Source organism: Hyperolius riggenbachi, chromosome 1 (assembly GCF_040937935.1).
Source record: "Hyperolius riggenbachi isolate aHypRig1 chromosome 1, aHypRig1.pri, whole genome shotgun sequence".
Taxonomy (NCBI): Eukaryota; Metazoa; Chordata; class Amphibia; order Anura; family Hyperoliidae; genus Hyperolius; species Hyperolius riggenbachi.
Window position 1 is genome coordinate 210,867,983 of NC_090646.1, and position 576,716 is coordinate 211,444,698.

General features: G+C 43.0%; 1 protein-coding gene across 1 annotated transcript; it reads right to left on the reverse strand.

The window, feature by feature from the left end:
- Positions 1 to 134,828: 134,828 nt before the first annotated feature.
- Positions 134,829 to 440,761, reverse strand: FAT4 (FAT atypical cadherin 4). Its single transcript, XM_068280038.1, has 17 exons — positions 434,886 to 440,761; positions 239,351 to 239,482; positions 230,097 to 230,358; positions 229,489 to 229,839; positions 218,756 to 219,678; positions 215,140 to 215,314; positions 193,709 to 193,889; positions 192,514 to 192,761; positions 187,363 to 191,706; positions 179,787 to 179,891; positions 170,279 to 170,586; positions 161,373 to 161,458; positions 158,310 to 158,489; positions 156,020 to 156,144; positions 152,936 to 153,147; positions 141,512 to 141,773; positions 134,829 to 138,122 (listed from the first exon to the last, which is right to left on the reverse strand). Exons 1-17 carry the CDS (start codon positions 440,013 to 440,015, stop codon positions 136,264 to 136,266), a joined length of 14,883 nt encoding a protein of 4,960 aa, XP_068136139.1. The 5' UTR covers positions 440,016 to 440,761; the 3' UTR covers positions 134,829 to 136,263.
- Positions 440,762 to 576,716: the final 135,955 nt, after the last annotated feature.

A 576,716-nucleotide genomic window follows, 5' to 3' on the forward strand; every position in this document is an offset into this window, starting at 1 on the left:
CCCCATATTCCATCAGGTGCTCTCATATGCCCCGATATTCCACCAGGTGCTCTCATATGCCCCGATATTCCACCAGGTGCTCTCATATGCCCCCATATTCCATCAAGTGCTCTCATATGCCCCCATATTCCACCAGGTGCTCTCATTACCCCAAATATTCCATCAGGTGCTCTCATTACCCCCATATTCCATCAGGTGCTCTCATATGCCCCCATATTCCACCAGGTGCTCTCATATGCCCCCATATTCCATCAGGTGCTCTCATTACCCCACATATTCCATCAGGTGCTCTCATTACCCCCATATTCCATCAGGTGCTCTAATATGCCCCCATATTCCATCAGGTGCTCTCATTACCCCCATATTCCATCAGGTGCTCTCATATGCCCCCATATTCCACCAGGTGCTCTCATATGCCCCCATATTCCACCAGGTGCTCTCATATGCCCCATATTCCACCAGGTGCTCTCATATGCCCCATATTCCACCAGGTGCTCTAATATGCCCCATATTCCATCAGGTGCTCTCATTACCCCACATATTCCATCAGGTGCTCTCATTACCCCCATATTCCATCAGGTGCTCTAATATGCCCCCATATTCCATCAGGTGCTCTCATTACCCCCATATTCCATCAGGTGCTCTCATATGCCCCCATATTCCACCAGGTGCTCTCATATGCCCCATATTCCACCAGGTGCTCTCATTACCCCCATATTCCATCAGGTGCTCTCATATGCCCCCATATTCCATCAGGTGCTCTCATATGCCCCATATTCCATCAGGTGCTCTAATATGCCCCCATATTCCATCAGGTGCTCTCATATGCCCCGATATTCCACCAGGTGCTCTCATATGCCCCCATATTCCATCAGGTGCTCTCATATGCCCCCATATTCCATCAGGTGCTCTCATATGCCCCCATATTCCACCAGGTGCTCTCATATGCCCCATATTCCACCAGGTGCTCTAATATGCCCCATATTCCATCAGGTGCTCTCATTACCCCCATATTCCACCAGGTGCTCTCATATGCCCCATATTCCATCAGGTGATCTCATATGCCCCATATTCCGTCAGGTGCTCTCATTACCCCACATATTCCATCAGGTGCTCTCATTACCCCACATATTCCATCAGGTGCTCTCATTACCCCACATATTCCATCAGGTGCTCTCATATGCCCCACATATTCCATCAGGTGCTCTCATACCCTCTCATCGCCATCCATTTTATTACAATCAGAAAACAGTTGTGTGGAAACTGGTGTATTCAATGTACCGGGGGGCAAGGACAGTGTCCCAAAAACAGTGACCTTAGTTCATGTAGAGACATTCTGCTATCCAGCAATACATGTACTGCCACATGATGTAAAACAGTCTCCAGCCTCTTCTCTCACCAGGCTGAAAGCTGTCAGCAAAGTTCAGTGTTACCACTATGATGCATGGATACTCTCTCTGAATGATTTATGGATATCCACACATCATAGTTTTAACACTAAACTTTGTTGACAGCTTTTAGCCTGGTGAGACTGGAGACTGTTTTACAGTGTGTGACAATACATGTATAGCAGAACGTCTCTATTACAGTCTCTGGGCATCTTTATCATTTTATGGGCATCGACATCCGGCTCATTAGATAACACTATACGGTACCTGTTATAAAAATCAGCTACTGCCCGTACACGTACACTCGTACAGCAATGCTGAATGACTCGTACAGCAATGCTGAATGACGTAGGGGTGGGCGGAGATCTACTTCTGCCCATCACGCTAGTAGGGCATCCAGCGGTGGGCGGAGTTTCAGCGATGACTAGTGCTGGGCGTGGATCTTCTGTACTTCTGCCGGCCAATCAGAAGATCCCTCTTCAGCGCGAATCTTACTGCTGGGAGGTCCGGACCAGGCATGGTGGCGGGAAAGACCGATGGATCACAGCTGTGGCGGCGGGGACATACCGTAGATGAAAGTGACTGCGGCGGCAGGGACATAGATGAAAGTGGCTGCGGCGGGAAAGACCGAGGAGCTGGATGGGATTACAGCCGGGCTGTGGCAGCGGGGAAATAGACGAAAGTGCCCTGTGGCGGGAAAGACCGTTGAGTGGATTGCCGCATTTAGTGTTAGATGGGCTGAGTGGACATCGGATCAGAGGTATGCCTGCAGGGGGACACAGAAAAAGGTAAGATTGCCTCATAGGCTTTGCGGGACACAGTAAAGTTGATTGGCGCCGGAGGTGAAGGGGTTACTGCTAGCGCCGGGCAGAGCAGGGCCAGGGACACCAGGCATGTAGCAGTGGCTGCAGCGGACAATAGAAAGACCGCGCAGACCCGATCTAATGAGAAACATTTTTTTTTTCAGCATGTGTTCAGGCTACATTTGGACCATAAGACGCAGGGACTTTTTATCCCCACTTTTGGGGGAGGAAAAGTGCGTCTTATGGTCCGAAAAATACGGTACAATAATCAATCACTAATCAGAAGGAAATAGAGTGTGTGTGTACAAGACTGTGAGTGCACACACGCAGGAGCTAGTAGCCTTAGCCTTAGCCTATGAACAGTGACAGTGAGTGTCCTAGCCTAACTACAATACTAAATACAGAATCAATCAGTAGTAAAGGACAGCAGCAGAAATACTGGTATAGATGAGAGAAATATACTAACAGAGGACAGGAGAGAACAGCTGCCCACACAGGCAGGCCCTGAGGCCTAAAGCTGTGTAAGCCTGCAGCAGCTGTGTCTCTGTCTATGTAACACAAAAGCTACTAACTAAAATACAATGTCTATCTAACTAACAACAATATAGGTGTATATAGGAGGTGTATGTGAGCAAAAACGCTAGGTAAATGAACACAATAGAGCTCTTGCTAAGCCAAAGCACAAAGGAGCAACTCTCTCTCTGTACAAGTCTCAGGCAAGCACGGAGAAACCTAACATGGCGGCCGCTATTTATAGGGTAGGGGCTGGCCAGGGTCCCCCTCTGTGATTGGCTGCCGTCAGAGGGCCTGGGAGCCCTCTGATTGGCTCTAAGGACATCAATCTGGGCTATGACGCTATTCGAGCTCGGTACCGAGCTCGAATAGCGCCGTTTTGCTCGAATAGCTCGAATAGTAAATGGGCTATTCGAGTGTACTCGAATACCCCATTCGAATAGCTCTAGCTATTCGGAGTTCGAATACCGAGCTCGAATAGCTGAGAAAGAGCTCGAATATTCGAGCTACTCGAATATTCGAGCTCTGCTGAGCACCACTGATTGCTCGCTCATACAACCTACCACCTAAATGAATTTTGGCTCCTTTTCTTGTCACTAATACAGCTTTCTTTTGGGGCTATTTGATTGCTCCTGCGATTTTTACTTTTTATTATATTCATCAAAAAAGACATGAATTTTGGCAAAAAAATGATTTTTTTAACTTTCTGTGCTGACATTTTTCAAATAAAGTAAAATTTCTGTATACATGCAGCGCGAAAAATGTGGACAAACATGTTTTTGATAAAAAAAAAACCCATTCAGTGTATATTTATTGGTTTGGGTAAAAGTTATAGCGTTTACAAACTATGGTGCAAAAAGTGAATTTTCCCATTTTCAAGCATCTCTGACTTTTCTGACCCCCTGTCATGATTCATGAGGGGCTAGAATTCCAGGATAGTATAAATACCCCCCAAATGACCCCATTTTGGAAAGAAGACATCCCAAAGTATTCACTGAGAGGCATAGTGAGTTCATAGAAGATATTATTTTTTGTCACAAGTAAGCGGAAAATGACACTTTGTGAGGAAAAAAAAAAAAAAAAAAAAGTTTCCATTTCTTCTAACTTGCGACAAAAAAAAATGAAATCTGCCACGGACTCACCATGCCCCTCTCTGAATACCTTGAAGGGTCTACTTTCCAAAATGGGGTCATTTGTGGGGTGTGTTTACTGTCCTGACATTTTGGGGGGTGCTAAATTGTAAGCACCCCTGTAAAGCCTAAAGGTGCTCATTGGACTTTGGACCCCTTAGCGCAGTTAGGCTGCAAAAAAGTGCCACACATGTGGTATTGACGTACTCAGGAGAAGTAGTATAATGTGTTTTGGGGTGTATTTTTACACATACCCATGCTGGGTGGGAGAAATATCTCTGTAAATGACAATTTGTTAATTTTTTTTACACACAATTGTCCATTTACAGAGATATTTCTCCCACTCAGCATGGGTATGTGTAAAAATACACCACAAAACACATTATACTACTTCTCCTGAGTACGGCGATACCACATGTGTTGCACTTTTTTGCACCCTAACTGCGCTAAAGGGCCCAAAGTCCAATGAGTACCTTTAGGATTTCACAGGTCATTTTGAGAAATTTCGTTTCAAGACTACTCCTCACGGTTTAGGGCCCCTAAAATGCCAGGGCAGTATAGGAACCCCACAAATGACCCCATTTTAGAAAGAAGACACCCCAAGGAATTCCGTTAGGAGTATGGTGAGTTCATAGAAGATTTTATTTTTTGTCAAAAGTTAGCGGAAAATGACACTTTGTGAAAAAACACAATTAAAATCAATTTCCGCTAACTTTTGACAAAAAACAAAATCTTCTATGAACTCACCATACTCCTAACGGAATACCTTGGGGTGTCTTCTTTCTAAAATGGGGTCATTTGTGGGGTTCCTATACTGCCCTGGCATTTTAGGGGCCCTAAACCGTGAGGAGTAGTCTTGAAACGAAATTTCTCAAAATGACCTGTGAAATCCTAAAGGTACTCATTGGACTTTGGGCCCTTTAGCGCAGTTAGGGTGCAAAAAAGTGCCACACATGTGGTATCGCCATACTCGGGAGAAGTAGTACAATGTGTTTTGGGGTGTATTTTTACACATACCCATGCTGGGTGGGAGAAATACCTCTGTAAATGGACAATTGTGTGTAAAAAAATCAAAAGATTGTCATTTACAGAGGTATTTCTCCCACCCAGCATGGGTATGTGTAAAAATACACCCCAAAACACATTGTACTACTTCTCCCGAGTACGGCGATACCACATGTGTGGCACTTTTTTGCACCCTAACTGCACTAAGGGGCCCAAAGTCCAATGAGTACCTTTAGGATTTCACAGGTCATTTTTGTTTCAAGACTACTCCTCACGGTTTAGGGCCCCTAAAATGCCAGGGCAGTATAGGAACCCCACTAATGACCCCATTTTAGAAAGAAGACACCCCAAGGTATTCTGTTAGGAGTATGGTGAGTTCATAGAAGATTTTTTTTTTTAGTCACAAGTTAGCGGAAATTGATTTTAATAGTTTTTTTTCACAAAGTGTCATTTTCCGCTAACTTGTGACAAAAAAAAAAATCTTCTATGAACTCACCATACTCCGTACGGAATACCTTTGGGTGTCTTCTTTCTAGAATGGGGTCATTTGTGGGGTTCCTATACTGCCCTGGCATTTTAGGGGCCCTAAACCGTGAGGAGTAGTCTTGAAACTAAATGTCGCAAAATGACCTGTGAAATCCTAAAGGTACTCATTGGACTTTGGGCCCCTTAGCGTACTTAGGGTGTAAAAAAGTGCCACACATGTGGTACCGCCGTACTCAGGAGAAGTAGTATAATGCGTTTTGGGGTGTATTTTTACACATACCCATGCTAAGTGGGAGAAATATCTCTGTAAATGACAATTGTTTGATTTTTTTACACACAATTGTCCATTTACATAGAAATTTCTCCCACCCAGCATGGGTATGTGTAAAAATACACCCCAAAACACATTATACTACTTTTCCTGAGTACGGCGGTACCACATGTGTGACACTTTTTTGCAGCCTAGGTGCGCTAAGGGGCCCAACGTCCTATTCACAGGTCATTTTGAAGCATTTGTTTTCTAGACTACTCCTCGCGGTTTAGGGCCCCTAAAATGCCAGGGCAGTATAGGAACCCCACAAGTGACCCCATTTTAGAAAGAAGACACCCCAAGGTATTCCGTTAGGTGTATGGCGAGTTCATAGAAGATTTTATTTTTTGTCACAAGTTAGTGAAAAATGACACTTTGTGAAAAAAAAACAATAAAAATTAATTTCCGCTAACTTTTGACAAAAAATAAAATCTTCTATGAACTCGTCATACACCTAACAGAATACCTTGGGGTGTCTTTTTTTCTAAAATGGGGTCACTTGTGGGGTTCCTATACCGCCCTGGCATTTTACAGGCCCAAAACCGTGAGTAGTCTGGAAACCAAATGTCTCAAAATGACTGTTCAGGGGTATAAGCATCTGCAAATTTTGATGACAGGTGGTCTATGAGGGGCCGAATTTTGTGGAACCGGTCATAAGCAGGGTGGCCTTTTAGATGACAGGTTGTATTGGGCCTGATCTGATGGATAGGAGTGCTAGGGGGTGACAGGAGGTGATTGATGGGTGTCTCAGGGGGTGGTTAGAGGGGAAAATAGATGCAATCAATGCACTGGGGAGGTGATCGGAAGGGGGTCTGAGGGGGATCTGAGGGTTTGGCCGAGTGATCAGGAGCCCACACGGGGCAAATTGGGGCCTGATCTGATGGGTAGGTGTGCTAGGGGGTGACAGGAGGTGATTGATGGGTGTCTCAAGGTGTGATTAGAGGGGGGAATAGATGCAAGCAATGCACTGGCGAAGTGATCAGGGCTGGGGTCTGAGGGCATTCTGAGGGTGTGGGCGGGTGATTGAGTGCCCTAGGGGCAGATAGGGGTCTAATCTGATAGGTAGCAGTGACAGGGGGTGATTGATGGGTAATTAGTGGGTGTTTAGGGTAGAGAATAGATGGAAACACTGCGCTTGGGTGGTGATCTGATGTCGGATCTGCGGGCGATCTATTGGTGTGGGTGGGTGATCAGTTTGCCCGCAAGGGGCAGGTTAGGGGCTGATTGATGGGTGGCAGTGACAGCGGGTGATTGATGGGTGGCAGTGACAGGGGGTGATTGATGGGTGGCAGTGACAGGGGGTGATTGATGGGTGATTGATAGGTGATTGACAGGTAATCAGTGGGTTATTACAGGGGAGAACAGATGTAAATATTGCACTGGCGAATTGATAAGGGGGGGTCTGAGAGCAATCTGAGCGTGTAGGCGGGCGATTGGGTGCCCGCAAGGGGCAGATTAGGGTCTGATCTGATGGGTAACAGTGACAGGTGGTGATAGGGGGTGATTGATGGGTGATTGATGGGTAATTAGTGGGTGTTTAGAGGAGAGAATAGATGGAAACACTGCGCTTGGGTGGTGATCTGATGTCGGATCTGCGGGCGATCTATTGGTGTGGGTGGGTGATCAGTTTGCCCGCAAGGGGCAGGTTAGGGGCTGATTGTTGGATGGCAGTGACAGGGGGTGATTGATGGGTGATAGGTGATTGGCAGGTGATTGACAGGTGATCAGTGGGTTATTACAGGGAAGGACAGATGTAAATATTGCACTGGCGAATTGATAAGGGGGGGTCTGAGGGCAATCTGAGCGTGTAGGCGGGTGATTGGGTGCCCGCAAGGGGCAGATTAGGGTCTGATCTGATAGGTAACAGTGACAGGTGGTGATAGGGAGTGATTGATGGGTGATTGATGGGTAATTAGTGGGTGTTTAGAGGAGAGAATAGATGTAAACGCTGCGCTTGGGTGGTGATCTGATGTCGGATCTGCGGGCGATCTATTGGTGTGGGTGGGTGATCAGATTGCCCGCAAGGGGCAGGTTAGGGGCTGATTGTTGGGTGGCAGTGACAGCGGGTGATTGATGGGTGGCAGTGACAGGGGGTGATTGATGGGTGGCAGTGACAGGGGGTGATTGATGGGTGATTGATAGGTGATTGACAGGTAATCAGTGGGTTATTACAGGGGAGAACAGATGTAAATATTGCACTGGCGAATTGATAAGGGGGGGGTCTGAGAGCAATCTGAGCGTGTAGGCGGGCGATTGGGTGCCCGCAAGGGGCAGATTAGGGTCTGATCTGATGGGTAACAGTGACAGGTGGTGATAGGGGGTGATTGATGGGTGATTGATGGGTAATTAGTGGGTGTTTAGAGGAGAGAATAGATGGAAACACTGTGCTTGGGTGGTGATCTGATGTCGGATCTGCGGGCGATCTATTGGTGTGGGTGGGTGATCAGATTGCCCGCAAGGGGCAGGTTAGGGGCTGATTGTTGGGTGGCAGTGACAGGGGGTGATTGATGGGTGATAGGTGATTGGCAGGTGATTGACAGGTGATCAGTGGGTTATTACAGGGAAGAACAGATGTAATTAATGCACTGGTGAATTGATAAGGGGGGGGGTCAGAGGGCAATCTGAGCGTGTGGGCGGGTGATTGGGTGCCCGCAAGGGGCAGATTAGGGTCTGATCTGATAGGTAAAAGTGACAGGTGGTGATAGGGGGTGATTGATGGGTGATTGATGGGTAATTAGTGGGTGTTTAGAGGAGAGAATAGATGTAAACAATGGATTTGGGAGGTGATCTGATGTCGGATCTGCGGGCGATCTATTGGTGTGGGATGGTGATCAGATTGCCCGCAAGGGGCAGGTTAGGGGCTGATTGATGGGTGGCAGTGACAGGGGGTGATTGACGGGTGATTGACGGGTGATTGATGGGTGATTGACAGGTGATGGACAGGTGATTGACAGGTGATCAGGGGGGATAGATGCATACAGTACATGGGGGGGGGTCGGGGGGGGGGGTCTGTGGAGAATCTGAGGGGTGGGGGGGTGATCAGGAGGGAGCGGGGGGCAGGGGGGGGAATAAAAAAAAAATAGCGTTGACAGATAGTGACAGGGAGTGATTGATGGGTGATTAGGGGGGTGATTGGGTGCAAACAGGGGTCTGGGGGGTGGGCAGGGGGGGGGTCTGATGGGTGCTGTGGGCGATCTGGGGCAGGGGGGGGGAAATCAGTGTGCTTGGTGCAGACTAGGGAGGCTGCAGCCTGCCCTGGTGGTCCCTCGGACATTGGGACCACCAGGGCAGGAGGCAGCCTGTATAATACACTTTGTAAACATTACAAAGTGTATTATACACTTTGTATGCGGCGATCGTCGGGTTAACATCCCGTGTTGCGGCGGGTGAGCGGCGCCAGGCGGAGGCGGAGGATCGCGTCACGGATGACGCGATCGCTCCGCCCATGCCCATACAAGGACCGCCGCCAATTGTCAATACGGCGGTCCTTGCGGCGTCCACTTCCCGGCCGCCAATTGTATATACGGCGGTCGGGAAGTGGTTAATGCCTCTGTTTGTACTTTTTGACCTGTAAGAGTGTTTTCCAATATAATTGTCTTGTTTCTTCTTTGTTGGGTTTGAATCCACCTTTTGTTAACTGCCTGATATGACCTAGAAAAAAATTGCCACCTAATACAAGGCCAGATTTGCCAAATCACTTCTGTTCTCCAGTATTCATCTTTGAAAAAGCATGAATAAATTGTGTTCTATGCAACATTTATTTTTTACAAATACTCTAAACAAATCAAATCTTCATTGTATTTTATAAAAAAACTAACCTACTTGTCAAAAACCTAAGCTGGCCTAATGGAAAACAAAATAAAAAATTAACTGAACAAGCAAAAAAAGTTAATGTATAGTCGCCTTCCTTTCAGCCTGACGTCTCAGCATTGCATCTTTTCATGACTACCGTACTCTTTCCATAACGGCCTTTTTGTTTTACAGCGAATAGTGGAGACTATTAAAGACATCCAATAATAATATGAATATCTGTTATCCTTGAATGCTAAATCCATCCATGCATACATCTGTGTCCATGTGAGTCTTTGCATGTCTAATTAATCTACAGTACTGACAGTTTTAATAGTTAATTGTGCATGTAAGGAAAGAGATCTGCCTGTGTGGTCTTTAAGCCTTTTACTATTTATAACCTTGTCAGAACCAGTTAGCTCCATATGTGTTTAAAGTATTTGATAAATTAATCATCAATGTAAATATTATGCTAACTCTTCTAGGCTCCCCTACTCAGCTTTCCAAAGCATGATCATATTTTCGTATAGTAGACTGGACTGGCACGTCTCCTAAGCCATCAGTAAATATCCCCAAGGGTTAACTGTTTTAATGGAAAGGGGCAGATCACAGCCAAACACTGAATGTAATGCTTTTAAACCAGCTGGTAAGAGTATAACTTAATATTTTTTGGAAATAGATATTTTGTAACTCCAAAAATAGTCCAAGGCAGTATTGTGGGTGGCAGTTGTAGGGTACAGCTTTGTGAAAAGTATAGGCTGGTGTAACTGAATCTCACCTGTAGCTGGGATTTTAGTATGTTGCCTCCAATTCAAACACTTAGTAAAGGGAACACACTGGACTGTCAGAGAAAAATATATTAGCATTCACAGGAAATGGTATTACAGGTGTAAAGCATAACTGACAAGAATAAAATGAATGAAAGGAAAATGACAAAAAAAAGAAGAAAAAGAAAAATCCCTACAACTGTCTTTATAATACAATGTGGCAACTCTTATACTTATTTATTTATTTATTGTATTTATAAAGCGCCAACATTTTACGCAGTGCTGGACATTAGTTTAGGTTACAGACAATATTTAAGGGTGACATAGAGCAATATGACAATACAGGAATACAAGAAAACCAGATCACACAGCACAGTATGAGTACCAGGTAATGCTTAGTCAGTCACTGGATGGAGCATGAAGATTAGGCAAGTTAGGTTCACTCAGATGCATAGCATCTGTGCACAGTAATGGAGGTGCATGATCAGGTAGGACACAAAAGGAGGAGGACCCTGCCCAAAGGCTTACAATCTAGAGGGAGAGGTAAGGACACGAACGGTAGAGGACCAGAGTTCAGCTGTGGGTTTAGAGCACTTGTGAGGGGTAGTAGGCCAGAGTGAATAGGTGAGTTTTGAGGGCTTTCTTGAAGATGTTGAAGGAGGGAGCTGCCCTAATGGGTGGAGGTAGGGAGTTCCATAGTGCTGGAGCAGCTCTTGAGAAGTCCTGGAGGCGTGCATGGGACTGGGTGATGCGGGGGGGGGGGCGGTTAGGTGAAGTTCATTGGAAGAGTGAGCAGCTAGGTGTGTACCTCTGAGTAAGATCGGAAATGTAGGTTGGACAGGTTTTATGGACAGATTTGTAGGTCAGACACAGTATCTTGAATCTGATTCTGGACTGGATAGGAAGCCAGTGAAGGGATTCTAGGAGAGGATCTGCCGTGGTGGAGCGATGGGAGCAGTGGATAATTCTGGATGCCGCATTAATGCTGGACTGCAGTGGGGCTGTTCGGGTCATAGGGAGACCAGACAGCAGGGCATTGCAGTAGTCAAGGCGGGTAATTATGAGGGCATGGATGAGGAGTTTAGTGGTGGCAGAGGTCAGGAAAGGGCGAATCTTACAGATGGTACAAAGGTGGAAGTAGCAGGACTTTGTGAGGTTTTGGATGTGGGAAGTGAAGGAGAGTGCGGAGTCCAGGGTGACACCCAGACAGCGGGCTTGAGGGGTAGGGCGAATGGTAGTGTGGTTAACAGTGACATGCACACCTGGGAGGTTCGTGGATGGCATAAAGAAAGAGTTTTGTCCATATCTATGTCATGCAAAAGAAAAGTTTCCCTTCTTAAAATGGAAGGTATTTGCTATAATTCAGGTTGCAGTGAGCACATGATGTCTCCCACGATGCATCACTGCTGAATATGCAAATTATCCCTTGCTGACACATCATTGCATTCCAGATGTTTTGGAGGTGTGGCTATTTTACAGGGAAAACAAGGGATAATTTGCATATTCAGCAGTGATGCATCGTGTGAGACATCATATGCTCACTCCTACCTGACTTAATGCAAATACCTTCTGTTTTAAGAATGCAAACTTTTGTTTTGCTTAACATTTTAGTAAGAGGGCTTTTTGGTACTTTGTATCCCCTTACACACTCCAATGAGTTCTGGTTCACCATGAGCTAGCTGGGTTGAGAGCCACATTAATTCATGTCATGCATTAATGAGGATCAAGCTCATCTGAAACTGTATGTATGTTGGATTATTGTGGCTCTGTACAATTAACAAGCTGACACATCATTGCATTACAGTGGTTCTGGAGGTGTGGCTATCTTACAGGGACACCAAGGAATAATTTGCATATTCAGCAGTGATGCATTGTGGGAGACATCATATGCTCACTCCAACCTAAATTATTGTATATACCTTCTTTTTTAAGAAGGCAAACTTTTGTTTTGCTTAACATTTGACATGGCTTTTTGGCCCTTTGCAGCATGACTTGCATAGTTTAGAATGTGCTTTAAGAGGTCATGTTTCTTTACTTTTCCAGATCCCGCACAGGTTTGCTAATTAGTTCTATGTTAAAATTACAATTAGTATTTTACATGCATGTTGGAAATTTTGTTGTACATTAGTTGTTAGCATAGTGCTTACTTACCACTTAGCTCAGATTGAAATATACAGTACATAAGTGAACCAGTGACCGTTCAAAAATCGAATTCCTTTTGGTAAATACAAAATAGTTATAGTCGCTGAAAGGCAGAGATACTGTAGAGAGCTGATGAAGTTGCATGGAGGTCACCCAAAATTCCCGCCCCAGGCTCTATAAACTGCTTGCTATTAGGTGCCAAAGGCCCATTTTAAACTATAGTGGTGATATATATATATATATATGGATTTATGTAGCCCTGATCTACTGCACTATTTTAGCAATTAATGACAGAGGAATCTCACATGAACAGCCTGACACTGTTTTAAGACAATTTTTTCTATTCTATCTAGCTCAAAAAGAGGTCACTGTGACCCAAAGTCGTTTCTTCTCTCAGGGAATTTCTCAAGGGGGCAATAACTTATTATAATACAGAATCATTTCTTGCAAGATAGTTATATTTACAAAACAAGGGAAAAGCAAGAATGTGTTTAAGTTCTATGGATATACGAAAATGTAAAAATAAGCATTTAAAACATTAAAGATATCTGTGTAGTTAATAATTTAGTGGGTCAGGATGAGCCTGTGAAATTTAAAAAAAATCGTTATCACCACATAAATTAAAATTTCTTTAAAGAAAACAGTTGCAAAACTAAGAATTGTTTGCAAATGTATTACATTTTCTCATGTATTATACTATTTATATAAAAATTCAGTATATTTTCAATGATTAAAATATAAATTAGATTGCAAGCTTTTCCAAGGGCCAGTTAGTGCTGTGAAAGTCTGAGCTATATAAATCCTACTAATATAATAAATGGGAAAGTTCGGATGTTTGGATGTTTGGATGTTTGGATGTTTGGATGTTTGTTACTCGATCACGCAAAAACGGCTGAACGGATTTGAATGAAATTTGGTACACACATAGTACATTACCTGGAATAAAGTATAGGATACTTTTTATTCCCATAACCAAAAAGAGACAAATACAAATTTCACTGGAAAATGTAAACTGCAGACATTCTTACACTGTTACACTGGAGGTGTGTTTAGCTTCTAAGGGTAGAATGGTTAATTTGCATATATTCAGCAGTGATGCACTGGGAGACATCTCAAGCTCACTCCAACCTGAATTATCGCAATTTTTTTCTGTTTTAAGAAAGCAAACTTTTGTTTTTCTTAACATCTTAGTAAGGGGGCTTTTAGGACTATTGTAGTCCCTTACACACTCTAATGAGTTCTGGGTCACCATGAGCTTGCTGGTTAGTCTGTATCTCTCGGTGTTAGAAGCCCTACTGCATAGAGCCAAATTAATCCATGCCATGCACTGATGAGGATCAAACAATCCAAAACAGTCTGTATGCATGTTGGATTATTTTGGCTCTGTACAAATTTACAAGCTGACACATCATTGCATTCCAGTGGTTCTTAAAGTGTGTTTAGCTTCTAAGGGTAACAATGGTTAATTTGCATATATTCAGCAGTGATGCACAGTGAGACATCTCAAGCTCACTCCAACCTGGATAATTGCAAATTCTTTCTGTGTTAAGAAAGCACACTTTTGTTTTTCTTACACTGTTAATGGTAGGGTTTTCAAACTTTGCACAGTTGGTCGATTTTCAAGGGGAATATTTCTGCCATTCTTGCACTGTTAATGGCACAAGCCTCAAACCTGGTATAGTTGATCATTGGGTGACTGGGGCTCAATTTTAGAAAGGGGGTGGAGCCACAAATAGACAATCAGATTTGTTTCATTTCAATGCAAATTATTGTTGCCAAACACCGCAAAGCTCACAAACTTGGTAATTGAGTAATTGATTAATTGTGTGTTAGGGTTAGGAAAGTGGGCACAGCCAACACCAGCCAAATACATAAGCGGGCAACGCAGAGTCATAAGTGGGCGGAGACAAATACAAATTTTACTGGGAAAATGTAAACAGCAGCCATTCTTACACTGTTAATGGTAGGGTTCTCAAACTTTGCACAGTTGGTTACTGGGTGACTGGGATTAATATTCATAAAAGTGGGTGGAGCCTACATAAAAAAACAATCAAAAATTACCTATTGATTTTTCAGGGGAATATTTCATTGCTGCCATTCTTGCACTGTTAATGGCACAAGATTTAAACCTGGTACGGTTGATCATTGCGTGACTGGGGTTTAAATTTATATAAGGGGGTGGAGCCCCAAACAGCTAATCTGAATTTGTTTCATTTTAATGCAGGTTATTGATGCCAAAGACCGCAAAGCTCACAAACTTAGTCATTGAGTAATTGTGTGTTAGAGTTAGGGTTAGGAAAAGTGGGCGCAGCCAACACCAGCCAAATACATAACCGGGCAATGCCAAGTCATCAGTGGGCGGAGACAAACACAAATTTCACTGGGAAAATGTAAACTGCAGCCATTCTTACACTATTAATTGTAGGGTTCTAAAACTTTGCACAGTTGGTCACTGGGTGACTGGGATTAATATTCAGAAAAGTGGGTGGAGCCTACAAAAAACAATCACAATTCACCTATTGATTTTCAAGGCAAATATTTAATTGCTGCCATTTTTGCACTGTTAATGGCACAAGCCTCAAATCTGGTACAGTTGATCATTGGGTGACTGGGGTTAAATATTTAGAAAAGGGGTGGGGCCACAAACAGCGAATCAGATGTGTTTCATTTCAATGAAAATTATTCATGCCAAAGACCACAAATCTCATAAACTTGGTCATTGACTATTGACAATTGTGTGTTAGGGTTAGAAAACTTAGCCACAGCCAACAGCAGCCAAATACATACCCAGGAAACATTAGGACATCAGTGGGTGGAGAAAAATACAAATTTCACTGCTAGAATGTAAACAGAAATTTGGCACACACATAGTACATTACCTGGAATAAAGTATAGGATACTTTTTATTCCCATAACCAAAAAGGAGGCGGAGACAAATACAAATTTCACTGGAAAATGTAAACTGCAGCCATTCTTACACTGTTACACTGGAGGTGTGTTTAGCTTCTAAGGGCACAATGGTTAATTTGCATATATTCAGCAGTGATGCCCTTGGGAGACATCTCAAGCTCACTCCAACCTGAATTATCGCACATTCTTTCTGTTTTAAGAAAGCAAACTTTTGTTTTTCTTAACATCTTAGTAAGGGGGCTTTTAGGACCATTGTAGTCCCTTACACACTCCAATGAGTTCTGGGTCACCATGAGCTTGCTGGTTAGTCTGTACCTCTCGGTGTTACAAGCCCTACTGCATAGAGCCAAATTAATCCATGCCATGCACTGATGAGAATCAAACAATCCAAAACAGTCTGTATGTATGTTGGATTATTATGGCTCTATACAAATTAACAAAACTAGCCAACCCATGGCGTAGCATACGCCGCATAAGAGGGTAGAGGGCAGGAAGGGGGTATTGGGCACAGCGGCAGGGAGGGGGGTTGAACCCCCCTCTACTTGGTCCCCCATGTGCACTCCCCCTTCAGCTTAAGCTCAGCAGGAACCCCCTCCTCACCTGGGTCCCCCATGTGCACTCCCCCTTCAGCTTAAGCTCAGCAGGAAGCCCCCCCCCCCACACCTGGGTCCCCCATGTGCGCTCCCCCTCCTGCTTAAGCATAGTAGCAGCCGCCACTATTAGTAAGAGGCAGCGGGCGGGGATGACTCACCTCTTCCGTGTTCCATCGTGCTTTCCACTGTTGTCACTTCCTGCAATGCCGCACACTGTATTGGTGTAATTTGCCTTTTTAAAACAGAAGGTAATCTGCAACATTTCAGCTATAAGTGAACATTTGTGGTTACTCACAATGCACTGCTACTAAATATGCAAATTACCCATTTTCCCCCTTGGTAAGCCAAGCAAGCATCCAGAGCTGCTGGTGTATAGCAAGCATATAGCTTTAAATTTTACATAGTCATATCAAACCCACATGTAGACAGCCTGTTTCAGACTTTTGGCCCTCATCTGTACATGGCAAGAATTGATATGGCTGTATGAGATAGGGCTTGGACCAGTACAACAGAGTAACCAAGCAGCTCAGGGTGACCCAAACCACTCAGAATGTATAGGTGGACAAAAGGGACCAAAAAGACCTTCTACTGAAAAGATCAAAGCTTGGTGTAATTTTCCTTCTTAAAACAGAAGAAAATCTGCAATAATTCAGCTATAAGTGAACATTTGTGATTACTCACAATGCACCACTACTGCATATGCAAATTTTTCTTTTCATCCTTAGTAAGTCAAGCAAGCCTATAGCTTTAAGTTTTACACAGTCATATCAAACCCACATGTGACAACCTATTTTAGACATTTGGTCCTCATCAGCACATAGCAGGAATTGATAAGGCTGTATAAGATAGGGCTTGGACCAATACAACAGAGTAACCAAGCAGCTCAGGGTGACCCAAACTACTAAGAATGTATAGGAGGACAAAAGAGACCAAAAAGCACTCCTACTAAAAAAAGCAAAGCTTGGTGTAATTTTCCTTCTTAAAACAGAAGAAAATCTGCAATAATTCAGCTATAAGTGAACATTTGTGGTTACCCACAATGCACTGCTACTAAATATGCAATTTACCCATTTCCCCCCTTGGTAAGCAAAGCAAGCATCCAGAGCCACTGGTGTATAGCAAGCATATAGCTTTACATTTTACACAGTCATATCAAACCCACATGTAGACAGCCTGTTTCAGACTTTTGGTCCTCATCTGTACATGGCAAGGATTGATATGGCTGTATGAGATAGGGCTTGGACCAGTACAACAGATTAACCAAGCAGCTCAGGTTGACCCAAACCACTCGGAATGTAAAGGTGAATAAAAGGGACCAAAAAGACCTTCTACTAAAAAAAGCAAAGCTTGGTGTAATTTGCCTTCTTAAAACAGAAGAAGATCTGCAATAATACAGCTATAAGTGAACATTTGTGATTACCCACAATGCACCACTACTAAATATGCAAATTATTCATTTTATCCTTGGCCAGTCAAGCACGCCTATAGCTTTAAGTTTTACACAGTCATATCAAACCCACATGTGACAACCTATTTCAAACATTTGGTCCTCTCCAGTATATAGGAGGAATTGATAAGGCTGTATGAGACAGGGCTTGGACCAGTACAACAGAGTAACCAAGCAGCTCAGGGTGACCCAAACTACTAAGAATGTATAGGAGGATAAAAGAGACCAAAAACCCCTCCTACTAAAAAAAGCAAAGCTTGCCTTGGTGTAATTTTCCTTCTTAAAACAGAAGCAAATCTGCAATAATTCAGCTATAAGTGAACATTTGTGGTTACCCACAATGCTCTGCTACTGAATACGCAAATTATCCCTCTTTGCCCTTGGTTTGATATGACACTACTTCTTCTTCTTGCTTGGACCAGCCCCTTCTTCTTGCTTGGACCGGCCCTGGGGGCAGGGTGCTACGTCTTCTTCTTGCTTGGACCGGCCCTGGGGGCAGGGCGCTACTTCTTCTTGCTTGAAGGTTGAGGCACTTACTCTATTATATATATAGAAGATAGATGATACATCATTGTATTCCAGCAGTTCTGGAGGTGTGTTTAGCTTTTAAGGGTAACAATGGTTAATTTGCATATATTCAACAGTGATGCACTGGGCAACATTTTAAGTTCACTCCAACCTGAATTATCGCAAACTTTTTCTGTTTTAAGAAAGCAAAGTTTGTTTTTCTTACACTGTCAATGGCAGGGTTCTTAAACTTTGCACAGTTGGTGACTGGGATTAATATTCAGAAAAGTGGGTGGAGCCTACAAAAGCTAAACAAAATTCACCTATTCATTTTCAAAGGAGTGGAGCCACAGCCAATTAGATTTATTTCATTTCAATGCCAATTATTGATGCCAAAGACCGCAAAGCTCACAAACTAGGTCATCCTTGAGTAATTGTGTGTTAGGATTAGAAAAAGTGGGCAGAGCTAACATTAGACAATTACATACCCGGGCAACGCCGGGCGACCAGCTAGTACACAATAATAACATGGCATAAATACTCAATAATAATATGGCACAACATGAGATAAAATTGAGATTGTTTCTCACTGTGGGTGATGCAGATGACTGCAATCAGTGATGTAGCAATAGCTCCTACAACCCCAATGACTGCAGGGGGTGCTTGGAGGCGCACAGGGCCCCGTCTATGCAGCTAGTGCCACTTATATAATTGCTAGTGGACCTGTGCACTTTAAAATTTCCCTAAAAAGTTGACCGAAAAGAACAAATAAAAATATTTTTTTTTCAATTCTTAATATTAGAATTAAAACACATAAATACCCACTGAATTTAATCAAGCAGACAATAGGCCAAATTCACAAAAATTTGGTAAAGCTTCAATATGCATGGAGTTCATAGCAATTTTACAGTTACTTATGCTGGCAGCGCATTGTGCAAATAGCGCAATCTATATTACCTAAGTAATGTGAGCAATGTTAGAGTAATGGATGCAACACAAGTAGCGTAATGTGCATTACCTTAGCAATACTTTTGTTACCTTACAGGCTGCGCTAATTGCACAACACATAGTATATTATCAGCGTAAGTTACTAAAATTGCCATATGCACCTTGTGTATGGCAATTTTACTGAACTTTTGTGGATATGGGCACAAACAGGATCCCGTAAAATTGTTCTAAATTGATTAAAAATCCTATACTGTTTGGTGGTAGGAGTTTTCAGCTTTAACCTGGGTCTTGCCATACCATGGTGAATGGGATAAATTAAAGGATAGTGAATTAGTGGATGTCCTATTAACCATATACATGCACACACTTGCAAAAAGAAATATTTTTTAAAACCTTCATTGACATTTCTTTCAAAACAGGTAGATCCTTTCATGATCCTTTCTGTTAGATTCTCATGTTCATGAACTTTTGGAAACAGGGTAAGAAATCTGTGCTGAGTCACTGGAACATGAAGGCCTGGCGAGGGAGGGTATAACCTTCGTAAATCAAGTCCAATAGGAGTATCATACATGACAGGGTATGAGCATTTGTACTTATTATTTAGAGGTAAAACTCTGCTGAACTATGGCTAATAATGAAAATGTCTGGATCCATCCAAGGTAAATGATAACTGTGTAAAACAGATGATTAATATCTATTTCTACTTAAGATGTTGGAGTTTCATGGGAGATTTATTGAAGTTACTGTAACAAACCTTGATCTAATAAAACATCACTGCCAACATAAATACAGAATACTATAAACATGCGTTAGACTTTTTATTTTATTAGTAATACAATTTGGCAATAAAACAGACACTACATAGGAGTAGGCTATCACATCCAGTGTATTTGTATCATTAAAAAGAAATAAAGACAGCGGTATCCAGCCACAGCTGAGAAAAAAGGGCATTAAAGTTAGAGTGAAGGATTGAAAATCCTTGAGTTGCAGTGAGCAATGTGTATGCACACTTTGAAGTGTGGGAGGCCATAACTCCTATATTCAGTCTTAAGGCTACAGGAATGAATATATAAAAACGGGCTCCCAGAAAAGCATTGGCTATTCTACTGTTCCAGTGCAAATGACGAATGTAAAATATTGATAATAGATACTGATATTGTATTACAGCTAAACATAACCCTATTCTTACACTTAACCCTCCCTCTACCGATGCCTAACCATAACCATTTAAGCCTTTTGAACGTATAGTATACGTCCAAAAGGCCGCATGTGCGCTCCCGCGGCCAATCGCGCGCACGCAAGTGTGTTTTGGGCCGCGGTTCGTTAACTCAGGGGTCAATGAATCGGGACATGGTGCCCGATCATTGATCCCTTTCCCCGGCAGAAAAAGCGATGGATTCTCTCGGAAGCCTTGCTCCGTCTGCCTCTAACCCCCCCCCCCCCCCCCCCACGTCCCTCTAAGCATACATGTTGCGCTTAGAGTGACGAAATGTAAACAAACTCATGGTTGCCATCTTGTGGCCAAATAGTAAAACTACATCTACATGTTAAAAAATAAATAAACACATATTTACATTAAAAAAAATACTATTTACATCCCACCCTCGCAAAAATACCCAAATAAAATGTTAAATAAGAAAAACAAAACAACCAAAAACATTACAATAAAAAAAGTAAATATTTACCTAAGGGTCTAAACTTTTTTAACTATCCTTGTAAAGATGAAGTATTTATATATTTTTTTTAATTATAAGCTTGTAGATAGTGATGGATGTAAAACGGAAAAAATGCATTTTTATTTCCAATTAAAATATTGTTGCCATACATTGAGATAGGGACATAATTTCAATGGTGTAATACCCAGGAGTATTAGGCAAATGCAATATGTGGGTTTTAATTATGGACGCATGTATTATTTTAAAACTATTATGGCCGAAAACTGAGAAATAATGCATTTTTTCAGTTTTTTTTCTTATTCTTCCTGTTTAAAATGCATTTACAGTAAAGTAGCTCTCAGCAAAATGTACCACCCAAAGAAAGCCTAATTGGTGGCGGAAAAACAAGATATAGATCAGTTCAATGTGATAAGTAGTGATAAAGTTATAGGTGAATGAATGGGAGGTGAAAATTGCTCAGATGCATAAAGTGAAACACGACTGAGGGCTGAAGTGGTTAAAAAGAAACCGTGACCAAGAATTCAACTTCATCACAATCAGTAGCTGATACCCCCTTTCCAATGAGAAGTATTTTCCTTTCCGCAAATAGATCAACAGGGGGGCTCTGTATGGCTGATATTGTGGTGAAACCCCTCCCACAGCGTGATGTCAGCACCAGGGTGCTGACATCACACTGTGGGAGCCTTGTTGCATTGTGGGAAATAACAGCTGTTTCCAACTACCAAAAATGCATCATTCATATCTTTCCACAAACATCATCTGCCAGAGGTAAAGATGTCACTATGTAATAAATGTCAGAATGTAATCAGGGAGAGGAAATATTTTACAATAGGCAAACACTGATTACGGTACTCATTTATAAATAATTATTGTAAAAATTAAGCACTTTTTTCATTATGTTATTTTCACTGTAGCTCTTCTTTAAGCATTTCCCCCATGTCTAACCTTAACCATCCCCCCACATGGCTACATTACCACCACTACAAAAATGATTACTGACAGTCATAGCACCAGGGAGTCAACCAGAATACACCCCAATCCCACAGGTGTGTACAGTCAGAAGCAAAGAGTAGAAAAAGCTGGGTCTCCATCTGGATTTTACAATATTAGCTTAATTTATTATTGGTAATATAGCCACAAAAAGCACAAAGATTTGGCACACAGGCCTTTGTCAAATGCTAACACACTCACAAAACTGACATCATTATACAACTTTTTTACATAAACACACCCACTAAGGGGCAGGCACAACCTTAAGAGTAACATTTTAAATAGCCATCCATCATCAATCATAGAATACATCTTAAATTAAAGTCTTCCTTCAAACCGTCTGGCATAAGAGTGCTCAGTCTGTCTAACCAACAGCTTTCTCTTCTCAATAAGGAGGTTTTGTTATCCATTCCTTCACTTGCTGATACTTTGCCCAATACACACCATCGTAGGTCGCTGACTGTATGATTGCATTAAAAAAAAATGGTGACCTATGGTGGAATCAAATTTCTTCTTCTTTATTTCCCTTATTTCAACATCTGCCTGATTTTTCTCATAGAGCCTCATGTTACTACAATGCTCATTTAATCAAGTTCGAACATCCCTTGAGGTCTGGCCCACATAACCCAACCCGCAGGGGCACTTCAAAAAGTAGTCATACAAGAAAAATGTCCTTTAATCTTTATCTTATCGCCCCTCATGGGGTGGATAACATGGTCCCCTCTGAGAATGCTCAAACAGTTTTGACATACCTTAATACCCCCCCATGGCTAACCTTAACCACACTTCCCACGGCTAACCTTAACTGCACTCCTTCTGTCAATCTGAAAGAAAAAAATGCAAATGTTTTGCCTCTGCCATAGGTGTCTATTGAAACAGCAACTATGTGAGGAAATTTGGGCACCTGAGGAGCCCAATAAATATGGCGTTCTGGCAGCATTGCAAAATATGGCTAAAAATAGCGGGTGCCCATATTTTCCCCAAAGCCGTTATTTCAATGGGCACTTCTTGCAGGGCCCAAACCTTCTCCAAACCGCAGCTGTTTAATTTGTTTGTGTGGTGGCTGTTGACCATACATTGTTATTTTCCACATTGGGTCAACCTCATTCTTTATAACTCCCCCCCCCCCCCCCACACACACACACACACACACACACACACACTGCCTGACCTAACCTTTTTTGATATGTTTGCAGATTGATTGGCAAGCTCATGGTAAAGCAGATCTCCTAGAAGTGTGTAAGGGGCTAAAAAGGACCAAAAAGTCCACTTGCTTAAACTTTTATGCAAAACCGAAAATTGCCTTCTTAAAACAGAAGGCATTTATTTGTATTCAGGTTGAAAAGAGCATTAGGTACCAACAAGGCATCACTGCTGAATTTGCAAATCATCAGATGAGGATCAACTAGTCCGAAACTGTCTGTATGCATGTTGGATTATTGTGGCTCTGTAATATTAACAAGCTGACACATCATTGCATTCCAGCAGTTCGAGAGGTGTGTTTAGCTTTCAGGGACAACAAAGGGGTGATCTGCATATTCAGGAGCGATGCATTGTGGGACACCTCATATACTTAGTCCAATCTGGATAATCGCAAATACCTTCTGTTTTAAGATTTTTTTAAAAATATGTTTGCCATTAACTAGAATCTTGTCATTTCAATCATCCTCCCTGTCTAACCTTAATAACTTCACTTACTGAATGATACTTCCTAAATGACTTCTAACTCTAATTAAAAAATTAACCTTTCCTTACCTTATTTTCTGACCCTAATTTTTGCTATGGATGCCTAACTTTGACCTCTCTTTACTCATCATCAATCTTCTTACTAGCTTCAGTACTTGCATCCAGTTCATCATCATTCCTCATTTCAGCTTTGGCACCTAATCCATGGCAGAATCACCAATAATGTCCTGTAGCTGAGCATAGACCTAGGAATGGGAGTAAGATGGAAGGTAAGTACAATTACTTTCTCAACATATTTGGTATAGAATAATAGGGTAGACTCAACTGAATACATTTTCTTCTGCAGAGGATCAGCATCACTCCTGGTGAGTATCTTTTTAATTTCTGAAGGGTGAAGGACAACTCGAACTCAAGGAATTTTGTAATTAAATCCTAAGGATCCAACACCCAAGCATAAGCAAAGCAACTTGGTATATGCAGTCCAATATATTGAGGAATGCAAATATTTTGTACATTAAGGAGGGATTGTCGGCCACAAAATTAAATTCTATTTACCCACTGCTCTGTGTTCATTATGCAGCCTGCAACATAACACTGCATTGCAAGAATTCCAATCTAGTCATAAATGTTTCTGCTGTAATAAATCTTGTCTGTCATCCTGGTTCTATTTGGTATATTGTCAATGGGAATGAAGCTTGTCATCACCCCTCCCACATTCCTGCTCCTCACTGATTGGCTGAGGGCAGCTCAGTGTGAAGCTAGTGTTGAAATCTGATCTTGCTCAGGAAATGGCATCAGAATTAGCTTCAGTCAGAGGGAATCCAAATAGAAAATGCCTTCAACAGACATCTCAAATTGTGGATAGTACAATACAAAAGGGACTTTTGCCATTAACGTACAGTGCTGTTTAGTTATGTTTGCCTAGACACTTTGGAGACAGCCCACACTTTCTGCCAGGGTCATAAAAAATTAACATCTGCAGAATAGTGTAAAGGTACGTACACGCATGCAACTTAATGCACGACCAACAGACCAACCATACAACTTGTTGTTTGCATGACCATTAGGTCACATGCATTGACCAACTAAAAAACTAACTAATTTAAATACTGCACGTGCAGCATACCCTTCATTCAAAAAACAAGTTGTTCAAACAACTTGTACACACATGGCCAACCTGCCCGATATTTGGTCAGTAGATCTGTTGGTTGGATCGAGCAAACTGCTTATTAACAGTTGGTTGTCTAGTCATTTATTTCCTGTACATACACACCTAACCTATCATCCAACAGAGAAGTTGGAGCGATAGTTGGGCAGATGGTCTGCATGTGTGTACAAGCCTTAAAGAGACTCAGAAGCGAGTCTCAATTCTCTTTTAACCTATATTAATGTTAAGCCCCATAAGCACAGCTAAACTGCCACTATCCCGCGGCAAAACGAGGGGTTAATACCCCCCAAATCCCCTCACCTGTGTCGGTGAAGCTACAGCCATAAGCTCTGCCTCAAGCGCGTCAATCCCCGCTGATCGCCGCCTCTCCCCCACTCCTCTCATCTGCCTTCACAGTGACGGGCGGAGGAGAGGCAAAAATCTGCGCGGCGATTGACGCGCATGGAGACAGAGCTACAGCTCATAGCTCTGTCTCCAGGAAGAGCAAAATCCACGACCAAGAAAGTCGTGGATTTTGCTGGGGGGATTTGGGGGGTATTAACCCCTTGTTTTGCCATGGGATAGCAGCGGTTTAGCTGTGCTTATGGGGCTTAACATTAATACAGGTTAGAAAAGAGAATTGAGACTCGCTTCAGAGTCTCTTTAAATTAGCTCTATTGTTAGCTGAAGTGAATTATTTGCACTCATAAAATATATAGGAATTCCCTTCGCTCATGAGATCTGAAGAAGTTACCTCTGTAGGAGTGATGAAACATCTTGTGGAACGAAAAAGCTACTTTATTATACTCTGGATAAATCCTGCACCGGATAAATGAGAACCTTCACAATACAAGTGTTACTGTATTTTTTTAAGTCAGGCAAAGTACAGACATTTCTATTGGCTTTCATTCTATTTAGACAAAGTATTTACAGACATAATATAAATAAACCATTTGTTATTTTTCAACCATGAAATGTCCATTGGAGATATTCCTGCTTAAATAAAATGGTATATTAGTTAAGAAGAGTATTTTCTACTGGATGATTAATATGCTAAAAATAATGTACTGGTTTTAAAAACAGAGGAAATGCAATCAGTTGCTGTATTTCTATGAATATTTATTTTTAAGAATAACATTGATGATAAGCTTTTAGAAAGGACTGGGATTTGGACTTCAGAAATGTCAAGGTACTATGCTGCTGTTAATGTCTAGAGAACTTGGATAGTCAATGAACCATACTGCAGCATGAGTAGAGCATAATAATTAAAGGACCACTGTCAAAAAAAATCTTAAAATGTAAAATAAATGTAAACAGATACAAATAAGAAGTATGTTTCTTCCAGAGTAACATGAGCCATAAATTACTTTTCTCCTATGTTGCTGCCACTTCCAGTAGATAGTAGAAATCTGACATTACCAACAGGTTTTGGGCTAGTCCATCTCTCCAAAGGTAATTCTTAGCATGGCCTTTATTCTTTATAAAGACACCCCATGAAAAGGATTTATACAAAGGTGCTGGCCAGCCTCCCTGCTCACCCTATACTTTTTTGGCAGTTGGATAGAGCAACTGCCATTCACTAAGTGCTTTTGAAAATAAAGAAAACCATGAGAACTCATGAGGAGATAGGCTAGTCCAAAACCTATTGGTTCTGTCAGATTTCTACTACTTACTGTAATTGACAGCAACAGAGGAGTAAACTAATTTATGGCTCATTTTACTCTGGAAGAAATTTGATTTTTATCTGTATATGTTTATACTGTGTATATATTTTAAATGTTAACATTTTCAAGAGTGGTCCTTTAAGCTAACAATAGTTAAGTCATTTAACAAATTAAGCACTTTTTTGCAACAAGTGTTCCTTCCTTGACATAATTTTCTTGTACCATTTAGTTGGATGGCATTAGGTTTTACGTGGGAACTAAGATAGTGCCAACTCATTATGGGTTTACGACTGACTTGGAAAACTCATCTGATCCCAATAAAATATTTACACCTAATAAAGCTAATAGGATGCTTGTAGCATTTTCCAATAATTAAAACAAGGAAATCTGTGGCAATGAGCAAGTATCCACTCATCGTTGCATAAAGCTGGTCCTTCTGCTCTCGGCAAATGCCTCTTAACTTGTGTCTGGGTCATGTTTCTGCTTCAGTGTGAGACTTACCTGGGTGCAATAAAGTGAGTTACCGTGTTTCTTCATGAATCTTGATGGTGACTAAGTGGTGGCAAAAATAACAGATTTATTTGTCTGCAGGGTCACACTGCAATGTTTTAGCAGAAATAAGATTAACACTTAATAATATGGCTGTGCCAAACATGTCACCACAACAAGCGAAGGAGAAGTACAGCTGGAGGGGCCAGTTAATTCACATGTCCCGGACTAAGTGAGTGTTAGCAATTTCCTTAGTAGATTTTTTTTTACTCAACTGCTTGTAATAATCCCACGCACTGCAGGTGTAATAAGGAAAAAAAATAGGAAACCACTGGAACCAATCAGGTAGAAAAAAATACTGCTACTTCACAAAAACCATGCCAGCAGTTCTGTTTAATTAATGGTGCCCACTAATGAAACAGCTTCCCAAACGATCGACCATCCAATTAAAAACGATCATTCAGGGTTACCAATGGAGGAGAAAATTATAAGCAATCTGATCAGACCAAAAGAATTGTTCAGATATTTGGACGGATAGAATGCCAGTTTCTCGTCAATCGGCACTATTACTGGCACCTGATTGATCGTTCCGGAGATTGTATAGTTAGGTAACGTAAAGAGACTCTGTAACAAAAATTGCATCCTGTTTTTTATCATCCTACAAGTTCCAAAAGCTATTCTAATGTGTTCTGGCTTACTGCAGCACGTTCTACTATCACCATCTCTGTAATAAATCAACTTATCTCTCTCTTGTCAGACTTGTCAGCCTGTGTCTGGAAGGCTGCCAAGTTCTTCAGTGTTGTGGTTCTGTGATGCATCTCCCCCCTCCAGGCCTCTCTCTGCACACTGCCTGTGTGTTATTTAGATTATGGCAGGTTCTCTCTGCTCTATTATCTTTTACAAGCTGGATAAATCCTCCTCTGAGCTGGCTGGGCTTTCACATACTGAGGAATTACATACAGGCAGAGCTGTCTGCACTCTGCAGGAAGAAACAGCCTGACACTTCAGTGGAAGATAGCTGCAGGGGGAAAGAAACACACAAATGATCTCTTGAGATTAAAAAGGAAGGGTGTATACAGCCTGCTTGTGTATGGATGTATTTTCTATGTGTGGACATACTGTACATCAACCTACTTCCTGTTTTGGTGGCCATTTTGTTTGTTTATAAACAAACTTTTTAAAACTGTTTTTAACCACTTTTAATGCGGCGAGGAGGGACGAAATTGTGACAGAGGGTAATAGGAGATGTCCCCTAACGCACTGGTATGTTTACTTTTGTGCGATTTTAACAATACAGATTCTCTTTAACTCTTAGTATTCTCAAGCATGTGACCATGACCAATATAGATTACGACTGCCATCTACTGGAACTGATATCCCCATTAGGGGACCTTTGAGGAAGCGGTTCTCCTCAGCATACAGTATGTCCAATTCTGAAGCGAAAAGAAAGTAAGTGTATTTAAGCTAAAATTTAGACCGACAACTAAATAAACCATCAAGATGTGAAATGTCTTATCGACACAAAAGGTTTTTGATTTTGTTCAGCCATTCTTGTAATTCAGTTAAGTGAGAAACACAGCAGCATGTCCATCTCGAAACTTCCCCTTCCTTGTACCTTCTACTGTGAATTTAAAAGCATACAGTGGGATTGGGCAACCTTGTTAATCATCATGATTTTCCTGTGTAAATCATTGCTTGTTCCGATAAAAAATGTCAGTTAAATATATCATATAGCAGACACACAAGGTGATATTTGAGAAGTGAAATTAAGTTTATTGGATTTACAAAGAGTGTGCAATAATTGTTTAAATTAAATTAGGCAGGTGCATAAATTTGTCATTTTATTGATTCCAAAACCTTTGGTAAGCTCAGTGACCCCTGACCTACATACACAGGTGAATCTAATTATGAGAAAGAGTATTTAAGGGGGTCAATTGTAAGTTTCCCTGCTCTTTTAATTTTCTCTGAAGAATAGCAACATGGTGGTCTCAAAACAACTCTCAAATGACCTGAAGACAAAGATTGTTCACCATCATGGTTTAGGGGAAGGATACAGAAAGCTGTCTCAGAGATTTCAGTTGTCTGATTCCACAGTTAGTAACATATTGAGGAAATGGAAGACCACAGGCTCAGTTCAAGTTAAGGTTCAAAGTGGCAGACCAAGAAAAATCTCGGATAAACAGAAGTTGTATGGAGTTGTATGAAGTTGACACTGAAACAGAACCAGTTAATTCTACTCACTATTATTATTTATTGAATGCTTCTAGGCGTGCTTCTAGCTCCTAGCACACTTGATACAAGAGAAAGCTTGATCTAGTGTTATTGTCTGGGGTCAATAAGGATTCTGCAGCTCCCCGCATTAGTATGTGTAATGGAATTTAGTTGGAATGATCTGTAGATTACCGTAATAGCTTTAAAAAAAGAAGTTAGAATAGGTAAATAGAAAATAGTCAATAGCCAAAAGTCTACTCTTCCAGAGTCAATTTTACATTAGACTAGAACTCACAAAATTCATGAATTGTAGGTCAATCCTGATAAACACAAGATTAAAAAATAACTTTATAAACAGTGTTTGTTTAGAGTTCAACTTGAATTTACTGACTTTCTGAACATATTCTGAATCTGGCATATAACATTCAGGTTTTATATAAGATACTTAGCAAAGAAGTAGCTTACTGTACAGCTGAAGCAAGCTTTTCACATTGCACTTAATTTAATAAACTAACCCAAAATTGCATTCCTTTTTAGTTTAAACTGATCTCATGTTGTTGGTTTTGGCAGTTAGAGGATTAGTTTACATTATAAATACAAATAACATTAGCCAACATCAACATGGTTAGTCCAATGTATTTTAACACAAAACAAAAGTAACTCTTCAGAGTTTTGTAGGCTTGATCTTGTACACAAATATTTGTACACTGTTCTCTGGTCACTGAGTACTCTAATGCACAACTTAAAATTCATTCTTTGAAAACTTCAACTGGGAGCACACTAGACAGTGCAGAACACCGTGCATTTTCTTCACTGTGCATTTTTAATTTCTTTGATGTGTTTTTGTTTGCGTTTGCGATTGCATTTCACAAGTGCATTTTCATGCATTTTTGATGCGTTTTGTGTGTGCATTTTTAATAATTCACCTATGTTTTTGAAAATTATGCAGCAAGTTGTGCTTTTTCAAAAGCGCACAGTGTAAAATGCACATATATGAGCTTTTATACGTGGCCCATAAACTTGCTTTAGCCGCAAAAGCGATAGCGTTCCAGCCTAGTGTGTTCCCTGCCTGAGGCTATCAGCAGTCAAAAGAAGTGTGCATGAATGCATGAAGATAGTTGAATTAAAAGAAAAGTCTTCTGCTTTTCTATTAATATAAAAAATAATACATTTTGTCCTATCTCTGTGACATTAACAATAAATAGTGTTTTTAGGTTCATAATGGCATAGGATTTAAGGACATGGCACATGGGCAAGAACAGAGGTATGTTGCTTTCCATACTACAGCAATTAATCAAATCAAGTGTTATTTAAACATTTAACTATTTACTTAGTTAAGTGCTATATGCCCTATGGTAATGGAATCTACTTAATAGTTTGATAACAAGAATGTTCCCTTACCTGATTTACAGTTCAGTTCCTTCATTGGAATATTGTTTCTAATTAAAACAGAGACTGATTTAGTATACAGCAATGGTAACAAGGCAGACTCAAAGTAAAAAGGAAACCGCCTTTATATAATTGTTGTAATAACAAGAATAAACCACATAAAAGCTTTTTTTAAAATGTTACTAAAATGAAATATTTACAGCTTCTGAGAAACATTGGGTTATATTCATAAAACACCACCAGTATAACTGCCATATACAGGCAGCACTTAGTAATTTTACCAGTACTTATGCAAGTAGAGTGCATTGCCCAAATAGTACAACCTGTTTTGTTTACACAATGTGACTGCTGCTAGTATAACACACATTATTTACATGGCATATTGCACGTTATATTAGCAATGCATGCTTTGTATACATAACGAGGGTTGCTTTCTTTGTGCAACATGCACTACATCACTTGCGTATATACCGAGATATTGCTTTGCCTGTGTACGTGGTTCATTACAAAAAAAAATTACAAAAAAAGTCAAGCGGTCAACATTTTCTGGGGACAAGCAGATAAATCAGTCTGTCTCTCAGCTCCCCCTGCCAGAGCAGGGACAAGGTCTTCCAGCACCCAAGGCTGAGACACCAAAGTGCGCCCCTCCATCCCTCCCACCTCAGCTGTCACACACGGATTGTTATTAGACTAAGAGGGCCTCAGGGCCCACAATCTCCCCAACACCTTAATATCTAGTTATCTGGCTTGCAGACACTGCTATGTATCCCCTTTTCTTATTTCTTTCTGCTTCATACACAATTAGGAATGACAGCTGAATGAATTGTGCGCCCCCTCCTACACTGCGCCCTGAGGCTGGAGCCTCTTCAGCCTATGCCTCGGCCTGGCCCTGCCCCCTGCCTGTCCTTAGTACCCTTTAATATAAAACACTTTTAGCAGGCCAGACCAAATTTTTTTTGTACAGGTTCTGCATGCCCCAACATCTAGCCCATCCTAAGGTGCCGATACATAGTACAATTTTTATTTTTTTTTTATTAGATAATTTCATTCGATTATTCCGTTAGATCGAATAAAACGATTTTTCCAACATGGCCAATCACATTTTTATTGAGAAAAACAGGATAGTCGTTCCTTTTTCTTGATAGAAAAAAAAAAGATTCTTTTCAACTTCCATTCAATTTGATAAATTTGGTCGAATAAACAGGAAAATCGAATGTTTTTATTGTACCGTGTATGGGCACCATTAGGCTGAACTTAAGAACTTACAGTAGCTAAACAATCTTTTCAAAGTATTATTAATCTGTTGGCCCTTACACTGAATATCTAAGGGTGGCCATACACTGTACAATGAAGATGGCATACTTATTAACCACTTAAGGACCACAGTCTTTTCGCCCCTTAAGGACCAGAGCCTTTTTTTCCATTCAGACTACTGCAAATTTAAAGGATTATTGCTCGGTCATACAACCTACCATCTAAATTAATTTTACCTCCTTTTATTGCCACTAATACAGCTTTCTTTTGATGCTATTTGATTGCTGCTGCGATTTTTAGTTTTTACTATATTCATCAAAAAAGACATGAATTTTGTCAAAAAAATGATTTTTTTTTTTTACTTTCTGTGATAAAATATGTCAAATAAAGTTAAATTTCTGTATACATTTTTGTCCATTGTGCTACATGTCTTTGATTAAAAAAAACAATCAGTGTATATTTATTGGTTTAGGTAAAAGTTATAGCGTTTAGAAACTATGGTGCCAAAAGTGAATTTTCCCATTTTGAAGTATCTCTGACTTTTCTGAGCACCTGTTATGTTTCATGAGGTGCTAGAATTCCAGGATAGTATAAATACCCCCCCAAATGACCCCATTTTGGAAAGAAGACATCCCAAAGTATTCACTAAGAGGCATGGTGAGTTCATAAAAGATTTTTTTTTTTGGCACAAGTTAGCGGAAAATGACACTTTGTGACACCAAAAAAAAAAAGTTTCCATTTCTGCTAACTTGTGACAAAAAAAATGAAATCTGACACGGACTCACCATGCCCCTCTCTGAATACTTCGAAGTGTCTACTTTCCAAAATTGGGTCATTTGTGGGGTGTGTTTACTGTCCTGGCATTTTGGGTGGTGCTAAATTGTAAGCACCCCTGTAAAGCCTAAGGTGCTCATTGGGCTTTGGGCCCCTTAGCGCAGTTAGGATGCAAAAAAGTGCCACACATGTGGTATTGCCGTCCTCAGGAGAAGTAGTATAATGTGTTTTTGGGTGTATTTTTTTCACATACCTATGCTGGGTGGGAGAAATCTCACTGTAAATGACATTTTTTGATTTTTTTTACACACAATTGTCTATTTACAGAGAGATTTCTCCTACCCAGCATGGGTATGTGTAAAAATACACCCCAAAACACATTATACTACTTCTCCTGAGTACGGCGATACCACATGTGTGGCACTTTTTTGCACCCTAACTGCGCTAAGGGGCCCAAAGTCCAATGAGTACGTTTAGGATTTCACGGGTCATTTTGAGACATTTGGTTTCAAGACTACACCTCACGGTTTAGGGCTCCTAAAATGCCAGGGCAGTATAGGAAGCCCACAAGTGACCCCATTTTAGAAAGGAGACACCCCAAGGTATTCTGTTAGGAGTATGGTGAGTTCATAGAAGATTTTTTTTTTGTCACAGGTTAGTGGAAATAGATTTTTTGTTTTTTTCACAAAGTGTCATTTTACACTAACTTGTGAAAAAAATAAAATCTTCTATGAACTCATCATACTCCTAACAGAATACCTTGCGGTGTCTTCTTTCTAAAATGGGGTCTCTTGTGGGGTTCCTATAGAGCCCTGGCATTTTATGGGCCATTAACCGTGAGGAGTAGTCTTGAAACCAAATGCCTCAAAATGACCTGTGAATAGGATGTTGGGCCACTTAGCGCACCTAGGCTGCAAAAAAGTGTCACACATGTGGTATCGCCGTACTCAGGAGAAGTAGTACGGGGTCATTTGTGGGGTTCCTATACTGCTCTGGCATTTTGGGGGCCCTAAACCGTGAGGAGTAGTCTTGAAACCAAATGTCTCAAAATGACCTGTGAAATCCTAAAGGTACTCATTGGACTTTGGGCCCCTTAGTGCAGTTAGGGTACAAAAAAGTGCCACACATGTGGTACCGCCGTACTCAAGAGAAGTATTATAATGTGTTTTGTGGTGTATTTTTACATATATCCATGCTGTGTGGGAGAAATATCTCTGTAAATGACAATTTTTTGATTTTTTTACACACAATTGTCCATTTACAGAGATATTTCTCCCACCCAACATGGGTATGTGTAAAAATACACCCCAAAACACATTATACTACTTCTCCTGAGTACAGCGATACCACATGTGTGGCACTTTTTTGCACCCTAACTGCGCTAAGGTGCCCAACGTCCTATGTGTACCTTTAGGATTTCACAGGTCATTTTGGTATCGCCATACTCAGGAGAAGTAGTATAATGTGTTTTAGGGTGTATTTTTACACATACCCATGCTGGGTGGGAGAAATATCTCTGTAAATGGACAATTGTGTGTAAAAAAAATAAAATAAATTGTCATTTACAGCGATATTTCTCCCACCCAGCATGGGTATGTGTAAAAATACACTCCAAAACACATTATACTACTTCTCCTGAGTACGGCGATACCACATGTGTGACACTTTTTTGCAGCCTAGGTGCGCTAAGTGGCCCAACATCCTATTCACAGGTCATTTTGAGGCATTTGGTTTCAAGACTACTCCTCACGGTTAATGGCCCATAAAATGCCAGGGCTCTATAGGAACCCCACAAGAGACCCCATTTTAGAAAGAAGACACCCCAAGGTATTCTGTTAGGTGTATGGTGAGGTCATAGAAGATTTTATTTTTTGTCACAAGTTAGTGGAAAATGCCACTTTGTGAAAAAAACAATAAAAATCAATTTCCGCTAACTTGTGACAAAAAATAAAATCTTCTATGAACTCGTCATACACCTAACAGAATACTTTGAGGTGTCTTCTTTCTAAAATGGGGTCACTCAGCAGTTCCTATACTGCCCTGGCATTTTAGGGGCCCAAAACCGTGAGGAGTAGTCTGGAAACCAAATGCCTCAAAATGACTGTTCAGGGGTATAAGCATCTGCAAATTTTGATGACAAATGGTCTATGAGGGGGCAAATTTTGTGGAACCAGTCATAAGCAGGCCTCTTAGATGACAGGTTGTATTGGCACTGAAGTGCAGGAAGCGCAGGATGTTCTCAAATCGTGACCTGGACATGGCAGCAGAGAACATGGGCATGTATTGGGTGCGTAGACCAATAAGACCGCAATTCTTTCTTTTTGACTAGACCCATGTTAAGGAGAAGGCCCCAAATATGTTAAGTTCAGAAACTTGGAGTGGCTTCCACCGAAAAGGCTGGGCATAGTAGCTTCTTGGATTGGCGGTTGCGTATTTTGTGGCATAATGGTTGGTCTCAGCCACAATTCAGTAGTACCAGCAGTGATCAGAAAAAAAAATTCTGTCACTGCGATGGGGTGGGTGTGGGTTTGGCCGGGTGATCAGAAGCCCGCAGGGAGCAGATTAGGACCTGATCTGATGGGTAGTAGTGACGGGGGAGACGGGGTAATTGATGGGTGATCAGTAGGTGATTACAGGGGAGAATATATGCAAGCAATGCACTGGCGAGTTGATCAGAGGGGATCTGGGGGCTATCTGAGGGTGTGGACGGGTGTTTGGGTGCCCACAGGGGGCAGTTTAGGGTCTGATCTGATGGGTAGCAGTGACAGGTGGTGACAGGGGGTGACGGGGTGATTGATAGGTGATCAGGGTGTGATTAGAGGGGAGAATAGATGCAAGCAATGCACTGGCGAGGTGATTAGGGCTGGGGTCTGAGGGCATTCTGAGGGGGTGGGTGGGTGATTGGGTGCCCTAGGGGCAGATTAGGGTGTGATCTGATTGGTAGCAGTGACAGGTGGTGACAGGGGGTAATTTATGGGTGATTGATGGGTGATCAGTGAGTGATTAGAGGGGAGAACAGATGTAAATATTGCACTGGGGAGGTGATAAGGGGTGGTCTAAGGGCAATCTGAGGGTGTGGGAGGGTGTTTGGGTGCCCATAGGGGGCAGTTTAGGGTCTGATCTGATGGGTAGCAGTGACAGGTGGTGACAGGGGGTGACGGGGTGATTGATAGGTGATCAGGGTGTGATTAGAGGGGAGAATAGATGCAAGCAATGCACTGGCGAGGTGATTAGGGCTGGGGTCTGAGGGCGTTCTGAGGGTGTGGGTGGGTGATTGGGTGCCCAAGGGACAGATTAGGGTGTGATCTGATGGGTAGCAGTGACAGGTGGTGACAGGGGGTGATTGATCTGTGATCAGTGAGTGATTAGAGGGGAGAACAGATGTAAATATTGAACTGGGGAGGTAATAAGGGGTGGTCTAAGGGCAATCTGAAGGGGTGGGCGAGTGTTCGGGTGCCCGCAGGGGGCAGTTTAGGGTCTGATCTGATGGGTAGCAGTGACAGGTGGTGACTAGTGTTGGGCGAACAGTGTTCGCCACTGTTCGGGTTCTGCAGAACATCACCCTGTTCGGGTGATGTTCGAGTTCGGCCGAACACCTGATGGTGTTCGGCCAAACTGTTCGGCCATATGGCCGAACTAAGAGCGCATGGCCGAACGTTACCCGAACGTTCGGCTAGCGCTGTGATTGGCCGAACGGGTCACGTGTAGTGTTGGGCGAACATCTAGATGTTCGGGTTCGGGCCGAACATGGCCGCGATGTTCGGGTGTTCGAGCCGAACTCCGAACATAATGGAAGTCAATGGGGACCCGAACTTTCGTGCTTTGTAAAGCCTCCTTACATGCTACATACCCCAAATTTACAGGGTATGTGCACATTGGGAGTGGGTACAAGAGGAAAAACAATTTAGCAAAAAGAGCGTATAGTTTTTGAGAAAATCGATTTTAAAGTTTCAAAGGGAAAACTGTCTTTTAAATGCGGGAAATGTCTGTTTTCTTTGCACAGGTAACATGCTTTTTGTCGGCATGCAGTCATAAATGTAATACATATAAGAGGTTCCAGGAAAAGGGACCGGTAACGCTAACCCAGCAGCAGCACACGTGATGGAACAGGAGGAGGGTGGCGCAGGAGGAGAAGGCCACGCTTTGAGACACAACAACCCAGGCCTTGCATGAGGACAAGAAGCGTGCGGATAGCAATTTGCATTTTGTCGCCATGCAGTCATAAATGTAATACAGATGAGAGGTTCAATAAACAGGGACCGGAAACGCTAACCCATCACAGATGTTCATTGTTCATGTTACTTGGTTGGGGTCCGGGAGTGTTGCGTAGTCGTTTCCAATCCAGGATTGATTCATTTTAATTTGAGTCAGACGGTCTGCATTTTCTGTGGAGAGGCGGATACGCCGATCTGTGACGATGGTTTGCAGAGATGTAGGGAACCCATCTTTGGAGCCCAAGTCTAACAATATGTCTTCTACCTGCATGAGACATTTCGTGAGATTCAGACGTTGCTAACGGCCATTGCTGCGATTTATGTACGTCAGACTCGCCACCATTGAAATTGCCCAAATAAACAGGTTTTTGTGACCCTAGGCTATGACCTCTTCGGCCTAGGGGCCCGAAACTCACCAGTCATGTTCCCCCTAAGGGTCCCTACAATGCTAGAAAATTTGCCACTGCTGAGCAATTGCCCTTTGAAAAGATGTGAGATTTTGGAAAGTGAAATAGGGAGGCAATGAAAGCCTATGGGGGATTTTACCAATTTTGGACCCCTGTAACTCTGGTTTGCAGAGATGTAGGGACCCCATCTTTGGAATCCAAGTCTTACAATATGTCTTCTACCTGCATGAGACATTTCGTGAAATTCAGACGTTGCTAACGGCCATGGCTGAGATTTATGTACGTCAGCATCACTACCATTGAAATTGCCCAAATAAACAGGTTTTTGTGACCCTAGGCTATGACCTCTTTGGCCTAGGACTGCATTGAACGTGACCCACGCATTGTGCGCATTCTGGACAACACCAATTACTGGGTTTATACCCTTCTGGATCCACGGTACAAACACAATGTTCCAAAACTGCTTGAAGAAAGAGTCAGACAGGTCAAAATGGAAGAATACCAGCAGGCCCTTGTGGAGACTTTAGAGAGGATATTGACATCCTCCCCCTCCTCTAGCCAGTTGTACGCAGACAGACTGACTTCCGCAAACCCAGGACGACCAGGAGGGCAGCAAACAACACAAGCCGCAGCTAGTGCCCAAAAGGGAATGGTATCGGCAGTGTCCTTGGAGTGGGAAAATTTTCTGACACCCATGCAGCAGTACACAGAACAGCAAGCGTGCAGATCCACCTCCAACACCGATCGCCTGGAGAAGATGGTCAAGGACTAGATGTCAGATGGCATAGCTGTGTTGAACAATCCATCTGCACCCTTCAACTATTGGGTATCGAAGCTAGACACCTGGCACAAACTGGCAATGTACGCAATAGAGGTGCTGGCTTGCCCGGCAGCCAGCGTTATGTCGGAACGCTGTTTCAGTGCTGCCGGAGGCATCGTCACAGATCGGCGTATCCACCTCTCCACAGAAAATGCAGACCGTCTGACTCAAATTAAAATGAATCAATCCTGGATTGGAAACGACTACGCAACCCTCCCGGACCCCAACCAAGTAACATGAACAATGAACATCTGTGATGGGTTAGCGTTTCCGGTCCCTGTTTATTGAACCTCTCATCTGTATTACATTTATGACTGCATGGCGACAAAATGCAAATTGCTATCCGCACGCTTCTTGTCCTCATGCAAGGCCTGGGTTGTTGTGTCTCAAAGCGTGGCCTTCTCCTCCTGCGCCACCCTCCTCCTGTTCCATCACGTGTGCTGCTGCTGGGTTAGCGTTACCGGTCCCTGTTCCTGGAACCTCTTATATGTATTACATTTATGACTGCATGCCGACAAAAAGCATGTTACCTGTGCAAAGAAAACAGACATTTCCCGCATTTAAAAGACAGTTTTCCCTTTGAAACTTTAAAATCGATTTTCTCAAAAACTATAAGCTCTTTTTGCTATTTTTTTCCCTCTTGTACCCACTCCCAAGGTGCACATACCCTGCAAATTTGGGGTATGTAGCATGTAAGGAAGCTTTACGAAGCACGAAAGTTCGGGTCCCCATTGACTTCCATTATGTTCGGAGTTCGGGTCGAACACCCGAACATCGCGGCGATGTTCGGCGAACGTTCGCGAACCCGAACATCTAGGTGTTCGCCCAACACTAGTGGTGACAGGAGGTGACGGGGGGATTGATAGGTGATCAGGGTGTGATTAGAGGGGAGAATAGATGCAAGCAATGCACTGACGAGGTGATTAGGGCTGGGGTCTGAGGGCGTAGGTGGGTGATTGGGTGCCCAAGGGGCAAATAGGGGTCTGATCTGATGGGTAGCAGTGACAGGTGGTAACAGATGTAAACAGTGCAGTTTGGAGGTGATCTGAGGGTGGGTCTGCAGGTGATCTGATGGTCTGGGTGGGTGATCAGATGCCCGTAAGAGGCAGGTTAGGGTCTGATCTGATGGGTGGCAGTGACAGGTGGTGACAGGGGGTGATTGATGGGTGATTGACAGGTGATCAGCATGTGATTACAGGGGAGAATAGATGTATACAGTACACAGGGGGAGGTGTGGGGGGGGGGGCTGGGGAGGATCTGAGGGGTGGGGGGTGACCGGGAGCCCCCAGGGGGCAGTTTAGGACCTAATAAAAAAATAACGTTGACAGATAGTGACAGGGAGTGATTGTTGGGTGATTAGGGGGTGTTTGGGTGCAAACTGTGGTCAGAGGGGGTCTGATGGGTGCTGTGGGTGATCAGGGGGCAGGGGGTGCCAGATCAGTGTAGGTGTGTGCTCACTATGTGAGCTGCAGCCTGCCCTGTTGTTCCCTCGATCACTGGGACCACCAGGGCAGGAGGCAGCTTGTATAATACGCCTTGTATCCATTACAAAGCGTATTAAATGCTTTCTATGCAGTGATCGAGGGGTTAATAACCCGCCGGCGCTTCTGAACGGCCGGCGGGTTACTGCACCAGGTGGGCGGAGCCTATTACCGGCGGCCGGTCGCATCACCAGTGACGCGATCGTCGCATAACCACGCCCCCCGCTGGTCAGCCAATCGGCTGACAGCGGTCCTTTAGGCCCAGACATTGCGTCCGCCCATCGGCTGTGGGCGGACGCTATGTGGTAAAGGTGCCCATACATGGTACACTTTTTCATTTTTTATCAATTAGATAATATAGTTCTTTTATTCTGTTAGATCGAATATAAAGATTTTTCCAACATGTCTGATCAGATTTTTATACAAAAAAATGGGAAAATCAAATGTTTTTATTGTACTGTGTGGGTACCATTAACCACCATGGACAAATCATACCAGTGGTGTTACCAGACCAGCTGGCTGCAACCTGAAAAATCCTTGTTATGCCTCTGTTAAACATCCTTGGCTATTGGATGTATGACTGCTCTCTTCGTCTGCCATGGGTAGCAGAGCTGGAACAGGTAGATGAGGCATCCCTGCTGCCGTCAGAAAAAGTTTTAAATAAACACTGCCTTTTACAGATACATTCTGACTTCCATCTTGCTGGCCCCAATGGCCTTATGCTGGGAATACACGGTTCGTTTCTGTTGTACGTTTCTGCTCTCGATCGTTTTTGCCACTCGATTCTGCAGTCGATTCTCTTATCTTACGCTCGTTTTTCTTATCTTTTTCCATTCACTTCTATCAGAAAACGAGTGACCAAATAATCAAAAGGGAGATTGGACATGTAGGAAATTATCTATTGAACCATCTAATCAGCTAAAAAGCGAACCGTGTATTCCCAGTGGATCCAAGAGAGAGTCTTCTACAACGAGAGCAGAGCAGTCTCCTACAAAATTGTTTGCGTATTCTTTTTAGATGACCCCAAGACATTGATGCATCTCACAAGAAGAAGCAACTTGTATGGATATACCCTTTTTAAAATAAACCAGCTGAGTAAATTATTGGAAATGTCAGGAATCTTCCACAACCTAGGACTTTGTTGTACAGCAATTTCATTGGTCATAGATGGAGAATGGGTAAGGAATATAAGCAAGGCAGATGTATAGGAAAAAAGGAGGTTCACAAATGGATTATGTTCTAAAGCCCCATCTACACGATACAATTCTTTGTGCGTTTAGATTACGATTCTATTTACGATCCGATTAAATCCGACATGTCCGATCGGAATTCGAGTCGATTTGCCATTGGTTTGCAATGGCAAATTGAATTGAATCTAATCAAATGCCTTGACTAGATTCAATTCAAGTGCTTTAGTCTTGCAAAACTCGTGCATAACAAGATACCAGATCTTAAAATGAGCTGTAGAAAGATTATTTTGGTTAAAGGTGGGAGACAACTGTAAATATTCAGTTTTACAGTACTGCCATTCTGACATGCTTATAATGTGGATCTTAGTGTCTCTAGTATTAGTCCTTTCCTAGCATTAACCTTCTGGTGCAAATTGGTTAACATAGTTTGAGAGATCCAGGAGCATGGTCATACTTTTAGTATTTGCAAAATCAATGTTGCCATTCCTTACTACCAAGCATGTATTGTGGCGCCAGTTCTTATAAATTATCTGCCTGAACAACAAAAGACCAATTACTGACTATGATGGTAGCAGTAGTAGTAGTAGTAGTAGTATCATGTTAGCCATAAGTACAAATATGAAAATATGATGACAGAAAACTGAAAAGCACAAGCAATGGATGTACTGTACAGCCAACATTCTAATGTATTTGCCCTAAAATATAAAATAAAACAAACATATCTCATATATAAACATTTCCTCTCATTATAAATACTATCCCAACTATCTGTACTCCCTTTTATTTTTAGCAGGTCAAATGGAGTTTATTCAAGAAGACACCTGCAGAAGGGACCACCACTGAATCAGGTAAAAATAGCACTGGACGTGCGCCGTTAAAAATGGCAGTGCCATAGGTGGCAATAGTGAAAGCTCCACTACATGGCTTGCTCCCTCCCCCCCTTCCTGCACATCCATGCAGCTCTGCCCTTTCCCTTAAATGCAAATATGTGCAGACTTCCTCCCTCAGGTTTGCCCAATCAGACACAGCAAGGGAGTTAAGTGGATCTGGGAGGGGATCACATGGGCAGAATAAGCTCCACCCCAACAAACTAAGCTCTGCCTCCAACGGACATGAGAGAGGAGTAGAGCAGTTGAGCGCATTTGAGAGGTAAGCTCTCTCTCTCTCTCTACCTATCTAAGTTATGTACCTTTAAAGAACTCTTGTACTCCTCAGCCTACCTCACTCCCTCCCCCGCAGAAGCAATATAGTTTTCCTTTAAGGAAATAAAAGCAAGTGCAGCATCCAACCTAGTTACATGGCACAATCAGATGTCTTTATAAGCCCTTTAGCAGCATAGATTATAATCAAGCTAGCCTTTGGGCTTTTAGTTCAGCAAACTAGAGAAGTCATGTTAGCCTGCATCCTTTGGGATCAGTTCCACTCCTGATGATGCTTTTCTGTATACTGTAACATATTTCCCTGCACATAGCAGATTACAGCTGAAGGGTGCTTTAGAGGATAAATAAACCACGCTGTTAGCTTAAATGGTGCTTCGTACACTAAAACAGGCAATTCTTTAGAGCTTGAAAGCACCTTTGTAAATACAAATGCATTATAAAAAAAAGTATCCTTTCAGAGAAAGAAATGTACAACACACACAGAGCAAGCAGCCAAGCACACACCATGCACTGCCAGGAAAGAGTTGAACTGCACAGTTACACTCTTAGGTCTTGTTCACACAAGCATCAGGACCAGGTGTTGCATTTCAATGAAGCCAGACTAGCGCTGGAGCCCAATATGGGAAGTGAATAGACTTGTTCATGTACCGTAAGTGTTCAAGAGGAGCACTTGTTAGGCTTGGCTTCATACAATGTGACCCACAACCTCTGAATGGCTGTTATTATTATTATTACACATCTATATATTCTGCCAGCTCTCTTTCCACATCTATTTCTTTTTCAGAAAGCATCTAACACAAGCCACAACATTGCAAGGAATATTTGGACATACAGTAACTGCAACAAAGTGTTTAAAATGATCCTTTCCCATATATTAAAAAAAAACCCAAAAAACTATGACAATGACAAACAAATGTATTTTGCCACGTTATATTCTGAGGATGAAACATATAATTTTAATTGGAATATACCGTATTTTTTTATTCAGTACAGCTATAGTTAAACAGAATACCTTAAGTTCCTTTCACATGGGAAACTTAAAGAGACTCTGTAACATTAAAAACATCCCCTGGGGGGTACTCACCTCGGGTGGGGGAAGCCTCCGGATCCTAATGAGGCTTCCCACGCCGTCCTCTGTCCCACGGGGGTCTCTCCGCAGCCCTCCGAACAGCCGGCGACTGTGCCGACTGTCATTTCAATATTTACCTTTGCTGGCTCCAGCGGGGGCGCTGTGGCGGCTTTCCATTCCGAACTACACGGAAATACCCGATCTCATTCGGGTCCGCTCTACTGCGCAGGCGCAGGAGACTTGCGCCTGCGCAGTAGAGCGGACCCGACGGCGATCGGGTATTTCCGTGTAGTTCGGAATGGAAAGCCGTCAGAGCGCCTGCGCAGGAGCCAGGAAGGTAAATAATGACGTCACCGCTGCCCGGACTCCACGGAGGGCTGCAGCGAGACCCCTGACGGATGGAGGACGGCGTGGGAAGCCTCATTAGGATCCGGAGGCTTCCCCCACCCGAGGTGAGTACCCCCCAGGGGATATTTTTATGTTACAGTTCCTCTTTAAAGAGGAAATGTAACCAAGGCTTGAATTTCATCCCAATCAGTAGCTGATACCTCCTTTCCCATGAGAAATCTTTACCTTTTCTCAAATTGCTCATCAGGGGGATCTGTATGGCTGATATTGTGGTGAAACCCCTCCCACAGTGTGATGTCAGTACCTAGGTGCTGACAGTTTCCTGCCTGTGAACCTTGTTGCATTGTGGGAAATAACAACTGTTTCCAGCTGCCAAGCAACCAGTATTTCCCTCTGTACAAATGTATATCTATAACAAAAACCTTTTAGCCTATTGCAGTGTTAGTGGGTATAGTTATAAATAATGGCAGTTGGTGCTGTCTAGTTTTTTTCTTGTCTGCCAGCAGTAAAGATGATGATGTGCAGACTTATTATGGATCAAACAAAATGAGCAAATTACATGGCGAATATCAATCATTTCTTGATTTCACTTCTATTTTTTAACTTCTCCTTTGCAATGTATTGGTTTATTTTTTTCCCCTTTTCACTAAAGTCCCTCATTAAGGCAGTAAAGGGTTGATTCCCTAACCAATGGTAAAACTGATGCGTGCAGAAAAATATTTTACTAGTGCTTATATTAACAGAGTAGTGCACATTGCGCTATTAGTGCAACTTGTGATACATGGGTAGCACTTACATTGCTACGGTAACACGATGCTACTTACAAGTGCCAGCCATGTACCACAGGTCTCACAAATGGCACAACCTGTGCTACTTTAATGGCATAAGTAAAGGTGAAATCGTCTTGCCCTGTCTGCTTTTACCGTAGGTTAGTGAACCAACCACAAAGACACCTAAAACATTATTGATGTAGTTAATTGCATTTTTTCTGTAAAGTCACGGTTCTATGTGTTTTACCAGTTGGAGGTTATTAAGTAGGATAAGGCTAACTGCATAGGACAAAATAGGGGTCACAAGGATTTATGTAATTTTTCTAGGTCAATCAAAAAAAGTGCTAGTTATGGGCATGGTGTGAAAGGGGAAGCAGTTTAAGTCAAAGCAGTGCTTCTACTTCCAACCAACATTTATGGATAATTGGACACTCTAATAATGTGTGTAGTATTGTCGGTGCAGTTTCTAGGCTAAAATGCACCCAGGGTGAGGGTGTAAAAATTGCGCCCCCCTCCCTCTGCGGAGCCAGGTATAGGTGCCCGCAGTATAGGTTAGCCAGGTCTACTTGCACTCAGTATAGGTGCTCCCAGTATAGGTAGCCAGGAATAGGTACCCCAGTATAGGTAGCCAGCTATAGGTCCCCCCAGTATAGGTAGCCAGGCATAGGTAAGCCAGTATAGTTGCCCCCAGTATAGGTTAGCCAGGTAGGTGCCTCCGGTATAGGTAGCCAGTATAGTTTCCCCCAGAATAGGTTAGATAGGCAGGCACCCCGGTATAAGGTAGGTGCCCCCAGTACAGGTTAGCTAGGTGGATGCCTCTAATATAGGTAGCCAGAATAGTTGCCCCAGCATAGGTTAGATAGGTAGGTGCCCCCAGTATAGGTTAGTTATGTAGGTACCCCCAATATAGTTAGATCTGTGCGGCAAGCATGGTTCATGCAGTAACATGCTGCAGCCTTTATGTCGGCATTGCGACGATTTGGGTATTTCCGTTGTGCCACATTGCATTTCATGAACTGTCCAAGTCTCCATAGACTTGCATTGCCCTTGCGGCAAGAAAGAGTACCGTGGTGCGACAGAGTGTGCCAGTGAACTAAGGGCCTGTAGGAAATAAACATGGCCGCCTCCATATCTGTCTCAGTCCAGGTGTGCTTTTTTAGTGATCGGATTGCCTTTTTTTTAGGTTTGCAGGGCTCTCTACAAAATAAGAAAACATTGGTTGTTGTGGGGCACAGAGACAGTTCATTTATAGATTACTTTGTTCCCTTGTTAATATCTGTCTGCCTTGTCTATATGACACACTATACAGTGCTAGACATACACTGTCCCTCCTCATCTTATGGAAAGCTGCTGATGCTAAATGTGATTGATGGGCCCATATCTGAAATCACAAGTGAAGAATTATAAACTGAAGTAAATTATTCCTTAGAATGTATAACTGTACAAGCCCAGGAACTAAATCTGGATGTTTGCATCTTTCTACTGGGACCCATTATTTCTGCCTCGCTCTAGTTTGCCATTTCTGTTAATTACTCTGTCTACATTAAACATCATTAATTCATTTTCCACAACTTACAAAATATTAGACTTGCGTGCAAATCATAATTTTTAAGAAGACATTTTTAAATGCTGAATTCCCTTCAGCTTACGACCGCAATGACATCAGTGCATTGTAAGTTTGGGAATAGTGTTTCATTAGGTCAGGAATTATAAGTCTTGGCTCTCTGCATATTGTTCTTCAGCTCTGGCATTGCCCAACTCAAATGATAAATGTGCTTCTGTTCAGCTTTTTGACATCTTGATGTGCACATGATTTTCACACCCACAAAGACTGTCAGCCATGCTTATGGAAGAGATAAGGATCAGTGCTGATAAAATCTGCATGCCAGCAGTTCACCGCCTTTGCATTGAGTTGAATGATTCACTACAGATGAGAGTTCAGAGGAGAATTTGTTACGCTTTGAACCACATAAAGTTAAAGCAATCTTGAAGTGGATTGCTGCAGCCTGACAATTAGTGTTGGGCGAACAGTGTTCGCCACTGTTCGGGTTCTGCAGAACATCACCTTGTTCGGGTGATGTTCGGGTTCGGCCGAACACCTGATGGTGTTCGGCCAAACTGTTCGGCCATATGGCCGAACTAAGAGCGCATGGCCGAACGTTACCCGAACGTTCGGCTAGCGCTGTGATTGGCCTAACGGGTCACGTGTAGTGTTGGGCGAACATCTAGATGTTCGGGTTCGGGCCGAACATGGCCGAACTCCGAACATAATGGAAGTCAATGGGGACCCGAACTTTCGTGCTTTGTAAAGCCTCCTTACATGCTACATACCCCAAATTTACAGGGTATGTGCACCTTGGGAGTGGGTACAAGAGGAAAAAATTTTTTTGCAAAAAGAGCTTATAGTTTTTGAGAAAATCGATTTTAAAGTTTCAAAGGGAAAACTGTCTTTTAAATGCGGGAAATGTCTGTTTTCTTTGCACAGGTAACATGCTTTTTGTCGGCATGCAGTCATAAATGTAATACATATAAGAGGTTCCAGGAAAAGGGACCGGTAACGCTAACCCAGCAGCAGCACACGTGATGGAACAAGAGGAGGGTGGCGCAGGAGGAGAAGGCCACGCTTTGAGACACAACAACCCAGGCCTTGCATGAGGACAAGAAGCGTGCGGATAGCAATTTGCATTTTGTCGCCATGCAGTCATAAATGTAATACAGATGAGAGGTTCAATAAACAGGGACCGGAAACGCTAACCCATCACAGATGTTCATTGTTCATGTTACTTGGTTGGGGTCCGGGAGTGGTGCGTAGTCGTTTCCAATCCAGGATTGATTCATTTTAATTTGAGTCAGACGGTCTGCATTTTCTGTGGAGAGGCGGATACGCCGCCGATCTGTGACGATGCCTCCGGCAGCACTGAAACAGCGTTCCGACATAACGCTGGCTGCCGGGCAAGCCAGCACCTCTATTGCGTACATTGCCAGTTTGTGCCAGGTGTCTAGCTTCGATACCCAATAGTTGAAGGGTGCAGATGGATTGTTCAACACAGCTACGCCATCTGACATGTAGTCCTTGACCATCTTCTCCAGGCGATCGGTGTTGGAGGTGGATCTGCACGCTTGCTGTTCTGTGTGCTGCTGCATGGGTATCAGAAAATTTTCCCACTCCAAGGACACTGCCGATACCATTCCCTTTTGGGTACTAGCTGCGGCTTGTGTTGTTTGCTGCCCTCCTGGTCGTCCTGGGTTTGCGGAAGTCAGTCTGTCGGCGTACAACTGGCTAGAGGAGGGGGAGGATGTCAATCTCCTCTCTAAAGTCTCCACAAGGGCCTGCTGGTATTCTTCCATTTTGACCTGTCTGGCTCTTTCTTCAAGCAGTTTTGGAACATTGTGTTTGTACCGTGGATCCAGAAGGGTATAAACCCAGTAATTGGTGTTGTCCAGAATGCGCACAATGCGTGGGTCGCGTTCAATGCAGTCCTAGGCCGAAGAGGTCATAGCCTAGGGTCACAAAACCTGTTTATTGGGCAATTTCAATGGTGGCGAGTCTGACGTACATAAATCGCAGCAATGGCCGTTAGCAACGTCTGAATCTCACGAAATGTCTCATGCAGGTAGAAGACATATTGTTAGACTTGGGCTCCAAAGATGGGTTCCCTACATCTCTGCAAACCAGAGTTACAGGGCTCCAAATTTGGTAAAATCCCCCATAGGCTTTCATTGGGCCTCCTATTTACCGTTCCAAAATCTCACATCTTTTCAAAGGGCAATTACTCAGCAGTGGCAAATTTTCTAGCATTGTAGGGACCCTTAGGTGGAACATGACTGGTGAGTTTCGGGCCCCTAGGCCGAAGAGGTCATAGCCTAGGGTCACAAAAACCTGTTTATTGGGGCTATTTCAATGGTAGTGATGGTGACGTACATAAATCGCAGCAATGGCCGTTAGCAAAGTCTGAATCTCACGAAATGTCTCATGCAGGTAGAAGACATATTGTTAGACTTGGATTCCAAAGATGGGGTCCCTACATCTCTGCAAACCAGAGTTACAGGGGTCCAAAATTGGTAAAATCCCCATTTCGTGAGATTCAGACTTTGCTAACGGCCATTGCTGCGATTTATGAACGTCACCATCACTACCATTGAAATAGCCCCAATAAACAGGTTTTTGTGACCCTAGGCTATGACCTCTTCGGCCTAGGGGCCCGAAACTCACCAGTCATGTTCCCCCTAAGGGTCCCTACAATGCTAGAAAATTTGCCACTGCTGAGTAATTGCCCTTTGAAAAGATGTGAGATTTTGGAAAGTGAAATAGGGAGGCAATGAAAGCCTATGGGGGATTTTACCAATTTTGGACCCCTGTAACTCTGGTTTGCAGAGATGTAGGGACCCCATCTTTGGAATCCAAGTCTTACAATATGTCTTCTACCTGTATGAGACATTTCGTGAAATTCAGACGTTGCTAACGGCCATGGCTGAGATTTATGTACGTCAGCATCACTACCATTGAAATTGCCCAAATAAACAGGTTTTTGTGACCCTAGGCTATGACCTCTTTGGCCTAGGACTGCATTGAACGTGACCCACGCATTGTGCGCATTCTGGACAACACCAATTACTGGGTTTATACCCTTCTGGATCCACGGTACAAACACAATGTTCCAAAACTGCTTGAAGAAAGAGTCAGACAGGTCAAAATGGAAGAATACCAGCAGGCCCTTGTGGAGACTTTAGAGAGGATATTGACATCCTCCCCCTCCTCTAGCCAGTTGTACGCAGACAGACTGACTTCCGCAAACCCAGGACGACCAGGAGGGCAGCAAACAACACAAGCCGCAGCTAGTGCCCAAAAGGGAATGGTATCGGCAGTGTCCTTGGAGTGGGAAAATTTTCTGACACCCATGCAGCAGCACACAGAACAGCAAGCGTGCAGATCCACCTCCAACACCGATCGCCTGGAGAAGATGGTCAAGGACTACATGTCAGATGGCGTAGCTGTGTTGAACAATCCATCTGCACCCTTCAACTATTGGGTATCGAAGCTAGACACCTGGCACAAACTGGCAATGTACGCAATAGAGGTGCTGGCTTGCCCGGCAGCCAGCGTTATGTCGGAACGCTGTTTCAGTGCTGCCGGAGGCATCGTCACAGATCGGCGTATCCACCTCTCCACAGAAAATGCAGACCGTCTGACTCAAATTAAAAGGAATCAATCCTGGATTGGAAACGACTACGCAACCCTCCCGGACCCCAACCAAGTAACATGAACAATGAACATCTGTGATGGGTTAGCGTTTCCGGTCCCTGTTTATTGAACCTCTCATCTGTATTACATTTATGACTGCATGGCGACAAAATGCAAATTGCTATCCGCACGCTTCTTGTCCTCATGCAAGGCCTGGGTTGTTGTGTCTCAAAGCGTGGCCTTCTCCTCCTGCGCCACCCTCCTCCTGTTCCATCACGTGTGCTGCTGCTGGGTTAGCGTTACCGGTCCCTGTTCCTGGAACCTCTTATATGTATTACATTTATGACTGCATGCCGACAAAAAGCATGTTACCTGTGCAAAGAAAACAGACATTTCCCGCATTTAAAAGACAGTTTTCCCTTTGAAACTTTAAAATCGATTTTCTCAAAAACTATAAGCTCTTTTTGCTATTTTTTTCCCTCTTGTACCCACTCCCAAGGTGCACATACCCTGCAAATTTGGGGTATGTAGCATGTAAGGAAGCTTTACGAAGCACGAAAGTTCGGGTCCCCATTGACTTCCATTATGTTCGGAGTTCGGGTCGAACACCCGAACATCGCGGCGATGTTCGGCGAACGTTCGCGAACCCGAACATCTAGGTGTTCGCCCAACACTAGTGGTGACAGGAGGTGACGGGGGGATTGATAGGTGATCAGGGTGTGATTAGAGGGGAGAATAGATGCAAGCAATGCACTGGCGAGGTGATTAGGGCTGGGGTCTGAGGGCGTGGGTGGGTGATTGGGTGCCCAAGGGGCAAATAGGGGTCTGATCTGATGGGTAGCAGTGACAGGTGGTGACAGGGGGTGATTGATGGGTGATCAGTGGGTGATTAGATGGGATAACAGATGTAAACAGTGCAGTTTGGAGGTGATCTGAGGGTGGGTCTGCAGGTGATCTGATGGTGTGGGTGGGTGATCTGATGGTGTGGGTGGGTGATCAGATGCCCGTAAGAGGCAGGTTAGGGTCTGATCTGATGGGTGGCAGTGACAGGTGGTGACAGGGGGTGATTGATGGGTGATTGACAGGTGATCAGCATGTGATTACAGGGGAGAATAGATGTATACAGTACACAGGGGGAGGTCTGGGGGGGGGCTGGGGAGGATCTGAGGGGTGGGGGGGTGACCGGGAGCCCCCAGGGGGCAGTTTAGGACCTAATAAAAAAATAACGTTGACAGATAGTGACAGGGAGTGATTGTTGGGTGATTAGGGGGGTGTTTGGGTGCAAACTGTGGTCAGAGGGGGTCTGATGGGTGCTGTGGGTGATCAGGGGGCAGGGGGTGCCAGATCAGTGTAGGTGTGTGCTCACTATGTGAGCTGCAGCCTGCCCTGTTGTTCCCTCGATCACTGGGACCACCAGGGCAGGAGGCAGCTTGTATAATACGCCTTGTATCCATTACAAAGCGTATTAAATGCTTTCTATGCAGCGATCGAGGGGTTAATAACCCGCCGTCGCTTCTGAACGGCCGGCGGGTTACTGCACCAGGTGGGCGGAGCCTATTACCGGCGGCCGGTCGCATCACCAGTGACGCGATCGTCGCATAACCACGCCCCCCGCTGGTCAGCCAATCGGCTGACAGCGGTCCTTTAGGCCCAGACATTGCGTCCGCCCATCGGCTGTGGGCGGACGCTATGTGGTAAAGGTGCCCATACATGGTACACTTTTTCATTTTTTATCAATTAGATAATATAGTTCTTTTATTCTGTTAGATCGAATATAAAGATTTTTCCAACATGTCTGATCAGATTTTTATACAAAAAAATGGGAAAATCAAATGTTTTTATTGTACTGTGTGGGTACCATTAACCACCATGGACAAATCATACCAGTGGTGTTACCAGACCAGCTGGCTGCAACCTGAAAAATCCTTGTTATGCCTCTGTTAAACATCCTTGGCTATTGGATGTATGACTGCTCTCTTCGTCTGCCATGGGTAGCAGAGCTGGAACAGGTAGATGAGGCATCCCTGCTGCCGTCAGAAAAAGTTTTAAATAAACACTGCCTTTTACAGATACATTCTGACTTCCATCTTGCTGGCCCCAATGGCCTTATGCTGGGAATACACGGTTCGTTTCTGTTGTACGTTTCTGCTCTCGATCGTTTTTGCCACTCGATTCTGCAGTCGATTCTCTTATCTTACGCTCGTTTTTCTTATCTTTTTCCATTCACTTCTATCAGAAAACGAGTGACCAAATAATCAAAAGGGAGATTGGACATGTAGGAAATTATCTATTGAACCATCTAATCAGCTAAAAAGCGAACCGTGTATTCCCAGTGGATCCAAGAGAGAGTCTTCTACAACGAGAGCAGAGCAGTCTCCTACAAAATTGTTTGCGTATTCTTTTTAGATGACCCCAAGACATTGATGCATCTCACAAGAAGAAGCAACTTGTATGGATATACCCTTTTTAAAATAAATCAGCTGAGTAAATTATTGGAAATGTCAGGAATCTTCCACAACCTAGGACTTTGTTGTACAGCAATTTCATTGGTCATAGATGGAGAATGGGTAAGGAATATAAGCAAGGCAGATGTATAGGAAAAAAGGAGGTTTACAAATGGATTATGTTCTAAAGCCCCATCTACACGATACGATTCTTTGTGCGTTTAGATTACGATTCTATTTACGATCCGATTAAATCCGACATGTCCGATCGGAATTCGAGTCGATTTGCCATTGGTTTGCAATGGCAAATTGAATTGAATCTAATCAAATGCCTTGACTAGATTCAATTCAAGTGCTTTAGTCTTGCAAAACTCGTGCATAACAAGATACCAGATCTTAAAATGAGCTGTAGAAAGATTATTTTGGTTAAAGGTGGGAGACAACTGTAAATATTCAGTTTTACAGTACTGCCATTCTGACATGCTTATAATGTGGATCTTAGTGTCTCTAGTATTAGTCCTTTCCTAGCATTAACCTTCTGGTGCAAATTGGTTAACATGGTTTGAGAGATCCAGGAGCATGGTCATACTTTTAGTATTTGCAAAATCAATGTTGCCATTCCTTACTACCAAGCATGTATTGTGGCGCCAGTTCTTATAAATTATCTGCCTGAACAACAAAAGACCAATTACTGACTATGATGGTAGCAGTAGTAGTAGTAGTAGTAGTAGTATCATGTTAGCCATAAGTACAAATATGAAAATATGATGACAGAAAACTGAAAAGCACAAGCAATGGATGTACTGTACAGCCAACATTCTAATGTATTTGCCCTAAAATATAAAATAAAACAAACATATCTCATATATAAACATTTCCTCTCATTATAAATACTATCCCAACTATCTGTACTCCCTTTTATTTTTAGCAGGTCAAATGGAGTTTATTCAAGAAGACACCTGCAGAAGGGACCACCACTGAATCAGGTAAAAATAGCACTGGACGTGCGCCGTTAAAAATGGCAGTGCCATAGGTGGCAATAGTGAAAGCTCCACTACATGGCTTGCTCCCTCCCCCCCTTCCTGCACATCCATGCAGCTCTGCCCTTTCCCTTAAATGCAAATATGTGCAGACTTCCTCCCTCAGGTTTGCCCAATCAGACACAGCAAGGGAGTTAAGTGGATCTGGGAGGGGATCACATGAGCAGAATAAGTTCCACCCCAACAAACTAAGCTCTGCCTCCAACGGACATGAGAGAGGAGTAGAGCAGTTGAGCGCATTTGAGAGGTAAGCTCTCTCTCTCTCTCTCTCTCTACCTATCTAAGTTATGTACCTTTAAAGAACTCTTGTACTCCTCAGCCTACCTCACTCCCTCCCCCGCAGAAGCAATATAGTTTTCCTTTAAGGAAATAAAAGCAAGTGCAGCATCCAACCTAGTTACATGGCACAATCAGATGTCTTTATAAGCCCTTTAGCAGCATAGATTATAATCAAGCTAGCCTTTGGGCTTTTAGTTCAGCAAACTAGAGAAGTCATGTTAGCCTGCATCCTTTGGGATCAGTTCCACTCCTGATGATGCTTTTCTGTATACTGTAACATATTTCCCTGCACATAGCAGATTACAGCTGAAGGGTGCTTTAGAGGATAAATAAACCACGCTGTTAGCTTAAATGGTGCTTCGTACACTAAAACAGGCAATTCTTTAGAGCTTGAAAGCACCTTTGTAAATACAAATGCATTATAAAAAAAGTATCCTTTCAGAGAAAGAAATGTACAACACACACAGTGCAAGCAGCCAAGCACACACCATGCACTGCCAGGAAAGAGTTGAACTGCACAGTTACACTCTTAGGTCTTGTTCACACAAGCATCAGGACCAGGTGTTGCATTTCAATGAAGCCAGACTAGCGCTGGAGCCCAATATGGGAAGTGAATAGACTTGTTCATGTACCGTAAGTGTTCAAGAGGAGCACTTGTTAGGCTTGGCTTCATACAATGTGACCCACAACCTCTGAATGGCTGTTATTATTATTATTACACATCTATATATTCTGCCAGCTCTCTTTCCACATCTATTTCTTTTTCAGAAAGCATCTAACACAAGCTACAACATTGCAAGGAATATTTGGACATACAGTAACTGCAACAAAGTGTTTAAAATGATCCTTTCCCATATATTAAAAAAAAACAAAAAAAACTATGACAATGACAAACAAATGTATTTTGCCACGTTATATTCTGAGGATGAAACATATAATTTTAATTGGAATATACCGTATTTTTTTTATTCAGTACAGCTATAGTTAAACCTTAGGTTCCTTTCACATGGGAAACTTAAAGAGGAAATGTAACCAAGGCTTGAACTTCATCCCAATCAGTAGCTGATACCTCCTTTCCCATGAGAAATCTTTACCTTTTCTCAAATTGATCATCAGGGGGATCTGTATGGCTGATATTGTGGTGAAACCCCATCAACAGTGTGATGTCAGGACCTTGGTCCTGACAGTTTCCTGCCTGTGAACCTTGTTGCATTGTGGGAAATAACAACTGTTTCCAGCTGCCAAGCAACCAGTATTTCCCTCTGTACAAATGTATATCTATAACACAAACCTTTTAGCCTATTGCAGTGTTAGTGGGTGTAGTTATAAATATTGGCAGTTGGTGCTGTCTAGTTTTTTTCTTGTCTGCCAGCAGTAAAGATGATGATGTGCAGACTTATTATGGATCAAACAAAATGAGCAAATTACATGGCGAATATCAATCATTTCTTGATTTCGCTTCTATTTTTTAACTTCTCCTTTGCAATGTATTGGTTTATTTTTTTCCCCTTTTCACTAAAGTCCCTCATTAAGGCAGTAAAGGGTTGATTCCCTAACCAATGGTAAAACTGATGCGTGTAGAAAAATATTTTACTAGTGCTTATATTAACAGAGTAGTGCACATTGCGCTATTAGTGCAACTTGTGATACATGGGTAACACTTACATTGCTATGGTAACACGATGCTACTTACAAGTGCCAGCCATGTACCACAGGTCTCACAAATGGCACAACCTGCGCTACTTTAATGGCATAAGTAAAGGTAAAATCGTCTTGCCCTGTCTGCTTTTACCGTAGGTTAGTGAACCAACCACAAAGACACCTAAAACATTATTGATGTAGTTAATTGCATTTTTTCTGTAAAGTCACGGTTCTATGTGTTTTACCAGTTGGAGGTTATTAAGTAGGATAAGGCTAACTGCATAGGACAAAATAGGGGTCACAAGGATTTATGTAATTTTTCTAGGTCAATCAAAAAAAGTGCTAGTTATGGGCATGGTGTGAAATGGGAAGCAGTTTAAGTCAAAGCAGTGCTTCTACTTCCAACCAACATTTATGGATGATTGGACACTCCAATAATGTGTGTAGTATTGTCGGTGCAGTTTCTAGGCTAAAATGCACCCAGGGTGACGGTGTAAAAATTGCGCCCCCCTCCCTCTGCGGAGCCAGGTATAGGTGCCCGCAGTATAGGTTAGCCAGGTCTATTTGCACTCAGTATAGGTGCTCCCAGTATAGGTAGTCAGGAATAGGTACCCCAGTATAGGTAGCCAGCTATAGGTCCCCCCAGTATAGGTAGCCAGGCATAGGTAAGCCAGTATAGTTGCCCCCAGTATAGGTTAGCCAGGTAGGTGCCTCCAGTACAGGTAGCCAGTATAGTTGCCCCCAGAATAGGTTAGATAGGCAGGCACCCCGGTATAAAGTAGGTGCCCCCAGTACAGGTTAGCTAGGTGGGTGCCTCTAATATAGGTAGCCAGAATAGTTGCCCCAGCATAGGTTAGATAGGTAGGTGCCCCCAGTATAGGTTAGTTATGTAGGTACCCCCAATATAGTTAGATCTGTGCGGCAAGCATGGTTCATGCAGTAACATGCTGCAGCCTTTATGTCGGCATTGCGACGATTTGGGTATTTCCGTTGTGCCACATTGCATTTCATGAACTGTCCAAGTCTCCATAGACTTGCATCGCCCTTGCGGCAAGAAAGAGTACCGTGGTGCGACAGAGTGTGCCAGTGAACTAAGGGCCTGTAGGAAATAAACATGGCCGCCTCCATATCTGTCTCAGTCCAGGTGTGCTTTTTTAGTGATCGGATTGCCTTTTTTTTAGGTTTGCAGGGCTCTCTACAAAATAAGAAAACATTGGTTGTTGTGGGGCACAGAGACAGTTCATTTATAGATTACTTTGTTCCCTTGTTAATATCTGTCTGCCTTGTCTATATGACACACTATACAGTGCTAGACATACACTGTCCCTCCTCATCTTATGGAAAGCTGCTGATGCTAAATGTGATTGATGGGCCCATATCTGAAATCACAAGTGAAGAATTATAAACTGAAGTAAATTATTCCTTAGAATGTATAACTGTACAAGCCCAGGAACTAAATCTGGATGTTTGCATCTTTCTACTGGGACCCATTATTTCTGCCTCGCTCTAGTTTGCCATTTCTGTTAATTACTCTGTCTACATTAAACATCATTAATTCATTTTCCACAACTTACAAAATATTAGACTTGCGTGCAAATCATAATTTTTAAGAAGACATTTTTAAATGCTGAATTCCCTTCAGCTTACGACCGCAATGACATCAGTGCATTGTAAGTTTGGGAATAGTGTTTCATTAGGTCAGGAATTATAAGTCTTGGCTCTCTGCATATTGTTCTTCAGCTCTGGCATTGCCCAACTCAAATGATAAATGTGCTTCTGTTCAGCTTTTTGACATCTTGATGTGCACATGATTTTCACACCCACAAAGACTGTCAGCCATGCTTATGGAAGAGATAAGGATCAGTGCTGATAAAATCTGCATGCCAGCAGTTCACTGCATTTGCATTGAGTTGAATGATTCACTACAGATGAGAGTTCAGAGGAGAATTTGTTACGCTTTGAACTACATAAAGTTAAAGCAATCTTGAAGTGGATTGCTGCAGCCTGACAATCCGGCCTGCATTGTCATTTTCCCAAAGCAGAGGTCTCAGGAGTCAAGTGTGATCCCAGAGACAGCTGTATAGTCCAATATGGAAAGCCAATACTGTTATTTATCCTGCCCTTTGCTCCATTATTCGCTGCTCTCCGCAACTCACTACCAGGGCATTCCATGTGAGGATTTCACAAAAAGCAGCACTGAGCTGCTGTACTATGGAGAGATGCAGTGACACCAACAAAAGCACTTTTGTTGAATCAGTTGAAAAAAATATCATATTCAGGTAAGGTTTTCAAGCCTCTTGTGACTATGTTCCCCTAACTTTACCCTGACAGTGCTATCTACCCATGAGCATGAAAATGGTACATGATCAGTGCCTAACATGGCCAGTCCTGCAACCTGGGATTTTATGTCTGTGGGTATCAAGCTACCTGACCCAGAAAGAAGGTCAGCATTGCTTCTACTGAGGACTTCCATTCACAGAGGGTTATTATTGCAGCTCAAAGGGACAAAAGTGAAAAGTTCACACTGATGGAGGCGGAGAGCCAATTGTGATGAAAAGAACTGAATTGACTTCTTTCTCTTTTAGAGAAGGAGAAAAGGAAAGTTACTTATCTGAAAACTGCAATAATAGAGAAGAAGGGGGGAAAAAGCTCACTGATCCCGCTAGAGTCATCAAGCAGTCAGCAAAAAGATGTCCTTTAAAATCTGCCTGTAAAACAGCCATACAGCAATGTGAGCTGTAGCATCCTTCATGTTTTGCTTCTTCTAAGACTATAACCATGGGAAATAGCACATTTTGATCACTTACATTAGCATAGAGTAAAACTAATTCTGAAGTTATTTTGGCTTGCCAAAAAAGCCTGAGAAAGGGAATTCCATTACATCAATGTGACCCACAATGGACTCAATGGACTGGAAGAAAACTTTAACCACTATACTTGCTTCAGTCACCGTATCCTGACTCAGATGTTCGGCATTTCATTTACACCAGTAGTACAGCTGAATGCAGGCTATTTCTTGTAATAATGCCAATAATTGCATGTCTTTGTTCACTTCAAGTAGTATGTCCATTTATCTGTCTCTTGGTCTATCTATCTATCTATCTATCTATCTATCTATCTATCTATCTATCTATCTATCTATCTATCTACCCACTCATCTGTCCGTCCATCAGTCTTTCTGTCTGTCTGTCTAGCTAGCTACCAAATCTATCTATCTATCTATCTATCTATCTATCTATCTATCTATCTATCTATCTATCTATCTATCTATCTATCTAGCTAGCTAGCTAGCTATGAGGCTATTTTAAAGGGATACTGTAGGGGGGTCGGGGGAAAATGAGTTGAATTTACCTGGGGCTTCTAACTGTCCCCCGCAGACATTCTGTGCCCGCGCAGCCACTCAACGATGCTCCGGCCCCGCCTCCAGTTCACTTCTGGAATTTCAGACTTTAAAGTCTGAAAACCACTGCGCCTGCGTTGCCATGTCCTCGATCCCGCTGATGTCACCAGGAGTGTATAGCACAAGCCCAGTATGGTCTGTGCCTGCGCAGTACACTCCTGGTGACATCAGCGGGATCGAGCACATGGCCACGCAGGCGCAGTGGTTTTCAGACTTTAAAGTCTGAAATTCCAGAAGTGAACTGGAGGCGGGGCCGGAGCATCGGTGAGTGGCTGCGCGGGCACAGGATGTCTGCGGGGGACCATTAGAAGCCACGGGTAAGATCAACTCATTTTCCCCTGACCCCCCTACAGTATCCCTTTAAGTAATAATACCAATATTTGAATGTCTGTGCTCATTTTAAGTATCATGTCCATTTATCTGTCTCTTGGTCTATCTATCTATCTATCTATCTATCTACCCACTCATCCGTCCGTCCGTCAGTCTGTCTTTCTGTCTGTCTGTCTAGCGAGCTACCAAATCTATCTATCTATCTATCTATCTATCTATCTATCTATTTATCTACTATCTGTATGCAGATGACACCCAGATCTACCTCCACACCCCTGACATATCTACCCACTCATCCGTCCATCCGTCAGTCTGTCTTTCTGTCTGTCTATCTATCTAGCTATGAGGCTATTTTAATAATACCAATATTTGAATGTCTGAGCTCATTTCAAGTATCATGTCCATTTATCTGTCTCTTGGTCTATCTATCTATCTATCTATCTATCTATCTATCTATCTATCTATCTATCTATCTATCTATCTACCCACTCATCTGTCCATCCATCAGTCTGTCTTTCTGTCTGTCTGTCTAGCTAGCTACCAAATCTATCTATCTATCTATCTATCTATCTATCTATCTATCTATCTATCTATCTATCTATCTATCTATCTATCTATCTATCTATCTATCTATCTATCTATCTATCTATCCATCCATCCATCCATCCATCCATCCATCCATCCATCTATCTATCTATCTATCTATCTATCTATCTATCTATCTATCTAGCTATCTAGCTATGAGGCTATTTTAAGTAATAATACCAATATTTGAATGTCTGTGCTCATTTTAAGTATCATGTCCATTTATCTGTCTCTTGGTCTATCTATCTATCTATCTATCTATCTATCTATCTATCTATCTATCTACCCACTCATCCGTCCGTCCGTCAGTCTGTCTTTATGTCTGTCTGTCTAGCGAGCTACCAAATCTATCTATCTATCTATCTATCTATCTATCTATCTATCTATCTATCTATCTATCTATTTATCTACTATCTGTATGCAGATGACACCCAGATCTACCTCCACACCCCTGACATATCCACCACTACCATGGACAAGGTCTCCTCCTGTCTATCAGCCATCTCCTCCTGGATGTCCGCTAGGTTCCTGAAACTAAACCTAGACAAAACGGAATTTATGATCTTCCCACCCTGGACATTCATAAACCTCCCAGATGTGCATGTCACTGTTAACCACACTACCATTCACCCTACCTCTCAAGCCCGCTGTCTGGGTGTCACCCTGGACTCCACACTCTCCTTCACTCCAAACATCCAAAACCTCACAAAGTCCTGCAACTTCCACCTACGTAACATCTGTAAGATTTGCCCTTTCCTGACCTCTGCCACCACCAAACTCCTCATCCATGCCCTCATAATTTCCCGCCTTGACTACTGCAATGCCCTGCTGTCTGGCCTCCCTATGACCCGAACAGCCCCACTGCAGTCCATCATGAATGCAGCAGCCAGAATTATCCACTGCTCCCATCGCTCCACCATGGCGGATCCCCTCCTTGAATCCCTCCACTGGCTTCCTATCCAGTCCAGAATCAGATTCAAGATACTGTGTCTGACCTACAAATCTGTCCATAAAACCTGTCCAACCTACATTTCCGATCTTACTCAGAGGTACACACCTAGCCGCTCACTCCGCTCTTCCAATGAACTTCGCCTAACCGCCCCTCGCATCACCCAGTCCCATGCATGCCTCCAGGACTTCTCATGAGCTGCTCCAACACTATGGAACTCCCTACCTCCACCCATTAGGGCAGCCCCCTCCTTCAACATCTTCAAGAAAGCCCTCAAAACTCACCTTTTCACTCTGGCTTACTACCCCTCACAAGTGCTCTAAACCCACAGCTGAACTCTGGTCTCCTACCTCTCGTGTCCCTACCTCTCCCTTTAGATTGTAAGCCTTTGGGCAGGGTCCTCCTCCTTTTGTGTCCAACCTGATCATGCACCTCCATTACTGTGAACCCATGCTAGGCATCTGAGTGAACCTAACTTGCCTAATCTCCATGCTCCCATCCAGTGACTGACTAAGCATTACCTTGTACTCATACTGTGCTGCATGATCTGGTCTTTCTTGTATTCAGGTATTGTCATTTTGCTGTATGTCACCCCTAAATATTGTATGTATCCCTATTTATTGTCCAGCGCTGCGTAATATGTTGGCGCTTTATAAATACAATAAATAAATAAATAATAAATAAATCTACCTATCTATCTATCTCAGCATCAGCAAGTCAAATACAGCTTCAACAGTTTATTGGAAAAACAGCCGAATCACACGTAATACTTTGGAGCAGATGTTCATTTTCCCAAAGAGCCCCATTTTGATATACTGTATATTGCTAAAGTATATTTAACTGTCATCGTGGCTCCAGCAAGTCTATTATCAGTCTATCAAGTACAATTCAACTTTTTCTTTCCTAATTTCTGCTTTCTGACCCACACTATACCAGAATAATATTAAAGGTGGTCATACACTTTTGATTTTCTATAATTATTTTAATAAGATTTTGATCTATTAGGTTATTATATCAAAACTATCATACACCTATCAATTTTCAAAGCAATCAACCTGAGTTTTCCAACACATCCGATCAGATTTTTACCCCAAAAACCTGCATTTATATTGATTGGAAAAAAAGATTATTTACGATTTTTTTCTCTATTTGATCATTTTATGGTAAACTATATGGTAAAATTGAACAACTTGATTGTACCATGTATGAGCACCTTAGGAATTATCTGACATAAAATTCACAGCACAACATTGTGCTGCTAATTGAAAGCTCAAGCTTTGTCCTAAGGCTCACTGCACACTGCAAATTTGATTTGCGATTCCGATTCAGCTTTTCAAAATCCGATTCCGATTTTCCCTGAATGCTATCAACAGAAAAACGCAGAGAAAACGCAGCATGCAGTAACGATTAAATCGGAATCGCATGTAAAAAACGATTAAAAATCAGAATTGGAATCGCATACAGTGTGCAGGGAGCGGTTTTTACAGCTTCCCTTATACAGTAGAAATGTAAAGCCGATAAAAGCTTCCATGTGAATTAGTATATTATAGTATTTGGGCTTAGATACTACAGGGTTGAGTAACCAAATCATGGTAGATTATTTAGTATTTATATAGCACCGACATCATCCGCAGTGCTGTACAGACTATATAGTCTTATAGTCTTGTCACTAACCATCCCTCAGAGGGGCCCACAATCTAATCCCTACCATAGTCATATGTCTATGTATGTATCATGTAGTGTATGTATCGTAGTCTAGGACCAATTTAGGGCGAAGCCAATTAACTTATCTGTATGTTTTAGGATGTGGGAGGTAAACGGAGTTCCTGGAGGAAACCTTTGCAGACACGGGGAGAATGTACAAACTCTGTGCAGATAGTGCCCTGGCTGGGATTTGAACCAAGGACCCAGTGCTACAAGGTAAGAGCGCTAACCACTATGCCATCGTGCTATGTGTGTATAATATGTGTGTATAGTATGTGTGTATAATACAAATGTGTGTGTATAAAATAAATACATATATTTCTGCATATAAAGGGGTAAAACATGAGACAAAGGGCTTGATTCACAAAGCCGTGATAACTCTTATCACGGTCGCACATGTTACGTTTTTTGCGCACCCGTGCAAATTTGTGCGTAAAATCACAGTCGTTTTTGCGGGAAAATTAGCGTTTTCGCGCAAAAAAGGCCACGATTTCACACGCAAATTTGCATTTGCACGCAAGAAAATGGCACACACTAAACGCTAGCACGTCCGTGGTAACTGGCTTTGTGAATCAAGCCCAAGGTCTGTCAATGCTAGGGACCTATTGACAGTGGGGGCATTCAGCTGATTTCCAGAAAAGTGACATTATTTCTGCACGTATTTATAACAGTGGGAGCAAACAAACAAAAAACAAATGTTTCATCTTGTTGTAGTGAATGCCAAATGCAACAGAGAGGTACAGTGGTGCTCATCCAAATGCCATGTAGGCCAGTTTACTGTAGAGTGCCACCTTATAAAAGAGTGGCATCTGGCTGCACTGAAAGTCTATGGCCTACTACATTTTGTAGAAAGTAACAGTCACTCCTGGTGATTAATTGCAATGCTACATTAAAGTCAATGGAGCCGCGGCTCACCAGTTTAAAGGGACCCTGAGCAGTACCCTATAATCAAAAATTTCCCTTACCTGGGGCTTCCTCCAGCCCACCGTAGGCGTCCTCTGGGCTCCTGTCCATGTTCCTCCAGCGGATCCGTTACCCGAGCCGGGAGGTGGGCCGGCTCTTCCTGGTTCCTGACGCTCCACGTCATCACAGCGGCCGGTGTGACAGTCCTGCGCATGCGTGGTTTAGAGTTTAAAAACTACGCATGCTCAGGACTGTCACGCCGGCCGCCGCGATGACATGTAGCGGCCGGCATGATGACGCGGAGCATCAGGAACCAGGATGAGTTGGCCCGACACCAAGCCCAGAATGTCACAGGTAACGGATCCATCAGAGGGACATGGACAGGAGCCAGGAGAACGCCAAGGGACCTCGCAGCCTGTGGTGGGCTGGAGGAAGCCCCAGGTAAGTGACATTTTTGATTATAGGGTACTGCTCAGGGTCCCTTTAAGTGAATTATTGATTGCCTTTGACCAAAACATGATCACCCTTTAAATAACATGGCATTGCAAAAGTGGTGATCACATTTTAATATGTGGCGAGCAAAAAAAGTGTTTGTTTTTTTACCTTAGGTGTTTTGTAAATAACCCCAAAAGTGTTCTTTCCCTGAATGACATACCTATGCTACAGCTTCACTTGTTAAACCCACCATGGACTGCATTTAGTACATGAAACATTAGAACAGATAAACACATGGGGCTTGATTCACTAAAGCGTGATAACTGCTATCACAGCATTTATCACGTGATAACTGCTATCACGGCAGTTATTACGCGCTCTGCTGTGCGCAGAAGTTTACACGCGAACAGCATTAGTTCATGTGATAAACGCAGGTTATCGTGCGATCATGGGCGCCATTCACGTGAAACGCGCACGTGCCAACATCTGTTTATTGGGCTTGCTTCACTAAACCGTGATAACTCATATCACGGCCGCACTAGCGTTTTCATGCGTGTTTTTGCACGATCGCAAATTTTCTCATGCAATTGTGGGCAAAAACGCACGCGGTTATCACAGTTTAGTGAAAAACATAGGTAGAATTTAGTTAGTGTTAGGTCCCCTCCCATGGAGGAAAGACTTCTTCGACAGTGGGAGGGACGAGTACCTAACAAATTGCAAATTGTTAGTGGAAACTAACATCCTCCAAGTGGTAGACAGGTCATGTGTATGCTCATTGTGTATTTGAATCCCATGAGTGGGGTGTGCACTTTTTTGCAGGTAAGCACTCATCTGTTTTTAAGTAGCGCTGTTCATTTCTTTGCTATGTTTGATTGATTTATTTCTGGTCAGCTGCTCCCACTTAATAGTTTTCCTTTGGTGTATATGCAGAGCCTCTGTTTGGGTTCAAGGTGCGTTTGCAGTTTCTGGGGGGGCTCAGCGCATCTCTGAGCTGAGGCCATTCAGAGGCGGCCTGGTGATGTGCTGACCCCACTTTTTTTGCGCAATTCTCAATTTTACTGGTAGCGCGCCCAGGCTATGCATATGCATAGGTAGAATTTAGTTAGTGTTAGGTCCCCTCCCATGGAGGAAAGACTTCTTTGACAGTGGGAGGGACAAGTACCTAACAAATTGCAAATTGTTAGTGGAAACTAACATCCTCCAAGTGGTAGACAGGTCATGTGTATGCTCATTGTGTATTTGAATCCCATGAGTGGGGTGTGCACTTTTTTGCAGGTAAGCACTCATCTGTTTTTAAGTAGCGCTGTTCATTTCTTTGCTATCACAGTTTAGTGAATCAAGCCCATTCCTCCAGCCCACCGTAGGTGTCCTCTGGGTTCCTGTCCATGTCCCTCCCCGGATCCGATACCGGCGACACCCGAGCCGGGTATCGGGCCGGCTCTTCCTGGTTCCTGACGCTCCGCGTCATCACAGTGGCTGGTGTGACAGTCCTGCACATGCGTGGTTTAGAGTTTAAAAACCATGCATGCGCAGGACTGTCACACCAACACTAGCCAAATACATACCCAGGCAATGCTGGGCCATAAGCTAGTTTCCTATCATTTTATAATGAATTTTATACTACACTGAACAGCAGAGGCGGGACAAGGTCCTCCAGCACCCAAGGCTGAGACACCAAAGTGCGCCCCTCCATCCCTCCCAACCCAGCTGTCACACACTGATTGCTATTAGACTAAGAGGTGCCACAGGGCCCACAACCTCCCCAACACCTTAATATCTAGTTATCTGGCTTGCAGTCACTGCCATGTATCCCCTTTTCTTATTTCTTTCTGCTTCAAACACAATTAGGAATGACAGCTGAATGAATTGTGCGCCCCCTTCCTACACTGCGCCCTGAGGCTGGAGCCTCTCCAGCCTATGCCTCGGCCCGGCCCTGCTGAACAGTACAAATTTAGCCACAGAAAATGTTGGATTTAAATTTCTTCAGACTTCTGCTAAAATCTGGGGCTTGGTCCACAGTGCTCAGTTGCATAAAGCATGCATTATAATGAGTGTGGACTGAAATGGAGACTGGTAATAGACATTAATAAAAAGTGTGCATGCAGCGAGTTAGAATAATGCCAGCACTGTAAACAGCCCCATGGAGTTGTATGGGCAGTGAGTTGATTTGCTAAATTATTCTGCAACTGAACTGAGCACTGTGAACTAGACCTGAGAGGTTATTGAGCTGTGCATGACACTACCCAGGTAATCAGTCAAGATCATTAGGGTCATTAAGATGTTGCCTGATCTACAGCCCATGTGATAATGTCTGGTTTGATTTAGTGAGCCATTGGCCTGGAACTAGTCTGCAGCCGTGATAGGCAAACATCTTGCGCACCTGATGATTAAACATTTGGCATTTGTTATGCAGTGTGGATTGGCAGGCAAACAGTGAATCCGCAATTGTAAATTCAGAGACACGTGACTTCCTGAGCCCCTAAGTCTCAACATGAATGTGGGTTTGTGAACCCGTTTACCACAGCAATCCACCAGCCCAGGTCTGCAGATGTTCTGATTTTGATGACAGCATGCTTCTGGTACATTGACTTTTTAAATTGGAATACAAATCATACAGTTCCCATATTTGCTTTTGTGCACAAGTAATATTGTCCTTTTACAAAGTACAGTTTATCTGCTCTGAAAGCTGCCATTGTAGTTTATTAATAGCTGCTATAATTATATATTACAATCTATTACAAAGCTAGTGAGCTTTTCTGAACTGTGCACATGCTTGAAGCAGAGAGAGCTCCTAAGAATGTAACAACAGAGGTATGTAAACAACAGATAATGTTATCACCTTTGGATGCGGATCATAAGCTGAAGGAGCTTTCCACTGCAAAACAAAGTCCTATGTTTAACTGTGTGAATGCTTTTCTACTACAATTGTTTTGTGGTAGTAGGTTTAAAGCTGTAAGTTTCAGACCACTTAAAGTAGTGAAATCCTAGGATGGACTTAATAACCAACTTATAACACAGCTCTGTACAATACATAAGATTACAGATAATGATAACAGGGGTGACCGACAACAAAATTCAGGTAATAAGTAAAAAGGTACACAACACAATACAGGTAATAATACAGTGCTTGATCATACACCGTGTAGTAGTCAGTAGAATGCACAAATAAAGTATGATACACAGAGAGAGAGGGCCCTGCCAAAGGCTTGAGGTGGGTCAATGAATTATAGTATATCAGAGTAAACACATTCTCAAAATAGTAAGGCAAGCAACATTCCTCTAACTACAGATCTCCTCTGAAGACCTCTGTAGACATCCACATATTTATTATTGCCTTTTCTGAACCATCCAAAATCTCCATGTCTCTGCTTTTAAAACAAAATATTTAGGTAAAAGAATAAAGCTGTGTTCACCAAATGGGGCTTTCTCATCTAGATGACACCAGATGGTTCTAATAAGGGTCATTGCTGCTCATTTATTATAACCTGAAATGATCTGCTTGGTTTCCATAGCTTAGCTTTGCACCTTTCACTGTATGGAAAGATGTCTAGTGACATGCTTGCACTAATATATTCTTTCCTGCCAGAACCGTTTAGCAGCTCGCTCATACTGGCTCCATCGTCTACTAGCACCCTACAGGAATAACACTAGCAGGAGACCTTCCCAGAGTCCACCTTTCAGCTGCTCTTCAGAAACCGGAAGAAATCTGTATTGACACAACAGGCTAAACAGTTTGGCATTTTAAAATCAAAGATGACAAGCCTTAACCGGATGCCAAAAGCATGTTTCATTTTGAACAGAAACTGTTGTGAAAGATCACTAGACCATCAATTTTTAATGCTGCCTAGTGTAAAGGAAAGGAAAGTTCAGCTCACGTCCACTTCCTACTAAATAGGTCAGATTATGGGGAAAGCAATTATTGCCTCTGCTATAGGTGGAACAGAGCCGTACATGGTATGCTGAAAAAGCCACTAAAAACCAAAATACTATTTATTTACATATTAAATAGTGTTTTCGCAAAAGTCTAGAGCAGTCTGCCCAGACTGTATTATGATATTATTTTATATGCAATTATTGAAAGGATTTATTATTGGAGACTGTTTTTGCTGCCAGTGGAATAAGTCATGAGCAAACCGTAACCAAACACAAGGTCCCTCTGTTAATAATCACTCTTAATGCCGCTGCGCATTCTTAAACTACTAATGCATTAATTGTGCATTATCCACTTCATTAGAGATCTGGGACATGTGGATGGATTTCTATTTTTTAAGAAAGACACTTTAAATGTATCAATGCAGTGCTGCTGTCAGAAGATATTGGATTTAGAATACCCTCATAGTATTTTGGGCCATATTCACAAAAGCTCAGTAGAGTTTCTGTGCATGTAGAGCAATACTACTGTTACCTACTCTTACAAGGTAGTGCACATCGTGCAATTAGCAAGATTCCTGATACCTAGGCAATGCGAGCGTTGCTAGGGAAGAATACATTACACTACTTGCAAAAAATGCATTACTCTAACAATACTTGCATTTCCTAGGTAACGAGGGTGGCACTAATTGGGCAATGCATGATACCTTGCCAATGTAAAAATGTGCACAACAATCTAATGCATATTTTTATTAGTTTGAGAAATCTGATCGACTTTCCCATCTCTTAAGATGTAGATGATGAGTCGTTTTGACTCAGAATCTCCATGGTATTAATTAGAGTGTGACCAGATCTACATCAAAGTAAGAATGTGTGATATCCAGTCTCCAGTAAAGTTTATTTACTGCTCAATACAGAGCCCCCTGTCACACAGATCATAAACGAAACAAGCTCCAGGATAATGTGGGTTCAGACATCTCAGTGTTCTCCTCACAAATAACGGTATGCTGGTGTTTCATGCAAAATATGTTTTTTATTCTCAAAGCGTGTTTTATTTTTACATGTATTATATATATTGGTGGACCCCAACAATGGTTTTAAAGCCCCGTAAAAGTTTGCAGTAGCACCGCTGGCTGGGATTGTGCAGCAGAACGAGGCAAAGCTACAATACAGTTAAATGTTGCTTTGTACCTCTGGGCTCATCCCACATCTTTAGAATCCCTGCTATGTAAACCGGTGACACAATGAGAACACCACAGCTGGTTGCCAGTACATCTGGACTTCTGGGCTTCAGCATCAGGCTGGAAATGCTGAACAATCAGAGCTGGAATTCTTATTCCATCAATAGTTTATGTAGCGGTGATGTAAAGATAAAAAGGTGGTAATCACATATGGGGCTTGATTCACTAACCGGCGCTAAGCCGGTTAGTGTGCCTTATCACTTAGTGGGCACAAACTACAGCGCTAACCTTATCTGAGATTACTGTGCCTTATCTGAGGTTAGTGTGCCTTATCTGAGGTTATTGTGCCTTATCTGAGGTTGTGTGCCTTGTCTGCAGTGTGCGATGTAGCTTTGTGCATCTTTTAGTGTGCACAAAGCTATTTAGTGTGCACAAAGCTACTTAAGAGGCACTAAATTCAGATAAGGCACACTAACTCAGATAAAGCACACTAACCTCAGATAAGGCACACTAACCGGCTTAGCGCCGGAAAACGCTTTTTTACTCCAGCGCTAACACTTAGTGCCGGTTAGTGAATCAGGCCCATGGAGTTAAAATGAATAAATCAACCATGTTCCAGGAGGCTTATTTGCCTCCAGTATCTATACATATTAATGGTAAGGAGTTAGTGTAATTTTCACTGTATTCTATTTAGGTCACTATTTGTGAACTATAAAGGGGTCTTAATACTCCACTGGAGTCACGTACGAGTTATTTTACAATGCAAATTGCAAACCCAGTTGCAAATGCAATGCGATTTTTTGAGTAATTGTGCTTTGCGTTTTAATTTGGGTAGTGAGAATCATAGGTAAAATGTAACATGCACAATGTTTCAGTTCGTGAAAAAACGCAGCATAATTGCAACACAAAATTTATATTTGAAACAGTGTGTGCTTGTTTTTTTTACAAATCGCACTCAATCAGAATTGCATCCCAACACAAATCGATGGCTATGGAAGTGCAATCATACATCTACAAAAAACAGACAACCATGGCTTGTCACAATGAACACTACACTGACTTATGTCCAATGTAATATGATCGCTTTATTTGGGATGTGTCCCACAAATGAAAACAATTAAAACCGGGGAGGCAAATGATCAGACAATGCAACTGGAGAAATAGTCCAAATATATAGTGCCTATATAAGACAACCTGATAATGGCTAGTTCTCTGAAGTAGCACAGTGTGCGGAATGCGTAACAGCGCAGTAAGCGAGTCGGATAGTCGGGGGCGGCACATCCCGCACATCCCTGGGTAAGTATGTACTGGCATTTCTGCTACTCAAAACCCTCATCTCTAACATTGGTATGCAGCCATATTGCAGAGTATCCAGGCGGTTTCAGAGAGTAGTACATGTCTCCTATTGACAGATTCTATATATATTAGCCATTATCAAGTTGACTTATGTACGCACTATATATTTGGACTATTTTACTAGTTGTCTAATCATTTGTCGCCCCTGTTTTAATTGTTTTTATTTGTGGGACACATCCCGAATAAAGTGATCATATTACATTGGACATTAGTCAGTGTAGCGTTTATTATGGCAAGGCATGGTTGTTTGGGTTTTGTAGATTTTCACATAAGGTCTGTTCATGCTACACAAGTAGCATATAGCAATAGTTCTGCTGCTGTAAATCCAATTCAGAGGATGGAAAAAATTTCCAGATTTTTTTTCCCATTGACTTTAAAGAGAAACTCCAACCAAGAATTGAACTTTATCCCAATCAGTAGCTGATACCCCCTTTTACATGAGAAATAGAATGATTTTCACAAACAGACCATCAGGGGGCGCTGTGTAACTGATTTTGTGCTGAAACCACTCCCACTAGAGGCTCTGAATACCGCGGTACTCCTGGCAAACTGCCACAATGTAACAATGTTCACAGACAGGAAATGGCTGTTTAGAGCTGTCTAACAGCCAGAACAGCTAGAAACAGCTACATAACATGCCCACAGTAACAATGTCACCGTGTAATACATGTCAGAATGTGAATCTGGGAGAGGAAAGATTTTACAATGAGCAAACACTGACTAAATCATTTATACATAATTATGGTAAAAATGAAGCACTTTTTTTATTACATTATTTTCACTGGAGTTCCTCTTTAAGGCCTGTTTTATAACTGAGAATAGCGTTATACCCCAATGCCAAAAAAGTGATTCACATTACAGGGTCATATGCATAGAGCCCCCCCTCCATGCTTGCATGCCCCCCACACAGCCTTCATCACCCGCTGCCCCTTGCCCAGTGATATACTCCCAGTTGGAGACAAAGTATGTCCCTGGGATTTGCCCTTCGTATTTGCATCATTCCGTGCATGCGCACTGCACGGCCGCTGCCAACAAATTCAAATTTCTTGAGTTTCCCACTGATTTACGTTCATTCTGTCTGAAGTCACAAGGAAATGCACTGTTGACTTTGCTGTGGGACGGCAGTGAATGGGAAGCTTCTGACTTGACGCAACGTGGTTAGTGTACTGGGCCCCATATACTTTCTTTGCTGTTGTGTTACCCTGCGTGCAGAAAGGGTAACCCAATGCAAAGAAAGTACCCAATTGTAAAAGGGGCCTAAAGATGTATTGATCCAGAACCATTTAAATTTTGAACGTTTTTACCTGTTTGGATGAACTTTTATGAAACCAAACAGAGGCATGTTAAAGCAAAATTAAGAAGTATCTAACGTTCTTTATTGAGTAACCATATCTGGACATTTTTCGTAACTATGCAGCTTACCAATGCTTAATATTTTACTGATTTAAACATATTTTTTTTAAAGGTCTATTTTTTTTTAGCAAAAACCTAGTAAATGAATATAATAGTTCTCTATATAATTCCTTTAACAATGGCTAAAAGCCAGTATCATTTCTCAATAAAACTGAAAGGAGCCACCACAAATGTCCTGCAGGGTATTAAAAACCAGAAGAAAAAAATAAGATTTTATGTGAAATGTCTCAAACATTTCTAAAGTCTAAAATTTAAAGTAATACGCATCCTTGCCACTTCATATTGTTTGACAATATTCTAATCTGAAGGGATTCTTTTTGTTAAGTATATTAACTGATAGATTATTTTCTTAGGACTCTCTTAGTGAGAGATCACTTTTGCTGACAGGTTTCTCATTCTGCTTAAATAATTATGTCTAGACAAAAATCAGCTGGCAGAAAAATAATTAACGCTGCACAATACTTCGTACCAAACTTCTGTAAAACAGGATTTATAGACTCCGGGTCAGATGAGCAGATTAATTGTCAAAGGTAAATGCTCAAATTGCATAATATAAACAAATGAAACATGTGGACTACTTCTACTTTTGTCCAAAGCAATCAAGAACTATTAAATTCATGTTGCAGACAAACAAAGATAACAGAAATGCAATATAGTATATTAGATATAAATACAATTTACTGAATGGCATTAACCCATTTCCGACCGCCTAACACCGATATGTGTCGGGAAGGTGGCAGCCCCACGACCACCTAATGCCAAAAGGTGTCAAGTTCTGGGGTGGGGTTTTACAGGGGATCACGCTCCCCGATATGCGCACTTCCCTGCTTGAGGGATGAAACTCCGCTCGTCATCAGTCTACCAGAAAGTGATCGCCACTAGGAGACTGTTAGATGGCGAAACCGCCCTGAACTGGTTTTGAAATACACATGCAAACATTCTTTGGAGAATGGTCCATCATTAAAGGAGGTAAAGCTATTAACAGACCTTTAAATTATGGAAAAATAAATCATTAGTTCAGGCCCCAATAACAAATGCTTAATAATGCAAACCTATGACATTTAGGCAATGATAATTTATTGTTAGAGACATTGGAGCTTATTCACTAACCAACGGTAAAATATCCATGTGCAGGCAAGTACTTGTGCCACTGACATAGCACATGGCAACATTGTTAGTGTAACGCATGTCACACAAATAGCATGATGTGCATTACATAAGTAATGCGACCACTCCCTACTTAATATGGGTCATGGTAATTGCACAACGCAGTCTTCATCAGTACAGCACTGATAACATTGCTGTGTGCTGCTTGCACACGGAGATGTTACCACTGGCTAATGAATATGCCCCATTGAGTTCTATTAACCACTTGATGGATGACCCAGCCTTTACCCCCCCGTTAAGGACCAGCGCTGATTTTGCTGATCTGTGCTGGGTGGGCTCTACAGCCCCCAGCACAGATCAAACACCAGGCAGAGCGACCAGATCGCCCCCCTTTTTTCCCCACTAGGGGGATGATGTGCTGGGGGGGTCTGATCGCTCCTGCCTGCGTGTGGCTGGCGGGGGAGGGGCACCTCAAAGCCCCCTCCACCGCAGAATACCCCTATCCCTCTCCTCCCTCCCTTCCCCGGAGATTGGAGGCTGCACAGGAACGGATCTGTCCTGTGCAGCCTCTAACAGGCTCCTGCCTGTCATGTGACAGCGATCCCCGGCCGCTGATTGGCCGGGGATCGCTGATCTGGTACAACGCTGCTACTGTTAGCAGCGTTGTACAAATGTAAACAAAGCGGATTATTTCCGCTTGTGTTTACATTTAGCCTGCGAGCCGCGATCGGCGGCCCGCAGGCTATTCACGGAGCCCCCCGCCGTGAATTGACAGGAAGCAGCCGCTCGTGCGAGCGGCTGTTTCCTGATTAATTAGCCTGCAGCCGGCGACGCAGATCTGCGTCGCTGGTCCTGCAGCTGCCGCTTTGCCGACGCGCGTTATGAGTGCGCGGTCGGCAAGTGGTTGATTAAAAAATAAATGTACCTGGAGTTATCACCATATTGTCTTGATTCAGGCAAAGACTTTATTGAAAATTCTGTAATTTTAAGCAACACGTTTCGCAGGCAATTAGCCTACCTCCTCGGGCAATTAATGGAGCAACTGGGAGGCAAACAGTACATTCTAAGGATATACAGTCATATAAAACACTAACCATGATAGTCAGTCATATACATTGTCATTGATAAGTAATAGACTCGCCATAAACTATAAAGCGTGATAATAGCTTAATAACATGCAATAACCTAGAGACACTATAAATTATACATTGTATTTGGTCAAATTCTGGTCAAAAACTACAGTCAAATTCTGTGCACAGACAGTGCATGGCAATTGTACAGGTGTTTATGCAAACAACATAACATGCATTGTGCACATAATGCAACCCATGCTGTGTGCATTATACACATGTTGCTAATATAATGCTTGTTATGTAAATAGGGTACCACTCGTTACAGAGGCAACATGTGATTTATGTACATATGAGCTGCACTATGTGTGTAATTCACATTATGCTGCTTGTGTAAACACAGTGGTAAAATTACTGTGGGCTCAGGGGCGTAGCTAGAGGGGATCAGTCTTTACGACTGCAGGGGGTCCCGAGAAGTGAGGGGGGGCCCCAACTACTACTTCACTTCCTTTGATAAAGGGGTCCATCCTTCAGATCAGGTGTTTTTGTGGCTGCACTTGTTATGGGTGTGAAAATCATGATGGCCACACTTGTTTTATGACCCTTGCAAGATGGTCCCCAGGCTGTGAGGGTCACAAGGGGTTGGTAAGTGAAAAGGTGTAAACGTTGGGGGGGGGGGGCATCACAGTTTTTTTTTCGGGCGGGGTTTCATGAATTATAGTTACTCCCCTGTGTGTGCTGTCTGTGGATCAAGTGGATTAGTGGATCAACCCCATAGATTGATTGACATCTCTTATGAGCAGGGCTGACACTCCTATACATTTATATTACCTTATTAGTTTTGCTGTTTGATGTTTTGCTACTTGCACAGTGCTGTGTGCTGCTCTATGATAGTTGATATAATAATTAAAATAATCTATCATCTCAGTCAATGACAAGCTAATTACTGTATTTTTTGGACTATAAGACTCACTTTTTCTCCCCAAAAAGTGAGGCAAAAAAGTCACTGCGTCTTATAGTCCAAATGCATGGAGTTCCTGACTTGTGAACGCCTGCCAATACGAACCTCCAACCCGCTGCAAAGTCGGGGACTTACTGTACTGTGCCCATGCAGAGGAGGACACTGGGACACAAAAGGGCATAAAGGAGGACACAAGGGGGGCACAAAGGGGCATATAGGAGGACAGAGGCAGACACAGAGGGACAGAGGAGGACACAAGGGAGACAGAGGAGGATACAAGAGGTACAAGGGGGCATGAGGTACAAAGGGGCATAATCCACAAGATGTCCCTGCATCATGAATGCACCAGGTTTAGTATATTTTTTTCCCCATGGTTTTTGTCCTGTAAACCTAGGTGCGTCTTATGGTCAGGAGCGTCTTATAGTCCGAAAAATACGGTAGCAGATTTAACAGCAGGGTGGCCTTTTATTAGTTTTTGTGTTGTGAGTTACTCAGTGCTAATGTTTGAGAGGCACACATTATAATGATGTGTGTGGATTGTATGGAAACCTGCTATGAGAGAAATATGAGGTCCGTCATTACTAAGATTCTACAAAGGCTAGCCTTTTAGCTGTTATGCCGTTCCTTTTATTATATTATCATTTTAAATTGACTTACCCTGAAAAAAAGAAAGATCTTTGCTGGTAAACACTCCAGCCCCCCCCCCCCCCCCCCCCCCCCCATTTTAAGTCGAAATGGAAATGTATTCTGGTGCAAGTATGAGCCTGAGGAGCCTTTTTGTTATACTTTGTGCAAAGTGGTCATTTCAGCTCGTTTTTAGCATGACTTACAAGACTGCCACTTTCTTTTTGCTTGGTTTAAAAGCTGCTTTGATTCCTCCAGGAGAAAAGCACAATATAAATGCTATTTGTCTTGTCAGTAACTGAGGACTCCACGGTGGAGAGTGGAGTACACTTCTGTGTCACACCATCATTGCACAACCTCTAGGTAAGTCTAGGGATTTGAGTCGGAGATACCTTTTTCATTGTACTTTGTATAACTGAACCATACTGTATTTGTTGTAAACTCAAATGAATAGACTATTTCCACTACAAGCGGATTCTGGATGCATAAAACTTACTCCAATGAATGCCTATGGGAAATCTGCATCATAAAAAATCGTGTTTAGTGGAAACAGGCCCATAGGCATTCATTGGAGTCATTGGAGTTTTTCTGCATCCAGAATCCACGTGTAGTGGAAACAGGCCCTAAGGGTGCCCATACCATTTTTACATTGATATTTGGCCATTTCAATCATAATATTTAAATTTGGCAGATATCAATGCTGTAACATGGCCACTCAAAAAAATTATTTGATCAATTTTTTTGCCAAAATTGGTCAAAAGGATCAATCGGGCATGCTGGAAAATATTGATCGCAAGAGCTTGATCGAGTCCATGTTAGTAACAGTGTTTCATTACCTGATGTCCAAGGGACCCAACAGGCCCCCAGCTGGTGTCCCTCCCAAGTAAAAATTATTAGAAATCTGTCTGCACTGCAGTGTGTGGGCAGACAATAAATCCCTCTTTGATTAGATTCGATCAGAGAGGGATCTATCCGATGGTTGATCTGGTGGTAGATTGACAAGTGTTTAGCCCCCTTCTTTTTACTTTTTTTGCATTATATTTTTACTGTACTGTCTATGAACACTCCAAACAGTCTCTGACATGACAGCACAATAATCAGAAAGATGTTTCTTTAACGAGGACATTTGGAAATTAAAGCAACAGAGCCGTAACGAGTTTAATAAAAGTGCCACCTGTACAGTTATCATAGTTTAAACATAGACAGAAAAAAATGACTATATGGGACTAGTAACATTATGAATTGGATGTGATTTAATATGGAATAGATTTACTATGTAAAGCATAAAACTGTTAGGCATACCATTTTATATAAATTTTCTGATAATAATTTACAGTATGTCAGACTTGTATTTATATAACAATCCACCCATTGGCATACGTCCTACGAACATACTGTTTTGGAAATTATGTATAGAAACTATAAAACATCTTTTTTCCACAGTACGGAAGAAAAAAAAATAACCACAAGGAAATTGCCATTCAAATTTAAAATAAAAGAATAATAAGAATTAATTGGAATGATCATGTAGGAATGTGTAAATGTAAAACAAACCTGCCAGTTCATTAAAATAGGAATAACATTCAATTTTTTTTTTCATGATAGGAATGGAAAGACTTTAGGCTTGCATGATATGTGTGCAGCACTGTTTAAATTACAAATAGTTTTGTGTACCTAATATGAAAAAAAATGTGCTTGTACTTTATACCCTGCCTTTGTTTGATAGACTGTGCAACTGATTTGATCAGTCACTTTTTCTTCAGCATGGGCTGTTGAATGAAGGCTGAAGAAAAATGCTAGAGATTTGGTCACATACAGTATTTCCAATGGATATTCTTTCTTTTACATGTTATTTTATATTTTGTCGAAAATGGTCAAGGACAACCAAGAATGGATACCAGAAATATTGTAACCAAAAACCCATCGTATGTTGATCACTATCAAGTAGTTCATTTGGGCACAGTTTCGGCCTGATAATTTGGTCGTGGCCATAGGCAGTGGTAATTTATAACCAGGATAAGTAGTAGCTATGGCGAGCACAGAGTTCCGCTATACTATAGTGGAAGTCCGGTGTAGGATAATTAGTGGCTATGGACAGAGGTTAGTGCTAGGAGTAAGTGGGACGGTTAGTGTTAGGCATAGGTAGGAGAGATACAGTCTCACTTATTGGCTCAAGGCAGTCCAGACCACCTCCAATGGCTGTCACCTGGCTCTTTAGAACTACTGCACAAGTGACTGGCAAGGAAGTGTGGGAGCATAGATCCAAGGCAGCATCTGTCACAGCGGTCACCCGGGGGCCGCGTCTACATGTGCAATACGCTTGTTTTCTTGCAGCACATTGTAAGTGCGATTCTTTTAATTTTTTCATTAAATTATTGGTTTTGGTTTTACTGCTTTTAGTTGCAGTATATTTGCATTTATAAATGGAGTAGCTTTAGAAGGCTGATGGTCGCTTCTCCCTAACACTTTCAGTCCAACCTACGGATACTTTTGAAGACGCCAGTGTGAGTGTGGGCCCAAGAGTGAGTGATGGTCTGCAATTTTGGAGGTGGAAACAGTGAGACTAAAGAGTCTGGTGGAGGTGGACTGGGCTACCTTAAGCCAGTAAGTGAGACTGTATCTCTCCATTATCTCTTAGACCGAATGCGCGGCCTGTTTAGGGACATTTATTCTTTGCATGATATACAAAAATTGTGCTAAAATTGCACATCACGTTCTTATAGAATTATTTTTATCCTAAGCACATTACTGTTTTCTTTGTGTAGCTAAAGGAGGGTGTAAGTGAGGGATAGGTATCGCTTAAGTCATAGTAGAATATCGATAAGTCTACCAATATTCTACTAACAGTAAAAGTACATAGTAGAATGTTGGAAAACTTACTAATCTTCTACTAATGTTAAAAGTAGATAGTAGAACATTCGTAAATTTACCAAGCTTTTTTTCCCTAGTATTGTACAAAGGACAAGAGGACAAGATCTACATATGGGGGGAAAGTTATTGCCATCTGTTTAACCACTTGCCGACTGCTCCACACCGATTGGCGTGAATGCGGTGGCTCCCCCAGGACCCCTTAACACCAATTTGCGTAAAGTCTTGGGAGCGTTTTTTGCAGGAGATCGCGCTGATGTTTGCATGACTCCACTCCGTCACCAGTCTTCCAGCAGCGATTGCCACTAGAAGAGTTTTAGACGATAAAACCGTTGCAGTCTATTTACAATGTACAGTGCTGCGATCTAAAGCAGCGCTGTACTGGGGACAGCCATGTCACTCGGCTGTCCACTACAGAGGATCAGGAGCGATCGGCTCTCATAGGCTGATGCCTATGACAGCCGTTCGCAGTGATTGGCTGGCGGGGGGAAGAGGGAGGGCTGGAAAAAAAACACAAATTTATTTTAAAAAACCCAAATACTTAAAAAAAAATAAACAAATGGGCAGCAGCGATCAAAGCCCACCAACAGAAAGCTCTGTTGGTGGGCAGAAAAGGGGGGAATCACTTGTGTGCTGAGTTGTATGAGCCCTTAAAGAAAACCTGAACCGAAAATTAAAAGTCAAAATAAACACACACAGGTCATACTTACCTTCCGTGTAGTATACTCCTCAATCTCTTTCTCCTCTCCCGTGTCCTGTTTGTCCACTGGGATCAAGGGAATTCTCTGTCCTCCATTTTGAAAATGGCCATTACAGCCTAAACATCTTTCTGGTCAGCACACTGTTAAACTGTAACATTGCCCACTTGAGCCATAGGGGAATATGGACATTACCGGCACATCAGTTGTCCACTCAGCTAGAACTGAAAGCAACTGATATATTTCAGTTCTGACAAAATGTTATCAGAACTGGAAGGGATCATGGTCAGAAGAAAATGGTGAGCTTCTGAGAGAAACTGATTGTAAGGTAACTATTTAATGTTCACTTGAAGTTACCTCATGTGTTTATTTTAAATAATTGTACTCAGTACAGATTCCCTTTAAAGCTGCAGTGGCCTAATTTGTAAAAAAAATAACCTGGTCATTGGGGAAGGGGGGAGGGGGCTAATGCCTGTGGCCCTTAAGTTGTTAAAAAGAGGTTCTTTACAGTAAGATTATTTAAAATATGTAATATCTTACCACAGGGACTAGCTATGGCAAATTCTATATTTGCTTTAAAAAGAGGGTTTGGGTTCTTTTCTTGTATTGAAGGACATCCATGGCTATAATTATTATGCAATTACTAGTAGGGAATTACATACAGGGAATACAGGAATGCAATTACATAGAGGGAATTTTTCCCCTTTTAAGGCTAATTGCCTAAGCCTTGCAAGGCCTCTTCCATATGAGCAGCTGGAGTCAGTGGATTTACCTCACCGCCTGTAAACTGCGCTCATGCACTGGCCAGGCACTCACTGCTATCGGTGCTGGACAGCGAAACCACAATTAGTGTTGGGCGAACAGTGTTCGCCCACTGTTCGGGTTCTGCAGAACATCACCCTGTTCGGGTGATGTTCGGGTTCGGCCGAACACCTAATGGTGTTCGGCCAAACTGTTCGGCCATATGGCCGAACTAAGAGCGCATGGCCGAACGTTACCCGAACGTTCGGCTAGCGCTGTGATTGGCCGAACGGGTCACGTGTAGTGTTGGGCGAACATCTAGATGTTCGGGTTCGGGCAGAACATGGCCGAACTCCGAACATAATGGAAGTCAATGGGGACCCGAACGTTCGTGCTTTGTAAAGCCTCCTAATATGCTACATACCCCAGGGTATGTGCACCTTGGGAGTGGGTACAAGAGGAAAAAAAAATTTAGCAAAAAGAGCTTATAGTTTTTGAGAAAATCGATTTTAAAGTTTCAAAGGGAAAACTGTCTTTTAAATGCGGGAAATGTCTGTTTTCTTTGCACAGGTAACATGCTTTTTGTCGGCATGCAGTCATAAATGTAATACATATAAGAGGTTCCAGGAAAAGGGACCGGTAACGTTAACCCAGCAGCAGCACACGTGATGGAACAGGAGGAGGGTGGCGCAGGAGGAGAAGGCCACGCTTTGAGACACAACAACCCAGGCCTTGCATGAGGACAAGAAGCGTGCGGATAGCAATTTGCATTTTGTCGCCATGCAGTCATAAATGTAATACAGATGAGAGGTTCAATAAACAGGGACCGGAAACGCTAACCCATCACAGATGTTCATTGTTCATGTTACTTGGTTGGGGTCCGGGAGTGTTGCGTAGTCGTTTCCAATCCAGGATTGATTCATTTTAATTTGAGTCAGACGGTCTGCATTTTCTGTGGAGAGGCGGATACGCCGCCGATCTGTGACGATGCCTCCGGCAGCACTGAAACAGCGTTCCGACATAACGCTGGCTGCCGGGCAAGCCAGCACCTCTATTGCGTACATTGCCAGTTTGTGCCAGGTGTCTAGCTTCGATACCCAATAGTTGAAGGGTGCAGATGGATTGTTCAACACAGCTACGCCATCTGACATGTAGTCCTTGACCATCTTCTCCAGGCGATCGGTGTTGGAGGTGGATCTGCACGCTTGCTGTTCTGTGTGCTGCTGCATGGGTGTCAGAAAATTTTCCCACTCCAAGGACACTGCCGATACCATTCCCTTTTGGGCACTAGCTGCGGCTTGTGTTGTTTGCTGCCCTCCTGGTCGTCCTGGGTTTGCGGAAGTCAGTCTGTCGGCGTACAACTGGCTAGAGGAGGGGGAGGATGTCAATCTCCTCTCTAAAGTCTCCACAAGGGCCTGCTGGTATTCTTCCATTTTGACCTGTCTGGCTCTTTCTTCAAGCAGTTTTGGAACATTGTGTTTGTACCGTGGATCCAGAAGGGTATAAACCCAGTAATTGGTGTTGTCCAGAATGCGCACAATGCGTGGGTCGCGTTCAATGCAGTCCTAGGCCGAAGAGGTCATAGCCTAGGGTCACAAAACCTGTTTATTTGGGCAATTTCAATGGTGGCGAGTCTGACGTACATAAATCGCAGCAATGGCCGTTAGCAACGTCTGAATCTCACGAAATGTCTCATGCAGGTAGAAGACATATTGTTAGACTTGGGCTCCAAAGATGGGTTCCCTACATCTCTGCAAACCAGAGTTACAGGGCTCCAAATTTGGTAAAATCCCCCATAGGCTTTCATTGGGCCTCCTATTTACAGTTCCAAAATCTCACATCTTTTCAAAGGGCAATTACTCAGCAGTGGCAAATTTTCTAGCATTGTAGGGACCCTTAGGGGGAACATGACTGGTGAGTTTCGGGCCCCTAGGCCAAAGAGGTCATAGCCTAGGGTCACAAAAACCTGTTTATTTGGGCTATTTCAATGGTAGTGATGGTGACGTACATAAATCGCAGCAATGGCCGTTAGCAAAGTCTGAATCTCACGAAATGTCTCATGCAGGTAGAAGACATATTGTTAGACTTGGATTCCAAAGATTGGGTCCCTACATCTCTGCAAACCAGAGTTACAGGGGTCCAAAATTGGTAAAATCCCCCATAGGATTTCATTGCCTCCCTATTTCACTTTCCAAAATCTCACATCTTTTCAAAGGGCAATGGCTCAGCAGTACCAAATTTTCTAGCATTGTAGGGACCCTTAGGGGGAACATGACTGGTGAGTTTCGGGCCCCTAGGCCAAAGAGGTCATAGCCTAGGGTCACAAAAACCTGTTTATTTGGGCTATTTCAATGGTAGTGATGGTGGCGTACATAAATCGCAGCAATGGCCGTTAGCAACGTCTGAATCTCACGAAATGTCTCATGCAGGTAGAAGACATATTGTTAGACTTGGATTCCAAAGATGGGGTCCCTACATCTCTGCAAACCAGAGTTACAGGGGTCCAAAATTGGTAAAATCCCCCATAGGATTTAATTGCCTCCCTATTTCACTTTCCAAAATCTCACATCTTTTCAAAGGGCAATGGCTCAGCAGTACCAAATTTTCTAGCATTGTAGGGACCCTTAGGGGGATCATGACTGGTGAGTTTTGCCACTGCTGAGCCATTGCCCTTTGAAATGGTGTGAGATTTTGGAACGGTAAATAGGAGGCCCAATGAAAGCCTATGGGGGATTTTACCAATTTTGGACCCCTGTAACTCTGGTTTGCAGAGATGTAGGGACCCCATCTTTGGAATCCAAGTCTAACAATATGTCTTCTACCTGCATGAGACATTTCGTGAGATTCAGACTTTGCTAACGGCCATGGCTGAGATTTATGTACGCCACCATCACTACCATTGAAATAGCCCAAATAAACAGGTTTTTGTGACCCTAGGCTATGACCTCTTTGGCCTAGGGGCCCGAAACTCACCAGTCATGTTCCCCCTAAGGGTCCCTACAATGCTAGAAAATTTGCCACTGCTGAGTAATTGCCCTTTGAAAAGATGTGAGATTTTGGAACTGTAAATAGGAGGCCCAATGAAAGCCTATGGGTGATTTTACCAAATTTGGAGCCCTGTAACTCTGGTTTGCAGAGATGTAGGGAACCCATCTTTGGAGCCCAAGTCTAACAATATGTCTTCTACCTGCATGAGACATTTCGTGAGATTCAGACGTTGCTAACGGCCATTGCTGCGATTTATGTACGTCAGACTCGCCACCATTGAAATTGCCCAAATAAACAGGTTTTGTGACCCTAGGCTATGACCTCTTCGGCCTAGGACTGCATTGAACGCGACCCACGCATTGTGCGCATTCTGGACAACACCAATTACTGGGTTTATACCCTTCTGGATCCACGGTACAAACACAATGTTCCAAAACTGCTTGAAGAAAGAGCCAGACAGGTCAAAATGGAAGAATACCAGCAGGCCCTTGTGGAGACTTTAGAGAGGAGATTGACATCCTCCCCCTCCTCTAGCCAGTTGTACGCCGACAGACTGACTTCCGCAAACCCAGGACGACCAGGAGGGCAGCAAACAACACAAGCCGCAGCTAGTGCCCAAAAGGGAATGGTATCGGCAGTGTCCTTGGAGTGGGAAAATTTTCTGACACCCATGCAGCAGCACACAGAACAGCAAGCGTGCAGATCCACCTCCAACACCGATCGCCTGGAGAAGATGGTCAAGGACTACATGTCAGATGGCGTAGCTGTGTTGAACAATCCATCTGCACCCTTCAACTATTGGGTATCGAAGCTAGACACCTGGCACAAACTGGCAATGTACGCAATAGAGGTGCTGGCTTGCCCGGCAGCCAGCGTTATGTCGGAACGCTGTTTCAGTGCTGCCGGAGGCATCGTCACAGATCGGCGGCGTATCCGCCTCTCCACAGAAAATGCAGACCGTCTGACTCAAATTAAAATGAATCAATCCTGGATTGGAAACGACTACGCAACACTCCCGGACCCCAACCAAGTAACATGAACAATGAACATCTGTGATGGGTTAGCGTTTCCGGTCCCTGTTTATTGAACCTCTCATCTGTATTACATTTATGACTGCATGGCGACAAAATGCAAATTGCTATCCGCACGCTTCTTGTCCTCATGCAAGGCCTGGGTTGTTGTGTCTCAAAGCGTGGCCTTCTCCTCCTGCGCCACCCTCCTCCTGTTCCATCACGTGTGCTGCTGCTGGGTTAGCGTTACCGGTCCCTTTTCCTGGAACCTCTTATATGTATTACATTTATGACTGCATGCCGACAAAAAGCATGTTACCTGTGCAAAGAAAACAGACATTTCCCGCATTTAAAAGACAGTTTTCCCTTTGAAACTTTAAAATCGATTTTCTCAAAAACTATAAGCTCTTTTTGCTAATTTTTTTTCCTCTTGTACCCACTCCCAAGGTGCACATACCCTGTAAATTTGGGGTATGTAGCATGTAAGGAGGCTTTACAAAGCACAAAAGTTCGGGTCCCCATTGACTTCCATTATGTTCGGAGTTCGGGTCGAACACCCGAACATCGCGGCCATGTTCGGCCTGTTCGGCCCGAACCCGAACATCTAGATGTTCGCCCAACACTAACCACAATGGAGTCACACCTGTGCATGGCTGCAACTGTGCTCAGACTCAACATGTCATGGTCCTCTGCTGTTGTGTAGTGCCACCATGTGTCAAGCGCTGACATGTGTGGTGTTACGATGCTGCCAATTGGCTGCATTTTAACTGATCTGAATGGCGCTCATGGGTGGCAGTTGGGAGTTTGAACTGTCTGTGTGCAGTTCACCCTCCCCTCTGAAAGAGGCCTAATGGTTTTTTGCCTTCTGGATAAACTGGGATATGTGCAATGCAGGACAATGTTTATTTTCCTCCTGGTTGAACTTGATGGACTGACATGTTTTTTTTCAAACCAAACTACGTAGCACGGGTTGTAAGCATTTTCCTAATTCATTGCTGTTTTTATACTCATTTATTGTGTGATGAAGCGGGTTGATGCCCGTGAAATGTGTTGCAACACTTTTCTGAATAAAATTTGTGGTTTTGAAAGTGACAGTTCTGTGTCTGCTTTGGGGAGGTAAGTCCACCACTGCCTCCTCCGCATATTTTCAAAGTGTTCTTATTTATATTCTTTTGGCACCTCTGTTCATTATATACAAAAAATGTGTCCACCACTGGTGGAGGGATGTTACCCTTTTCTTCCGAACTACAGAGAGCGACTTCTTAACCCTAAGTGGGGACAGGTCTAATCCCCCCCCCCCCCGCTGATACAGTGGTTACCTATAAGGTGATGATTTGTGAGTATTATCCAGAGGTGGCCTTAGAGTACGCGGGGCCTGGGGCGAGTGTCATAATGGGGGCCTAGAGATATATTCTGTGGACACACACACACACACACACACACACAGCACACACTCTGTATAGGTTAGATAGGTAGGTGCCTCCAGTGTAGGTTAGATAGATAGGTGCCCCGCAGTACAGATTAGATAGGTAGGTGCCCTGCAGGATATATTAGATAGGTAGGTGCCCTGCAGTATAGATTAGATAGGTGCCCTGCAGTATAGGTTAGATAGGTAGGTGCCCTGCAGTAAAGATTAGATAGGTAGGTGCCTCGCAGTATAGATTAGATAGGTAGCTGCCCTGCAGTACAGATTAGATAGGTAGGTGCCCTGCAGGATATATTAGATAGGTAGGTGCCCTGCAGTATAGATTAGATAGGTGCCCTGCAGTATAGGTTAGATAGGTAGGTGCCCTGCAGTAAAGATTAGATAGGTAGGTGCCTCGCAGTATAGATTAGATAGGTAGCTGCCCTGCAGTACAGATTAGATAGGTAGGTGCCCTGCAGGATATATTAGATAGGTAGGTGCCCTGCAGTATAGATTAGATAGGTGCCCTGCAGTATAGGTTAGATAGGTAGGTGCCCTGCAGTAAAGATTAGATAGGTAGGTGCCTCGCAGTATAGATTAGATAGGTAGGTGCCCTGCAGTATAGATTAGATAGGTGCCCTGCAGTATAGATTAGATAGGTAGGTGCCCTGCAGTATAGATTAGATAGGTGCCTGCAGTATAGGTTAGATAGGTAGGTGCCCTGTAGTATAGATTAGATAGGTGCCCTGCAGTATAGATTAGATAGGTAGGTGCCCTGTAGTATAGATTAGATAGGTGCCTGCAGTATAGGTTAGATAGGTAGGTGCCCTGCAGTATAGATTAGATAGGTAGGTGCCCTGCAGTATAGATTAGATAGGTGCCTGCAGTATAGGTTAGATAGGTAGGTGCCCTGCAGTATAGATTAGATAGGTGCCTGCAGTATAGGTTAGATAGGTAGGTGCCCTGCCGTATAGATTAGATAGGTGCCCTGCAGTATAGATTAGATAGGTAGGTGCCCTGCAGTATAGATTAGATAGGTGCCTGCAGTATAGGTTAGATAGGTAGGTGCCCTGCAGTATAGATTAGATAGGTGCCCTGCAGTATAGATTAGATAGGTAGGTGCCCCGCAGTAAAGATTAGATAGGTAGGTGCCCCGCAGTATAGATTAGATAGGTAGGTGCCTCCAGTGTAGGTTAGATAGATAGGTGCCCTGCAGTATAGATTAGATAGGTGCCCTGCAGTATAGATTAGATAGGTAGGTGCCTCCAGTGTAGGTTAGATAGATAGGTGCCCTGCAGTATAGATTAGATAGGTGCCCTGCAGTATAGATTAGATAGGTAGGTGCCCTGCAGTATAGATTAGATAGGTGCCTGCAGTATAGGTTAGATAGGTAGGTGCCCTGCAGTATAGATTAGATAGGTGCCTGCAGTATAGATTAGATAGATAGGTGCCCCGCAGTACAGATTAGATAGGAGCCTGCAGTATAGATTAGATAGGTAGGTGCGCCGCAGTATAGATTAGATATGTGCCTGCAATATAGATTAGATATGTGCCTGCAGTATAGATTAGATAGATAGGTGCCCTGCAGTACAGGTTAGATATGAAGGTGGCTGCAGCAGTGGGGAGGGGGCATAGTAGTTAAAACTTACGTGTCTTCCTCCGATCCTCACAGCTACCATCTATTTCCTCTCCCAGCATCTGTGTATTGGTAACAGTGCCCCCCTGTGGTGACATGCGGTCACGTCATCATAGGGGGCGCTGTTACCAATACACAGATGCTGGGAGAGGAAATAGATGGATAGATGGTAGCTGTGAGGATCGGAGGAAGACACGTGAGTTTTAACTACTATGCCCGCTCTCCCCACCTATGCAGAGGGTGCGGGGCCTCTTCAGGTGCGGGGCCTGGGGCCGGCTCTGACTCTATCATTTACCTTACACTAGACTTACTACACTATATTGGGCTCTCGGTGTCCCCATTTTTATGTAGCATGGGTTGTGATTTTTGTGCAACACACGTTACATAGCCGGCACAAGTAATGGTAACATTGCTGTGTGCTCCCTGTGCATTGCAACTTCCCAGATATTTAGTCAATATGGTCCATATCAATAATTCATTGCAGACTTTATGTTCTAATGTGCACTTTTTTTCTTTAGGTGCTCCACCTCCACCCCCAAAGCAATGTTTTTGTCCTCCTAGCAAAAAAGAAATACTAAACCCTTGAGTGTTTGGGTGCTCTGTGAGCCTCTTTGGTTTGATGTAAGGACTGAATGACCATATCAGCACTGTAGAAATAAGTAAAAATTCCAAAATACATTTTAAATGTATGTTAAACTACTTTATTACATTGGACACCCGAAGATTGCTAAGGACTCTTCATAATAAATCGCTGTGACAGTAAAACCGTGAAAGTTATTAATAGCCATACATTTATAGATCACAATAGATGATGGCAAAAAAAAAAATGAAAGAAATTTATGCTAATGCTGCAGGCTCAATTAGCTCTTTATCTAAAGCTATGTAATTGGGACCTATTGAATTTGTGACATCGCCCCGCTTTCTCTGCTGAGTGAGCTGTTTTTCACAGGATCAAAGTGCCAACCATTAAATAGACTCACTGAGCAGACATTCAGCATGCATGCACAATCTTAGGCGCTTTATTTTGGGCCTTTTCTTCCTCCGGAATGTATACTAAAGGATGATCTCATTGAAAGACTTGTCACGCCTGTATCAAGCACATTATTACGTGAAATAGTGATTTATTATTTTTTTCCCTCTGAATATGTAGTTTTATCTTGCTAGACTCATTGATTGGGCTATCACAGTCAGCAAGGCCTTTTTATAAAAGGACACACAATAGCGATTTACCAAAAAATATCTTTTTTTTTCCCCCTAAGTAACACCATTTTACAGATAGCCAGATCCCACCTTTCAAAATTACCTTTATTTATAAAAATGTGAAATCACAACATATGTGAATGCAAATAGACCTGCTCAACACTTTGGGCCTGATTCACAAAGCGGTGATAATCCAGTTATCACGCCTAAAAGACTTTAGGCGTGCTAACCTTTACACTGGCTGAGTTATTACCGCTTTGTGCTGCTGATCACGTGCAAAGTCTTGTGCGCAATGTTTTGCACGCGCAATCACGCAATTGTGCACGCAGCGCCCATAGGGTGTAATGGGCGCTGCGCGCGCACTACACTGCGCGATTGCGCACGCAAAGAATTTCGTGCGAGTTTCTTTTTATCACGCCTAAACTGAGTTTAGGCGTGATAAAGGGCTTTTCACCAGCGTGCAAACACTTTGCACTGCTTTGTGAATCAAGCCCTTTGTATAGCCCTGTACACACCAGGGGATATCTGTCGCCTGGCAGAGATTTGTACATGATCCCTTGGGTGACAGAGCACTGCTGAAGATGTGTCATCAGCTTTCAGAGTAGCAACACATCTGTTGCTATGTGTGTGAGGTGGTGGAGGGAGAATGAGCAGTGCACACTGCACAATGAAGCAGATTGGCGCAGGCAGGGAAGTGAGGAGAACAACGGATTGGGCATTGGGTATCGCTATATGCAATTAACTTTTTCTCCTGAGTTTTCTCCTGGGAGATATTTTTTCTTCTTCTGTTTGAAATAACTTTTCAGCACTTTGCAATCCAAAAAGTACCAAGTAATAGATGAAAGTACTGTCAAAATTCTTTTTATTTCAATTTTCTTGCTTGCTGGTGGCTTAAAAGGCATTTTTTGACAAAGTGTAAAAATATCACCTAGGATTAAAAGTGAATTGCATATGGGCCCTAATCCTTGACTGAGTCTTCTCCTTATCGCATGCCACAGCCAAGTTCAGACCAGCATGTGCACATAGCTTAAAGGGAAGGTTCAGGGAGAGGGTAAAAAAATAAAAATCAATATCCACTTACCTGGGGCTTCCTCCAGCCCGTGGCAGGCAGGAGGTGCCCTTGCCGCCGCTCCGCAGGCTCCCGGTGGTCTCCGGTGGCCGACCCGAACTGGCCAGGCCGGCTGCCAGGTCGGGCTCTTCTGCGCTCCAAGGCCCGGCACTTCTGCGTCCCACGCGGGCGGACATCCGCCTGCGCAGTACAGCCCGGCGGACGTCCGATGACGTCATCGCGCCCGCGTGGGACGCAGAAGTGCCGGGCCTTGGAGCGCAGAAGAGCCCGACCTGGCAGCCGGCCTGCCCAGGTCGGGTCTGCCACCGGAGACCACCGGGAGCCTGCATAGCGGCGGCGAGGGCACCTCCTACCTGCCATGGGCTGGAGGAAGCCCCAGGTAAGTGGATATTGATTTGTATTTTTTCACCTCCCTCCCTGAACCTTCCCTTTAAAGACCAACTGAGATCACCACTTTGATAACAGCAATCCTTGTAGGGAGATTCTACTAGTGAGCAGCATGGTGGTGTACTGGTTAGAACTCTCACCTTGCAGTGCTGGGTCTCCAGTTTGGATCCCAGCCAGGGCACTATCTGCACAGAGTTTGTACGTTCTCCCCGTGACTGTGTGGGTTTTCTCCCGCACCCTAAAAACATACAGGTAAGCTAATTGGCTTTCCCCTAAATTGGCCCTAGCCTACACTACATATACACTACATGATATAGACATATGACTATGGTGGGCCGGTTGAAGGGAACCTGAAGCCAGATGTGTATGGAGGCTGCCATATTTATTTCCTTTTAAGCAATATCAGTTGACTGGCATTTTTTGATGATCCTCTTCTTCTAATACTGTTAGCCAGATACCCTGAACAAGCATGCAGCAGATCAGATGTTTGTGACATTTTTGTCACATCTCACAGATTACTGCATGCTTGTTTCTGGTGTGATTCGGACACCACTACAGCCAAATAGATCAGAAGGGCTGTCAGGGAACTGGTATTGGTTGAAAGGAAATAAATATGGCAGCCTTCATATAACTCTCTCTTTAGATTCCCTTTAACCTCTTGAGGACCGCAGTGTTAAACCCCCCTAAAGACCAGGCCATTTTTCACTTAATAGGCCACTGCAGCTTTAAGGCCTCGCTGCAGGGCCGTCCAACTCAGCACGCAAGTGATTCCCCCCTCCTTTTCTCCCAACCAACAGAGCTTTCTGTTGGTGGGATCTGATTGCCCCCCAGATGTTTATTTTTTTTTATAAATACTTGTTTGATTATTTTTTAAATAAATATACCTATTTTTTTTGTAGTTTCCCCTCCCTCCCCCCACCAGCCTGTCAGCGTGATCAGTTGTCATAGGCTTCAGCCAGGCAATGTGTATTTTAAAAATAAATAAATATATCCTCACCAAGGGATCAATTTAGCCTAAAAACTGCCCTGATGTTTTGTAATAAGATATGCCCCATCTTTATCATGTTTGAAATAGGGGAGAGGGAAGGGCCTAAGCTGAATAAAAGTGAAATTCTATTGGTAGGTGAACAGAGGCGCCAGAAGGATAAAAGTACATAACATTTTTTAAAAACTTGCTGGGAGGAAGTGGTGTACTCACCTCCTTTAAAGCAGACACCAACGACTGTAAATATATAGATATACACATTTATTGAAAATACCCCAAAGATGCAACGCGTTTCGCGGGCACAGCCCACGTCTTCAGGCAATAAGCAATTCAGTTATAGCAAGCAGAGCACAAGTGAAATTCTGCTTTAATGCCCCTCTCCGGGCTATTTTATTTAATTAAAGTTGCATATCCCATCCTATTAATTATTCAACTCATCATTTTATGAGTAGTCACATGGGGTACAGACAACAATTAAACCTTAAATAATGTTTAACCCATTTCTATTACATCCATTGGTTTAGGTTAGGAGCTATGGGCCTCAGTGCAAGTTTTACATTACCCCCCACCCGCCCCCAAGCACTATATACATATATATAACACTATATATACATATATATAACAATGCATATGGTGCACCAAAACCTGCAAAGGACAACCACACTATCAGAGGTGCAAGAAAGGGGATGGGTAACAGTTTGTTAAAGGATACATCCAGGCACAATAAAAAAAACAAATTCCACTTACCTGAGTCTTCCTCCAGCCCCTGGCAGCCGTCCTGTGCCCTTCCCTCGCTGCAGCTCCGGTGGCTCCCGCTGTCCTACACTGCAGAAGCCCCTGGTCGGCTCCTTGTGTGTTCCACCGTGCAGGTTATGTGGTCTGACCAAAGTTATCAGGTCTGTATTGCGCAGGCACAGTAGTTCTGCGTCTGCACAGTACAATCCTGATGATGTTGTCCAGACCATGTGTCCCGCGCAGTGGAACGCACAAGAAGCCGACCTGGTGAGGTTTGCTTCTGCAGCGGAGGACACCAGGATCCACTGGTGCTGCGGCGAGGGCACAGTATGGCTGCCAGGGGCTGAAGGAAGCCCCAGGTAAGTGGATTTTTTTATTTTTTATTTTGCCTGGACCTTCCCTTGATTATTACTATTCAAAGCATCTAGAGAAGTGATCATTACCAGCACAGGACCAATAAAGAGCCAATACTGTGGTTGAGGGAGGGACCCTCAGGGTCGTAACCTCTGCACCCCTTATTGCTGCACCACTGATTCTATCCAAAAAAGTGGAGTCTCACTTTCAAGTCTTCTTAGCTTTGCTCAATATTTCATAGAAGATCTTGTTATTGTACAGTATTTGTGGTTATATTGACTTTAATTTCCCAGCCAAGATTGAAATTATTCAAGGACTTTTTAACAGTATTCATCGCTAGTTGACTCTTCATGCTATATGCTTTTATTTTTGTAATTATTTCGGTTATGGGAGAGTTCAGTCTAATTACCATCTCCATATTTTGCACAATGGTGGGTCAATAATAAAAATAATCTAAATTTTCTGCAGCTTATCACAGTTTCTGGAATTGACATCAGTACTCTGTGAGTCCAAAGATTATTATGATAATTGTTGTAATTTTACTGTGAAGTGATGTCTTGTAATAAAAACACATTAACTTTCCCAGCCACAAGTAGCTCTCTGCAGAAATTGAGGAAGAGGACTAAACAAAACAAACTTTTGTAGAAAAGATAGTGGCAGGCCTTGTTTCCCCTGGATCATTAATAATTTTAAGCCATATTTCATCTATCTATTATTTATTATATTGTTGATTTGTATGGCATTATCCTTTTTCTCCATAGAACAGTACAATATAATTACAAGACAGGATGCATAACACAAAGAAAGTACAACATAAGTATGAAAATCCAAAATGCTCTACATTACCAAAACAGCAAAACAATTTCAAGAAAAAATAGAGAAATAGGGCAGGGAGCCCTTCCCTTGTTAGCTTAAAATCTAAGAAGATGGAGGATAGACGCAAGGTGAGGTAGTGACCGAACTACTGGTCAGGGTGGTGCCTTAAGTAACCTTTGGGCCAATTCACTAAATACACTAAATAGTGGCAGACAGTGCATGGCAATTTTACTGGTACTAGTGTAGCCCTTTCAGGGAACAAGATGTGATGTGGTAATGTAACATTCGCTTGATAGGCGAAATTTCGCCTTGCTACTAAGGAGATTTAACACTGAACCAAATAGGCGCATAGATGGCGTATGCGAACATATAGCCGCATTCACTTGTTGATTGCCAGGCGACCATAGACACTGAGCGGCAAACCTTCCAGAAACTGCGCGAGCAGCAGCATGAAAGCAAGCAGGTGAGGTGGGCAGTGTGGAGCGAGACATAGGCTGAGGAGACAGGGTTATAACCATTTCTCCTCACAGAGCGCAGTCAGTCAGGCAGCAGTGAGCGAGGGGAGTGGAGGCCCACAGAGCAGCAGCCACAGCAGCCATCACATGAGGCAGAGAGGGGGCCCGGCAGCAGCTAACCAGACACACAGGAAAAGAGAGAGAGATTAGCCAGGTGTGACAGAAAACAAGCGACAGCTGGGAAAAGCTAAAGAGACGCCAGGCCAGATACATAGTGCAGAGAGACACTATTAATCCAGATGAGTATGAGCATTGCAACTTCATTAAGCCACAGACTGTAATCAGAGTAGTAGTCGTCAAAAAGATGAAAAGAGCAGGAATTCAGTGGTGATTGTCTGAGGAGAGTCACAGTTAAAGTGGACCCAAACTAAAAATACAAGATTTCAGAAATAAAATCTATTTTCTAAATTATAATAATAAATAGCAGCCTTTTTTCAGCTGCATGATGACAAATATAAAATATTTTACATTTATTTGAGAAACCCCTCCTTTCCTTTCATACTGCAGGCAAATAATCCGGCAAACTGGTGGAGTAGATGGTGTCCAGCAAAGAAGGAATTGCTAATGGCTGCCACCTGTATAACCCTAGTTATGCAAAGAGGAGGGTGAAAAGCATGCACTGAAATGCTCATAGGCTTGAAGGAGTGTTTATTTATCTTTGTATGTGTCAGATTGGTGGATCTAAATATTTTGTATTAAAAAAAATGTTTGGTTTGGGTCCGCTTTAAAAGCAGCGTACTGAATTGTATCCTCTGATGAAGGTGGCGTGATTATGATCTGCCTGTCTGATATATCCTTAAAGAAACAGTAACCTGTTGATGATAAACAGTTCATTTCTGCAATATAGCACTGTATTTGCCTAAGAAACAAAGACTGTGCCCAGGTTATAGCCCAGTGTTATTGAACTATGTCGCCAGAGAGTAAATGGCCTCTGTCAAACCCCTCATTTGATGTGTAAGCTCAATCGCCAGTAGTGCCTGTGATCCTGAGACATTTTGCCTGTCAGCCTGCACCAGTCCCTCAATATATACAGTGGCTTGCAAAAGTATTCGGCCCCCTTGAAGTTTTCCACATTTTGTCACATTACTGCCACAAACATGAATCAATTGTATTGAAATTCCACATGAATGACCAATACAAAGTGGTGTACACGTGAGAAGTGGAACGAAAATCATACGTGATTCCAAACATTTTTTACAAATAAATAACTGCACAGTGGGGTGGGCGTAATTATTCAGCCCCCTGAGTCCTTTGTACAACCACATTTTGCTGCAATTACAGCTGCCAGTCTTTTAGGGTATGTCTCTACCAGCTTTGCACATCTAGAGACTGAAATCCTTGCCCATTCTTCTTTGCAAAACAGCTCCAGCTCAATCAGATTAGATGGACAGTGTTTGTGAACAGCAGTTTTCAGATCTTGCCACAGATCCTCAATTGGATTTAGATCTGGACTTTGACTGGGCCATTCTAACACATGGATATGTTTTGTTTTAAACCATTCCATTGTTGACCTGGCTTTATGTTTAGGGTCGTTGTCCTGCTGGAAGGTGAACCTCTGCCCCAGTCTCAAGTCTTTTGCAGACTCCAAGAGGTTTTCTCCAAGATTGCCCTGTATTTGGCTCCATCCATCTTCCCATCAACTCTGACCAGCTTCCCTGTCCCTGCTGAAGAGAAGCCCCCCCCCCAGAGCATGATGCTGCCACCACCATATTTGACAGTGGGGATGGTGTGTTCAGAGTGATGTGCAGTGTTAGTTTTCTGCCACACATAGCGTTTTGCATTTTGGCCAAAAAGTTCTGTTTTGGTCTCATCTGACCAGATGACCAGAGCACCTTCTTCCACATATTTTCTGTGTCCCCCACAAGGCTTGTGGCAAACTGCAAACGGGACTTCTTATGCTTTTCTGTTAACAATGTGTAATGATCCGCTCAGCTGGCTGCACAGGCAGACAGCTGTTTGACCATTCCTCTAGTCTGTGGGCTGCAGGTCTCTGGAAGAGAGACCTGTCTTTCCTTTGCAAGTTTCTGATCTGCTCTGCTGCTGAGGAATTTGCATACATTGGTTATGCAAATCGCCCAGCTAATTCCTTTGTAGGCTGGCAGTATAAACAGCTATGTTTCCCAGAGTCCTTTGCTGGTCATCCTTCATGGTTTGTTGAAACACTCCTAGAGTGTCAGCCATGCTATTTCTTGTCAAAGTTATCTTAGAGTAATTCTTGGGACTGCACTAGGCAGCTTCCCTAGTGCAGTTCGATTGTTATCTGTGTTGACTGTATTGCCTCTCTGTTGCGATTGTCCTGTCACCAACGGTGGTTGTCAGGAAATCGTTCTGTCTGTCTGGTGTGCTAACCAGAGCAGCGGTCGCTACTGGTAGCCCCTTCTGTTAATCTGTCTGTCTTGTTTGGATTGCACTAGCCTCTAGCGGTAGCAGCTGTGGATCCTTCTGATCTTTGCTCTTGGAGTGTAAGCTGGAGCAGCGGTTGCTACTGGCTACCTCATCTGTCTGTCGTGTTTGGATCGCAATAGCCTCCAGCGGTAGCGGCTGTGGATCCTTCTGATCTTTGTTCTTGGAGTATAGCTGGAGCAGTGGTTGCTCCCTGCTATCTCATCTGTCTGTTGTGCTTGGATCGCACTAGCCCCTAGCGGTAGCGGCTGTGGATCCTTCTGATCTGCTTTCTTGTTCCTGAACTCGGATCACACTCGCTCTGACGGAAAGAGCAGTGGATCTTTCCTCTCATATTCCTGTTTTACGTTTGTCTGTCTTGTCTGATACGAACGCTTGCTGTAGGCTCGGTGAGGTAACTGTTAAGCAAGCGCTCACGTTCTTTGTTTCGTGTTTGTCTGTCGGTGGTTAGTTAGGCGTGCTTGTCTCTGTTGCGCTTAATGTGCAGAGATCGCGCTGTAAACGCGTTCGCTGTTGCGAATGAGTGCGGTGTTCGCGTTTAGCTAGCGTTTGTTATTTTCGTTATTTTCTCATTGTGCCTTTGCTACTCTTCTGTTCTGTTCTGCTCAGTCTTGTGTCACTTCTGGCGATCGCCTCTCTCACGATTGCGTTCATACTTTGTTTCTGCGAATGTGTGTTCACCGTCGCTGGGTGGCGACTAGATTGGGGAACACACATTTAGCCTATCTCTGTGCTCTTCTCTTTAAGGGCTATCTTGCCCTGCATTGTTGCAATTCGGACAATTCTCATCTGGCATTTGTGGCAGTGCAGAGGATTTTAATCCTCTGGACTCCACAGCTCCATCTGCCGGTGGGAATTTCCCTCTACTGGTGCTTGCACCAAAGCTGGGTACTCTCCTTCCCTACGCTTGTGGAAGACTTCCGCCGTGTCAGCGCCCTCCTTGTGCGCTTATCACGGAGATAGTTCCACAATCGTTACACAATGGCTTTCTTCTTGCCATTCTTCCATAAAGGCCAACTTTGTGCAGTGCACGACTAATAGTTGTCCTAAAGACAGATTCCCCCACGTGAGCTGTAGATCTTTGCAGCTCGTCCAGAGTCACCATGGGCCTCTTGACTGCATTTCTGATCAGCGCTCTCCTTGTTCGGCCTGTGAGTTTAGGTGGACGGCCTTGTCTTAGTAGGTTTACAGTTGTGCCATACGCCTTCCATTTCTGAATGATCGCGTGAACAGTGCTCCATGAGATGTTCAAGGCTTTGGAAATCTTTTTGTAGCCTAAGCCTGCTTTAAATTTCTAAATAACTTTATCCCTGACTTGTCTGGTGTGTTCTTTGGACTTCATGGTGTTGTTGCTCCCAATATTCTCTTAGACAACCTCTGAAGCCCTCACAGAGCAGCTGTATTTGTACTGACATTAGATTACACACAGGTGCACTCTATTTAGTCATTAGCACTCATCAGACAATGTCTATGGGCAACTGACTGCACTCAGACCAAAGGGGGCTGAATAATTACGCACACCACAACCTTACCACTGGTCAAATATGGCAAACAGTTACATATGTAGACTCGAACATTATCGTATTAATATGTTATTTACATGAATCCACTTATAAATGTATTTTTATGGACTCGTTAATGTAAAAAAATGTTAAGAGATCTTAAATGTATATAAATACAAATAAGCTCTCTTGTTTAATGAACTATTGTTATTCTTTTTGGTACTGTGTCTTTTGGACTTTTCTCAAAAATAATGCTGAACTGACAATAAAGTTGTATTATCTTTCCAAATTCCTTTTTGAAGGTCAAGACACCCTGAGCTGTGGAGCATTATTCTGAAAGAAATCACTTTGAATAATTGTTTGTCATATTTTCTTAACAGCAATGTTTGTCACATACATTAATAGTATCATACAATTACAAAAGTAAATACTAACAGAAGTTCAGAGCTATTTGTGACCACGTTGGCACCCTAGGCAAGACATCCACTGCCCCCCACCCATGCTGCACATACTCCTCACGTCCTGCCCTTGGGGCCTGCTAGATCTCTATAGTAAGTGGCCGAGAACAATGATAGTTGTCATGCCTTGGCTTGGGGCTCATCTAAACTGTCTAGCTAGCTGCTGCTCTCTCCTTCTTATAACACCTTGCTCCTCCTCAGTATTGGTAGTTTGGGGTTCAAGGTAAGAGTCAGGTGAAAGTGCCAAGGTGAAAAGGGAAGCAAGCAACAGTGGTTCATAGAGGGATAAGGTAAAGGAAATAAGTGCTAATAGGGAAAGAGTGAATTCCAAGGAAAGGGAAGATCTATAAAGGAGACTTTAAAATCTAAAAAAAGGGTGAAAAACAAAATCCACTTCTAGTGTAGTAGTTATGGTTACCAGGTAAGTAAGACATGGGCTGATTCACTAAACCTCAGCAAAATTGTCATGCAGTAGCAGCATCTGAAAGAACATAAGGGCATACAAAATTAAGACTTTCTAGGTGTGCTGTCATATGATATAAATAAGGGAATAATATAAAAGCAGACACATACCACAATAGAGTTCTTAACCAATTATATTATATTTATATAAAACATCAAATGATGAATAATAAAAATGTAATCACCAAAAGATAGAACCATCTCACAGTCTGTGGGAATACAGGATCTTCTCCAAAAAATTAGCATATTGTGATAAAGTTCATTATTTTCTGTAATGTACTGATAAACATTAGACTTTCATATACTTTAGATTCAAATACACACAACTGAAGTAGTTCAAGCCTTTTATTGTTTTAATATTGATGATTTTGGCATACAGGTCATGAAAACCCCAAATTCCTATCTCAAAAAAACAGCATATTTCATCCGACCAATAAAAGAAAAGTGTTTTTAAAACAAAAAAAGTCAACCTTCAAATAATTATGTACAGTTATGCACTCAATACTTGGTCGGGAATCCTTTTGCAGAAATGACTGCTTAATGCGGCGTGGCATGGAGGCAATCAGCCTGTGGCACTGCTCAGGTGTTATGGAGGCCCAGGATGCTTCGATAGCGGCCTTAAGCTCATCCAGAGTGTTGGGTCTTGCGTCTCTCAACTTTCTCTTCACAATATCCCACAGATTCTCTATGGGGTTCAGGTCAGGAGAGTTGGCAGGCCAATTGAGCACAGTAATACCATGGTCAGTAAACCATTTACCAGTGGTTTTGGCACTGTGAGCAGGTGCCCCGGGCTATGCAAGCCCACTCGAGTTTCGGCTGTATGCCTTCCTCCTGAGGAAGGTATACAGCCAAAACTCGAGTCGGGAGAGGAGTGTACGCGTTTTATTACGTGAAATAAACAAGCTCTGCTTCTAGTAAGTGATTCCTAAGCGCTGGCCACTCATTTCGCTACTCTCTGCACTATATGTTGCCTATCTCTTTTTTAGGCTGTCCGGTGCGATTTTATTGGCACATGGAACTACATTGCAGTGCAGCACGCACCCTACTGGCAGTTGGGCTTGACGGACTAGAAACAGGAAGTGGTAGAGCGAGCTAGCTCTTATCCCCCGCCGCTGTGATATCGGGATTACTTGAAATACAGAGATCGGGATTACAGCTAGATGTAATCTCTATTAAGGTACTGTACTGTCATCTGCTTACATCTCGAGTGGGCTTGCATAGCCCGGGGCAAGTTCCACACCCCTTTTTGCGCTGAGGTACTATACACATTGTCTGCACTTTATGCTCACGTTTATTGTACAGTATGCTCATCCATTCCTGGTGCACTCTTGTTGGGACAATATACATATAGTGTTTACTGCCACTATAGTGCTGGAGGTTTTATATGAATATCAATATTTATAAACATTTTAGATGTAAATAAATTGACATTTTTACACAACATACAATTCTTAGATTATAATTAAGCAGGCAGATTCAATTAGGCAGCATGTTGCCCCAAAACATTATACATATTTATCCCTACATTTTTATGTTAGTCATTTTAGTACCATGGATTGCTATAATGTCCCTGCGTAAAATTGTTAAATGTTGTAATTTGTTCCCTATCTATTGTGCAGTGCTGCATATTCTGTTAGTGCTTCATAAATAGTTTAATAATAAAAAAGAAAACATTATTCTGTCAAATATCACAATTAGCACTGTGTCCTTCAAAAACATTATTTGGTTGTGTGTCATTGCCAGTCAACATAATTAGGAGAGTACCCCTTAAATCCCCAAGCATAATTAGGCCTACCCCCAAAACATACTTAGGCAGAGTCCCACCCACCATCTCAACATCACAAAACTTAATTAGGCAGCGCCCCCCAATCTTTAAACATATTTAGACAGAATCTTCCTTCCAAATACCAAAATAAATAGGTAGAGTTCCCATCAGTACCAAATAATAACTAGGCAAAATCCCCTCACAGTTAGGCAATGTGCCCCAAAATCCCTGGTGTCAGTAGAAGGTAAAGGATATTTACCTGGAGTCTGGCTCTTTGTTACAGTGTTCAGTAGTGTAGCAAATCTCCTGCACCAACCATCAGGCCCTACTGTAATGAAGTTCCAGACAATGCACTGTAGCACATAACCCTCTGCAATCACCAGACTATTTAGTTCCATGGAAAGATTGGGGCACCACTGCCAAGATTTGGATTCATGCCCCAAATCTCTGCCTGTAGCATTGCAATTTACCTGTATTGTTTGCACTGGTATTCTATTTGGTATATTAGATGCCCACCGACTGAACTGGTTCTGTTTTTTGGTGACTTAACCAGTTCTCTATCCACATACACACATTTTCTCCTAGTCCCTGTATCCTCAACTTCTGCACCATGCAATTGTGGGGAATAGTGTCAAAAGTCTTTGCAAAGTCTAAGTACATTACAACTATAGCTTTCCCAAGATCTAAATGTGCATTCACCACTTCATGAAAGACCTGTCTTTAGTAAACCCATGCTATGAGCTGAAATTAGATTATTCTGTGCTATTAAATCTTGTATAGCATATCTTAGAATGCCTTCAAACAATTTACACACAACTTATGTTAAAGGGACACTTAAGACTGGAAAAAAAGAGTTTTACTCACCTGGGGCTTCTACCAGCCCCCTGCAGCTGTCCCGTGCCCACGCAGTCTCGCTTGAATCCTCCTGTCCCTGCCGGCAGCTACTTCCGGGTTCGATGACAGGCCCGACAACGCAAGTGATTCTTCGCATTCCTGGCCGCAATAGCAGTATAGAGGGTGCTATTGCATCCAGGTATGCGAAGAATCACCCGTATTCCCAGGCCTGTCAGCGAAAGTGAAAGTAGCTGCCGGTGGGGGGCAGGAGGATCCAAGCGAGACTGCGTTGGCACGGGGCAGCTGCAGGGGGCTGGTAGAAGCCACAGGCGAGTAAAACTCTTTTTTTTTGGACTTAAGTAACCCTTTAAGCTTATAGATCTGTAGTTTCCCAGTACAGATCTTTTTCTCTTCTTAAATAAGGGAAATACATCAGCTTTACATCAATCATAGGGAACTGATCCGCTTAAAAGATAATCGTAGAAAATATGGGAAAAAGTGAAGGTGAACTCAGCTTCCTTAATACTGGGGGGCAGTTGGCATTTGGTCCAGATGCTTTATCTTGATTTTTTATCTAACCATGCCTTCACACCTTCCCGTGTTATACAATTCACATTAAATGAGATTGTTTGGGAACAACCCAGGGCTGTATCGGAGACAAGCACATCACCTTGGTGAAGACAGAAGCAAAGCATGCATTTCAGCTTTGGTTTGGTCTTCCACAGTTAAGTTCCTTGACTGATCTTTTAAGAGTCCTTTATTCTCAACCTTCTTACTTTTTTGAATGTATGTATTTGTAAAACGTTTTTGGATTTACCTTTATGTCAATAGCCACTTGTTTCTCAGCTTCCAAGTTTGCAAGACTGATTACCTTTTTACAATGTTTGTTCATTCCTCATATTTATTTAATGTCCTTTAATTTAAATTTATTTAAATTAAATTTAGTTAACGTCCTCTCCTGATTTGGGGCCCCAAAGGGCACTCTTTTTACACTTAATCATGTCCAAAATGGTATTTATCCATACTGGTTTTTTTCGAAATCTAGATTTTTTTTTATTCCCAGAAGGTATATACATTTTGCAAGTCATTAACAATCTGTTGGATCACAGTCAGCAGGAACATGGCAGCCAATCAGCCTGCACTCCCTCATGGACCCACTCGCTCCCTATAAAAATGCTGCAGAGCCCGCCATGTTCCAGTCTGTCTTCGGCTAGAATAGTGAGAGGAAGGGACAGAGCTTGCTGGAGATAGGGAAAGCATTAGCTAGGCTTGTTTATTTTGATCCTCGCTGACCGATTGCTGTTTAATCACCCCAAACAGACCTTCTGAGGGCTACGTACGTCATCCTTCTGGGTTTTTTTTGTGTGTGTGTGACACTCCACGTCCCACAGGCACCCACCATTGTGCCCAGTGCCCACTACAAGCACAATAGTGCTCCAGGGCCTCTGTTATTATCACTAAATTGTGTTTGAACTGTTGCAGCATATTCTCAGTGTGAAGCGGGCATAACCCTTTCATTATCACTCTGGACATTTAAAAGCAGCCCTTTATTCCTCAAATGTAGGAATGTCCTGCGATTTCTGCCCTTTAGGGATAAAAAACCAACTCTGCGTCAACTCTGTAATTTTGGGTGGGACTTTTGGCATGGATCTCCCTCCGGCATGCCCCTATCCAGGTGTTAGACCCTTTGAAACCAGTTTTCCATCCCTTTTGTGGCCAGAAACAGTTTTTGTAGGTTTCTAAATTTGCCTGCCCATTGAAGTCTATGGAGATTCGCCTGTTCGCGAACATTTGCGGAAATTTGATTTTGAAATTTGATGTTCGTGACATATCTACTCTCCACTGGACAGCACATAACGCTTGATAAAAATCTTTCTGATGCCTGTGTGAGGTTTTTTATACCAATGTTCCTTATTTGAAGACCCTTGAAGCTTTGTGATCTGCATAGCATGCTTGTGCCTGCATTTAACACAATATTGTAAAATAAGTAGTTAAAAAAATATAATATAAAAAAAGGACTTGACTTTTAGGGCTTGTAACTCATAATATACATTGGTATTTCCTTTACCTCACTTGAACTAAAGAAGTCACTTGAAAACAAAAAGGTGTCCCGTTGACCATGATTTAGATTCATGACAACCTTCAAAGGCACATTTCCGATAGTTATTTTGTTACTGACAGTAATTAGTTTAGAAAGACAAATGAAACATTTGTGGAAAATGCTTCTGTAGCCCTTTTCTCCAGCGTGAATGTCCTATTTTCTAAATTTAGGAGGAACACCAAAACAGTGTGTGCTGCTCACGAGCTGCTGATTTTATTGGCATGTTACAGAGCATGAGGTACGACACTGATTGCCTTTTTAGTGGTTTTTATGTTGAATATCGGAAACGCCAACGTTCGGAATGTCTTGTCTCAGTAAGAACATTGGCAGTGTCAGATCTTACCACCAATCTAAAATATTTCTTAGTGCAGCAGTTTTAATGGAACAACCATTGGTTCTATTTATAGATGCATGTATAATGTTCTTGCACAGATGGCAAAACTCTAAGCACAAATTAATGATCATAATGTATTTTCTTTACTGTTGTGAAAAGAAATTATGTGTTTTGATGATATTCTGATAACTGGTAGATGCTCCTTTCCTTCTCCAAGCCTTGGCAAGGGAATGCTTGTGTTATAGGAGTCAAATACTAATGCCTTGGGTAAGGGAGGGAAGCCAACTTCCTTGGTTACCATCAAACGGCTCTGTAACTAAAGAAAACAATTCAAAGAAGTGCCCAGTCTAAAGGATTCAGCAAAGTCATAATGCTGTGTATATAAATTCCCCACTAATACAGACCATTTTCAGGGGATTAAAATAATATTGTCTTTATCAGAGGGAAAGGGCAAATAATAAACGATGCTTACATGCAAGTTTGATATATAAAAATGTAACATTTCCAGGGTGGACTGTTGAACTCCAGCAATGATGAAAATATGAACTTAATTTGATTTACTAAAAAAAAAAAAAAAAACCACAACATTTATGTGAGCAAATGCAGGTGAGTGAGATGTCACATTCATTTTCTTACAGTTTTTCCAAATGTTTAACACCTATTGCCAACCCAAGCCTGCATGTGTATGGTGATAGATCTCTTTACATTATTTGCAATATTCAGGCTTATATAAATTAGGCGGTAGGACGAGTTAAAATGAAAACATAGACTTAACAATATTGTAGTAGTCTCGGCAGCAGAAGAATATTGCACTGTATGTTTCCTATCAGTTAAAGCAAAAAGTGTTTAATTGTGGATGATAACACCTCTAGGTTCAATCAATATATTAAAAAATATAATTCTTTCAATGGAATATATGTGTATATATATATATATATATATATCTATATATCTATATATATATATATCTATATAAATATATATATATATATATATATATATATATATATATATATATATATATATATATATATATATATATATATATATATATATATATGAATATACAGTATGTGTGTGTGTCATTTTGGCCAGTAAAATACCGCATTCGGTATTTTACACTTTTTTTTCCAAATACAGTAAAGATCTTCCACATGAGGCAGAAGTTCAGTAATTTACAGCGCAAACATGCCTCAATTCACTAAGCCCTAATCAGTACGTGTCACTTACCAGGCATGTAGCAGGTCAGTGGTGAGGCAGGGAGAGCTGTATGTATGAGTCGATGTTTTCTGTCCAGTGCATCTCTGACATCCATTTAGATTATGCTGCAGCCACCAGGGGGAGCTCTTCTGCATGCCAGAATACAGATTTTCACATCTAAAGAGATGCAGAAAAACCTCAAAAAATTTCATCTTCCTCTGCTCTGTGAGAGTGAAGACCCGCCCGATACCGTCGCATCAAATCAGCATGAGAAGCAGGGCTGTGTGGTGCTCCCTATTGGCTGCCTGGCTCTCCCTAAAGGCTGTCTGTCAAGTCTACCGCACAGAGAGAGTATGAAGATTGTGAGTTACTGGCTGCTAAGAGCTGGCAAAAAATACACTTTTGCCCGGTTTACCGAATGTGGAAATCTTTGTTGTGAATTGCAATTTCTTGAAATTTCCTAAGGCATTTACTGCACAAGTCAGTAATTGACCTCACTAGTGAGTAATATTAATTTTCTGTGTAGTATAAGGTTTAGTTATTTGGAATTTGAGAACGTGATCGGTAAATCAGCTGGTTTGAGTATTAATAAATGCGGTAATGCTTAGTGAGTAAAGCCCAATATCCCTAAAGGTTTCTAATATACATTTAAAGAAGTAAACACACCAATTGATACAAAAAATCAGTGCAAAGTTAATGAAACTTACTTAAAAACACACAAGAAAAAATGCTGGTAGGAACTGTGTTATGAAGGCTACGAAGCAGCATATAGGATTTACTACAAGCAGAGGATACAAAAAAAAGTGTGCTTGAAGGGAACCTGAAGTGAGAGGGATATGGAGGCTGCCATATGTATTTCCTTTTAAGCAATACCAACTGCTTGGCTGGCCTGCTTCTAATACTTTTAGCCATAGACCATGGACAAGCATGCAGATCAGATGCTCTGACTGAATTGTGACTGGATTAGCTGCATGCTTGTTTCAGGTGTGTGATTCACCCACTTCTGTAACCAAAGAGATCAAAAGAGCTGCAATTCAACATTTCAAATAAAATAAATATGGCAGCCTCCATTTACTTCTCACTTCTCGTTCCCTTTAAAGAGACACTGAAGCAAATAAAAAATATGATATCATGAATTGGTTGTGTAGTACGGATAATTACTAGAACATTAGAAGTAAAGAAAATATTCTCATATTTTTATTTTTAGTTATATAGTGTTTTTTACAACATTGCATAATTCTCTAATATTTGCAGTTTACACACTACTCAGCATTCTAAATGATTTTGTAGAGCAGGCAAGTGAACTTTTGACCTGTCCTCTGGTGAAGAAAAAACAATACAATGCCTGACAGTAGAGATTCCAAGCTGCAGAAGACAGAACTCTCTTCAACTTTGAAAATGACTTGACGGAGCTCAATGGCTTTTTTGCATAGATAACAACTGGAGTTTCTTAACTCTTCCTGTACTGGAAAGAATATTAGACTCATGCCTGACAGTTGAGATAACAAGCTTCAGAAGACAGAACTCTCTGCAACTTTGAAAGGCGTGGAGCTCAATGGCTTTTTTGCATAAATAACTGGAGTTTCTTAACTTTTCCTGTACTGGAAAGAATATTAGACTCATATATCTGCTGCTAATGTTTTATTTCTTAGCTGTACTTCACATACCAATCATTATATCATATTTTTTTTCACTTCAGTGTCTCTTTAACTCAGGGACCAAGATAAGTAGAGAACAGACAGGAGCAGGAGAGGCGGAAATTAAGGAACAGAGAGCTCCCAGACATCCTAAACTAGTTCCATGGTACTTTAAACCGGTTTCTCAAGAAAATGAAAACATAAACTTTACAATATTTTGTAGTAGTCTCTGATCTACTTTAAACCACTTCCTCAAGAAACAGAGCACTTCCAGGTAGTGATGCTCAAATACCCCTTTTCAAAATTCGAGTTAGGTCGAATTCGAATAGTAAATTATTCGAGGTCAGTCGAATATTCGAGTCGAATAATTTTTACTATTCGATTCGACCTCGGAATTCGAGCTCACTATTCGAGTCGGTATTCGAGCTCATTATTCGAGCTGACTATTCGAAATGGCCTTAAATAGCTTCCAACACTTGTTTTGAGGGTGAATGATGCAAGAAACCTCTTTTTTTCCAAGTAACAACAGCAAGTGATTATGTGGGGATGTTCCTTTAAAAAAAAAAAGTTGAAAAGAGAAGTTGTGTCCAGAAATTTGTTCAGTACTGTATATACTTCTTCTTCTTCTTCTTTATCTTCTATATCTTCTTCTTCTTCTTCTATATCTTCTTCTTCTATATCTTCTTCTTCTATATCTTCTTCTATATCTTCTTCTTCTTTTATATTGTCTTCTTCTTCTTCTTCATCTTCTTCATCTTCTTCATCATCATCTTCTTCTTCTTCATCTTCTTTTTCTTCATCTTCTTCATCTTCTTCTTCATCTTCTTCATCTTCTTCTTCATCTTCTTCATCTTCTTCATCTTCTTCTTCTTCATCTTCTTCTTCATCTTCTTCTTCATCTTCTTCATCTTCTTCATCTTCTTCTTCTTCTTCATCTTCATCTTCTTCTTCTTCATCTTCTTCTTCTTCTTCATCATCTTCTTCTTCTTCATCTTCTTCATCTTCTTCATCTTCATCTTCTTCATCTTCTTCATCTTCTTCATCTTCTTCTTCTTCATCATCTTCATCTTCTTCTTCTTCATCTTCTTCTTCTTCATCTACTTCATCTTCTTCATCTTCATCTTCTTCATCTTCTTCATCTTCTTCATCTTCTTCTTCTTCATCTTCATCTTCATCTTCTTCTTCATCTTCTTCTTCTTCATCTTCTTAATCTTCTTCTATATCGTCTTCTTCTTCACTTTTTAAAGAAATGCAGCTATTTTTGAGCGTAACAAATAGCTGGTGGCGCACGCATGTTGGAAGCGCCATTGTATGTGCTCCCTGGCAGTGGAAACACACAGACAGCAGGAGGTAAATTCAGCAGCAGGAGGAGGAGGAGGATGAGTGTGTGGCAGCAGGCAGTCAATGAGGCAGGCAGCGTGACATAATAGCCCTGGTACCTAGCGGTGATACCAGGGCTGTAAATAAACACAGCAGGCAGGAGGTCCCAGACAGCGGTCGTGCAGCCCACATTGTGTCCAATACACAACTGGGACAACACAGTTTTCAACCCAGGCACCTCAGAAAAATTAAACCTTTTTTTTTTTTTGGTTTTTTTTGTTTTGTTTTTACAACAAATTACACAGATATAGCTATTTTTTGACGTAATAGCTGGTGGCAGAGTGGCAGCAGAAGGTAAATCTGTGTACCCTGGCAGTGGGAAACACAGACAGACAGCAGCAGCAGCAGGAGGAATGGAGGAGTAATGTGAGCAGCTATTGTTTGACGTAATAGCTGGTGGCAGAGTGGCAGCAGAAGCTAATTCTGTGTACCCTGGCAGTGGGAAACACAGACAGACAGCAGCATCAGCAGGAGGAATGGAGGAGTAGTGTGAGTGTGGCAGCAGGTAGGCAGCGTGACATAATAGCCCTGGTACCTAGCGTTGATACCAGGCCGTAAATGAACACAACAGGAGGTCCCAGACAGCGGTCGTGCAGCCCACATCGTGTCCAATACACAACTGGGACAACACAGTTTTCAACCCGGGCACCTCAGAAAAATTAAACCTTTTTTTTTTTGTGGTTTTTTTTGTTTTGTTTTTACAACAAATTACACAGATATAGCTATTTTTTGACGTAATAGCTGGTGGCAGAGTGGCAGCAGAAGGTAAATCTGTGTACCCTGGCAGTGGGAAACACAGACAGACAGCAGCAGCAGCAGGAGGAAAGGAGGAGTAATGTGAGCAGCTATTGTTTGACGTAATAGCTGGTGGCAGAGTGGCAGCAGAAGCTAATTCTGTGTACCCTGGCAGTGGGAAACACAGACAGACAGCAGCATCAGCAGGAGGAATGGAGGAGTAGTGTGAGTGTGGCAGCAGGTAGGCAGCGTGACATAATAGCCCTGGTACCTAGCGGTGATACCAGGCCGTAAATGAACACAACAGGAGGTCCCAGACAGCGGTCGTGCAGCCCACATCGTGTCCAATACACAACTGGGACAACACAGTTTTCAACCCGGGCACCTCAGAAAAATTAAACCTTTTTTTTTTTTTATGTTTTTTTGGTTTTGTTTGTAAAACAAATTACACAGATATATAGCTATTGTTTGATGTAATAGCTGGTGGCAGAGTGGCAGCAGAAGGTAAATCTGTGTACCCTGGCAGTGGGAAACACAGACAGACAGCAGAAGGGCAGTACACAGCAGCCCACTGTAGGTGTAAAATGTGTGGCTGCAGGCGACGTAATAGTCAAAGTGAACCAGGCTGGCTTAGTGAGCAGGAGCCAGGAGGTGGTAAAGGGTGGTAAGGCACATTAACGATGGTTCTTAGCCAGTTCATGTCCCCCTCTCGCCGACAACAGGGGCCAGGAACTCGCCTTCCACCCACGCCTGGTTCATCTTGAGAAACGTCAGTCTGTCCACAGACTTGTGAGACAGACGTGAGCGTTTCTCGGTGACCACACCACCAGCTGCACTGAAGCAGCGCTCGGACAGCACGCTGGAAGGGGGGCAGGACAGCACTTCCAGGGCGTACTGCGCCAGCTCGCTCCAGATCTCCAGGCGCTTGACCCAATACTCCATGGGATCAACAGGGGCATCGCTGTCAAGCCCGCTGTAGGACCCCATGTAGTCAGCCACCATGCGGGTCAGGCGCTGGTTGTGACCGGTGGAGGATGCTGCTGCATGCACCTCCTCTCTAGTCACTGCTGCCGGAGCCTCTACAGTCCTGTAGAGCTCGTGGCTGAGAGACAGCAGGTCTGTGGGGCGCTTGCTGCTGGATGCAGGCACCTGCTGCTGCCTCTGTGCTGGCTGCTGGACAGTGGGGGTGGAAGGCTGGGGGAAGGCTTCCTCCAAGCGCTCAACAAGGGCCTGCTGCAAGCTCCTTATTTGTTGCGCTGGGTCTCCTCCTGCAGGCGGCAGGAACTGGCTCAACTTCCCCTTGAGGCGTGGGTCCAACATCATGCTGATCCAGATGTCCTCCCTCTGCTTCATCTGGATCACCCTGGGGTCCCTGCGCAGGCACGTCAGCATGTGCGCTGCCATTGGGAAGAGGCGGGCCACATCTGCTGGCACATCGACGGCAGTGCTGCTGTCCTCATCCTCCTCCTCTGCCTCGTCAGCCTCATCCTCTCTCCACCCCCGCACCAACTCAGCTGCACTGTGCTGCTCCCCCTCATCAGCAGCAAGGTCAGGGACCTCCACCAAGTCCTCCTCCTTCTCCCCCTCAGAGGTGGACTGTGCAGCTGCTCGCCGCTCCTGCTGGTCCAAGGCTGCCGCTCCCTGTTCCAGCAAAGCATCGAGGGCCCTGTTCAGCAGACAAACCAGGGGCACCCACTCGCAGACCATAGCATGGTCCCTGCTCACCATGTTAGTGGCCTGCAGAAAGGGAGCCAGCACTAAGCACACCTGCTGCATGTGCCTCCAGTCATCATCGGGGACGATGGACGGGATGTTGCTGGTCTTGTCCCTTCTCTGAGCGGCGGAAACAGTGGCCAGGGCAAGGTACTGGTTGACAGCGTGCTTCTGTTCAACCAGACGCTCCAACATCGCCAGGGTGGAGTTCCAGCGAGTCGGAACGTCAAGGATCAGCCGATGGTGTGGCAGATCCAGCTCCTTTTGCACGTCTTCCAGGCTCGCACAGGCTGCAGCCGAGCGCCGGAAGTGACGCACAACGTTCCTTGCCGTTTCCAGCAGTTCGCCCATCCCCTGGTAGGTGCGCAAGAACTTTTGCACCACCAGGTTCAGCACGTGGGCAAGACAGGGGATGTGGGTCAGGTTTCCCCTGTCTATTGCGGCAACCAGATTGGCCCCATTGTCGGCCACCACCTTTCCGACTCTGAGGCCTCTGGGGGTCAGCCAAATCCTCTCCTGCTCCTGGAGTTTGGCCAACACATGGGTTGCCGTCAGCTTGGTCTTCCCAAGGCTGACCAAGTGCAGCAGCGCTTGGCAGTGGCGGGCCTTCACGCTGCTGCTGAGGCGGGGGGTTTGGCCAGGTGTGCCGGAGGATGGCAGAGGATCGGAGGAACCTGCTGCAGTTCCCCTGACCCTGCGGGGTGGCACCACCCACTGTGTTGCTGCTGCTGCTGTGCCCGCTGCTGCTCTCCCATCCTCACCCCCTTCCACCAAGCTGACCCAGTGGATAGTGAAGGACAGGTAGCGGCCTGTCCCGAAGCGGCTGCTCCAGGAGTCCATGGTGACGTGGACCCTTTCACCAACCGCGTGCTCCAGCCCTCGCTCCACATTGGCCATCACAAAGCGGTGCAGTGCAGGAATGGCCTTGCGGGCAAAGAAGTGTCTGCTGGGGAGCTGCCAGTCTGGGGCTGCGCAAGCAAGCAGCGCACGAATGTCGCTCCCCTCCTGCACGAGCGTGTACGGCAGGAGTTGGGAGCACATGGCCCGTGCCAGCAAGCCGTTCAGCTGCCGCACGCGACGGCTGCTGGGAGGCAGAGCCCTAACCACCCCCTGGAAGGACTCGTTTAAAAGGCTCTGGCGTGGCCTTTTGCTGGCACGGGAATCAGCAGACACAGCGGAGGAGGCCACTAAGGACTGGCTGCCAGAACAGGCCTCAGTGTCGGCGGCAGGAGTTGCAGAGGGGGGAGGAGCAGTGCGTTTCCGCACTCCTGCTGGTGCTGCTGGAGGAGCAGGAGGGCGGGTGGCTGCTGTTGCTGCTGCTGCTGCAGCTGAAGTCTGTGCAGTGATGGGTGTGGTGCCACTGCCAGCACCAGATGCCTTCAGCCTCTGGAACTCCTCATGCTGGTGGAAATGTTTCGCAGAAAGGTGGTTGATGAGCGAGCTGGTGCTGAACTTTAAGGGGTCTGCACCTCTGCTCAACTTCCGCTGACAGTGGTTGCAAGTGGCGTACTTGCTGTACACAGTGGGCATGGTGAAAAATCGCCAGATTGGTGACAGAAACATCCCCCTACGGCATGGAAGCGCTGCTGCCACCTGTCTCCCTGTGGTGGTTGGGGGGGGGCTTGGGTGCGGCTGGTGGTGGTACTGGCAGATGCTGCTGCTGCTGCTGCTGAGCCTGAGACACCAGCAGGCTGTGGGACCTGCCTACTGCTGCCAATGCTTGCAATGATGCGCCTCCTTGCAAGGCCCACAAGCGCATCCTCCTCCTCCTCCTCAGAGCTGCTGAGGACGACATCCCCTGGAGGTGGTGGCACCCAGTCTCTGTCTGTCACCGGGTCATCATCATCCTCCCCCTCCTGAAACATGTCCTGCTGGGATGATGACCCCCCAAACTCCTCTCCTGATGCATGGATGGGCTGCTTGACTGTCGCCACAGTCTTGCTGTCCAATCCCTCATCCCCCAAAGTGCCCATCAGCATCTCCTCCTCCAAATCGCCAACAACAGCAGACAATACCCTGATGGTGCCTGGGGTAAAAATACTGCTGAGTGACAGGTCGCCAACTTGTGACGGTGAACTGGCCTCCTCCCCAGGCCCTGCTGGGCGGCTGCTGTGAACAGGGGTGGTGGTGGTGGCGGTGGTGAGGGTGGAGGCCTCGGATGCAGAGCTGATGGCGGGCTGCTCATCCTCCGTCATGAGTTGCACCACAGTGTCTGCATGCTTTTCCTCAATGGGACGTTTCCGACCCGGCTGGAGGAAAATCGGAGCAGGTGCTACACGCTGCTGCTGCTGTGTCTCTGCAGCGTGAGTTGCAGATGCTCCTGCTGGGCGGCGCCCAAGGCGTCCACGGCCAGTGGCTATGGGAGGAATGCTAGCCACTGACGCTGCTGCTGCTGCGGAACTGTGCATGGTGGCGCGGCCGCGGCCTGCCACAATGCTGCTCCCTCTCCTCCTGATTCCCTTGCTGCCCTTCCCCTTGCCCAAACCACGCTGGCTGCCACTTCCAGACATCTTCGATGTTTTGGGCGTATAGACAAAAGTTTTTTAAAAGGGCGGGTGAAAAGTGGGGTACTTTAATGGAGTGGGTTGGTGGGTGAGGTGACTGAGTGAGTGTCCCTAGTACAGTAAGTAAGTAGTAACAGTCAGGAAGTACAACTAGCAGTTACAATAATCAGTAGTAATCACAAGTAAATTTAGTGTGTGTACACTACAGACAGTGAGTGCACGCACGCGCAAACACGCGCAGGAGCTAGCCTATGAACAGTGACTGAGTGAGTGTCCCTAGTACAGTAAGTAAGTAAGTAGTAACAGTCAGTAAGTACAACTAACTAATTACAATAATCAATCAGTTATCAGAAGGAAATAGAGTGTGTGTAGTGTGTGTACACAGACAGTGAGTGCACACACGCAGGAGCTAGTAGCCTATGAACAGTGGCTGAGTGTCCTAGACTCCTAGTACAGTAAAAGTAAGTAGTAACAGTAAGTACAACTAACTAATTACAATAATCAATCAGTTATCAGAAGGAAATAGAGTGTGTGTAGTGTGTGTACACAGACAGTGAGTGCACACACGCAGGAGCTAGTAGCCTATGAACAGTGACTGAGTGTCCTAGACTCCTAGTACAGTAAGAGTAAGTAGTAACAGTAAGTACAACTAACTAATTACAATAATCAATCAGTTATCAGAAGGAAATAGAGTGTGTGACTGTGTGTAGTGTGTGTACACAGACAGTGAGTGCACACACGCAGGAGCTAGTAGCCTATGAACAGTGACTGAGTGTCCTAGACTCCTAGTACAGTAAGAGTAAGTAGTAACAGTAAGTACAAACAACTAACTAATTACAATAATCAATCAGTTATCAGAAGGAAATAGAGTGTGTGTAGTGTGTGTACACAGACAGTGAGTGCACACACGCAGGAGCTAGTAGACTATGAACAGTGACTGAGTGTCCTAGACTCCTAGTACAGTAAGAGTAAGTAGTAACAGTAAGTACAACTAACTAATTACAATAAGCAATCAGTTATCAGAAGGAAATAGAGTGTGTGTAGTGTGTACACAGACAGTGAGTGCACACACGCAGGAGCTAGTAGCCTATGAACAGTGACTGAGTGTCCTAGACTCCTAGTACAGTAAGTAGTAACAGTAAGTACAACTAACTAATTACAATAATCAATTACAATAATCAATCAGTTATCAGAAGGAAATAGAGTGTGTGTAGTGTGTACACAGAAAGTGAGTGCACACATGCAGGAGCAGCTAGTAGCCTATGAACAGTGACAGTGAGTGTCCTAGTACAGTTACAGTATATAACTACAATACTAATACAATCAGTAGTAAAGGACAGCAGAAATACTGGTATAGAATAGAGAGAAATAAACAGAGGACAGGAGGACAGCTGCCCACACAGGCAAGGCCCTGAGGCCTAAAGCTGTAAGCCTGCAGCAGCTGGCCTGTCTCTATGTAACACAAAAGCTACTAACTAAAATACAATGTCTAACTAACTAACAACAATATAGGTGTGTATAGGAGGTGTATGTGAGCAAAAACGCTAGGTAAATGACCACAATAGAGCTCTTGCTAAGCCAAAGCACAAAGGAGCAACTCTCTCTCTGTACAAGTCTCAGGCAAGCACGGAGAAACCTAACATGGCGGCCGCTATTTATAGGGTAGGGGCTGGCCAGGGTCCCCCTCTGTGATTGGCTGCCGTCAGAGGGCCTGGGAGCCCTCTGATTGGCTCTAAGGACATCAATCTGGGCTATGACGCTATTCGAGCTCGGTACCGAGCTCGAATAGCGCCGTTTTGCTCGAATAGCTCGAATAGTGAATGGGCTATTCGAGTGTACTCGAATAGCCCATTCGAATAGCTACAGCTATTCGGAGCTCGAATACCGAGCTCGAATAGCTGGAAAAGAGCTCGAATATTCGAGCTACTCGAATATTCGAGCTCTGCTGAGCACCACTGCTCCCAGGTATTGAGTATATGAGAATTTTTCACAAGGAACCAGACAGAATATAGGCATACAATTGTGCAAGTGGCTGATTTCTGAGATCAAGTAAGTTGTCTTTTCACCAAGGCAGAGCAGATGGAAAACATTACCCTTTGCTGTCCTAAATTTGGTGCTAATGTATGCCTCCCAGAAATGAAATAAATTATTGTATCAATAGAAAAATACATTGAATGTTGAATATATATATATATATATATATATATATATATATATATATATATATATATATATATATGTGTTTGATAAATATAAATCCATGCATTTGGCTTTTGCTCGCCCCCCCATAAACAGTAATGACTGTATTTTTTTGACTATAAGACTCACTTTTTCTCCAAATGTGGGGAAAAAAGTGACTGCGTCTTATAGTCTAAATGTTCCTGGTCCCTGCCAATACGAACCTCCGACCCGCCACAAAGTTGGGGACTCTCTGTACTGTGCCCATGCAGAAAAAAACACTGGTGGTCAAATGGAGGACACAGGGGGACACAAAGGGTCATAGAGGAGGACATAAAGAGGACACAAGGAAGACACAAAGAGGAATAGAGGAGGACACAAGGGAGACACAAAGGGGCATAGAGGAGGACACAACGAGGACATAGGCGGACACATTGGGGACACACAAGGACACAAGGGGGACAGGGGATGACGCAGGGAGACACAAGAGGTAGAAGGGAGCATGAAGTACAAAGGGGGCATAATCCCCAATATGCCCCTTCCGCATGGATGCACCAGGTTTAATATATATTTTTTCCCTAAGTTTGTGTCCTCTAAACCTAGGTTCATCTTATAGTCAGGAGTGTCTTATTGTCCAAAAAATATGGTAAACTGAACCTTAACCACTTCAGCCTTCAGTCATTTTTCACCTTCTGCATCTGAGCAATTTTCACCTCCCATTCATTCACTAAATATCATTATCAATAATTATCACAATTAATTGATCTAGATCTTGTTTTTTCCGGCAATAATTAGGCTTTCTTTGGGTGGTACATTTTGCTCAGAATTATTTTTTTCTAAATGCATTTTAACGGGAATATTAAGAAAAAAGTGAAAAAAAAATCATTACTTCTCAGTTTTCAGCCATTATAGCATTAAAATAATACATGCTACCATAATAAAAATCCACATATTTTATTTGCCCATTTGTCCCGGTTATTACACAATTTAAATTATGTCCCTATCACAATGTATGGTGCCAATATTTTATTTGGAAATAAAGGTGCATATTTTCAGTTTTCAAATAACAGGTTGTAACAGAGGCGCCAAATTAGAATAAAATGGTTAAAAACCGTTTAAAAGGAGGGGGGTAGGTGGACGCCACCCTCAGGTATATATTGAACAGCCAACGAACCGTTGTAAATAAACAATTAAATTTATTACAAGATCTCCAAGTATGCAACGCGTTTCACGGGTCAACCGCCCGCTTCATCAGGCAATCAAGATTTGGAGGTACACGATGCTGTGTTAGTCTCAGAGACATACTTGGAGATCTTGTAATACATTTAATTGTTTATTTACAACGGTTCGTTGGCTGTTCAATATATACCTGAGGGTGGCGTCCACCTACCCCCCTCCTTTTAAACGGTTTTTAACCATTTTATTCTAATTTGGCGCCTCTGTTACAACCTGTTATTTGAATATCTAGTCCACCCTGGGTGGAGGGGTGTATCCCCATTTCTTCCGATCTACAGAGAGCGACTCTTATACCTGAGTGGGGTCAGGTTATAATTCTCCCCACCTGCACCGTCAGTGGTTGCCTGTGTGGTAACCCAGACTTGTGAGTATAACTTTCTCATATTTTCACAGTACATGCTTTTCTCTTGACATACTACACTATATTGGGCTCTCGGTTTTGTCACCTTTTGTATCCTTCCATATTTTCAGTTTTGTGTCCATCACTATTTACAAGCTTATAATTTAAAAATTAATTGTAATATACCCTTTTCTCACGCATATTAAAAAAGTTCAGACCCTTAGGTAACTTTTTTATTTGTAATTTTTTTTAATTAAAACATTTATTTGGGTATTTTTTGGAGTGTGGGGGTAAACAGTTCATTTTAAATGTAATAAATTGTATTTATTTTTTTTAAAATGTATATAGATGTAGTTTTACTATTTGGCCACAAGATTGCCAGAGTCAACATTTTTATTAGTCCTGTAAGCGAGCGCTCTCGCTTACAGGATGTGAATGGAGGACGGGAAACTTTTTTTATTCATTCTTTCTAATGGGAACTTAGATCACTGAATGGGTACTGTGTTCCCATTTGTTGATCTCCGGCCCGGCAGCATGGGAGTGCACGAGTGCGCAGCAGCATCAGAGCAGCCTTTTAGATGTAGCAGCTACATCCAAAAGGCAAAAATGGTTAAAGGACCACTATCACGAAATTTATAAAAAATAAAACTAAAAAAGATTTATACTGAGGAGAATGCTAGTAGAAGGGATAATGAAGGGTTAAGAATTAGTTAAAAAATAAATCAATCTGCTTTTTACACATTCATGTCAGCATGAAAGTGAGGGGAGCTTGCTGACGGAGGCTGTACTTGCGGGCTGCATGTATCTGCCTGGCTAAAATCAGGAGTTTCAATATTGTTGGGAATGAGCCCCAGACAGAGAAAAAAAGGGGAGCTCTTATTAATGTAGCAAGCCACACTTGAGCACAACACCATGCTCAGAGCAGTACCAGGTTTCTGTATAGGAGGATCAGTTTGGAAAAAGTGAAACCACAAACGAGTTGTCTGTATTCAAACTTTGAGTTTCACACTTTATTATATTCAAAAAGTATTTTTTCTTCAAAAAGGTAAAAAGATTTTTTTGTAAACAGCAATAAACATATTTTGTGGTACAGACATAAAAAAATCAATGGGCCTGATTCACAAAGCGGTGGAAAGTGTTTGCACGCCTGTGAAAACCCCTGTATCACGCCTAAACTCAGTTTAGGCGTGATAAAATGAAACTCGCGCAAAGTTTTGCGCGCGCAATCGCCCGGCGCACAGTGCAGTTCGCGCGATGTGCCCATTAAAGCCTATGGGCACTGCGCGCGGAATTGCGCGATTGCGCGCGCAAAACTTTGCGCGCGGGACTTTGTGCGCGATAAAGAGCAAAAGCGGTGCTAACTCAGCTTTGCACGGCTTATCACGCCTAAAGTCTTTTAGGCGTGATAACTGAGTTATCACCGCTTTGTGAATCGAGCCCAATGTGTTGAGCAGATCATAAACACTGTGGCCCATATGCAATTCACTTTTTCACCTAGGAGAAAACATTTCATCTTTGATTTAAAATAACTTTTTAGCACTTTACAATGAAAAAACGTATCAATAAGTAGTTAAAAAGTACTATCAAAATCAGTGGCGGCGCCAGGGGGGTGCTTGGGGGTGCTCGAGCACCCCCTAGAATTGTCCAAGCACCCCCAAAGCACCCCCTGGAGTGAACTGACTTCAGGCGTCTAAAAGACGCCAAGTCAGTTCACACACCGGCAGCACGGAGCAGCAGGCAGGGCTACGGTAAGATGGCCGCCCGGAGCCCTGTTCTGCAGACTTCGGGCGGCCATTTTCCCGTAGCCCTGCTCTCTGCATGCAGGCAGGAAGTCTCGTCGTGACGTCGGGAAGGAAGAGGATCGTGGGCGCGCGGGCGCTGCGCGCCACAATGAGGTCGGGACTCGGGACGGGAGGTCGGGAAAGAAGGTCTTCTGGCTGTAGGTGAGTAAATGGGTTTTTCTTTTCTTTTTCAGGTGATGCGGATTGTGCATATTGGGGTCATATCTGCTACGGATTGTGCATATTGGGGTCATATCTGCCACGGATTGTGCATATTGGGGTCATATCTGCCACGGATTGTGCATATTGGGGTCATATCTGCCACGGATTGTGCATATTGGGGTCATATCTGCCACGGATTGTGCATATTGGGGTCATATCTGCTACGGATTGTGCATATTGGGGTCATATCTGCTACGGATTGTGCATATTGGGGCGATATCTGCTACCGATTGTGCATGTTGGGGTCATTTCTGCTACCGATTGTGCATATTGGGGTCATTTCTGCTACCGATTGTGCATATTGGGGTCATTTCTGCTACCGATTGTGCATATTGGGGTCATTTCTGCTACCGATTGTGCATATTGGGGTCATATCTGCTACCGATTGTGCATATTGGGGTCATATCTGCTACCGATTGTGCATATTGGGGTCATATCTGCTACCGATTGTGCATATTGGGGTCATATCTGCTACCGATTGTGCATATTGGGGTCATATCTGCTACCGATTGTGCATATTGGGGTCATATCTGCTACCGATTGTGCATATTGGGGTCATATCTGCTACCGATTGTGCATATTGGGGTCATATCTGCTACCGATTGTGCATATTGGGGCCATATCTGCTACCGATTGTGCATATTGGGACCATATCTGCCACCGATTGTGCATATTGGGACCATATCTGCCACCGATTGTGCATATTGGGACCATATCTGCCACCGATTGTGCATATTGGGACCATATCTGCCACCGATTGTGCATATTGGGACCATATCTGCTACCGATTGTGCATATTGGGACCATATCTGCTACCGATTGTGCATATTGGGACCATATCTGCTACCGATTGTGCATATTGGGGCCATATCTGATAACGATTGTGCATATTGGGGCCATATCTGATAACGATTGTGCATATTGGGGTCATATCTGCTAACGATTGTGCATATTGGGGTCATATCTGCTACCGATTGTGCATATTGGGGCTATATCTGATAACGATTGTGCATATTGGGGCCATATCTGATAACGATTGTGCATATTGGGGCCATATCTGATAACGATTGTGCATATTGGGGCCATATCTGATAACGATTGTGCATATTGGGGTCATTGGACGTGTTTTTTGTTAAAATCTGCTCACATTACGTGTATTTTCTTGAGAAAACCTGCACAATTATGTGAATTTTCTGGGAAAAGGGTCACCAAAACTTGGGCCCTCTGTCTTTGCGTTGCACTTTTAAAGGGAACCCGAGGTGAGAATAATATTGAGGCTGCCATATTTATCTCCCTTTAAGCAATACCAGTTGCCTGGCTGCCGTGCTGGTCCTCTGCCTCTTATTCTTTCAACCATAGACCCTGAACAAGCATGCAGCAGGTCAGGGGTTTCTGACAATATTGTCAGAACTGACAAGATTAGCTGCATGGCTTGTTTCTGGTGTAATTCAGTTCACTACTACAGCCAAATAGATCAGCAGGGCTGCCAGGCAACTAGTATTGTTTAAAAGGAAATAAATATGGCAGCCACCATATCACTCTCACCCTGGGTTCACTTTAAATTACAGTTAGCCCCGCCCTCATCCGGTCATGACCACGCCCATTTTTTCGCCGCGGCGCGCTTCGCGCGCCGCAGGTTGTGGCCACACCCATTTTTGGCGCGGCGCGCTTCGCGCGCCGCAGGTCGTCAGCTCCCCCGGAAATTGGTCCAGCACCTGCATAGCACCCCCTAAAAAAATTTCCTGGAGCCGCCACTGATCAAAATTATTTTGAGTATTGTCTTGCTTGCTGGTGGTTTAAAAGGCATTTTATTGACAAGTTTTAAAATATCACCTGGGAGAAAACTCAGGAGGAAAAGTGAATTGCATATGGGCCTGTGTGTTTTGTTTGATGAAAAAAGAATTTCAGAAATTTTAGTTCAGGCGATGACACTAGTCCGTTTCGGGTTGTTAACCCTTCGTCAGGCCTTTACAAAGCATAAAGAATATCTTTACCAAAGAATATGTACAGTCTAAGGGATCATAAATTAATTTTTTTGTTTAGGGGTATCTGTTCCAACCAGACACAACCCGGCACCTGACTGATGGCTGGCATAGGGAGAATCAGCTGCAAACACAGTGTTTGCAGCTGATTCTCTCAACACTTTGATCTGCTCAAATATGTTTATTGCTGTTTACAAAAAAATCTTTTTACCTTTTTGAAGAAAAAAGACTTTTTGAATATAACAAAGTGTGAAACTAAAAGTTTGAATACAGACAACTGGTTTGTGGTTTCACTTTTTCCAAACTGATATTCCTATACAGAAACCTGGCTAAAATCAGGAGAAAGTTTTACAACTAGCTGAAATGCTGTTGGACAGCTAACACCCTGTAGTTCAGTCTCCCATAACCTGTCGGCAAGCTCCCATCACATTCACATTGTCATATATGTGTGTAAACGGCAGTGTGATTTATTTTTTAACTAAATCTTAACCCTTCACTATCCCTACTACTAGCACTCTTTTCAGTATAAATCTTTTTTAGATTTTTTTTTTTTATCAATTTCGCAATAGTGGTCCTTTAAGTAAAAATAAAGTAATGAGATAAATAGTTGTATCTCTCCTCCTACTCCTAAAAATGGCGTTTGGATAGACCACAGATTTATGTTATGTTAAAAAGCATAAAAAAGTATATTGAGTGTTTTGTCACATCACAAAGACAGTCTTGTCCTGTGTCTCAAAGAGCTCAAATATTTGAATTACTGATTTTTTTTTTATTAGTATCCAGCTCTCAAAAGCCCAGCTCCATACCAGGAAAGTGTTTTGGCTGTAATTCCTTATCAGTTTGGGATGTTATAGTATCACATAAAGTTCCCTTAAGGGTAATTGAATCAGGGTTATAGTATGGTCCAGCACTGATGTGATGTCTCAAGGTAGAACCATATTTGGCCAATAGAGCAATGTTGCTTGTGCATGGGCTTTTCCTCCGGGTACAAGCAGCTTCATTCAACTGGACAGGCATGCTAAGGACAAGCTCATACACGGGTAGGAGGATGCCAACAGTAGAAGTGGCTTCCCACTACTTAGGTAGGTATCAAGCTTTTAACTTTTTTTGCATTTAGAGGTTTGCTCTAAAACACAGTGGACTGATTAAGCAACACAAGCACACAAATGGACACAAGTGACCAAGAGATCAACTAATCATAATCATCTGACATCTGGTTGGTTGCTCTGAGTAACCATCTTCTCATCTTTATCTTTAAAAGTTATAATAGATAAGCAGCATAACAGATCTAATCTCAGCAAACAGGATTATAGGAGCAGACTGAGCACATCAGTGGGGGTGGATCCGATTTTTCAACAGCCCCTCTTTCCTATTCTCGAGTGTAAAAATGTGCATAAAATACCCATTCATTGCAAGCCTTTGAGACGCACTGTTCAGCAGTACAACAAAAGCTACATAAATGTTCCCATCAGAAAGTAGCCTAAAAAAAGCAATATTCAGTAAAGCATTAAGGAGCCACATGAGCAATAAAAATCATAGGAAGCTGAATCAACTAGAGAGCGTGTTCTTTGAATCTTTCCAACCATATCTTTTCTCAAACTATTCTGCACACAGTCCATGTATTTTGCCCTTACTCCAATGTGTCACAGTGCCTGCTTCACTGCCTCCCTTTTTTTCAATAAAATGTCCTTTTGTTAGCATGGGGATACATAATAAATGTGTTTCTATTGAGCTAGGTTTAGCTATTGTTTTCTATGGGTGAAAAGCATCTCTTTGAGAGGACTGTTTTACTCCTTTGGGCCCTCTGAGTCATTTAGGTCCATTTAATGGTTGAATTAATACTTACAATGTACTATTAACTAAATATTATACAAAACACAAGCACAACATTTAGGCCATAGATGTTAAGGGGAAACTAAACTTCTGGGGAGGAAAACTGATATAGAATGACTTGTGTAACACTTATATAAGTTACAATGGCAGTTTATTAAAATTACCTTTTCTCTTCCTTCTGCAGCCAGCTATTTTATAGGCATAGCAAAATGATACCAAGCTTGCCTCCTTAGAAGGGGAGTGCATCTAAGGGTAAATGAAACAAGGAGATGAGATCTCCATACCCATGGCAACAACACTGCCTCTGTTAAACAGAACAACCTCAAAGGAAAATAAATGACTTCAACTTGAACGTTTTCTTTTTGCATTTGTAGAAGACACTTCACCGCTAATCCAGGTAGTGAATCATCTTCCAGAATACAAAATGAAAAAGTCCAGCCAGATTGGCTGAGGATCCAGATAATAAACCTCTGGCATCCCCCGCTAAAATCTTCACGCTTTTTGTGAATCTTGGTGGAGGGCTGCTTCACTTCACTGCTGGGAATTGTGAGCACTAATTATATTACATTGCTGTTTGTATATTGTTTTTTGCTGCTGCCATATCTGATGGATTGTCTGTTGTGGTTCATCTGATATTAAGCAGCAAGTGTCAGTTTTTAAAAGTACAATTTTTTTTTATTTTCCCTCTAGTTTGTTTTGCAGCAGGCAATTGGCTAGGGGGAGGGACTAGCTGCAACACAGGTGTTAAATTAAACAGGAAGTGTAGGCCAAACCTCTAATCTTGGTGGAGGGCTGCTTCACTTCACTGCTGGGAATTGTGAGCACTAATTATATGACATTGCTGTTTGTATATTGTTTTTTGCTGCTGCAATATCTGGTGGATTGTCTGTTGTGGTTCATCTGATATTAAACAGCAAGTGTCAGTTTTTAAAAGTACAATTTTTTTTTCTTTTCCCTCTAGTTTGTTTTGCAGCAGGCAATTGGCTAGGGGGAGGGACTAGCTGCAACACAGGTATTTGGTCAGCTTCAGGACTCAGTACTGAGCTTGCTCAGTCTGTGGCTTGCTCACTAAGTGGCTGCGACACAAGTGGCATAGGTGTTAAAAACAGGCGTTACAACACAGGCACAAAAAGTGGTGAGAGGAAGTAGGTAAGGACTAAAAAAAAAAAAAAAATAAAAATCAATATTGCCATTTTTTGCATTGGTTAGAATGTGCTAGGCACATTGTGGTGTAGTCTTTACATTTTGAGGACTCCACCCCAACTTCACTCACTCCACCTCCACTCCTCCACCCCTCCCGCCCCTCCTCCTCCCCTCCTCCCGCCCCCTCCCCCCTTCTCCTCCCCTCACTCCCCACACTCCCCAACTTTACTTACTCTCCCTTTCCTCCTCCCCAGCTACACTCAATCTCCCGTTTCATCTTTTACCGCCACAGTTTACTTTAAATAATTTTTCCCCACACAAAAGTCATCATGTTGGACTATGCTGTACAGTGTACATCCTGCAACATGTATGCATGCCTTGATCAGCGGATTGAGGGTGTTTACTGTTGCCCTGGGTGTGTGCGTGTTGCTCAGTTAGAGGCGGAAGTCGCAGAGCTAAATAAGCATCTCGCAACACTGAGAAGCATACACAACATGAAGAAGAGCTTGGATCTCACGATCCAGACACTGGATGGAACCGTTGAAGATGAGGAGGGTGGAGTACAGCCGGACCAAGAAGCAGAGGCAGCCGCTAGTTGGGTCACAGTTAGAAGGGGTAGGGGAAAAAGTGGCAGGGAGGCTAGTTCCGAGTTGTCCCTCACTAATAAGTATGCTTGTTTGCGTAATATTGGAGAGGATGATTCAGGAGTAGCAATGCTGCAGCAGGATGTGCTCCTTAGCAACCAAGGGGCAGACTGCTGTAACGAGAAAGGGAATAGGAGTGCAGCTAAGGCTAGACAGGTACTGGTGGTAGGGGATTCAATTATTAGGCGCACAGATGGGGTAATCTGTCGAAGAAACCACGAATGCCGTACAGTCTGTTGCCTCCCGGGTGCTCGGGTTCGGCATGTAGCGGAAAGAATTGACAGATTACTGGGTGGGGCTGGGGAAGACCCGGCTGTCATGGTACACATTGGCACCAATGACAAAGTTAGTGGGAGATGGAAGGTCCTCAAAAATGATTTTCAGGTACTTGGAGATAAACTTAAAGCAAGGACCTCCAAGGTGGTGTTTTCTGAAATACTGCCAGTGCCACGTGCTACATCTGAGAGACAGAGGGAGCTTAGGGAGTTAAATAAGTGGCTGAGAAATTGGTGTAGGAAGGAAGGGTTTGGGTTCCTGGAGAACTGGGCAGACTTTGCAGTCGGCTACAGGTTCTACAGCAGGGATGGGCTGCACCTTTATGGGGAGGGTGCAGCTGCATTGGGGGAGAAGATGGCTAAACGGTTGGAGGAGATTTTAAACTAGGATCTGGGGGGAGGCGGGAGGATAAAGTCTCAATACGTAGACAAGATGAGGTAAAAAGACAGTGGGAACCTATCATTATGGAGGGTGGAGAGGGGGGTGGGGACAGTGTAAAGATTAAGGAGGTTGGTAAAAATTCAAGTAGCCAATTTCATGTAAACAAAATTGGTAAATGTGGTGGTAAAAATATAAAGTGCATGGTAACCAATGCTCGGAGCCTTGCAAATAAAATAGACGAACTAGAGTTCATTCTGAATGACAAAGGCTATGACATTGTGGGAATAACCGAGACATGGATGAATGAAAGCCATGACTGGATAGCTAATTTAAAAGGATACAATGTGTTTAGGAGGGATAGAACAGGGAAAAAAGGTGGAGGGGTTTGTCTCTTTGTTAAGAATTCTCTTACAGCTGTCCTCAACGATGAGATGGAGGAAGATTGCGAAGATGTGGAGTCCGTTTGGGTAAATATTCATGGTGGAAATAAAAGTTGCCAATTGCTTATTGGGGTATGCTACAGGCCACCTCTTATTAATGAAGCTGCAGAACTGCGATTACTACAGCAGATTGAAAAAGCTGCAGGTAAAAATGAGGTCATAATTATGGGTGACTTCAACTTTCCAGACATTGACTGGAGTATTGAGGCTACCCATTCTGGTAAAAGCAGCAGATTTCTGGCAGCACTACAGGACAATTACTTGACTCAAATGGTAACTGAACCAACTAGGGGGAATGCGTTACTGGATCTGATCATTTCTAATAGACCAGATAATGTATCAAATGTGCAGGTTCAAGAACATTTGGGAAATAGTGATCACAACATGATAACGTTTGATCTGGTGACTGATAGGCCACGGGGCAGCGGGACCACTAAAACTATGAATTTTAGAAAAGCAAAGTTCACTCAAATTAGGCAGGCACTAAGTTTGGTGAACTGGGATAATGTACTACAAGGGGAAGACACCGAAGGGAAATGGCAAGCTTTTAAACTTATACTCAATCAATACTGTAGTATGTATATCCCATATGGAAACAAAATGTCTAGGAATAAAAAAAGGCCTCTATGGATGAATAGAAAGGTTAAAGATAAAATGAAGAGGAAAAAGAATGCCTATAAGGTCTTAAAACAGGAGGGGACCGAGGCTGCACTAAGCAATTATAAGGAGTGCAATAAAAATTGTAAAAAAGAAATTAGGCAGGCAAAGATTGAAGCTGAAAAACAAATCGCTAAGGATATCAAATCTAACCCAAAAAAGTTTTACAAGTACATTAACTCTAAAAAAAGAAAGGTTGACTGTATAGGACTCCTAAAGGATGAGGATGGGAACTCAATGGTGGATGACCAAGGTAAGGCAGAGTTATTAAATGCTTTCTTTGCTTCTGTCTTCACAAAAGAAACAGCACTGTTGCAAACTACAGAGGCGGAAGAGTCTCAATCTTCTAACTGTAATATTAAATACTTAACGCAGGAAGAAGTGAAGGCAAGACTAAATAAATTAAAAATAGACAAGGCATCTGGCCCGGATGGCATGCATCCTCGGGTCCTAAGGGAATTAAGTTCAGTTATAGATAAACCCCTTTATCTTATCTTTTGTGACTCTCTTGCAACTGGCAGAGTCCCAGTGGATTGGCGTACAGCCCACGTTTTCCCATTATTTAAGAAGGGCAAAAAATCTGATCCAGGAAATTATAGACCTGTAAGTTTAACATCAGTTGTATGCAAACTATTTGAGGGGTTACTAAGAGATACTATACATGACTTCATAGTAGAAAATAATCTTATTTCTCAGCATCAACATGGGTTTACTAAAGACAGGTCCTGTTTGACTAACATGCTCAGCTTTTATGAGGTAGTGAATGCTAATATGGATATTGGGAATGCTGTAGATGTGATATACTTGGACTTTGCAAAGGCCTTCAACACTGTTCCCCACAAAAGTCTGGTGCAAAAGTTGAGGATGCAAGGACTGGGGAAGAGTCTGTGTTCATGGATAGGGAACTGGCTAATGGACAGAAAACAAAGAGTTGTGGTCAATGGATCGTACTCAAAATGGGAGACTGTTAGCAGTGGGGTCCCACAGGGGTCTGTTCTGGGTCCAGTGCTCTTCAATTTATTTATTAATGACCTAGTAGATGCAGTAGTGAGCAATGTTGCTATTTTTGCAGATGATACAAAATTGTGCAGAATCATCAACTCTCAGGAAGATAGTGTCATATTGCAACAGGATCTGGATAGGATGGCTATATGGGCACATACATGGCAGATGAAATTCAATGTTGACAAATGTAAGGTCATGCATTTTGGACGTACTAATGGTCTAGCACCATACAAAATAAATGGGATACAGTTGGGGACATCAAACTTGGAGAAGGACTTAGGAGTACTCATTGACAACAAGTTAAATAATCGTACTCAATGCCAAGCAGCTGCAGCTAAAGCTAACAAAATTTTGGGATGCATTAAAAGGGAAATAAAAACTCGAGATGCTAGCATAATATTGCCCCTGTTTAACTCTCTAGTAAGGCCACATCTGGAATATGGAATTCAGTTCTGGGCACCACATTACAAAAAAGATATTGCAGTTTTAGAGCAGGTGCAGAGACGAGCAACAAAATTAATGCGTGGGATGGAAGGTCTCACTTATCGAGAAAGTGGGTTTATTTAGTCTAGAGAAAAGACGCCTTAGAGGGGATCTAATTAACATGTATAAATACATCAGAGGGCAATATAATACCTTGGCGGATGAGCTTTTTGTCCCTAGGCCTTCTCAAAGGACTAGAGGACATGATCTGCGCATGGAGGAAAAACGTTTTAGCCATTAATTTAGGAAAGGGTTCTTTACAGTTAGAGTGATTAAGATGTGGAATGCATTGCCACAGGAAGTCGTTATGGCAAACTCTATACCTGCATTTAAAGGGGGCTTAGATGCTTTCCTTGCGTTGAAAGACATCCATGGCTACAATTACTAGGTAATGCCTATTGATGTTGATCCAGGGATTTTATCTGATTGCCATCTGGAGTCGGGAAGGAATTTTTCCCTTTAGGGGCTAATTGGACCATGCCTTGTAAGGGTTTTTTCGCCTTCCTCTGGATCAACAGGGATATGTGAGGGAGCAGGCTGGTGTTGTACTTTATACTGGTTGAACTCGATGGACGTATGTCTTTTTTCAACCAAAATAACTATGTAACTATGTAACTATGTGGTGTGTACTTCATTTCTATGGATCGGGAAAATGTACAGCTAGGAGGATGTTTGAATGCTACAATTCTACTTTACATTCCTCTGCAGCACTCCTACATATCGCTGCTTCTTATATACTGAGAGATTTAACTATGCATTATCTCAGACAGAAAGAAATCAACATAGAGAATCCTGCTGGAGTTAAAGGACCACTGTTGCAACAAATTGTAAGATTTAAAATACATGTACACACTAACAAATACGAAGTATGTTTCTTCCAAAGTAAAACAGCGAGTAACCAATCAGCTTGGGTGACCCAAAACTAGCCGGAAAGTATAGGGGACTAAAAGCCCTCCTACTAAAAAACAATGCTTAGTGTGGTCTGCATGTTGGGTTGATGTGGCTCTGTAAAATTTAAAGCTATAGGCTTGCTATCCACCAGTAGTTCTGGATGTAAGCCTGGCTTCAGGGGCATAAAGAGATAATTTGCATATTCAGCAGTGTGCATTGTGGGTAACCACAGTTATACACTTAAATCTGAATTATCGCAAGTACCTTCTGTTTTAAGAAGGCAAACCACACTTCCAAAGTAAAAATGAGCTATATATTACTTTTCTCCTATCATGTGGTTGTCACGTACAGTAGTTAGTAGAAATCTGACAGGGTTTGACTAGTCCATCTCCTTATGGGGGATTCTCAGTATATTATTTATTCTTTACTAAAGCACAGCCTGGAAAGGATCTTTTTATTTTTGTTTTCATGTATATTACATTTGTAACATTTTTCACCATAGTAGTCCATAGTGGTGCTAAAGTCCCTGGAATAGATTTAGTTGCCCTGGAGAGCCACACAAAACTAAGCAGTCCAGCAGATTAACCGTGAAATAGTTATAATTCCCTGGACTCCCAGAAATCTTTCTGACTTCAGTGTGTTTAGCCAGCACTGGCTCAGCAAAGAATAAAACCTTTGCTTTATTAAATGTTAATTAAACTGTTCTCCAAAAGAACGTACATGCAAGGATTGCAATGTGAAACGGCAGTAATACTTAAGTGATAAGCACACCACAGCAGTCATTACTGTATTATTACTGAAGTTTCGTATTGCAATCTTTGCATGTATGTTTTAAAAGAAGTTTTGATTAATCTTTAAATTAAAAAAAAAGAGATTTTTATTTGTGTTGTCCTGGAGAGAATTATTTTCCCCTTCCACTAGGGATGAACAATTCTATCTAAATCAGTTTTATAAAGTTGTTTGTGAATCTACTCCATTTCAATGAACAATTCTTCCAAGTTGAATTTATTGAAGTCTATGATGCCAACTTTTGAGGTTGATTACAAAGCCCCGATACATACTACTTTAGAGTCCTCTTTACCCATTCTCACAAAGTAATAAAAGTAACACAAAAACACACCTTACACAGTTCTACATTTTTATTATTCTTAATTGTCAATAAATACTTAGCTTTATTGATCCCACGTCAATATCCTCGAGTCTAGATCAGGCAAGGGCAAACTCGGCCCTCCGGCTGTTACGGAACTACGAGTCCCACAATGCATTTGTCTTTATGAGTCATGACTGTGGCTGTCAGACTCCTGCAATGCATTGTGGGACTTGTAGTTCCTTAACAGCTGGAGGGCCTAGTTTGCCCATGCCTGCTCTAGACCTTGATTGCAGTGCCCAGCAGCTGACTGAGCACTCATCCAGAGCACTATGCTAACAAACTGCCAGTGCAGGGAGTCTCTCACCTACAGTAATTGCAGGGTTTACTACAGCTCTGACCATACTAACCACATGCCTGTTTCAGGTATGGAATCCAGAAGCCACAGATACCAAGAAGTTCAGAAGGAAAGCCAGTCAACTGGCATCATTTAAAAGAAAACAAAAATGGGAGCTGCCATATCACTCACAAATTTAGAGTCACTTTAAGTGACACAGAGGCAATTACAAAATGTACACTGACATATCTTGTCCTCCAGGAGCTTTGAATCCCAGACATCTCAGCCCAGTTCAAAGATTTACCTACCCTTATTTCCCTTCCACTGCACTACAATAACAAGTGCGACTGAATATTTCTCCATGTGTTTGTTTCTGTCTGAATTGCCATTACTAGTTCCCGGTAGCCATCTGTTTAAATGTAGTCAGCTCAGAACTTGATGGAGATCACAGAACTGATTGACATTTTCAGATCATTTCAGGACTTTCCTTTTTACTATTAATGTATCTACTCCTTTAAGGGCCTGTTCAGACTATGCGCGTTCCTAGCCGTTTTCAGGGAACGCGTACGGGTACCAAAAACGCATAGAAACGGCTCCTAATGCTTTTGAATGGGCTAGTTCACATGTATGCGTTTAAGATGCATACGCTTCTTATCCGCATTGCTACATGCAGTTCTGTGCGTCACGCATAGAAACGGACGCAATGAAAGTCTATGGACGTGTATCAAAAACGCATACTATTGCGTTTTTAGCGTACTTTTCCCTCTGCGGTTCCCATAATTCTTTTTTTTCCCCTGGGTCACGTGTGTGTGCAAAACGCAATAGAAAACGCATTAGAACGCAAGAAAACCGCATGCGTTTTTCAACTTGCGTTTCTTTGATTTTATACGCGTTCTTCATACGCTAACAGTCTGAACAGGCCCTTAGGGTCTTCATTTTCAAAATAAATATCTTGGAACTTTGGTACACACCAAAACTGAAATACATAGCAGTAGCTACCGGCAGGTCTATTTTTGCTCTCCCTTTAGACAAGACACAGAACATTTATATTGCGCTGTTCTCCTGGTGGAATTAAAGCGCCAGAGCTGCAGACACTAGGGCGCGCTCAGTAGGCAAATGTTGTGTTAGGGAGTCTCCTTACTGAATAGGTGCTAGTATCAGTACACTGTCCCGCCGGATAAATATTCATTTTCATTGGTGTATTCAAAATGGGCCTCCATTCAAGTAGGATTACAATAAAATAAATTAAATAATGCACATGAACTGAGTAAACATAATTGAAGACACAGATCCTCAATACTATGAATATTTATGCTTCTTATCTTCCAATGTTTGCAGCGTATGTACCAGCTATCTAGTGCTCCTTGTTTTGTGACCCAACTTTCCAGAACCTTTCAAAGTGCATCCTAGTTTTCCAGTGTCCCCCACAGTATGTACCAGCTATCTAGTTCTCCTTGTTTTGTGTTCCAACTTTTCAAGACCTCCCAAAAGTGTGTCCTAGTTCTACAGTGTCCCCCACAGTATGTATTAGCCTGCCAGTGCTCCTTTCCAGAATCCCTCAAAGTGTGTCCAAGTTTTCTAGTGACACCACCCACCCCCATGAGCGCACGCGAGATTTCCAGTAGCCCCTTTCCAAAATATATACCATGTTTTCAGTTACACCAATACATGTTCCAGGTTTCCAAGACCCACCATTGTGTCCCAGCTTTCCAAGGTCCCCCAAAGCGGTATCTACTTTCTAGTATCCCTCAGAAGTGTATAAGCTGGATTCTGGGAAATTTCCCTTTTCTTCCTTCAAAAGTAGAGCTGAAGTACTGACATATGACAAATGAGTTTAGGACTCAAACATACACTGTAAATGACAAATCGGGGCTGTAGAAGTGCAAGCTATAACCAGGGAATGTTAAGCTATCCACAAAACATAATTTTATGTTAGTTTCCAACACATTGCCAGACTACGCAGTTGAACAGACGGCTCTGCTATAACTATGTTGAGTAATAAACACCAAGACCATATTTTAGGGAATAATGTGAAGGTTGGCAGGCAAACTGGATTCAGGTACATTTCGTAAGCCACACTCCAGAGCCAGCCAGGTACTTGCTATGAAGACGGAAGGCTGAAAAGGCAGAAATTCCAGAAACCTCATATAATCTATTATGACAGATGCAGGAAACTCCTAACTGACAATGGAATAATCATTTTCACATTTCTTAACATGCTCTGGTGAGTTAATGTGGTAAAAGAATGATTTATGCCTATACTTTATTGTAGTTTGCAAAGGAAATATATAGCCTGCTAATGATTTAAAAATATTTTTTAATTTTAGTGTAAAGTGTACGTGCCATATCCTAATAACAACATACTACAGATAGGGAGGCTTAGGAACATAAATATGGTGCTTGCGTTTGCAGTGAAAGCATGATTTAGGTTATACTTGAGTCTTGCTCCACTGAATATGTTACCAAAGCAGTGCTGTGAAATCAGGTTCTCTAAAGTCTAAAGGCCTGTATCCACGATTTTTCCAACGACTGGAGATTTTTGAGCAACAAACGATCATTTCTTGCAGTCTCGTGACGTGGGTACAGGAGGATGATTACAACAACGTTTGGTGATGCGTGGTGACAATGACCGTCATGGCGGATCGGATCTTTAAGATCCATGATGACTCAGCGCAAAGTACCGGGATCACTTGACTTCACGGCTGCGCCTGTTGTGTACTATTGCTTGACCTCGCGTGTTCCCGTCTGCAGGAAGATAGATCAGCGAACACTCATCGATGAGGGACGTCGCTGGGGTCCATCTTCCTGTGTCGTCAGGTAAGTATTCAGCTTAAGGCTCCGAACACACTATGTGAAATCTGTTGTGGTATGATTACTGTTATATCACACTGCAACATTACCAAAAAGCTGCACCACACCTTTACCATAGAAGTACTCCTCATTTCCAATGTAAATGCAAAACTCAACCTGTAATGCAAGTGTATACACTGTTATCCTGATGTAACCCGTCGCATTGCACCGTGCTCAATGTGATAGCCCCATAAGACTATCTTTACATTTGTGTCGTGATGCATTGATTTTGCCCGTTGCAATGCAACAGACGAAGTGTGAATGCAGAGGCGTAGCTAGAGATTATAGGGCAGAATTTTGATGGCGCCATCAGATCTAGGCAGTGTTAAGCAATGCCACCTGCCCCTACCCTATGGGATATGAGTTAACAGGGCAATGTAAATTCCTATGCAATGTATACCGCAAACAGTATATGGGTACTGAGATAAAGTCAGAGGGTGGAAATACATAGGAAAATGAATAGTGAACACATTAATTATCACTTGGGCCCCCTCTGCTCCAGAGCCCCATAGCAGTTGCTATGGCTGCTATGGCTATTGCTATGCCCCAGTGTGAAAGGACCCTAGGTGTAAAATTGCACAGTTGTTCTGAGCTGTTATGAGAACGTAAGCAACAATTGATTCTCAATTCGCGTTACAATCTATCTCTATACAGATTCTACACAACAGATTCTATAACAGTGCCTCTCACACTAAAGTAAACATGATAGTTTCCTGTGATAAAGTAAGCTGAACTGGAATGATATACTGTAAGGTACTTGCATATATTACTTGTACCTCTATTGCACTTCTAGCTATTCACCAGCACTCTCTGCTATCTCTGTGCACTGTCATTTTAACTTCAGCTCTAGTGTCCTCCTGTGTGATAGAGAATGCATGAATAGCTAAAAAGTCAGGCAACAGATAAAGGATCTCTATGGTGTTTGCATGCCATTGAGACAACATTAATATGATGCAGACAGCTTTGCTTTACCTCCCATAAAATAGAACTGTATTTGTTTCATGTTTTGTTATTACATGGGTCATAAAGTCACCTATAGGTTCCTGCAAGGATCCTTACATAGCTTTCAAGGAGGCAGGAAATTACTGGACCCGTTATTGCGCCTATTTGTAGGCACATTTTTATTTACAGGGTGGCTCTAAATTTCATACTTATACCGACAGCTTCAATGGACACATATGAGGCACCTGATAGTAATCTTTTTTTTTGCAGCGGTGTGTGTGTGTGTGTGTGTGGGGGGGGGGGGGGTTGCGGTTAAGTTTAGGCATTAGGCATGGGGGGGTCTTAAGGTTAGACGTGAAGGGTGGGTGGTTAAGTTTAGCAGTGGGAAGGAAGGATTACGGTTAGGGGTAGGGTTAAGGTTAGCTGTGTGGGGGGTTAAGGTTAGCCGTGGGGAGGTAGTTAAGGTTAGGCATCGGTAGAGGGTGGGTTTAGTGTGAGCACAGTGTGAGAATAGGTTTAGGTGTGGTAAAATATTGGTATTATTTAGCATTATTTTACTTGCCAAAATTGAGCGCTCAGATTTCCCAGAGCCTCTTTTTCATGCATGTGCTTTCAGAATCTTTGGATTCCCTTAATTTCTGGGTTCTTGCATTGGGACTGTTCTTTGTAGTTACCAGTTAATTATGCCTTTTATGTGGTTAGATCCTAGAGCCTGAGTTTTGTTTGGTATTGGGCCACTCCTGTGATGGTCAGCCTCACTTGAATAGCTCAGAAGTTTGGAAGGGGAAGTTAGTCACCAAAGTGTCAAGGTTAACTTGCAGCTTTTGGAAGAAGTCCCAATTTGAGTGTCCAAGGACTTGATAAATTGCAACAATTGGAAGATATTTATTTAAAAAAATGCATGAAGGGACCTCTAAGTGATATATGTTATAAAGCTTAAAGTGGACCCATAACTGCTATGTTCACCTTGCTGTAAGGTCCATGGTAGGTAGGTAGAGGGGGCTCTCCTTCCTTCCCTCTGGTGACATGGATGGTCTACTCCCACCTACTAAGCTCATTTACCCACCCTGGTTTTGTTGCAGAGTATAGAGTGGAAGTGCTGGCTGGCGTGTCCCTTACATGTTGGGCATGATGACATCATCACATTCATCCACTCACAGAAGTCAAGGGAAGCACCCGAAACAAGGGAGGAGCCACAGACCAGTCCTCTCACAAATAAAAGGGATGGGACTGAGTGAATTTTGGACCATAAGACTACTCTGAAGCGTGTATATGAGCGAAATGAGGTTAAAAAAGGGCAATTTATGGTCCACAGAAATTAGCTTTCAAAGGCTTTCATGAAATGATACATAACATGATGAGATAATCATGTGTATGTTAAGTCACAATCCTTTTTAGAATAAGGCTGTGTTCTTGTGTTTTTATTTTTCTCACTATTGGGATTAATGGCTGTCAGGGCTTGTTTCCATATGTGCACTTTCAGTCTCGCTTTTGGAAACGTGATCCCAGGGACATCCGAGTGTGCTTAAACTGCACTCTCTGATGTTTCTATACATGCGCTGCGATTCACCACTGAATCACAGTGTATGGCTGCCTGCATTTTGGGGTGATTGTGCCCTGTAAACCATTTATTATGATGAATGGGATCGCACACACCGCCCCCGGGGGAGCACATGCAATGCAGAGTCCCGCTGACAGACGGCTCCTGCGCTTCACTATGGAAACAAGCCCTTAGGACATACGTCCAACAAAGTGAACGACCAAATTCCACAACATGATCGACTCCACCACAAACTGTTTACATGGTTAAATTTGGATATGAAATAACTGGATTTGGATAACTTTTTTGCAGACATCAACCCAACAGACGCTGATTCCGGTGATACCTTTAAAGCAGACATCCCCCGCAGACATCCTGTGCCTGCGCAGCCACTCACCGATGCTCCGGCCCAGCCTCCAGTTCACTTCTGGAATTTCAGACTTTAAAGTCAGAAAACCACTGCGCCTGCGTTGCCCTGTCCTCGATCCCGCTGATGTCACCAGGAGCATACTGCGCAAGCCCAGTATTGTCTGTGCCTGCGCAGTATGCTCCTGGTGACGTCAGTGGGATCGAGGACATGGCAACGCAGGCACAGTGGTTCTCAGACTTTAAAGTCTGAAATTCCAAAAGTGAACCGGAGGCGGGGCCAGAGCATCGGTGAGTGGCTGCGCAGGCACAGGATGTCTGCGGGGGACCATTAGAAGCCCTGGGTAAGTTCAACTCATTTTCCCCCGACCCCCCTACAGTGTCCCTTTAATGACTAACTGTACATGGTTTATTCTCTTCGACTAACACCAGACCACACTGCAATAACTTTTTTTTTTTTACTATTGGATATGAAATACGAAAGTCCTGCTTAGGATTAGTACCATAAATACAAATATTCTTATCTTTCTTATCACAAATACTCTGGGCTTGATTCACAAAAGAGTGCTAACTGTTAGCACGGCCGTTTATGGCACGCGATCGCGAATTTTTGTGCTAAACGATAATGGTTTTCGTGCGGGAAATCGATATCGGTTTCACGCAGAAATTTGCGTTTGCGCGCGTAAACAGTTATCGTTTCGCGCAAAAATTCGTGATCGCGCGCAATACGAAAATTCGCGTGAAAACGGCCGTGCTAACAGTTAGCACTCTTTTGTGAATCAAGCCCTCTCTGTTTACCTTATGCAGGATGTAGGGAAGGAGAGGTAGAAAGCAGAAGAAAACTATGGGCTTGATTCACAAAAGAGTGCTAACTGTTAGCACGGCCATTCTTCGCGCGAATTTTCGCATTGCACGTGATCGCGAATTTTCACGTGAAACGATAACGTTTTCGTGCACAGATGCAAATTTTCGTGCTAAATCAATATCGTCTGCGCGCAAAAAATCACATTTGCATGCAAAAACGTTATCGGATCGCGCGCAATGCGAAAATTCGCGCGAGAACGGTCGTGCTAACAGTTAGCACTCTTTTGTGAATCAAGCCCCATATAGCTTAAAGGAAACCGGAGATGAATGCTTTGGCACAAAATAAACATATCCCCCAATAGATTTTACAAAATAAATACTATACCTGATATTTTCAGCGCTCTGGTGTGTCATTTTTTGTGTTTGTTTTTTTTTTTGGGTTCTTTTTTACTAAAACGCCATGCAAAACACAGATCATCAGAAAAGCCCATTATTTAGTGGGCTGTGTGCAAAATGAAATCACCATTTCAAAAAAACCTCTAATGACTAACAAATATAGATAAAAAAATGTTTTTCAATATATTCTTACATTAGCAGCTCCTCCCATCTCATCACAGCTCTCTGTGATGCTGCAAATATACAGAACAGGAAAGCAGAGCCAGAAGGGGGCAGGCTTGGGCTTGAAAAGACATCAGAGAAGACAGACTCAGCTATAATGATTCCTGAGCAAAGCCAGACTAAATGCTCAGTCGGGGATTTTATCAGGGCTGGTAACAAGCAGGCTGAGCAGTGAAAGATGAAACAGACAGCAGGGTAGGTGTTTTCTCTAATGTTCCCACTGATATATATTGTGAAATACATGAAGGTGCTTCGTCTCTGGTTCACTTTAACTTGTATGTGATTTTGTGACACGTACTGTACTTACATGCAACAAACAAGATAATGCACAACTATCCTTATAAGTACACATTTTTAAATAAATATTTTAATTTTATTATTGACATTTACAAGAAGAAAAGGCATACTGATATGTTACAATGGTATCAAAATTTGAAAAATATGAATGTTACACAAGTAACAGATTTAACAGAAAAGCATTTTCTTGCTTTCCCTGAAAGTAAGAAAACTATACAGCATAGGAAAACATCAGTATCAAAAACATAGGTCAGGTAAAAGCACTTATAAAAAAAAATTGTTTCCACAATACAAAGTATCCCAAAAGTGACGTTTTGTTCGACGTACAAATGTCTATGTCAGGGTTTCAGTAAAATCTAAAGGTCAAAAGTTTTAAGAATGTTCTCTTTTTTTGTATTTGCAAATATACTTACAAAAATAAATCTTTGCCAAAGTGGAGAATGCAGTTTTCAAATGCAGCTTCAATTCATATTTTTTTTTTATAAAAAAACAACACATTTTTAGATCATTAAACAATGTTACAAGGTGCTGTCTGTATTGACTTCATTGTAATCCCTTTCTATCGTTATGACTTTTGATGCCTCTAATCAGAGCGGCCAGATTCAGCAAAAGGTGCTGTATGCTTGTGCCTACAGGCGCCTGACGATGAAAAGGAGGCTCACTCCCCTCTTCTAGTGTCTTCCTCCTTCCCTATGCAGAGTCCCAAAGTGGAGCACAAATGAAATGAAAAGTTACTCATCAAGCTCTCAGGATTCCACTGACAATATCTTCCTTCAGTCGGGGGCACCTCTAGTTACCTAATACCTGGGAGCACCAGTAGCTACTTAGTATTAGATAGCTAGAGGTGCACTCAATATTAAGGGACACCTGTGGCTACCTACACCAGGCAGGGGAAGTAAGGGAGAAGTGACAGCAGGGTCAGCCAGCACCCCGACTTGGCAGGGGCTTGTAGGTCCATGGAGGGTGAAGTGGAGGGTGCAAGAACATTTGTGCCTATAGGCTCCTGTGATGTAAATCTGGGCTTGCCTCTAATAAATTGAACTTTGTGCCATTGTGCCATGAATATTCATAAATCACGTAACTGCAAACTCTACACATTGTCGTGTTGTGTTTTTGTTTTGTTTTTTCCCCAAATACCACATCTTCTTCTCAAACATCACTATCTCTGCAGAGAAATTATTCCAAGATTAATATACTATGCCTGGCTTACAAACATAATTGAGAAATATAATATTACAGCTACAACACTGAAAAATATCACAATGAACCGGATTAGAGAAGGATTCTACTTATCTTTGTGCATGCTGGAAATCAAGCTGTGTACATGCAAGGAAATGGAATACAGAACACAATTGCTTTAAATACATCTCTGTCCTTTCCAGCAGCAAAAACATTATTATTTTAAAGTTGTCTCCTTAAATAAAGAATGTCCACTGGCCAGTTCTTAAAATGGAGACGCTTTCTTGTAAACAAACATATAATGTTTGACTGTCATAAGTTTTACATTTTTACTTTTGCATCTTGACAATCCATGTATGTCACATTTACACATATTGTTCTGTTTCCCCATCTTTGGAAGATGTCTTAGATGTGTTTGCTCTTGGCTCTTCATTTGCATTTGCAGATACCATTTCTGGTAGGGATGCCAGATCTTTAAAAACATCTACATAATGTCCAAAACCAGGACCCCAGTTCAAGAGATTGTCCCAGTTGAAGTTGCCAGCCTGCTGGCTTAGCTTTAAGGGCAATGTGCTATCAGCAGGTAGTGTGGCTGTTGGCGACTGAGCACCAGAAGGCCCCCCTTCACCTCTACGGCCGGGATATCTCCGCGGCTTTAATCTAGCACCATAATTATCTTCATCATCTGCATCTGACTCATTAACTTGAGTCAGTTTTGGCATTCTTGATGTGTACACCATTGGTTTGTCTCTATCATACTCCATCTCAGAGCATGTAAATGACTCATGTGAATCACTGTCAGATGATGATTCAGGCGCTGGGATTCCATCTGCTGGATTCCTTACTCTTGAAAGTGGCCTCTGGCAGTCCTCTTCTGATGAGGACCTCCCATGGTCCGCACTACAAATGCTAGGATTTCTTGGTCTGGGAGTGTTAAGCCTTTCCACCTCCTCTATGGAAAGACCAACAGGGGGTCCACTTTCCATTGACATCTGCCCTATAGGTTGCTTTAGGCGACTCCCTGGTCTGGAATTATGCCCTGCCATGGTCTGAGGACTTTTGCTTCTTCTACCAAGACGGGTTGCATAATTAAAAATACCAGGCTGGCAAACATCATTATGCATTTCCAAAGATGATAAATGGAGTTCCCTAGCTGGACTGCTTCTGTAAAATGTTGATGATTTTGAAAATGGTGCAGGGCTATGACGAGACAAGGGGTTAGGCGGTGGACAGCCTGAATGGCCAAGTGTTGCCGTTCTCAATCCCTGGCTATAGGAAGGTTGGTAGGTTAAACTGCTTGCTCCCAAAGGCAGAGGAGATTGTCTGGCAAACCCAAGTGGACTGTGTCTTTGAATGGAGAATTTGGGAGTATGGCTCCGGAACTGCTTATAGTGCTGGATAATATCTGCATCAGAAGGTGCAATACTGCTGGCATTGTCAATGTCATAGTGCTCTATCTCTGTTTCGGGCATAGCCAAGGGAGCACTAGGTATTATTTCTGTGCTGTGTGGTATATCTGTCTCATCATATATCAAGTAGGGGTTTTCCCTTTCAATGATATCTGGCTTAGGGTTTCCTTCTGGCTGCTTTCTAATAGTCATGTCATCACCATAGGGTGGAATATTGTCTGGATCATCAAAAGCAACATTCTCACTTCCCTTTTTCTTCTTTTCTTTTGGTTTCTTCTCTTCTTTTGGCACTTTATTTTTCCTTCCTCTGCACTGATTACACAAAATTAAGCTAAGGACCAACAAAGCAAGAATTGTAGCACAGCTCCCAACAATAGCAGGAACAGCCCAAAGTGGTAAGGATAGATGTTCAGTGTGTGCAGTTAGGATACATACATGTCCTCCATGTAATCCACTCTTGCAAATGTTACCCTGAGGGCAAACAATACCAAGACAGGCTACAACAGTTTCACATAGCTTTCCTGAGTGTGTTTCAGGGCAAATGCAGGTAAATCCAGATTGAGGGTGAGGCTCACAGCTTCCTCCATTTTGGCAAGGGTTTGAGGAGCAGTCTCCGGGTGGAACACAAGTATAGGCATGCCACTGATTTATGCACATTAAATCTCCCCAACATGGGTTACTGGCACAGATATTAGGACCTCTGCATCCAAGTTTAGCAGATGAATCTGATTTCATTATGCTGACCATGTCATGTTTTCCAGAGAAAGGTAGAGTTTCATGGTTATACTTCAAATAGGCAATGCAGCCATCAAAACCTAAAACAGAAAAAACAAAAACACTATTATGTACTACTGCATAATAAACTAAGTTGCATTACATTTTCATGAAAAACAATGCATCTATGATGAACAATGCAGCAAGACTATGGTAGATAGATACAGGAATGTGACTCTTATACTGGTTACTTTCCATATAATTAATGATTACAATGCTATAGTCACTAAACCTGTGTATAGCATTCCACAAAACTAGGTTAGCAATCCAGCTCCCCCTTACATAATCAGGAAGCATTAGGGGGCAGTATCTACCAGTGGGGACAAACTGTAGCTAGTTCATTTGGGCACAGAGATGCAAAGTGTGTTGGGTTTTTTAGCACTGGCTGCTTTATTGTGCCATGGAGAGTTCACCTTAGGGCAGGTTTTAGGACAACTTGTTCATGTGTGCCCCCGCCCCCAAACAAAATACCTTGATTCCAAAACCTTTAGAACTAATTATTGGATCTCAAGTTGGCTTGGTAAGCTCAGTGACCCCTTACCTACATACACAGGTAAATCCAATTATGAGAAAGAGTATTTAAAGGGGTCAATTGTAAGTTTCCCTCCTCTTTTAATTTTCTCTGAAAAGTAGCAACATGGGGGACTCAAAACAACTCTCAAATGACCTAAAGACAAAGATTGTTCCCCATCATGGTTTAGGGGAAGGACAAGCACATTTGGACAAGCCAGCTTAATTTTGAAATAAGGTGCTGTGGACTGATACAACTAAAATTGAGTTATCTGGGCATAACAAGGGGCATTATGCATGGAGGAAAAACAACACAACATTCCAAGAAAAACACCTGCTACCTACAGTAAAATATGGTGGTGGTTCCATCATGCTGTGAGGCTGTGTGGCCAGTGCAGGGACTGGGAATCTTGTCAAAGTTGAGGGACGCATGGATTCTACTCAGTATCAGCAGATTCTGGAGACCAATGTCCAGGAATCAGTGACAAAGTTGAAGCTGCACCAGGGCTGGATCTTTCAACAAGACAACGACCCTAAACACTGCTCAAAATCCACTAAGGCATTCATGCAGAGGAACAAGTACAATGTTCTGGAATGGCCATCAGTCCCCAGACCTGAATATAACTGAAAATCTGTTGTGTGAGTTAAAGAAAGCTGTCCATGCCTGGAAGCCATCAAAGCTGAATGAACTAGAGATGTTTTGTAAAGAGGAATGGTCCAAAATACCTTCAACCAGAATCCAGGCTCTCATTGGAACCTACAGGAAGCATTTAGAGGCTGTAATTTCTGCAAAAGGAGGATCTACTAAATATTGATTTCATTTATTTTTTGTGGTGCCCAAATTTATGCACCCGCCTAATGTTATTTAAACAATTATTGCGCACTTTCTGTAAATTCAATAAACTTCATTTCACTTCTCAAATATCACTGTGTGTGTCTCCTATATGATACATTTAACGGACATTTTTTATCATCACAACCAACGATTTATACAGGAAAATCCTGACGATTAACAAGGTTGCCCAAACTTTCGCATCCCACTGTATATTTTTTTCTTAGCTTGCTAGTATCCTTACTACTTCTGCATAGATTGTGTACTCTGTAGTTACTCAAGCTATTTAAAACATATGTTAATGAAACACATGTAAAAGAAGAACCTCCTGTAGTGTGAAATGCTGAAGGGTTTTTTTTTTTTAACTTAATATATAAAACCAGCTTTCTGTTGGTTAAAGTATAACAATTTCTATGTACTAATAGTTTCCTTGGCCTTAAGACAGTACCTAGGATAGTAAAGGGTATTATCAGGATATTCATAGGAAAATGTACAGATTCTCCACATTACAACTTGACGAAACTACAGGGAGGGATTTGGCTCAGAAAGGACTCTTAAGACTAAAGAAGCTTGGATGAAGATTATAGATCTACTGTTCCAAGTGCAGCACACAATTAATTCCCCTTATTTCGGAAATGAACACATATCTGGCTCTTGCTAAAGTAAACTAAAATGATGGGAGTACATTTGAGACGAAGAACATTCATTTAATGATCAAAGATGTTAAGTCAAGGCGAGAAATATGGTTATGTACTTAAAATATGTGCACTTTTAAAACACCTTCGTTTCTTAAACAAATCCGGTCCTTTGAGAACTGTTATTATGAACTCTTCCAGTTAAAATGTTCTTATGTTTATTTTAAGTTGCCTAAAGACATGCATGCAGACAAATGGAGAAGGCTCTGAGGCAGGTAATTTGGCCACCGGTTGCACTTTGGTAAAATGGCACTATGCCGGTGCCCCGGGGGTAATGTGGGTTTCGCCGACACCCGATAAATAGTGCGATTAGATGGCTGGTGGCCGATAAATAGGGGAAGAGAGGGTGTATATAACAGCAAAGGCAGTGCTCATCAGCAGAGTTGGAGCCAATATTTTGCTACCAGAATTAGCCACTGCCAACAGTAAAATATCCGTAAATTTACCAATATTTTACTAATGACTTTTTCTAGTGCCAAGATTACAATGGTTTCCAGTTTTAAATGTATGCCTGTACACTGCCTATTTTAAGGTATATTAAAGAGGGTCTCCAGGATCTCCTACATACAAAACCACCTGAAAACTGTTGATCATCTGTGAAGGGCTCAGTTATATTCCCTTTATACTGTAGCTCGCTAAAGTCATAAAATGGTGTGTACACTCATTCATACGCACAGACACATGCGCACACAGACACACACACACACACAAAACAAGTTTCTATATGAACCGCAGGTACTTAACACCACTATTGCTACCATTTTTCACATTTAAAATACAGTAATGTGAAGTTAAACAGCAAAAAGCCTTTTTACTTGGGTTGCTGCAGCCCAAGGTTGTGTTTTGCTGCCCATATCAATCTTTTTGACCAGCTGACCCTGATGCATAACTGTTGATATCCAGGATGGGCAATTAACAATTAAAAGTTCCACTTTTGCCATTTAAAAAAAAATGTAAAAGAATAAAAATGTACTGTATTTGAATACGCAACACATAAAAAAACGAACACAAAACTTCCATTTACAGTGAGCTCTGGTGGACTAAATGATCCACTTTTGATTCAAAATATATTGACTTCTACCAAGACCGTCAGTACAGCATTTAGTGAACTGATCTCTAACAGTGTCCAAGTGTCATTTGCAGAAAATCCTGTAACCACTTCCTCTTAGGTGAGTCAGTTTCATGTGTCCGGCTCTACAGAGGTATGTTTGCTACTTTACAATTTATTCAACTCTTTGTAATGAATATAATTGTCCTAGTGGGAATATGTCTTTCTCTTCAAATGTTCAAATACTTGTAACATTTTCCTATTTGCCTGTTTTGTCCTAAGTAGCACAAATGCCTATCAAAACTAATACCCTATCCCTTTGACCCTATCAAAACTAATATTTACCATTTTGGGTGCTTTGAGATGTCTGCCCAGCTAGCAATCCTCCGATCTGAAGAGTAAGTACATTGAGACCTCCAAAGTCTTGTGTCACATGATGAATGTCTCTGCTGTAGGTTTTATCTAGTATCAAGCTGGTAATGGAACCATTCTTCTCCATAAGAAGTGTATGCCACCGGCCATCAGATACGTACATCTCTGGGATATTGCGCTCTACTTTGCCTGCAACACCTGCATCAGATGTGTAATGAAGCTTTCCATTCTTAACCTGCAACATGAATGAAAAAATAAAATATATCTAAGTGATCATATTTACATAAAAAGAATATACACTATTTCAGACAAGATAAAAAAATAAACAAAAAAAGCTCCAAGTGGAATTCTGATCTACATTTTTTGCTGGATTGGTATGCAGTCCTGGCTATGGTACCTTCTGAATTAAGATCAGTCTGTCTGGCAATATAACTTTTCAAGTGCACTTTAATATATTTACCTAAGACTTTTTCCCATGCTAAAGTCCTGCTGATTAGTGCTAAGCAGGGTATAGGACTGGCATCACATATGCTCAAACCACTTATAAAATACCACATTTAAAAAAATGCCGAACCACAAAAACCTCCTTTCAACCATAAGATAAATACATATTCAACTTAGTGATATAAAACTATGACTAAAGAGCTGTAGTCATTTATGAGTTCATATAACTATTTTTATATACTTTATATTCATCTCATATAACTGAAATAACCTCTAATTGGTCTACTGTGTTTCCACTAAGTTTGGATCATGGAGCATAGTACAGATACTGACATTAAAGCTGATAATTTTCTACTTCACCTAACAAAAATATAATCTATTAAACCAATAACAATAAAAATATTGCAGGCGCATACAATGCTGTCAGTCCTCCACTTACTCAGCACATAAGTGTAGTCAAAGAGAAGCCACTTTTATGACACAGCATAACAACAGGGAAGGATCAGGCTGGTGAATCCACTTGGGAACATGCTGTGCAATCAAACACACCAGCTGAGAACAAACCCCATCTACCAATGTGTTTCACATCCTCGTTGGATGCTTCATCAGGGTGTTGAAGGATCCAGCAAGGATGTGAAAAGCGTTGATTGATGGGGCTTGTGCTCAGCTGGTGTGTTTGCCTGCACAATGTCTTCCCACATGGAATCACCAGCCTGACCCTCCTGCTGTGCTGTGACTGAGCTGTGCCGTAAAAGTAGCTTCTCTTTGCCTATTTTCATGTGCTAAGAAAGTGGAGGAATTCCAGCATTGAGAAATCATAGGAGAAAAGTTAATTGAATCGGGGCCACGATGTCCTCAAGAGTCACGTAGCTTAAAACACAAGAATATTAATTTTTCATTCAGGTTTGATAAAGAAAATTCAAAGCTGTTTTTATGCATCGTAATGAAGAGGAAGAGGATTGATTAGTCTCTTCTGGAACAGAACAACATAGGGAGAGACAGAGCTGACAAAACACATCTCTTTCAGTGGTTATTTTTAAAACTTCTAACCTGCATCCCGTCAAGTTTTTATCCACTTGCCAAAATTACGGAATGTGCTGAACTATTATAACTTTTAAGCCTCATTTAATATTCATTCAAGTTATGTTTTGTTGCTAGTCTACAAAGTCATAAAGTTTTCTTATAACATTAATATGCACTGCAATTTTTGGCATGATACTCAGCATGCATTGCTATGGGAATACTAAGGCATCTTCTTGTAGGGTACCTTCACTAGTCTGCAATGCTATAAGTAGGGTAAAAGAAAATCACAATAGAACAATAAAAGTATGCTGGGCGTTTGTAAATGTCAGTAAATATAAAATGTTGGGAAACTTTTAGATAGTGACCTGCTCAAGGAAGCCCATTGCCAGCATTGCTGCTGTGTTCATTTAGCATTATGACAGGCCTGACTGAGCAACAGCCAGGGATTAAATTTATCAGGTTCACCTCAGGAGAAGGTAATTTATGCTGTGTTGTGCTGTGTTATACTATAGGGAGACAGGACAGGACAGTTTTCTGTCTTGAAAACACATTCTGGAGTCTGTAACTAGTATCCCATCTTTAAACAAATACGAACAGATAGAGTTCCAACTTTAAAATTAGATTTGTTGTGCTCCATATAATTCATAGATAGTCATGACAGGATTACTCTTCACAGTTTTATGTGTCAAAACTGATTAATGCCTGTACACAGTTAACAATTTTATTACAGAGTTCAAACAGGCAATAATGAAGGAACACAGAATGTTCCTCAGACCCCAATCTTGAAGTGATCTCACGCCAAACAAAATGAAGTCAAACCAAAAAAAAACAAAAAAAAAACACATCGCCACAAACTGCCAGCACATACGCAATCTTGGAAGAGCCATATGATAATTTTCCTAGGACCCAAGTCTTTGTGTGAACTTATGTCTTATAAAAAGTTATCGATCCAACCCACTTACAGAAAAACAAAATCTATCACCATAAACTGTCAGCGAAGATCTTAACCACTTGAGGACCACAGTCTTTCTACCCCTTAAGGACCGGCCACTTTTTTTCCATTCAGACCACTGCAGCTTTCACGGTTTATTGCTCGCTCATACAACCTACCACCTAAATGAATTTTGGCTCCTTTTCTTGTCACTAATAAAGCTTTCTTTTGGTGCTATTTGATTGCTCCTGCGATTTTTACTTTTTATTATATTCATCAAAAAAGACATGAATTTTGGCAAAAAAAATGATTTTTTTAACTTTCTGTGCTGACAATTTTCAAATAAAGTAAAATTTCTGTATACATGCAGCGCGAAAAATGTGGACAAACATGTTTTTGATAAAAAAAAAACCATTCAGTGTATATTTATTGGTTTGGGTAAAAGTTATAGCGTTTACAAACTATGGTGCAAAAAGTGAATTTTCCCATTTTCAAGCATCTATGACTTTTCTGACCCCCTGTCATGTTTCATGAGGGGCTAGAATTCCAGGATAGTATAAATACCCCCCAAATGACCCCATTTTGGAAAGAAGACATCCCAAAGTATTCACTGAGAGGCATAGTGAGTTCATAGAAGATATTATTTTTTGTCACAAGTAAGCGGAAAATGACACTTTGTGACAAAAAAAAAGAAAAAAAAAAGAATCCATTTCTTCTAACTTGCGACAAAAAAAAATGAAATCTGCCACGGACTCACCATGCCCCTCTCTGAATACCTTGAAGTGTCTACTTTCCAAAATGGGGTCATTTGTGGGGTGTGTTTACTGTCCTCGCATTTTGGGGGGTGCTAATTTGTAAGCACCCCTGTAAAGCCTAAAGGTGCTCATTGGACTTTGGGCCCCTTAGCGCAGTTAGGCTGCAAAAAAGTGCCACACATGTGGTATTGCCGTACTCAAGAGAAGTAGTAGAATGTGTTTTGGGGTGTATTTTTACACATACCCATGCTGGGTGGGAGAAATATCTCTGTAAATGACAATTTTTTCATTTTTTTTACACACAATTGTCCATTTACAGAGTTATTTCTCCCACCCAGCATGGGTATGTGTAAAAATACACCCCAAAACACATTGTACTACTTCTCCCGAGTACGGCGATACCACATGTGTGGCACTTTTTTGCACCCTAACTGCGCTAAAGGGCCCAAAGTCCAATGAGTACCTTTAGGATTTCACAAGTCATTTTGCGGAATTTGATTTCCAGACTACTCCTCACGGTTTAGGGCCCCTAAAATGCCAGGGCAGTATAGGAACCCCACAAATGACCCCATTTTAGAAAGAAGACACCCCAAGGTATTCCGTTAGGAGTATGGTGAGTTCATAGAAGATTTTATTTTTTATCACAAGTTAGTGGAAAATGACACTTTGTGAAAAAAACAATAAAAATCAATTTTCCGCTAACTTTTGACAAAAAATAAAATCTTCTATGAACTCACCATACTCCTAACGGAATACCTTTGGGTGTCTTCTTTCTAGAATGGGGTCATTTGTGGGGTTACTATACTGCCCTGGCATTTTAGGGGCCCTAAATCGTGAGGAGTAGTCTTGAAACCAAATGTCGCAAAATGACCTGTGAAATCCTAAAGGTACTCATTGGACTTTGGGCCCCTTAGCGTACTTAGGGTGTAAAAAAGTGCCACACATGTGGTACCGCCGTACTCAGGAGAAGTAGTATAATGTGTTTTGGGGTGTATTTTTACACATACCCATGCTAAGTGGGAGAAATATCTCTGTAAATGACAATTGTTTGATTTGTTTTACACACAATTGACCATTTACATAGAAATTTCTCCCACCCAGCATGGGTATGTGTAAAAATACACCCCAAAACACATTATACTACTTTTCCTGAGTACGGCGGTACCACATGTGTGACACTTTTTTGCAGCCTAGGTGCGCTAAGGGGCCCAACGTCCTATTCACGGGTCATTTTGAGACATTTGTTTTCTAGACTACTCCTTGCGGTTTAGGGCCCCTAAAATGCCAGGGCAGTATAGGAACCCCACAAGTGACCCCATTTTAGAAAGAAGACACCCCAAGGTATTCCGTTAGGTGTATGGCGAGTTCATAGAAGATTTTATTTTTTGTCACAAGTTAGTGAAAAATGACACTTTGTGAAAAAAACCCAATAAAAATCAATTTCCGCTAACTTTTGACAAAAAATAAAATCTTCTATGAACTCGTCATACACCTAACAGAATACCTTGGGGTGTCTTTTTTTCTAAAATGGGGTCACTTGTGGGGTTCCTATACCGCCCTGGCATTTTACGGGCCCAAAACCGTGAGTAGTCTGGAAACCAAATGTCTCAAAATGACTGTTCAGGGGTATAAGCATCTGCAAATTTTGATGACAGGTGGTCTATGAGGGGGCGAATTTTGTGGAACCGGTCATAAGCAGGGTGGCCTTTTAGATGACAGGTTGTATTGGGCCTGATCTGATGGATAGGAGTGCTAGGGGGGTGACAGGAGGTGATTGATGGGTGTCTCAGGGGGTGGTTAGAGGGGAAAATAGATGCAATCAATGCACTGGGGAGGTGATCGGAAGGGGGTCTGAGGGGGATCTGAGGGTTTGGCCGAGTGATCAGGAGCCCACACGGGGCAAATTAGGGCCTGATCTGATGGGTAGGTGTGCTAGGGGGTGACAGGAGGTGATTGATGGGTGTCTCAAGGTGTGATTAGAGGGGGGAATAGATGCAAGCAATGCACTGGTGAGGTGATCAGGGCTGGGGTCTGAGGGCATTCTGAGGGTGTGGGCGGGTGATTGAGTGCCCTAGGGGCAGATAGGGGTCTAATCTGATAGGTAGCAGTGACAGGGGGTGATTGATGGGTAATTAGTGGGTGTTTAGGGTAGAGAACAGATGTGAACACTGCACTTGGGAGGTGATCGGACGTCGGATCTGCGGGCGATCTATTGGTGTGGGTGGGTGATCAGTTTGCCCGCAAGAGGCAGGTTAGGGGCTGATTGATGGGTGGCAGTGACAGGGGTGATTGATGGGTGGCAGTGACAGGGGGTGATTGATGGGTGATTGACAGGTGATTGACAGGTGATCAGTGGGTTATTACAGGGAAGGACAGATGTAAATAATGCCCTGGCGAATTGATAAGGGGGGGTCTGAGGGCAATCTGAGCGTGTAGGCGGGTGATTGGGTGCCCGCAAGGGGCAGATTAGGGTCTGATCTGATGGGTAACAGTGACAGGTGGTGATAGGGGGTGATTGATGGGTAATTAGTGGGTGTTTAGAGGAGAGAATAGATGGAAACACTGCGCTTGGGTGGTGATCTGATGTCGGATCTGCGGGCGATCTATTGGTGTGGGTGGGTGATCAGTTTGCCCGCAAGGGGCAGGTTAGGGGCTGATTGATGGGTGGCAGTGACAGGGGTGATTGATGGGTGGCAGTGACAGGGGGTGATTGATGGGTGATTGACAGGTGATTGACAGGTGATCAGTGGGTTATTACAGGGAAGGACAGATGTAAATAATGCCCTGGCGAATTGATAAGGGGGGGTCTGAGGGCAATCTGAGCGTGTAGGCGGGTGATTGGGTGCCCGCAAGGGGCAGATTAGGGTCTGATCTGATGGGTAACAGTGACAGGTGGCGATAGGGGGTGATTGATGGGTGATTGATGGGTAATTAGTGAGTGTTTAGAGGAGAGAATAGATGGAAACACTGCGCTTGGGTGGTGATCTGATGTCGGATCTGCGGGCAATCTATTGGTGTGGGTGGGTGATCAGTTTGCCCGCAAGGGGCAGGTTAGGGGCTGATTGTTGGGTGGCAGTGACAGGGGGTGATTGATGGGTGATAGGTGATTGGCAGGTGATTGACAGGTGATCAGTGGGTTATTACAGGGAAGGACAGATGTAATTAATGCACTGGTGAATTGATAAGGGGGGGTCTGAGGGCAATCTGAGCGTGTGGGCGGGTGATTGGGTGCCCGCAAGGGGCAGCTTAGGGTCTGATCTGATAGGTAACAGTGACAGGTGGTGATAGGGGGTGATTGATGGGTAATTAGTGGGTGTTTAGAGAAGATAACAGATGTAAACAATACATTTGGGAGGTAATCTGACGGCGGGTTTGCGGGCAATCTAATGGTGTGGGTGGGTGATCAGATTGCCCGCAAGGGGCAGGTTAGGGGCTGATTGATGGGTGGCAGTGACAGGGGGTGACAGGGGGTGATTGATGGGTGATAGGTGATTGGCAGGTGATTGACAGGTGATCAGTGGGTTATTACAGGGAAGAACAGATGTAATTAATGCACTGGCGAATTGATAAGGGGGGTCAGAGGGCAATCTGAGCGTGTTGGCGGGTGATTGGGTGCCCGCAAGGGGCAGATTAGGGTCTGATCTGATAGGTAAAAGTGACAGGTGGTGATAGGGGGTGATTGATGGGTGATTGATGGGTAATTAGTGGGTGTTTAGAGGAGAGAATAGATGTAAACAATGGATTTGGGAGGTGATCTGATGTCGGATCTGCGGGCGATCTATTGGTGTGGGTGGGTGATCAGATTGCCCGCAAGGGGCAGGTTAGGGGCTGATTGTTGGGTGGCAGTGACAGGGGGTGATTGATGGGTGATTGATGGGTGATTGACGGGTGATTGACAGGTTATCAGGGAAGATAGATGCATAAAGTACACAGGGGGGGGGGGGGTCTGGGGGGGGTCTGGGGAGAATCTGAGGGGTGGGGGGGTGATCAGGAGGGGGCAGGGGGCAGGGGGGGGATAAAAAAAAATAGCGTTGACAGATAGTGACAGGGAGTGATTGATGGGTTATTAGGGGGGTGATTGGGTGCAAACAGGGGTCTGGGGGGTGGGCAGGGGGGGGTCTGAGGGGTGCTGTGGGCGATCAGTGGGCGGGGGGGCAGATCAGTGTGTTTGGGTGCAGACTAGGGTGGCTGCAGCCTGCCCTGGTGGTCCCTCGGACACTGGGACCACCAGGGCAGGAGGCAGCCTGTATAATACACTTTGTATACATTACAAAGTGTATTATACACTTTGTAGCGGCGATCGCGGGGTTAACATCCCGCCGGCGCTTCCGTATGGCCGGCGGGATGTTACGGCGGGTGGGCGGAGCCAGTTGCCGGGGGAAGCGCGCGTCATCAATGACGCGATCGCTCCCCCGGCATGCCTAAAGGACGCGCCGCCTGAAGGCGTATTGCGGTCCTTTAGGCGTCCACTTTGCCGCCGCCCATGGGCTGTGGGCGGTCGGCAAGTGGTTAATATCGCTGTAACCTTAAAGGGAACCTGAACTGAGTAAAATTATTTGAAATAAACACATGATGTAGCTGCAAATGAATATTACATACTTTCCTCACCGTCAGTTCCTCTCAGAAGCTCACCATTTTCTTCTTACAGTGACCCCTTCCAGTTCTGACAATATTTTGTCAGAATTGAAATATAACAGTTAATGTCAGTTATTTATCAGCAGCTGTAAGTTACAACTGAATGTGCAAGGTAATGTCCATGTTTCCCTATGACTAAAGTGGGAGATATTACAGTGTAACAGTGTGCTGACCAGGAAGCTGTTATGGAGTAATGGCCATTTTCAAAATGGAGGACAGAGAATTTCATTGATCACAGTGGACAAACAGGACATGGAGAAAGAGATTGAGGAGTATACTACACGGGAGGTAAGTATGACATGTTTATTTTGACTTAATTTTCAGTTCAGTTTTAGGAACCCCCAAAGCCTACACAGAATTTCTTACTGCTTGCCTAAGCAAGTTCCCACTGCCAATATAAAGATCTGATAATTTGTGTCAACAAGGACCTGACAATGCTATTTAAACCGCTCACAGACAACACTTCGTGCTGTCAGATTTGTACAGCTTCTGCCAGTTACCTGCTGTTCAGTTTCTAAGTGTTGTGACCTCAACCTGCCCAATTATCCTCTGTTTTCCATTCCAGCTTTGACCTCAGCTTGTGAAATCAACTATGTCTAATATCCATTCACCCCAGCTTTGACTTGTGATCTCAACTATGCCTGATATTTAATTTTCTGAACTCAGCTTCTGACCTCAACTATGCCTGATATTCACCTCCCTAACCTCAGCTTGAGATTGTAGCTATGCCTGCTTACCTCCTGTCTAAGCCATTGTTGCCCTGTGACCTTATCCTACCCGCCTGCTACCACCACAGTCTTTAGTTTGCCTGTGTCCAGTCAGCCCTCCACCACCTGAGATCTCCACTTGACTCTGCTACCTAAGCACACTGCAGGGACCTCTCTCATTCTCCCTGCCTGTGGTGTGGTGATACCAGAAGCCAAAACCTGGTAGTCACTGGCAGCAAGGCAGTCTGCTGCCCACTAGGAGTAGCACCGGATCCATTCCTGCAGGATGCTCTAGAGAAGAACAGTGACCTGTTAAACTCTATACTCTGGGAGAACCTGCACTTGCCGCTAGTGGCAACATAGATTTAATATTTTATTTTGTGTTAAACACAGGGATACATTAAACCGTGTGGACATGTAAACTTAAGTAAAAAGAAAATACTTGTGTTTGAGTGTTCAGAATGTTACCATTAAAATGTCTTATTTCCACAGACACTTGCTAGGAAAAAAAACAGATCAATGCTAGAAGAATTCCTTTGACACTGATGTGTGAGCAGATGAACAGAAGCAAGAAATGGAAAGGTTCATATCACCTGTCATCAGCTGCTACTTGGAATTACCCTGTTGTGGTTCATCATCAATGGTCACCTCTACACATACAATTTTAATTCAACACTAATGATCTGAAATCTGAAGTCCCATTGGTATGAACTAGAAGTCACCACGTATTGAAGTGTGATAAAAACACTACAGTGCAATGCAAGCATGAATCAGAAATAAATAAATATTTTGGCAAACCATGATAAGTACAGCAAGTTTTTTTTTTAAATGTACAGCTTTGCTGATGTCTACCAGAATTAGAGAAAAGTACTCAGAAAGAATGCCCTACTTCAGACCTGCACAAAGTTGTCTCAGATATTAAAAATAATACTGACTGCTATAGCCATAGTGTGTTCTGCCTACTGTCCAACCCTGTATAAAAGGAGCTAGCATTACTAGAGAGTGGATCTCACTGGTTTTATCTTCATGTTTTGATTAGAACACAGAACAACTAAATTAAATGAGCTTAAAAACCAAATTCTTGGTAAATAGAGGAGGTAGTGGTGGACTTACCTCCTCCAAGTAGACTCACAACGACTGTAGTAAAGACAGTCAATATATTTTATTTATGAACTCCAAATATGCCAGGCAATAACAACGGAGCAATAGCATATGTGGTCAATAGAAGAGCCAGGCACCAACAGAGGTGCCTGGCTCTTCTACTGACCACATATGCTATTGCTCCGTTGTTATTGTCTGGCATATTTGGAGTTCATAAATAAAATATATTGACTGTCTTTACTACAGTCGTTGTGAGTCTACTTGGAGGAGGTAAGTCCACCACTACCTCCTCTATTTACCAAGAATTTGGTTTTTAAGCTCATTTAGCTTCCTTTTATCCTTTTGGCGCCGCTGTTCTCCTGCATAATATTGAGTCCACCCTGGGTGGAGTGTTGAACCCCCTTTTTCTCATCTACAGAGAGCGACTTCTTATTCCTGAGTGGGGTCAGGAAAATTTCCCCACCTGCTTTTACAGTGGTTGCCTAATAGTAACCTTGGTTTGTGAGTATTAATATTTACTAGTAACTATTTAATATTTATCTAGTAACCATTTACCAGTACATATTACACTATTGGGGCTCTTGGTGTTCCTTGTTTTTATCTCGTTGTAAATTAAATTAGCAATCGACAACAGTATTGTACATTTTTCAAGTCCACGACTGGTATTTTAAGTTATTACCAGTGCAACACAGCATCTTGTGACACAGCAATGCACTGTAGAAAATTGCTTGCCATCGCCAAAAATGTTTGAGGAGCAGAAGTTTCAGGGAAAGAGGGTATATAGCGGTCAGCCCGGGAGCAGTCATGCTTACTTAAAGGACTCACGAGGTGACATGTGACATGATGAGTAGACATGTGTATGTACAGTGCCTACTACACAAATAACTAGGCTGTGTTCCTTTTTTTCTTTCTCTGCCTGAAAAAGTTAAAAATCAGGTATGTAAGTGGCAGTTCCTGTCCGGGTCAGGACCAGGTCGGACTCTAGCTTAACCCTCACTGATGAGGAATTGCAGCCATAAAATACTTTTGTGGCAGTAAATGGCTTCTAAGAGCAGGAAAGAGATAAAAAGGTCAATGGTTCATATATTTTGGCATACTTCAATTAATGCGTCATTGAGAAAAGGCCATGAAACAGTAAAAGCTTAAAAAGTTGATCTAAATATAAAATAAAACTGCAGGATAACTTTAAAAGTCATTTTTAGAAGGAGGAGGACAGATACAATTGTTTCGCTTTTTTTTCACCTCGGATGTGCTTTAAGGGGCCGGTGAGTGTCTCCTCTTTACTAAATAGCCGTGGGTATGCTTATGTGCATACCCACGGCGTCTGCTCAGGGTCTCTTTAACTTGGAACTCGCTATATAGTATATTTTACCACAGCAAAATTTAATTTTACCAAGTTTAAAGACCATTTCTTCTTTGAATCTTTTAAAATCTATTTTCTCAAAAACTACAATGTCTTTTTGAAAAAAAAAATTTTTTTTGACTTGTTCCTACTTTTGGGCCGTTTGTATTGGTGGGCCATTCGTAAATCAGGAACTACCTGTATCAGCAACTTCCAATCCCCAGGTTTTCCAGCCATATACTTAAATTCCTTCCAGGAAGAATGTATGCCATATATAGCAGCTATATATATTCAGCTTCAACTACATGATACAGTTGTAGTAGTCAGAAAATGGTGGATTATAATAATATAAAGTATATACATTTTACATCGTATTTCATTTATTTTTTACACTAAAATGTGTGTTTTATATATTTATGAAATAAGGATGTTTTAAAATGAACCGTAAAAAATGCATACCTTAATAACAGTGTAGTTGCTAATTTCATGTACTTGAAATAAAAGGCCACTTTCACTCCTTGTTCGGAACTTTATCTCCAAGTGATTGACGTAGGACGGGTCTGAATCCACAGTACGATGTTGTAAGAGATATTCACGCTTCTTGGTCTGGCTAATGCCATACTGAATATAACCTTTGCCTTCAAGTGACAATGCAGTATCCGCAGTCATATCTACAAAGTGAACAAGGAGAATACCAAATTAAATACGCATAAAAAAACCCCATAAAAACACAAAGGGGTTAATTCATTAAACTCCTTAGCGGTAATCGTGAGTCAGGCTCGGGCTGGAAATCCACAGCTCAGAATGGTAACCCCGAGCTGGATCCATGGGAGGTGTGTAATGTGCAGGGCTGCTGCAGCTCTATCTAGCAGTATGATTTTTAGGGTCTAAAAGTGTGTGAAAAAATTGCACCGTTTTCAGACGCTAAAATCCAGAAATAATCATAATGCCAGGAAGGTTAAAAGAAATAGCGCAATCAACCTCCTGCTACTCGTGCTTTTAAATTATTAAGGCACCTTAATGTTAAGTCCCTGCATGTTATGCACGCAAGTGACAGCGTAGCATGCGTAAGTAAGCAACGGGCACTGCTTATAACAGCCGCACAGTAGAGATGTATCCCAACCGCGATACTTCACTAGTGCGGCCACTACTATATTAATTAACATACTAGCAGCCGTGCTAGTGAAGTATTGCGGTAGGGATACATCACTACTGCACAGCTATTATAAGCAGTGGCCGTTGTTTACTTCTTTCGCATCGCACTGCACCGCATCGGTATAAAAGTCCCCGTAGACTTTCATTGCCCTACGGTGTGGTGCGTTAAAAATACTGCACCACCCCAGTGTGAAAGGCCCCTCAATGAATCAACCCTAAAATCCCTGAGTACTTAGTATCACAGATATTTAGCGCAGGAGTAGATTGTAAGATGATTATGTTTTTAGATACAGTACATGCAAGTCTGAATAAAGCCTTATGTACAGACAGGTCTCTATGGAAACCATTTTTGTTTTGTCTGATTCAACAGTTTGGATGAATTCCAATTGTCCTTAATGAATTACAAATTTTCATACTGAATCAATTTATTTGAGTCTGCTTTGGCACAGAAGAAGAATTAGAACTATTGCCTTTAAGGAAATCTAATGAAAGAGGAATATAGAAGCTTCTTATTAAAAAATGCTATTTCTTTGCCTGCTGCACTGATCTTCTTCCAGTTATGGACAGAGAGTCCATGATCCAGAAAGAGTATACAGAAAAGATGTTCTGATACTGACTCTACAGCCTGCAGGCTTTGCTGGTGTGATTGAAAGACAAAGGAAGCCAACATATTGGGCATGAGAGCTAAGTAAAGAGAAAATTAATGGCAACCTCCATACTTAATTTAATTTTGGTTACTTATTGAAACATTGCCTATCTTGCTGGATGCTGGATGAGAATTATATGCCTAACTGGAACAGTTTTTTATAATACTGTAGAATGCTTGCTCATAGGACATAGTGACATTTGAGTGCAGTCCATTACTTTCTTTTATGTACATGTATTCTCAACATGGCAAACTGATGCCAACACCAACTAGTAGAAGGTTGTCACTTGCAAAGCATGCATAGTTTCCTTGCCTCCATATCAGAGTGCCAGAGCCAGTGTAAAGCTTTCATCAGCTCCTTTGGCTGAAATCCTAAACTTTTACAAGTGTCACCAAAGGTGCTGTCAGAAGTACATGAAAAAATCTGAATATTTCACCCAGTGCAAGTTAGCAGGAAAAGGTGCTCCTGAGCTCAAGCAGAACATTAGCCTTGCTTGGAGAGATTAGCACTTGAGTTGTTTGGACAATAGAATTAAGTTGCAGGACAAAGAACTATTTTAAAAAAGGAAAAACTGCACTATTACATAAACTTCAAAATGGATATTCAGATGATCAAAATGTCTGTTTTTGAGTGATTCACTTTAACTACTTAAGGACCAAGGTGATTGAAATCTATGCCCTGTTTTGGTGGTTACCTGGCTGGCAGGGCGTACATTTCAATCACCGCCGCTTTCATTGCTCCTGCCAGTCTCGCCGCTGAATCCCCGCCGTGTCCCATCACAGCTCACTTGCTCTTCCTGTCTCTATAACAGCAGAGCCCTGTGAGACGGTCAGGAGCCAATTTCATTGGCTCTTGACCGTGTCTATCAATGTAAGCAACTCCCATAGGCTTACATTGATAAACACAGTCAGGAACCAATGAAAGCGGCTCCTGACCATCTCACATGACTCATAGAGATGGCAGAGTGGTTGTCCTGAGGATCCCAGCATGCGGCGGTGGTATCGGTTGCGGCGGGTATATTCGGCAATTTCTATATGCGACGATTGTTATTGTACCAGTGGTCTCTGATCCTTAAGGGGGCAGAGACCGCTGGTACTTAAGTGGTTAAGGTTCTGGCTCACTCTCTAGTGATTGCGTCCCTGGAATATACTGGTGAGCTTATGCAGCCTGTCTTCTCATTTAAACTGATCAAATGTCACTATTACACCAAAGTTGGCAGAGATCAGACAGTCAGGCTCACCAGAAAAGATCTGACACATAATCATGCTCTGCCATACTATACTCTAAATGAAAAGCTCCATTTCCGGTGGAGTCGGTACTTTCGTCATTCAGATCTTACAGCATAAACACATTTCCAACATCTTTATTGATTCACAACTGATTCAAAAAGTTATTTTCAAAAATACACAAGCATATACATAAATACAAAAATTGTTATATTTGTCCCTGAAAAATAGTGAACTATTGTATAAAAAATGGGGCAAAAAATATCTGCAATTTTACCATTTAAATGAACGCCAAAGTGACAATTTTCAGTTAGTCTAAAGTTCCTGAATACAGTTAAGTGCTAGATGTGCTAGATGTGAAAATGGAATAGAAACACCTGTAGGATGTATGATAACACTTAAACCAAGAGCCACATAAAACCAGCATATAAAATGCATTACTTTATATTGTGGGACCTCGGCCTATTTTTCCACTTAAGTAAGGTTATTATAAAGCGATGTAAAACTTAACATACACTTTTCACAGTGCTTTCCAGTAAAGCCATCTTTACAGTTACATTGCTGCCAGAACCAATTATCAACACAGGTTCCCCCATTTTGGCAAGAGCTCGTAGCACAGGCTCCTTCTAATCTTGGACACCTAGACACACAAAAGCAGAAAAGAAATGCAAGTTTAGATAGTAAGTGTTTTACAGAAAGGTGACAGCTTCATAATGCAAATTCCAGTTACAGCATATGACTTTTAAATCATTATAGAAACAACATTGGTTTAAAGGCATATTACAATCCAGGGAAGTCTACTGTCTAAGAAGCTAGCAATATCACTGCATATGACGGTTCTTCCTATATTTGTGTAGGTTTTTCACACCCTAAAAAATTGATACTTGAATTGGTCTCCCCTAAAACTGGTTCTAGGAAGGGGCAGGAAACTGAAATAGTAAGAGCAACTGAAGGACAGTTTACAATCTCAATCATGATTAGGAGCAGAAGTTATTTTTCACCAATGAGGTGGGTCAGTCAGTGTCTGTAATACTTTTGAAATTCATAACGGAAATTCATAACAGCACATGACATGGGGAGCTGTAGTTTTCAACTGGTTCATAGCAAACACGACAATGTATACATACTGTATATTCCTGCGTATAAGACTACTTTTTAACCCTTGAAAATCTTTTGAAAAGTTGGGGGTCGTCTTATACGCCGGGTGTCATTGATGCCGGTAATACTCCCTATCCTGTTACCGCCTCTCTGATCTCCCTGCTAAGGGGACGCAATCTATTCTTCCATACCGCTCTGATAAAAAAGTAGACAAGGAGAGCTGACTAGTCTACTTAAGGAGAGCTGACCAATGCGACAAGTCAATTGACTATATACTGTTATATACTGGGTAACACATACAGGACAGCACCAGTATCTGTTCATACACACCACCAGTACATGATTTTTTTTTTATTTTAATTTGGTGTGCTTTGGAAGAGGGGTAGTCTTATACGGTGAGTATATCCCAAACTCTATATTTTAACTGGAAAAGTTGGGGGGTCGTCTTATATGCCCAGTCGTCTTATATGCCGGAATATACGGTATATGCAAAACAATCACACTCATAGTCACACAGGGACATATGCAATTGAATTCAACTGTGTCCTATATTTTCAAGTCTTCAAGCACTCTTGTTTCTTATTTTCTGGCCTGTACACATCTCTCTTCAGGCCATGCCTTCACTGTCAAACTCAAGTCTGCAAGGGCCTTGCAAGGTCCTCCCACATTTTTGGCAAAGCTCAATTAATTGATGGGACTGAATCAGGAAAGGTGTGGTTAATCAAGTAGAAGACATTTCTCCACTTCTCAGTCCATCCTAAACACTGGCACGGATGTGGCCCTCAAGAACTGGAGTGCAACAGCTGTGGTTTAGATCGTTGTGTTGTCAGACCCTGTATTATAAACAATCCTGCACGCTACTATTAAAATGTAAGTGGCGAGGTGAACTGGCTCATCAGGAGGAGCAGAAAATCTCATTGCAGCCTGTTAACTGGAAGCTCCATTTCAATCACAATAACGGCCCTTGTGCTCCAAGCCTTTATTTAACCACTTCAATACCAGATTGCTCTGGCCACTTAACGACCAGAGCCGTCCTCTTCCTATTTTATACTGTGATGTCAGGAGCCAATGAAATCAGTTCCTGACCGATATGGGGAAGCTCTGCTGTCAGTGCAACAGCAGAGTGAGCTGGTGCAGTATCACAAACAATGCAACTAGGGAAATGATGATTGAATTTGAGGCAAACAAAATGTACAAGTAAAAGTATAGCCCACACATACTTAGATACATACTGTATGTTAAATATAAACTTAGGAACATTATTTATTCAGATATACAAATAAAACTTTCAAATGTCTCAAAATAGGCATTTCTGCACTATACTATGCACATAATAAGCACTAAATGATTGATGCAACTGTATCGAATTGGCATGAGCAGATGATAATCATTCACACTAAGGGTTATATGCAATTCACTTTTTCACCTGAGTTTTCTCCTAGGAGGTAATTTTCATCTTCTCTAAAAAACAACTTTTCAGCATTTTACAATTAAAAAATACCCAAAAGTTAGTTAAAAAGTACTATCAAATTTATTTTGAGTGTTTTCTTGCTTGCTGGTGGTTTAAAATGCATTTTATGGCAAGGTGCAAAAATATCACCTAGGAGAAAAGTTAGGTGAAACAGTTATTTGCATTTGGGCCTAAATCTTCAAAGAAATAAAAATAGCGTCATTATGTTATCAAATAGCTTTGTGTGCAGAGCATACCGATCTAGAATTCCTTGTGCTGACAAAGCTTGGCTGGGTTCTAGAGGACGCCCATTTACTGCAAATTCCATTATACATCCTACAAAGTCATGGCTTTGTACTTGTCCTTTCCTTTGTAGTATTGGTTCCAGAGATCTGATACCTCCTACTGTTATTCTGTTTGGCTGAACATCCAGAGTCCTGTTCCAAGAAATAAGAATCATTGCAAGCTGAAAAACATTTTTTTTAAAACGGCAATGATGATTATAGCATAAATCAACTTCATTTGTTTTGTCTAGACAAAAGAAAAGATATACCTAGAAAAGGTCGGCAGTGATGCTTCAGGCTACAGTGGTATAGCTTAAAGAAAAACTGCATTAAGCAATATTTAGATATGGACTGGACAGTAGGATGCAATACATGGTTACATCATTGTTTAAAGTGACTCTGTAACAAAAATTACAACGTTTTTTCTACCATCCTCTAAGTTCCTAAACCTATTCTAATCTGTTCTGGCTCACTGCAGCACTTTGTACTATCACAGTCTCTGTAATAAATCAATGTATCTTTCCCCTGTCAGACTTGTCGGCCTGTGTCTGGAAGGCTGCCAACTCTTCCGTGCTGGTCTGTTCCTCTATGCACACTCCAGTGTGTGTTTTATTTACATAAGGCAGCAGCTTCTCTGCTATCTTATCAGTGATAGAAGAGTGCTGGATAAAAATCCTCCTCTGTTAGGCTGTGAAAGTAGCTGGCTGACACATACTGAGGAATTACAAACACAGGCACAGGCAGAGCTGTCTGCAGGAAGCCTGTAATGTTCAGTGCATGAGAGAAGAAGGGGACAAAAGGTAAACACACAAATGATCTTTTGAGACTCAAAAGGAAAGCTGTATACAGCCTGCTTGTGTATGGATGTATTTTCTATGTGTGGACATATTGTACATCAATCTACTTCCTGTTTTGGTGGCCATTTTGTTTGTTTATAAACAAACTTTTTAAAACTGTTTTTGACTACTTTTAATGCGGCGAGGAGCAACGAAATTGTGACAGAGGGTAATAGGAGATGTCCCCTAACACACTGGTATGTTTACTTTTGTGCAATTTTAACAATACAGATTTTCTTTAAGGATGAGCAGGCAAATGTATCAAAATCCATTTTATGGCTAATAATTTCATCCTTTCCAGAATCCACATAACCACCCAGAGCAAGTGCCAATCACATAAAACACTGTGCAATGTGATTCATTTATTTATGTAGGTGTCATAGTTTGACTTTGAAAGAACACCGATAGCCGTGATCTAGCTCAGGGACAGTTAGGCTTGGCTGTGTTTTCAGGTATGTTGTATCTCATCTCTGAGGAGCTGATTGTGCTGTGAAATGACCCAATCGGGTCAACTCCCAAACCAGTGGTAAAATTGGCATGTGAAGGTAGCACACATACATTTTACCAGTATGGCAGTTACGTAGCGCTTGTTGTGCAATTAGTGCAACCTACGTTTCTTAGGTAATGCTCAAGTTATTAGTACAACATGCCTTATGCAAGTAGCGCACCGAGTGTTACCGTAGCAATGCTCACGTTATCTAGATAACGTTTTCAGCTGGTATGTGAATTAACCTCAATAGTACTTTAATCCTGTTTTTATATGCACAGCATATGAGACAGACTGCAGAAAGCCTCTTGATAGTATTTTACTATCGTAATTCAGTGGTAGAATACCGCTGATTTTAGTGAGATTCTACTAGCGGCAATCCCCTTTTTTCCAAGCGCCTTTTTTCAGTAATACCTTCCGTGGTCAATTTATGGGTTTTAAAGCTATGTACAGATTTTCTATAAGTGGAAGAACAACAAGGGGCCTACAAGTACATTTTTTAACTACAATGCTCCAAATTCTTTCACACATAATAAAGAAGTCTCTGGCCTACACCAAACAGGTATTAACTTATAATTTGGATCTCTGTGCCACCCCATCCTGCTTTTCACAAACTAGTAAGAGCACTGTTACTGGCAAAAGATGTTCTTTGACTGCTTTGTAAATTGACCACGGAAGGTATTACTGAAAAAAGGCGCTTGGAAAAAAGGGGATTGCCGCTAGTAGAATCTCGCTAAAATCAGCGGTATTCTACCACTGAATTACGATAGTAAAATACTTACCAATATTTTACTATGGTTAAATCTAACTCTACTCTCACACAGAACCCTCCTCTACTGATGTCTAACCCTAACACCCCCCTCGTTGGTGCATAACCCTAAGACCCCCTGTGGTGCCTAACCCTAAGACCCCCCACCCCAAATCCATTAAAGAAGGACACAGGGGGACACAAGGGGGCAATGAAGGACACAGTGGGACACACAAGAGGACACAGGAGAACAGAAGGGGACACATGGTGGACAAAAGGGGACATAGGGGGACAATGATTGGGGGAGTAAATCTACAAGATGCTTCTGGAACATGGATGCACCAGATTTAGTATATATTATTTTTTCTCCAGTTTTTGCTTTCTAAACCTAGGTGCCTGTTATATTTCAAAACGTCTTATCTGCTGAAAAAATACAGTAATTTGAAACACAATAATATTCGATAAGTGCATCTTTAGACTTCTGTGTTTAGCATGTTTTAAGACACCCCTACTGTCTTCAAGATGTATCTGACTTTAGTATCCAGTGACTAATACCTGGAATTTCGCTAAGAAAGACCCCCTCCTTCAATAGCATGGACTTTATTGTTCGTTGAAATGAAGGCGTAATAAAGTAACATTTTATTAAGTGCAATCACATAGGAAGTAGAAGCCAGCATGTCTTGAACATATCCTTATTAAAAGTAAATGTGCCTACAGGGAGCTTCTTGTGAAATTTAGAAGAATTTTATTTGACAAAAGTGACAGTAAGTATATGACGTTTTTACTTATTAACGGTTTTACAGAAGGATCAGGTTTGTAAGACACGGTGAAGCATCTATGCAAAAAGAAGCAACAGAAGAAGAAACATCCCCCTCTGGTTTAATAATCAAATGCATTATTGTAGGCTATATTAAATTGCACTCTCCCATGTGACATTGCTTTGAAAGAAAAGTTTAGAAAATTACCAGTCACTGGACACAGCCGTAGTACTGACAGTACAAAATCCCGCTTCCTTGTCTTCAGAGCACGTGTCAACTGTTAGCGACGCCACCTAAAATAAAGTTTCATAGTCAAAGTTTTATAGATAATGACTGATCGTTAAGTAAAATAGTATACAGTATTATGGAGTTGCATATTAATTAATACACATTAAACAATTGCTCTTCAAGCTACTGTATATAGAGGATACCGTATAACTATCCTATTTGTTTTTTTTTAAACTATCCTATTTTTTGAAACTTGCTTCATTACGGCTTCAGCTCTATGACTGTCAGGGGAACAAGAACACAGTTTGGTAGTTTCAGCTTCCAGATGCAAGTGAAGAGAGTGTGGAAACTGACACCATATTAGATGAACATATTTATTATCCATACAGTTGAGTGTAGTTTAATTGTAGCAGAAAAGGTATAGCCAACATAAAAAGTGTTATTGGTACTTAAAATAGTAGAAGTTAGATCTGAAACATACCAAACCTGTACATTTTTTGCTTTAAAAACAACAGTTTATTAAGAGGTAATTAAAATTGAAGGAACGTATCAGTGGTTGCATTTCCAATATGCACACAATACCATAAAATTAATATAAAAATGTCATTAATTCAAAATGTTTTGACCATCTCTACTGACAGAAGAACAAGAGCACTTCAGATCCTACTTCCAATCAAGTAAATCATCAGGTTGGGCAAAAGAAAAAATATATAGTCTATTGATTTGTAGCGACTGATCCCTAGCCCAAAATTGATCTCTTTTTTGATCAAAAGCAGATCGGACAGGCTGGAAAATATTAAGCGAAATACCATCCATTGTTCCATGTGTATGTCCCATTCTGGTAATATTTTTCCTCTCAATTTTTGAATCAGAAGAATGTTTGAAAAATTATGGGAAAAAAAATGGAATGTGTGTATGCAATCAATGTCAGATCTTAATGCCAATCAAATCTCTCGCTCGAGTAGGATCTGAAGTGAAAATTGTATGGTGTGTATTAGGCACTAAAATGTTGTGAATTTGCCATTGTGTACATAGCCCTGACATCAGCAGCAAGACAACAACTCCAGGCTCTCGTTCAAACAAATAAAAAGTGGTACATTGTGGTACTTCCTGGAACTTAACATCCACACTCCTATACATGAAAGCGTATGGCCACACTGCAATTGTGCAGTAGCATAGACCCACTTGGGCCTCGGTGGAAAAAGCTGAGCTCAGTTGGGTCTATGTTACTGCACAGGCACAAGTCGTCAACAAGCAGACACAGCACTTTCACAGCCCGGTGGAGGAGGATGGATAAGCCTCTGGAATATTTAGGAGAGTACCCATTTCCGGCACTTTTTTCACTACAGGTAGACTTTAAAAGGTAATATTTTGTTACTGAGATTTTCGGTGTCCTCTATGTTTCTATAGTGATGTTTCTTTAATGTTACTAGTCTTAAAACAAAATAATTAAAATGACTCAAACAGTAGATAAGTTGGAAAATAAATATATTTCTTCATCTAAATATAATGTCTAGTTAAAAAAAAAAGAATATGAAAAATAGATGTCATTATTTATAATGCTGCTATTGTGTTGTCCAAGAACATTATCTATGCACCATATTTAAAATTTTGGGGGCTTTTAGCAAATAATCTGTGATGATGCTTTTATTCACACAACATAAAAATGACAAAGATAATATTTTTTGAGCAAGATTGTGACATTTTTTAATATGGGCCGTGTTTCTGCAGTTCCCTCTTCAGGTTCTGTCTATCCTCGTCTAATCTGCAATATTTCATCAATGACAACTTAATGCTTTTACCAGTTTCCCACAAACTCCCACTGCACCTTAGGAAATGACAGATTTGAAATCCTGTGGGTTGAGGACAGACTTATACTGTACACTCTTACATGTGGAAATTGTGTTACCTTTAACAATATTGCATGTGACGGGAAAAAAAATGAAATTTAGTTTCTTCTATAGGCTACAAACATATCTGAATGCATAAACTTCAAAATAATTGCATTTATACACCAGCATACAAATCTTTTGAATTTGATGTTGAAAAAACACCAGACCAAGGAGAGATTATAAACATTTTGTCATAAAATGCTTAGTACAATAAGCCATGCAATATCCAACAAAATCTATCAAACGACATTAACCTGTTGTGTATATGTACACATCAGCATATGCTAACTTAGTACACTAAGGCTGCTTACACACAGGGACGTTACAGGCGCACGTTAGTGCAGCCTGTAACGCTCCCCCAACGTACAGCAATGTAACACAAGTGGGCTGTTCACACTGCCCACGTTGCGTTACATGTAAGTTTAACGCTGCATGTTCTTCTGAAAGTGCAGCATGCTACGGCGTTACAGCGGCTTAAGCCGCGTTAGACTGTTTGCACATGCTCAGTCATGTTGGGGAGGAGCAGAGAGCGGCCAGGCACATGGCTAATTAATATTCACTGCACGTTGTGACGTGCAGTGTTTACTGCCTGGTGCGGCCGCTCTGTGCGGCGATTGGCCGGCAGGACCACGTGATGCCGCATGCGTCCAAGAGTACGCATCACGGCATCACGGACGCCAGAGTGAGCTGCACAACGCGGCTCACTCTGACGTCCACATCGAAGAGCACCAGGCCTTGCGTTAGGTGCACGTTATGCGACCTTAACGTAGCACCTAACGCAACGTCTTGGTGTGCAAGTAGCCTTAACGTTAAAAAAAATTCATTTTTTTAAATAAAAGTGCCCAAAACCTAGATCACTGCTGCACAATTATTCTAGTAGCCAAAAGTCATTTAAAAATAAATTCCATTTCAAATTTGTAGCAATGTTTTTTTAAATTGACAGTAAGCACACAAAGTGCTATTTTGTTACCACGTCAACATTCATTATTGCCCATAATCTTCCGCTGTGCTACATGAGTACAGTGATTGGTTATAGAGGTCAGACTCAGAAGCACCTAGCAGGTCATTGTCAACACCTGAACTAAATCATCTGTCAGGTTCTTGTAGGAACATCATGGTTTGGTAGTGTTTTAAATGCTTAAAAAAATGAATTAAGCAAGCTGAAAAATGTTTGCTATTAGCCCTTGGAATGTTGCATAGAGCTTGACTAAATTCATTGTTGTTGTTTTTTTTTTTTTTTCAATTACAGTGTAATTCCACTTTTAATTAATATGTAATGACATTTATTTTTCATTAGCTGACTATACTTAGCAGTTTTCCACATGAATTCCACTTGAAACTACGGTAATCACTGCCGCTGCTCTTTTTTGTCTTGTTTTGTTTTTGTCAGCAGCAATAACATTTTACTTATCGATGCAGAACTTTGTGAAAGAGGACCATCTGTGAAAAATAGAAAGCCTACAATGTAAGGCGCTCTACTACTGCTGCACAGATCAGTGGATGGTAAGATGAATCACTCACCCATTCACCTGTAATTCATTTATGTCAGAAACTCTGCCTTCTCCTCTGCAAAACTACATGGGCTTTTTTTTTAAGATGTTCCAAAGTTTTGGCCACTCCCACCTATGTCGCCTTGGCCCACCCCTAACTCGACACCTATGGCCTAATTGGTGGCTGCTGAGCTGGGGAGAATCACAGCAAAGTGGGTGGAGGTGGCCACAAAACTTCAGAAGAAAATGTCTGTTGCAGGGTTTCTGACATTACTAAATGTGGTAGAAGCTGGTGAGTGATTAACCCTACCACCCACTGATCTATGGAGGCGTAATGGAGAGCCTTAAAGGGAACCTGAAGCGAGTCAAATTATTTAAAATAAACACGATGTAGCTGCAAATGAATATTAATTACTAACCTCACAGTCAGTTACTCTCAGAGGCTCACCATTTTCTTCTTACAGTGATCCCTTCCAGTTCTGACAATATTTTGTCAGAACTGAAATATAACAGTTGCAGTCAGTTATATATCAGCAGCTGTCAGTTACAACTGAATGTGCAAGGTAATGTCCATGTTTCCCTATGGCTCAAGTGGGTGATATTACAGTTTAACAGTGTGCTGGCCAGGAAGCTGTTATGGGGTAATGGCCATTTTTAAAATGGAGGATGGAGATTGGAGAATTCCATTGATCACAGTTGGACAAACAGGACGCAGGAGAGAAGAAAGAGATTGGAGAGCAGACTACACAGGAGGTAAGTATGACCTGTGTATGGTTATTTTTACTTTTTTTCAGTTCAGGTTCTCTTTAAATTGAAGGCCCATGTACAGGCTTATTTTTTCCCCAAAGGTCATTTTTAAATTAAATAGGTATTGGTGATTCACAATTTATCAGTTACAAAACTATTGTGACAGTCCACAAGCTGTACATCTAATCAGCAGTGTGACTAGTTCACATTGAGTAAGCCATTTGACTGATAGCTGTAAATGCAAACAGATGTGCTGATTGTTCCTAGAATAAACACAGTAGGCACAGGGGTGGAAGGTAAACTCCATGTGCCTCCGTTAAGCAACAATCAGCTCCGGTATTCGGCTCAGTGATGTCAGCAGGGGGCCTTCTGCGCATGCGCAGGCCTTCTGCACTGACCCCAGCTGACGTCACTGTGTCGGACTGGGCCCGACTGATGTGAATACTGGGAGCTGATTGCATTATTCCAGTTAGAGTTATACTTCGTATCATTAAAAAAGAACCAGAGGTCAGAGGAATATGGAGCCTGACATGTTTATTTCCTTTTAAATAATGCACATTGCCTGGCTTTCCTGCTGATCTTCTGCCTGTGCTGTAAACCATAGACGCAGAAGTTCAGCTGTCTATGACAAATCTGACAAGATTAGCTGCATGCTTGTTTCAGGTCTGTGATTTAGACCCTAAAGACCAGAAATATCCGCAGGACAGCCAGGCAGCTGGTATTGTTTAAAAGGAAATAAATATGGCAGCTTCCATAGGTCTCACACCCCGGGTTCCTTTTAAGCTAAGCACAGGAAGTCATTCAAATGTAGAAAAAACTTTGGTTTCTTATCTTGGATCAGTTCAATAATCAAATAGGAAACCATAATTTGCATACCTAAAGATGTACAAGTAGCAGCTATAATTACTTTCAGTAGCTACATTGGCATAACATTTATTAGTGATCTACCATATTTCTTAATTCATAGTTTCAGGAAGATTTTCACTGAGTTGTTAAGTTTAGTAAATAAATGCTTTAAACTGTGTGTGGAAGCATATAAGTATACAAACCTTTCTTAGGCATTATTGCTGTTTGCTATGTCATTGACTTCTCGTAGCTTGAGATGTACAGTATATATATATATATATATATATATATATATATATTTCTATAGGACATTTCAGCAGCAAGCATGAGCAGTACTTCTTTGTGCCATTAGGTGGTGCTGAATGTAGCATTCATGACATATTGTAGCTACAGTACAATAAATAAAACCTATACTTTCAGTGGCAAAAAGAGGAAACGTTACGGTTTTCCATATAGCAACATGACATAGTGATGCAAATGGAAGGGAATACAACATGTCTTCACTTTAGAACTGAAAGGTTGTGTTTCCTTAACACTCTTTTATGAGGTTAAAGCAACAGATTTATCATAACCTAAGTAAAGAGCACCAGACATGTTTAAATATTTTTGTACGCTTGGAAGTGGTATTAATTAATCATGATGATGCGCTCCAGAATTACACTTACACACTAAGATTGTTCTCTGCTCAAAATGCTTTATATGTTTTACATAAATGTCGGAATCCAGGGTTATATATAGTGTTGCTTCAGGCTAAGGTCAAATTTGTCTTGAATATTGACTATTTGGCACTGTTCCCTGACATCCGAATATCACTGATCTTTGGCAGACATTCGTGGGTGATATTCCAGAGTCTATAGTAATCAGAATGTCGCAGCAATCCCTCACACCCATGTGTGGCAACAACCATAACAATGCATTTGTTGTTTTGTATGACCTTCTGAACCCTACGGGTCTAGGGGTGGGCCATCAGAGGAACAAATCCTCTGACTGGTCACTTGATTGCTACCCAAGCTACTGACTGACCCCAATGCAGTCAGTGGCTTAGCTGGGAATGAGGCAACCAATCAGTGGTTTTATTTATGTCTGAAGGTCCATTGTTTAGCATTAGAGTTGTTGAAAAAAGAGGAGAGCCTCCAGTAGGGCTGCTAACAATATGGCAGTTGGAGGAGGTGACTGCAGCTGGATGGAATTTTTTTTTCTGTTTTTTACTATAGAAGCCATCAAAGCTGCCAATTTGTTCACCCCTATGCTGCTTGATTTTAATATTGCTATTCAACCCCCGAAATAATCACCACTGCTATCTTGATTTCTAAGCTTCCACCATGTGGCTAAGCCTAGGGTTACTATTTCTCTCATCAAGAAGAAGGGGGGGGAATAAAAAATAGCAAGAGGCTTGATCCCTGTGTTCAAAATGTGCTCCCCGTTCATGATAAAGCCCTTATTTAACTAAATTGTAACCCTAGATGTTGGAATAGGAGCCCAACATTGTGGCAGGAATTCTGACAGTCACATTTGCTCAATGTAATTTGCCAAAAGGGTACTGGGTATTCCATTAATCCCAGCAGCTAGTAGTTGGTGTCAGCTTACTAGACAGTAACAATTTGTGAACATCTTGATGGACTACAATGGTTAAAGAAATTGTTTTGACCAGGAGTATGCTGTGTATGTGTTTTTTTTTGTAGGATATGGTAGTTATGGAGAAGGTGTATTTATGTTACCCTGCATTCATTCCCTTCATGGGAAGAACACCTGGTCCCTTTGAAAGTAATCTCGAGGCAAACTTCACTCTCTTAGAAAAACAAACTGGTACTGGTGTGACAAAGCCACGTGGGACCAATAGCACCCCTCCTAAGGAGGCTGAAAAGCACAAGGGGGGTTAAAGGGACTCTGAGCAGTGCAGAAACTATGGAAAGATGCATATCATTTTAAAGCTCTCTTTCTCGTCTGCCGCGGCCGCAATTTCGATCGCGAAAATAGAGAAAACTAAAATGCGTAGGGTGACGATTTAGGTGTCGTCAGAAAGAGGAGAAAGAGAGCTTTAAAATGATATCAATCCATAGTTACATTGTATTACACAGGGCGACTTTTTCTCAAATTCAGCAGCTGCATTCAGCAGAATGGAGCTGCTGACTTTGTAACTATGGAAAGATGGATATAATTTTAAATCTCTCTTTCTCCTCTTTCTGACGACACCTAAAACGTCACCCTACGCATTTTAGTTTTCTCTATTTTCGCGGCCGCTGCAATTTCAAATAGCGAAAACTAAAAGGCATAGGGCGGCGGTTTATATATCATTGGAAAGAGGAGAAAGAGAGCTTTAAAATGATATGCATCTTTCCATAGTTTCTGCACTGCTCGGAGTCCCTTTAATATGTGCCCAGAGGTATATAAAACTGAGTTAAAACAACTAAAATAAAAAAACAACTAAAATAAAAAAAGAGAGGCGGCTTGCCTTAATAATGACAACTTCATGTAATAATGGAATTTATTATGCACTGGCAAGCATTTTATGTGTCCAATCCCACTTTTGTGGGCCAATAGTAGAGGGTTAGGTAGGTAGAGGGTAACCTCCAGAGGCTTCCCATGTCCTCCCGGCTCCTACTGCCACTGCCCAGGACCCTTTTGACATTCGCAGCCATGCTCCACTTCATGCATGATCGTGGATACACTGTGCTGTGCCCATGCAAGTAAAGCCATGACTGTGCAGTAGCACAGAACCACTCATACACGATTGGCTCCAGTTTACTGTGGAGGTGCAGTAAGCTCACGGAGAGAAGAATAGTCACAATCAGAAATCTCCCTGTATTTCTTACAGTAGCTTTTATGCTGATCAACCTTTTGCAGTTCACTGTCTGGTCACCATACAACAAATTAAGATAAATAGTAATTGTGCTGACACATCTACATAAACTGACAATCATAACATTTTTATAGCAAGTGTCTAAGATTCTTATAGGCTTATCCCTACTGATCTGCAGACGCTTATTATTAATTGTTTTGTAAATGTAATCAGTATGTGAAAAAATGGCATTAGCAACTCCAACGACTATGCTATGATATAGCAGATTACCATCTAATGCAAGGGTTTCAAACTCAAGTACAAAATGGGCCAAAATTTAACACTGGGACCTAGTCGCGGCCAACCGCAATGTCTACTGGCCACTTTCCTACCATATAAAGTTCCCAGGTGGCCCTCCCCTATACAGTTCCCTGGTGTTTAGTGCTTCCCCCCTCCCTCCCCATATGGTTCCCAGGTGTTCTAGGGCTGAACCTCCAATATAGCCTCCCTGATAGTCTAGAGTGGCCCAAACATAATGCAAAATGAGGAAACCACTTGAGGGCCAAATTTAATGGCTCTGAGGGCCAGATTTGGCCCGTAGACCAGAATTTGACATGTATGATCTAATAGCACTAAACAGGACATGCTAAGGGGCACCCCTCAACAAGTGTTCCTGAAGTAGAATGACACAACCAAAATTTGTGACCTCCAATAAAGAAGACAGTTTGGACGAGGCATGAAGTAGTCTAAATAAAGTATATATGAAATATATATTACTTACATAAAATTGATCTTAGATAAGAATAAAATACAAAATTTGAATTTTGATATGGTACACTTTTCAGACAGAATTATGGTTTTTAAGACACATTAGAGACAATTTAACTGTGCAAATAATCATAACACAACTTTGACAAAATAAACAAATAATTTCACAAAAAAAGAGAATAAGCTTGACTGAAATATATACTATTATGCCTGCCCTATACCTATATCATGCTTCACTTAAGTTAGCAAGATATAAGTTTAAGCTAGAACAGACAGGCAGCTAAAATTACATTATTTTGGCAAAAAAAAAACCACCTCTGTTTACTCAATTCTATAAAAGATATAATCTAAAGAAACTCTTACCATGCCAGCTCTGCGTGCAATCACTGTGTGGAAATGTCCGTCCGAGACTTTCTTCATTGTGGTCAGCTTGTATGTACCACTGCCCAAGTTATAGGAAAACCTCATCCTCTCTTCTACAATCTCCAGAGCAAGGAACTCCGCTGTATCCCCAGTCTGATTATCATAATTGTACAGCAGTAAGGCATTGGGTTTTATTGTAGAAAACTTGATGTAAATATAATTATTGTTAGGATCTAGACTGGGGAACTCCATATAAGACAGTTCTTCAAATCCATAACTGTTTAATTCACAGTGCTTTCCAAAAACACCTAGACAAGAAAAGGAATAACAAAAATGCACAAAATGAAAATAGTAACATTAAGTCTACAGCAACAGTTAAAATCTATAGCAACACAATTAAAGGACACCTGAAGTAAGAGGAATATGGAGGCTGACATATTTACTTCCATTTAAACAAAGCACATTGCCTGGCTGTATTATTGACCCTCTGCCTCTAATACTTTAATGCCATAGACCCCGAACAGACATACATTTGGGGTATCTGACTGAAGTCTGACTAGATTAGCTGCATGCTTGTTTGGTATGTGATCCAGATACTACTGTAACCCAAAAAAATCAGCAGGGCACCTGGCAACGGGTATTGTGTAAAAGGAAATTAATATGGCCACCTACATATCTCTTTCACTTCAGGTGTCCTTTAGCAAAATGAAACTACTGGATTTTCTGGAACTTACACACACATATACTACTGTATAGCTCAGGGGTGGGCGAACCTTCTTAGGATCAGGCTGCATTCCTCTAGAATGCAGTTCACTACTGCTGCGGCTCTTCATTTGACTCCCTACCTATGGCTAGTATAGCTATACCTAACAATATGAAGTAACAGTTGCCAACCCGAGATAAGAGGGATATGTAGGCAGCCATATTTATTTCCTTTTAAACAATACTAGTTGCCTGGCAATCCTGTTAATCCTCTAGCATCAGTAGTGTCCTAGTCACAACCCTGAAACAAGTATGTGGCTAATCAGAATTGACAAATAAGTCAGAATTAAGTCAGAGCATTTGATCTACATGCTTGTTCAGGGTCTATGGCTAAAAGTATTAGAGACACAGGATCAGGAGGACAACCTGGAAACTTGTATTGGTTAAAAAAAGGAAATATGGCAGCCTCCATATCACTCTCACTTCAATTTCCCTTTAACATACTAATTAGTCCCACACAGGGGGCAGAAGATGTGATTGGTGATTCACGGTGTCCAGCCAATTAGCCATTTAGTCACCACCTGTGTATACAGGCATAACCTTCCCTGACAGGTGAAGCAAATCACCATCTTTGGGGGGAAAAATGTGCCTATCATTAGTCGCTATAGCCCTCAACCAATCAATGTTATGCTACTCATCTTCTAACTCCTTGCAAAAAACTGAGCTCCACATCACAGTCCACATGTCACATTCTCCTTGTCAAGTCAGACCTTAATTTCATAAAAAGTGCAGAGGTTACAGGAAAACTGCAACGACCTACACAATAAAGCATGAAACGTAATTTTTGTAATTGCATTGCAGCACCTTTTTTGCATACTTGTCTATGCAGCAAATTTCCCTAGAAACATCCTCTGTAAAATAATTATATTGTGTGTGCTCACTATTGTGGAAAATAATACCAGAGATAATGTATGCAGAATTAGATTCTTGTTTATTAACCTGTCTCTCCAGCAATGTTTTTTTTTTATTTTTAATGTAATTTTCATAACTCAATATTTTAATATCTCAACACTAACCCACCGATAAGATAAAGTGATTTTCCATGCGAGTAATCTGAAGTCTATGTATAGAAGACATAGTTAGTAGAGATGGTCTCACAACGTAGGCATTTCTAAGTGTTTTTCTTCCCTTGCACGAGAATCAGATGTAGCTTCCTACACTTCATTAATCATATGGTGTCTCATGCCTTCTAGTCTTTTAAGCTAGCTTTCATAAAAACCTATGGAAGAATTTAAATCCAGAAAATTTTAAGTTCCTTTATTTTCCATTTGAACCTGCTTCCCTTTTAATTTTCCAAAAAGGACAAGAAAAAGTAAACAGGTTGGAGGCATGTGGACTCTCATATTATACAGCTCATTTATAATATAAAAGCCAGTTATATGATTCTAGGTGAAGCAGCTTATCAAATAATTCAGTTTGTTTCAAAGAATTTGGAGACGTATTAGCTATCTTATCTTTAAGAGCAATATGCATTACTCTGTTTCCTGGTAAATGTTGACGGTAGCAGGTTAAAGTTAACAAATGATAATATAATAGGTCTAATGCCGGGAGTACACGGGTGTTTTTTTCCGCTTGATTCTATGCTCGATCGATTTTACAGCTCGGTTCTGCATACGATTCTCTTATCTTCGATTAAGAAGATAGAAAGCATTTCCCTTGTGAGACATATAGAAATTGATGATAGGTCTCACTTAACTTCCGGTTACCTCTTATACAAGGTTACAAATCACCTAATCAATACTTGAAAAATAATTTCAAGAATGGCACGGGTCCCCGATTTGTAAACCGGATAATCAACACTTTTATTGAAAGTTATACATTATTTACACATTGCTTGATTGCATGCAAAAATCAGCGTTTGAATTAAAAACAGCCTAAAATTGTGCTGGAGACACAGCACCTTATAAATGCTCAAAACCTAGGCTAGAGAGCTAAGTAGACTAAGCCGGCATCACACCCTCCAACACCTCTCATGCCACCACATGGGCCCAGCCAATCACACTTAGGGCCATGTAAGCAGCAATTTCCAAAGGTGTCATCTGTGCGCTCCCCATAGGGGGCACAGAGTCCACCTGCACAGCACAGTAAAGTTAACAAATGATAATATAATAGGTCTAATGCTGGGAATACACGGGTGTTTTTTTCCGCTCGATTCTCCGCTCGATCGATTTTACCGCTCGATTCTGCAGTCATTTCTCTTATCTTCAGCTCAATTTTCCATTCACCTCTAAATAGATCGAACAGGAGATCGGACATGTCGGAAATTATCTATCTAACCATCCATCTGCCGCAAAAATGACCCGTGTATTCACAGCATTATTTCAGCATATACAGTATGAGGTGTGTAATATTGAAAAAAAATGGAAAGTTACAGCAAAAGATTATGGCATTAGATCCAGAAACTAGGGCTGGAGATTTTCAGGAAACATAATTAATTCTGAAAACCTGGACTGAAATAATTTAAAATGGTGGCCAATTTTTTTTAACCCTGCATTCAAGAAACTTGTATTCCTTTTTCAAATACACGTTGCAATTTTTATATGCGTTTGTCTACAAAAATTTGTATTGCAATGTTTTTTCATGAATATAAATGAAGTTTCGATTCTGCATTTCGATAGACTTGCATTCAAACATGAATCACACATGAAAATAAGCAGACCTGCTGTCAAAATTTAAAATGTAGAGAAATAACGAATGCAAATTTACATACGAATGCAAATAGAATGCAATACCATTGGAATACTTTACACAATCACATTTTTGAAAAATCACATATCAAACAAAAGGTGTGAACCCTGCCTTAAAGCTCAGACACACTATAAATGCTTTTCACAGCGCTGTTGGGCTATCTGAGCTTTCTGTTTTTTTAAAAAAAAACCTCTCCCATTGACATTAAAATCATGGTAAAATCGCGATTGTGGTAAAATCACACAATCCGCTTGCTGTGTTGCAGTAAACGCAACAATAAGTCTTAACCTGCTGCATTTTTCCAGATAGCGAATGCCTTAGCTATAGAGCCCTATGGTGGGAACGCATCTGCTCCAGAATGAATGGGAGGAGAAAATGGAGCAGAGCGGACACAGAACTTCACCACTCTGACCTGTCTCAAGTGGTAACCAAACCCAATTCTTGTGCAATGCTTATACCACTAAAGCACCAGGTGGGAAAATCTGCTATTTTGCACAGTAGAGCATCAAGTGCTAAGAAAGTGGTGTATTAACTAACCTATGCTAAAACTGCTGTGGGCAGAAAGCAGACAACACTTTTACCAGTACTTCCGACAGTAAGGTAGCAGTTAGTATGACTTGCGTTACCTAAGTAATGTGTACATAGCCAGGGTACCACGCACTACGCTATTTGCTAGCAATGTAATACCTAGGTAATGAGAATTGCACTATTTGCTCTTTGTGTGCCACGTAACTTAAAGGGACCCTGAGCAGTCATTAAAAATGAAATAGGTACTCACCTGGGGCTTCCTCCAGCCTACAGTAGCCGCGAGGTCCCCCGGCATCCTCCTTGCTCCTCTCCTGGTCCTGCTGGCAGCTCCGTTACCGGTGACTTTTGGGCTGAAAGTCCTGCACATGCACAGTTATCTAACTTTGAACTGCGCATGCGCAGGACTGTGACGCGGAGCGTGGCCATCCAGGAAGTACACGGACAACTTTCAGCCCTACAGTTGTCAATAACGGAGCCGTCAGTGGGATCGGAAGAGGAGCCAGGAGGACGCTGGGGGACCTTGCGGCCTACGGTGGGCTGGAGGAAGCCCCAGGTAAGTACCAATTTCATTTTTAACAACTGTTCAGGGTCCCTTTGAAGAGAATCTGTATTGTTAAAATCGCACAAAAGTAAACATACCCTCTGTCACAATTTCGCCGCTCCCCGCCGCATTAAAAGTAGTCAAAAACAGTTTTAATAAGTTTGTTTATAAACAAACAAAATGGCCACCAGAACAGGAAGTAGGTTGATGTACAGTATGTCCACACATAGAAAATACATCCATACACAAGCAGGCTGAATACAGCCTTCCTTTTGAATCTCAAGAGATCATTTGTGTGTTTACCTTCTGTCCCCCTGCAGCTTTCATCCACTGAATACTAGTGACAGGCTGATCGTTTCTTCCTGCAGACAGCTCTGCCCTGTCTGTAATTCCTCAGTATGTGTCAGCCAGCTCCTTTCACAGCCTAACAGAGGAGGATTTTTATCCAGCTATCTTCTCTCACTGATAAGAGAGCAGAGACGCTGCTGGCTTATGTAAATAACACACACACGGGAGTGTGCATAGAGGGGCCTGGAGAGGGGTGTGCATTACAGATCAGCACGGAAGAGTTGGCAGCCTTCCAGACACAGGGCGACAGGTCCGACAGGGAAAATATACATTGATTTATTACAGAGATGGTGATAGTAGAAAGTGCTGCAGTAAGCCAGAGCACATTAGAATAGGTTTAGGAACTTGTAGGATGGTAGAAAAAAGGATGACATTTTTGTTACAGAGTCTCTTTAACAAGAAGGGTTAGACAAACTGAGCTTATTTAGCTTGAAAAAAAAAGCGACTGAGAGGTGACCTCACTAAAATGTATAAATATATCAGAGGGCAATACAAAAGCTTGGCAGATACGTTTTTTCCCTAGTGTTGCACAATGGACAAGGGAACATGATCTGCATATGGAGGAAGAAAGTTTTTGCCATCTACTGTATTTTGAAAGTGGTCCTTCACAGTGAGAGTGGTTAAAATCTGGAATATCTTACCTCAGAAAGAAGTTTTGGCAAACTCTATGGGCTTGATTCTCAAAGCTGTGCTAACTGTTAAGCACGGGTGTGCTAAACAGTTAGCATGTGAAGTGCCGTTCACGGACTTTTGCGTGCGCAAAGTGCCGTGATTCGCGCGATCGCAGACTTTTGTGCGTGCAAATTACCGCAATTCGCGTAAAACGTGGCAATTTGCGTACGCAAAGGTCAGCGATCGCGTGAATCGCGGCACTTTGCGCACGCAAAAGTCCGCGAACGGCACTTCATGTGCTAACTGTTTAGCACACCCATGCTAAACAGTTAGCACGGCTTTGTGAATCAAGCCCTATATCTGCATTTAAAGAGGTGCTGGATGCTTTCCTTGCATTAAAAGATAGCCAATGCTTAAAATACTAAGTAGCTCCCGGGAGAGTTGATCCAGGGATTTATCTGACTGCTATCTGGAGTCGGGAAATAATTTTCCATTTTAAGGCTAATTGGCCCAATCCTTGTACGGTTTTTGGCCTTTCCCTGGATCAACTGGGATATGAGCAGGTTCAGGATGTCATTGTTTTTTTTTTCTGGTTAAACCAGTAAAATTGCTGTGTGCACATCAGTTTGACTGCTGTTTGCCGAATACCCTGCCTAATCCAGGCAACTTATACTTGAAGTTGTCTTTATTTTAATATATAGTATAACTGCTAAGGCAGAGAGATGTTTATAACAGATCGGGAGGATTGTTTTACAACATATTCTACTGATTTTCAACGCATTTCTTATGAAACTTCATAGTGCATGTCCATTATTTCTATTGTCTAAGGACATGCAAAGGTATTATTCTTAGCTCCTATGCCAGAAAATAATTGATGAAAATCTATGCTGTTAAGGCTTCATGCCAACCATCGTTTTTCTGAATGTTATTCAAGCATAACCGGCAGACAAAGGAAACAAACTGTACAGATCTATTTTTTTTTTCAAAAAAACAAACATCCATGGACAACTCATGAACATATCTTTTGCTTTCTTTATCTATATTTGGCCATTTTAGGTCCTAAAAGATTACTTCTTTGGAGCAATGTCCTTTGTTTCTCTAAGGTTCAATAACATTGTCAAGATAACTAATTAACTGCCCTTCCCTTTGGTCTTCCAAAAAGTCACTGATGACCAAACTGATAAATAAGGTTGTACTTGTAGAGCGAGCCTGGAAAGCGCTCACCAACAGTGATGAGGTAAGCGCTTTACGAGGATATATATCCCTGGCTCTCACAACGAATGGAAAGAAGTGATTTAACGGACTGTGTCTTCCAAGAGGTATGAAGACATAGCTCTAATTATTTAAAGACATCTCTCTAACGTTCTCAGCTGTTTTCTTTCCAAAAGCCAAGCCTATTGGCGCTTCATAAATATTCCTGTTCCAAGGATGTATTATTCAAAATTAAAGATGAGCAATAGAAAAGGTGATAGAGGAACTATCCGACTTCATGGTTTTTTTTTGTTCTAGTAAAGTGTATACAAAATGTCTGGACAGGAATGTTAATGATGGAAATTACAGCATATTACTGGGACCTGTTTGTAAGTGCAGTCATTATCTTGATGATTTTATTTTTATAAGGATCATTTCCTGAGCATGCTAGCAAAACACTTAGTAACAGTATGGGATCAAAGGTTACTTTGTTACATGAAAAAAATTATGTAGCACATTTGTTTCAATGGATATTTGCAAGCGAGATTCGGTTTTGCTTTTTCTCAAAGACTAAACCAGTGTATTATTGCACGTGGGCCAGGGAAGGATGAGTTAACTGACTTATGTCACCCCCTCTCACCGCTGCGCTGTATACTGATCTCCATTCTTCCAACTTTCGGCAGTGAAGGCGTGGTTTCTGGCACTAAGACTTTAGCAGCAGATCTTTTGTGAGGTGAGGCCTACATGCATCAGAATTGTTTCTCCAGCACAACCCTCCCATGTTTGATGGGATTGATGTCTGGATAATTTAGAGGTCAAGGTGGTCATGGTTCATTTGACAAGGCATCCATCCTTTTTTGCTCAGGGGTTCGGTTATGTTGCACAGATGCCCATTGTAGGTGCTTTCTGCAATGGACAGAGGTCAGCAAAGCTGCTCTGACTGGATTGCTTCTAAGCAGCAACAAACACAGCCAGATGTGATATACTATGTGTACCAGTACTTTTACCTCAACACCAGCATAAAGTTTAGTGTTCAACTATATGGGTTAGCCTTTGTCGCCATGTAAAATTATGGGCACCTGTAACCATGTTCCTGGTTGATTATTTATCTTTCCAAACCTAACAAACATTTTTTGCCATGATTATTCTGCATACTGCACTGCCTTCAGTGAGGCAGCCCCCGGAATGGGCAGCACTTAAAGGACCACTATCACAAAAATCTTAATATTTAAAACACATTCAAATAAGAAGTAGGTTTCTTTCAGAGTAAAATGAGCCGTAGATTACGTTGCTCCTATGTTGCTGTTGCTTACAGTAGGCAGTAGAAATCTGACAGAACTGAAAGGTTTTGGACTATTTCCTCATGGGGGGTTCTCAGGGATTTCTTCATTTTCAAACCACTTAGAGAATGGCAGTTGTTCCGTCCAACTAAAAAAGTAAAATGTTAAAAAAGGGTTCAGAGAGCAGAGAGGCTGGCCAGGATCTTAGTATACATCCTTTTCAGAGAGAGTCTTTGTAAAGAATAAATTAAATGCTGAGAATCTCCCATGAAGAGACTAGGATGAGGACTTGTCGAAAAAACCTGTTGGTTCTGTCAGATTTCTACTGCCTTCTGTAAGTGACAGCAACTTAGGACAAAAGTCATTTATGGTTAATTTTACTCTGAAAGAAATGTACTTCCTATTTGTATGTGTTTACATTTAGTTTAAATTTACAATTTTTGCGATAGTGGTATATATATATATATATATATATATATATATATATATATATATATATACCTTTATTGGACAACTAAAGCAAGAGGGCTATGAAGGTTGCCATATTTATTTCCTTTTAAGCAATACCAGTTGCCTGGCAGCCCTGCTGATCCTCTGCCTCTAATACTTTTACCCATAGACCCTGAACAAGCATGCATCAGATCATTATTGTCAGATCTGACAAGATTAGCTGCATGCTTGTTTCTGGTGTTATTCAGGCACTACTGCGACCAAATAGATCAGCAGGGCTGCCAGGCAACTGGTATCATTTAAAAGAAAATAAATATGGCAGCCTCCATATACCTCTCATTACAGTTGTTCTTTAATGCATTGTTGAATTATTCTTTATTCCCATTGATTTGAATTACACAGAATTAGCATGAATTGCACATGGAAATAAGCAGAGCTGCCATCCGAATAAAAACAAAACAAAACAAAAAAACACACAAAAATCACATTTGCAGATGACTGGAAATACAATGGAGTCGGGAAGGAATTTTTCCCTATTGGGGCTAATTGGACCATGCCTTGTAAGGGTTTTTTCGCCTTCCTCTGGAACAACAGGGATATGTGAGGGAACAGGCTGGAGTTGTATTTTGTACTGGTTGAACTCGATGGACGTATGTCTTTTTTCAACCAAAATTAACTATGTAACTATGTAATGCAATCCCAGTTAAATACATTACACATGCAACATCTACATAATCTCAACAATCCTAAATCGGAATGTAGTAAGTGTGAACCTTGACTAAAACAACTAGTCATGCTAGAAACTAAAATAGCTAGCACCATCTAGGTCTGAAATCAGTCCAACATGCTGTAATGGGCTCATGGTAATTTCCACTAGATATAGCATACATCCAACAAAGGAACATGGGGAAACTATTAATAAGTGTGGAAGCAGTAAGATAAGGAAATTGCACGCCAGGATTTGGAGTGAAATCTCAGCCAGTAGGACAAAACGGAAATAAACAAACAAAAGGTTTTACCATTTCAAAAGAATTGCAAAAAAAAAAAGTCAGTGTAAACAAATATAACAAATCAAATATAGGAAATACTGGAGAGTTTTACTACTCACCAAAAAGACAATGACAGTAGTATCCATCCACTCCACTTTGGCAGGAACCCCCATTAAAACATGGGTTGCATTCACAATAATTTATAGCAGATTCGCATAGTTTACCTAGTGGTGAAAGCAACACATATAATGAGAAAATCATACAAATAAAAGTGTCAAGCTAAATCTGTCCTTTATTTGCATATGGCGCATATCATGGTAAGACACTTGGGCATCATTTACTGAGGAAGGGGGTGGCAGAGTGACAGTTACAATACATCAGCCATTAAAGGACCAATCCAGTGAAAAAAGTAAACAGTTAAAATCTGACAGAACTGACAGGGTTTGAACTAGTCTATCACTTCATGAGGGATTCTCAGGAGTGTCTGTTTTCAAAAGCTTTTCTTGAATGGCAGTTACACTGCCAAAATAGTAAGATACCAGACAGGCTCCTTACTCCTTTGCACACCATTTTGTCAGTTAGACTAAGCAACTGCCGTTCAGTGAAGGTTTTTGAAATCAAAGAAAACCCTGACAATCCCCATGATGAGATGAACTAGTCCAAAATATGTTAGATTTGACAGATTTTAACTGCTTACTTTTTTCACTGGATCCTGGTCCTCTAAGGTATATATATATATATATATATATATATATATATATATATATATATATATATATATTTTTTTTTTTTTTTTTTTTTTTTTTTTTGAAATATACATAGCAGCAATCAGCAATTAACTCAGTTTTCACCACTTCACATCAATATTACAGCACATGGAGGCACATTGAAGGCTATTTTTTTATGCTGATTTATTTAGTTGTGTCCAGTAAAGAAAGTTTGTAAAAGACACGGAAACTAGTACTAGAAGAAATATGGAGGGTGGCATTTATGACAACCTTTTAAAGCTGAAATTTGTCAAGCTGCTAGGTTTATCTTTTGACTATACTTCATGCATCAGTGAGGTGAGACACAAGATAAAGTGAGAGATAGATACTTAGGTCAAGGATTAGAATGATAGTTACATAAAACTGTTTTAATGGATCTCCAGAGGGGTCTGTAAGATCCATACAATGCTATTTTGTTGTACATTTTAAATTAGGATTTAATTAGTGTCTCACTTATTCCAAAATTCTATACAAATAAGCCCTGAGATAGAGGTAGGGAATGTTATGCTAGTAATGATCATCTCTGTCTGTGCTTTGAACAGAATAAAACAATAACAATCTGCCTTCACCCCCTTAAACCTCTGTGATGTTGCAGCTGTCCTTAGCAGGTTTGATGCTCTATCAATTTTTAGATATAAAGTGTTTTAGGTGGCTCTATGTAAAACTCGCACTGGAGCCCACAGCTCCTTAGCTACGAACACTATAAATGCAGTGCTGGAGACTTGTGGCCCATACTCACGGGCAGCAAAAGTAGCCTGTTGCCAGCACACGTGAGCGTGTGGGCGACAGGCCGGCGACAGCTCGTCGCCATGTCCCTCCGCGTACACACGCGGAAGAGGGACCAGCGGCCGTGACGGAAGCTGTCGCCGACGTTCCTCCTCCCTCCGCTGGAAGCTATGCGTATCCCAATGGAGGTTGCTGTCGCTAGTCCGCGTACTCACGCGGACTAGCGACAGCTGCGGCGGAGTTGCGGCGGCGACTGTCGCCAGGCGATTGAACATTTCAATCGCCTGGCGACATCAGCGACGGGCGACAGTTCGGGTTGCGTGCCCGTTCCGGGCGACAGTTCGGGGTGCGCACGGCCCATACTTACGGGCGACCTGTCGCCGCAACACGCGCGCGCCGCGTGTTGAGGCGACAAAAGTCCCTTATGAGTATGGGCCATTGGGCACAGCCGGTGCCACCATAGATCGTAATAGGAATTACAGCTATAGCGGTGCACAGTCAGTAACTTCGGCACCCTCAGAAGACGGAGCTGAAGTTACTATTAAAACACTGTAATTCGGCTTACAAGCCGAATTACATCATTCCCCACTATCCACGTGGACCTAGAAGGGGAATAGTATTTAATGCCGCTGGGAAATTGTGCAGCAGCCATACCGGCTATATCCTGCACCCCAGTCTCCCGGCGGCGAATTCTCTTGGACGCCTAGGCTATGCCACTGGTGTGAAAGTTGTAACTTTTTACTTTATTATCTTGTTATTAACCAATTAAGGACCGCAGTGATTGAAATCTACGCCCTGTTTTGGTGGGCTTTTGGCTGGCAGGGCGTAGATTTCAATCACTGTCCGCAGCGCGCATCCGCCGTCTCCGCCGCTACCCGCCGATCGCGCCGCTCAAACCCGACGATTCTCGCCGCATCTCACAGGCTCTGCCTGTCTCTATGACGGCAGAGTCATGTGAGCCGGTCAGGAGCCGATTTCATTGGCTCCTGGCCATGTCTTTCAATGTAAGCTGTTCCCATTGGCTTACATTGAAAAACAGGGTCAGGAGCCAATGAAAGTGGCTCCTGACCGGCTCACATGACTCTGCCGTCATAGAGACAGGCAGAGTCTATGTCCTGGGGGTCCCGGCGAGCGGCGATGACGGCGGTTGCGACGGGTATGTGCTGCGATTCGTCGGGATTCTGTCGGGATTGGACCAGCGGTCTCTGGTCCTTAAGTGCCCGCTGGTCCTTAAGTGGTTAAATCAGGATATCACTACAGACAGAGAGCATGCTATCATTGACTTAAGTGATTTATTTGGCAGGCGAGTGGTGAGGACTACGTGATCAGGAAGCAACTTCCATTCTTCTGGCAGCTCCATACTTTGAGCTCAGATCTATCCATTTCCAAAGGGAATTTCTCTGGAATAGCTAAATCAAATATGATTGAAAACATGACCTATCCATCTTTACTAACAGTAAAACATCCAGGAGAATGTTAATTTTCTGTTTTTGAGTCGCACTTTTGCAATGCACATACAGGCACAAATATAATACTCTAACCTGCATACTGAATCAGAAAGTGCTAGGAGAAAATTATCACCATAAAAGCTTAAGTAGATATGGCAATATCCTTTTCTTTTTTGCTTCAAGATACTGATAAAAAAAATTGTTATCTACAGGAAAAGAATTTCCAAGACAAAGAAAAGGAAAATACTTCTGCTATGTCCCCCCTTTAACTGTTCGCCAAAGGAATGCGATCATTCAATGTATTTGTGTTCCTACAGCTGTGAACTAGGGGTAGATTTTCAATCTAACATCCAGTTTCTAAGATAATAGTAATTCCACATGTTGAGAAATTTACAGGCTATCAAACTGAATCATGAAGTGGACAGGGAATGCTTGAAGGGAAATGGTTCCGATCTGTCAGATACTTCCATCCACAGAGATTTTAAAAGCATCCAAAAAAGCAGTAAAACATCTAAGGCGAGGATTCACATAGTTCTGCTGCACTGACTAATGTACAAGAGCATCCATATAATAGAAACTCATATATTAATAATCAATGTACTTTTTGCTATATTTATATATACAAATACCAGGACGCTGTGACCTCCAGCTCACTCAGAGCCGACCGAGACTGTCTGACATACTTAGTCACCACGGTTTCCAATTACGTGCGTTATAAACACAGACAATATGCAATACTTTTACTATAAACATGATGTTTGAGCTATGTGCAACAGGGTGCTTATAACCTTAGCTGCCCAGCCAAGCTGAATTGTGTTTGGAATATATTGGAAGGAGTCAGACCTGGCTGCTAAATTAATATTGTATTTTAAATGGCCCAAAATAGGATTGTGTTTTGATTTACTCTGACAGCAATCATATTTTGCCATCTGCTGGTGATATCATGAATACAAGTTTAAAGAAAACTGCTTAGCACTGTAGCAGAGCTTTGAATGACTTTAGGTCAAACAATAAGATTGAGCAGTATGTGATGATGTCAATATGTAAATTTCACACACACACGCACGCACGCACGCACGCACGCACGCACGCACACACACACACACACACACACACACACACACACGCACGCACACACACACACCTTCTGCCAGGAAGCTCACCGGACAGATGCCACCTCAGATACCAGGTGGGTCCAGTGCAGTTACAGCCTTCTTGCTTCAGTGAATTGGACCAACTTCTCTGACTTCACTCAATCTAATTTAAGAGTAGAAACTGAATTTCTATATTCCAGCATTTCCAGAGACTGGAGGAGCATATTAATAAACAAATGTGGAACTGCTGAAAATTTAGAAATTGATAGACAGACCGTGCCCCTGTAGGGAGAGGGATATTGACCTCCTTTTAGACAATGACAGTTGCCTGGCTATCACTTTTTAATAGAAAATGAGAAATTGCATCCCACCTACTCTAAAAGACCCCTTCCTCAGCCTAGATACAAATTTTTGGCTGCTGTCAACCAGCAGCACCCAGTTCTGCCTCTCCCTGTGACCCCTGTCAAACTTCAATTAGTGGCACTGTATTCAATTAGCTTTGCCTCTCATAGTTGGCAAGATTAGCTTCTGCCCTTTATTTAATCTTTTAGCTTCTTTTATTTCCTTTGCATATTCCATTGGTTTCCCACAAAATAGAGAATCCTCTTAAAATTGGCGTACTGACATTCAAATTTCTACACAACTTAGGCCTTTGATACCTGAAGGTTTTGTTGAAACTGCATCACACCTCTCATAACCTCAGATAAACAGGATCTAACAACCTGATAACTTCCAGAGTCCAACTCAAAACCTTTGCTGCCAGAGGCTTCTGTCATACTGCCCCTACCCTCTGGAATGTCTTACCACGCACAATCTAAACAGCTCCCAAACTGGAAACATTTATATCGAAACTGAAAAGCCACATGTTTATTCGTTTATAATCACATAACTTTTTCCTGTAACACATTCCAAACTGCAACTGTGTATTGATCTGAGTACAGTCTATGCACTTTGAGTGTTTCTGTTGTTTCTCAAGGTATACAAGGGTCACACTAAGATGCAGAATAGGGTACTGCTGTCTTGAGTGCAGCACTATGTTCAAAAAGAATGTGTAATGGATTAGCTAGGGAGAAGGGGAGTTATAATAGGACCTGCCAACCACCACTTAAAAATGACTTTATTTAATGTAGAGAACGTTCCTTGGCAATATTTGAGGTATTTTATTCTTCCACCTCCCATGCCATTGGCTCCACAGTCTCTCCATAAGCCAAGTTTCACACTCCAGTGAAATCTTGCTAATTTATAAAATACATTATTCCTAGACTATAATGAAAATATTTTCTTCTAATCTGGTAATGCACTTTCAAGCATTACCAGAACTGTGGATCACATAAAAACATTTATTTTACTATAATCATATAATTGTAATTCTATACATTGTGCAGTCTAATTGTACCATGTGTGGCCTGGCTTAAAGTGGATTTCCAAACAGTACTTTAGTTTAGTATAGAAACATCCATCAGGTTTGTGTTGTTATCTGGATTCTGGAGATTCCCCCCTCTTTCTGTCCTCTCGACAGGTTCACTAAAGGTGCCCATACATGACTTGACTTGGCAGCTGATCGACTATCCATTTCGATAATTATTATAGAAACAGATAAAAATCGGCGCTGTTAAGAACATGCCCAATTGATGATGCTACCAATTTCAGGCCAAAATTGGCTGCATGGATCAATCAGACATGCTGTTAAATCTCAGGCCGATGTGCTCAATCGGGTGTGCAGTAATGGTGTGCGATATCGGGACGAGCATCAAACGCGACGGAACCCATGGCCGCTGCCCCCTTGTGTAAATGCCTCCCCTTTCCATGCATTTATACTTTACCTATCCACTGCCACCTGCTTCTGTGCCCATCCATCTTCCACTTCCTCCATTTGCGCTCACACACTGCCTGTCTATAGCACATGTGACATCACACACGGGCCACCAGGGTGTGAGGCGGAAATGGAGGAAGCTGAAAATGGATGGGCATCGCAGTGGGTGACAGCCGACAGGTAAAGTGTAAATGAACGCACGGGGGCACATTTACACAAGGGGGCCAGAGACAGAGGCAGCGACGCGAAGGCCGATTCCTGAGAGATTTCATGCTGAAATTGATCTAGAATTGGCCTGCGGCAACCAACGGGTCTCTCTCTCATCCGATTCAATGAGAGAATCTGCTCATCATCACTAGATGTATGGACACCTTAACAATGTCAAGTGATAAAATCTCTGCTACATAAACACACAGCATTATTATCCTTTATAACAGCGGGAAATGAATAATTGTATTACTTCCTGTGTCTCCACTAAGAAGATTTTTCTCATTTTCTGCCCTGGCAGCAAAAAGACTGAGTATAGAAAGTGATGTTAATTCTCCCCAGCTGAGAGCAGACAATACGGTCCACTTTACATTCAGCTAAAAATGTTTTAATGCTTCTCAAACTCTCTTCTCGTCAGCTACCTGACTCATGCTACTTTCAGGCCTCTTTTCCACAAGCAGCTGAAGGTGGTGAGTTCACTGCATGTCAGCTGCTCCCGGCCACTTTGTGTTCTTCTTCAGTAACATATTTGCTTGATTACAACAATCCTCACCACAGCTGACAGTAAACTCATGTACAGGATGGGTATATGTGAATTCCCCACAGAGGTTTCCCATTGATCCACTCATCTGGACCAGTAGGGATGTGCAGCAGCAAATTGAAATAAGCCTCACTATAGCTTATTTGACTTTTTTTTTGCCAGGCTGTATTTGAATTTAAAGGAATGGCCAAACAAGAATTTGGTAAATTCACATCTGCTCTTCAATTAACTAATATTACAAAAAGAATACAGAGGAAAATGTTATGTAAAATACATTAAACACCTGGGTGGTTTAAAAGAAATGGGAGAAGGGGGTTCTTTTTTTGCTGTTTAATCCCTTTATGTTAGGGGTCGAAAATGATCCCTTTTACCTATTTATCTTTGGCTCCTTGATCAGACCTTTAATTAAAGCATGACCAGATAGCACCATAGACCCAAATCACTGTATTATCCACACCTCATTTCAGGGGGAACCCAGCAGTAGGAAGGAGCTCCCTGTCCTTAACTTTGGCACAGAGATGCTTTGCAAGAGGGAAAAGGTTAATTCAACCACAACCCCCTTGCAAGGTACCCTGATGGTGGTCAGGGGGTGGTGCCCCAAGCTCACTGTTTTCTAGCCATTCAACCAGCATAGCGGATAAAGGGCTTCATAAAAATAAAGTTTCCCAGGCATGTCCCTGCATGTTCACTGATGAGGTGGGCAATGCCCAGCTAGTAGAGAAGCAAGCATACACTAATGTTAGTGGAGCCAATGGCAACTCCTCATGTGCAAAGCGCTATGATAGACCATGATCCTCTGCACATCACTGTAAGAGCACATCAGGCAGGATACAATGGCTATACCAGATGCAGGGTGATATAAACTGAAGGATCGCCATTCTTTGGCCTAGTAAATCAAGCCCACTGTCTTACTCTTTACAAGGTTAAAAGGTTGCTTTTAGCATTTTTTTAAAGCATAAGTTAAGCAGTAGAAAAAAAAAACGATTGAAAGTAATTGAAATAACGGATAAAAACATATCCATAATTATATTTGACATTCAGAACAGTATTGCTCTTATAACTCAGTATGTCCCCATAAGAAATATTGTGCATATCTCACCTGTAGAACCAGCTTTGCAGACACAATTGAAGCCTCCTGGAAAGTTCTGACAAATGCCATTGTTTTTGCATGGGCTTGAAAGGCACTCATTGATATCTCTTTCACAAGCAATTCCAGTGAAGCCATCAGGGCAGCTGCAGGAAAATCCTCCCACGAGGTTGTGACAAGTGCCACCATTATGGCATGGGAGTGGCAGGCATTCATCAATGTCTGTTTCACACAAGTTTCCCTCGTATCCAGGCATGCATTTGCATATGAAAGTTTGCAGAGGTTCGTTTGCCACTAAAACTACAGGGACACTTTCCAAGACTTGTACTGTTGGGCTTACGGCAAGTCTTCTCATGCAGCTCCCTCCATTGAGACATGGATTATGGCCACATGAATCGTGATCTACTGACTCTATCCAAACGCCACTTTGCCGGAATAACACTTCTTTTATGCTTTCAAAAAATGTACCTACACCACTCGGGTTCACATAATGATTGTTACTTCTTTTAACAGCGGTCATGACATAAGTTCTGTTGTTCTTTTCAAATACTCCATAGACTTGCACTGCAGTACCAAGCCCAGTGAGCTGAGAACTGGCTATCTGTAAGAAGTGCAGATAATTATTTGTTAAAAAGTCTTTAACTGTTGGGATGTTTATACGGAGCAGAATACTGTTATCTATTGTAGCATTGCTGAATCCTGTGAAGAAAACTCGAACATTATTGGTGACGGCATTGTGTAAGCCATCGCTGCTGTGAACCAAGAGGTCAAATGTGCCGTCAGTAGATCTTGACTGGGAATGAAGGTCACAAGAGTCTGCTGGGATATTAAATAGAGTTGTAATGCCTGATGTTAGCCTGCACTGGAAGCTGTCCAACACATCTGGATCTTGGGGCTTTACACTACCTAGACTGCCACCAGGAAAGAGGTTTCCATAGTAATGAACAAAAATTTCAACTGTCCTTGATTCTGATGGGTTGTCATTTTGGTCAATTACTTTAACATGTACAGTTCCTGTAGAGGACATCTGTGGAAAACCAGAATCTCTTGTCACAACAGACAAGAAAAACTCACTTATCTGTTCCCTGTCAATTTCTCTTGTTGTTGTGAGTATTCCACCAGGACTAAGACTGAAATAACTAGTAGCTGGACCAGTACTGAGGAGATAATAATTAAATGGGCCTTGATTGGGAGGAAGGTCCAAATCTGTGGACTGTAATGTCATGACATGAGTTCCTGATCTGTGATTTTCTTTGACTTCTCCTTCAGTAGTAGTTAAGGTAGGTCCGTTGTCATTGATGTCTTCTAAGGATACCAATAACGTAGCACTTCCTGTTGCAGAGGGTGTCCCTGAATCAATGGCTAGCACTGTAAGATTATAGATGGGTGTTGTTTCTCGGTCTAGTTCAGTAGTAACAGTAACCTGGCCAGTTTGGGGGTTGATGGAAAAGGCACCTTTTTCATTCCCAGAGCCAATAAAGTAGGAAAACCTATTCCAGCTAGGAACTGAATCAGAGTCATAGGCACTTACAAATGTGACATGTGTCCCTGGAGGTACTGCTTCACTAATCTGTACATTATACAATTTCAAGCTAAAGACAGGTGGATCATTAGCATCAAGCACAGTAATATTCACATGGACTTCATCAATATCAGCTCCACGAATGCTGCCAATGTTTTTAGCAAGGACTTTCAGTGAGATTCTTTCTTCCTTTTCTCTGTCTAGAAGACCAGACACATACAGCTTTCCTGTCTTCTTCTCTATCTGAAATCCCTTTTTCCTGCTGCTGCCAAAAATCAAGTAATGAACTTCCCCATCGATGCCCAAATCCCGGTCACTTGCAAATACTTCGCCAACTAGAGTCCCTTTAGGGGCGGCTTCAGAAACCTCAAAATAATACAGTTTTGAAACAAACCGAGGTATGTATTCATTTGCCCCCTCGAGCTGGACAGTCACTGTCACAAAACTGCAGCGGTCTTCATCAGGTACATTGAAAGCTTTCACAGTCAGGTGGTAACTTTGTTTTGTTTCATAATCAAGAAATCCTTGAGTGGTGATTATACCAGTATTTGGGTCAATAACAAAAAGGTCACTGTCTGATGACTGGATTGAATAAGCTATTACTGCATTAGGCAAGGAATCTGCATCACTTGCATTTAAGCGCATAACTGTGGTGCCACTTGGTGCATTTTCCATGACACTAGGAAAATACTCCTCTTCTTGAAAAACAGGAGGATTGTCATTCACGTCTTTAACATGTACTGTAACAACACAATAACCTGTTTTTGCAACCCATCCTCCATCAACAGCACTTATGGTTAAGTCATGTTTTTGGCACAATTCATAGTCCAGGTTTCTGGACAAAGATAATGCACCTGTGGAAGTGTTTATAGCAAAGAGACCAGCTTCATTTCCTGCTGTTATGTTATATGTGATCATTCCATTCATAGATGTATCTCTGTCCCTTGCGGACACAGTCCTGATAACTGCTCCCACTGAGAAACTTTCTTGCACAGGAATGCTTATGTGGCTTTGTGAGAATTCTGGTGTATGATAGTTTTCTTCTGTTACAGTAATGTTAACTGTTACCAGAGAGGAAAGTGGAGGATTGCCTTTATCCTTCGCTGTAACTTTGATCACATAGTTTTTATTCAAATCCACTATTAAAGATGATGCCACACTAATCCAGCCAGACTCTTTGTTTATGTGAAATTTCCCACCAAGATTTTCAGCTGAATATTCCACTTGAGAATTGAGTCCATAATCGACATCATCCACTGCTGTGACCTTGATCAATTTTGTACCGATTTTTGCATTTTTGGCAACTGGAGTAAAGTATTTACTCTGCAAAAATGTGGGGGGATTGTCATTGCTGTCCACAATGTTTATCGATATTGTTGTTTCACTCATAAGAGGGGGACTCCCTCTATCCGAAGCACTGACAATGAAACTGTGCCTGTTGATATTAATGTTACCAGAAGTACTGGGGCTTTGGTACTTTAAGTGCTGCTTATTAAAAATTTCTCCTGTGGTAGCATTAATTCTGAAAAACTCAGACTGTGATTTAATGAAATAATATACCTGACCGTTAAGATCTTCATCTGGGTCAGATGCTGAAACTTGGGTGACCTTGGTTCCTGGCTCAGTGGTTTCTGGGAAATTTAAGTAATATGATGGTTTACTAAATCGAGGAGCATTGTCATTTATGTCAGTCACAAAGATGGTCACATCTGTGCTTACAGTCCAGCTAGAGTCATGAGCAGAAACCCTCACAATATAGCGATCGTTCTCTTCTCTGTTTATAGGTCTGCTTACTGTAATCACACCAGTGCTGGGATTTATATGGAAAGGAAGGCTTGTGTCTGCAATCGAATATCTGCTGACTGCATTTGCACCGACATCTTCATCGGAAGTTGTAACTTGGGTAACGATATAACCCAAAGCGGAGTTCTCTGGAATGGTTGCACTAAAGATCTGAGAAAACCGAGGAGCATTATCATTATCATCTAGAACATTGATTACAACCTTCACTACTGAGCTCTGAGGTGGGCTTCCCTTGTCAGATGCTTTAATAGTTAGAATATGCTGGGAATGTTTTTCCCGATCCAGCATCCTTGTGTTTCTAATCTCTCCACTGACTCTGTTTATACTAAATAAATTATCTTTGTTGCCATCAACTATAACATAATCCACTTGGCCATTGGGTCCGCTATCCTTGTCCTTTGCTGAAATTGTGATTATTTTACGTGGAGAAAGGTTTTCCATTATTTCTGCTAAGAATGGGTCTTGCCTGAATTGTGGCACATTATCGTTAATATCCAAAACATTTACTTCAATCTTCTGGTAAGATGAAAATGGAGGAAACCCCATGTCTCTAGCTTCAATCCACAAAATATATTTTGATATGGTTTCAAAGTCTAATGGATTTTTTATGTAAATCTGTCCATTCAGCTCATCGATATGGAATGTATTGCCAAAATTACCACTGGCAATGTAAAAGGTTAAGGTACCACCTCTTGTTGATGATCCAGAAACAGTGGTTACCAAAGTTCCCACTTCTTGACCCTCTGGAAATGCAAAAACTTTCTGATCAGCTCTTATTTGTGGGAAATCAGCTTTGTTTGCAAACCTCACAGTCACCGTAGTGGAATCAGATTTAGCATTAACGCCACCATCCTTTACTTGAACAGAAAATGTAATCTCCGATACACCTTCTAGCACCTCTGCTGTCCTTATTGCACCCCGCAGAGGGTCTATGTGAAACTTGTCTGCATGATGGCCTTTTAAAGAAAAATGAAGCTCTGAATTGGATCCAATATCTTCATCGGTTACCGTCACAGCAAACACAAATGAGTCTGAAAAAGAAAAACATTAAAAAATAAACAAAATAAGAATAAATATAATTAAGTATTTACATTTACTTAAGCTACGAATATTAACTGTGTTTAAGTATAAAAAAAATAACACACTTTATAAAATTGCTTATTTATTTTTTTTTTTACAATATTCATTTATAAAGGATTTAGTCAGTGTTGCCCCTTGTTAAATATGTCCTCACCCTGATTTACATTCTGAAATGTATCACAGGAGACCAGGGTTCGAATCTCGGCTCTGCCTGTTCAGTAAGCCAGCACCTATTCAGTAGGAGACCTTAGGCAAGTCTCCCTAACACTGCTACTGCCTATAGAGCACCTCCTAGTGGCTGCAGCTCTGGCGCTTTGAGTCCGCCAGGAGAAAAGCGCGACATAAATGTTATTTGTCTTGTCTTGTCTTGACAGTTGGCAATATCTTTAGTCCTGTCAGGCGCTGCTCTGTGGAATGTTTTTTTTTTCCAGAGAACTCCAAAGCCATTGAAAGTAATGCCTGATCTCCCAGAATGCTCTGGATGGAGAATTCCACATTACAGCCTAGGCTAAGCATCCCTGGGAGGGTGGGGCTATATATCAATAAACAGCAATATATAGATACAGGAAGTGTTTCTGATGGTGAAACCAGGAAAATTACTGTAACAGTGGGTATCCTGTACAATGTACTGCATTCTATTATATATCACTATGCTGGCTCTTTAAGTACTAAATATTAAGTTAAAAATTGCCATTTAAACTTTTTTTCTAAGGAATGGAGGACTATTTTCAGTACCTGAATAAGTATTCTACACTTACCTGCAGCAGTGGGTGATGGAATATGGGTGACATAAGGGTGATGGAGAAATCTTGGTGGGTTGTCATTTACATCAAGTATGTTAACTGTCACACTGGTTGAACTTGACAAGCTTGGTGACCCTCCATCAGTAGCAGTAATGAGGAGTGTATAGTTGTCCTTCATCTCTCTATCTAACAATGAGCTGCTTATTATCTGTCCGGTAGAGGGGTTAATTGTGAACTGTGAGTTACCACCAATTAGGTTGTATCTGCAGAAGAAAACAAAACGGTTATATTGTAGACACGGATAGGTTGTGTTATACTCTATAAATGTTGTTTCAAACCAGCTACGACTGTTCGATATTGTACCACTTGCAACGGGGAAGAATTTTCCCGAGAGAGGAAATGAAATTGAATAAATCTGGCAAGCTCATTAAACTGTAGATATTGCGCTAATGAACACTCATCAAAGATGTAGCTTTAATGTTCTAATAATGATGCTTTTGTTTCACACAATCTGCTATAATCATTTTAAATGACTTTAATATTACAAATATCACTACTAAAACCCACCACTTAATAACCTGCAACCAAAATAAACAAACTCCTTTATGAAAAATGAAATACTAAATATAGGTTTCAAACACGCTAGCTTACAGTCAAAAGACCTATCATTTTAATTGTGTTTTGTGGAAACATAGACTACAAGACAATAAAATAACACCGGATTTTTTTTAGAGAACTTAAGTGACCTCTTAGGAAATTGAGAAAAAATATTAACTACAACCATCACAGTGTATTACTTTTTTTTCTAAAATGGGCTCCTCTCTGAACTGACCTGATACAGTCAAAGTAAAGGTTTTTTACGTTCGCAAGTACCAAGCATAGGATAAAGTCAAGCCCGTAATTTTCTTACAAGCTCAAAGTCACTCTATGCATTAACCCCCACTAGTACACAAGACTTAATTAATAAGTACCATAAGATTGTTTTGAGTTTCCCATGCACTCAGTAGGTAGCACTTGGCTTGTCAATATAACTTAACATCCTCATTACGCTGCTTGAAGGAAGTAAAACACGGCAAACACTTTAAATTATGAATTGACACATGAAGGAGAGCAGCACTGACAACGGGAGGTTGTTTTCAATAGAGGAATGAATAAAGTAACTTGTAATAGAATGAGACAGGTTGAAGTATAATCATATTACTAAGCTTACCGAACAACACCATTCAAGCCAGCATCAGGATCTGAGCAGTTGACCAGTAATACATATGTTCCAGTAGGTGCATCTTCTGAGATACTTATAAAGTGCTGTTTTAAGGCAAATGTTGGTTTATTGTCATTGACATCATCGACATTCACTGTAACAGTGCCAGTTCCTGTAAGAGCTGGAGACCCTTTTAAGAAAACACAGTGTTGAAAAAGGCAAGTTAATCATAGTGTTGTTAGCAAAATAATTAAGCATTGCATTTACACAGTTTATAGGACATCCGTTATTATTGCTATGTACAGTATTTGTATAGTGTTGCTATTTCCTGTAGCACTTAACAGAGCACATAATCGTTTCACTAGCTGTTCCTCAGAGGCGCTCACAACACGCATTGCCTAATGTCTCCAGTCTAAATACAATTTGTTAGGGTACAACCTAACTGTGGGAAGAAACGGGAGCACCCATTGAAAGACCCTAGCAGACCAGGGGGGTATACAATCTTCATGCTGGTAGTGTCGTGGCTGAGTTTCAAGCCTGGAATCCTAGAATTGCAAGGCAAGGGTTGTAGCCAACACTCAACAGTTCACAATAAGCATTTGAATTCCTTAAACTATCATCAACCACAAAACTAATCTTTAACCACTTTGCAAAAATTCAGAATGCCATTTTTCATTTGCACATATAATGTCATCTGATGATAACTGGAAAGTGGTCTTCAAATGCGCTTTGAAGTACAGTATCAGAATAAATGGATCATCTTCAATAAGGCTTTAGGCCTAGCTGACTGTTTGCGCCGTTTCTCTGTAGATGTTAGTTCTAGTACAAATAAAATTTAAAGTATAGTGCTATGTTAATGAGAAGTACCAAAGAAACTCCAGTAGTGTTTAGATACAAAAGTATGGCCACTAATGTTCTATAACCTTGTGCATTTAGTTCCTAAAATATTGGCAATTGTGAGACACACTGAATCAGACTTATTTAATACTGCACTGTTTATAGTACAAAATACGTCACAAATAAAATGAAATTCAAAGTAAACTATTCGCCATTAATTATACCTCTTCTGGAAACCTGCCCACATTTATATGTCTCACATCCCACCATCTATTTTGTCACAAAGCCAAACATATAACTCATGGGAAAGGATAGTGTGAACGCGTTGCTGAGTTTAAAAGAAAAAAAAAGCTCAGTGTTTTTTATTTAAAAATTAAATATAAACCATCCACTAGTAATTTAGCATTTGCCAGTGGCAGTAAATCTTAGGAGGAAAAGAAAATTGCTACAGCTTCTTGATTTTGATGATTATGGCCGGGGGAGTGGAATGTCTTAATCATTTGGCACAGGTAGTAAACTTTTCCCTTTACTTTGCTGATTATTTACAGCATATTTCACTATGAACCTAATCTACTTCTAGATACCATCATCCTTTCCCAGTTTTTATAAAGTGTAACATTAACTAAATTTGGTCATAAGTTATAACAAATTTTAATATTTAGTTTGTGTTAGGTAACCAAATTATTAATACCGTCTTTCCCCGAAAATAAGACCATGTCTTATATTAATTTTTGCTCTAAAAGATCTGCTAGGGATTATTTTCAGGGGATGTCTTATATTTCTATTAGGAAGTGTCTCTCAGCAGAACATTTACTGTTCCTTTCTACTGTCATGTTCATGGATTTGCAAGTATGCTACTGTACTGATCAGGCACCTGCCCTGTCATCCCTGGACACAGCTGATAATCTTGCTCTGTGCTGGGATGACAGGACCAGTGCCCGATTGGTACTGCACCCCTGTGTCCCCACTTACTGGCTGCCTCTTCCTCCTCTTTAACTTCCGCTAGGGCTTATTTTCGGGGTAGGGCTTATATTTCCAACATGCTCAAAATTCCAGCTAGGGCTTATTTTCAGGGTAGGTCTTATTTAGATTGTAAGCCTCCGGCAGGGCCCTCCTCCCTAACGCATCCAGCTTGATTATGCAATCTTACTCACAACCACCCCTCTTGTAGACTCGAACAGTCTCTATTTTGACCTATGACACTGTATTGTTATCAAATCATTTGCATGATCTTGTTTTGTTGTGAGTTTCCGTATGTTCTACCTGTATGTTAACCCATTTATCTATTGTGCAGCGCTGCGTAATATGTTGGCGCTTTATAAATACAATAAATAATAATAATAATAATAATTTTCAGGGAAAGAGGGAAGAATGTGCCAGCATTCCCCAAAGTTCTATCATTTGTCTAACATCCCCCAAACCAAATAAGTGAATAAAAAAGTTAAAGCCCCAAAATATCTGCCAACATATTTGCATTGGTAAGGCTGAGTTTCCACTACATGCTTGTGTTTTACATGTAAGAATTCATATGCAAATTGTATGCAGAAAGAAAGCAATACTAGGAGGAAATATATATGCACCTAATAGCACCACACTGTGTAACAAGAAAAATAATGCAAACTTTATTCAATTCATAAGCTGTTCAATTCATAATAAGAGCACAATTCATACAGTGGCCCATATGCAATTCACTTTTTCACTTGAGTTTTCTCCTAGGAGATAATTTTTCATCTTCAATTTAAATTAACTTTTTAGAACTTTGAAATGGAAAAAGTACCAAGAAATAGGTGAAAAAGTACTGTCAAAATTATTTTGAGTATTTGTTTGCTTGCTGGTGGTGTAAAAGGCATTTTATTTACAAGTTGGGAAAATATGACCTTGGAGAAAATATGACCTTGAAAAAGTGAATTGCATATGGGCCATTATGTTAAAAACAATTACAAAAACAGAGTAACCTAATAGCCGGCAAGTATATAAATCACAATTCATACTGTATTTTTGTATTATTGCCACAAGCCCATATTGCATAATATTGTATAACCAGGATGTATCCTAATGAATATATCTTCCCCTGGTACGTTCAGTAATGAACGCCACTAAGGTACTGAACTCGGGTTAAGAATGACAACTGTGAGGAATATAGCAAAAATGAATAATTAACGTGCATGTGCAAACCAGATTTCACAGAAAGGAAAAGTATACAACTTTTATGTGAATTTTCACATGCGGTTAGCATATTGGACAATTTACTCCTTCATTGATTTCTATATGAAATGCACAATCTTAATGCATATGTCATGTGGAGAAATGCAGCAAACTATCCAATTTTTTCAGGCAGCACATCAGAAATGATAATTTACATTACATGGAAACTAGTCCATTGACCACCATTAACATGTGTGCTAATGCAAATATTCATTCCCCAAAAAATTGAAAAAAAATCACATAAATGGGAACCCACTCTAGCTGTGAACTATGTTTTAAGGGCAGTACACCTTTAAATGTTCATGGGCAAAAAAAAAAAAAAAAGTATTTTATGAGTCTGGCCGAATGCTACATTATAGTAGTATATATTGGTACAGAAACCCTTTCCATTTTTATCCATCTCTGTTCATTTTGTCTCATCCCTTACCATTCCCAGGGAATAGGATGAATCTAAAAATAATGGGATGAGATAAATAAAGATTATGTTTATGATTTAAGGCCCAGTGCACACCAAAAACCTCTAGAAGATCCGCAAAACGCTAGAGGTTTTTGGAGCAGATTTCAGAGCGATTCTAGGCATGAACAGCTTCTGTAACAAAAACGCCTGAAAAACTGCTCTGATCTAGCATTTTTCAGAGTGGTTTTCCACTTTCCTATACTTTAACATTGAGGCAGAAATGCCTCAGAAATCTAAAAAATGCTGCAGCCCCAGAGTTTGCGTTTGTGGAAAAAACAAACCGATCTGGTGTGCACCATCCCATTCACTTTCATTACCCAAGCGGTTTCCCCTGTGCAAGCATTTTAAAAAACGCTCCAGAACCGCTCTGGTGTGCACCAGCCCTCAGCCTTACAAATAGCTTTGGTGGGTGTGCAAATTTTGCAACTGATTACATGCTATATGATGTCAAAGGAGGTCATTGGAAGTGCCCTAGAAATCCAGGCCTTCCCAAAGTTTAAGGTCAAAAGAAATCCTCAATGGCATGCACCTCTGGTGATGGGGCAAATGATAATTTGTTAAAATCTCAGTTCACAAGGGTGTTAGGTTTGCATATGTCTAAAATGAGTGTTGTAAAGCAAATGGATCTACAAACTATTTTTATTATTTTGAATGTCCCTCGTAGACATGTGCAGAGTGCAGAGCATAGAGTTGTGAATGGGAAAGGTAGATAAGTGATGAGGCAGCACCAACATTATGGATAACACTTCATCTTGGAAAAAATATTTATAAGCTGGCATCATATTTTAAACAAAGTGAGAAGAGAGATGGCAGGGCACCATAATAAAGGGCTTTTAAGTAGTGGTGCCCCGCCATCTCTCTTCTCACGATGTTTGACTATTGCCTTATGGGAGCATGCTACAGGTAAGACCATTTTTTGGCTGATCCACCCCTGATGCATACTGGTGGTGGTATACATTTTCTTTTTTTTTCACGGCATCATATCTTAGCTTCACCAATCACAATTCCCCAGTGATATCCTTTATACGGTGGTCATCTGCTACCCATACATTTTAGATCATCAACTAATCCATATACTTTGTCATCTAATTTATATTGGGACCTTATGTTTCAGAATCTGTAAAAACAGAACATGTCATCTCCTTTTACTTTATATACTGCAAGATTTTGGGATTTAGCCAATAACCATTGATCCCCCACAAAGCCACCGGCTACAAAAATATAAACCTTCAGTGTCAGTGGAGACCTTTTTGCAGTTAACAGGTACATTGAAGTCATCTCCGGCCAGGTTGCTGACTGAATGTAATGCATGGATGTATGGACATTATTTTTTTCTAGAGCTTTAAAGATTTTGTTACATTTAGATTTGTTTCTAAACAAATACCACATTCTAACATCTGTGATGATGTGTAAGCAGTGAAATAATTCTTAGGTGAAGTCACTGGACTGAAGTGGGAAAGAAAGTTGGTAACTGTTTAACTTTGTAGTTGGAGTCTAATACCAATATCATATTTGCGGTGAGTGATTCTGTTTTTCTTGGTCAGGCTCATTTCCCAGAATCCAGGATTTCACTTCAATAGCAGTTACTCCTGAGGACTGGGTTTTTAATCATTTACCCGTAGACCACCAGAAAGTCTTCCCTAAAGTATCCCCTGATAATTGTCTGCCTGATGAGGAAGAGAGCTATTGTGTCTGCTGGAATACTCCCTATTGAGGATTACAATGAAATATAATTGCAATACCTTGACCATAAATAGCTAAAGATGCATTATTAAATCCATCCAAACCATCCTAGAGATGCAGATCTAAAGAGTTGTAACTGAACTATTTTTACAGGTGAAACTTTAATCCCAGTGTATAATAAATGAAATCCTGTTTGCTCTGAAATATCTTTAACTATTTTACATATTTTCACCAACTGCAAAATTATTTTTGGAATCCGTGGAACCATATGTCATTAAACTAGGAAGCAGACAGATTTTCCTTGCTTTTTTTTTTTCCTTCTTAATCCATTTTATCCAACGTCATTTTTAATAGTACTGTCGTAAATGTCCACAGAAAAACCTTGGTAAAACTGAATTGCCTTGCACTTGCAAGAGTGCAAGACAATTTTATGCCACAAACGTAACATGTATTAAACACATAATAATAATATAACATTTGTAAAGCACTTTTCTCTTATAGGACTAAAAGCGCATAGATTTGTCTCAGATCAATACAGGGTTGCAGGCTGGACTGCGTTACAAAGGAAATAGGCAGGTGTTCATAAATGCCAGACTAAACAGGTAGCTCTTCAGTTTGGACTTAAATGCTTCCAGGGATGGAGATGTCCTGATTGGGTGTAGCATGGAGCCCCAAAGTGTATGGTCAGCGTGACAAAAAAGCTCTGTCTACAAAGATTTTGAGGTAGACTCTGGGGGTGACCAAGCTATTAGATCCTTTTTATCTATGATTGTGTGTGTGTGTGTGTGTGTGTGTGTGTGTGCGCGTGTGTGTGTGTGTGTGGGGGGGGGGGGGGGGAGGCAGAATAGCATAGCACATAGCAAAACTCAAATTACATGCAGTACATAATATCAGTTAACCTATTTGCAAGCAAATTGTGCTTCTATGGTTGATGGAACAAGGTGATTGGGAACTGATATAAGTGCTGGAATTAGCTGCATGCTAAGCTGGATTTGGTAATTCAAACAGCAATAGAACACAAAAACCAGCACTCCACATGCAGATGAAAATACATAATTCATACAACTGTAAGAAATTAATGTTTTGGGGGCCATCGAGAGTGATTTATTAAGGTGATAGGACTAATAACTTATTGTGTACAATTTTTAAGAGTGATGGCAAAGGGTATTTGGTACTGGTGCTCTGGGTTTCTTACCAATCCATAAGCTGAGTAGTTCAAGATGAATGGTGGACTCATTTTAGTCAATGTTTAAAAAAAAAAGTTAGGGTTAAGGGGTGGAGTAGCGGGAGGTTTGTTTTATTGGTTAGGGTTAGACATCAGTTAACGTTAGGTACTATTTGAGGTTGGAAGTCTAACGGAGGCATTTGTTGGTCAAGTTTAGGAATTCATTGAAGAGGAGGGGTTAGTGAAAGCTATGAGGAACTGACGTAAAGTGGCTAGAATGATGTGGGAAGAATGATGTGGGAAGCATTACTGAAACTGCTAATGATACAAATGTTAAGCACCTCGTACTCTAAATGGAAACTATGTGGGTACACAAAATCCAGTACCAAATCCATACGTGTTGCGTATTGTGCACCATGTATAGCTCTAATTTCCGGGTACAACTGGGAATAATTTTGTAGTAATGGCCAATAATGTAGTTTCAGTGACTGCTTTATTGCAATACTTGTATCACATGATCATTAGTGGTATTCAATGACAGAAAGGTTATTTGTGCACATCCATGCAGGAAATAATAACATTGTATGGTTGGTGAATAAAACAGAGACCATGGCTTCATCACCCATTTTAGAAAATATTTATATTCACTGCTAAAGATTCCTTGGATCTTTATAGCAGCAGCAAAAACAACAACATTTTAATAACACATGAATGTACAAGTCGGCAAACAAAGAAAATGTTCTCAATAAATGAGAAAAAGAAAGAAAGAGAGAGAAGATATAATCTTTATTGAATTTATGGGCCCTAATAATGGCTGTATTGTGAGTCTCAAATTCATTTTCTTTTCTGTACAAAGCATTTTCATTTTCCGGTGCATTATATTAACCTATTTATCTTTTCTCTTGTATTTAGTTGTTAGTATACATTTGTGCAGTATTTTCTTTTAAACCAATTAAAAATATCCATCATCAATTTTTTTTTCTCGGTTGGAACACAAGTCTGTAATGACAGCATACTAGCCACAATATAAGTTAATAATAATTAAAAGCGTGAGTCATGTATTAGCCAAAGGAAAAAAACAATTATATGCTAATTGCTATCAAGTGACTATATGGTGTAATTGCGGAATAATGTTTCTAAATGAGCTTTAGACAACAGATTTAGTTAATGCGCTTAATGCATTCAATTATTATCACAAGTTAACTGGAGCAGTAGGGAGGTGGCGTGCTAAACAGATGCTAAACATCTCCAAAAAGCTGACTAATTTAGGCTGTTGTAATGCTGTCACTATGAGGCATCATCTTCCTGTGGATACTGTGCTTTGTATATTTGACTTGAAGACAGTTGAACAACATGTGTCTCTGATAACGTTTTCATCTATCTTAATTAGTTTAACTTATTGAAGAAGTGTACCGATAACCACAAAAGGACTTAAACTAATATCACTATAAAAAATATAAAAAAAATAATAATAGTAATGTTCATGTCATTTTTAGTCTATCATGATTATTTTTTAAAAAATACAATTCTTCAGGACAATGTTTAATAATTATACATAATTAATAGTACAATGTACTAATTCAATTAAGGCAAGCATCTGCTCTAAGCTTGGTCCAAACAATACAACACGAATATACATTCATTAATATTTCGATGCCTTATGTCTCTTAATCACTAGCGTGTCTGCTAATTTGCCTAATAAGCTAAGCTGATCTAAACACTTTTCAGGAACGATTAGTTGACTGCTGTCTGCATCCTCCTGGGGATTATTATTTCAATACATTAATTTATGTATTTAAATAAAGAATGGGACATTAATCATACAATACAAAAATGGGGGACTTTTGTGTTTTCTTAACTAAAAACTCACCAGTTTCTCTATTATAGAGGCCAACAATAATACAGATTTATTTTTTATTTCTGAAAATATATATGATTTTATCTTTAAACTGATAACATGTTGTAAAGGGAAACCTTCTTTAAGAAACTGATGGAACTATTTCCAGACTTTCACACATTAGAGGATGAGAGAAAACACTACATTCTACTAGGAGAAGAAAAATCCACAGTAACAATCGCTGCACACTATGTCACAGCATGCCACAGACTGAGAGGAATAATAATTTAACTGTAACCCGCCCCCACCCAAAAAAAAAAAAAAAGCCCATGAGCTGCTAACCCACTGTACCCTTACCCCATCCCATGTTCCCCATTCCCCCTGATTTGGCGATGCCTGTATTGAAGCTTGGACATGCCAATCAAGCTGTCTTTGATTTGTGTATTGCTAGTGTGACGTGTGTTATGCTAGCAAAATAATGTCCAGTACACTAGTAACACAAGCACTACTTAGGTATCACAGCATGCATTATTGGTGCAGCGTGTGCTACCTAATTAGTGTAAGTAACATGTGCATGGAAAATGTAATGCAGCTTTGTGACTACGGCTCTGCATGTTAGAATGACTATTAATGCCCCCCGAAATGTATGTCTAGATTTTGAAGTATGAACATTTTGCACATCTCCACTTATTATGGAACACTCCAATCAAGTAAAAAAATTACTATAAATCTGATATTCTGCCTGAATGATTCTCAGAATGAGCATAAAGATGTGATCTACATGGCTCCATCCCTTGCTTTAACCTTCTCAGCGGTAACCCCGTGCTGGACACGGGGTAAGCCGCCGCGGAAGGTATTTCTCAGGCCCTGCTGGGCCGATTTGCATAATTTTTTTTCAAACACGCAGCTAGCACTTTGCTAGGTGCGTGTTTGGTCCATTCACCGCCGATCCGCCGCTACACATGGCCCTCCCCCCCCGCATACCCCTTGCGCAGCCTGGCCAATCGCCGCCAGCCTGCGCTATGGGGTGGATCGGGACTCCCTGTGACGTCACGACGTTGATGACGTCACTCCGTTCGTCGCCATGGCAATGGGGAAAGCCCTCAAGGAAATCCCGTTCAGAACGGGATTTCCGGACGGGCATACGCGCCGGCGGCGATCGGACTGTACGGGGGGACGTCGCAGGGAGGGGGGAAGCATGTAGCTAGTGCTAGGCTAGCTACATGCTTAAAAAAAAAAAAAGTAAAAAACCCTCCGCCAGGGAGGTTAATTAGATGCAAACCCCAGTTGTTGCATTTGTGATGTCATTTAAATGGCCCCCATTTTTTCTTTTCACCTGGCCTGGGTGCCTTTGCTAACTGCAGGAACTGTGCAGTGCCAGCGATAATGTGGGAATTATTTTTAGCTACAGTAACAAGCTTATCTCAGCATGTAAATAACAGAAAGCTTCCTGTTTTGGATAAGATAAGGACACTATGACCAGAAGGTAATTGCATTCCCTCTCCTTCCCTTTGGAGAATATTCCCACTGATGTAAGTATGTTGTCTATGTGATGTCTGGGCTGGGTTGAAAAAAATAAGTGGGCAGAAGTGATGACCTTTTTGGCATCATAGAGAAACAATAAACATTCTTTTCTTTTTTTCCATATCACATTTCTCTGACAGTGAACTCTAAATCTGACAGTGACCACTAAAAACAACAGGATAGGTAAGATAAATACGTTATTTCTTATCGGATTATTTTTTTATTACTATTATTTTCAGTTAATATGGCATTTCATCCCACTTTAAGACAGAAGAAAATAAATGTCTTCTATTTTAATGAGGCTATGAAGTCCATTTGGATAGATTTTTATAAAAACTCTGGAATCCATACCTGCATTATGTTATAAGTTGAAAATCTCTCCTTAGATATTTATATAAAACAGGGGAGAAAATGATGATGTAGTGTTAGAATTCTTGATATTTCACAGCTTTCACTAAACAATGAGCTGGAATTGGATCCTTGGGGAGCTATTTGGACTGTAAGGGACGAGTTGGAACTTTATGTTACACTAATAAGTGAATTACTTTCACACCTTCATCACATGGATTTCCTTTTGTTTGATTTGTCTGCCAGTGACTGCATTAAATTGGGCTCCCGTGAGCATAGCTAAAAGATATGAGCCCGGAGTTCAGGATTTAAGCAAGTCAGTTCAGAACTCTCTACACTGCAAGGAAGGAGGCTGAGCCACTGATGATGATGAACCCACAAGTAGGAGAGCTGATACAGCCGCTTCAAGTAAGAAATGTGTCATTAGTGTCCTTATTTCACTTTCCCAATCAATTTGTTTGTGAGTTTAGTTACCACTTTCTTTTCTGAGATCATGCTGCATCAATGAAATCATACCCAGATGTTAAGTACAACAGCACAGAAGGATACCAAATTTCATTTTAAATTGGCAAATTTAGTGGAGAAAAATATTTGATACTTTATAACAAGTGTTTTACTGTGCTCTTCTTAAATGTCCTATAATTTAACTCCAAGTAGCAATGTAAACAGTGTAAAATTACATCCACCCAAGAAAAAATCCACAAAGCCTACTTTTCCCCAACAAATAAAAATGCAACATGATCCTTGCGAACGATGAATGCTGTGTTTACATATTATATGAAAATTACATGCTACAAATGAAACGTTTCTATAGATGCTTTATAGACGATGTTCCTTCTTCTGTAAATAACAGTGCTTGTTTAAAAAAATGGTATTGGAGAATAAAGTAAGCTAACATGTGTGGGGCAAGGCTAGTCTTTCACTGCCAACTCAAGGCTAAGGACTAGGCTACATATATGTATACACATAACTGTACGTGTCTACTCAGAGTACAAGGAATGCTTACAGATGATGAAGGATAATAAGAGCCAAATGACCATCACTTTGTGGGGCTTCATAGAAAACCAGAGTTCCCACAACACCTAGTATTCCAGAAATCCATCAGTGATTGGTCAAGGTGCACAATACTTAGAGAAGCTCTGCAACTCTTAGACAGCACTCTTATCTTATTGCAATAGACAAGTTGATTCACTAAGCTGCGCTTAAATAGAGCAGCTCCAGTTAAAAATCCTGTGTGTACGCTACGTGCTGTAGTGCATAGGCCCCCGCTCCTTTCTAAATAGTGGCCGCTCTTTTAAACCCGTCCTGAGCACTGTGGCTTTCCGAGATAAAATAACTTAAGTAATAAGATGTCATTGGGTCACTTTCATTGACCCAATAGGCTGCTTGTCACGTGAGCGTGCACACGGAATTTTTAACTCACGCTGCTCTATTTAAGTTGCTACTGTAGTAATGACACTCGAGTACCATGGGTAGCACTAACAGAGTAACTTGCGGTACTTACTGACGGAAGTAAGGGTATTATTGTTGTGGTTTGTTGTCTGTGCACAGCAATATTACCGCTGTTATGTGCATCAAGCCCCTAGTGTCAGTCATTCAAAGCAGTGGCACTGCTAAGTGTGTACACCATCCACATGAGTTCCAAGTCTCCAGCTGGGTGCCCTACTACTCCATAACATGACAGAAAGCCCCCTAGATATGGAGCAGATAAAAATGGTGCAAGACAAATGGCGCCCCAATAGGCGGCAATAGTACAAGCCATAATTAGCGGAAAGAAGGTTAATTTATGGTGCGTGATAAATAGCGGCCGTCTAGAGCCCACTATTTATCAGGCACCATAATTTAATCTCCTTGCTTGCCGCAAATCGCAGCTTGTACTATCGCCTATGGAGGCAGGGGGATTAGTGTTAGGCAGCCGGGGAATGTCGTCCAGGTTTAAGCAGAGGGAGGGGTTAGTGTGAGAGAGGCATGGGGCTTTGAGGCAGTGTGAGAGCAGGTGGCACAGGCAGAGGGGTTTGTATACATTACCTGGTCCCTGATGATTGCGCCTTCTCTCCACATACTACTTAGTTTGAATGAGTCCGGCAGCCAGCCAATGACCATGCAGCTTCAGCCCCCGCATGGTGATTGGCTGGCTGCAGGACCGTTTCAAACTAAACAGGAAGTGGAGAGAAGACGGGATCACCGGGACCAGGTAATGTATTACAGATGCTGCTAATGACATCTTATTACTTAAGTTATTTTACGTGTCAGGACATTTCTGAAACGTTAAAGGGACACATAAGTCAAACAAAAAAAATTAGTTTTACTCACCTGGGGCTTCCAATAGCCCACTGCAGCTGTCCGGTGCCCTCGCCATCTCCCTCCGATCCTCCTGGCCCCGCCGGCAGCCACTTCCTGTTTCGGTGACAGGAGCTGACAGGCTGGGGACGCGAGTGATTCTTCGCGTTTCTGGCCACAATAGCGCCATCTATGCTGCTATAGCATATATCATATACCATATAGCAGCATAGAGGGTGCTAATGTGTCTGGGAACGCGAAGAATCACTCGCGTCCCCAGCCTGTCAGGTCCTGTCAACGAAACAGGAAGTGGCTGCTGGCAGGGCCAGGAGGATCGGAGGGAGACGGCGAGGGCACCGGACAGCTGCAGGGGGCTATTGGAAGCCCTAGGTGAGTAAAACTCATTTTTTTTGTTTGACTTAAGTGTTCCTTTAAATAACTTTAGTAGCAAGATGCCATTATCGTCATCACCCCGCGCGATTTTTGCGCATCGCCTTTTTTTAATGTACGCCCCTAAATATATGTCCTGGGGCATAAATAACAGTGAATAAATCCTGTTTACCTATCAGCTTTATGCACAATCTTGAAGGATTCATCTTAACCTACATTCTCCTATTGCAGATAGATAGATAGATAGATAGATAGATAGATAGATAGATAGATAGATAGATAGATAGATAGATAGATAGAATTTTTGTAGTTTCGTATACGATTCTAACTTTTACCACTTTTTGTGTTAACATAACAAGGCAACCTTGATGATTTATCTGACTCTACATACTGCAGCTAAAGCAGACATTTCATTTCCTAGTAAAATTGGAAAATATGTAAATCCCTCTGGCCCTGTAATCACGGCGGCTTTTCCTGCAGTAATATTTTTTAAAAGCAAGAAGATTTGCAAGAGTGCTGGACTCCAGGCAGTTTTAATATGCTACTGAGCATAACAGGTGGTTGACTTGGTGTGCAGAGAAGAGAGAGTGATAAGGAAGGAGCGGATGCAAGGGAGTGGAGGAAGAGACAAAAGGAGGAAAAAGAAAAGGCAAGAGTGGAGAAGAGCACTGTATTTATTTAGTTAATATATAAATATATCATTGATGTCTATTCTGTATTTTGAGCACAGAAAAATTTACTTAATCAGAGCTAGAATAGACCAAATAAATTGGTTACACGATCCTATGAAACCCTTAAAACTTCAACAAACACATGCTTCTATCACACCAAATGAAAGGGTCTCTCCAACCATCCCTGCTGCCACCCAAATGAATTGACAGGATGGGTGGAGAGTCTTCAAATGTGCAGAAAGACAAAGCGGTAGTGTTCATCCCAAATTCACCCGAACACCAACACCAAACAAGTGGACAGGGTCAGGTGAAGTTCACTCACTTCTGCTTTACTGCACATTTCACTTGACTCTGATACTTCCTTCTTCTGGCTTTGGAAGCAGGAAGTATTGATAGGTGCTGAATGGTTCTGAAGTGTGGTGTTCGGGTGAATTCAGATGTTCTTGATGTCAAAAATTCGAACACCAACACTACATAATGGAACAAATGCAATTACCTAATAAAGCAGCACACAGGTTATGCATAGGTAGGCCAGCTGTATCTAATATAAACTAGTATTTCTGTATCAGCTAGCACCATAGCTCAGTTTCCTTACACACCAGCTGAGACATTGCAGGTGCATGCAGCAGGGGTAAGGCTCAAAAGTCTGGCCCCTTCATGAAATGTTCTTTGATATTCCATTGATGCTAAGGAGTTTTCAGCCTCTGTTTCAGCCAGGGACAGTGGGTCTGATTTATAACGGTTGTTCTGTCCACCACATGTGGCCTATGTGTAGTTAAGACATGCAGCTAAACTTTCCTGGCTTCCTATAAAGGCCCGTACCCACTGCACGATTTTTCCAAAACCGGCAATTTTTTGAGCGAAGAGTTCCACGATATTGCGATGTAAGAGCACGATTATGTGAATGTTTGGCAACTTGCGGCAACAAGGACAGCAAAGGTGGATTGGATCGTGATGACTCTCGCGCAAAGTACTGCGATCGCTTGAACTCTCTGTCACGTCTGTCGTGTGCCGTTGCGTGTACCCGCTGGCAGAAAGATGGATTGGGGACGTCACTGTGATTCATCTTCCTGCATCACTAGGTGAGTATTCAGCTGTAGTGACACTGATTGCAGTAGTCTTGAATTTATTGCAATCACATACAGTGAAATAAGAATGCTGCCATAAGAGGAAAAATGGTAGATAGTGTTTATCTCACTGTTCACAGACAGGGTTCTAAAATGTGGAATCAATCCCAAAATGCAGTTTAACTTTCTATCCCAAGAACCCTTGCAGTTTACTAATAATACAAAGACTGACCACTAGAGGACGCGGTGAGCTATAACTCTATAGACAGCATTTGTAAACATACAAACAGCAGGATATATATTCTTTGCATGTATGTCTAACTCAAATGAAATCTTTGCATAACGTTTTACCCTGTATTTCTGAACTTTATTCCATTGGGGCCGATCAACTGTTTTCCCAAAATGAAGAATAGTGGAGGATACTGAGAGCTTAAGCAATCTATCATACCTGTTCAGGATTTATTTATAAAAAGTTATCTCATGGGGTTATGTTACAGTATAGCGAGGATTGCTGAAAGATTAGTGAATTAGCACTTTGGCTATTATGCCCCTAAGCGTATGCCTGCAGCAAGAACTTGTTTATAAAAAATCCAAAGCAGTCTAATGTAAGTACATTTTCAACTACATTAAACATACTGTATAAAGAGGTATGTTTTGTGCAAAGAAATATATGGTATGTGCTCACACTGTTACTATATCAGTTTTATAAAGCGGACATAATGTACAATGCAGAACAATTCAAGGAAATGCATAACACAAGTTCAGTGAGGTCACAATTAAGCTGTCAACTCTATAAATAAAGCTGGAAATCCATCCTCATCCAGGAGGTATTAAATGAATCACATTCAGATATATTGTGCCTTATTAGGGAGGGAAAATAGAACCAAAATGTGCTGTTAGAAGCCAATCAGGTTGTGATTTTCATTTCCCCAATGTAGTTTGTATAATGAAAGTCAATACCTCACGTGGAGGCTATTCACACTGTAAATACATGTGGCTGCATGCATATGAGCTATGATGTCATATAGTCATACTGAATAAGACAATCTGCAACAATGTGTACAAATACAGGAAGCAGTGCTATAGTGGACTATAGTGCAGCAAACACTAGGGTGAATATCCTGCACTCCATATACAGCACTCATACTATAAACAGACCCTCAAAAGAGAATTTCAGCAAGTTGCATGGGACTGGGAGTTACATAGGAATAACTTTTTGCAATACACATTTGGCATTATTATTGTCCTCCAAAACTTATTAGCAGTAGTGAAGGCCCAAACTGTTTTTTGGGGGATTTTTTTGAGAAAATTGATGTTAAAGTTAGAGGAAACAATTCTATATTTAAATGCAGTAAAATGACAGAAATGTATTAACATTTATATACAGTAAATGTATTTATGGCTGAGATAGCCAGAATGCGGAACCATGGCCGCGTGGGGCTTTGGGCCCTGAGCTATACCAGCCAACATGGTCCATGGTATGGGGGCGATCTGGAGGGGATGGGCGGCCAAGCCTCCCCATGCCAAAATGTCCCAAGCCAATATTCTCTGTTAATTTGATTGAAGATCTCTGTGCACCCGCCGCCATACACGCCGCAGCTCTAACTATACTAAGTATAGCTAGATCATAAGCATATTTAAAGAGACTATGTATAAAAAAACCTCCCCTGGGGAGTACTTACCTCAGTAGCAGGAAGCCTCACGGTCCCAATGCAGCTTCCCCATCCCTGTAGCTGCAGGCAATGCAGTGCTGGCTCCCTGAAGCCTCCCGCAATCCTCCCCCGACAAGCCTGACAAGGGATGATTTATTTACCTCTCTGGGATCCAGCACAGGTGCAGTAGCAGCTCTTCCTTCAGGTTAGACAGAAATAGTGCAGGTACAAAAGGCTATTTCTGCCTTACCCGAATGAAAAGCCGCTAGTACACCTGTGCAGGATCGCGGAGAGGTAAATATTTAAATCGCCGCACTTTGGGGGACCCGGGCACTTAACAAAGGGACACCGAAGGATGGGGGAAGCTTCGTTAGGATCCAGAGGCTTCCCCCTCCCGATGTAAGTATCCCGCAGAGCAGTGTTGCCAACTCATCCCTTTAATTACTGACACATCTAAGTTATACAGGTCCTGGGGCTATTTGCACATAATCAGTGCCTTAACTGCAGCTAGCTAACCACAAAACCTGTATAATTCATATGTGTCAGTAATTAAAGGGATGAGTTGGCAACACTGCCCCAGAGGGGTATTTTTTATTACAGTATTTCTTTAAATTTCCCTCCAAGGCTCCCCACTGGTCTATTAACAGACCAATGTGAATCTGGAGGATTTCCCACAATGCAATGGGGTTCACAGACAGCAAACAGTCAGGACCATGGTCATGACATCACATGGTGGGAGGGGTTTCACCACAATATCAGCCATACAGACCTTCCTGATGATATATTTGATAAAAGGTAAAGATTTCTCATGGAAAAGAGTGTATCATCTACTGCTTGGGATGAAATTCAATCCTTGGTTACAGTTCCTCTTTAATAGGTGATGCTTATTATGTACATAAGATGAGAAATGTTAAGCAGTGGTAAGTATTGAGAAAAAGCATCAGGGCTTTTTGTGTCATAGTGGACAGCATTGTCTTCTTTATGGTTACAGAATGTTGTAGGTACTTCTCTGCACTCTGATGTAAGGTACAAGTAATATTTATAGTCTGGATTCAGCTGTGTGTTTTACAGAAAGCCTGTAGACTCCATGTCCACGTCATGTATTGAAACAGTAGACCCTGACTGTTCGCAGGTTTCCAGATGTGCAGTACTATAGCCATGCAACCAATAAATAAATGGATGTTGATGGGTGGAATGTGAATGATTTCCCTGTAGAAAATGTTCAAAGAGTTAAAGATATTAATGAACAAAGCGGCCGCACCAGCACTATGCCTGTAACACAGCCAGAATGTTATATTTACCTATCTCTCTGCGTCTGTAGCAGATGGAGTATTTTCACATTGGCTTCTGCACAAAGCAAGGTACAGCTATGCAAAACAATGATTTATACACTTGCACGCTGCACCAGTCCCATAAAATCGCTTTCACACAGACGCCTGTTGCGTTTCTGGCAAACGAGCGCAGCAGAGTGATAGGCTAGTATCTGCAATTTGAAGACTGTAATGGTTTCATAACATTTCCCATAGAGATTTAAGTGCAGGCCACAAGAGGGAATTTGCACATTATAATAAAATTCCCTGGGAGAGACATCATTGCAGGAGGCTTATCTATGAGTCTTAGAGAGATGACTAAAAGCTTAAACAAAGAGTTTAGACAACATAGCCTTGTGTGACCTATATTATGAAGTCCTTCAGTCCTGAGTCCTATGCATGTTTAAAGTAACTAATTCTTATCCGATGAACAGTTGCATAGCGTAACTGTTCATCTGATAATTAAAGGACACCTGAAGAGAGAGTGATACGAAGGCTGCCATATTTATTTCCTGGCTGTCTTGCTGATCCTTCTACTTTTTAGCCATAGACCCTGAACAAGCATGCAGATCAGATGTCTGACTGAAGTCTGACTGATTTTGCCGCATGCTTGTTTCAGGTGTGTGATTCAGACACTACTGATGCATGAAAGATAAGCAGAAGACCAGGCAACTGGTTGTATTTAAAGGGAAATAGATATTTTTAGTCAACCAAAGGTGTTTATTATAAAACAAAAGTATCCAAAGGCACAGCATATCAAAAATATAGGAATTGGATACAAAACCAAGTATGATCGAAGAGTAAAATTGTAGACATTATGACTAATACAAGTCATCATTGTGTATATACATACATGGTACACTACGTACGCACTGCAGTGTTTCCAGGGTTTAGTGATTTGACTACATTATGTAAAGAATCTAATTTGCGAAAGTCTCAGAATTGTTTTCATAGTAAAAATATTGTAGCAGAGCAGAAATAATGGCAGAAATTCCTAACTGCCAGTTACCACAGCCTGTGAGACAACCCTAAGCTCTATGACCTCTGCCATGCCTAAACTTAACGAAAGCCTCATTGCTGGTATCCCCCAGATGCTTAATCTTGACCCATTGCTTAAACCCATCCATTCCTGATGTCTTACTGACCACCCCCTTTCCTATGTGAACTCCTAACCATCTCTCAATAAACAGCTTCTAACTCTAACCTTCCATCTGAAATAGCATTAACCCTGTCCTGAACCGATACCTTTACTTAGCTCCTAACCATGGATGGGCATGTGAAATAATCAGGACTGATCGCTCTGGGTGACAAAACGCACACATGCTTATAAGACTTGTCTCATCTGAATATTTCATGGAGCGTGCATGATATTATTCTGACACATTTGTCATCAAGAAAGCAGAATGTGTTCTTAATAACTCAACCCATTTGTCTTTCCCCCTCAGCTGTCTCTCTCCCTTTTGTCTGATTCTTGGCTGTTTCTTTGCTTCTAGCTCTCACAGCCTGTTCCCTTCCTGGCCTCATAAACTCACAGCTCCTTCTTAGCATAATGTGCTTGTGCCCAAACAGGCACACTTTTCCAGCTGAAAGATAATATTTCATAGCATTCAGTTACACTCATTGATGATGTGTTATTTAAAAAGTTTTGTACCAAAAGGGAATTACCCTTCAAGATAGAATCTGACAGTAAAAGTAAGCAGAAGAGCTCAGGGAAGATGACAGGGCGAGACGTTAGACTAAGTGGGCAGTTGCAATTTTAATACAGTGGAAGAAACAGTAAAGACACTTATACTAACATGCAAACATTCAGCCCAATGTCTAGTCTAATGAATGCATTGGATTTGTATTTACATATTCAACTTGACACACTTGATATTGAAGCGAGAAACAACTTATGAGAGAATGAATTGTATGTGTCGTACAGATAATTAATGAAACATTAGTAGCAAAGAAAGGAGTCTCCTATTTTTATTTTCAGTTATATAGCCTTTTTTTATAACGTTGCATAATTCTCTAATATTTGCAGTTTTTAAACGACACTGCATTTTAAACTATGAAACAGAGCAGTGCTAATGACCCTTTGAACTTCCCTAATGTATACTTGGAATAGCTCCTTTAAACGGGAAGGGCAAAAACACACAGTCCTTAACCTCCTTGCCGGTTATCCCGAGCTCAGCTCGGGGTAACCTGCGCAGGAGGATTTCTCAGGCCCCGCTGGGCCGATTTGCATAATTTTTTTTTGTTACAAGCAGCTAGCACTTTGCTAGCTGCTTGTAACATTCGATCGCCGCCGCTACCCGCCGCGCCGAGCCGCCCCAGACCCCTGCGCAGCCTGGCCAATCAGTGCCAGGCAGCGCTGAGGGGCGGATCGGGATTCCCTGTGACGTCCATGACGTCGGTGACGTCATCCCGCCCGGTCGCCATGTCGACCGGGGAAGCCCAGCAGGAAATCCCGTTCTGAACGGGATTATCTGTTTACTCTGATCGCCGAAGGCGATCGGAGTGGGTGGGAGGCTGCCGCCGCTCAGCGGCTATCATGTAGCGAGCCCTCAGCTCGCTACATGATTTGGAAAAAAAAAAAAGTGCTGCACTGCCTCCTTGCCGGGGGAATTAGACCGGCAAGGAGGTTAATAGGGTGATCCACCACACCCACTATCAAATGCTTATTTGTTAAAAGGACAATCATTTTCATTGGAACTCTGACTAAATTAGTCAGAGAGCTCAAAGAAGCTCTTTTTGCAAAGGTAACAAGTGAAGTTTCTTAACTCTTCCTGCACTGGAAACAATATGTGACTCATATCTGTGCTACTAATGTTCAATTTCTTAGCTGTACTACACATACAACTCATTATCTTATAAGTTTATTTTCACTTCAGATTCCCTTTAAGGCCCCTTGCACACTGCGTCGCCCCATGTTTTTATACCTATATATAGCAGGATATTCGTATGTAGCCCTACTCCTTCAGGATTGAGGCTCACTCAAAAGCTTTCAGTAGCAATTCATTCTTTCTAGAAATTGCAAGCGAATCCAAAAGAGCAATTACGATTTACCAAAATCAAAGTGCATGCAGCATTTTCGAAGTTATTTCATTCAGGGAATGCAAGAGTCAAAATCACTCCAGAAATCTCTCTGTTTTTACTGCCAAAATCGCTCTCAAGTCATTTGCGATCTGAAGTTGGTAAAAGCCCTTAGGAAAGTTCTTCAAATAGCAATGAAGACATTCGCCCTTCTTCTCCAGAGCACTCTGAGAGACAGTGGCGTAGCTATGGAGCTATGGGCCCCGGTGTGACTTTTACATGGGGCCCCCCAAGCACTCTATATGTAACAATTGATACTGCACAACAAAACCTGCCAAGGTCATCCACAGTATTCGAGGTGCAAAAAAGGGATGGAGAACAGTTTGTTAATGATTACTGCTATTCAAAGCATCTATAGAAGTGATTATTACCACCAAAGGACCAATAGATAGCTAATACTTTGGTTGAGGAGGAGCCCCATGGGGCCCCTCTGGCCCAAGGGCCCCAATGCGGTCGCTGCCTCTGCATCCCCTATTGCTACGCCACTGCTGAGAGATCAGCTGATTTTTTTCTCCTCAACAGGCAGTTGGGGGTTGGGGGGAACAGCTAGTAATTATACTGTATAACTTGCCAGCTATAAAGATGCCAGCAGTAAAATACATATAAAAAATGTAAATTAGCAGTGAGGTAAGGTTTTACAATAGGAAAACTGACAACATAATTAAAAAAAAAACACTTTGTAGAAAAATAAGCTATGTTTTAAGTTAAGCTATCTACAGCAAAGTGTCTATTTAAAGGGAACCTGACATAGGCTAGGGATAAAAAAATTATACATACCTGGATAAGGATTGCAGCACTATAACTTTCACATCTAGGAGCATGTTTGTTAACAATGCCACAGAAGTTCCCAGTTTGTCAACCATACGGCCTGTACATGATGTTATTTATACCACAATAGCATAAAACCGTAAAATACCAGTTTGTGAAGAAGATTACCTGAATCAGCAGCTGTGATCAATAAGACATATTGGTCTTTAACTTCTCGATCCAGACTTTTCACTACACTCAGCTGTCCATTTGATGACAGTCTAAAGGCCCCATCTTCATTACCAGCAGCCAGGGCATACGTCAGTCTGCTGTTAAGCCCTTGGTCATCATCCCTAGCTACAACCTAAATACAAATACAATACAAATGATTCAGTCATGAGTTTATTCATATTGTTTTAAAGTATTTGCATTATAACTCATATTATAATAACCGTTATGATAATAACCATACTCTAATGGTCTGATTACTAGATAGTTAAATAATTTCCTTTGAGCTCTAAGATCTAAGCACTGTGATATTTTTGGAAAAGAATTGTTAGCTTTGGCACAAGCATCTGGCAAGAGATTACTTCGCATCACTGATTGTTTAGCCAATACAAAAGTTTAGGTGAAATGTTAGAGTTCAAGTAAGAACAAGGTTAACAAGGTTAAGGTACAGTGAGAGCCAGCACTAACATGAATCTTCAAGGAAGATAGAGAGACAGTCACACAACCACTTCCTGAAGAAGGCTCCAGCTGGTCCTCATTCTTTTTCTTTCTTATTCTGCAGGTCTCTATTTCCCATGTGCCCTTTAAGTAGACAACTGCCCTGTCAATAAAAATTTCCCATAATTCCTATTCCTAAAGGTTGTAAAATGGGATGGCCATCTTGAAAGAAGTTCTCTAATGTCTAAGGAGAATTAGGGGAGCAGAGACCTGTGGAGGAAAAAATAGAATGACCATGGTCCAGCATGAGTCTTATTGAGGATGGAAAGATGTGCTTTCCTTCCTACAGGTCACATTTTTTAAATTACACTTCAGATGGTAGGGTTGGTTAAATGTTAATATTAACATAACAATTAGAGGTAAGTGTCCTTTCACTCTGTTTCACTCGCATCACACAAAATTGTCACAGTGCAACGCAGAAGCAATTATTGAAGCAATTGTTTGCAATGCAGTGGGTTCCGTCTGGATAACACAAGGGATACATTTGCATTACAGGATGATGCGCGTGTTTATATCAGACCTGGGACATATTTTCATTGTACTGTATGCCTCACTGTATGGTCACACTACACCATTAAAGTGCGGTGCATCCTTTCTGTAATGTTGCGGTGCAAAGGAAGATGGATCAGAGAGCGCTCGTCGTCGAGGGACGTTGCTGGGATCCATCTTCCTTGTTCGCAAGGTGAGTATTCAGCTTTAGAGAAGAGTCATATGATCTGATCTTAAAACCAGCCTTTGGTTGAGGACTAAAGCTCACTCAATTGTAGGACAAAAATATTTCACATTACGATAATTACAGTCAAAATGGACTACAAACTATTAATTACGAACAAGTAACAAGACATGTGTAATAAAAGATTATCCCTGCCTGAAAATCAAACTTCTCAACCAAAATAATCCTACTGAATAATGGCTTGCAATCAGAATAATTACTGCCGTGGATATTTATTTTTTGTGAAATAAATCAAATCCACTTGAAATAATGCATACTGATTTCTTCCAGCGTTCTGCAAATGTTTGTGTGTAATGCGCATTTCCCTTGACAACGCAATCAATATAGTATGTACCACTTATGTTTACAAGGAATCATAATACAGAAATCAGCATATGTCTAAAGAACAAAACATGCCATTACGTTCGTATGAGTACGACATAAGTGGGAAAAATCATAACGCAAAGATGGAAAATACATTTTGTTTCCATTGATTTTACATGTGGACCTACTTGCTGTAATGAAAGTGAACTATTTTTGGTCAGAAAGTACACCTACTCTAACAATACTTCCTAAGTGCCGACATCCTGAGGACCTGGCAGGAACCTCCTGCAATAATATTTGGATCAATTTTTTGTGTACAGTCTCTGGATAGTGTACAGTGGCTGAATAGTGTGCTGGTTAAGGGCTCAGTCTCTAGCACAGGAGGCCTGGGTTTGAATCTTGGCTCTTCCTGTGCCTAGCCAGCACCTATTCAGAAGGAGACCTAGGGCAAGACTACCTAACACTGCTACTGCCTATACAGCGCATCCTAGTTGCTACGGCTGTGGCGCTTTGAGTCCGCCAGGAGAAAAGCTTGATATAAATGGTATTTGTCTTGTATTGTCTACATACTGTATAAGCATGCCTTTCTTAGGCTAGGCATACACTTTTTACGTGTGGCAAACAATTGGTATTTACCAGATACTGATTACTTTAGATTTGCCACTCTGCCCCATTAAATATTAGATCAGATTCCTGACAAGATCGATCTAATAATTCTCACCCGATGTAGCTGCCCCATTAAATATTATATCAGATTTCTGACAATATCTGATCTAATAATTCTCTCCTGATGCAGCCACTAGCTTTGTACTGTTCAGTGCAGTAAAAAGCTATATGCCTCCCTCTCATGCAACTACTGCGGAAGTACCCCATGCTCTGCCTCATTTCAACTTATACAGAATAGCATTTCCTAAGCCATGCTCAAATTTAACTTTTCAATTTACGAGCCTCAGTCTATAGTGTTTAAAGGACAACTGACTCGAGACATGGAGGCTGCCATATTTATTTCCTTTTAAAAATGCAAATTGCCTGGCTGTACTGCTGATACCGAGTCTCTTTTAGCCATAGACCGTGAGCAAGCATGCAGATCAGATGTTTGGCTGCATTTGCCGCATGTTTGGTTCAGGAGTGTGATTCAGACACTACTGATGCATGAAATATCAGCCAGATTGAAATAAATATGGCAACTTCCATATCACTCAGGTCATATGTCCTATAAGGGTGGGAAGGCGTTAGGATCACTTTAACCACTTGCCGACCGCGCACTCATACCGCGCGTCGGCAAAGTGGCAGCTGCAGGACCAGCGACGCAGTTCTGCGTCGCCGGCTGCAGGCTAATTAATCAGGAAACAGCCGCTCGCGCGAGCGGCTGTTTCCTGTCATTTCACAGCGGGGGGCTCCGTGATTAGCCTGCGGGCCGCCGATCGCGGCTCGCAGGCTAAATGTAAACACAAGAGGAAATAATCCGCTTTGTTTACATTTTTACAGCGCTGCTACAGTAGCAGCATTGTAGTAGATCAGCGATCCCCGGCCAATCAGCGGCCGGGGATCGCTGTCACATTACAGCGGGGAGCCTGTTAGAGGCTGCACAGGACAGATCCGTTCCTGTGCAGCCTCCGATCTCTCGGGGAAGGGAGGGAGGAGAGGGAGAGGGGGAATCGTGCGGTGGAGGGGGCTTTGAGGTGCCCCCCTCCCGCCACCCACAGCATGCAGGAGCGATCAGACCCCCCCAGCACATCATCCCCCTAGTGGGGAAAAAGGGGGGCGGTCTGGTCGCTCTGCCTGTCATTAGATCTGTGCTGGGGGCTGTAGAGCCCACCCAGCACAGATCTGAAAAAGCAGCGCTGGTCCTTAAGGGGGGGTAAATGCTAGGTCCTCAAGTGGTTAAATTGGTAACTCAACGCCAACTTCTATAGCGGACACAAAGGCTATCCATGCCGCCAGGAAATAAGTTGTAGATTATTGCAGGGACATGCAAGTACCACAAAGTACCTGAATTATGGCAGTATTTTCATTATGATACATGTTTAAGATGCCACTTACCTGAAGAATAACCTTTGGCAAAGCTTCAAGGTTTTCAGGAACATTAACTGAATATGGTGATAATTCAAATTTAGGAATGACATCATTAACATCGGTCAAAGTAATGCTGACTGTGGCTGTATCAGTCCGTGGGTTGCTTCCGCGATCCGATGACTGAACAACCAATGAATATGATGACCTCTTCTCACGATCCAAAGGTTTGGCTATTGAGATAACACCAGTAACTGAATCAATCCTAAAGTCGTTGTTCGGGTTTCCCTCTATAATTGTATAACGGATCATGCCATTTAATCCTTCATCGGTATCTAATGCAACTACCTGAATTAAATCTGTTCCAGTTAAAGTATTTTCACTAATTTCCACTTTTAAAAGGTTTTGTGAAAAGCGAGGGTTGTTGTCATTAACATCAAGAACCATAACTGTGACATCCACAGATGAAGTAAGTGGTGGGTTCCCTTTGTCAGTGGCAATGATTGTTAGGGTATAGTTGGAAACATCCTCTCGATCCAACTCTCCTGTAAGACGTACTTCCCCATCAATATTTCCAATGGTGAATTTATTCCCAAGTGAACTAAGTAACGAATACTGAATATAACTGTTTGGACCGCTGTCAGGATCTGTGGCCTGCGCCCGAAACACAATAGTATCAGTAGGTGTGTTCTCTTGCACATATGTTAGTTTTGGAGAGATGAAACTAGGAGGGTTATCGTTGACATCTAACAAAATGATTGACACTTCCACTGAACTTGTGTATCTAGATGCTGGTGGAGGTGCCATATCATGAACTTGAACCACAAGATTATAGAACGATTGGCTTTCTCGGTCCAAAAGCTTTGTTACTTTTAAGGCTCCAACGTTGTTAATTTGAAACTGAGACATGCTGTCTCCAGAATGTATGCTGTAAAACAACTTTGAATTCCATCCTGAAAAAAAAGGGGAAAATCAGCACAATGACTACTGTACCAACCAAACACTCAACATTATTATACACCTGAACTGACTTTGAAACATAAGAAGTAAAATCTATTTTGCTTATCTGATACAGTACATTATACCTAATTTTAATATTACAGTATATACTCACATATTAGCCGACTCGTGTATAAGCCGAGGTACCCACTTTTCCGCCAGAAACCTGTAAAAAGTGATTGACTTATGTATAAGCCCCCTCCCCAATATAGTTCCCTTCACAGTAGCCAGATGTTCTCCCAGTACAAGTCAGCCCCCCTCCCCATAGCCAGATGTGCCCCAGGATCAAGAAGCCACTAGATGGCATCATAGATATGAGACACAGCAATTGCCACACAGGAAGAATTCCCGATCATTGCTCTGCTGACACGTTGCTTGCACGCTCCGCTCCACAAGCCAGGGGACACAAACAGTCATGAGCAGCACACTCTGCACACCATGTTGCACGGACACAGCAGGGCGCAAGCTGGCAAGAGCAGGATCACTAGTGCACGATCCTTACGCTCCTCTGCCAGTAACAAAACCTGCTCCATCATTTGTTTTGCTCCACTGACTCGCATATCAGTCGAGGGGGTAATTTCTCAGCACATTTTTAATTCTGAAAAATTAGTCTTATACGCGAATATATACAGTATTTGTTCCTGTGCACATGCTACCAGATAGAGATAGATGATGAAACTAGCCCACTCTTGTGGAAATATTCTTTTTGTGTTTCTTATTTTTTATGTTTATTATTAAGACTTCATTTGATACTTCACATGTGCTGCCACCCCACCCCTTTTCCCTAAGAAAAAAAAACAAACCCATTTTATATGCATCAAGGGACACTGTAGTTAACTAGGATTCAGTGACTAGAGTGGATTGGCATAGTCTTGAGTCAAACTCTGATTGCCCAGTAACTCTGGCCAATCAGGCCCTTTGTTTACAATCCAAGACTTTGTGTATCCCTGACTGCCCATTTCTGGCCTTAAAAAGTTGATTATTCAGTCAGTGCTACCCAGGGTGCAGTCATGAGTAAAATGCTGCTGCCAGCACCGATTGCAAAACACTCTCCGTGTTGCCAAGAAATGGTCAGTCACAGACTCAGTTCTGCATCCAAGCATTTTTCTTTGAAAATTGCACTTTTCATTTTGATTTTTGACAGCTCTCCCCCTACTGCCAACCGCAGTAATTTAGTAAATTCTGGGAAAACCACTTAACATGTGCCGATATCTTGGAGTTGATCAATCCAGACAACAGGGAGAAGAAATCTGGAAGTTTTCTGACATCAACTATCTTGGGCTGCATACATTTTCCATGCCTTTGAAGTAGTTTATACTACAGTCCTATAGCAGGATGTGGTGCAATAATATGCAGGAGTGGTAGTGTGGGCAGCTCATTTGTTTGTATTTGCATAATGCACAATTTTCTCCAGAATGACAACACTCATGTCAACAAGAAAAGCATGCCTTTTACAAAACATAGGCCCATATGCAATTAACTTTTCTCCTGCGTTTTTTCCTTGGTGATATTTTCAGACCTGTCAATAAAATGCATTTTAAACCACCAATGAGCACAAAAAAAAAAAAAAAAAGTACTCAAAATAATTTTGATAGTACTTTTCACCTAGTTTGAAGTTGTAAAATTATCTCCTAGGAGAAAAACTCAGGTGAAAAGTTAATTGCATATGGCCCATAATGGGATGCTTGGAAGCTGAATTCAGGTATACATTAGATACAAGTAAGAGTGGACTTAGACTTATATAGATTTTCTCTCCAAATTGGCATGAAGACTACAGTATATACTTCTGGCAGGGACCTGGATGGTGCGTAGCTAAGGGAAGGCAAACATGAAGGAGTTTTGCTGCCCAGGTGCGAGAGGGGTTAAGGCAAGCAGGGCTTAATGCGTCTGAATGGTTTTAATGTTTGGGGGAGGAGTTAGGGGAGTGCAGGCATGGAGGGTGTGTCTTTGGGAAATGGGTGTGTCAGGAATTAGGCAAAATTAGCAAGGATTGGTTAGTGTAGTTAGGAAGTTGGTTAAAGGAGACAGAAAGGGGCGAAGTTTCCTCACCTAACAGCTGATGGAGGATGAGTGTCCTGCCCACCCACCCTTTTTTAATACTTAAACTTAGGTTGTTAGGGTAAATTGGGGCAGTAATGTTCTTTTCATTAAGCGTTTGCGTTATTTAATTTGTCATTAAAGCTATGGAGGGGGAGGGTCTGTAGAGTTCTGTTATGGTTATCTGGTAGTGTTGGATGGGTGGTGAAGGGGTGGTCCTTCAGTTATAGTGTTATCTGGTGATGTGGGAGGTCCCACCCTCGGTATCGATCCTTCGGTTATTGTGTTTCAACTATGTGTATTGAACGGGGATGGTTAAGAGTGCACAGCCATCCTCAAATCAGTGTTTGCCTCTGGGGGCCATTTTTTGGTACTTCCGTATACCCTCCCTCTGATCTTTTGGTACTTAAGTTTATTGTTGCTATGTTTATATTATTGTGTGTTATATATTTTGTAATAAAGAGCTGCTTGGCCATTTACATCCAACCTGACAGTCCTTGCGAGTTATTAAGCTGAGGAAGTCAGTTGCATTGTGGTACATATTAATGTGGTGTTAGCCTGGGCTCTTAGCAAATACCCACATAAAGATTTTTACAAAGTGTAATAGTAAAAGGCAATTATCATTTTTGATCCACAGCACAGCTGTAATTCTTTAATAAAAAAAAAGCCTTTCAGTATGACGGCAGAAGACTAATACACTAAACTACAAACTTTTATTAGTTCATTAACTTAAAAATTGATTTAATGATGGTTGACATAACAATGAATTGTTGAGAACGTGGCTTGAGAAATAAAATACAATTAAATATAGTAATAGTACAAAAACAATATTTAATGACTTTGTTAGCTGTAATTTAATAAAAAGGGATGATAAAATTAAACTAGCTATAAAGCATTTATTTCAGCCATCTACAGGCAGTGGATTAGTTTATAGAAAAAAGAATTTCTTTCAACAAAAGAAATAAGTATTGATGGGAAAACAGTCTATATTATAATATAATTCTCGCATACAAAGCACTCCAGGAATCTGAAGAATCTATAGCCCACATCATGCTACTATATAAGCTGAAATCAATAATCTCACTCATGGGAAAAGAGGTAGCTCCAGTATAGTTTATGACTTAGGAAGAATAGGCGAAATAATAAGATCTTTCAGGAAACTGATGGCGCGGTAGACAATGGGATTCAGTTAATAAACATAATCACTTTTGATGCAAGTCACCAAAGGCAGGATTACTTAAAGGAGCTTTGTGATTTAGTAAAGCTAGTAGCTATGGATAGGGAATTAATTAGGTTAATTGTTCAGGAAGTCTGACTCTTTTTACAATAGTATAATACGGTATCATATGCTAAAAGAAAAAAAACAGCCAGATCTTTCAGCTGAAGTTCACATATTCAATTGTGCACATATTTTATTTATTTGACTTTTGCACAGCTTTTGCCCTGCACGTTCATAAGCATTTAAAGTGAACAGATCACTATTTTTAGCCCCCAGGGCATCTCAATAGCACATTAAAAATAAATGCTAACAATGTGGATCATTACTAAAACAATTCCATTCTACCTCTTCTTTTTACATTGAAATGTTTGTTAGAGGCTTTTGCTGCCCTACTTCCATGGCCTGCTGTTTGCAGAAAGAGCAGGCAGATAAGGACTGCTGTAATTAACAGTAGCAATGAGTAAACAAAAGCTTTCAGCAGCAGGGGTGGTGATAAGATAGTATACTGTTCTTCAAACAGTTTAGAGAAGTTACACTTGATTACATTCACATCTTCCCTTGGATAAATGAAGGCAGAGAGAAGGGGGGAAATGGCAGCTCCTACAGTGCATGTAATATCGGAAATTATTATTATTGGTTTATAAAGTGCCAACATATTTGCCAACATGAGCATCTGTGCTTGAAATGACCATAACCATCATTAAAAAATGTATATGTTTGGATGAAGCAAGTCAATAGCTACCAGTAAAAAGTGGCAAGTAATGCAGAAAGTGGAGACAGTGGAAATGAGGATGGAATGAGCAGGGAAACTCATAGCATGCATTACTTGCTCTCATGTCCATCCCATGGCTTCACTGCTTACTGAATAACTGGACTTGCATGTAGACAATGAAGTGAGAGGTAATGCTGTACTTATTAGGTCAGCCACAAAGTAGTAAAGATGAGGGAAGAGCACAGACATCAGGGAGTAGCTGAAGTCAGGAATTTACTTCATATACTGTATAAATAAACCAACTCTTAGTTCCCTAATCAATCGTCTCATGAAAGCCTGTGAGTGTGTATTCCTTTTATTATTTACTATAATATACAGTATATTGATAATAACACAGTATGAGAAATGTTTCATATGCAGCATGTCTGCTCCTAGCTTAAGATATGAGATCAGCAGCCTCGGTTTTTAGCATTTTTTTTAACAGCATGGGCAGACACAGGGAAGATAAGGAGAAGGCCTTGGAATGCAGATGAAGGAACTGGATACTGGGGGCTGGTCTGCAATGTATATATATAGGAAGACACCAGGTTTGACTGATCATTGTTCAAAGTTTCAGGAGTGGGAGTGCAGATGAGAAGTTCACATGCTGTAGGAGCGGCTCTGAGAAGAGCGAAGATCACAATCATATAGCATCTAGTAAGACGCTGCGCCAGCAGGAAATCTGGGCAACAAGAACATGCGCAGCCTTTTTCAATTTAAAATAATAATAATTGCAACGTGAAAAATTCAGTAAGGTTTCACCAAAAATCACAGCTTCTCTTTTAAGTCGTCTTTTACGCTAGTGTACAGACACTAGATTTTGCCACCTGCAATGATCGTTTGTGACCTTGTGTAAGAATGTAGCGTCTGCACATTTCTGGTCCAGTACTGTCCTGTCCTCTCAGTTTTGCATCAATTTTTTATCAGTTTTACCCAACTGGACAAGAAATGTACACCTTTCATGTGTGAACACAGCTATAGAAACACATATAAAAGAATAGGATGTTCTGCTATGACCAAGCAGTGCAGCTACTCATCAATCATTTCTAAAACAGTCGCCTGGAGTGGTCACTGACAATGGTTTCTGGTGACAGCTATTTAACCGTGTATCCAGCTATTAGGTATAGTCACAAAAGTTCAGTAAAAGCTGCCATTACCTACGCCGACAAGATAGCGTGCATTGTACAATTAGCACAACCAGGGTTACCTAGGTAGAATAATCTGCACTTTCCAAGTAGTGTAATGGGTGTTACCCTAGCAACACTTCCATTACCTAGGTAATGCAGTTTGCACTAACTGCACAATGCGCTACCATGTCAGCGTATGTAGTGATAAAATCATCATGTGCTCCTTGTGCACGGCAAGTTTACTAAACTTTTGTCAATATGTCCCCATGTGGTACCTTACAACTTTTTAAGAGTTAATATTTCCTTAAAACATTTACAATGGCCTCAATTCACTAAGCAGTTTAGACTAGTCTACAGATGGTTTTTAGTCTACTGATGGTTTGGTGTCCTGTTTTATACTCCTGTTTTTAGACCAGGTCTAACATTCAGTAATTACACAATTCACAAAGGCAAACAAGGAGTAACCACGCCCACTTTTTCTGACAGAGATTACACCAGCTGATTTCTTCTGTGAGGTATTTTACGAGTGAAAATGGAACTTTTTGAATTAGTTATGCAGGAGTTTAATTGTATCCAGAGAAGAGCTCATCAGAGGAGAAGAATGTCAGTCATAGCTACTTGTTTGTGAATTGCATCTTTTGATCATTTCCCCTGCTTTACCGACCTAATTACCGAATGGTTTAGACCAGGTCTAAAAACAGATCTAAAACATTTGGTAATAGTGAATTCCCCTTTGATGCAACTGACCAAACCATCAGTAGACTAAAAACCATCTGTAGACTAGTCTAAACTGCTTAGTGAATTGAGTCCAATGTCTATGAAATTCCTCAATGAGCAACTCAGTTACTGATACATAAACTACTGCAGCCTCTATCGGCGAATTTGCTGAATTTAAGTAAAGGTTTAAAAAACAATAAACTAAGTTATAATTAACTGATGATAGTTGGATTAGATGGATTGCAGTGGGGCTATATGTGTAGTCATCATGTGAGTTATCATAACTTCACTGTCTGAGGGATAACTCGGACAAGTAAATAACATGCTTCCACATATTGCCATATGTTCCTTTATTACTCTATATAACCATAATATACAACAGTGCACAACAGGATACTCCAACTGTGATTGAAATCTAATAAGTGTGACATTGATGTGACACATTAACCACTTGCCGACCGCACGCTTATACCGTGCGTCGGCAAAGTGGCAGCTGCAGGACCAGCGACGCAGTACTGCGTCGCCAGCTGCAGGCTGATTAATCAGGAAGCAGCCGCTCGTGCGAGCGGCTGCTTCCTGTCAAATCACGGCGGGGGGCTCCGTGAATAGCCTGCGGGCCGCCGATGGCGGCTCGCAAGCTAAATGTAAACACAAGCGGAAATAATCCGCTTTGTTTACATTTGTACGGCGCTGCTGCGCAGCAGCGCCGTAAAGCAGATCGGCGATCCCCGGCCAATCAGCGGCCGGGGATCGCCGCCATGTGACAGAAGACAGCCTGTCACTGGCTGCACAGGACGGATAGCGTCCTGTGCAGCCCAGATCTCCCGGGGGAGCAGGTAGGAGAGGGAGGGGGGAGAATGTCGCCGCGGGGGGGGGCTTTGAGGTGCCCCCCCCGCAAAATGCCTGCAAGTAGGAGCGATCAGACCCCCCCTGCACATCATCCCCATAGGGGGGAAAAAAGGGGGGCGATCTGATCGCTCTGTGTGGCCACGGATCTGTGCTGGGGGCTGCAGAGCCCACCCAGCACAGATCCAAACAAACAGCGCTGGTCCTTAAGGGGGGGTAAAGGGTGGGTCCTCAAGTGGTTAATAAAGGAAGTCTCTCCAGATATTACGTGATTAAAAAAAAACCTCCCCCTTAGAGTTTTCCATTTTCTCTACCATGCTACAGACCTTTTTTTTTCCTTTTTAAAGCAGTGTAATAATATACCGTAAGATTTCAAGATGCATTATTATAAATCACCACACCACAAATACAAATACTTGTACTTAAAAGCTTTGCTTTGAAAATAAGCCTACTTCTGGAAGTGTTCAGCACAAGCAGTGATTTGTTAAGCCTCAGTAGAGGATCTAAGTCACTATGAGAGCGTTCTTTTGAATGGATTTGGAATAGTGTCATTGTTGTAAATATTCATGAATGGTGTATGTGGAAACATCCTGAACAGAGGACAGTTCCTTTGTGCAGATTCCTGCAGGCATTAATCACGCTCCACCATATTTGGAAAGGGTGTAGTGCTCCACGGGGAAGCGTGATATACAGGAAGGAAGCTACTCTGATAGCAGTACAAGAACTGATACACAGCTATTAATACTCAAAATAAGTACTCAGTTAGAAGATAATAACAGCAAGAAGTCCCAGAATGCAAATTATATAATCTGAACTTTGGACAGAAAAAAAAAGCTGCAAAACGTTTCTGGAACTTAACATGACTTGCAGTGGTGTGAATATCTGAGAAAACAGAGGAAGAAGATAGTGGCACTCTGCAAATGACTCTCACTTTTGGATGGTCAGAGTATTTTATTTATAGATTATAACATATACATTATATATATTATTAAAGGATACCCAAAGTGACATGTGACATGATGAGATTGTCATGTGTATGTACAGTGCCTAGCACACAAATAACTATGCTGTGTTCGTTTTTTACTTTCTCTGTCTGAAAGAGTAAGAGGCTGACTCAGTCCTGACTCAGACAGGAAGTGACTACAGTGTGACCCTCACTGATAACAAATTCCCCTTTTTACCTCTTTCTTGCTCTCAGAAACCATTTTCTGCTAGGAACGTGTTTTATAAGTTTTATAAGTTAATTGGCTCCCACTAAAATTGGCCCTAGACTAAAGTACTTACACTACATAATACAGACATATGGCAATGGTAGGGATTAGATAGTGAGCTCCTTTGAGGGACAGTTAGTGACAAGATATATATATATATATATATATATATATATATATATATATATATATATATATACTCTGTACAGCGCTGCGTAATATGTCGGCGCTATATAAATACTAAATAATAATAATAATAATATAGTTGGAATTTCTTATCAGTGAGGGTCACACTGTTGTCACTTCCTGTCTGAGTCAGGACTGAGTCAGCCTCTTACATACCTGATATTTAACTCTTTCAGACAGAGAAACAGACAGAGAAAGAAAAAAAGGAACACCGCATAGTTATTTGTGTGCTAGGCACTGTACATACACATGTCTATCTCATCATGTCACATGTCGCTTCGGGTATCCTTTAAAGTGACACTGAAGCGAAATAAAAATTATGATATTATGATTTGTATGTGTAGTACAGCTAAGAAATAAAACATTAAGATCAGATACATCAGTGTAATTGTTTCCAGTACAGGAAGAGTTGAGAAACTCCAGTTGTTATCTTTATGCAAACAAGCCATTAAGCTCTCCGACTAATGGACGTTTGGAGGCGTTGCGTTCGTTGGCGTCGCGTTTAGCAGCGTTCGTGTGCGTTTGGATGCGGTCGCGTTTTTTCTTCCCCTAGAGGGACATTAGCCGTCGCGGTTAACCTCCCCTGAAAGCTACATGTAGCTTCCAGGGGCTCCTTGAACGCCAGGGAAAATCGGGACCCAGACGCCGCGTTTGTGTAAACGCGCTTGAAAGCTTGGTACAAACGCTCCCATTCACTTGAATGGGAGCGTTTAACACCAAGCCCTGAACGCTGGCTGTAAACGCTCTGCAAACGTCCGTCTGAACCAGCCCTAAGTTAGTCGTGGAGAGGGCTGTTATCTGACTTTTATTATCTCAACTGTAAGTTAACTGTTTACTTTTCCTCTGCTGGAGGAGAGGTCATTATTTCACAGACTGCTCTGAAAGACTCATTTTGAATGCTGAGTGTTGTGTAATCATTATAGAATGATGCAATGTTAGAAAAAACACTATATACCTGAAAATAAAAGTATGAGAATATTTTCTTTGCTGCTAATCTTCTAGTAATTATTCATAGTACACAACCAATTCACTATATCATATATTTTTTTCAAAATATTTTTTTTGAAAATTTTTTTGAAAATAAAAGTATGAGAATATTTTCTTTGCTGCTAATCTTCTAGTAATTATTCATAGTACACAACCAATTCACTATATCATATATTTTTTTCGCTTCAGTGTCTCTTTAAGTATTATCTTCAGAACCAAAATAAATATTTAAATGGAACTAATCTCAGAATTTCCTCTCTGCTCAAAAACATTACCTTTATTGACAAAGTTATTTCTTCATCAAAATGTATGTAAATCCCTGCAAAAATGAGGCTTAGAACTTGATTTCCTTTTGCAGGGAGCACTGAAGGGGTTAAGCCTCAGTGTTTACTGCATGGGGAGAGAACCTCAGCAGTCTAGTCACGGCTGCTGCTAAGAACTAATAAGTCACTTTGAGAAGCACAGAAACAAGGAGCAGTGGATTTCTTCAGCAACTACAGTATATGTGGAATAAAAACTTTTCATTATGTTCTGTGCAAGAGTCTGGTTCCACTTGAAAACATGCAGACCTCATGTAATACTAGGCTGCACCTCTACAATAGACACAGAATCTTGACACTTTGCAGTAGTGAAAAAAACATGTTTTTTAATTTCTTGTGATGACAGAAGATGTAAAAACCTACCTTCATCTGCATCAGTCACATTGAAAATGAGAACTGTGGATCCAACTGGTAAATTCTCCATTACGGAAGTACTGTAGGAACTCATACTGAAGATAGGAGGATTGTCATTGATATCCAGGATGTTGAAGTAGACTCTGACACATGAAGACTGACCTCCTCCATCTGCAGCACACACGGTTAGTATATAGTACTGTTGTATCTCATAATCTAGGACACGTGTTACATTAAACACTCCAGTCACTGGATTCAAGAAGAACATGCCATCTTCATCGTCATCAATTACAGTGTATGTGATCTCTCCATTAATTCCAGCATCATCATCTGTGGCAAGTATTGCTGCTACAATGGATCCTTTTGATTACAAATAATATATTATTAATTCAAATAAATCAGACAAACTGTAACTATACACTTTCTGGTGTGTTTGAATTTCATTACACTGACTTTACTGCCCCAACAACCACATTGTGTGTGCTTTGCCTACTTCTGTAGAGCAGCCAGTTATACTGAGATCAAGAAAATGTTCATTTCTTGCATGACGAAAGATCTTAAATCTTCAATAACATTGATAATTCCTTAACAACTTAGAAATATAATGTTTGGCTTACCTGGCATGGTGTCTTCTGCCACATCAAAAGAGTAGACAGCTCTAGTAAACTTGGGGATGTGATCATTGACATCGCTTATAGTAATATTTATTCTCATGTCTGAGGACTGAAGTCCATCGTCTGCCCTAACCAGCAGAGAGTACTTAGAGCGTCGTTCTCTGTCAAGGCGCTTGGTGGCAATTAGATCTCCGGACTCTGGGTCAATTCGGAAGCTGTCATCGGCACCAGTAATGATGGTATAGGTCACAAGTGCATTAGCACCCTAAAATGAATAAAAAATAAAAACAAATTGACCATTAAAAGCAAGTAACAGGTGTTGTTTTGTATATTGCATTACACTTTACAGCATAGTGTAATAGCTGTGATGTTGTACTGTGTTAGCCATTGGTAGAAACCGAACAGTAAACTGCAAAGAATAATGATATGGTGTATTGGCAATGCAGGTTATTCTACTTAATAGGACAATACACAGCATTACTTAAAGGACAACTAAACCCAAAATCGAACAAGGGAATTTCCCAAAACAATTATGAAAACCAGTGTAAATACTAAGCACAGACTTAAGATGTCTAGAATCTGAAAAGCTGTTAGCAGATTGAGATCTTACACCTTCTCTCATCCCACTTTCAGTGGACTATATATGACTTCCAATGAAGGCATGTGTTTTCTGCTTTGATATAGGATGATGGGAAATTCAGTCTGGCATCTATTGTTCCTCCTGCTTTGGGTTCATATGGTCATACCTGATAGACTCACCAGCTCAATCTAGAGAGGGGAGAAAATAAGTTGTACTGCAGTGGTAAGAACATTAGACCCATTAAACTGATATTCTGTTTAAACACTTGGCTTCAATACACTGTTCATAATTCCTTAACAACCATATTGATATTACAATATGTCTTGTGTATAATGTAATTTAAATTAGGCTTTAACTCTAGTTTGTGCTATTACCTAGTGTAATACCATTCTTGTATGAAAGCAGATACTCATCCTTTCCTCTCATATGAGGAAAAGGGAGTAAGACTAGCAATGCATATGCATTGATAACACCCATTGGCTGAACTGCAGGAAATAGTGGTAGGTGATAAGCTATTATTTTGAAAATAAGCAAGTGTCTTGACATGTCTGTTCACTTATATCAATTTTCAGCATCATTTTCCATTCAGCTGCATGAGTGAAATTTGAGAAGATTCAGTAAGGTACTTTAGAAAGACGTTGAAATGGATAACAAAGTAACTCATAAGAAAGCCAAATCTAATACCAAAACAGACAGACAATCATAAACTGACAGACAATCATAAAATCATTTTACTAAAGAAGATGCAGTCTCCATATACATTTTGGTGAGGTACAAAATAATAGTTCCCAGTATTTGCATCTAGTGCAAGCAGACAGGCCTATTTGAGGAATGAGGATAAACTGCAGTAGCGTAAGTCTTTCAAAATATGATATGATGTTTGTAAAAAAGAAATATACTTGGTGACTATGGTTCAATACATTTTGAACTAGGGACATAACTACAAATCATGGCCCCCCCAGCAAAACTTTGATGGGGTCCCTAATGTTCACATGCTTTCCCTTGCTTACCCCTGGTGACCCTCAAGCCTGGGGACTCATCTTGCAAGAGTCATAAACCACGTGTGGACATCACAATCTTCACACTCATAATAATTGTAGCCACAAAAGCAGCTGATCTTTAGAATGGACCCCTTATTCGGAAGGAGTGAAGTAGGACCCCTGTGGTCGCAAAGGCTGCTTCCCTGTAATTATTCCCCTGTTTTGTACTATAGCCTTGTCCTTTGTACCACCTTTTAATGCTGAGAGCCTAGATGTGCTGTAACAATTGCTTCAAGTTAAAGAGCATACCTGTTCTGCTGCCAATTTGTAAGGCTGAATGACCATAGTTCTTAATTGCAGAAAATCAGGTGTATAATTAGACTCATGCAGCACTAATGGGGACCAGGCACATGGGAATGAGGTTAAAGAGTCTGGCTACATAATAATAATAATCCTAAATAGCAATAGCATGAGGCTTTTAATTAACAAAATTAATGTCTATACAGTTCATGAACCCTCATCAGATTGTTACAACATGAATTCAATTAGACCACTTCAGTGTTTAAAATGGCTTGACTCAGGTGTTTGCTGTGAGATCCCCATCAAGATTAAGCAGAACTAGCTGGAATATTATAGTTTCTGGTGATAAAGATCCCCATTTTTTAAGAGACCCTCTCAAGAATGGGCAGTGATAAGAATCTCCACCCTGATAGCAACCATGCTGCATGTTTGATTCAATAACTCTATTGCATCTATGAACAATTGGGCAGATTAGTTAAAACTGATCAAATAATTTAAGTCATTTTTGATCAAGTGCAATCATTTTCTTGATGGGTAAGCAGATAATGTTTAGCTACAACTGAATAAAATATATTATTTTGAAACATTCCAATAAATACATGGGGCCTTTTTTCACTAGCCGCAATCTGCTTGAACAAGTGCAATGCCAGCGTTTTTCGATCGCTAGTGCACCATGATTTACTTTAAATCACAGTGCACTTTTTCCATTAGCGCGTTTCGATTTTTCCCCAAGAACAACCTTATTGCTGCACGATTATTGCGCAATGGCATCAAGTGGAAAAAGAAGCCTTTGCAAGCACAAACACATTTGCGATGCACTTTCAAGCGGAAAAAAGTCTTTAAAATTTTTTGCAAATATCTTAAAAACAATATTTTAAGATGATTGCTTTAAAATTTGCGTATGACGTCCATTAGGCTCAGTTGATGCAGCGACTGAAAATAGTGCATACGTTGCCTGTCACCCTCTTCCATGTAAGAGCAGGCGTATGACAGCTGGGGCAGATAGGTGTGACAAAAATGCAAATGCAACTTTCCAAAATGAAAATAAAAGGTGTTATTATATAATACTAGTAAAAAGTACTTTTTTGCTTGCTGGCGAGTGAAATTGTACTTTTGCATATTTTTTGTACCAAGTTCAGTACGGACACAGCTATGGTGAGGCGTACGTTAAAAAAGGGCGCCGGGAAAAAAGGGCGCAGGGTTTTAAAAGATAATCATGAATAACGTTTAAAAAAAATTTGTGTTATATTTCGTTTAAAAATAATGTTTTATAAAGTTATAAATCATTAAATAATGTGTATAAAATCGGCAATTTTAAAAACGTTAATCTTCCCTGTTTAAGAATTGAAATTTATAATAACGTTTTATAAAACATTAATAAGAATTTTACAAAAGCTTTACCTAACCCTACTCTCACACAGAACCCTCCCTGTACCTATCCCTAACCCCTAGACCCCCCTGTTGGTGCCTAACCCTAAGACCCCCCTGTTGGTGCCTAAACCTAAGACCCCCCTGTTGGTGCCTAACCCTAAGACCCCCCTGGTGGTGCCTAACCCTAAGACCCCTCTGGTGGTGCCTAAACCTAAGACCCCCTTGTTGGTGCCTAAACCTAAGACCCCCCTGTTGGTGCCTAAACCTAAGACCCCCCCTGTTGGTGCCTAACCCTAAGACCCCCCTGTTGGTGCCTAAACCTAAGACCCCCCTGGTGGTGCCTAAACCTAAGACCCCCCTGTTGGTGCCTAAACCTAAGACCCCCCTGTTGGTGCCTAACCCTAAGACCCCCCTGTTGGTGCCTAAACCTAAGACCCCCCTGGTGGTGCCTAAACCTAAGACCCCCCTGTGATAAGCATTAATAACGTTTAAAAAAAAATATGGTGCGGTTTTTCGTTTAAAAATGTGAAAAAAAATGTAAGTACGGTTTTTCGTTTAAAAGTAATGTTTTAAAAAAATATTGTACTGTTTTTCGTTTAAAAATAATGTTTAAAAAATTATAAATCATTAAATAATGTGTAATCATGAGAAACAGTTATAAAACATTAAAAGTCTCCGGGCGCCGCTTTTAAAACGTTATTTTTCTCCGGCGCCCTTTTTTCCTGTTGGGCGCCGATTAAACGATATTTATTATGGGAGTGAATGGCGGCGCCCTTTTTGTCCACCTGCCTCATGCGCCCAAATTTCCTGCTTCCATGGTGAGGACATCAGCACAGACTCAGGCCCTGTGCTTGGACCCTAAAAAAAGCCACAAAAAATGGCAAGAAAACTCTCTCATTTAAACACCATGCAGTTTTTCGGCTGTGGCAGCGGATGATGGGCAAGCATCCATATAAAGAAGCATTAAACATGATAAACTATTAGCATACGTTAGAAATAGCTTTCCTTGGTTTAACAATTAACATGGGAATCAAATGGCTGTGAAAGGTACGTAATCTTTTTTTATAATTAAAATTATAAACAGATGTGGCTGAAAACCTCACTGACATTTTTCACTCATGGTTAAAGGGTGAGTCAGCACAGCATGTTTAGCTTTTCTGTAATGTAATCTTGAAAATGATACCAACGTTTTTCAAAGTCACACTCTATCATATTGCTGAAAGTCAGCATGAATGAAGAGGACTGCTGGACATATTCACAAAAGGCTGGTCAAATTATTGTGCGCACATAGCGCACAGTAGATTTAGTGCTATTTACGCAACTAACATAGTGGTCGTTGTGCAAGTATCGCAACTCTGGTTACCAAGGATATGTGCACGTTGCTAGTGTAAAGTGCGTTACGCGTGTACCCGGGTAACACAAGTTGCACTACTTGTTGTGCACGCACTGCAATTTTACCAGGTTTTGGGGAATATGTCCCCGAATCTGAAAACATCCAGACAAGTTTGTTCTCAACAAAAGAGTGTTTGAACACTGCTTGCTTAAAGGATCAGAGCACTTTTAAAGGGACCCTAAAGTAATCTGATCTTTAGCATGTAGGCCTTGGGCTGTACATGGTCATAGGTGTAAGAGTGATCACTTATTATTCTTACTGTTGATTGTGGGCTGTCCCTGCTGACCAAAACTATGGTGTCTGTTGGTACCTTTATGATTCTAGTGCTGTCAGTACAGTATTAGCAAAGAGGAGAAAACTCTGGCCTGCAAAATCTCTTTGTGGTTGAAAGGCTGATAATGCACTGCATGTATTTATATTATTTATCATGGGCTACTTTTAAAGCTTTTGCAGACTGAGGATAATTTACTGATGTTTTACATGTAAAAAAAAAAAAAAAATAGATGAGAGCTATTAGCCATGTAATTTGTTCATATTATATGGTCCTCAATCAGCCTACATGTAATCATTTTTACTACTGGCAGACATGAAAAAAGACAGACAGCACCATCTGCCAGTATCTATAATCACATCCCCTAACACTGCAACAGGCTAAACAGTTGATTTTTTTTATAAATATACATATGCACAGAAGGCGATACTGGTTGCTTGGAAGTTGGAAACATCCGTCATTCCCCACAATGGTACACAGAAAGGAAACTGTCAGCACCTAGGTACTGACATCACACTGTGGGAGGGGTTTCACCACAATATCAGCCATACAGATCCCCCCGATGATCTATTCGAGATACGGTACATATTTCTCATGGGAAAAGGGGTATCAGCTACTGATTAGGATGACATTTAATCCTGGGTTACTGTTCCTCTTTAAGGATAGCCATTTATCCTTTTGTATCTAAGTGATCAGACTGCAAATCTCTCTGCCTGTAGGCAGACACGAACGCTATGTCCTTTCCCCTTAGGGCATTTGGCAGAGCCATTTATTTACAAGACACAAGTAACCGTAAAATATTCAATGTAACAACTGATGTATTTGCAGTAACTAAATGTAACAGTACATTTCTCCTATTTAAACAATTACCCATGGTCATGTCTACAGTGACATTTCTAGTATCAGCTGCCTTGTCCCTTTACAATCAGATTTGGGTGCATGCATGTTGGTTCTGTGTCGTTTTCTATAGATCTATAAATCTAATTTAACAGAAACATCAGAATAAAAGTGCTGATATACTTTGCTAAACAATCCAGCACCTGGGATTAAAGGACAATTGTCCTTTGAGGAAAAACTGCTTATAGCTGTAACAGGACCACTACCATGAAATACTTTCAAGTTGTAATACATTATGTACTCATACATATAAGATGTACATTTGTCCTAGAGTAACATGCACTGTAAATTACTTTTTTCTTATGTACTTATAACTATGGCAGCTCTGAACCTGAGAATGACATGTTTTGGACTAGTACATCTCTTTATAGGGGATTCTTAAAGTTTCCTTTATTTGCTACATGAAAAAATATATGATGTCTTCCATATAATATACATATATAAAAAAGCCTGAACTGGGGCTTTTAATGCGTACACGTGAAATTGCTTCCGGGAGACGTCAGCGCAGGATACAGCCGATACACAGCTTACCCTGCTCCTGCACAAGTCCCGGCAGCGTTAATTACTATTCCCCCTCCAGGTCCACGTGGATGGTGAGGAATTATGTAATTCGGCTTCCAGCTATTGCTGGTGGGCCAAATTACAGTGTTTTAAAAGTAACTTCAGCTCCGTCTTCTGACGGTGCTGAAGTAACTCACTGTGCGCCACTATAGCCGTAATACCTACTACGGTCTATGGTGGCGCCGGCTGCACCCAAATCTCCTGCGCTCTAATGGACATGCTCGTTTTTAATACCTTTTTTTGTCAATCAAAGTTGCATATCGGGATGATCTCAGCAAAATTCAGCTAAATGTAATCTGGCAAATAAGAAGTAGCAAGAATTCTTTAGAGTGAGGATAATATTCAGAGAAAAAAAAGTCACATGATGCTTACAACGTCTGCCATCTGAATTGATCAGGATCCAAGAAAATGTAGTCTTTGCCACACAAACTGTTGGAAATCTAAAGTGTGTACAGATGTTCTCTGGTGTCACTGGCCTCCAGCTGAAACTATTGCTCTTGAACAATGTATTTTATTCCTGAGGGAACATCAAAGGAAATTCTAGCAACAGTTTGCCCTTTGCTTGCCCTCCCCATTCCCTGGCCATGAGGCAGAACATGCTGCTTCACCAAGAGCTGAGCACCATACCTGCAGAGACCACCTTTCTGTAGAAGGTGCGAGTGTGTATGTGGTTTAGTCTAAAAATACATTCCTGTGCCATTCCTGTCCACAGAGAGGCAAAAAGGGAAGAAAAGCTTCACCGGACAGAAATATTGTCGAAACTCCCACATCCAGGGCCAAATGTGTACTTTGTGTGCCCCTAGGCCAAGTATTCTGTGGCTTCCCTTCCATGGCCCCTCCCATTCCACGTGCAGCCCCCTCTTACACGTGTATCATTTATATGATGTAGCTCCTCTCTTTCATGAACAGTTTCCTTGGGCTTCAGTTTCCCTTTTTCATGTGTTGCTCCCCATTTTCAACCTCCCTTTAAAGCGGATCCAAGATAAAAAACTAACTATTGCAAGTAACTTGTCTATATATCTTATCTAAAGTTTAGATGGTTTACACAGTAAATCTAGCTGCAAAAAGCTTCAAAAGTATATGATTATTTCTTCCTGTGATCAAATCAGAGCAGCCATATTTAGCTTTTCATAATTACACAGCCAAGCTGCTCTGCATCTCCTCCACTCAGCCTGTGAAAACTCGACTCCCCTCTCCTCCTTTCTCCTACCCTCTCCGCCCCCTTGCCTCTTAAATTCTATGCATGCTTTAGCAAATGCCTTCTCTTCCCCAGGCTGAGCTCCCATGAGCACTTGCAGCATGGGACTCAGAATGCCTAGGCGCTGGAGGAGCTGGGGGCATGGATACATTCATTTACATGAAATTAGGTAATGCAATAAAAAAAGCATTTGGGGGAAAGAATGCCATATATACTAAATGTGCAGGGCAGAAAAATGAAAGCAGCAAAAGTTTGACTCGGATCCACTTTAATATCTAGCGACCCCTCTTTCATGTTCATTGGGCTGCAGCCGCCTAAGGCCCCGGCCATCGTAGCCTTTCCAGAAATTCAGCTGTACGTACATCAATTTGGGCATCAAATTTTTCTAGTATAATGAAAGCAACTTCTAATAGTAACAAGCTATTGCATTTTATCCTGGCAACAGGAAAAACAATACTGCTCTATGCCTGTGCCTAGAGATACAAGCTAATGACTTTTTGTGAATAATACATAAAAGCAAAGGAAGGCATTACCCTAATGTTTGTATGCTCTTTTTTACGCCTATTAAAACAACATCTTGTGTATCCATGCACAGATTTAAACGCAGCTCTAAAACATTTATGTGATGAAAATCCCAGAATGCCACACAGGGAAATGACCATTTGGCGTAGCAGAGTTCCTGCGCGCCTGTAATATCGCACACATCATGTTCTTTAATATTAAACATGATGTTTAATGTCATCAAATATGGCTGTTATTAATATTTCATTTAAAAGCCGCACATTAGCAATGCTGCCTTTGTCCCCCATTTAAAAATGACTTCTCTATGTTGTAAATCAAGCCCGCCATGTGTATAGTTTTGGCAAATGTACTTTTTTTCCTCTAATGTTTGAATGTTTGGCTGTCAGCTGAGCTTTCCACTCCATTTCCTTCCTCGTGTCTTACTCCATACCCATGTAAGCAGCTATTAGACTGAAGACAGAGTACAGCTTGCCCTACTAAAAGCTAAAGCAAGAGGAAGGGTAGAGGAAAGACTAAGCTGAGCTTTCTTATGTGCTTATGTACAATATAAGAGCTTTCATTAGCTACCTACTACAGTTAAGGAATAGTTACACAGCTTGAAGGGAAATTATATTTGTTTTCAGTAGTTTTATTTAAAAGAGAACTCCAAGATACATTGAATGAGGAAACAGGTGGATTAAGCACAGTAGGATTTGGAGCCGTTGCTCAGGTTCAATCATTCAGCCTGTAAAGAAAGCAATGGGAACCCAGCTCCAGAGAGGAGAAGATTTTGATGGAGGGAGGAAAGATGCACACATTTAAAATAGGCGCTGGGGGATTTTGGGTGCCAGAGATAGACGCAAGTTAGCGCTGTATAATATGTTGGCGCTATATAAATACATAAATAAAATAAAGTAGAATGATGGTAAATTACTGATACTCTACTATTAATTGTAATCAGTAATCTTTACCAACTTTTTACTATGGCCGAAATGAACCTCACGCTCACATGAGCCTCCCCCCCACATACCTCGATGCCTTACCCTAACTGTCCCCCCATCCATGCCTAACTAACCGCCCCCTCCGCAGATGCCTAACCGCCCCCACCTCCTCCTCGCCAATGCCTAACCCTAACCAACCCTCCCACCATCATTGCGTCATTACAATCAATAAAAGGCATAAATAAATGATACAGTTATGAATACCTCGTCAGCATCTGTAGCTGTTAGCTGCATTATTTTCGATCCATCTCCGACATTCTCTTCTATGGTGAGATCTAGAATATCTGTTGAGAATACTGGTGGGTTGTCATTTATGTCCTGCAGTGTTATCTCCACCTGCAACAAAACAAAACAAAACGGTTACCAAATTGTTTCTGGTAAATTAGACATAAGAAACATGACAAATGGAAAGAATCACTGCACATGGTTTACTACAAACAGTTAAATGGATGATAAAAACCTAGTAAAATAAATGCCTAAATGGGGTATCCGCTATAAAAGAAAATGTTAACCACAACTTACTGTGTGGAGCCACACAAACCATTAACCAATCCCATACTCACAAACAGAAATGTAACCCTTTTTGTATTTTAGGGTCTAAGCTCAACCAATTCGTACTCATGTGAAGACACTTATAGATAAGGTATAACTACATTTATAGAAATAGGTGTAACTATAGGAAAGCAGCTGCTGCCACCATGGGGGGCCACATTTGTGGTAGGCTCCAACTACCTACCCTCCCTACCATCCTCCAATATATGGGCCCAGCCTCCAGATCAGGTGTTGGTGTGGCCAATGTTGTTGTGCATAGGGAGATCATGATGGCTTCATTTGATATATGAGCCCAGGCAGATGGGCCCCAAGGGGGAGACTGAGAAAGGGGTGTGAACAATTGGAAAATGGTTCATTATCGTTTTGCTGGGGAGGGGAATGCACATGCTTTGTAGTCACACCACTGTTTGTAGAGCTCTGTATCAACACAGGCAAGACTGTTACTCCACTATGTACCCATTGGAAGTTACAAAAATCCATCAAAGTGGCAATAAAAGGAAGGTGGCCACACATGATACAATAAAATGATCTGATTTTACGGTAATTCGATAAAAACGATCGGATCTCCCGAAAAAATGGAAAGCTGTTTTTTCATTCAACTGAAAAATCCGATCGGATTTCCCGTTTTCTTCGATTTTTTTCGATCTGGAATGCCAGATATTTTTCTTCAATCTTTCTAAAGATTGTATGGTGTGTGTTAGATTGCCAATTTATTAATATACACACCCTTTTCTCAGAGTATCCAATCATTTTTATCATAATTGGGGAAAAGTTGAACATAGGTGTGTGGTACATTGGTCATATTTTTGAAATGTTACAATCAGTCAGAAAACTTGATTGCAATTCTTAAATTGAACAGATATTTAAAAAATTGTATGGTGTGTGGTCACCTTTAGTTGAGTCTGTTAGTGCCATTTAATTTATAATACCTTTTATCTGCTTATAATCCACTTTAAAAACTTTTTAATGAAAGCATTGTGGATTTCTGTGTAAATTACGTCCAATAAACTTGCTCATTCTAGGCAATATATTCCCCCTTCGCTGTTTGTAAGCCTCTCTGTTGCTGAAGAACATTATCCTGGTGCATTATGGGGATGCTTAGCAACAGTTTAAAAGCATCAGACCGGTCAACCTCCAGCGTAGGTGAGCAAAATGGACGCCTGCAGTAAATCCCTAGCGCTCCTCTCTTCACAAGACTCAATTAAGTGAAACCACTGAGTGAATGATTTTCACAGGATTCAGCCCCAAAATCAAAAGAAAGAATAACTGTATTTTAAAAGTTCGCCATTCAGAATGGCCTGGTGGGCATTTGGACTTAATCAAGTGTAAATACAGTTGAAATTCACAGGCTCAGCGGCATCTATCTGCCAAGAGCCGACTGAAAAACGCTATTCAGCCATTGAAGAATGTAATTGACACACAGATGAGGAGAAATAAAACGCTCTTTGATATGTTTATACATCAGAGTCCCTCGGCAATAGAATACAAATTTTCCAATTTATACAAATCAATGAAGGTTTTGATTTAGTTCTAAAAGCAAACAAGCTATTTACTAGAAGGACATCCTGCCCTCTCATTCATTGAGATCAAAACAAGTGCCCTCTTCCGCATGTTGCGTTTATGTACTTTTCAAATAATAACAGTGCTTATTGAAAGATGCGGGCCCGGGCTATTTGCGAGTTGTTTTTCACATACATGGCTGTTTGTTTTACAAGCTTTCACATTCCCGGCCTGAAAGACAAAATTGTTTGTTGTCTTTGTGCGATGGTCAGTAGTTGCCTAATCTCCAGCTAGAGAAACTTAACAGATGCTCTACGTCTACCACGAGAGCCAATTATTCCATTAACATATGCAGTGCTAAATGGTCACCGGGAATACTGGGACCACCAGCTAGGCACAATTTAACTGCAGCTTGTCTACATCTAGTAGCATTTAACCCAAGCACTGGGGGCCTCTCAACACAAGAGAATGGTGTATGCAAAGCCTCTAGTTTCAGCTTATGCTGGGAATACACGGTTCGTTTTTGCCTTCGTTTAAACCTTCGTTTCGATTGTGCCTTTTGTCCTTTTCGATCCCGAAATAATCAGTCATACGGTTAATATCACCACCCACGGTTTAGTTTTTTTTTCCGATTCTGATGGTTTCGTTTTTCCAATGATCGAAGGCTGCAAAGAAACGAAACGAAAATCCCTTTTTACAGGGACGGACTAGCATAAACGAATATATAATCGATCTGAACAGCCATCAAGCCTACCAATGGCTCGATTAGATGGATAAAGAGAGATAATATCAAACATGTTCGATCACTAGTCGTTCGTTTTTGGGGTCTATTAATCGAAACTATAATGAGATTATGACTATTTTCACATACGTTTTCAACACTCGATTCGTTTACCGAACGAATCGAAGGTTTAAACGAAGGCAAAAACGAACCGTGTATTCCCAGCATAAAAGGCTGCTGTACCAGCTGTTGTTTTTTTTTTCTGCTTTGAGATGTGATTGTGTTAAAGCCACACTACTTTTTACATCTTGAATTATTGTTTATAAATAACATTCTAACCTGATTGCTTGGTGCAGGCTGCTAGAGTTTAATCAACCCATACTGTTCTCATACTCAAGTATGTTTAATATAACTTAAAAGGAGATAAAAATAAGCTAATAAATGGTATCATAACCGATGGCTAACACTGTAAAATACTATCTTGATAAAATTAATCTTGACCCTGAATAACAATACTTTATACTTGCATTATATATTTTATACCAACATGTCAACTGCACACGTATATTATAAGCTTGACTCATGTCTCACTTAAAATAACTCCAGAGTTAAAGACAGGCTGTTAATTAACTGTGTGTGAAAATAACTACAGAGGAGGTAAATTAACTACAGAGGAGGTAATTTAAGGAATGAAGAGATAAGATAACTCTCTCACTGTGTGGAGGTAAGTTTTCTCTTGCCTTATTATCTCCAGCATGATCTTCGTGAATTGAGGCCAATATCTGTGCATCAGCACCAGCGGAGTGACCTAAAAGCATCAAGCTTCGCTCACATCACATCAGACTCTTTCTGTCTTTCTGCAATGTGGAAGCACAGTGCGGCTGTCAGCCCATGTGCGACTCACGCTAGGTCCATTGCTGGGCCACTTCCCAGAGCAACAGCAGACCAATGGACTTGCAGAACCGACCCATGGTTTTCTATGGGCCCATTCACACACATCCATCTTCACTGTCTCCAGGTTTGTCCACTGCATTTCTGCAACACACAAACCTACATTTTTTTTAGAAAGTGGACATGCTGCAATTCATACTCGGCACAGCAGTCCCTGCCTGGACTTTCAGAGTGGTCTAATGTATTCATATTATATGCATACACTGATCCTCTAGCACAGAGGTCCCCAACCTGGGGGCCGCGGCCCCCTGGTGGTCCGTGGGAAAATTTCTGGGGAGCCGCGGCGGATCTGGCCTTTCTTCCTCTCCCCCCCCCCCCTCGCCGTTTCTGTTACCTTAAGAGCGGCGGCCGCTTCCTCCCTTATATTCCCCATATAGCCCCTCTCCTATCTCGTATTACAGCAGCGCTTCCTGTGCGGCTGCTGTAAGGAGGGAAGGGGGCGGGGCAGCGGTTCCCATGGTAACGGCGATCGCCGCTACACGAAGCCGCTGCCCTGCTTCCTTCTCTTCTTTACAGCAGCCGCGCGGGAAGCGCTGCTGTATTACGAGATGCTGCAACCGAGGAGAGGAGCGCCTGGGGAATATAAGAAAGGAAGCGACCGCCCGCTCATAAGGTAACAGGAGCGGCGGCCGCGGGGGGGAGAGGGCACCTATCCTAGCTACACTGGGGCAGCTATACTGGGGTAACTACTGGCTACACTGGGCTAACTGTACTGGCGACACTGGGGCAGCTATACTGGGCTAACTATACTTGCTATACTGGGCTAACTGTACTAGCTATACTGGGCTAACTGTACTTGCTATACTGGGCTAATTGTACTTGCTATACTGGGCTAACTGTACTTGCTATACTGGGCTAACTGTACTAGCTATACTGGGCTAACTGTACTTGCTATACTGGGCTAACTGTACTTGCTATACTGGGCTAACTGTACTTGCTATTCTGGGCTAACTGTACTTGCTATACTGGGCTAACTGTACTAGCTATACTGAGCTAGCTACTGGCTATACTGGGGTAACTGTACTTGCTATACTGGGGTACCTACTGACTACACTGGGCTAACTGTACTTGCTATACTGGGCTAACTGTACTTGCTATACTGGGCTAACTGTACTTGCTATACTGTGGTAACTATACTTGCTATACTGGGCTAACTGTACTAGCTATACTGAGCTAACTACTGGCTATACTGGGGTAACTGTACTTGCTATACTGGGGTAACTACTGGCTACACTGGGCTAACTGTACTTGCTATACTGGGCTAACTGTACTTGCTATACTGGGCTAACTGTACTTGCTATACTGGGCTAACTACTGGCTATACTGGGCTAACTGTACTAGCTATACTGGGCTAACTGTACTAGCTATACTGGACTAACTGTACTAGCTATACTGGGCTAACTGTACTAGCTACACTGGGCTAACTGTACTTGCTATACTGGGCTAACTGTACTTGCTATACTGGGCTAACTGTACTAGCTATACTGGGCTAACTGTACTAGCTGTACTGGGCTAACTGTACTAGCTGTACTGAGCTAACTGTACTTGCTATACTGTGGTAACTGCCGCCGCCACTAGCCACGCCCCCCCCCCCCCCCCCGGAGTAAATTTTGGTCGGGATAGTGGGCCCTGGACTCAAAAAGGTTGGGGACCCCTGCTCTAGCAAGTGTGGACTGAGGTGAAGTCAATGGAACAACTTTTTTAACAGAAAAAAAAGTTGAAACTGTTTCCCTTTTTCCCATATTTTGCCCCAATTTTGTTAAAACTTGCATTAATAGCAGCTAAAAAAGCATACTAATGGTGTCCTATAAATCAGGGCTTTCCAACCCTGTCCTCAAGTACCAATAGGGCATATTTTCCAGAAAACCACAAGCATTCACAGGTGAGGCAATTAGTGTCTGAGCAGAGCTGATTAACTACCTATAGAATTGTATAGATTTCCACTAAACATGCACTATTGGCTGTACTTGAGGACAGAGTGGTGAAGCCCTGCTATATACTGTATTACATCCAGACATGGCTAGCATAGCATTCAGAGCAGGATCATCCACAAGGCAAACTAGGCAGGGGCCTAGGGCTTAGTGATTGTCAAGGGGCCCAGCTGTCACCTTCACTGACCCCTCCCCAAATCAGATTATCAAAAGGACCATAAGGAGGAGCCAAATCTACTACCTTGCCTAGGGCTCCATTTCACCTTAATCCATCTCTGATAGCTTTTATTAATCTACTAGAGGACATACACAACCACCCCCCCCCCCCCCCCCCGCCAATGTCTCAGTCAATATAGATAGTTGAGTGTAATTACACAAGCTTGCTAAATTCCATAGCTTAGAGCCGGAGATCACATGAATTATCTATAATACTTTTTTGTGTATTCCAACATTAAAAAAAAGGTCCTTATCTTTGTGTTTGCATGTTATAGACTGATGGTGCTTGTTGCTGTAGTCTAATATCCCAGATAAAGAATGTTATGAGACAACAAAGGTCTGAACTGGAAGGCTGCAGTTCAAATAACTTGCGGCTAATTAAAGCTTCAAAACTATTCCTCTGAATTCAGGCTGATTAGAAGTAAAGACGCAGAGATTAATAGATGGCGAGGAATGCTATCTGGAAGCGGAGTGCTTTGCAAGTGGAGACAGTCATATTTCAAACTGATGGAAACTTGAAATACTACCGACACTCGGTACTCCTTCACTACAAAAGCATGCGTAACACTTAGCAAATCTAGCTGATGGGTAATTAAAAAATTGGATGAACCAGAATAGATCACAGCTGAGCTTTCACAATTTAATCTAATCTACTAAAATGGAAGGCTAAACAATGTTACAGCTTGCAAACAGATTTACATCACTTAATGCAGCCATTTGACCACAGACAACTTAAATTTGTGACCAAACGACGCGGTTTTGTTGATATGCTCTTAATTAAGAATGTAAGCCTGGTGTAATGTGTACTTTGGATCGCTGCAAGCCTTCAGCCAGGAAATTGCAGCACTCTCATGCGATGACACACTAGAGTGGAGGGTAAGTTGTTTTCTCTATCAGGCTTCAGAGTTCAGCAGTTGTCAAAATAATTCTGCGTTTCAAGTCTGTTAACTGTGCAGCGTTCATGTGTAACTAATGAAAAGGGACATGCAGAGGACAGCTATCAACCAAGAAAACTTTTGTTTTGGATATTCTATTCTGGAGACTGACTCGAAGGTTCACCGTTCTCCTTGAGGCTGGTTTTACACCGCATAAATGAGGCTTCATATGACCCTGTTCCACAGTGTGGTGACGGTCATATGTATAGACCTGCCCCCAGCTACTGACATACTCCATGCTGGGCAGGATATATGTCACTGGATTCCTGCCGGTCCGCACATGCGCCCGCGTCGCAAATCGCTCCCGTCGTGCACACTGCCTGCATTGACCATTGACTTGCATTAGTACACAATCCGTGTAGCAAGCTTGGTTCATATCGCACTGCAGACTTCTTTTCGGGATTGTAACGATTTTGATACTTCCAGAGCACCCCGCCACATTGAGTGAACTGTTCAGATCTCCATAGACTTGGATTTCCCTTGCAAAGAGCTGCAGCGGAGGAGAGTACCGCGGAGTGATGCAACACAGCCAGTGTGCAAGGGGCCTAAAAGTATACATTTAATAAAATACTACATTGCCTTTTTAAAACAGAAGGTCAGAAATTCCAGTGTGTATCTATAAACCAAGACCATAATGCATCATTTTAGTTCACAAAGACCCTCTGGGCAGCAATAAAGGGGGAATTGTGAGGCACACATAGTGCACCATGGGAGAAAATGGTGTGGTCCTGAGAGATTATGGGTGAGATCAAATAATGTATGTGACCCTAGCATGGAGTTACTAGAAATCATTGAAAAATCTGGGAAGGTCAACCAGGGCTTTAAAGAGACACTGAAGCGAAACAAAAATATGATATAATGAATTGGTTGTGTACTATGAATAATTACTAGAAGATTAGCAGCAAAGAAAATATTCTCATATTTTTATTTTCAGGTATATAGTGTTTTTTCTAACATTGCATCATTCTCTAATATGTGCAGATTACACAACACTCTGAATTCAAAATGATTCTTTCAGAGCAGTCTGTGAACTAATGACCTCTCCTCTGGCAGATAAAAAGAAAACTGTTCACTTACAGTTGAGATAATAAAAATCAGAAAACAGCCCTCTCTACAACTTTGAAAGTCGTAGAGATTAATGGCTTTTTTGCATAGAGATAACAAATGGAGTTTCTTAACTCTTCCTGTACTGGAAACAATTACACTGATGTATCTGATCTTAATGTTTTATTTCTTAGCTGTGCTACACATACAAATCATAATATCATAATTTTTTTTTCGCTTCAGTGTCTCTTTAAGCATTTATGCAGTGAGAAGTTCTAAAACATCAGAATTTGAATAGATAATCATTTTCAGTTGCATGCAATTTCTGGTCCTTCCCCACAGAACACATACTGGAGTGTGCCAGTGATATAGATATAATCATATTACACAAGAATATGGCAACTACAAAGAATTGGCCCAAGCAGGTAACTACATGATACTATTGCATGTTTTAATGTATGCTCTGCAGAGGGGGAATGTATTCTCCAGTGCACGCTGATAAATAGGGGAATGCATGCTCTGATACTGTAAGTGCTCAGCACATGAGTGAGGGTAGCTCAGAGATTACTGTGAAAGTCCAGGAAGATACCAAAAAGGGCTGAATTCCAGCTGAAATGTGTAAGGTTCAAACCACTGGTCATTACTTTAATGTGATGATACGTGTAGACAGGGGTGCAAAGCCTGCTGCACGCCTTCAAATTTGATTGGCCAGGGATTGGCTAATTTTACCACCGCCATATAGTATGAGGGTCAACAGATTTTGAATACTATGAACAGATTGTGTGGATAAACTCTCATACTACATGGAGGTGCTAAAATTGGTCAGTGATTGGTCAATCAAAACTGAAGGTGTGTGCCAAGCATAAGCTCAAGTCTTCTTTAAATGGGTCCTTGCTCCTCTAAGGGCTTATTTTCATTACAGTCACAAGGCGCCACTCAGTTTGGCAACATGTTATGCTACCTGTGTCTTACCAGCCTCCTTTGCTTTATTGGTAATTGGTAAAGTGATGAAATGAGCCAGATAGAAGTTTTATTTTCTGCTGCACTGTATCAAATTACACTGTGACGAAACACCAGTGTGATAAGCAGAATATATTCAGTCTCAGTCCAAAGCCTTATAACATTGTTCAAATGTTGCCAAGTATCATTGAGCTAAAAAAATTCTCCTAGTATTTACTCTATTCATTGAACCAGCGAGAGCAGGAAGAGAAACAGGCTACCAATGTCAGCAGCTGCCAGTCCATTAACTGACAGTTGGACTTGATCCCCTGCTTGGGTCAATAGAGATTTGCATGTTAGAAGAGTGTTTTGCTCATTACTGTTGCCGCGTGCCATACTATTTCAAGCAAGAGAAGTTTTCCAACATTGTGACAAACCTTTTAGGTCTGCATCACTTGATGTGTTAGATAACCAACAGTTATCTTAAGCTGAATACTCAGTACCCGCTGGAGAAAGATGAATCCAGGGAAGTCCCCCTCATGACAAGCGTTCAATGATACATCTTCCGGCCGGAGGGTATGTGTGACGTCAAATGGCAGCACACGAGTCAAGCAATCGCAGTACTTTGTGTGGAGTCGTCGGGGATCTTAAAGATCTGATACTCTGTGATGGTCGATGCTAAATGACATTTGCGTGATCACGTGTTTGTACCTATGTCACGAGATCGCAGAAATGACCACTCATCGCTCAATGAATCAACAACGGTCGTCGGAAAAAAGGCTGGGAAAATCGCGTCGTGGGTACGGGGCTTTACACACTGCATAGTGAATGATCAACCTCAGTCTGAACAAAGAAAGCACTGGATCTGTAAAACTGTTTCTACAGTCTTCAGTGTTGCAGCTTTGTATGGCATAGGGGGGAAAAAAAAAGTACAAACTTTGGCAATGAAAGTGATGACATCTGGATTCTTTTACAAGGAAGAAATAGTTTTCATGTGTTCCTTCTCTGTAGCCTGCCTCAATTTGTTTTCCAGTTGTGAAGTCCACAAGGCTACATCGCAGGGCTGCGGGACAATTAAAGTTAGGGAAACAAGGGGTGTTCATGTCATTCACTGACTACCAAGGGTGTTGCTATACAAATCTCTTAGTAAGTCAGCCATGGAAAGATCTCACAAGCAAAAAGAAGAAAAAAAAAACCCTGATAAGTCTTTCTCTTAACTGAATAGATTCAACAACATCTTTTTTCCCCTTTTATTGCAGAGAAGCAGAATACTGAAGTGACAAGTGCCAGTTTTAATTTAGAATCCATTGCAAGTGGGAGTAAAGCGGCCGGAGATGTTTGGAGTAAATCAGAACACGTAAGTTGGCGTTCAGACACGCAGTCTGCCGTCTGCAGCATTCGCTCCCAAAACCAGAAGCCTCAGTCTTCAGAACATTAGAAGTGCTTCTGCAATGGGGGCCACCTGTCAGTTTAACATGAAGCAGCCTCCCAGAATATACTGACTGATGGAAAACTGATGGGGGCTTTCTGGAACGAATATTAAATCATATCTCTGCTTCCTTCTGCCTGATCTATTTTACTATGCACAAGTTATTTTTGTAGCTTAAACTTAGGCGGCAGCAGCAGGAAGAAAAAAAACAATTAGAAAAAAAAATTGGGGGGAAATAGCTAAACAATAAAACTTTAAATAAAATGTGTTTTTGGTTTACACATGTGGCTGGGTTGGATTGTGTGTTATGATTCTGCAGCAGAGTTATTAAATTCAACGCTCGTGCATTTAGCTTTCATTCATTTTAAAGGGGTTCTGTGGTGTAAAAAGCAAAAGTGTAAGGTTATTCAGGGAATATTTAGAAAGGCACTGTTGCCTATCAAGGGGAATTATAGCAGAACGTAAGAAAGCATTCCAGTATGTTAGTCACAGTGGAGCTGATTCACAACGGTAACAACATTTCAACTTCTAATATAAGAACGTTTTGTAGGTAATGTATATAGAAACTTGTTTGGAAACTTGCTTATTATACTAATAGTGCAGCTCTGAAATCCTGAATAGTTACAACCAAGGTTGACCGTTACCTGTTTGCTGACATTTTCTTTATAATTATATTGGTTACAGAGAAACATATTGGCCTCAATTCACAAAGCTTTTCTCCTGTCTTTAATAACGTTTCTAGAGTTATCACCATGGTGATGAGGCATGTAGTATTCAGGAAACATTTTACCTCAGGCAAACCTAACGTTAACTCTTCTGTCTTTAAGTTAACTCTTCAATCCTTAAAATAACTCCAGAAGTTAAAGACAACTGTTAATTAACTGCGTGTGAAAATAACTACAGAGGAGGTAAATTAACTACAGAGGAGGTAACATAAGGAATGAAGAGATAGGATAACTCTCTCACTGTGTGGAGGTAAGTTTTCTCTTGCCTTATTATCTCCAGCTTGATCTTAGTGAATTGAAGCCATTGTAGTTAAAGAGGATGGAAATATTAGGAAGATCTAAGTGGATTAATGGGGTGCAATTGCCTTGACAGTGCACCTGAGAGTTAGGGAAGTTCCTTTCAAATATACTAGAACGATTATTGTGCCAAAAAGGGTGTCAGTACAAAGCAAAGTTGAGCAGCCATTGCCATCAGGTAGAAAGAGAACTAGTGGTGACCACTGCATGCACTTCCCGTTTCACCATTACTTGCCTTCGTCAGGTGAGTCACTGGCAGTAACGCACCTAATGAACATGCAAAGCACTCAAACACAATTGGGTTGATTCACTATAACAAATAGCAAGCGTTTCCTCCTGTAACACTCGCTATCTCCTTTTGCTCCCCTTTTGCATGCTTAGTGTGCCTTATCAGAGTTAACGTGCCTTGTCAGGGTTAGCATTCCTTATCAGAGTTAATGTGCCTTATCAGAGTTAGTGTGCCTTAACAGAGTAGCATAGCGATTGCTACAAAATTTATGCCTGCTAATTGGCAATGACGCAAGCTCCACTCGTCCTGCCCTGAGCCCCTGCAGGTCCAAACACTTTAAGGGACATTATCCCCGCACTTTGATTGGCTAAATAAGCTCTCTGTCACTTGAAAGGAAGCTTGACAGGCAGCTTATTGGGCCAATCAAAGTGCGGGGATAATGTCCTTTAAAGTGATTGGACCTGCAGGGGCTCAGGGCAGGACGAGTGGAGCTCTCGTCATTGCCAATTAGCAGGCATAAGTTCATAGCTATACTACTCTGATAAGGCATGCTAACTCTGATAAGGCGTGTTAACTCTGATAAGGAATGCTAACCCTGACAAGGCACGTTAACTCTGATAAGGCACACTAAGCATATGTAAGGGGAGCAAAAGGAGATAGCGAGTGTTACAGGAGGAACCGCTCACTACTTGTTATAGTGAATCAACCCAATTGCGTTTGAGTGCTTTGCATGTTCATTAGGTGCGTTACTGCCAGTGACTCACCTGACGAAGGCATGTAATGGCGAAACGTGAAGTGCATGCAGTGTTCACCACTAGTTCTCTTTCTAGCTGATGGCAATGGCTGCTGTCTGGCTGAATTAATTAATTAGCAGGCATAAGTTCATATGCTACTCTGGTAAAGCACACTAACTCTGATAAGGCACGTTAACTCTGATAAGGCACATTAACTCTGATAAGGCATGCTAAGTGTGCAGTAAAGGGAGCAAAAGGAGATAGCAAGTGTTACAGGAGGTAATGCTCGGTATTTGTAATAGTGAATCAACCCCATAGTATGATATCATTGCCACCTGAGAGAAGTTTGGGCCATTTACAATAAAGGGCCACCAGCCCTGCCAGCCATGGGCGTCACAAAGGCTACACATTGACTAGGAGGGCATATGCCCATGACAGTCTTTTTTATCTCTGCTAAAGAATAAGTGCATATTTTATGGGCACTTTCACTGTCAATAAACTGTGTTACGCTATTGGCGGGAGGGAGTGAACCAATAGTTGAGTCCCCCTAAAGCTCTGGGCCTCCCTGCGGTTACTATATTGGATGCTCCATTGTAGTTACACAACTGGGTGGGACCATCTGTACAAATAATTACAGCTAGAACAGGGCTAGGATTCTACCTAATCAAATAAAATCATCCTTTAATTAAGAATATATACAAAAGAACATTACCAGGATCCTTTACTGCGAGAAGGACCTATCTCCATGCTGAGCAGCACTGGATTGGAACACATATAATAAAAAATATTTGCTACAGTAAATTTCTCCCATATGACTACCTGCTTACAAGTCTACAAGAGTTAACTATTCTTCTGATATAGTCATTTTGAATTAGTTATGTTCTTTTTGGTATAATCCCCACGGGTTTCTGGAAAAATATCTGGCACAGCAATAATTTGTTAGTTTGCATTAGAAACTTGACATGATCATCTTCTGCTTAGTTTCAGCTTCCTGCCCACCAGCAGCTAATTTACATAATGCAATGCCACTTATGACATTGGCCATGAAACCGAAAGATTCACTGCTGACACTTATAATGAAAGGGTTGCATAACTGTAGCTGCTCCGTATCATGTTTCCACCCGGGTCACTAGGTTTTAGGCTGTTGTATTCCTGGAAAAGTTACACAGCAAGTCTACTGTATTTAGCCCCCAGGCCAGACCAGGAAAAAAGCAAATGCAACCAAACATTTCTATCTAAGAAAATGACTCCTTCACATTCTTGTTATTTCTGCATCCTTTGTAAAAGTACTTAAGTAATTATAGAGGCTGCCCATGAATATTCACTAGATTTGACCACTGGGTAACAATAGCATGTGTAATTTACACTTTTAAAAATGTGTTTCTCATTTAAAAGTTCCCCAAAAGTTATTAAGTCAGATCTCTAGGCAGAAACAAAAACTGTAGGGAAGAAGAAAACATGATGCCACCCCCACAACCCCATCTAAGAATCCTAATGGTCGCTGCTTCTGTAATCCAAATCTCTATTCTCCTTTAGATGTCGTGATTAATCCACTGCATGTGACTAAACCATTCCATGCCTCTTATCTGTTGCATCACTTTTGACCACTGGATCTATTGTTATTAAAGACATTCCTTTTGCCTTCTTATAGCTGCTATTATCACAACATGCAGGATAAAGTTTTCCTCTTGGGAAATGATAAGTTGGACTGGGGGATGCAGGAAATTTGGGTGCAAGAGGCGCTACAGAAGTTTGGGCACTGCTATAGGCGCCCATACAAATATCGTTTATGGTATGGGCTAATGGGGATGAGGTAGAGCCACTGATGAATTAACATCAAATGTGTTCCAAATGGGGAGAATTTCTTCCCTTTCCAGTATTTTTTCACCCACGAGTGGGAAAGGAAGTAGGGTAAATGTCCCTAACAGGATTAAAGATTACAAAAAAGCTAACACAGGTTCAAACCCATCTTCACTTCACTTTTTTGGTTCACCTCTCTACTGAGATTTCACTCACTTCCTGTCTGTTGACACCTAGTGAAGCAACAGGAAGTAAGTTAACGTCTCCTCTGTGAACCCAGTAAGCAATAAACACTGAACAACAATGATTATATTGTAGCTCTTCCTTGCTCTATTCACACATAGAAAAAAATGGGTTTATATAGAATTGAATTACACATTTTTAATATATGTAGAAATATTCATTTATATTGTTGTGCGGCATGCACGTTGGATACATTATTTTGAAATTCATAGGCGCAGAAATAAAGAAGATGGAAAAACCCTGAGTTTTCAATATACCAGAGCTGTCGATTAACAAAGAGATAGACATTCCACAAGAATGCTGATCTAGCTGATGTGGCTAAAGCTGGACTTTACATTGGCAAATGTTTAGTATGAAATAGCATGACAGTAATCCCCCTTACCAACCCTGGTGTCAGTGAGTGCTCCGCAGAAGTGTCAGCTAATAAAATATCATTTTAGTGAAAAGGAACACTCTTTCCATCACTCCACCTCAGACACCGTTTAAATGTTTAAGATATCTGAATCTGTAACATGCTGGCCCATTTCATTTTACAGGAAAGAGTTATAGAGCACCATTAAACAGATCTAATAAAAAAAGGTTAATGTAGCTCATTTAAATAATTTTATACAAAAACCTCTGTGTTTAAGGTGAAGGGAGAACGTTTCATTCTTATGATTATTTGAGAATCACCTTGTAAAAATTCCACACTGAGCTAATGACGTCTGTACCATCTCAGTTTGAAAGTCCACAAGACTCGCTCTCCAATCTTGCTTTAAATGGAGAGAGTTTGGAGAAAGGCATTCTCATTTAAGACGAGACAAAACTCTCCTGGCGGACTCAAAGTGATTGAGCTGCAGCCACTAGGGGCGTTCAGTAGGCAGTAGCAGTGTTAGGGAATCTAGCCCAAGGACTCCTTAGTGAATAGGTATTGGCTCACTGAACAGGAAGAACCGAAATTTGAACCCAGAGCTCCTGTGTCAATGGCAGAGCCCTTACCATTATGCTAGGACCAAATGCATGAATTAAGTAGCAGGAAAGGCACTTGTATGGCATTAATCTGTTGATGGTCATATGCAAATCAAATTTGCACAAGTATTGTTTTATGACCAAACTGGAATTTTCCATAGCCTACTGGAAAAATATACTTTTGGTAAGTTCCATGCAAGTTGTGTCTAATGTCATATTCTATTACAATAGACCGGAAATGCTGCATGTTTGCAAATGCAAATTGTTATGAAAATAATATTTCAATCAATTACAACAAGATCTTGAAAAACGAAAGGAAAGGTTTCAGACTTGTACTGTCAATTTCCTTCCAGTTTGATTTGCAAAAGCAGAAAATACTCTGCAGAAATCAAGTTTAAAAAAATGCAACAGCGATTGGCCACTTTAAAGTGTAACCCTGGTGTCAAGGGACTATTATGGCTGCCATGTTTATTTCCTTTTAAAAACGCATGTTGCCTGGCAGTCCTGCTGATCTTCTGCTTCTAATACTTTCAGCATTAAACCAAGAGTGAGTGGGCAAATCCGTTGCTTTGACTAAAGTTTGATTACACTAGCCATATGTTTGTTTCAGGTGAGTGAATAAGACAATATGGACACAAAAAAGATCAGAAGTACAGCCAGAAGATATTGTTCAAAAGGATATAAGTATGGCACCCACCATATACTCCTCATTACAGGGTCACGTTAAATCTGAACTGAAGTCACAATATAAAAAGACAAAAACAACAAGAGTTCCGTGCAGGGTAATAGTTTGCAAAAAACAAAACAAAACAAAAAACAAGACTTCTGAAGGTATAAGATTTGAACATCTTTTTTAAAACCAGCTTCTCGGTTTAACACCACAAACCAGGCAAAAGATCTCAATTCAAAAGCTAGAAAAACGGTTTTATTTGGGCTAGGCCTAGGATCCACTAGGCACACTTCGGAAGCACTTGCCAATTGCCAGTGATCGACAAAGCACTTTGCCAAGGGATCTTGATGGGGCTGGTCCCACTAGTAGCACTGAGATCACAGAGCAATCACAAAATGCTTGCAGCAGCAGTTTGGTAGAGATCCCAGGAGAAATTACATCTGTGGCTATAGTAGCCGAATCTCGATCACTTGCAGAAATCGCAGCACTTCCACGATTATGCAAAACGCAGGCACTTTGAATTTCCACCAAGCATCCATGGTGGGTCCCAACCCTAAAGCATGATTCCATCGATGAATAAAGTCACCTAAAAAAAATCAATCTTCATCACAATCAGGAGTCTTTGGAATCATTTAAAGAGACACTGAAGCGAAAAAAAATTATGATATTATGATTTGTATGTGTAGCACAGCTAAGAAATAAAACATTAAGATCAGATACATCAGTGTAATTGTTTCCAGTACAGGAAGAGTTGAGACACTCCAGTTGTTATCTCTATGCAAACAAGCCATTAAGCTCTCTGACTAAGTTATGCTGGGAATACACGGTTCGTTTTTGCCTTCGTTTAAACCTTCGTTTCGATTGTGCCTTTTGTCCTTTTCGATCCCGAAATAATCAGTCATACGGTTAATATCACCACCCACGGTTTCGTTTTTTTTTTCCGATTCTGATGGTTTCGTTTTTCCAATGATCGAAGGCTGCAAAGAAACGAAACGAAAATCCCTTTTTACAGGGACGGACTAGCATAAACGAATATATAATCGATCTGAACAGCCATCAAGCCTACCAATGGCTCGATTAGATGGATAAAGAGAGATAATATCAAACATGTTCGATCACTAGTCGTTCGTTTTTGGGGTCTATTAATCGAAACTATAATGAGATTATGACTATTTTCACATACGTTTTCAACACTCGATTCGTTTACCGAACGAATCGAAGGTTTAAACGAAGGCAAAAACGAACCGTGTATTCCCAGCATTAGTCGTGGAGAGGGCTGTTATCTGACTTTTATTATCTCAACTGTTCCTGGACTATATACTTTTCCTCTGCTAGAGGAGAGGTCATTACTTCACAGACTGCTCTGAAAGACTCATTTTGAATGCTGAGTGTTGTGTAATCTGCACATATTATACAATGATGCAATGTTAAAAAAAACACTATATACCTGAAAATAAAAGTATGAGAATATTTTCTTTGCTGCTAATCTTCTAGTAATTATTTATAGTACACAACCAATTCACTATTTCATATTTTTTTTTCGCTTCAGTGTCTCTTTAAGTGAAAGCCTGTGGATATTTTTTTGTGAGAAATAGACAACCTCACTTTCAGTGCTGACCGGATTATTTCTATTTGACAGACTATTGTTGCTAATGCTAATATACTTTTCACTTTTAAAACACGATGGCTAGTACTGCTTAGTCATCACTCCAGAGCACCATATTCATGTTCCATGCTTAAGTCATTTTTGCTTATTTTCCAAGCTAACCAACAATACATTGATACATGTGTAATTTTGTCTGAGAATGTAAGCCTGCACAATACTGCGGGGGAAATTTTACATTTCTTGGCCGAAACATAAGGAACAGCTTTTAACGAAAATAACCATTAAGAACTGTGAAGGATTGATTGGCAGATAGATTGTTGTTACAAGTAAGAAGTCCTTTTGCTTTAGCCTATTTTGCATATCCAACAAAGGTGGCATCAGATGCTTGTTATGTTTTCTTAGGACGCTATATTAAGGTAACTCCTGGGAATGCTCAAAGCCCGAGTCTGGATTAAATTTTCTGTGCATCCAGAACACTTCATCATTTAGCTAAGCCAATATGTGTTCTGCGTTGCTAGTGACTCACGCTGTAAGTATGAACAAGTCATAATACAGAACATTTTACATGATATGCCAAACGCTTGGTAATTTAATCCCAAAACCAAAAAGGTACGCACTGTTTTATAATCTACCATGATTTAGTCTTTGCAGACGAAAGGTGATGTCTGGACAGGAGTTTCTATACTGCCTCATGATACACTGAGGAATACTATGAAAGAGGAGTCATTTCAATCGAGGCAAGATGCTTAAAAAATGTATCCATATTTCACATAGAAATAAAATCACGTTTCCTCCAGATATACGACTGCTATGGTGCATGGTTGATCTTCTGGAATATAAAAGGTTACTGACCTCGAAGTACAGGTGTTAGCTATATAACTAAGTAAAACTCCAAATGTGCAGGGTAGAAATATGGTGTGTAGTAACCCCTAGCTAGCACTATTTGTGCCCCCAGGCCAAGTATATTATGGTTCCCTTCCTTGTGCAGCAGCACCCCTCCCATTCCATATGCTGCCCCCTCTTTCATGTGTATCATCCATGTTTTTTCTCATGAACAGCTCCTTTCAGCATCAGTTTCCCTTTTTCATGTGCTGCTCCCCATTTTCAGCCTCCTTCTTCATATGTAGCAACCCCTTTTTCATGTCCAGGTGCCCTCTTGAGCTGCAGCCGCCCAAAGCCTGGGCCTTTGTGGCCTTTCTAGAAATCTGGCCCTGCTGGTTGGATTGCATCTAATATAAAAAAATCACACCTTTACTGTCTCAGTTATGTTGTAAATCAGTATCTGAAGAGGCAGAGCATCTGAACATCTGAACAACATGGAGGAGTCTGGAAAACCTGCAGATCTTGCAGGAGGGAAAGAATCACAGGAGAAACTAGGAGCCCTTTAGTAGTAGTATGTCAGATCTAATGGTGAAAATAAAGACAATAGAGATGGGACTCAGAAACCCAGGTTGTGAAACAGCAACCATGGTAAAAGGCTTGGGTGTGGTGGGGGTATATTTTATATTTTTGTGGGTGCCTCCTTTCCTCCCAATGTGAACAAGACGGCCATTTCAGAGGATCCAAGGGAGAAGCGATATGGAGACATTACCAGAAATTGTATACCAGATGGGTGTGTGATTCTGGCATCAGCATTTAGCCATAGCTTAGAAGGGTTAGGGGATAGGGTAGGAGCAGGTTAACTCTAGTTGTTGGTTAGAAGGTGTAGAGATGGTCAATGAGATGCTAAATTCTGGCTTACATTCAAAATGAGTTCAAATCACAAGGAAGATCTGTACCATTCTGAGCTGAATGAAGTTTTCATCATGGCCCATACTCACGGGCAACTTCTAGGGCCTGTCGCCAGCACATGTGAGCGTGTGGGCGACAGGCCGGTGACAGCTCCTCGCCAGGTCCCTCCGCGTACACACGCGGAAGAGGGACCAGCGGCGCGACAGAAGCTGACGCCAACGTTCCTCCTCCCCCCGCCGGAACCTCCGTATACTTCAATGGAGGTTGCTGTCGCTAGTCCGCGTACTCACGCGGACTAGCAACAGTTGCGGCAGAGTTGCGGCGGCGACTGTCGCCAGGCGATTGAGCAGTTCAATCGCCTGGCGACATCAGCGATGGGCGACAGTTCGGGGTGCGCGCCCGTGCAATGGCGCATACTCACGGGCGACCTGTCGCCGCAACACGCGCGTGCCGCGTGTTGCGGCGACAATTGTAGCCCGTGAGTATGGGCCATTACATTTATATGCAAGCTGAAATTATTAGCATCTCACTGTTAGGTGTCAGTAAGGGGTTCATGTAAGAGACCAGTGGCCATAGCTCTTTAGCTACACTGCTGATGCAGACAAAACAGTCGTAAACTGGTATGCTTTGATGATGGAATTATAGGTCAGCAAGAAATACTGGTTCCACTCTCCCATGCACAGGTTGCATGGCCGAATAAAGATGATGTTTGCCTCCAGATGTCACCAGCATGTGAAGTCTAAGCAGGAAGGCTAAAAAATGATACAGGTAAGCTATACCAGCTTTTACAGAGATTGCAGACTGAACAGACTGGAGTAGCTTAACTCATGTAAAATGCCATATCCGTAACCTTTGCTGGCACACAACAACTTGCCTAGTTGTCATATTCTGTTCTAAATTCAATAGCCTGTGCCAAATACTGTGAATATTTTACAAGCCACAAAAATCCACTGGAAAACACAACACAGATATCTTACATTAAATACAAACAAATGGTTGCTATTCATTCTTGTACTCTTAGGTACTAGATGCCAGCGTAGATTTGGCCATATGCTTCAGATTTTATCCATGTTCAGACAAACTTAACAGTGCCAATTGCATAATAAAAGTGTATAACTAAATCAGTTAAGCCATGGCAGTGTACAAGTACAAATACGTGACAGTAACCCAGAAGGACAATTCTGGAGAGATGGAAACTAAACTAAAGTCAAGAAACATTTGTTCTGGAAGTGAATGTACAAGAACTAATGGAAGGGTATTTGTGTGAGTGTATGTGTGTATATGGTGTGTGTGTGTGTGTGTGTGTGTGTCAATAATGTGATAATTGTTGGCTGCTTCTGCTGCTGATAGTTTGTGTAACTAGTGTGTGTACAGCATTAGACCAACATCACTTAAGGATCTGGCATGTCGGATCCTTAGCAACCATCGATGCCCAAGCACGACTAATCGCGCTGCTATTTCGGCACCTCCCACCTGCTCCATCCTGCACCATTCACCACCCCTCCGGCCTCTCTTCATAGAAACAGAACGCATAGTTAGCCTAAAGGCTAGCAATACATCTGTACAGTGCCATGTCCCAATTTGTCGCCCAAGGGATTGTTTCCCGGTGGGCGACAATAATTGCACTGATATTCCAGTGATTTCAATAAGTGCAAATTTGTTAATAAAATCAGTTATGTAATCTGGAATTGGTCTGGGTAAGGGAGAGGAAAGCCAACTACAATTCCAGATTGTAGTCACCTTCCCCATGAAATCTCAGGTAACTAGTACAACTGGTAGCTATGATGACATCACAGGAAGCAGAAACATGGTAGCTAAGATGACATCACAGGAAGCAGAAACACAATGGAATTTCCTTTTAAGGAGAATGTTCTGTCTAAATAAAACAAAAAACTTGTAGTTAAGACTGAAACCAGAATGTGCTAAAAATGAAGTTATACATTTGTGGGCTTTTGAAGCAGCATTCACACGGAAGACAAGAGGAGGACATCAGAAAGATTAGGTGACTAATGTTTACACTAACTACTGTATGATCTGAATCTGCCAACAGCCTATAAAACTGAGCCAAGGACAGCATGTGATAAAATTTGGTTTGTAGCTCATAATGGAAAATAAAATGAAAAATATAACTTAAAGACTACACAGAAGTGCAGATGCAGGGTAAATGAACATGAACCTGCTTGTACAGAACAGAACACAAGAATCCCTATGGAAATCTACAGTGCATATATTTAGGAAACATTGTTAATTCAGTGGAAACTCTTTCTTAATGGGAAATTCTCAGTGTAAAGAAAAAAACAAGACATACTTAGTCTTTGCCTCATGTCACCCCGTCATCCATAACCTTAAACAAGGGTACTTTCCAAAGGATGGGGGGTGGGGTGCTGAATTAAACCCCCGCCCACTTTGTATGGTACCCCAGAGGGACAATGTACTATGTGGGCTGCTATTGTTCAGGCTATGTAGTCAAATGTTGGAGGCTTCAACTATTCTCAATTTCAGCCTGCATAGGGGACAGGTAGCTGGAAACACTTGGCAGGGGGCATGCTGATATTACAGTTAAAAATAAAAGTTTCCATTACTTTAGGGGTTAAAAAAACACCATGAGCTGGCAATATTACTTATAACCAGGATAGAGCAGGTGGAGTGCTTATTTTGGAGACTACACTAAAGCATTATGGCGTAGTGGTTAGCGCTCTTGCCTTGCAGCACTGGGTCCCCGAATCGAATCCCAGCCAGAACACTATCTGTATGGAGTTTGTATGTTCTCCCCGTATCTGAGTGGGTTTCCTCTGGGCACTCTGGTTTCCTCCCACTTCCCAAAAACATACAGATAATTTCACTGGTTTTCCTCTATATTGGCCCTAGACTAGGATACATACACTACATGATATAGACATAGACATAGGACTAAGGTAGGAATCAGATTGTGAGTGCCTCTGAGGGACAGTTCGTGACAAGACAATATATACTCTGTACAGCGCTGCAGAAGTATATAAATACTAAATAATAATAACTACCTATCACAGATCTGACAGCACTATAAATCAGTGGAGTCATTACAGCTGCCAGTAATATTGGCAATGTAAACGAGAAGAAGGTGTGGACCGAGAGCCCAATATAGTGTAGTATGTAAAACACAGGGATATAATACACAATTGAAGAATTTTATACTCACAAACACGGGTTACCACAAAGGCAACCACTGTGATCGCAGGTGGGGAGAATTATAACCTGACCCCACTCAGGTCTAAGAAGTCACTCTCTGTAGATAGAAAGAAAGATGAGGTAGCACCCCTCTTAACTCTAGCTATGAAAACATCAACCTATATGTGCCTAATGTTCAGTTCTACATTATGTAACATTGTATTTTAATTGCACTGAAAATACTTGTGTTTTCTAAAAACAGAGGGTATTTGCAATACTTCAGCTTTAAGTGAGCAACTGTGGTTTCCAACAATGCATCACTCTTAAGTTGCTTTTTGGTAAGAGGGCTTTTCAGTCTCTGCCAGCCCCTTATACTTCCCTAGTGATTCTGGGTCACCATGAGCTATCTGGGTATTCTGTGTTTTAATTAGGAATATACAGGAATGTGGCTGTTTTAATAAGGCAACATGCTGCAATTAGTGTCACTCGGGTACAAATTTGCTTTCAATGACTTGTTTTTTGTGATACAACAGCTTTGGGATACTGCTCCGTTCAAATCCATGTTGCTCTCTGATCCTCTCTTATACATTTCTCAGTAATAGCGAACTGTATGGACGACACTCCATCATCATTTTTCTGTGTAAACATTGTTAAACAGTAGACACTGGTGTGTGAAAATGATGTGAATAGATGTCTTCTGACTTAATCTTCCATGATTCCCCTTGTGATCAATTGAACAAAGGTTCTCTGTTTTCTTGGAACTCCCACAGTTAGTGTAAACAATGTAGTTTATATGTTTAGATTCTCTGTCAATCTCTGCTTTAAAGATTGATAGTGATGCTGTGGGTTAAGCACTGCAGGGCAAGTAAGGTCAGACAGACAAATGCAAGCAGCACCTCAGCTGCTCCAAAGGAAAGGTTAGCCGTTTATGTGCGTATCAATCAAATATCAACATTATTATATCTTTACATTATTTCTGTAGCCATTTCCTGTATTGACATTGCGCCAACAAAATGTGTAGCCCTTTGCAGAGTACATCAGAAATACAAACAACTCACAACAATCCCTAAAGAGGTTCAAATATACTAGTCCTTACAGGCTCATTCACACCAGGTATATTGCATAACACACGTGTTTTAACACACACAGAAAGCATGGACAATGTGCGCTTTAAACTGTGCCCTCATCATTTCATAGCTTAGCCAGTTATTATGGTACGTGCATTTTTGCACACATTGGGACATATTAAAGAAAGCTCATTAAAATTGTTACATGCAGTCGGTGCACTGCAAATTTAGCCAGTGATTAGCGCAATAGCGTAATGTTCACATAGTTAGTGTACGTACCCTGTGCTACACAAATAGCATAGCATATGGTACACTAATAACACAAGTAGTCCCTAGGTTACACGGGTTACGCTAATTACGCAATGCTCCCTATGTCCGTGGTGTAAGTACTGGTAAAATTGCATAGTAAAGGCCAGTACTCACTATGCAATTTCTCTGACAACGACCAGCAATTTTTTTGAGCAATGCGCTCATCAAGTTCCTGTGATCTTGCAACGTGGGTACAGGCATGGGATTACCTATTACCTTTAAGATCCCCGACGACTTCGCACAAAGTACTGTTATCACTTGACTTCACCCGTTGATTGTATGAGCCCGCAGGAAGATGAAACAAGGAGTGCTTGTAATCGAGGAGTCCATCTTCCTGGTCATCAGGCGAGTGTTCAGCTTAATAGTCAGTGTTATATCCTTTATAGGAAAAAATCATGCGCTCCCCCTTCATCCACAGTAAACACTTAATACAGTAATACTTAATACTTAATACAGTAAGGAGGTGCAATTCCCTTTGCGGGTAGACTCACCAGATCCTAAGGTCTCAAATGACCAAGTCTCGCTTCCGGGGGTGTTGGCCCCCCCGTCGCCTCTCTGGCTTTCAGATGTCTCCCCGCGGCTACTAGCACTGCTGGGCTCTGCTGGGCTCTCCTTTCCAGTCGTGTATGTTGTGGAGATAAAAAGCAAGAAAAGAGAGGACCCGCCTCTACTGGTGCATTATCCTCTTTTATTTGTATAAAAAGTTTAAAAACAAACTATAGCAACAGTGGTTCAAAGTTGCAGACCAATGGACTACAAAGTCTGCAGGCTAGGAGGAATTAGCTCCCGGGTGGCCGCCTCTCGCCGTCCAACTTGCCTTCCACGCCACAGCTAAAAAGAGTAAAAAACGCTAAGCTGGGGATCATACCAGTGACACCACTCGGCTGTTGTTGATGGCGTACGCGTCACACGTTACGCATGTACGCGTTGACGTCACACAAGCCACGCCCTACGCGTTTTGCTGGTAACAGCTCATCAGGGGCTGTGACGTATACGCCATCAACAACAGCCGAGTGGTGTCACTGGTATGATCCCCGGCTTGGCGTTTTTTACTCTTTTTAGCTGCAGCATGGAAGGCAAGTTGGACGGCGGGAGGCGACCACCCGGGAGCTAATTCCTCCTAGCCTACAGACTTTGTAGTCCATTGGTCCGCAACTTTGAACCACTGTTGCTATAGTTTGTTTTTAAACTTTTTATACAAATAAAAGAGGATAATGCACCAGTAGAGGCGGGTCCTCTCTTTTCTTGCTTTTTATCTCCACAACATACACGACTGGAAAGGAGAGCCCAGCAGAGCCCAGCAGTGCTAGTAGCCGCGGGGAGACATCTGAAAGCCAGAGAGGCGACGGGGGGGCCAACACCCCCGGAAGCGAGACTTGGTCATTTGAGACCTTAGGATCTGGTGAGTCTGTACCCGCAAGGGGAATTGCACCTCCTTACTGTATTAAGTGTTTACTGTGGATGAAGGGGGAGCGCATGATTTTTTTCCTATAAAGACTGTCACCAGAACAACCTGGTTTATCTTGCAGCACCTCCAATTGATTTATCTTGGACTTTGTGTTTGAGTATTTGTGGACAATCATAAAGGTGGTGTTCTATCATCTAGGTTGATCACCATATATCGTGAGCGCTGAAACTTTCTTTCCAGTGTTATATCCTGACAAGTAACACTTCCTTCAGGTTTTTAAAACTGGGGAAATATCTATTAAATTTCGACTATATGGTTGTATATGAACACATGCAAAGGTAGAGAGAAGATGGCCCTCCTAACAAAACAACATATGTGCATTATTGGTAGAGCCGAGGAACGCAAACACCTTGGCAGCATTTGACCGAGCAGTACTACACAAGTGATTGGGAGGAATATGGGAGGGAAGATGCACAGATTATTTATAAGACAGCCTGTGGAAGCAAAGTCACAGCTCTCTTACTAAATGCATGTTTCGAGTCTACCCACAATTCAATCTGATTGATATGTTGGTAGCCCAAACAGAAGTGCATGCAGTCTGGAGTCAAGTAACAGTCATGTAGTAAGAAGGCAGATGGTTATACTCTGCACAAGTAAGACATGTTGAAGTTTAGCAGAACACAGAACAAGGGTATCCTGCTGCAAATTCCCAATGCCTTATTGATCTTGCAGGTATTTAGTCCAAAGAGGGAAAGACTCATTCTTCCAAGTACCCAGACAAACCTTCTCGGTAGACTCCTTTTGTTCATATAACTAAACTGCGTATGAGACTAAGCATGCTTGGATCAACTCATAAATAACTGCGGGATACCGTCAGGAATTAAACAAGGAGTTGAGAGAATTTGCCACTGGAAATTTGTTAGAAATGCTTGGTTTTCATTTGTTTAAAGAGACTCCGTAACAAAAATTGCATTCTGTTTTTTATCATCCTACAAGTTCCAAAAGCTATTCTAATGTGTTCTGGCTTACTGCAGCACGTTCTACTATCACCATCTCTGTAATAAATCAACTTATCTCTATCTTGTCAGACTTGTCAGGCCTGTGTCTGGAAGGCTGCCAAGTTCTTCAGTGTTGTGGTTCTGTGATGCATCTCCTCCATCCAGGCCCCTCTCTGCACACTGCCTGTGTATTATTTAGATTAGAGCAGCTTCTCTCTTCTCTCTTATCTTTTACAAGCTGGATAAATCCTCCTCTGAGCTGGCTGGGCTTTCACATACAGAGAAATTACATACAGGCTGAGCTGTCTGCACTCTGCAGGAAGAAACAGCCTGACACTTCAGTGGAAGATAGCTGCAGGGGGAAAGAAGCACACAAATGATCTCTTGAGATTCAAAAGGAAGGCTGTATACAGCCTGCTTGTGTATGGATGTATTTTCTATGTGTGGACATACTGTACATCAATCTACTTCCTGTTTTGGTGGCCATTTTGTTTGTTTATAAACAAACTTTTTAAAACTGTTTTTAACCACTTTTAATGCGGCAAGGAGCGGCAAAATTGTGACAGAGGGTAATAGGAGATGTCCCCTAACGCACTGGTATGTTTACTTTTGTGCGATTTTAACAATACAGATTCTCTTTAAGCATGTGTCTGTAACGTTTGCGGGTTTCTATCTCCGTGGTCAGCGCACAAGATGCGCGCTGACACAGCGGAAATCCTCCACAAGCATATAATTAGATAGTACCCAGCTTGGGTGCAATGCACCAGTAGAGGGCAATTCCCACCAGCAGATGGAGCTAAGGAGTGCAGACGAGCACAGCCTCTGCACGGCCACAGATGCCAGGTGGGAATTGTACGGATAAAGGCAAAGTAGGGCACGATAGCCCTCCAAAAGAAAGAGCACAGAGACAGACTAAATGTGTGTTCCCCAATCTAGTCGCCACCCAGCGACGGTGAACACACATTCGCAGAAACAAAGCGGGAACGCAATCGCAAGAGAGAGGCGATTGCCAGAAGTGACACAAGGCTGAACAGAACACGAGAGTAGCAAAGGCACAGCAAACAACAATGAGAAGATAAAGAAAATAACAAACGCTAGCTAAACGCGAACACCACACTCATTCGCAACAGCGAACGCGTTTCTGCACGATCACCGCGCGTTAGGCGCCCAGTGATAAGCGTGCCACCCTAACTAACCAATGACAGACAAACACGAAATAGAGAACGCGAACGCTTGCTAAACGGTTACCTCACCGAGCCTACAGCAAGCATTCTTATCAGACAAGACAGACAGACAAGTGGGGCTGCCAGTAGCAACCGCTGCTCTGGCTAGCACCCCTAAGGCAGAGATACAGAAGGAGGCACTGCCACTACCACTAGGGCAAGTGCGATCCAGACAGATAAATAGAAGGGGCTACCAGTAGCAACCGCTGCTCTGGTTAACACCCCAAAGGCTGAGATACAGAAGGAGGCACTGCCACTACCACTAGGGCAAGTGCGATCCAGACAGATGGAGCAGCCAGCAGCAACAGCAGCTCTGGCCTACACTCCCAGACAGACAGAACGATTCCCTGTCGACCGCCGCTGGCGACAAGGCAATCGAGACACAGAAGGAAGCACTGTCACTACCATTAGGGCTAATGCAATCCAGACAGATGGAGCAGCCAGTAGCAACCGCAGCTCTGGCCTACACTCCCAGACAGACAGAACGATTTCCTGTCGACCGACGCTGGCGACAGGACAATCGCAGCAGAGACAATACAGGCAAAACAGATAAACTTTAACAAACAAACAGGGCTGATACACTAGGAGAGTTTATCAGTAACAAACCATGAAGATGACCAGCAAAGGATTCTGGGAGAACATGGTATTTATAATGCCAGTCTTCAAAGGAGGCAGCTAGGCAATTTGCATAACAAATGTATGCAAATTCCTCAGCAGCAGAGCAGGTCTGAAACTTGCAAAGCAAAGACAGGTCTCTTTTCCAGAGACCTGCAGTCCTCAGACTTAAAGAAAACCTGAACTGAAAATTAAAAGTCAAAATAAGCATACACAAGTCATACTTACCTTCCATGTAGTCTACTCCTCGGTGTCTTTCTCCTGTCCCGCGTCCTGTTTGTTCACCGTGATCAAGGGAATTTTCCGTCCTCCATTTTGAAAATGGTCGTTACCCATAACAGCTTTCTGGTCAGCACACAGTTAAACTGTAACATCGCCCACTTGAGCCATAGGGAAACATGGACATTACCTGGTACATCAGCTTTGCTCTCAGCTATAACTGACAGCAACTGATATTTTACGGACAGCAACTGATATATTTCAGATCTGACAAAATATTGTCAGAACTGGAAGGGATTATTGTCAAAAGAAAATTGTGAGCTTCTGAGAGGAACTGATGGCAAGGTAACTATGTAATGTTCATTTGAAGTTACCTCATGTGTTTATTTTAAATATTTTTACTCAGTACAAGTTCTCTTTAAGGAATGGTCAAATAGCTGTCTGTCTGTGCAGACAGCTGAGCGGATCATTACAGTGTCTATATGTCCTCGATCTCTACCTTACTCCATTTGAAGAACAAATAACCTTCTGCTATCCCTCCACTGTTCTCATCATTCTAAAGCCAAATGTACTCCTTTAACTCATTGGCTATGCTTCACTTATGTGTCAAATAATTAGGTGAAGGTCTTCATTAATATTTGCATGCCTCCTATACACAATAAAAAGAGATTTATGGTAGAATAATAACAGAAACCAAAACATTCCAAACAGATGTATAGGGTTAACTAAGAAAGCAATTGTTTCCAGCAACCAAAAACCACAAATGTCTTCTGGCAGTTAGCAGCATATGTTCCTTGGACTTAAATGTGTTTGCAGCCATGAAAAAATATGCATGTGCAACAGGCAAGGTTGGAATACAGCCATGGACTGCAAAAGGGTCATATAATAAAAAGAAATAAAAAAAATACTTCTCAGGGCGAAACGTGTACAAATATATGAACTTTTCGGTGATAAAGAGTTTGTAATAGAATAAAACTGAGGGGGGAAAATAATTTTTTAATCAAAGGAATATGCACAATTAGCACTGGATAAATATGGGTAGTTTTAGTTAACAAATATATTTTAATAAAACCTTAAAGGGGGGAAGGAAAGATTTAAGTCCTACTACAGAAGTTATAATGAAACAACTTTGGATTGTGTGGAATAAGGTGAGATTAGAATAGGTTTTTACCTGTGTCTGACATCTGGGTGAATTCAGCTCACCTCTTGCTCTGAGAATGTTAGAGCTTTTATTGCTCCCCTTGTCTCTGTGACCTCCTGAATTCATATTAACAATGAGTGATTCATATTAAAGCTGCAGAGTTCCAAGAAGGTCTTAGAGACACATTAAACACCAAGCACTGCTGCCTATTGCATAAATCCAGTCTGTATTCATTATGCTTCTATGTTAATCCATTTGTCTCTTCTGGGGTGCGCATGGCTTTGTAGTAACTACACACTGTAAACTTAAACGGAAGCTGTAACTTTAAAAAAAAAGTCACCAAAGAGGAGGGAAGGCTCTGGATCCCATAGACCATTCCAGGTCCTCTCTACGTCCCCTAGTTTCACCGCCAGCCCCCATTCAAATCTTCTGCCAGTTGTGTCTTTGCTTCTCCAAGTACTTCTAAAGATGAGCAGTTCCAAGTCTGTGCAGTACGGAGCCACTTATCTTCAGAAGTACTCGTAGACCAGAGTACTTTCCTGGCCTTCCGAGAGGACCCGGAGACCTCTTTGACATTAAAGTCAAAGACTGGATTGGGGGGCCCGGCAGTGGAACGAGGGGATGCACAGAGGCCTTCCCACCTCTTAGGTGCATATCTAACTTTTTTCTTAAAGGTTACAGTTGTACTTTAACTGAGCTCCTCCCACTTTAGCAGTCCACCAAATTAAGGAGCTCCATGGCTGAATGCTCCAGTTCTCAGTGTGAAATCTGCTTCCTCTCCCCCTCCCTTCCCTTTCCATAGGACAGAACATACTGCCCAGGTGAGCAAGCATGAGTGTTGCTAAACTGTCACCCATAACGATTATAAAACAATCATTTCAGGGGAAAGATTTCTCCAATTTGTGTGAGGCTTCATGAACCTTATTATGCTCATTATGTAAAATTATGTTTGAATGATTATGGAATATGAGCAAAACAATAAGAAGTGTTTTCATTTTAAATCTGTTTAAATATTGTGTTTTATACAAATTTCTTGTAACTGAAAAGAATGTAAATGGAAATTCTTAAGGGAAACAAAAACCAAAAGCCCAGCCACATATGGCATTGTTTGTAGCCCTCATTGACTAAGCATCATAAAGACTTCTGTCTCTGACAAGTAGGGGAGTGAATTGCTTCCAGTGCTGTACATGGTGGCTATGAGATGATAACGTCTTCTAGTGTAAACATCAGCCCCAGTAACAAATTCAATGTGAGGATTTTGTTTACTGTGTTTATTGGTGGTCTCCAAGACAAATCCATCATTCTCCATGTGTTCTCAGCAGACAAGAGCCAGGCACTTTGTGAGAACATGATAAAATGAAAAATGTAATTAAATGCTAATTAACCTTTCAACGTCAGGACACCATTTAGCTCACCAGTAAAATTATTTAGACTCGAAACAAATGACTTAAATGTCTTCAAATGCATTTTTTACTGCTTTTTGCTCCAACATCTGGGCAAAGTGTATCGCTTTTGACATTTTGAAAAGTGGCTACAAGTGAAAACGGATTTTCCAGTTATGTGCAAATGTCTAACCACTTCAAGCTATTATTATTTCCTTTGTTATCAGTTTTATTTATTTTAGAATTTGCTTTATAAGCTTCCATATTTGTGTTTATGTGTGTTTATTATTAAAAGAGCTTTTAAACGTAATGTCCATAATTTGAATCACTAAATAAAATACATAAAATAACTAATATAAAAGTAACTTTTGTTATTTTTACACCAGCCCTTCCAAGCACGCCTACTTTCATTTATTTTAGGAGCTCCTCAGATATGCTTGAATAAAAGAATTGTTGAATCAACCTATGAAAAAGCTAGAATAATCTCTAACTGGATTAATGTAAATGAATTAGTGTACATCACCAAGGTTTATTCCTTTGTTTAATTGTCTGTGACTGGACATGAGGTATGTATGCAATCTGCTATTCTCAACCTAGCCTATATCTCTAAAGCAGCCCATACACTCAGCCGATTTTCTGGCCGACCGATCGATCGCGATCGATCGATCGCAAATCGGTTGGCCAATCGACCGATCGACGGCCGATTTCGATCGATTTCGATGGATTTCCATCGAACTTGCAGGGTGGAAAATTTAGGTCGATCTGATGAGATTGCTTATCAGTTTGCATTGGCCTTAATGGAAATCTGATGGCAAAAAAATGCCATCAGATCGAATTTCAACAGATTTCAAACTGAAATCTATTGGAATTCTATCCTGGTAAAAAATGTTCTAAAAACGCATCAGATAGATCATCAGATGCATTTCTTATCTATCTTCTGCCAATCTGACGAGTGTATGGGCACCTTAAAGGTGGCCATACACTTATAGATTTGACCATCAGATAGATTTCTGTTAGATGCCTGTCAAGTTGAATCTGACAGGAATCCATCTGATGTGTGCCACACACTAGGAACAGATTTCCAATAGATTTCAGAATGAAATATTTTGGAAATCGATCTAAATGCATTATTGCATTATTGCAATAATGCATAAATGCATTATTGAACCATTAGATCCAATGCAACTCTATGGGCCAGCAGCAGATCGACCTAGATTTTCCATCCTGTCAGATAGATCAAACTGATCGAAATCGGCTGCAAATTGATGGATCTATAGATTTGATAGAATCGATTTTTGATCAATCGATCGATCAATTTCATAGAATCGATTGATCAATCGATGGCTGAAATCGACCAATGTATGGGCCCCTTAAGGGTGTCCAGTAGTTTGGAAACCAGATGAAGCTGTTAGTGCAATATAGGGAATATTACCAATATTCCACTATTGTGTGCTGGCTAATAACGACAGTAGGATATCAGTCATTTTACCAATATTCTACTATCACTGTACCTAACCTTTCTCTCACACTAATGCTCTGCAACATCCCTCCAGCGCTATTTTTTATCTTCTAGTATCTTCCGCAGTTCAGCTACATATTGTGCCTGCAGCACCCAAATTATTCTTTGGGCACTGCTATAGCCGCAGTTAACATTGCATCTCTAAGAGTTACACAGGAGCCCTCAAATTACCCACTTCACCCTAACCTACCCCCTTTAACGTACTTACTACTTACTTAAACACCTTCCTTGCCTTCCTTCCTTTAATCAATTAAGCTAGCTTAACCTAGCAGAGAGAAAGTAAGCTCCTCTAACCATAACCTCTCTTGACTTCCCTAACCATTGAAACACTCAGTACTTGCTTACAGACATTGGGGCTGACAATAATTTTAATTCTAGGTGCCCTTGCATGCTTGAATGACCATCACCGGTTCTAAAGTGCTAACATAGTACTCAGCACTGTATGATAGATTTGGGAGACATTACAATGTTTACCAAGGTTTATTTATTTAGGCTACAATCTAAGGGGTGGGGGAGAGAGACAAATTGGGGAGGGGGTGAATCCAAGGAAGGGGATTTGAGCTATGAAGATGACAGGTAAGCAATGGAAAACAGGTGGGTCTTTAAGGCCTGCTAGAATGATTTGAAGATTGGGAAGAGCGTGGCAAGGGGAGAGAGGGAGTTCCATAGAATAGGGGCTGCTCTGGAGAAGTCCTGAAGCCTTGCAGAGTGAGTACATGATGCAAGGGGGGGAGAGCCGTAGTGTAAGAGAACCAGCAAGTGCAGATTGGGGAGTATCTTTGGATGAGATCCAAGATGTACAATGTGGAGGATAAAATTATTTAAAAGCAATCCCATTCAGCAAATAGCTATGATTCCTATAATGTTGCATCCATGCTTATCTGCCCTGCTGGTCTTGATTTTGTCGTGTTTACAAAATGAAAAACATTTAGAACGCAGAATAAATTTCAATAAGCACTGTTCCCGGACCAGATGAATAACAATGAATACCTTACTTTCAATGTCTAGCATTTCACCAGGTCAGTTATTAATTACTGGATGTTGTACATGGCAAGGCAACCATGTTTGTCAATCCACTCCGAAGTTGAAAAGTGCATATTATTTTACCACTAAATTGGTTACATGTAGTATGGTATTGGTTTTGTAACCCCAGGCTTAAACACATGTTAGGGCTCTAATTACTACAGTGAGGGAGTAGAATTATGCATGTGACAGCATATATTTGGTATAAAGATAGTTTAGCATATATAGTAAGGCCTGGTCCCCAGAGGCACAAGACAAAACCAGCAACTTTCTAAATCATTTCAGGCAGACATTACCAGTGGAAAAGCCAACAAACTAACATGTGCAGTATGCTGTGCTCTATATATGTCACTCTCACATCAACTAGGGAAGTTCTAGGAGGGAAAATGAAATATTAAATTTAGTGGGAAGAAACAAAGAAATGGCTGGCTACACGAACAATACACTTAACGTGAACACATGCAACTGTTTATATCCTTGCAGGAATATAATTGACTACTTTACCACATATTTTCTAATGTTATTGTAATGAATAAGTTATGTTAACATTAAAAAGCACAAATATAAATGTGGTTAATTAGAAAATTCCTAAAATACGCTTGTCTAGCACTTCAATTTGAGGACTTTGCAGTAAGTGTGGTTATTTGCATCAGCGTACTAGAAGGTCTACATTTACACCTTCCTTATATTATCATCAGCTTGGTTAAAGAAATCCTGAACCAAACTTTGCACAAGAGGACCATACACACCTCTAGAATGATCGTTCCAGTGATTTTCCCCAAGTCTAACGATTTTTTGAGTGACGAGCAGCCATTTCCACGATCTTGCGATGTGGGTACAGGCACGCGATCACATAAACATCATTTAGCATTGCGCAGTGCTAACGACCGTCACGGCAGATCTTTAAGATCCCTGACGACTCCCGCACAAAGTACCGCGATCACTTGAAGTCTCGTTCGCACCCATCATGTTTCGTCGTGCCCGTGAGTGTCATGAAGATCGATTATAGGGGCAAAGATTAGGACTTTCAAAAATAAAAAAGAATTCTCAATGGCAAGTGTACTTAACAGCTCTCCTTCATCCACAGATTAACAATTCACTTCTTCAAAAGTAGCACACTTTTAAAACAGTCTGAATAAGTTATAGTACTGCACAAACTATGTTCCAGTGTATATTCATTCAAGTGCAACAAAGAGGCAAGTGGAAGTTCTTTCAGAACTGAGAAATATATAAGCAATCTGTTGTATCCTTTAAGCATATAATGTCGGAAATCGTCTGCACCTGCTGCCTTCATCACCTTTGTGGATGCTTGAGTGAAATCTTGAGAAACTCAAAACATTCTTAGAGGAAATGTATAAAAGACCTTTCTATGATCTGCATCAGCAGGAGTCTGAGCCAAGGCAATGCTTTTGTAAGCCAAGATTAAATCAAATGACCAGGAAGTTCAGTAGAATTGCTTGATATGTTGAGTCTCTATTCATCATGGTGAGAAACAGGGCAATGAACACTTAGTAATGCATTACATAATCCATAGGCAGCTCTGTGCATGGTTCAGTTCAGGAAACACAAGTCTAGCTTTTATATTACTGAGAAATTTATCTGAGCACAAAAAGGCAGATTATTGGCATTTTGTATAAAAGTGTCTACAATGCTTTCTGAGTGGCGTACTTAGCCTGACATGATCAAGTTATTTTCCTGCACTCAGGGGGTCTACTGGAAAGTTCTAGCTATTGTGTTTAAGTATAGAGGCTGGAAAAAAATATCTAGATATGATGTTTAACAAACATAACTTGATACCAAGCACTGTTCTTTCTGGAGATCACATTGCGTTCACTAAGGCTATTTAGTATGTATATACCACCGACATGCTCCGCAACACTTTACAGAGTACATATTCATGTCACTGTCACTCAGAGGAGCAAACAATCTTATCCCTAGTCATATGTCCATCATAGTCTAGGGCCAATTTAGGGGTAAGCCAATTAATTATATGTTTTTGGGATATGGGAGGAAATCAGAGTGCCCTTGCTGGGATTAGAACCGGGGACCCAGCAATGCAAGGCTAGAGTCCACTACCCCACCGTACTGCCCAATATCCTATATTGCTTAATAGAAGTCATGGAAATCCCTGAGAGAGGCCCAGTGCACACCAAAAGCCTCTAGCAGATCTGCAAAACACTAGAGGTTTTTGAAGCAGATTTCAAAGCGATTCTAGGCATGTTTAGAGAGGATTTCTAAACATGCCAAGCGGTTTTTGGAGCGTTTTTGTATAGCACATTTCAAATAGTTACAGTAAAGCTGTTACTGAACAGCTTCTGTAACAAAAACGCCTGGAAATCCGCTCTGATCTTGCGTTTTTCAGAGCAGTTTTCCACTTTTCTATACTTTAACATTGAGGCAGAAACGCCTCAGAAATCTAAAAAATGCTACAGCCCCCGAGTTTGCGTTTGTGGAAAAAAAACGACCCGCTCTGGTGTGCACCATCCCATTCACTTTCATTAGCCAAGCGGTTTTCCCCCTGCAAGCATGTTAAAAAATGCTCCAGAACCGCTCTGGTGTGCACCAGTCTATAGAGAGATAAAGCTCAATACTAGGGCTGACTAGTTTTTAATACTTTGAAGAAAAATATTTTTTACATTTTATTCTTGTTTCCATGTCCTATGACAAGACTTTCCATCACTTCCTGATATGACAGAAAGTGGCTAAGTCATGTATGGTAATCAAGATTTAAATAAATATATATATATATTAATTATTATTATTACTAATCATTAGGTCCATTTAATAACGGGCGCTAGTTTGCACAGAGCCTTGCAGCCATGCACGCACGCTCCCAGCCACTGCATGCACGCTAGCCCACTCCTGGCCATGCGAGTTCACACGTGCTCACGTATGCTCCCCCAGGCCTGCGTGCGATTTGGCACACACTGACGCAGGTGGACGCAGACACCTGATGTTTTATTAGATAAGGATTATTAGAGAGTGAAAGATGGTTTAAGCCTCTTACAAACTTGCACCAATCTTGTATAATTTCCTAGCCACATGGAGGTCTCAGATACAGGAAGTAAAGGAAAACCTCCATACTAAGATCACTGAGAACAGGAACAACTTCATGGCGGTTACAACCCTATCTTACACTGTCTCCAGAACTGAGAAAGTTTAGACTGGAATGTAACACTAAAGGAATACATTTATTCAACTAATGTATTCAAAGCCAATATTTCATGCTGCAGATGGAAATATTTATTTTGGAATATTGGATTTATATACCTATTCGAAAAACTCAACTAGGTAGCAATCATGCACTTATTTACAGCATGAAAACAAACATGTAAGTGCACATATAGAAGGAATATATACATACACTATATTATCTTTGCCCTGTTGTTTACATTATGGTAGTTAAAGCATTCTCTCTGCATTTATAACACAAAAATGAAAAAATGATGTGGATCGTGACTTATGCGAATCATCATGCAGACAATAATAATTTGTGCAGCCAGAAGGCACTCAGACATCATTTTCATTATATTTTCCAGCTCAAGTCCATGTGGTATTAATTGCAAAGAAAATGTTATCATAGTCAAAACTAGTAGTTAGCATTTAAAACTTGGTTTTCTTAGCCCTAACTGTGGCCCTTTAGCCCCATATGTATAGTTAGATAATAGTGCAAGGAGCCAGACAGGCATCGGCCCATATATGGTCAGCTAGTAGTTATGTACTTCCACATGTTGGTACCTAGGAACTATGAAAATATTTGCGCACCACCAGGTTATACATTCAGTGCCTTTCTGACACTTCTTTCAGTTCCCATCTGTTTAAAAGTTACATACTAATAGTTTTGGAATACAATACATTTACATATTGTTAATACCAGCATAAGTTCAGGTTATGGACCTGTGTTCTGTTTATATCCTGCTGCTGTCCAGAAATATCATTGCTGACTATACAATTCTGGGTCACATAACCTTGCTTAGACTGCTGAAGCAATACTAAGTTGCAGTGCCCTGTGATGGTGTTTTGGTCTTGACGTCTTTAAAAAGGACCTGAAGTTTAGATCCGAACTTCCTCTCTAAAAGATAAGCAACAGCATAATAACCTTTAAAGAAAAAACATTTCTTGCAATGAAACTGCAGTGTGTCTATTTCCTGTTTTTAATGGAAGCAGACTTAGTGTGAAGATCATGTGTTTACAAATTAGCTGCTCTGCCGAGGCAGCCAGCTGACACAGCTGAGAGATCAAATTACACTTGTGATTAGTCACAGATGAGGAGGAATTAGAAAGGCTAAACTCTCTAAATACATACATTTCTCTGAGAGTTCAGGTCCATTTTAAGAAGTTGACTACAACATGCTTGGACACTGTATATATGGGGTAGTATCAGTATATAATGGTACTTAGAAACAGCCCTGGCAATCAGCATACAATGGAATTTAGAGCTCATTCACACTATGGGGCATATTCACTGTAAATGGCTATAACTGTGCCATGTGCAAGTAGGGCCTGCCAATTATACCAGTACTTACAGCAGCCATATAGCTCCTACAGCTATTAGAGACCATAACAAACTGCAGGGAAAACAAGCTGCTTGGTTCCCTTTAAAGACAGCCTTGGCCACAAATACTGCATTAAAATTCAGACTTGGTTTACAAGAGAGCTCTGAATTTAAGAAAACTGCAATTAATACAGAAAAACAAAAAGTACCTTTTTTTTAATAAGACACTTTTTGTAAATACGGTAAAAGATAAGATGACTAATTTCAGTATATTAAACATATGGCGCCATACACTCTATGTCAGAGCATCCAGTGACCTTGACATGACAAGTAAAGTATGTGAAGTGCCAAGGACTGTTCTTGATATTCTGGGAGCGGGACTTGATTTGGAAATCATTCACTAAACCCTATTACTAGCATCATCTGCAAAGACAGAGTATCAGAATAATTTGGTTTATTGTGTTTTGAAATTTGGACTAGTTAACATTTTGTTACGTAACAGGAATGCAAAGCATTACAGCTGATGTAAGATAAAGGCCATTTGGTCTTTTATTTTTTCCCCTAGTAATTGCTTGAAAACTTTTGTCTGAGTTCTCTCTAATTACTGAAGTAGCTAAGATTTTTCTGTTTAGCTGGCAATAATAATTTAAAGCATCTTTACCAGAACAACTGAACTTCCAGCTGTCAAAAAGCACAAAACAAACTGGCGTCAGATACAGCAAAGCATAACATAAGGGAAATGGTAAAGTCAGCAAAATGTAACAGGAAATAGATAAAATAAAACTGAATTTCTGGCAGACATGCAAAATAAAGTTAATAAATGCAACACACAGTTCCATACTTACTTAAAGGATACCAGAGCTCAAAAGAAGATGAGAAACGGGGGGGGGGGGGGGGGGGGCAGGCATGTATGGTAAGCTGTCCTGATTCCCCTTTCTGCCCCCTCCGATATTTGTCCTGTGGCCCTGTCCTCTGGTCAACTACTTGGTCGGGACTCAGTGCACCTGCGCTGGTCCACCTGCACGAATACTACAACTTACAACCACAGCCGGGTGCGATCTGAGCATGCAAGTGACATCACGCTGATTCATGAAGTTTAATTTGTACAAATCTAATTTAAATTTTCAAGTGATATTTGTTAATCCACCAGGTTACAGCTATTCAATCAAACAAGGATTTTGATGTGATTTGAAACTGCTGTACTGTAGCTCATACGTGCATAGCGTGCAGGACCCTGGTAATGGTTGCGCTACCTGGGTAACACAGGTTGCGCTAATTGCGCAACACACACTACCCCACCATTGATAGTAGAGGTAAAATTGCTGTGCACTTTCTGCGCATGCCTCTTTTACTGACATTTTCTGACTGCACCTCATAGAGAGAGATAGATGGAAACACAGATAGACAGATAAAAGTCCATAATTAAATTAAATGAGTTCCAAGTGTTAGCAGTACCTGCATTATAACTAAGTTTAAAACAATATTTTAAAATTCAACAATGGTTGTTGAAGGTCAGTTTCATCACATTTAGCACAAGAAAAGCAATGGCATGTGATTAATGTGACCATCGTTGTAAACTAGTAACCAAAGTGTATTCAGCCAAGGTCAGCCACCAAAGGAGTGTTTGTGAAGACCCCCAGAGGACTGCAGTTAATGGCCCAGCATATTTCATGCCTTGCTTGCTGTGTGTTCTTGATCCTTTGCATCAGTCTCTAGAGATCTGCTATAGCACTCCGCGCCATCAATTTATTTTGTTTAATGGGTGTGTTTGCAACCTTTATTGGTTCAGCAGTTAATAAGATATCCAATAACTGATGTTTTCACAGCAACATACAAGGGAAGGAGAGTTTGGAAGATACTGGCTAGATTTATGATTCTGTTTTAGAAACAGAAAAAAGGCTAGCCACTTAAGTTATAGAAAGCCATGAGAATCAAACAGAAAATGTGTTTCATATGTAAAAGGTGAGGAGGAACATAACATAGCTGTATTGTCATTGTTCCGCAGCTCAATGGAGACTGTATTTCACCATTTAACATTGCAGAAAACCAAGTTTAGCAAATATGTTGCTTCATGCCCAAATGCATAAGAGCCATTTGGATCAATATAATTTTGCATACTGTGAATGCCAGAGCAGACACATGCAAGCTCTGAAGTAGGAAAAATAAAAAACCAAAGTGTAAGTGTACTTAGGCCCGGTTCACATTAGCGGTGGCTATCCGGAATAGCCGTGCCGGAGCCGCACCGCATGCTGGCCGGACGAAACGGACGCACGGCATAGCAATGTAAGTCTATGCCAGGGTTCACATGTGTCCGTTTCGTCCGGACCGGAGCCGGACCGGATCCGGACTCCGGTGTCCGTTCCAACATGCGCTATTTTTTGGTCCGGCTCCTCCGGCAGCCGTATCCGGGGCGGAGCCGGACTGCACCATCCGGCCAATGGAAACCAATGAGAACCGGAGAGCGCACAACACACTGGCAAAAAATCCGGATGTTCTACCCCACTTCCTATGCGGATTTTTGCGGCGATATTGGCTGGGGACACATGGGCAAGCATTTTGGAGTGGAGCAGCACAGCTGGATCCGGATCCGGAGATGTTGGCAGCATGTCGGAGGTGGAGGTGAGTGCTAAACAGCAGAGGGCCTGATTCCACAGGTCCCCCTTCTGCTGACCTCCCAGACCCCAACATTTTTTTTTGTTTTTATACAGGTTGTTACTCTTTAAGAATCCGGATCCGGACCGCAACCGTGTTCATACCGCACGGAAACCGTATGCAACCGGACCGGATCCGGACAGGAACCGTACGGTTCAGGTCCGATCCGGCTCCGGTGCGGTCCGGACATCCGGTGCGGTTTTTGCAAAACCGCAAGTGTGAACCGGCCCTTACAGTTAAGTGTTGACCTTTGGAATGTGTTTTACATGTCCTGCTTCTTTAAAGGATACCAGAGCCAAATCATTAGGAGAAATGGAGGGAGCAGGCATGTATGGGGACCTGTCCTGATGGCCACCGCTTCCCCCGTTCTCCTCAGCACCCCTCCTTTCTTACCTACGACCCCCATCAGCCTCTTCTGGATCGCTGGAGTCAGACTTCACTGCACAGGTGTCGGCCCGGCTTCACGCGTCCTACGTGCGACTGCGGACGGGAGCGTATTGCATAATTGTGACGTGCTCCCCCTGTTTCTCCTAATGGTTTCAGCTCTAGTAACCCTTTAACAGTTGTAAGAAGCTTCTCTCAGACAGAGGAAAGCTATTCTATTGTTTTTAAATATGTTATTTTTTAAAGCTATATTTCTTATAATCTAGTTATGCCTTTAATCATCAAAATAGGTGAGCTGGTTGGGATGCCTAAAAAAGTGTTTTATATGTTTGTCATTAATAACTTGTGGAAGAGGACATTTTTTTCTATTACAAATGTAATTTTTTTTTATTCAATTTAATGACACTTCATGGAGGTCTGCTTTAAAAGACTTACGAGGCCAAAATGGCTAAAAAAGCCAAGTACCTGCAAGATGTTTAAATGCGCGAAGGACGCCGTCCGCGCCCTCCGTGCAGTTCCGCCGGGTCCCCTTCCTGAAATCGCCCCATCCCCCCCCCCCCCCCCCCCCCCGTGCCGATCGCGACCCCACAGGCTGGGCTCTTATGCCGCTCCTAATATGGCCGCCGGAGCTGGCCGCGGCTGCGCAGTCTGCATACAGGAGCATGATCGGGTGATGCACGTGTCCAGAACCACACATACCCAGTAGTGGGGCTGACGGCTGACAGCAGCACAGAGTAGAGAACCAGGAGGAGGGTGAGGGAGCAGATAGTCTATAGGGGCTGGAGAAAGCCCCAGGTAGGTAAAAATAGGTAAAAATCCTTTCCTTCCATTCATCTCAGGTACACTTTAACCTTTATTCTACCAACTGGGGTGCGATTGGACCCCAAGCAGAAGTTTGCTGGCACTATAAAAACACTGGAGGCTATTAACAGCCACAATTTTAGGAACTTGTTACCTCACCAACGATAAGCCCAAATTGAATATTTGTTTCTTATTTTGAATGTTATTGTGCCAAACGGACACCAAAATATTTGGCAATTTATTGCATGAGAAACAATGTTTAACTACTAGTTTTTCTAAATTTTTATGTGGTAACAATGTCAAACCACAGAAGATATGATAGATACAGTGCTGCTGATGTCATGAAATCAATTTGGGAGGACAACGATGACTTGGAAGATCCTGAAAACTCTAGTATTGAAAATGACCAAATCTTAGAACAGTCTGATTATAGTGACCCAGCATCGAGTAAACCATCTACTCAGGGTAAAACCGGTAATAATCCTGTATCAGAAAAAAGTCCTTTACAGATAAGTGGTACTTGTGGTACACATGGCGAGGACAGGGGAAGCAGCAGGGAACGTGGAATGGATCAAGGCAAGCTTGGTTCTTCCAATGCATAAGAAAATGAACAAGATGTGCTATTGGTAAAGAAATGGTAAATTCTGGTGGAAAGATGCACTAAATATAGGCAGACGCAGGATCCAGGACCTAATCAGACAGTGAATCACTGGCAGGTGCGTGTGCACATATGCGCGATCGCGTGCACACCTGGTCACGTGTGTGCAAGAGCTGGAGAGTGCACCACTGCAGCGCCCAATAACTAATGGGCTAAAAAGACTAAGTTACTGTAATCAGCAATACTGTATATAAAGATTTATTATTCAAAAATCTGAAAAAAAAGAAGTAAGGGGTGTTGTTGTTCACAGTTGCCATCTCTCTGCTGACTGTATCACTATCCAGTGCTAGCGGCTTAGCAACATTTTAAGCTAAATAATTTAATCCCTTGAGCTGGCTGTGCATCTGCACTATGAGACAGACATATTAATACCTCTTTAGTTGAGCTTTCCTCTTTAATTAAATCCTTGCAAGATATGTAACATTTGTGGCGCTTTTGTCATTATTTATTTATTTATCAGAACATTGACCCATTAAGGTGATACACCTCCAAGAGGGCATTGACTGTGCTACATGAATATTTTACAAGAGCCCTGGAGATTATTTTCCTCTTGGAGATTATGCCTTGACAGATGACCTCACTTCTAAGAGAATGTAAATGTAGACAGGAATGAGACGTAAAGTATTCTCAACTACTCCTATCTCTATAAATGTCTGCCTCTGTCTACCCATAATAATCATAGAATTATTCATAGCATTTTGACAAAGCCAAATATTTTAAATACCCTGGTTGTGCAGCATTTTCTTTTACTGTATTTGCTTTATAAAATGTTTTTTTCAGAGGTCTAAAATTGAAGTAGCTTGATGAAAAAAATAATTTGACCTTCCAAAGTAAGACTTTTAAAAAAACAAAAATCCTGCAAAGCATCAACAGTACTGATATTGGAAGTAGATACCTAAATCTTTACTGCATAATCATATCCAGCCATGAAATAACCATTAACAGATCAAACTGATATCCAACATCCCATACCTTCTAATGACTCCTGCCCTGAAATCTGCACCACCTGGCCTACCTCACACACTGGGCCATATGCAATTCACGTTTTCACCTGAGTTTTCTACCAGGTGATATTTTCACAACTTGTAAATAAAATGGGCCTGATTCAATTCACTTTTTCTCCTAAGATTTCTCCTAGGTGAATTTTAATGAAAAAAATGTGAATTGCATATGGCCCTCTGCCTCATAAACAGTTACAAAGATTGTCCCATTTTTACAGGTTCTGCTTTTGTACTTTTACATTAACCTTGCCTTTAGATACTTTAAAATTTCACCTATAGTCGGGGCTAAAAAATGTTTCTTCTGGTGTTGCAGTAGGGTTACAATGCTATAAAACACAATGCTGTGTGGCAGAATCTATAAGTATTCCCTTGTATCTCTTGGCTCAAAAGATGCCCAGAGATGTGTACATTGTGTACATTGCTTAGAGATGTGTACAGGTGTACATTTCCAATCCAGCCCAGTCCTGTCAGTTTTGTACCAATTTTGCTTCAGTTTTCTATGGGTGTTTTAAAACATGAAAGGTGTCGAGTTCCAATTCTGTCAGTTAAACTCATCTAACACTGAAGCAAAACTGGCAGGACAGGATACCCTTGTTGAATGCTTATCTCCTTGCAAGTGCTGGGTCTGTGTGTGTGGGAGTGTAGAGGGGTGTAGGAAGAGGGCAGCAGCAATTCACAAAGGCAATTATTCCATTGTCCTGCATAAAGCAATACAAAGCTAGAGGCGATGGCAGCACAACTGATGTTAGAAAAGATTTCTGCTAATGGTAGGCTAAGTGAATGCCTGACGTCAGGAAGATATAAATTACTTACCTGATCCAAACTGTGCACTGTATGACCAGCATAAGATAGAGGGAGCTGGAGTGTCATGATAAGATAAGAAAATTAGAAGCATAAAGCTAAGTACTCACCTTGCGATGCAGGGAGATGGATCTAGCATCGTCTATATGATGATGAGCGCTCTGCCAATCCATCTGCCTCCATCTTCCAGTCGGCAGGTATGCGCGATGTTACACGGTGGGCACGACAGACTTCAAGCGATAATGGTACTTTGTGCGGGAGTCGTCGGGGATCTTAAAAATCCAATCTGCCGCGATGGTCATTATCGCCGTGCGATGCTATGGAAAGGCTGCATGATCGTGCGCCAGTACCCACCTCGTGAGATTGCTTAAACGACTGTTCGTCGCTCAGAAAATCATCGGTCATCGGGAAAATCGTTGGAAGAATCACAAGTTGGGCAAGGGCCTTAAGACCACGCAAACATAGGCAATATGAGCAGCTTAAGACAACTTCCCCTATTTATCTAATCATCTTCAATTTTTTTTTAAATATAACGGTAGTAGTATTAAATTCTAGAAGTATTTCCTTTTAAATATACATATTTCCTACAATCATACCCTTAAAAATGGAGCCAAATAGCTAAACGGATAAAATGCTAAATTCCACGATAACTACTTTTTGGAATAAAATTGATGATGTAGGTTGGCTGTGACCTCTTTCTTGAGCTGGTGCAGAGGTAATAATAAAGCTTCAGAAGTATGTCACATAGCCTGAGAGAGTACAAGTGCGAAACTAATGTGTAAAAATTTAGAAAGAAAGAAAATCATAACTGTGTACAGCCAAGTGTATATGGGTAACTATTTGTGAGCTGACCCAGTACCTTTCACGACACCTCTGGGTGTTTGCAGGGGAAAAAAGGCAAGTCAGCTTCTTTTCTTCCTTAAACTGTTTTCTTTAGTAATTTGTGTGTTGATGGCCAAGAAAGAAAATGAATTCACCTTACTCTGGAAATAAAATTCATGAACACCTAATGAAATGTAGGCAAGCAAGAAGTATTCTGTTTATATTTGCATGCTCTATGTGATCAGAATATATTTTACAGACTAAATCAATGTCTGGGCCAAGAATTTAATGAACTATTTAAAAAGCACTGAGCTAAAGAAGAAATCAAAGAATGTTAAAATTTAAATGTCTCCCTCAAGGAAGAAATGAATAGAATTAAAAAAGTTACAAAAATAAATAAATACAATTGCATTAACTACAGCCAAACCTTTCCATACTAGCTAAATTAGAAGGCCTTTTCCTTATGCTGGGAATACACAATGCGTTTTTGCAGCAGATAGATGGGTTCGATACATAATTTCCGACATGTCCGATCTCACGTTCAATCGTTTTGCTGCTCGATTTCTGATAAAAGTAAATGGAAAAAGATAAGAAAAACGAGCAGAAGATAAGAGAATTGAGTGGAGGATTGAGCGGCAAAAACGATCGTGCGGAGAATCGAATGGCAGAAACGCATTGTGTATTCCCACCATTACAAGCCCTGGTAGCGTATATTTGTTATTGACAGTGCTGTTTTTTGGTACAGTCAGTGCCAAATATTACAAATATTCTACTACGGTTAGCGATGTTTGTTTTTTTTGTTGCTAGAGATACTCTTTTACCACCCACCTACCCTGTTCTCTTTCATTAACCCTCATAACATTATACCTAACACTAAACTTCTTATCGGTATGCTAATCTTTCTACAAATATGCTTAACTGATCGCTTGCCAAACACTTACAGCACTCATCCTATCACTCTATGTACTTGTCGAAGTCCCCACACCAAATAAACCTTGTTGGGACTCCATTGCCATAAGTTTTATGGTAAAAATTATCTTCACAGAACTCTATTTCATCCTATAAAGCTCTATGTAAAACAAGGGAAAGGCTACACTGGATTTTTGACTATATAATTAAAGAGAAGATACAGAAAAAAACCAGTGGAAGAATAGCCCTTCAGAGGTGTTATTGGTAAAGAAAGAAACAATGATTGGCCAAGTTTACCACTGCCATGTAGTAAGAGTAAGAGAGCTTATCTGAGATTATTATTTAGAATTTATATGGCACTGACATCTTCTGCAGCGTTGTACAGAGTACACAGTTCTGTCACCAACTGTCCCTCAGAGGGACTTATCATCTAATCCTTACCAATGTCCATCGTATTCCAGGGCCAATTTAGACTAAAACTTAAATTCTCTGCATGTTCTTTTGGAGATGTGGGAGAAAACTGGAGTGCCCAGAGGAAACCCATGCAGAGACAGGGACATACAAACTCCATGTTTTCCCATTACTTAAGAAGTGGGAAAATAAAATCCAGGAAGGGTTTTTGCCTTCCTCTGGATCAACAGGATATGTGGAATGTATTACAGCAGAAAGTGGTTAGGGCAAATTCTATATCTGCATTTAAGGGGGGGGGGGCTTTCCTTTCCTTGCTTTCTTTACGATGAAAGACATTCATGGTTATAATTACTAGGTAATTCCCAGTGGTGTTGATCCAGGGGTTTTATCTTATTGCCATTTGGAGTTGAAAAGTTATTCTTTTCCCTTTCGGAGCTAATTGGAGCATGCCTTGTAACAGTTTTTCGACTTCATCTGGATCAACAGGGATATACGAGGTAGCAAGCTAGCGTTGTACCTTGTCTGGTTGAACTTGATGGACGTATGTCTTTTTAAACCCAAATAACTATGTAATTATGTGGGACCCAGCTTTACAAGGTGAGAGCGCTATCCAGTATGTCACTGTGCCACCCTACACAATCTGTTCATGGTATTCAAAATCTGTTGGCTCTCATACTACATGTGGTATAGTTCACCAATCAAAACTGGATGGGTATATGCACCCTTGGGCTATTATGAGTACATCCAAGAATGGCAGAAGTCCAGGAGAAGGGTTAAAAGACAGAGACATGCATGCTGTGCAATACTTTTATAGATACCATACACAAAATGGTATCATTTAAAAAAATGTGACTACAAACATGGTTACAGTTGTGACCTGATGGATGTTGGGTTGCTTTCTTGAAATGACTAGCTCTGCTTTCAGGAAAAATACAAAATGTATCATTTTGCAATTTTCCTCGGACTGATTGGACACGTGAAGCAGACACTGGTTTACTGCGGTGCGGTTTAGTAAATCAATCCTCCAAAACTTGAGTCTGTTGCCAAAACCAGAATCCAGTTCTTCAGACAAAAGAGCTGCTATAATTGTTCCATTCTCTCCACATTCTATTTGACTTAGCTAGGTTAACCAGTGTGTTTATCTTAAGTAGACTTTATGCCCAGTCTCATTATGAGAAAGCTGCAGCAGTGAAGCAGCCTCTATCCTTCTTCATGTCCTGTTCATTAATCATCCTTCGATCCTGACACACGTTCCTCGTTTACAGCTGAGTATCTTTCCATATGGCTGCAGTCTAAACAGTGAGGATTACATAAAGCACTACAGAAATTTCTAAGGTATAAAATAAGACTACAAGCAATTTGCAATTAATTTATTCTGTCTGCTATATTTAATTGTCTGGACTATTACTGCATCGCAATAACTGGCTGTACGGCCTGTAACAAACATCACACGTACAGTACGAGAAAATGAAAGGCAGATTCTGGCTATTTACTTTCTGAAACCACTAAGGCGGTGATTAAAAAAATATATTAAAAAAATTGTTATGAAATTATATAAGCCTTCTATACAAATACTCTTGTTTAGCTATTGAAAACTTGTTTATTCATGTGCAAAGTTCAAAAAGATTATTTACACAAAAAAAAAAAAAGATCTCATGAATTATCTCTCCTTAGCTTCTTTTTACCTCATCCATAAAATAACTCAAAATAAGTTGTTCCCGATAACCTTAAAGAGACTCTGTAACATTAAAAAGATCCCCTGGGGGATACTCACCTCGGGTGGGGGAAGCCTCCGGATCCTAATGAGGCTTCCCACGCCGTCCTCTGTCCCACCGGGGTTTCGCCGCAGCCCTCCGAACAGCCGGCGACTGTGCCGACTGTCAGTTCAATATTTACCTTTGCTGGCTCCAGCGGAGGCGCTGTGGCGGCTTTCCGTTCCGAACTACACGGAAATACCCGATCTCATTCGGGTCCGCTCTACTGCGCAGGCGCAGGACACTTGCGCCTGCGCAGTAGAGCGGACCCGACGGCGATCGGGTATTTCCGTGTAGTTCGGAGCCGACAGCTGTCAGAGCGCCTGCGCAGGAGCCAGGAAGATAAATATTGACGTCACCGCTGCACGGACTCCGCGGAGGGCTGCAGCGAGACCCCTGACGGATGGAGGACGGCGTGGGAAGCCTCATTAGGATCCAGAGGCTTCCCCCACCCGAGGTGAGTACCCCCCAGGGGATCTTTTCATGTTACAGTTCCTCTTTAAAGCACACCTGTGACATGTGAAATGATAAGATACATAAGATAAACAAGGGTACGTGACATCCTACTAACAAACTGTCTTTCTGTTTTCTGTAAAACAAGTACAATAGTTTTCATCTATGCAAATGAGCTTGCGGAACAGTTTGACAAATTCAGTCCCTTTCCTGAAAAGTAAATAGAAGTCAAAAAAACATTATCTTAGTGAGAGAAGGCCTTGAAAGTTTGAGTGCTGGAAGGGTCGTTATGTCTGTTTGTTTTTCAACTAAGCTAGGCAGATTTGTTAAAGCTGCTATTTAGAATTAAATCTTAAAATAAAGCACCTAAACTGGACATAAAAATATGAGACTCAATTCTATGTTATAGTTACTTTCAGTAAAACACATAGGAATATATCCTATTCAAGGTGATAAGTAGCTTGCAGATGCGAGCTACTTATTACCTTGCTATCGCGCAAGGATTACCGGCAAATCTTATTGCCCATATCCTTCGCGCGATGGCCGATAGTTAGGGAGCATTACTCAGGCGAAAGCCTGAGCGATGCTCCCTTTTACCGAGCGATGGGAAGTGAGGTTTACGCTGTGGTGCTGTCCATCAGCACCACGGCCTCACTCCCCACACATGCGCACTCGCCCGCTGAACATCGCCGCCATCTTCCGCCGCAGCATCTGGGGGTCTCCTTTAATAAGGAGACCCCCAGAGCTCCCCGTCGGGTCGCCGCACAGTTTAGAAGCCTCCGCGCAGCTCTGCAAAGGCTCCCCTGTCATACGTACCACCGCCGATCACCCGACGCCTCTCTCCGCAAAATCCATCACGTAATTACAGTGTATCTAACACTGTAATTACTGTCCGCATAGAATGAGCCCGGGCAAAGCATCTTTGAATATGCAGCTGGGCTTCCCATTGGTCCGCTGTCTAAACCATTTTATTGGTTCAGACAGCGGACCAATGGGGAGCCCGGCTGCAGATTCAAAGATGCTTTGCCCGGGCTCCTTCTATGCGGACAGTAATTACAGTGTTAGATACACTGTAATTACGTGATGGATTTTGCGGTGAGAGGCGTCGGGTGATCGGCGGCAGTACGTATGACAGGGGAGCCTTTGCAGAGCTGCGCGGGGGCTTCTAAACTGTGCGGCGACCCGACGGGGAGCTCTGGGGGTCTCCTTATTAAAGGAGACCCCCAAATGCTGCTGGCGACGACATGCGTTAGCTAGTTCAGACCTGCTTTTTGCAGGTCTAAGCTAACGCTCATGTCTGCCGGGAAGCATCGCTTCCCGGAGACATGATAAGGGTAATTGGATTCCGTGGTAAGAACTCGCTGGGCGATTATATCGCCCAAGCGAGTTCTTTTCCGCCTGGGGGGGTCTAAAGTTTAATTAGATTAGGCGATGCCCCCATCGCCTAAGTTAAGAACTCACCAGTGCTTAGCGCTGGCGAGTTCAGCAATAGAATATGGCCCATAAAGTTAATCATTTTATGTTATTTTTTTTTAAACTTTACGTTTGTTTTAACTTTGGTATGACTTCTCAGCTTATTTTTAGTACTTTTACTGCTTCTTGGATACTTAGAAGGCTTTCTATAGACTAAATTGACGACAGGCAAGAAGAAATTTTATCAGAAAAGTTTTATGAATTATTCCCAAATAAGACCCTTAAAATCCCTAAAATTCAACCCTTAAACTCCTGCATAAATTAGGTTAATGATGTGCTTAGTATCCAGTCCAAGTCAGTCTAGTAAATGGGATGTTTCCTATTTTCATGTGACATTTCCTGGAGAGGTAATATGTTAATTCCCACATTTGTTAAGCCATTAATTGCATTTTATCAAAAACCAGATTGCAGCTAGCTGTGACTACCTAACTTGTCAACAAATAAAATGTATATGCCTTGCAACCATGGCAACAGTCTAATTATTGGTCACATTTGGATAAGGCATTTGAAAATATAATATAAGAAGATACCAGAGGTGTCAACTTCCAGTAACCACTTCCTGAGAATGCCCCAAGAGGAGATGGACTAGTCCAAAACCTGACAGATCTGTTATATTTTTACTATATACTGTAAGGGACTGCAACATGCTATAGTTGTTCTGATACATTGAAGACATTCCACATGCAGATGATGAGTTGAGAATAACAAAAATTGCTGTAACAAGCATATATTCCAGTATTAATATCTCCCTTTGCTGAGATTTCTAATAAAACGCCATACCTGACAGGTTTTGCTGGCACTCAAATCAACCAATTAGATGTTAGCAGTTTTGACAAATCATATGAAAAGGCACACAATAAGATTTTATGGCTATGTGGCATATTATGAAATGCTACGCATATATTTCCACAACACTGCTTCTACCTAAATAATTCAATATGCAACCTTGACCTGAAACATGCTTTGTTGTTGAACTAGGCCTCCCTGTGCTATGCAGGATCACAGACAGCTACGGCTATATTTATAGCTTTGTAAGGTGTGGGGATGACACAATCTGGCCCACCATCAACGCTTGTACACATGGTTTCTACTAAGGTGTCCAAATGTTTCTTACAGGATCTACTGGTGTGTGGTGTCCACTTTTGACTTTAGGCTGATACAGGGAAACCATATATGGAGTGCAAATAGCAGTCTTCAAGCTGCTAAAGATGAATTTAGTCACTAAATGCTTAGTGTACTAATGCGCTAATTTCTGAGCTTATTGATGACCATAACAGGTTTACGATAATTAGTTCCGAAGTGCAAAGAGCGGGAACAATGTGTAAGCAGCAGTAACCAATAGCAGCAAACCATATTAGCCAAAGTTGAGCAGCAACAGAATAATATTAACAACTTAGGTTATTAACTATCTTGTATCAATTTGCCATTGTGACAACTGCAAAGTTTCTCTTTCAAACTCTCTATTTAGATTTGCCAGAGCTCTTCAAAATGGCATCTTTCTTTACATTAACTGCCAGCTTCCAGATGGGAGGAGAGTCGGGGGATGCATACTTGTATGTAACATCACTTGCCAGTTAAAGTAGAATTTAAGACAAGATTAAAAAAAAATAATTGTTAGGGAAAGGACTATGCATACTCACCTTCTTCCATGCCCCAGTGCATGCTGACATGTATATTTAGTAATGGAGCTCACACTGCTTTCCACAGCTGACAGGCTCTGCCTCCCTGTACTTTAAGCTACATACACATGGGGGACAATTGTCCCCCGTTGCATGACTACAAGAGACCAGGGAGCGACAGCTCCCTGCCGGCGACAGCTGTCCACACGTCTCGCCAGAAAGGCAGAGACGCGGCGGAAGCTGTCTGTAAATGGAGCATCCCCCAGCCGGATGCTCCATTCACTTGCATTAGGTCTCCTGTCGCTAGTCCGCATACACACGCGGACTAGCGACAGTTGCGGCGACAGCTGTAGCCGGCGATTGAACAAGTCAATCGCCTGGCGACAGCTCCGACGGGCGACGGTTCAGGGCGTGTGCGTTATACACACGGGCGACCTGTCGCCGCAACACGCACGTGCCACGTGGTTGCGGCAACAGCCGTACCCCGTGTATGAGCCATTAGACAGGATAATTGCTATGTCTGGCCATAGAGTCATTCTCTGTGTAAAAGGGTACATAAGGTATTGGCTGGGTGTAAAGGTTACAATCGTTATCTCTACAGGCTCACAAGGCAGGAGGCAGAGGTTATCAGCAATGGAGAGTGGCATGTCCAGTACACAGCATCAGGCAGGAAATTAGTTTGCATCCCCTACAGGTTTTTAACGATGGTCAAGTTCCCCTTTAACCCCCTAGCAGCCAATTTATTGAGGGGCTGCAAGTGCCCCAGGCCAATTAATTTTAGCACAATTTCCTTTCTTCTAATTAGTACTGCTGTAATGGGTATTTTTGGCCACTAGTCAAAAGGGGGCAGTGTTTTACTGTTTTAAGTTTCTATATTTTCTGTTAGTAGAGAGAGAGAGATCAAAGCATTCCATGAATTTACAGCACAACACACTATGCCGACTGAGGTCAAAAGCAGAGCATTTATGTCAAGCGAGATAACTCTATTGAAGCTACTAATGGGTTAATGAACAATCACCTTGTGCATTGCCTGTCTGAGGGACCTCCATTACAATATATTGAAATGAAAATATTCTGACTAAAAAACATTAGAGTTATAGGTTAATAATGCATTCCTCCATAGTGTTCATTACACGTTATGGAATCTCGTTAATCCCTAGGCGCAACGTTTACAGCAGGCTAATGCCATTATTAGTAATTATTGCATAATTATCCAACTCCTTGCAGCGCACAACTGCTCGTCTGGCCATGTGTTTTATAGCAAAATCATATCTTGCGCGCATATGTCTGTTATGGTAAGAGGCAAATTGCTGAGAATGTACAATACACATGAGGGGTACTTTGTTTTCATTGGGACTGCAGGCAACTTTTAACAAGCTAGAGGACCATAAAGGAAAAACAATACAAGGCATTGAGGACTGAGCAAAAACAACTGAACAAGCGTTCGTCACATTTCAGCCATTTGCTCTCTCATGCCAAGGAAATGCAACAATTAAATGCTATTGAGATAACATCATCACATTTTGAAATAACCGCAGGGAACTGTTTAAGTGCATCTTGACTGGGAGTTTACACTGGTACCCCCACGGCTGTTTATATACAAAGCTAGCGTAAGTGGAGGCAGTCTGTCCTTGAAAAGTTTATCCACAACACCTCTGGGATCCAGAAGTTTAGAAACTCAGACAAGGGACAGCTGTGTGAGTGAATTAAGAGACTCTACTTGGCTTTGTCCAGAGCAGCAGGTATAACATCACCCACCCACAGCTTCAGCCATCTAAACAGTGCTCAGGGTGCTTTTCCTGTCATTTATCTCCTCAGATGGACGGCTCAACATCCATCAACGTAGAGGCAGCAAATCAATTACAAACCACACCGAAGTTTTACCAAAAGCCCCACTTGTAAGATGGATAAATAGGCGGGGTTTGTCACATGATACAAATATAATTGAATTATTGAATTTACTGATAACGTATTGATAAGTAGTAAAATGCCACCAAAGTCACCAAAAAAAGAAAAAAAAATTAGAGACCCTTGAAAGGCAGTCATGTGTTTTTTGGCGGATGGAAGTATCTTTGTGTTGTAAATTTCCAGCAATAAGTAATTTCCTGCTAATGTAATTTCTGCAATTATTATGGAATGTTCCTACAGGAAGTAGTACAGAGCAATGGAAGATACTCACCTTCACCACCGATATAACTGTGGCCATGATGTTGTGCCCGGCCAATTCATAGTATAGCTGGATGCTGCAATAAGTCCAATGCACACAAAAAAAAACAAAACAAAAAAAAAAACAGTGCCACATTGTGTGCATTGCTCAGCACAACCTTCTGTATAAATGAATACGAAGTGACAATGTGAATGCCCCAATGTAAACTACTTACTTTTTCTTAATTGGCTGTACGGCTACATTTGGTAGACACTAACGAGTTTGTTAAGTGCTGTAGAATAGTGAGGGTTATGTATGGGAGAACTCACAGAGAAGCTTGGTCAGATTGGTCAGGTGATAGATATGTAAATCTCCAAATTGCTAGTCATGATCATGTGCTAAAGCAGGATATGATCACAGCAAATCAGAGCTTTGCAAATCTATCAGCTGATCAAACAAATCACATGCTACTCCATGAGTTCTCCTAGACATGAGCATCACTACTCTAGAACATCTGATTTGTATCTGTTGATTAAGCCTATTTAAAGTTGGCCTATTGACTACTCCTTAACCTCCTTGGCGGTAACGGGGTAAGCCACGCAGGAGGTTTTCTCAGGCCCTGCTTGGCCGATTTGCTTAATTTTTTTTGCTGCACGCAGCTAGCACTTTGCTAGCTGCGTCAGCACACCGTTCGCCGCCGCCCTGAGCTCGATCGCCGCTATCCGTCGCGCCGCCCCCCCCCCCCCCCCAGACCCCGTGCGCTGCCTGGCCAATCAGTGCCAGGCAGCGCTGAGGGGTGGATCGGGACTCCCAATGACGTCCCGATGTCGGTGACGTCATCCCGCCCCGTCGCCATGGCGACAGGGGAAGCCCTTCAGGAAATCCCGTTCTTTGAATGGGATTTCCTGATCGGAGATCGCCAAAGGCGATCGAAGCGGGCGGGGGGATACGGGAAGCGGCTATCATGTAGCGAGCCCAGGGCTCGCTACATGATTTAAAAAAAAACAAAAAACTGCTGCGCTGCCTCCTGTCGGAATTTTTTAGACCGCCAGGGGGGTTAAACTTTCATCAGAAAGCTTTGTCTAGTCAAATAATCATGGATTTCCTTGCAGGAGCATTGTGGGTGAGTGATGTCACTATTATGTATCATGCACATATAGTGCATATCACCAGGTGGAAAATACTATTGCAAGCCCTAGAAGAAAAAAACAATAAGGCTGTCTCATTATAGAGAAATGACAAAACTACGCTGTTTTGGAGTTCGCAGGCTTCATTAGAGGTTGGGTTATAATCAGTTTCTCTTCAGTTTGGTCTTTTAACAAAGGGGAAGTTAAACCTGTGGTAAGCCAGAGAAGGAGGTAACCTGAGGGAGATCAAACAGGGACTGATTAGCAGATATTTATGTTGTCTAAATAGGGGTCTCATTCTAATGCACCTACAACTCTCCATAAAGCTGTCAGCGTGAATTTAATTGAGTGATTCATGCATCACTTATGGCAATATCATGGTCTATGACACGTGGCATAATGAATTCTAAGTGAAGTGTAAACTTACAAGCTATTCCAGCATGCTGCCTGGTTGGAACCAATCTTTGATCATTCCCATTTTTTTTTCTTAGTTAAAGAATGTGGTCCTTTCACCGTGTGTGTAAATTTCAGCACAGCAAGGAAATAGCAGCAGTTATAGAGCAGTGATTGATGATCACTTCAAAGATGGTCAGAGGGTAGCCGTGATGGATGATCACTTTGAAGATGGTCAGATCATATTTTCACCTACAATGTCTATCCATCTGCAGTATGTATCCCTCTCCTGGCAGGCTTACAGGAAAACTGCCTGATTTTAAACCAAGGTTTAAAAGTACATTCTTATCAAAAAGGCAAGTACGCCAGGTTATTGTTGTTGCCTACATTGCAAGATATCCTTAGAAAGCCCAGTCCTCCATCCACGGCATATTTCACCCAGTGCCCTATTCAATGACTTCACAACTTCAGTCATACTGAAAAAGAATAGAAGAAACACCTATTTGTGATCCATGAGAGGTTTCTGTATAGTATTATATTTCAAATGTAATTAAGTAACCAATTAATTGTCTTAAAATCACAATTGTTTGGCCCTTCATTCAAATTGTGCCATCTAAAACGAGGAACTGTGTGTGCAGCCCCTGTATGTGCTTTCAGCTAGGAATAGGGCGGGTTTTCAGGCAGCTGCATACTGTAAGTCACAACACTTATAGAGCTGTTTAGCTCTGGCTCATAAGGAACCACCCACAGCTCTCTAGAGTTTCATTATGAAACCACTGTGAAAAATTGAGGAAATTCTATGAGGATGAGAGCGTTTAATCATTTCAGATACAAAAGATTTGAGATGATGATCAGAAAGTTTCTGCAGAACCTGATGAAAGGGTTGTTATTGTATCAAAACAGTTTAATACTTTAGATAGGCCATCTACAAATAGCAGCCATCATGAGCAACTCTGTGTCCTAAAGGGCAAAATCCCTACACCATCCTTCTGACTGGATAGCGCAGGTTAGCACTGATAGTTACACTATCCTGCACAATCTTCCTGTAATTAAGCTCACAGTCTTACGCCCCATTCACACTATGTGCATTTTACCGCATGAGGAAACATGCTACTATTGACAACTCATATTAATCAGTGGGCTCACCTGCCCAGTGACTGATCCTACTCTGGCCCTAGACTGTCGGCATCGTCCAATGCTGAAGAGCCTTACTGGCTCTAGTACAGCCCTCCCCTTCCAGTCTCTTAGGCAGCTATAGAGGAATCACACAAAGGAGAAATATATACCAAATCTGGCATTTTTGCAGTCTTAACATAAACATGCATTTAATTATTCTCTGAGCACATTACTGGATTAAATGGCGATTTTTATGTGTGCCTAAAGTTCATTTGACTTAAGAGTGTCACTCACTTGGCCATTAGAATTATTGTCCAGACACAAGGTTATAATCTGTTAAATTCTAATTACTACGTGTCTGGTCTAACACGTCCATTAGATTTTATTAATGACGGTGAGGACAGCATGTTTTGCTGTGATACTCCTTCAAAGACAGATGCCCAGTTTACTAATGACACTAATGTACACGTAAATGACAGATGGATGGCAGAATAGGACATGCTCTCTGGCTTATTATGTATTGTGTTGTATATGCAGATGGATCTATGGACACAGCAGTTCCATGCACTCAGCACAATAATGAGCCATTAATTTTATCACTGTACAGTTGATTTCAAATGACTAGTAAATGCTTGTAGTAAATTACTTAAATGGCCGTACTTCATATGCCCTTATGGTGACCTTAATTTTAATTTAGGGCAAAAATCACAATAGTAACAATATTGAAATCTATAAAAAAAAATAATATTAATAAAAAATGTGTGTGTCTATAACCAATTCAGAACCACATCTCCCCCTCCCCCCAGTGACCAGGGTATTTTTTTTACAATTAAGTGCTCTGCAGCTTTAACTGTGTCCTGCAGAGCCATACAACTTGCACACACATGATTCCCCCCCCTTTTCTGCCCACCAACAGAGTGTTCTGTTGGTGGGCTCTGATCGCTGCTGCAGGCAGTGTTTTTTTTTTTTTCTTTTTATTATATTAAAAATTGAATTATTTTTTTTATGTTTTTTCCCCCCTCTCCCTCCTCCTGCCAGCCAATCAGGGCAATCCTCTCTCATAGGCATCAGCCTATGAGAGGGGATCCATATTAGAGCCTGTTCAAGGGACAGTCGAGTGACACAGCTGTCCCCACTACAGCGCTGCAGTAGATCGCAGCGCTGTACAATGTAAATAGACGGTGGTTTCGCCGTCTAACAGTCTGCTAGTGGAGCTCGCGATCCCCACTAATCTCCGCCCACCGCTCTTGACGTCTTTCGGCGTTAGGCAGTCCTGGGGCTGCTACCTTCCTGACGCCTATCGGTGTTAGGCAGTCGGGAAGGGGTTAATACTTGTGTTATCTGATTTTTAGGTATACACAAGAGTTGATATTATCTCATGATTCACTATAATGAAACCTGTCCGAGTAATGTTTTGCATTACCATATTTTCCGGACTATAAGATGCACCTAGGTTTAGAGGACAAAAATCAGAGGAAAAAATATACTAAAACTGGTGCTACCATGGTGCAGGGGCGTCTTATGGAGCTTCTCCCCCCAAGCTGTTTGCATAGACAACAGTAATGTCTGCACAATGCTCCCCACCCCACCAGCTCCAGGTTGCCCCGATCACCTGATCCAGGTGTTCTTATTGAGGGTGGGAGGAGGACGATGGAAGTCTGCCGGGTAGGCGGGAGAGGAGGAGGGCAAGGAGGAAACATGCTTTCTACCTGGAGCAGCGTGTGAGAAGGCGCAGAAGAGCCTAGCCAGTCCAGAGTAGCAGCCATCAGGGGTTCCATCCAGGTCAGGAGGACAATAGGAGTCTGCTAGGTAGCCAGGGGGTGATGAGGAGGCATGCTAATGCCGCCATTACTACTGGCTCTGATAGCTGCGAGGGCAGGACCTAAACCAGGAGGGGGCGTTGTAGCCCCGCATCACGCATTGAGAGGAGGACCAGGAAGTTAGGAGCATGAGAGTGGGGTACAGTGTCTTATCCTGCTATGCTGCACCAGCCATGCTCTTCTGCTCCTCAGCACATGCTGCTCTATGTAGAAAGCATGCCTGCTATGCTGCACAAGCTAGGCTCGTCTGCTCCTCAGCACATGCTGCTCCATGTAGAAAGCATGCCTGCTATGCTGCACCAGCTAGGCTCGTCTGCTCCTCAGCACATGCTGCTCCATGTAGAAAGCATGCCTGCTATGCTGCACCAGCTAGGCTCTTCTGATCCTCAGCACATGCTGCTCCATGTAGAAAGCATGCCTGCTATGCTGCACCAGCTAGGCTCTTCTGATCCTCAGCACATGCTGCTCCATGTAGAAAGCATGCCTCCTCTTCAACCCTCCTGCAAATAGAAGTGTCTGCTTAACTCTAGCCATTTAATTGTTAATACCTCTCAGTGTGAAGCTATTGTTTACTATTCCATTGTGCAGATTTTCTTATTTACAAGCAGGTTTATTAATCTGGGAAGCAATCTGAATTGGCAAATAGATTTCCAGCTTAAAGCTCCATCTACACGATACGACTTTTTGTGCGATTCGATTACGATTCTATTTACGATCCAATTAAATCCGACATGTCCGATAGGGATTTGATTTGATTCAATTCGATTTGCCATTGTTTTGCAATGGCAAATCGAATTGAATCGAATCGAATCCCAATCGGACATGTCAAATTTAATCGGATCTTAAATAGAATCGTAATCGAATCGCACAAAGAATCATATCGTGTAGATTGGGCTCCTAAATTTGTTTATTCTTTTGTTTACATTTCCAGAATAATAGTTTGAAAATCTGACAATGGCATAAGTGTAATTACTGAATGATATATATGTTTTTTTGTGTGCAGAGAAAGTCTGTTTTGACATAGGCTGATCTGATGGAAGAGATTCCTGTAAAATACATATTAAGGCAATATTAAGTCATTATTGTCAGTGATTGATAAATAGCCATGTCCGGGAAGGCCACCCTCAACAGAGCAATGGGCAGTGAGCAAGCTAACAGATCCCATAGGGCCCAATTAGAGTGTTAAGCCAGTAAACAAAAACATTTAACAAAGACCATCTTCTTAAGCACCGGAATTGCGGTTTCTTACATTTATGTACAGGTGGGACTCCTCAAAGTGATAGTCAAATGCTGTAGTCACACATACGGTTAATTTAATTTAATCTAGTCTTCCCAAGGATAATATAAAACTTGGTGGCCACATACCTTAAAACATTAACTGTAGTTAGCTATCAAATGACCCTCTACTAGTAGTTTATTTTATACCAATCTATTACTTTAGTAACACGCATTAGCAAACAAACAGTAAAAACATAAAATACCATAGCAGCTAACACTCTAATTTAAGTTAATTGTCACCCCTCTGAGTGACAAGACAATGTATACTCTGTACAGTGCTGCAGAAGATGTCAGCGCTATATAAATACTAAATACTAATAATGTAGCAGTCATTGGTGGATGTTGATAGGTACTGTAGGCCTGGCATGAAGAACAGACACAGTTGTGTTGTGCTGTGGTCAATAATAGCGTAAACCTTACATTTCAAGGAAAGTGCATTTCTAGGTAAAAAGCATTTAGTATGAAGCCTTTAGCATGGAAGAATTACAGAATGTTATGGTAATTTAGTAAGAACTAGTTATAGGGGGAAAAATATCCTGACAAGTATAATTCCACTTACCTATAGAGGGAATTCCATTAGCCTGTTGACAATTAAAAGATCAGTGGCTGCCAGTTTCAGCTCAATTTTTTTCTCTTGCCTGGTCAGAAGAAATTTGGGCACTAGGAGAATTTAATTTACTTAACTAAACACTAGTAAAGGCTGAAGCTAAAGACATTGTGAAGGATGAGCATTTTCAGAACCAAAAAAGGAGAGTATCTGTCACTAACCATTGCTAATTGTTACTACGCAACTGGCAGTGCAACCGGCATAACCATCTCTCAACCGAAATAATCTCTTAACTGCTGTGACTGTAGGGAACTGCACATTTCACAGCAAGTAATGCCATTCACACTGTTTTACTGCATAACACTAGCAGGCTCTTTTCAAATATATTTTTGTCTCATTCTAAATGTTCTCAAGCCTGAAGTTATATATCTATATAAAAAAAACTAAAATATAAAAAGGACTTCTACAAGACAGGGCTGTAGTTTTTTCTATTCCATTCTTTTTTTCCTCAGGAAAATAAAAAAACAAGGAAAACTAAGCAGCTCCTCTTTAAGTTCAGTCATTAACAGACAAGTAGGTTTTAATTTCAGCTTTCAGTATTCTGATCCCTCAATTAACTGAGATGCTAAAGCAGAAGGTAACGGTGAGTTCAGTGTATGTAATGTGCCACCACTGAATTAATTGCAGATATCTATCTGCCTCACGGTTTACATGACCTAAAATTGAAACCACAGAGTTATTCTCAATAGATCAGGCATTATCACCTTGTAAGTTGTTCTGCTATTTATTTAGCTGTCAGATTGCTTTTACTGAGCTCATATTCATAAAAAAATAGTCAAAGCAAATTGTGTCGAATAAAATGTTGAAAGCACAGAAGACTCCAAATGTATTTCTAGGAGGCAACTTTATCTTCAGCGCTGAACAAAGGCAAACTTTTATAAGTAACTTTACACTCTTCTTGGCAGACCTGATAAATGCCAGTTTCTCTCTGCTTCTACCTCTTGTCAGTAGATGTAAAATAAACTCGCTTGTGTGGTTAAGCAAGTATACTGGAGAAAATAGTTTCACTCATATGAAATAGTAGCAGTGATTTTACATGAATTAAAGAAATAAAAGACATACAATAATAATAATAATAAATAGCATGATTATTGGGTTGAGGAGATACCAGGGTCCCGGTAAACCCAGATAGCCAATATGCTTTAAAGAAGAACTGTAGTGGAAAAACATAATTAAAGATATTGCTTTTTTTTTTTTTTACAAGATTAATTTATAAATGATTTAGTGCAGTATCACTTTCTGGGCATAAAACTCTCAGCAATGAACATTCCGTAGATGATCACCTGACAGGAATAAAGATGTTGCTAAAGATTTTACTAAATGACGCCTGAAAACCTGAAACCTGCTAGATTTCATGTTTGCTTGCATAAGCTCACTGGCTCCAGCCTGCTGATCACCTGACATCTAACTGCTAAACAGCAACCAGTACAACTGCCATCTTCATGCAGCTTCCCTGCATCAGTGTTTTACTACAGCTAACATCTAGAAATATGCCTGAAGAAGGGGACTAGATCCCAGAAAGCTTGCATTATTTAACTTTATCAGTTAGCCATTAAAAGGTATTACTTTTACAAGACTGTTTTTTTCTACCTACTAAATGACGCCTCATTTACATTCCGAAATTTATCACAAGTGGCACCATCTTTATTCCTGTCAGGTGATCATCTACGAAATGTTAGTTACTGAGAGTTTTATGCATAGAGGGAGATACTGCTTGCATTTGAAAACAAACATTATTTACAGACAGGAAACGGTCAGGGCCATCACACTGTGGGAGGGTTTCACCACAATAGCAGCCATACCAATGCTGATTATCTATTCAAGAAAAGGTAAATGTTTCTCACGGGAAAGATGTTATTGGCTACTGATTGGGATAAAGTTCAATCCTGGGGTAAAGTTCTTCTTTAAGCCCCGGTCTAGCTTCTGTTTCATTAACTCATTTCTCTAATTATATAAAGTTAAATGCTGAAAGGCATGGCTTTACACCTCTATTTTGCCCTCCATTGTCCTGACAGAAGACGGGTTAAGTGGCATGCCAGCCATGCCTCCTTTCACTCTGAATCCTGATTGGGGGTGCTGGTGCGCTTGATAACTCCATTTGCTGTTGGGGTGGATAAATGTATATACACCCCAAAATTTGTCTGAACCGACAATAAGGACATAGGACATGTGGTGGGGATTTAATTGAGGGTGTCTCTGAGACAGTTAGGCCCTGTTCATATTATGTGCGTGTGGAAAACGTGCAGAACGCATGTAGTAAACGCACTGGAAAAACGCATGCGTTTGTACGCGTTTGTACGCGTTTTTGTAATGCGTTTGTATGCGTTTTTTCCTTATGCGTTTTTGATCATACCTGGAAGAGTCAGCTACTTCCGACGAGAAACGCACCTCCGAATACGCATACAAAAACGCATGCCATGCGTTTTTAGTGCGCGCCCATTGACTTTCATTATAATGCGTTTCTGTGCGCGACGCACAGAAATGCATCCAACTATGCGTTTCTGCCACGCATACGTTTGCCACGCGTATATGTGAACGAGGGCCATACCTTTGCATTGATTTTTCTGGCCCTCGCAAAACGCACACAAAACGCGTACCTTAAAAACGGACACAAACGCGTGCAGTGTGAACGGGGCCTTACTGATATGACTACACACTTTGCCCTGTGCTGTGAAAAATGTCAATGCTATGGAAATACAAAAGAATAATAATACACATATATCATGTATATGTTATATAAACAATGTCAATAATGAAGGAACATCCTTGATTGTGTGGCCGGAAGGGCTCTGCGCATGATGTCATGATAGTCCTTGATTGTGTGCCAACCCAGAAGAGGCTGAGGGGGGCTTTTAGGTGAGAGTGGAGGGGGGCAGAGGGCATGAGCACTGCTTCACATACATGGCTGCGCTTTCCCTTTTTTAAAATTTGTGTCAGCTCTGGTATCTTTTAAGAGGCAAGGTATGAAAATATCACCTGAGAGAAAACTTGGGAGAAAGGGTGAATTGAATAAGACTTAATAACTGAGTTTGGACTTTAACTTTTTAAAGAGGAAATAAGAACAGTTTGTAAACTTAGAGGGGATCCTAAGGCCCCTATGATTGCACACTTAAATGAGAAAATGGCAGAGGGAGAAATGCACATTTCATTTTTCCAGTGGGAAATACATTCAACAGCTGGCAGATCAGTTGTATTGATGTTCACTCCACAGTTGTAGCTAACAACTGCATCTCAAAGCTCATTAGTCCACTCTTTATGGGAGTCAGTAACTATGCATTTATAAAGTTTAAAATGAGAACATAAATGAGAAATCTTACTTCTTATTATCCTTATTGCTATAATATAATGGGTGTGGCATCATGGGATTCAGTTTAAATGAATGCAGCTCTCTGGAGTCATCTTTACGTGTGTTACGAAATGTAGGAATCCGTTTTAAATTCAAAAAGACAAGACAAGATAAATAACATTCACAATGCGCTGTTCTCCTGGAGGACTCAAAGCACTTGAGCTGCAGCCACTAGGGTAGGCTCAGCAAGCAGTAGCAGTGTTAGGGAGTCTAACCCAAGGCCTCCTTGCTGAAAAGGTGCTGACCTACTGAACAGGAAGAGCCGAGATATGAACCCAGGGCCCATATGCAATTAACTTTTTCTCCTGTGTTTTCTCCTAGCTGATATTTCAAACTTGTCAATAAAATGCTTTTTAAACCACCATCAAATAAATATTTTGAAAGTGCTTCTTTTTCACCTTTCTTGGTATTTTTTTTAATTGCAAAGTGCTAAAATGCTATTCTAAATAGGAGATTAAAAAGTATCACCTAGGAGAAAACTCAGGAAAAAAAGTTAATTGCATATGGGCCAAGGTATCCTGTGCCAAAGGCAGAGCCCTTAACCATTACACTATCCAGCCACAAAAAAAGCCTCTTCTCACAACTAAGGATGACATAATATTTTGAAGACTTAAATAATTACATAACACATGAAAAAATGCACCTTATCTTTTGAAATGGAACACATCTTAAAAGCCCATCACACAATAAAGTCACGGCTTAGAGATGTGCTACACAACCACCTTTTAGGGAGTCAGTAATCTGGTACTAGCCATAAACAACATTGTGAACTCAGACTGCGAAAATGTCTCCTACACCCACACATCATCAACTTCCGTTTGTTCTGACTTCAAATCCAAAGTGAACATGGCAATTTAAATGTTATTTTATGTTAATGCAGTTTGTAATTTTGTGCCACCACAAAATGATAGATAGGTTTTCTTGTTCCTGTAAGCAGCCCATAGACTGCACTGTAATATTGCTGTGCTCCTGCCACCAAATGTTTTTCTGCACTTTTACCATTCCAATGAGACTGCAAAATATAGCGAGGCAAATGTCGCTTGTGAGAATTCTGGGATAAAGTACAGAATATGTGTCCAGTAAGACAAGCTTGGATCATAAAATACTGGCAGTAAATCCTCTGACTCTCCAAATCCTCCTTGATACTCCTGAAGTGCGCAATCTCTATTAGCGATAAAACATTTACCTTAACAAGGCTATTTTATTACAGCTACTTATGAGCTGTATACCGCTGAAGATATGCTTTCTCAGGACTTGTAAATGGATGTTAGTCCCTTTTTACCCACTAAATTTGTAGCATTTGGTTATTCAGCTGCTAGTTTTGTTTGTACCATTCAATAATGTAACATAAAATTCGGACAAGACTGCGAGGGACTGACAGTTGAAGCAGGCGGTTTTGGCGCTCAGCGCTGAGTGCCGAAACTGGGCGCCCCCGTAGCAGTAATGTTATACTGCGCAGGGCACATAAGGGTAACTTCGGCAATAATCGGACCCCAAATTAATCCTCCCTCCGAGTTGGTACGACTCGGAATAGTCTTCAACACCGCCGGGAATTTGAACAGCAGCAGGGTGAGCAGTTATTCATCTCAACCTGCACCACCGTACTAATACTTACGCCTGACAGTACTGACCTGGCAGCCTGTTTAAAATGGTGCAATATTAGTTACCCCCTTCAGTCATACATAAAGATGAGCTGTGAACAGCAATAAATTGAAGCTGTGTTTACTTCAACTGTCCAATTATGTGCAGAAACAAAATTGAACTTCTCAGCACAACTGATTGTTTCAAATGAAGAAACAAGAAAAAATTTGAGTTGATTGCACAGGAATCAGCTGTCATTTCGGCTTCTTTAGATCGACTGTAGATGGATTAACTTCTTCTGATTGTCCGCTTTTACATCAATCTCACTGCAATTATGAGCAATCAAGATACAGTACATACTCATCGATATTTTGATGAAATCTACTCAATACCGCTACCAGTGTGTGGGGCTTTGATTGATTTATTCTTCATCAATAGGATATTTTTTTAATAAAAAAAGTAATTCTTCTATTGATAGATCGATCGATCAAAACTTGGTGAATGGTATGGCTATTGGCTAGCTTTTCTGTAGAATGAGAATATGGCCATAAATTATTGTTTATTCTGATGAAAAAATTACACTTTTCCTCGGCCAATTATTACAGATCCTTGACCAGACCAAACACCCCTTCCCCAACCAAAAGAGTCAACCGGTCCTACTTCCCAAGTTAGACATCATGAATCAAAGTGGGGTCTGCTTTTATGAAATTAGCCTGAGCAAGTATTTTTTTGCTGAGAAATCAAGTTTGTGCAAAACTTGCCTCATTTCCAGAAATAACAACATCAGTCCTATTGTGTCCCTGGTAAAGAGGGTTCAAAGGGTTGAACATGTTAGCCACACCATTCAGTAGATGAGTTGTGTGCACATGTTCGTATCTGTGGTTTAGCTGTTATGTCAGTGTTCACAGACAATACTGGCCATTCTGTAGCAGAAACTGGTGGTTAAATTTCCATTTGCATTACATTTGTCACTGTTGCTAAGTGCTGACCACATCTGCTCTGCACGTAAATGAATGTTCTCCAGATCGTGTGGCCTTAGGCCATAACATACAGTAACATGTGGACTGGCACCTTACATGAGTACATTTCCTGCTGAGTCTGTGTTTGTTTCATAATCCAGTCATTCATAAGAGAATTCACAGCCTATACGTGCAGCATTCCAATAATGGTTCTCACTTGGCATATTCATAGACAAGACTGCTGACAGCTCTCACATTTTCTACCAACACACCACTATAGATATCATAGTACAGCTTTATTATTATATTATGTCTTCATGATTTTTTTGATATATCACCTTGTTCCATAGTTCTGTGCATGGTACAGAACAGACAATAGTGGGGAGCCTAGATAAATAGTTACATAGTTAATCAGGTTGAAAAAGACATCCATGCATCAAGTCCAACCAGGATAAAAATAAATACATACATAAACAATTAGGTTCATTTCTGTTCTGCAACCTCACAAATCCCAGTTGATTCAGATTAAGACAAAAAACACCTTACAAGGCTTAGACCAGTTAACCTTTAAAGGAAAAAAAAATCATTTCCAACTCTAGTATTCCCAAAACAAGTTGTCAACCAGTATTCCCATGTCCTTCTCCAATTTCGATGTTCCCAGTTGTACATATGTCATTTATCTTACATTGTGCTCTACCATTGGCCAAGGTGCTTGACCTTCATTTATCTACAATTCATTGAATCTGCCATGTGCCTGTTCAACACATTGTACCATCTGGACATCCAGCAATACAAAAAAAGATACAATTGATGTGTAGTTTAAAACATCATCCACCAATATTGGTACATGTGCATTTGATAAAATACAACTGAATCAGGAAATACTAGGGGGAGGTCAAGACACCACTATAGATACTAAAGCACAGCTTGTTCAGTAGTTAATCCAGCAATTACATGTTGCCTAAATACTCCAGCTCAGGTATAAATAAATATCGTCCTATGTTTAAAATAAAGTTGTTTGACACTTCAGAGGAGTGCAGTGTGGAATCTATCTTTTCATGAGGGAACCTCTTGGAAACCAATAAAATACCAAATACATGCCAGACCCTGAGCTACGGTATGTTTCAGTTAAACCATAACATTTTTCCCAATATGTAACATCACTTAGATTACCGCTCACTATAGTAGTAAGAACCTATTCATATAAATCAATTTCATGTAGTTTTGCATTAAGATGCAAGCCAATGCCTTATATAGGATGGAAACCATACAGACCAGTGTGAATGATCCCTAAGTCTCTGTGGACACCACTACTAAGTTATGACATGTTTCTACTTCATCAGGCTGATCATTTTTTTCAGTATTTCCTTTATTTTATAGAAAAAAAAGTATGCAAACATTGTGGATAAGGGAAGAGGCAAAGAAGGACTGGATGAAAGTCAAAATGCAGAAATGTGTGGTTGTAGTGGCTTGTTTTTCCCTGGACCATCATAAAAGAGTTAAAGGGGAAGAACGTTGTGCTGACTCAGTGGGTATTTAAATCCTATGATTAATGGAGCAAACCACCATTAAAAATGGCAAGCTCTTAGGTCACCCACCAAGGGAGATAGCTGCATTCCCTCAAACAAATTTACTATGCCATCCCAAGTCCTCCCCCTTCTCATCCCCACAGTAATGCACACACACAAACACATTTTTCTTCAGCTTGAGGCGCCTTTGTGCTCCTCCAGGCATATCCTGTCATATATGTAATGTGCCTTGACTATGTTTGGCAACGTGCCTAGTGATCCTCAAAACTTGGTCGCTTCCAATTTGTCATACTTTAACAATTCAATAAATGGGTGGAGGTGATCAGATACAAGTTATTAATTTGTTGCCCCTTTCACTCTGCTAACAGTAATGAGTTTCAAGAATTACACTTCAGTTGAGGAATTACGTCAAAGCGCTCTTTAAGTTAAGCATTCATATGCAGCACAGATGTATTCTGCCCTTTAATGTTCCCAGATGCCTTAAATTAAGAAAAAAACAGATCTAGATAAAAAAAAAAAAATTTGCAACATAAACTAGCTGAGTAACCTTCTATACACCAAACTAATTCACCTTTTAATCCCAACTTGACGTCACTTTGAATAGGCTTTGAATTTCATGTAATGAAACAATTTGTTGAAAGTAAAATTTAAATAACTGGATGTTTTGTATTTATTTGAGAGGAGCTATTGTATGTTATCCATTACATACTTATATATACGTATACCATTAGAAACTCACTGCAACTAACAGTCCTCGATGGCCAGGATATTAACCTCTTGCAAACTTGGAGGGAATGGTTGTGTATAATTTCAGTATTGTTCACTTTGATGCTTATAAAGTGGTTTGGCTGTGCAGGTCTTCAGCTACAGTTGCATGAGTACCTCTCTTATCAATGCAATGAACAATCCCTCCCCAGAACCTAACATTCGTTAATGTTAAACCCTCCCTAGTGCCTAACCCTAACTTCCCCCACTCAGGGCCGGTTCTAGTAACAGTGGGGCCCTAAGGCTAAATTAGCCCAGGGGCCCCCCAACAGACACCCCGGCCAAAAAGTGACATTAGGGGCCCTTTTGTTCCAGTCATATTTCCCTCCTGGGCCCCTGAGCTGGCTTCTGACCCTCCCAACTTATCTGAGCACCCTGTTGCCCCTGCAGAGTCTTTGGAAGTGTAGTGTCTCACCTGCCCACCAGTACAGGTGAGATGCTGCTCTGCCAAAGACTACACAGAGGCCCCGGGGAACAACAGTTAACCTGGGGGGACACCTTGGGGACCCCTAAAGGCCCTGGGGCGATTGCCCCCTTTGCCTCTATGTTAGCGCTGGCCCTGCCCCCACTTAATGTAAGCCTCTTACAAACTGAAGACCTTCTTGGTGCATAACCATAACCTCCTAACCTTGATCAACAAAACTAATCTCCCCCTGACTAATTCCCTAATACTAATCCTTCTAAACCACACCTAATGCTAGCCAAATACCCTAACCGATACTCTCCTCGTATCATTCATCCTAACTTTCAGTACCAAATCCAAACAACCGGAACCAACATCTACTTACCCAGTGATTTGGCTATAGAATAGCCAATGGGCTAGTGCCCAAAAACCCAGGGGACCAGCTATTATAATGCTGGCACTCAAAATAATTCCCTTGCTTTTCAGCCCCAACTTGGCTAAGGGACATGAAAGTCACTCACAACTGAAATGGAAGGAGTGCAATATTTATGTTTGGCCAATGCTATACAGTGATAAATCCTATTATATATTCTAATTAGAACTATTGGATCTACCATCCTCCTAGAGTGTAACGCTTGGTTCACACATACAGTAAATATGTAAATTTCTGGTCCAGTCCTCTCCTGTTCTGTCAGTTTTACCAGACTGGATTGGAAATGTACACCTTTTATGTGTGAACACACCCTATGGCTGTGTTCACACATAAAACGTTGGACATTTCCAGTCCAGTCTAGTCCTGTCCTTTCAGTTTTGTATCAGTTTTCTATGGCTGTGTTCACACATAAAAGGTATACGTTTTCGATCCAGTCATGTCCTGTCCTATCAGTTTTGTATCAGTTTTATATGTTTTTCTATGGCTGTGCTCACACATAAAAAGGTGTCAATTTCCAGTCCAGTCCTGTCCTGCTCTGTCAGTTTTGTATCAGTTTTCTAGAAACACATATAAAACTGATACAAAACTGACAGGACTGGACCACAAATGTACAGATTTATGTGTGAAAACATACATAGAAACACATCTGATGCCACCTGTCAGAAAACGTCAGGACAGGACCGGACATCTTTGTATTTGTGAACCACGCTTAAAGGTGCACACAAATTACTGTTGCCCTTAACCACTTGCCGACCGCACGCTTATACCGTGCGTCGGCAAAGTGGCAGCTGCAGGACCAGCGACGCAGTACTGCGTCGCCAGCTGCAGGCTAATTAATCAGGAAGCAGCCGCTCGCGCGAGCGGCTGCTTCCTGTCAATTCACGGCGGGGGGCTCCGTGAATAGCCTGCGGGCCGCCGATGGCGGCTCGCAGGCTAAATGTAAACACAAGCGGAAATAATCCGCTTTGTTTACATTTGTATGGCAGATCGGCGATCCCCGGCCAATCAGCGGCCGGGGATCGCCTCCATGTGACAGGGGACGTCCTGTCACTGGCTGCACAGGACGGATAGCGTCCTGTGCAGCCTCGATCGCCGGGGGGGGGGGGCAGCAGGTAGGAGAGGGAGCGGGGAATTTCGCCGCGGAGGGGGGCTTTGAGGTGCCCCCCCCCCCGCATCACCCAGCAGGCAGAAGAGATCAGACCCCCCCAGCACATCATCCCCATAGGGGGGAGAAAAGGGGGGCAATCTGATCTCTCTGCCTGCTACCTGATCTGTGCTGGGGGCTGCAGAGCCCACCCAGCACAGATCAGTAAAAACAGCGCTGGTCCTTAAGGGGGGGTAAAGGGTGGGTCATCAAGTGGTTAAATGATCAAGCATTGTTTGTTAGGATGATAGCTTGAGGCACGAGCGCTTTACGGACACATCATAGGCAAGTAACATGTACTGTTCAATAAAAAGGTAAGGAGGGATGACAAGGCGGCGCACAATCTAGCAGCTTTCAGAGAGCAATTTGTTGCTGTCATTCAGAGATCCAGTCAGTGTGCAGGATTGCTAGAAGAGACCGTGGGACTCCTATACACCATCTCTAAAACTTTGCATTTGTTTGTGTACTTCTTTGTGCTTTAATAAATGGTCTTGGCACATTTGGAGGTGTGTGGGGAGATGTTCTTCAGAAAGCACAACATTCTGTATGGATGAAATGGTCTGCCAGCTACAACTGCAGTATTTCATAAGAACAGTTTCTATTAACAGGTTATTTCAGCCTGGCTGCATAGAAAGCTGTTTCTTCCTAGCCCAGTGATTGGCATTGCACTGTAAAGCAATGCAATGACAGCTTATGCATTCCTGTCATTTCAGCTTTCCCACCTACAGCAATGTGAGGCTAACATTTCATAAATACCATGGCTACTGGTGCATAGCAGTTTGTAGAAACTCATTTTGGCATCTCCATGTGATTGCTTATTATATAAAGAAGATGAGATGGGGCTTCTTTCACAACTACCCCCCATTAGGGAATCAGCTAGATAAATGCAGCCAGTTGAAGAATGCACTATAATGTGGGTAATTATGGTAAATGTAGTGCCTGTTGATAAATATCAGGATGCTGGAAAAAGGTCACTGTGATCATTAATCCTTCTGCAAGCAACTCAAAGGCTTTTGCTAACTAAGCGATCATTGGCACTGCCTTGCTCCCAAATCCAGATGAACTCTATGGTATGCAGTCTATGCTCAGCGGTCTGCTCTTAGCTTGAATGCACAAATTAGAGGTTGAAGATTGGCAAACAAGATTATTTGCCTTTGTTAGAAGAATAAACCTTAACCTTCTGAAGCATGACTATCCTCTGGTAATTACATACTCTATTGCCATCTTTAGGTTTCCATGCTTTGTACACTATGATATGATATATTATGGACTTCCTACGTTTGAAATGATTCATAAAAAAAAGTCTTGAAGAGAAACTTCGACCAAGAATTTAACTTTATCCCAATCAGTAGCTGATACCCCCTTTTACATGACAAATCTATTGCATTTCACAAACAGACCATCAGGGGGCGCTGTATGACTGATATTGTGGTGAAACCCCTCCCACAAGAAGCTCTGGGTACCGCGGTACTCTGGGCAAACTGCCACAATGTAACAATGTTCACAGACAGGAAATGGCTGTAACAGCCAGAACAGCAAGAAACAGCTACATAACCTGCCCACAGTAACAATGTCACCATGTAATACATGTCAGAATGTGAATCTGGGAGAGGAAAGATTTTACAATGAGCAAACACTGACTAAATCATTTATACATAATTATTGTAAAAATGAAGCACTTTTTTTATTACATTATTTTCACTGGAGTTCCTCTTTAAAGAATAACTCCAAGTTCCCATACAATCTCCCTTCCATATTCCTGACCCACTCCGATTAGGATCCCTTTATATCCTTAACCACTTCACCACTGAGGGGTTTTACCCCCTGACCACCAGAGCAATTTTCACCTTTCAGCGCTCCTTCCATTCATTCGTCTATAACTTTATTATTACTTATCCCAATGAAATGAACTATATCTTGTTTTTTTCGCCACCAATTAGGCTTTCTTTAGGTGGGACATTATGCCAAGAATTATTTTATTCTAAATGTGTTTTAATGGGGAAATAGGAAAAAATGTGGGAAAAAATTATTATTTTTCAGTTTTCGGCCATTATAGTTTTTAAATAAAGCATACTACTGTAATTAAAACCCATGAAATGTATTAACCCATTTGTCCCGGTTATAAAACCATTTAAATTATGTCCCTATCACAATGTTTGGCGACAATATTTTATTTGGAAATGAAGGTGCATTTTTTCAGTTTTGCATCCATCCCTAATTACAAGCCCGCAGTTTATAAAGTAACAGTGTTATACCCTCTTGACATAAATATTTAAAAAGTTCAGTCCCTAAGGTAACTATTTATGTTTTTTTTTTTTATTGTATTTTTTTTTTTTTTAATTACAAAAAAAAAAAAAAATTGGGGAGTGTGGGAGGTAATGAGTTAATTTATTGTGTAAATGTAATGTTTGTATATGTAAAATGCTTTTAAGGTGTAGTTTACTATTTGGCCACAAGATGGCCACAGAGTGTTTGTTTACATGCGACCTGTAAGCGTCCGGAAGGACGCTTACAGGAAGCAGTAGGAGGCTGGGAGACTCACAATGATCTCGCTGTTTCTGAAAGAAGCAGCAGATCATTGCGGGGGCTTAGATCAATGAACGGGAATGGATTTTCCCGTTCATTGATCTTCGGGCGAGCGGGCGGCGGCGTGCACGAGCGGCGGGTGCGCGCGCACGAGCGTCGGGAGCGCGGACAGCGGCGGTAGCGCGTAAGGTACGGATTTCTCCGTCCCTGGTTTTTTAGGAGGGAAAAAAGGGGCGGAGAAATCCGTACGCGTGGGGGTAAAGTGGTTAAAGCGGACCTGAAATCATCCAAAAGATAAAAGATATACTTAGTAGAGTGAAGCCTCTGCATAATCATGGTGCTCACCATTCCAGTGCTGGGACCTTATTTCTGGCGTCTCTGTTCTGATCTACTTCTGAACTTGTCATACATTTACTCAGAGGTGCCTGTCTCTTCTACTGACCACATATGCTATTGCTCTGTCATTATTGCCTGATGAAGCGGGATCAAACCTGCGAAACGTGTTGCATATTTGGAGTTCATAAATAAAATATATTGACTGTTTTTACTACAGTCGTTGTGTGTCTACTTGGAGGAGGTAAGTCCACCACTACCTCCTCTATTTACCAAGAATTTGGTTTTTAAGCTCATTTAGCTTCCTTTTATCCTTTTGGCGCCTCTGTTCTCCTGCATAATTTACTTGTGGCCAAACTCCCATCAGTGTATGAGTGCAGACATACTTCATTTCACTGAAGGATGCACTACACAGGCTTGAACATACGTTCAGTTTAATGCCATGCCAATACACTACATATTACGGGCTTTGCCCTTCATCAGGTGTAACACCTACCACCTCTACCTTCTGTGTATCCTTCAGTGAAATTGAGTACGTCACTGTGTGGAGCAGGAGTGGTGAACCTGCTTGAGGGATTGCACCGGCTAGTGCACTCTCCTGTAAAAGGATTGAGTGGGAACCCGGAGTGACCAGCCAGTCTGAATTTGAGGTTATGAGTAGAGATGGCCCAAACTGTTCGCGGGCGAATCTCTATGTGCCTGTACTACTTCCGGGTCGCTATGACCCGGAGTAGTACGGCTGCGCTGGGCTGGCGGGGCGCGTCCTTGATCACGCGCCTGTTGCCGGGCACTCTCTGCGCATGAGCGTGACGTCACTCATGACGTCACGCACATGCGCAGAAAGTGCCCGGCAACAGGAGCGCGATCTAGGACGCACACCACCGGGCCGGCGCAGCCGTACTACTCTGGGTCATAGCGACCCGGAAGTAGTACAGGGTGAGGTGTTCGCCGGCGAACGGTTCGGGAGCCGTTCGCTGACATCTCTAGTTATGAGTGCAGCCATACAGCACCTCCACCAGTACAGTCTAATGAGCTGAGTGTTCTGGTTTATGATGCTCTCTAAGGACAGAATGCTCTAATCGCATCTGCATTATTATTATTATTGATTTGTAAATTGCCAACATATTCCGTGGCACTGTACACAGTAAGAGACAAACATAGGGTACATAATAATACAGACAATAGTGTACACCAAAAATACAAAATACAGAGTAGGTACAAAATACAGAAACGATACAAAACATAGAATAGAATTGGTGATGACAGTGATTAAAGTAACATGATGAATAAAATGTATAACAAATTCCAAGACATAAAAGGGTGGGAGAGCCCTGCCCTTGCGAGCTTATAATCTAAAGGAATAGGGGGGAAGCAAGAGCAGGGGATGTATACAACAAATATATAGAGGCAGTGTGTTTTAGGTTATCTAATAGGAGTGCAACTTGGCCTGGTCAAAAGAGAAATAAGGCCTAAGGTAGAGCGCATGCTTGTCAGAGAGTTTTGAGGAATCGTTTAAAGACATCAAAGGTTGGAGAGTGACAGATTTGTTGTGAAAGGGCATTCTAGAGGAGGGGTGAAACACATGCAAATATTTTATACATAAATGGTATTTGAACGGCATGGTCATTTGTCCTGTCCATAAACACTTTCATATCTAAATACAACATTTTTTGAGGCTTTTAAGAAGGGCATGCACTTCCAAGATGTGGTAAATTATTGATCTACCTGCTACAAATAATTTACCACTACTCTGCCATAGTGTCCCATTGGATAGATCACATCTCAGAAGAGATCCAATTGGAAATTCCTCTCCACGCAGCAGCCGCATGCTTGGTGGTGCTAACTGCAGTACAAAGCTATGAAGCCCAGTTATCATGCTGCTCCTGTATGTTACCTTGCAGCACTCTGACCCACTCACTCTTTTAACAAATGGCCTTTCCTGACCACTGCTTGATTGACAAAACAATTGACTATCGACTTGGGGGGGAAAGGGGGTGGCCTAAGTTTTTAATATATTATTCTTAGATTCAAGATGTTTAAAGTCAACTCTCAGGCCCCATTCACACTTGAGCGGGAATCGCGCGATTCCCACTCAGCGCAAACCGCTAGCGGTTTTTAAACACCGCTAGCCCATGTAAGCCTATGGCAGCATTCTCACTGCCGCGTTTGCGGTTAGCGTTAACCACAAACGAGTAACATGCAGCGTTTTTGCCGCGATTAGCGATCGCGATTAGCATACATAATGCCGCTGATCGCGATCGCTCCCAAAACGCTGCAGTGTCCAGTGATTTTTCTGTGTTAATCGCGGAAAAATCACTCCCGCAAAACACCAGCGGTAATCGCCGGCGTTTTGCGGTTTTAGGTGTGAATGGGGCCTAACATCTAATTATATTTTCAAATTATAGGGTACCTTCTTTCAGCCTCTGTAGTCCTTCAGGTCCCTACAGTCATTACGCTCTGCTCCGTTCAGCAACTGTGCTCCTCTGACAGTTGGCCAACTGAGCCAGTCGCAGGCTACTGTGGACGTGCAGACCCGGCCATGCATCTCCTCAATCCCGCTCCCATGGTTAGAAGCATTCAGCGTATGCGCAGTTGCAATTTTTATGAACTGTGCAGATGCAGAACACTTCTGACCGCAGGGGTGCAATTGAGGAGGTACGCAGCGAGGGAACGCATGCAGCTTTTGGAGGGGCGCAGCTGCTGAACTGATCGGCATAGAATGTATGTGAGGAATTTGAACCGGGAACTCCATGCCACAAGGTGAGAGTGCTAACCACTACGCCACCCTGCTGTGCTTGTATTATGTAAGATTTAAGGTTCACATTCTCCATTAAAGGTAAGTATCAGCAATTTGTTATATGTGAACCAAGAAATAACAGATTAGGTGTAAAACAATCTTTTGTGCGTCACATTCATCCAACGTACAAGTGTCACAAAACACAGGTCTGATCTAACTCTACGAAGCAAGATTACCGCCGTACACACATGACAGTATATGTTTGTCATTTGCTTTGGTTTTTAGTTTGGAGCTGTCAATGTTAACCATCAAATTACAAACCAGATTTATGATACTCAAATTGTGTTTATGTGGTTTCTGGATAACCCAACAGAGAGTGTCTCCTATTGTGCTTCTCATGCACTTCTTCTTACATAAATGAAATATTAGAAAAGATCAAATGATATTTGCTTTCATTGTGGTTAAACTTCCCACTGGAAACTGTCTCCCTGCTTCATCAGCAGCGCTGTGGCCAACAAGAACATGTAACCAACTTAAGAAAATAATTCACGGCTTAAACCAAAAACCAGTGCCAAGGCAAAAGTCTAATTAAAGTACTTTCTCACTAGCAAGGTAGGTTTCTATAGTTAACTCTTTGTAAACCATATAAAACTCAATTTTAAAGAAAACCTGTCACAGCCCAAAGCTAGCGAGTCAGACAGAAACAGCCCTGAAAATTTGAGCGCACCAGGTACCGACATAGGCCGTAATGGGAATTAAGGTTATAGCTGCGCTCAGGCAGTAATTTGGGCACCGTCACGAGAGGGCACCCAAATTACAATTAAAAATGGCGTAATTTGGTCACCAGCAACAACTGGCAGCTAATTTACCATACGTCTTACCCCACAGTGCAAACCGGCCTGGAGGGGGAATAGTAATTAACACCGCCAGGACTTTTGCAGGAGCAGGGTGAATCGGTTTTCAGCTTCACCCTGCGCCCAAATTTCCCAGTGCCTTAATTACATGTACTCAAAGCCAAAGCTGTAAAGTGAATACTGTATGTCAGATCAGATCAGTTAGTACTTAGATTCAAATGTTGTTGAACTAATATTCAAATTGTGGCATTTTTCTTATATTTCAAATTTAGTTTTAGCCATCCTTTGTCCCGGGAATTGTTTTTGTTTTTTTTGTTTTGTTAGGTTTTTTTTTGTTTTTTTTAACAATAAGCCCAGGATTTAAAGTGAAACTTTGCTATTACTGAAAAAGAAGCAATGCTCAGCTCTATACATTGCAAGGATTAGTGGCAAGCTTTATTTCAGCCAGTTTAGGTGTTTGTGAGTGAATCAGGTGCTGGTGCTGATGATGATGAAGAGGAAAGGCACAGACCAAATCTCTCTGAGCAGAATGTAGTCACTGAAGGTAATGGCCATTGTCTGAGCTTCTGACCTGGTACTTTAAAAGCAATTCAGCATTAAAGAGACTCTGAAGCGAGAATAAATCTCGCTTCAGAGCTCAAAGTTAGCAGGGGCACGTGCCGCTAAACGGGGGTCCCTTCACCCCCAAACCCCCCACTGCAACACTTGGTCGCAGACTTGGTCGCTCCTGGAGGCAGGGTTAACCGCCGCATCCCTGCCTCCAGTCGCGTCTATCAGCTGCGCATCGCCGCCTCTCCCCCACCCCTCTCAGTGAAGGAAGACTGAGAGGGGCAGGGGAGAGGCGGAGATACACGCTGACAGACGCGCGTGGGGCAGGGCTGCGGCGGTTAGCCCTGCCCCAACCAGGAAGCGCTCCCCCGCTGCACCGAGGGGATTTGGGGGATCAGGGACCCCCGTTAAGCCGCGGGATAGCGGCGGTTTAGCAGGGGCACACATGCCCCTGCTATTTATGAGGTCTGAAGCGAGATTTATTCTCGCTTCAGACTCTCTTTAAAGAGAACCCGAGGTGTGTTTAAAGAATGTTATCTGCATACAGAGGTTGGATCTGCCTATACAGCCCAGCCTCTGTTGCTATCCCAAACCCCACTAAGGTCCCCCTGCACTCTGCAATCCCTCATAAATCACAGCCGTGCTGTGAGGCTGTGTTTACATCTGTAGTGTCAGTCTCAGCTGCTCCCCCGCCTCCTGCATAGCTCCGGTCCCTGCCCCGTCCCTTCCCTCCAATCAGCAAGGAGAGAAGGGATGCAGGCGGGGACTGGAGTTCTGCAGGAGGCGGGGAGAGCAGCAGACTGACACTATAGAGATAAACACAGCCAGCTCTGACAAGCTGTTTGTCAGCAGCGTGGCTGTGATTTATGAGGGATTGCAGAGTGCAGGGGGACCTTAGGGGGTTTGGGATAGCAACAGAGGCTGGGCTGTATAGGCAGATCCAGCCTCTGTATGCAGATAATATTCTTCAAACCCACCTCGGGTTCTCTTTAAGGAGCTTAGACCAGTGATCTGCAAACTTGGCTCTCCAGCTGTTAAGGAACTACAAGTCCCACAATGCATTGCGGGAGTCTGACAGCCACAGTCATGATTCATAAAGGCAAATGCATTGTGGAACTTGTAGTTACTTAACAGCTGGAGAGCTAAGTTTGCAGATCACTGGCTTAGACAATGGCAACACAAGCTCTACTCCTGATTGCCACTACAAGTCTAGGAAAACATTTGTGCCTGCAGTTGTCCTTTCAGCTTTGGGTGGAGTGCTTCCTATTTATGAACAAAAATATACTTCTGAGCTTTGTATCACCAGATAAAATAGCAACAAATTAAGCATATGGAAATTACAAACAGCAGCAGCAGAAGAACTGTACAGTATAAAGACAGCTAATTCATCAGATAAGAATTTAGCAAGCTATGAAGTGCTTTGTTTGCAGCTCTTTCTCATTCATATACTGCTCAAAGAAGAGGAGAGAGGAGCCTAGCTTGGTTCCATCTTGAAATGGATGGGGGTTACCAGTCCTGTCACTTCATTATTTTACACAGTTTAGACAACAATATGTGAGGGCTCTCAGAGGCCATTCACACCACAGCAACAACAGGCTGTGCTGTAAATGACAAGCCCCCTACAAAGAAGGTCTGTGGCCTTTGTTAAAACAAGCTGCACACAAGTCCAGAGGGACACAGACACTCTGTGCTTTACAGTTTACTCCCTGACACACTTTAAGTTCTGTTGCAAAACTCTTTGGAAAATATTTACCCTCTCGTTGGGAAGTCTGACAGAGATCACACACACACACACACGGCACCATGGTTCCAAAAAGGCTGACATATCTATCCTACAGAATATGTAGTAGAGGGCTTTGAGGTTTTTTTCTTTCTTAAAGTAAAACCTGGTGGTTGTCTTAAGATTTTTTTTTACATAATTCAGTAATTTAGTGGTGTAATCACAAAAAAACATAAAAATTTATGAGTGCAGACAGAGCACGTAAATTTAGCGGATGATACGCAAATTACTTATCACGTGTTATACATTATGCACACAATGCGTGCATTGCTTGTATAACGGACCATTTACGTAACACGCGTTACACGGTTAGTGTGTATTGTGTGTATAACGTGAGTTACACAAATAGCACATGTAGTGTTCCGTAATTTGCGTAACAGCTATTAAAGTTTACATACGCTGTGTGAGCCAGTGAAACTTAACATTCTTATGTGAATGTACCCCTTAATGTGTAATGTTGATACTACTTGTAATAAGCTCCTCCTCTTACCAGCAGCATTAATCAAATTCATGGGGGTCCCAGCAAAACTTTTTGGGGGCCCCACATCTATGTCCAACCTCTTCTCCCCCCCCCCAAAAAAAAACCCCCAAAACAATACATGCAGGATTGTCAAGTTCTGCTTATGTATAGGGGGCTAATTGACCACACGACATCTGTTCCAATCAAAGAAAAGTTATGGCCCATACTCACGGGCAACATTTCTGGCCTGTCGCTAGCACACGGGAGTGTGTGCGCGACAGGCCGGCGACAACTCGTCGCCAGATCCCTCCGCATACACACGGCGGAGGGACCTGGCAACTGATGCGGCGGAAGCTGTCGCTGTTGTTCCTCCCCCCGTCGGAAGCTTAATGTATTCCTTGCTTGTTGCTGCCGCTAGTCTGCGTACCCACGCGGACTAGCGACAGTTGCGGCGGAGTTGCGGTGGCAACTGTCGCCAGGCGATTGACCGCGGCCATTCGCCTGGCGACATCAGCGAGGAGTGACGGTTCGGGGTGCGCGCCCGTGCAACGCCTCATACTCACGGGCGACAATTGTAGCCCGTGAGTATGGGCCATAAATCAGAGGGACAGTCAGTGCAGAGGTGAGTATACTTTTCTCCCCGCAGTTTACTTCGTAAATTTTGCTTGAATAGGGTCTTTAACCACACTTGAAGAGGAACTGCCGTCAAAATAACATAGTGAAAAAAGTTGCTTATTTTTTATTTTATTTTTTTTACAATATTCATTTCTAAATTATTTAGTCAGTGTTTGCCCATTGTAGAATCTTTCTTCTTCCTGATTTACAGTCTGAAATTTATTACAGGTGGCGACATCTTTACTGCTGGCAAGTGATGCCTGCGGAAGGAGACACTGCTTGCTCGGCAATTCGAAAAAGCCATTATTTCCCAAAATGCAACAAGGTTAACAGACAGCAAACTGTCAGGACCATGGTCATGACATCACACTGTGGGAGAGGTTTTACAACAATATCAGCCATACAGACCCCCCAATGATTTATTCGAGAAAAGGTAAAGATTTCTCATGTGAGAGAGGGTATCTGCTACTGTTCAATCCTAGGTTAAAGTTCCTCTTCAAGCACAAGCAAAGTAACACTTGAACTACCTAACGCCAATGGGCATGACCGCAGCGGTAGGCCCAGGACCGCCTAACGCCAATTGGCGTCAAGTCCTTGGGCCGGCTATTGCAGGAGATCACGCATCTCCTGCTCGGGGGCGGAGCTCCGCCCCGGCTTCAGTCTGCCAGTGACGATTGCCGCTCGGGAGACTGTTAGACGGCAAACCCGCCGTCTTTATACTAAGTACAGCACTGTGATCTGCAGCAGCGCTGTACTGGGGACAGCTGTGTGACACGGCTGCCCCCCTGGGGCACAAGAAAGCGATCAGCAGTGATAGGCTGGCCAGGGGAGGGAGGGTGGGAAAATGTAAAGTATAATACAAAAATGTATTAAAAAAAAAATAACATAAATATTAGCAAAAAATAAAAAAACATCTGGGAGCGATCAGACCTCACCAACAGAAAGCTCTGTTGGTGGGGAGAAAAGGGGGGGGATCGGGGAATCACTTGTGTGGTATGTTATGCGGCTCTGCAGCTTGGCCTTAAAGCTGCAGTGGCCCATTAAAGCGGACCCAGACCAAACATTTTTTTAATTCAAAATATTTAGTTGCACCACTCTGACACATAGAAAAATAAATAAACACTCCTTCAAGCCTATGAGCATTTCAGTGCATGCTTTTCAGCCTTCTCTTTTCATAACTAGGGTTATACAGGTGGCAGCCATTAGCAATTCCTCCATTGCCGAACACTACCTATTCCAGCATTTTGCCGGATTCTGTTTATATTTGTCATCATGCAGCTGAAAAAAGGCTGCTATTTATTATTATAATTTAGAAAATACATTTTATTTCTGAAATCTTGTATTTTTAATTTGGGTCCACTTTAAAGTAAAAATAGCCTGGTCTTTAGGGGGGTTTAACACTGTGGTCCTCAAGAGGTTAAAGCCTGCCCCAGTGTTAAGCAATTGGTATCATGTTGTTTGTTTTCAGATCTATAGTACTTTAAAGGCAAATTAGGCCTGAACTTTTTATTATTCATGTCACAATATTAAAATCCACTTTACTCTGATAACTTTCAAAGTAGAATTTAAAAGCAAGAAAATGTCATCAGATAGAAAGTAAAACTAAGAGATAATTGTATACATTATGTTCCCATATAAATAGGAAATCCAATATACGGTAACAGAAGATCACTGCTATTTAAAACAGTGACTGCACTTCAAAAGCATTCAGAAACATTGGCCCCAAAAAGAACTTTCCCTGTCGATGCAAAGTATTGTCATTGAAATTGGGGGATTCATTTCAGCTTAGACTACACCATTTGGCCATAAACTTGTGTGGTTACACATCAGTCATCGTGGATTCTTATATTGTATTAGGCAGAACCCGAGGTTTTATTACAAGGGGGATAAAACCTTGTGTTTTTAAGACTGGATCGTATATTTTTAACAGTCAACTTATTGTATCCAATCTAATCAAGAGTATAAAAATGCAACATATACTATGTTTATTTTTACAAAGGCCATATGTATGATATGTTTGCTGCAGCCGATCTCATGTGCAGTATTTTGAGTAATTATTTTTATAAATGATTTTGGTAGCTAATAGTGATAGCTAAAAATGTTCGTAACAAATTTTCACTGACCCAGGGAGGGAATTCAATTTAGCCTATGAAAGATTCTAGTTGATCATTCATTAACCAGCTGCCAGTGAATTGATTAGCAGCTGCTAGTTTTGGTAACATCAATGTTCTTTTCTTTCTGGGTAGGTAGAACTTTACCTTTTTTTTTTCTGCTAGTATCAAGGTAACACTATATTCTATATGTTTATGTACCACTGACCATGGTCAGTGGTTTACATTCTAACGTTTTTGTAACAGTTTATGTAACATTTTGGGGAGAGGCCAGTTAATCTACTAAAATGTTTTGGGCTGTAAGAGGAATCCCATGCAAACACAGACAGAACATGCAGAATCCATTTAGATATTGTACTAATTGGGATTGAAACCTGTGAGTCTAGCAATGCAAGGCAAGATTGATAACCATTAAACCCCCAGTATTATTATTATTATTATTTAATATTTATATAGTGCTGACATCTTCCGCAGCACTTCACAGAGTACATATCGTCTTGTCACTAACTGTACCTCAGAGGGGCTCACAATCCATAGTCATACGTATACCCAACATCCCCACACTATATCTAACACTAATCTTTCACCCAGATCTAACGCCAACTATTCCTTGCACTATGTCTACTCATACATGAGCCCTCCCAAGCCTTCAAAGCAAAGAGTAACACAAAACATGACATAGGCAAGGCAATCTTTTTTTCTTACCTGACCTACACTTAAAGGGAACCTAAACTGAGAAGGATATGGATTTTTCCTTTAAAAATAATACCAGTTGCTTGACACTCCTGCTGATCTTGTGTCTTTAATACTATTAGCCACAGCCCCTCAACAAGCATGCAGATCAGGTGCTCTGACTGAATCAGACTGGATTAGTTGCATGCTTGTTTCAGGTGTGTGATTCAGCCACTACTGCAGCTAAAGGGATTAGCTGGACTGACAAGCAACTGGTATTGTTTAACCACTTGAGGACCATAGGCTTACACCCCCCCCCTCTTTTTTTTTACCCACCTTCCCTCCCTTCCACAGCCAGCCTATGACAGCGGATCGCTTTGCTGCCTCCCAGGGGGACAGTCGTGTCACACGGCTGTCCCCAGTACAGCGCTGCCGTAGATCGCAGCGCTGTACAGTGTAAATAGACGGCGGTTTCGCCATCTAACAGTCTCCTAGCGGCAATCGCCACTGGGAGACTGATGACGGAGCGGAGCCATCATCTGTCAAAACACGCTCTCAGGACTTGACGCCAATCAGCATTAGGTGGTCCTGGGGGAGCCACCGTGTTCACACCCATTGGCGTGACGCGGTCGTTAGGTAGTTAAAAGGAAACATCTATAGTCCTCTCAGTTAAGGTTCCCTTTCAAAGGAACCCAAGGTGAGAGGGATATGAAGGTTGCCATATTTATTTCATTTTAAACAATACCAGTGGCCTGGCAGGCCAAGCTAATATTTCTGGTCAGTAGTGTCTAAGTCACACACCTGAAACATGCATGTATTAGAGGCAGTGGATTAGAAGAACATCCAAGAAATGTGCATTGTTTAAAATGAAATAAATATGTTCGCCTTCATATGTCTCTCACTTCGGATTCCCTTTAATCATGCTGTATATAGAACGATTAGATATTTAATAACTAGAATGGTAGGTGGAGCTACAAATTGTCCAAATCTATCAGCATGTTAGCAGACGATCTTTCACACCATGGTCTCAGTCGGAGCAGTGCTTTTCAGCGCAGGTAGATTTGGGCGCAGCCGGCGCCACCATAGACTGCAATAGGAATTACAGCTATAGCGGCACTCAGTGAGTAACGTCGGCGCTGTCAGAAGACGGAGCCGAAGTTGCTTTTAAAACACAATAATTCAGCCTCCAGCAATTGCTGGAAGCCGAAATATTTAATTCCCCCACTATCCATAGCGGCCTGGAGGGGGAATAGTATTAAGCACGGCCGGGACTTGTGCAGAAGCAGGGCCAGCCATATACCGGCTGTATCCTGCGCCCAAGACTCCCGCCCCGATTTCAAATGTATGCGGTCTCAATATACTTTTGATTTCAGTATAAAGCTTATTGCCCAAATCTTCTGAAGGTCTGTTTGATCAAAGTTTGTAGTGTGCACCCGCAGCATCCGGTGTTATGCAAGATTTTAATCCAGCTGAGTAAACTTGCATTTGCTTATAAAACTTACCATATGAATTAAACAGCTGTTGAAAGCTAAAATACAATCCCACTGTTCTTATGTTCCCAACATTTTCATAGACTAGCAAGTGCGACTCCACATGAGCCAAGCTCGGTTACCTGAGGCCCACAGGACCAGCAGGCTTTCCGCTGACAACAGGAGCAGTCCTAACTATCAACTGCGGACATTTACCCTTTCTCTTCCAGAAAATACTGTGAAGTCCCAATAAAAAGCTCATTGCTTCTATATCAGTAATTGCCCCAAATCATATGACTTTGAAAAATAAAAATATACATGCAGAATCAATGACATAAAAATAGCATGCGCAACCCCGTGACCGCTGGAGGGCCCAGGCGCTATAAGGGGCCCAGTCCTATTCCCCCCTCTTGTACAGAGTGTGCTCTGGGAGGGCTGTTCTATTAACCAAGCCCATGCTGTATCAGGTCTTCTCCTACTCTTTGAATCTGCGCACTGCATGCGGACATATTGAGACTCCTAATGCATTCCACATCATCAGGAGCCTCAGGGTGGCTGCATAGAGTACACAGCTCTAGGGAGGAAAAGGAGACCAGATTCAGAATAGACTTAGTAAGTTACAGCGCTCCCTGTGGTAACTCTGCAAAAGAGGATGGAGATGGAGCAAAAAAGCTCTCTACTACGGGGGAGAATGAATGGCCGGCCATGATGTTGGGGAGGGGGGAGGGGCACAATACTTTTTCTGGACACAGATGTTATGCCCCTGCGCAGAATGTACAAAATCAAAAGCTTGCAAAACTGACTTGGTGGGTGTCATTACATTTATGCAGTTGGCAGTAATATTATATTTATCTTATAAACTATTTTTCATGTATGACATAAGCTACACTTACACAAGCATTAACAGTGTTATTAAATAACATGGAATAATGTATGAACATTTACTGTAACTCTATAGTACTTAATGAAAAAAATTGTGTACTGTATTCACCAGTATTTGGCTTGACACGTTTAGTAAAATAATGTTCACTTCCTCAGGAGCCACTCAGTGCATAAATCAGGGAGGTAAGACCTAGTAGTGGCTGGGTTGTGTACTGGTTAAGTGCTCTGTCTCTTACACAGGAGACCAGGGTTCAAATCTTGGCTCTTCCTGTTCAGTAAGCCAGCACCTATTCAGTAGGATACTTTGGGCAAGGCTCCGTAACATTGCTACTGCCTATAGAGCGTGTCCTAGTGGCTTTGAGTCCACCAGGAGAAAAGCATGATATAAATGTTGTCTTCTCTTTATCTAGTAAGAGCTAGAAAATTGCAATGTTTGCCTCAATATTAAGAAAGGCAGCAAGCAATGGTAAGTCTATAGCTGGATTTGTGGAAAGGCCACGAAAACCCAAGCCTGGCAGCTAGCTAAGGGGTGGTTGGACATGGAAGAGGGATTGCTGCATATGGAAGAAAAACACTGCAAATAGAATACAGAGGTTATATATAATGCTGCCGATAGGATCTTATAACCAAAAGAGGCTGCTGCACATGATGGTTAGCTATGGAAGAGGCAGCTGCACAAGGATTAGGAGGAGGGTGCTGCACATGGAAGGGGAGCCGCAAGAAAGTTGGCCTGGGGCGGATAAATAATAAATCAGACCTTGATGGTAACAGGTTAGTGAGAAATAATTTTGTCAAATATGACGTGGAACATCACAGGCAAGAGTGTTCAGGGACGGTTATGATTTCACCATTTTTAGTTGGGGCAGGACAAAAAAGGGTTATCTTCCCTTCAGCCTCGCTGGGAGTAATAACTTCAAATTTGACGAGCTGAGTCACCGGAAACAAGAAGCTTGATGCTAGTGGGCTGGTGGGGAAAGGATAGAGGGCCGCTCAGTACAACATCTCTCTAGTCTCTAAGGCAATTTCCTAAGAGATGTGCAGTCATTAGATTTTATGTTTTGCTTCTTGTGCAGAGGCATCTTTGTTTTATAAACTCCTCTGTGCAGGTGAACTCTGCAATTTCAATATTCTACAGTGCACTTCCTCTCTAGTAAATTGGCTCAAGTCCTTACCAACCAATTAGTTTAAGGAAACCTAAAGTCTAAATTTAGATCCACTCAAAAGCATATGTTTTGTAGAAATAACAAAAGCTGCTGTTAGTAATACCTTTTAATGGCTAACTGCAGACAGAAGTCTAGCAATTATTTTGACAAAAAATTACATTTCTGGGTGCGCTCCATGACAAACACTGGACCACACCTCCCTTGTTCAGGTCCACTTTGGAGTACATGAGGCTGAGTGATGATGGGTAGGGGAAAAAGGCCGCGTTATTAGTTAGAAGTGCTGAACGCTAAAGACCAATTTGAGATTTTTTTCTTATTTTAGTTTTGGAAAGTGTCAAAACGAGAAAATGAGACACACGTTCATAATGCTGGCTGTGACCTCGCTTAGAGCACTTTCTGGGGCCTGTTACCTCACTTCCTGCACTAACAGGAAGGGGCAAGCTAAGTTTTATTAGTGAAAAGTGCTTAGAATGTCACACTCCAGAGAAATTTAAATAGTTTTTTTTTTATTCCATTCAAGTTGTGGAAATATGGTAGTATCTTTTTGTGTTTATTTATTATTGTTGCTGTTTGAGAGTGCACTTACGCAGGCGTATTATGGAGCCGTCCATCTTCAGGAGCACTCGGGCTCCCGAAGATTTTAAAAGCCTGTGGCAGCACAGAGCAGGATTCGACCAATCAATCAAATATTGCTAATAGGGCTGACAGTTCTGGAATGAAGGAACCATAAGATGAATGGGAAGGCTCTATAGGACCCAGAGCCTTCCCTCTCTATAGGTAAGTATCTGTTTTTTTTTCCGGTTGACATTTACTTTATGGCTTATAAACTTTCCTTCATCAAGAAGTCCAGGAAAATGACTCAAACAGGGACAAGCAACACTGGAATCCCTTGTTGAGAAAGAGTTATAGAAGCTTTGCATTTACAGGAGACACATCTACACCTTTGAAAATGAGAATGCAGTCATTACTAGGATTTGTTGAAGACATACTAATAATTTCAAGCAGTTTTATGCAGCACCGGATGATTTTAAATGCTCTAGTTCTACATTGTACACATCTGCATATAATTAACATAAACTTTGCATCAACTCAACATCACTGCCATGACTAATATTCTAGTTTTTTTTTTCACTCGAATACTTTTTTAACTATTTAAAAAACACTTTTCTCACCCATTTTCACTAGAATTTACATAATAAAGTGGACTTAAAATTAGACTGCAATGAAAAAACATTCCAAATTTTTGGTTCATAGACTTCTAAAGTTCCTTTTGGGCTGAACTGGCACAAAGCATGAGGCTGCTATTTATTTCCCCTTTGGTGACAGTCCCTAGAGCCCTCTAAAATTTCGGCATAAATATACAGTGGTAAACAAACGTATAAATATAAACTGTGAAACCTGAAAAAGAGACAGCCCTGTTTATTGTTCTATATTTCATAATTGAGGGTCAAGCAGCAGGGAAGGATGTAGGTGGGCCCTAAAAGTGATGGTAAGCAGAACGGTGAAGCAATGATTTGATTTTACAGATGTGCACCTCTGTCACAGACCAGACATCTGTAAAATGTCATCTATAGGCAGAATGGAGAATAAGGGGCATGCATAGGTGTGAATCTTTTCACACAATAAGTCATAAGACCATTTAAAAACATCTGCATTTGATATGTATTTTTATTGTTACATCGATGGATTGATTTATTTCTATATATGTATATAATATATTGGCACTACATATTTATTTCATTTTTTGAGTTCTAAATATAATTATTTCTAAATTCTGAGAAAAATGTATGTATGGACGGAATTGTGGTTGTAAAATGTACACACGAAATAGATAAGCATAAATACACAAATGAACCCATAATAGAAATATGCTGTCAATCACTCATGTATTTATTATTGAGCTGCCACCAACTATCTTTTGTCTCTGGGCTTGTGCACATGGGCAAATAGCACATGTCAATTTTACCAATGCTTACAGAGACTGCGTAGTGCTCATTAATCTAGAAACACAAGGGTTACCCAGGTAATGTGGATAATGCTAATTGCACCATGTATGCTGCGTAGTCTGCATAAGGAATGGTAAAACTGCCATGCACTCCTTGTGCACGGCAACTTTACTGAAGTTAACTGAATATAATTAGGGATGCTTAGGAGAACTCTTGCTTAGGAGAACTCTTGGAAAAGCATGTTATCAGTTTGATCTGCTGATAGATTTGTAAGGTTCTGATTTGCTGTGATGACTGCCTTCCAAAACTATCAGCTGATCAAACTGATCACGGGCTTCCCCTTCAGTTATCCTAAGTATTGCCATCCCTAAATATGACCTACTGACACATAAAGCATTTATTGGATACAGTGAGAGTATACAGGATACAGTGTAGGCTGAGAGACAAGCAGGGGGAGTGGCTATGCCCCTTTTAAAGCTCAAATGATCACTATCTCTCTCTTCCAACATCCACCTACCTGGTGAAGGTGGAGGACTGCTACACCCATTGCTAATTATGAGTTCTCCACTAGAGCCTTATGGGAGGGAATGCAGAATGAACTGCCAGAGAGTTAGCATAAAAAAGCCATTAGTAGAATATTAGTAGATTTACCAATATTCTACTATTTTGCAGTGCAAATTACAATAGTAAAATATCTGTAAATGATGCCAATATTTTACTACAGCTAATCCTAAACATATTCTCACACAGAACTCTCCCACTACCAATGCCTAACCCTGACCAACCCCCCTTGCATGCCTAACCTTAACTGTCGCCCCGAAACTATCAAGCGCTGCAGAAGTTGGGCGGCTATAAAAATATTGGCAATTGGGGGGGGGGGAGATTTGGGCAGCTTGAGGGGCACAATAAAATAGCAGTCGGCATGGCGCACTCTACTTTATCGGATGCCTCAAACACACAAATACCTCGCAATAGCCAATATTTGTATAGGTGCCTAAGGGGGCACACTAACTTCCTCAGTGCCTATGCACGCAATTTCCTGCTTCCATCAGTCATTGCCTGGCAGCCCAGTACAGGAGAAGAGGGAGAGACTGCAGTCACATGACACTATTGAGAAGCCCAATAGACAGCATTTTGATTTTTTTTTTTCACTGGCAGTATATCAGTTTAGCAGGTTGGGGCTGCATACAATTTTTTGTGTCAAAAAGCACAGCAGCGTTACATCTAGAGGCCATTTAGTACACATTTTACACAGAACAGTTCTTCTCTCCCACAGTAAAGCATTGTAAGACTTCAATAAAGTTGAAGACATTTGATACAATATCATCATTGGATAGATTAAATGGCGTCTTTCTTAATTAAACAAAACATAACTTACTTTCCTGTGTATAATATTTTCATTTTTACAAGACTTGGACATGACCACCAGCATAGGCCAGAATGAGTTCAGATGCTTTTTCTTTTTTTTTTTGTACTTTTTTTCCCTCAGTTGTTCAAAGGCACCATGGCAAGGGGCAGCCTTTATCAGCTCTCTCTTTGGGTTTATGAACTGAGCGGAATACGTGTGATGCATTTATGACAGAAGACAAAACATGATTGAATCAGCGGGGTTGCTTCTTTTCAGATACCGGCGTGTCAATCAGTGAGGGCAGCTGTGACTGAAACAATGCTCGGCTGCACTGGAATAAGCTTAATCAGCTTCCTTGTGCTTGTGTATTCTGATCTTGGATGAGATCAGCCTAATGTGTATTTGGATGCAGAACAAGTAAAGCAATGAGAAAAAGAGGCCGTTGCTCAAGAACAAAAAGAAAGTTCAAATCAACTATAATTAAGAGTAAGTTCCTAAAAATTAACAGACATTAAAACCCACATTTAGGAAGATAAAAAAAAATATGGAATGTACATCTGGTGTTTCAACACCGTTAAGTGTCTTTTTTGGCTTATGAAGTTCTAAATAATGATTTCATCGAAGTTTCCTCCAATGTCTCATGAGTTACCTGGTCCAAGCCGCAAAATTTCTCATGTTACTAATTAATGGCTGCCAAATTCACTACAGTGGTCTCTAACTCACAGTTGTATCACTGCAAAGCATGATGGGAGATGGTTATCTGGGAAGCAGTGGATTGTTCCTCATGAGCAAGGGCTCAACGACTCCACCTAGAGACCATGGCCAGCTTTGTGATTGGCATTATGCAGCAGCCTGAAAACCCAGCCTCATTCCCAGCCCGAGGCAGATGCAGAACCTGTCCACTGGCTATACACACAATGCTGCCTCCTAAATAGAATAATTGTACCTAATGTGTCCCTGGACTGACATGTGACATGATATGATAAGCAAAGATACATATAGTATTAGTCCTACTAAGAAATTATCAGAAGTCCCTTTCAATTTTCCTGCATTGCAAGTGTTAAAAAAACAGCTTGTTTAATTATGTAAATGAGTCAGATGCACAGCAAATCAAATTCAGACACATTAAGACAGTATTAAGAGGAAAAACTCACGTGGATGTGATCTAAATGTATGGGTGATGTATGTATATGGTTTTGAGTCACTGTCCTTAATATATAAATTACATGAATAATTATAAACTTAAACAGAAATCCATAAAGTCTAACCAGGACAACTGAGAAATACACTGAGGGCGTTAGCTAAGGTCTCTATAAGTTATGCCAAGAACATAAGCTGTTCTGGATATAACAGCATAGCCATATAATGACAACAGCATGTGGCACACTATATACACACCTAGTGATATCCCAGGCTGGTAAGGAATCAGATTAGTGCAATGCAGTACCACTGCTCATTCAGAATGCCCTAATAAATAAGATGATGTGAAGCGGAATAAACAGGAGACAGAATACATTTAGCTGCATTGCATTCCTTTTGATCTTTTGCCAGACTCTGTAAAACACCCTGGAGAAATTCTGCCACACACAGGATGTAATATACTGACTATACGTCGTCATTGTAAAATTATTGTCAACTCCGACAAAAATAACTTGACTCATAGCAACACCAAATAAATATGGAGTCTCTACTGAGTAAAATGAATGAAAACAAGTATTCAAATTGAAATTAACACTTTAAAGCAATGTACGAGTCTGCACACCCCAGTAGAAACCCCCTGAAACTAATTGAAATTCCTTGTAGTTTGTATATGTACAATAATGTGTGCCCAATAAGTCCAATGTACTGCATTTAGGTATATATATATATATATATATATATATATACACACACCGGTATATATATATATATATATATATATATATATATATATATATATATATATAAACTAATCATGTATGTAGGTTATTCAACAGTTAATTATGGAAATAGGTCTTAAGTCTGCTTCTCTATCCCAAACTGCTGACAAGAGAGCTGGAGATATTAAAAATCTTGCTTAACCGTGGAAATTGTATTTGCTCTTATATATCACAGTGTGAAATTCACTAATCTTTTGTACCGCAGCAAGTGAGTCCAGGCAATATAGATAGATAGATCTATGGCTTACAGGCTCTTCAACAAATTCAAATATTAAAAATTAATTTAAATTCATGAAACGCCTTTTTAAATCAAATGCAACAGCTCTATATCAGAAGGTGTGGAGTGGAAAGATATGGGAGAAAATCCACCATAGCAAATTGTTCTCATTGAAGTCAGGCAGCTTTGACAGAGTAATATTCATATTTAATGTTTGCTTTGAGGCATAAACTTTTACATTTGATATACTGCAATTTAAGAAATAAATCATGTCATGTACTTATTTTGATTGAACCTGTTATAATTATGTATTAGTGAACTGTCTGCATTTTATGTATCATGATTCAAAATGCAGTGAATCTATACATTATTTATTCCTTGCCTTTTAAGCATTTTTTTTTTAAATATCAGAAGAGTAACATGTTAGCGTTTTTTTATTTTCTTGTGTAATTTACTAGCTAAAAAATAAATGAATAAATAAATGGGACTGATGAACCTCTCTTTATATGTGTTCCTTTACTGAACTGATGCACCACTAAGCTGCAGTAATTAGTCTTCAGTCATCAGTATTCCACAGTTGGCAGTATTTACCATCCATTACGGGACCAAATAGAGAATAGCAAAAAAATGCTTTTTTTTTCTTAGGAATGTATTAAATACAACAGTAAACTTCCAATTGTGTATAAACAATTTCTATTTAAAACAAAAAACATTTTCTGACAATTAGATAATGTTTACAGTGCGTAAAGTAAATGTTTCAAAATTTGCATCTTCTCATGTTCATCTGTTTAATTTTCGGCAGACAACTGTCTGCTCTACTTGATGTTTATGACCTAAACATAGACTCGCTTTCTCAAACCATTTTATAGACGAAAATGATAAATTACATAGTAATGTAATTCACATATTAAAAAAAAACTAAACATAAAAATATGGCTCTTCTCATTATTATTACTATTATCATTAATATTGGACAAAGTGTATTCATGCAGAAAGTATCAAGGCCAAAATTCAAGCCTGGGACCAGGGGCGTAACTAGAAATCCCGGGCCCCCCTGCAAAAAAAATCTGGGCCCCCCTCCCCCAGGGCCCACTTAGGGACATTTGGGGGGCAGGAGGGGTTGCAGCATAAGAGGAGAGCGTGGCCGCAGATCGGTGGGGAGGGGGGACATTCCCCCCCTCCCTCACCTTGGGCTCTCCTCTCAGCGCTCCCCTCCTGCAATCTTTAGTGACAGTGGGCAGCAGCGGCGGCAGGATAACACATACCTCCTTCGCCCCGGAGGTCTCCGATGTCTAAGAGCTTCATGCTACTTCCTGTTTACACAGGAAGTGACATGAAGCACTTACTTGATCGGAGACCTCTGGGGCGAAGGAGGTATGTGTTATCCTGCCGCCGCTGCTGCCCACTGTCACTAAAGATTGCAGGAGGGGAGCGCTGAGAGGTGAGCCCAAGGTGATGGAGGGGGGGGATGTCGGATCTGCGGCCACGCTCTTCTCTTATGCTGCGACCCCTCCTGCCCCCAAAAGTCCCTGAGCCGTCCTGTGGGGGCAGGGGTCGCATCCCCTATTGGTACGCCGGTGCCTGGGACTCTAAAGCTGCAAAGAGAAAGTGCTAGTCATTATGTCACCATGCTGTTTTTCTTAAAGGGAACCTAAACTGAGAAGGTTATGGCTCTTTCCTTTTAAACAATACCAGATGCCTGGCAGCCCCGCTGATCTCTTTAGCTGCATTAGTTGCTGAATCACACACCTGAAACAAGCATGCAGCTAATCCAGTCTGACTTCAGTCAGAGCACCTGATCTGCATGCTTGTTGAGGGGCAGTGGCTGAAAGTATTAGAGACACAGGATCAGCAGGAGAGTCAGGCAACCGGTATTATTTTAAAAAGAAAAATACACAACCTTCTCAGGCCGGCGGGGTCTGCACCTGCGCTGGTACTCGTTGCAATCATTAAGGGCGGCCAGCAGGGACACCGAGGAGGACCAGATCTGTAGCGAGGGACTGAGACGGCTGCTAGGGGCTAGAAGAAGCCCCAGGTGACTAAAAAGATTTTCATCCTCCCTCTCCTAGGAAGTCCTTCAAATATTTTGATAGCTAGCAACCAATCACTATTACATACTGATTATTTTTCCCGTAGTGCTTTATAGTTTGCATTTAACCAATTCATGTCACAAACTAATTTGAACAGGAAGGCAAATATCCTACCAGTATATTTTTGGGATACGGAAGGCAACCGCAGATAGAATCTGGGAACTTTGGACTCTAATGCTGCCAGGCAAGAGTGCTAGATGGGCCATATGCTTCCCGATGGCAAGCTTTTGCTATCTGGTCTGGGCGATAGTAAAAATAAAATCTGGTAGTGTTTACTGCAATATATACAGTATCTATATTGTTTTAAACGGAAATCTGACGTGAAAAGAATACAGGAGGAGCCATTGATAGCTTCCTTATAAAAATACTGTTTGCTTGGTTATTGTGCTCTAATACTTGTATAATCTACACAAAACAAGAATTCAGATCAGATACTCTGAATCTACTACTGTAGCTGGATGGCTCGGAAGCAACTAAAAATTGTAGAGCAACATGACAACCAGGCCATAAACATGCGACCCTCCATTCATCTCAGCTCAAACATCCTGTATTCAATCAGCCCAACAGTGGGAAGTATCAGCAATTGGTATATATAATTCGGGAAGTTCTCTTTGATTAAATTAGTCATCTCTATTGTGAAACAAACAAAACATGAAAAATATGGACATTGGCTGTTCACCCATTACAAGTTAACAAAAGTAATATGCATGAAATCCTGAGAACAATAGGGTCAGTACTGAACAGACTGATACATATGTTGGGAAGAGTATCTACAATGATCTAGTCATGTTGCATTATATTAACTCAAAATTATCTTTTAAATTGCACCAACAAATAGGCAAACTACTGCCAACCTGACCAACAAAACATAAAGTTAACGTAGAGCATTCAACAATTGTTCATAAGAATGTTGTAAAGTTTAAAGCGGAATATAACCCTGCATTTCAACTTTGCTCTAAAACATTATTTACAGTATATTATATGCAACCAGCATTTTTTTTTTTTTACTAGACTAGGGTTACACAGGGCTTTAAAGTTCCTGGAGATTTCTGCAGACGCATCCGAACTTGACATAGATACAATTTTGTTTACATAAATGTATCTAAGTGTTGAATGTGACTCATCTCTCTCATTGAGAAGGAGTTGGAGGACAGCCAAAGAGTGTGTAACATTTCTAAATAGATACATATAACTAAATAGAATGTAACTATCTGAACTTCTGCATATCTCTCCACGGAACTTAAAACCTCTGTGTTTAACCCTTCCAATGCTGGTCTAGTAAAAAAAAATGCTTTTTGCATATAATATGCTGTAAATAATGTTTTGGAGCAAAGTTGAAATGCAGGGTTATATTCCGCTTTAAATCACAACTAAAATAAATGTATTTTTAGAAAGAAAGGCCCCTGTTCTTCTGTGAGGTTTGGAAACTGTATTTTTCTTATTATTTACTGGAATATAATTTCAACCTTTTACTTTAGATATCCTAAGGCTTCATACACACGGGATCATTCTCAGCCACCTCTGCCAACAATCCAGCATGTGTACGGTGGGCCCAATGCATCGACCAGAGATCTGACCTGCCAGATCATCTGGACTGAGTGCAGGCTGAGGCCATTGTTCTCCTATTCACCCTGCATGTTCTATGCCTCTCTGTCATGTGCCCTGCCTTTTACCTCCTTCCCCTCCATAGCATCAGAATGCATCACAAGCCTACAGGGCCTGTGGGCACTACCCTCCCAGTCCCTGTGGGCAACAGTCCTTGTACATGTGTCCAAGTCCTTTAACAGAGAAGTGCTCTCTTATCAGTTCATTGTTTCCATAAGAAAGATTTGATCCTTGAAGAAGAGGACCTATCTACTCTGAACAGGAAGTTGAGCAAATCCTGATCACCCGGCACCTATGTACAGAGTTTTATGCAACATTAAACTGGATAAACGCTTCTGTCTTCATTCAAAGACGTTTTCTCCTAGCGAACATGTAATTCAAGAGTTTAACACAAATTCATCATATTTAATAGATTTGTGTTTAACAATGGGGGGAAAGTTTTATATGAACGTGATAACAATACAGCTCTTGTTTCAGTTATTGAGCAGTCATAACTTTATCAGCTGTCATGCTGGGCCGTTTCCTGCCGTCTTCATAGAAACAGGACATGGAAAAATGGTGTCATGGCAGTTGGCCTCCCTCCGCTCAGACAAGCAGTCATTAAGAATGGTTAATCAAAATACACTTTATAGTTAGTATAAATTGTGGCAAAGAATTCTCAGCAGCAACGGTTTAATGATCAATTCTTTCCATTTTACAGAGAACATTTCTACACAAGGTGGTAGGTATTCCTAAAACTGATATCTTCAGCAAGCAGAAGCAAATTACCAACGGCTGCATAACTGCTCTGGTAAAACTTTTATGACTTTTAACAAGCTGAAAATTTATATACATCACCATCATAAATCTGTGTAGACGGTACACTGTGTTTGCTTACCCTCTACCAGTGCCCCACATAGAGAGACTAAACACGCTGTGAGTAAATCAGCCCTCTCTGCCTTTACAGGAGAATGCTTTATACTTTACTCAAACTGGAGCAGAAGTTAAATATAACTCCATAAAAATGCCACTATTGCTATTACCTGAGGATATAATTTGGGAATGTAAAATACCCCCGTCTTGTTTTATTTTTCCCAGCATTCTTTGCGTGTCACACCTCGCAGATCATTCCTATCGCTGACAGACCTTCTCCCCCCTCCACATATTTTGGATCTGTTGTTGCTCTAATCGTGTTTCATGTAATATGAGCTCCACGTGTTCACAATTGTCCTAAAGCCCAACAAAAGGCCACCCGAGCAGTACACAGCTAACACACTTTTCTACTAATAAAGAAAAATGACAAAATATGCCATTGGATATTTGGATCTAATGGAAGAAAAGATGGAGATGGGTCCTAGGGGAGATGCACAGCTGGACTGTTTTCCGAAACATCCTGAATAGTAAGTTAAGTAATACTCACAAAGGTATGTGGGTCATAGATACAGCTAGTAAATTAGTTATAAACACCATATTTGACAGGGGAAGCAAATCATATTAATTTTTTAAACATAAAAAACAAGCCCTGTGAACTATGATATTGTTGTTTATTGGTGTTTTCGAGCAGTGTGAATATAAAGCATGTTCTAATGAGGACCAGGAGACGTCTTATCAGACATCACTTCGTATTTAAAACAGAAGTTCCCCATCATCCGGGGCCAAATGAACAGGACAAAAATGGATCAGTAAACAGTAAAGGTAAAGGCTTTCCTGTTAATGGGTGGTTTGCTATTCAACAGCATTAAAAAGGTGGTACCCAGATGTACAGTGTGTAACCCTGCATGCTTCTGTTACGGCTCTGCTTACAATAACATACACAAGGAGAAGAGGTGCATTGAAAGCTAGTCAATTCAATTTGAAAACACGCACATTCATACGATAACTAAATAGCCTACATTTGGAAATAAGATTTTATTTGCTCATAAGCCTTCTTATGGCACATAAAGCAAGAAAGGGTGTGGCCCAAATCAGGGGTGGCCCCTCCACACCCTCTAGATCTGCCAGCCACTACCCCCCTCTCTACATGACAGTAGCTTTCAATTCCCTCCCTCCCTTACAGTGTCAGATGTCATTGCTTCTCCTACCCATTAGGCAGAAAAGCAGCGGCAATAGAGTGTTATACACTACCTGCTCCCAGCAGCAGGCCAGATCCTCCTCACTACTCTTCAGAGTATCTCATCACTGTTCCATGCAGCCAATCACCATGTAGCACTTGATGCAAGTCATCAAGTTCAGCATGGTGACTGACTGCACAGCGCAATGAGCAACACTGAAGAGGACTGAGGAGGACCTGTCCTGCTGCTGAACAGGTAGTTTAACAGGCTGCTGAACAGGTAGTGTATAACACTTAGCTGTCACTCTGCTACCTGAAGTGAGAGACTCATGGATGTTGCCATATTTATCTTCTTTTAAACAATATCAGTTTATTGGCAGTTCTGCTCACCTTTCTGGCCAGTAGTTTTAGAATCACACACCTGAAGCAAGCATGAAGCTAATCTTGTCAGATTTTAGTCAGAAATATCTGTCTTGCATGCTTGCGGGGTCTATGTATTAGAGGTAGCGGACCAGAAGGACATCCAGGCAATGTATATGATGTATATGTAAGTCTCCATATAACTCTCACCTTTAACCAAGGAGTGGGCCCCCTTAGCCAACCTTACCCGAACCATCCACCCATGACAGCTGAGGTCACAGCGGATATCATTATGCCACTGGCCCAAATTTTATTCATTAATGTTCCACAAATACCTAATTGCCCTTGCAGACATTTCCAAATGATATACTGTATTTTATCAGTAACACTCATGGGTAGTAATATATAGGAAATGAAAAAATATTAAAGCCAACGCCTAGCTAGACATTAGCTGGCAGCTTGCTAAATAACTGGCACCCAAACCTTCATAGGCTAAATTGTATTCCCTCACTGGGTAAGCATACATTTGTAAGTTATGGGATTATTTATTTTTATTTGATGACTACTAGGGATAGTCAATGAGACACAAACAATCCTGAGTTGATGCAGAATTATGCTAATTCTGTATGCAAATGTAGGCAGCTTGAAAATTGGCCATTCGAATTACAGGAAGTAGATTCATTAATTTTTAAGCAGCACACATCTGCATAGAGATTTGGCATAATTCTGCATTAACCTGAAATAATTTGCATCTCACTGACCATCCCTATGCATAGAATGTCTGCTGCGTGTTCAGCAAGCAGTCAAGAACACACTTTTATACTTATGGAAATACCAAACAAAAGAATAAGTGGACAATGCCAGTGCTTGCTAGACTGAATATTTTTTGCTTGCTGTTGGCTTAAAATGCATTGATAAGATGTGAAACTATGACCAAGGAGAAAACTCTGGGAAAAAAGTGAATTCCATAAGGGCCTTTGTATATGATGTATTCTTTGTTTAGCTATGAGGTACATGTATTACACACATATTGAAGGACCCCGGTGGTTTGAAAGGTTATATTTGGGACTCATTTACCTTAATTCACTGAACTCACTGATGCACAAGTAACCCTGTCCGAGGCATGATGTCAGCATGAAGCTGCAGACTGGATGACATAATCAGTGAAGAGCTGTGGTCAGGTAAACTGATATAACAGGACTGAGATATCTGTTCAGTCATACTAAGTGAAAGTCACAATAAACCATTCACTTGCATACTATTAAACTAGGCTTGAAAAGGCTCTACCATTAAAAACAATACTAAAATGTTTGCTACCAGAGTAATGGTGAAAACAAACTATGTATGTAAACTGTTAATTTGGACATGGACATGGGCAGGCTCCCAATCTCAGGGCAGACATCGGAAGGCACTCTTGAAAGGGGTCTGAGGGCACTTGAGAAGGCTTGGTCAGGCTTGAAACACTGAGACCATATCCAGAGGCATAACTATAAAACATGGGGCACCCCAGCAAAACTTTGATGCCCCCCCCCCCAACATCCACACCCAACCCATGGTGACCACCATGTTCTAGGGGCCAAACTATCAAAGGTCATATAAGAAGTGTGGTATGATCCCCTAACTTAATGATGGAGCCATCTTGCCTCCTTATATCCATATGTAACAAGTCTACTGAGGTGGGGGAGGAGCTACATTGGACAGAGAGGGAGGAGTGCTGCAGGAGCTACTACCCCAGTAGTTATGCCTCTGCCTATATTATTTTATATATTTATCTACCAAAAACAATACACAGCAGTATCTGCCAGTAAATCTAGTTGAGCTTGTGACTTTGTCAAAAATCCTTTTCATCCCATAATTAATTCTATCTTGTTGGCACAAATCTCTATTTAGCACCAGGTCAGCCTGTGTTACACCATCATATAATGCCTGCTCTCCTAGTGTTGTATCTATAGCAACAAACAGGTCATGCAGGTTTTACATTTCCAACACTGGAGGAAGTTAGAAGATATGTGAGATCAGTGAGATCAGATGATACATTTTAGGTATCTGAATCTGTAGAAATGTATGCAGGAGAAACCGCAAAGCTAGGCCTGGCCATTTTGGCAATTGATCACTCCGTTCCCTGGTTCACCAGGCAGAAAAATCTAAGCACTATACTATATGATGTACGATAGCCCTTCCACCCAATCCTTGGTTCTGAGCAAGGTTCTGTGGACTCCTGTGTATGCTGATTGGTCAGCTGCACATGCAGGATGCAGCTTGTGCAGGACCATTTAATGTTTACCAGTTCTGAGTACTCAGTAACTAAGAAAATCATAATTCTTCAGTTGTTCCCAATTGGTCTGTTGAATAATTTCCTTGAAATGAAAAGACATTGCAATCATTATGATCAGATTATCACATGACAAATATTGGCTTGTGTATACCAGATGAAAATGAAAAGAGACAAGATGGGTCAGATCTAGTCTACATCCACAAAGGAAGCAAAATCTGTGGTCAAGGCAGATAAGTGTTTTGTTTGGGGTTTTTTTTTGTTTGTATGATGCATGGAGGGTAAGTGGTTATCATACTTACTTCCCAGCTTTAAGTTGAATACTCACCTGAGGATGCCGTAAGATAGATCAGGGAACCTCACAGCGATACCAACTGACAAACAAGCATTACCCGATCCATCTCCCTACCTGTGGGAACACGCAATGGCACGCAATGGGCGCAAGTGGGAGGTCAAACAATCACATCATTTTGCAGGCGAGTCGTCAGGCATCTTAAAGATCTGATCCGCCCTGACAGTCCAAATCACAGTGCATCGCAAAACGTTGTTGGATTAATCACGCACATGTATCCACACCTGAGATTATGGAGACGATCGATTGTCGCGCAAAAAAATCACTGGTCATCGGAAATATTGAGCAAAAAGTCACATCGTGGGTATGAGGCTTTAGGATCCTCTGAGTCTGAATCTCACCACAGATACTTTTGCATGGAATCGGCAAGTTCTCTCTGTGCTTCCACGGGTTCTCGCCCATATTCCAAGCATTTACTGACTGGTTGAACGATTTACTGTCTGGCACCAGACTGTGTTAGGGACATTAGATTGTGAGCCCCACTGAGAGAAAATGAGATCCGAGTGGTTCAGTGGTTTCTGTGTAGACTACTACAGCATAGAAAACAAACAAGCACAGCATTCACTGACAAATAGTAAGATGTTCAGCTACAGACTGCAGGAGCCAATCGAGTGTTAGGATTATTCTCTGTTATTATATTTTATTCTTTTATTTTCCTTTGTAGTTAGAACTAGAAATGGCAGCTGGAATGTTAATAGGTGTAGCAGGAAAACTGTTACTTTCTTGTCTTTACGTTTTATAAATGAGCCCCAGTGAGCTGTAAATGAAAATCGTGGAAAGTGTGACATTTTACCATGTGATGAAAAGGGCAATCTGGGACAATGCATCTGTAATAAATAGTTCTCTAATCCAGATTGTCGGTTGCTTTAGAAAGACTTAAAAGAAGGGATTTTACATTGTAATCTGGTAAGTGTAACAGAGAAGGTGGTGATCCCTCTATATTTATAGTAAAATTGCAGTCATCGTTTTTGGAAGGAGGGATAGATATTAAAGTGATCAGTTTAATGTAAAAAAGTGACACTTGGTCCTAATGTTTTAAAAACTCTATATCTGTGTATAATTTGAAATGATAAATTCACACAAGGCGCTAACAGTTGATTATTACCTATGCCTGCTCTGCTTCTACCTTTGCAGTGTTCTATAACAGACTGTTACTATTTATTATATTCCTCAATGGAAGAATATGACTAGACTGAGACTGTCTGACGTCTCCCAAAGAAGGAAGAGTGGAAAGACGTGTCTCTGCTAGAAATGCACCGTGACAATGGCGCCAGTCTATATGCCATCTGTCATTTCCTTCTTTTCACTGCATTTCCAACAAATTACCAACACATTACATTCATTAATTACATAACATAATTTAGGACCAAATGTTTCCTGGTGGGAAGGTCAGCCTTATTTATTTTTTGCAATGTAAATACGCTGTTTGGACTGAGTAAGTATGGGCTTGATTAATGGCAACTTTTCTGATACTTACACAAGGTACATTACACGTGTTGCACAAATGGTGCAACTCAGGTTGCCTAGGTACTGCATGAATTGCTAGTAAGACATGCTTTGCACTATTTGACTAATGCGTGTTACAGTAGCTATGTGAGTTGTGCATGTAGTGGGCAGCACGGTGGCGTAGTGGTTAGCTCTCTCGCCTTGCAGCGCTGGGTCCCTGGTTCGAATCCCAGCCAGGGCACTATCTGCAAAGAGTTTGTATGTTCTCTCCGTGTCTGCGTGGGTTTCCTCCGGGCACTCCGGTTTCCTCCCACATTCCAAAAACATACGGATAAGTTAATTGGCTCCCCCTAAAAATTGGCCCTAGACTACAGTACTTACACTAAATAATATAGATATATGGCAATGGTAGGGATTAGATTGTGAGCTCCTTTGAGGGACAGTTAGTGACAAGATATATATATACACACTGTACAGCGCTGCGTAATATGTCGGCGCTATATAAATACTAAATAATAATAATAATAATAATAATGTAGCGTTATGCGTATATTGCTACCAACAAGTGCATGAGGTCTCGGCGTGCACTCTCAGCTGCGTAGCACCTGTTTTGGGCACTGCCATAGGCATAATGTTTTAAGGTTTGGGTTTCTCCTCAATTTGGGTGCCAGAAAAATCAAGACCCCGAAATTCGTGTGTGTCCCCCTCCCAGAGTTGGGATGGGGAATCGTTGTTTTTTTTTACGTGGCCTCAAAGTTTAAAGCTCACCCCAGGCCCAACTGAACAATGGCGGTCCTATATGCCAACACATGCATTACCTAGGTAGTGAGAGCTGCACTATTTGCACAACATGTGGAATGTACCATGCACAACTATTGGTAAAATTGTTGAGCACTGCCTACACACAACAACTTTACCGATATGTAGAATCCACCACCAGGAGGCCTGTGGCTTGTGACTTACTGTACATGCAGGTGCACACTGACAGCACAAACTATCACGGCTTTACGTTTAGAGCTGCAATTAATACTAGTGTTTTTGCCTTGGCTTAAGCTTCAAAGTAAATGTATAAAGCACTGGGCATTAGAAACAAACAGCATGCACTATAAATCCAAGCTGAAAAAATGCAGATTTATATTTCTTAGGTTTCAGCTCCTAAGGATATTATTAAACTTTAAAAAGACAATAAACATTTTTTGGGGGTGGGTTAAGTGATTTAAACCTAGCTTTAATACATTCTTGGCAACAAAGGCCTGGCACTAGCCCAGATTCCAGGGAAAATATTGAACAATGAGATTTATAAAAGGAAAGCCGGGTGGACTGAAAAAAATGCATAGTCCTGAATTATACTGCATATTTCAACACACACATTTTTAAAGAGATACTTTTAAAGTGTGCAGAATATGGCGAAAAGGCTAGGAAAAACATTAAGCTTGCATGATGTTATGTACACATATAAAGGGAAACAATACTGATTTCTCACACTTCTATTTCTTTTTTAATGTTTATAAAGCCACAGATTGGCTTACAAACTGTTTAAGACAGAGTGCAGCCATTTTACTCAGTTTGCACAGCCTCATTGGTTGTTGGATAATAAAACACAGCAACAGCTGACTGCAGTAAGGCACCTCTCTTCTCCTTCAACTCTAGCATGTGCACCTAGCATAAGGCTCAGCCTGCAGTGTGTCCACTGCCCTGCCTTCTACCACAGAGGACTGCAATGGTCAAAGACTGCAATGATTTTTAAGAGCCAGTTAAGCTACTGTATATCCAGGGGCATAACTACAAAACATGGGGCCCCCTAGAAAATCTTTGCTGAACCTTCAACCCAATGTTCACACCCCTTCCCTTGGCTTTCTCTTATGACCCTCACAGCCTGGGGACCCACCGTGCAAGAGTCATAAAACAAGTGTGGCCATCACACTCTTCACGCCCATGACAAGTGAAGCCACAAAAACACTCTTTATCTGAGGGAGTGAAGTAATAGTTTCCCTTAAAGCTCTGGGCACCTCTGAGGTTGCATGGGCTGCTCCCCTGTAGTTAGGCCTTCATGTAAATGCATTTTTTACATGCCAGGTCCACTGTGGAAATTCCGAGATCTGGCAGCTGGGAGGCTGAACTGCCCGAGAAGCGTGTAGTTCAGCCTCCTGTGTGACAAGCGTGCAGTTCAGCCTCCTGTGTGACAAGCATGCAGTTCAGCCTCCTGTGGGACAAGCCTGCAGTTCAGCCTTCTGTGTGACAAGCGTGCAGTTCAGCATCCTGTGTGACAAGCGTGCAGTTCAGCATCCTGTGTCACAAGCGTGCAGTTCAGCCTCCTGTGTGAAAGAGGTCTAAAATTGTATTGGCATTTTGCAATAAATAAAAATTGCAGTTTGGGCACTTTGGGGTTGGTTCACAACGCTTACTTATTATTCACCTTTAAGGTAGCCATACACTGGTCGATTTGCCATCAGATTCGACCAACAGACAGATCCCTATCTGATCGAATCTGATCAGAGAGGGATCGTATGGCTACCTTTACTGCAAACAGATTGTGAACCGATTTCAGCCTGAAACCGTTCACAATCTGTGGTGGTGGTGGTGCTGCCGCCGCTTCCCCTCATCCCGCATACATTACCTGCTCCGCCGGCGCGACTCCCGGGTCTCCACTCTTCTTCTCCGCTCTGGTCTGGTCTGGTCTCCGGCATGCTTCCCTTCTTCCTGTCTGGGGGAAGTTTAAACAGTAGAGCGCCCTCTACTGTTTAAACTTCCTGCCGGGACAGGAAGAAGGGAAGCATGCCGGAGACCAGACCAGAGCGGAGAAGAAGAGCGGAGACCCGGGAGTCGCGCCGGCGGAGCAGGTAATGTATTGCGGCTCTATTGCGTCGGTTGGTCGTCGGGCACTCGAACGCCGCTAGCGATGCGTTTTTTACGATCGGCGGTTATTTTCCGCACGGCGCGATCAACGGGATCGAACGGAATGGATCGAAATTCGGCGTGTAGCGCGAACGATTGGCAGCAGATTCGATCCCAGTGATCGAATCTGCTGTCGAAACGGCGGCAAATCAGGCCAGTGTATGGCCAGCTTTACTGTAGAGCAGAGCTAATGCACAAGATAAATTTATAAGGAGAGATAATTCATGAAATAAAAAGATAAAGTGAGATAAATAGTGTGTTAAGTCAAATTAGGAGAGATAAACTTTGAGTTAAGTCAGTTAAGGAGAGATAACTCATGAGTTAAAGGGAACCTTAACTGAGAGGGATATAAATGTTTCCTTTTAACCAATACCAGTTGCCTGGCAGTCCTGCTGATCTCATTGACCAAAGTAGCGGCTGAATCACACACCTGAAACAAGCATGCAGCTAATCCAGTCTGACTTCAGTCAGAGCACCTGATCTGCAGGCTTGTTGAGGGGCTGTGGCTAAAAGTATTAGAGACAAAGGATCAGCAGGAGAGTCAGGCAACTGGTATTATTTTAAAAGGAAAAATACATATCCTTCTCAGTTTAGGTTCCCTTTAAGACCCCATTTCCACTACATACAGATTTTCAGTGTTTCGCCCACTTGCAAACTACACAGGGAATCGCTATCTTTGTAGTGGCTTGCTATCTAGATTGCACTTTGGTGCAATCCTGGATGGCATGCTGCAGCTTTCTGCAGCATGCAGCGAATCCCTTAGCTGTGCATGGCCAAATAGGAAACAGCTGAGGCTCCCAGTGAAAATAGGCCCTTAGTCATTTAAGAAGAGATAAATTGTGAGTTAATAAGTAAGGTGAGATAATTCAACAAAAAAGCTTTGCGAATCAGTGGCCTGGTCTCTAAAAAGCTCACCATCACTGCCCTAGACAAAGGCCTATGTGGCCTTTGCAGTAATCTGGTCTTTATGGCCGGCACATTATCCCTCAGTCATCCTTCCTCTCTACTGGGAGGGAAGAGAGTGTCATCACTCAAAGATTTAGCACAACTCCTAAATACCACCCTGAAGACAAACCAAAGATATGGTGTAAACATTCTCTGTTTTATCAAAAGCTAAACATATAAATATTGCCTGGAGGTCCACTTTAACAATTCCCGGGATATACATCTATATAGTATTTTATTTCGTTAAGAAACAAACGGAATTGTTTCCTTTGACAATGACATGTCTGACAGTGGACAAGCACTGGAAGAGGTGGGGGTGGAAATTCCAATTCCTACAAGATACTGTTAAAACAAATGCAAGAAGTTCTCTTTGATGAAGCTGAAAACAGAAGGGCATGAAGTCATAGCCAGGCTCTGTGGAAACTGACATAAAGCAGGGACTACTGACGTTTAACACCTTCAGGACAAGGAGAGCACAACCAGTGTAAATAATGTTTAATTTTAGAAACACTCAGAACAGTTACATAGATCTTAGGAAACTGGCATAATGTAGCAATTCGCTCATATTTTAGCACCTTGACTACAAGAAGCTGCTCTGTCTGCATAAGACACTGAGCAAACAGAATAGTGTTAAATAAAACACATTTACCTTTTTTACACTTTTCCAGTGTCTTAGCAGTCAAATAAAATTGTCTGAGAAACTAATGTGTTATTCCATTATGGTAAAGTCTTCAGATTTCTACAAATTACACTGTGTACTGCAGTTTAACAAGGTCTCTGAAATATAAGTGACCTGGCAGGATATTACGCAATAACATGCGCTGGGTCACGGAGGGGAGGCGCCCATGTGAGGATGAAGACGGGTGTACGTATATGTACGCCACTGCTGAGTTGGACACAGGGTGAGTTGAATGATGGCTCACCTTGCTGCCAAATTCCCGGCGGCGTAAAATACTATTTCCCTTCCAAATCATTGCAACTTGGGGAGATGTAATTTAGGGTTCGGCCCCCTTGAATTACCATTAGGGGCTTGATTCACTAAACCACGATAACGGATATTCACGGTCACACTAGCGTATTGCGCATGTTATAACGCACGTTTTTCGCACACAATTGCGAATTTTCACGTGCAATTGCGTAATTTTGTGCGCAAGCGTGTCCGTTTTCCACACGAAAATTCACGATTGCGCACGAAAAACGTTACGCTAGCGCGACCATGATATCAGTTATCACCGTTTAGTAATCAAGCCCTATGTGTGCTGTGCAGTATAACATTACTGCAATGGCGGCACCTAGTTTCAGTGCCGAAACTACCTGCTTAAAGATAGGAGTGCATGGAGTAATGCAGGAGCACATTGGCCAGGACAGGTGAGTTGCTATGCTGCAGAAAACTGTGCAGGGGATCTATGTAGTAGGGGGGGAGACCGGAAAGGCAGCAGCCGGCTTGGGGGGTCATGGGAGGGATATTTGCCAGAATTAAAGGGGCCCCGCCCTAATGCCGCTTATGGGAGAACCCAGGTTAACTTTGCCTATTGCTACTATAAGGCCCTGTTTATAAGTAAAATCAAAACTATATAGTTATCCCAACTCACGCAACAGCAATACACTAGGTCTGGCATTCCAGACCTGTTTCCTTCTGTTTTGGAGTGGGTGATATCACCCTAGCTTTGGGGAGCCTTATGGGTGAGTATGAGGATTTTTTTAGGAGGAGTGGGGTGAGCTTTCTGTTGGGTGGTAATAGGGGAGGAGTTAATAAGCTGGAGAGAGTCCAGGAAAGAGGTTTTAATAAAGGAAACAGTCCTCATAGTTTGCATTCAAGACAACAACTTATGTACAGTGAGCACCAGCTTCCAAATTTACAGATGTCAGAAAGAAACCAGAAAAATCACTGTATTCAGTTTCCTTGCAGAACATCTCAGGTATTTAATTCCTAATGTAAGCATCAGTCAGATGTTAGATTCCTCCAAAAGTGTTTAAATCACATGTTATCAGGTAATTATTGTCCTTTGGTCTTAACCCCATTACATAAATGCTGCTGTCATCATTTATCACACACGAGGACCAGAGAGCAGGACTCTGTATAAATAACTGGTGTCATTTACCACTATCACACAGAGATAATACCTCCAGCATAAACATAATGGCTTAGGAAACCTCAAGACAGAACATGGGGTGCTAAATGTATTCTTCAGAAAGTGTCAGGCTGCAACATAAACTAGAGATCCATCTATGGAGAATTGCAGAAGCTGTGCAACAGATCTGAGCATTGCTAGCAGTGATCATATTATTATTACTGATTTATAAAGGGTCAAACTATTCCGTGGGGTTGTACACAGTAAGAAACAAACATGGGGGACATAGTAATCATATCAAATATAGTTTAAATATAGTTTAAGTAGCAATTACTGAAATTAGGTTAGTTGCAGAAATATTGTAAAATTACAAAATATTTCTTATTTAAAAATACATTTCTATGGAACGGCAGAATTGCCACTGATCATCACAAGATATTGAAAAAAAAGAGGGATCATAATTGGGAGAGGTTCCCAACTGTGTATATTTTAAAATGCACCATACGCAAAAAACCTGCAGAGTGCGCCGACAGGTTCATATGCATAGTGCCGCCTCCTGCTCAGTGATGTACTCCCTGCTGGACAAGAAGCACGTCACTTGTATTCCCGTCGGACTCCATTGTTTACACTACGTGTGTCGCCCATAGGCTTCCATTACATTTAGCTCGGTGCTTTGCACCTCAACAATCAAGTATAAAACCGGCCTAAAAAGAAACTGATGATCCTGTTTACAGTAGTGATCATTTCCGCTGATAGTCACAGTTATAAATCCGGCGATCTGAAAACTAACGTCACTCTGTCCGCCTTCTTTAAAAGTTGTTCCCTAGGTGGTCTGAGATCAGCAATATCAGCTTTTCTTTAGTAAAAAAGATGACTGACCTGAAAATGGTTTACTCAGTGTCCTCTTACTTCTGCTGGAAAGAATCTTAAGCACAGTAGCTGAAATCAGAGTGTGCTGCTCAAACACTCATACCAGTCAAGCTACACCTCAGAGGTTATTATTTCCATATATAGCACTATGATAAACAATGCTCTGCTAAAATGATACAGTGCTCAAAGAATCTCTACGAAACCAGTGCAAGATGCATGAGAAAATGTAACCAATGAGGATAATGATTTCATGATTTCACAGTAAAACCTCGGAGCAGCTAATAGCTTTCCCCTGTGTGCTGGCTTGTAAAGTATTTCAGACTGAACATTCCCAGAGTATTACAGCCTGTAAGTACTCCGCTTGGTTGTCGCTGCTTTAGTCATGTCAGAAAAGTTTGCTCTGACATCTTTATTTTTGTGGCACGGCAAATGGCACAGAGCGCAAGCGAATATTCCGGGAACTGGATGTTCATAAGAATTGCCAAAGGGCGATTCTTTTGCCACGTCTGGCATTTAAGTAATCAACGCGATCTCCATCCTGCTAATAGCCGGGCAAGAGAGGAGGGGTTAACACGAGAATCGAGGGAGGATCCCAATACTGTCATAAAGGCAGTGAACAGGAAAGCCATAAAGGAGCAATCCGATACCAAGCAGGAGTCAGTTATATGGCCAGTAATGTGTTCTTTGGAGGGAAGTGAATTTCCTGGAGACACTTCAAATTGTCAGCTACATTTCAACAGTGGAAAAAAAAAGCCTACTCTTTAAAGTGAAATCACCCAGTGCCAGACAGGAGTGAACTAGATGGCTCAGTGTGGAGCAGTAGCATATTTCTGTTGACATGGTCCATCAGCATAGGTCAGAACAGCTAGACAACATAAAAAACAGCTGTGGAATGGAGACTGTAATTTAAAGAAGTCTCAAAGTCTAGCATAACTCATTCACACATGTATGAGCCATTCTACTGCATTATCATCAAGACGCAGCATACAGTATACATACATACAGATGCCATTTCTGGACTGGAGTTCACCAGGACCTCTGGTTCCCCCAATGTTATTAAATAAAGCTTAAACTGCATGCAGATGTTAAACAATGGGATTCCAGTTTGGATGACAGGATTGGGCGAGGGTGACGTCTTCTAAGTGATCTTTGCAGACATTAAGCCACCAGATTGGATTTTTGAAATGAATCGCCCTTCTGCATAGGAGCAGTGCTGACTACTATGCACATATTGTGTAAGTGTCAGTAATGTATGGCAGTCACATGACATCTGGGAGCGATGAACTGTGTAGACACAATCTGACCTTCATCACAGGCAGGTCATCTTAATTTATGCATAAGCGGGATGAGGAGGGAATTTTACTGCAAACAGCACTTACCTCACAGTGGGGTGTATTCAGCAAATGTTGGTAAAAGTGCCGTGCCTAGAGAGTGCATGGCAATTTTACTGGTACTACCTGTGTCACCATCTGACCAAAAAAAGTAATCTCCTGTCTATGTCAAACCTGTCCAAAAAACAGGTTTACTTTAACAGAAATCTGGTTATATTAGGGTTTACTATACCAGGTGTTCCTCCCATATACTAATAATGGGGCTTGGCTAGGACCTGGGCATGTTGTTTACTATACCAGAAGTTTTATTTTACCAGAGTTTACTATAAAGTGATTATACTATATATGTTCTGTAGGTTGTACAGACTTCAATTTCAATGAATGACGTGGCGTGCTCCCTTTACCAGGAACTTGATGTAAGAGACATGGAGGCGGCCATATGCATTTCCTTTTAAACAATACCAGTTCCCTGGCAGTCCTGCAGATCTTTCTGGTCAGCAGTGTCTGACAAGATTCGCTGCATGCCTGTTTCAGGTGTGTGATTCAGATTTGTGTCAGAAACATCTGATCTCCATGCTTGTTCAGAGTCTATGCCAAAAAGTGTTAGAGGCAGAGGATCAGCAGGACAGCCAGGCAGTGTGCATTATTTAAAGGGAAAGAAATGTTAGCCTCCATGTGTCTCTTACCTCAAATTCCCTTTAAGTGTGAGTTTGTTGGGACAACTGAGAGATCAACAGCTGGACTATTTGTGTAAGTCCAAATGCTGTCTACTATCAATGGACTGAAGACTCCTGGGAGACTGTTTATTGCACTGCCATTATATTTTTATGCTATAAATGTAAAGAGCAATTAGATATCCACACTTGTGACTGATATCTGCATTAAATAATAATAAACGATCCAGTGTAAATCATGTAAGGACATTTGCATTATGATTATGGCAGTAGTAAGTGGTCCCCATGTGACCAACACTGTGTCCAGCTAAGCCGTCTGCGTTTGTATGTGTGTGGTCCATTCAAACTTACTTCCAGCTGAAAGACACAAAGATCTGCTAAAATGAGAATTTACAAAAGATGTAAGCGTATGATTACAATTTGTGTTACGCTTCTCACCCCTGGTGTTCAACACACTCAATTCCTACAGTAGGATCGCCTTAATGCTCCTTCCAGCTGATGTGGAAGTAAAATATATTAATAATGTTTGCACGTTCTGTGACAGCTAGGAATAAATAGTTATGCATGTGGAGCTCTCAGTGCTTCTTTGTATAATTCAACTCAAATTATAACCGAATTTGTTTAGTAATTATGTTTCTTTGCTCTCATTAAAAAAGATGGAGCAGGGTAATCTTGGAGAAACATACAGATGTTAAGTAGTCAGCCTTATGGAGTAGAGAAATAGAACACATACCTAGTGCTGACTCAATGGGATCTGCGAAACAGGAAATCACAATGCACAACTCCAGTAACAAATGGCTAGAAATAGATTCAAGAGCAACGCTTGCTTTTATCTGTGTGTAATTGTCCAGCTGAAAATACTCCTCAAAACACCTGATCAGGACCCTTTCCTTCTGGACAGACCCTCCAGAGAAGTATTTATAGCACCCAGGGCATCTCAAAGGCACATTAAACATGCATACTACCAATGTGGCTCATGACTAAAAATGTTAATTTTACCCCATCTTTTTACATTTAAGGGTTAATTACAGGCAGTATTCTTCCACTTCCTCTGTCTGCAAGCCACAAAAAACAGAAGGCAGGTAAGGACTCTTTTAATTAGACTTAATTGCTCAGGAGCTAAGATCAAACAAACCCATTCAGCAATAGGGAGGGAGGAGGAGAGGGGACATGTTGCTTCAAAGAGATGTGTCACAATTGATAAAATTTACACCAACCCTGGATAATGTCAGGGAGTGGGGGACAGGGTTAACTTCTCTAACATGGCAGACGTTTCAGCTATTTGAAACCAGGAGCTGCTAAAATTCCTTTAAGACTAAGTGGGGCCCAAGGCAAGTCTTTCTGGTCAGGTAGGCGCAGGAGTCAAAGAAGCTGTCAGCTGGGCCCCTAGACACCCACTAGGTCTCGCTTCGGTTGACTTGTGGATCATCCTGCCCTGCTCCAGAATGTGATCTTCTCACACAGCTTTGCCTCCTTGAACAACAGAAGGTTGCAGAGCAACACAGCAGTAGCCTTGTTTACAGATCCTGATGAGCAAAGCACGGAGTTTGTATGTTCTCCGTGTCTAAGTGGGTTTCCTCCCGGCACCCCAGTTTCTTCCCATATCCCAAAAACATTCAGATAAGTTAATTGTTTTCCCCCTAAAATTGGTCCTAGACAATGATACATACACTACACGATACATACATAGACATATGACTATGGTAGGGATTAGACAGTGAGCTCCTCTGAAGGACAGTTGAGTGACAAGACCATATACTCTGTACAGCGCTGCAGAAGATGCTATATGCATACTAAATAATAATAATTACGATGCCTGGTAATTTTAACGCCCTATACAATAGTGTTAATGTCCTAATTACCAGCAGCAAAAGAGGCAAATACAGTAGCAGTTTAAATTACCAGCGAGTAGAGGTGGGTTAGTGTTTGGGTTGGTGTTAGGTGGCAGTGGGGGGGTGGTTTAATGTTTGGCATAGGTAGGGGAGGGTTCATGTGAGAGTTAGGTTATAACGGGCAGTAGTAAAATATCGATAACAATACCAAAACTTTACTACATTCAGCGCCCAAACTAAATTTCAGTTTCACTGAGCGCCATCATTTCCAAGCGCTGTGTTTACATGTAAAGGTGTTGAGAACCCAGCTCGACTTATATGGCGGCAATTAATAAGACCTGGTCAGATACTGCAAAATTTGTGAACATGTGGTAAGCAACAGTGCTCCGTTTGTGTAGATAACATGAGTTGTGTTATGTTCACAGCATGCATTAGGTTGATGGCGTAAATGGTGGTAAAATCACCCAAAGCTGACGGAAATATGATTAGGGGTTTTGACGATCAACTCAATTGCCTTTTTAAATGTTGGGCTGTTAGTGAGAACAGAACTTCCAGTATGGCTAAAGGGACCCATTAAATATCTCAACACAACTCTTTAGGATGTGCACAGAGGCTCACATTGTACCAGGGCCGTAAAGTCGAAGTCAAGGATTCAGAGCAATTTTTGGGTACTTGGAGTCAGAGTTGATGGTTTCATAAACTGAGCAGTTGGTGTCGGTGTCAAATGATGTTTGTACCCACTCCATAGGCCTCCAAGGGCTGTGGAGTTAGAGCGGAGGAGCTGGAGCAATTTTGGGGTACCTGGAGTTTTCATAAACTGAGGAGTCGGAGTTGGTGTTAGAGTCAGATGATTTTCGCACCGACTCCACAGCCCTGCATTTTAGAATGTTTTTTGCAAAACAATAAGTGAAAGTACTTTTTTTGTATTGTTCATCATAACTTTTGAATCATTGGTAGGCCCTGCATATCCCAGGCAGAGTCTATGGATGTCTCAGCAAACATAGTTACTGTTTTGTGTCCTAATGTGTTCATCATTTATTGCCACTGCAATAGCAAGGAATACTCCTAGCCTAAAGTTACCTCTACACATCAAACAAACACAAAAGAACATTTTTAATTAAAAACACACACACATTGTATAATGTCCTATCAAACAGGCCATTGTAAAGCTCTACTAAGGCTTATTCCAATACTATTCAGCCTCTTTCGGCCGCTGCTCAGGGGTTTTGTCTGTTCTTTAATCTTTTAATATTGAAAACTTTTGGCCGTGGCAACTTTTGCTCACAGCTTGCTATTTCATCAATCGCAAAAGAAAACATTTATGAGTCAGAGTGCATACAAAGTCTTGTTTGTGTATAGAGAGCAGTTGTTAATGGGAATTCCTTCCCTCGCAAGTCTCAAGACTTGTTTCAAGTGATTTATTTACTCCGAACACTGTGGTCTAAACCATACTGGGTCTGGTATAGCTCAACGTATTTTCTGCCGCTATTGCAGACTAAGGCTTTCTAGACTCTTAAACCTTTAAACAACATTGAAGTCCCCGGGTTGAATAAGTGACAGAATATGCCAGTATTCTTTGGCTGTTCAAGCAACAAGCGCGATCATTTAGTAAACCACTAATACAATTAGGTAACAACTGCTACTGTGATGAAGTCAGTACACCATTATCTCCACTGAATGATGTTCCCCCATTTCTAAATTGTGCAAGGGTTTCTGAAGGCCAAGGAAACATATGGTACATTCAATATAGTAGCGTGCTAAATTGGATGTTGCCGTTACGTAGAGTATTCTATATTATCAAAATTCTATTATCAGCTTGGTTAATGCCTGAAGGTGGCCACTAAGAATACAATTTGCTGAATTATTTTTTACAAACGATTATTCGTACAAACATCAGAAATGATTGTTTGGGACCACTAATGGACACAAATCTCCTAACCATAAATTAAAGCAATTCGATTTTTGGATCGCGCTCATCAATCTGATCAGATCATTTAGGAAATTCTTGTCCATTAACCTCCCTCGCGGTAACCTCAAGCTATGTTTGGGCTAGCTCCCGGGAGCTCAATGCAGAGCAATGGAGCGCAGCAGGTGTTTTTACTCACCTTCCCGGGAATCCAGACGCAGGCAGCCATTCTACTTTCTCTCCACGGAGGCTCTGAATCACATCCTAAATTCAGGAAAAAATCACGCTGCCAGAAAGCCAGCAGCAGCCCCTGCTCTCACTCACCTCCCTGGGCTTCAGTGCTGCAATTTACCCTCCATCCTCCGGGTGGCGCTGTAACTCTGTAGTGAGATCACTGATGGTGAACTCACTACAGAGTCACCCGGAGGATGGAGGGTAAATTGCAGCACTGGAGCCCAGGGAGGTGAGTGAGAGCAGGGGCTGCTGCTGGCTTTCTGGCAGCATGATTTTTTCCTGAATTTAGGATCTGAAACATTCTGGAAAGACCCTAAAATCCAGAAATAATTATACCGCCAGGGAAGCTAATGGTCCCAAAACAATCATTTCCGATCGTTCGTACCAATAATCATTCATAAACAATCATTTGGCAAATTATATCGTTAGTGGCTAACTTAACACTAGCCCCAAACTTACCTCCTTAAAGTAAACCCCTACCTATATACCGAACACTAACCCTCCCTCCCATAGCAATCTCCTAACATTAACCTTCTCTCACTAACTATTAACTCTATCCTCTCCCTATCCTATCCCCTAACACTAATCCTTCTAAAACTAATATCAACCTATAACCCTACCACAGTATCCAGAGCTTGGCTATGTATTGGCCAAGCCCTAGTGCCAATATACAGAGCTATGTTATACAATAGCTGAGCCTCGGAACCCTGGCTGCATCTCATGTTTATAGCGCATGCCCATCACACAAATAAACATTGCAATACACATTATATATATATATATATATATATATATATATATATAGAGAGAGAGAGAGAGAGAGAGAGAGAGAGAGAGAGAGAGAGAGAGAGAGATCTAGCCATATACTGTATAGCAGTCTGTGACATTCATATCCTCATTTGATTGGTGACGTGTTTTATATGCACATAAAAATGCAGTACGTAAGCTAAAGTAATTTTTATCTATTAGTACAGTGCATAGAGCTGAACTGAAGTGATTGTTTCTTCTTCTCAGTAAATGCTGTTTTTCCTTAAAAATGGTAAAGCTTTATCCTTAAAAGTAACATGTTTAAAGCTCCCGATCAGCTTTCTCTTCTTCTCACTGAATTACGGAACATAGCTTATAACGCATAGTTCTGTGGTGAGCCAGACGTTTAGAGTCATAAAATCATACAAACGCCATATGGTTTTAATATTACTTATTACTAATCATGTGTATACAAGATCTTTGGAACAGTGCAGGATGTTCACTAATTATGCTTGTAGAAAAGACCTCATTTGTATTTGAAATCAATGGCACTCACTGGCAAGCAAACTGAACACTAAGATTAATAGAGGTAAAAGGCACAAAAACACTACACTCACGTTTGGTTTTGTAATGCAATTTTTATTGCAGTTATTTCCACCTTGTACAAAAACAGCTTATGTTTCCTTTCCTGATTAAATTGGGAACTGATTCAATAGTTTATTGATGAGTATGTAAACCATGGGGTTGATTCACACTACTAGTCTCAAGAATTAGCTCTCCTGCATTATTCCTCTTCTTATCTATAAAACATCATTTTCAGGGCAAAACAAGTCTTATTAAAGGACACCCGAGGCGAAAATGAAATAAATACAATAAACAATTGTATCTATCTTCCTTCTCCTAAACATGACATTTTAAGATATTTCACAGTTTTATTTTATGTTTAAATCTTCTTTTTAGGTTTTAACTGTTTTATTGCTTTTGCTCAATGACACATTCACTAAAGTATGCCAGAGTTAAAATCTATGAACCATTGACCCTTTTTATCTCTTTCCTGCTCTCAGAAGCCATTTTCTGCTAGGAAAGTGTTTTATAGTTGGAATTTCTTATCAGTGAGGGTCACACTGTCGTCACTTCCTGTCTGAGTCAGGACTGAGTCAGCCACTTATGTACCTGATATTTAATTCTTTCAGGCAGATAAAGAAAAAAGGAACTCAGCATAGTTATTTGTATGCTAGGCACTGTACATACACATGTCTATCTCATCATGTCACATGTCACCTCGGGTATCCTTTAATGAACTTAATAACAATATTACTTTTCTGGCTTTCTCCTAATCACCTATCTCTGCTTTTGGGTGCTTAAAGCATGTCCAAACTTAAAGAGGAGCTGTCAGCCATACTATCTCAGGAAAAAAAACCCAAATATATAAGTAGATTAACCTCCTGAGCGATAATCCCGAGCTGAGCTCGGGGTATATCGCGCAGGAGGATTTCTCAGGCCCTGGTGGGCCGATTTGCATAATTTTTTTTTGTTACACGCAGCTAGCACTTTGCTAGCTGTGTGTAACTTCCGATCGCCGCCGCTCGCCGCCGATTCGCCGCTACCCGCCATGCCGCGCAGCCCCCCCCTCCCCGACCCCTTGCGCAGCCTGGCCAATCAGTGCCAGGCAGCGCAGAGGGGTGGATCGGGACTCCCTCTGACGTCACGACGTCCATTACGTCGGTGACGTCATCCCGCCCCGTCGCCATGGCGACCGGGGAAGCCCAGCAGGAAATCCCGTTCTGAACGGGATTTCCTGCTTACTCTGATCGCCGAAGGCGATCGGAGTGGGTGGGGGGATGTCGCTGCGCTGCGGCTATCATGTAGCGAGCCCAGGGCTCGCTACATGATTTAAAAAATAAAAAAATTAAAAAAATAGTGCTGCGCCACCTCCTGGGCGATATAATTGTATCGCCCAGAGGGTTAATACTTGCTCTACTTACGTAACATATGTATTGCACTGTCCACGTTATGATTCCTGTGAATTTTATAAAGAAAAAGTAGAGAATCCTATTCTAGTCAGTTTCCATATTTACTGTGGCTATTTTGAAGCCAGTCGTGATGTAATATTCACCCTTAGTCTCTGCCTGATTTGCCCGACCTTCACTATAGAAAGAGAGGAACAGAGGTGTGGGAGGGGAAAACAGGAGGGAAAGAGGCTTCAGCCAATCAGGCTGCATTAGTTAAGTTTGAGGGGAAGTAGAGAAGCAAAAAAAAGACAACCCAGCATGCCCTGCAACTTCTCTTTTGTGTACCAAATTTTCTGTGTACCAAATAAGAGTCATGTAAACTGGGGAATGATAATTTATCAACAAGAAAAGTAATAGTCATTTCAACTTTTGGATTGCCTTATTAGCATCCTTATTACTTGTTTCTCAGATAAAAATAAAGAATTGATTTTTTATTTTATGCCAGACAGTTACACTTTAAGAGGCATATGGAGGCTGACATATTCAGTTCATTTTAAACAATGCAGATTGCTTGGTTACCCTGTTGAGCATCTGTCTCTAGACCCTGAACAAGCATGCAGATCAGGTAAAAAATAGATCAGCAGGACTGTGCCAGGCATTGTTTAAAAGGAAATGAATATGACAGCCACCCTATCTCTCAGTTCAGGTGTGCTTTAAAAGGTTTTTTTATAAGGACACAGTGGAAAGAGATACTGTAGAGGGATGATTCATGGGAAAAGTCTAATGACTTTTCCTCCATGTTTCCTACAGGAATGCTCAAAGAGATGCTAATAATTTTGTCTTTCATGTGATTTCCTGCTGATTAAATTGTGGCCAATCAAATGCACTTCCTGCATACAAGTACAATTTGCATACAACTATTAGTTTAATATTAACCATTTCTAGTACACTATATACTGTATGTATGTAATTCAAGTAACTCAGGTGGTTCCATCAAACCCATATATCTACCGGTAAGTAACATCCATAGGCTTGATTTACTAAGCCAAAGCATTGCAAATAATTATCCATAGCCATCGGTTTAGTACGATGTGGCTCAGACAGCCAGGCCGAAAGCGATCACATACTGCTTGCTGCCAAGATGTGTAGAAAGCAATGGGCTCTTGCAGGTTTTCACACTTCGGGAGTCATAGCTGGCACCATTGAAATGAATAGGGAATAGCTCCTGTGTGTGTACCCAGTGGCGTAGCTACAAACCTCTGGGCCCCGATGCGGAATCTGGATGTGGGCCCCCCCCCCCCCCCCCCACGGCAACAACAGCCCCCCCTCCCCCGGCAACACCCGATGCACACACATATCCGAATCCCTATAGCCAGCTATAGGTCCCCCCAGTATAGGTAGCCAGGCATAGGTACGCCAGTATAGTTGCCCCCAGTAAAGGTTAGCCAGGTAGGTGCCTCCAGCATAGGTAGCCAGTATAGTTGCCCCCAGTATAGGTTAGATAGGCAGGCGCCGCCAGTACAGGTTAGCTAGGTGGGTGCCTCTAATATAGGTAGCCAGAATAGTTGCCCCCAGCATAGGTTAGATAGGTAGGTGCCCCCAGTATAGGTTAGTTAGGTAGGTGCCTCCAATATAGGTAGCCAGTATAGTTGCCACCTGTATAGGCTAGCTAGGTGCCCCGAATACAGGTTAGACAATTAAGTGCCCCCAGGTTAGATAGGTAGGTGCCCCCCAGTATAGGTTAGATTAGGTAGCTGCCCCCCAGTATAGGTTAGATGAGGTAGGTGCCCCCCAGGATAGGTTAGGTAGCTGCCCCCCAGGATAGGTTAGAGTAGGTAGCTGCCCCCCAGGATAGGTTAGGTAGGTAGCTGGCCCCCCAGGGTAGGTTAAGTAGGTAGCTGGCCCCCCAGGATAGGTTAGATGAGGTAGGTGCCCCCCCCAGGATAGGTTAGGTTAGGTAGCTGCCCCCCAGGATAGGTTAGAGTAGGTAGCTGCCCCCCAGGATAGGTTAGGTAGGTAGCTGGCCCCCCAGGGTAGGTTAGGTAGGTAGCTGGCCCCCCAGGATAGGTTAGATAGGTAGCTGGCCCCCCAGGATAGGTTAGGTAGGTAGCTGGCCCCCCAGGGTAGGTTAGGTAGGTAGCTGGCCCCCCAGGATAGGTTAGGTAGGTAGCTGGCCCCCCAGGATAGGTTAGGTAGGTAGCTGGCCCCCCAGGGTAGGTTAGGTAGGTAGCTGGCCCCCCAGGATAGGTTAGGTAGCTAGCTGCCCCCCAGGATAGGTTAGGTAGGTAGCTGGCCCCCCAGGGTAGGTTAGAGTAGGTAGCTGCCCCCCAGGATAGGTTAGGTAGGTAGCTGGCCCCCCAGGATAGGTTAGGTAGGTAGCTGGCCCCCCAGGATAGGTTAGGTAGGTAGCTGGCCCCCAAGGATAGGTTAGGTAGGTAGCTGGCCCCCCAGGGTAGGTTAGGTAGGTAGCTGGCCCCCCAGGGTAGGTTAGGTAGCTAGCTGCCCCTCCACCCCCACCTCTTCCTCCCTTCCTCTCCCCCTCAGATGCAGAGTGCGCGGCGCACGGAAGCGCTGTAGGCAGAACTCACCTCCCGTCCCTGCGCCGCTGGTCTCCTCCCGCTCTGTATAGATGTTGTTACACACTGCTTCCTGTTTAGCCGGAAGCAGTGTGTAACAACATCTATACAGAGCGGGAGGAGACCAGCGGCGCTTGGAACGCAGGCAGGTGAGTTCAGCCTACAGCGCTTCCGTGCGCCGCGCACTCTGCATCTGAGGGGGAGGGGGGGGGGCCGGCCCGGGGAGAGGAAGGGAGGGAGAGGTCGGGCTGCCCTCCCCACGGCTGCAGCTCCCCCCTCCCAATAACGCACGCAGCCACACACGGATCTCCGAGAGAGTCCAAACGGACATGGGCCCCCCGGGCCCCTCCCCCGCCTCTTCAGGAGCCGGGCCCGGTCGCCGAGGCGACCGTTGTGACCACAGGCCCTACGCCCCTGTGTGTACCTTTCCCTATTAGTACCTGGGCATCGCGCCGTCTGGTGGATGAGATGCTTGCACTGTACATGACATAAATGAGCTGGAGTTTTGCAGTGTGGCCTCCAGCACACTACTGGTGTGTTCCCACCGATTGGCCTGCTTATATTTATAGACAGGATGATGTGGGAAGGTGATGCAGCTGAGTTATATCAGTGGTGGCAGGAAACTCAAACAAGCTCTGGCCAGGGGTTATTTATATCTCCCACTACTGATATAACCCAGTGACATCGACCCTACATTTATAAATAAAGGCAGGTGCCACCTTCCTGGCCACCCAAGCTGCTTGATGGATAAAGGGGTTATGAGAAAAGGGGCTAGGTCTTAACATTAAAGATAAATATATAAAGAAAAACTGGAGCTTGCGGGAATGTTTTAGAAAAAAAAATTCTGACAAAAAAAAATGTTTAAAGGGAACCTGAAGTGAAAGGGATATGAAGGCTGACATATGTATGTAATTTTAAACAATACAAATTGCCTGGCTGCCCTGCTGATCATTTACCTCTATTTTTGATACTTTTAGCCATTGGTGTTGAACAAGACTGGATTAGCTACATTAGCTTGCATGTTTCAGGTGTGTGATTAGATACCACTGCAGCCTAAAAGATCAGCAAGACTTCCAGAAAACTATTATTGTTTGAAAGAAAATAAATATGGCAGCCTCCATATCCCTTTCACTTCAGGATACCTTTAACAAATAACATATACAAAGTCTACAGGTAACCAAAAAATAATGTGACTATATACAGCAAAATCAGCTCAAAACTGTATTTACTTATGAAATGGTGTGGTAAGCCCCACATCCCAAATAATTTCACAGAAAGGAAGGATCTTTATCTCTAAGATGGGACTTTGAAAGGGTGAGGGTTCATCCATTGAGCACAAGTGCACATACAGACAAATCCAGAAGGGAAATATAAAATCATGCAATGTTGCTCACAAAATTAATAATAATAATGAAAAAAAAAATCTTAAACTATATGATAAGATATATAATTCAATAAATATTTTTCTAAAACTTAATTCAGCAAGAAAGATGATGCTATAGACGATGCAAAAACCAACACAATGCAAGTGCATGGGACGAGATAGATCGGACAGATGATTACCCTTCCAGAGCCTGCAATGGATTTACCATTTATCTCACATTTACAGCCATGTAGTGCTTTTTTGTTACATTTTACAAAAGTGCTAATCCTCGATGTCTTTCACAGACAAAGTCCACTTCCTCAGGAGGACACTTTCCTCAATAACTTGAGACAGATACTTTGTGGTTCATGCCTTTAGGGTCTTTTGAATAATAATAATAAAATCTCCAGTGTGCAGAATTACCTGTACATGTGTCCCTTTGATCAATGCAGCCTGACAGTAGTGACATCCAATACTGGGGTCCTAAACACTATACATTTATCAGAGGTCCTAGTGAAGAGAGGAAGAAAATCCTCCATTTACGTAGACTTTTACATCCAGTCTAGTAAAGCAGATGTGACCATATAGAGACACATCTGATCTGGAGACTGAAAACGTGCCGAGGATTTGCACTTTTCTAAGTGTAACATAAAAGAGCTACATTGCTATATATATTATAAGCCCATTGCAGCCTTTGGAGAAGGATACACTGGTTCCTCCCATATATACACTTGCGCTATTGTATTTTCGTACCACATAAAGGGGTCTATTCACTAATGTACTGTAAAGATGCTGTTATCTTTTATTAGCCCGTGTTATCCTGGTAACGTGCGTGTTACCTAGGTGACATAGGTTGCGCAAATTGCGCAGTGTGAACTACCTTACTTTTGGTATGACTGATAAAAGGGCCATGTTCAGATTGTGCATAACAACTTTACTGTACAATAGTGAATACACCTCATAGTATTACCTATCTTAAAGACATATACTATTAACTAGTAAACACTTGGCTCTTCAAAGTCCCATCTAATAGGTTTCTCTTCTTCCATTTTGTGTATTAAAACAAGTTTAGGAAGCATTACATGGACTGTGTAACGATTGGTGTCAGCACGCAGAGAGAATATGATTATTGGTGATCTGCAGTATCACCAAGAATGCAGATATATACCCGATTATTGATGATCTGCAGAATCACCGATAATACAGATATATTGCTAACCTCTGGACACCTATAGGTATGTGAGTGTTTGGTGTGACAGTAATACTTTGAGTGATGCACCTGCTGAGCAGGCGATATAACCGTAAAGAGACACTGCTTCTGGGAGCACAGGAACCCTCCAGCAGCCTGAGGCTCTCCAAGGGGAGGAGTCAGGCTGGAGACAGGAAGGGCCAGAGAGTGAGTGACACCTAAAGGTGGATATCACTATCTGATCTGGAGACTATCTCTTAAGGGGAGAGATAGCTCTCGAGGTCTGGCACGCCGGGTCGGCAACACACTGACAGATAACATACAAAGACAGAAGGCTGATTCGGTATCCAAGTCACGCAGGGTCTGGCAACGGAATGTCAGATATGCAAGGTACCGAATCAGAAGACAGAGGAGTAGTCAGAAAAGCTATAAGTCATAACATATATCAAACAATGCCTATTCTGGGTGCAAGGTCCTTGGTCTCAGCACCCCGGAATTGGTCTGAAGTATACACAGATGATACTTCAGTTCCCTAGACTGGGTGCGAGGTCCGTAGTCTCAGCACCCTGGAACTAGTCTGAAAGATAACACAGATGGTAGTACAGTTCCCTAAGCTGGGTGTGAGGTCCTTGGTCTCTACACCCTGGAACTAGCTTAAAGTATAACAGATGATAACTCAGTTCCCTAAGCTGGGTGTGAGGTCCTTGGTCTCTACACCCTGGAACTAGCTTGAGGTATAACAGATGATAACACAGTTCCCTAAGCTGGGTGTGAGGTCCTTGGTCTCTACACCCTAGAACTAACTTAAGCATAAACAGAATACAGTACAAATAATCTGGCTAAGCGTGAATTCCCAGGTCCACCTGGTTCAAACACACGGAAGGATCTGACTAGGTCTGAGTGCTTCCACGTAGTGATCGCAACGGCAGACAACTTGCAAGTGACCAGCAGGAACTATATATGGAGTAGTGCTCTCCAGCACCACCCCTAATTGCTCAACCAATAGTATCCTGCTCTGGAGTCAGCTGATTGGCGTGGTCAGCTGACTCTTCCAGCTTAGTATAAGAATTCTGCCTCTCAGCACGCGCGCGTGTATTCCTAAGCCTATGTGCACTAACAGACTCAGCCACACCAGACACACGCTGCCGCGTGCAAACCGCCGCGCTGGACGCGGAACCAGCCGCCTTACTGTTGTTGCATGCGGCGGCTTTTCCGCGTTCTGCCCTGGTACCAGACACACGCTTCCCCGTGCAAACCGCCGCACTGGACGCGGAATCAGCCGCCTGCTCAGTAGCACATGCGGCGGCTTTTCCGCGATCTCTCACAGACTGTGAAAGTGGTATTACTGTTACAGAAAAAAAAAACCTAAAAAGTCTTACAACTTTAGCTTAACCTGGCTGCAGTCTTCGTGTCAAAACACCACATCACTGTTGAGATACTGTACGATCACATATTGAGAGTCTGTGCCAGGGAGAAATCTATGGAGAAGAGAGCTTCACACTTATTCGTATGCTTATAAACATTAACATTCATCTTTGTCTCAACTGTGTATTCACACTTTCAGTCGTTGTTGCCCATAGAGATTCCCATATGATCCCTCAAGCGACAGTTCTGGGACCACATCCTATACAGATACTTTGCAAGAGCAAGGCAGTAATCTGTTGCTACATTATGGAAGGAGAGGGACACATGGCGTACATCAGAGTGTCTTCCAGCAGGAGCACTATAGAGGATAACAATGACCTCAAAGGTTGTTTCTAAATCTGTGTTCTAGATCTTTAAAGAGGAACGCCAGTGAAAATAATGTAGTAAAAAAGTGCTTCATTTTTACCATAATTATGTATAAATGATTTAGTCAGTGTTTGCTCATTGTAAAATCTTTCCTCTCCCCGATTTACATTCTGACATTTATTACATGGTGACATTTTTACTGTGGGCAGGTTATGTAGCTGCTCCTAGCTGTTTTGGCTGTTAGAGACAGCTGTAAACAGCTATTTCCTGTCTGTGAACATTGTTACATTGTAACAAACTGCCAAGAGTACCGCGGTCCCAAAGCTTCTTGTGGGAGGGGTTTCAGCACAAAATCAGTCATACAGCACCCCCTGATGGTCTGTTTGTGAAAAGCATTATATTTCTCATGTAAAAGGGGGTATCAGCTACTGATTGGGATAAAGTTCAATTCTAGGTTGGAGTTTCTCTTTAAATGAGCTAAGAGGGCACCTGAACACAAGCTCACTTAATAAACCCACTCATCCTGCCTCAGCCAAGGTCCATCTAGCATGTGTACTACTTTACTGGACTTAATATAAAAAAATGAAAGAAAAATGTCCGTTTTTCTTAATAGAAAGGATTTCCATCTGACAATGAGACTTGTGCATACATACCTGTATCTTGGAAAGGGCAGTGTGATTTGACATAAAAAGAGCATTGTAACATTCACGGAAGCAGCGGCTGCAGGCACGCAGGGTGTCTCCGCAGCCGCCTCGCTTCCCTGCTCTGGGACTTTGCCCGTTCCTCTGGCGTCTAGTACGCCGAGGACGGGGCTGTCCGTTGCTCATAAGGTTGCTGTATCGCGCGGGCGCACGTGGAGGCAGGACCTTTATGCGGGGAGGAGGCGCGTCAGCCGACCAGCCGGTCGGCTGGCGTCAGAGGAGACTCACGGCGCTCCGGATTGGCTGATTGGTAGGGGGCGCGGCCGTGGGGGTCTCCTCTGCTTCAAAAGCCTTCAGTCTTCACTCGCAACCTGTCTGCTGTTGCGAATACTTACGTGTTAGTGCTCAGACCTTAGACAGTATCCGGTGTGCTTTGATCTGGGAGAAAACCAGGGATTTCACACAAGACTATAATTATTTGTATTACTGTATATTTGATATTCTGTGTATGACTCTGGCTATCCTCTGACCCTGCTCTTGCTAACTGACTCTGTACTTCTGCCCATCTGACTTTGTTGCTTAACCCTGCCTGATATCTTACTACTCTCTTGCCTGTCAATTTTGTACTGTATCTGCCCGCCTGTTACTGATCCTAGCCTGTCTGACCTTTCTACTCACCAGTGAGCCTTGTCACTGGTGAGGTGCTCTTTGCTAGTACTCACCAGCTCCTCTGGTGAGATCTAGTCTACTATTCTATTACTGTGTACTAAAAGTACCCACCAGCTCCTCTGGTGAGGTCTAGTTAAACTATGTATTTACTGTATACAAATAGTACCCACCAGCTCCTCTGGTGAGGTCTAGTTAAACTATTTAGTTACTGTATACAAATAGTACCCCCCAGCTCCTCTGGTGAGGTCTAGTTAAACTATTCAGTTACTGTTGCACCAAGCACTATACACCTTGCTATTCTGATAGCTATACTTGCATTATTTGGTGATACTGCAGATCACTACATAATCAGGTATAGCGTCTGTATTATCGGTGATTCTGCATATCACACATAATCAGATGTCTGTGTTGCTACACCAATCGTTACAAGCATGCATGCTATATGTATATCTACATTTTGCCGCACAAAATTGGCCCTTATTCAGTTCACTTTTCACCTGAGTTTTCTCCTATGAGATATATTAAACCTTATTAATAAAATGCTTTTTAACCACTTCACCACTGAGGGGTTTTACCCCTTGAGCACCAGAGCAATTTTCACCCTTCAGCGCTCCTTCCATTCATTCGTCTATAAATTTATCATTACTTATCGCAATTAAATGAACTACATCTTGTTTTTTTCGCCACCAATTAGGCTTTCTTTAGGTGGGACATTATGCCAAGAATTATTTTATTCTAAATGTGTTTTAATGGGAAAATAGGAAAAAATGTGGGGAAAAAATCATTATTTTTCAGTTTTCGGCCATTATAGTTTTTAAATAATGCATACTACTGTAATTAAAATCCATGAAATGTATTTGCCCATTTGTCCCGGTTATTACACCATTTAAATTATTTCCCTATCACAATGTTTGGCGCCAATATTTTATTTGGAAATAAAGGTGCATTTTTTTCAGTTTTGCGTCCATCCCTAATTACAAGCCCATAGTTTGTAAAGTAACAGTGTTATACCCTCTTGATATAAATATTTTGAGAGTTCAGTCCCTAAGGTAACTATTTATGCTTTTTTTTATTATTGTATTTTTTTTTTAATTATAAAAAAAAAAAAATGGTAACAATTGGGGAGTATGGGTGTTAATGAGTTAATTTATAATGTAAAATAATGTACTTGTATATGAAAAATGCTTATGACTGTAGTTTTACTATTTGGCCACAAGATGGCCACTGTAATTTTTTGTAAATGCGTCCTGCAAGCGTAGGACGTACGCTTGCAGGAAGTTCAGGGAGGCTGGGAAACTTTTTTTTTTTTCACAATGATCGCGCTGCTTCTCATAGAAGCAGCCGATCATTGCTGGGGGGCTAAGATCAACAAACGAGAATGTTTTTTTCCGTTCATTGATCTCCGGGCGAGCGGGCGGTGGTGTGCACAAGCGCAGGAGCGCGCGCACGACGAGCGGGAGCGCGGTCAGCGGCCGGGGGTGCGTGTATCTACGCCCATGGTGGTCAAAGGGTGTTTAAAGGGGTGTAGATACATGCACCCATGGTGGTAAAGTGGTTAAGCCACTAGCTAACAAGAAAATACTCAGAATGATTTTGCCAGTGATTTTGCACCTACTTTTGTTCAGTATCAGAGCCCTGAAAAGTTACTTTAAACACTTTAAAAAAGTTACTTTAAACAGAACATGAAAAATTATCTTTTAGGAGAAAACTTAGGAGAAAATTTGAATTGAATTGAATAATTTGCAATTATCTTATTCTCCTGAGTTTTCCCCTAGGTGATATTTTTACAACATGTAAATAAAATGCCTTTTACACCACCGGCAAGCAAACAAATACTCAAAAGAATTTTGTCAGTACTTTTTCACATACTTTTTGGTACTTTTTCCATTGCAAAGTGCTAAAAAGTTAATTTAAATTGAAGATGTAAAATCATCTCCTAGGAGAAAACTCAGGTGAAAAAGTGAATGGCATATCGGTCTATGTGTGCAAGAGAGAAAGCTTCACAGTGTAATAAGCTACATCAGATAAGCAATCATTAGAAAACAATGTGAAATGAAATATGACATCCCTCACAACGGGGAAATGTTAGGCCTGTGATGCAATACAACACTCCTCTTTCCATGTTCTCATTTTCAGCAGAATTGTTTAATTACAACTCACCCATCTCTCATGTCAATTTACATAAAAATAACACCGAAAGGGAGGAGTGCGGGGAGACGTGCTTTTATCTGGACGCTAACAAGTATTAGTCAGTCAACTTCAGGACACAAGAGCCACTGTTCCCATTCAGCGCTTTGTTTTAAGTATTGCCTTGTTTTTTCTCAACAAACCATAGCGCGCCAGTACACTGCACTCTCCTTCCAAGCTGCAGCTGTCAATAAAAGGCCTGTTTACCCTATGAATATGCTGTGGAGAGTCAGTCTTCCCATGAAAATCAAGTCATTGACCTGACTACCAAACCCCTTGTGAACCAAAGCGGGACTATAATTTTTCCCCCCTTCGTTCTCACATGTTGTAAAAGTTCACTTGTTACCTAATACAAAATGCATTAATTCCTCCGATGTGAGCACACTGTGAATGATTTGATTGTGAGCGATTAGACATAGTTTTTCTTACTCTCGGGGAAGAAACAAAATAACTCCGGCCACGTTAACAAACGTTTCCCTTAAAGTCCTGCGTTAGCTTTATTATCTAATCAAGTGGAAGACAAAAGGCTTTTGTCTCTATTGGCCCATCCAGAAAGCAGCAATAAAACGTTTTCAAGATCTTCTCAATCTTTTTGTTATCTCAAAGGAGCTCAGCCTGGGTGAATAGTTGTCACATAAAAATATATATCAGGACAACCAATAGGGCATAGAGACAATCCTTTGGCTTTTTTTTCAGGAGGAAAAAATCTGTTTGCCGGGAGGAATGGAATCTGATAACGACATTACACAGTTCAGGAAGATTTGCATCAAAAAGATTATACCCAGATTTGAATTGAAGACTCTTCCCTGTGACCATAGAAACATTAGAAATGGCAAAAAATTCAGTCCACTGAACTTCAAATGACTTTATTAAAGTGTCACTAATCAGAATCAAAAGACACACAGTTTTAGTGTTTAGGCTAACAAACTGAATAACCTTTAAAAGCCCAATGACCTCCTAAGAGCATTACTTTAAGGAAACCTTGTAGACAGCAAGCTAAAGAAGAAATCCTTCAACGGCCCTCTCCAAAAGATTAATCCCGAACAGATCACATACACACTCGGCTCACAGAAGCTTGGGAGAAAGAATTGAGGAATCCAAAGCATTGTTTAATGCAATTTATCCAAACACTTTGTACGCAGTGTGCCATGAATAATAATGAGGGCCGCTGAGAGGACTTTCAAAGTGTCTTATAATGAGAGGAGGGCCAGCTTTTGACTGAAAAAAATAAATTTCACAATGAAACGTGCTTTTTACTGTCGCTACAATTTTCCAAAAAATGACTTTCTGCTTTTTCCTTATCATCATATTAAGCATAAGAATATGAGACTTCCAGCCTGTGTTCTGAGGTATTGGGAGTAACCTGTATGTGGAAACTGACTGGACTCCCATCCACTGCTTAAGTAATTCAGTAGTTCATGCGCAATGAAATATGCTGTGTGGCGAGGACAACTCATCTGAGCCTTTAAAGGGACACTGTAGTGACATAAAGTAGAATGCAGTAAATCATTCGGGATACCGACTTTTAGGGAAATATTCCTGGTTTCCGCATCAGAAACATTTCCTACTGTATATCTATATATTGATGATATCTACTGCTTGCATGCAGTATTAGTAAATCAAATTACAGCTTGGCCAGTGGGGTAACTATAGGGGAGCAGCTCCTGCGGCCACGGAGGGTGGGAGGGTGGCAGAGCTGTAAGAGGGGCCCAACTACTACTTAACACTCTCTGGTAAAGGGGTCCATCCTTCAGGTCAAGTGTTTTTGTGGCTATACTTGTTATGGGTGCCAAGATTATAATGTTCACACTTGTTTTATGACCCAAGCAAGATGGGCTTTAAGCGGTAAGCAAAGTAATGGATGTGAGTATTGGGGTGCCCCATCAAAGTTTTGCTGGGGGACCCCATGATTTTTAGTTGTGCTCCTGAGCTTGGCCATTGGGCTTAGGAAAGCATTCTCAGTTAGCACAGCATGTCGACTTTCCTTCCATTCTACTACAAGCATCCATCTAAAGTCATCAAATCTAAGACTGATGCCACCCAGAACAAGCAAACCATACAATGTTACCTAATTGCCACATTTTTTCCTATAACGCATCTAGAATGTTACACACTTAATTAGGAAACATTAATCTGGTATGAGGTTGAATACAGAGACCCGATACTCGTGTTATTGTTAGACTATCACTCTAAGTGGCTTGCTGAGAGACCATTCCCCAAGTGCTGAAAGTTCCAAGGCCATAGCAAACAAAGCACTGTAATGGCTAAAGAAAACAGATCACTGCAACAAACCACCTGCTCTGCCATAGTCCTTGGGCATCTCATACCAGAAGTAGAAGCTGAATCATGTTTTTTCCAGATAGATAAATACATTCACAAACACATACATAGCTAACTTAAATACCAAGTGCAGACAGAAACACAACTCAATATATGAAATGTACATCTGTTGACGTCACTACTGTTAACTGTGTTTTTTGCTTTATAGTCTTATAAATAAGTATTTCATCAAAATTTCCTTTAAAGTCTCAACTGGTCAAGAATTCCAGACTTCTGAAATCAGTACATAATGCCTGCTAAATTTAGTACAGTAGTGTTATATTTTCTTCTTTTACATTGAAAAGCATGACCGAAGGCAAGTATCAAAATAATTGGTGGTTCCTTATGAGCCAGAGCTCAGCCTAAAAACCCCACCCTATTCCCAGTCTGAAGAGATTTAGGGGCCTCCTGTTGGCTGCAAGTTTCAGTCAAAGCAATCAGGGATAATAATTTTAGCCAGGGAAAATAGAATGTGTACATGACTGTAGCCTGGCGGTCATTAGTCTGTATTATACATGGAGCACAATTCAACTCCTGTAACTGGCGGCGGAAACGTCATAAAATGGATGCATACTAACCACATGTGCTAACATATGCAATTTTCATATGCCGGTTTCTATTGCACATCCTGGGTATTGGCACAGATCTTACTCCACCAGAGCAGTCAGATCTGGCTATCCTCAATCTGAGAAAGGTCTGTTCTCCTAAGCTTAGCCTGGATGGAGTCCCCTGATCTGGCTGTTTATGAGCACCTTAAGTTTGATGCTGTTTTAATTAAGTATATAATACTAGCTTGTAATTCTTGTGAAAAGAATTATTCCAGTCACTTTTTATTTTTTTTAAAGAAAAGAAGAATTCTGGTAAAACGATTAATGGCACATTTATAATGCATGGATTTCAGTAGGAAATTAAAGTAAAACAACTTGGACATCGTTCAAATTGGGAGGATTTTTTTCCATTAGATTGAGCCAGATAAGATCCAACAGCCTGCAGCACAAACAGACGAGGAGTGAACACTGGAGACAAGAGGAGATTTTGCAACTGATACTCTCAATTCATAAATAATCTATCTCCATAAAGAGCAGGCCGCTCTGTGGAAGAGATCACTTCCTTGCACATAAAAATATGCTTTCTTACAAGACGTCTTAGCGCAGAATCGAAAAACAAACATCGAGTTTGATGTCATTAATCTGGAAGCAGAAGAGGAACAGAAATACATCATGCTCCGTCTTTGCCTTCTAAGAGCTTTCCCGGAGATGGAGCGGCCATGCCAACTCCACGGTATAATTATTTAACATTTACTCAGACGTATAATTCTGGAAAATTTGGCAAGGTCACCCTGGCAGTCCTAAGGTTTTTGTTCTGCAGAAAACAACAGCACGGATTTTATTCTCTGCAACCAAACAAAAGAAAAGGTCCTGCCTGTGATCTGAACACTTCCCAAAATACCACTGATCAACATCATGAACCAATTAAGAATCTGACAACACAGCAAGATTAAAACAAAAAGAGATGCTTTGAAAAGGACCCCAATTTTTTTTCTCTTTTGTAAAGTAGTCAAGTAATGTGTTTTAAACTGAAAGATAATAGCTAAAGGGAAACAGCTGGGAAGCAGTAGTCCTACCTGAGGAGAAAACACAGGCTGATACCCCTTGAGATACAACTACTGTTACTGGTAGATGTCACTGTTTGAAAAACATATTTCATGTTCTGACACTAAAGACTATGTTCATAAAACAGGTTTGTTTAGCACCATCCTCCCAAAATGTTTACACATACCGTACTTACAAAATAACCCTGGAGCCCTGGTAATGATGTCATACATGCTTCTCAAAGAATGTTATCAGCTCAGAGCAGTGGTCTGACCTCCCACAATCCCTTCTGGGATGGGCCATCACACATCACTCATACAAACCACTGCTATGACTTGATGGAAAGCTGACAACCACTGCACAACCCCTCCCATTCTAGGCAGTGGACAAAGGCTGGGCTAAGGTGCAATGGTGCAACAACATTATAGCAGCATTGTGGTATGTGCAGCAGGGGGTTCTGGGATGTAGTGTGGAGCGTTGTTGGAAGAGACAGGGCTCCTTTGGCCAAGTGATGTGTTCCAGAATAGGAGGAGCAATCAGACTTCATGAAGTCAGCACTAGTACAAATAGGAACAGTGTATTTTCACTATTTGAGGAGCCCTGCAGGGTAGAATAAGGTAGTTTACTGGAGTCAGAGACTCTTTATAGCGTTAGGTAGGTGGTGACACAAGAGAGGAAAAAAATCGTTATTTGTGGACATAGGCTATAAAGCCAGTCTATTCACACGGGTTAGTGACTGTTAATTTGCACTGGTCAAATCCTCAGAACTTTTATTTTACACATTAGCTGTACAAAAAATAAAGTAAAAAAAATAAATCTCAGCTGTCAGTGTACTACAGCACTTTAGATTTTTAGTGCGTAAAGTATGTAAAAGCATACACCTCTATGTCATCTTTCCTTGTCATCTTGTCATTCAAAGACGGAGTGGCTATACCCCCTTCACTGGCCTCCAGCAGTTTATGTTGGAGTCCTAAATTCCATATAATTGCAAGAAGTCAGTGGAATTATTGGGAATTTTAGTGATTTGCAGCTGTGTGTAATAATATATATCATTCCTTATGATAATTTGTCCCTGGAAGTGAGCCAAGTAATGTAAGCCTGTGTATGAGCAGAAACGTATCACTTCAAATACTCAATGAAGTTTAGGGAAATCCGACAAAAGATATAACTTTCCCTGAACTTTTGGTTTAGAGATTTGAAGGTGAAAAATGTAATAATACAGTTCTCACAATTAGAAGCCATGTTTCCCTACACATAGCTTCTTGTCTGAAAGGGATGCAATCTATAAATTTGTAAACCAGATGACCAGTCATTTTTTTCTGAGATTCCTAACAGTCATCTTCCCTCCTTTCCTCAAACACACACACTCTCTCCCCAAAATCAACCTACATGCTCACGAAATGCCTTCATGACATCATGCTGTGGCTTCCGATCATAGTTCTGATGTCCATGCCTTCAAGCCTCTACTAGAGGGGAAGTAGCTTGTGTGCCACTCACCCTCTCACCTCTACTGAACAGGAGGAAAGAGGGTGTAGTCAGACTACAGCTCAACCTTCCGCTAGTGTTTTGCTACAGTAGGAAGGGGAACCAGGCAATGTTGCTCAGACACATGAGTACAGTGTCCAGACACATGAGAACCCTTATGTATTTTCTGTTGCTGTCCTCGTTCCCCTAGGCCCGCCACAATCACTCCTGGAAAAATCTGATCTTTTGGCTAAAGTCAAAATTTAAGGCAGGAAGAGGAAAGCTTGCTACGATGTTCCCTCCCATTTCCTCCTCTTCCCCACCCCATTCACTCTTCTAACGAAGAAGTCAGAGCAGGGGGTGCAAAGGTGCTATTATCATGCCCATATTCCCATACCCATATTCTACTGCAGTGTATACTTACTTGCTATAAATGATACATAAAAAATAAGGATTGATTTGCATAAAAATATAGATAGATAGATAGATAGATAGATAGATAGATAGATAGATAGATAGATAGATAGATAGATTAAAAGAGACTAAATACATAGACTTATAACACATTTTTTTTTAAAGTCTCCTTTTAGGTGGCAAAAGTTTGCAACCCCTGCCTGAGTCATATCAGAACACAATGGTGGATGCTGAGTGATTGGGGAATAAATAGTTGTAATGTTGCATTTAGCCACAGTGACATTGCTTTCTGTAAAAGAAAGAAAAAAAATATGGATGTTGTGGATGTATGGGAAAAAAGTACTAGCTGTATTCATGCACATGACAACAATACCCAAACAACATAAAGTAATTAATCATTCATCCATTTATCATCCTTCACAATGTTCTGATATAATCCAGGCAAAGGATATAAACTTGAAAGTATTCCATTTTTTAAAAAATCGTGTTTGTTTGCTGTATCAGTTATGCATTTCAATGTTCTTCAGCTTTAGTCCATCAGTCCCTTTGTCTGCTCTAAGCACACTTTTATAAATACCTCACAACAATGGGACAAATACAGGATACATAAATGCGGACACGTATTGCTTTATAAGCCTTGAACACCAAGGATGTAATGTAACAGAACAATCCTCTACAGAGCTAAAATGTAAAAAATGAACCCAAGCAAAGATAAGCTATAGATTGTGTATATGCTTGGAGTGGAGGCCTTTCATCTGATGATGCACCAGGCTATTTGTTTGGGCTAATTTTAGAGTCATTGTTTGTACATCAGGGTATTTTCTTGTTGCCAAAAGTGAAATGCTCTTCATATAATCATGCATGAACTTTCCACATGTGCCTTGTCAGGACTATAATGGTAACATGCCGAGATCGTTCTGTGCCAGTCAAACGCTCTGCTGGGGATTATTTCACGCAGCCGGTGTGGCTGACAAAGCCAAGAACTCATCTATCGTTATTTTTTTCTGCAATGGCTTAGTACCCATCACCCATCAATGTTACTTTCTTTTAAATCTACACAAAGGAATGACTGTTCTCTGCATAAATGACTCAAAAAAGAAAAAAAAAAACAGCTAAACTCATAAGATAACAGGAATTCAAGGGCAATGTATCGATTGTTCCCACGAGTATAACAATGAGTGTAAAATTGAGCATGTATAGTATGCTTACTGAGATACATCCTGTCATTTTTTTGTTAGGTGAGGGGGTGGATTAGCCTTTTATGGTGGGGTATAGAGTTTTTACACTTATACACAAACACACACACATATATACAGACACACACACACACACAGACACACACACGCACACGCACACACACGCACACGCCCGCACACGCACACACACACACACACACACACACACACACACACACACACACACACACACACACACACACACACACACACACACACCACACACACATATTAGAACTAGGAATTGTAGGATGTGCCTTAAAGTGACACAGACTGCGATTCCCCAATAAAATATACAAACCTGGGGTTCCTTCAGCCCCCTCCGGCCTGATTGCTCCCATGGAGTCCTCATCTCTCCGTCAGTGCGGCCGGCAATTGGCCTCGGAAAGTCCTCCAGTCCGGGGCCAACTGTGCATGCGTGTCGTGGCTGCGAGCGCGCTCCCGCCGTGTTCACGTAGTCTGGAGCGTTCTGCGCCTGTGCAGAATTACAGCGCAGATGAACGCACCTGTAGACGGAATCGAGACAGGGGAGTGTGCCTAGGCCGGACTGCGCATGCGCCGACTGGCCCCGACTGATGGAGTTCCATAGGAATGGAGAGTGAGAAGAGTACTCCGTGTGAGCGATCAGGCCGGAGGGGGCTGGAGGAAGCCCCAGATATGTATATTTTATTGGGGGATCGCCGTCTCTGGCACACTTTAAAGGACTGTAGTGAGAAGTATATGGAGGTTGTTATATTTATTATCTTTTAAACAATACCAGTTGTCTGTCTGGCAGCCCTGCTGATCTATTTGGCTGTAGTAATGTCTGAATAACACAGGGAACAAGCATGCAGCTAATCTTCTCAGATCTGACAATATTGCCAGAAACACCTGATCAGCTGAATGCTTGTTCAGGATCTATGGCTAAATGTATTAGAGGCAGAGAATCAGCAGGATAGACAGGCAACTAGTATTGCGTAAAAGGAAATAAATATGGCAGCCTCCATATCCCTCTCGTTACAATCGTCCTTTAAAGGTGGCAGTAAGAAGCACTATTTGGTATTTACAGCTGGTCAAAGCCAACAGAACACATACATATTTGTACATTATACATTTTATAGCATTTCCTAGATATAAACAAGCATATAAAAAATGACTGTGAAATTGCTGTTGCAGGTAAAGTTCAGTATACAATGCTGAAACAATAAGAAGCTGTATAGCTGACACTCCATGAACTCTTGACTAGTAGGAGCACGGTTATCTCGGGGTATACAACACACACACATGCATTGGGAACACAGGAAATGTTGTCAGAATGAAGGTCATGCAGTTACTTCCTTTGTTACTGCTACATACCAAGGCTCATTCCACTCTATTATGTGGCACAGAAAATGAAATGTCCCCATAAGTCCAACAGTTAGAATATCTGCCTAAACATTCACTATGCTACGAAACAAGCGAGATATTAAATGGATGACTAAGCAAAATGCAAGTACGTAAATCGTTAAATGAAGCGTTTCAGAAAAGAGGCCATTTAGCATACAAAAGACCGTTATTAAAAGTAAATGTTACTTCTTCCTTTCTCACCACATAAACTATAAAATTAGAATATCTGACACCTTTATCTCATTGCTGGTTTGCATTAGAGGTGCCATTGGACACTTGGAGGAAATATGAGGTGAAGTGGCAAACTGTCAGGCACCTTTTACATTAGCACGCTGCGTCGCCCTGCATTGTGTTTCCTCATTGCAAGGGCCATGCAGGTCTATGGAGACCTGCGTACTTCACGTATCACGGCACAGTGCGTCTGAAGTATCCAAATTGATTCCTGGCGCAAAGTCTGCAGCGAGTTGCCGCAATGCAAGTCAATGGGTGACACAGCAAGTGTGAATGACGGAAACGCCGTGCGACAGCAAACCCTGTGATGTATTTCCTGCCCAGCAGAGAGTATGTCACTGAGCAGGGGGCGGCGCTATGCATATGACATTGTTGCCGTACTGTGGCACAAAGTCATATGAAAGGGATTTCTGCAGTGCAGTGATGCGGGGGCAGGCACCCCTGCCACGTCACCACCGCCCGCCTCAAAATGTTGTACTTAGACATTTTTAAGCCACACCTTCCATGCCAAAAGAACAATGGGCATATTTATTAACAAGCGGTAAAACTGCCATCCCCAAGTATTGTACTGCAATTTACCGGTACTTATTGATATAGCATAAGTTGTGCAATTTGCATAAACCTTGGTAAGGGCCTGTTTCCACTACACGCAGATTTCATGCAGAATGGATGCAGAAAAACTGACTCCAGTGAATGCCTATGGGAAAATCTGCATCAGAAAAATCGCGTTTAGTGGGAACTGGCCCATAGGCATTCATTGGAGTCAGTTTTTCTGCATCTATTCTGCATCCTATCTGCGTGTAGTGGAAACAGGTTCCTAACAATCATGTTGCATGTTATGCTATTTGTGTAGTGCTGGTTACACTAGCAATGTGGCTGTCACCTAGCTAACAAGGGTCTCGCTAAATGTGCAACATGAGCTACATCAGTGTCACAAGTAACAATACCATTTCCCTGTGCTAACTGCACGGCAATTTTAAACCCTGGTTAGTGAATATGCCGTAGTATTCTTACTCAATATCAATAAACTTCACCTCTTTTTTTCACATTGTCTATGTGGTGAGGTGATCTGTGGAAGAGTCTGACATCCTCCCAGCATTGCCAAAGGCAGGAAAATTGAAGAGGGGCACACAAAGTGAATGGGCAAAACAGACCTTGAACATGAGAAAATACATTAAAGCTTTCACCATTAGACTGTGACCTTGGAAATAATCTGGCCCTGTCAACTGAGGAGGCTAGACAGCTTCTTCATTAACAGCAGATGACAGGTCATCTTCCTAAATGTTCCTAGTTGTTGGGAGCAGCAGAAAGAAGCCCAAAGTGAATGGAAAGTATGTAAAAGTAAATTAGCAAAATGTCAGCAGTCATGAGGAATACACAAAAACGCTGGAAGAAAAGGCAATTAGTAATTTCACAGTGAAACCCCAGTCAGCTTTTTCCTCAGCCTCTTCCCAAGTTTGAGCAACGCACACAAACGAGAAGCTCTTACTTCAATGGATGGTGGCCCAATGGACCATATCTACTAAATATCTGTAAAGTTGCCATGTGCAGGGAGTGCAGGGAAATGTTGCCATTACTTACACAGACTATGTAGCGATTGTTACTCTAACAATACTTGTGTTACCTAAGTTACGTGGGTTGTGCTATCTGCGCAACACACGTTACCTAGTCAGGGTAAAACTGCTGTGCTCTCCTTGTGCATGACAACTTTAATTAACTTTTGTGAATATGTGTAAGACACGAAGCAGCTGCGGCGGACAGCACCGCCGCCGCAGCTGCCTCCATGCGGCCATCCGTCCGTGCGGCGTCCAGGACGCCGAGGACAGAAAGTTCTCCCGTGCAGGGGGCTGCCATAGTGCGCGGGCGCGCGCATAGATGGGACCTTTATGCGGGGAGGAAGCCCGTCAGCTGACCTGCTCCTCGGGAGATTCAGCCTCTTCAGTTTTGTCTCTCCAGTTTGCTGGAGGTTATACGTTAGTACACGCTCAGTGTACTGTTTATACCTCACCAGCCCCTCTGGTGAGGTCTCATTAACCATTAAAGTTACGGTTGCACCCAAACACTTACACTTTATTAGGTGTCCAGAGGTTAGCCATACTTGTATTATTGGTGATTCTGCAGATCACTAATAATCAGGTATACATCTGTATTGTTGGTGATACTGCAGATCCTCAATAATCAGATACTCTCTGTGTGCTGACACCAACCATTACAATATGCCCCAATGTAAGGTATGTTCTCTGGTAATATGAACTCTACCTATATATCTTTCACTATTTCTTGAGCCTATCTCCAGGAAAAAAAATCAGATAGGAAGAAGGTAGAATTCTAAAACTGAGACTATAACAAATGATTCCTTTTTGTGAGTAGCATAAAGAAGAGATACAACTACCATTAAAGAGAGTCTGAAGCCATAAAAATACCTCTATTGACTGGCCAGTTTTCTTAAGCAATAAGATCATAGCTGATATGTCGCATGCCTGTGACAGAACAAGATATTTATACCCCCAAAATCCTGGGGAAGCAGAGCTCTGCAACTCTGCCTCTGCTTACGTCAATCTCCGCCGATCTCTGCCTCTCCCCCCCCCCCCCCTCTCTCAGTGAAAGAAGACTGAGAGGGGCGAGGAGAGGCGGAGATCGTCGGAGATTGATGCAAGCAGAGGCAGAGCTATTGCGCAAAGCTCTGCCTCTACCCGGAAGAAGCACCAAATTTTGCCCCGGGGGCATAAATACATAGTTCTGCCACGAGAATGCAGCGTTTCAGCTATGATCGTATTGCTCAAGATAAACGGCCAGTAAAAAGAGGTATCTTTTTGGGCTTCAGACTCTCTTTAAGTTGTCAATGCTGTTCCCAGTCATCCTGGGGGTTATCCCTAGGGCAGGAAGTAAGGATACATCACTCCAATGGGAACACACAGTCAATAGAAAACACCAAAACCATGTTCTACTCAAACTAGTGTATGAACTGGGGATTAATTACATTTTTATGTAATTCATTACTAAAAGGAAAACTGAGGCTCCCTGTTCTCCTGCGCGGAAAGAGAGTTGGAACTGAAATACTATTCATGTGCCACACAACTGCATCTGGTTCAAAGGTCGCCAATCTAGCCCCGGTCACTACTGGGGTAAATTACAGGCACACAGAGCCTCTCAAGAGAGATCACACACATAGGTAAGTGACTGCAAATATGCCCATACCTCCATAGGGGCTTAGCTTTTCCCCTTTATTGTGCTTCAGTCATGGGTTCCTATCTGCGGCCTGAACACAAATGGCCAGCAAGAGTGGACAATATAGCGTCCACTCCAATGGTTCACTGTGGTCTGGCTGGAGCCCGGGGCAGATGCGTTTCAATCTATATGGGAAAACATACAGCTTCTGTCTTGTTGGTACCTTGTTGGGAATACACTAAGCATCACTGATAAGCAAATTACAGCCATATAAGTTCTAGGAGCAGGGGGGGATAAAAAAAAAGGACAATAGTTCATGTATTTTCATTTAGGGACACTTAATAGGCTGCTATTAAGCAGAGACAGCAAAACTATTTACATCTACTTTGTAAATGTTTAAATATAAAATAAAACCATGGGATATCTAAAAAAAACAAGTCATTTTTAAGAGTAGAAGGATACATCTCATCAGTTTATTTTCACCTTGGGTTCACTTAAACCACTTCAGCTCCCTTACTACGCATATCATACAGTTTAAATGTTGGAATAGCCGGGAAATATAGACAAATAAAATGTGTCAGTTTCATCATCATTAGCACATTTTATTTTTAAAATACAATGGCTAAAAGCTGAGAAATGATGATTTTTTTTTTCATTTAATTTTTTTCTTCTTCTTCCCTGAAAAGTGCATATAAAATAAAATAATTCCTAGCAAAAAGTACTGCCCAAAGAAAGCCTAGTTTGTCCTACAAAAAATAATATTTAGATCATTTCAGTGTGATAAGTAGCGATAAAGTTATTGGCGAGTGATTGGGAGGAGTGTGATGTGAAAATTGCTCTGGTTTTGAAGGGGAAAAATCTCTGGTCCTGAAGTGGTTAAAATGTATTTTTATTGTAATTATTTATTTTAATTCAGTCTGTGCTTTGGGAATGGTTACCAATGATTAAGTATACTACCTGCTATAATTACCAGAGTATCATGAGCATTCAATACAGAGAATAAGTGAATAATAAGTGAAAAACAGTGATACAGAATTGAATGCATTCTGATGCGTACATCGTACTAATGAACTTCTCAACAAGCCCAGTTCAAACTCTCTGCACTATATCTCTCCTCTGCCAGCTTTGAGCCCAGAAGAAAAGAATATTTAGTTAATAATTAACCTTTCTCCATCAGAAAACAGACATGCTAACTGTCCTAATTAATCAATGTCTTTAGTGATCACAAGAGAGAATGCACTGCCTGCTTCTGTTTAATTCATCACACTTCCTTTCGAGTATCAAGCGTCCTTTGTGACAAGCTATGCAGATTGGTGCCTCTGCATTCACTAACCATGAAGAGACTGAACAAAACCACTGAAAAAGATTCACACCAAGTGAAGGCTTTTTAGAGACGTTCTAGCTAGATGCATGACTAAGCAGCCACCTCACAAATACAGCTTACCGTATATACTTAACATACACCAATTTGTGTACAAACTGAGCCCCCATTTTCACCAAAGAAAACAGGTCAAAATGGTTAACCTGACTATGAACTAAAGAAGCCTTTATATCCCCACTGGCACTCCACTGCCATTCTAGTTAGCCAACTGGCTATGCCATCATTGCGGTCTCCCCCACTGGCCATGCTGTTGTTAGCCCCTGTAATGCAAGGAGCACCCTTGCAGCAAGTATGATGAAGGATGGCTGGCATAGCCGCCTCACCTTGTTCCAGTCATTGGTCCCCTGCAGTCCTGACACTACCTGCTTATCTGTCATCTATGTCCAGTCAGTGCAGATTTCATCCTGCCTCATTTTGGGTTTTGCGTTCTACTGCAGTCATCCTGCCTCATTCTGGGTTATGCGTTATACTGCTGTCATCCTGCCTCATTCTGGGTTATGCATTATACTGCTGTCATCCTGTCTCATTCTGGGTTATGCGTTATACTGCTGTCATCCTGCCTCATTCTGGGTTCTACATTGTACTGCCGTCATCCTGATTTGTACCATGTTCTGTGTTCTACTGTACTTATTCTGCCTCATTCTATGTTCTGCTGCTGTTATCATGCCTAACTCTGGGTTCTGGTTTCTACTGCTGTCATCATGCTTTCTACTACCATCATTCTGCCTTATTCTGGGTTCTACTGCTGTCATCATTCCAGGTTCTGGGTTCTACTGCAGTTATTCTGCCTCATTTTGTGTTCTGTTGCTGTCATGATGTCTTATTCTGGGTTCTGCACTCTACTGCTGTCATCCTGCTTTATTCTAAGCTCTGCACTCTACTGCTGTTATCCTGTCTCATTCTGGCCTATTCTCTCTGCCATCATTTCTATTTCTGGGTTCTGCATTCTACTGATGTTATTTTCCCTTGTTCTGGGTTCTGCTGCTGTCATCCTGCCTCATTCTGGCTGTGGTTTTCTGCTGTCATCCTACCTTGTTCTGGGTTCTGCATTCTACTGCTGTCATCTGGCCTCATTCCATGTTCTGTTGTCTACTGCTGTCATCCTGCTCATTCTGGGTTTTTCATTCTACTGCAGCTATCCAACCTCATGCTGTGTTCTGCAAAGATAATCCTGTCTCATTCTGGGGTTTGTGTTTTAATGCTGTCTTTCACAGCATCATTCTGGGTTCTACTGCTATGATCCCTGCCGCATTCTGGGTTCTACTGTCGCTATTCTGCTTCATTGTGCATTCTATTGCTTTAATTCTGCCTCATTCTGGGTTCTGGGTTCTATTTCTGTCATTCAACCTCATTCTAGGTTCTGTATTCCACTGCTGCAATTCAGGCACAATTTAGGTTCTATGTACTGCTGTTATCACCCGGCCTCACTGTAGATTCTGCATTCTACTGCTGTCATCTTGCCTTGTTCCCTGTTCTACTGCTGTCATCCTACCTTGTTCCCTGTTCTACTGCTGTCATCCTGCTCCTTCTGGGTTTTGCTTTCTATAGCTGTTATCCAACCTCATTATGTGTTCTGCTGCTGTCATTCTGCCTCGTTATGGGTTTTTATGTACTACTGCTGTCATCCTGTCTCATTCTGGGTTCTACTGCATTTATCTGGCCTCATTATGGTATTTGCATTTTACTGTTTTCAATCTTATTCTAGGTTCTGCATTCTGCTGCTGTCTTCTGGCATGATTCTAGGTTCTGTGTTCTACTGCTGGGAGCCGGCCTCATTATAGGTTCTGTGTTCTAATGCTGTAATCCAACCTCATTCTAAATTCTGTATTCTACTGCATTCATCCAACCTCACTCTAGGTTCTGTATTCTACTGCCATGATCCAGCCTCATTCTTGATTCTGTGTTCTACTGCTATCATCAGGCCTCATTCTTGGTTCTGTGTCCTACTGCCATCATCTGGCCTCATTCTAGGTTCTGTGTTCTACTGCTATCATCAGGCCTCATTCTTGGTTCTGTGTCCTACTGCCGTCATCCGGCCAGATTCTAGGTTTTGTGATCTACTGCTGTGTTCCAGACTCATTCTAGATTTTTTGCTTTGCTGCTGTCATCAGGCCTCATTCTTGGTTCTGTGTTCAACTGCTGTCATCAAGCCTCTTTCTAGGTACTTTGCTCTGCTGTTGTCATCAGGCCTTATTTTAGGTTCTATGTTCTATTGCTGTCATCCTGCCTCATTCTAGGTTCAATCTTCATCTGCTATTCATCCGCACTGTAGACACAATATACATAGTGGCTTGCAAATGGAACCCAAAACAGGGCTGAGGATGAAGGCAGCCAAGCGAAGGAAAGTTCAGATTTTCTATAAGTACTCTGTCTACACCAAAATGATGTTTGAAAAAAGAAAGAAGTTAAAAGACTTTCTTATCAAAAAGTTAAAGTATCTTATTAAAAGCTTATCCATTTTAAAATGGTAACACCACATGGTGCTATTTAAAATTGTAGGGAACGAGAGCATATATTTTTCTAACCTGGGGATGAAGTCAACAAAGTCATAATATTTGGTAAATATTTAGATAATAACGTGCTTTGAGAAAAATGATACAGTGATTAATACTTCATTTTCACAAAGAAATAAACTGTTTACACAAGAATTGGAGCCTTCTCGTGTGCTTTTCCTCCTTTATAGATGTTATGTTAAGAAATTAACTGGTCAGACAAGAATAAGTCTCCTTCTCGGCATACGATTCCAAACTGATTCCTTGTCTTACCCGCAATCACAAAGGCTCTGATATGTAGCTCAGATTCTAACGAGTCAGTTTAGTCTATAAACAGAACTGCACTTGGACATACTTGTGGCATGAGGCTATCTCTGTAACCCTGAGGATTCAGTGACTCCTCTTGTCTTTTTCATTTAGTATCAAAGACTCTTTGTGGGGTGGGAAAACCATTCTGATAGATCTACAAACAATCGTCCTTCTTTTTTGCACCATGGGCAATCAAAGGTCAAATAAGCACAAATCTGCTATGTTAACTATGATTACCAAACCTTCAGCACTATTAGTACTGAGGTCTGAGATATTCTTTTTATAATATACCGCTTACTTTTAAACTGGTAAAGTGGCATTTTGAACTACTTATCTGTTCACTTTCTGGCTAGCAAAAAAAGCCTTATGCTCTTCATAGCCTGCAGTCAGAGAGCCCTTTCATAGCGAGAGAGCAAGAAATTGTCTCATGAAATGTACAGTAAACACAACTACAAAATACTTGTGTTACAAGAACCAGCTAAGTTTTCACGACTAGATTTTGTGTATTCATTTCACATTAATTAAAAAGTACCCGAGGTGGATAAGAGACAAAAAATATGTACCTAGGAAGAGTGAAGCCTCTGGATCCTGAAGAGACTTCCCATTTTCTCTTGGCTCCACCTTTGCCCGAACATATCCGACATGCATAAGCACAGCCACAGCTGCACCTGCAGTCAGCCGCTCGTCCACAAGCAGATCCATGCCACTGCGCAGGCGCGGCCATACTCTTTATGCACTAGCATGGCCATACTGCACCTGCACAAATGCTGCCGTGCCTGCACAGTAAGCCGGAGTGGCAGCTCCATGCCACTGCACAGCCTTAAAAGGGGGTCCTGGCGAGCGGCTATGGGGGTGGGGCTTTCCTCTTTCTAGGTAAGTATCTTTTGTGTTACAGGCTGCCTCAGGTTCTCTTTAAGATAGATATATAAAAAGGGGACCCAGAGTCGGATTTGTTCAGCCAGAGGCAATGCATGCAGGGGTATATTCACTAATGTACCGTAAACTTGTTGTGGCAGGCAGTGCACAGCAATTTTACCGTTACTTAGGCAAGTAATGTAGCACATGTTGCATAAGTAGTGCAACTCGTATTATGTTCACAACACATTCTGAGCAGAAAACTTCCTGAACGCCATAATAACTTGTCCACCCTTGCTTTAATGCGGTGTTTATGGAGGGAGATCCCATTGCTCATTACAACAATTCTGACACTGGGAATTTAAACAACTCTAATTACTGTGATAATGAAGCAGGGTGTATGAATTGCTATTATAAATCCGCCCAAGTTCATCTTTAAAGAAGATCTCCAAGCTTTCAACTAAACTTCCCCTGTAGGAAGAAAACCAGATACTTTCTCAAGAAGGATATTGATGGTTTCTTCTTGAAGATCTTCTTGATGGTTCTTTTCTACACTACAGAGTTATTTTCTTAATTATATTACAATTGTGAAGATCTTGCAGACACAAATTCCTCATCCATCCCCTTCCAGAAATATCCACTACAGACATTAGACGGGTAAGAGGGCACCAGGCATACATGACATGCCTGGTGCCCTTTTACCTGTCCCATAATTCCAGACCACTTAACGCCTCACAGCTACCATGAGATATCTACAAAGTAAAAAACATCCTGGAGCCCTTTGTGAACCTTTCTGGGTTGGCATCGTGGTTCCACCTTGCAGGTGATGTTTGGCGTAAGGCCTGAAGTTCAACTTTAACTGTAATTTTCTAAACTAAATTGTGCCTTTTTCTTTTTTTTCTTTTTCAGGAGTTCCTACCATGTGGGGCAGAGGATTAGGCCACGCATATCCTGTAAGTGCAGTTATAATAAGGCCAGCATGATTGGATTTAGTACAGTAAGCCTGTGCCTAAGGGAAAATGAAGTCTGCACACAGGTCATTCTCTCAGCTCTTCTGCTGTGTGACATGTCCAGGGTAGATGTTCATCTTTCCCATCTCAGAAAGCTGAGAAGTATATAAAACACGTGCAGCTAAAGCTACCCATAGCAAAGGAATGCTAGACTTGTATTTTGTAGCAGAATATATTATTCTTATTATTTAGTGTTTATGTAGCGCCGACATCTTCCGCACCACCATACACAGTATATATATTGTCTTGTCACTTAACTGTCCCTCAGAGAGGTTCACAATCTAATCCCTACCAGAGTCATATGTCTATGTATGTATCATGTAGTGTATACAGACTAACCAGCAAGCTCATGGTGACCCAGAACTCATTGGAGTGTGTAAGGGACTACAATGGTCCTAAAAGCCCCCTTACTAAGATGTTAAGAAAAACAAAAAAATTGTTTTCCTAAAACAGAAAGAATTTGCGATAATTCAGGTTGGAGTGAGCTCGAGATGTCTCCCAGAGCACCACTGCTGAATATATGCAAATTAACCATTGTACCCTTAGAAGCTAAACACACCTCCAAGAACCGCTGGAATGCAATGATGTGTCAGCTTGTTAAATTGTATGTATCATATAGCAGTGTATGTATCATATAGCAGACCATCTTTACAAAGGGTTTGCACATAGTCCCTGCTTCAGAAAGTTTTACATGGGGCCTCAAGCACTGTGTTGAAATGTCACCCAAAACCAACCAAAGACAGCTACAGTGTCCAAGATTAAGGAAAGAACATGTACATGTGTTCATTATCAGCATAACACCAATAACAACACCAATAAAAAGCTAATAAGATGAATGAAGGAGGGCCCCTCTAGTCCAGGGGCCCTGGTGAGGTCACAACCTCTGCACCCCCTATGGCTATCCATTCCAAAAACATGAGAAGTCAGCTATCGATCACCTGTTACTCCAGGATTAAATGATTATGCACAAAGGAACTCTCATAGCTGTAGACACCATAGGAATTCCCATAGTGAGAAAAGAGAGGTCAGTACTCCCATATATTACATACTAAATTTAGAACAAAATAAGTCACAGTGTAGATGTTAAATTCAACCTTAGGGACCCAAAGGCAGTAATGACCCGTTAATTTGTGACCACAACTTGTGTGTCTCACCAGTAGGATTACTTATATTTCACTTCAACAGAAGTGGTACTCTATGCAAAAACAGTGCTTTATGTTTCAGTTTTGGATAAAATGAGACTGGACCAGGAACTACCATTTGTTAGATTTTAGATTTTAATCGGTTTTTGTGTCCCTGTTGGGGAGATATCCCACTCAGTATTTACAAGTCACTAGTACATTCTCCATAACATTTTAGAGAGAACACAAGTCATATAAAGAAGTTCATAAAACAAAACTCCTGCAATGTTCTAGGGCAAACCTGGGGAGAAGTCAATTAAACTGCCAGTATACTTATAGATTACCGATTACGATTACAATGGGTAGAAAGAGATAATTGAAGCTGACCTCCAGACATACACCCACAAATTAAACACAGTATTGGTGAAATTACTCAAGTATTCAAGGGCCCTTTCACAGCAGAGGCACGGCAAAGTAATATAAACCACTCTGCTCCTCCCTGTGCCAACCTACCTTTACCACTGGCAACGCAATGCATAAAAAATAAATAAATAGCCTTTTAACTTAACGCCATTCACATGTATGGAATGCAACTGCAACACACACAATCATGACTAGCAATGGTGCATAGTATTGCCGAGTGGTGTACATTGCTCGCCACCACTCCGCATGTGAACAGGCCCTAAATACCTCAGTTCTGTCCAGCCAGTAATATTATTCAAAAATTAAAACAACAGCCAGCATATGCCATTAAAGGTCACAGTTAGGCCCAGGGCCCACTACGAGCATTTTTCCGCAATTGCAAAATGCTATCATTCTCAACTAAGCACCACAATTTTTTTTTAAGATTCCAAGAGCGACCTGAAAGAATAAGATTTGCCCCTGCATTCCTTCAGCGGGATCGCTTCGGGGATGGCTCTGAAAAGGAGTGGAACCAACCTCATAGCTTTCCACTGTTGCAGCGCTTTGCTGATTGCCAGCACTTGTAGTGGACCCCAGCCTTAGATATTGTAAATGAGATGCTCATAATTTGGTGATAATGCAAAGTTTATGTTCATTTTATACAAATATTAGTTGCTTGAAACTGCAGTAGCTGCATACATTTTAATACAATTAGCATAAAATGTGCATCTACTCAAAATGATTAGGCTGGATTTATACTTTTTGTCCCCCTAGACCAAGTTGTTGTGGTGTCTTTTTATATGCAGCAGCACCCCGCCCATTCTATGTGCAGCCCCCTCTTCTATGTGTAACTTTCAAGTATGTAGCCCCTCTCATTCATAAACAGATCCCTGGGCATCAGTTTCCCCTTTTCATGTATTGCTCCCAATTTTCAGCCTATTCTTTCATATGTAGCAATCCCCTTTTTATATTTAGGTGCACCCTTTGGTTTCAGCTGCTCAAAGCCTGGGCCTTTGCAGTCTTTCCAGAAATCTGGCCCTGATTCCATTGACTATTCTCACAGTGCAACCCCTTCTTGTCACAGTCCATCATGTGAGAAAGTTTCAGAACTTTACAGGTGTCAGAGACTCCCAATGCAACAAAGGTTTTTCTAAGGGGATGTAGACAGCAATACATTCCCAGCAAGAGATTCTGTCTTTCCACTCTATCCCAAACTGAAGCAGTCCCGGTATACAGCATGGAAGGTCACATTAGCAAACAGCACAGTGAAATAAAACAGGAATCTTTTTTTTTTCTCTTAAATTGCTATCTTTGCCAAGTGGTCAGCAGTGGAAAGCTAGTAAATGTAGAATCTCCAAGCTAAATCTCTGACTGCACTAAAGAGCTGTAAAGACTGTGGAGATCTCAGCACTGACGCGTAAGTGCAAGCTGTGTAACATGACGGCCTACAAAGTGAATTTACTATTGCACTGAAATATTAATCCAGCTTCTGACAGACTCAGCAAAACGATGTGACTTTATCTAATTAGCCATCTTCTGCATGTTGGAGGGTTCCTGAGGACAGATTGCCTGGAAGTACCAACAGGGTACAAGCCTATAAAAGTGTTATATGTAAAAATAGATGCTTATTGAAACCATACTTTTTTTTCCCCCCTACTCCACTCCATTCCAGCCCTTCTCATTTTCATTCCCAGAGGAAACGTTTGGTAAAGACCTGACAAGTGTAAATGATTAGGTGAGGAATTACAGGAAAGGACTGGAAAGTAGCACTGATAATAAATCTTCCACAAACAATAAAAAATATATTTATACATTGCGTAAGGCTTAGTTGTGACTAAATAGGGTTAAGATTGTTTTAGGAACAAAGAAGTACATATTGTGCTGTACTGAGTAACCGCACCATATTTTACATGTCATTATGGACATTGCATGAAGGAGTATTCCGAGGAGTGTTAAATGATGGCTGAGGGGAAGGCAATGCAATGCTTTATATTACACTCACCTCTGTCTAGGGCATCGGGAGAACCGTGCTTCCCAAAAAGTCTGACTTTAACGCACTTCTTTTTTTACTTCTATAACTGCTTGAAAAGTGTGTGGTGTAAACAGCCTTAAAAGAATACTGTAGGGGTGTTGGGGTAAAATGAGTTGAACTTACCCGGGGCTTCTAATGGTCCCCCGCAGACATCCTGTGCCAGCGCAGCCACTCCCCAATGCTCCGGCCCCGCCTCCAGTTCACTTCTGGAATTTCAGACTTTAAAGTCTGAAAACCACTGCGCCTGCGTTGCCGTGTCCACGCTCCCGCTGATGTCACCAGGAGTGTATAGCACAAGCCCAGTATGGTCTGTGCCTGCACAGTACACTCCTGGTGACATCAGCGGGTGCGAGGACACGGCAACGCAGGCGCAGTGGTTTTCAGACTTTAAAGTCTGAAATTCCAGAAGTGACAGGGAGGCAGGGCCGGAGCATTGGTGAGTGGCTGTGCGGGCACAGGATGTCTGCGGGGGACCATTGGAGGCCCCGGGTAAGTTCTACTCATTTTCCCCCAACACCCCTACAGTATTCCTTTAAGGTGGCCATACAATATTTACCCTCGCAGTCAAAGCTTACACTTGCAGCAATACATAACCCAGAGTAATAAATACTGACAAACTAAAAGAAGGATCTCCAAAAATGTTGCAGCATTTTAAGTTAAGGCAACCCACCAGAATCATCATGGTACCGATACGGTCAACATGCAAACAGACAATTCATGCATACAAATTAAGGTGCCCACTAGCGGTCCAATTTCTAGCAAAAAATCATTTGAGCCAGTCAGATAATTCTGATCGGAAGAAAAATCGTTCACTACACCATCAATGAACCAATATTTGCTTCCTATCTATCACAACCAACAAGAAAATCCAACTTTTGGTTTGACAAAAATCCAATCGAACGACTGTAATCGATTGTGCCCATCAACTGAGATTATTTACAACCAATCCGATCAGAATTTCTGATCCCTCAAACTATTTTTCCCTAGAAATTGGACCTTAAAGCGGAATATAACCCTGCATTTCAACTTTGCTCTAAAACATTATTTACAGCATATTATATACAAAAAGCATTTTTTTTAACTAGACCAGCATTGGAAGGGTTAAACACAGAGGTTTAAAGTTCTGTGGAGAGATATGCAGAAGTTCAGATTGTTACATTCTATTTAGTTAAATGTATCTATTGAGAAATGTTACACACTCTTTGGCTGTCCTCCAGCTCCTTCTCAGTCAGAGAGCGTGAGTCACATTCAACACTTAGATACATTTATGTAAACAAAATGTATCTATGTCAGCTTCGGATGCGTCTCCAGAAATCTCCAGGAACTTTAAAGCTGGTCTAGTAAAAAAAAAAATGCTGGTTTCATATAATATACTGTAAATAATGTTTTAGAGCAAAGTTAAAATGCAGGGTTATATTCCGCTTTAAGTGGCCACCTTTAAAATTTAGACAGAGATCAATTGGGGTTCTTAACCTTAAAATAAAGGGCACACACATCTATACATTCAAGAAGCCATTCAAGGAGCTACAAAACTCTCTCTCACAATATTGCAATAATGGGCTGCGGTGGCATAAATTAGGATAGGAGAGCTACAGCTTGAAGCCTGGGCAACATGGCTTCCAGAAGCATTTAAACCTACAAAATGGCTGTGCTCATCCTACACATACCAAATAGGTGAACGGAAGGTGCAAAGGGATGTCGCCAAATCAAATGCAAATCAATATCAACTCTTGTACTCACAGCTTACACTTGCAGCAACGCACAGCAGACAGAAATAAAGACTGCCAAATAAAAAGGAGGTAGTTGGTCCCCCCCCCCCCCAAAAAAAAAAAAAAACCTTTCTCCTATTTATAGTCCTTGTAGGATGTGCACAGCTACCTTGTTCGTTTAAACATTTTTTTTACTTGTGATGCAGTCACAATTAAAGTAAATGTGGGTCTCTAACCTCTGGCCAACGGGAATACGTCACTTTTAATCTGAATTTCCACTATAAGGTAAGTGCAGAAGGCAAGCAAAGCACTGACCACTTTCTTACTATAATCACGAAGCCTCTTTATAAATATGGCAATCTTTTAGCCCTTTCAGTACCAGGCGACTCTGGTCCCTTTAGGAGAGAGCCATCCCTTATTTGTTTTTTACACTCTAATCACCATGATTGGCTCATAGTAATCACAGGGTCAGGAGCCAATGAATTTGGGTCCTGACTAGTGTACGGCACTCGGTTGTGGCTAGGACAGGTGAACGAGTGGACTGAAATCTATGCCCTGGCAGGGAAAACAGAACATAAACAGGGTGTAGATTTCAATATACCTCAGTCCGGAAGAGGTTAAGGGACATATCAGGCAAATTAAGGTAATCAAGCTTTACTTACCCAGGGCTTCCTCCAGCCCCTTGCAGCTGACATGTCCCTCGTCGCAGCTCCACTCCCAGCTGCTGGCTTGGGGTCCCCACCGGTGCAGAGGCTGACCTCGCAAGGTCATCCTCTACTGCGCCTGCTGGAGCACCGCTGTCAATCACTCGCATGTGGGCTGGAGTGTTCTGTGCAGGCGAGGTCGGCCTCTGCCCCGGCAGGGACCACAGGCCGGCGGCTGGGAGCGGAGTTGCGATGAGGGACATGTCAGCTACACAGGACTGGAAGAAGCCCCGCGTAAGTAGAGTTTGATTACCTTCATTTGGCTGACATTTCCTTTAAGGGAGCTGCAGATAAAAAAGAGAAGTAGTGATCTGCTATCATATCAGGGTTGTCAAATCATCCCTTTGAGAACTGACACATATAAGGTAAACAGGCTCTGGGACTACTTACACATAATCAGGGCTTAAACTGCATCTAACTAGCCCCAAGACCTGTATAAATCATATTTACCTATATTCAAAGGGATGAGTTGGCAAAACTGTATCATACTGATTTATAAACAAGTCCACGCATGTCTTAATATGTGTTCCTTTTTCAATAATGTAACAATAATGTAATACGCCTGCATCATTTATGGTAGTTCGTGTTGATAGCCTTTGTTTGAATTCCCCCCCCCCCCCCCCCCCACTGCTTATACGATTCATCAGACTACACTACCACTTTACAGGTAGATGTGGAAAGTCAATGAGTGTGAATTATCATGAGCAAGTCCTGAGTTAGATCATTTCTGCTACTGATTATACGGTGCTTGCTGCAAATCACAGACTGTCACTAGATGGCAATGTCGTGCACTGTATCTGGCTCTTCTTTGCAGCATTATTCTGTTCTATGAACAGCACAGATGAATGACAAGCATACAAATGACTGGGGTTTCCCAGTACTGCTGAGTGTAATAGATGAAATGTATACATACTCTGTATTTATCACAATTAAACACTGTTAAATGAGGACCTGTGTGTCAGCAAGTGATTGCACGTAACAGTACAAAATGGGTTAGCTGCAGTTTCCACATAGTGGAAAGGCTAGCAATGGGTTTTTTTGTAAGCGGCCTAAAAAAGTTCTACACTTAGGAAAAATAAGGGTACATGTAATAAGGGCGCAAACATGGCTTGTGAGGTGCGGTATTGCTTACTTAAAACAGAAGGTTCGTACAGCAATACTGAACAAACATATTACAGTGTGGTTGTTTGGTAACTCCCAAGTTTTCCAATGCATGGCATTTTAATTGCCTTTAACCTGAAAACTGCAGTATTCTCTGCCAGCACAGTCAATCAGCACTCAAACTCTGCTGCCAGCACAGTCACACAGCATTCAACATCTTCTCTACCAGCACAGTCACAGAGCACTCAATCTCTTTTCTACTAGAACAGTCACTCAACCTCTTCTCTGCCAGCACAGTCACACAACACTCAACCTCTTCTCTGCTAGCACAGTCACACAGCACTTAACCTCTCTGCTGCCAGCACAGACACGCAGCACTTAACATCTTCCTTGTCAGCACTATCATGCTAAACACAACCTTTTATCTTTATTGTCATGCATCACTTACATGCTTCTTTGCCAGCACAATCACACTGTAATTAACATCTTCTTAACAGCCTAGGCATGCAGCACTTAATTTCTTCTTTACCAGATTAGTCACAGTCACACAGGATTTTACTTCCTCTCTGCCAGCACAGTCACACACCACTTTAGCCCTGATGCACTAAATGGCAGTAAAGTTGCCATGTGCAGGAAGTGTACAGCAACTTTATGTCAGGGGAGAACCATACTAATGCCAGGGGTCCACCACCCATGAACCCAGTATTGCCGCATGCGTTTCCAGGCTAATGGGCATGTTGCTATGGTAACATGCGTTACAGCACATGTTACCAAAGCAATGTGTGCGTTATTGGTCATGCTATTAGGTTAATGGGCGATGCTCCCCCGGTGTTTGAACCCTGGTGAATGGGGGAAGGGTGTCTGATTTAACATACATTTTAAAGATTCATCTTTCCAGTAATTAATAAATATCATTGCATAACATAAACCGGATGTTGACATGAAAGTGTGAGCCCTCAGCAGTTTCTAGTTAAAGTACAGGTTAATTGAGAACAGAAAGTTTCCAAACTACGTACAAGCCTGTGTCATTAAGTGCTGTGGAAAACGAGCTGCATCTGCTCTGTATCTGACACCAATTGCATTGCTTGTTACTTTAGACATTCTCCATTACTTGCTTCAAAGGGAAGATTACAATCCCCGTAATCTACGCTGAATTATTTTCATTAGAGCATTTCCTGATCTCTAATGTGGTGATTGGACATGAATTGGAGGAAGGTCACGCCAAAGTCCACTGAAAGGTCATAGAAGTTTCAAATGCATTTCTTCACTATGTGCGTAAAGATGACTGAAGATTAGTATAGATCACTGTAAGCAGCAATGACTATAGATCAGCATCAAGCTCCGTGTACGCAGTAATAACTAAAGATCAACATAGAGCTCAGTGTAAGTAGTAATGACTAAAGATTATCATAGAGCAGGGGTAGGCAAACGTTTTGACTTTGACGGTCTAGACCAGAATAGTAGTGTGGTGCACAAAAAATGGGTGTGGCCATGGCAGGATGTGGGCAGAGCTAACTGTAATGTTTGCCCATAATGCAGCCAAAATGTTCCCACAATATTCCCATAGATATGTAGCCACCATTTGCCCACTCCACAATATGCCCACACGATGCAGTCAAAATGTGCCCACAGATATGTAGCCACCATGTCCCCAACCCACAATATGCAAACTTCATTAAATGTAGCCCCCGCCCACCAAATAATGAATATACCTAGACAATGAAAACTCCATTTTACAGGCAACCAACGCCTACAACACAATATGCCCACACAATTTAGTCAAAGAAGCCACAAAAAATGTATAAAACAGTTCAATGGACCACCTGACTCAGATCAAAGGCCTCTGCACAAATTCAACCAGCGCAGCCACAGTAATGAAATGACCAGCTGGCTACCTACCAAAGAAATGCCCTCCAGCTCAGCACACTTCAAAGGACCGCCCACAGCTTGAATCAAAAGAAGCTTTGCACTAATCACTTCCGGCTCAGCATGCAACGAAGGAACACCAGCTTACCACGCCTCACAGACAGCTCTGGCTCACCATGCTTCTCACGCTCAAACAGTCCAATAAAGCAGCCTGCACCCTTCTGCCACCCAATCCTGGCCATTCAGCTTTCCCAGGAAAGGATGGGCTGGCCTTCATAGAACGCTCAGCCAATCCTGGGCATTCTGCTGTTGCTGGGTAAACATGCGCAGAGCAGAGGCCAGGGAAATTACGTGCACAAGTGAAGTGCACTGTGAGGATCATCGTCAGGCCGGATTGAAGATAAGAATGGGCCGGATGTGGCCCACATGCCACAGTTTTTCCTTCCCGGCACAGAGCATAGTGTAAGCAGCAATGGCTGAAGATCAAGAGAGAATACAGAGTGAGCAGTAACAGCCATGATGTTTCTCTATTTAAGATAGGAAAAACAATGGTGTTTGTTCAGCAGGGGGTGGGGCTATGTGCCAGAATCTGGCAGCCCCGGAGTTCATGACAAGATACTATCATGTTAACATCATTAAATAAAAATGTAATTTCAGGATGTATGGTGGCTTTAAGAAGCCTTGGATACCTAGTTCCTGTGATTTGTTTAGCCTCTTTTAAAGGGAACCAAGCACCACTTTTTTTTTCCTGGTTTTAAATAGTTTAATGTGCTATTGAGATGCATTGGGTGCTAAAAATGGTGCTTGGTTCACTTTAAAGGCAATGTTTTCCTACAGTTTCTTCATATTGTATATAGTCTATCACCATTGTATGTATTTGTCAGCTACGCATGTTCATACTACACACAGTAAGCTATGTATGTGTTTGTGTTACCAAACCATGCTGGTAAGTCACTCTATATATCAACATAAAATGCAATAATGTCCCCAATATGGTCACAGAGTATAAAAGACCTAAACAGAGGCTGTCATCTAATTTCTACTCCCTACTCAAATGAAGGATCCCGAAAAAAAACAGTTGGCTGGAATTCCACTTTAAGACGTTACATAGGAATGAAAACATCTTAAAACTATTTGATAGAAATATAAGCCGAAGTACAATGCCGTGTTTGTAAAATATATATAGCCAGGGAGTACCTTGCAAGATTATATTCCCTGGCTTTCATATGGTAACCAAATCTTTCTATAACTGGGAGGAATCTGCTGAAAGTTAGCATTGTAGTAGATGAACATTATTTGGCCGGGGTCCTGGCTGATATTTTTAACACACATCTTTTACTGAACTGACAAAATAAATAATAAATCATTGCTGGGAGTAATCAAAGACTTTTGATTAAACAGCGAGTGTTGAGTTACAGAGGAAATAAAAAGTTGATATATTTTTAGAAGGAAAAAATGTTTTGCAATGCTTTGTAGCCAGGACACTGAGTGTGGCTCTGACAGTGGACCTCTGCCATAGGCCCCACATCACAGAAGACAGTGTCCTGAGCCTTCCTAATACAATGGATGTGCCAAAGCACTAATTCTCCAGGCTGGAAATAGAGTTATTCACACACTGAGTATCCCAGCTTCCAAGGCTATCTGCCTGATGAAACAGTTCTCTAAATGTCTGCCTTAAAGTGATTGTGATAGTTTGACATCTTTACTACACAGCAAAGTCCAATTTGGATCCAGGTTCTAAGTATCATTTCTTACATGAACGATTTGCTAGAGGACACTTAAGAAGCAAGTGGTTTTCTCTATATCATCCTGATACTCTTGTAAACTATTAACCTTTCCCCTTATGACTTAAAAGGGCTCCCCGAGAGTATTGAACTATTCAGGGTGTCATTACACAGTTATAGGAGCTGAGTGGTTAGCATCCTTGCCTTGTACCTCTCTGGTCATGAGTTTGAGACCTGCCAAGGATTATTATTAATGTTTTATAAAATGCCAACATATTCAGTGGCGCTATACAAATTAAGAAACAAACATGGAGTACATCATGATACAGACAATGGTATACCCCAATATAAGAAATACAGAGTTGGTACAAAATACTGAACCAGTACAAAATACAGAATTGGTAATTACAGAGACAACATTTATATAATTAAATGTGTAACAAATTCCAAGACACAAAAGGGAGAGAGAGCCCTGCTCTTGTGACCTTACAATCTAAAGAAATATGGGGGGGAACAGGTGGTGGGGTAGTATATAATATTCCTACCTAGAGGGAGTGTGGTTTAGGCTATCTACTAGGAGTACAATTTGGCCAGAGGTCAAAAGGGGAACTGGTCTAAGGTAGAGCATATGCTTGATGGAAAAAGTAAGTTTTGAGGGCACGTTTAAAGATAACAAAGGTTGGAGAGTGACGGATGTGCTAAAGAAGGGCATTCCAGAGGAGGGGTGAGGCATGTGAGAAGTCTTGTATATGTGAATGTGAGGAGGTAATTCTAGCGGCGGACAAAAAAAGCTCATGTGCAGATCTGAGATTGCAATTGGGTTGGTATCTGGAAACGAGCGAGGAGATGCACGGGGAGAGAGATTGGGGAGAGCTTTGTAAGTTAGAGTTTGAACTGGATCCTCTGGTTAATTGGCAGCCAATGAAGAGCTTGACAAAAAGGAGCAGCAGAGGAAGAGCGAGAAGAGAGATGAATGAGACAAGCAGTTGAGTTCAGTACAGATTGGAGCAGTGCCGGTCAGTTAGTTGGTAATTGATGTAATCTGGTTGCAGCATGTACGTTTTGCCTGCATAGGAGCAGGTTGCGCCCACAAGGTGCCAACGGAAGTTCATTGCAAGTTTTGAAGATGCGTTTCTGAAAATACAGAATACGATTTAGGGCTCATTCACATTGAATGTATATGTGTGCGTTTCTGTAAATGAATGTGCTTTGTAGACTTTGTGGAAACACTCCATTGATAGCTCTCATGTATCATGCAGTACCACTAGGGGGAATCTGATTAGTCCCATTGTGCTTATGCTGAATACTAGTGATTTCAAAACACGGCCAAAATCATAATGATTTATCTGCATTGAAAGACAAAGTCAAAAGAATCTTGCAAGAGAAGAGAACTTCTCCACAAAGACTCCTTTTTAGCATCACCAGGCCAGTCTGGAGGTCCTTGCAGAGACAAAGCACACTCAACGTGTAGGGGGGAGACAGAAGCACACCCAACATATGGGGGGAGAATGCGACAAACTGCAGGGTGCCTGGAACAACCTGTCAGACGTACCATCACAAGCTGCAGGCAGGTATATCCAACAGAACTGCTGATGCTGAAAGCAAAGGGTGACCTCACCACATATTGATTTCATTTATGTTTTTTTACCCCCTGCGTAATGCACTTTCTAGAGGTTTCTTCACATTAATAAAAGTATTTCTGGCATTTTTTATAGAATTCCAGCTTTACAGCATTTTTCATAGGACTGTGGTGCAGGCCTGTAGTTAAGGTTTGATTGAACTTGCTGAGCCCGGTACATACACATTTCCACACACAAGTGCTGAAGGACTCCCTACACATGAGCTTAAAGTTACTTGTTTCCTTCTCACTAAAACAATATGAAAATAAACATAAATAAACAAAAATCCTTTTTTGACAGCTATTAATAAATATGGGGCTAGGGCCTGCAACTGGCTGAAACCATGTGTCCACATTTAAACAGGTCCTGATCCTGACTGCACTACCTAGAATAGCAATAGTAAACTGGCCTTAAAGGGAACCTCAACCCAGTAACATTATTTAAAATAAACACATGATGTACCTGCAAATGAATATTACATACTTACTTTGCTGCCAGTTCCTCTCAGAAGCTCATCATTTTCTTCTTACAATAATTCCTTCCAATTCTGACAAGATTCTGTCAGAACTAAAATATAGCAGTTGCTGTCGTGTGTATGATTATTTTGACTTTTCATTTTCAGATCAGGTTAGCTTTAAGTAGAGGGGAGCAATTGCTGGGCCCTGTGACATCATCTGTTAGCTGTACATTGAAAATTCTATAGCTGTTGGAGATAGATAGTGTATGACAGAAGCAAGCAGCACACAATCCAATTAGCAATGGGAGACTGAACTCTGCAATCTTGAGACAGTTGTGTCCTGGTATTAAATGCACACCTTAATTCACCTCCGCCCAGGGCTATGGTATGCTACTGAGTGCTGTTTCCTAGCATCTAATAGAGGTTTTTAGAGGACCACTATCATGAAAAATTGTCAAATTTAAAATACATACATTGAGAATGTACATTCTTCCAATAGTAAAATGCACTACAAATCACTTTTTTCCTATGCTGCTGTCGATTACAGTAGGAGGTAGGAATTTAACAGATTTTGGACTAGTGGAGGATTCTCGGTATTATCTTTATTCTTTACAAAATCACTCCCTGGAAAAGATCTATACAAAGATGCTAGCCAGCCTACCTCATTTGCACACTATTTTGGCAGTTGGACTGAGCAATTTCTATTCAGTAATAGCTTTTATAAATAAAGAAATACCTGAGAATCCCCTGTGGGGAGATGGACTAGTCAAGACCTGTCAGTTCTGTTAGATTTTAACTATTTACTGTATCTGACAGCAACACATGAAAAAAGGTAATTTATAGTGCATTTTACTCTGGGAGAAATTTACTTCTTTATACGTATGACTTTTACATTTTACAACTTCACAATAGTGCTCCTTTTAGTAATGGTTTGGATCTCAAATATGCAAAACTACATAACGGACTTGTGATAGAAGTTGCTAAGGACACATTGCAGCACTATGGTTGCAAACACATGATTCAACAATATGGTGCTGCTGATCACAGGCAGACCAGTGACTTTCATCAATACAGGCAGGAAAATGCTGCTCGATAAAGACAGGTCAACACAGCTTAGCAGACACAGCTTCCACTTCCTTGGCTGTCTTACTTCCACTCTTCTCTGTCTAGAGCCAAATTAATCCATGCCATGCACTGATAAGGATCAAACAATCCGAAACAGTCAGTATGCATGTTGGATTATTATGGCTCTGTACATATTAACAAGCTGACACATCATTGCATTCCAGCCGTTCTGGAGGTGTGTTTAGCTTCTAAGGGTACAATGGTTAATTTGCATATATTCAGCAGTGATGCACTGGGAGACATCTTGAGCTCACTCCAACCTGAATTATCGCAAATTCTTTCTGTTTTAGGAAAGCAAACTTTTGTTTTTAATGTAAATAGAGATGCCGGCTTGAGGAAGGACATCACTGTATAATGCAGTCAGAGCAGTGTAAGGACTGACAGCTGTCTGTGACACCATTAGATTACACAGGAGTGACAGGCCGAGCTGAACTGTTGCACTGAGGGATCAGGTGTGGATTAGCAAAGGGCTGGACATCAGACTCAGGGGCTGAATGTGGTTTGTAGACACAGGGCATCACTGACCTGGACAAGGAACAAGCAGGTAGCCAGAGGGGTCTGAACACCCATCCTCCTTACTTATTCCAGGTCAGTGACTCTTTAGAGACATACTAAGTAGAGCAGATAAGTCAGGATGGCCGCCCCAGAGCTTCCACTGCTTTGAACAATGCAACTGTCAAAGAACCAACTATTCTATTTCCTTAGATTTACTTAACACATAAACTTCAAAAGATTGGCTAATTTATTGAACCTGTGTATCTGCTTGAGAAGCCCAAATCCATGTACGGATCTAAATAAATAGTCTTATAGCTTAATGTTTCCTCTTTCTATCATACATAATATTTTGTAGCTAAAAATCCTTTCAAATCTGTTCATGTGGTTTGAAGCAGTTTAACTAATAGCAGAGGATAAGGTTGATGCTGCATGCATACCTCCCAACTTTTTGAGATGAGAAAAAGGGACACTTAAGCCACGCCTCTGCCACACCCTTGGCCACACCCTCACCACGCCTCTAGTCACGCATACCATAACGATTTCATAAGAAACATATGTTGTTTTATAATTCAAACCACACTGGTCCTTTCTATCCTGGTTCATTTTCCTTCATAGTAATATTTTAAAATTAGTAATATATCAATTTAAAGGTCGGGAATAAAGTTTAGAGTCAATCAAACACATTTTTAGTAGAGAAATATATATATTTACATAGAAAGAGGGACAAAGTCCTGAAAGAGGGACAAATGAGGGTGAAAGAGGGACAGAGGGACAGGGCTCCCAAAAAGGGACTGTCCCTCCGAAAAAGGGACAGTTGGGAGCTATGCTGCTGCATGGCTTGCATCATCACGTGGTTCACACTACAAAGGGGTGGGGCATTGACAGAGCTCTCAGAGAAGACGGCGACCTGTAGCCGTGGAACTCTACTTCCTGCAGTACAGACCTGGAAGTAGGTAGGTCTGTACTGCAGGAAGTAGGTAGGTCTGTACTGCAGGAAGTGACAGGTCATATGGATAGTGGCTGGATTGTGTAATGGTTCAGGGCTCTGCCTCTGACATAGGAGACCTGGTTCAAATCTCGGCTCTTCCTATTCAGTAAGCCAGCACCTATTCAGTAAGGAGTTCTTTGGGCAAGACTCCCTAACACTGCTGAGTGTGCTCTAGTGGCTGCCTCGCAAGCGCTTTGAGTCCGACAGGAGAAAAGCGTTATACAAGAAAATGAATTATTATAATTATTATGTGGCTAGAAGAAGTCCAGCAAATAACAGAGGATAAGGGTGCTGCTGATTGGCTTGTATCATCGCACGGTTCACACCACAAAAGGGTAGGGCAATGACAGAGTTCTCAGAGAAGACTGCAGCCTACAGCCATGAAAGTCTGTACTGCAGGAAGGGTCTCCTGACCAAGTTCATTATCAGACTTTAGCTGACATCAGCTCTTGTACCACCACTATCATTGGAACTTAAGAGGTCCGGGTGAGTAAAACAAGGTGTTGGAGGGAAGGGACCACTCCTTAGTGTGTAAGTTAAAGCGCCCATACAGACAGCATATGGTAATTTTACTGCGTAATTATGCAAATTATGTAATGTACATTGCGCAAGTAGCGCAACCTGTGTTATGTATAAAACGTACAGTTTGCTAGTATAATTATTATTTTGTATTTATATAGGGCTAACATCTTCTACAGTGCTGTACAGAGTGCATAATCTTGTCCATTAATCTAATCCCTACCATAGTATAGGGTCAAATTATTTTTTTTCTTAGGGGAAGCCAATTAACTTATCTGTCAGTTTGGAGGGTGTGGGAGGAAACCAGAGTGCATACAAACTCCATGCAGACTCTGTCCTGGCTAGGATTTGAACCTTGGACCCTGTGCTGCAAAGCGAGAGTGCTATCCACTACAGCACCATACTGCCCATGCATATTACACCATTTGTGTAATGTGCATAACACTTTGCATATAATGTGGGAGACCTTGAGCAACAATTGCTACGTAACTTGCGCAGGTACCAGTAAGCTTATGCGCGTTGCCTGTGCACAGCAATGCTACCACACCTTCATAAATATATGCCCCCTATGGCACAGGGCATGCACTGCACACTAGCATCATGCAGATGGTGACCCTTGTAGAAACTACAGAAACTGGACCAGAACTCTTGCGCAGGACAGAAAGGAAAACATAGAGAAATGCTCCCTGTATGTATTTAGAGAGTTTAGCCTGTCTAATTCCCCCTCATCTGTGACCACCGTAATTTGATCTCTCAGCTGTGTCAGCTCAGGAATCTCCTCTACCACGGCCGAGCAGCTAATTTCTAAACACAGAATGTTAACAATATGTCTGCTCTCATGAAAGCAGGAAGTAGACACACTGCAGATGTATTGCAGGATTTCTATTAGCTGTAACAAAGAAATGTTTTTCTTTAAAGGTCATTCAGCTGTTGTGTATCCTTTATGCTGCTTTCACAGTGGGACATTACAGGCTGACGTTAGAGCAGCCTGTAACGCAGCCCAACTCACAGTAATGAAAAATCAATGGGCTGTTCACAGAGCCCACGTTGCACTACAGTGTAACGCTGGACGTTCAATGAAAGTGCAGCATGCTGTGCGTTATACGCGGTTTTAGCCGTGTTAGACTGTTTGCACATGCTCAGAAATGTTGTTTTTTTGAGTGCAGGAGAGGAGGAGGGGAGAGTCCGCTACTGTTCATAGCCACATGGCTAATTAGTATTCATTGCACTGCAGTGTTTACTTCCTGGAGTGGCCGCTTATTGACTGGCGGGACCACGTGATGCGGAATGTTCCGATCACGTGGTCTCCACAGTCTTTTGACGCATGCGCCGTTTTCATTCTATCACTATCGAACGAAAACGGCGCACCAAGAGCTGCATAATGCGGCTCTATGTAGCGTCCACCTTTAGCACCACCATGCGTTGCGTTAGGGGAACGTTATGCGACCTTAACGTCCCCTGCAACGCAACGTCCAAGTGTGAAAGAGCCCTTAGAGCAGAGAGGAAGTGCTGAGTTCAGGTCAGCTTTAACCACCATGCTGCACACTGATATTAGCACAAGCCATCGTTCCCCAAGCCCCGCTCCCGGCTTTCTAGTAGCATACAATTTAAGGCACTTAATTGCAAGTTGGGAGGTAACAAGAAACCTACACTATGAACCTTGTAAAGCTTATGAAAATCCCTTCTCATAGAAGAACTGTAGATAACCTCATAAAACTATGTCGCTATGTGGTCCCGAATGTTTAAAACACAAATAGCTTATTTATTCTAAGCAAGGCACATTTATTTTACCTTACTATTATTTCAACGACTGAAATCCCAGCAAAGGTTGTAATAATCCCAGACAAGACGTAAACCCAGACGCTATTCCGCTGTATTTTGTGTATTAAGCAGTTTTTGTTTACCTCATTTAGTAAATTGCTGGCTCAGAAGCCAAACAGGAGAAAACACAGATTTTTCACCACAGCGGGTGGTTAGAAATTGGCGTCAACCAGTGCTAAATTACAGGAAATAATTTATGGCTGTTTAGACCCACAGTAAGAATTTATTGCCCTGCCTAGCACTTCTGTATTCTCCCCTATCACAATCTGAATAGTAACCATTCAGGGCTTTAGAAGACAAGAGACTGCTCTACTCAGCTAAATCCCAAATAGACTGGAAACCACCTCAGCACTAGCGAGGACACATACTGCACTGAAATGCATACATGACTGTATTAAAGCCGAACTCCAGACAAAAACTCTAAATTAGTTAGCAGAGTGCCAAACTTTGACCTTCTCATAACAAATTATGCCTCAGAAGCTTAAAACCCTGTATTAAAAATGTAGCCTGTTAGCCTGAAGCACCATAGATGAATGGTTTACAAGTGGGCGCTGTGCAGTGTTGCTCTACATTATCTATGGAGACTGCAATGGGTGCATCAACCCGCAATACTGTAGCTCTCCACAGGGGCAAACGCAGGATTTTTAAGGGGGGGATTACTGAAAGGTCCAGAAGCACTTATGTCCTCGAGTGCTTCCGAATACAGGTGGCTCCACACAAAAAGTGCGCTGGCGTATTACGGAGCTGCCTATCTTTGGAAGTACTCAAGGACACGAGTGTTTCTGAGGGCTTCTGGTAGCAGCAAATTTGAACGGGATACAGCGCTGGAACAACTCCCCGAGAGAGGAACAGGAGATAGACTTAGTTTGGACAATTCAGTGGAATATGCCACATAGTGTCACATAGCGCAAGTGATACCCATATGATGCAGAGATATATGCATCTGCGGAAGATGGCGGCGCTATATAAATACTAAATAATAATATTTTGCCTCACCAGAATTGCACTTTTATTTAGCTTTCCTGTATGACAAGAAGACACAGCCAGCTCTAGGGGAAGAGGGAAACAAAGGTGAATGAAGGAGGCTGGTGCACACCAAGAGTGCTTCTGAGCACTTTTCAAATCGACAGTGATTTGAAAAGCGCTTGGCTAATGTTACCCTATGACCGTGTTCTCACAGCAGCGTTGTGACTTTTTCAAAATCGCACATATACTGCATGTAGCATGTTTTTGAGCGATTCATTCAAAAATCGCTCTGAAAATCGCTTCACAAAATCACACTCACAAATTGCTAGCGATTGCTATTGTCATTTTGGCGTTGCACTAGCCCAGAGAGAGGAGCGGAGAAATTGAGAATAGCCTGAGATGGAGCAGAGAACTTATCTGTATTGCAGTCCCACATCAGACAGGCTACTTGCCTGTAATATGACTCCTGTCCCTGCCAGTCTCCCACACAAGTTAGAAAGTAGTCCTCCTGGAGTCTAGGGACTGTCAAAAACTTTTCAACTTGTTTAACACCTTATCCACACATGCAGTCATTATAACAATATGGAGAGACCAGACAGATGTTTGCCCACGGACCCTCAGGGCAAGCTCTGCAATCATGCTGTGTATATTTACCAGCTTGCCTGCCCTCTAATTGCATCATGTCTGACACTTCTGTGCTGTGGAGAGTCCGAGACTCCAGAATCAACATTCTCTCACTGCAGGCTGCATCTTCTTGTGGGGGAAGCTCGGCTGCCTCTCTCATTCTATTAGCTGGAGGGAGGCACCAGAAGTAAGAAGGGAGGGAGAAGGAGACTGTTTATATTATGCGGGCTTCCCTGGCTGAATACACAGCTCAGTGCAGGGGGGGTGTTCCAGACACCCGGAATAGCCCCCTCCGTTTGCCAGTGCTCCAAGATTAAAGGACAACTGAAGTGAGAGGGATATGGAGGCTGCCATATTTATTCCCTTTTAATCTGTTCAGGACCACGTCCCGCCGATGGGCGTGACCGCGGTGGCAGCCCCAGGACCGCCTAACGCCGATCGGCGTAAAGTCCTGGGGCTGGCTTGTGCAGAAGATTGCATAGCAGGCTGCGCGCACATCTTCGCTTGGTAGGCTCCGCTCCGCTCTGCCTTCAGTCTCCCAGCGGCGAAACCGCCGTCTACTTAGTACGTACAGCACTGCGATCGAAAGCAGCGCAGTACAGGGGACAGCCGTGTCACTCGGCTGTCCCCTCCAGAGGGACAAAAGCGATCCACTGTGATAGGCTGAAGCCTATTACACCGATCTCGCGGATTGGTTGGCGGGGGGAGGGAGGGAGGGGGAAGAGGAAAAAAAATTGTAAAAAATGTTACAAATATAAAGACATAAATATTTATAAAAAAAAACAAAACAAAAAAAACACCTGGGGTGTGATCAGACCCCACCAACAGAGAGTTCTGTTGGTGGGAAGAAAAGGGAGGGGGGTGAATCACTTGTGTGCTGAGTTGTGCAGCACTGCAGCGAGCCCTTAAAGCTGCAGTGGCCATGTTTGTGAAAAATTGCCTGGTCTTTAGGGGGGGGGGGGGGGGGGGTAAAGCCTGTGGTCCTGAAGAGGTTAAACAATACATGTTGCCTGGCAGCCCTGCTGATGTATGTGGCTGTAATTGTGTATAAATGACACCAGAAACAAGCATGCAGTTAATTTTGATGGGGCAGCAAGGTGACATAGTGGTTAGCATTCTCGCCTTGCAGCCCTGGGTCCCCGGTTCATATTCCAGCCGGGGCACTATCTGCACGGAGTTCGTATGTTCTCCCTGTGTCTGTGTGGGTTTCCTCTGAGGGCTCCGGTTTCCTCCCACATCCCAAAAACATACAGATAAGTTAATTGGCCCTAGACTATGATGCATACTACGATACATGTATAGACCTACATACATTAACTGTCCCCCTCTCAGTCACAGTTATATATCTGGTACTACTCGATGTGTTAGAGATATTAGATATGAATCTTTAGATTGTAAGCTCACAAGGGCAGGGCTCTCTCACCATTTTGTGTCTTGGAATTTGTTATACATTTTATTCATCATGTTACTTTTGTCATTGTAATTACCAATTCTGTATTTTGTATACTGATGTATATCATTGTCTGTATTATTATGTACCCCCTGTTCATTTCTTACTTTGTACAGCGTCACGGAATATGTCGGCGCTTTACAAATCAATAAAAATAAAATGAACTGAGAGCCCCAGACAGCTGGCAATGACACAGGGAAGTGTTATCACTATAAATGCTACAGAGATGCTCTTTGCTTGTTAAGTTGTGCCAGAAATAATGTTACTAGTTTATATGACTTGAGTCTTCCCTGATAAATAGAGAAGACGCCAAGCATGAAAACACTGAAGTGTGGGGTAAAATCACACTATGTAGGAGGAAGCAACAGTTCTTTGCCAAAAGCCTGTATCAAGCTAGAGGAACAGATGGCTGCTGATGATAAAGGTCCGGCGTATTGTTCTCTGTACTCTGTACTAGGATTTCAGCTTCTACGCTACTTCCACTACTGCAGCAGCACGCCCTCCGAGGCACAGAGAATGCCACTTAGGGAGCCTACGGACTTAGCATTTCCTTTCCCAGGTTAAGCTGTATATAAACTGTCAGGAGTAAATACATGGATCATGAAATTCCTGAGAGCTACCGCATGTTAAACTAGGTCAGGCAACCTCTGCTTCCATATATCATTTCCACCCAGTCATGTTGCAATAATAATTTCATTATTATTATTATTCGAAACATTGGATACTATGGATAAAACTCTTCAAGGAGTCCACATCAGCTATAACTACAGGAAAACAGTAGTGTTCCTCGTGTCAGTCACTGGTATGCCTTGGGTAATGTGCCTACATGTCTAATATTAGGTACATCTGCAGGTATCAATCAAGCAACAAGGTGTTAGACCGCGCTAAAATATCCTAGCTTCAGTATGCTCAATGCAACCTATATAGAGGTGGGGCGCCACAGTATACAAAACCTCCTTAGGTCACAAGCCAATATAGTTAGGGGGGGTGTGGCCCCCTACTCCCTGGTGGAAGTGTTTGTTTGCACTACCTGCGTGGTCTTTAGTGTGCGGCTGTGGGAGCACATAGGTGAACAGGCAAAATTTAAACATCCTGCACTATGATATGTCTCTTGTGATGATTTCTCTTTAAAGATGTACACATGTCTGAAGACCAAAGCATCTGAGGATGGTTGCAGTTATGGGACATTGAGCGCTAGTATTGTGAAATCTGCAGGTATGTTCTGAGCAGATGTTCTCTTTGGCACAGGATATTACCGATAATTATAATATCTTCACAAACCTCCATCTCCAGTCCTAACACTAACACCCCCCTCCCCCCCCCCCTCGAGCCTAACATTAACCTCCCCCACTCTCCAAGCCTAACACTAACATCCCCCCTTCCAAGCCCAACACTAACCCCCCTCTCCAAGCCTAGCACTAACCTCCCCCCTCTCCAAGCCTAACACTAACCTCCCCCTCTCCAAGCCTAACACTAACCTCCCCCCTCTCCAAGCCTATCACTAACACCCCCCTTCTCCAAGCCTAGCACTAACCTCCCCCCTCTCCAAGCCTAACACTAACCTCCCCCCTCTCCAAACCCAACACTAACCTCCCCCCTCTCCAAGCCTATCACTAACACCCCCCTTCTCCAAGCCTAGCACTAACCTCCCCCCTCTCCAAACCTAACACTAACCTTCCCCCTCTCCAAGCCTATCACTAACACCCCCCTTCTCCAAGCCTAGCACTAACATCCCCCCTCTCCAAACCTAACACTAACCTCCCCCCTCTCCAAGCCTATCACTAACACCCCCCTTCTCCAAGCCTAGCACTAACCTCCCCCCTCTCCAAGTCTAACACTAACCTCCCCCCTCTCCAAACCTAACACTAACCTCCCCCCTTTCCAAGCCTATCACTAACACCCCCCTTCTCCAAGCCTAACACTAACCTCCTCCCTATCCAAGCATAACACTAACCTCCCCCCTCTCCAAGCATAACACTAACTTCCCCCCTCTCCAAATCTAACACTAACACCCCCCTCTCCAAGTCTAACACTAACCTTCTCCCTCTCCACGCCTAACACTAGCCTCCCTCTCCACTCCTAAACACTTAACTTCCTCCTCTCCCTTCTATCACTAGCCTCCCCCTCTCCAGTCCTAGCTCTAACCTCCCCTCTTTCCAAGGCTAACACTTACCTCAACCTTCTCCACGCCTAACACTAACCTCCCCCCTCTCCAATTCTAAGATTAACCTCCCCCCTCTCTAAGGCTAACACTAACCTTCCCCTCTCCACGCCTAACAAACAAACAAACACAGAACATTTATATCACGTATTTCTCCTGGCGGACTCAAAGCGCCAGAGCTGCAGCCACTAGGACGCGCTCTAAAGCAGTAGCAGTGTTAGGGAGACTTGCCCAAGGTCGCCTACTGAATAGGTGCTGGTTTTCTGAACAGGCAGAGCTGAGATACAAACCCTGGTCTCCTGGGTTAGAGGCAAAGCCTTTAACCCCTATCCAGCCACCACATTAGCCTCCCTCTCCACTCCTAAACACTAAACTTCCTCCTCTCCAGTTCTAACACTAACCACCCCCCTTTCAAGCCTAACCCTAACATCCCACCTCTCCAAGGCTAACACTAACCTCCCTCCTCTCCATGCCTAACACTAACTTCCACCCTCTCCACGCCTAACACTAACCTCTCCCCCTCCATGCCAAACACTAACCTTCCCTCTCTCCAGGCCTAATACTAACCTCCCACTGTCCATGCCTAACACAAACCCATGGGCGGACTGGCCCGGGGGGATGGGGGGCATTTTCCCCCGGGCCATCTCCTGCCCTTGTATTTTGGGCCGCCAGCGGAAGAGGGAGGCCCGACTTCCTTCTTCCCTCCATCCCTGAGCTCCCTCTCTCTCTCTAAGGGCCCAGTTGTCCCCGTCAGTAAAGCACCTGGTTGGTTAGGAGCAGCCCGACACAATCAGTGACAATCAGCGGAGAAGCCAGCAATCACACGTGCAGGCAGTGCAGGGCTCCATTCTACTTCCTTCACTAAATTTGGTCCACGCCCCCTGTCTTCCCGAGTGCACTGCACAGCGGCCATTTCAAATGGTCAGGTACAGCCTGCCGTGCACCAGCCTGTGGACTCTCACTCAGCCAGCGAGTGATTCTGTGACAAGATGTGTAGAGAGCTGGAACTGCCCTACAGCTGGGAGTTCCTCCGGGACACGTAGAAGGTAGAGACAACTGTGCAGTGCTTCCTTTGTGTGCTTTGATCTGGGGACAATTTAGATAAGCTTGATTGCGGACTTTATCTCTTTTTGTTTTGCCAGTGTGTCTCTTCCAGGTCCCCCTCCTCCCCTGCTATCTCCTCTCTCCAAAATTCATGTCCCTGCCAAACTGGACATAGAAAGCCAGCAGTCCTGGTGAGATCTCTCTCTGATGTTTCTCCCCATGCTCTTTATACAATACAATACAATAACATTTCTATAGCGCTTTTCTCCCATAGGACTCAAAGCGCTTATGTCTTTATGTCTTGTGTCTCTACCTAAATCTTTCCCTACCCATCTTACTTATGCTGGATACACACGTTGCGTTTCCGCGTTCGATGCGGCGTTCGATTCGCATCGATTCGATTATTTCCGAGCGCATTTTGATTATTTTTAGGTCGAATGCCATGTAAAGTATGGCAAATCGACCTAACGAACCATCGAACCGCGAATTGGACATGTTGGAAATAATCGAATCAATGCGAATTGAACGCTGCATCGATGCGGAAACGCAACGTGTGTATCCAGCGTTATATTCTCTATTTCTCTTCCTCGCCTCTCTCCATCTTGTCTCATTTTCATACATCTGTCCTCCTCTCTCCCACAAACTTTGTATTATTCATTGTCTCTCACTCACATCTTCTGCTGCTGCATCACATTACAGCAGTGGTTCCCAACCTTTTTGGAGTCGTGACACATCACACCAAACGTTCAGATCTCCGTGACACGTACACTAGCGACTGCTGGTGAGTGGCCATTACTGCTGCTGGCATAGTGGTGGCTGCTGGTGAGTGACCATTACCGCTGCTGGCATAGTGGTGGCTGCTGGTGAGTGGCCATTACCGCTGCTGGCATAGTGGTGGCTGCTGGGGAGTGGCCATTACCGCTGCTGGCATAGTGGTGGCTGCTAGGGAGTGGCCATTACCGCTGCTGGCATAGTGGTGGCTGCTGGGGAGTGGCCATTACCGCTGCTGGCATAGTGGTGGCTGCTGGTGAGTGGCCATTACTGCTGCTGGCATAGTGGCGGCTGCTGGTGAGTGGCCATTACTGCTGCTGGCATAGTGGCGGCTGCTGGTGAGTGGCCATTACTGCTGCTGGCATAGTGGTGGCTGCTGGTGAGTGGCCATTACTGCTGCTGGCATAGTGGCAGCTGCTGGTGAGTGGATTTTGCTGCTGCTGCTGCTGGCATAGTGGGGGCTGCTGGTGAGTGGCTTTTGCTGCTGCAGGCATAGTGGGGGCTGCTGGTGGGTGGCTTTTGCTGCTGCTGGCATAGTGGGGGCTGCTGGTGAGTGGCTTTTGCTGCTGCTGGCATAGTCGGAGCTGCTGGTAGGTGGCTTTTGCTGCTGCTGGCATAGTGGAGGCTGCTGGTGAGTGGCTTTTGCTGCTGCTGGCATAGTCGGAGCTGCTGGTAGGTGGCTTTTGCTGCTGCTGGCATAATGGGGGCTGCTGGTGCGTGGTGGCTTCTGGCATAGAGGCTTTTGCTGCTGCTGCTGGCATAGTGGGGGCTGCTGGTGTGTGGTGACTGCTGGCATAGTGGGGGCTGCTGGCATAGTGGCTTTTGCTGCTGCTGGCATAGTGGGGGCTGCTTGTGTGTGGTGGCTGCTGGCATAGTGGGGGCTGCTGGCATAGTGGCTTTTGCAGCTGCTGGCATAGTGGGGGCTGCTGGTGCATGGTGGCTGCTGGCATAGTGGGGACTGCTGGCATAGTGGGGACTGCTGGTGTGCGTGGTGGCTGCTGGCATAGTGGGGACTGCTGGCATAGTGGCTTTTGCTGCTGCTGGCATAGTGGGAGCTGCCGGCACAGAGGCTGCTGCTATTTTGATGGTGGTTGCTGCTGGCAGAGGGGCTGCTTCTCTCACAGCCAGGGGTTGCTGCTGGAACGGGAGCTGCTTAATTTTTTGCAGAGAGGTGGCATGAAAGTGCCTTACTCACTGTCCTCCTCACTGCAGATTGCCTCTCCATCCGCTCCTCCTCCTCAACCGGGACGCTATCTTCCGCGCTGTTCTGTTGCCCCGCTCTGCCAGTGCCTTCCCCTTTTATTCCATCCCATAGTAGATAAAGGACTACAAGAAAATGGCCACCGTTGTCCACAAATGTGGATGCTGGTGGCTATTTTCTTGTAGTCCTCTACTAACTACAATGGGACAGAACGAAAGGGGAAGGCATAGCAGGGCAACAGAGCAGCGCGGAGGGAGACAGAGCCCTGACACGGCGACACATACCCGAAGCTGCCACGACACATGTATGTGTCGCGGCACATGGGTTGGGAACCACTGCATTACAGAGTACATAGTCATGTCACTGACTGTCCTCAGAGGAGCTCACAATCTAATCCTGCCATAGTCATAGTCTAATGTATTACCATATTATTATTATTATGTATTTATTTAGCACTGTCATCTCTTGCAGGACTTTACAGAGTACATAGTCATGTCACTGACTGTCCTCAGAGGAGCTCACAATCTAATCCTACCATAGTCATAGTCTAATGTCCCACCATATTATTATTATGATGTATTTATATAGCACTGACATCTTCTGCAGCACTGAACAGAGTGCATAGTCCTGTCACTTGACTGTCCTCAGAATAGTTTACAATCTAATACCTTCCATAGTCCTAGTCTAATGCACCTACTATATTATTATTATTATTATTATTATGCAATTATATAGCACTGCCATCTTCTGCAGCACTTTACAGAGTACATAGTCATGTCACTGTTTGATTGTTCTCAGAATAGCTTACAATCTAATCCTACCATAGTCTGATGCTTTACCATACTATTATTATTGTTGTTATTTATTTTTATAGCACTGACAACTTCTGTAACACAGTCGTGTCACTGACTGCCCTCAGAGGGGCTCACAATCGAATCCTACCATAGTCATTGTCTAATGTCCTACCATATTATTACTATGTATTTATATAGCACTGACATCTTCTGCAGCACTGTACAGAGTACATAGTCATGTCACTGACTGTCCTCAGAGGAGCTCACAATCTAATCCTACCATAGTCATAGGGCCTGATTCACAAAGCGGTGCAAAGTTTTTCGCGGCCTTTTGCGCGCGCAAAGTGCCGCGATTCGCGCGATCGCGGACTTTTGCGCACGCAATTTGCTGCAAAACGCACGCGCAAAAGTCTGCGATCGCGCAAATCACGGCACTTTGCGCGCGCAAAAGTCCGCGAAAAAGTTTGCACCACTTTGTGAATCAGGCCCATAGTCTAATTTCCTACCATATTATTATTATGTATTTATATAGCACTGACATCTTCTGCAGCACATTACAGAGTACATAGTCATGTCACTGACTGTCCCCAGAGGAGCTCACAATCGAATCCTACCATAGTCTAATGTCCTACCATATTATTATTATGTATTTATATAGCACTGACATCTTCTGCAGCACTGTACAGAGTGCATAGTCATGTCACTGACTGTCCTCACAGGAGCTCACAATCTAATCCTACCATAGTCATAGTCTAATGTCCTACCATATTATTATCATGTATTTATATAGCACTGACATCTTCTGCAGCACATTACAGAGTACATAGTCATGTCACTGACTGTCCTCAGAGGAGCTCACAATCTAATCCTACCATAGTCATAGTCTAATGTCCTACCATATTATTATTATGTATTTATATAGCACTGACCTCTTCTGCAGCACATTACAGAGTACATAGTCATGTCACTGACTGTCCTCAGAGGAGCTCACAATCTAAACAGGCCCGGATTTACCTCACATGAGCCTATAGATACAGATGTCCTGGCACCCTAGACTGCCTCCTTCACGAACCTACAAACCCCCGCCAAACTGCTCTGCAAGTGTGCTGGCTGGCCCAGCTGTCACCTCTCCCTTACCTGTCATAGGTAGCTACAGGTACCCCTTAGCATTTAGGTAGCCAGTGGTACGTACCCTCAGTATTAAGTAGTTAGTGGTGCCCTTACTCTGCTCAGGACTCTACATAAGGAGAAAGGGAGGGAGGCACTAGGGGGAGGGCAGTGAGCTGCCTTTCCATCATCAGGCGCCTGTAGGCACATGCCTACACTGCCTTATGGTAAATCCAGCCCTGAGTCTAATCCCTCCATAGTCATTGCCTGTTTTCACTATAGGCTTGTTTTGGGGGAAACCAACTAACTTACTAGTGTATTTTTGAGATGTCACAGTAATATGAAGTGTCTAGCTGAGACTTGTGGGAAAAGATTTTGTCCTGGCCAAGATTCAAAGCTAAGACGCCATATTACAATAGTATTATCCACTACGCCTCTGCCTGGCTCATATCAATCCTCTCAATTTCATGGCACCAGTTCTGACCCTCTACTACCCTTCCTCCCTTCATTCTAATTCTCTTCATCTTGTCTAACCTACACTAGCTACACACTTCGCTTATCTCCAGAATGGGTTATGAATGCTAAACTATTGTACTATCTCACTATGTCAGCCCTTCAATGTCACCCCACATCTATCCTAATAGCATGGGCGGCGATACACTGGGGAACGCTAGGGCACTGGCTCCCCCGGGGAATCACCCCCCCCTCCCCTGAGTGCCCACCACTGCTCAGTAACATACAGTTAACAGTTCTCCAGGCTCCAGCAGGGTACAGTGAACAGGATAGGGTCTGTAAAAATAAAACTATCCATGTCAGCCTGAATCTATGTAGGTGTTAAGTATACCAAGGGTCTTATCTATTTGCCATAAATACCTTACAACCCTTGCAAGATCCATTGAAATTAATGTATCTGGATCATGCTTATATTTGCAAAATAAATCTCTCTACCTCCTTCTGACTGTATGTCCTAACATTATAAGTTGACGGGAATAGAGTCTGAAGAAGACTTACAAGCTGAAAGCTTACTGTTTTTCTATTAAATTAGCCACTAAGCTAGAGCTTAGTCTCAAGCAATGCTTATCTACTAAGGAATTTCATGCACCATGTTTCTCTCCCTCCTGTCTCTTCCCCTTCCCTTTGCTTGCAGAGTCGTGAGACACAGGCTGGGGTCTGGAATGATTTGCCTGTGATCTGTCCACACAGGAGCAGCATGCTAGCAAGTAAAGATTAAAGCATGCCAGCAAACTAGCCAAGTAGCCAATTTTATCACCCGAGTTTTTTTTTTACCCAGAGCTTGAGTCACTAGGTGGGTAATCTTTGTAATTGCCTGTAATGCTATTTTACACTATAAACATTGCTCACAAAGCTATATGGATTTGGGCTGGCGCTGCTGTGAAAGGGCCTCTAGGTTGTGTTTTCCCCCCAGGCCAAATGGTCCCAGTCCTCCCCTGCACAAACCTTTCCCCTCTCCCCGCCTAGGACTGGCCTCCATCTCCACTCTTAAACACTGCACTTTCCCCTCTCCATGCCTAACACTACCCCCCCCCCCTCTCCAAACCTAACACTAACCTCCCCCCCTCCAAGCCTAATACTTACCTCCCCCCTCTCCATGCCTAGCACTAGCCTCCCTCTCCGCTCTTAAACACTGCACTTTACCCTCTCCATGCCTATCACTAACCCCCCCCCCCCCCCCTCCAAGTTTAACACTAGCCTTCTTCTCTACTCCTAATACCAACCTTGCTCCCCGCTACCTTATCAGCTACCAGTAACCTACAGGGCTCAGCAATATTACAGCCCCGACACAATCCCCTCACACTAATCAACCCATCCAATCATTATCTGAGTTCCACTACAGTATAGCCAAACTTGATATCGATCTGTTAGGCCGTCCCCGCAGGTCGATGTGCTCAACTATCTCACAGTCTAGTGTCTGAGCCAATAACCACACCAAAAATAAACACCCTGTGCCCCCATAGCTGAAAATTTACATTACGGTCTCACTGGAGGCGCCAAAGATTTCCTTGGTTTTAACCTGCTCTTATGAAGGATGAAGCATGCCATCATTCCCAAATAACACTACATTGGAGAAGGATGATGCCTGAGTCCCATTTGTGATCGCAAACACATTGAGATGCGATCGGGATTATTTTCTGTTTACAACAAAACATTTTTTGTGTGTTTTCAGGCGATTTTCAAGCAATCTTAAGTTTTTCGTGAAATTATGTTTGCAGTTTTACAATAATTCGCTAGAAAAAGGAATTAATGAGAACCACAAATTGGGCAAGCGCCATCAACCAAACCACCTCTATCAGGGTAATGAAGGAGTGTGCAGAAAGGAACTACAGTATATAGAAATCATGCACAAACCATAGAACAGAGGTTCCCTCAAAGAACCGCACCACTCCAAAAATCACATTACATAATCCTCTTTATTCAAAAAAGATTAAAAACACTTAAAAACAAGTCATAAGGATGGCCATGTGGGAAAATCCATACATAGATACAGATATTAAATTACAATGAATGCCAGCCAAATAGCCAAGTTTCCACACCACATACTCAAAAGTATAAGATAAATACTTATGTCTATATGGAACTGTAAAATTCACAGATAGTCACATCACGCCCCTGTACCCGCCCTCCCAGGTCCTTGAGTTTAAAAGCCGACGACACTTGTTAGTTATTATGCCCAGAGGAAGCTGCCATATTCTAGAGCTGCGAATTCCGACGGTATACGGATGGACGCCACATCTCTCTTTGATTTTTACCTTTTGGTAAGCACCAGCACTCTTGCTTCAGTGTTTTCACACTGTCCTTTGCACTTTCTATATGCGTCTTTGCACATTCTGTTCATCCCCAGTTAGGACCTCTACACAGGATTTGTTTGGCTTGTTGATTTGCCTAATTGCACAATTTTATATGTATGCACTTTATTATACATGTTGCTGGTTCGCATCCATTACCCCATCTTTTGTGATGGGGCTATCTGTGAATTTTACAGTTCCATATAGCCATTAGTATTTATTTTATACTTTTGGTTTGTGCAAGAAAAAGGAATTAAAGCAAGAACTGCATAACACCGAGTTTAGTATGCAATTTTTTTGCACGTCCCCTACCTTTAACGCAAATAAAGAAAAAAAAATGCAGCTGGCACTATGTTAGCGTTTGGGGTAAAATAGGAACACAGTAATGGAAACATGTTCCTGCAATTTGCATTATGTTGCTGGTGTCCTAACATTAAACGCATACCGAGGAAAATGAGCCTGGCAGCCTATCTGTACCTTGACTTTTTACTCACACAATGCTTTATAGTAAGTTTGAAGGTTTAATATCCACAGCTGCAGCGTCCTCCCCCCCACTCTCTTAGCTCCCTCCCACACAACCTATGGCTGCCCCCTCCTCCTGGCAGAGACTTTTTTTGCAATATAATTTTAAATGCACAACTTTCCAGTACTGCAAATCTATGAAATCAAGTTATAAAAATGTGGGTGAATTAAAGGTTTTTCAGTTAAATTCTGGGATTCTATAAACTTCCTTATATGCATTCATAACAGGCACCAGCACCTTGATTCCCTTAGCCTCCCCAAAGAGAACTACAAACTGCCACCTGAGCTGCTTGTGCTATTTTTTTCCCTCAGTGTAAGGGGTTAAGTGGTATACAACGTAAAAATTAGATTTTTACTCTAAAACATTAAACACAACACACAAAAAATAGCAAACATGAAAAGACTGGTTTAAAGTGGATCCGAGGCGAACTTTTACTCATTGCATAATAGTGTTCCTTTCCTATTGTTTATAGGGCATTCCTCAAGTCAAATACTTTTTTGTTTTAATACTCTAATTCCCTATAAACTAAATAAACCACGCCCATGGATTTTCAGAGAGCCTTGGCAGTAGCAAGGGCTCATGGGAGCTCAGTCTGGGCAGGAGGAGGAGAAGGTGTTACTAGCCATTGATTTCAGAGGCAGAGGGGAGGAGGGAGGAGGGGGGATTAGTTCTTTTTCACAGGCTGAGTGCTCAAGATACAGATACGCCTACCTCTGTGTATTGTTTACAAACAACATGGCTGCTGTCCTTGTATCACAGGAAGAAATAATCATGTTCTATTAAAGCTGTTTGCAGCTAGAGTTGCTGTGTAAAATATCTAAACTTTAGATAAGATATACAGACAAGTTACTTGTTATAGTTAGTTTTTCATCTCGGATCCGCTTTAATGTAATCTGAAGGCATAATTATGCATCATGGAATCAAACTGATACCATTTGCTTTCCCTGGATACAGCAGATGATTTCCTGCATTATTTACACAGATTAGTGGAGCAGAACACAATCTGATAAGTTTGGTGCAGCAAAGGCAGTTTTATGAATTAGCTTTATAGTGAAGTAGAGGTTTGAGTATTAACCCTTCCAGTAGCTTCAAAACCATTATATTGATTCCTATTAGTTTTATGCTGTGTTTAATGTTTTAGATCTCAAATGAAATGTGAGTTTCATCCCTTTTAAAGCGAACCTGAAGATGAAATTTAAAAAAGTCACTTACCTGGGTCTTCTGCCAGCCCCCTGCAGCCAAACTGTGCCCGCAAAATTACCAAACGATCCTCCGTTACCCCGCCGTGGCTCACTTTCACTTCAGGAAGTCGCCATCCACTGCACCTCCGTGGCCCTGGCCGCGCACATCCTCTTTCGTGCTCCCGTCGCCAGGAGTGTCCTGCACCTGCGCCAGGGCCACACAGGGGCAGTGGACGTCGGCGTGGTACAAAGTGTGCCGCGACAGGGGAAGGGAGGATCTTTGGAAATGGTGTGCGCACAGGAGGCTGGCAGAATCCCCAGGTAAGTGAAACTCATCATCAGGTCCACTTTAAGAATCCATGGTTTCCCACAGTCGGACTGCAAACCACTGTAGGATAACTGTTACTTATAACTAATTAGAGGTCAAAAAATGCCTGTATTTGCTGAAAAACACATCTGAATATAGAGAACAGATTAAAAAAAAGTTGAATAGACTGTACAAACTTGGATTTTTAACTTTAAGTGGCCGTTTCCACTATCGCGAATCTGCATGCATTGTCCGCATGCGGATTCGCATAGCCAATACAAGTGGATGAGCGTTTTTCTGTGCAGGAGAAATCTTCACAGAAGAGCCCTCAGAATTCGCACCCCGCTATGCGAATCGCCACTAATGTATTTAATAGGGAAATCTCATGCGGTTTTGGCATGCGTATTTTACCGTGATTTCGCATGCGATTTCGCATAGGAACTAATGTTAAATCACACAGGCAGTGACATGGTTATCAATACTAACCTATGCGAAATCGTGGTAAAATACGCATGCGGAATCGCACCAACATGCGATTTCGTCAGCAGGGAATCAGCGGCGATTCCGCACCGCACAAGTGGAAACGGGCCCTTAAAAACAAATATATGACTGTATGATTCAAGGAAAATCTTATTCAGGATTATGACTCTAATTATCTATCTAATCAGTTTATTTTCACTTCACATTTGCTTCAATGCAGCCCACTACAGTGCCTATAAGACACGCTAGTAATGACATACTTTGTCAGATATTTCAGTAAGAAAACGATGATAATATATTCCATCCAATGGCATCATACACACCACAGGGGGAAAAAAACTGCACATGAAGCATTTTCAGCAGTTTTTGTTTTCCAACGCTTTAATGAAAGTTATCCTGGAAATGTGTCTATAGTTCTCCATTATGCCAGCTACACAAGTTTTTCATAAAATGTGCTATAGGGATGCTGGCTTCCCTTGTCCAATTTTGCTTTTCACAAATGTTTAGAGAGACAGAGAAATAAGGTTTCCTAAGAACCTATTTTTGTCTAGCTTATAGCTTTATTAGATAAGCAATATGGCTCACTTCACACGACTTAAGATTAAAATAATCTTATTGGGCAGCACAAAGCTGTTTCTGAGGATGTTGATTTTTTTAATGCAGGTAGAGAAGGTATGGGCGCTGGCGGGAGTGCATCATCTAGCAGACACTAAGTGGCAAGGATGAAATTAATCAACAATGGCATCTCAGCTATGTCCAAGGAGTTTGTTAAACACTAGAAGAAAGTGGCAAAAAGAACGTTAGAGCGGGAAGCAGTAGGTTGCCTAGCAACATATCACCTCAGCTGGATATTTTAGAACTGTACAGAATGGATTGCAGGCCCATTGTTACATGACGCAGGCCTGGTAGGAAAACATATTTCAGCCACAACACTAAAACCACTGATAGGTGAAGTTCATAACACTAATTATCTTGTTACATTAGCACCTGTCAAGGGCTGGGATATATTAGGTATCAAATGGCCAATCAGTTTTTGAAGGTGATGTGTTTAAATAAGTAAAATTGGGCCACTGTAAAGGTGGCCACTAACGGTCCAATTTCTAGCGAAAAATCATTTGAGCGACCAGATATTCTGATCGGAACTGAAATCGTTCAATACACCACCAACAAACCAATCTTTGTTTCCTATCTATCTCAACCGACAAGAAAATCCAAATTTTGACTCGACGACTATTTATAATCGTTGATAATCGATTGTGACCATCAACAGAGATTATTTGCCACCAATTCAATCAGAATTTCTGATCGCTGGAACGATTAATGATTCGTTGACTCTGACCTGGGCCACATGGCGATGGCTATATAACATTTTCAAAATAGCAAGTGTTCCCAGTATGCAGAGGGACCTGCATTCATGTAAACGTTTTGCCAGGTAATTTGGGTGGCGCTTATTTCCATTATTTGAATATCGCTATTGAAATAACGGCTTAGTGTAGGTAATTTGTGTGCCCCTACACACACAGACACACACACACCTAACACTATTTAGTTTGGGATACCAATGGCCCAACCCCACACAAAGCTGCCACATGAATCACAGTGCTCGGGTCTGGATTAGCACAGAGACCCTCACAGAGACAAAGATGAGCTTTATTTCATGAACGGTGATACAGCAGGCACTCGACAAAGGGCACACAGCCCAAAAAGTTGTGCTGGTCTTGCTATGCTGTATCACCTCTCAAGAAATAAAGCACACTTTTTGGGAGTATTAAGCCAACGAAGAGTTGAGTTTGGCGTTTGGATCCTTTACCTACATCTGAGCATTGGAGGCTTAAAGGAAACCTGAGACAAGTAAAAACAAATATTTTATACATACCTGGGGCTTCCTCCAGCCCTTTTCAGACTGATCAGTCCCTCGCTGTCCTCTTCTGCCACCTGGATCCTCCGCTAGGTGGCCCGGTAACTTCGCAAGTCAAGGCGTACTGCGCATGCGCTGCCCAGCTGTACATGCACCATCACACTCCCGTTGCTGGGAGAGTTTGGCGCAGAACGCTCCCAGCCATGGGCCGTGATAGGGGAGCACGTGCGGCCGGACTGCGCCGACTTGCGAGGTTACAGGGCCACCTAGTGGAGGACCCTGGTGGCAGAGGAGAATGGCTAGGGACCAATCAGCCTGGAAAGGGCTGGAGGAAACCTCAGGTATGTATAAAGTTTTTACTGTCTCAGATACACTTTAATGAACCTCTTCACCCTATTCGACTATTGCGTAATCCCAGGCCTGAAGACAAGTCTTTATTTACAGTGTGTTTCTGATGGTAACAATGATAGCAGGGGCTGCTTTATCAAGAGAAAAACTGGGTAAAAGTATAGAAGCTGCTCAGTGTTTCCATAAAGTGAGCCCGAGGTGAGAGTGATATGGAGGCTGCCATATTTCTTTCGTTTTAAACAATACCAGTTGCCTGGCAGCTCTGCTGGTCTATTTGGCTGCAGTAGTGTACACCAGAAACAAGCATGCAGCTAATCTTGTCAGATCTGACAATAATGTCAGAAACATCTGATCTGCTGCAGGCTTGTTCAGGGTCTGTGGCTGAAAGTATTAGAGGCAAAGGATCAGCAGAACAGCCAGGAAACTTGTATTGCTTAAAAGGAAATAGATATAGCAGCCTCCAAAAAACTCTCACTTTGGGTTCACATTAAACAACTGAAAGCTAACTAGTTGCTCTGGGAAACTTCTGTACTTTTCTGTATTTTTTCTCGCGCCTGCCTTGTCGAATTAGCACTGCTGATCCAAACCTCCGCAGACAGGTATGTATGATGGCAAAGTAGTACAAATAGCTTTTAAACAATAAAAAGAATTGAACAATTAAACAGGAAGAGCATGGTTTCCTCTGGTTCTCTATTTTACTACAAAAGGAAGCTTGGATCTCTCTCCTGCTGGAGGCCTCTCCAGACAGCAGCTCATTTACAGCCTAGGAGCAGACCCACAGTTAGCAAATATAAAGCCATACAAGCCGATAAACAGATGGGTGAGAATAAAACCCATAAGATTTAGGCATAAAGTGACAGGTCTCATTCTGAGCGCCACACAAAGGGGTTTTCCATGCAGCACAGGCCAAAGGTAGAGACATGAAATCACAGCAGACACACACAAGGCTATATTTAGCCATCTCAGAAAATTCACAGTTTACATTGGTCAGTGTATGACTTAATGGTTTGTTTTACTTATGTGAATTTATTTTACTTAAATGATTGCAGAGTCTGATGGGCCAGAACTAGTAGATACTTATGCAGGTCAATGGGCAGCATCTGCTGCTACATGCATATATTAACAGAGGTTAGAACAGGGCTCGCAGGAGGATGGGAACAGACTGCAAATCACATATTTAGTTGGGGTCACAGCAGTTCCCATCCATACATATCATAACTAATGAATCATTTCTCCTCAAGCAAGAATTAAAACAAAAATCAGAGAGCTTTAAAGTGAAGCATACAGCCAATGAAAAGTATGCTTCACTGACTTAATCTAGGCGTTATGCAGTAAGCACAGTGTGCTAGGGTACCACCCTCCGGCAGAACGCACTGCAACAGCAGCACTGTAAATGTGGCATTGCTTTTGTACTGCAATGCAATGTTCTGCGTTGCAATGTGGACGCTGCATGGCAATGCCCCATTGTGAACCTGACCGTAGACGCAGAACAAGCACGTTCTTACTTGCGTGATTTGCGCTAATCGCTGCAAATCGCCCAAAAACGTGAAACGCAAATGCGTCGCATGCACCATTTTCAGGCGATTTCCCGGCGATCGCGTTTCAGTGCTATAGAAGCGCTAAACGCGATCGACAAAAAATCGCCAAGTGTGAACGGCGATTTTTTTGCGTTAACCACCAAAAATCGCCTGAGCAAAACGCTAGCAAAAGCGCAAGTGTGAATGGGCCCTTACTGTGTGTGTGGTGATCCTCTATATATGTGACACAATTCAAGGTGGCCACACACCATACAATTTTTTTACATTTCTTTTCAATCTGTTTGATTGTAACATTTGAAAAATCTGACCAATGTAACACGTGTTTTCAATTTTTCTCCAATTATGAAAAAAAAAATTATTGAAAACTCAGAAAAACTTGCTTGCGTCTTTACATTACAAAATTGTCAATCTACCACACACCTATCTTGCAAAAAAATTATAAAATAAATTTCTGCCAATCCTGATCAAGAAAAATCTAAAAAAAATGGAAAATCCGATTGGAATTTTCACTCGAATAAAAAAAGTTTCTGTAGAAACTATTTTTTTTATTGATATGCTATAAAATCATATCATTTTATTGTATCATGTGTGCTTACCTTTACACTGATAAAATTCTATGGGCCTGATTCACAAAGCTTTTCTGTTAAATTATCTCACCTTATTTATTAACTCACAATTATCTCACCTTAAATGAATTCACTCATGATTTAACTCATGGTTTAGCTCTTGTTATCTAACTTAACTCATTGTATAACTCTCCTTAATTGACTTAAATCGTTGTTTAGCTCTCCTTATCTATTTATCTCATGAATTATCTCTCCTTATTCGTTTATCTCATGCATTACCACCCCTTACAGTTAAGGTGAAAAATAAGTAACCTTTGTGAATCAACCCTTATATTACCCAGCAGCAAAGCACCCAATGGGAGGAAAACCATATAGGTCAAGAAATGAAGACACAGTTGTAAATATCATAGCCCATGCAGATAGATTTGCATTTACAGTACAGAGGTGCTCAAGTTATCCAAGCTGTCACTATTGGCACTTTGCTGACCTGAGGAAGGTACAGAAACTCACGAAAGGTGTAGACTACAAGTGCATCAATAGACCCTGGTTACAACTGCTGACGGTGACATCATTTTGGAGGTACGCCAAATCTTACACTGTTTTTTGAAGGTTTCAGTGTCTTTTTTTTTTCAGTTTCATACAATTAGATGTCAGATATTACAGGACACCTGAAAAAAAAAACACTCATAGTGTATAGATAACCTATTTAATGGATGTCTTGATGGCTCAAGTATTGACATACCTATGGTATATTGATGATTGATGTCTCCTAAATGTAAGCCATAACTGCAGCCTAGTAATCATGCTACAGCATCCACACAAACGCAGAAAACACAAGAAAATAAATAACTGGTTCCACATGATGAATCCATTAGCAGGGCTATTTAGCAAATGGAATCACTGGTGGAACTGTATATTGTTTAAGAAATCACCACTACAGAGCACTTAAAGCTTATTACAGCCTACAAAACAGCATTTTCAATCTAATTTGTGTAATAAAATAAATGATGTTCGATGCTCTTAAATGTCTACTGTACAGTTTAATGAAGTTAGTGTAAAGAGCCCAGGAACAACATTAAAGCATAAACTGCTGTTGCCACTGTACCAGGCAAAGGGAACGCACATTTATGGGGTGGGGGGCAATTTATAAGCTTCTTAAGTGGTATTGCCAGAATGAAATGTTTGCCTGTTTATAATCTTGCGCATTATTATATTGTTTGATTTTTCTGAAGGGAGTAATTGTGGCGCTCACAGCACAGGCTTCAATGCTGAAGCCTTCCACAGGCAACTAAACCTATATTGATCACATTTATTCCTGAGGAGGTCACTGCAGATGCCAAACATCTGGGTCTGTAAGATATGGCAGCACACCCTGAAGAGATCGCTAGCACCAAATGACTGAGGGCCCGTTTCCACTATCGCGAATCCGCATGCGGGCAACGCATGCGGATTCGCACAGTCAGTACAAGTGGATGGGACTGTTTCCACTTGTGCGTTTCCCCGCACGTTTTTCTGTGCAGAAAAAATCTGCAGGGTAGGGGCCTCAGAATTCGCCTGCGTGTGGAATGCAGGCGAATCGCACGCAATGTATTTAATAGGGAAATCGCATGCGTTTTCCCCATGCGTTTTTTGCCGCGATTTCGCATGCGATTTCGCATAGGTACCCATGTTAATTCACACAGGCAGTGACATGGTTAAAATCGCATACAGCCTTACCTATGCGAAATCGCATGCGAAATCGCGGCAAAAAACGCATGCGGAATCGCACCCGCATGCGATTTGCCTGCGGTGATTCGCTGGCGATTTCGTAACGCTATAGTGGAAACGGGCCCTGAATCTACTGGGTGATAAAAAACCAATGCTGCACAGATGCCACCATTGTGTGATATTGTATTACATCTGAAAGAATTTTTAAGAGTAACTTTACAGAAGTACACTTTACAGGAAAAAATGGGAATGCATAGTAAATCTTCCAGTGTTCTCAGGACTGCAGCACCTAAGCTGTTTAGCTACATGCCCTTCTTCTCCTAGTGCACTCTGGGAGACCATGGTCCTTATTCAATTCACTTTTTCTCCTAAGTTTTTTCACCTAAGGCTCCTTTTACACCTGATCTGCTGCGTTTGGCATTGCATTTGCGTTAGTACGTGTTGGTGCACGTTTTTCCCCCCAAATGTAATAGAAAACCTATTTGTTACAATCCCCACATGCTGGCATCCGCAAAAAATAGTACAGTACTCTTTTTTGCAGATGCCAGCGTGTGGGGATTGCAACAAATAGGTTTCTATTACATTTGGGGTAAAAACGTGCACTAGCGCGTACCAACGCGTACTAACGCAAATGCAGGGGATCAGGTGTAAAAGGAGCCTTAGTGATATTTTCACACCTAATCAATAAAATGTCTTTTAAAGAATACCAGATGTGAAACGGGGGAGCAGGCATATACTGTCACCGGTCCTGATGCCTATAGCTTCCCCCGCTCTCCTCTTGCCACCGCATTCTAATGGCCCATACTCACGGGCTACAATTGTCGCCCGTGAGTATGAGGCGCAACACGGGCGAGCACCCCGAACCGTCGCTCGTCGCTGCTGTCGCCAGGCGATTGCTGCGGTCAATTGCCCGGCGACAGTTGCCGCCGCAACTTCGCCGCAACTGTCGCTAGTCCGCGTGAGTATGCGGACTAGCGACAGCAACATAATAGGAAATCCACGGGGAGGAACGTCGGCGACAGCTTCCGCCGCTTCAGTAATCCCTCTTCCGCGCGTGTACGTGGAGGGACCTGGCGACGAGCTGTTGCCGAACCTGTCGCGCACACGCTCTCATGTGCTGGCGACAGGACAAAAAGTAGCCCGTGAGTATGGGCCATAACTAATGCCCCTCCGGCAGCCTCTTCCGGGTTGCTGGAGTCAGGCACTACTGCGCAGGCGCTGACTGGGCTGTGCGCGTCCCACCACGCACACGGCCCGGGATCACTCGCACATGATGTCACTATGTCATGTGCATGATGTCATATGCATTCGCAGTGGGCTCCCAGCCAAGATTACTTTATTCTCTGTGTGCGCAGGAACCTACACAGCTCTCAAATCTGCTTTATTGTGGCTAGTGTCAAAAAGAACATCATATGGACTGCCAAAAGGATTTAATTAACCCTACTGAGTGGTAAATCCATGGGGCACACTGCCATTTGAGAATTTTTCCCTGCACCACATATCAGCCACAAACAAATATGCCCAATTAAGTTGCTTTTCAATACACTGTGGAAGAAAGTCAGATGGCACTGTATCCTGCAGGACTTCTACTCCATATGGCTCAATGAACCACAACAATGGCATGTGGTAACTGTCTGCATCTTTTGATTAGGCTGTGCTGAAAGAAGTCAGACACAAGCAGGGCTCAGGTGTTTTGCCTAACTGCCTTGTCACATGACTGTCGCAGCAAAGAGTTTCAGTGATTGGGAGCTGAATGCTGTGGCGTATTCCAAGATACTGAAGCTAATCACTAGCAAAATACCTGCATTAGGGCCCTTTTCTACGAGCAGTTGATAGGCAGTGAAAAGCCTCTCAAACACTTACAACTTCTTGCTGCTGCCTGGCAACTGCTTGTTGCTGCCTGGTAACTGCTCACTGCTGCCTGCTAACTGCTTGCTGAGCACACAGTACAACAGTGCCTGTAGAAATGAACCCTTAAAGAGAAACTCCGACCAAGAATTGAACTTTATCCTAATCAGAAGCTGATACCCCCTTTTACATGAGAAATTTATTCCTTTTCACAAACAGACCATCAGGGGGTGCTGTATGACTGATATTGTGGTGAAACCCCTCCCACAAGAAGCTCTGAGGACTGTGCTATTCCTGGCAGTTTCCTGTCTGTGAACCATGCTGCATTGTGGGAAATAGCTGTTTACAGCTGTTTCCAACTGCCAAAAAAGCATGCAGCAGCTACATCACCTGCCAACAGTAAAAATGTCACCATGTAATAAATGTCAGAATGTAAATCAGGGAGAGTAAATATTTTACAATAGGCAAACACTGACTAAATCATTTATATATAATTATTGTAAAAATTAAGCACTTTTTTATTACATTATTTTCACTGGAGTTCCTCATAGAAAAATTGCTCAATGCAAGTTGCATGTAAACGCACAAAAAAATAATGCTACCATTGAAATACATTAGATGTGCAGCAATCGCAAAAAGCACGCAAAATCTAACAAGTGTGAACCCTGCCTTATTGTTTCGTAAGGCTCGTTTCCACTGTTGCGTCGCGATTTCGCCGGCATTCCGACGCTTGTAAAAACGCATGCGGATGCGTTTCCGCATGCGTTTTTACCCGCGATTTCGCGTGCGATTTCGCATGGCAGGGTGCCATGCGAAATTAACCATGACACTGCCAGGGCAAAATAACATTGAAAAAGGTGCGAAATCGCACGCGAAATCGCGGGTAAAAACGCATGTAACAAACGCATGCGTTTTTACTATTAAATACATTAGCGGCGATTCGCACGGATTCCCGACGCAGGCGAATTCTGTGGGTCCCGTCGTGCAGATTTGGCCCGCCGCCAAATCGCTCCCGCACGCCGCACATGTGGAAACAGCCCCGGCCACTTCAGTGTAACAAGCGAATCCGCATCTCGTCGCCGCATGCGGATTCGCTATGGTGGAAACGAGCCCATTATGCAGCATGATGTAATTATCTTGACACTCTAACACATGATGCCCAAACGCACCTCTTGTGATTGTGGCACACTAACACAAATAGAGATCATACATCAGCATTTCTGGGGCTTTAAATATGGTGTTTCATTGGGAAGCAGGTCTTGGAGAGGGCAGAGATGAGTACCGTATATTCCGGCGTATAGACGACTCTCAACTTTTCCAGTTAAAATATACATTTTGAGATATACTCACCCTATAAGACTACCCCTCTTGACTCTTGGACATTTGTATACTGTACTGTATGTACTGGTGCTATACTGTATAAACAGGTACAAATACTGGTGTTGTACTGTATGTGGTACCCAGTATACAACAACCAACCAATCACGGCAAGTTATGTACCTTACTGGCGATTGGCTGGTTGTTGTATGCAAAGCCTTCCCAGTGTGGTGCCCTCTCACATCGTCATCAGGACCGCATTAAGTCACTTCTTTCCACAAATAATGGTCAGTGGATTTTCTTCTACCATGCTTGTACAGCACTGCCTTGCTGCTTTCATACGGTAGCCGCATACGGTGGGGATGCGGCCGCGGACGTTTTTGAGCTCCCCCGCTGTATGCGGCAACCACAGATTCTCCAGCTCAGAAGTTTCAGCACCCGCCCTATAAGACCACGCCGGGCGTATAAGACGACCCCCGACTTTTGAGAAGATTTTCCTGGGTTAAAAAGTAGTCTTATACGCCAGAATATACAGTAGATGTCTCTATTAGGGCAATGGGGCATGAACAGTCTTTCTGTCCATGTAGAAGCCAGCCAGACACACTATACTAAGTGGTAACCTGAAGCGCAAAGACGTGAGGAGGGACTGGCCACAGATGACAGAGATTTTACAAGTATATAATAACACACACATCTTATAGCCTCACAGAACAAAAATACAAGCTTTTACCAGCATGAGGGACTGTGGGAAGCGGGCATCCCCAAGTTCCTCCACACAGAGGTGTGTGAGGCAAAGGCCCATTATTCATTTCAAGCGGGATCCCCTTGAATGGGAAGGCATTTATATGCTGGATTTAGCATCTACTAAAGAGCTTTTGTCCACCCTGCAATAAAAAGGCCTTTGCAAGTCAAGTGTTTTTTGGCGAAATAAAATGCAAATCTCACAGAAATTTGGTGCTTCATGAATATGTTTACCCTCTGGCATATGATTGTATATGTATATCTACCACAATATGTAAACAGCACGCTCTAAGTGTTCAGTCATCCAGCTTCCTGTACCTCAGAGCTGCATAGAGGGATTTAAACTGGTACATATTTAGTTTTATTAAATAAAATGATGACTTGCTACGTCACGGGTAACCAAACATAATAAACATGTTTCTTACATGTGTTTCAAATAGTAACATAACACTAATGATTACAGACTTCTGGCATAAAGCGCTGGAGTGGACTAAACATTCCAGCCAGCCCCATTTAGGAATGAATGGATACCTCATGCAGTGTTTAGCCTCAGAGCTGCTGCTCCTGTGTCTTTCTGTTTTATGGACTCCTAAAGTTATTCTCTGTTAAAACTAAAGGCAGGAAAATGCAACAATCTATTAGATCATCTATTAGATCTATTAGATAGTGTTGGCAGTGGAAAGTATTCATGTACAGCATGGAACAATTACTCTAATGCATTTCACAGATACCTACTTTTAGTGTTTCAGGTTTTGTATATGGCCATATTGATTGGGCCATCCCATATATGTGATTATTATGTTGCATTTGACAGGGTTATGTTCCTAAAGAACTGCAGTCAAAATTTCCTCTATGCTCTAATAGATTAGACACAAAAAGACTGTATTGTTCAGACTATAAGATGCTCTGGACCATAAGAGCTGTCTATAAGCTACTCTATCTAAGCTACACTGCCCAGCTACACCACCCTAACCCCTGATGACCCCACCAGTTACACTTCACTACACTAACCCCTGCTGCCCCCACCAGTTACACTGAGCTGCACTGCACTAACCCCTGCTGCCCCTCCAGTTCAACTACACTGCACTACACTACACTAACCCCTGCTGCCCCACTAGCCAAGTTACACTGCACTGCACTGCACTACACTAACCCCTGCTGCCCCACCAGCTAAGCTACACTACACTACCACCTCAGTGTAAGCTCTCACCTGATCCAGCTCGCATGTTCCCCTCCCTCTTACTCCAGTCCTGCCACTGTACAAGTGCTCCTCTTTTTCTCCATCTCTAGCTGCTCCTATACACTGCAGCTCCCTGTCGCTAATCTCCGGTCCTCATACTTTCTTGTGGGCTCAGTTTTTTACTGATTAGTGGTTCCCTGTTACTGCATGACCCCAGCAGGGTAGGAAGGAAGTACGGAGCACACCAGGATGTACGAGGACTGGAGCGTGCATAGCAGCAGGCAGCCGCAGTGTGTATCGGGAGCTGGAGAAGAGGAGAGCATGTACAGCAGCAGGACCAGAGTGAGGAGGAGAGGAGCGCGTTGGCTGGATGCGTTAAGTACATCCCTGCACACTCTGCACCACCCACCTTTTACATGGTGACAGTAATAGTATTTTCATAATTACAAAGCTTTCTCATTGAACTGGATACTACATTATTATGCAGGATGGCTGCTTACAGTGTGCTGTAACCAGGAGGAGGAGGGATAGGTTTTCATTTTCATACAAAAATTTTGGGGGGTCAGTGTCAAATGCAGGCAAAGATTTGCGAGGCATGATTTAAGTGTATATTATACCAGACTGTGGTTCTCCTTTGTTAAAGAGTAACTGTCAGGCTGCAGAAGCTAATTTAAACCTCTATTCTCCTGTGTTAAACAGTTTAGAAGGAAGCCAAAAAGGCATTACTGAAGATAAAAATCTCTCTTACCTTTGATGTGTGCTTATCAGCAAAGCTGTTAGACCCAAGCAGGACGCAAGCCGCATACCATACTGCAAAGCATTCTGGGGCCCTCCCCTCGGCTGCTAATGAGACGTTACAGGATAGAGTTTCAGCAGCTTGTAATCAGTCCAGCGCGTAGCACTGATAAATCTCCGGGCAGAGTACACTGCAGGAGTCCGCTATTGTTCCTAGCCACATGGCTAATTAATATTCACTGCACACTGTGTTATTCAGTAGGAGCTTTTCTGTGATCAGGAAGCAGGGAGGACATGACGACACATTTGGCTTCATAGGACGACAGACAAACATGGAACCTGCCATGAGCTGTCAGGAGCATCAATCTCTGCATATACTATATAAAAATTCTGTGAAATCCAAACGTGGACAGTGAAATGCATATGTAATGTAAGTACAGCCAATCTTTAGCTACTGATATATGTGTTTATTTTCTCTGAGACCCCTTACCTAACAGCTCCTCTTTAAGTGGGACTGTAGTCACCATACCCTGTATCAACTATGTCTAAGGGCCCGTTTCCACCTGTGCCGCAGGCGTCTGCAAGACGCGCGGCGTCACTTCCTGGTGTGTGTATACACAGATGAATCCCATCAGCTGTGCCATGCACGCTATGGGATTCACAGCCTCCTGCACTGAAACGGATGGAAATTCGGCCAAATCGTTAACGCAAGCAATTTGGACGGCGATGCCATTGTACCCTATGGCAGAGTTTCCTGCGGGGAAACTCTGCAGATTCCGCGTGGAAACCGCGCCAGTGGAAAAGAACCCTCAAATAAATATCCTGTGCTCCCTATTGCATAATTATAGTAATGCAAAAAGTAATCAATAATTTTGAAGCTAACATTACACTGTCATCTTCCCTGGGCCATGATCACATGATTAAACCTACAGGAAGCTGCTAACTCAGGGGCCTATTTAGCCAACAGCCAAGCAGTGTTGACTAGAAGGCAACTAGGAAAGGACCATTTATCACTATACAGTGGATAAAGGCTCTATCAGGAAAAGAAAATGCTTTCCTAACTTTTTAAATCCACTATTGGGCTGGATTCAGAGTGGTCCATTGCAGAGTGCACACCTTATAATGCTTGTGAACTGCAATGGAGACTGGACATAGACTTTAATACAAAGCTTGAACAAAATAACATGATCCCTTATAATGCAAAGATGTGATCAGGCCCATAGAATTGTATGGGCAGTGGGTTGACATGCAGACTTATTCTGCAACTGAGCACTGTGAACAAAACCTTGCACTGTAGAGGATATGCCACGGTATATTCACTATACAGTGGTTAAATTGCTGTGTGCAAGAAGCGCACAGCAATTTTGTCAACACTTCTGACAGGTATGAAGTCTTATGCAGGTAACGTGTACGTTGCCTGTGTACCGTGGGCTATGCCAGTGGCATAGAGTGCAGTACCTGGCAACGTACGTGTTACCTAGGCAACACGTGCTACTTAACTATAAGAAGTACTGGTAAAGGAGACCACTAACGGTCCAATTTGTAGCAAAAAATTGTTTGAGAAATCAGAAATTTTGATCAGATTGGTTGTAAATAATCTCAGTTGATGGGCACAATCGATTACGAACGATTATAAAAATAGTTGTCCGTTTCGATTTTTGTCAAACCAAAATTTGGATTTTCTTGTTGATTGTGATTGATAGGAAGCAAAGATCCGTTCGTTGATCGTGTAGTGAACGATTTCTCTTCCGATCAGAATTATCCGATCGATTGAACGATTTTTCGCAAGAAATTGTTAGTGGCCACCTTAAGATTGCCGTACACTCCTTGTGCTCTGAAATTTCACTGCTGCTTAGTTAACACACTGCCAAGACTAATATGTCAATATTGATACATATTTAAAGTGCACAGATGTTACTTTTTCTGTATCAACCACAGATGATGCTGCTAAAAGTCCTGTTTTGAAATAATGGTCATATGACCTGAAACAGCCTGACTAAAGTAGTTAGCAGTAGGCTCTGTGGGTGGGGCTACTACCTCACTCAGTACCATCATGTATCCATATCCTATACAATAAAAGGCAAGTGTCGCTGTGTCCGTCTGTGTGTCAGTGCTTTTTAGCACTGCGCATGTGCAGGTACAGACGCAGAGACACTGCTGAGAGCCGGGGAGGACGGGGCCAGAAGGGGCCAGCGTGTGTGCGCGGCAAGCGTGCACGTGGCGCGGGCGCGCGTCACGTGCTCGCGTGCGGTGGGCGAAAAAGTAAAGACAGACCTAGCCTGTTTTTAAAAGGGCTAAGGTCACTAGTTACAAAATAAGGAGAGTTAATGAGATAGTAATAATTCCAAGTGATGCAAAGTTCAGGAAAACTTATCAAATGCTGCAATTAATGCTTTTGTGCTTCAAGGCAATGGGACATAGACAATATTTACTGACAAGACCTCAGCCTGCAGCTCTGGTGGTCTGTGCAACAGGAAACCTAAGCATACATACACAGGTATCTAAAATAACTCTGCCACTGAGTGCTTACACAGTTTGTGGAACAAACATGCCTGCATTTGGACTTTAAGAAAAATTGTTTACTACCACAAAAAACAAAAAACAAAAAAAAAACTGAAAAGTATGCCAAGATAAGGGCGGACTGACTACTGACAAATAATTTTACATTTCTCTCATGTTTTGAAATGCTACAAGATTACATTAAACTTTCCAAACAGAACATGTACTTTAGTATGAAATGTAAGGGAAGGAGCCATGCCTGTATACATTTTAGCATTTAAGTGAAGAACCCAAAATGCCTGAATAGGAAAACATTTGTTTTTGATTTGAGGTAAAGGCTTGTGCTAACCAGTAAAAGCCATAACTTGCTTGTAGAATGGCTGTAAGCAAAAGGAAGGTTTCACAGGCTACTGCAACCAAAAGGGTTCAGAACATTGGCTTGAAACCCGAGCCTCTCAGTCAGAAGAGTTCACCCCAGAACGACAGACTTGTGCGCTGAAACACACAATACCTAAAGCATGTCAGCGCCACAACGTCAGGGCTTCAAAATGTTTTCTCTCACTTCACAGAACTTAATCTCCTGTTTTGTTTTAGGACACACAACTATGCTACGTTTTTAGTCAGCACAGAGGAAGGTTACTGGCCTCACAGCGTAGAAGAATGAGAGGCTGTTCCAAAACCAAAAATAATAGGCTGCGCAACAAGCGCAACCCACAGCAACCAATCAGAGTGCGTTTTTTATCATGTTAGAAGAGTCAGGATAACGCCTAACTGGGTGTTGCCAGTACTGTAATCTGTATATAGAGAACAGCCATTCAGATTATGTATTCCTTGCTATATTTTCAGGACAGCTTTGGTTCAAACCTTGTTTTTAGAAATAAGTAGAGAATAATCATTTAATTTGAGTTCATGCTGGTTACAATTTTATGTAAGTTTATGTAGCTTGAAATTGTCCCAAATAAAAGCATCATTTTTCAGGGGCGTAACTACAGTCCTCTGGTTTCCCCCAGCAACCACACACACACACACACACACACACACACACACACACACACACACACAGACACACGCACGCACGCACACACACAGACACACACGCACGCACACACACGTACTCACGCACACAGACACACACGCACGCACACACAGTCACACACACACACACACACACACACACACACCCATGCTGCTAGTGGGCCCCAGGGCTTAGGACTTGGTCACACTGGCATTGCAAAACTCAATAGCAATTGTCTAGTGATTGAGATTTTGCGTGGAAATTCTCTGTTTGCATGTTGCGATTTTCATTTGGGAAAATCCCTTCCATTCGCAAAACCCTGCAGAAAAGTGCCTCAGTGTGAACCAGGTCTAAAAGCTAACACATTGTATCTCATGTGGAATGTAGCTACCAGCTATAGAGATAATTTGACCACTAATAAATAATAGGCAGTAAAAGCAGGCAGATACAGTAAAAGAATGTCCACCTTTGCCACACTCTGCAGTACTGGCTGAGAACATACAGCTGAAGTCACCGCGTCACGTGCTCCTTGTTTTATGACCTGGGCTTTAATAACATGGTACCAATCAAACTGTCAAGGACTGTGTACACAGAAAATAAACACTGAAGATGGCAAGACATCAGAAAGCTGCCCTGAAGAAACCTATACCTTGTACCTGCATCACATGAAATGAATTAGAGAACAGCACACAAATTCAGAGCAATTCTCAGAAGCGAGAAAATGAGCTGAGCTTTCAAGAAGGAAACTTAACTATTCCAGTATGATATCAGCATTCCACTGACTCATTTAGACTTGGACAAGCTGCCCGCAATATCTACTCCTTATTCCTTGAGCTGCATAAGTAACACATATTAGGGGATTCATGCATGACAAAAAAATGTGTTTTATCCACACAAACCAGATTCTACATTCAAAATTACCATCAGTTAAAGGAGAACTGTATTTGTTGCTAGGATCAAAACAGATGATTATTCTATTCCATGCTTTTATGTAAAACCTCATATTTGTCACCTACATGTGCATTGTTTATTCAATAAGGTACAGAGCAATGTGAAAATTGCAGTAACCTGTAACAATCCAAAATCATCTTTCACTAACTTTGTTTCAACAAACTGATGGCTGGTTGCTATTGGTTACTACTTCAGTGGCCTTGAATAAACTGATACCTGTTTGCTATAGGTTATGACTTTACCTCAACATACGGATGCCCAGTTGCTATGGGCTACTACTTCAATGGCCTTACTTCAACACACTGATGCCTAGTTAATATTGGTAACTACTTCAATGACCAAGAGCAAACTGATGACTGGTTGCTATAGCTTACTGCATCACAGACTTTACCTGAACATCGATGTACCATTGCTAGGGGTTACTAGGGGCCCTCCTTGAGTACACCAATTCCCTTTTGCTATGGGTTGCTGCTTCACTTGCCTTACCTCAAAAAATTGATGCCCAGTTGGTATGGGCTACTGCTTCAGTGGCCTTACTTGAACACACTGATACTTGGTTGCTATGGGTTACTGCTTTAATGGCATATGTTGAAACACTGATGCTTGGTTGCTAAGGGTTACAACTTCAATGGCATATTTTGAAACACTGATGCCTAGTTGCTAAGGACTACTGCTCTTTAGCCATCAGTATTGCGCTTTATACTGCCTTATTGAATAAGCAGGTCAATTAATTGATCAACATAGTCATCTGGATTCAATGCTGTAAAAAACAAAATTGTTCTGCACATCATTAGTGTACAGTACAGAAATATAAAGCATATTACCTCTGTTTTCTGGGTTCTTGGAAAATTGGTTTCTTTCTCAATGGCATACACATCCAACTGGTAGAGACGTGCTCCATGTTCCCGGTCCAGAACTGCAGCAGTCTGAATGACACCTGTGTGGCGTCCAATGGTAAACAGGCGGCCAAGAGTTTTTCCTTCACACTTCACTGATACAATGAAGTATTCCACCACAGTCTCTTTGCCTCGACTACTGGATGCTTCAATGGATATCACATTTGTTCCAACAGGCTCACCTTCTTTTACAATGGTTATATACTTTGGCTGGGTAAAAACTGGCCCATCGGTTCCTTGGAGAATAATAGTCAATTCAGTAGAAGTTCTTTTCCTCTCAGGTCCTAAGTCAGTGGCAGCCACAATTAAGTTGTATATGAGATGGGAGGGTATCATGGGAGAGGCTACTCTTAAATCTCCACTATAGCGATCCACAATAAAAGTTTCAGTGTCCCCATTAACTATTTCATATTCGATTTCCCCATTGGGACCTTCGTCTGGGTCAAAAGCTGTAACTGTAGTAAGCACAGATCCAATAACCAAAGAAGGATCTGCAGCAAAGGCATTCTGGGACATGAATGTGGGAACGTTGTCATTGAGATCACTAACCAAGATGGTGACATTTTTCAGGGCATATTTCCTGGTCTCGATGGGTACTGCCTGGTCACTGGCTCTGACCGTCAATTCGAAAAGATTGGCGAATTCACGGTCAATTTCTGCATTGGTGTAGATTGTGCCACGCACCTCATCAATTACAAAATGGCTGCCCCGTGGCTTCTGTTGGATGATGGCATAGCTCAATCGTCCATTAATGTCTGCATCAGGATCGGTTGCAGTTACAATCAGAACAGATGTGCCAATAGGAACGTTTTCTGTAACAGATTTAAAGATATCTCCTTCGGTGAAGCTGGGTGGATTGTCATTGAAATCTCTAACTTGTATGACAACTGACATTGTAGATGAACGAGGTGGCCTGCCATTATCTTTAGCTGTGATATTTAATTTAAACAGAGCTTGTGTTTCAAAGTCCAGTTTCTTAGCTAGAAAGATGCTTCCAGTGTTGGGACTAATACTAAAAGTCCCATGGTTATTAGTTCCTGTGATGCTATAATGAATGTCTGCATTATCCCCAGAATCAGAGTCTGTGGCTGCAACTGAGGCCACGAGTTCCCCAACCCTCATATTCTCCAAGACATCCACAAAGAGAGCTGCCCTAGGGAAGGAAGGTATGTTATCATTCTCATCCAGTACATCAATGCTTAATGTGCATGTTGAACTTAAAGGGGTCACCCCAGAGTCCACCGCCCGAATGATAAGAGAATAGCTGGCTGTAGCTTCATGGTCCAACTTCCCCACCAGTGTTACCTGGCCTGTACTACTATCAATTGAAAAGCAGTTTTCTTCATTGCCTTTAATTATGGTATAAGTAATCAGACCATTATTTCCCTCGTCTACATCAGATGAAGAGACTCTTAATACTTGGGTCATGTTTGTTGCTAGCTCTGATATACTGGCTTGATATAAGTCTTTGGAAAATTTTGGAGAGTTGTCATTAATGTCTCTTATAAAAATCTGCACAGTGGCCTGGTCTTTCAGAGGCTTTGGTAGACCTAAATCAGTAGAGACCACCTTCAGTGTAAAGGCTGCTGCTCCCCGTTGCCTCATAAGAGCTTCCCTGTCAAACTGGCGGGTACTCGTGATTTCTCCTGTAATGGTGTTTAGTTCAAAGTCAGGTTGCAAAGTCTCAAAAGAATACATAATATCACCATTTGAACCAGAGTCTCTATCCACAGCATAGACTTTACCAACAAATGAGCCCCCTCTTTGTTCTTCTTCAAAATAGAATACATAATTAGTACTGTTGAACAGTGGCCTATTATCATTAACATCCTCTAGTAATATTGTGACATTGATTGTAGCACTTAGAGGCTCAACAGCTCTGTCAGAAGCTGTGACAAGCAAAACATAGATATCTTTAACCTCTCTGTCCAGCTCACTTTTTACATAAAGCTGGCCATCTGGGAATATGCCAAATGCCTCTCCTACATTTCCACCTGTGATATGATAAGTGATTTCCCCATTCGCTCCTGAATCTTTGTCAGAAGCAAGAACTTTGAAAAACCTTGAGTTAACTGGCTCAGTCTCTAGGAGGGTCACCTCATATGAAAGTTGATCAAAAACAGGAGGGTTATCATTAACATCATGCACAGAAACAGTCAGTATAAAACTGGATGAGAGCTGTGGAACCCCCATGTCTGAAGCTAGGATTTCTACTTGGTATGACCCAGCAGTGACATCTAGAGCTCCAGTTAGGCTCACAACTCCACTTACAGAATCCACATAAAACAGGCCTAGCGGGTTTTGCTTTAAATTGTATGCAATCCTTCCATTTACACCTTCATCAGAGTCAACAGCTTTAGCCTGAAATATAATGTGACCCGCTTCCCAATTTTCTACCACATCAACACTCTCCACTGCATGTAGAAAGTGGGGGGAGTTATCATTCAAGTCTTTCACTGTGATATTAACAAATGCTTCTCCAGTCACTGTCCCCCCACTGGCCACAACTTTCAAATGGTAAAAACTCTGTTCTTCTCTATCTACTACCCCAGCGGTCATGATCAGACCTGTGGTTTTGTCAATAGTAAATACTCCTTTTTGGTCACCTGTAGTTATCAGATAAGTAATATTAGTGTTCAGATCCATAGTGGTTGCTGTGACAGTTCCAACATTGTATCCTAACGCCACATTTTCAAACATAACAAAACTGTAAGTATCCTGGGTAAACATTGGTGGATTGTCTTGAGTATCCAAAACAGTGATGGTAACTATGGCATGGTTGTGTGATTGTAAGCCTCCACCATCAGTTGCAGCAATTTTCAGTTGGTAAGCCATTTTTTCTTCCCTGTCAAGGGCAGTTTTTGTAGAAATGACTCCTGTATCAGGATTAATCTGAAATTTAGAAGTATCTCCCACCTTGACGGCATACTTGACTGTGCCATTTATGCCCAAGTCAGGATCAGCTGCTGTCACCGAAACAACAAAACTTGCAGGAGGCTCATTCTCCTGAATGTTGGCAAAGTACTGAACTGGGTAAAACACAGGGCTATTGTCATTAACATCCAAGAGGGTGACAGTAATCTTGGCTGAGGAAGACAGTGAAGGGGTTCCAAGATCAGTAGCCAGTACCACTAAGGTGCAATTTTCCTGCTGCTCCCTGTCCAGCTCTGCTTGAGTTCTAAGCTGGCCTGATATAGGATCTAAGCGAAAAAATCCTTGACAGTGACTTGGAATTTCGGAGTCAAAGTAAAAACGTATAGTGCCATTGCTACCAAGATCGCCATCTGTAGCCTTTAATGTTATAAGTTCAGTCCCAGTTGGAGAATTTTCTGGTAAGGACAGCCAGTGCTGGTCACTGGCTTGAAGGCCTGTGAAAGTAGGCCTCTGGTCATTTACATCCAGAAGACTTACAAGAAGAGTAGCATAGCTGGTTTTGGGCTGTGGTCCTTGATCTTTTGCACTGATATTGAGAAGCAGCTGAGCTGCTGTTTCACGATCTAAAGCCGAGGTACTTGTTACTAAACCACTGTTTTCACTGATGGAGAACCATCCCAACTTATTGCCAGATACAATTGAATAACGAAGATTGGCATTTAGTCCTGTATCCCCATCTGTAGCTGAAACTCCACAAATATAAGATCCAGGTGGTAGATCCTCAGTTATCTCCACTTTACTTTGAGGTTCTTGGAAAACTGGTGGATGATCGTTGACATCATTTACATAAATCACAAGGCTGGCCACTGAAGATCTTGGTCTAGGGAGGCCTTGATCTGATACACTAACAGTCAAATTATAGGAAGGAATGCGCTCTCGGTCCAATGCACTAGCCACCTTGATAAGGCTAAGGTTGGGCACCTTGGATGTTTGAACCTCAAAGTGACGTTGCTCATTGCCTCCCAGAATAGCCACTGTGACATTGCCATTGGCAGCAGGGGAGTCTGAGTCAGTGACAGTAAGCAATGCCACCACAGTTCCAACCTGTGCATTTTCATCTACTGATGCATAACGAGAGGTAGTAGGGAAATAACGGAACTTTACTACAGGGTCATTATCATTAACATCAATCAAGCGAACCACTGCCTCTGCACGACCAGTAAGTGGTGGTGTACCTAGATCTCTGGCTTCAATGCTAAGGGTATACTGCCTCCGACTTTCATAGTCCAGTGGTTCTCTGATGGTAACAAGCCCACTTTCTGGATCAATCTGAAAAGGGGTACCTTCTGCTAACTGGTACATTATTGCAGCATTATCTCCCTCATCCCTGTCACTAGCTTCAACTTTAAGAACACTGGAACCTACAGGAGCATCCTCTTCAATCTTAGTCTGATATTGGGAACTGCTAAATACAGGGGGGTTGTCATTGATATCTTGAACAGTCACATTGACTCGCAAATGGCCTACTTTCTTGGGAGATCCTTTGTCTTCCACTTCTATTACCAAATAATAGCATGGGGTGGTTTCTCGATCTAAGGGCCCTTGGGACATTAAATGCAAGAATGCACCATCTCCACTAGGGTTGACTGTAATTCCCAGTTTGAAGCGCCCATCCTGGTTTCCTGAAATGATACGATAGGATCGGTGATCTACTCCATTAGTGCCAGCATCAGAGTCTGTTGCTGTGTCCAGTATGACTTGTCTTCCTCCTTGGGTGTCCTCTTTAAAAGAAACCACAATGGAGGGTTCAGGAAATACAGGAGAATTGTCATTGATGTCCAGGATAGTTATGCGAACTTCAGTTGGGTAAGTTGGCTGACTAGACAGGACCACCAAGTTGATTACATCACTGGCAAGGCTCTCCCTGTCTATTGTAGAAGTGGTGTAAATAGATCCAGATGAAGAGTTAATGCTAAAAAGTGCATGGGATTCACTCAATCGGTAAGTAAACCCAGGTTTGGTGCTTATGGTACCCACATAGGTCCCTGGTGGCTGTTCCTCCAGAACTTGGAAAAGTTGACGTGGCTGAGAGCTGCCTAATGTCCCATGGACTGATAACAATAAAAATGTCACTAAGAGATGCATCACTGAAAGCTTATCCAGGTATGATGTCCTGAAACACATAATGTCCACTCAAAATCCCGTCTCAGACTGTTAAGAAAGTCAAAACCATCCACTCTTTATTCCCGAGGGTTACTGAAAAGTATGCAATGTAAATGAACTTATCTCCATCAGCTGAGTTGATTCCCCGAGGCAGTTCTGGATGTAGAAGCTGTATGTGATGTGTGTTCTAATTGTAAATCCAAGAGATGAATGCAGCAGCGCATTCCGCAGTGCAGTCACAGTTTAATAAGCCATATCTCAGGTGAGAAGCTCCTTGCAGTACAGTAGTGTCTCCAGGCACCCTTCCAGTCCCGTGTGAGCAGCAGAGCATCAGAAAGCGGAGGTCATCTCCATCTCCTGCTCATCACTTGGCGCTGGACCACATAAAGCGTCTGCTGCAGTCTCCTCCGTGCAGTGTCCGAGTCTCGCCTCTCTGATCGCCCCCTCTTCACTTTCCGATGCTCCCCTTGGCTGATCTGTGCGGCGTCCGCATGCAACCCCGATATAATCCAGTTACTCATCTGATCCCGGGATCATGCAGCCTGGGAGAGATTTCTTTTTCCTCACCATGCCAATCCCCTGTGCATCCCGCAGCAGTAGCAGCACCTCCTCTCCCGTAACTTTGTGTTCTGCTCACAGATCTCCTTTATTGTAATCCGCTAGAAGTAAGGGGGGGCTAGATGCGGCATAGCGGCGCTGCATGGTGTGGGGGTCTCTGGCTGTGCATGGTGGGCTGCGGGGGCACTGCTGTGGCTGCCAGCACAACTCTCTCCCGATGCCTGCCTTACTGAGCAAAAACTTTCTTCGCTCATTGATCCCCTCTACACTTCAGCCCCATGCTGCCCCCTCCCTCCTCTCCATCCGCAGCGCCGCCCAGCCACACGCCTGTCACTGCCAGGAACTCCCCCCAAACAGCGGATTGGGCAGCAGACCCTCGCTGCACCCCCCTCGGGCAGCCCGCCGCGCTCTGCTCTATGTATGTGTGCTGCTGGGAGTCGATGTAGGATGGGGTGTGCTGCGTTCTGCCCGCTCCGGGGAGTCGGGGACAAACCGCTAGCCGTACTCATCTAGCGGGTAACAATAGCTGATGAAGGTGGATGGAGAGACAGGGATGGCTGCAGGCTTTATTGCTCTTCAGTGTTTCAGAAAAGTTTCCAACTCTATGCGATATAATACAATAGTATCATCATTTCCAATGCACATGCTCAGCAGTGGAGCAATAACCACGCAGCTGATTGTAAATGGCATATCTATATGTAACGATAAGGGCTCCTCTACATGCAGTTACGATTTTGTTTCGATTTTGATTGCGATTACGAAAAAAGTCCTGCATGCTGCTTTTTTCTTCCTGTGTTGTTAGCTTCCAGTGAAAATTGCAAATCAGAATTGGAATTAGGAATTGCGATTGGCAGTGTAGAAGCCACTTACCTGCGCGTTGGGGATATTTTGTAAAGCGCTTTTCTAAGTGCTTTTGCGGAGCGATTCGTGATGTCAGGAAGTGGACTCTTTCACCTGGAAATTAATGAATACAATGTATTTATTCATGAAAGCGCTGGGGAAATTGCTACACCAAGTGCTTTTTTAAACGCTTTGCGATTTTCCTATACCTTCCATTGAGGCAAATTACGCCGAAAATGGTACAGGCAGCTTTGGTGAACGGATCGGAATCAAACTGCTCATATGTGAACTCTCATAGGGAATCATTGCACAAGCGCTTTCAGGGTGATTTTAAAAATCGCCGGCGCTTAAAAAAATCTGAAAACGCTATAGGTGGGAACAAGTCCTTAGGGCCCTTTTCCACTACCCTGTGTTTTGTGATCTGATTGTGATCGCTAACGGATTGCAAGAAGCAGGGTACAGTTAAATTGATGAAAACAGCAGTGGCCATTTCCATTAGGGCTCTTTTCTATTAGCAAGCGCAATTGCAGGCTGCTTTTCCCACTCACTGTGATTGCGGTGTATAGCCGCCAGGAGTGAAGCGTGATTGTGGTGATAATCATGCTGGCCGGGGTTTGCAATTCGCAATAAATGAATCTCGGTAGTGGAAACTGAGCACCAGGATTTACATGTTATCGCGGTGCTCTAGCGATTAGCAAAATGGCTGCTATCCGCCTTGGATCGCAGCTAGTGGAAAAGAGATCTTAGTGTGATCCAATTGCGTTTTGACTTTGTCCTGAGCGCAATCGTCGTCCTGCCGCGTTTTGTGTGTATTTGAGCTTTTATATCTGAGTATCTCAATCGCATTAGTGGAAATTAGTCTGAAACATGATCGCAGTGCAATTGTGATTGTATTCTGGATGAACTGCGCAGGCACAGAATGCTCCCAGGGGTGGGGCACAACGGGGGAGCACGCCTGGCCGGGCCATGGATGAACGACAAAGCGCGACTCGGGCAGACTTTCAGGCTGAATTGCCGGGGACCAGAGCCACCCTGTGAGACCGCGAGAGACGAGCAGCCTTAAAGAGGCTCAGAGACCAAATACAGTACAGTTCTGATACTTACCCGGGGCTTCCTCCCTCCTCATAAACACGTCTAAGTCCCACGCCGTCCTCCCGCGGTCTGCCATTCAGCTGCAGTCATCTCCGTTACAAGGCTCAGTCTTCCCACGCATGCACAGTAGACCCGGAGTAACTTCACTGAGCCTTGTAACGGAGCTCACCGCGGCTGAACGGCAGACCACCAGAGGACGGCGTGGGACTTAGATGTGTTTATGGAGCGAGAGGAGGCCCCGGGTTAGTATCAGAAGTCTACTGTATTTGGTCTCTGAGCCTCTTTAAAGGAATCATCAGGCAACGGAAATTAAAATGAGTGGTACTTACCGGGGGTTTCCTCCAGCTCCAAGCTCCCAGGATGTCCCTCGCTCTCCCCACAGCCATTCGCCGCAGCTCCGACCAGGTCCCCGGCGATGACGTCAGAGTGACCTGAAGGTTGCTCTGTACTGCGCCTGCGTGAGCGGCGCTATCAATCACCGCCACATGGGCCAGAGCGGACTGAGCAAGCGCAGAACTACTGCCTTTGCGCAGTCCGCTCCGGGCCCACGTGGCGGTGATTGACAGCGCCGCTCACGCAGGCGCAGTACAGAGCAACCTTCAGGTCGCTCTGACTTCATCGCCGGGGACCGGGTCGGAGCTGCGGCGAATGGCTGTGGGGAGAGCGAGGGACATCCTGGGAGCTGGAGGAAGCCCCCGGTAAGTATCACTCATTTAACTTTCCGTTGCCTGATGACTCCTTTAAGGGGACTTAAGGAAGTCCCGGGTAAGTATGGTACCTGAGAGGCTTCTCGTCTCAGGTATACTTTAAATCAGCAATTGGAAAAACAGCTGCGATACACTTTTTGAAGCTGATCGCAGTAGGTCGGAAGGCAGCCTTAAGGTGGCCACTAACGATACAATCTTTTTTATCCAATTTTACCAAATCTAAAGAGTATAAAGGTGCCTATTAACGGTACAATTTTTCACTAAATGCGATCTTTCAGTGCAATTTTAATGATCGTAAGTAATCTGAAGGCAATTATCAAATGTACACATCTTTCTTTAAATGCGATCATATTTTCCAACTTTCGGATCGATTTTATCCTATAAAGCAATTGACCAAAAAATCGTTCACTATCGATTGCCTTCGTAAACTGCAAATTTTCTATACAATTCAATCGTAAAAATCACATCGAAAGATCGCATTTGGTGAAAAAATTGCGAACACAGTGAATCCAGCGCAGGAGACTTGGGCGCACAAGGAGTAACTTCGGTGCCGTCAGAAGACGGAGCTAAAGTTACTTTTAAAACACAATCATTCGGCTTCCAGCAATTGCGTATATCATTCCCCACCATCCATGGCAGCTTGGAGTGGGAATAGTATTTAACACGGCCGGGACTTGTGCAGCAGCAGGATCAGCCATATACCGGCTGTATCCTGCACCCAAGTCTCCCGCGCCGATTCCTCTCGAACGCAAAAAATTGTTCCATTAATGGGCACCTTAAAGGACTTACGAGGCCAGATTTGTAAAAAATACATAAAAAAAAGTTAGATACCTGTGTGTGTTTGCAAGGCACGGAGGACGCCGTCCGCGCCCTCCGTGCCGTTCCGCCTGGTCCCCGCTGCTTAATATGCCCCCGAACGGTCCCCGACCGCGCGGCCCGGGTCGTGCTCCCCAGCCTGTAGCAAGATGGCCGCCGGAGCTGGCCGCGGCTGCGCAGTCCGCATAGCCGCGAGTGCAGCTGCGCAGCTCTAAGGCCAACCACTCGATCCACGTAACAGTAGCGTGGATCGGGGAGTTGGCCTTAGAGCTGCGCAGCCGCACTCGGGGCTATGCGGACTGCGCAGCCGCGGCCAGCTCCGGCGGCCATCTTTGTGAAGGCTGGAGAGCCCGACCCGGGCCGTGCGGTCGGTGGTCGTTCGGGGGCATATTAAGCAGCGGGGACCAGGCGGAACGGCACGGAGGGCGCGGACGGTGTCCTCCGTGCCTTGCAAACACACACAGGTATCTAACTTTTTTTATGTATTTTTTACAAATCTGGCCTCGTAAGTCCTTTAAGGGTAAACTGAATGAATATATTGAATTAATCACCGAGACAGTCCCTTATATTACATCTTATATTACATAGAAGTGGTAAGATTTGATGAAAAGGATTGTATCGTTAGTGGCCAGCTTTACTGTGCATATACGCAACTGATTTTACATTGCATATAGAACTGATTACTGTGATTTCCTGGTGTTACTTTGCAAACGTGTAACTACTTTCCCTTTATGTAACTGATTCTACTTTGTTTCTTTGTCTCACTCTCTCCTTAGTATTGAGTGGTTTATACACCCAGTATGAGTACATTCATTTGTATTGATTGCAGAAAGATGAAGTCTGTATGGAAAGGCAGGATAAAGTCTGGACATTCTATTAACGCCTCACATACATCTCAGGGGGGGGATTTGTTCCAACTAATTACGTATTAATTAAAAAAGCAGAATGCTATCAAATGCATAATACATGTCTATATGTTGAAATGGGAAATTAAACTTTTGTAGTGGGTTTTGCCTGATTGTATGAGCTTTAACAGTGTGTAAACAGTACCCTCTAGTGTCCACTTGTCAGTATAGCAGTGATTCTGGCAACGATTGAGAATGATAGCTATATACCATACTGAGGTTTCTCATGAGGCGTCATCCTGATATTTTTTTATTTTTTTTATATGAAAGAACGAGTGTGGTCACCCTAATGGTGGCCATACATGGTACAATTCTTTCATACAATCTTACCATTTCTATGTAATATAAGGGAACTGCCTAAATTATCGTTTCAGTATATTCACTTAATTTAACCTTATACTACATGAAAATGGTAAGATTGTTTGAAAAAATTGTACCATGTATGGCCACTATAATGTTGGCTTCTCTGACTGTGCATCATAGCAGATGGTTTAGGGAAGCAGATGTAGGGTAAAGGCCAGTGAAATTTGCTTTATGAGGGCTTGTTCACACCTAGGGACGTTTTGTTTTGTTTTTTTAGCGCTGGCGATTTTTGAAAATCGCCCTGAAAGCGCTTTTGCACTAATTCCCTACGAGCGAGTTCACATCTGAGCGGTTCGTTTCCGATCCGCTCAGCAAAGCGCTGCCATTTTCTGAGCGTTTTTGCTCAATGGAGGGTATAGGGAAATCGCAAAGCGCATTCATGAATAAATACATTGTATTTATTAATTTACGGGTGAAAGAGCTCACTTCCTGGCTGACATCAGGAAGTGAAAAAACGAATCGCTCTGCAAAAGCATTTCGAAAATCGCTTTTCTAAGGGCAAAACGCAGTGAAAAGCGTAGAAAAGCGCTCAGCGCTTGTGATAGCCCTGGCAATTTATAAAGCCCAAAAGTGCCCAGTGCTACAGACCGTGCCTAAGTATTGCGTTACTGTCGCCTTGCAGCACTAGTTTGCCAGGTTCCAATCCAAGACACAACACTAACTGCATGGAATGTGTTTTCCATATGCTTGCGTGGGTTTCCTCCCACCCTTCAAAAACATGCTGGTGGGTAAATTGGTTTCCCCAAACTAGCCTTATGGTAGGAACAATAGTGTTTGAGCTAATCTGCAGCACAGTAAGGGCCCTTCCACACTGAAATTCGCCATACTGGTGTGCTCCGATTGCAATTTTCAATTGTTGGCATGGGGGATGCAGAGGTTGCAACCGCATCAGGGCCGCTGGACTAGAGGGGCCCACTAAGGGACCTCCTTCATTTGTCTTATTAGCTTTGCATTGGTGCTATGTTGATAATGAACACCTCTATATGTACATAGCATAGTGGGAATCCTTAACTACTTGCCGACAGCGCACTCATACCGCGCGTCGGCAAAGTGGCAGCTGCAGGACCAGCGACGCAGTATTGCGTCGCCAGCTGCAGGCTGATTAATCAGGAAGCAGCCGCTCGTGCGAGCGGCTGCTTCCTGTCAATTCACGGCGGGGGGCTCCGTGAATAGCCTGCGGGCCGCCGATGGCGGCTCGCAGGCTAAATGTAAACAGAAGCGGAAATAATCCGCTTTGTTTACATTTGTACGGCACTGCTGCCCAGCAGCGCCGTAAGGCAGATCGGCGATCCCCGGCCAATCAGCGGCCGGGGATCGCCGCCATGTGACAGGGGACATCCCGTCACTGGCTGCACAGGACGGATAGCGTCCTGTGCAGCCCAGATCTCCAAGGGGGGGCCAGGTAGGAGAGGGAGGGGGAGGATTTCGCCACGGAGGGGGGCTTTGAGGTGCCCCCCGCAACACCCAGCAGGCAGGAGCGATCAGACCCCCCCAGCACATCATCCCCCTAGTGGGGAAAAAAGGGGGGCGATCTGGTCGCTCTGCCTGCACGCTGATCTGTGCTGGGGGCTGCAGAGCCCACCCAGCACAGATCAGCTACAACAGTGCTGGTCCTTAAGGGGGGGTAAAGGGTGGGTCCTCAAGTGGTTAACAAACTGTTTTATCCTCTGATTACGCCTTTCTGACACTGCAGCTGTCCTCGGTAAGAGTTCAGGCTCCATATAAAAACTCGCATTGGGGCCCCAAGCTCCTTAGTTATGCGATTGCCAAAATACATGCGCTTTGAAAATCAGATTGAAGCGCATGCAGCATGGAGAACCCTTCCTTACATACCGTATTTATCCAGTGCAGTCTGTGAATCGCTGTGAAATAATGATTAACAATAATAATAAACATGCAAGCTGATGCTAAACACTTCAAAAACAGACTTTTTACATAACTGTGCAATGTACCACAGTGAACCGTCAGTGCAATCGCTACACTTCTTTTTTGACTTTGAACAAGCATTCAGTCAGTAAAGTCTTATAGTGGACACACACACACACACGCACGCACGCACGCACGCACTCTCTCTCTCTCTCTCTCTCTCTCTCTCTCTCTCTCTCTCTCTCTCTCTGATTATCTTCACCAGTTTTCTTTAAAAATTCTATCAAAAAGTACCTGAAATGGTTAAGGCCCCATTCACAATGCAACGCGTTTCCAGCCGCGTTTTGGAAACTCGTGCAGGAGGCCGACAAGCACGACATCAGACAGTGCATAGAATGCACTGTCTGATGTTCACACTGCATGCGTTCCGGACCTGTGCGGTCCGGGAACGCATACTGCACGCATTTTTTGCCAAAACGCGCGGCTGTCCAATTACTATTCAGTGATGGGATCAGCCACGCAACGCATACGAACGTAGATGGCGTGCGTTCGCATGTGTTTCGCACGCATGGCCGTCCACGTTTGTAATGTGAACGGGGCCTAATAGGTTTACTTTCATTTCCCTCAGAGACTTATCACCTGAGGCTGCATCCCACAGTTTGCAAATCATCATCGCACCATCGCTTTTGCAGAGTAATTGTGGTTTGCGATTAGGCAGGTAAAATCGCTTTTGCACAGCAATTGCAAAGCAATTTTGTAGTGTTCGTATGTTTTGCATTGAAGCGCAATTGCTCCAAAAAAGCTGCAGGACCTGCAATTGCGATTTCTCAAATCTCAATCACTCCGGTGGGTTTGCCCCCATTGACTTTCATTAGCCTGGCACTTTTGGAGTCGTCAGTGGCTCCAAAGTGTGGCTTAAAGCACTCTAGTGGGCCATAGCCTGATTGTGCCTAGAGGATGTTGTACTGCACTTTGCTCTCCTTGTTGTGTAGCAGGTAGGGCAATAATGCACACAGGGCAGGCACTGCCATTCAGGCAAAGGGAGCAATTGTCCTAGTACCCCCGACCGATGCAGGGGCCCTGCACATGTACCTGCATATTAATGAATCACCTGTCCCAGAGCTGCTCTGTTCCTGCTGTCTCCAGCCGCACTTCCTGCCTCTTCCATATGACCTGGCACAGGTTACACATAACATGGGCCAGATGGGGAAGAGGCAAGCAGCGTGGATAGAGACAGCATGGATGGAACAGCGCCGGGAGAGGTGATTTATTACTAGGCAGGCACATGTGCAGGGGCCCTGGGGAGCAGTGGCAGAGACCGTGGTCAGAGGGAGACGATCGGGGGGGAACCCAATGGAGGGGGTAGGGCGGCCCCCAGGTTAAGTTTGCTCTGAGGCCTCTTAAATTAGCCCTGATAATGTATCCTTCATTTTTAATGGGAGTTGATGGGAGTTTCTAGGCAGCCTGTACATATTGTATATGTCCATGGCTGGACAATGTTACTCTAGCAAAGCTTGCATTACCTAGGTAACATGGGTTACGCTATTTACGCAATGTTCACTACCTTGTCACTGCAAGTAATGGTAAAATTGCACCCTGCGCATAGCAGCTTTACCCTGATTTTGTGGGTACTTACATATACTATCTGAAGAGTTTGACAGTTCCTTGTTTAAGTTTTGTTTGCTTCAGTACCAAGATTTAACCGTTTTTGAAAAGCTGAAAGTCCTGGCTTTCCATTACACCAGGTCCCATGTCAGTGTAATGCTCCGTAGTCAAGTCAAAGGGTTTTGAAGGAGGGCAATGTTCTCCCCAGAATTTTTTTCCAGCTGGGTGGCATGAAAATGTAGCCGGGTGGCATCAAAAAGTAGCCGGGTGGGGCAATATGAGAGAATGCAGGGCCGGTGCCTTTCTGCACAATTCTGCATATAGCATAGGAGGAGGTGAGCTGATGACAGCCGGGTGGTCACCAAAACTGGCCGGGTGGAGCACTCGGCTAAAAGAGCCTGGGGAGAACACTGGAGGGGTGTCCCCTGCATCTTGGCTGCACAAAGCGTGATTGTAGTAGAAGTACCGGACAAACCCTACATTGATGATCAGCAGCACTCCCGGGAGGTAATCTTCTGTCGCAGGGGTCTCATTACAGAAGACGAAGGAGCAGACAAGCTATACACCCTCCTGACCTCTCTCTGTGTGTTACTGGTCGGAGCTGGAGACTCTATTAAGACGAAGGAACAGCCCAGCTATACACCCTCTTCACCTCTCTAGATGCAGGGGACACCCTCCTTCAAAACCCTTCAACTTGGCAATGTAGCATTACACTGACACGGGACCTGGGAAAGGACTTTCAGCTTTTCAAAAAGGGTTAAATCTTGGTAGTGGAGCAAACAGAACTTCAACAAGGAACTGCCAAACTCTTCAGAAGGTATAATATGTAAGTACCATTTTCTGAATATGGGCCCTTAAGAGACAAAATATAACATTTTGTGAGGAACAGATCTACAGTAGCTCAACATTCATTTACAGAATAAGAAACATAATGAAGGCATTCAGCATCTTCTTTCACATAGTAACACAATCCCAGTAAGGGCGGCGGAGCAGTTTAAGCTTACAGCCACACTGCCCTGTTTCCTAGTGTAGCGGAAGCTGACGACTGCGGAGGCTAGCCCTGTGCTCTTACAGTAGCCTGCAGGGGTATCCGCAGCAGCAATGCCGGGATTAAATGACAAAATAGGTCTTGTGCCAAATCATTTTTCCTCAGTGTTTGTATGTGTGGGAAAATTTCAGAAGATTGGGCACATGCTAATTAAGGTTAAAGATACATTCCTGGCCTGACCACATTGAATTGGTTACTGAAAGATGTGTTATAATCATGCTGCCACAGTATAGCACTTGGCTGCTAGTGAGGAAGGTGTATTTATATAATGGTGTCTAGGACTAAAATAACATTTAGAACAACATACATGCTAATTAGTTTGTGGGCTGAGGCAATGTCTGTATTACCACCAGAATATATACAATGTGATGGAGAAAAACAGCAATCACTGGACATTCTAAACATCTTAATAGGATGTCATTATGTGCGCATTTATTGTTTGCTTTGTATAGTATTTAAAATAAACAACCAACTACAGAGGCTGATAACCTATCCTGAAACACACTTTTGTAGCTATATCTTTAAAAGAATCTGAATTAAAGGGCACCTCAACTCAGAATTTCCTCATTGGTCTTAAAGATAAGCAACAGCATAATAACCTTTAAAGAAAAACATTTCTTTGTTACAGCTGATACAAATCCTGCAATAAATCTGCTTGATCTACTTCCTGCTTTCATGGGAGCAGACACAGTGTTAACATCCTGTGCATACAAATTAGCTGCTCTGCCGAAGCAGCCAGCTGACACAACTGAGAGATCAAATTACAGTTGTGATAGGTCACAGATGAGGAGGAATTAGACATGCTAAACTCTCTAAACACATACAATGCATTTCTCTATGTTTTCCTCCTGTCCTGTGCAAGAGTTCAGAAAAGATTCAGCTGTAATACACTAAAAGATATTGCTTGTGACTAAGACGTACCCTGACCCCACTCGACCAGCCTCAGTCTTAGGATTGGTTGTTTAGATGACAAGAATCATTTTTGGCTGCGGAGCTTATTACAAACAATAAGAGATGGGTGCAGCTGTCAGAACCTGCTGGGGCTCTTAAAGGAGACATCAGCCAAAAATAACTCCCCCCCCCACTCTACTTAGGGTTTCCTCCAGCCCCTGGCAGCTGACATGTCCCACGCCGCAGCTCCGCTCTCAGCCGTTGGCCCGGCTCCTCTGAAAGTTGGATTTTATGATCAAATCGGAATGTAAAACCGTCTTAAGTCGTTCCATAAATAGGTACAATTGATAATTGCCTTCTGATTAGTTTTGATTTAAAATCAAGTTCGTTTTAATCACATCAAAAGATTAAATCTGAAGGAAAAATTGTACTGTTAATGGGCATCTTTATACAAGAGCTAAGCACTGTGAATGATACATCGATATGAGCTGTGTGCAATAAAACAGAAAAATCTCACACTGAATTATGGCTGTGTTGCAAAATAACGCCTCTGATAACCACAGAGGATCCCAGTTCCACATGGAAGTCAAGATTTGGCAGAGCTGTCCACACTCCTTCCCCATCACTGCACTCAGGCTTCTGCTATGGTGCGGATGTTAGATGATGAAGTCATGGGGACTCTTGTCTGATATGTTACGGGGGGCCTGCATGCGGCAATGGTGTTGTCTAGGACGACATGGAAAACCTCTGCAACATCCAGGGGCTTCCCTCTTCTTACAGTAGGTATCTGTTTTGCTTTTCTATTTTTTCACCTTGGATACACTTTAAAATGTGTCCATGTAAAGTAGGCCATACTTTGTGATGTTTTTTTTTTCAGTAGGAGGACTTTTGGTTTTCTTTAGGGTACTTTCCACTAAGTCAGAATATGCAGCATTTCCTTGCATGCGTGCCGGACAGGGAATCTCTGCCTATCTTGACAATAGCTTGCCATCCACATCGCTAGCCAATGTGGTTCTGGCCAGCATGCAGCAGCTTTTCATACTATGGGCTCGATTCACAAAGCGGTGCCAACCCAGTTAGATGAGAAAAGGAAGACCGAGAGCCCAATATAGTGTAGTATGTTGTATAAATAGAGAAAAATGTTAAAAGTAAGTATTATACTTACAAACCTGGGTTGCTCTAAGGCAACCACTGTATACGCAGGTGGGGAGATTGAGCCTGACCCCACTCAGGACTAAGATGTCGCTCTCTGTAGATAGAAGAAAAGAGGGTATATCACCCTTCCACCAAGGGTGGATAACTTGATGTGCAAGGATACAGAGGCGCCAGTAGGATAAAACAAGATAAAAGGTTTAAAACGGTTTAGGTGGCGGTGGTGGACCGTCCACACACAAACAGACCAAAATCGCTGTTGATTGTAGAAAAAATAACAATTTATTCATATACTCCTACATAAAAGTGCAACGCGTTTCACGGGCAAACATCCCGCTTCATCAGGCAGTAAACGAACGGAGTATCTCACTGAAAAATGACATTGTCATTTTTCAGTGAGATACTCCGTTCGTTTACTGCCTGATGAAGCGGGATGTTTGCCCGTGAAACGCGTTGCACTTTTATGTGTGTGGACGGTCCACCACCGCCACCTAAACCGTTTTAAACCTTTTATCTTGTTTTATCCTACTGGCGCCTCTGTATCCTTGCACAACCCAGTTAGAGACTTTAGAAATGATAACCATTGCACCACGCTGGTGAAAAGCCAGTTTAGGCGTGACAAGTTTAGGCATGATAAGTTTAGGCATGATAAGTTTAGATCGCGCGCGAAAATTCCCGCAGGCAAAGCAGCGCCATTAAACTCTATGCGAAGTGCACTGATCAAAAGTTTTGCGCTAGCAAAGTCTGGTGCACTTCGCATAGAGTTTAATGGCGCTGCTTTGCGTGCAGGACTTTGCGTGCGATCTAAACTTATCTAAACTTAGCATGCCTAAACGTATCATGCCTAAACTTATCACGCCTAAACTTATCACGCCTAAACTGGCTTTTCACCAGCGTGGTGCAATGGTTATCATGCCTAAAGTCTCTAACTGGGTTAGCACTGCTTTGTGCATCGAGCCCTATGTGTGTAAATCCCTATAGCATTACATGGAGCAGCTATAGTAATTTGGCTGCGGCTTCCCAGCAGCACGGGTGCCACGTCCGATTGGGAAAGGGATGCGGCACCCAGTGGAAACAGGCCCTTAGGCTCACTACAGTAAGTCCTGGAGGTACTGCTCTTCCATGGCTTAACTATGTATCCTGTGATGTATCTCAATATAAATATTCTGATTGTAGACATAAAAATAAAAAGTGAAAATAGAATTTCATAATGTGAAACTCTGAGAACTACAGTGGAGGGGTAATACTAATGCATCTATTTTAAAAAGCCACAAGGAAATTTGGGCGCAAGTATTGGCAATAGTATTATATATTACATTAATAGTATTATATTGGTAATAATACCGCTATTCTACAAGCGGCTGTTCTGGCAAGCAAAATATCAGTAATTTTACCAATATTCTATTATCACCTTATCCTATTCTCATACTAACCATTCCTGCCTATATGAACACTGCACTTTCCTGCACCAATGTACCCCCGTCCTATGCCTAATGCTAACTTCCCACCATTTATATTGAACATAATCTACCCCCTACTTATGCCTAAAACTAACCTCCCATTATCTATGCCTTACTCTAACCTTCTCAATACCTATGCCTAACACTACCCTTCCCCATCTATTCCTAACTAACCCTAACCTACTCAATACCTATGCCTAACACTACCCTCCCCCATCTATGCCTAACACTTACCTACCCCTAACACTAACCTCCCACCATCTATGCCTAACCCTAACCTACTCAATACCTATGCCTAACACTACCCTCCCCATCTATGCCTAACCCTAACACTAACCTCCCACCATCTATGCCTAACCCTAACCTACTCAATACCTATGCCTAACACTACCCTCCCCCCATCTATGCCTAACACTTACCTACCTCTAATACTAACCTCCCACTATGCCTAACCCTAACCTACTCAATACCTATGCCTAACACTACCCTCCCCCATCTATGCCTAACACCTACCCCTAACACTAACCTCCCACTATGCCTAACCCTAACCTACTCAATACCTATGCCTAACACTACCCTCCCCCCATCTATGCCTAACACTTACCTACCCCTAACACTAACCTCCCAGCATCTATGCCTAACACTTACCTACCTTTAACACTAACCTCCCACTATCTATGCCTAACACTAATCTCCCTGAAACTGTTAAACTGTTGTGGCTGCTAATATCATTGTAATGGTATATATAAAAGTCATGATATATAACAGTTAAATTATAAAACTACCACCTCCCAAGTATACTGAACACTGAGTTGTATGTGCAGGATGCGGATGCATCCACCGTTAGCGTAGGGACCCCTCTAGGAGATTGTCCTTGACGCGGGCAGAGAGGCTTAACCCACATGCCTGTTAGATATGTGGCACCAACAATCTTGTTTATTTTGGGATGTTGTGTTAGCTGCTGGCGATCTGAGTTTTGAGCCCACGTCCCTTTAAATGTTTACCTAACTCTAACCTGTCTGATACCATTAGACTGTTGTGGCTAAGAATACCGTTGTAATGGTTATGTATAACCGCACATGGAGAGAAAAAAAACAAGGAGATGCATGCTCTATCCAGGAGCTTCTGACCATACAGAGCCGCAGCCGTCCCCCCTGGGGGGAGCAGAGAGACGCAGACAGCCCATCCCCAGGCCTTGCCAAAGCCTAGGGCATACCATCCACGCTGCCTCCCAAAGCAAAGACTACTTACCATTCGCATATTGTCCTTAGTTGCAAGATAATACATGTCCTGGGAGCATCCACAGCCAAAATGTGAGGGGGAGGGGAGGGGAGGGAAGGCGCAGAGGGGCCCCCCGCGTGCTGCCACCACTGGGGGCACCATCTGCACCTCCGCCCACACCCCTGCCCACAGAAAAGGAAAGAATCGCAACTGCACATGGAGAGGAAAAAACAAAGGTGTGCTCTATCCAGGTTCACCCGACCATACACGGGCTGCCTAATCGTCTATTGACTAATTAACCACATAAGGACCGAGGCATGTTTTGCTTGATCTGTGCTGCGTGGGCTCTCCAGCCCACAGCACAGATCGTGTTGCAGCCAGGGCAATCAGACCCCCCCCCCCTTTTTTCCCCACTAGAGGCATGTCCTGCCGGGGGGGTCTGATCGCCGCTGCTCTGTGTGGCCAAACGGGAGGGGGGGGGCTCCTTAAAGCCCCCCTCCACAGCGATTCCCAGCCTCCCTGTCCTTACATAGTTACATAGTTATTTTGGTTGAAAAAAGACATCTGTCCATCGAGTTCAACCAGTATAAAGTACAACACCAGCCTGCTCCCTCACATATCCCTGTTGATCCAAAGGAAGGCGAAAAAACCCTTACAAGGCATGGTCCAATTAGCCCCTAAAGGGAAAAAATTCCTTCCCGACTCCAGATGGCAATCAAATAAAATCCCTGGATCAACATCATTAGGCATTACCTAGTAATTGTAGCCATGGATGTCTTTCAACGCAAGGAAAGCTTCTAAGCCCCCTTTAAATGCAGGTATAGAGTTTGCCATAACGACTTCCTGTGGCAATGCATTCCACATCTTAATCACTCTTACTGTAAAGAACCCTTTCCTAAATAAATGGCTAAAACGTTTTTCCTCCATGCGCAGATCATGTCCTCTAGTCCTTTGAGAAGGCCTAGGGACAAAAAGCTCATTCGCCAAGCTATTGTATTCCCCTCTGATGTATTTATACATGTTAATTAGATCCCCTCTAAGGCGTCTTTCCCTCCCTCCCCTCCTTCCTATGGGCGGCACAGGACGGCGATCCATCCTGCGCCGCCTCTAATAGGCTTCAGCCTATCAGATGCCGGCGATCCCCGGCCTATCAGATGCCGGCGATCCCCAGCCAATCAGAGGCCGGGGATCGCCGGTCTCCTTTACGGCGCTGCTGCGTATGATGTAAACACAGGGGATTTCTTCCCCGCCTTTACATTTAGCCTGCGAGCCGCGATCGGAGGCTTGCAGGCTGTTCACAGAGACACCCTTCGTGAACTGACATGGAAAGGCCGCTCGAACGAGCGGCCGTTTCTATGTAAAACCACTTACGACCTGCCGCCACCTATCGGCGTTAGGCGGTTGTTAAGTGGTTAAAATGGCATTGCATATGCTGATAGCATATGCATGCCAGAATATGCAGGGTCTAAAACTAACTCACTACGTGCCCTGCAGGAGTGGGCCCACGCAAAATCCATGGCATCTTAACGGGCGCCGCGTGTTGGCCTTCTTTTTGCTCCCAGGTATAACTGATATGGTATAAGACAGTCGTTGCACCCAAATTTTACAGGCTGTACCTGCCATATTCAGTGATCTGTACATTTATTTTGAATGTATTGAAGGTTTTTCGAATGCAGCTAATCATGATTTGAGAACTGGATGCACAGTTATTCTGAGACAATTGAAAGAAATCTACAACAGTATAAGGCTGCCGAAGTGAGACTGCTCCCTCTAGTGGTCATTGTATCATAATGCAGAATGCTCATCCTATATAATAAAACCCCAGTGTCTCTGCGCCGTGTGTGTGTGTGTGTGTGTGTGTGTGTGTGTGTGTGTGTGTGTGTGTGTGTGTGTGTGTGTGTGTGTGTGTGTGTGTGTGTGTGTGTGTGTGTGTGTGTGTGTGTGTGTGTGTGTGTGTGTGTGTGTGTGTGTGTGTGTGTGTGTGTGTAGGTGTGTGTGTAGGTGTGTGTGTGTGTGTGTGTGTGTGTGTGTGTGTGTGACCCTGCTTCCAGACCTGCCAGTTTGCTGTCTGAGAACCTCATTGCATTGTAGGAAATAACAGCTTCTTCCAACGCGTACGTACGAAAAGGGCGTCGGGAAAAAAGGGCGCGTGGTATAAACGATAAATGGAAATATCGTTTATAGAAATTATTGTGTAGAATTTCGTTTATAAATAGTGATTTAAAAATGTATAAATCACTAAATAATGTGTATGAGATCGGCAATTCTTAAAACGTTAATCTTCCCTGTTTGTAAAGTGAAACTTATATTTTCGTTTATTAAAAACCCTCCCTGTACCTATCCCTAACCCCTAGACCCCCTGTTGGTGCCTAAACCTAAGACCCCCCTGTTGGTGCCTAACCCTAAGACCCCCCTGTTGGTGCCTAACCCTAAGACCCCCCTGTTGGTGCCTAACCCTAAGACCCCCCTGTTGGTGCCTAACCCTAAGACCCCCCTGTTAGTGCCTAAACCTAAGACCCCCCTGTTAGTGCCTAAACCTAAGACCCCCCTGTAGGTGCCTAACCCTAAGACCCCCCTGTAGGTGCCTAACCCTAAGACCCCCCTGTTGGTGCCTAAACCTAAGACCCCCCTGTTAGTGCCTAAACCTAAGACCCCCCTGTAGGTGCCTAAACCTAAGACCCCCCTGTTGGTGCCTAAACCTAAAACCCCCTATGGATAATAATGTTTTACAGACATGAATAAATAAAGAATGTAAAGAAAAAAAATGTAAATTATTTTTTTGGGTGGATAATAATGTGTTAGAAATGTTTTAGAAATAGTGATTTATTATCTTCATAAACGTTATTCGTCACGGGCTCATTTTGTAAACTTAAATCATCACAAACATAGTTATAAATCCTTAAAAATCTCCGGGCGCCGTTATAAATCCTTAAAAATCTCCGGCGCCTTATTTTCCCCGTTCAGCGCCCATTAAACGATATTTATAATGAAAGTGAATGGGGCGCCCTTTTTGTCCACTTGTCTCATGCGCCCAAATCTACTGCTTCCTCTTCCAACTGCCAAGCAAGCAACATCTCTGTGCATATACTGCAGAGAGTGGTGGAGGACAGGCGAGCGGGACGCACCTGTGCTCGCGTTGCTGAGGGGGGAGCGCCCGTAGCCTAGCGCCCGTTTTTTAATGGGTGGGTTTTTTTACTAGTTACATATAAACCTTTGAATGAATTGTTTTAAAGTGGTAGGGAAGGTATACAGTGATTCGATGCTATCAAATGGTTTGGGGTAAAAAAAATCGGTACTTATCCGTTACCCGGGCGCATCCGGCAGGTGGCGACAAAACTCCACCAGAGTTACATCTTTCCTCACTATCCATGTCGGCCTGGAGGGGGAATAGTAATTAGCTCCACCACCTGCCGGATGCGCCCGGCTAACGATTAAGTACCAAAAAATCAGTTTAATGAATGTCTGTGTAGCAAATATAGAGAAAAGAACAGAGCGTAGCATGTTGCAAGGCTGCAGGTTATGAACATGTGTGAAAATTCAGACTGATGACTGCTATATGCCTTTTGATTTTTCTCACCTTTCAGCATAGATGGAGTCCCATATTGGATATTTACAGCCTGTGATTGAGAATCAAAACCATTCTTTGGAATGCAGCTTTTAAGGCACTACTAGTATCTGCAGCAGGGAGGGTGAGCTCTGCAGCAGTGTGCAGCGTTGCTCCTCCTCTGCTTGCTGGCTCCTGACTGGATGAATCTGGTCACATTATGTCAGGAATAGTGACCAAATGACCAATAAGAGAGCAGGTCACAATAGATCAAAAGTCATCCCACTGCCAATTGCAAGCTCTTCTGTGGCCCTACTTAAATGAAGCTATTATTGTGAAGAGCAGCCAGCACTAGCAATGTACTGACTATGCATTTGAAAATACTGTATACCATTTTTAATGCAGCTTTATAATGGCCCCTTAAAGTTTATCCCTTTACAACAAGGACAGAATATTTCCTTTCTTGATGATCAGCTACTCGTTCCCCTATCGAGATTTGAGCAATGGTTGAACATCTATCCTCTATAATAAAACCCCTGTGTCCGTGCCTCCTGTCTCTGTGTAGCACTGTCCGTGCTTTCGACCATTGCGCACGTGCGCAGCACGGGCCCAGAGACAGGAACAGCGGTCGCGGCGGGTGAGCGAGCGGGCGTGCGCAAGCCCGGTGGCGGGCGCGTACGCGGCGGGTGGGGCGCGCGCGCGCCCAGGAACACAGTCCTAGAGCCCGGTTTTATACGGGCTTAGGTCTACTAGTGTATATATAAAGTTCTGTTCTAGTAACAGAATTTGGAAAATAGACCTACAAGTGCTTTGTTTACTGAGAACTCATGAGTCCTCAGTAATATGCCTGGCAATGTACAATGCAATAACATAAAATGCATATGTACTTGTTTCTTCTAGGCGTAGTCTGCCAGAGAAACCAAAACTCATCCAAGACCTGTGTCTCCTAGTACTCCAACCCCCCTTCGACACTCCAATGAGGTCCCCTGTCCCCTCCTCCCACACAACTCATTCCCCCACCCAGGGACGTAACTAGACTAAATAGGACCCCCCCTTGCAGAAAAGATTTCATGGGGCACCCTTGGTCCCCGAACCCCATGAGGGTCACATGATTGGGAGCCGGCAAATGGCAGCATAGAGTGTTCTGTTGTGAAGCAGCGTGTAGAAGCAGGAAAAAATTACAGACCATCCCACTACGCGCTACTCTGCATGGCAGGAGGAGGTGGCAGGGACTGTTTTTGGGAGCAAATGGGAATTTTTTTGCCAAGTGGCTGGACTTGTTGGTGTGAGAGGAAGGAAGAGGGGCCCCCAAAGCCTCTGGGCCTCTATGCAATGGCAGGGGTCACAGGGGTGATTGCTACGCCCATGCCCCCACCCTCTGATCGCTGCAGAAGATTGCGCAGATGTGCTGGGACATTCAATTCCGTGCAAGAGTTAAAAGGAGTTGGGCACAGGGTGATTCCCTCTCAAGTGACTGTGGCGAGACTATTTAGGGACAGGTGCAAAGTTTGATTGTATACAGACGGTTCAAGGTTGGTTTTGAAACATGTTTTAATTAATTATCGGGATAAGAGATAAACATCAAGCTACTTGAAACCTGCCTTATATTCTCTTTACACGCCTTCACTTGTATAGAACAGCGGAATAACCTTAAATAACTTGTCACAGCCTTGCATGTCACTAGGTGTCACAAGGATACAGGAACTGCCAGCAATCCATGTAATCAGATCAAGGATATCTTCTCTAGGGATCCACTCTGATTAGATGTGATAACAGCTTACAGTTTAATCACATAAAGTACTCATAGGCTCTCAGCATGTGAACTCTGACTTCTTGTTATACAATAACATCACATGGGAACCCGATACAATTTGGACTTATTACAAATCTACAGCACACATTTACAGCATTTTCTATAATAACAAAGTGTATTACATTTCCCCATAGGATTACATTACACACTAATGATTACAAGCATAGGACAGCAACCCATCAGTACATTTGTCTTATTCACTGATGGGGCTGGAGACTGAAGTTTGATTGGTCGCTGCCACTGGCTGTATCTGAGGGGTTGATCCGCTAAAGTTCGGTAAAGTTGCTGTGCATAAGTGCGAATTACAGAGATTTGGAAATACTCAGTAGAATTGGACCAATCAGAGAATGCAGTGATTTACAACAAAAATCGGAAAACCACACAAATTTTACACCGAATTTTTAGGCCAATTAAAAGACTTGAAAAATACTCTGTAGTATTTGAGTCTTGTGACTGGTCTATAATTACCGCAGCAATCTGATTTTCGCAGAAAAATTCTGCATTTTCTGATTGGTCCAATACTTCCGCATTCTGTAATTGGGCTAACATTGCCAAGTTCCAGTTTCCCATGGTAATCTGATTACCAAATGGTAATTTCGGCAGAGATTTCCGACCATCCCTAGTTTGAGGACCAACCGCTATGAACAATGAGAAACAAGTGAAGATATGTCCAATGCCTCCATTAAAAGTACAGTTAAAGCAAACCAGAAGTGAGGAAACTTGCCTAAGGTTAGATTCTCACCTTTGTAGAAGGAAGGTGGGATCCCATAGAGCCTTCCGGGTCCTCTTTTCACCTCCTCGTTCCACCGCTGTCCCTTGTTCAAATTATGCAGGACTCCTTGGAAATCTTTAGAAGCATTCATGTCCTTGAGTACTTCCAAAGGCATTCGCATCCATACTGCGCATGCGCAAGCCCGGAATCTTGCGCAGTACAGGTCTGCATGTCTTCAGAAGTACTCTGGGACGATAAATGCTTCTAAAAGGCTTCTAGGGGAGGGCCAAAGGCTTAATCATCTTGCAGGTCAAAGAATTTTACTGGGGGCGCAGCGGTGGAACAAGGGGACAGGAAGAGGACCGAAAAGCCTCTATGGGATCCAAAGTTTTCCCTCTGCATAGGTGAGTATTTTTTCTCTGCCCACTTCAGGTTCACGTTAAAGGACAACTGAAGTGAGAAGAATATGGAGGCTGCCATATGTATTTCTTTTTAAACAATACTATTTGCATGGCTGTCCTGCTGATTCATTTGGCTGCAGTAGTGTCTGAATAACACCAAAAACAAGCATGCAGCTAATCTTGTCAGATCTGATACCTGATCTGCATATGCTTGTTCAGGGTCGATAGCTAAAGGTATTAGTGGCAAAGGATCAGCAGGATAGCCAGGCAATTAGTATTGCTTAAAATGAAATAAATATAACAGCCTTCATATCCCTCTTGCTTCAGTTGTCCTTTTTTTATTTTGAATTTCTATAACATTTTTAAAATTGTAAAAAAAAAAAAAAAAAAACATATGCTCTTTTCTAGTTGTTTTAAAATTGTCCATGTAAATGAGGCCAAAGGGTTAATACTACCCTGACAATTCAAAGGTAACATCTGTCATAAGCCAGAAACCAAATCGTAGGGAGACTACTTTTTCCATTTCCTGGATTGGATTTTGTCTTTATTTTATGATTTTTGGCAATGATACCTGGATTACTTTTGATGCTTTTTAAGGTTTCTGGTCATGAGGTATGCATTACTTTTGATTATTTTTTAAGACTTTTGGCCATTGCAACTGGATTACTTCTGAAGTCTTTATGCTGTTTGGCAGTTGGGCGTAGATTACTTTTCGTGGTATTCATGTGTATTCATGTTAATGTTGTCACTGGATTACTTTTTGGAGCATTAGTTTTAATGGCTGATAAAGTCTATCATGTGAAGTTCGGAGGACTAATCTCCTTTGAAAACACATGGTAGTGTGTCACTTTTGTGAAATTTTCAGCAGCTCGGATTACATTTTTTATCACAGTTTGGATTCAACGACAATTGTTTGGTTTGCTTTTTAAAGCCATTTATGAAAGCAGGGCTCAAACTTGCAGAATAAGAAACACTAGGAGGAAGTTCCAGCCCTTTCTATCTTACAATCTTGAGGGTAGTGGGTTGGTGACATTAGGAAAGGAGACACAGGGGTTAACGGATGAGTCAATGACCCTCCAATGCTACCTACCACAAATTATAGCCTTCTCAAAACAGGCGTGTTTTGGGAGAAAGTTTAAAGGTTTCTAGGCTTGAAAAAAGATGGACAGGCTGTGGGAAGGGGTTCCAAATGTAGGTGAAGCTCATGAGAAGTCCTTGAAGCGGGAGTGTGAGGCGGAGACCAAGGTAGAGGACACAGGTTCTCTGCAAGGTACATGACAATGACATCACATTGGAACCAGATACAATTTGGACTGATTACAAATCTACAGCACACATTTACAGCATTTTCTATAATAACAACGTGTATTACATTTCCCCATAGGATTACTATTTATGCTAATGATAAACAAGCACAGGGCAGCAACCCATCAGTACATTTGTCTCATTTACTGATGGGGCTGGAGACTGAAGTTTGATTGGTCGCTGCCACTGGCTGTATCTGAGGGATTGATCCACTAAATTTCGGTAAAGTTGCTGTGCACAGGTGCGAATTATAGAGATTTGGAAATACTCAGTAGTATTGGACCAATCAGAGAATGCAGTGATTTACCACGAAACCACTGAAATTTTAGGCCAATTAAAAGACTCGAAAAATACTTGGTAGTATTTGAGTCTTGCGAATGGTGTATAATTACCGCAGCAATCCGTTTTTCGTGGCAAAATTCTGCATTCTCTGATTGGTCCAATGCTTCTGCATTCTGTGATTGGGCTAAAATTACCAAGTTGCAGTTTCCCGTGGAAACCTGATTACCGAATGGTAATTTCAACAGAAATTTCCAACCATCCCTAGTTTGAGGATGGTCAAGTAAGACCAACCGCTATGAACAATGAGAAACAAGTGCAGATATGTCCAATGCCCCTATTAAAAGTACACTTAAATCAAACCAGAAGTGAGGAGACTTACATTCTCACCTTTGTAGAAGGAAGGCGGGATCCCATAGAGCCTTCCTAGTCCTCTCTTCGTCTCCTCGTTCCACCGCTGTCCCTCATTCAATTTGCGTAGGACTGCTTGGAAGCCTTTAGAAGGCTTCCAAAGATATTCATGTCCTTGAGTACTTCCAAAGGCATTTGCACCTATAGCCCGGACTCTTGCGCAGAACAGGTCTGCATGTCTTCAGAAGTACTCTGGGAAGATGAATGCTTCTAAAAGGCTTCTAGGGGAGGGCCAAAGGCCTAATCATCTTGCAGGTCAAATAATTTTACCGGGGGCGCATTGGTGGAACAAGACAGAGGACAGGAAGAGGACCGGGAAGCCTCTACGGGATCCAAAGTTTTCCCTCTGCATAGGTGAGTATCTATTTTTTCTCTGCCCACTTCAAGCCTACGTTAAAGGACAACTGAAGTGAGAAGAATATGGGGGCTGCCATACAGTATGTATTTCCTTTTAAACAATACTATTTGCCTGGCAGTCCTGCTGATCTATTTGGCTCCCACACCACCGTCCTCCGTCTTCTGCAGCGCCAGTACCGGATCCCCGCACTTCTGTCAGTGAGAGCCAGTCTATGCAGGAGAAGTGCGCTCTTTGCATGGAGAGATACGTAGAGGGCGCATTTCTCTTACGTCAGACTGGCTCTGATTGACGGAAGTGCGGGGACCCGGTACCAGCGCTGCAGAAGACTGAGGACGGTGGCATGGGAGCAATCAGAGTGTATGGGGCTGGAGGAAGGTATATATATATTTTTTTATTTTCCTGAGCTTTGGTACACTTTAAGCTGAAAATCAGGGAAGGCCAGTGCATTTTTAGCATACAGTCGATGGTAAGACCATTCCTCCTGGGACCAACTAATTATGAAAGTGATACTCTAGAAAACACTCCTGCAACTCGTCGGTTAGATGGTTTCACTGTCTAGCAGTCTCCTAGCGGTGATCGTCGCTGGGAGACTGATGGTGGAGCGGAGCTCCGTCATCCAAGCAGAGATACACGTGCATCGGCGTGCGTGATCTCCTGCAAATCCCCGCCCCAGGACTTTACGACGATCATTAGGCGGTCCTTGGGCTGGCAGCACGTCCATCGGCGTGACGCGGTCACCAAGTAGTTAATGGTTCATTTTTTGGCAAACCATCTTTTTTTTTGTGAAGATCATACAGATCAAAAGAGAAGATCATATTTAATCAATCCACATCATTAAAGAATCCAACTTGCGATCATATCTAAACCAGGTATGATTGTATGTATAAAAAATTCACACCATGCCGATAAGCTATTTCTATAAAAAGACGATCTATAATGCAGTCATTCTTTATATAATATGATCTGAATAATTTAAATCACATTTTAATGAAGACAACACAACAATTTGAGAGTAAACTGCCCACAATGCAAAAGGGCAAAAGTACCTTCTTGAAAAGTGACTGGTTCACGGAACGCGTGAGGGGGCACGGGGCGACAGTGGTACCATACAATTGCAGGATTGGGTGAGACTCACTTCAATTTTTACTATGCAAGGCGGATTCATGTGTCATTATAGAAGGTATACTGATTTATACTACAGCATATGCATTTGGTAATACCCATACTGATAGTAAAACCTGCTATTGAATCTATGCTTATGGTCAACACTGATCAACCTGTGCACTGTATTGTTTTAATTGGTTTTAATTGATGAAGGCATAAGTCCTTAATAAACTTTTTTCATACATTAACATTATGGCTTTGGTGGCTTGGTTATTAATAATGTTTGGCTAAGATGGACGCTTTCCTTTATATACGAGTACACATTTTAATAAAGGTCAAAAGTTCACTCAGCCCTCCTACAACATCGGAAAGGTTGCCTGAGTGAACTTTTGACCTTTATAAAAACGTGAATATCTCAAAAACTATAAAAAATAGAAAGATGATTTTTGCAGCACAAATGAGCACATGCACAGCACTACCCACCCATACCAGTTTCATGTCTGTAGATTGTTGTATGGGGGCTGGGTGATGGTATTGTTTTTACCTCTGCTCAGAGTCACTTTAACATTTTATCTAATAGCCTGTTTTTAGGTGAACTTCCAAGAAACATAAGACACTTCAAACAGGAACCTAAAGGGTTACTTGTCTAAAGGGCTGCAGGGGAAATCTCTTATGTGCAGCTCTTTCCTCCACTGCCTGGGGGGAAGAGAAACTCATCCTTCCTGACATTGGCGCCTATTAGAGGGACTTGCAGGAGAGGGAGATTCTTCCTACTGGCTGTCTGCTGCAGTCAGTCATGCGCTTTCGCATGCTAAAGATAGTTTTCGACACATCAAAGCGGGAGGTAAAGCTTTACCGCATGCTCTAATCTTTATGAATTGACATTTACTGATATGTGTTGAGGTATTTACCGCACAAGTCAGTAATTTACATCATGCCGTAACAGCGATTCTGAATTGGTAAAATCAGCTGCTTTATGAATTGAAATAATAATACCATTTAGGAAGGAAAACAAACAGTGGATGATACACACCAATAACGCACAAAAGTCTATTTTACTGAAAAAGACTGTATACATTTTATTTATCAAAAAGACATATTTAAAATTGCCCAGAAGCCTCTACCCCAATACCACCCCTGCACCCACCAATCACATTCACCTCCATGCAAACCAGACATAACACACCAAGCATATCATGCAGATGGAACCGGTTCACTTGAATGCGGGACAGACAAAAAGTGGGATAGGGTCAATGTTTGACAAACCAATACAACAAAGGGGGTAATTGTTTGTGGAAAAAACTCTTCGCAGTATTTAAAGGGACTCTGAGCAGTGTAGAAACTATGGAAAGATGCATACCATTTTGAAGCTCTCTTTCTCCTCTTTCCAACAATATATAAACCGCCGCCCTACACCTTTTAGTTTTCGCAATTTTCGCAATCGAAATCGCGGCCACCGCGATTTCGATCGCGAAAATATTGAAATCTAAAAGGCGTAGGGCGGCGGTTTATATATCGCTGGAAAGAGGAGAAATAGAGCTTCAAAATGGTATGCATCTTTTCATAGTTTCTGCACTGCTCGGAGTCCCTTTAATTGCAATTGCACTCAGCATATCAAGGCAGCAAGCCAGAAATGCCCCACAGAGCTCCACATCAATACGATTGCAGAAAACTAGAACAATCCTCTTCTTAACATCGCCCAAGCCAGTGAAGCAGTAAAAGTCCCTCAGCATAGCATGAAGCGTAGCATGAAGCATGAAGATATGTAGCATTACAGCAAAGATATGCATAGCATAGATCAGCAGTGTCCAGAGCAAACAGCCAGCTTAATCACCTTTATTAATTGAAGCCAATGTTTAGGTTGTGTAACATGCATTATACAAGCAACATATGCACTGTTTGTATAATGCAACCTAAAGAGACACTGAAGCAAAAAAAATAAATGATGATATAAAGATTTGTATGTGTAGTACAGCTAAGAAATAAAACATTAGGAGCAGAGACATAAGTCTAATATTGTTTCCAGTACAGGAAGAGTTAAGAAACTCCAGTTGTTATCTATGCAAAAAAAAAGCCATTGAGCTCCATGACTTTCAAAGTCACAGCGAGCTCAGTCTTCTGAAGCTTGTTATCTCAACAGTCAGTCATTGTAATTTCTTTTTATCTCCAGAGGACAGGTCAATAGTTCACAGCCTGCTCTGTAAAATCATTTAGAATGCTGAGTAGTGTGTAAACTGCAAATATAAGACAATGATGCAATGTTTTAAAAAACACTATATAACTAAAAATAAAAATATGAGAATATTTTCTTTGCTACTAATCTTCTAGTAATTATCCGTACTACACAACCAATTCATTATATCATTTTTTTTTTGCTTCAATGTCTCTTTAAAGTGACACTTAAGCAACAAAAAAGTATGACATAATGAATTGTATGTGTAATATGGATAAGTATTAGAACATTAGTAGCAAAGAAAAGAGTCTCATGTTTTTATTTTCAGTTATATAGCTTTTTTAATAACATTGCATCATTCTCTAATATTTGCAGATTACAAATTACGCTCTGTATTTTTAATGATGAAACAGGGCAGAGCTAATGACCATTTGAACTTCCTGGCAGCAAAACCCTTTAAAGAGAACCCGAGGTGTGTTTAAAGAATGTTATCTGCATACAGAGGCTGGATCTGCCTATACAGCACAGCCTCTGTTGCTATCCCAACCCCCACTAAGGTCCCCCTGCACTCTGCAATCCCTCATAAATCACAGCCGTGCTCTGAGGCTGTGTTTACATCTGTAGTGTCAGTCTCAGCTGCTCCCCCGCCTCCTGCATAGCTCCGGTCCCTGCCCCCGTCCCTTCCCTCCAATCAGCAGGGAGGGAAGGGAGGCAGGCGGGGACAGGAGTTCTGCAGGAGGCGGGGAGAGCAGCAGACTGACACTATAGAGATAAACACAGCCAGCTCTGACAAGCTGTTTGTCAGCAGCGTGGCTGTGATTTATGAGGGATTGCAGAGTGCAGGGGGACCTTAGGGGGGTTTGGGATAGCAACAGAGGCTGGGCTGTATAGGCAGATCCAGCCTCTGTATGCAGATAATATTCTTCAAACCCACCTCGGGTTCTCTTTAACCACTTCACCCCAAGGCGGTTTTTACCCTAACGGACAAGAGCGATGTTTACCTTTCAGTGCTCATCCCTTTCATTTGCCAATAGCTTAATTACTACTAATCACAATGAAATGATCTATATCTTGTTTTTTTCACCACCAATTGGGCTTTTTGGGGTTGATATTTGTTTTCAGTAATTATTTTCTATGCATTTTAAAGGGAAATACAAGGAAAAAATTAAAAAATACACTATTTCTCCAATTTCATCCCCTATGGTTTTAATATAAACACTGCTACTGTACATAAAACCCATACATTTTAGCTGCCTATTTGTCTTGGTTATCGCAAGATTTTTTTTATGTCCCTAGTACAAAGTATGGTGACAATATATCATTTGGAAATAAAGGTGTATTTTTTTTCGGGTGGGTTTTTTTTTTCACTAATTTCATGTGCACGTGCACAGGAATGCGCGTACACGTGTGGGAGCGCGCACATGCACCCGCGGGAGCGCGCACGTGCACAAGTGCACGCGCACAGCGGCAGCAGCAACACTGTCTGACTTGTAAAAACGTCCTGGAGCTATTAAAAGGTGTGCATGTGTATGTACAGTGCCAAGCACACTAATAACTATGCTGTGTTCCTTTTTTTCTTTCTCTGCCTCAAAGAGTTAAATATCTGGTATGTAAGTGGCTGACTCAGTCCTGACTCAGACAGGAAGTGACTACAGTGTAAAAAATTTTTCCAACTGTTAAACACTTTTATAGCAGAAAATGGCTTCTGAGAGCAGGAAAGAGATAAAAGGGTCAATAGTTCATAGATTTTAGCTCTGGCATACTTCAATGAATGTGTCATTTAGCAAAAACAATAAAACAGTTAAAACTTAAAAAGTAGATTTAAACATAAAATAAAACTGTGGATTATCTTAACCACTTAAGGACCGCAGCATGTTTGGCTTATCTCTGATCCGTGGGCTCTTCAACCCACAGCACAGATCAGGATTGAGGCAGGGCGATCAGACCTCCCCCCTTTTTTCCCCACTAGGGGGATGTCCTGCTGGGGGGGTCTGATCGCCGCCATTCTGTGTGGCCGAGCAGCTGGGGGGCTCCTTCAAAGCCCCCCTCTGCAGCGCTATTCCCCCCTCCCTCTCCTTCCCTTCCTCTCCTGCTTCCTCTCCTGCTCGAGATAGGCGGTACTGGATGGCGATCCGTTCAGTACTGCCTCTAATAGGTTTCAGCCTATCAGACGGCGGCAATCCCCGGCCAATCAGAGGAAGGGGATCGCCGATCTCCTTTACGGCGCTTCTGCGACAGCAGCGCCGTAGGATGTAAACACAGGGGATTTCTTCCCCGCGTGTTTACATTTCGCTGCGAGCCGCGATCGGAGGCTCTCAGGCTGTTCACGGAGACACCCTCCGTGAACTGACATGGAACGGCCGCTCCATGGAAACCCATTTACGACCAGCCGCCGCCTATCAGCGTTAGGCGGTCGTTAAGTCATTTTTAGGAGAAGGAAGATAGATACAATCGTTTATTTAATTCGTTTATTTTCGCTTCGGTTGTCCTTTAATAAACAAGAAGCAGTGAGAGACGGGTTGAGATAAGTGCTTCAGAAAATAGCACTGTAGCCAACCAAGTTTGGCTGAAGATGTCAGAAAAGCTCTTTTGCATAGATAACACTGACATTTCTTAACTCTTCCTGTACTGGAAACAATATGAGACTCATGGCTGTGCTACTGGTGTTCTATTTCTTAGCTGTACTACACATACAATACATGGTAGCCGATGCATGTTCATGTAAATGTTAATGCTGTTTAGTGAACCGAGTAGTTGTGTAGAAGAATAATGAGGAAAAGGAGTGGAAAGGTGTGTTGGATCTTTAAACAGCCTGACTATAATTATACAGTATTCAGCATATAAGAGACATTTGGTCTATGAGTGCATCTAGATACCAATTTTGTGCGGTGAGAGAGGTACATTTTATCTAAGACATCTGGAAGCTGGATAATAAACTGCAATATGGGCATGATAGAATTCTAACTTCTGAATTTGTATAAATTCTCAGTGGAAGAACATTGTGAATACAGATTACTCTCTGCTAAATGCTAGGAATACAGACTGCCATCAAAAAGTAACTCATGACTAAGCAATAGGCCAAATTCACTAAACATTGGTAAGATTGCCCTGTGCAGACAGTGTACTGTGTCACTTCTATGTATGCCACATGGTCAGCATATGTAAGTACATTTTCTGCACTCTCTGTGCAGCTTCTTTTAACTTTTGAATTGCCTGGTTAGCATCCGTATTACTTGTTTACCAGATAATAATAAAGAATTGATTTTTGATTTTATGCCCGACAGTTACACTAACAACTACCGTATTTTTCGGACTATAAGACGCTCCAGGTTTAGAGGAAAAAAATAAAATATACTAAACCTGTTGTGTCCATGGTGCAGGAGCATCTTGTGGAGCTTCTCTCCAAGCTGTCTCTATCTATGCTACACTGCACCACTCTGCCCCCACCATCTACATTAACCCCTGCTGCCCCCACCATCTACATTAACCCCTGCTTCACCCACCATCTGCATTAACCCCTGCTTCACCCACCATCTGCATTAACCCTTGCTTCACCCACCGTCTGTACTAACCCCTGATCCTCCACCATCTACACTAACACTTGCTTCACCTACCATCTACACTAACCAGATTGTAAAAGCAGGCAGCTAGTTAGCAGCTATCACAGCAGGTAGGTTACCATAGTGACTCCTCGATGCAAGTGTTGAAATCGGCAACTGCTCCACTCATCTGCAGCCCGGAGTCCCCAGTTGTCACGCAGGAACCGCCAGCAAGGTGCGACCTCCCACACTGAGCTTCCTGTGCTGCACGTTCTCCTGGTTCTCGGTCCGCAGCACAATAATAAGCCATGGTGCAGTGTGGTTTGGGGAGCCTGTGTCCGGGCACAAGATAAGCAGGACAGGAAGTTTGCTGACACTCAGATCGCCATTCCACTTCCTGCTCTCGCCCGTCGTGATCTCCAAGCAGTTACCATGGTGACTCCTGAAACTGGCTGCTGCTTCACTCATCTGCCGTGCGCAGCCTGGAGTCTGCAGTTGTCACCCAGGATCCCCCAGCAGATTGAGGGTTCACGCTCAGCAGCACAATACCGGTACGTTGTGGTGACGGAGAGCCTGTGTCCAGACGCGGCATGAGCAGGAGGGCTGCTGATATACAGACAGGGCCGGCCCGCTCATGAGGCGGGGTGAAACATTTGCCTCAGGCGGCAGATGTGGGGGAGCGGCACCCGGCCGTCCATGCATGCTGGGCCGGCCGGCCCGCCCGCCCGCCGAGCTGGAGGGGTAGCTGGCAGAAAGGGGGTATTGGGCCTAGCGGTGGGGAGGGGGGTCGGACCCCCCCCTCCCTCGCCTGGGTCCCCCGATCTGCGCTCCTCCTCCAGCGTTACTAGCCTGCATATAATGAAGAGGCAACGGGCGGGGGAATCACTCACCTCTTCCGCGTTCCATCGTGGCTCCACTGACGTCACTTCCGGCAATGCCGCCCACTGTATTGTAAGTGGACGGCCTTGCAGGAAGTGACGTCAGTGGAGCGCACGATGGAACGCGGAAGAGGTGAGTGATTCCCCCGCCCGTTGCCTCTTCATTATATGCAGGCTAGTAACGCTGGAGGAGGAGCGCAGATCGGGGGACCCAGGCGAGGGAGGGGGGGGTCCGACCCCCCTCCCCACCGCTAGGCCCAATACCCCCTTTCTGCCAGCTACCCCTCCAGCTTGGCGCCCCCCCCCCCCCCCGCGGGGGGGGAGGGCGGCGGCGGCGATTTTTTTCTCATTTTGCCTCAGGCGGCAAAAAGTCTAGGGCCGGCCCTGTATACAGATCCCCATTACCACTTCCCACCCCACCCCCCATTTTGGGGGGAGAAAAAGCGCGTCTTATGGTCCGAAAAATACGATACATCACCAGGGGCATCACTTGCTATGTCTAATTTGCATATATTCAGCAGTGATGCCCTGGGAGACATCTCAAGCTCTCTCCAACCTGAATTATCGCAAATTCTTTCTGTTTTAAGAAAGCAAACTTTTGTTTTTATTGCTATGTCTAAAGAATAAATATTTAAAATGCCAGAAACAGTTACCCTGATGTAAAATAATTATACATTCATGCACTTCATTACTAAAAGTAACTTTCTGGTGTATAACAAAACTAATCACTTGAGTGCAACCCTGTAAGTACTGGCGAAAAACTGACTGCATGATCAGGCTGGACAATGATGGACTATGATGGAAATTGAGGTGAATATAGGTTCATTTCACACTACATCACTTCTCTTTCCCTATAATAAATCATAACCAGCGAACTCCCAGCAAAGTCTTCAGCGAATATCTGTGTTATTAATTTCCAACACCATCCTGGCCTCATGAATGGGTTTCCTTAAAGGTGACATGTAAAAACTGACACCAAAATATGCCAACATATACATTCAGCTATTTCCATCTAGACTGCACTCTGACATTCCCAAGCAATATACTGACTTGACCCCATCTGGCAAGGCCTGGGACTGGCAGGAGTTCTGGAAGAGGTCTCTCAAGTATTGAGCATCACATTGTGGGGCCCAAAGGGGGTTTGTTGATCCTTGTACAAGAGGAAATGATCTGGATGCATGTCAATTGCAGAACCTTATAGTGTTTGCTTCTAGAATATCATATGCAAAAAATAAAATATAGGCCACAATTCACTTAGATCATACTGATGATAATAAGGCAAGTGAAAACATAGCACCACACAATGGTAGTTTATGTGTTAATTCACTAAAGAATCTTGCTTTCTTAACATGTAGTGATACGTTTTCAGGGTGAGAGCGTTGTCTTATCACTTCAGTCCTTAAAGGACAACTATTGAAGTTAACTCAAATTCTAAATGCCATGTATATTTCCAGTAATTACTAGAAAATAGCAATACAAAGGCTTTTTTCATGTTTTATGTGAAGAAAATATGACATTTACAGAGAACAGTTTTCACTGTGGGCATTACTAAGGAGGATTGTGTCCAGCACATTCAGCATACAGAAACCATCTTCACTGGCTGTAATCCTGTGAGTAAAATGTGTTCAGAATGATAGAAAGCAGAAATATAGCTTCAAAATAGGTGTGTAAATAACCCATCAGCTCATCATCAGGAAGAGCTCATTCTGAATGGGAAGGGAAGCATGCAAGAAAATGAATAAAGTACAGATTATTCTCTTCAGATCCTTTCTCTGTGGCTAACAAATCCCTCAGCTGTTCTCATATGATCTATCAGAAAGCAGTGTGTGTGGGCAGGGCAGAAACAGTAAATCATTGCTCTGTAAATAGTGACAGAGAAGTGGAACTTATCTACATGGTATAGCTCTAGCCTCTAGCCTGATGCAGACACAAACTGTTACAAACAGCTTATAAACAAAGTTTTTTTTTTTCACGCAGGCTGTGATGAGAGACTTCTGAAGGTATGGGGGTTTACAGAAGGACAGTTGCTTTGATAGTAGCTCTTTAAGTTTTCACCTCTGTAGTTATTCTCAATGCAGTAGATAGGGAGGGGAGGAGCAAACACAGGCAGGATGTAGCCCCACCCCTCCTACTGCCTCCTCTGTTAGCCTGTGGAGGACAGCCAGGAAAGGAGAGAAAGAGGCTGTAGCTGGATGTATGCGGCTGGGTCTGTGGTGGCTGTGTGTCTTCGTGTGAATTTCTGTGTGTGTATATTTGTGGCTGTGTGTGTATGTATATATGTGTGTGTGTGTGTGTGTGTGTGTGTGTGTATATATATATGCTTTTTGACATATGTTTGGGGTCATTGACCTTCTGGAAGACCCAAGATCTTGGCCGCAAACCCAGCTTTCTGACACTGAGCTCTACAGCGCAACCCAAACTTTGGTAATCCTCAGATTTCATAATGCCTTGCATACATTCAAAGCACCCAGGGCTAGAAGCAGCAAAGTAACCCCAAAACATAATTAAACCTCTACCATATTACACTGTAGGTACTGTGTTCTTTTCTTTATAGGCCTTATTCCGTTTTCTCTAAACCGTAGAATGATGTGCTGTACCAAATAGCTCTATCTTGGTCTCATCTGTCCACAAGACATTTTCCTAGAAGGATTTTGGCTTATTCAAGTACATTTTGGCAAACTGTAGTCCTGCTTTTTTATGTCTCTGTGTTAGCAGTGGGGTCCTCCTAGGGCTCCTGCCATAGCGTTTCATTTCATTTAAATGTTGATGGATAGTTTGCACTAACACTGATGCTCCCTGAGCCTGCAGGACAGTTTGAATTTCTTTGGAACTTGTTTGGGACTGCTTATCCACCATCTGGACTATCCTGCGCATCCACACCCAGGGAGATTAGCTACAATGCCATGGGTTGCACACTTCTTGATAATGTTGCGCATTGTAGACAAAGGCAAATCTAGATTTCTGGAGATGGACTTGTAACCTTGAGATTGTTGATATTTTTCCACAATTTTGATCTTCAAGTCCTCAGGCAGTTCTCTTCTTCTCTTTCTGTTGTCCATGCTCAGTGGGTACTTCTGCACAGTGTAGGTGAATAAGCAAAAGAATGCATTCTTCTGTGAACTAAGCTGTAGGGATAACAGTAGTGCCTTAATGAGTGAATCTGTGAATGCATTTGTTTGAACATTTGCATGCGAGCATGCGGCGGGATAAATTGTTTTTGCTATTTGTCTGGCCACACCCCCTTCAGCACCTCCCTCTCCTTAATAACTTATTTAATGTCCTAACTAGAGGCGATGTGCCTGGATATATGTGTTTTTTTTCTTGTTACTGACCCCCTGTGGCCAGGGTTTTAATTCAGTGCACTCCCTTCTTCCCCTGTATGTGTTTGTCAGCATGCACACAGCTTATGCTGGTGTATGTGCATGGTGCACATGGACACATAACGTTAGCTCCCTTGTGCGATTGGTAAGATGCACTGTCTGTCCCAGGAGAGGACGTCAGGATGTGTGCTCCTAATCCCTAGATAGGTTTGATGCAATGAATGTTTGCATGTCTGCACTATGCATGTTACAGGGCCAGAGTTAGGACACCTATGTTTACCTGGGTATTTCTGCGCAGTGTAGGTGACTAAGCATAAGAATGCATTCTTCTGTGAACTAAGACCCCGGCTTTTAACGTAGCTGTAGGGATAACAGTTGTGCCTGGATGAGTGAATCTGTGAATGCATTTGTTTGAACATTTGCATGCGAGAGTGCGAAGGGTTAAATTGTTTTTTGCTATTTGTCTGGCCACACCCCCTTCAGCACCTCCCTTTCCTTAATAACTTATTTAATGTCCTAACTAGAGGCGATGTGCCTGGATATATGTGTTTTTTTTCGTGTTTTTTCATGCTTAGTGTGGCACACACAGACACACAATGCAAAGACTATGAAAACTCTCCTTTTTATCTGCTTTCAGGTGTGACTTTTAAATTGCCCACACCTGTTACTTGCCCCAGGTGAGTTTAAAGGCGCATCACATGCTTGAGACAATCTTATTTATCCACTATTTTGAAAAGGTGCCAATAATTTTGTCCAGCCAATTTTTGGAGTTTTGTGTTCAACTTGATTTTTTTCCTACCTTTCCTGTTTTGTTCCAATACACACAAAGGAAATAAATATGTGTATAGCAAAACGTATTACTGCAATACTTCTCGGTGTATATATATATATATATATATATATATATATATATATATATATATATATATATATATATATATACATATATATATATATATATATATATATATATATATATATATATATATATAGTGTCTCTCTCTCTTTCCAACCCTCTCTGTGTGCCTGTTGTGCATATTTCTCTCTATACAGAGTCCCCTTCTACATAAACTTTTACAAAATTTAGCAGCTCAGAATGCTTCACTTTACAATGCAGTCTGTATTAACACTTCACTTAACGACTGCTCAGGTCAGGGGATAACACCTCACGCACTTCACACTTGCATTCTTCTCTGTGAATTAACATCCTGGCCCATATGCAATTCACTTTTTATCCCCAGTTTTCTCCTAGGAGATAATTTTTCCTCTTCTATTTAAAATCATTTTTTTGTACTCTGCAATTGAAAAAGTACCAAAAAGTAGGTGAAAAGGTGCTGTCAAAATTGTTCTTGCTTGCTGGAGGCTTAAAAGTCATTTTATTTACAAGTTGTAAAAATATTACCTAGGAGAAAACTCAGGTGAAAAGTGTAATTGCATATGGCCCCACGTCTTTAACTTTAGAATTCTGTCGTTATTTTTTTTTTCCTTTTCAAACTCAGCATAACTATTCAGGTCGTTACCCGACTTTTCCACCAGTCTCATTCCCATTCTTATTTTTCCCCTTGAGGCCTTGCGTAGTGTTGGGCGAACATCTAGATGTTCGGGTTCGGGCCGAACAGGCCGAACATGGCCGCGATGTTCGGGTGTTCGACCCGAACTCCGAACATAATGGAAGTCAATGGGGACCCGAACTTTTGTGCTTTGTAAAGCCTCCTTACATGCTACATACCCCAAATTTACAGGGTATGTGCACCTTGGGAGTGGGTACAAGAGGAAAAAAAATCTAGCAAAAAGAGCTTATAGTTTTTGAGAAAATCGATTTTAAAGTTTCAAAGGGAAAACTGTCTTTTAAATGCGGGAAATGTCTGTTTTCTTTGCACAGGTAACATGCTTTTTGTCGGCATGCAGTCCTAAATGTAATACATATAAGAGGTTCCAGGAAAAGGGACCGGTAACGCTAACCCAGCAGCAGCACACGTGATGGAACAGGAGGAGGGTGGCGCAGGAGGAGAAGGCCACGCTTTGAGACACAACAACCCAGGCCTTGCATGAGGACAAGAAGCGTGCGGATAGCAATTTGCATTTTGTCGCCATGCAGTCATAAATGTAATACAGATGAGAGGTTCAATAAACAGGGACCGGAAACGCTAACCCATCACAGATGTTCATTGTTCATGTTACTTGGTTGGGGTCCGGGAGTGTTGCGTAGTCGTTTCCAATCCAGGATTGATTCATTTTAATTTGAGTCAGACGGTCTGCATTTTCTGTGGAGAGGCGGATACGCCGCCGATCTGTGACGATGCCTCCGGCAGCACTGAAACAGCGTTCCGACATAACGCTGGCTGCCGGGCAAGCCAGCACCTCTATTGCGTACATTGCCAGTTTGTGCCAGGTGTCTAGCTTCGATACCCAATAGTTGAAGGGTGCAGATGGATTGTTCAACACAGCTACGCCATCTAACATGTAGTCCTTGACCATCTTCTCCAGGCGATCGGTGTTGGAGGTGGATCTGCACGCTTGCTGTTCTGTGTGCTGCTGTATGGGTGTCAGAAAATGTTCCCACTCCAAGGACACTGCCGATACCATTCCCTTTTGGGCACTAGCTGCGGCTTGTGTTGTTTGCTGCCCTCCTGGTCGTCCTGGGTTTGCGGAAGTCAGTCTGTCGGCGTACAACTGGCTAGAGGAGGGGGAGGATGTCAATCTCCTCTCTAAAGTCTCCACAAGGGCCTGCTGGTATTCTTCCATTTTGACCTGTCTGGCTCTTTCTTCAAGCAGTTTTGGAACATTGTGTTTGTACCGTGGATCCAGAAGGGTATAAACCCAGTAATTGGTGTTGTCCAGAATGCACACAATGCGTGGGTCGCGTTCAATGCAGTCCTAGGCCGAAGAGGTCATAGCCTAGGGTCACAAAACCTGTTTATTTGGGCAATTTCAATGGTGGCGAGTCTGACGTACATAAATCGCAGCAATGGCCGTTAGCAACGTCTGAATCTCACGAAATGTCTCATGCAGGTAGAAGACATATTGTTAGACTTGGGCTCCAAAGATGGGTTCCCTACATCTCTGCAAACCAGAGTTACAGGGCTCCAAATTTGGTAAAATCCCCCATAGGCTTTCATTGGGCCTCCTATTTACAGTTCCAAAATCTCACATCTTTTCAAAGGGCAATTACTCAGCAGTGGCAAATTTTCTAGCATTGTAGGGACCCTTAGGGGGAACATGACTGGTGAGTTTCGGGCCCCTAGGCCAAAGAGGTCATAGCCTAGGGTCACAAAAACCTGTTTATTTGGGCTATTTCAATGGTAGTGATGGTGACGTACATAAATCGCAGCAATGGCCGTTAGCAAAGTCTGAATCTCACGAAATGTCTCATGCAGGTAGAAGACATATTGTTAGACTTGGATTCCAAAGATGGGGTCCCTACATCTCTGCAAACCAGAGTTACAGGGGTCCAAAATTGGTAAAATCCCCCATAGGATTTCATTGCCTCCCTATTTCACTTTCCAAAATCTCACATCTTTTCAAAGGGCAAAGGCTCAGCAGTACCAAATTTTCTAGCATTGTAGGGACCCTTAGGGGGAACATGACTGGTGAGTTTCGGGCCCCTAGGCCGAAGAGGTCATAGCCTAGGGTCACAAAAACCTGTTTATTTGGGCTATTTCAATGGTAGTGATGGTGGCGTACATAAATCTCAGCCACGGCCGTTAGCAACGTCTGAATCTCACGAAATGTCTCATGCAGGTAGAAGACATATTGTTAGACTTGGATTCCAAAGATGGGGTCCCTACATCTCTGCAAACCAGAGTTACAGGGGTCCAAAATTGGTAAAATCCCCCATAGGATTTCATTGCCTCCCTATTTCACTTTCCAAAATCTCACATCTTTTCAAAGGGCAATGGCTCAGCAGTGGCAAAACTCACCAGTCATGATCCCCCTAAGGGTCCCTACAATGCTAGAAAATTTGGTACTGCTGAGCCATTGCCCTTTGAAAAGATGTGAGATTTTGGAAAGTGAAATAGGGAGGCAATGAAATCCTATGGGGGATTTTACCAATTTTGGACCCCTGTAACTCTGGTTTGCAGAGATGTAAGGACCCCATCTTTGGAATCCAAGTCTAACAATATGTCTTCTACCTGCATGAGACATTTCGTGAGATTCAGACGTTGCTAACGGCCATTGCTGCGATTTATGTACGTCACCATCACTACCATTGAAATAGCCCAAATAAACAGGTTTTTGTGACCCTAGGCTATGACCTCTTCGGCCTAGGGGCCCGAAACTCACCAGTCATGTTCCCCCTAAGGGTCCCTACAATGCTAGAAAATTTGGTACTGCTGAGCCATTGCCCTTTGAAAAGATGTGAGATTTTGGAAAGTGAAATAGGGAGGCAATGAAATCCTATGGGGGATTTTACCAATTTTGGACACCTGTAACTCTGGTTTGCAGAGATGTAGGGACCCCATCTTTGGAATCCAAGTCTAACAATATGTCTTCTACCTGCATGAGACATTTCGTGAGATTCAGACTTTGCTAACGGCCATTGCTGTGATTTATGTACGTCACCATCACTACCATTGAAATAGCCCAAATAAACAGGTTTTTGTGACCCTAGGCTATGACCTCTTCGGCCTAGGGGCCCGAAACTCACCAGTCATGTTCCCCCTAAGGGTCCCTACAATGCTAGAAAATTTGGTACTGCTGAGCCTTTGCCCTTTGAAAAGATGTGAGATTTTGGAAAGTGAAATAGGGAGGCAATGAAATCCTATGGGGGATTTTACCAATTTTGGACCCCTGTAACTCTGGTTTGCAGAGATGTAGGGACCCCATCTTTGGAATCCAAGTCTAACAATATGTCTTCTACCTGCATGAGACATTTCGTGAGATTCAGACTTTGCTAACGGCCATTGCTGCAATTTATGTACGTCACCATCACTACCATTGAAATAGCCCAAATAAACAGGTTTTTGTGACCCTAGGCTATGACCTCTTCGGCCTAGGGGCCCGAAACTCACCAGTCATGTTCCCCCTAAGGGTCCCTACAATGCTAGAAAATTTGCCACTGCTGAGTAATTGCCCTTTGAAAAGATGTGAGATTTTGGAACTGTAAATAGGAGGCCCAATGAAAGCCTATGGGGGATTTTACCAAATTTGGAGCCCTGTAACTCTGGTTTGCAGAGATGTAGGGAACCCATCTTTGGAGCCCAAGTCTAACAATATGTCTTCTACCTGCATGAGACATTTCGTGAGATTCAGACGTTGCTAACGGCCATTGCTGCGATTTATGTACGTCAGACTCGCCACCATTGAAATTGCCCAAATAAACAGGTTTTGTGACCCTAGGCTATGACCTCTTCGGCCTAGGACTGCATTGAACGCGACCCACGCATTGTGCGCATTCTGGACAACACCAATTACTGGGTTTATACCCTTCTGGATCCACGGTACAAACACAATGTTCCAAAACTGCTTGAAGAAAGAGCCAGACAGGTCAAAATGGAAGAATACCAGCAGGCCCTTGTGGAGACTTTAGAGAGGAGATTGACATCCTCCCCCTCCTCTAGCCAGTTGTACGCCGACAGACTGACTTCCGCAAACCCAGGACGACCAGGAGGGCAGCAAACAACACAAGCCGCAGCTAGTGCCCAAAAGGGAATGGTATCGGCAGTGTCCTTGGAGTGGGAAAATTTTCTGACACCCATGCAGCAGCACACAGAACAGCAAGCGTGCAGATCCACCTCCAACACCGATCGCCTGGAGAAGATGGTCAAGGACTACATGTCAGATGGCATAGCTGTGTTGAACAATCCATCTGCACCCTTCAACTATTGGGTATCGAAGCTAGACACCTGGCACAAACTGGCAATGTACGCAATAGAGGTGCTGGCTTGCCCGGCAGCCAGCGTTATGTCGGAACGCTGTTTCAGTGCTGCCGGAGGCATCGTCACAGATCGGCGGCGTATCCGCCTCTCCACAGAAAATGCAGACCGTCTGACTCAAATTAAAATGAATCAATCCTGGATTGGAAACGACTACGCAACACTCCCGGACCCCAACCAAGTAACATGAACAATGAACATCTGTGATGGGTTAGCGTTTCCGGTCCCTGTTTATTGAACCTCTCATCTGTATTACATTTATGACTGCATGGCGACAAAATGCAAATTGCTATCCGCACGCTTCTTGTCCTCATGCAAGGCCTGGGTTGTTGTGTCTCAAAGCGTGGCCTTCTCCACCCTCCTCCTGTTCCATCACGTGCGCTGCTGCTGGGTTAGCGTTACCGGTCCCTTTTCCTGGAACCTCTTATATGTATTACATTTAGGACTGCATGCCGACAAAAAGCATGTTACCTGTGCAAAGAAAACAGACATTTCCCGCAAGACAGTTTTCCCTTTGAAACTTTAAAATCGATTTTCTCAAAAACTATAAGCTCTTTTTGCTAGATTTTTTTCCCTCTTGTACCCACTCCTAAGGTGCACATACCCTGTAAATTTGGGGTATGTAGCATATAAGGAGGCTTTACAAAGCACGAAAGTTCGGGTCCCCATTGACTTCCATTATGTTCGGAGTTCGGCCATGTTCGGCCCGAACCCGAACATCTAGATGTTCGCCCAACACTACACGTGACCCGTTCGGCCAATCACAGCGATAGCCGAACGTTCGGGTAACGTTCGGCCATGCGCTCTTAGTTCGGCCATATGGCCGAACAGTTTGGCCGAACACCATCAGGTGTTCGGCCGAACCCGAACATCACCCGAACAGGGTGATGTTCTGCAGAACCCGAACAGTGGCGAACACTGTTCGCCCAACACTAGCCTTGCGTCAGGGGTGTTAGCATCATAGTTTGAAAAAAGAGTTTTCGTATGCTAATAAAAATGATGTACTTCATATTTTCTTAAAGCTCATCTTTACGGAAGTGTTTTTAGTTATATATAATTAACTATAATTACAGAAAGATCTGTAGAGAGGATGTTTGAAACGAGAAAAAAAATATATAACTTCTGAAGGCAAATGAAAAAGAAGAACGGCTTGATAGAGGCGGGCTGAATTTGATTGAACTGCTTATACCTGAATAGGTCACAATCATACTTTTATACATATATCCCTCTTTTCATTCCAACCATGCATACCATACGCAACTTCACGTTCATTTACTCCAACACAAGCCACCCAAAAAGTCACTCCCTCACATTTCCTAAGCTCATATATCCCGCAACTTCCCCCATTTCACCCTCCAATACTGAATTATGTTTGATGACCCTTCCTCCATGTTCTCTATATTAATTTCACATAAATCATCCATCCCTTTTACCCACTCAGCAAGGTTTAAAGGTGTCGATTCCTTCCAATGTCTTACTATTATTTGAAGGATAATTAGGGAGCCTACTTCTTTTAAGAATATGATATCCGGCGTTCCTGGTTGAGTGTTGACACCGAAAATAGCTGTGATTGGGGAAATATCAAAGCCACTCTCAGTCGTAGATCGGCAGAATTCAGTGTAATCCCCCCATAGTTTTTGTACCCACGGACAGCCCCACCACAAATGAACTTCATTGCCTCCTATCTCTCCACATTTCCAACATCTGTTATTAACTGATGCTGAAAATGTATAGTTACGTGCCGGAGTAAGATACCATCTTGATATTACTTTGTATTGCAAGAGTTGAAGATTACAGTCGGGGGTTTTCCATATATATTCCCAAATCTGTAGCCACATATCTGTCATATTAGCATTCATCAGTTGATCTCATTTTTAACAGTAAGAAGGAAGGTTATCTTGATTTGAAGCTAACAAGAAATCATACATGGCCGAGACCATATGGGGGGTTTGTGGTTAGAGAGCATAATTTTTTCGATTGTATTAGGTTCTATCCTGATTGGGCTATTTTTATTAAGATAGCTGTTCACTTGGAACTTCCACCAGGTTTTTTTGCTGTTAGGTTCATCTAATTTATTTACGATGCCCATTTTTTTATTACCAACAAAGTTTATTATACGAACGTCTTGATCTAAATTGGTGTAGAGAACCAAGTTAGGGCAGATGCGGGGGGGAAGTCCGGATTACTTCTCAAGGACATCATGGGGGACAGTCCTGTCTTATTATGCCACATTGTAATTAAATTATATAAGGTCATTAAAGTTGGTTTTATTAGGCAATGGAAGGTATTAGTAATACAGTTTTTTATTAATTTGGGGTGCCATGAAAAGATGTTATCAAAATTCATTACTGCATTTTTAAATGCGGGCCAAATTTTTAGCATTGGTTCCCGGAGGGGAGTTAATTCTCCACCCGATAACTCTTACCAAGTGTATACTTTGGTAGTAAGTAAGTATGTCAGGTGCAGATATGCCCCCTCTCTTATCTCTCGAAATTGTTTCATAATTAATTCTGGGTTTACTCGTAGCCCAAATAAAGTCCTGGAAGAGCCTACGCCAGTCCTTAAACCAAGATCTGGGAAGGGAAATAGGGAAGCATTGCAATACAAATAGGATCTTAGGTAAGATAAACATTTTAAGTATAGATACTCTGCCCAAAGGGCTCAGAAATGGGCGGTTCCACCCTTTCAATTTATTTTTACTTTCTTGGATCATGTTTTTAAAATTCAGCTTTTAAAGATTATTAAACTTACTGCTTAAAGTTATGCCTAAATATTGGATAGATTGTTTCCAATTGAAGTTGTTTACCGTGAGTAAAGGAGAAAAAGCTGGTGGCACTAGATAGAGATCAGAGGAGGATGGCTACTACTGGAGTGTCACCTAAAGTTACGTGCGCATCATGTAGACTACTTATATCATCAGAAGAAAAAAGTTGAGGCACTGTAACTTGCAAAGGTACATTTACTCACAGTATACAGAGCCAGGCCTCGCCACCCCCACCGCATTTCCGCTGTCTGTATACTGTGAGTAAATGTACCTTTGCAAGTTACAGTGCCTCAACTTTTTTCTTCTGATGAATGAAGTTGTTTACCTCTTTAATCTTTTCTATCGTTTTCTGATTACAGCCCAAATCCAAAATATGACTTTTCCCTTCATTCATTTTAAAATTGGAGGAGAAACCGTAGCTATCCAGTATATTCTGGCAAATCTGTAAAGAGGAGCTCGGGTCTTTCAGTATTAAAAGTAGATTGTCGGCATATGCCAGTATTTTTATATTTTCATTCCCTATCTCTACCCCTTTTATACGAGTTTCATTCTGGATTTTGTAGATCAGGGGTTCCAGACAAGAGGTTAAACAAAACCGGAGAAAGTGGGCAACCCTGTCTTACCTCATTTTTGATATTGAATCTTTTGCCTATATGAGAATTGGCAGTTAGATGTGCTCGATTGAAATATAGTCTCCTAATTCTGTTAATAAAGTTGAATCCCAAACCGAACCCGCGAAGGCAGCAGAAGATAAATTCCCTTGATATACGGTCGAATGCCTTTTTGGCGTCGATTGTAATGATTATTGTCTCCTACCTTCTGACTTGAGTGCCATTGATAATATTGACAGCAGTATAAATGTTGTCGTAGGCCTGGTGCACACCAAAAACCGCTAGCAGATCCGCAAAATGCTAGCAGATTTTGAAACGCTTTTTCTTCTTTTTCTGCAGCGTTTCAGCTAGCGTTTTGCGGTTTTGTGTAGTGGATTTGGTGTAGTAGATTTCATATATTGCTACAGTAAAGCTGTTACTGAACAGCTACTGTAACAAAAAACGTCTGGAAAACCGCTCTGAAGTGCCGTTTTTCAGAGCGGTTTGCGTTTTTCCTATACTTAACATTGAGGCAGAAACGCATCCGCAATCCAAAATCTGCAGCAGCCCGGGAGTATGCGTTTCTGCAAAACGCCTCCCGCTCTGGTGTGCACCAGCCCATTGAGATGTTTATTTTTCATAAATCCTGATTGTGGTTTCCCCAAAATCTGGTCTACCATCCCCTCCAATCTATTCGTCAATATTCGAGAGTACATTTTTACATTAGTATTAATTAACGAGATTGGTCGATGGTTAGAACAGTCCTGCGGATTCTTGTTTTCTTTAGAAATTAGTGTAATCAGAGCGTCATTGGTAAGATCAGAGAAGGTGGTCGTTCCGTTTAGATCATTAACCATATTACAGAAGGGAGAAGACAATTCACTTAGACAGCAATTATAAAATTCAATCCCAAAGCCATCTAGACCAGGGCTTTTCCCTTTTTTAATACCCTCCATTGCCCTCACAAACTCAGCTCCTGACACCGGCCCCTCTAGTTCCAATACCTCTTCTATTCTTAATTTTGGTAATTTCAAATCATTTAGAAATAGGTCTGAATTTTCGACTTCTTTAAGGTTATATAACTTATGGTAGAATTCTGTCATTATTTTAAGAATTGAAACCTTAATTTTAGAAATCTCTCTTAAAAGTAAGTACAGAATCCTTAGTTTAAGGTTTGCCTGAGGTAAATTGCTTAGGGAATACTAAATGCTGTATCACCATGGTGACAACAGTAAAACAGCTCAGAATCATTATTAAACATAAGCTTAGTGAACGGTGGAGATAAGCTTATTGAATTGTGGCTATAGATGGTTACGTGGTTGATTCACTATTCAATGGTAAAAATGCATTATGTTAATTACGCTTTACTGCAGTGGCGTAGCTAAGGAGCTATGGGCCCGATGTTAGGTTTACACTGGGTCCCTCCAAGCACTCCTTACATAACAATTGATATGGAACACCAAAACCTGACAAGTACAACCACAGTGTCAGAGGTGCAAGAAGGGGATGGGGAACAGCTTGTTATTGATTACAACTATTTAGAGCATCTATAGAAGTGATTATTACCATAATAGGACCAATAGAGAACTAATACTGTGTTTGAGGGAGGGCCCCATGGGGCCCTTCTGGCTCCAGGGCACCAATGCGGTAGCAACCTCTGCAACCCCTATTGCTGCGCCACTGCTTTACTGTCTTTATGATTTACTGTCTGAAAAGGTGAGTTTTAATTTTGCATGTAAAGTACTCAAGGGCTGTGAAATGGTGAATTTGCTTTGGAGGGGATGTTCAGAGGAGAGAAAAATAATTTGAGTTCATTAAAGAGAACCCAAGCAGGAACATTTTGGTGAAAAAAATAAAAATAAAATTAGAATACCGTATTTGGCACCGTATAAGACGCACTTTTTCTCCCCAAAAAGTGGGGAGAAAAAGTCCCTGCGTCTTATACGGCAAAGGCAGGGAATCCCTGACTTACGAACGCCCGCCGATACGAACCGCCGACCCGCCGCCATCGGGGATTCCCTGCCTTTGTCCCCGCTGTGCCTGGCTTCCCCCCTGATGCGTCTCCTCCCTCCCCCTTGTGTCTCTGTGACCCCCCCGTGCGAGCAGTGGCAACAGCTTACCTCCTCCATCTTGCCCGCGCCGATTGAAGACATCCAGCTTCTCCGTGCGGCTTCCTCTAGTGCCGGGCTTCTAATGACGCATCATTGATGACGCGTCATTAGATGCCCGACACTAGAGGAAGCTGCACGGAGAAGCCGGATGTCTTCATTCACCGCGGGCAAGATGGAGGAGGTAAGCTGCTGCTGCCGCTGTTTGCACTGGTGGGGCCACAGAGACACAAGGGGGAGGGAGGAGACGCGCAGACAGGGTACCGAGCCAGGCACAGCGGGGACACGGGGGCTGCCAGAAAGACACAGGGGGCTGCCAGGAGGACACAGGGGGCTGCCAGGAGGACACATGGGGCTGCCAGGAGGACACAGGGGGCTGCCAGGAGGACACAGGGGGTCTGACAGGAGGACACAGGGGCTGTCAGGAGGACACAGGGGGCTGCCAGGAGGACACAGGGGGCTGCCAGGAGGACACAGGGGGCTGCCAGGAGGACACAGGGGGTCTGACAGGAGGACACAGGGGGCTGCCAGGAGGACACATGGGGATGCCAGGAGGACACATGGGGCTGCCAGGAGGACACAGGGGGCTGCCAGGAGGACACAGGGGGGCTGCCAGGAGGACACATGGGGCTGCCAGGAGGACACAGGGGGCTGCCAGGAGGACACAGGGGCTGCCAGGAGGACACAGGGGGGCTGCCAGGAGGACACAGGGGGGCTGCCAGGAGGACAGAGGGGGGCTGCCAGGAGGACACAGGGGGCTGCCAGGAGGACACAGGGGGCTGCCAGAAGGACACAGGGGGCTGCCAGGAGGACACAGGGGGCTGCCAGGAGGACACAGGGGGCTGCCAGGAGGACACAGGGGGGCTGCCAGGAGGACACAGGGGGGCTGCCAGGAGGACACAGGGGGCTGCCAGGAGGACACAGGGGGCTGCCACGAGGACACAGGGGGCTGCCAGGAGGACACAGGGGGTCTGACAGGAGGACACGGGGCTGCCAGAAGGACACAGGGGGCTGCCAAGAGGACACAGGGGGCTGCCAGGAGGACACAGGGGGCTGCCAGGAGGACACGGGGTCTGACAGGAACACACAGGGGTCTAACAGGAGGACACAGGAGGCTGACAGGAGGACACAGGGGGGAGTCCAGGACATGGAAGGACAAGGGGGTCACACCAGAGGACACAGGGGGGAGACATGGGGCATACAGGAGGACACATGAGGGACACACGAGGAACATAGGAGGACACCATTTGGGGGAGGACATGTACAAAATGCTCCTGATATATAGACGCTTCAGACCAGGTTTCGATTATTTTTTTTCCCTGATTTTTGCCCTCTAAACCTGGGTGCGTCTTATATGCCGGAGCGTCTTATACGGCGCGAAATACGGTATATATATATATATATATATATATATATATATAATTATTATTTATTAGATTTATATAGCGCCAACATATTACGCAGCGCTGTACAATAAATAGGATTACAGACAATGATAACAGGGTTGACAGAACAATACAGGTAACAGACCATAGATACAACAATACAGGTAATAGCAATAAGATACACGACACAATGCAGATAATAGTGCAATGCCAGATCATAAACTGGAATGGTAGTGGTAAAAAATTACCAGTTCCAAATTCTGGGTAAAGTGCACACAGTCAAGTATGATACACAAGGGGAGAGGGCCCTGCCAAAGGCTTACAATCTAGAGCAGCGTTTTTCAACCGCTGTGCCGCGGCACACTAGTGTGCCGCGGGATGTTTCCTGGTGTGCCGTAGTACAGGTCTGGCCTCTCGCCAGACCTGTTCCTTCTGTAGGGCGCAGGAGGGGGGAAGCAGCGCTAGAAGGAGGGGCAGTGGAGGCAGCGGTGGGGAGGGGGGAAATATCCCCCCCTCCCTCACCTGGGACCCCTCCTTCTGCCTCTCTCCCCCTCCATTTAGCGGTGGCAAGTGCGGGCTCGGCGGCGGGGAGGCATGCGGAGAATTACTCACCACTTCCGCGTTCCAAGCGCCGGCAGCGCCATGTCGTCAGATCTCCGCCTTCAATGCCGCCCACTGTGCTTCCTGATTAGTGGAAGCACAGTGGGCGGCATTGAAGGCGGAGATCTGTGACGACATGACGCTGCCGGCGCTTGGAACGTGGCGTGGTGAGTAATTCTGCGCATGCCTCCCCGCCGCCGAGCCCGCACTTGCCACCGCTAAATGGAGGGTGAGAGAGGCAGAAGAAGGGGTCCCAGGTGAGGGAGGGGGGGGGTATTTCCCCCCTCCCCACCACTGCCTCCACTGCCCCTCCTAGCGCTGCTTCCCCCCACCTGGGCATCTATACTGGGGGGAACTGTACTAGCTATACTGGGGGCAATTTAACTAGCTATACTGGGGGCAATTAAACTAGCTATACTGGGGGCAACCTGGGGGCAACTAAACTAGCTATACTGGGGGCAACTAAACTAGCTATACTGGGGGCAACTAAACTAGCTATACTGGGGGCAACTAAACTACCTACACTGGGGGCAACTAAACTAGCTTTACTGGGGGCAACTATACTAGCTATACTGGGCACTATACTAGCTATACTGGGCACTTTACTGGCTATACTGGGGCACTACCTACCCATACTGGGCACTATACAGGGGCACTACCTATCCATACTGGGACTATACTAGCTATACTGGGGCACTATACTAACTATACTAGCTATACTGGGGCACTCTACTGGGGTAACTATACTAACCATACTGGGGCAACTAAACTCCCTATACTGGGGCAACTATGCTAGCTATGCAGCCGCACCCCAGCCCTCCCCCCCATAGCCTGCTGCGCACGGCATTGTCCACTAGGTTGCGCAAACACCCGCGTGCGGCTAGAGGGAGGGGGTGCATTAAGAAGTTATTAGCAGAAAGGATTAGGGTAGTGTTGAGTTGATGTAGGCCTCCTTGAAGAAGTGAGTTTTTAGTGCTTTTTTGAAGGTGTTGAAGGTGGGAGCGAGCCTGATGGGCAGTGGGAGAGAGTTCCACAGGATAGGGGCAGTGAAGTCCTGCAGTCTGGCATGGGAGTGCGAGATGCGTGGGGTGGTTAAGAGGAGGTCGTTGGAGGAGCGAAGTGGGCGGCCAGGTGTATATCTGTTGACCAGGTCAGAGATGTAGGTTGGGCAGGACTTGTGTATGGATTTGTATGCCAAACATAGGATCTTGAAGCTGATTTTGAAGTGAATTGGAAGCCAATGAAGGGATTTGCGTAGGGGAGTTGTGGAGACAGAGCGGTGGGAGGAGTAGATGAGTCTGGCTGCTGCGTTCATGATGGATTTTAGGGGGGCGATGCGGTTTTGAGGAAGGCCTGACAAGAAGGAGTTGCAGTAGTCCAGGCGGGAGATAATGAGGGCATGGACAAGGAGTTTGGTAGTGTCTGGGGTCAGGAAAGGCCGGATCATGGCGATGTTGCGTAAGTGGAAATAGCAGGCTCTAGCTACAGTTTGGATGTGGGAGGTGAAGGAGAGGGCCGAGTCCAGGGTGACACCCAGGCAGCGGGCTTGTGTGGTTGGATGAATGATTGTGCCATTGACAGTGACATAGAGGTCAGTGGGGGGTGAAGCAGCACGGGGCGGGAAGATTAGGAGTTCAGTCTTATCCAGGTTTAATTTTAGGAACCTGGCAGACATCCACGATGAAATAGCTGAGAGACCAGAGGATACCTTCTCCATGGTGGTGGTGGAGAGGTCAGTGGTATGGAGGTAAATCTGGGTGTCATCTGCATATAGGAAACAAAGAAAAAGAAGAACTTCTGGGCACCAAATTGCATAAGGACGTCACCTTTAATTAATCCTCCCGACACCTTCAAAACATACATGCAGAAAATTCAGCCTAACTGCCGTTTCGCAGGATGACCTGCTTCTTCAGAGGCAGCACATACAAAGTTTAGTGAACACAACATGATATATATATAGAGAGACAATCAATACAAAGGTCTTACCCCCTGCCGCGAGTAGCCCCCACTGCCGAGCGCGCGCCAGAGTCTAGCGCCGCCCCGAGCCGGTCAGTCCGCCTGGTGGAGGAGGCACGCCCCCTTGTCTGCGTGCAATGGGGCGTGCAATGGGATTACCCCAAGCGTCACATGATTGGCATCACGTGAACCGCTTACCTCACTTCCTCCTGTCTTTGATAGGCTGCCGGTATCAGTGGGGAAGAGTCGCCGCACAGCGTTGCCCAGCAACTGGGCACGCTCGGGGGGACCTGCAAGACAAACATATAAAGTTTGAAAATTGAAAACATGAACACAAAAAATGCACAGTAGAGTGATCATTAGAGCATAAATGACGGAGCATATTAAAAACCATTTAAAAATGAGAGATCAGAAGCACTCCTACGGCTGACATTGCGAGCGCTAGCTCGCATCGCAGCATCTTAAAGGCTACTATAGACACCTCATGAGACCTGGAATCGAAATATAAATACATGCAACATATGACACAGCGCAAGTATCTGAATAGAATATAGGAATCAGGCTAAACAGGTTAAACCATATATCTTCAGTATTTGTCTAAGAAACACCAAAGTTCGTTTCTCTCATTGAGACCCATCCTGCCGCAAGCACCTGTGAGGGAGATTAATCTAGCCTCCGCTCTCCTCAAGGATTGATCCCTGGATCCACCCCTTCGTGGACATGGGACAGTTCTAAGGCCACAGAACTTCAAACAATCAGCATCGCCCGCATGAACGTCCCTAACATGGGCAATGAGTCTACTAGCCCCTTTCCCAGTCTCGACAGACTTGTAGTGCTCCTGGAATCGGGTCTTGATTGGACGGGTGGTTTTGCCCACGTAGAACCGCATACAGGGGCAGAACACCACGTATACACAAAACTCCGTTCCACAATGTATACAGTCCTTGATCTGGACGGTGTATCCCCCCAACTGGATATTCTTGCAGGGCCAAAACTGCTGGCAATGACAGCAGTTGTGACACCGAAAGTTGCCTTTAGGTTTCGCGTTGGTTAGCCAGTCGGGTTCTCCAGGATCCCTGAATTCGCTTCTAACCAATCTATCACCAATCGTTGGTGCTCGACGGAAGGTTACCATTGCTTTCTCAGCCAAACGTTTTTCCCAATGTGGGCGACTGCGCAATTCGACCCAATTCCTGGATATAACACTACGAATTCTGTCTGCCATCAGAGAAAAGTCAAAGACAAAAGGGGCATTGGTCTTTTTGAGTCTGTCTTTTGAGGGAAAATCGGGATCACCTAAGGGGGTGTTCCTATTTCTTTTGCCTATACCTCTTTTCAAGGTGTCCTCTCGTCTACGACCATCGGCCTTATTGAAGGCTTCGATGAGTAAGGCGAGAGGGTACCCTCGGTCCAGGAGTCTGAACCCCAACTCCCTGCTTTGGGAAACGAAATTGTCTTGTTTGCTATTATTTCTTTTTAACCGTAGGAACTGGCTATATGGAATGCTGTTAACTACATGGCGAGGATGGTAGCTGTTGTAGGCCAAGATTGAGTTAGTGGAGGTGGCCTTTCTGAAACCCCTAGATAAGAGGCATCCCTCCTCCACATACAGTACCAGGTCCAAAAACTCAATCCTTAATCCACCCCACATGCCTGTAAAACGCATATTGAGGCCATTGAGCCCCAGCCAGTCAACAAACTCATGGAACAGTGGCTCACTGCCATTCCATACAAGGAGTACATCGTCCACATAGCAATGCCAGGACACAATGGCGTGGCGATAGGGATTGGAGGATGGAAAAATATAATGGTCCTCCCAGTATGCCAAAAAGAGATTGGCAAAAGTAGGGGCCACAGAAGTCCCCATCGCCACGCCGGAGGCCTGTCTGTACCATTGATCGTCAAAAAGAAAGGCATTGTGAGTCAGTACATAGGACAAACATTGACCGATATAATCGACCCAATCAATATCCCTACCCTTCTCAACCAAGATCGATTTGACCACAGAGACTCCCAGTCTTTGGGGGATTCTAGTATACAGGCTCTCCACGTCAATTGATGCTAACCTGTAATGGTCTTTCCACTCAATCTTGGGTAGCAGCCTCAGGACGGCCAGCGTGTCTGCCAGGTAGGAGGGTATCTCCTCCAAGTAGGGTCTTAAAGTGTGTTCAAGATATCGGGATAAGGGTTCAGTAACAGATCCCCTGGCAGACACGATGGGACGGCCAGGGGGACACTCCAAGCTTTTGTGGACTTTAGGCAAAAAGTACCAAACTGGTTTCCGAGGGAAATTCGGAAACAGGCCTTCCCCCATCTTACGGGACAACCAACCCTGTTCGACGCCCTGTCTCAAAAGGGTACGTAGGGTTTTCATATATTGTGATGTGGGGTCCCTTCTAAGTTTTTCAGAAAAGCCCTCAGGGCCTTCAAGCTGTCTCAAACCTTCTTTCCGATAATACTCCCTTGACATTAAGACCAAATTACCCCCCTTATCAGCTTTCTTAACCACTATCTGCTTGTTCTCACTCAACCAGTTTAAAGCAGAGGTTTCTTGGGGAGTTAAATTGGGCATGCTGTCAGGATAAACCAATGCTTTTAGTTCATCCCTTGTTTTAATATTAAAGGCGTCCAGATCTGTCCCTGGAGTGACTGGAAAATCTCTAGTGGATTTACAGGGAATAAAGGGTGGTCTAGAATCCACCTGTAGTTCATCAACTTGAAAATCCGGATTGCTTTCTTTCCATAACTCAGACAGATCTTTTAGGGCTTGCAAATCACCTGGAGATGGTGTGAACCCGAGTTCACCCACCTTGTCCCCAGAGGATGGACTAGAATCCACTGTAGGTCTCTGAAAGGTGGATATATTGAGGCGTCTCACTGCCCTGTACCAGTCTACTTTAAAACTGAAATTGTCAAACCCACAATTAATAGAATAGCCAAGGCCCTTTTTAAGGAGTGTATCACACCCCTCGGGTAGTGGAATACCTGACAAGTTGATGATTTGAAGATCATCCTTGGGCAGCCCTATTTCTTCCTCCAGTACCTCCGACCAGAGGTCTGTTGGTGCCACCTTACTTTCTTCGCTGGTGGTCTGTGGGGACTTTCTCCTTCCCCTCCTTGTCCTTCGCTTAAAGTGACCTTTGCACATGTTTGTGGGGTTGCTGGTCTTGGGCGGTTTGGGGTGCTTGGGTTCTCAGGGCTTGAATCCGAGCCGGAGTCGGTGGTCCAATAGCCAGATCGTTTACGTCTTCTTTGGCCACTCCTACCCTTTGATGGTGTTCTTTTTTGTACTTGACCTCCACTTGAGTGCCAGTCGAACAAATGGCCCGTTCGGAAGTCCTCCTGATCACGTGTGAACTTCCTCAATTTCCTCTCCTTAATGTTGTCCTGGAGTGGTCCCAGGCGAATGTCAACTTTATTCACAATCTCAGTAAATTGAGTAGTGGTGGTAAGTTGGATTAATTCCTGTTTGCAAACATTCAATTCTTCAGATACTTTGTTGTATTCCTTTTCGCTACGATCTAGGACGATCTTCTGCAGCTTCAGCGCATTGTCTAGTTGTTGAGCCTTCCAGGTTTCCATGAACTCGACATCATCCTGGTACTCAATAGCTTCACTGTACTTGCGAAAGCCTCTTGCTGCAATTTATTTATCGTGATATTTTTTGAGGGTTGCAACAGTCCAAAAAAGTTGCAACTCCTTCTCAGACAGTTTGATCAGTCTTTGTTCAGCAACTTTTACTCCAAGGGCTTTGCTGGAAGCAGTGCCCTTTGCAGTGTCAGTTAAGAAGGTCTGCCAGTCACTACGTCCGGCTTGCACAGCGGTACTCACAGACGTCGTCTCAGTTGCAGGCGTTCCCTGGTTTCCTTCCACGCTGGTGCTCGGATTGGACATCTGTGCTCTGATTATAGGCAATCGTATTGGTACACAAGCAAAGAGAGAAATCGGCACTAGATAGGATCCTGGCAGGTCAGGGGATGCAGGTGCATGAAACAATTTGTGCCTCCAGTGGGTGATATGTCAATTGGAAACAAAGAAAAAGAAGAACTTCTGGGCACCAAATTGCATAAGGACGTCACCTTTAATTAATCCTCCCGACACCTTCAAAACATACATGCAGAAAATTCAGCCTAACAGCCGTTTCGCAGGATGACCTGCTTCTTCAGAGGCAGCACATACAAAGTTTAGTGAACACAACACGATATATATATAGAGAGACAATCAATACAAAGGTCTTACCCCCTGCCGCGAGTAGCCCCCACTGCCGAGCGCGCGCCAGAGTCTAGCGCCGCCCCGAGCCGGTCAGTCCGCCTGGTGGAGGAGGCACGCCCCCTTGTCTGGGGGCGTGCAATGGGATTACCCCAAGCGTCACATGATTGGCATCACGTGAACCGCTTACCTCACTTCCTCCTGTCTTTGATAGGCTGCCGGTATCAGTGGGGAAGAGTCGCCGCACAGCGTTGCCCAGGGGACCTGCAAGACAAACATATAAAGTTTGAAAATTGAAAACATGAACACAAAAAATGCACAGTAGAGTGATCATTAGAGCATAAATGACGGAGCATATTAAAAACCATTTAAAAATGAGAGATCAGAAGCACTCCTACGGCTGACATTGCGAGCGCTAGCTCGCATCGCAGCATCTTAAAGGCTACTATAGACACCTCATGAGACCTGGAATCGAAATATAAATACATGCAACATATGACACAGCGCAAGTATCTGAATAGAATATAGGAATCAGGCTAAACAGGTTAAACCATATATCTTCAGTATTTGTCTAAGAAACACCAAAGTTCGTTTCTCTCATTGAGACCCATCCTGCCGCAAGCACCTGTGAGGGAGATTAATCTAGCCTCCGCTCGCGATGTACTCCTTGTATGGAACGGCAGTGAGCCACTGTTCCATGAGTTTGTTGACTGGCTGGGGCTCAATGGCCTCAATATGCGTTTTACAGGCATGTGGGGTGGATTAAGGATTGAGTTTTTGGACCTGGTACTGTATGTGGAGGAGGAGGAGGGATGCCTCTTATCTAGGGGTTTCAGAAAGGCCACCTCCACTAACTCAATCTTGGCCTACAACAGCTACCATCCTCGCCATGTAGTTAACAGCATTCCATATAGCCAGTTCCTACGGTTAAAAAGAAATAATAGCAAACAAGACGATTTCGTTTCCCAAAGCAGGGAGTTGGGGTTCAGACTCCTGGACCGAGGGTACCCTCTCGCCTTACTCATCGAAGCCTTCAATAAGGCCGATGGTCGTAGACGAGAGGACACCTTGAAAAGAGGTATAGGCAAAAGAAATAGGAACACCCTGCATTTTTTGTGTTCATGTTTTCAATTTTCAAACTTTATATGTTTGTCTTGCAGGTCCCCCCGAGCGTGCCCAGTTGCTGGGCAACGCTGTGCAGCGACTCTTCCCCACTGATACCGGCAGCCTATCAAAGACAGGAGGAAGTGAGGTAAGCGGTTCACGTGATGCCAATCATGTGACGCTTGGGGTAATCCCATTGCACGCCCCCAGACAAGGGGGCGTGCCTCCTCCACCAGGCGGACTGACCGGCTCGGGGCGGCGCTAGACTCTGGCGCGCGCTCGGCAGTGGGGGCTACTCGCGGCAGGGGGTAAGACCTTTGTATTGATTGTCTCTCTATATATATATCGTGTTGTGTTCACTAAACTTTGTATGTGCTGCCTCTGAAGAAGCAGGTCATCCTGCGAAACGGCTGTTAGGCTGAATTTTCTGCATGTATGTTTTGAAGGTGTCGGGAGAATTAATTAAAGGTGACGTCCTTATGCAATTTGGTGCCCAGAAGTTCTTCTTTTTCTTTGTTTCCAATTGACATATCACCCACTGGAGGCACAAATTGTTTCATGCACCTGCATCCCCTGACCTGCCAGGATCCTATCTAGTGCCGATTTCTCTCTTTGCTTGTGTGTCATCTGCATATAGGTGATAGTTGAAACCCAGAGAGGAGATGAGTTTTCCGATGGAGGCGGTGTAAATGGAGAACAGCAGGGGACCAAGAACAGAGCCTTGGGGGACCCCAACTGAAAGTGGGAAGGAGGTGAGGAACCATTGAAGGAGGTCTTGAAGGAGCGATTTGAGAGGTAGGAGGAAAACCATGCTAGGGCACGGTCTTGGATACCCACAGATTGCAGGGACTGGAGTAGCAGGGAGTGATCAACAGTGTTGAATGCTGATGAGAGGTCTAGGAGGAGAAGGATAGTGTATTTTCCTTCGGCCTTGGCAAGCGTGAGGTCATTGACGACCTTGGTGAGGGCAGTGTCGGTGGAGTGGCGTGGCCGAAATCCTGATTGTAGGGGGTCAAACAGGGAGTTGGAGTCTGTAACGAACGGTGGAGCACAGAGAGGATCTGATTACCGGTGATCTGCAGTATCATTGGGAATACAGATATATACCAGATTATAAGTGATCTGCAGTATCACCGATAATCCGATATACCAGCTAACCTCTGTACACCTGAGTAGAGTGCAGTGTTTGGTGTAACAGTAACACTTAGAGGACTAGGCCTCAGAGCAGTAAAGAGTACTGCACGGATTCCTTCCGAAGACCTAAACTCTCCAAAGCGGGAGGAGTCAGGCTGAGAGTAGGAAGGATATCTGAGAGTGACACTCTGGAGGAAGTGTCACTAACAGGACGGGGAACCGCCTCTAATAGTAAGGTCGGTTCTCGAGGTCGGACAAGCCAGGTCGTAACACACGGACAGATAAAGTACAGATTCAGAAGGCAGAGGCGGAGTCTAAGGTACAGGCAGGGTTCGGCAACAGGGTATCAGATATATATCGAGGTACAAAGTCAGGAGGCAGAAGCAGAGTCTAAGAACGAGCCGGGGTTCGGCAACAGAGTATCAGAATGGCAAGGTACAAGATCAGAGTTCAGGAGGATAGTCAGGCAGGCAAAAGGTCATAACAGATAATCACAATCAAACTAGTACTTTAAGCTATCAACAGAATCTAGCTAAGTGTAGGATTACAGCTCCAGCTGGTCCCGGCACACTTAAGGATCTGACTAAGGGTCTGAGTGCTCCCACGTTGTGTTCGCAACGCCAGACAACCAGCAACTGAACAGCCGGCAGTATATATACTCAGGCATCATCCCAGCACCTCCCTAAGTGCTGGACCAATCAGGAGTGGAGCCATGCCGGACGCGGAAGCAGCTGCTCTGCTCTGAGAGCAAGCGGCTGCCTTTCCGTGTTTTCTCACAGTACCCCCCCCCCCCCCTGAGGAGTGGACAACTCCTACCAGGTTTCTCGGGATGTAAGGCGTGAAACTCCTTCCTTAATTCGTCCGCATGCATGCGACTCCCAGGTACCCATTGTCTCTCCTCAATGCCATACCCTTTCCAATGCACCAGATATTGTACTGAGTTCTGGACCATACGTGAGTCTAATATTTTCTCTACCTCATACTCAGGTCTCTCATCCACTATCACAGGAGGAGGAGGAGCGGGGCCCACATGGACTGCAGGTTTCAGCAGGGACACATGGAAAGATCTTACGCCCCGCATGCTGGCCGGAAGATCTACGGCCTAATTTGGCTGAGGGCTGTTTCAGGGTCAAATGACGTGTGGAAACCCAGACTAAGTCCCCTGGTTGAAACTTCCATTCCAGAGAATGTTTCCTGTCAGCTTGACCCTTCTGACTTAAAAACGCCTTCTCCAGATTACTCTTAACAATTCCCCAATTGTCTCTGAGTGACTTCTGCCAAGCCTCCAGTGCTGGAAACGGAGTGGAGGCCACTGGCAATGGGGAAAACTTAGGCAACCTCCCAGTCACTACCTGGAACGGAGAGAATCCCGAGGAGGAACTTCTCAAATTATTGTGCGCAAATTCCGCGAACGGTAAAAACCTAACCCAATCGTTCTGCGCCTCAACAGCATCTCAAAAACTGCTCCAGTGATTGATTGACCCTCTCCGTCTGCCCATTGGTCTGTGGGTGGTAGCCCGACGAGAATGACAGCTCCATGCCCATTTGATTACAATATGCCCTCCAAAATCCTGACACAAATTGGACTCCCCTATCTGACACAATGTTCTCCGGGATGCCGTGCAGCCGGAAAACGTGAATGATGAACAATTCGGCCAGTTCCTGAGCCGAGGGGAGTCCTTTCAGGGGCACAAAATGGGCCATTTTGCTAAAACGGTCGACTACCACCCAAATGACCGACATGCCTTCAGACCTGGGCAGTTCCCCTACAAAATCCATGGACAGGTGGGTCCATGGCTCACTCGGGGTGGGCAAAGGCTGCAACCTTCCCACAGGTGCCAGCCGGGAGGGTTTACTTTTAGCACATACCGCACATTCTCTGACATATTCCTTGCAGTCAGTTGCCATAGAAGGCCACCAAGCACACCTGGCAACCAAATCCTGCGTTCTGGCAGCTCCAGGGTGACCAGCATTCTTATGGGCGTGAAACATCTGTAGCACCTGAAGACGAAATGGCAATGGGATAAACATAACCCCCTCAGGTTTTCCCTCAGGGACATCCTGCTGAAAGGGACCCAACACCTCTGTCCAATCCTCCCAGGTCTCTATGGCTGCTAACACTAACCTCTGCGGGATGATGGACTCAGGAGCGGGGGGCTGTGCTGTCTCTGGTTCGAAACATCTGGACAGGGCATCTGCCTTGATGTTTTTGCTGCCTGGAGTGTACGTGATTATAAATCTGAACCTAGTAAAAAATAAAGACCAACGGGCCTGACGGGGACTCAGTCTCTTTGCCCCCTCGATGTATTCTAAGTTCTTGTGGTCAGTGTAAACCGTGATAGTATGTTCTGCCCCTTCTAACCAATGGCGCCATTCTTCAAATGCCAATTTAATGGCCAGCAGTTCCTGATTGCCTATATCGTAGTTTTTCTCTGCCGGTGAAAACCTACGGGAAAAATAAGCGCATGGGTGTAATCTGCCCTGCAATCCTGACCGTTGAGACAGCACCGCCCACACCCCAACCTCCGAGGCATCAACCTCCACAATAAAGGGGTAAGACGTGTCTACGTGTCTCAAAATGGGCGCTGAGCAAAACAATTTCTTCAGATGGGAAAAGGCTGCAACAGCCTCAGAGGACCAGTGGCTGGTATCTGCCCCCTTTTTTGTGAGACTGGTAAGGGGGGCAATTATTGTGGAATACCCCTTTATGAACCTCCTATAATAGTTCGCAAAACCCAAAAATCTCTGCAAAGCCTTTAACCCCACTGACTGTGGCCATTCCAAGACAGCTGTGACTTTGGCAGGATCCATCGACAGGCCTGAGGTGGAAATCACATACCCCAAAAACGTGACGGTGGTTACCTCAAAAATACACTTCTCCACTTTGGCATAAAGCATATTTTGTCTCAATTTGTCCAATACAAATTTAACGTGGATCCTGTGCTCAGAGAGGTTGTTGGAATAGATCAGTATATCGTCGAGGTATACTAGTACAAATCTACCCAGCACCTCCCTGAAAACCTCATTGATTAATTCTTGGAAGACGGCTGGCGCATTGCACAACCCGAAGGGCATCACTAAGTACTCGTAATGCCCGTTGGGTGTGTTGAAGGCCGTCTTCCATTCATCACCCTTTCTAATGCGGATCAGGTTGTATGCACCCCTCAGATCTAATTTAGAGAAGATCTTGGCGTCTGTGACTTGCGTGAACAAATCGTCTATCAATGGTAACGGATAACGATTCTTTACCGTGATTTTATTCAGGCCACGGTAATCGATGCAAGGTTGGAGACCCCCGTCTTTTTTCTTAACAAAAAAGAAACCGGCCCCAGCAGGCGACCGAGAGGGGCGGATGAACCCTTTAGCTAGATTGTCGCGGATGTACTCCTGCATGGCTACTTTCTCTGGTCCAGACAAGTTATACAGGTGACCCCCGGGGGGGGGGGGGGGGGCATACAAGCGGCACGGAGATCGATGGGGCAATCGAAAGGGCGATGAGGAGGTAGCTTATCTGCCGCCTTGGGACAGAATACGTCTGAAAATTCTGAATATTGCTCGGGAACACCCTCCACATGAATTTTAGTCTGCCCTAGTGTCACTTTCCCTAAACACTGCTGGGAACAGAAATCGGACCAACTGGTTAATTGTCCTGCAGCCCAACTAATCTGGGGCGAATGGAGCTGCAGCCAGGGCATACCTAACACAATCGTGGAGGTAGTCATGTATAATACAAAGAAACTTAAACTTTCCTTATGCAGGACCCCAATAGTGACTTCCACCTCTGGTGTCTGGACAGCGGACGGTCCCTTTGTAACGGGGAGTCGTCCACGGCAGTAACCTGAATAGGTGGTTTTACTGGGGTGAGTGGAACGCCCAACTTCCCTGCAAACTCGGAACTCATAAAATTAGCCGCTGAGCCTGAATCAATAAAGGCCTCTGTGGCTTCAGATTTGTCCCCCCATGTAATCGTACATGGAAGGAGCAAAAGTTTTTCTTTTAAGGGTATGAGTCGAGCGCCTAGGGTGCTACCCTCTACAACTCCTAGGCGGTAGCGTTTCCCGGCTTATTAGGGCAGTTTCGTACCCTATGCCCTCCTTCAGCACAGTACAGACAGAGTTGCTCCGTCATTCTCCGTCTTCGCTCCACCTGGGTCAAGGAGGAGGCAAGACCGGAGAAGATGAGGCAGAGGAGGATGGTGTTACCAAGGGTGCAGCGGGAGGCGCCGCGTAAGATGTGTACCTGACACGATGACTACCCCTGGTCTGTCTCTGATGGCGCAGTCTGCGGTCGATACGAATGGCCAACGAGATGGCCTCATCGACCGTCTTGGGCTCGGGCTGGCTCAACATTAAATCGGAAACCTCATCCGACAACCTAGACAGAAAACAGTCCAAGAGGGCATAGGTGTCCTACCTGGCCGTGACTGACCACCTCCTAAATTCCACCGCATAATCTTCGACTGGACCCTTGCCCTGCCGTAAAAGCTCGAGTTTCCGCTCAGAGGTCGCGGCAAGGTCTGGGTCGTCGTAGATTACTGCCATGGCTTTAAAGAATTCCTCTACAGAGGTAAGAGCTGTGTCTCCGAGAGGTAGGTTATATGCCCAGGTCTGGGAATCGCCAGATAATAAAGTTTTAATAAACGTGATTCTCTGGGTCTTAGTACCAGAGGATCGGGGTCTTAATTCAAAATAGGATAACACTCTACTCCTAAAATTGAGGAAGTCAGATCTGTAGCCTGAAAACCTCTCGGGTACGGGCATCCGTATATCAAGGCTAGGAGGGGATCGCACCTCATCCACTGAATTCTGGAGGGTTTGTACAGAGCCTGACAAAGCCTCAATCAATGCTTTGTGTTCACCCAGCAGTCGATTAACATTATCCACCGAAGTGGCAAGTTCCCTCAGAGGACCAGTGCGTGCGTCCATTTTGGTTATGGTCTGGCGTTCTGTAACGAACTGTGGGGCACAGAGAGGATCTGATTACCGGTGATCTGCAGTATCACTGGGAATACAGATATATACCAGATTATAAGTGATCTGCAGTATCACCGATAATCCGATATACCAGCTAACCTCTGTACACCTGAGTAGAGTGTAGTGTTTGGTGTAACAGTAACACTTAGAGGACTAGGCCTCAGAGCAGTAAAGAGTACTGCACGGATTCCTTCCGAAGACCTAAACTCTCCAAAGCGGGAGGAGTCAGGCTGAGAGTAGGAAGGATATCTGAGAGTGACACTCTGGACTCTGGAGGAAGTGTCACTAACTGGACAGGGAACCGTCTCTAATAGTAAGGTCGGTTCTCGAGGTCGGACAAGCCAGGTCGTAACACACGGACAGATAAAGTACAGATTCAGAAGGCAGAGGCGGAGTCTAAGGTACAGGCAGGGTTCGGCAACAGGGTATCAGATATATCGAGGTACAAAGTCAGGAGGCAGAAGCAGAGTCTAAGAACGAGCCGGGGTTCGGCAACAGAGTATCAGAATGGCAAGGTACAAGATCAGAGTTCAGGAGGATAGTCAGGCAGGCAAAAGGTCATAACAGATAATCACAATCAAACTAGTACTTTAAGCTATCAACAGAATCTAGCTAAGTGTAGGATTACAGCTCCAGCTGGTCCCGGCACACTTAAGGATCTGACTAAGGGTCTGAGTGCTCCCACGTTGTGTTCGCAACGCCAGACAACCAGCAACTGAACAGCCGGCAGTATATATACACAGGCATCATCCCAGCACCTCCCTAAGTGCTGGACCAATCAGGAGTGGGGCCAGAGTCAGCTGACCAGCCTGGTCAGCTGACTAATTTCTGGGTGTCATAAAATCCCTGCCTCAGTGCGCGCGCGCGCGTGCGTCACCCTAAACCTAGAGGGACTATGAGTCCCAGCCACACCAGCACTGTCTCTGCCAGCTGCGGGAGCCGTCGCACTGCACGCGGCGGCTTCTCCGCGTTCACCGCAGTTCTCGCGGCATGCGACGGCTTCTCCATGCTGCACCGCCATGCCGGACGCGGAAGCAGCCACTCTGCTCTGAGAGCAAGCGGCTCCCTTTCCGTGTTGTTTCACAGAGTCAAGGTAATGGGTCATGCGTTGGTGGACTAAATGCTTCAGGAGTTTAGATGCAAAAGGGAGTAAGGAGATGGGGCGGTAGCTGGATGGAAGTGAGGGGTCTAGTGAAGGTTTTTTAAGTAGGGGAAGTAGTGGCCTGTTTGAAGTCAGAGGGGAAGGTACCCATGGAGAGGGAGAGGTTATACAGAGTGGTGAGGACAGCAGCCAGAACAGGGAAGTGAGGACGGAGGCATTTGGATGGCACAGGGTCTAGGGGGCTGGAGGTGGCAGGAGAAGTGGCTAGGAGACGGCTGACTTCGTCCTCTGTGATAGGAGTAAAGGCAGTGAGTGGTGGGTGGGGTGGGGAATAGGTATTGGTGGGGGAGGAAGAGGTGGTGGAGTGGAGGCATGAGATTTCCTGTTGGATGCTGGCTATTTTGTCGGTAAAGTGGGTGGACAGATTAGTGGCTGAGGGGGCGGAGGTGGGGGGAGGAGTGGTGGGGTTAAGGAGGGAGTTGAAGGTGGCGAAGAGGCGCCGAGGGTTGGAGGCTTGGGATCCGATCAAGGCAGCAAAGTATTTTTGTTTAGCATCAGTTAATGCGGTATAGAACAGCTGCAGGTTGGCCTTGTACGCCAAGAAGTCGGAGTTGCTGCGGGATTTCCTCCATTTGCGTTCATAGGTGCGTGTCTGTTTTTGGAGGTTGCGAGTGTGTGCATTGTGCCAGGGCTGGGGGTTGATGGGACAGCTGGGGCTGAATGTGGGGGGTGCAGCAGTGTCTAGGGCTGCTGAAAGGGCCTGGTTGTATTTGGCCACGGCTTGGTTTGGGCAGGTAACGTTTGGGAGGGTGGATGTGAGGGAGTGGAGTGGGTTGGCTAGTGCAGTTGGGTCTAGGTTATGCAAATCTCTCTGCCAACGACCTGAGGGTGGTGGAGGGTTGGGGGAGCATGATGGGGAGATGGAGAAAGTGAGAAGGTGATGGTCGGAGAGGGGGAAGGGTGTGATGTCCAGGTTGGGGAGGGTGGCGGATTTTGAGAGAATCAGGTGGCCAGCGCGGTGGGGGGGGGAATTGGTGTGTTGGGAGAGGCCTAGGGAAGTAGTGAGGGAGAGCAGTTGAGAGGCTTCAGGGTAGTAAGGACTGTCCATGGGGATGTTGAAGTCCCCAAGTATGATTGTGGGAAGGTCAGAGGAGAGGATGTATGGGAGCCAAGAAGCCAGGTTGTCCAGGAATTGTTTAATGGAGGTGGATGGCGGGCGGTAAAGGACTGCGATGACTGCTGGAAGGGGATGGTAGAGGCGGATAACATGTGTCTCAAAGGATGTAAAGTTTAAGGAAGGGGGTGGCGTGAGGACACGGAAAGTGCAGGACGGGGAGAGGAGCAGACCCACCCCTCCCCCAGACCTGTTTTCTGGTCTGGGGGTGTGACTGAGGTGAAGCCCCCCATAGGAGAGGGCCGCTGCTGCAGCAGAGTCAGAGGGGGTGAGCCATGTCTCTGTAAGGGCAAGGAGGGTGAGGGAGCTGGAGAGGAAAAGGTCATGGATTTCAGTTAGTTTATTACGGACTGATCTAGCATTCCAGAGGGCGCAGGAGAGAGGGGTGGATATATATATATATATATCCAATACAATAAAATGCAAGTGTCCCTATGTCATCAACTGAATGGTTGTGTGTCCCTGGCTTTTTTGTACTGAGCATGTGCGCAGCCAGGGCAGTTAGGACACAGGGCCGAGTCTGACAGTTTGCTGTCTGTAGTTCACAGAGGTTTTCATTGCATTGTGGGAAATAACAGCTTCCAACTGCCAAGCAAGCAGCTCCCTGTGTGCATATACTTCAGACAGTGGTGGGGAACGAGCAAGCAGGACGCGTATGTGCGCGCATTGTGGGGGGGGCAGTAGCAGCTGTGACCTAGCGCCCGTTTTTTACTAGTATAATATGTTTATTAGGAGCTAGTCTACTTTAGGGGACCCACCGTAAATCCCCATAGAGAATTGGAGCTGTGCTGAAAACGGAACAAATTTTCCGCTTTCAGCTCTTTTAAATCCCCACAAGCTATAGATCTTTGGAAAGGTTAGAATCTGCTCTAACGGATGATGCTACTTTCGGTGAGCAAAAGGTGCAACTCACCATGTAGGAAGCGCCGGAACGGCCGCGATCGCGGCTCTGTCGGCCATCTTACTTCTGTGCTGCTCATTTTTCTCCCTTCTCATTGGAGGGATTGTTAGCTGGGGGCGTGTCAGAAACTGCTCTCCCTTCTCCCCGGACAAGACAAACGCAGAACTAGCTACTGACGTTTTTTTTTTTCCCTCTGGCACGCCCCCAGCTAACAATCCCTCCAATGAGGAGGGAGAACAATATGAGCCAGCACAGATGTAAGATGGCTGACGGAGCCGCGATTGCGGCCTTTCGGCGCCTCGTTCACGGTGACTTTCAGTTTCTTCTCACCGAAAGTGGCATCATTCGTTAGAGCAAATTCTGAGCTTTCCATACATGTATAACTTGTGGGAGTTTAAAAGAGCTGAAAGCGGAAAATTTGTTCCGTTTTCAGCACAGCTCCAATTCTCTATGGGGATTTACGGTGGGTCCCCTAAAGTAGACTAGCTCCGTTTATTATATACTTGATCCATGTAGCTAGCCGGATCAGGTACCGTTAATTGCTACCTCACACCGCCGCTCATCCATCACAGAGGTCATGAGGCTGCAGCTCTGGCTCTGTGCTACCCTCCAGTGCCTAGTACATACTGTATATCACAGACATCAACTTTATTTTATTTTCTTTTTAAATAAAGCAGTTCTTCCTTATGATGCTAAGGAGAGCACTAATTGGAGAAGGATGCTGATCTTTATGCTGCCTCACATTCAGCAGTGAATTAGTCAAATAAAGTTAGGATTTTTAAAATGTATGAAATCATTTTAGTTATGATATTCTGTTTTTAATAGTCATGCTAAACTTTAGCCATGGCAATGACTTTAGAATGTATGCATTTAAAGAATCCAACAGCAAATGAGTGACGTGCAGAAACCCCCTCCTACTGCCAGTGAACTTTCATCCATTCCATCATAAACCCTTATATCTAGACCAAAAAATAATCATAACACCAGTTGCTACAAATTTTACAAGTATGTGATGCAGTGTATATTTATTCCACTAGAGGTCAGCATTGTAATTATAATTCTGAGCTTCTGAGTCCATCTTTCAAACTTCAATAGGAAAGATGAAAGTACCAGCACATGTTCTAAAACAAAGATTTCAGTACAGAAAGTAATTAAGAAAGGTACACATACTGTTCTTTGCTATGATTCTAAATAATGTAAATCAATAACTTAATATAACAGGCTGTTTGTTTACCTTCCAGCAATAACCCAAAGGGATGCAGCATACTGGCAAAGGAGAAGGAGAAAGAATTTAACATGTATGATTTTCGTTCCACTTCTCATGTGTACACCACTATGTGTTGGTCTTTCATGTGGAATTCCAATAAAATTGATACATGTTTGTGGCAGTAATGTGACAAAATGTGGAAAACTTCAAGGGGGCCAAATACTTTTGCAAGCTGTGTGTGTGTGTGTGTGTGTGTGTGTGTGTGTGTGTGTGTGTGTGTGTGTGTGTGTGTGTGTGTGTGTGTGTGTGTGTGTGTGTGTGTGTGTGTGTGTGTGTGTGTGTGTGTGTGTGTGTGTGTGTGTGTGTGTGTGTGTGTATATATATACACAGTGCTGCCCATAGATATTCATACCCCTGACAAATTTTGACTTAGGGCTCGTTTCCACTAGGGCGAATCCGCATACGGGCACTGCATGCGGATTCGCATAGTTAATGTTAGTGGATGGGGCTGTTTCCACCTGTGCGGCGTGCGGGAGCGATTTGGCGGCGGGCCAAATCTGCACGGCGGGACCCACAGTTTTCGCCTGCGTCGGGAATCCGTGCGAATCGCCGCTAATGTATTTAATAGTAAAAACGCATGCGTTTGGTACATGCGTTTTTACCCGCGATTTCGCACCCTTCCCAATGTTATTTTGCCCTGGCAGTGTCATGGTTAATTTCACATGGCACCCTGCCATGCAAAATCGCACGCGAAATCGCGGGTAAAACACATGCGGAAACGCACCCGCATGCGTTTTTACAAGCGTCGGAATGCCGGCGAAATCGCGTCGCACTAGTGGAAACGGGCCCTTAAAGTTATTTTTTATTCAACCAGCAAGTAATTTTTTGATGGGAAATGACATAGTTGTCTCCCAAAAGATAATAAGATGATGCACAAAAGGCATTATTGTGTAAAAAAAATACATTTATCAGCTTTTATTTACATTTGAGCAAAAAGTGTCCAAAAGATTGAACCCTAGGTGAGGTGATATTGCAGCATACGGATTATCTAGTACTCAGAGGTGAGGCACTATTGTTGATTACTTGAAATTATAATGTGTCCAATAGGGTTTTTCTAGTGTTCTAGTAACACTTTTTAATTGCTTTTATATTTTTTGCCTGCTTAGTATGTGGTAGGCAGGTAAGGAGGGAATCGATGCACTCACCTAAGATGATCCACATGTGTCAGCAATGTCAGATCTAGCCTGTGTACGAGGCTTCAAGCTTCATACACATGCTAGATTAAACTCAGCCAATGTCTTTCATAACTTCTGTAATAAATAAAGTATATCATGTAATGTGCAGTTCTGGTTAAATATCTAGTTTTGCTGCCTGTTTTAGTTTTATACTTTCTATACCTATACTTTTGTACTAGTACCTGTTCAGCTGTTGCTATGCACCTAAATAATGCACCTTTTCCCATTCACTTAGGAGTGAGCACACCATTAATGATACTATCCCACAGCCCATGGATTGTTTCTGATCACCACAGTAATTGATCACAATCGATCAGTCGTGCCCATTAAGAGCTGAATACCACTAACCAATTCTATCGCATCAATTGAATCAATACGTTTATCGGATCAGTTCCATCAATCTGATCGGATTGGTTGACGGGTTTTCAGCCATTAATGGGCATGACCAATCATTTCTGTTTGATTACTGTGGTGAACGGAAACATCAATTGGCCATAGGATTGTATCGTTAATGGCAGGGCCGGATTTACAGCTCAGGAACCTATAGGCACAGAAGTTCTGACGCCCTAAGCCCTCGCCTATCAGCACAGACCACACCCCCAACTCACGCCCCTTTTTCTTACGTAGATATTACCAAAGGCAGTTAGAGAATACTAACAATATGCAGATATTGCCAATGACATGCAGAATTTACCAAATATATGCTATTACCAACAAGAAGCAGATAATACAAATCACAAGGAATGAATACAGATAACACATAGTTTCGTGTCAGACGGGTACGTCTTGGTGCGAGAGTGCGCGCGTAAAGCACTTGGAGGTTTCCAGCAAGTGCGGGCCCAAGGCTCCCAAGTGGACATACTGTGCATGCACAGCGTAGTATGTCTGGGTTTGAGAGCGCCAACAGGACCCTTAGAATGGGGAGGAAAATAGGCAAACGGAGGCAGACACCGGCCCATGGGAGGTGCAGTAAGCATATGTACAACTCCCCTCACACACAGACAATTTGAGGATATGTTTAGGACTACGATATCCTTTCAAAAAATATCAAGCATTTTGCGAAAATGCGATGTACTTACCCGTTGCTTCTTCCAGCCCCGGAAAGCTATGTGCTCGTGATCACGTAGCCGGGAGATTTGTGTGCAGGTGCAGTACTTCTGCGCCTGCACAGAACACTCCCGGCTACGTGAGCGTGATCCCACAGGCGCAGAAGATACCGACATCGCTGGGTTGGCATCTGCAACTGAGGGGGCCTTTGGAGACCAGCTGGGAGCGGAGCTGTGGCAAGGGACACATAGCTTTCCGGGGCTGGAGGAAGGAACAGGTAAGTAGATAGCATTTTCTTTAAAATACATATTTCCTTTAACCCTCACTGATCTCTAGCTGAGAGACTACATTACTTCCTCCTTCCCTTCTGAGGCAATCCTATGCTTCCCCTTAAGCTGGCCATACACTGGCCCGATTTGCCGCCGTTTCGACAGCAGATTCGTCACTGGGATCGAATCTGCTGCCAATCGTTTACGCTACACGCCGAATTTCGATCCATTCCGTCCGATCCCGTCGATCGCGCCGTGCGGAAAATAACCGTCGATCGCCCGCGGGTAAAGAGCGCATCGCTAGCGGCGTTCGAGTGCCCGACGACCGACGCAATAGAGCTGCATACATTACCTGCTCCGCCGGCGCGACTCCCGGGTCTCCGCTCTTCTTCTCCGTCTCCGCTCTGGTCTGGTCTCCGGCATGCTTCCCTTCTTCCTGTCCCGGCAGGAAGTTTAAACAGTAGAGGGCGCTCTACTGTTTAAACTCCCCCCGGACAGGAAGAAGGGAAGCATGCTGGAGACCAGAGCAGACCAGAGCGGAGAAGAAGAGCAGAGACCCGGGAGTCGTGCCCGCGGAGCAGGTAATGTATGCGGGATGGGGGGAAGCGGCGGCAGCACCACCACCACCACAGATTGTGAACGGTTTCAGGCTGAAATCGGTTCACAATCTGTTTGCAGTTAAGGTAGCCATACGATCCCTCTCTGATCAGATTAGATCAGATAGGGATCTGTCTGTTGGTCGAATCTGATGGCAAATCGACCAGTGTATGGCTACCTTTACTCTTTCATGTGGTTCCCCTTCCCATTTGACACCTAGACCTGGCCTCCAGCAGTGTTTTCACAGAGTGACACCTCAGCACTGACCAGCTGTCACCTGATCTGATCAGAGCAGCAAATACATCTGATCAGGTCAGGTGACATCTGGACAGAGCTGCCTGTCACCCTATGGAAACTTCACAGGATTGTCTCAGCAGGGGATACTGTTCAGAAGGAGGGGAGGGGGAAGCATTATAGTCTCTCGGCTAGGAAAAGGAGGGCGGGAGGGGGGATATCAAAGGTCCCAAGCCTATCTCTGCATTAACGATCAGCCACTTACTCTGTCACTGTAACTGGCTGCAGATCTCACTGGCTGCAATGCAAGTAGTCTGAATGCACGCTGGTCCTGTCACTGTGATGTCATGGAGCAGGAAGGAATGGCATCTTCAAAAGTCCCGGGCACAGGCTGAACCAATAGACACGGGGAGGGGGGCAGAGCTGTAGCCCATCACGTTGTGCAGCAAAATCATCCCAAAGCCACATGTAACAGCATTCCCTGCTGCTCTCCCCACCACTCGCCTGTCACTTTACTGACCCTTTGCCTGCACCATGTGAAATGGAAGGGGGGGGCGGAGCTGTGTGTACCTTAGCCGAGCTCCACTTCCTCCTCCTCCTTCCCCCTCTACAGACTTTGTAATCACTTCGGTAACTTTCTCCCCTTATAGCTCCCAGCGGCTACAGAGTGAAAAAATAAATAAAGCCAGCCCGAGGACAGTGTACGCCGCTCTAATCTCCCCGACACCCCCGTCCAAGGCACTGTGTCACACACTGCTTTCTGCCACACTGACACTGTCTACATCTCACGTGTGCCCCCAATCGAATACACACGGGGCAGGGGCGGAGCTGTAAGGTAAACAGTGCAGCCAGGGCCGGGCAGTGGTTCCTCAAACTCCCAGCCAGGCCCAGCAGCAGACGGACAATCTCGCCGCCCCCCCGCCGCCTATGCACGCAGCTGTTGTTCACACAAGCACTGCGTGCAGGCATGGAAACAGTGGGCGGGGTGAACGGGTAATGAATGTGTGTGTGTGTGTGGATGTGTTGTCGCTAGCCGCCCGCAGCCCACCCCTCGCTGTAGTTCCGGCCGCGGCCGCCCGATTATCATGTAAATAAGGGCGCGAGTGGCCGCTATTGCATTTTCACTGATTCAAATTTAAAGGGGACATGACACAAACCCGCCCTTTGACCAATCATGCGCCTGTAGGCACGTGCCTAGGGTGCCTTATGGTAAATCCGGCCCTGGTTAATGGCCACCTTTACATTTTGTAATATGAGTTGAACTCACATCTGCCTTTAGGTGCCTTTGGTTTTTAGCACTGGCTTTTGGGCATACATGAAATAAAGGCGCTTGAAAAAAAGGGCAGAGGGGATTACCTCTAATAAAATATCGCTAAGGTTAGCGATATTCTACTACTGCATTTTATATTAAAATATTGGTAATAAACCAAACCCTTCTCTCACACAGAACCATTCCTTGGTGGTGCCTAACCCTAAGACCCCCTGGTAGTGCCTAACTCTAAGACCCCCCAGTAGTGCCTAACCCTAAGACCCCCCTGGTGGGGCCTAACCCTAAGACCCCCTCCCCCAGTGGTGCCTAATACTAAGACCCCCCGGTGGTGCCTAAACCTAAGAACCCCCTAGGTGGCGCCTTGCGCAAAGCTGTGTTATGCAAGTATGAAGGTAAATTTCCTGGCACTCAAATTTAGCTTCATAGCAGCCGCGTCTTGTGCAAAGAAGGTAAAATTAGCTGCCCGCTAGCGGCCGCCACCATGTGCCCAATTTTCTGCCTTATGCTGCAAAATGCGGCTTTTATTATAGGTGACAGTGCCGTTTTTTCGTAAGGGCTCTTGTGTCCTTTTTTCCTCCTTCAGGCTTTTGCTGCTGGTAGCATTTTCTGCTGGACGCCAAAGGTGTGATCTAATAGCACAGAAGATTAATCATTATCAACAGATGTAAATGTATTAGTATAACAGCAATAATAGGACATGAGCGCAGTGAGTGTATAATTGCATTTTATTTTTTTTTGCCTTACCTACTGAAAATATATCCATTAATTATACATTATATGACTCTGATGATATTTCGCAAGACAAAGGTCAATTAGCAGTTTCTGTGTTTTGATTTTTAAATGAAGTGGTTTGATATTTAACCACTTGCGGACCAGGCCCATTGAATCAACGTCCAGCAGGTAGTGGTACCGTTCTGACTGGACGTTGATTCAATGTCCAGCGCTAACAAACCATCCCGACGCAATCGTGCGCACCCGGAGGGGGAGATTAAGCTGTCATATGACAGCTGGCATCTCCCTCGAGTGATCAGCAGCCATCGCGTATGGCTGCTGATCACGTGATCACTACGATCTCCGTCAGATCGTAGTGATCCACTTTGGCAGCGGCAGGGGGGAAAGAAGAGGATCCACTCATCTCCCTGCCATTCCAGCGACGATCGGTGCCCCCCTCTGCTCTGGCCGGCATCTCTGCTCCGTCTGACGTCAGCGCCGAGTCCCGGCTTCATGACGTCATCAAGCCGCGACCCGACCTGAGTGTCATTTGGAGCGGAGATGCCGGCTGGAGAAGAAGGGGGCTACTGCGGCTTATCGCTGTAGCCTGGAAGGTGAGTGATGGCTGCTGCGCACAGGGGGGACACCTGGCCACACAGGGGGGAGACAGTACAGCCGGCCACAGACGGGGATCCTGCCGCCCGACCCCCCAAACGTGCGCACCCCCCTCCACCGCAAAATTCCCTGGTCCTTAAGGGGGTTTAGGCGGCCGGTGTCCCGAAGTAATAACCTACACGTCGAATCAGCCTACATTCACTATCAAACGTATACCAGGAGGGTTAGGGTTGGGGGAGGGGATAGTAAAAGTCTATGGGATGTAGGCTAGTTCGACAGTGTAGGTTACATTGTTGGAGCACCGGTCCCGAAGTGGTTATCTTGCACGGTATTATTTGCTTCTTTATTTTTGTTTATTTTTGCTCAGTTGTGAAAATAATGTATATAACTACTAAGCACGTATGGAAATAAATTCAAAAGCATCAAACACATCACAGACCAATCATGTTGTGACCGCAGGTTACTGGTTGTTCTTACTTGTAATTAATTTGCCTAAAACCAGCTATTTATATTTAAATTCAGCTCCATGGCATATTGTTCAGAATTGCTTGCTTTGTGTTAAAGGATACCCGAAGTGACATGTGACATGATGAGATAGACATGTGTATGTACAGTGCCTAGCACACAAATAACTATGCTGTGTTCCTTTTTTTTTGTTAAATAACAGGTATGTAAGTGGCTGACTCAGTCCTGACTCAGACAGGAAGTGACTACAGTGTGACCCTCAATGATAAGAAATTACAACTATAAAACACTTTCCTAGCAGAAAAATGGCTTCTAAGAGCAAGAAAGAGATAAAAAAGGGGAATTTCTTATTAGTGAGGGTCACGCTGTAGTCACTTCCTGTCTGAGTCAGGACTGAGTCAGCCACTGACATACCTGATATTTAACTCTTCCAGGCAGAGAAAGAAAAAAGAACACAGCATATTATTTGTGTGCTAGGCACTGTACATACCCATGTCTATCTCATTATGTCACATGTCACTTTGGGTATCCTTTAAAACTCCATAGACATGCTCGATGGGCCGGATGAGAATCATTTTTAAAAAAAGTGTCCCAACAGATGGTAAAAGACTTAAAGCAATTACCATCCAAACTGATCTGCCAGGATGGATCAGTCTCCATGGACGATAATCACTGTAAGCCATTTGTACCGAACCATGACAAACAATAACAAACTTCTTACATGCGGCTAGTTACGTACTTCGGGATGATCATTTTCGTGCTTCCATGAACGATCTGATCAGCAGACTGTCATTGTGCTGTCTCTAAATTCAGATGCACTCAGACATTGTTTGTTCATTGCTTACAGTCAGAGATTGCACATATTTTAACAACACTGGTCTAGCGTGTGTAATTAAGGAATACATCCGGGGGGGAAAAGTTTTACTCACTTGGGGCTAGAATTCTGTTAGGTCCCTCGCCGAAGTTATGCTGTTCCCCAGTCTGCCGCTGTTCCCTTCATAAGATTGAAAACCTGCGGCTGGCTCGTGATCTTACGAAGGGGAGAGCGGAGGCCTGGCTCAGAGCAGAACTACGATGTGGGACCTAACAGACTACTAGGGTCTGGAAGAAGCCTTAGGTGAGTGAACCTTTTTTTTTTTCCGGATGTATCTTTTAAGTGATGGGGTACACGTAAAAAGGGCACCGGGAAATTTGGGCGCAGGATGAAGCTGAAAAACTGCTCTTGTTGCACAAATAACGCAACTTATGTTACTTAGATCATGTGCATTACTAGCATACTGCGCATTATGCTACTTGCTTGCCTACCATTTGTTATGTACATGCCATAAATATTGGCGAAATTGCTGTGTACTACCTGATGTCAGTACACGCGGCAGTGTCATGTGGTGCAGGCGCTCACAGTGGCAATTCTAAAAGATGTCGGTCACAGGAGGAGGCCTGGAGTTGCACCAGCATGAAAGGCGAGCCTGCAACACATGGGCTCGGGGCACACACACTTAAAGTGAACCTGAGATGGTTCACTACCACTTATTTATACTTACCTGGGGCTTCCTCCAGCCCCATGAGCACTGTGGCCTTGCCGTCCTCATCCCCTCCATTATGCCTCTATGACTCCCGGTAATCCGGGCAGTTGCGGTCTTCTGCGCATGCACGGCTCAGCTGTGTGCGCACCCCTTATCATGCTCCCGTCCCCTGGAGCGTTCTGCAATCGAGGGGAGGGTGGTGAGGGTGCATAGCCGAGCCGTGCATGTGCCTAAGCCCAGGACTGGCAGCGACTGACCGGATTACAGGAGTCGTAGCGCCAGAATGGAGGGGCTGAAGAGGACCGTGAGGGAGACCACAGTGACCATGGGGCTGGAGGAAGCCCCAGGTAAGTATAAATAAGCGCTAGTGTGCCATCTCTGGTACGCTTTAAGGGGAGACCAGCTGGGGTTTCATCGGATCCAACAGATGTCTGGAAATCAAATACTGTTACCACTGAGCACTCTATAGTACCCTTGCAACAAAGATGTTTTGCAGAAAGCCCAAACAATCCTATTAGACCACTATTAGAAACCTATAATACCTGTGCAGACTGAAATTACAATAGCATTTGTAATCATAATAAAATGACATTGGTTTGTGTAGCAAATTCACAAATTCATAGGGAAGAAAGTGGAGAACTTTTTTTAGTACTAAATATAAGAAATAAAAATATTTTAAGGACCTTTGATTGTATTTAAATAATGGCCCCATGTGTAGTTTGGGAAACAAATGTTTAATAATGTAATACATTAGCATAAGCTTATTTTTTTCCAGGTTTTTTTGTAATTGACCTTGTCTTTTTGTGTGTTTAATTTATTATTTGTCAAATGACTCTTTAGATAGCCGTGAAAAATGCAGAACTGAGAGGATTAAGTACGAGTATGCAGCCAATGTTTTTATACATTTGTGAATAAATTGTTTTTATGGTCACAATTCCCAATCTCATATAATCTGTGAATGGGCCAGAAGACAGGAACAGCTGCTCCACCATATTTCAGAGCCAGGCATTTCAGACATCCGCTATGAATCCTCGGTGGAAATGGCAACTCAAAGGAAACAAAGGACACAGACAGGGAAATATGTCTAGAGCCAAACTGGAAAAGTTCAACAGCAAAAAACTGACACCTGAAGACACCCACACACTGTACACAACACATACACAATTTACACACCTACACACACTGTACACAACACATACACAATTTACACACACACACACACACACACTGTACACAACACATACACAATTTACACACCTACACACACTGTACATAACACATACTCAATTTACACACACACACACACACACACACACACACACACACACACACACACACACACTGTACACAACACATACACAATTTACACACTGTACACAACACATACACAATGTACACACCTACACACACTGTACACAACACATACTCAATTTACACACACACACACTGTACACAACACATACACAATTTACACACCTACACACACTGTACATAACACATACTCAATTTACACACACACACACACACACACACACACACACACACACACACACACACACACACACACACACACACACACACACACACTGTACACAACACATACACAATTTACACACTGTACACAACACATACACAATGTACACACCTACACACACTGTACACAACACATACTCAATTTACACACACACACACACACACACTGTACACAACACATACACAATTTACACACTGTACACAACACATACACAATTTGCACACCTACACACTGTACACAACACATACACAATTTACACACATGCACACACTGTGCACAACACATACACAATTTAGACACCTACACACACACGCACTGTACACAACACATACACAATTTACACACCTACCCACACACACTGTACACAACACATACACAATTTAGACACCTACACACACACTGTACACAACACATACACAATTTACACACCTATACACATGCACACACAATTTACACCCCTATACACATGCACACACTGTGTACAACACATACACAATTTACACATACACACACACACTGTACACAACACAAACAAAATTTACACATACACACACACACTGTTCACAACACATACAAAATTAATACCCCTACACTAACACACACACACATATACACTGTGCACAACACATCGTACATAACACACATGCACTGTGTACACACACACACATATTATTACCCGAGTTCCAGATATTGGTACCAGGGATTAAATATCATTAACCAAGTCCTAGATAATGGTCCTGAAGTTTGGCTAATATATAGTCAAGTTTTAAAAGCTCAGCTACTAGATAGCGGAGCTCCTATAGGTAGTACTAGGAAGACTAGTGGCAGGGGATACGCAGGTGAAAAGGGCGCAAGCGGCTGGTTGGTAATATGGGTGCCGCTTAGAGCACAATGTAATTAGGGCCTTCTGCGCTGCGCACTGTATAAGGGTGCAGGAGAACATTATATCGATTCTTATTAATAATAGAAAATGTATTAATAATAGAAAAAGAAAATGCAATAATAATTGATATAGAGGATAGAGGTTATAGTCAGGGAGAGGTGTTAAAGAGACTCCGTAACAAAAATTTCATTCTGTTTTCTACCATTCTACAAGTTCCAAAACCAATCCTAATGTGCTCTGGCTTACTGCAGCACTTTCTACTATCACCATCTCTGTAATAAATCAGCTTATCTTTCCCCTGTCGGTCTTGTCACCCTGTGTCTGGAAGGCTGCCAAGTTCTTCAGTGTTGTGGTTCTGTGATGCATCCCCCCCCCTCCTGGCCCCTCTATGCACACTGCCTGTGTGTTATTTAGATTAGGGCAGCTTCTCTCTGCTCTCTTATCTTTTACAAGCTGGATAAATCCTCCTCTGAGCTGGCTGGGCTTTCACATACGGAGGAATTACAGATAGGCAGAGCTGTCTGCACTCTGCAGGAAGAAACAGCCTGTCACTTCAGTGGATGAAAGCTCCAGGGGGAAAGAAACACACAAATGATCTCTTGAGATTCAAAAGGAAGGCTGTATACAGCCTGCTTGTGTATGGAAGTATTTTCTATGTGTGGACATACTGTACATCAACCTACTTCCTGTTTTGGTGGCCATTTTGTTTGTTTATAAACAAACTTTTGAAAACTGTTTTTAACCACTTTTAATGTGGCGGGGAGCGGCAAAATTGTGACAGAGGGGAATAGGAGATGTCCCCTAACGCACTGGCATGTTTACTTTTGTGCGATTTTAACAATACAGATTCTCTTTAAGTGTTAAGGAAGGGAGGAAGGGGTTGGCTTGGAAATAGTTTTGTATTGGTAAGGGTGTTACTATTAAGGCTCGTACACATGTCTGATGGAAGGCAACAATGGGTCCGTCGGCGCGTATGTTAAAAAATGGCGCCGGGAAAAAAGGGCGCAGGGTTTTAAACGATAAGCATGAATAACGTTTAAAAAAATGGTGCTATATTTCGTTTAAAAATAATGTTTTATAAAGTTATAAATCATTAAATAATGTGTATGAAATCGGGAATTGTTAAAACGTTTATCTTCCCTGTTTAAAAAGTGAAATGTATAATAACGTTTTATAAAAGATTAATAAGAATGTTACTAAAACTATATTTAACCCTACTCTCACACAGAACCCTCCCTGTACCTACCCCTAACCCCTAGACCCCCCTGGTGGTGCCTAAACCTAAGACCCATCGCGGTGCCTAACCCTAAAACTCCCCTGGTGGTGCCTAACCCTAAGACCCCCCTAGTGGTGCCTAACCCTAAGACCCCCCTGGTGGTGCCTAACCCTAAGACCCCCCTGGTGGTGCCTAACCCTAAAACTCCCCTGGTGGTGCCTAAACCTAAGACCCCCCTTGTGGTGCCTAAACCTAAGACCCCCCTGGTGGTGCCTAAAACTAAGACCCCCCCTGGTGGTGCCTAAACCTAAGACCCCCCTGTGATAAGCATTAATAACATTTGAAAAAAATATTGTGCTGTTTTTCGTTTAAAAATAATATTTATAAAACATATCGTACTGTTTTTCGTTTAAAATTAATGTTTATAAAAACATATTGTACTGTTTTTCGTTTAAAAATAATGTTTAAAAATTTTAAATCATTAAATAATGTGTAATCATTAGAAGCAGTTATAAAACATTAAAAGTCTCCGGGCGCCGCTTGTAAAATGTTATTTTTCTCCGGCGCCCTTTTTTCCTGTTGGGTACCCATTAAACGATATTTATTATAGGAGTGAATGGCGGCGCCTTTTTTTCCACCTGCCTCATGCGCCCAAATTTCCTGCTTCCTCCGTCGGCACCTCCCGCTGGGCGGGTTTTTCAGCAGACAGTACAGCGTGTGTACAGTCTGTCGGCGGACAACAGCCTTATCAGTCCACCGACAGACTGTACACACACTGTACTGTCTGCTGAAAACCTGCCCAGCAGGAGGTGCCAATGGACCCGTCGTTGCCTTCCGTCAGACGTGTGTACAAGCCTTTAGGCATATAGATAGGGAATTAGGGATCTGCATTTGAAGAGGAGTTGGTGCTAGGCATATACAAAGGGATTTGGAAAGGGAGTGGTTTAGGGTTAGTCATCAGTCAAGCCAAACAAATATTGTTGCTAGAACATTATTCTAATATTATATAACATTATTGGCAACATATGGTACCCAAATTAACCCATGCCTCTAATAAACATACTTGGTGATAATAAACATACTTGGTGAAGCTGCAATTCATCCAGGAGGCCATAAAGCATTCCCTACTTACCTCAGCTAAAGTCATTGATGGTGAAATCACATTCAGAAGGTGAAGGGTACAATTCTCTCTGTAGTATAGTACAAGTATTTAAAGGGCAACTGAAGTGAGAGGGATATGAAGGCTGCCTCTAGATTGTAAGCCTTCGGGCAGGGTCCCACCTCCTTATGTCTCCTACCTGTTCACGCACCTCCATTACCGTACACTCATCCTATGGATCTTAGTGAACTCTATTTGCCTAATCTTCATGCTCCCATCCAGTGACTGACTAAGCATTACCTTGTACTCATACTGTGCTGCCTGATTTGGTTTGCATGTATTCGTGTATTGTCTTATTGCTGTATGTAGCCCCTAAATATTGTCTGTAACCTTAAAGGAATACTATCGATTGAAACGACTTTTTTTTTTAATACTCTATATTAGTGTACACATTACCACTAGTGCTAGGGGCACTTTATTTATTCACCCAGGTCTCTCTCTTGCTATCCCTGCTTAAAAATTAATTTCTCACACAGCTCATAGTAGTTTGGGTCACCCTGAGCTGCTTGGTTACTCTGTCACACAGCTCACAAATATATTTCACTGTGTCACTCTCACAGCATGCAGGAGTCATGAGGAGAAATAGGCTGATCTGAGGTGGTAACAGGTAACTAAATGAGCTGTAATATTGCTGGAATATAACTAGCTATAACACTAGTCTGTGTTTACACTCAGACTGGTTGCCTGCTTGTGGTGATTCACTCCAGGCTGCATCCACTTTACATCAAAAGTGAAAAAAGAGATGGCACACCACTGGCTGCAATCAAGGTGCTGTGTATTGGCGAACAAGTCACACTACATGTTACGGAGGAACCACCTCCTTCATCAGGTGTTAAACAGCAATGAAGTGTACAGAGCACATATATATACACAATCACATGTAAAATAGGAACCACACCCATAGTGGAACCACCCACCAATTCATTAACCCCATATTCTTAAGTTACTCAGTTGAATAATTCCTGTGGTCATCTGGCACTCCTCATCGGCTACCAATAAATATAATACAAAAAACTGACCGTAAACTGGCACTTCCAACCAAGGACTGCCACAGAACCACCTGTGAATAAAACACGCGGTTAAGAATAATGCACATACCGACTTATGCCTTATACTGTACATATCACTACAGCATTCACATGTGCATAAACCGACTTTTAAACCCTACAAAAAGCACTTAAAAGGCAACCGCTCATTCATCCCTCTTGGGGCCACCACATCTAAAGTGTGGATCCAACGTGCCACTTTACAAGCTGCTGAGAGGGGCAGACCACTGTTTACAATTAGCATTATTAGTATCTTATCAGTCAAGAGAAGCAAAGATAATAAACACACCTTGCTGGAATCTTTAACCCCTTACCACCATATCAATAAGATTCTTTCAGCAAGGTGATAATTAAACTATAAACTGAGGAGTTGATAGCAACTCCCCTGTGCAGAGATATGGTCTAGCTCTCTGGGAGCCCAGTATTAGATACATTTTGTATCCAACACTGACGATTTTACAGCTGAGAGGAATCAAATTGCTCCTAGTACTTGTCCTAATGTGTGCTACAACATACAGCATTTAAAAATAAATGCATACATCGATAGTATTCCTTTAATGTACAGCGCTGCGTAATATGTTGGCGCTTTATAAATACAATAAATAAATATTTATTTCCTTTTAAACAATGCCAGTTGCCCAGCAGCCCTACTGATCTTTTTGGCTTTAGCAGTGTCTGCATAACGCCTGAAACAAGCATGCAGCTAATCTTGTCAGATCTGACAATAATGTCAAAAATACCTGATCTGCTGCATGTTTGTTTAGGGTCTATTACTAAAAGTATTGGAGGAAGAGGATCAGCAGGGCTGTCAGGCAACTGGTATTGCTTAAAAGGAAATAAATATGGCAGCCTCCATATTCCTTTATCTTCAGTTGCCCTCTAAAATACTATTCTTCACCTGATCCACTTCTGAGCTTTGTGGACTTCAGACAAACACGAAGCCAATACTGCATTTTCTTAATGTGTCTGAGGTCTGCAAGGAGTCAATGAAATTTACTACAAACTGAAATATTGTTTCTCCTGTCTCTTTAAGTTTTCAATAGGTACATAGAAAGTATTATACACTTTATTATAGTAGATTCAAATCTTTAAACTAGAACACCACAGTATAATGGTATGTCTTCAGTGAACACCCTAAATAGGGGGTTGCAACCTTCCACCATGAGGGTCCTGGCTGACCCCCCTCCACTTGAATGATAACAAGTGGGGTGTAGGCAGCTATCCCACAGGTAAGTTGCTTGGTTCACCAATTGGGGTAAATGGGGCCAGAGTACTGCATAGGATAGCTCGTATATATCATGGACACCTCAATATGTGATGGTCCCCATCCACACCCCAAACGGGGAGGCTATTTACAATACTGCTACAAAACGTGCATAGTACTGTGCATAACCCTTAATGAGATCACATTTCACCTAAACGGCTTCTTCAGAAGGTGCTATACATATATACAATCGTGCTATACAACATACATATCCCACCATATACAATATTACAAATTGCCTCCCATAATATAGCCCAAGTCAGAGCTGTGTGCGCCGTGTTCGGCTGCGCTATATATACTAAAGAGGGACAGGAAGGGGCTGGAGTCCCAGCCCCATGACACGCCCACCCATTAGGTGGTCGTACTTGGTCAAAATACAAATTATATACCGTAGACCTGGATCTCATGTCCAGCTATGCACTGCCCACCAAGTAACCTTTGTAATACAGGAGAGATGTGGGCTCAAAAGGGTCTTCCCCACTCACTGTATGAGTGGGGAACGCTGTCTGCGCTCCATAGGCATCAAATGGAGCAGGGTGTGTGCTCCAGTAACGTCACTTCCTCCGTCAAACCCACCAATAGAATGCATGATCTATGTTTATATCACCCTGGCCGTGCATAGTGACGTATCTTAGTGGGTGGGTACGGACAAACAGGCGCATCCATCCACGCCTATACGTGCCCGCCCACCTGTTCTCATGGTAACCTATAGAAGCTGTGCAGACTAATGTAAGCATGGTAGCGTGCATAATGAATACGGTGGCGTGTATAATAGACTGTGAATCTGATAGAGATACAGGCAGTGATGCAGGCAGTTATCATTCAAGTGGAGGGGGATCAGCCAGGACCCCCATGGTGGAAGGTTGCAACCCCCGATTTAGGGTGTTCACTGAAGACATACCATTATACAGTGGTGTTCTATTTTAAAGATTTGAATCTACTATAATAAAGTGTATAATACTTTCTATGTACCTATCGGGCATGTCTTTTTAGACACTAGTGTTTGCTTTATATTCCCTGATACCCCCATTTCAGTTCGTGTTTGTAATCTTTTAGTTTTCAGTTAGATCTAGTCCCATCATATACGAGATCATTTATAATGGGTTGCTGTGGATTATTGCTTTTTTTACATGCCTGGTTCCTACTTAGCAAAATAAAGAGGGATAGGTTTCCTTATAATTAGGCACATATGCCAATGTTCTTTTCTGTGGTGTACAGAGGTGTAATTACAAAAGCTGCTAAGCCAGTACATCAGGTTCTAGGTAGTAATCATTTTCATTCACTAATGTCATAAACATAAGGTTCTCTGCCAGTTATTTGGGTTGATTTTTTTTTAAATAGAAATAAATAATAAAAAGAAAAACACATTTGTATAGCGTTTTTCTCCTATCAGACTCAAAATGTTTAAGAGGAAGCTACTAGGAGCATGCTCAATAGGCAGTAGCAGGGTTAGGAAGTCTTGCCCAAGCACTCCTTACTGAATAGTGTCTGTTTTGCCTATGACAGCCAACTGCATTGTATATTTTATTTTTAACCTGCACTAGATGGCAGATCATTGCAGATAGAATTATTTTACTTTCTGTGTAAGATGATTGTAGCCACGTAATAATAATAACGTTAGGCCCCTTTCAAACGGACTGCACGTTTTCCGAACCTCGAACCACGTTTTTGCCGCCCGTCAGTGCAATTCAGGTGCAATTTAAATGCAGCCAAATTGCAGCTTTTGTAACACCAAGTGTGTCAAGCGTTAACACGGGGTGGTGTTACTGGGCGGCAGAGGACCATGGCATGTCGAGTCTGAGCGTGGCTGCGGCTCACATCTTACTTTGTGGAGAGCTGCCTGTACAGCACCAGTACTGAGCGCTAACAAACATCTGGCCGTGCAGGAGAGCAGCAGACAGGCGGCGAATTCACCACCTGTCTGCTGCCCGCATAAAAGGGGACTTAGGGTATCCAGAGCATCAAAAATCGAAAGAAAAAAAAAAAAGAGTAACCAGTGTCACCCTAAAATTGCATGTATTACTTACTAATTGTGCAACGTGCGCTACATAGTTGGTGTATTTAATGGCAAAGCTGCACTGTGCTGCCCGCATGGCAAATATAATTCTATTGAGCGAATATGGACATCTGTGTACTCTGATGCTTTTGTGCAGGCTATACTGCAGTATCAGAACTAGAGAATGATTGGAGACCAATGCATAGTCTTTAATCATGTGACCCACCTCTGTCACTGCAACTGGCTGATGAAGGGACAAAAAAAAAAAAGAAAAAAATTAGGCTTTAAAGAGCAATTGTAGTGAAAATCACATAACGAATAAAATGACATATTTTTTATTATTTCATAAATTATTTAGTGAGTGTTTGCCCATAGCATAATGTTTGTCTCTGAAAACTCCAAAGCTAGTACAGAATATACCTGGTCTCCCAGAATGGTCTGAGGGTGTGAATTCCATATATATATATATATATATATATATATATATATATATATACATGAGCTGAGGCGAAGGGTTTAGCGAGTGAGATTATAAAGTTTGATCTTGTGGCAAATGACTTTGTGAACTTTTCTACGAAACAAGACATGCGTAACCGATCATTAGCAGACACAGGCCAGGGAGCTGTCCAGCGTCAGCATTTTGCTGGGAAGCACTGAATGGGCATCTGCTTGGCGAATCATTTGCTCCCAACATGCACAGCAAGCCCCAGCAGCCAATCAGTACAGATTCCACTGCAGCCAAATATAATGGGTTGTGAAGGGAGGGTTTTTTTTTTACTCCAGTTTAGCAGTGTTACATTTGTAACACAAGAGTTATCCTACACAAAGGACTAAAAATTTACTTTTATTAACAAATTTAAAAAGCTTAGATTTAAGCTGCTAGAAAATAGACTGAATAGATAGAAAAGACTGAATAAACAATGTGGGGCAACACTCGGGTAGGTATAAATAGTACATGAGGATTTCACCTCAAAAGCCCTCTAACATTATAGGTAACATATAAACACACTACCCCAACTTAAAGTGGACCCAAACTAAACATTTTTTAAATTAAAAATATTTAGTTGCACCACTCTGACACATACAAAGATAAATAAACACTCCTTCAAACCTATGATCATTTCAGTGCATGCTTTTCACCCTTCTCTTTTCATAGCTAGGGGTATACTGGGGGCAGCCATTAGCAATTCCTCCATTGCCGGACACCATCTACTCCACCAGTTTGCCGGAAAAATCCCGGCAATTTGAAAGGAAGGGAGGGGTTCCTCCAATAAATGTAAAATATTTTATATTTGTCATCATGCAGCTGAAAAAAGGCTGCTATTTATTATTATAATTTAGAAAATAGATTTTATTTCTGAAATCTTGTATTTTTAATTTGGGTCCACTTTAACCACTTCCCGACCGCCGTATGTACAATTGGCGGCCGGGAAGTGCACCCCGCAAGGACCGCCGTATTGACAATTGGCGGCGGTCCTTGTAGGGGCATGGGCGGAGCGATCGCGTCATCAGTGACGCGATCCTCCGCCCGGGATCGTTACTTGGGCATTTTGTCTCCGCTCGCCGGCCACTTAGCAGAGCCGGCGAGCGGAGGAATCCGCATAGCTGCCCAATCAGGATGTATAAGGCACTTTGTTAGGTAAACAAAGTGCCTTATACGTGCTTCCTCCTCGCCTCGTGGTCTCATTGTTGCAGAGACCACTAGCGAGGAGGAAGCACTTCGTAAGTAACTCAGCACACTGTTGTTTTTGCCCTCAGCCTACCTGATCACCCACCCCAGGCCTCATACCCCCCTGATCACCCCAGCAGACCCCTGCCTAGCACCCTTGCACCCCTGCAAAACCCCCACCCCCCCCACCTGCCACTAACTAGCGACGCTGCCCTTTAGTTTAGGTCCCTAACTGCCTCCTAGTCACCCCTGATCCCCCCCCTACCTTTAGATCACCCCCAGACCCCATCCCAGACTACCCCCCTGTATACTGTATACATCTGTATACAGCTACCTTACCCCCTGATCCCCCTCTGATCCCCCTCTGATCACCTGTCTATCACCTGTTCATCACCCCTCAGCACCCCCACCCATCAGAGCAGACCCTAACTGCCCCGCGGGGGTAACCGATCACCTGCCCAGGCCCTCGATTGCCCTCATACCCCCCTCCTGATTACATCCCCTGCTCTTTGTTTACATCTGTCCTCCCCAGCGATCACTAACTGATCTGCGATCAGTAACCCCCTGTGTCTGCCTCTCATCAGATCAGGACTCAGTCTGCCCCGTGCGGGCTCCTGATCAACCCCCCACCCCCTCAAATCGCCCTCAGACCCCCCCCTAATCACCGTCCAAGTGCATTGTATTTGACTGTGCTGCGCTTGTATTCGATTGTGCTGCGCTTGTATTCGATTGTGCTGCGATTGTATTTGATTGTCCCGTGATCTGCTTTGATTGTCCCGTGATTGTTTGATTGCCTCTGAGACCCCACTTCCCACCAACCCCCACCCCACCACCACCCCCACCCCCCATCACCTTCCGAGTGCATCAGATTTGATTGTGCTGCGCTTGTATTCGATTGTGCTGCGATTGTATTTGATTGTCCCGTGATTGGCTTCGATTGTCCCGTGATTGTTTGATTGCCTCTGAGACCCCACTTCCCACCAACCCCCACCCCACCACCACCCCCCATCACCTTCCGAGTGCATCAGATTTGATTGTGCTGCGCTTGTATTCGATTGTGCTGCGATTGTATTTGATTGTCCCGTGATCGGCTTCGATTGTCCCGTGATTGTTTGATTGCCTCTGAGACCCCACTTCCCGCCACCCCCCCCCCTCCCCCCCCCCACCACACCCAACCCCCCCCCCCCCCCCCCACCACACCCAACCCCACCATCCCCCCCACCACACCCAACCCTCCCCCCACCACACCCAACCCCCCCCCCCCCCACCACACCAACCCTACCCTCCCCCCCCCCCCCACCACCACACCCAACCACCACCTTCCGAGTGCATCAGATTTGCTTGTGCTGTGATTGGAGTCGATTGTGCTGTAATTGTATTTGATTGTCCCGTGATTGTTTGATTGCCTCTGAGACCCCACTTCCCACCAACCCCAATACCTCTCAAATACTCCCTTTTTGCTAGGTAGGTGCTCTTTTTTTCTGGGTAGTCTCGGAGGAAAACCCCATAAATTTAGCAATCCACAATGGCAAGAAGGGGGCTTTCCGATGACGAGGTATACAGGTACATGGACCAGTCGGATGAGTTCTTTTGGGAAGAATCATCCGTCGAATCTTCCGGGTCCGAATTTGAACCTGTAGAAAGCAGTGGTTCCCTGACCGATAGTGATGACGAGGCTATGGTCCCGGCTAGAGCCAGGCGTACCAGACCCCAAGTCGTTAGACCGCAGGTGGCGCAGGATCCGCCTCAAGGGCAGCAGGGTGGTGCTAGCGCTGTTGATAGTTTTCTTGGTGAGGCAGGCACCAGCAGCGCAGCATCTCCTGGACTTGGTACCAGTACTTCTGTAGACCCTGGCGAAGTGGTGAGCGTCAGCATGGAAGTCGAAACTGGTACGGTGGCAAGTGCAGTAGTACCCCCGTCGCAGCCACCAAGAAGAAGACGGGCCCGTAGTACCCATAGACTCCCAGAGGTGCTGGCACAACCAGATTGGCAATCCCCTGATTCCGCCGCACCTGTAGTGCCCCCTTTCACTGCCCAGTCTGGAGTCCAGGTGGCGACAGCTCATCTAGGAACGGCCCTAGACTTTTTGCAGTTGTTCATCACCCAGGTTCTCTTGGACTTAATTGTGGTTGAGACCAACCGTAAAGCCACACAATTCATCACCGAGCACCCGGAGAGCATGTATGCCCAGCCTTTCGGGTGGAAACCAGTCCAAGTTTCCGACATTAAAATCTTTTTGGCCCTTATCTTTCACTTGGGACTAATGAAACAGAATGTATTGCGGGCGTATTGGTCTACGAACCCAGTACATCATGTTCCCTTGTACCCTGCTGCCATGTCCAGGACACGATTTGAGTCCATCCTGCGCTTCCTGCACTTCAACGACGACGAAACCTGTCATGAAAGGGGAGACCCTGCTTATGACCGGCTCCACAAAATTCGGCCCCTCATAGACCACCTGTCCTCAACATTTGCAGATGCTTATATCCCTGAACAGAACATCTGCGTAGACGAGTCCCTCTTACGCTTTACCGGGCGCCTTGGCATCAAACAGTACATCCCAAGCAAGCGCGCCCGGTATGGGGTGAAACTGTATAAGCTCTGTGAAAGGGCCACAGGCTATACATGTCGTTTTAGGGTCTATGAGGGAAAAGACTCAAAATTGGAGCCGGTCGGATGCCCTGACTACCTGGGGAGCAGTGGAAAGGTTGTGTGGGACCCTTGTGTCACCCTTGTTCCGGAAGGGGTACCATCTTTTTGTGGACAATTATTACACAAGTGTGGCCCTCTTTCAGCACTTAAAGTTAGAAGGAATCCGATGCTGTGGCACTGCGCGGCCTAGTCGCCAGGGCTTCCCCCAACGGCTCGTTACCACCAGACTTCAACGGGGGCAGAGGGCCGCCTTGCGTACTGAAGACCTGCTCGCGGTGAAATGGAGGGACAAGAGGGACGTTTACTTTCTGTCCACCATTCACACAGACACGACAGTCCAAATTCAACGGGCAACTAAGGTCATTGTAAAGCCCCTTGTCGTCCACGAATATAATGTCAACATGGGAGGGGTGGACTTCAATGACCAGAGGTTAGCGCCCTATTTAATTACCCGGAAAACAAGACGCTGGTATAAGAAAGTGTCTTTTTATCTGATTCAATTGGCAGTTTACAACAGCTTTGTTCTCTACAGTAAGGCTGGGAGAACTGGATCTTTCCTCCAATTTCAGGAACAGATCATTCTGGACATCCTGTATCCAGGAGGTGCCAGGCCCCCCCCCCAGATGCAACTAGCCGACTGCATGGTAGGCATTACGCCTATCAGATTCCGTGTGCCCCAGGTCAACGCATCCGAAGAAAACGTTGTCGTGTCTGCAGCAGGACTGGAAGAAGGAATGACACCAATTTTTATTGTCCCCGCTGTCCTGACCAGCCTGGCCTATGCGTAGGGCCGTGTTTTGAGAGGTACCACGAGCAGGTACACTATTAGAACCTAGGGAACTCCAGACACAGGAGTAGGCACACACTCAGTGGTCTTTCGCACATTGTCGCAGGGAGAGGAGAGGTAAGCTTGAAAACCAAACGGGTAAGCATAAAAGTGGCAAGAAGGATCGGTTTCCATGCTTGATATTGCTGATCTGTCCTGGGTTGGCGATATAAGACGGCATGTTTGAATTTCCCTTGAGTGTGGACACCCCCGGTTTATATGTGATTTGGGCCTATGATGATGCTTTAATGCCACACAGAGTCATCTCTATTGGCAGGCATATTGCTGTATCCTACAGGCATAATGCTGCATACTAAAGTTCTTAGGCCCAGTCACATAAGTTGGTGGCTCACCCTGAGTGCAGGGTGGCATGGGGTGTCTCTCTCCTGAGGTTATCACTGCCATTGATGTGGAGGAAGATCTGCCATTGATGTGGAGCAAGGTATGTTTGCCGTTCATTTTTCCTTTCAGCCCAGAGTGCATTACTTGTATACCCAATATAAGGAGGATAGCAGAAACTCCTAATACTGGCCATACATGTAATGATTGCAGAGACCCTAAAATGCCAGGACAGACTCCACAAATGACCCCATTTTGGAAAGAGGACACCCTAAAGTATTATGTGAGGTGCACGGTGAGTTCATAAAAGATTTTAGTTTTTGTCACAAGTTAGCAGAATTTTTTTTTATTTTATTTTTTTAACAAAGTGTCATTTTCCGTTTACTTGTGACAAAAAATAAAATTTTCAATGACCTTACCATTACCCTCATGGAATACCTTGTTGTGTATTCTTTCCAAAATGGGGTCATTTGTGGGGTTTGTTAACTGTCCTGGCAAGTGGGCAGGGTGCTAAATTGTGAGCACCCCTGTAAAGCCTAAAGGTACTCATTGGACTCTGGGCCCCTTAGCGCAGTTAGGGTGCAAAAAAGTGCCACACATGTGGTATCGCCGTACTCGGGAGAAGTAGTACAATGTGTTTTGGGGTGTATTTTTACACATACCCATGCTGGGTGGGAGAAATATCTCTGTAAATGACAATTTTTTAATTTTTTTTACACATAATTGTCCATTTACAGAGGTATTTCTCCCACCCAGCATGGGTATCTGTAAAAATACACCCCAAAACACATTGTACTACTTCTCCCGAGTACGGCGATACCACATGTGTGGCACTTTTTTGCACCCTAACTGCGCTAAAGGGCCCAAAGTCCAATGAGTACCTTTAGGATTTCACAGGTCATTTTGCGGAATTTGATTTCCAGACTACTCCTCACGGTTTAGGGCCCCTAAAATGCCAGGGCAGTATAGGAACCCCACAAATGACCCCATTTTAGAAAGAAGACACCCCAAGGTATTCCGTTAGGAGTATGGTGAGTTCATAGAAGATTTTATTTTTTGTCACAAGTTAGCGGAAATTGATTTTAATTGTGTTTTTTCACAAAGTGTCATTTTCCGCTAACTTGTGACAAAAAATAAAATCTTCTATGAACTCACCATACTCCTAACGGAATACCTTGGGGTGTCTTCTTTCTAAAATGGGGTCATTTGTGGGGTTCCTATACTGCCCTGGCATTTTAGGGGCCCTAAACCGTGAGGAGTAGTCTGGAAATCAAATTCCGCAAAATGACCTGTGAAATCCTAAAGGTACTCATTGGACTTTGGGCCCTTTAGCGCAGTTAGGGTGCAAAAAAGTGCCACACATGTGGTATTGCCGTACTCGGGAGAAGTAGTACAATGTGTTTTGGGGTGTATTTTTACACATACCCATGCTGGGTGGGAGAAATACCTCTGTAAATGACAATCTTTTGATTTTTTTACACACAATTGTCCATTTACAGAGTTATTTCTCCCACCCAGCATGGGTATGTGTAAAAATACACCCCAAAACACATTGTACTACTTCTCCCGAGTACGGCGATACCACATGTGTGGCACTTTTTTGCACCCTAACTGCGCTAAAGGGCCCAAAGTCCAATAAGTACCTTTAGGTTTTCACAGGTCATTTTGCGGAATTTGATTTCCAGACTACTCCTCACGGTTTAGGGCCCCTAAAGTGCCAGGGCAGTATAGGAACCCCACAAGTGACCCCATTTTAGAAAGAAGACACCCCAAGGTATTCCGTTAGGAGTATGGTGAGTTCATAGAAGATTTTATTTTTTGCCACAAGTTAGTGGAAAATGACACTTTGTGAAAAAACAATAAAAATCAATTTTCCGCTAACTTTTGACAAAAAAAAAATCTTCTATGAACTCACCATACTCCTAACGGAATACCTTGGGGTGTCTTCTTTCTAAAATGGGGTCATTTGTGGGGTTCCTATACTGCCCTGGCATTTTAGGGGCCCTTAGGCCCGGTTCACATTAGCGGTGGCCATCCGGAATCGCCGTGCCGGAGCCGGACCACTTGCAGAACGGATGGAACGGACGCACGGCATAGCAATGAAAGCCTATGCGTCCGTTCACATGCGTCCGTTCTGCCGGACCGGAGCCGGACCGGATCCGGGCCGGATCCGGACTCCGGCGTCCGTTCCAACATGCGCTATTTTTTGGTCCGGCTCCTCCGGCAGCCGTATCCGGGGCGGAGCCGGACTGCACCATCCGGCCAATACAAAGCAATGAGAGCCGGAGAGCGCACAACACACTGGCTACAAAAACCGGACGTTCTACCCCACTTCCTATGCATTTTGGATGGGGACCACATGGGCCCAGCGTTCAAAGAGTGGGGCAGCAGCGATTTCATGCTGGAGCTCTTTTTGGCAGCAACATGTCTGATATGTCTGACAAGGAGGCGAACAACAGGAAGGAGAGAATTCCCAGGTTTACGAGTAAAAAATGCCTGGATCCATGGTCCCAACTGCAGTCTCTGTATCCACGGATGGTCTCCACATGTCCACTTGTCTCCAACAATGACCCCAGACCCTTCTGCTGACCTCCCAGACCCCAGGTATTTACAGGATGTGTATCTCCTTAAGAAACCGGATCCGGACCGCAACCGTGTTCACACCGCACGGAAACCGGATGCAAACGGACCGGATCCGGACCGGATCCGGATAGGAACCGTACGGATCAGGTCCGGATACGGTGCGGTCCGGACATCCGGTGCGGTTTTTACTAAACCGCAAGTGTGAACGGGGCCTAAACAGTGAGGAGTAGTCTGGAAATCAAATTCCGCAAAATGACCTGTGAAATCCTAAAGGTACTCATTGGACTTTGGGCCCTTTAGCGCAGTTAGGGTGCAAAAAAGTGCCACACATGTGGTATTGCCGTACTCGGGAGAAGTAGTACAATGTGTTTTGGGGTGTATTTTTACACATACCCATGCTGGGTGGGAGAAATACCTCTGTAAATGACAATCTTTTGATTTTTTTACACACAATTGTCCATTTACAGAGTTATTTCTCCCACCCAGCATGGGTATGTGTAAAAATACACCCCAAAACACATTGTACTACTTCTCCCGAGTACGGCGATACCACATGTGTGGCACTTTTTTTGCACCCTAACTGCGCTAAAGGGCCCAAAGTCCATGAGTACCTTTAGGATTTCACAGGTCATTTTGCGGAATTTCGTTTCCAGACTACTCCTCACGGTTTAGGGCCCCTAAAATGCCAGGACAGTATAGGAACCCCACAAATGACCCCATTTTAGAAAGAAGACACCCCAAGGTATTCCGTTAGGAGTATGGTGAGTTCATAGAAGATTTTATTTTTTGTCACAAGTTAGTGGAAAATGACACTTTGTGAAAAAAACAATAAAAATCAATTTCCGCTAACTTTTGACAAAAAAAAAAATCTTCTATGAACTCACCATACTCCTAACGGAATACCTTGGGGTGTCTTCTTTCTAAAATTGGGTCATTTGTGGGGTTCCTATACTGCCCTGGCATTTTAGGGGCCCTAAACCGTGAGGAGTAGTCTTGAAACGAAATTTCTCAAAATGACCTGTGAAATCCTAAAGGTATTCATTGGACTTTGGGCCCTTTAGCGCAGTTAGGGTGCAAAAAAGTGCCACACATGTGGTATCGCCGTACTCAGGAGAAGTAGTATAATGTGTTTTGTGGTGTATTTTTACACATACCCATGCTGAGTGGGAGAAATATCTCTGTAAATGGACAATTGTGTGTAAAAAAAATTAACAAATTGTCATTTACAGAGATATTTCTCCCACCCAGCATGGGTATGTGTAAAAATACACCCCAAAACACATTATACTACTTCTCCTGAGTACGGCAATACCACATGTGTGGCACTTTTTTGCAGCCTAACTGCGCTAAGGGGTCCAAAGTCCAATGAGCACCTTTAGGCTTTACAGGGGTGCTTACAATTTAGCACCCCCCAAAATGTCAGGACAGTAAACACACCCCACAAATGACCCCATTTTGGAAATTAGACCCTTCAAGGTATTCAGAGAGGGGTATGGTGAGTCTGTGGCAGATTTCATTTTTTTTTTTGGTGCAAGTTAGAAGAAATGGAAACTTTTTTTTTTTTTTTTTTTTTTTCTCACAAAGTGTCATTTTCCGCTTACTTGTGACAAAAAATAATATCTTCTATGAACTCACTATGCCTCTCAGTGAATACTTTGGGATGTCTTCTTTCCAAAATGGGGTAATTTGGGGGGTATTTATACTATCCTGGAATTCTAGCCCCTCATGAAACATGACAGGGGGTCAGAAAAGTCATAGATGCTTGAAAATGGGAAAATTCACTTTTTGCACCATAGTTTGTAAACGCCATAACTTTTACCCAAACCAATAAATATACGCTGAATGGGGTTTTTTTTATCAAAAACATGTTTGTCCACATTTTTCGCGCTGCATGTATACAGAAATTTTACTTTATTTGAAAACTGTCAGCACAGAAAGTTAAAAAAATCATTTTTTTGCCAAAATTCATGTCTTTTTTGCTGAATATAATAAAAAGTAAAAATCGCAGGAGCAATTAAATAGCACCAAAAGAAAGCTTTATTAGTGACAAGAAAAGGAGCCAAAATTCATTTAGGTGGTAGGTTGTATGAGCGAGCAATAAACCGTGAAAGCTGCAGTGGTCTGAATGGAAAAAAAGTGGCCGGTCCTTAAGGGGTAGAAAGCCCTAGGTCCTCAAGTGGTTAAACCCAACATGTTTCACTTCCTTAGAGGAAGCTTTTTCAAGGGAAGAATAAAAAGTGCAAGAGTGCTAAACTTAGTGCTACGGTGCGTAAATACATCAAGAAAAATAATAAAATCAGTGCATGGTATAGCAATATGGCTATACTAGCCATCCCGCGTCGTAGCATACGCCGCATCTTCTATCTATCTAGTAGAGTACGTGCCTCAACCTTGAAGCAACAAGAATAAAGGTGGGTACACACATCAGATAAAAGTCTTTGGAAAAATGAAAGATCACAGACCAATTTTACCCCCTTCCATGTAGTATCAGAGCCACACCTACACAGTCTATTCTATTGAGCTGCACTCCCCATCAGATAGAAATATTTGCAAGATGCTGCACACAAAGATGCTGTACACATTCAAAAGATCAGTATCTGCAAAAGATCCGTTCCTGCAAAAGATCAGTACCTACAAAATACATTCATAGTCTATATTTCCATGCGGAATATTGTGGACATTTTTCCGCATAAGGGCATAAGCATCTGCATACAATAAATTTTCGATGCTGGTCGAAAACGCAAATATTTCTGAAGATTTTCGTGAAAATTCGCCAAAAAACGAAAGCAGGATTTTCGATGCGAAAATTACTTAGGCGACTTAGGACTTAGGATTCCCAATGCCCCCTTTTTATACAACCAGGGGGACCGCGGGGTCCCAGGCTCTCTCACTGCCTGGGAACCACAGCGGCACCCCGGAGGGGGAGGCTAGGTGCCGCAGGCGACTCCCCCCCCAACAAGCGTGGCCAGCGCCGGGGAGAGTTGTCTGCACCCACCTCCCAATATTAAAAACAGGCACTTACCTTAACGTCCATTGCGTTCTGCTGGGTGTCGCTGTGGTTCCCAGGCAGTGAGAGAGCCTGGGACCCTGTGGTCCCCCTGGTTGTATAAAAAGGGGGCATTGGGAATCCTCCCCGTGGCGCTCCTGGATAGTGCTAATGTAGCATGTAGCAGTGTTGCTTGCGAATTTTCGCCTCGAAAATCCCGTTTTCGTTTTTTGGCGAATTTTCACGAAAATCTTCAGAAATATTTGCGTTTTCGACCAGCATCGAAAATTCATTGTATGCGGATGCTTATGCCCTTATGCGGAAAAATGTCCACAATAATCCGCATGGAAATTCAATCTATGCGGACGTTTATACGGAAAAATGCCCGCAATAATGCGTAAGAAACTTCTCTGAATGCGGGCGCTAATGCCCTTATGTGGAAAATGTCCGCAATCATACGCAAGTAATGCGAAAATGACTGGCCTTAGGCGAAAATTAACGTGAAAAAATTAGATGGAAAATTTGCCTGTCAAAACGAAATTAGGCGAAAATTCGGTAAAAATTTATCGAAACAAATTTTTGCATTTTCGCTCATCACTGGCATGTAGCAGGGCGACCACTTTGCAGTATTGGTTTTTTGACCCTGCATAGTTTGGCATGCAAAAGCAAATGCATATTTGCATGAGCATTGCCTCATGAATAGCCAATTAGGCCAGATTTGCAAAGCCAGACTTGCTAGGGTGTAGGCCTCTTTTCCACGGACAGTTGATAGGCAGTAAAATGCCTCTCATACTCTTACAACTGCTCACCAGTGGTGCTCAGCAGAGCTCGAATATTCGAGTAGCTCGAATATTCAAGCTCTTTTTCAGCTATTCGAGCTCGGTATTCGAGCTCCGAATAGCTGGAGCTATTCGAATGGGCTATCCGAGTACACTCGAATAGCCCATTCACTATTCGAGCTATTCGAGCAACCCGGCGCTATTCGAGCTCGGTACCGAGCTCGAATAGCGTCATAGCCCAGATTGATGTCCTTAGAGCCAATCAGAGGGCTCCCAGGCCCTCTGACGGCAGCCAATCACAGAGGGGGACCCTGGCCAGCCCCTACCCTATAAATAGCGGCCGCCATGTTCCGTTTCTCCGTGCTTGCCTGAGACTTGTACAGAGAGAGAGTTGCTCCTTTGTGCTTTGGCTTAGCAAGAGCTCTATTGTAGTCATTTACCTAGTGTTTTTGCTCACATACACCTCCTATACACACCTATATTGTTGTTAGTTATTTAGACATTGTATTTTAGTTAGTAGCTTGTGTGTTACATTAGAGACAGGCAGCTGCTGCAAGCTTACAGGTTTAGGCCTCAGGGGGGCCTTGCCTCTGTGGGCAGCTGTCCTCTGTTTATTTCTCTCATCTATACCAGTATTTCTGCTGTCCTTTACTAATAGTATTGTAGTTATACTGTACTAGGAGTAGGACACTCACTGACTGTCACTGTTTATAGGCTACTAGCTAGCTCCTGCGTGTGTGCACTCACTCACTGTCTGTGTGTACACACACTCTATTTCCTTCTGATTACTGATAGATTATTGTTAGTTAGTTGTACTTACTTACTACTTACTCTTACTGTACCCGTAGGGACACTCACTGTCACTGTTCATATAGGCTACTAGCTCCTGCGTGTGCGCACTGCACTCACTGTCTGAGTGTACACACACAACACACACTCTATTTCCTTCTGATCGCTGATTGATTATCGTAATTAGTTAGTTGTACTTACTGTTACTACTTACTCTTACTGTACTAGGAGTCTAGGACACTCAGTCACTGTCCATAGGCTACTAGCTCCTGCGTGCGTGCACTCACTGTCTGAGTGTACACACACCCACACTCCATTTCCTTCTGATCGCTGATTGATTATCGTAATTAGTTAGTTGTACTTACTGTTACTACTTACTCTTACTGTACTAGGAGTCTAGGACACTCAGTCACTGTCCATAGGCTACTAGCTCCTGCGTGCGTGCACTCACTGTCTGAGTGTACACACACCACCCACACTCCATTTCCTTCTGATCGCTGATTGATTATTGTAATTAGTTAGTTCTACTTACTGTTACTACTTACTCTTACTGTACTAGGAGTCTAGGACACTCAGTCACTGTGTTCATAGGCTACTAGCTCCTGCGTGCGTGCACTCACTGTCTGAGTGTACACACACCACCCACACTCCATTTCCTTCTGATCGCTGATTGATTATTGTAATTAGTTAGTTCTACTTACTGTTACTACTTACTCTTACTGTACTAGGAGTCTAGGACACTCAGTCACTGTGTTCATAGGCTACTAGCTCCTGCGTGCGTGCACTCACTGTCTGAGTGTACACACACCACCCACACTCCATTTCCTTCTGATCGCTGATTGATTATTGTAATTAGTTAGTTCTACTTACTGTTACTACTTACTCTTACTGTACTAGGAGTCTAGGACACTCAGTCACTGTGTTCATAGGCTACTAGCTCCTGCGTGCGTGCACTCACTGTCTGAGTGTACACACACTAAATTTACTTGTGATTACTACTGATTATTGTAACTGCTAGTTGTACTTCCTGACTGTTACTACTTACTTACTGTACTAGGGGACACTCACTCAGTCACCTCACCAACCAACCCACTCCATTAAAGTACCCCACTTTTCACCCGCCCTTTTAAAAAACTTTTGTCTATACGCCCAAAACATTGAAGATGTCTGGAAGTGGCAGCCAGCGCGGTTTGGGCAAGGGGAAGGGCAGCAAGGGAATCAGGAGGAGAGGGAGCAGCATTGTGGCAAGCCGCGGCCGCGGGCGCGCCACCATGCACAGTTCCGCAGCAGCAGCAGCAGCGTCAGTGGCTAACATTCCTCCCATAGCCACTGGCCGTGGACGCCTTGGGCGCCGCCCAGCAGGAGCATCTGCAACTCACGCTGCAGAGACACAGCAGCAGCAGCGTGTAGCACCTGCTCCCATTTTCCTCCAGCCGGGTCGGAAACGTCCCATTGAGGAAAAGGATGCAGACACTGTGGTGCAACTCATGACGGAGGATGAGCAGCCCGCCATCAGCTCTGCATCCGAGGCCTCCACCCTCACCACCACCACCACCACCCCTGTTCGCAGCAGCCGCCCAGCAGGGTCTGGGGAGGAGGCCAGTTCACCGTCACTCGCCGACCTGTCATTCAGCAGTCTTTTGACCCCAGGCATCATGAGTAAATTGTCTGCTGTTGTTGGCGATCTTGAGGAGGAGATGCTGATGGGCACTTTGGGGGATGAGGGATTGGACAGCAAGACTGTGGCGACAGTCAAGCAGCCCATCCATGCATCAGGAGAGGAGTTTGGGGGGTCCTCATCCCAGCAGGACATGTTTCAGGAGGGGGAGGATGATGATGACCCGGTGACAGACAGAGACTGGGTGCCACCACCTCCAGGGGATGTCGTCCTCAGCAGCTCTGAGGAGGAGGAGGAGGATGCGCTTGTGGGCCTTGCAAGGAGGCGCATCATTGCAAGCATTGGCAGCGTCCCACAGCCTGCTGGTGTCTCAGGCTCAGCAGCAGCAGCAGCAGCATCAGCCAGTACCACCACCAGCCGCACCCAAGCCCCCCCCCAACCACCACAGGGAGACAGGCAGCAGCGCTTCCATGCCGTAGGGGGAAGTTTCTGTCACCAATCTGGCGGTTTTTCACCATGCCCACTGTGTACAGCAAGTACGCCACTTGCAACCACTGTCAGCGGAAGTTGAGCAGAGGTGCAGACCCCTTAAAGTTCAGCACCAGCTCGCTCATCAACCACCTTGCGGCTAAACATTTCCACCAGCATGAGGAGTTCCAGAGGCTGAAGGCATCTGCTGCTGGCAGTGGCACCACACCCATCACTGAACAGCCTTCAGCAGCAGCAGCAGCAACAGCAGCCACCCGCCCTCCTGCTCCTCCAGCAGCACCAGCAGGAGTGCAGAAACGCACTGCTCCTCCCCCCTCTGCAACTCCTGCCGCCGACACTGAGGCCTGTTCTGGCAGCCAGTCCTCAGTGGCCTCCTCTGCTGTGTCTGCTGATTCCCGTGTCAGCAAAAGGCCACGCCAGAGCCTTTTGAGCGAGTCCTTCCAGGGGGTGGTTAGGGCTCTGCCTCCCAGCAGCCGTCGCGTGCGGCAGCTGAACGGCTTGCTGGCACGGGCCATGTGCTCCCAACTCCTGCCGTACACGCTCGTGCAGGAGGGGAGCGACATTCGTGCGCTGCTTGCTTGCGCAGCCCCAGACTGGCAGCTCCCCAGCAGACACTTCTTTGCCCGCAAGGCCATTCCTGCACTGCACCGCTTTGTGATGGCCAATGTGGAGCGAGGGCTGGAGCACGCGGTTGGTGAAAGGGTCCACGTCACCATGGACTCCTGGAGCAGCCGCTTCGGGACAGGCCGCTACCTGTCCTTCACTGTCCACTGGGTCAGCTTGGTGGAAGGGGGTGAGGATGGGAGAGCAGCAGCGGGCACAGCAGCAGCAGCAACACAGTGGGTGGTGCCACCCCGCAGGGTCAGGGGAACTGCAGCAGGTTCCTCCGATCCTCTGCCATCCTCCGGCACACCTGGCCAAACCCCCCGCCTCAGCAGCAGCGTGAAGGCCCGCCACTGCCAAGCGCTGCTGCACTTGGTCAGCCTTGGGAAGACCAAGCTGACGGCAACCCATGTGTTGGCCAAACTCCAGGAGCAGGAGAGGATTTGGCTGACCCCCAGAGGCCTCAGAGTCGGAGAGGTGGTGGCCGACAATGGGGCCAATCTGGTTGCCGCAATAGACAGGGGAAACCTGACCCACATCCCCTGTCTTGCCCACGTGCTGAACCTGGTGGTGCAGAAGTTCCTGCGCACCTACCAGGGGATGGGCGAACTGCTGGAAACGGCAAGGAATGTTGTGCGTCACTTCCGGCGCTCGGCTGCAGCCTGTGCGAGCCTGGAAGACGTGCAAAAGGAGCTGGATCTGCCACGCCATCGGCTGATCCTTGACGTTCCGACTCGCTGGAACTCCACCCTGGCGATGTTGGAGCGTCTGGTTGTACAGAGGCACGCTGTCAAACAGTACCTTGCCCTGGCCACTGTTTCCGCAGCTCAGAGAAGGGACAAGACCAGCAACATCCCGTCCATCGTCCCCGATGATGACTGGAGGCACATGCAGCAGGTGTGCTTAGTGCTGGCTCCCTTCCTGCAGGCCACAAACATGGTGAGCAGGGACCATGCTATGGTCTGCGAGTGGGTGCCCCTGGTTTCTCTGCTGAACAGGGCCCTCGATGCTTTGCTGGAACAGGGAGCGGCAGCCTTGGACCAGCAGGAGCGGCAACCAGCTGCGCAGTCCACCTCTGAGGGGGAGGAGGAGGAGGACTTGGTGGAGGTCCCTGACCTGGCTGCTGATGAGGGGGATCAGCACAGCGCAGCTGAGTTGGTGCGGGGGTGGAGAGAGGATGAGGCGGCAGAGGAGGAGGATGAGGACAGCACTGACGTCGATGTGCCAGCAGACGTGGCCCGCCTCTTCCCAATGGCAGCGCACATGCTGACGTGCCTGCGCAGGGACCCCAGGGTGATCCAGATGAAGCAGAGGGAGGACATCTGGATCAGCATGATGTTGGACCCACGCCTCAAGGGGAAGTTGAGCCAGTTCCTGCCGCCTGCAGGAGGAGACCCAGCGCAACAAATAAGGAGCTTGCAGCAGGCCCTTGTTGAGCGCTTGGAGGAAGCCTTCCCCCAGCCTTCCACCCCCACTGTCCAGCAGCCAGCACAGAGGCAGCAGCAGGTGCCTGCATCCAGCAGCAGCAAGCGCCCCACAGACCTGCTGTCTCTCAGCCACGAGCTCTACAGGACTGTAGAGGCTCCGGCAGCAGTGACTAGAGAGGAGATGCATGCAGCAGCATCCTCCTCCGGTCACAGCCAGCGCCTGACCCGCATGGTGGCTGACTACATGGGGTCGTACAGCGGGCTTGACAGCGATGCCCCTGTTGATCCCATGGAGTATTGGGTCAAGCGCATGGAGATCTGGAGCGAGCTGGCGCAGTACGCCCTGGAAGTGCTGTCCTGCCCCCCTTCCAGCGTGCTGTCCGAGCGCTGCTTCAGTGCAGCTGGTGGCGTGGTCACCGAGAAACGCTCACGTCTGTCTCACAAGTCTGTGGACAGACTGACGTTTCTCAAGATGAACCAGGCGTGGGTGGAAGGCGAGTTCCTGGCCCCTGTTGTCGGCGAGAGGGGGACATGAACTGGCTGCCGGAACCATCGTTAATGTGCCTTACCACCCTTTACCACCTCCTGGCTCCTGCTCACTAAGCCAGCCTGGTTCACTTTGACTATTACGTCGCCTGCAGCCACACATTTTACACCTACAGTGGGCTGCTGTGTACTGCCCTTCTGCTGTCTGTCTGTGTTTCCCACTGCCAGGGTACACAGAATTACCTTCTTCTGCTGCCACTCTGCCACCAGCTATTACGTCAAACAATAGCTATATTGGTTGCAAAACCAAAACCAAACAAACCATTAAAAAAAAAAAAGGTTTAATTTTTCTGAGGTGCCCGGGTTGAAAACTGTGTTGTTCCAGTTGTGTATTGGACACAATGTGGGCTGCACGACCGCTGTCTGGGACCTCCTGTTGTGTTTATTTACAGCCCTGGTATCACCGCTAGGTACCAGGGCTATTATGTCACGCTGCCTACGTGCTGCCACACTCACACTGCTCCTCCATACCTCCTCCTGCTGCTGCTGCTGCTGTCTGTCTGTGTTTCCCACTGCCAGGGTACACTACACAGATGATTTACCTTCTGCTGCCACTCTGCCACCAGCTATTACGTCAAACAATAGCTGCTCACATTACTCCTCCATTCCTCCTGCTGCTGTTGCTGTCTGTCTGTGTTTCCCACTGCCAGGGTACACAGACAGAATTACCTTCTGCTGCCACTCTGCCACCAGCTATTACGTCAAACAATAGCTATATTGGTTGCAAAACCAAAACCAAACAAACCATTAAAAAAAAAAAAAAAGGTTTAATTTTTCTGAGGTGCCCGGGTTGAAAACTGTGTTGTTCCAGTTGTGTATTGGACACAATGTGGGCTGCACGACCGCTGTCTGGGACCTCCTGTTGTGTTTATTTACAGCCCTGGTATCACCGCTAGGTACCAGGGCTATTATGTCACGCTGCCTACCTGCTGCCACACTCACACTGCTCCTCCATACCTCCTCCTGCTGCTGCTGCTGCTGTCTGTCTGTGTTTCCCACTGCCAGGGTACACTACACAGATGATTTACCTTCTGCTGCCACTCTGCCACCAGCTATTACGTCAAACAATAGCTGCTCACATTACTCCTCCATTCCTCCTGCTGCTGTTGCTGTCTGTCTGTGTTTCCCACTGCCAGGGTACACAGACAGAATTACCTTCTGCTGCCACTCTGCCACCAGCTATTACGTCAAACAATAGCTATATTGGTTGCAAAACCAAAACCAAACAAACCATTAAAAAAAAAAAAAAAGGTTTAATTTTTCTGAGGTGCCCGGGTTGAAAACTGTGTTGTCCCAGTTGTGTATTGGACACAATGTGGGCTGCACGACCGCTGTCTGGGACCTCCTGTTGTGTTTATTTACAGCCCTGGTATCACCGCTAGGTACCAGGGCTATTATGTCACGCTGCCTACCTGCTGCCACACTCACACTGCTCCTCCATACCTCCTCCTGCTGCTGCTGCTGCTGTCTGTCTGTGTTTCCCACTGCCAGGGTACACTACACAGATGATTTACCTTCTGCTGCCACTCTGCCACCAGCTATTACGTCAAACAATAGCTGCTCACATTACTCCTCCATTCCTCCTGCTGCTGTTGCTGTCTGTCTGTGTTTCCCACTGCCAGGGTACACAGACAGAATTACCTTCTGCTGCCACTCTGCCACCAGCTATTACGTCAAACAATAGCTATATTGGTTGCAAAACCAAAACCAAACAAACCATTAAAAAAAAAAAAAAAGGTTTAATTTTTCTGAGGTGCCCGGGTTGAAAACTGTGTTGTCCCAGTTGTGTATTGGACACAATGTGGGCTGCACGACCGCTGTCTGGGACCTCCTGTTGTGTTTATTTACAGCCCTGGTATCACCGCTAGGTACCAGGGCTATTATGTCACGCTGCCTACCTGCTGTCACACTCACACTGCTCCTCCATACCTCCTCCTGCTGCTGCTGCTGCTGTCTGTCTGTGTTTCCCACTGCCAGGGTACACAGATGATTTACCTTCTGCTGCCACTCTGCCACCAGCTATTACGTCAAACAATAGCTGCTCACATTACTCCTCCATTCCTCCTGCTGCTGTTGCTGTCTGTCTGTGTTTCCCACTGCCAGGGTACACAGAATTACCTTCTGCTGCCACTCTGCCACCAGCTATTACGTCAAACAATAGCTATATTGGTTGCAAAACCAAAACCAAACAAACCATAAAAAAAAAAAAAAAAAAGGTTTAATTTTTCTGAGGTGCCCGGGTTGAAAACTGTGTTGTCCCAGTTGTGTATTGGACACAATGTGGGCTGCACGACCGCTGTCTGGGACCTCCTGTTGTGTTTATTTACAGCCCTGGTATCACCGCTAGGTACCAGGGCTATTATGTCACGGCGAGCTGCCTGCCTCATTGACTGCCTGCTGCCACACACTCATCCTCCTCCTCCTGCTGCTGAATTTACCTCCTGCTGTCTTTGTGTTTCCACTGCCAGGGAGCACATACAATGGCGCTTCCAACATGCGTGCGCCCACCAGCTATTTGTTACGCTCAAAAATAGCTGCATTTCTTTAAAAAAAAAATTGAAAAGAGAAATACGTGAAGAAGAAGAAGACGATATTGAAAAAGAAGGAGAAGGAGAAGATGAAGATGAAGAAGAAGATGAAGAAGAAGATGAAGAAGATGATGAAGAAGAAGATGAAAAAGAAGAAGAAGATGAAGAAGATGAAGAAGAAGAAGATGAAGAAGAAGAAGAAGATGAAGAAGAAGAAGAAGAAGAAGAAGAAGAAGAAGAAGAAGAAGAAGAAGAAGATGAAGAAGATGAAGAAGAAGAAGAAGAAGAAGAAGATGAAGAAGAAGAAGAAGAAGAAGATGAAGAAGAAGATGAAGAAGATGAAGAAGAAGAAGATGAAGAAGATGAAGATGAAGAAGAAGAAGAAGAAGATGAAGAAGATGAAGAAGATGAAGAAGAAGAAGATGATGAAGAAGAAGAAGAAGAAGATGATGAAGAAGAAGAAGAAGAAGACAATATAGAAGAAGAAGAAGAAGATATAGAAGAAGAAGATCTAGAAGAAGAAGAAGAAAGATAAAGAAGAAGAAGAACAAGTATATACAGTAACACTACTGAACAAAATTAAGGACACAACTTCTCTTTCCACCTTTTTTTTTAAAGGAACATCCCCACATAATCACTTGCTGTTGTTACTTGGAAAAAAAGATGTTTCTTGCATCATTCACCCTCAAAACAAGTGTTGGAAGCTATTTAAGGCCAATTCGAATAGTCAGCTCGAATAGTGAGCTCGAATACCGACTCGAATAGTGAGCTCGAAGTCCGAGGTCGAATCGAATAGTAAAAATTATTCGACTCGAATATTCGACTGACCTCGAATAATTTACTATTCGAATTCGACCAAACTCGAATTTTAAAAAGGGGTATTTGAGCATCACTACTGCTCACTACTGCCTGGTAACAGCTTGCTGCTGCCTGGTAACTGCTTACTGCTGCCTGGTAACTGTTTGCTGAGCACACAGCTCAACAGTCCGTGGAAAAGAAGCCTAAAACTTGGTGTTTGAGCACGCATACATTTTCTCATGCAAAGTACTTCTTCTTCTTGCTTGAAGGTTGAGGCACTTACTCTATTATATATATAGATAATAGCAGCCATGAGAACAAGTCCTCCAGGTAGCCCTTTTATACTGCAAGTGAGGGCTCCTAGGAGGAGGCAGGGTTCATTCCAACCATTCCCCCCCAGACATGGACCAGGACTGGTCAACAGACCCACCACTCAGACATCCGTCCAATCATCAAGTATCGCCATAGAAGACATAGCAATCAAATACTACATCAACGAAATATGTTCGCGTTCCAATATTTATATATATGTGTAGTAGACTTGATGATAAATCTAATCATGCTACAATCAGGGTGCTTATAGTAAGATAAACTAACCTACAGCTCAAGATCGTAATTCCTCGTCTCCTATTGGTCCACTCTCAGTCATGTGACATCAAACATCATCAGCCTATGAGCTACAGTCTTACAATGCTGCCTCCTAGTTGCCAATTAGATGCGCCGTTTTGGTCGCATACACGGCACTTTGGGACTTTGAATTATGGAAGAGCAAGGGATAAATAAGAGTCAGACAGAACATTACTGGGGGGCAAGAAAACCCACCATTTATATACTGACATCAGTAAACTTTATTTGAGCACACCAGAATGTTTTTTTGAGGTATTTTAATATGAATGGGAGAGATGGCAAAACTATTTAATTATAAGTTATTGTACACCAAATCAAAATGACAAAAACGTTGCATAGGTAAAACCCTCATTTAGGCCACCAGGATTCAGAGTACCCAGCCGATAGATCCCCTTGGGATTCAAGTTGCCTTAGTTTGAGATCCAGGTTGCCCCCTTGGGGGCCCAGTTGCCATTGCTGTATTACCCAGAACTTTAAAACTGATGAATTACCATCATGTTTCTCAGTAAAGTGTCTAGCCACAGAGGTGTTACATTTATGTTATATGTCACCCAGGTGTTCAAGAACCCTAGCTTTTACTGCTCGTGTTGTCTCTCCTATAGAGGTAGGGGCAGGGGCATTTAATGGCATATACCACACCTTCAGTTTCACAGTTGTAAAAGTCAAACAACTCAAAAACTCCATTCCATTTTTAGGTGCCTGGAAATTGCAACATTTCTCGTTTCTGTCGGACTCTTATTTATCACTTGTTCCTCCTAATTCAAAGTCCCAAATTCCAATGTTGTCAGTGTATAATGGGTTGTTTTAACCTCCTTGGCGGTAATCCCGAGTCAGGCTCGGGACGGAAATCCACGGCTCAGAGCAGTAATACCGAGTTGGATCCATTAGAGGTGTGTAATGTGCAGGGCTGCCCCAGATCTATCTAGCGGTATGATTTTTAGGGTCTGAAAGCTGAAGGAAAAAAAATCTGGAAATAATCATACCGCCAGGGAGGTTAATATATATCAATTCATTATTACACATTGTAGATCAGGACTGCTGTTTTGAAATATTTAATCCCTCTCATCCCCTGATGAAATTTCTTGTGATGTTAATTGTATTAATATCACTAAAGTCATGAGCATATAAACATCGTTATATTTTGGCTTCCCTGGTTGCTTAGCAACATGGAAATCCCCTCTGCAAGGCTTCAGTAAGGCGGAGCTGACCGTGACGTTCTCTTTGTATCTGTTTGTGTGATCAGGCGGCAGACTCCTTGGACACGCGTCTATGCAGTGTCTATTGATGCGACCATAGCGAGCATCAAGAACGGCGCGCCCCACCTCCTATGGATACGTAGGATGCCGTGTATGCGACCAAAACGGCGCATCTGATTGGCAACTGGGAGGCAGCATTGTAAGACCGTAGCTCATAGGCTGATGATGTTTGATGTCACATGACTGAGAGTGGACCAATAGGAGACGAGGAATTACGATCTTGAGCTGTAGGTTAGTTCCTCTTACTATAAGCGCCCTGATTTTAGCGTGCTTAGATTTATCATCAAGTCTACTACGCATATATATATAAATATTGGAACGCGGACATATTTCGTCGATGTAGTATTTGATTTCCATATCTTCTATGGCGATACTTGATGATTGGACGGATGTCTGAGTGGTGGGTCTGTTGACCAATCCTGGGCCATGTCTGGGGAGGGGGAATGGTTGGAATGAGCCCTGCCTCCTCCTAGGAGCCCTCACTTGCAGTATAAAAGGGCTACCTGGAGGACATGTTCTTATGGCTGCTATTATATAGCCACATTGCTTTACCATGCACGGATTTTATTATTTTTCTTGATGTATTCATGCACCTTAGCACTAAGTTTAGCACTCTTGCACTTCTTATTCTTCCCTTGAAAAAGCTTCCTCTAAGAAAGGGAAACATGTTGGGTTTTAGGTGGGGTAGTGTGTTTCTATGTTACCTATAATGTTAGAGGGCTTTTGAGGTGAAATCCTCATATACTATTTATACCTACCAGAGTTGTTGCCCCACATTGTTTATTCAGTCTTTGGTATTTTCTAGCAGCTTAAATCTAAGCTTTTTACATTTGTTAATAAAAGTAATTTTTTAGTCCTTTGTATAGGATAACTCTTGTGTTATAATCCCTAAACCAGGTCTCTGTGTTGTATACAGTGTTACATTTGGCCTGATGCACTAAACTGGGGTAAGATTGCCATCCGCAGGCAGTGCACAGCAATTTTATTGTAACTAACTCAGGAGTTGCCTTATTAGTGCAACCCATGTAACCTAAGTAATGCAAGCATTGTTAGGGTAATGCATGTAGAGCATGCTTCGACAGCAATGCTTTCATTAAATAGGTAATGCGGGTTGCTCTAATTAAGCAACATGCGCTAAACTGCCAGTGGTAGTAACTGTAAAATTGTCTTGCACAGTTTTTATGCATCAGGCCCATACTTGCACTCAGGGTCTGTGTCAATGACAGATAAACCATTGCGTTTGACATTGCATATAACAAGCGGTGTTACATTGTCTTTATATGTATACACATATGCAGGGACGTAACTAGAAATCACTGGGCCCCCCCCTGTGAAACTTTGGATGGGGCCCCTTCCCCCTCTTCTCTCCCTTTCTGCACAGGAAAACTGAGAACCAATGTTAATCAACTGACTAGTGCACACTTGAATGTGTTTTCCCCATGCAGATAAAAACTGACAGCAGTGAAGCACTGCACACATTTTCTCTATCAATTACATTCGTAATAAATCTTGCATGTTTTCACACATACAGATATGCATGGTGTACAGAAAATGCATACAGAAAACCAACACATGAATGTGCTCCAGCCTCAGCTTATTACACCCATCTCTGATGGAACTGTCTCTGCCGGCTCTTCCAGCATCACTACAGTACACAGCACTTGGGGAGGAGTAGAGAGGTTGGGCCCTGGGTGCTGTACACAAGATCCTGCTGCACACTGAATAGGGACTGTCTACAAATCTTTGTCTGCAAAACTTTGTATGATTCCTTATTAGTGGCTGAGCATATGCAGTCATTACAATTGTGCAGAAAGCAGAAAGTTTTTCTCTACGTGCCCTTAGTTGTCAGTCTCTTAGGACAGGGAAAAGAAACTTCTTCTCCCATGGGGCCTCCTGTGGCTTCTGGGCCCCCCTGCGGCTGCATCCCTTGCAGGGTCTATTGTTACGCCCCTGCACATATGCACTCAGGGTCTGTATCATACTCTGTAGCATGTATACAAAGTCCAGTAATTGTGCTGAAAATGTAGTGCATGTCTTGCAATTAGCATGACCCCTGTTACCTTTTAACCATGTTACAATAGCAATGCTTGTGTTACCTAGGTAATGCAAGTAGCGCTAATTGCACAACATGTGCTACATACTGAATGTGATTAACTGTAAAATTAACCTTTACTGAACTTTCATGTATATGCCCCAATATGTGTTTGCTGACGTTTGAGGATGTATTTTGCTGATATCTAATCTGGAAAGTAACAGCCATTTTCATTTAATCTAAAAGATAATCTCTGCAACACTATCACATGTGTGTGCTAGGGCCCAGAAACATGGATACCAAAAAGGAAAACCAACAGGCCCTTTAAAGAGTAACTGTTACCCCCCAAAGTGAAATTTAAATCTGTACAGCAATGTTTTATTTAGTATTAAAGTGATCAAAAAAGCCAATGCGTTCTGCAAAAATCAATATAATTTTGCTACTATGTAGCCTTTTGCCCACGCTAACGACGCAAAGCGGCATATCAGATACTGATGACGAGCATGCAGAGCATGCCTATGTTTGCCCGACCCCCCTCTCCCCCCCAGGACCAGGTGCCGATCTTTTTGCACCACAAACAGCTGACCGCTCTGACACGGAGACAGAGCGGCAGCACTTCCAGCGGGAGCACCGCAGAGCAGCCGCCGCCGTGCATCTCTCACATGTGATTCTCTCACATGTGACTCGGCGGCGGCTGCTCTGCGGTGCTCCCGCTGGAAGAGCTGCCGCTCTGTCTCCGTGTCAGAGCGGTCAGCTGTTTGTGGTGCAAATAGATCGGCACCTGGTCCTGGGGGGGAGAGGGGGGTCGGGCAAACATAGGCATGCTCTGCATGCTCGTCATCAGTATCTGATATGCGGCTTTGCGTCGTTAGCGTGGGCAAAAGGCTACATAGTAGCAAAATTATATTGATTTTTGCAGAACGCATTGGCTTTTTTGATCACTTTAATACTAAATAAAACATTGCTGTACAGATTTAAATTTCACTTTGGGGGCTAACAGTTACTCTTTAAAGAGAATCTGTATTGTTAAAATCGCACAAAAGTAAACATGCCAGTGCGTTAGGGGACATCTCCTATTACCCTCTTTCACAATTTCGACGCTCCTCGCCGCATTAAAAGTGGTTAAAAACAGTTTTAAAAAGTGTGTTTATAAACAAACAAAATGGCCACCAAAACAGGAAGTAGATTGATGTACAGTATGTCCACACATAGAAAATACATCCATACACAAGCAGGCTGTATACAGCCATCCTTTTGAATCTCAAGAGATCATTTGTGTGTTTCTTTCCCCCTGCAGCAATCTTCCACTGAAGTGTCAGGCTATTTCTTCCTGCAGAGTGCAGACAGCTGTGCCTCTATGTAATTCCTCAGTATGTGAAAGCCCAGCCAGCTCAGAGGAGGATTTATCCAGCCTGTAAAAGATAATAGAACAGAGAGAAGCTGCACTAATCTAAATATCACACAGGCAGTGTGCAGAGAGGGGCCTGGATGGGGGAGTTCATAGCAGAACCACAACACTGAAGAACTTGGCAGCCTTCTAGACACAGGCCTGACAAGTCTGACAAGAGAGAGATAAGTTGATTTATTACAGAGATGGTGATAGTAGAATGTGCTGCAGTAAGCCAGAACACATTAGAATAGCTTTTGGAACTTGTAGGATGATAAAAAACAGGATGCAATTTTTGTTACGGAGTCTCTTTAACCACTTAAGCCTATCTGGACGAACATTCTCGTCCAGATAGGCTGAGCGCGCTCCCGCGCTCACTCCCGCTGCCGGCCGTTAGCCCAGCGATCAATGAATGGGATTATAGCTCCCATTCATTGATCGAAGTCCCCCGCAAAAAACCCGACAGCCTCTTATCAGAGGCTGTGGTTTTTCTGAGTTAAAAAAAGTTTCCCGTCCTCATTCATGTTCCTGAAAGCATGATCATATGCTTCCAGGACTTTTTGACTGTGGCCATCTTGTGGCCAAATAGTAAAACTACACCCACATCCATTTTTTATTAAATAAATACATTATTTTACATTTAAAATTAGCTGTTCACCTCCCACACCAAAAATTACCCAAATAATTTTTTTTATTAAAAAAAGTGACAATAATAAAAAAAAAAAAAACATAAATAGTTACCTAAGGGTCTGAACTTTTTAAATATGCATGTCAAAGGAGTATATTAATATAATTTTTTAAATTATGGGCCTGTAAATAGTCATGGATGCAAATTTTTACTATTAATTAATATATATTATTAATAAACGTATTAATTTCAAACTATAAAGGCCAAAAACTGAGAAATAATGATTTTTTTCCATTTCTTTCTTAATATTCCTGTTAAAATGGATTTAGAATAAAATAATTCTTAGCAAAATGTATTACCCAAATAAAGCCTAATTGGTGGTGGAAAATCCCTGTTAGGCTTACCGGTAATTGGGATTTCTGGGAGTCCTCCAAGACGGCCGATAGGTTGACAGTATGTTGGATACCTACTCCAAGGAAACACAGACCATCACATTTACATAATGAGATGCCACCCCATAAATAGTGTGCACCTTAACCACCCTTCAGTTTATCACAGAGTACCCGATTCAGGTGCCCAAGAATGAAATCAAACCAAACTTTATACCCCCCTTTTTTTTTTTTTTGAAAGATAAACCCAGATACAAAGGGAGGGTATAAGAGAGGCCATCCTGGAGGACTCCCAGAAATCCCAATTACAGGTAAGCCTAACAGGGATTTTCTCATGGCATCCTCCAGGACGGCCAATAGGTTGAGAGACCCCAGAGTACAAGAACATTTTGTTTGACTTACATTTTAGGGGGGGACCACTGCTTGCAGGACTTTTCTCCCGAAGGAAACGTCCTGACTTGACAGCACATCAATCCGGTAGTGCCTTATGAATGTCGACGGGCTTGACCATGTAGCTGTTCTACAAATTTGTTCGATTGAGGCCCCAGCTCTCTCTGCCCAGGAGGTTGATAATGACCTAGTGGAGTGTGGCTTAACGTGCATAGGTATTTCTCTACCTGCCAGCTGATAGCATTGTATTATTAATTGTCTTATCCATCTGGCAATGGTACACCTAGTTGCCTGTAAACCCCTTTTGTGACCCATAAACAAAACAAGTACATTATTTGACTTCCTCCAGTCTTTAGTCCTCTGTAAATAAAGAAGTATAGCTCTTCTAACATCCAACATATGGCAGGCCCTCTCCTTCTCTGTTTTTGGATTCTCACAAAAGGATGGTACTACAATTTCCTGCATTCTGTGGAAAGTAGAGTTGACTTTAGGTATGTAGGTCGGGTCTGGTCTAAAAATAATCTTGTCTTCAAATACCGTTATATAAGGATCTTTTACTGACAGGGAATGCAAGTCTCCTACTCTCCTCGCTGTAGTGACTGCTAACAAGAGAGCTACCTTTAGGGTCAAAAGTCTGATTGGTATTTTGTCAAGTGGATCAAAAGTCTCTTTACACAAATGCTGGAGCACCAAGGACAGATCCCAAGGTGAAAAGGATCTCATCGATATGGGTTTAGATTTAGACACTGCTCTGATAAATGCTTTAACATAGGGTTCCTTCGCCAATTGCCTATCTAAAAAGAGAGAAAGTGCTGCTATCTCCACTTTAATCGTGCTTACTGCAAGATGCATGTTAACCCCATCCTGTAAAAATTCCAAAATTATAGCTAGATTATTATTGTCTGTAGGAACCGGTTTCCTTTCTTTCCACCCACTAAAGGTTTTCCAGACCTTTACGTAAATCTTCTTGGTTACGTCTTTCCTGCTGTTTAAGGCCTAGTGCACACCGGAGCGTTTCCGCTGCGGTTTGCGATCTGCTTGCGGGTGCGGATCCGCTAGGGTAATGTATTTCAATGGGCTGGTGCACACCAGAGCGGGAGGCGTTTTGCAGAAACGCATACTCCCAGGCTGCTGCAGATTTTGGATTGCGGATGCGTTTCTGCCTCAATGTTAAGTATAGGAAAACCGCAAACCGCTCTGAAAAACGGCACTTCAGAGCGGTTTGCCAGGCGTTTTTTGTTACAGTAGCTGTTCAGTAACAGCTTTACTGTAACAATACATGAAATCTACTATACCAAAACCGCTACACAAAACCGCAAAACGTTAGCTGAAACGCTGCAGAAAAATAAGAAAAAGCGTTTCAAAATCTGCTAGCATTTTGCGGATCTGCTAGCGGTTTTTGGTGTGCACTAGGCCTAAGAGAGTGTTAATTACCCTCTCCGAGAAGCCCTTGTTAACTAGAAGCTGCTTCTCAGCATCCATGCAGTGAGTTTTAACAGTTGTGGTTTGGGATGGAATAGGCCTTTTTGCAAGAGCAGATCCTTCCGTACTGGAAGAGGGAACGGATCCTGTAGGGATAGTGACCTGACTATCGGAAACCATGACCGTTTTGGCCACCAGGGGGTGATTAAGATTACTGTAGCCTGTTCCAGTTGTATCTTTCTCACCACTTTTGACAGGAGGTTGAACAGAGGAAAGGCATAGATCAACCCTTTTCCCCAAGGTATTTGAAGGGCATCTAACCTGTGAATTGGCGAAGCTCCGTGCAGCGAGCAAAAGTCTGGAACCTTCTCATTTCCGGGAAAGGCAAGAAGGTCTAAACTGGGAATTCCCCACTTCTGAGTAATGAGTTGGAAGACTTCCTGACATAACTCCCACTCTGCTTCTAGAATTGGGGTCCTGCTTAGACTGTCTGCTACTCTGTTCAGCGACCCCTTTATGTGAGTGTCGCAAATTGACTTCAGATGCTTTTCTGCCCAATCCATAATTTCTAGAGAAAGAAATAAAAGGTCTGGAACCCTTGTGGCCCCTTGTTTGTTTAAATATGACACTGTTACCAGGGATGAGCATTAACTACGCGAGTGCAAATTTACGCATCGTAGTTCGCATCTACGCATCGTAGTTCATAGGTGAAGTTTCAAACCTACGCTTACGAATTTACACGTAGCGAAGTACTGCTACTTGTATTGCGTAGTGAACAACGAATGCGTTACTCGTGTCTAATTTTCTGCGTGCGATTGTATGCTTACAAATGTATGCATTGGAAAGGGGAAGGTACGCATAGAGTTCCCGGTGTAAGCATTTACAGAGGAATTAATGCGTAAAATTTTCTGCATACGGGCATAAACACCCGCATACACTACGCTTCGCACTACGCGTAATTGCGTATTTTAACGCGTAGTCTACGAAATGCATACAAAGCGAATATTTGATTTCAAAGCCATAGTTTAGCGAAGTGTAATTGTTTAAAACTATGCGTAGTTCCAGCGTAGCGAAGTTGGCCGACTACGACCATACCTGACTGTTACCATATTGTCTGATAAAATAATTACATGAAGCCCTGCAATCTGGTCCGACAATTTTAATAAGGCTTCCTTTACTGCTGCCAGCTCTCTGAAGTTTGAGGACTTCTCTGCCATAACGTCTGTTCACTTTCACTGGATCTGACGGCATGAGAGGTGAGCCCCCCACCGCCACGCACTGGCGTCTGTGGTGATGCGGACTACTTCATCTAGAACCCAAAGACGACCTTGAGACAGGTTTTTCACCTAAAACTACCAAAGGAGAGAGTCTTTTACCCCCTGATCCACAATTTTTTTGTGATCCCAATTGCTTTGGTCTCTTCCTCCATTCTGAAGAAACCATTGCTGGAGATGCCTTGAATGGGCCTGCGCCCATTGAACTGCTGGGATCGTGGAGGACATTGACCCCAGGAGTGATATAATTTCTCTTAATGAGACTCCTGTAGTAGGCAACACTGCAGAAATCTTTCTGGAAATTTTTCTATTTTCTCGGGAGATAATTCAGTCTTCATGTTTATTGTATCCAAAATGTAACCTAGGAATATAGTTCTCTGGGACGGAATGAGATTTGATTTTTCCCTACTTATTTTCCATCCGAGGAACTTCAGAACTTGTAGGCATAAATCTAGATCCCTCTCTAAATCTAGCCTTAACTGAGCCAAAATCAAAAAGTCGTCCAGATAAGGGACGACCTTTTTATTCTTCAAATATAGGTAGGCTTTTACTTCCGCTACGACCTTTGTAAAAACTTGATGAGAGGCCGCCAGCCCGAAGGGCAGGGCCCCGAAACTGGTAGTGACAGATCGTGTCCCTGTTCTGGGTGAATGGGCACATGCAGGTAGGCATCCTGCAAATCTACTGTTGCCATCCACGCCAGGGGAAACAAAAGATTTCTTACCGAGTAAATGCTCTCCATTTTGAACGTCTTTTCCTTCAAAAATAGTTTAACTGACTTAAATTGATTATCAACCGATGTTTCCAATACAACAAAAATGTGGGCGTAGAACCCCCTCGCCCTTTCTTCGGGCGGGACGCGACACACAACGTTCTGATCGATTAAGGAAGTAACAGCCTGTTTTAAAGCTTGGGCTTTTTCTCAATTTTTGGGAGTCATTGTAAGGTAGAATTTGTTGGGGGGAAGTTCCTTGAACTCCAGCTTGTAACCTAGATCTATGAGATTCAGAATGTAACTTCTCTGTGTAGTTTCCTTTCATTGTGGTAGAAAAAACATCAATCTTCCCCCCACCCTGTCCTCTTTGTCACTTGTTATCTTTAGATCCAGGGGTAGGGGCTTTGGAGGGGATGACACTGCCCCTGCCTCTACCTCTGAAGAAGGAACTTTTAAGTTCTGACTTCTGCCTTTGATCTGCGAAAAGCCTCTGCCCCGAAATAATCTTCTAACTGGAAGCTTCTTTCTTTTGTCTGGAAACTTTTTACTCCTATCCGTGGATCTAGAAAGAACAGTTTCCAATCCTTTTCCAAACAAAAGGCCCCCCTCGAATTGCATGGCACAAAGTCGACTTTTTGAGGTAATATCACCCTCCCAAGCTCTGAGCCATATTGCTCTGCGAATGGAGTTTACCAGGGCGACCGCCTCTGCTGCTGTCCTGAGAGTCTCCACAGCCGCGTCTGCAATGAAGGCCAAAACCCTGGCAATGATTGGAATGGATTCTAAGAGCTGCTCCTGAGGGGACCCTACAGCTATAAGCTCTTGTAACTCATCGACCCAGGAAATAAGGTTCCTAGATATACACACCAAATACTGTAGCTGGCTTGAATATAAATGAAATCGCCTCCCAAGCCCATTTAGAATTAACCTCAACCTTGTTGTCTAAGGGATCTTTGAGTGCCCCCTTTCCTCAAAGGACAAATCCGCATTCTTAGAATATTGGGATAAGGCAGCATCTAACTCTGTCTATTTCTGAATCCTGAAAAGGAAATCTTCTTTTAAAGGATTGCGGAATTGCGAACCTCTTCTCAAGCTCTTTCCACTGCTCATCAATAATTTGATTTAGGGCTTTATGGACTGGGAAAACTCTAGACACAGGGGTTTCCAAACCATATTATTATTATTATTATTATAATAATAAATTTCATCCTGAATGGACACCTCTGGAACTAATTCAGGGATTTTAGCAACTCTACTGTTTCCTCTGCACTAAAAAGGAAGCAAGTCGATTTAGAGGTCTGGTCAGGGTCCAGAATGGACAAAAGGTCATCGTCATCTCCTCTAGAAGTTTCTGAGTGGGATTTAACTACTTCACTGACCGTCAGATTGCTAACTTGTCTGAAAGTAGAACTGGGTGGTAGCTGGGAAGAACTATGCATATCAGTCATAGCAGAGCGCAATGCCTGAAATGTCGATTGCATTTCTGACGTAAAGGATTCCAAAAAATCCTTTATGGTCTTAGATGAATCAGTACTAGAGGGACCTGTTGCCTATACTAAACATGCCTGACACAAGACTTTGTCCCAAGTGCTAGCTAACTTGGCATTACAACCACTGCATCTCTTTGACTTGTTTTTGTGTTTTAATGATGGCTGTTTATCATCCAGTTTAGCCTTAAATATAACACAGTAACAAAAAACATGTATTAGTAAAAATAACACCCATTTCACCACCAGTGTTACTTGCATCTGGTTAGAAAGGGTGATAATACCTGTCCTGCTGCTGAGGGAATAGCTCCTGTGGACCCTGAAGCGGTTTTCTTTTGAGGTTCTGCCTGGAGAATGCTAGTTTGCTCCATTTTCCCTTAGAACCCTTTCTCCACTGAAGACGGTTCCTTAAATAGCACGCCTCGTGCTGACTCCGCCCCCTGCGAAACCGCCGCCATGCTGGCTGTTGGCAATAATCCATTTCCGGAGTTCCAATCGGCGATTCCCTGCAGCCAAAGTATTGGGTTGGCTGGGGACCACTAACACGCTCTCCCGTCTCCTTTCTAGAGACCCACGGAGCATTAAGAGCCAACGGAGTAGTGCAGCCCTGCCCGGCATCAGAGGAGGAAGCGTCTTCGTCCATGACCTCACATCCGGCAGACCTGCATCTCCCTAGGGAGTGCAGCCGCCTGCGCACACAGAAATCCTAGACGCCAACTCTCCCCGCTCTAAGAGACATCATGGTCGGGGACAGATCGAGCCAGCCACAGCCACCCTGCCCGCCAAGACCCATGGTAAGCCAACCAGCCTTTCCCATGTGCCTGCCACTGACCTCACCACGCCAGATAGCACCCGGCCAGTGTCCCCCCAGGTAGCAAGCTGAGGGAATAAGAGTCCTTCACGGCTACAGCACAAGGAACTCAGACCCCTGTATGCAACAGTCTGTGTCCTGAAGTCAGAAAACACAGTGAAAACTAAAGGGTGGTTAAGGTGCACAATATTTATGGGGTGGCATCGCATTATGTACAGTAAATCTGATGGTCTGTGTTTCCTTGAAGTAGGTATTCAGCGTACTCTCAACCTATCGGCCGTCCTGGAGGACGCAATGAGAAAAAATCAGATATAGATCAATTCATTGTGATGAGTAGCGATAAAGTTATTGGCAAATGAATGGGAGGTGAAAGTTGCTCAGCTGCAAAAAATTAACAACCCTGTGGGCTGAAGTGGTTAAACTAGCACTACACATAATTATGAAAACATGAACAATTTTATTGTAATTACATAATACTAGAAGTACACATAAAATTATTATAAATGATCATTATATTGACATTTATTATTTGAAAAGCCTGCATTGTATTGACAATCGTCACACATTATATTGATTCTGGTGGTATGATCATTTTTAATGATTTTATGTGCACTTATAGTGTTATGTGATTACAATAATATTGTTAATATTTTAATAGATACGTGTAGTGCTGGTTTAAAGGGCCTGTTGTCCTTCTTTTTTGGTATCAATTTTCATTAAATCAATCAAAGTAACATTTTATTTGTTTTATTGTAGGCATACTGTATCTTGTGATTATTTCTCTGGATACTCACCTTCTTTATTTAACCATTTATCATATTTTTTTACAATGTTTTCAATCCCTTTGTTCTAGTACCATCACACGCCTCACATATAAGTTGGAAGGATTGTGGATGTGGGATCCATGTTAATGCTGCTGGACAAACATTTACCAGTGTTCTGCAGTCATGTGACAAGTGATGCAGGGAGAGGAGAGGTTTACCTGACAGAAACAAGTTAAATTACCTTGCATAGGAGATAAAAGCAAGTGGCTGTTATTATATGGATGACCCTCCGTATAATAGCTACTATGGATACTCTGGAGAAACTGGTGGTAAATACTGGAAATACAGTTGAGGGACAATATAATAAAAGTATAAAACGCCAGTATACAAACATTTACCCATACTAAACCCAAAATCAAACTGAAAATTTTCCTTTAATAAATATGCATATCATCAAACTAAAGCCTGTTTAGTTGCCATTTTTTGTACTGTTATTTCCAGATAGCGGAATTTTTTTTATACAACATAATTAAATCGTACCCACGGTTTACTCAAAATATTAATTTACATTCAAACATGTTTTATCATGAAAAAAGTTTCACCGTCTTTGATAAGCTGGTTAGATGTTTATAGAAATGTGCGCCAAGCTCATCTAAATGATCAACACCACGAAAGAGCAATGATAGGGCGCTACAGCGGCTGTAAAATAAATATCATCCTGATGAGTAAAGTGTAAAATGCCTGTACACTATCAGCTGGGATGGCTCACAAAATGCAATTTAAGAAGGAATCCAATAAATTGGAGATCTCAAAACTATGCTGCAGAAAGGTTTTGGAATTCATCATACCTTCCAATATGCTTACTGCTCAAAAACAGACCGCGCACAAACCACTTTGTTTTTGTTCTAATGATTAAGACAGGCTCACTGTAAGCAACAACCTGGCAGCAATGCGCGGCTATCCTTATTCAGGCAATGAATATTATTACAGGGGTTATATCAGGCCAGCGGTTTCAAACATTTACTCTCTGGAAGTGTAGGATTTGTATACACTTACATTTTCTTATGTTTTTCTTTATTTTATCAGTGAAGGAATTTTCATGTGAAACTGGTTGTTTATCTAAACTAAATATGCAGACATTTGGGTGGGAGAGATAGAGCAGAGATGTAATCCCGGTAGCTAAAAACAGCATAATATTTGTGGATCATTTCAATGACAGAATAAAATTGAGACTCAAAAGGAAAATAATACCAAAACGGGCTACACAAATTATGCAAATAAAATAAAAAACTATAAGGAAACCTCTACCGTCATAGATCATAAACGGATGATTGCAGTGTAAAATTGCACCCTTACATGTCACAGGTGCCGCAGAGAAAAACAAAATACCCTTATGCTAGGTACACACCATACAATTTTCTGACAGATTTACTGTCAGATCAACTATATCCAACAGGTCTGATCTGATCTCCGATCGATTTTTTGTTCACATCAGACTTGTTGGAAATAGTCGATCTGACATTAAATCTGTCAGAAAATTGTATTGTGTGTACCTAGCATTACAAGGCTTGGACCAATTCATCTAACAGGTTTTGGACTACTCTAGCTCCTTAGGGGGGATTCTAGGGAACTTCTGAGAACACTTCCTGGATGGCAGTGGTGCATTCCAGCTGCCAGGATAGTGTTTATTGAGTAGACAGGCAAACCAGCATCTTTGTATTGATCCATTCCAAGGGGTACATTTGTAAAAAAAAAAAAAACCTGTCTAAAACTAGGGATGACCAATGGGCAGGGCCGGCCCGCTCATGAGGCGGGGTGAAACTTTTGCCTCAGGCGGCAAACTACTAGGGGCGGCACCCGCCCGTCCGTGGGTGCGGGGGGACTAGCGGGCAGGACGGGGGTATTGGGCCTAGCGGTGGGTGGGGAGGGGGGGTCGGACCCCCCCTCCCTCGCCTGGGTCCCCCGATCTGCGCTCCCCTCTAGCTGTAAATAGTTAGGAAGTAGCCGATAGTAAGAGGCACGGGCGGGTAGGACTCACCTTTTCTGCGTTCCAGCGTGCGCTCCACTGACGTCACTTCCTGCAACGCCGGCCACTTACAATACAGTGGGCGGCGTTGCAGGAAGTGACGTCAGTGCAGCGCACGCTGGAACGCGGAAGAGGCGAGTCCTCCCCGCCCGTGCCTCTTAATATCGGCTGCTTCCTAACTATTTACAGCTGGAGTGGAGCACAGATCGGGGGACCCAGGCGAGGGAGGGGGGTCCGACCCACCGCTAGGCCCAGTGCCCCCATCCTGCCCGCTACCCCTCTGGCTCGGCAGCCCCCCACATGGGGCGGCAATTTTTTCTAAATTTGCCTCAGGCGGCAAAAAGTCTAGGGCCGGTGCTGTCAATGAGATGCAAATATTTCCAAGTTCCTGATGGATTATGTTTTGATGCAAATATATGCAGCTTTAAAATGGACCAAACTATTTAAACCTGGGTGGGAATGGATTAGTCCATTCTCAAGCTGCATATATTTGCATACAAATATACATAACCCTGCATAAACTCGGAAATATTTACACATCTCATTGATCATCCCTATTCAAAACCTGTCAGAGCTGTCAGATGAATACATACCTACTGTAGATGACAGGGACATAAGAAGAAATAAAAAAAAGTAATTTGAAGTTTATTTTTACTCTGGGACAGGTGTATATCTTATACGTATGTGTTCATATGTATTTTACATTCCAAAATTTATCATGATAGTGCCCCTTTAAGACGGCCCGAAACAATAGTCTTGGGGAAGGTTTATCCAGTGTGTATGAAACTTTAACTAGGCCATACATTTTTGTGCCTAGCATGGCCTTATGAGACTTGATTTTGGACCTCCATAATTGTACTGCAATTGGTTTGAACACTTGTGATTTCATTGAAAGTGAGTTTCAAATAATATAATAAGAGAATGATTTTAAAACTTACACCTGAGTCTCTGGAATGTCACCACCAATTAGCATGCAGGATTCTTATCACTCAATTCAAGCAATTAATCTGCAGAGGTTAATGGCCTGTTCTGCTGCAAATGTCCTGGAACTAAAAAAAAAGATGTTTATTTTTTTTTACTTCTGTCTAACAAATATGAATCCATAGTGAACAATGGGGCATTATCAGGTTAAAATTGCACTGTGCAGGCAGTGCCCGGTATGCAGTGCATGTACCTAGGTAGCGCGCCTGTCACTAGTGTAAAACATATTATGCTATTTGCAGCTGCCTGCGCATGGCAATTTTATAATTAGTTCTTGAATGTGCCCCAGTGTAACTTAATTAAAAGGTCTAAATCATGAAATTGCTTTAAGGCCATTCATACTTGTCATAGCAGTTTCTGCATACGATTTCACACATGCACAAATCTTTATGTGATATATGACTATGCTAGGGATTAGACTGTGAACTCCTCTGAGGGACAGTTAAGTGACAAGATTGGCCTCAATTCACTAAGCTTATCTCCTGTCTTTAATAACTCTTCTAGAGTTGTTACCATGGTGATAAGGCATGTAGTATTCAGGAAACATTTTACCTCAGGCAAACCTAAAGTTAACTCTTCTGTCTTTAAGTTAACTCTTTAATCCTTAAAATAACTCCAGAGTTAAAGACAGGCTGTTCATTAGCTGCGTGTGAAAATAACTACAGAGGAGGTAACTTAACTACAGAGGAGGTAAATTGACTACAGAGGAGGTAACGTAAGGAATGAAAAGATAAGATAACTCTCTCACTATGTAGAGGTAAGTTTTCTCTTGCCTTATTATCTCCAGCATGATCTTAGTGAATTGAGGCCAATGGCCTCAATTCACTAAGATCATGCTGGAGATAATAAGGCAAGAGAAAACTTGCCACAACACAGTGAGAGAGTTATCTCATCTCTCCATTCCTTAAGTTACCTCCTCTGTAGTTAAGTTACCTCCTCTGTAGTTAAGTTACCTACTCTGTAGTTATTTTCACACGCAGTTAATTAACAGCCTGTGTTTAAAGGGAACCTAAACTGAGAAGGATATGGATTTTTCCTTTTAAAATAATACCAGTACCTGGCAGTTCTGCTGATCCTGTGTGTCTAATACTATTAGCCACAGCCCCTTATCAAGCATGCAGATCAGGTGCTCTGACTGAAGTCAGACTGGATTAGCTGCATGCTTGTTTCAGGTGTGTGATTCAAATACTACTGTAGCAAATAGATGAGCAAATGGCCCTCCCTCAACTTCAGTATTCGCTCTTTATTGCTCCTGTGCTGGTAATAATCACTTCTATAGATGCTTTGAATAGTAGTAATCATTAAACTGTTCCCCATCCCCTTCTTGCACCTCTGTCACTGTTGTTGTCCTTGGCAGGTTGTGGTGCACCGTATCAATTGTTATGTATAGAGCGCTTGGGTTGGCCCTATGTAAAACTTGCACTGGGGCCTTTATCTCCTCAGCTATGCCACTGCTTATACAAACAATAAATAAAGTTTGATATGTACTGAATAGTTACATACAATTTATTTAGGTTGAATACAATTTGACAATCCATCACACACCACATGATTCTTGGTAGAGCAGGTCTGAATATTCCAACAAATACAAATGGAAAACAAAAATAAAATAAACAGGAAATTCGATCACATTTTTCAGTCGAATAAAAAAAAACACTTGATTTTTATGTACAACCGATCATCCTCATTGAATAGGGGTAAAATCGAACAGAAGAGTTGTAACATGTGGCCACCTTTATCGTAATATTAAACACACACACACACACACACACACACACACTAAAATAACTGAAAGGTGAAATCTGAGTAGTAAACAAGCACACTTTGCACCTCATCATTGCTCTGGTTTAATAAGTCTGCATGTTGCATAATTAGTATACAGTTACCATGTTCTATGTCAAGATGTCTCTGACATGTAGCATTGGGATCTGTAAGCTGTTTTTTTTTGTGTGTGGGAAGAACTGATGAGTCATATGTGTTTACTGTCAGTGGGCTGAGAGGTGCTCACCTGCACCAAGTGGCCTAATTATTCTTACTTCAGGAAGGGGACAAATGAGTCGTGTGGGAAGTTAATCCAATGCAAGTACCCTGCTGATATGTGCTGACGTCATGACCTGGGCCTCTGGAGGTTACATCAAAGCAGCTGCCTGTTTTACATCAATAACTAAATCCCCACTTTACTGCCCATTTGATGTGGCGCCTTTGATGATTCAATTTCAGGGGTGCAGGTGCAGTTCCTGCAGTGCACACCATGTTGTGAAATCACACATGAAAAGCACGTTCCCAGTGGATCGCTAGATTCAGGAGGCCCAATTATGAATGCACACTGATTTTGTACCAGGGATAACACAAATTATGGCAATGTTAATGTCAGGATAACTAATTAGACAGCAAATGTAAAATTCAGCTACTGAATGCATATTAAAACCCTGCTTTCATTTATGGCTTCATTATTTCATTTGTATGCAGAACTCTGAATTCTGTCTCCAAAAATGATAATGCAAGCAGTGGTTAAAGCAATAATCTGCATCAATTAAAGCAGAGGGTGGATTAAAACAAGAAGTCTTTGGAACCCTTAATGAGACACTGAAGCGAAAAAAATTAAGATATAATGAATTGGTTGTGTAGTGCAGATAATTACTAGAAGATTAGTAGCAAAGAAAATATTCTCATATTTTTTTTCAGTTATATGGTGATTTTTTTATAACATTGCATCATTCTCTAATATTTGCAGTTTCCACACTACTCAGCATTCTAAATTATTTTACAGAGCAGGACAGTGAACTATTGACCTGTCCTCTGAAGAAAAAAGAAGATACAGTGACTTACAGTTGAGATAACAAGCTTCAGAAGACAGAGCTCTCTGCAACTTTGAAAGTCACGGAGCTCAATGGCTCTTTTGCATAGATAACAATTGGAGTTTCTTAACTCTTCCTGTACTGAAAACAACATTAGACTTATGTCTCTTCTCCTAATGTTTTATTTCTTAGCTGTACTACACATACAAATCATTATATCATTTTTTTTTCTCTTCAGTGTCTCTTGTAAGTGTTTATAATTAAATATGCTTCATATGTCTTATAAGGGGACACTGGTTAGTAATGCAATATTAATGCAATATCCATGCATTGTTGAGTTTTTTTAGACATAGCTTTAGCTTATACTGTGCATACTGCATGTGCTGTTACTCTGTCCTTAAACTAACAGTAAACTAGTTGTCTTGAGAGTGGTTTCTTCTCTACGTTTATTATCACTCTAAAGATTTTTCAAACATTTAAAGGACAAGTTTAGTGAGAGGTATATGGAGGCTGCCATATTTATTTCCTTTTAAACAATACCAGTTGCCTGGCAGCTCTGCTGGTCTATTTGGCGGCAGTAGTGTCTGAATAACACCAGAAACAAGCATGCAGCTAATCTTGTCAGATTTGACAATAATGTCAGAAACACCTGATCTGCTGCATGCTTGTTCAGGGTCTAGGGCTAAAAGTATTAGAGGTAGAGCATTAGCAGGACAGCCCAGCAACTGGTATTGCTTAAAAGGAAATACATTTGGCAGCAGAGCCGGAACAAGGTCCTCCAGCACCCAAGGCTGAGACACCAAAGTGCGCCCCTCCATACCTCCCCCCCAGCCATCATCACACACTGATTGCTATTAGACTAAGTGGGGCCACAGGGCCCACAACCTCCCCAACACCTTAATATCTAGTTATATGGCTTGCAGTCACTGCCATGTATCCCCTTTTCTTATTTATTTCTGCTTCAAACACAATTAGGAATGACAGCTGAATGAATTCTGCGCCCCATCCTGCACTGCGCCCTGAGGCTGGAGCCTCTCCAGCCTATGCCTCGGCCCGGCCCTGTTTGGCAGCCTCCATATCCCCCATGCTTCAGTTGCCCTCTAAGCAGTTCTTGAGTAAGGAATGATGGGTTACGAAAAAGTCATTTCTTAGGGCCATTTCACACTTTTATCTGACGCTTCAGGGAATATAATCGCATTTGCATCAAAACATGATGCCATTATTTTTCAATGGGGCCTTCCAAACTGCTCAGTTTGCACTAAGGTGTGACGAGTCCCGATGCAGCAACACCCCCAACAACTGCCTGCAGTACGTGGATCAGAGTGTGAAAGAAGGCAGCGCCATACTTGTGTTTTGAAATAAAGCTAAAATCCATAATGCAGATGCGTTGCAATATTGATCAGATGTACATTTTAATCTTTTTGTTTTATATATTGTGTATATATTCACTAGATCTGGCTGAAGTGACCTTGGAGTGTAGCAAGCTCACAAGGCAAATTTACCATTACCAATACTCAGTAGTTAGTGTGTGTTGCGCAATTAGTCGGACTCGCATTACAGAGGAACATTACTAAAGTAACACGTGGTACACAGGTAGCATGATGAGTGGTATGCTAGTGATGATCGTGTTACTTAGGTAACATAGGTGGGTGGGTCGCGATAATTGCACAACGCCCACTACCTGCTCGGAGTAACTAGCAGGTAGTGGGCGTAACATGCGCAGCCTGGAAACGTTTTCTTCGGCCCTTAAATGACCAAAGTCAACTTTGCAAGACCACATTGATGCTCTTTTAGGTGGCTTTAAAACAAGAGCCATGTTTTTTCCTGAGAAGAAAAATGTGGGCTGCCCATAGACAGCATGTCGATTCCAGATGGATTTAATAGTGGAATATCTTGGAAATTGGCCCCATGACGCCACATCCATCACCTGGCCACATCTGACGCTGTCCCCCCAAATGTAAATATGCATTGTAATCTTACCTGCTCCAACTGTCCAGTTACCCTTGGTCTACTCAGCTTCTCAACCTGAGTGCTGCCATCACATGCAGCCACCATGTGGTGGCGCTGGGGTGAAACAGTGCACAAGTCTGGGAATCACTGCAGCTGGAGCAGGTTAGATTTCCAATATGTACAGGGGGGTGGGGGGGGGGGGGTATCATAATTGTTATTGAATCAGATGGTCAATTGGGCTGCAACATAGCTAAATGTATGGCCAGCTTAAGACAACATTGCCAGATCATGATTGTTCTCCTCAGAGCTAAGTGATGCTGGCAATGTCTCCTGTCTAATGATGATCGTAATCTGCTACGATTCCTCAAAATACGCGTACATTTTCGCAATTACGCATACACATAATTACAAATTCGGAGTTCAATTGACTTTGTGTAATAATTTGTAATTACGCATGAATTTGCGCATAATTTATGCATAATTTTGTGCCGATTTTGGCAGCAATGGCATGTATGGGACTTTGCTATTCACCACCAAAGTCAGCACGAAATTATGCGTTAATTCATGCGTAATTACGGATGGGAACAATTAACTATGAAATTGCTTACACTATTCCCCTGAAATTTCGATGCGTAATTGCGTATTACGATGCGTAATTTCTGCTCATCACTACGAGTCCTGTCTTCTCTTCACTCATCTCTCCTCAGTTAACATCAACACAAACGCTTGGCTTCATGTCTGAGTCGTCCAGGCAGCAGAACACTCTGGGGAAGCCAATCATTGCCGCACATCTGACCAGCCGCTAACGTCCTTGGTTTGCTTTACTCTCTGGAATATGACAGTATAATGGAAATTTTAATTGAGTCTGCCATGCCGTCTCAACTCTGAATAGAAGCAGAAAAACTTTACAACCTGCTTCAGATATTCTAATCAAACTTGCAGAGTACGATAATTTAACATAACAAATGTATTCCCAAGTCCCATTTATTTGTAAAAGATGATCGCCGTGTTCTATTGGAGTGTCACAGCAATAATCATCCCCGAGATATGAAGAAATATGAAGGTTTTCAGAGAAAGTCACAAAATGAGCTATGCAGGAGTGACAGTCCTAAATGATGTCTTTGTGCAATGTCACACTCTGCTGTTTCTCAGCAGAATTTACAATGAGTATGAAGAGTGGCTCGCAGTGTCCTTCAATTCAGTTTATCATGTGTATGTCATATATATTCGTGTTTGTATATGAATTATTCATCACCTGTTACTTTAAATTTGATTTCAGATTCTGTGCACTGAACTTGATAGAAATGTAAAGCTGATACTCACTGACATGCAGTGTGTAATAAGGTAAAGACCAATTTGCAAGTTGCTGGGACCGGACAGTAATCATCATTTATTAAAGACGATCTTTCAGAGCTCCAATTATCTGTAAAGTGCGCGGCAGATTCAGGATTAGTATGATCTATCACTTTGCTGCACGCCGGAGAGAGGAAATGTATAACTTGGATACAGAACTGTTTGTTTAGCCTGTCTCTGCCTGGTGAATTGTAACATCCAAGTTGCCACTAGGAGGAAAAGGTCAACATTGTGTATATAATTGTGCCTTCTTAAAACAGAAGGTATTTGCAGTAATTCAGCTTTAAAGTGACCCAGAGATGAATAAAAAGACTGTTTTTTTACTTACCCGGGGCTTCCACCAGCCCCAAAAATATAGATGTGTCCCTTGCCATCATCCTGCGGTCCTCCGTTAAGCCGCAATCTGCTCCGGTAAGTGGCTGTGTGACGTCAGCAGGGGGCCTTCTGTGCATGTGTGGAACTTCTGCACAAGCGCAGAAGGCCCCCGCTGATGTCACTCACTCATACTGAGCCGTCTACCAGGGTTTGTTGCGGCTACACAGAGGATTCCGGGCGGACAGTGGGAGGCACGTGTGATGATGGCAAGGGACACATCCATGCTTATGGGGCTGGAGGAAGCCCTGGATAAGTAAAAAACAGTCTGTAACGGTCGGTTGACGGAGCAGCCACCACCGACCCGGGGTCCCACCTAGGGGGCGTGAGGCTTGGACGGATAGTCTGATTCGAGCCGGGTCATACACTGGAGGTCACGTATAGGTTTGGGGGATCAGGCAGGCGGATAGTCTAATGCAAGCCGGGTCATACACAGGAGGTCAAGTACAGGTTTGGGGGATCAGGCAGGCGGATAGTCTAATGCAAGCCGGGTCATACACAGGAGGTCAAGTACAGGTTTGGGGGATCAGGCAGGCGGATAGTCTAATGCAAGCCGGGTCATACACAGGAGGTCAAGTACAGCTTTATCTCAGTGACTAACTAGCACCCTAGGAGCTGTAGATGGACATACAACACAGTGACTAGCTAGGAGCACTCAATAACAACACTAACTGATGCACAATACAGAGCAGGCTGATACACAGCCTATTGCCAGCAAACACACGCTATAACCTGCGTGCAGCCGCGGACCGGAAGTGCCTTTATACCCTCCGTCCGCGTCATTTCCGGGTCGCCTGCCGCTTGGACGCATAAATAGTACGCGTGTACGTACGCGTCTGACGTACGTCCGTACGCGTCCGCCCCATGCGTCCTTTGGGGCGCATGCGTCCGTCCACCTCTACTGGGGATGCGGCCGTGGAGCGCAACCCGGAAGTGCCTGGATCCCCGCGGCTGCGCGGGCCAGGCAGTCTCATTACATTACCCCCCCTGAGGAGTGACCTCTGGGCACTCTATTTTCGGTTTGCTGGGAAACTTGGTGTGAAACTCCCGGACCAACTCCCGGGCATGTACCTGCCGTGCCGGGACCCACCGTCGCTCCTCTGGACCGTATCCCTTCCACTCGATTAAATATTGCAACAAGTTCCTAACCTTCCTTGAATCCAAAACTCTCTCCACTTCAAACTCAGTCTCTCCTTGTACTGTTACAGGAGGTGGGGGGGTGGCGGAGGTTCGGAAATCTTTCGCTGATTTAAGCAGTGGAACATGGAACTAATTTCCCACTTTCAATGAATCAGGTAACTTGACCCTGTAAGTGACGTTGTTAATTCGCTTTAAAATAGGAAATGGCCCAATGTATCGTGGACCCAACTTAGGTGTCGGTTGTTTCAATGGAATGTTTTTTGTTGACACCCACACTAGATCCCCTGGACCGAACACTGGTTCCAGCGACCTAAACCTGTCCGAGAAGTGTTTCTGCTTCCTAGTGGCCCTTTCCAAGTTCTCCCGAACTTTGCCCCATACCTCAGCCATGTGATTCACCCAGTCCTCCACCATAGGAGAATCGGAAGGCGGACCCGACAAGGGAGAGAATTTTGGATTCGTACCCATGACCACCTGGAATGGCGACATGGCCGTAGATGAACTTACCGCGTTGTTTATGGCGAATTCTGCAAATGGTAAGTAGGACGCCCATTCCCCTTGATTACCAGCCACATAGCACCGTAGGTACTGTTCCAAGTTCTGGTTTACTCTCTCAGTCTGGCCATTCGTCTCGGGGTGAAACCCAGAGAAAAATGACAGTGTGATACCCAAGCGAGAACAAAACGAACGCCAGAACTGAGAGACAAACTGGACCCCCCGATCTGACACAATTCTCTCCGGAGCCCCATGGAGACGAAAGATGTTAGTAATGAACAGATCAGCCAATTCTTTAGCAGAAGGTAATTTATTCAAGGGAATGAAGTGGGACATCTTACTAAAGCGGTCAACCACTACCCAGATGACCGTGCACCCTTTGAAGACAGGTAAATCTACCACAAAATCCATGGATATGTCCGTCCAGGCCTTGGAAGGAATTGGGAGTGACTGGAGATACCCGCTTGGGGCCGTGCGGGACACTTTACTACGGGCACAAACGGGACAAGAACCGACGTAAGCCTTCACATCTCGTGATAGGGAGGGCCACCACACCCAGCGGGCTAGGAGTTCATGGGTTTTCGCTTTTCCTGGATGACCCACAGTTTTACTGTCGTGGAACTGTTGCAGGATCTTGAACCTCCACTGAGGTGGCACATAAACGCAATCAGCAGGCTTCCCCGGAGGAGCATCACCTTGAAAAGAAGAAAGAAGGCACATGAGATCTTCCTCAAGGAAGGGGTTAGTTGCAGCAGCTGAAATACAATGTGCAGGCACTATCGATTCGGGGATCTGATTTTCAGGAGTTTCCGGGCTGAAATATCGTGACAGGGCATCCGCCTTCACGTTCTTCGAGCCTGGTTTGTATGTGATGGTAAAGTTGAATCTAGAAAAGAATAACGCCCACCGGGCCTGCCTCGGGCTTAATCTTTTCGCCGACTCGATGTACTCCAGATTTTTGTGATCTGTGTACACCGGTCCGTAACTGGGTATGCTGACCCCTCTAGCCACTGCCTCCATTCCTCAAGTGCCCATTTTACCCCTAACAACTCTCGATTCCCGATGTCGTAATTCCGCTCAGCGGAAGAAAATTTCCTCGAGAGGAAAGCACAGGGGTGCAACTCCTCGGGAGTACCTGCATATTGAGAGAGGACCGCACCTACACCAAGCTCGGTAGCGTCCACTTCAACAATAAAGGCCCGAGTAATGTCTGGGTGTACCAGGACAGGAGCAGAACAAAAGGCCTCCTTCAAGGTCTGGAAGGCAAGTTGGGCCTGAGGAGTCCATCGGGTGGGATCGGCCCCTTTCTTGGTTAAGTCCGTTAGGGGCGCCACTTTGAGGGAGAACCCTCGAATAAACCTCCTATAAAAGTTGGTGAACCCCAGGAACCTTTGTAGGCCCTTTAAGGTGACCGGTTGTGGCCAGTTGATGACCGCCGAAACCTTTGCCGGGTCCATGGTCAGGCCCGAACTGGAGATGATATACCCCAGGAATGGTATTTGAGATACCTCAAAGGCACATTTCTCCAGCTTGGCGTACAACCGGTTCTCTCTCAGTTTCTGCAGGACGGCTCGAACGTGATCCCGGTGCTCCGCGAGGGTTGGGGAGTAAATCAGAATGTCATCCAGGTAAACTATAACAAACCTCCCCAGAAAATCCCGAAAGACGTCGTTTACAAACTCCTGGAAGACTGCAGGGGCATTACAAAGGCCGAAGGGCATCACCCGATACTCGTAATGCCCATCATGAGTATTAAATGCAGTCTTCCATTCGTCGCCCTGGCGGATACGGATGAGGTTGTAGGCCCCCCTCAGATCTAACTTGGAGAACACCTGTGCCCCCGAGACTTGTGCGAATAGGTCGTCTATTAGAGGTAGCGGATAACGTTTTTTCACCGTTATCTGGTTCAGTCCCCTGTAATCGATACAGGGTCAGAGACCCCCGTCCTTCTTCTCTACGAAGAAGAAGCCCGCCCCGGCCGGAGAAGTAGATGGCCGGAGGAACCCCTTTTCCAAGTTTTCTTGGATGTATTCCCTCATAGCCACCCTCTCTGGGCCTGTCAAGCTATACAGATGCCCCCGCGGAGGCATAGTTCCCGGTAACAGGTCGATCAGGCAGTCATACGGCCGGTGCGGGGGCAACTCATCTGCTGCCCGCGGGGAGAACACATCCGCAAACTGTCTATAGGCTTCCGGCACCTGCTGCAGATTCAGTTGGGTACTGAGCAGGGGCAGTGCCGTTAGACAGTGCTTGTGACAGGAGTCAGACCAGCTGACCAGCTGCCCCGATCGCCAATCCAGAGTGGGATTGTGCTGCCTTAGCCAGGGTAATCCTAGCACCAGCGGGGTAGAGGGCATCTTCAATAAGAAGAAGGTGATCTTCTCCGCATGCAGAACCCCTACGTTTAAACGCAGCTCGGGAGTTACCGCTACCGGGGTCACCAGTTGCAAAGGGGAGTCGTCGATGGCGGTAACCTGTATGGGTCTAGTCAAGGGCAAGGAAGGAATGTTTAATCTCCTGGCCAAGTCTACATCCAAGAAATTCCCCGCAGCCCCGCTATCCACAAAGGCTTGCCCTGTGACCTCTTTGCCCTGCCAATCCAGAGAGAACGGCAGTAAAAACCGTGGTTCTTTAGGAGGAATTACCTGCCCGCCTAGATGAACTTCCTCAGATCCACCTAGGCTTTGAAGTTTCCCGACTTCTTCTCCGGGCAGGTTCGGACCATGTGACCCGTTCCTCCACAGTAGAGGCAAAGACCCTGGGCCCGTCTCCGGGATCTTTCCGCAGGGGAGAGCTTGGAAGAACCGATCTGCATGGGTTCCTCAGAATCTCCAGGAGGAGTCGCTGTTTCCACCAGCACAGGAGCCACAGCAGCAGCTCCACTGCGTTCCAGTCGCCTTTGGCGTATCCGCCGGTCCACCCTAATGGTGAGGGTAATGGCCTCATCCAGTGTCGCGGGAGGCGGATAATTAATCAGGTGGTCCTTCACCGTTTCCGTCAACCCATATATGAACTGGTCTAACAGAGCGGGGTCATTCCACTGGGAGACCACGGACCATCTCCTAAATTCTGAGGCATAAATCTCAGCAGTGTTTTTTCCCTGCCGGAGACCTCGGAGTTTGTGTGCAGCGGTGGTAGTGACATCTGGGTCAGAATAGAAGATGCTCATGGCCTGGAAGAACTCCTCTACCGAAGTGAGGGCTGGATGCCCCTGGGGGAGACTGAACGCCCATGCCTGCGGATCCCCCTGTAGCAGTGAGATCACCAAAGCAACCCTCTGCGCCTCGGACCCCGTGGCTCTGGGCCTCACATAGAAGTACATGCGGCAGGAGTTCATGAAGTTGTTGAAGGAACCCCGATCTCCAGAGAACTTTTCAGGAAGGGGAAGCTTGGGCTCCTGAGTGTGCTCTACAGGAGGATGCTCTACAGGTGCGGGGGCGGCTGGTTCGACCCGCGGGGCGACAGGTGCATGCCCTTCCATGTCAATGGCCATATCAAGGGGAGTGGCCGCGGCTTGCGCTTGTACTGCGGCCTGTGCGGCTGCTTGGGCTTGCGCCTGGGCTTGGGCGGCGGCCTGTGCCTGGACTATCGGGGTAACCATGTCGGCTAGGCTCTTGATCGCTTCGGCCAACTGGTCTATCTGCCGCTGCATATCCTCCATGTTATGGGTAAGTAATATTTCTTTTTTGGGCCGGTTATAATGTAACGGTCGGGTGACGGAGCAGCCACCACCGACCCGGGGTCCCACCTAGGGGGCGTGAGGCTTGGACGGATAGTCTGATTCGAGCCGGGTCATACACTGGAGGTCACGTACAGGTTTGGGGGATCAGGCATGCGGATAGTCTAATGCAAGCTGGGTCATACACAGGAGGTCAAGTACAGGTTTGGGGGATCAGGCAGGCGGATAGTCTAATGCAAGCCGGGTCATACACAGGAGGTCAAGTACAGGTTTGGGGGATCAGGCAGGCGGATAGTCTAATGCAAGCCGGGTCATACACAGGAGGTCAAGTACAGGTTTATCTCAGTGACTAACTAGCACCCTAGGAGCTGCAGATAGACATACAACACAGTGACTAGCTAGGAGCACTCAATAACAACACTAACTGATGCACAATACAGAGCAGGCTGATACACAGCCTATTGCCAGCAAACACACGTTATAACCCGCGTGCAGCCGCGGACCGGAAGTGCCTTTATACCCTCCATCCGCGTCATTTCCGGGTCGCCTGCCGCTTGGACGCATAAATAGAACGCGTGTACGTACGCGTCTGACGTACGTCCGTACGCGTCCGCCCCATGCGTCCTTTGGGACGCATGCGTCCGTCCACCTCTACTGGGGATGCGGCCGTGGAGCGCAACCCGGAAGTGCCTGGATCCCCGCGGCTGCGCGGGCCAGGCAGTCTCATTACACAGTCTTTTTATTGATCTTTGGGTCACTTTAAGGCCCCTTTTCCACAGACTGTTGAACTGTATGCTCAGTAAGCAGTTACCAGGCAGCAGTGAGCAGATACCAGGCAACAACAATCAGTTACCAGGCAGCAGTGAGCAGGCAGCAACAATCAATTATCAGGCAGCAGTGAGCAGTTGTGAGAGTTTGAGAGGCATTTCACTGCCTATCAACAGTCCAGGGAAAAGAGGCCTAAGTGAGCAACTGATATATCAAATCCGGAATATGGAAATATGGTAATTTTTTATGCCCCTGAAGCCAGGCTCACATCCAGAACCGCTGGTGTATAGCAAGCCTATAGCTTATAAATTTCACAGAGCCGCATCAGCCCAACAGCTGTTTCGGACTTCTAGTTCTCATCAGTGCATGGTGTGGCTTGATATGGCTTTACGGGATAGGGCTTGGACCAGTACTAGATAAAACACAGAAAGCTCATGGGGACCCAGAACCACTAGCAAAATATAAGGGGCTAAAAGAGACTGAAAAGCCCTCTTACTAAAAAGCAAGGCTGTATATAATTTTGGCTTTGGTGGTTTTGGATGTGTGCCTAGCTTTAGGGGCATAAAGAGATGATTTGTGTATTCAGGAGTGATGCATCATGGGAAAACACACGAGATAACAAAGAGGGCTTGTGACCCACAAAATCAAATTCCATGTACCCACAGCTCTGTGTTTATCATGTAGCCTGGAACCTTACACTGCATTGCAAGCACTCCAATCTATTCAGAAATGTTTCTGTTGTAATAAATCTTATTTCAGTCCACCTGTCTCTATTTTCGCCATCATTGACGAGAGGGAGAGAGGGAAGCATGTCATCTCCCCTCCCACATTCCTGTTCCTCACTGGCTGAGTGCAGTTCAGTGTGAAGCTGAAATACGATCTCATGTGTTTATAAAGCAAGCTAGCTATGACAGTGCAGATTCTAGGAGAAGAAAAAGTAAGGTAGGAAATGACATTAGGATTGGCTTCAGTCAGAGGGAATCAAAATGGCAAATGCCAGGAACAGAATTCTCTTCATTTACAATACAAAAAAGAGGCCTTATATAAGAGGTGATAAGGGTTCCAAAAGTGAAATGAAAAACGGAGAACTTTTTCAGATTTCCATTCTCTTAAAAATTGAGCCCCGAATGTGACTGGTTGCTGCATGTGGTACACATTATTACTCTTAACACTTAAAGGGAACCTTAACTGAAAGATTTAAAAAAAAGGTTTAATTTACCTGAGGCTTCCCCAGCCCACGCCGTCTCAAACTGGTCCTCCGGTCCCCCGCAGGTAGCCAGTATCGATTTCAGTGACTGACCAGTCGCCGGCCATTGCACCTGCGCAGCTCAGGCTGCGCACATACTCGATCACGCTCCTGCCATCTTGTGCAGGTGCACTATGCATGCTACGTGTACGTATGTACGTAGTATGCGTACTAAGCCTGTGCAGAATGGCCATGGCAGCGGGAGCGTGATCAGGTAGGTGCACGGCCAGAGCTGCACTGCCGACATCGAAACTAGCATCCTGCAGGGGACCAGTGGATCGGTTTGAGACGGCATTGGCACAGTGCATCTGCAGGGGGCTGGGGAAGCCCCAGGTAAGTAAAACTTTATTGTTCTCTTTCCGTTAAGGTTCTTTTTAAAGCAAAACTGAAGCAAGGAAAAAAAAAGGTCTGATACTTACCTATGAAGAGGGAAGGCTCTGCATGCTATTGAGTCTTCCCTGTCCCCTCTCAGTCCCCTCATTCCAGAGCTGTCACCCTTGCTTCATGTATTTGGCCAACTGGTTGAAAATGCCTTTGTAGACCCTCAGAAGGCCTCGGGAGCACTGGTGTTCCTGAATGCTCCTGAAGATGGGCGGCTCCGTATTGCACATGCAGTTGAGGCTCAACAAGCACCAGAACCTTCCCTCTCTAAAGTATCTGCTTTTTATTCCTACAGATTTGCTTTAACATTTAGCCGTAGTACCCGTTTACACTTACACATTTTTTTTTCTTCTCCATAGCAGTGCATTGCGAAAAAGATTTCAGTTAAAACGCGTTAAGTGTGAACTGTGCCATTGGAAACCATGGGCATTACTTTGAAAATCAGTTGTCATTTAAGTTATAACTGAGAGCAACTGATTAAGTGTACATGGGGCCTTATTCATTTTGTTGCAAAAAGTGTTCAAATAATGACAAGCTTAATCTGAATAAGCTTGCCTACTACACCACTGTAAATATACTAATGTTTGTAGTAACAGTCCTGTCTCTGCCCTTTATATCAATGACTGTGAAGGTCATTGTTGTTCTGCTCTATAAAAGAGTATCATTTTTTGTTTATGCTTTGCATGTCATAAGGAAAACACAAGGGTAAAATTCTAAGTCACCCCAAGCAGACATGCAAAAAAAAAAATCACCGTCCCTAATCATCATTAATAAACAGGATTAGTTCTGCACATTGGCAAACAGACATTTCAGCTACTCTAGTGTCTTAAAATCAGGACGTGCATTGCGGTGTAGAAAACAGGCCTGTTGAGGGCGACTCTGAATTTTGTAATTATAACTGTCTGCCTGATTGCCTGGCCAGAGAATCACAGCATTTGTAGCTTGTCATAAACAAACAGGAAGATTAAATGAAAAGAAGTCAGCATGATGTGGTGAAGTGGAGATGCAGAAGGCCATGTGAGCTGGCTTTTTCTCAGTGTTGAGTTCACAGCTCTTCATTCCAAGGTCTACCAAGAAATAGACAATGTCCCTGTTTGAAATCATTATAGCAGCGCCTGTCTCTTTCCTTTATGTATGAATCTGACCCTGAAGTAAAGTGCAGTATACATAATCAGAGGTTACCTTCCTTAAAAACTGCAAGACAAAACAATCTTTCATCAAGAGATATGCCTGGAAGAAGTACTACTGATGCTGAGAGCTCCAGGAAGAATGAATCCCCCGCTGCAATGGAGCCTGTTGTAGTATGATTGCTTTGGGAGTAAAGCATTGCCTATATGTTGTCAGTCTCTCTACAATTGACAATGAGGGGATGGAGCATTTTTCGGCTCACTGAGCATAGCGGATAGGGTTAGCTGTGAAGAAGAATTACGTTTAGGGTATGGTAGTAAGATGTTATTTAGTTGTTAGAGTCAAGCACCAGAGAGCAATTTACATTACGGAGCAAGATTAGCATTAGGCATCAGGAAGAGAGGAAAAGGCATCAGGAAAGGTACATACACACGGTCCAACTTTCTCAAACAACTTGTCGTCCGACTTGTTTGGACGTGTGTACATGCTGTCGAGCGACTGATAACAGTCAGTTTGCCCGATCTGCTCTGCAGATCCATTAGACTAACTGTCTTTCAAACAACTGTTAGGTCAGTTCATGTGTACAAAAGACTTTTAGTCATTTGTCCAACTATTAGATGTTCAAACAACAAGTCATTTGACCAGTCATTAAATCTAGTCCATTGTTCTATCCAGTTGGTTAAACGACATGTAAATTAGGTAAATTAGCATATCAGCCGCTTTGTTGGTCAGTGTGTACATAACGTCTGAAGGCCTTGTTGTTTGCAATTCAAGTTATTTAAACGACCAGTTTAAACAATAATCAGGCGTAAAGTTGGAAGTGTGTACGCACCTGAAGGGGTTAACATGTGTGTGTGTGTGTGTGTGTGTGTGGGGGGGGGGGGGGCATCAGGAAGGGTATTACATTGTTGGTAGATGGTACATAGGTGTAAGGCATCAAGAAATGGGCAAGATGCAAGAACCGCATGTAGTACAAGTGGGCTCTTAGATTTCCACGTGGAGTTCCACGTGGAGTAATAGTGCAGTTAAGCAAAATTGAGATACTGTCAGAGCCAGATTAAGGCTAAATGGGGCCCTAAGCAAAGTAACTGATTTGCCCCCCCCCCCCATCATGTCGTAATAGAATCAGAAGATGCAGCTGCACAGCAACATGCCGCACACACCGGGGCAGCCAAGCTACTGGTTGCTATGGGCAACAGCCCGCTTTGCTCTGTGGGTGCACAATGCAGGGAATAGCAGCGGCAAAATGCAGAGTGAGAGATGAATGGCTGGGACATTTGCACTCAGGAGCTGGGGCACCCCTGTGAAGAGGCCGCCAGATATCACAGCAGCAGCACTTTCCCCCTGCATCGCCAGTCTGGCAATAGCAGAAAGCTCTGGACACTGCCAAACCGGAAGCCATTCCCCAGACAGAATTACATAACCACCCCCACCACCGAACAACCGATTTCCTCCCAAACTAGACAGCCACCATGCAGCCTCCATCCCAGTGAATATGATAGTCCAGGAGAGAAGGCAGCCGCAGCAGGGGAGAATGACAGCACCAGATCACTCACATTCACCTATTGCGATCCAAGCAATAGAGGTCCCGTCATCCGGAGCCCATCTGTCTCCTCTAGAGTGCTGCCGCTCTATTACTACTACTATTACTACTTCCTACTTCCTGTCTGATCTGAGAATCAGGAAGTTCAGAGCGAGCGGCTGCACTGTAGAAGAGACAGGTGGGTTTCAGATGATGGGATCTCTATCGCTTGGATCATGGATAGGTGAGTGAGCGTTTGCCATCTGCTGCTATCATTCTTGCTGCAGCTGTGGTTCTCTGTGGGAAGGGAAGGAGGAGTGGGCAGCAGCAGAGTGCACAGTAGCAGGAGGGGGACCTAGGAGGAGAGCCTGGCTCTGAAGACAATCAGCAGCACACGACATCATTTGACAAGACAAGACAAATAACATTTATATTGCGCTTTTCTCCTGGTGGACTCAAAGCGCCAGAGCTGCAGCCACTAGGACGCGCCCTATAGGCAGCAGTGTTAGAGAGACTTGCCTAAGGTCTCCTACTGAATAGTAAGTGCTGGCTTACTGAACA

What these genes read in the sequence shown, in the direction of transcription:
- FAT4 (XM_068280038.1), bottom strand. Translation starts at nt 440,015, where the DNA reads ATGTGTTTCAGGACATCATACCTGGATAAGCTTTCAGTGATGCATCTC. An exon ending in GGCAGAAGACACCATGCCAG is followed by an intron (nt 229,840 to 230,096) that starts GTAAGCCAAACA and finishes TGTAATCAAAAG; the next exon opens with GATCCATTGTAGCAGCAATA. An exon ending in TGGAAAGCACTGTGAAAAGT is followed by an intron (nt 153,148 to 156,019) that starts GTATGTTAAGTT and finishes TTCACTTTGTAG; the next exon opens with ATATGACTGCGGATACTGCA.